Source organism: Microcebus murinus, chromosome 1 (genome assembly GCF_040939455.1).
Source record: "Microcebus murinus isolate Inina chromosome 1, M.murinus_Inina_mat1.0, whole genome shotgun sequence".
In the NCBI taxonomy this organism is placed as follows: domain Eukaryota; kingdom Metazoa; phylum Chordata; class Mammalia; order Primates; family Cheirogaleidae; genus Microcebus; species Microcebus murinus.
Window position 1 is genome coordinate 157041211 of NC_134104.1, and position 523148 is coordinate 157564358.

General features: G+C 51.6%; 22 protein-coding genes and 3 pseudogenes across 42 annotated transcripts; 13 read left to right on the forward strand and 12 right to left on the reverse strand.

Annotated features, from left to right (window-relative positions):
* The first annotated feature begins 8671 nt into the window (after positions 1-8671).
* Positions 8672-10215, forward strand: IQCF2 (IQ motif containing F2). Of its 2 annotated transcripts, none has more exons than XM_012771465.3 (3): positions 8672-8776; positions 8934-9023; positions 9777-10215. In XM_012771465.3, the coding sequence occupies exons 1-3, from the start codon at positions 8759-8761 to the stop codon at positions 10158-10160; spliced, it is 492 nt and encodes a 163-aa protein (XP_012626919.1). In that variant the 5' UTR covers positions 8672-8758; the 3' UTR covers positions 10161-10215. The 2 variants fall into 2 exon arrangements, with proteins under 2 accessions (XP_012626919.1, XP_012626920.1); XM_012771466.3 differs by having other exon boundaries at positions 9819-10215.
* A 10524-nt stretch (positions 10216-20739) lies between these two features.
* On the forward strand, positions 20740-21172 carry LOC109729274 (cytochrome c oxidase subunit 6B1-like). The gene has a single exon (XM_075996397.1). The coding sequence runs from the start codon at positions 20826-20828 to the stop codon at positions 21081-21083; it is 258 nt and encodes an 85-aa protein (XP_075852512.1). The 5' UTR covers positions 20740-20825; the 3' UTR covers positions 21084-21172.
* A 13744-nt stretch (positions 21173-34916) lies between these two features.
* IQCF5 (IQ motif containing F5) lies at positions 34917-36878 on the reverse strand. Its single transcript, XM_012771660.3, has 2 exons — positions 36771-36878; positions 34917-35368 (listed from the first exon to the last, which is right to left on the reverse strand). The coding sequence occupies exons 1-2, from the start codon at positions 36868-36870 to the stop codon at positions 34929-34931; spliced, it is 540 nt and encodes a 179-aa protein (XP_012627114.1). The 5' UTR covers positions 36871-36878; the 3' UTR covers positions 34917-34928.
* Positions 36879-42086: 5208 nt separating this feature from the next.
* LOC142863460 (elongation factor 1-alpha 1 pseudogene) lies at positions 42087-43176 on the forward strand (annotated as a pseudogene).
* Positions 43177-51739: 8563 nt separating this feature from the next.
* On the reverse strand, positions 51740-240379 carry IQCF1 (IQ motif containing F1). 2 transcript variants are annotated; one of them, XM_012771661.3, is made up of 5 exons: positions 240369-240379; positions 53457-53510; positions 53149-53253; positions 52968-53030; positions 51740-52193 (listed from the first exon to the last, which is right to left on the reverse strand). In XM_012771661.3, the coding sequence occupies exons 2-5, from the start codon at positions 53457-53459 to the stop codon at positions 51747-51749; spliced, it is 618 nt and encodes a 205-aa protein (XP_012627115.1). In that variant the 5' UTR covers positions 53460-53510; positions 240369-240379; the 3' UTR covers positions 51740-51746. The 2 variants fall into 2 exon arrangements, with proteins under 2 accessions (XP_012627115.1, XP_075864391.1); XM_076008276.1 differs by lacking the exon at positions 240369-240379 and adding an exon at positions 193655-193664.
* LOC142863469 (ras-related GTP-binding protein D-like) lies at positions 63162-64170 on the reverse strand (annotated as a pseudogene).
* Positions 74200-83440, reverse strand: RRP9 (ribosomal RNA processing 9, U3 small nucleolar RNA binding protein). Its single transcript, XM_012771474.3, has 15 exons — positions 83307-83440; positions 82940-83022; positions 79197-79306; positions 78415-78482; positions 78295-78336; positions 77898-78024; positions 76868-76992; positions 76693-76785; positions 76209-76309; positions 75994-76128; positions 75843-75905; positions 75440-75585; positions 75284-75363; positions 74510-74583; positions 74200-74377 (listed from the first exon to the last, which is right to left on the reverse strand). The coding sequence occupies exons 1-15, from the start codon at positions 83385-83387 to the stop codon at positions 74275-74277; spliced, it is 1431 nt and encodes a 476-aa protein (XP_012626928.2). The 5' UTR covers positions 83388-83440; the 3' UTR covers positions 74200-74274.
* PARP3 (poly(ADP-ribose) polymerase family member 3) lies at positions 83722-90159 on the forward strand. Of its 5 annotated transcripts, none has more exons than XM_012771469.3 (11): positions 83722-84167; positions 84831-85016; positions 85516-85641; positions 85845-86033; positions 86223-86355; positions 86442-86668; positions 86933-87082; positions 87295-87381; positions 87620-87797; positions 88947-89102; positions 89856-90159. In XM_012771469.3, exons 2-11 carry the CDS (start codon positions 84837-84839, stop codon positions 90023-90025), a joined length of 1596 nt encoding a protein of 531 aa, XP_012626923.2. In that variant the 5' UTR covers positions 83722-84167; positions 84831-84836; the 3' UTR covers positions 90026-90159. The 5 variants fall into 5 exon arrangements, with proteins under 5 accessions (XP_012626923.2, XP_012626926.2, XP_012626921.2 ...); XM_012771472.3 differs by having other exon boundaries at positions 83722-84125; XM_012771467.3 differs by lacking the exon at positions 83722-84167 and adding an exon at positions 84177-84646.
* On the forward strand, positions 96908-98865 carry GPR62 (G protein-coupled receptor 62). The gene has a single exon (XM_012771483.2). The coding sequence runs from the start codon at positions 97155-97157 to the stop codon at positions 98244-98246; it is 1092 nt and encodes a 363-aa protein (XP_012626937.1). The 5' UTR covers positions 96908-97154; the 3' UTR covers positions 98247-98865.
* On the reverse strand, positions 98956-109088 carry PCBP4 (poly(rC) binding protein 4). The gene is made up of 13 exons (XM_012771479.3): positions 108901-109088; positions 102634-102778; positions 102468-102491; positions 102329-102361; positions 101989-102105; positions 101626-101757; positions 101338-101466; positions 101045-101119; positions 100845-100889; positions 100704-100767; positions 100524-100576; positions 100267-100436; positions 98956-99843 (listed from the first exon to the last, which is right to left on the reverse strand). The coding sequence occupies exons 2-13, from the start codon at positions 102712-102714 to the stop codon at positions 99555-99557; spliced, it is 1212 nt and encodes a 403-aa protein (XP_012626933.1). The 5' UTR covers positions 102715-102778; positions 108901-109088; the 3' UTR covers positions 98956-99554.
* Positions 110057-114223, reverse strand: ABHD14B (abhydrolase domain containing 14B). The gene is made up of 4 exons (XM_012771490.2): positions 114101-114223; positions 112972-113210; positions 111476-111717; positions 110057-111119 (listed from the first exon to the last, which is right to left on the reverse strand). The coding sequence occupies exons 2-4, from the start codon at positions 113180-113182 to the stop codon at positions 110940-110942; spliced, it is 633 nt and encodes a 210-aa protein (XP_012626944.1). The 5' UTR covers positions 113183-113210; positions 114101-114223; the 3' UTR covers positions 110057-110939.
* ABHD14A (abhydrolase domain containing 14A) lies at positions 113808-120923 on the forward strand. Of its 4 annotated transcripts, none has more exons than XM_012771487.3 (5): positions 113808-113960; positions 118029-118240; positions 118416-118531; positions 120115-120350; positions 120567-120923. In XM_012771487.3, the coding sequence occupies exons 2-5, from the start codon at positions 118047-118049 to the stop codon at positions 120747-120749; spliced, it is 729 nt and encodes a 242-aa protein (XP_012626941.1). In that variant the 5' UTR covers positions 113808-113960; positions 118029-118046; the 3' UTR covers positions 120750-120923. The 4 variants fall into 4 exon arrangements, with proteins under 4 accessions (XP_012626941.1, XP_012626940.1, XP_012626943.1 ...); XM_012771486.3 differs by lacking the exon at positions 113808-113960 and adding an exon at positions 114472-114614; XM_012771489.3 differs by lacking the exon at positions 113808-113960 and adding an exon at positions 114685-114944.
* Positions 122776-127916, forward strand: ACY1 (aminoacylase 1). The gene is made up of 15 exons (XM_012771476.3): positions 122776-122927; positions 123252-123363; positions 124040-124104; positions 124195-124299; positions 124594-124688; positions 125014-125090; positions 125183-125272; positions 125372-125428; positions 125768-125841; positions 125926-125975; positions 126095-126239; positions 126341-126409; positions 127273-127352; positions 127505-127565; positions 127651-127916. The coding sequence occupies exons 2-15, from the start codon at positions 123270-123272 to the stop codon at positions 127813-127815; spliced, it is 1227 nt and encodes a 408-aa protein (XP_012626930.1). The 5' UTR covers positions 122776-122927; positions 123252-123269; the 3' UTR covers positions 127816-127916.
* Positions 129883-132280, reverse strand: RPL29 (ribosomal protein L29). 2 transcript variants are annotated; one of them, XM_012771491.3, is made up of 4 exons: positions 132178-132280; positions 131724-131768; positions 131356-131420; positions 129883-130379 (listed from the first exon to the last, which is right to left on the reverse strand). In XM_012771491.3, exons 2-4 carry the CDS (start codon positions 131758-131760, stop codon positions 130002-130004), a joined length of 480 nt encoding a protein of 159 aa, XP_012626945.2. In that variant the 5' UTR covers positions 131761-131768; positions 132178-132280; the 3' UTR covers positions 129883-130001. The 2 variants fall into 2 exon arrangements, with proteins under 2 accessions (XP_012626945.2, XP_075864367.1); XM_076008252.1 differs by lacking the exon at positions 132178-132280 and adding an exon at positions 132055-132077.
* On the reverse strand, positions 177197-184738 carry DUSP7 (dual specificity phosphatase 7). The gene is made up of 3 exons (XM_012771492.2): positions 183989-184738; positions 182089-182523; positions 177197-179278 (listed from the first exon to the last, which is right to left on the reverse strand). The coding sequence occupies exons 1-3, from the start codon at positions 184506-184508 to the stop codon at positions 178971-178973; spliced, it is 1263 nt and encodes a 420-aa protein (XP_012626946.1). The 5' UTR covers positions 184509-184738; the 3' UTR covers positions 177197-178970.
* Positions 202889-276818, reverse strand: POC1A (POC1 centriolar protein A). Of its 2 annotated transcripts, none has more exons than XM_012771495.2 (11): positions 276433-276818; positions 272971-273055; positions 271747-271918; positions 271043-271222; positions 268497-268604; positions 267305-267420; positions 260679-260812; positions 249847-249915; positions 247140-247235; positions 224091-224234; positions 202889-203086 (listed from the first exon to the last, which is right to left on the reverse strand). In XM_012771495.2, the coding sequence occupies exons 1-11, from the start codon at positions 276448-276450 to the stop codon at positions 202988-202990; spliced, it is 1221 nt and encodes a 406-aa protein (XP_012626949.1). In that variant the 5' UTR covers positions 276451-276818; the 3' UTR covers positions 202889-202987. The 2 variants fall into 2 exon arrangements, with proteins under 2 accessions (XP_012626949.1, XP_012626950.1); XM_012771496.2 differs by having other exon boundaries at positions 272971-273126; positions 276433-276815.
* A 23774-nt stretch (positions 276819-300592) lies between these two features.
* On the forward strand, positions 300593-314466 carry ALAS1 (5'-aminolevulinate synthase 1). 4 transcript variants are annotated; one of them, XM_020280364.2, is made up of 11 exons: positions 300593-300774; positions 301739-301958; positions 304270-304497; positions 305303-305452; positions 305820-306042; positions 307011-307195; positions 308215-308394; positions 308733-308897; positions 311770-312038; positions 312755-312917; positions 314164-314466. In XM_020280364.2, exons 2-11 carry the CDS (start codon positions 301760-301762, stop codon positions 314322-314324), a joined length of 1923 nt encoding a protein of 640 aa, XP_020135953.1. In that variant the 5' UTR covers positions 300593-300774; positions 301739-301759; the 3' UTR covers positions 314325-314466. The 4 variants fall into 4 exon arrangements, with proteins under 4 accessions (XP_020135953.1, XP_020135954.1, XP_075864422.1 ...); XM_020280365.2 differs by having other exon boundaries at positions 300611-300774; positions 311887-312038; XM_076008307.1 differs by lacking the exon at positions 300593-300774 and adding an exon at positions 301194-301353.
* Positions 314467-316538: 2072 nt separating this feature from the next.
* On the forward strand, positions 316539-318018 carry LOC105875102 (putative protein FAM10A4; annotated as a pseudogene).
* Positions 318019-319867: 1849 nt separating this feature from the next.
* On the reverse strand, positions 319868-338541 carry LOC105875040 (twinfilin-2). 4 transcript variants are annotated; one of them, XM_012771506.3, is made up of 9 exons: positions 338365-338541; positions 334323-334400; positions 331571-331749; positions 331131-331226; positions 330826-330930; positions 330594-330719; positions 329848-329998; positions 329579-329700; positions 321301-324874 (listed from the first exon to the last, which is right to left on the reverse strand). In XM_012771506.3, exons 1-9 carry the CDS (start codon positions 338387-338389, stop codon positions 321788-321790), a joined length of 3969 nt encoding a protein of 1322 aa, XP_012626960.2. In that variant the 5' UTR covers positions 338390-338541; the 3' UTR covers positions 321301-321787. The 4 variants fall into 4 exon arrangements, 3 of the variants coding, with proteins under 3 accessions (XP_012626960.2, XP_075864397.1, XP_012626959.1); XM_012771505.2 differs by lacking the exon at positions 321301-324874 and adding an exon at positions 328600-329174 and having other exon boundaries at positions 338365-338534; XR_012921723.1 differs by lacking the exons at positions 329579-329700; positions 329848-329998; positions 330594-330719; ... (3 more) ...; positions 334323-334400; positions 338365-338541 and adding exons at positions 319868-320653; positions 325656-329008 and having other exon boundaries at positions 321672-324874.
* Positions 338542-343866: 5325 nt separating this feature from the next.
* PPM1M (protein phosphatase, Mg2+/Mn2+ dependent 1M) lies at positions 343867-351740 on the forward strand. The gene is made up of 10 exons (XM_076008320.1): positions 343867-344168; positions 344836-344959; positions 345115-345369; positions 345805-345917; positions 346292-346376; positions 346488-346606; positions 346795-346858; positions 347129-347236; positions 347348-347496; positions 347858-351740. The coding sequence occupies exons 1-10, from the start codon at positions 343945-343947 to the stop codon at positions 347997-347999; spliced, it is 1383 nt and encodes a 460-aa protein (XP_075864435.1). The 5' UTR covers positions 343867-343944; the 3' UTR covers positions 348000-351740.
* Positions 351741-352731: 991 nt separating this feature from the next.
* On the reverse strand, positions 352732-370912 carry WDR82 (WD repeat domain 82). The gene is made up of 9 exons (XM_012771513.3): positions 370464-370912; positions 365825-365922; positions 362838-362904; positions 357861-357960; positions 357401-357517; positions 356905-357060; positions 356059-356128; positions 355360-355502; positions 352732-353600 (listed from the first exon to the last, which is right to left on the reverse strand). Exons 1-9 carry the CDS (start codon positions 370622-370624, stop codon positions 353571-353573), a joined length of 942 nt encoding a protein of 313 aa, XP_012626967.1. The 5' UTR covers positions 370625-370912; the 3' UTR covers positions 352732-353570.
* Positions 370913-380424: 9512 nt separating this feature from the next.
* Positions 380425-386074, forward strand: GLYCTK (glycerate kinase). 4 transcript variants are annotated; one of them, XM_012771510.3, is made up of 6 exons: positions 380425-380532; positions 381710-381842; positions 382902-383317; positions 383571-383722; positions 384346-384521; positions 384832-386074. In XM_012771510.3, the coding sequence occupies exons 3-6, from the start codon at positions 382941-382943 to the stop codon at positions 385696-385698; spliced, it is 1572 nt and encodes a 523-aa protein (XP_012626964.2). In that variant the 5' UTR covers positions 380425-380532; positions 381710-381842; positions 382902-382940; the 3' UTR covers positions 385699-386074. The 4 variants fall into 4 exon arrangements, with proteins under 4 accessions (XP_012626964.2, XP_012626966.2, XP_012626965.2 ...); XM_012771511.3 differs by lacking the exon at positions 380425-380532 and adding an exon at positions 380615-380808; XM_012771512.3 differs by lacking the exon at positions 381710-381842 and having other exon boundaries at positions 380428-380532.
* Positions 386075-414230: 28156 nt separating this feature from the next.
* DNAH1 (dynein axonemal heavy chain 1) lies at positions 414231-489711 on the forward strand. The gene is made up of 77 exons (XM_020280369.2): positions 414231-414584; positions 415589-415661; positions 417659-417833; positions 418230-418386; positions 419304-419436; positions 422305-422466; positions 423046-423298; positions 439869-440026; positions 440754-440965; positions 441666-441964; positions 443049-443199; positions 443842-444035; positions 444115-444340; positions 444882-445001; positions 445386-445468; positions 446545-446686; positions 447465-447620; positions 447972-448170; positions 448250-448503; positions 449104-449316; positions 450877-451041; positions 451526-451647; positions 451783-451888; positions 452376-452555; positions 453058-453198; positions 453745-453908; positions 454088-454201; positions 454956-455144; positions 455413-455518; positions 456179-456292; positions 456818-456967; positions 458607-458693; positions 458803-458989; positions 460533-460624; positions 460819-460973; positions 462503-462680; positions 463481-463675; positions 463765-463884; positions 464111-464269; positions 464359-464466; positions 465444-465584; positions 465705-465865; positions 466304-466461; positions 466767-466940; positions 467698-467736; positions 469998-470176; positions 471115-471345; positions 472409-472605; positions 473084-473219; positions 474151-474359; positions 474579-474750; positions 475163-475354; positions 475698-475808; positions 476566-476751; positions 477107-477298; positions 478546-478713; positions 478798-478989; positions 479128-479259; positions 479744-479869; positions 480511-480630; positions 480725-480874; positions 480981-481141; positions 481988-482213; positions 482331-482526; positions 483030-483181; positions 484157-484353; positions 484600-484744; positions 485010-485168; positions 485250-485381; positions 485804-485974; positions 486046-486225; positions 486295-486471; positions 487095-487265; positions 487417-487547; positions 487892-488243; positions 488551-488785; positions 489294-489711. Exons 1-77 carry the CDS (start codon positions 414237-414239, stop codon positions 489413-489415), a joined length of 12813 nt encoding a protein of 4270 aa, XP_020135958.2. The 5' UTR covers positions 414231-414236; the 3' UTR covers positions 489416-489711.
* Positions 489712-489940: 229 nt separating this feature from the next.
* BAP1 (BRCA1 associated deubiquitinase 1) lies at positions 489941-498892 on the reverse strand. Its single transcript, XM_012771517.2, has 17 exons — positions 498726-498892; positions 498598-498627; positions 498446-498500; positions 497358-497490; positions 496846-496965; positions 496287-496348; positions 496060-496202; positions 495719-495797; positions 495151-495274; positions 494673-494820; positions 493991-494175; positions 493394-493527; positions 492338-492816; positions 492052-492215; positions 491704-491796; positions 491525-491597; positions 489941-491338 (listed from the first exon to the last, which is right to left on the reverse strand). Exons 1-17 carry the CDS (start codon positions 498760-498762, stop codon positions 491205-491207), a joined length of 2193 nt encoding a protein of 730 aa, XP_012626971.2. The 5' UTR covers positions 498763-498892; the 3' UTR covers positions 489941-491204.
* Positions 498893-499141: 249 nt separating this feature from the next.
* PHF7 (PHD finger protein 7) lies at positions 499142-513063 on the forward strand. Its single transcript, XM_012771518.2, has 11 exons — positions 499142-499807; positions 500964-501076; positions 502331-502383; positions 502825-502916; positions 508620-508721; positions 509097-509221; positions 509676-509835; positions 510693-510799; positions 511238-511354; positions 511803-511927; positions 512488-513063. The coding sequence occupies exons 2-11, from the start codon at positions 501033-501035 to the stop codon at positions 512712-512714; spliced, it is 1152 nt and encodes a 383-aa protein (XP_012626972.1). The 5' UTR covers positions 499142-499807; positions 500964-501032; the 3' UTR covers positions 512715-513063.
* Positions 513064-523148: the final 10085 nt, after the last annotated feature.

Consider the following 523148-nt stretch of genomic DNA (forward strand, 5'->3'; position numbering starts at 1 on the left):
TGGTGGCCCTGGGACTTCCAGGTGTGTCCTTATTCTCCACCTCAGTGAGGGCTGGTCTGGGAGTGAGTCCAGGCAGAGCTGAGTTGGGTAAGCCTGCCCGCAAGCACCACAAATGCTATTAGCAGGGTTCAAAGGTCTGTTCTCTGCTTCCAGGAAAAGCTGTCAGGGAAGGGCTGGAATGGTCCCACTCAGCCAGAACGGCTGCCTGTGGGAGTGGGGCCGTCTGAGACCTGCACTCTGGAGTGGGCCTTGCTCCTTTCCACCCTCCGCAATTCCGCTCCTGGGCCTCTGCCAGCAGGCCAGACCTCACACTACTGGGTCTCCCTTGGCTGCGATGTGGGCTGGGAGGTTCCCTGCGAAGGGTCGCCACCTGGGCAGGGCACACCCCTCCTTGGGAGGAGGGTTGCCCTCAAGCATGCTGATCGGCCCCTGAAGGCACACACACCTTAGTAGGCTCGTTCATGAATATCCCTTCTGTGTCCCGGGCAATGCAAGACCTGGGTGCATAGGCTCTGGTCTGCAGGTCTGACCTCTGGGCCCCAAGATTCAATCCCTGACCCCACCAGGGAGAGGAGTGCCAGTCCTAATTCAACCATGGGGAGTCCAAGCTGGGCCAAGGTCTCTCAGCCTCAGGGTCTGCCCCGTTCTCCTGGGATCACAGGGCCAGCAGCACCTGGGAGGGCTGGCGGGTAGGGAGCTCACCGTCTGAGTTCCCTCAGTCAACTGTAGGGCCCCAAAAGGGAAGGTCCTGTTCCCCGGAGGTGCCTCTGGCTGGTGGCTGTATTGTCTCTTTTGGCAGCCACAGATAGAGATGGGGGAGGGGAGAATGAAGCAATATGGCGCCTGCCCCGCGGCTGGGGTCTGTGCACACGGAGGTGCCCCAAGGGAGTTGGGAGCTGGTGCCATGTCCACTACAGGCTCACCGCTCGCTGGTGGTGGCCGTCTCTGGGCTGGTGTTCGCAGGTCTCTCCAACTGCTGGGGAGCCCACCAGCAGTCCGAGATGCAAGGGAGGAGAGAGTTAACCGCTTCACCTGCCCTTGCCGCTGGTCTCCAGGCTACTCGGCAGGTCCTGCTTCCAGTTCTCCTCCGCGACCTCCTCCCATGGAGTCTCCTGTAGTCTCAGGTACCCCTCCTTCCAACCCTCGTCCGATGTATGCTTGTCTGCTTGCTTATTTCTTCTACTGTCTTCTAAAATCTGTCTTTTTTGCAGAGACACTCTGGCTGACGGTGTTTCTTGTCTGCCATCTTGCTCCGCCCCCTACAGGCTTTTTTATAATAGTGGGAAATCTCCCCTTATACAGAAATATATGTTAAAGAATAATGAATCCATAAATATCTGTCAGCCAGCTTCAACAACTGTAAACTCATCACGAATTACCTTTCAAATATGCTACCCCATCATCTGGCCCCATCCAGATTTAAATGGCGATATTCTAATTTTTTAAATTTTTTTCTTGATTTATTAGTTGATTTTATTCTAAAGAGAAGAACTTTTCTTCATCGAGAAGAACTTTTCTTCATCAAGCATTTTGTTGCCCTCAAATATACTTTGTATAGAAAAGGCAAGGTAAAATCTTCGTTCTTGCCCTTTATTTACTTGTTTTCAGATCTTTGAACTGTTTCTCTGACATTCCAAGTAGCTAATGAAGTTTCTTTTATTGTTTGTTTTTTGGTATTATTATGAAATTCTGGATTCTAACATGATTGATGAGTTTTATTTCATTGATAATATTATCCTTTTGAATCGTAAATTATCCCAATTTGGGCCCATGAGAGCCCCTTCAAGTTGGCTTCTGTGTGCTTTTGACATAATCTAAGTAGTCGTTGATAGTGTTTTCTTTCTGGTATGACGAGATGTTCCAGCCTCATTTCATATATTTTCTTCACTAGACCTGAAATCAGCCACTTCTGCAAGGACCTCTGACTGCTTTTAGTGTAAATGTTTAGAAACTACAACCTGGGTATCAGCAGTTCTTATCATTCCAGGGTTGATCGTTGTTTCTAGGCCTTTTCAGGACACAGTTAGGAAATGTGTTTTTAAAAATACAATATACATAATGAGTCTATACTAAAATTACCAAATCAAATTCAAGATTACAGACTTTTTACTTAACTTATTTTATATTTTTCTTTCTCCTACATTGAAAAATCTTAATTTCTAATGCCGTTAACATAATTAAGTATTTTTTGAATACTTATCTTACTTTGGGTTCCATCAGAAGCAGATTATGAAATGAGGATTCAAGTGTGAGTAGTTTATTAGAGAGACGAGCACAGCAAACACTGGAGTACCGAGGAAGAAAAGCAGGGAGGTGAGGTAGTGGGGAAGAAAACTAGAAAAGGCAAAGAAGCCAACAAAAAGTACATCATATAGCAAGGTGCTGATGTGGGAAATGGAGCTCGACTTTCTGGCAATTCTGAAACAGTATATCCCACACTGAGTTATTCCATGTGAAGGCAGAGTAAACTAGGATATTTATATATATTTTTTTTTCTTTTACTTAAAAAATTTAATTGCTTTCTTTTTTTCTTATTTTTATTCCTAAATGTAAGAATGTGTTCTGTAATATAAACTAGGATATTTATCCCCCAACTCCTGCTCTGCAATTCCATTTTTCTTTATGAATGAGTTCCCTTATGGCCAGGAAAGGCCCGCAGGCCTCCTCAGCAGGCAGTTCTCAGAGCCTGGAGATGAGTGTTGAGTAGAAGTGAGCAATACACAACAGCTTCCGCCGCAGTGCAGCCTTCGCCCCGCCCAGACCCATAGTTCCCCATAGTAAGTCCACTCTGTCTTGTCTTCCAGATAGTGGCCAGTCACAATAAATAAAGTTTACTACAGGACAATTATTAGAACAAGCTATTTCCCCACTTCTCTTGATCTACAGGCTCTAATTGATATTAACCATCAACCTCCTCTAACAATCCTGCTAAATTCTTCTCACCCTTGGCCAGTGGTCTGTCTTGTCTAGGTTGCTTGCTTGGTAGACTAATCCAGACCTTCATCTCTCTTCACCATACCAGGCCGTGTCTGCTGTTTGGGCATTGTCTCATCACTGGGCAAAAAGTATCAGGAAGCTCATCAGCAAATCTGAATTACAGGTATATCCATTCCTACTTCCATTAAGTAGTAATATTCCTATCTTATGATACTCGGGATCAATTACCCTGGCCATTACGGTAACTTCTATTAGCCTGAGAACTTCTGTAACCATGGCTTTAAGTTTGGTAGAACCCTTGCTCTATCCTTATGCCTGAATTAGGACTTCTAATCCCACAGAGTGCAGAATTGTGGTTACGAGAAGTACAAATTCCCATATGTCACTGAGAATAAAGGTAAGGCCACTCCTACTTCTACCCCTTATTTCCCATATCCTTTTATCCTAGGACATAGAATACAAGCCCATAATACAAGGACATAGGCCAATATAATGTCTATCAGTTTGTAGTATATGCCTCACGTTGAAGTACATCTCAGGTTCCCAGGGTGTCATCCCTCAGCTAGTGCCTTAGCTATGCCTTCAAGAAGTCATTCCTACATTTTTTTAGGTCAGAAGCTTCTTAAATATAATACATGATTAGGATCACTTGGATCCAATGTGCTCAAGTGCCCATTGTCACATTTCTTTTCTTAGAATGTGGGTCCCTTGATCCAAGGTTGTGTTACATGTTGTATCTTATGTCAGTAAATCAGACCCTCTGTGCTTTTGGTAACAGTGCTGGCCAAGATACTAAAATCAACAAAGATTAATCCATTCCAACAATATCTATCTATTCCAGAAAGAGCATATTGTTGCTTCCTCTAGGGTGGAGGGGTCCAATGTAATTTGGATAGTGCCAAAACACAACTAAGATAACTCTTAGAATCTTGGACAAAGCTATGACACACACCTAGTGGCTTCTTTCCCACAGAGGGATTGATCCTGAGAGCCTTTCCTAATAAACTTCTGGTATTTTGTGTCCATCCCAGTGTTGTCTGCCAGGGAAACCCAACCTGCAACAGCCAATTATTGGTTATTATCTCTCGGCTCCAAACCCATTCATCCACACCCTGCTATGTGATGCTGGGGTTGGGACTCTGCAGACCACATTTCTGCTTTGCCAGCTGTATAGACCTTGCCAGTAAGGAGGCTGGAGCTCTGACATCCAATACACTAGACACTAGCCACATGTGGCTTATGGAGTAGTTGAAGTGTAGCCAGGTGGAATTGAGGTATTCTGTAAGTTTAAAATATAGGATGGATTTTGAAGACTTACCACACAAAAAAAATCTAAACTATTTCATTTCTTTTCTGTACAGAATAGATGTTAAGATAATAATTTGGATGTATTGGTCTAAATAAAATATACTGTTAAAATTAATTTCACTTGTTTCTTTTTCCTTTTTAATGTGGCTACTAGAAGAGTTAAAATTACATATGTGTGCATGTGTGGCTTGCATTACGTTTCTATTGAACAGAACTGGGCGAGAGGGAGCCTGCAAGGCTAGAAGAAGAGGAAGGGACTTGAGCTTGCCTTTCTGCATCCTAGTCCCATGAGCATCCAAAGTACTACTTCTTCACCCAGCAGTGGCAGTTCCTTCCAGGAGCAGCAGTTGATTCCAGGTTTCAGTTTTTCCCGCACTTTTAGACCCAGCCTCTTTATACCCCCACAGAGAAACCACCACCCAGATGACTGGAGCCCCTCCTTGGAAGACTGGACCCTAATCCCAAAGGGCCCCTCTTCTGACTGTTACTCATACCCACTGAAAGCTACTCCCTCCTCACAGGCCTGGGTTGCAGCTCTTTGGGTCCCCTCCTCCATGCTTCTAAGTTTTAATAACTCTTACCCCTTCTCTTTGCCATCCATTTGTGTGTCTGTAAAGGACTACCTGAGGCTGGCTGATTTATAAAGAAAAGAGGTTTATTTGGCTCATGGTTCTGCAGGCTGTGCATGAAGCATGGCACTGGGACCTGCTCCTGGCCAGGGCTGCTCCCACTTGGTGGAAGGCGAAGGGCAGCCTGCACGCAGAGACCACTCAGCGAGCACGGAAGCAAGGGGGACGGAGGAGGTGCCAGGCTCTTTTTGACAGTCAGCTCTGGGGGGAACTAACGGAGCAAGGATTTACAGCCACTAGGACAATCAGCACCAAGCTGTTCATGAGGGATCGGCCTCAGTGACCCAAACACCTCCCATGCTGCCCCACCTCCAACACTGGGGACCGCCTTTCAACATGAAATTTGGAGGGATCAAATATCCAAACCAGAGCAGGGTGATAGCTGCTTCCCGTAATTGCCACTTCCATGACATCTTTAGTGTTCTCTTTTTGCCATTTCAGTTACCTAGTTGACAGCTTCATCCCTAGTTAACAGTCCTTACATTAAATTCTCCCTTTACGGTAGCTTGTGTGATTTCTATCTTATAATGGATCCTGACTGACACATCATTCCACGGCAAATTGGGGACCCAGTGTGCTGTCTGACGCTCTACCATTAGGGAATTCCTCAGTGCTGTCTTTCAGGACCACTCCTGAGTAGAGCTGGAGTGTGGCTGTGTCCATTCTCAGCTTGCATCAATGGCTGAGCTGACCAATTCATGAACCAAGCTTGAGATTGTGCCCTTTGTCCGTCTTCTGTTTATAAGGACATACATCCCCATGAGGACAGAGGGAGTTGAGGGAAAGGAGCCAATGCCACAGAATATCTTGATCTAATACCAATTATACCATTTTCATCTTAATAGTGGTTGCCGCTATACTTGCTCAGCCTATGACTAGGTGGATCTGACTAAGCCCAGCTCACAATGTACATCAACAACCACATAATCACTTGATGGTGCATGATAAGGTTTTCAGCCTCTTCTAGGGCTCAGTAGGGCCAGGAGCTCCTTTCCGAATGGGAAATAGATCTCTGCTAAACACGGCTTGGCATTACTTTAGAACTGCATCTCTGCAAGGAGAGTTTGCCAAAGACCCCACACAGCATCCTTACATATTCCCTCTAGCACGTGGGTTCTACTGGATGATATGGTCCAAGCTGCAGGCTGTTTATACCATAGCCTGAAATTACTGCAATTCCCTCTTTCTTGCTCTGGGCTGCACTAAAAACTGGCTGCTTCCAAGTCAGGCAAAAAATAGGCCAGAGAGTATTCCCAAGTGTGGTATATTCTGTCTCCAGAGATCAAAAGAGACCTGCCGGTGCTGTGCCTTTAGCTGTAGAAAATATAAGGCGCGACAATTTGTTCTTTACCTTGAAGGAATGTTCCAACATACACTAGGCTACAGGATCCCTGAAACTTTCACTAATATGGCAAGACTCTAAATCTTTGTAGAAATTTTCCACCATCTGGTATACATGACAGAGGACTAGCCACTTACTACTTACCAGTTCCAATTAACATATTGAGAACTAGTATGATGTTCTGCAGCATATCCAGGTGATCAAAGTCCCTTTGGATTATACTGTGGTAGATAGACCTAGAGCAAGAGGCCTGGTGCTGGACCATGAATGTGTACTACTGTCCTTGCCAGGTGAACTTGAACTGATTTTGATTCTCCTTATTGATATGAATTTCAAAGAATTCAGTTCCATTAAAGATATAACATCTGGCATAGTGGGTTTGATTGAAACTTAAACTTGGTTAAGTTTACTAATCTATAAATACCTGCCGTGACCCTTCTAGTGTTTTTCAGGACCATACTGCTGAATTAGATGAGGACATGATGTGGACCAGCACCCTCACATCCTAAGACTTTTCTCCCTTTCTTCCCAGGATGTGGTATTGCTTCTGATTTCTTATTTTGATAAAGAAATGGTGTCTTCAGGGACTTCCTACTATACTGACTCTATCTCAAAGGGCTAAGGAACCCATCTCAGAATTCTGCAAGCAGCTAAATATATCTGTCCTGACAATGAACTCAGGGACTGAGGAAATGACCACAGGCTTAGGTCCACATATCCAATAGACCCACCGTCAGAGAGACATGTACAATGACTCCATTTATCAACTTCCGTGCACTGTAGAGTTCTTTTCTTGCTAGATTAAATGAAATAATTTACATAAAATGCTCAGCACAAAAGCTTCCTATCCGTGTTTTTCAGCATACAGTGAAAGCCCTGACAAACAATGTTATAATTTTTGCTTTTAACAATCATATATATTTTAAGAAATTTGAGATGAAAATAGTTTATTCTGTTTACCCAGATATTTCTTATTTCTGATGCTCTTCTTCAAATTCTAAAGTTCCAGATTTCCCTTCTGCCTGAAGAATTTACATTAGCATGTGTTTTAAAGTAGGTCTACTGGAGATGAATTCTTTTCATTTTCCTTCACTGAGAGTGTCTTTATTTTCCCTTCATTCTTGATGAGTATTTTCAATAGATATAGAATTCTAGGTTGACAGTTTTTTTCACTTAGCACTTTAAAAATCTTGTTTCACTGCCTTATGGTACTCCAACTGGCAAATCTATGGAGACAGAAAGTAGATTAGTGGTCCCTAGGAACTGGGGAAGGCAAAAATGGGGACTGACTGCTGATGGGGATGGGGATTATTTGGGGGGTGATGAAATATTTGTTCTAGAATCAGATAGTGGTGACGGTTGCACAACTTTGTGAATATATCAAAAACCACTAAATTGTACAGTTTTAAATGGTGAGTTTGATGGGATGGGAATTATATCTTTTTAAAAAGACCTTTGCAGACAAAATTTTAAAATTTTATACAAAAACATAGAATTATTCCTAAACAAGTGGAGAAATAGTCCTAATGTTCTTAGAAGGGAAAGTTCAGTGTCACAAAGATGAGCTTTCCCCCCAAAATCAATGCTCTTACATTCAAAATCCCAGCAGGACATATTAAGAAACTAACAGTGGTCCCATGAAATGCTTGATAAAAATTTTTGTCTTTTAGAATATCTTTGAATAGTTTAAATCATATTGGAAATATCTGAATTAATAAGTTTTTAAAAATTGATGTGAATCTACCTTGTCATGGTGCCTTATTTGTGGAAGATCTTTAACAGCCTTCTCAATTTATCAAGCTTTTACACATTTTCTTCAGTTCATTTTGACAATTTATATTTTGTTAGAAAATCATTTCCTCTTACCATTCAAATTTCTTACCATAATAGTTCCTTGTATTTTTTTAAGCTACCTGTGGTTATTTCACTTTTTTCATTCCACTTTTGTTCTCGTTCTTCATCATCCAGTTTCATGGAGTATTTATCTTTAAAATGGTCTTGTCAAAATGCTTTCTTTTAAAGTTATTTATCACTACCCATTTTTGTTTTCTAGTTCATTAACTTCAGTTTTTATCTTTATTTTACTACTTTCTAGATTTGTCTGATGGATCTTTTTCCTAGTTTCCTAAGGCAATGTGAGGCACTGGAGCCTGAGTGGAGGGAAAACAGGGCGTGCTAAGTCCGAGAAGGCACCGAGAGGTGCGTGGGGAGCCACTGCCGTCCCTCCCCCTCTGCTACATGGCTGGCAGTGAGAAGGGCTGTGGACGGCCTTCAGAGGACCAGCACTCCGGTATGGAACGCCACTCCAGCACCCTACCCTTCCACCCCGAGCTCTGGCACATCTCTGACAGGAGAGAAAGAGGTAGGTGGTACAAGTTCCCATGGAGCTTATTTCTAACAAAGACCCAACTCTGCAGCAGATGTCCAAATCCCTGTGTCATAATGCAATTGTGAATTCATAGCTCTCCCCTCACTCATATTATTCATGCCATGCCTTGGGAAGCAGAGAAATCAGAGCCAATAAACCATCTAGAGCCAAGCCATGGGGATTCAATTTTGCGTAAGAGATATGCTTGGGGTGGCCGGGTATCTCCCTGGACTTCTCAGGTTTGGGGGAAAGAGGGGACATTAAAGCAGTGAGTGCCTTTGTACAAAGCCACAGAGAGAGGCAACAGTCTTAACTCATGTATGCATTTCCCATTTAATTCTAATGACAGACCAACGGCCATTTAATTTTAATTGTAATCGAGGACATCGAAGAAACTATTGAATGGAAGTTGATGCAGAAGAAGAAGGAGAAAGATAAGGTGGGTAGAATTCTACGTAGTTAAGAGAGATTCAGAACGTTGGTGTGCATGTCATGAGGGTGTGGGATTTTGCCTCTTACGAATCCAGAGGCTAATGAGGAATCAACTCAATACCCGCTCATTTTTCCTCCATCCCCTTCTCCACCTGGGCTGTCTATATCCGGGTCTGACTGAGACCTAGAGGATGACAGGAAAGAATGAAAGCCAGCAAGAAGTGCACAGGGTGGAGAGATGAGAATGTGAGAACTCAATTAGGGAGTAGAATGTTCAGAATATGGGAAGGCTGGAAGCAGAATCTGTGGTCAGGATATGGAAACCCACCATTAGTATCAAAATACATGGTCGTAGCAGAGAGGAAGCAGCCAGTGGTAGTTTGGGACTGGAGTTAGCAGAGAGTAACCAGGCAAAAGGTTATGAGGCCAAACCTTCCAAACCCAATGAGCACTGAAGAGGTGGAGTGTGACTAACAAGCTCCCTTGGTCCCTAATGCACCCTTCTAGATACCAATGGTTTTTCTTCAATCTGTGCACTGGGGAAGTACCCAATAGAAGGATGACACTGTGGCTCAGAGCGAGTTGATGTGTTCAAAGTGGCAGAGGAGGGTCACCAACAGGTCTCCTGACAATGAGTTAGTGTCCTGCTAACTCCCCTGAGCTCTCTAAGGAAGGGCTGACTTTTAAGAGACAGAGTCTGGGCTCCTTCCAGGAAAATCCTAGAAGTTAGTAGCAGGAAGTTCCTCTTGTCTCTGCCTAGAGAACGAAACTAAAAAGAAATAAAGCAGCCATAATTATCCAGGCCTGGTGGCGAGGCACCCTGGTGCGCAGGACGCTGCTGCACATGGCCCTCAGGGCCTGGATCATCCAGTGCTGGTGGAGGACCACTCTGTTGAGGATGCTGGAGAAGAACCGGCGGGCAGCGCTGATCAACTTCATAACCACAGAGAGGGCAGTGATCAAGCTCCAGTCTTTGGTCCGTATGTGGCGCATCCACTGGCGATACTGCCAGGTGCTCAATGCCCTCTACGTCATCCAGAGCCACTGGCAGTGCCACAACTGCCAGACCTGCGCTCTCCTCCGGGGCCACTGTGTGGCCACAGCCACTCACCTGCAGTTCCACATTGAGATAATGAACTGCTAAGGGCAGGCAAGAAGGGGCACCGTGTTTTTTGATCCCCAATAAAGGTCTAACCTGCTCCGGTGTGTCTCATGGTGTCCCTCAACTAATGGGAATCTTGAGACTTCGGTCTTGTTGCCTCCTCTTCTCCCCAGGAAGAATTGCAGTGAGGTTTCCCTCTGTGTCCATGGACCCTGTTTGGGACTGTCAGTGGCCATATGCTACTCACTCAGTCATCAAAACAGAAAGTGCAGCCCCGTCGGCCCTGCTATATGACAAAGCCAGAAGTCCCAGTTTCATCCCCAGCCCCATTCCTTTCTTTTCACCCAGGGATCTGGGAGGCAAGTGGACTGCATCCTCCGGAGGACTCAGGGCACCTCTGCATGTAAGGGCGGACCATGAGGCTCTGCTCTGTCAGCCTGGGGTCAGGGTCAGCTGGGGGCTGGGCTGCCTCATTTCCTCTTGGGGAGGCGCCTACAGAGAACGCCCGCGTCGGGCTGATCCTCCTGGGAGCAGTGCAGCCCCTGGTGAAGGACAGGAGTCTGGCCTCGGTGGTGGGTAGGGCTGGGGCTGGCATGCCAACGGGTAGGTGGTGACCCTGGGGACTAGCAGAAAACAGAAGTTCACAACACCCCAACTCTTTCTCTGCAATTCTCTCACCAGAACGCCTCTCCCCACGGGCTGGCGGCAGACGGGGCTCCCTCGGATATTACCCCACCTTGACTCTTATCTCAATTCTTGGTGATTTTATCATTGGCCAAGGTGATCCTACCAATCTCCTTAATTCTTACCTCAAATAAACCTTTTCTGCTCCCCTCCCAAGACCATACTAAAGCAGCGCTGTTCCACAGAACCTTGTGTGACGATGGAAATGTTCTCCCTCTGTGCTGTCCGATATGGTCGCCTCCAGCCGTGTATTGCTGTGGAGCACCTGAAATGTCCCTAGTGCATCTGAGGAATTGGATTTTTAATTTCATTTAAATTTAAATCACCACTGGACAGTGAGGCTCTAGACCTCACCATCACCAATAATTGTACTATTGCTCAAATTGCTTTTGCTAGTGTTGCATCCTTTGGTTATGTTCCTTCCTTCCATTTCACCTCTTCAATAACCCCAGTAGAATATTTTTACAGATGTGATAAGATCTTCCAAAGTAATGGCCCTAATAATTATTTTTTACAGCCATCACCCCAAACATGCCCTTGACTCTTTATCCAGTTCAGATTCTGTGACTAATTATTATAATGTCTCCCCTGTACAACTTCACTCCCTTGCCCTCCTCTCTCTCTGCAAATATGTATGAGACAAAACCAACCATCTCCCTGTTCTGAGCCTGCAGAACACCAGAGCTGGAAGAAAACGAGCCACCATGAGGCATGGTCTCACTTTATATTCATAATTACATATCTCAACATGATATATTTCCCAATAAATTTTTCTAATATGTATACATTATCCATTTCTGAGTTAAATAATTCATACTGCCTCCTCTCCAAATGTTTGTTATTTAGGCTGACATTTATGTGTTAAAAACAGGACCTGAAAAGATCACTACCAGAAGGAATGGGTGATTCTTAGAACCGGTGAGGGCCTTTTGAGCTCTCCCGCCAGGCTGCCTTTCCTGCCCTGGCAAATCTTCTCTCAGGCTGAGCCTCCCTCCCCCCATTTGGTAGAGGTGTGTTTACATGATTAGGATCTGGTTTGGATAAGGCCGCCCTAATAAAGAACCATACGTTCCTCCTCGGATGATAAAATACTTCTTGTTTTTTCTGGTATAAGTTCCTTCCAGTAAAAGACATGTGTCTCTCCTGATTGAGAACTCTTGGTTTCTACAGAATTTACATTCTGTCTGGGAGGCATGTCTTTTCTGGTTTGCATGCGTAGTTTAATACTTCGATCTACAAGCCTAGGTTACAATTTTTGTGAACATTCTTATCCTGATTTCTTTTGATTTGGTTTGACTCATTTCCCTTGCTTGTTTCTAAAAATCTTCCAAAAGCAGAAATAAATTTTCTAGATGGTGGGTGCAGGATGGCTATTAAAAGTCACTAGGGTGGTTGCTACCATCTAAAACACAAATCTAAACTCCTGGCATTCCCAAACAGGACTTAAAGGCTTTTCTTTGCTCTCAAGAGATTAATAAGAAATGGAATGGGTATTCACAAACATTAAGGCATGCCAGATTTTCTGGGACTCCAGCTGGCTACGTATTATGGCTTGTTCTTGTGCACATTTTTAAATAGAAGGGCAAAATTAGGTCAAGGAAAAGTCAGAGCTCAAATTGTCATTATCTGAAAAACCTGTAACTGTAGAGTAAACATGTAGAGTCTTCTAAGTTCTCTATTTTTTCTTTCTGCCTACTTTGAATCTGCTGACTTTCCTACTGTTGATGAGATAAAACTCACTTTTTATGGCATCCCAGCCAAGATAAAAAGTCTTAAAAGGACTCTTCAAATTAATGGCTTTAAAAATTACAACAGTTCCATGGTAATCAAGAACCTAGACACCTTTTAGAAGTATAAATTTAGGTGTGCCTAACAATGGTGTACGGTGATGGAATACTTAATTTAAAAATTAATAATCTAAAGGAAAAATAACTAGATGTTTATAAAAGTTAGATTCTCTAATCAAACAGGCCAAAATCTTGAGTTCAGAGCAATAATATATGGTATCTCCATCCCATATAAAATTTTACTTTTTTTGTCATACAGAGGCCAAAAAGAAAAAGCCAGAAGAAAAAAAAAATGCTAAAAGTTTTTCCTACCTGCATTTGCTAATCAAGCTGGTAAACCAGACCAGCAAACAAAAGACAGATTTGTTACTAGTTCAAGGCTACTTAGAGATTTTGCTTTTCTTATAGGATTCAGCCAATCCTAGCTAAAAGATAAACATTGAATATTTAACCCTAACTCATTTGAAATTTTAAAAAAAGGACAAAGACTGGGGAGGGGGGAGATGGTGAAAGAGGATTTTAAAAACCAAACTCTCATGGAAACAGCTTTACCCCAAATCTTGGTCCGTGGCTTTCATTAGATTACCTATTAGGGTAAATAAAGTCTACCCATGTAAACAGGTTCCAATTTTGTCAGAAATATAATTTGGATCAAACTGTCTTTTATAAACCAGTAAGCTTGTATTACTATCTCATGACTAAAATTCTAAATGAAAGCTATGAGATATTTGTTTGTGTGTGTATATATCTTTAGATGTGTTTACATGTGTATACATACCTTATGTTATATTAATACATTGTGTCTACATGGTAAAATCTGGCATATGCATAAATACCTTTTAAAATTTTATTTAGATTGGCTTAGATAAATAGGGGCCCATATAAAATATATAGTAATTAACCCAAATGCCTTTTAATTCATGTGATTAAGTAAATCTTAAATAAATAGTCAAATTTTTAAATTATTGGTAAAATAAAATAAAAATGTATTTTAAATTGTCAGCATACATTTTTGTCTGGGTTTACTAGTCAGACAGTTTTATATTTATTTCTACTAGGTGTTTTAAGGTATCAAGGGCTATAAAACTATGAACCCAGCCTAAAACAGAATGATCTTTCTTTGTACAATTTTTTTGATAACTAACATGAATTTAATATTGTTGGTTTAATGAAAACAGCTGCATCATCTGAGTTACTGGCATAATACCCATATATTTAACTTTAAGGTTCCTATTTAGTTGATTGAACACTTGCTATTCACAGGCTATAAAAATGGTTTACAAGAAAATAACTCAAAATGATGACTAGCTTTGTCTAATATTTCATTTCTCATAAGTAATCCAGGTAAACTATTAAAAATAAATAAATTAGGTAATTGTAAATTAGGTAAACACTTATAAATAAACTTTTATGTAATTTGAAATCTTAAAGTTATGTTACATTAGATAGTAGACACTCATTAAATGTCTTGGTCATTGCCAAATAGGATTTAAAAACACTGAAACAAATTGCTGAACATAAATGTAAGTTTGTTCTTGGCTTCTTAAATTTTATAGAAAGACTAAATATATTTGGATCTATTAATGTACATAAAAAATTATATTACGGGAGCTGGGCACGGTGGCTCACGCCTGTAATTCTAGCACTCTGGGAGGCCAAGGTGGGAGGACTGATTGAGCTCAGGAGTTTGAGACCAGCCTGACCAAGAGCAAGACCCCGTCTCTACTGAAAAATAGAAAAATTATCAAAAGATGACTGTTAAAGAAACAGAATTCAGAATGAAAAATGAAAACTTCTTGCAGTCTTATTAAGAGCAAATCCATACTTCAAGAAACTTTCTTGTTCTAATGTAGGGAACCATATTTTTTAGTTTGGTATTAGTCTATTTTTAATATCAAATCTCAATCTTTAGAAAGATATAAATAATCCCCTTCCAATTATAGCCAACTTAATTACACACAAAATTCCTTTTATAAATTCTCTTTTCACAAACCTTTTCACAACCTCCTCAGACCATTGATGACGTGCTCAGACTTTCTGCTTTGTCCTGTGTTTCCTCTTTCTTAAATAACCAGTCGTTTCATCTTAGGACAAAAATTTATCATAGAAGATTCTTTCTCATATAAAATTATTCTCTTTTCTTTTTATCCTTCCTTAACAAAAATACATCTTCGCATTCATAACTTTTTTTTACATCTCTCTCTCCTACTTACTGGTTCCTTTTTATCTTATTTCATATTTTGAAATAACCTTTAAATAACTTCTGAATTAGACAAAATTATTCTTTTTTAAATAAAGAACACATTTTTTATACTTTTCTCATCAAAATATATCTTACACACATCTTATATAGAGAATTATATATAGATAAGTTAGAATTGTTAATTCTTAGTAACCTTAAATTATAGTGAAAACCTAGGAAGCAAGAAATCTTGAATTATCTGTCACATATCAGCTTTTATAGATAAGAACCATTTTTATAATTTTTAGAAACATGTTTCCCCATAATATAATTTTTCTTTTTAGAGACAGAGTCTCACTCTGTTGCCCTGGGTAGAATGCAGTGGCGTCATGGTAGCTTACACCAACCTCAGACTCCTGGGCTCAAGCAATCCTCCTGCCTCAGCCTCTTGAGTAGCTGGGACTACAGGTGCGCACCACCATGCCCAGCTAATATTTCTATTTGTTGCAGAGAAAGGGTCTTGTTCTTGCTCAGGCTGGTCTTCAACTCCTGAGCTCAAGTGATCCTCCCATCTCAGCCTCCCAAAGTGCTAGGATTATAAGAGTTAGCCATCGCACCCAGCTTCACTTGATTTTTGACAAAGGTTCCAAAGCAATTCAATGGAAGAAAGATGGCATTTTTCGTAAATGATGCTGAAGTAATTGGATATCCACAGGCAACAACAAGAAAATGAACCTTGACCTAAGTCTCATACTTTATATAAAAATTAATTCAAAATGAGGCCGGGCGCTGTGGCTCACGCCTGTAATCCTAGCTCTTGGGAGGCCGAGGCGGGCGGATTGCTCAAGGTCAGGAGTTCAAAATGAATCACCACCTTAAATATAAAATGTAAAGTTACAAACCTTTGGAAAAATTGGAAGAAAATTTAGACAAAGAGTTCTCAGACTTAACACCACAAACACAATTCAGAAAAGGAAAATTGATTATTGGACTTCATCAAAATTTAAAAAAAATTTTTTTAAAGGTCTCTGTAAAAGATCTGTTAAGAGAATAAAAAGAAAAGTTTCCAAATGGGAGAAAATATTTGAAAACCACATATCAGATGAAGGGCTTATATCTACAAATTTCATTAAAGATTTTTTAAATAGTTTTAGGTTCACAACAAATTGAAAGGAAAGTACAAAGATTTCCCATGTAGCCCTTCCTCCACACATGCATCATCTCCCCCAGCATCCCCCACTAGCGTGGTGGCACTTTTGTTACAATTGATGAAACCACATGTATACATCACAATCTCCCCAAAGCATGTTTACATTAGGGCTCACTCTTGGAGTTATACATTCTATGGGTCTGGACAAATGTCTAGTCAGTCCTTCATATCCAGGGGCTCCCCATCCACAGATTCAACCACAAATCAAAAGTATTTTATAAAAAGAAATACAATAATAAAAAATAATATGAATTTTTTAAAATTACAGTATAACAACCATTTCCATAGCCTTTACATTGTATTAGGTATTATAAGTAATTTAGAAATGATTTAAAGTGCACAGAAGGATGGTATAGTTATATGCAAATGCTACACATCATTTTATATAATGGATTTGAGCATCCACTTATTCTGGTTCCTTGAAGGGGCCCTGGAACCAATCCCCCAAGGATACCAGGGGTGACTGTATGTTGACATGTATTCTCATGTATTATAGTATACATAGTATTTAATAGTTCAACTGCCCTAAAAATCTTGTATTCTACCTACTCATCCCTCCTGGGCCCTTCCAAAAAAAACCCTGGCAACCACTGATGTTTTTACTGTCCCCATAGTTTTCTCTTTTCCAGAATGTCATGTAGTTCAAATCAGACAGTATATAGCCTTCTCAAATGGGCTTCTTCTGCTTAGTAATATGCATTTAAGGTTTTCCATGTCTTTTCATGTCTTCACAGCTGATTTCTTTTTAGCCTTAAATAGTAATATTCCATTTTCTGGATGTTCCACCACTTATCCATTCACCTACTGAAGGGCATCTTGGTTTCCTCCAAGTTTTAGCAATTATAAATAAAGCTGCTATAAACATCCATTTGCAAGTTTTTATGTAGACATAAGTTTTCAGTTCCTTTGGGTAGATACCAAGGATCATGACTGCTGGGTCATATGGTAGAAGTATGTTTAGTTTTGTCCTCCAAAGTGGCTGTACCATTTTGCATTCCCACCAGCAATGAAAGAGAGTTCCTGTTTCCCACATACTGGCCAGCATTTGGTATTTTCAGTGTTGTGGATGTTGGCCTTCTAGTAGGTATGCAGTGGTACCTAGAATATATTTTTTTAAAACTCTCAAAGCTCAACAGTAAAAAAAGAAACAATCCAATTATTAAATGAGCAAAAAACATGAACAAACATTTTACTAAAGAGTATGTATAGATGGCAAATAAACATTTGAAAATCTATTTAACTTCATTAGCCATAAGGAAATACAAATTATCAGAATGATTAAAATAAGAAATAATGACAAAACCAAATGCTGATGAGGACATGGAGAAACAATTTCTCACACATTGCTGGTGGAAACATAAAATGATACAACCTCTCTGGAAAACAATTTTGCAGTTTCCTAAAAAATTAAACACGTAGTTACCAAACAACCCAGAAATCGTACTCTTGGGCATTTATCATAGAAAAAAATGAAATTTATGTTCACATGAAAACCTGTACCTAAGCTGGAAGAAAGATGGTAGAGCAAAGCACCAGGAACCCATCTCTCCATCTAGAGAATGACGGCACTGTCAGAATATATCTGATATAGCTACTTTGGAACTCTGGGGTCTGTTGGAAGGCTTGTAATGTCCAGAAGCTTGGATAGCAAATTGTGGTTAAGTTTGGTCAATGTCAGGTCTTAGCATGGTAGCAGCTACTCATCCCTGACCTCCCCAGCCCCACTGTGTAGGCAACAGTACATACATTCCAGAACAGTTTGTACTCAGCTTTCAGGAACCCAGGTGACCAATAAGGATCCTGCCCTCAAAATATCAGAGGTCTGGTGCTCTGATTGCTGCTCTGATCACACAAATTCAGACAGAGGCAGGTAGGCATTGCTTCCATCCTCACTATTGTTGCAACCTCCTCCCTCTCTGGCTCAAGTGACTTCCAAGGAATTTAAAGAACCAGGGATTGGCCAGGTGCGGTGGCTCACGCCTGTAATCCTAGCACTCTGGGAGGCTGAGGCTGGCAGATTGCTCAAGGTCAGGTGTTCGAAACCAGCCTGAGCAAGAGTGAGACCCTGTCTCTACTATAAATAGAAAGAAATTAATTAGCCAACTAATATATATATATAATAAATTAGCCGGGCATGGTGGCACATGCCTGTAGTCCCAGCTACTCGGGAGGCTGAGGCAGGAGGATTGCTTGAGCCCAGGAGTTTGAGGTTGCTGTGAGCTAGGCTGACGCCACAGCACTCACACTAGCCTGGGCAACAAAGTGAGACTCTGTCTCAAAAAAAAAAAAAAAAAAAGAACCAGGGATTTTACCCCCTTCGCTATTCTTTTTCCCTTTAATGGAGCCAAACATTTAAGGAGTAGGATATTCAAAAGCAGCCACATATAAAGAGGGAATTTAGAGATTCCCAGGATGAGAAAAGACCTGAGAAGGTCTTAAGTTTACTCTAAGGCTGATCCCCGTCACAAAGACACCCTTCAACAGCGGTCCCCAACCTTTTTGACACCGGGGACCAGTTTCATGAAAGATGATTTTTCCACAGGCTGGAGGGGTAGGGGAATGATTCAAACACATTATATTTATTATGCACTTTATTTCTGTTATTATTACATCATAACATACAATGGAATAATTATACAACCCACCATAACGCAGAATCTAATGCCGTAGCTGCTCTGACAGGAGGCGGAGCTCAGGCGGTGATGGGAGGATGCGGAGCGGCTGCAAACACAGATGAAGCTTCCCTCACCTCCTGTGTGTGGCCCAGTTCCTAACAGGCCACAGTCTGGTACCAATCAGCAGCCTGGGGATCGGGGACTGCAGCCGTGCAACAAATAAACAAACAAACAAAAACCTAGCAAACTCTGGGAAATAGTGAGAATCTGCTCTCTAGAGCTATAACGCTATGTTGTAAGATTCAAATGTCCTTTCCTGCATGATGCAGGGGCTGATCTCACTTGATAGCATGGTGACCCCAAGACCAACAATGTCTCCTTATTGCACATGCCAATAAATTGCCAAGCAGTGACCTAGGAAGAAAAATAGAAGAGGACGTAACTGGACATTTGACAGCAACAACAAAAGAAACACAAGGAGGCATACAAAAAAAAAAGTATGGCCTATTCAAGGAAAAATGTAAAACAACAGAAATGAGAGACTTACTAGACAAATATTTTAAAAACTGTATTAAATATCCTCAAAGAGCTAAAAGACAACATGAACAAGGTCACGAAAATGATGTATGAACAAAACGCAATTATCAATAAGGAAAAAAACATAAAAAGAGACCAAAAAGGAATTCTGGAGCTGAAATGAAAATTTCACTAGAAGGATACAAAAGCAGGCTTGAGCAGGCAGAAGAAAGAACCAGCAAACCTGAAGACAGGACAACTGAGTTTAAGGGACGGAAATAAAAGAAAGATTGAAGTGGACAGAGCCTCAGGGGCCTGCGGGACCCCACTGAGAGGACCAACATGCATGCATGGGAGTCCCAGAAAGAAGAGAGAGAAAAGGACAGAGAAAGTATTCAAAGAAATAATGGCTGGAAAGCTTCCCAAATTTGATTTTAGACGTGAATCTAAACATACAAGAAGCTCAACAAATTCCAAGCAGGATGATTTCAAAGAGACCCACGCTGAGACCCACGCTGAGACACATAATAACCAAGCTTTCAAAAGACAAAAACAAAGAATATTGAAACCAGCAAGAGAGAAGCAACTCATCACTTACAAGGGATCCCCAGTAAGATTCTCAGCAGATTTCTCATCAGAAACCTTGGTGGCCAGAAAGCAGTCAGTTGATATATTGATATATATATATATATATATATATATATATATATATATATATATATATATATATACTGAAGGGGGAAAAAACCCAGTCATATAAGAATTCTATATTTAGCAAAACTTTGCTTCAAAAATGAGGGGAAAATTAAAACATTTTCAGGTAAACAAAAGCTGAGGAAGTTTGTTACCACTAGACCTTCCCTGGAAGAAATGCTAGTGGAGTGCTTCCGGCTGAGATGGAAGGACACTCCACGCCACGTGAGTAAAGATCTCTGGTAACAGAAAATACATTGACAATTATAAAAGCTAATATTATTGTAACTCTACTTTTTGTTTTCTACATGATTTAAGAGGCTAATGCATTAAAAAATAATTATTAGTCTATGACTTAGGACACACAATGCATATTTGTGATATCAATAACCAAAAGGGGCTGGGATAGAGTTGTATATCTATTTTTTATGCTCATGAAGTTAAATTGTAATACATTTGAATTAGAGTGTTATAATTTTAGGATGTTGAATGTAATCCTCGTGGTAACCACAAACAAAATTGCTATAGAAAACACACAAAAGGAAATAAGAGGCCGGGCGCGGTGGCTCAAGCCTGTAATCCTAGCACTCTGGGAGGCCGAGGCGGGCGGATTGCTCGAGGTCAGGAGTTCGAAACCAGCCTGAGCAAGAGTGAGACCCCGTCTCTACTATAAATAGAAAGAAATTAATTGGCCAACTAATATATATATATAAAATTAGCCGGGCGTGGTGGCGCATGCCTGTAGTCCCAGCTACTCGGGAGGCTGAGGCAGAAGGATTGCTTGAGCCCAGGAGTTTGAGGTTGCTGTGAGCTAGGCTGACGCCACGGCACTCACTCTAGCCTGTGCAACAAAGCGAGACTCTGTCTCAAAAAAAAAAAAAAAAAAAAAGGAAATAAGAGGAGAATTTAAATGTTTCAGGATTTAAGAAATCAACTGAGCTACGAGGTGCGTCTGGGGTGTCTGTAGGCTGCCCAGAACCCCCGCCAACACCCACTCCTTTGCCTTCAGGAGTCAGCATCATGGCAGAAGACATCAACACCAAAATGAAGAACTACAAGACTGCCCCTTTTGACAGCCGCTTCTCCAACCAGAACCAGACCAGGAACTGCTGGCAGAACTACCTAGACTTTCACTGCTGCGAGAAGGCAGTGACTACTAAAGGGGGTGATGTCTCTGTGTGTGAATGGTGGCATGTGTACAAGTCCCTCTGCCCCATATCCTGGGTCTGGGCCTGGGACGACCGCAGGGCAGAAGGCACATTTCCTGGGAAGATCTGAACTGGCTTCGGCCCACCTCTGTCCTTCCCGCAGGGTAGCAAAGGGAGACCTGGGTACATGGTGATCCCCACCTGGGACCCTGAATCATGACTTAACTACTAATGAAAACTAATAAAACTGGAAAAAAGAAAAAGAAAAAAAGAAATCAACTAACACAAAAGAAGACAGTAAGGCAGGAAGCGAGGAATAAAGGCATATAGAAAACAAACACCAAAATGACGGAAGTCCCTCCTCCCTCCTTATCGGTGACTACTTTAAATGTAGATGGATAAAATGCTCCAATCAAAAGGCAAAGGTTAGCCGGGCGCGGTGGCTCACGCCTGTAATCCTAGCACTCTGGGAGGCTGAGGCAGGCAAATCATTCATGATCTGGAGTTTGAAACCAGCCTGAGCAAGAACAAGACCCCATCTCTACTAAAAATAGAAACAAATTAATTGGCCAAGTAAAATATATAGAAAAAATTTGTCAGGCATGGCGGCACATGCCTGTAGTCCCAGCTACTCGGGAGGCTGAGGCAGAAGGATTGCTTGAGCCCAGGAGTTTGAGGTTGCTGTGAGCTAGGCTGACGCCACAGCACTCTAGTCAGGGCTACAGAGTGAGACTCTGTCTAAAAAAAAAAAAAAAAAAAAAAAAAGGCAAACGTTGGTAAAGTAGTTTCTTTGTTTGTTTGTTTCTTAGAGACAGAGTCTCGTCTTGCTCTTTCACCCAGGCTGAAGTATAGTGGCATGATTATAGCTCACCAGCTCACTATAACCTTGAACTGCTGGGCTCAGGCAATCTTCCCTCCTCAGCCTCCCAAAGTGCTAGGATTATAAGTGTGAGCCACTATGCCTAGCCACAAAGTAGATTTTTAAAATAACCTACTATAATAAATACTGTCTACAAGTGACTTACTTTAGATCAAATCACAGAAATAGGTTAGTAGTGCCAGAATGGAAAAAGATATTCCACGCAAATAGTAACAGGATAGCTATGCTAATATCAGACAATACAGACTTTACATCAGAAAAGTTTACAAGGCACAAAAAAGAACACTATATAGTAATAAAAGGTTTAATACAGCAAGAAGATATAACTATTATAAATATATACCCACCCAAAAATAGACCATTAAAATATATAAAACAAAAAGTTTAAAGAATAAAAAGACAGTTCTATAGTTATAGCTGGAGACTTCAATACCTCACTCTCAATGCTGGAAAGAAGAACCAGACAGAAAATTAGTAAGGAAATAGCAGACTTGAATAACACCGTAAACCAACTAGATCTAACAAACACACAGAACACTGTTCAAAAATAATAGGCAGGCGCAGTGGCTCACGCCTGTAATCCTAGCTCTCTGGGAGGCCAAGGCAGGTGGATCGCTCAAGGTCAGGAGTTCAAAACCAGCCTGAGCAAGAGTGAGACCCTGTCTCTACTAAAAATAGAAAGAAATTAATTGGCCAACTAAAAATACATAGAAAAAATTAGCCGGGCATGGTGGAAAATGCCTCTAGTCCCAGCTACTTGGGAGGCTGAGGCAGGAGGATTGCTTGAGCCCAGGAGTTTGAGGTTGCTGTGAGCTAGGCTGACGCCACGGCACTCTACCCTGGGCAACAGAGTGAGACTCTGACTCAAAAACATAAAATAAAATAACAGAATGCACATTGTTCTCAAGTGTATATGAGACATTCTCCAGGTTATATCATATGTCAAATTTAGTCTGGATATATTTAAAAAGATATATATTATAAAAAGTATCTTCTCTGACCACAACAGGATGAAGTTAGAAATAAGTAACACATGGTGGGCCCAGTGGCTCGTGCCTGTAATCCTAGCACTTTGGAAGGCTGGGATGGGAGGATCACTTGAGGCCAGGAGTTTTAGATCAGCCTGGGCAACATAGTAAGATCCCACCTCTATAAAATTTTTTAAAAATTAGCTGGGCATGGTGGCACATACCTGTAGCCCCAGCTATTCAGTAGGCTGAAGCAGAAAGATCACTTAAGCTCAGGAGGTCAAAGTTGCAGTGAACAACATTAGCCTGAGTTGCAGTGAACAACATTACTCTGAGACACACACAGTAAGACCCTGTCTCAAAAAAAAATTACTACCATGAGCAAAACTAGAAAATTCACCAATTTGTAGAAATTAACACATTACTGAACAACCAATGGATTAAAAAAGGAATCACAAGGTAAATTAAAAATACATAGAGACAAATGAAAATGAAAACAAAATATACCAAAATTTATGGGGTAAAACAGAGTCACTGCTAAGAAAGAAATTCACAGCTGTAAACACATTAATAAATAAGAAAAATATCAAACCAACAACCTAACTTTATAACTTGGGGTACTAGAAAAAGAAGAACAAACTAAACCAAAATTAGCAGAAGGAAGGTAATAAAATAAGAGCAGAGGTAAACAAAATAGAAAATAAAAATAGAGAAAATCAACAAAACCAAATGGTTGCTTTGAGAAGATTAACAAACTTGACAAATTTTTAGCTAAATTATCTAATAAAAAAAAGCAACAGAAAATACTTTAAATTACTAGTAAAATCAGCAATAAAACTGGGGACATTACTATTGATTCTACAGAAATAAAAAGGTAGAAGGACTGCTTCAGCCCAGGAGTTTGAGACTAGCCTGAGCAAGTGGGAGACCCCACCTGTACAAAAAATATAGAAATTAGCCAGGCATGGTGGCATGCACCTGTAGTCCCAGCTACTCAAGAGGCTGAGGCAGGAGGATTGCTTGAGCCCAGGAGTTTAAGGTTGCAGTGAGCTATGATGATGCCACTGCACTGTAGCCAGGGTGACACAACAAGACCCTGTCTCAAAATAATAATAATAATACTATAAGAGAATACTATGAATAGTTGTATGCCTACTGCAGGACAGTTTCTTGCTTTTAGTTCTCAAGAATAACTGCAGAATATGCTGGAAATGCAACAGCATGAGACAAGGAGGGACTGGTTGGAACAGCCTGGACTCTGTGCCAGTCCCTGCTAGAAACAGAATGCCCTTCAGTGCTTTGGCCCAGTGGTTCGTGTTGGCCCCGGGTATAAAACCCAGGATGGGCTGCTTTTCAGGGTCCCTCGGCTGCAGTGCAAGGGGGGCACAGGCAGACATGACTCCAGCACTCTGGTCAGCTTTCCTGAGCCCTGGCAGACTGGCTCAAGAATCCTAGGCTTCTGTTGTGCCTTGTTGCCCTTCCAGAAGTAATAAATCCGCTTTATGTAACTTGTTGCTTATTAGTGTGTTCTGTCTCGCTGGACTCAGACGCGGTGGTGACCGGCGTACAGTGAACCTGCTGCACAAAACTGGCCCTGCAAGCAAGGTCCCAGCCTACAGAATCATGGCTCAGTGGTGAAGCAGGAGGGATGATACCCCAATACCCAGGCAAGGCAGAGTGTCAGCCTGGGCACCCAGGGACGGGATATGCGGCTGGATGCTTTATGGAGAAGGAGGTGGTACATGTCACATAAATGCCCTCCTCCCCCACAGATGGGAGCGGGCTAGCTGCGTGGATCGAGGCAGAGAGAAAAGAAGGCAGAACGCAATAAACCATCCTCTGGTTGTTGGGCACTTATGAGAGTGGGCCCGAGAGCTCAGGAAGGGGGTACTCGGATGGTTCCTGAGGCATCTGGGAGCGAACTAACACGAGAGATTCAGGCAGTAGCAGAAAGGGAGACGGGTCTCGAGCACGGGTGTGGAGAAAGGCCAGGGAAGTCTTACTCCGCCTGGGTAGTGTGTTTGGTAAAGGACATTGCGGATCCGAATGTCTTAGGCTGAATGACGCAGTTAGGAGCAGAGCCAAGGTCTCCAGGTATCCCCCAGAGGCCAGCGGCCCTATACGCCCACCAAATTAGAAGGGGAAGTAAGAGGAATTCAGATTTTATGAGGTTCTGGGATACTGGAGCCCACATGACAGTATCTTGAGGTCCCCTTAGGGGAAAATGTAAATGGTGACCTTGGGAGGTCTGGGAGCGAACCCCGTGACCCAGGGTGCTTATCTGTTTGTGGTGTTTCCCTGCTGGGAGGGGCCCTTTGGGCCATTTCAGGGGCCGGGACGGTGGTCTCCACTGCTGAGTGCATTATAGGCATTGACATTTTGGCTGCTGGTAGCCCACAATATAACACTCCCCGAGGGTGCATGTCCATTGGCACCTAAGAATTTGAGCCATAGCGTGGAACATATCCACTCCTGCCTGTCACCTAAGCTGCCTAAGTCCTACTGGGTTGTTCAAAAAAGCCAGCACTGCATATTAAATGGGAAAAGGACATGACTTTGTTAATTCAGGACAGATAAAAATGTCACAACCAGAGGCCGAGGTGGGTGGATTGCTTGAGGTCAGGAGTTCGAAAAATGTCACAACCTACCTTGTCACAATGTAACAGCCCAGTTTGGCTGGTCAAAAAGGCCTCCAGAACACAGAGACTAGCAATGGACTATTGCAGGCTGAATGTCGAGGCCCCTTGGGTGGGAAACCAAAGAAATTTCCAGATACAGTCAAGCAAAAATTGTTGGCCCTGGTGACCCACTAATAAAAAGGAGGCCCAATAGCTGTTAGGGCCTCTTTGGGTACTGGAGATAGCATGTACCTCAACTGGCTGGCTTTTTGGCCCCCTTAGACAAGGTGACCAGTAAAGCTGCCAACTTTAAATGGGGCCCTTTGTAACAGTAGGACTTGGAAACCATTCAATAAGGCTCTGCCTCTGCAACTTTCACAGCCTGCTAGCCTGTTGGAATTGCAGGTGTCCCCAATGTCCACGTATGCCGATTGCAGTCTGTGGCTACAGAAAGCTGCCACTGGGGTGCACCAGCTTCTCAGATTTTGGCATGTAAGTTGTGTGAGGCAGCTGCCAGACAAATCTCAACTCCTTGCTTGCTACTGGGCACTGATGGGGACCAGGCTTCTTACAGCTGGAGTGCCACAAGGGACACTGCAACCTGCCCTGCCCACTCTCATTTGGGAAAGAGATTGGGATTTTGCAGGCACTAAAGAATGGCTGGAGACCTTGAGAGCGGGATTTGCAAGCACAGCCTGATCCAGCGGCTGTCCAGGTCACCCCACCCCAGCAAGTGCAGTGCTCCTCGGCACGCTCTGCAGCACGGTGCTGCCCTCGCACTGGAGTGCGGTGTTTGGTGTCCATGCTGTCCTAGTCGGAAAGGGTCCCCCCCAGCAGACTGTCTTGATGTTCTTTCTAGTGGGGTTTGCTTATAAACCCCACTAATAAAATAAGACAGGCTCGACAGAGCTCAATTATTAAATGTGAGAAAGAAAAAATTTTCTGTCTGATGAATGTGAGCCTCCTCTAAATTATCAAGCCCAGAGAGGCATGGGAATGAGGCAGCCATCACATCCCACATCCCACCTCCCACTTCCCGCCTTGAGCCAAGTAATTGTCCCTCAAAGCTACTTGCTATGTGGACTCCAGACTTCGTGGATTATTGCCACAGGTAGCTATAAATTAACCTAACAATGTCACATGCCAGACACCATAACTCATACCCTATAGCTCAACAATGTGTAGCCAAACACAAATCAATGTTATTTTGGTAAACCAATGAGGACATCTGGTAAACAACTTGGAATCAGCCCACTTTGTCCCCCTTTTCGTATTTACTAATAAAAACCTGCTTGTAACAAAGGCCGATTGAAGCTTCTATCTGAGGTTATTTGGGTCTGAGTCTTCCAGGTAGCTGTCTTCATCTTGGCTCAAATAAACTCTTCACTTTTATTAATTTTGCCTTAGTGTCTTCCTTTAGGTTGACAAATATAAATGATACATTCAAGTTCAGGCCCAGCCAGAAACACAAGGACCTGTAGGCTCCGTGAACAAATGCCTAGCTTACCAGAAGGGAGCAAGCAACCCATGGGGATGCTTTGACTCCTCCTGTGGCTACCTGAAGCCCAAGACTCAGAGACACACCTGCTGATGGTATGGCATGGCTTACTGACAGCTCTGCAACACTAAAAGGAGACGACGTACCTTGGGCTGCAGCCACCATGGATGGCAATCTTTTGACTGGGACTGAACATGAACATTCCATCCAATGGGCCAAACCACATGCAGGGTGATAGCCATGCCAGCCACCCCACCTCCATATCTTGCTACATTTTTACTGACAAACAGGCTGTTGCCAACAGCCTAGCCACCTGGTCAGGAGAATGGCAACTGAGTGACAGGCCATTAAATGAGCCCCTGTATGGGGGCAAGGACTATGACAACAGCTTGCTGCCTAGAGGGACAAATATATGTCACCCGTGTAGATAGTGGGACTACCATGGCTGCCCTTGAGAGACATTTATGTCTTGTTTTCGGCTACCCCATGGGACTTCACTCTGACCAAGAAATATCCTTCAATGACCAAGCAACATGACAATGGGCACACTCTCATGAGACACATGTACTTTCCATGCACCCTGTCATCCACAGGCCAACAGAGCCATTGAATGATGAAACAGCCCACTCGCAAAGCAACTGAAGAAAGGACATGAAGACAGCCTGCTAAGGGGGTGGTGCCCTGTCTGACTAGGACAGCATGGACACCAAACACCACACTCCAGTGTGAGGGCAGCACCGTGCTGCAGAGCGTGCCGAGGTGGCACTGCCCTTGGTGGGGTGGGGTGACCTGGACAGCCGCTGGATCAGGCTGTGCTTGCAAATCCCGCTCTCAGGGTCTCCAGCCATTCTTTTGTGCCTGCAAAATCCCAATATCAGTGCTTTCAGATATTTTTTTCCTTTTTCCCTTTAGAGACCATGTCCTGGGGTGGTTTGTGGTTCGGGCCACCATACTACCCCAGAAAGGGTGCATTAACTCTCATCCAGGTGCCTCTCCTCTGTGGGATCCCACAGAGGTGGGATAGAACCAAGGAATACCAGGGTGTTAGGGTCACTGTAGTACTGCCAGGAACATCTGGTCCTTCCAGTCAAGTGGGTGACATTATGAGACATATCAAGTTTGTTCAGGACATGACCTCCTCTCCTGGACTGGATGACCGAGGCCAAAAGTCTGGGTCAAGCAACAAGGGCAGTGGGTGCCCACAGAGATAATAGCCTTGGGACTGGAACAGACAGACTTGGCCGCTACATCAACTCAGCCCAAGCCCTACTCCATCGGTGTGGAACACCAGAGACTTCAGAAGCAGGAGGCTGGGAGCACTAATCTGCCAATCTGCTTTGCCCACAAGGACATGCAAGCAGAGGTCTGGAAGTACAACGCCTGCTTCAGGCTCTCCCAAGCTGTGGCCACCTGGGGTAACCTGATGAAATGTTGGACCTGCCACCCCAGACCTCATTCCATTACAGACCACAGCGAGCCTCTCATCCTGTCAGTGGTAAACTGCCCCAGCATTCCTAGGCCACAGTGTGCACCAACAGAACCCAAGCCCTGGCTTACCAAGTAAGGATCTGGCACTCACCACATGAGAGCCAAAGATGCCCTATTTTAACAGATTCTGTGGCAAAATGTCACAGCCACAACCCTTGGTGGGCTAATACTTTGAGGTACCAAGCTCCTTTGATTACATAGACAAGAAGTGTCCCAGCAGCAAGGGCTGAACTAGCCCTCTGTGTAGGGGCTTCATGAACAATATAGCACAGGGGAAATTGAGCCCATGCAACTATGCCAAAAATGGGACTTGCCTGATGAACGCCAATGCCTCCATACCCATGAACAAGCCACTGAACAATAAAGCAAGGGGAGTGTGCTGTGTGCACTCAAGGGTACATCTTTCTCTGTGGATGACTGTGGAGTGACCTAAATACAGGATGCACAATGGCCTGGGAAAGATGGCAGAAGGTGGGATTCTGCACATTGGGCATGCTGGGGCTGCCCCTAGGAATGGGTTACACCATTGGGCCAGTAGCCTAAAGCTTCCTAGGGACCCACCAGGACATGTGACTGATTGAGTTTATGTCCTTTATGAGATCTTTGATACCATTCCACAGGAGTCAGTGCTCATGAAAAAAATGATAAGAAATGACAGGAAAAAAAAATTGACTATGGCAGACGCTGCCTCCTCCACAGACACTGCCTTGGCAGCTCAGCAGCCATTCCTCAATCCTTCATGAAGATTGCTTTAAAGAACAAGATTGCTCTAGACTTTCCTTTAACCCAACTAAGAAGAGTGTGTGCATTCCTGCTTGTCTCCTTATATATAAAAAAAAAAAAAAAAAAAAAAAAAAAAAGAAGAGTGTGTGCAATTGTCAACACCTCCTGCTGTACCTGGGTAAACAACTCAGGTATTGTTGAAACACAGATAGAGAAGATCTGGAAGCAAACCCACTGGCTTCAGATAGTGGAGTCACATGAAGGATTCTTCTTCGACCTCTTGAGCAACCTCTTACTTGGATCCCTGGGATCCTGGGCTGGGTTACTGCTCCAGACAGGCCTGATCACCCTGCTTGTACTAGTGATCCTCCTGGAGCTGGCAAAGTGCATTCTGGCTATGGCTCCTCAATGTTGCACAGAGATTGTGTCAGCCAAGGTGTTATATCAGTCTGATGAGACAAACTTCCACCTCCAAATTCAGGGAGATTGGTGGGCGTATGAAATAGACTAACTACAGTAAGGAGGCTATCTGGATCAGCGAGTGGACTGCAGGTCTGTCCTCCAGTTGGCTTTGGACCAGCCCAGTTCTCCACCTTTCTCACTTGTAGTTCTCAAGAGTAACTCTCGATTATGCTGGGAATGTGACATCCTGAGATAGGGAGAGACTGGCTGGAACAGCTCAGGCTCTGTTCCAGTCCACTCTGTCCCTCAAACAAGATGTCTTCAACGCTTTGGCCCAGCAATTCCTGTTTCCCCAGACTAAAAAACCTAGGGCATGCTGCTATTTTGGATCCCTCAGCTGCCATACAAGTGGGACTCATGCAGACATGACTCCATCCACCTTGGGCAGCTTTCCTGAGCCTTGAGGGACTGTCTCATGATGAGTCCTAGTCTTCTGTCGTCCCTTGATGCTTATCTGTAAGGAATAAAACTGCTGCATGTAACACATTGCGTATGAGTATGCTCTGCCTCACTGAACTCAGACAAGTTGATAATCAGTACACAAGCTAACAAATCAGATAACCTAGATGAAGTGAAAAAATTTCTAGAAACACAAAACCTACCAAGACTAAATCATGAAGAAATAGAAAATCTGAATAGACCCATAACTAGTAAGTAGATCAAATCAGTAATCAAAAATCTCTCAACGAAGAAAGGCCCTGGTTCTGATGGCTGCCCTGGTGAGTTCTACCAAACATTTAAAGAAATAACTAATTTGTCTCAAATTCTTCCAAAAAATTGAAGAACATCCCCGATGAAGAACATTGGGGAACATTTCCAATTTATTTTCTAAGGCCTGAATTGCCCTGATACTAAAGACAGACAAAGATGGTTCAGGAACAGAAAACTGCAGAACAATATTCTTGATGTAAAAATCCTCAATAAAATACAAACAATTCAACAGCACATTAAATGAAATATATACTGTGAACAGGTGGGATTTATTCCTGGAATGCAAGGAAGATTCATAATACAAAAACCAATCTGGCCGGGCGCTGTGGCTCACGCCTGTAATCCTAGCTCTTGGGAGGCCGAGGCGGGCGGATTGCTCAAGGTCAGGAGTTCAAAACCAGCCTGAGCAAGAGCGAGACCCCGTCTCTACTATAAATAGAAAGAAATTAATTGGCCAACTGATATATATATAAAAAATTAGCCGGGCATGGTGGCGCATGCCTGTAGTCCCAGCAACTCGGGAGGCTGAGGCAGGAGGATCGCTTGAGCCCAGGAGTTTGAGGTTGCTGTGAGCTAGGCTGACGCCACGGCACTCACTCTAGCCTGGACAACAAAGTGAGACTCTGTCTCAAAAAAAAAAAAAAAAAAAAAAAAAAAAAAAAAAAAACCAATCAATGTAAAACTGTAGTCCCCAACCTCTGGGCCACGGACCAGTGCTAGTTGTGGCCTGTTAGGCACCGGGCTGCACAGCAGGAGGTGAGCATCACCGCGCAAGCCCCGTCTCCTGTCAGATCGGTGGGGGCATTAGATTCTCACAGGGGCATGGGCCCCACTGCCAACTGCACACGCGAGGGAGCTAGGTTACCTGCTCCTTATGAGAATCTGATGCCTGATGATCTGAGGTGGTGGTGCTAGCGCTGCGGAGCAGCTGCAAATACAGATATTTAGCAGAGAGATTTGACTACACAATAAATGTAATGTGCTTGAATCACCCCGAAACCATCCCCCACCCTCCATCCATGGAAAAATTGTCTTCCATGAAACCAATCCCTGATGCCAAAAAGGTTGGGGACCACTGATGTACCACATTACCAGAATGAAGGGAGAGAAAACCACATGACTATCTCAATTGACACAGAAAAAAAAATTGACAGAATTCAATATCCTCTCATAATAAAAAAGAAAAAAGTACCCAAAAATAGGAATAGAAGGAAATTACCTCAACATAACAAAGGCCATATATGAAAAGCCCACAGCTAATATATCCTGCAGTGAAAAGTTGAAAACTTTTCCTCTAATATCAGGAACAAAGCAAAGAAGGATGCCTACTTTCACCACTTCTATTCAGCACAGTGTTGGAAGTTTTAGCCAGAGCAATTGGACAAGAAAAGGAAATAAAAAGCAAGCATCCAAATTGGAAAAGAAGATGTATAGTTATCTCTGTTCACACATAATATGATTTCACATGTAGAAATTCCTAAATATTTCACACGCAAAAAACTGAGAACTAATAAGTGAATTCAGCAAACTAGCAGGATACAAAATCAACACACAAAAATAAGTTGCATTTCTGTACACTAACAATAAACAATCCAGAAAAGAAAATAAAAAAACAATTCCATTTACAATACCACTGAGAAGAATAAAATACTTAGGAATAAACTTACTCAAGGAGGTTAAATACTTATGTTTTAAAAACTACAAAATGTTGCTGAAAGTAATTAAAGAAGACACAAACAAATGTTAAGACTTGCTGTGTACATGTATTTATAAGACTTTATATTGTTTCAACTCAGCAAGTCTTTTGTAAAAATATGATAATAATAAAGACTTTATTATTGTTAAGATGTCAATGCTACCAAAAGGGATCCACAGATTCAATTTTCCAAAATCCTAATGGCATTCTTTACAGAAATAGAAAAATTCATTACAAAATTCACAGGAAATCTAAAGGGACCCCAAATGGACAAAATAATCTTGACAAAGAATAACAAAGCTGGAGATTTCACATGTTCTAATTTCAAAACTTATTACAAAGCTACAGCAATCAAAATAGTGTGGCACTGGCTTAAAGACAGACCTATAGACCAGTGGAATAGAATAGAGCATAGAAATAAGCCTTCATGTACATGGTCAAATGATTTTCAGCAAGGGTGCCCAGTCTATTCAATAAGGAAATTCAAAATGGATAAGTAATTCAAAATGGATCAAAGACCTAAACATAAGATATGAAATCATAAGACTCTTAGAAGAAAACATAAGGGAAAGCTTCATAACATTGAATTTGGCAATGATTTCTTAGCTATGATACCAAATGCACAGGTAACAAAGAAATAAAAAGATAAATTGGATTATATCAAAATTAAAAACTTCTGTGCATCAGCTGGGCGCAGTGGCTCACACCTGTAATCCTAGCACTCTAGGAGGCCGAGGTGGGCAGATGATTTGAGCTCAGGAGTTCCAGACCAGCCTGAGCAAAACCAAGACCCCATCTCTACCAAAAATAGAAAAAATTATCCGGGCATGGTGGCACATGCCTGTAGTCCCAGCTACTCGGGAGGCTGAGGCAGAAGGATCCCTTGAACCCAGGAGTTTGAGTTTGCTGTGAGCTAGGCCGACACCACAGCACTCTAGCCTGAGCAACAGAGTGAGTCTCTGTCTCAAAACAAACAAACAAAAAAAAAACTTCTGTGCATCAAAAAACGAAAACAGAATGAAAGGCAATCCACAGAATAGAAGAAAAATTTTGTAAATCATGTATCTGATAAGGTATTAAAATCTGGACTATATAAACACCTACAACACAACAGGACAAAAAAAATCAAAAATGGGCAAAGAATTTGAATAGATATTTCTCCAAAGAAGATTTAAATTGGTAACAAGAATATAAAAAGATACACCTTATCCCTAATCATTAGGGAAGTGCACATCAAAAACACAATGAGATACAACCTCATGCCTATTAGGAGGACTGCTGTCAAAAAAGTAGAAATAGGCCGGGCGCGGTGGCTCACGCCTGTAATCCTAGCACTTTGGGAGGCCGAGGCGGGCGGATTGCTCAAGGTCAGGAGTTCGAAACCAGCCTGAGTGAGACCCCGTCTCTACCAAAAATAGAAATAAATTAATTGACCAACTAAAAATATATATACAAAAAAAATTAGCCGGGCATGGTGGTACATGCTTGTAGTCCCAGCTACTCGGGAGGCTGAGGCAGTAGGATCGCTGAGCCCCGGAGATTGAGGTTGCTGTGAGCCAGGCTGACGCCACGGCACTCACTCTAGCCTGGACAACAAAGTGAGACTCTGTCTCAAAAAAAAAAAAAAAAAAAGTAGAAATAACAAGTATTGGTAGGATGTGGAGAAATTGGAAACCTTGCACACTGCTGGGGGAAATGTAAAATGGTACGGCTGTTATGGATAACAGTGTGAGAGCTCCTCAAAAAATTAAAAATAGCCAGGTGTGATGGTGCGCACCTGTAATCCCAGCTACTCAGGAGGCTAAAGCAGGAGGATTGCTTAAGTCCAGGAGTTCTGGGCATTGGTGCACTATGCTGATCAAGGGTTCGCATCAGTGTGGTTACCTCCCAAGAGCAGGGGCCACCACATTGCCCAAGGAGGGGTGAACTGGCCCAGGTTGGAAATGAAGCAGATCAAAACTCCCGTGCTGCTCAGTAACGGGATTGCCCTGTGGATAGCCACAGCACTCCAGCTTGGGCGAGAAGGCAAGACCCCTTCTCTTAAAAAAAACTAAAAAATTTAAAAATTTTTAATTTTTTCTTCTGGATATATACCCCCCAAAATATATACCCCCCAAAATGGAAAGCAGAGTCTTCAAGAGATATTCATACATCTGTATTCATAACTGCATTATTCAAGTAGCCAAAAGGTGACAGCACTCCAAGTGTCCATCTGACAGATCAATGAATAAAACAGTATATGCATACAATAGACTATTATTCAACCTTAAAAAGGAAAATGTGGCACATGCTACAGTATGGATGAAGCTCGAAGACATTACGCTAAGGGAAATAAGCCAAAAAGACAAACATTGTATGATTCCACTCTTATGAGGTGCTTAGAACAAGTCCAATTCAGAGAGACAGAAAATGGAATGGTGATTGCCAGGGACTGAGAGGAAGGGGTAAAGGGGAGTTATTATTTAATGCATGCAAAGTTTCAGTTTTGCAAGGCAAAAAAAGTTCTGGAGATTGAGGTTGATGATGGTTACACAACAGTGTGTCTGTACATAATGCCACCAAACTGTACACTTAAAAATGATCAAAATGGTAAATGTTGTTATATGTGTTTTATCACACTTAAAAATTTGCAAAGCAAAAAAGGATGACACAGTCCTGTGTGTCGCACAACTGCAGGGGGCGCCATTTACATAGTTTCCCTAGAGTGGGTCAGTCTGGGGCCAAGCCCAGCCCTCGCCCCATGGCGGCCCCTGCTACCCATCCAGGAGTGGGGCTCTCGGAATCCACCGCGCGAGGGACGCTGGACAACCCTGCTGGTTCCTCAGAGCTGACTCGTGGCATGCCCAGTATGTGCCATCATTAGCTCAAACGATGACCTCCTGATAACATTTCTGACAAGAAGAGCTGGGAACAGGGATATAGCAGACCTGGTCATTCTTTTATTGGAAGAGGTATGCATTGTTGCACCTTACAAGCCTGTGAGCCCAGAGAGATTTCGAGTTGAATATCAAGATGGTTTTCTTTGAGTTCATAATGGCCCTGAATAAAGCCACGGGAATGGCAACTGTGCCAGCGCCAGTAGACCTGGATGATGCGGACGGCGTTGAGCAAGCGGCAGTAACGCTGGCGGGTGTGCCACATGCGGAGCCAGGACTGCAGCCGGACAGCGGCCCACTCCTGGCGCGCGTAGGACTCCAGCGCCGCGCGCCGCCGCTTGTTGAGCAGCTTGGCCAGCATCCGCCTCCACCAGCTCTGAATGATCCAGGCTCTGAGGGCCGCGTGCAGCAGCGTGCGGCGCACCAGCGTGCCCCGCCACCACGCCTGGATGACAACCGCAGACTTTTCTGTCGTGATGGTTTTCTCTTTGGGGGCTTGCAAGAGAAAACAGAGAACACTTGGGATACTGAGGACACTCGGGTTGTGCCAGGAAGGGACTCTGATCCTCTATCGATGACGGCCCCTTCCTGTAAAGTCGGGAAACAGCTGGACCCAGGAGACCTGGTAGGCGTCTCACCCCTGCCACCCTCAGGTTAATGGACACAAACACCTCACCTTGACCTCTCAGTCTCAATGTTCCCATCTGCAAAATGGGGCTACACCTGCTGTAGCTGCCTCACCCTATTTTCTATGGACCTATTGGCCAGTCTAGAGCAAGAACACTGTGATTTGGACCTACACTGTGAAAGACCTACAGGGTCCACCTGGGCCCGACTACCTATCTAGGACCCATGACCCTTCTCTCCAGCCCCCTCCCACCTGCTAGAGAAGTGGCATCCTTGGCTGGCCCTGCCTTCTCAACTCTGACTTCAGGTCAAACCCACCATCTACTGTGTGCCCTTGGCTCGCCAAAGTAGTAAAAGACTCCTCCAGCTCACACACGTTATTAACAGCTTGGACTTCACTTCACACACACATCAGCACAACACACACACTCACACGCACTGACACCACGTTTTAGACCTCGCCATCCCACACCTTGGCCCTTGCATCCTCCAAACACAGGCCCCACTTGCAGCTCCCAGCCCCGTGGTCTGGGTCCCCACTGCTCTGCCTCCCTCCTTGCCACGGCCCACACTCCATGTCCCAGCCAGACGCACAGCCTCTGCCTTGGAAGTAAATGGGGAAAAAGACCACCAAGGGGGGTCGGTCCCTGTTTGTTCCACCCCAGTGTGCCTGGGACATACTGAGGTTGTGCCTGTTGTCCTGGTGTGATGAGGACAAGGGCCCCTTTCACTCCCTGGAGTCTCTCTTTGACAATAAGTTGCATCGTCACAGGCCTTCAAGCCACTCCACTGGACCAAAAGGCCAGAGATGCCACAAGTCAAGGCGTTCCCCAGCTCCGCAGGGCCTGGCCTGTCTACGCGCGGGCTGCAGGGAGGGCAGGGGTGTGGTGCGGGCGCAGCGGTTGGGGGTGGAGGCGCACCCCTCTCCTTGCTTTTTCTCCTTCAAGCTCCCTTCTTTCAATGTGATTTCATCATTATCATTTGATAATAATTTAAAATGGTTTGCTGTCCTTCTGTGATCAGAGTTCGGGGGAGAATATGGGGAAAAGTAAGGTGCCCTCCCGACCACTAGGTGCCAAGTCAGCCACAGACTCGGCTTTCTGGTTTCATCTGGGACTTAGGACGTGAGCAGGATCCTCTCGTAACTTTGGGAAACTTACTTCGCCCCTCAGAAAGCTTAAGTGAATCTGACTGCCTCTTACAAAGCATTCAATCCCCTGACCTGGGACAAATGGTCCAATCCCCACAGGTCTGCACTCTACGAAATTACCCATGGTTAGGGGCAAGTTGGTTCCATCACCCTCAGGTCTGCACTCTTCCAAGCACACTGCTCCAACAGGAAGAGTGGAGGAGGGAGGGGCTGATGACATCACAAGGCCACCTATGATGCAGGTGGCAGGATGGCTCCCCGTGGTGAATCCATTCTAGGGAAAACCTAGAAGACCTGTCTTTCTTTCTCACCAGAATGGTCAGATTTGTAGCTACAAAGAACACCCCAAATATGGACCCATTGGCACAAAGGTGTAAAATGATACTCATTAAAACCCAGCTTATATTAAATGGTATTCAGTTCATTTAAACAATGGTATACCAAATAATGATTAGAATAAGCTTGCTCTCTATGTACAGACATAGAAGAGTGTACCATATTTAGTAAGTGAAACATCAAGATGAAAACTAAGATAATCCCAATATAAGCACTTATTTATACATGTGCTTATTTATACATGTGTTATAAAGGCATTACCTTAAAAGGGGGTGGGGCCTGGAAGATATACATGAAAATTAACAACCATCAACTTTGATGAGGATAGTGGAATGGGGGGACAAGAGAAGCTCCCTCCCCATGGCTAGACCCCTCGTGCCTGGCCTATGTATGGGCCCTGAGAGAGCAGCACACACGCAGGCCATGAGGCCCCATGAGGCCCAGGACCAGCTGGGCCCTAGCTCAGGCTCAGATGTGCTCAAGCACTCTCCTGCCCCCTCAGGGCCTTGAGGCCACAGTCAGGTGGATGAGGGTGGCCACTGCACACGTGGAGCCCCCTCTGCCTGATCCTGGCCATCTAACATTGTGAGGCCACAGCCCACGGGTCACTGACGAGTGCATTTGTAGTCAAGGGTAGGGTGGGTGTGAGAGAGGCCTGTGTGGGCGATGGGGGACGTGGGGAAGGGGAGGAGGACATTTGAGGCTTTGAGGGGAGAGACAGGAGTAAGGTGGAGGATGGGGGAAGCAGTGGGGTGCAACACGTGGCACAGGCAAGGGGCAGGAAGCATCTGTTTGGAGATAAAGGTGTTGGCCAGGCCCAGAGACGCCCAGCAATGCGGTGCTCCGTCAGCCCGGCCGCAGCGTCACGCCCCTCGCCGCCACACTCCTCTGTCCGTGGCAACAGCAATGCGGGGAATCGGCCCCCTCCACAGCTGAGGAAACTGAGGCGCAGAGCCCAGGCATGGCTCACAGCTGACCAGTCACGGGGCCAGCACTGGTCCCAGCTCCACTCCACCTGAGACGTGGCTCTAACCCGCTGCACGCGGCCTCCGGCATCTCCACGCTTCCCCAGTGCTCTCGGTTCTCACTGTTCCTGGAAAAATATCTTCTAAGAAACCTCCATGCAGGATCTTAAAACATTAGCCAAGCAAAAGAGGCCAGAGTCCCAAGAGGGCAGGCTGTGTGGGTCAGGCATGGGCTGCAGCCAGGCCACTGCCAGGGATGGGGACGTGCATGGCACCCAGACTTCAGGACGGGACTGGGTGGGGACTATGTGGGTGAGGCAATGTTCTATATTGTGATTATCACTGCAGTCACACATGTATATAAACTTGTCAAAAAATAGATAAAATGAACACCTAAAATGGATACATGTTATATGTATGTAAATTATGTTCAGTAAAAGTTGATTTAAATACCTCCATCCATCTTGGTTCCAATGCAGAAATCATCATGCCATTATGTAATAGATCCAAGTGTGTTTGGGGTGGGAGTGGAGGGATAGAGGTCCCTGCACTCCACGGGAAAGATCCGAGCCCAGTGGAACAAGGGGCTGGAGCCCAGGAAGGAGGGAGACCCAGACACGGAAGAGGCCCAGGGCTGGGCACTCTCAGATGTGATGAGCCTGGGGGCAGCAGGGTGCTGGCGCCTGCAGAGCCACCAGGACCAGCTCAGACTCCAGCCAGGGGCAGGGAAGAGCCACCACAGGGGCTGAGGAGCAAGAGGGGTGACACCATCCAAGGGGGGTTTGGGGGTGTGCTGGGTGAGCCACCTGGTGGGGAGCGTGCTGGGGGAGCCTCCTGGAGGCTGGGCTAAGGGACACAGCACAGGGAGCAAGACACAAGCACCTCAGGACCACTGGGCGACCTCCGGGTGCAGAAGCACCAGCATTCAGGGCCTCTTCCCTTCCTCCACACCACCTCCACCATTCTCCCCTCCTCCACCACAGTCCCCCAGAGGGCCTCAGTAGACCCCTGCAGGGAGGGGTGGAAAGGAGAGAAGAAAGCAGGTCTGGAGAGGGTCCCCACGGCCTGCAGTGGGGGGAGGAGGATGAGCGGGTCTCCTGGGAGTGAGCTGTGCTAAGATGGCTCCTCCCACTGGGCCCTCCCTCAGGCATTTCTTCTGTAGCAGCTCCACCTCCACCCCCAGATAAATGACCCTCATGTGCAGACCCTGGCACAGCTGCCCCACCTTCCTCCTGGCAGCCCCACAGGGCTAAGTGGCTCTGCACCCTGAGACATCCCAAGCCCCCTCCGCAGATCTCCATGGTGGGCCCCATCAGATACTATGGTAGTCACCTGTTTGCTGCCTGGCCCCTTCCCTCACTGGTTCCTGGAGGGCACAGCCTGAGCATTTTTAAAGTTTGTGTCCCCAAAGGCTACACAGTACCAAGACATTAGTAGGTGAAAATTTTTGTTCATCAAATGAATAATGAATAGATGGAAAAACGGACTATCTACCCATGGCCACTTCTCCGCAGAGACCGAAAGCCCTCATGGCCTGCAAGCCTTCTCTCCTTTCCTAGAGACAAGTCCTGTCATTCCCTCCCCTGTCCCCTGTCCCCTGTCCCCTGCCCCAGTAAGGGTGGGACTGGGCATGGGCTGGTACTGCAAGTCCCCAGGTCTGAGGTGCGGAGGCTGCCGCACCTTGGTACTGGGGAGAAGGGTGGCACTGGAAAGGCAGGGGACAGAGAAGGGAGACGCCTGGGAGGGAGATGAGAGAGGGCAAATGTGGGACCTTGGGGTCCCAGGGAGAAAGGTGGGGAGCAGGAATGAAGACAATGAGACAGAATATGATTTCTCCAGGCTGCAATCAGTGGAAGCCCTGAACCTCAGTCTCCCACCAATGAGTCTCGCTGTCAACTGAATGCCTACTGCCACCGCTAGGAGTTCCTGGCAGGTGCATTTTGAGAATGAGTCCGAGATCCTGTACTGCCACAGCTCGGATCCTTGCTCCGGGGCTCTGGGCAGAGCGCTTGCCCACAAAAGACTCTTTCTCTCTCCTTCCTGGTGGTCCCCAGCCCAATCCTGTCCCACCCTCGGTAACCAAGACTTAGAGTCACAACAGAAGCCCTGAATTTACCTTGTCTGGAGAGAGGCCCTGGCCCAAGAGACACATTTGCTTTAACACTGGGTCTCAATACTGTTTGCTTAGAATATTGTGGGAAGTTCATAACTGGGTAATGTTGGGTGCCTAAATGCTACAACAGGATGGCAGGCTGGGGTATTCTGTGGGTCAGACCCTGTCTTATATTAGCTTTTTGGAAACAGACTCTGAGCTGGAAGGTTGCATGGAGAAGTTTAACTGGAGAGTGTTCTGAGTGATGATACACTTCTAAGGAAGTGAAGAACACAACATTGGGCAAAAGGAGACATTGTCCACAACACATTTATGATGTGTTTTCTTATCTCTTGGCAAAATGAGGCCAGCTCACAGCCATAGCTTTAAATTTAATGGGATTCTTAATGTGACCCTGATAAAGGTCTTCCCCCCAATCTAGATAGAGCCTAAGTTTCAGGAACAGAAAATACAAATTCCCAGGTAGGTAACTGGAAGGGTAGCACCAGGTCCACTACCACTTCCGCCCATTGGTTCCTGGGCACATACATTCTGTTAGCGGCTGGGCACCATGTAATGGGCATTAGCTTAGGGCATGGATTGGCACACTACGCCCATAGGTCAAATCCAGTCCACTGCCTGCTTTTGTACATCCTGAAAAGATTGGTTTTTAAATTTTTCAGTGGTTGAAAAATTCAAAAGAACATTTAAGGACACCTGAAAATTATATCAAATTCAAACTTCTGTGTCCATAAAGTTTTACTGCAACACTGCCACACTTACATGTTGTCTGTAACTACATTTGCACTACAGTGACAGTTAAATAGTTGTGACAGAGACAATTTGCGGCACTCTCCTCACTTCCCACTGCTGCTCAGCACACAAAAATCACAATGGTGCAATTATAGCTAAAAAGTTGTTTTGAGTGCCACACATATTGCTATATTGTGACCTGTTTTTCATTATCAGTGCATAACCCTCACTTCAAAACAAGAAGAGAAAAATGGACTTTAAATGTCGTACTTTTAAGACCATGGCAAAACATTGTGTTCATTACCTAACACTATAGCTACAGTAAAAGAATACAATATTATACATTAACATTACCAGACTAAGCAATCCACAGTATTCTTCACTCACAAGAAAGCAAAGATTATAGAAGTTAGAAATTTTAAATGGTACATCTCATCACAGCAGAATTTCTGTACAAAAACTAAAATGAAAATGAGACTGCAAGCAAAGTAAGTTTCCAAATGGCTCATTTGCTAGCCAAGCAGGGGAAGCTGTTTACCAGTAATGAGTTAATTAAATCCTGTTTGATTGTAGCAGCTGAAGAAATGCATCCAGAGAAAATAAACTTAACACTATTAGCCTTTCAATGAGAATCACTGCTCAGAGTTAAAGACATGGGAACAACATCAATAGTCAATTTAAAAACAAGGCAAATTGTTTCATGTGGTTTTTCTTGGCACTTAGTGAGTTGGCACGTGTACCAATAAAGCTCAGCTGTAGCTTGTTGAAGGGATACATTCCAAGTTTGAAGTGACTGAAGAATTAACTTCTAGGAATAGCGTGTGTAAGAATGTAGGTGAGAATATTTGTTGAAGAAGTTGAGAAGATGCTAACTCAATACAGTCTGAAATGGAATCTGCCAAGATGTGATAAAACTGATGGAGTGCAAAAAAGGCTTAGGTGGACAAAGTTACAAAGCTTAAATGTAAGGTGCTTAAGATGCCTATGGTTATTCATTATATTATTCATCAGCAGGTACTTTGGGAAAACATTGGCATCTATCATGTTATTGAACCAGCAGTGTCAATAGTAAACTTCACTTGGCATTATTGACTTAACCATCATCAGTTCCATGAAGTTTTGAAAGCTGAATATGCTCACTTGCCCAACCACTTGCCCAGCAGTTTCATGGCTTAGCAGTGATAAGGTTTTACCAAGAACTTTTAAGCTCAGGGTCAAGATTGACATCTCCCTGTGGAAATCTGAGACCAGCAAATATTTCATGACTATTACGGCTGCCCCAGGACACAGAAACTTTATCAAAACATGACTACAGGCTCATCTCAGGCTGACTGTGCTGTCCTGATTGTTGCTGCCAGTGTCGGTGAATTTGAAGTGGTATCTCCACGAACAGGCAGTCTGTGAGCATGCCCTTCTGGCTTGCACACTGGGTGTAAAACAACTAATTGTTGGTGTTAACAAAATGGGTTCCACTGAGCCACCCTACAGCCAGAAGAGATGTGAGAAAATTGTTAAGGAAGTCAGCATTAACATTAAGAAATTGGCTACAACCTAGCATAGTAACATTTGTGCCAATTTCTGGTTGGAATGGTGACAATATGCTGGAGCTGAGTGCTAACAAGCCTTGGTTCAAGGGATGGAAAGTGACCTGCAAAGATGGCAATGCCAGTGGAACCAGCTGCTTGAAGCTCTGGATTGCATCCTACCACCAACTCATCTAACTGATCAGCTTTTGTGTCCCCTCTCCAGAATGGTCACAAAATTGGTGGTATTGGTACTGTCCCTGTGGGCCAAGTGGAGACTGGTGTTCTCAAACCCGGCATGGTGATCTCCTTTGCTCCAATCAACATTACAACTGAAGTAAAGCCTCTTGAAATGTACCATGAAGCTTCGAGTGAAGCTCTTCCTGGGACATGAGCTTCAGTGTCGAGAATGTAACTGTCAAAGGCGTTCATCATGGCAGTGTTGCCGGTGACAGCATACATGATCCACCAATGGGAGCAGCTGGCTTCACTACGCAGGTGATTGTCCTGAACCATCCAAGCCAAACCAGTGCTGGCTTCACCCCTGTACTGAATTGTCACACAGCTCCCATCACTTGTATTTTTGCTGAGCTGAAGGAAAAGATTGATCACTGCTCTGGCAAGAAGCTGGAAGATGGCCCTGAATTCTTGAGCTCCAGTGATACCGTCATCGTCGACATGGTTCCTGGCAAGCCCATGTGTATTAAGAGATTCTCTGATGATCCTCCTCTAGGTCATCTTGTTGTTCATGACATGAGACAGTTGCTGTGGCTGTCATCAAAGCTGTGGACAAGAAGGCTGCTAGAGCTGGCAAGGTAACCAAGTCTGCCCAGAAAGCTCAGAAGGCTAAATGAATATTATCCTAATACCTACATCCCGTCTTAATCGGTGGTGGAACAATGGTCTCAGAACTGTTTGTCTCAAGGCTGTTTAAGTTTAATAATAAAAGACTGGTTAATGATAACAATGCATCATAAAACCTTCAGAAGGAAAGCAGAACATTTTGCAGACCATTTTGGAGTTTTTTTAATGTGGCAATTTTAAGTTATTCATATTTTAAATCAGTACTTTTTAATAGAAACAACTTGACCAAAAATCTGTCACAGAATTTTGAGACCCATTAAAACAAAGTGCAATGAGAAGAAAAATTTATTGGCCTTGTTTGTATGAATCTACATCTGGACTCTCTAGTCTGTTTCATTGATCTGTGTGTCTATCCCTTCACCAAATACCACAGGCTTAATTATTACTGTAGCTTTGTAATAAGTCTTAAAATCAGACAGTATGATTTATCTAACCGTATTGTTCTTTTTCAAAAGTGTTTTGGCTATTCTAATTCTTATGGTTTTCATATAAATTTTAGAATCAGTTTGTCTATATGTATAAAAATCCCTCTGGGATTTTGATTGGAATTATATTAAATATATAGATGAATTTTGGGATAAGTGACATCTTTACTGCATTTTCCAATCCATGAACACAGTATCTTTCTCCATTTATTTAGGTCTCAATTTTTTCACCAGTGGTTTGTAGTTTTCCAAATATAGATCCTGTACCTAAGAATTAGATTTTATGGAACTATTGTAAATAGAATTGTTTTTTATATTTAAGTTTCCAATTGTTTGTTGTTAGTATATAGAAGTAGTATTGAATTTTGTGTGTTAACCTTGTTTCCTGCAACTTTGCTCAATTCTCTTATTTATTCTAGAGGATTTGGGGGCTTTGTTTTGTGCTTGGAATTTCCTACATGGACAATCATGTTGCCTGTGAATAGGGGTAGTTTTATTTCCTCGTTTCCAATCTATATGTCTTTATTTCATTTCCTGGCTAGGATTTTATTTCTTCTTCTGGCTAGAAAATAGGACTTATGAGAGAAAACATCCCTGCCTTATTCCCAATTTTGGTAGAAAGCATCCAGTCTTTTACCATTAAGCAGACATTAGCTGCAGGATTTTTATAGATGAATTTTATCAGATTGAAGAAATTCCCTTCTAGTCCTAAATTGTTGAGAGTTTGTATTATGAACAAACATTGAATTTTGCCAAATTTTTTTTTATGTTTCGGTTGATACAGCATGTGGTTTTTCCCCCACACAAAGTTACTATTGTGTTACAATTGCCTACAGTATTCAATACGGTAACATGCTATACAGGTGTGTGGCCCAGCAGCAATAGGCTATACCATGCAGCCTGGGTGTATAGTAGGTTGTACCATCTAGGCTTGTGTAGGTACACCCTATGATGTTTCCACAATGATGAAATTACCTAATGATGCATTCTCAGAATTTATCTCCATCATTAAGTGATACATGATTGTAATATTAGATACTTTTATGTAATATATAAATTTGCTGTTAAATTGGATTCATTAATATTTTATTGTTGACTTTTTATTTCTTTTGTTCATAGGTATGTTGGTCTGTAGTTTCTATTCTTACATTATCTTTGTCTGGTCTTAGTATCAGGGCAATGTTGGCCTGGTAAAACGAATTGGGAAGTGTCCCCTCTTTTTTTCTATTTTGTGGAAGAAATCATGTAGAACTGGTGTTATTTATCTATAAAATATTTGATAGAACTTGCCAGTAAAACCATCTGGAAGGTTTTAAACTACAAATTCAACTTTTTTAATAACTATAGGATGATTCAGGTAATTTATCTCATCTTGGACAAATTCGGGTAGTTTTTGGTTTTCAAGGAATTGATCCATTTGTTCAAATTAATGTGTGTTTAATTGTTTCATAACATTCCTCTATTGTCCTTAGTTAAGTACCATGGGAAGCTCTGATGATGAAATGGCCCAGGAGAATTGTCCCAGTCTGATCCAATGTCCAGGTCTTTATTCATTCACTTGGATCAGTGATTGTGCGTTGCATTTGGAAGGGCTTGACCTTGGGCAAAGCAGGCTCTTCGCAGCTGAAGCAATCCCTGGAGGAGCTGCAAGCTGCAGCCCACGCTCAGGAGCTGAGACAGCAGCCCTTTGTAGAAGGCGAGTCCACGCCCACCATAAGCAAGAGCTGTCCAATGCAGGACAAGACTCTCGTTTTTAAATAGATGAATATTACTAATTCACTTTTGTTGATTCCTAATATATACGAACTTATTGCCATCTTATTGAGTCTCGCCTTGTGCTTTAAATCTATCATTTTTTCTTATGATTCATTTTTCTTTTCCTGTCTTTTGTCAGTTTAATTGAACTTTCAGTGAGTTTTGAGATAGATGATTTTTTCTTCTACTATTTTAGAAATTGTCTTAGTTGCTTACCCATATCTACATCCTCACTTCCTCACTAAAAGAACTGCTTTTATTGGTATTGGCAGCATGCTCACTCAAATGAATAGCATTGCTAAGGTTACCTTGCAGCTGGTGTGGTCATGTGATACTCGCCAGCCAATGAGATGTCAGCAGGAGTCACTGGGTGGGCCTCCTGGGAAAGTTCTTGATAGAGGCTGCCTGGGCTCAAATGGGCCTTTTTACCATTTCACCTTAAGCCTCTTCCCTGAAATGTAGACATGATGGCCAGCACTCCGGTAACTACTTTGACAGCAGGAGGACACAAGTCACCTCCCTAACATGGTGGGAGGAGGAGGTGAGGGAACAGTAGGTGCTTAGTCCTGTGATGACACTGTGGAGCTGCCACAGCAGGCCTGGCCCGTCCCTGCTCAGACTTCTATGTGACATAAAAACAAACTCTAATTTGACCCACTGTATCTTAGGTTTCTGTTTTAGTTGAACATAATTTCTAAGTTACATGGAAATTCTATACCTTATTCCTTTTCTCCTAGTACTTACACTTAAATTTTAACACATATTTTATTTTGCGCTGTGGAGCATCTGGAGCAAATCAGTGTCACTTGTGCCCCAAATCAGGCAAGAATATTAGCTCAATTTGCATTTCTCCAGCTACTGCCTCTAGCAACCTCCTATGTTGGTATCATTTGAGATACTATACATATTTTTTATAGATATATACATTTTTTTTTTGAGACAGAGTCTTGCTTTGTTGCCCAGGCTAGAGTGAGTGCCGTGGCGTCAGCCTAGCTCACAGCAACCTCAAACTCCTGGGCTCAAGCGATCCTACTGCCTCAGCCTCCCGAGTAGCTGAGACTACAGGTATGCACCACCATGCCAGGCTGATTTTTTCTATATATATTAGTTGGCCAATTAATTTATTTCTATTTATAGTAAAGACGGGGTCTCACTCTTGCTCAGGCTGGTTTCGAACTCCTGACCTCAAGCAATCCGCCTGTCTCTCAGCCTCCCAGACTGCTAGGATTACAGACGTGAGCCACCGCGCCTGGCCTATACATATTTTTAATAGAAAAATATTGTTGAATAAGACAATACATTTTGGTGGCATCTGTATTCATCACTACTTCTTGTGTCATTCTCTTGGATTCATTTTTCTTTGTCATGGAGTTAATTTCCCAGAAATACTTTCAGAGACTTTTGGTGTAGACTTAACTTTGAATTAATAAAAATGTCTTTGAGTTAACAAAAGTGCCCTTCACTTTGCCCTTATGCGGGGTGATGTTTGGGGTAGTATATCGTTCAATGCTCAAGTTGATTTTCCTTCAGAGCATCAGCAATATTGCTTCCCACTTTCTTCTTGCACCCAGTGCTGCTGCTGAGAAACCTGGTGTCTATCTGAAACGTTCCCTCGGAGGTAATTTGTTGATTTCTTTTCCTCTCTAAATATGTAAGAACTTTATATTCATCAGTTAGTTATGACACTGTGCTGCAACCTGTGTGGAGCTCCATCTGTTTTCCTTCACCTTTTAAAGGAAGTGAATCTCTTTAAACTCTGGGAAACTCATTGTTATATTCGAGATTCGCAGGTCCACAGGACAGAGAGACAGAGTCACCGAGACTGTAATTATCAAAAGGAGTTTTATTGTCTAGCTCGAGCTAGGGTCCGAGCCCCCAGAGTGCCAGCGCAGTGGCCTCTTCTTTGGGCAGTGACCCCCCTTTGTGTGCTAGTGACCCTTTTATAGCTAAGTTGTTTACACACTGGTCATGCATCCGCCCCACAGTGATTCTTACTTCATCCTGCCCCTGGTAGGCTCCAACCTGTTCCGGGTCCTAGCTGAGAGACTCTGGTTTCCGCGTTCTTTGTCTTTTTCCTCTGCATCCCATAATGTACTCATAATGCCTTGCGGTTAGCAAACAAGCAGTAAACAGAAGCTGGAAGGTGTCCATTGTCCTTATAGCCCAGTATCTTACATCATCAAGGCTTTGGACATTTCTGCCTCCATCTCTGTAGTTCCTCTCTCAGGAATGCACATTCAGCCATTACTGACACTTCTGGACCAATGCCCCATTCTTTCACTTCTCTAACCTTTTCATTTTTCCACCTTCTGTGCTGCAATCCAGGATTCTTCATGTCAAAGTTTCCACTTGCTAATCTGCATTTATATGTCCCTTCTGCTATTTGTCCCAACTTTTGGGTTTTAATTTTGACAATTGCGATCCCTCTCTAAGGTCCATAAGTGGCTTTTTAGTAGTAGTTTGTTCCTTTGTACCTAAGATGTCTTCTTCCATCCAATGAGGATAGTAATTTTACTCTTTAAATTTTCCTTCTTAAGTCTTTCCCTTGGCTGTCAGATTTCTGCCTTCCTCCGAAGCTTGCTGGTGCTTATCTGAGTACTCATCTTTGTATTTTGTTTCCCTGTAGCCAACCGAAGAGTGCCACATCCCTACTCCATGGACTGCAGGGGAGGTATGGAATAACACCTGGATAACATTTGCAGTGAGTTTATAATTCTGTGCTTAAAAAGATATTTCTTCAGACAGTGGGGGTGTGGCTCCCCTCTCTTTGCACCCCATGTTGCTGCTGAGAAAGCTGAAGTCAACCGAACTTACTCCTTGGTCAATAAAGAGTTGGTCTTGGGGCCAGGCGTGGTGACTCATGCCTGTAATCCTAGTCCTCTGGGTGGCTGAGGCGGGCAGATCGTTTGAGCTCCAGAGTTCAAGACCAGCCTGAGGGCCAGGCATGGTGACTCTCACCTATAATCCTAGCACTCTGGGAGGCTGAGGCGGGCGGATAGCTCAAGGTCAGGAGTTTGAAACCAGCCTGAGCAAGAGCGAGACTCATCTCTACTATAAATAGGAAGAAATTAATTGGCCAACTAATATATATATAGAAAAAATTAGCCGGGCATGGTGGCGCATGCCTGTAGTCCCAGCTACTCGGGAGGCTGAGGCAGAAGGATTGCTTGAGTCCAGGAGTTTGAGGTTGCTGTGAGCTAGGCTGACACCATGGCACTCACTCTAGCCTGGGCAACACAGTGAGACTCTGTCTCAAAAAAAAAAAAAAAAAAAAAGAATTGGTCTTAAAAGGTTTCTGTATTTTATCTGTAGTAGTTGAGACTGTGCCACACGTTCTGGGTTCCACCTGTTTTCAATCATCTCGGTGCAACTGGTCGACTGCCTTAAACTGGGTTCTTTCTAATGAATCTCTTAAAAACTCTCCTCAGTGCTGAGAACCCTCTCATCAGTGCTCTGAGCCTCCCTTCCCTCCACTCGCTGCACTCTCAGGAGCAGCGTCCAGCCCACACCGAACTTCTGGGTCTTCCTCCTCTGTGGGGTGGGCTGTCAGGGCTGGCATGTCGTGCGTGGCCTTCTGGGCGGGGCCCTTGCTGTCCCCTGGCACCAGGCCCTGCCACGCCTCCCCAGGCCAGTCACAGACCCCTGGCCACAGGCCCTCCCTGGCCACGCACCGGGCTCTGCCAGGGAGGCCGGCTGCCCCTGTGCGTGTCCCGCCCGTCCCTCCTCCCCTGGGCCAGCCGCCGGCAAGGTGGAGGGACTGCATGGCCACTCTCGCACCTGCCTGAGGCCTTTTGGAGCTTCGATTTATTGTCTCTCAGCCTTTCCACATATGCCTCTGTCAGGGATTCCACATAATTTCACTCCAACAACGGCCCCGTTCCTATATTTTAGATGCTACTAGAGATTTTTTAATTAATGTATTTATTTTCTGTTATTCCTGTGGATTTGCAGTGGGAGAGGGAGGTCTAAGCATGAGCCTGTGCTTGAACATTTTGATCCTTGTTTTCATGGACAATTTCTGGGTTTTCGCTGTGGTTGTGTTTCCTTGAGATTTGGGGTGAAAACGTTGAAGCAAATTTTAGCCAGTGGCTGAGAATTTCCTTCTGCAAATGGCTCGTTTCTATTTTTCAATTCGAAACTCAATTTTCTCTTGTCCTCGCCTTCATTTCCCTTTCCTCCCTGAGTCACTCAGCCCGAAAGGCGCCGGGCTGGGCGGCGCAGCGCAGGCGCGGCCGGGGAAGAGCCGCGGCCCAGAGCCAGGCCAGGACCCAGGGCGGCAGCGCTGGCACGAGGGACCCGGCAGGGACCCGGCAGCGCGAGGCAGGCCGCACGGGCACAAGGCATACTGGTAGTGGCGTCACAGCCAGTGGGATGAGAAGGCATCCGTGGCAGCAGAGGAACTCGGAACTCGCGCACAGTGAGGAGGTTGTGCACGCAGGCAGCAGCCTGGCGTTCCGCACCAGGCCAAGCTGGGTAAGGGGCGTTTGCTGGAGCAGCAGACCCGTGCGGGACAGTCCTGCCCTGCGTGTGGCGTGTCAGAGCTCAAGCACAGCGGGGCAGCGTCTGCGCGTGGGAGAGGCCAGCAGCGCATGGGAAGGTAGTTGCACACGGGAAAGATCAAGTGAGAAACTGAGGATAATAATGGGAGATAGGGGTTGCACCTTAGATATGGGAGTTAGAAATATGGAAAGGAGCAAACTAGAAAGAACTCTGATTCAGGGTTGGGCTTGGAGGTATCCATGTGAACTCACAGATTTCAATCTAGATACAGAATTAAACTTAGATATGCGTATCGCTTGTGCATATGCACACCATGTATTCCCAGCCCTGTCCGCTGAGGCGCCTGGCGCAGGTGACCTTGGCAGCAGTGGGCACACCTCCGGCCCTGCTGGGCCTTCCCGGCTGGCCTTGGAATGTGCTGCGTTTTCCTTGGCCACCAGCATTTAAGGTTTGTGGATGTGACCCCTTTCCTTGTTTTGTAGCTGATGTTGATTTTTCTTTTTTTGTTGTTGTTTTTTTAGGTTTCTTGAGGTATAATTTACAAATTAAAGTTATATATATTTAAGGTGCACAACTTGACGTTTTGAAGATGCTGAATTTTTATGGTACTTGACATTCGCCCTCATCATTAGCCCAAGCTCCCAGCTCAGGAAACCAGGTTCTGAGAGGCCACACAGCAGCGGGAAGCAGAGCCAGAGATCTGACGTAGGACAGAGCTCCTTGCCCTGAGACACTGAACCCGAGACAAAGGGAGGCAGGGAGAAAGACAGAAATCCTTCTGAGCGGGTGGGGGAGACCCAGACCCTGAGTGAGACGGAAGGGCGAACGTGGCAGGACAGAGCAGGAAATACAGAGCCCGCCCCAAGAGCAAGACAGACAGCCAGAGCGCGAGACGTCTGGGCAGCATCGCCAAACCTCTGTGAGCCAAGGGACCAGCTGACCAGGGTGGAGTCAGTGAAGCATGGCTGGACACAGGGCTCTGAGCCTGCAGCCTCGGAAACAGTGGCCCAGACCCCAGACTCCTCCCTTTCTGTGGGAACCACAGGACAGCAGTGTCCACACAAGCAGAGGTTCAGACCTTGACCTCTAAACTGGCCTTTGATCATCACCTGGGCCCCAGTCCCAACCCCAGGTGGCAGCATTTTACAGGAAGGGATGTTCAGAGGAGCCAGCTCTGCCTGGAGGAGCCCCTGCAGAGGCTGGGCCTGGGGAGAGGGTGAGGGAGACAAGACTAATGCCTCCTCCTCCTGGGTCCGTGATAGCCTGGCCCTTGCTGGGCCTGGGCTGGCAGTGGATCCTCCCCACCCTCTTGCCTAAGGAGCCGTCCACACAGGGGCTCAAGGGAAGAGATGGATGGTGTTTGGGGTGAGAGTGAGAACTTGGGTTGTGCTCTCTAACGGCTCCCAGTTAGGAGCTCAAGATTCTGCCTTAGAAGGTGAGTGTGAGGATACAGTCCCCAGCTGGGCAGGGAAACAGGATTCACAGGGCTTGGGGTGAGCAGGCTCCTGTCAGTTCAGGGCTTGGGAAAACAAGCTCTGAGCAACTAGACCCAGAAGGGTGAATTCTTGGAGAATGTGCTGCCATTGTCTTGGCCACCCTCCCAAAGGCTTCCACTATACACAGTCTTGGGGAGAGCACGCCATTTACATAGGCCAAACACGAAGGATGCTCCTTGGAGATGGCCAATAGCAGATCTGTGCCCCTGACTTCCCTACCTATGGCAGACATAGCTAATCAACAGCGGTCTCTGCTCAGTCTGGACAAGGGGCTCAGAATCCTTCTGCCAATTCCTCAGAGCTGGTGTATGAGATGCCGAGTATCTGCCATCATTTGCCCTGACTTCCTGGAGCTTGTCAAACAGAGAGTGTCTGGAAAAGACCATTTCAGTCTTTTATTGGGAGGGGAATACACTCCGTCACAATGCAAGGCCCAGAGCCCAGCAAGATCTCCAGCTTGAGTTGCAGCTGGTTGGCTGTGACTCTGTACTGGCCCTTGATGAGACCCCGGGACGCACAGGAGTGGCACCTCCAGTAGGCCTGGATGATGCGGACGGCGTTGAGCACCTGGCAGTAGCGCCGGCGGACGCGCCACATGCGGGCCCAGGACTGCAGAGTGACCGCTGCCCACTCCTCCCGGGAAAAGGACTCCAGCACTGCCCGCCGCCTCTTCCTCAGAAGCTTGGACAGTATCAGCCGCCACCAGCACTGGATGCTCCAGGCCCTGAGGGCCGCGTGCAGCAGCACCCGGCGTACCAGTGTGCCCCGCCACCACGCCTGGATCGCTATGGCTGCTGTATCTTTGTCAGAGACCTTCTTTCGGGTTTCTGGGGACTTTCAAGAAAAAAGAAGGACATTCAGAAAATACTCCCCACCCACTTCAGCACTAGGTGTTCCAGGAAAGGCGTGGATAGGATTCCCTATCCACATTGTCCCTTCTGAAATTCAAGACAGCTGGACCCAAGGGATGAGGAAGTGTCCCACCCCTGCCACCTGCAGATTAATGGACATGGACACCTCACCTTGACCTCTGAGTCTCAATGTCCCTATCTGCAAAATGGGGGTACACCTGCCCTAGCTCCCTCACCTGGTTTTCCATGGGCCTGGTTGGCCAGTCTAGAGGAAGAACCCTGTGATCTGGGGGTCAAAGGGTTACCATGTTCCACCTGGACCCAGCCACCTACCTGGGATCCATGACTGCCTTTCAGTCCCCTCCCACCTGCTGGAGAAGTGGCATCTTTGCTGGCCCTGCCCCCTCAGGCCTGACTCCAGCTCACATGCACAGCCTTCTCTCCCCCTCTGTCATGTCGTAGTGATCAAAGTTTCCCCCACCCCATAAAAGTTGGCCTCTCTTGTTTCTTCCCCGTTTTCACTTTCCTCGACTTTCATACTTTAAATCTTAATTTACAAGCAAACATACATGCACAAGGTCAAACACTCTCTCTCTCTCTCTCTCTCTCTCTCTCTCTCTCTCTCTCTCTCTCTCTCTCTCACACACACACACACACACACACAATTCTAACTAAGTCAAGCTTCCCTTATCTTGGTCACTCCACTCCACAAACACAGCCCTGCAGCCCCAGCCCTGTGCTGTCTGGGCGGTCATACCTTTATGACTTTCTTATTAGCCTGCTCCGCTTTCGGTGCCTCATACAGAGCCAACGTTTTATCCTAAGAAGGAAATAGGGGGATAAGACAAACAAGGAGTTTATTTCTGCTCTTAGCTCAGGACCATGACAAAGACACTAGGACACAAGGATCAGTGACATCGGGTCAGGGCTCCTCCTACCTCTCTCTGTGCCTGTGGGGTTAATGGTGCTGAGGTAGGCTTGTCTTTCGGCTGAGACTCATCTTTTTTGGGGGGTTCATTTTTACTTTCTTTCTGCTTCTTCTCCTGCAGGCGGCATCAGAGGGAAGGCAAGTGAGGCTGCTGCCCCCCCCTCTCCAGTCAGTAACCTACACATCTCCAGCTTCCAGGGCCCCTCAGAGTCTTCAGTGGCCAGGGCCCCTCATCCAAGAGATCCATGGGGACATCTCTGACAAGCCCAGTGTGTCCTTGGTGTCCATGAAAAAGAAAGAGAGCTCTTTCCTACTCACCATTGGTCACGCATGGATTGGGTGTAGATGGTTCGAGTCCCCTCAGGTCTGTGTGCCTCAGCCATGGCACGGCAGGAATGGCGGAGGGACCCTGCTGATGTCATAAGGGCAGCTATTACTCAGGCACCAGATGGCTTTTAACAGTTGAGCCCCCTCCAAGGAAAAGACAAAAGTACTGCCCAGTCTTTTCTGCCAAAAATGGCCAAACCCTGACTTTGAAGTCAAGACACAAGAAATACTGGCCCATTGATATAAGCTGTATTAAAATAGTCAGTCTTTGGTAATAAAATTTAATTGAAATAACTTAGTCTAGGGGACTGATTTGATGGTTTATAGTCCACTTATGCTATAAAATACTATATAACTTAAAAATAATGAATTTGATCTATATGACTGATGAGGAAGCATATCCAAGATGTATCTATAAAGTGAAAAACTGCAGACCATTATTATGATTCCATTTATGTGAACAAAACTATGTGGGAACATGATTAGACACATACCCGTAAGTGAACAGAATGAAGGAAAGTGTGTACACCCAATCGTTACCAATGATCACCTGGCAGAGAAGAGCTGAGTTGCTGACCCGCATCTAACCCACCCACACAGTGCCCACAGAACCCCACGAGCGCCCCAGGGCCAGCCTGGGCCCCCTCTCAAGCTCAGGTCTGTTAAGCGACTCCTGCCTACTCCGTCCCCCTCAGGACCTCGAGGCCACAACCGAATGGATGAGGGTGGCTGTGCACGGCAGGGCCCTCTCCGCCTGGCCCTGGCCTCTGCAACCCACCTGGCATCGTGAGGCCCGGGGCCCCGGAGTCACAGCCCAGGATCACTGAGGAGTGCACTGGGAACATGTAGGGTGAGCGTGGGAGAGGCCAGTGGGGCGCTGTAGGGAAAAGCCCATTTGAGGCTGGGGACGTCAGTGTGAAGTTCACGCGGGAGGTGTGGGGAGGACAGGAATGCACTGCCGGATGTGGAAAGTGGGACCATGTGGCAGAGACTGTGTGGCATGTGTCGTTTGAGGAGGATAATGCTGTTACAGGCCTTGGTTGTAACACTAGTCAGCTTTTTACCTTTCCCCTACTCCCAGCACTCACACACAGTCATGAAGGTCTTGTGCTTCATTATCTGGAAGGACAATCTCCATTTTCCTCACAACCCAAATGGTGGGTATCAGCTCACTGAGAGATAAGAAGACAGAAGCCAGGTGCAGTGGCCGCACCTCCAGTCCCAGCTACTCTGGAGGCCAAGGCGGGAGGATCACTTGAGCCCAGGAATTTGAGTCCAGCCTGGAAAGAAAGAATGAAGTGGAAAGGGGGAAAAAGAGCCAGCCACCCTAAAATTCTACACCCAAGAAAATATCCTTCAAAAACAGAGATATGTAAATACAATAAATAAAATGTGCTCTTACCACTTCCATTTAACATATGCTAAAGGTCCTAGCTAGTGCAATAAATAAAATGCCTTAAAATTTTTGTTTAAAGAAACAAAACTGTATTATTCACAAACAATATGATTATGTACATAAAAATTTCCCCAAAAAGCTACCAAAAAAATAAAAAACTACTAGAACTTATAAGAGAATTTAGCAAGCTTGCAAGATATCCACAGTGATGGCTGTACATATCTGCGAGTAGACTAAAACCCACTAAATTGTACATATTAAATGGGTGAATTGTATGGTATGTGAATTATATCCCAATAAAGCTGTTTAAAAATTTTAAAAAGCATCTAAAAATTTTCTAGATACAAGGGTAACATACGAAAATCAACTGTATTTTCATACATGAATGAACAGTTGGGAAATTCTTAATACAAAAGCACAAAGGTAAAGGATTTACATTATCTCATATCAAGACTTCTTATAAAGTTATAGTAATCAAGTGAGTGTGGTATAAGGAAAGACAAACAGATCGATGAAACAGAATAGAAAAGCTAGGAAAAGACTTACACTTATATAGTCTACGATTTTTTTTAATGTACCAAGATAATTCAATGCAAAAAGGAAAAGTATCTTTCTTTCTTTCTTCTTTCTTTCTTTCTTTCTTTCTTTCTTTCTTTCTTTCTTTCTTTCTTTCTTTCTTTCTTTCTTTCTTTCTTTCTTTCTTTCTTTCTTTCGACAGGGCCTCACTCCGTCACCCAAGCTGGAGTGCAGTGGCATCATTATAGCTCATTGTAACCTCAAACTTCTAGATCCAAGTGATCTTTCTGCCTCAGCCTCGCAAGGAGCTGGGACAACAAACACACACCAGCTAATTTTTTTTAATTTTTTTTTTTTTTTTGTAGGTCTTACGATGTTGCTCAGACTGGTCTCAAACTTCTAGGCTCAAGCGATCCTCCCGCCTCAGCCTCCCAAAATGCTAGGATTACAGGTATGAGCCACCACACCTTGCCTGAATTTTTCAATTTAAAAAAAACATCTTGACCCCTAACACCATAGATTTAATTCAAGATAAATTCAAAAAACTTAATTCAAGATAAATCGTAGCCTAAAAAAGCTGAACAAAAGCTAAAACTATAAAGCTTCTAGAAGAAATCTTACAAGAATTATTTTGTGACCTTGGAGTTGACAAAAATTTCTTAGGGTACAGAAAACACTAAGTATAAAATATTGATAAATTGAACTTTGTCCAAATTAAAACCTTCTGTTCATCCAAAGACAGCACTTAAGCTACAGGCTGAGAGATAAAATATTCACAATACATATATCTGGCAAAGAACTCATATTCAGATTATAAGAATTTCTACAACTCGACAACAAAAAGACAAACAACCCAATAAAAATGGGCAAAAGACTTAAACGAATAGCTTGTAAAAGAAGATATCCAAATGGCCACTATACACATGAAAAGTTGCTCAACATCATTAGTCATTAGGGAAAGACAAATTAACCACTTTGGTACGGCGCTCACCGGCCGCGAAACCGTGCCCACAGCCGCACTCACAGTCCGCACGGTGGTGTGTTCTGTGCATTGCTGACGAGTCCGTTTTGCTCTTGTGTGATGAGGAAAGCTTTAAAGCACTGAAAGCTTGTTTTCCTTTACAGGCAGCTTTACTTGTAATGTAAATCAGAATAGGTAACATATACATATATGTTTTCGGTATGTTATTTTTAAATGTTCACAATTTTATTTTGATAAATGAAAAATTAGAAAAGTCATATCACGGCTGTTGGCTAAAGTTGCTGTGCGTGTTCATCTGTGGCTGTCGACTATAGTCGACGCTGGTACCAAAGTGGTTAAACCACAATGGGATACTTTATGATAGCTAAAATGAAAGGAAAAAACCTGAGAATGCCAAATGTTGGCAAGGATGTAGAGCAAATGGAACTCTCATATATTTTGGTGATACAACTAATTAGGAAATTTGGCTATTTCATTTTTCTTTTTTTTCTCAATTAAAGATGTATACAGGAATGTTCATAGTGTTATATGCATAATAGTCAAACGCTGGAAACAAATCAAAGATCTATAAATAGGATAATGGATAAATAAATTGTGGTATATTCATAAAATGAAATACCACTGAACAATAAAAAGTGAAGAACTAATGATACATGTAATGACATGGATAAATCTTATAGACATTATGTTCAGCAAAAAAAAAAAAAGCTGCCAGACCCAAAATAGAACATACTGTATAATTCCATTTATAGGAAGTTTTAAAACATGCAAAACTAATGTATCATGAAAGAAATCAGAACAGTGGTTGCCTCTAGGAGTTGAGATTGATTGGCAAGGGGCACAAAGGAACTGCTGGGGCAATAGGAATGTTCTATATCTTGATGAGGAGTAAATTGTGTGATACATACATTTCTCAAAACTCATTTAACTGCACATTTAAGATTTCTTAATTTCACTGTATATAAATTATACTTTGATTTTTTTAATGAAGGTGAAATAAAGACATTTTCTCAAAAACAAAAGCTGAGAGAATTTATCGCCAGTAGACTCACATTATAAGAATGCTAAAGGAAGATCCCAGATGAAAGCTCAGAGCAATAGGTAGGAAAGAAAGCCCCAGGAGAAATAATTATGTGGACAAATAGAAAAGATCATCTTTCCAAGTTTCTTTAAAATACTATTAGGTCTGGGTGTGGCTCAAGCCTGTAATCTCAGCACTTTGGGAGGCTGAGGAAGCAGGATCACTGAAGCCCAGGAATTTGAGACTAGCCTTGGCAACATAGCAAGACCCTGCCTCTACAAAAAATAAAAAATTAGCCAGGTGTGGTGGTGTGAGCCTGTAGTCCCGGCCTCTCAGGAGGTTGAGGCAGGAGGATCACTTTAGCCCAGGAATTTGAGGTTGCAGTGAACTGTGATGACTCTATTGCACTCTAGCCTAGGTAACAGCAAGACCTGATCTCAAAAAAAGAAAATACTATTGAGCCCAATGCTAGCAAGATGAAGTGCACTATAGCCAATCTTTCCTAATGATTACAACTAAAAACTCTGAACAGAATACAAAATCAACTAGACTCTGAAAAGTAAACAATAACAGGCAGATTGGGGAAGAAAGGCAAAATTCGAAGAACTTATCAATTTCAGTTTCCAGGTCAAAGTCAAGGGCCTGCGGGGCGTGGTGGCTCACGCCTGTAATCCTAGCACTCTGGGAGGCTGAGGCAGGCAGATTGTTTGAGCTCAGGAGTTCGAGACCAATCTGAGCAAGAGTGACACTCTGTCTCTACTAAAAAAAGATAGAAAGAAATTAATTGGACAACTAAAAATATATAGGAAAAAAATTAGCCAGGCATGGTGGTGCATGCCTTGTAGTCCTAGCTACTTGGGAGGCTGAGGCAGGATTGTTTGAGCCCAGGAATTTGAGGTTGCTGTGAGCTAGGCTGACGCCATGGCACTCTAGCCCTGGCAACAGAGTGAGACTCTGTCTCAAAAAAAAAAAAAAAGTCAAGGGCAGACCAAAATGCAGAACTGCACAAATGTGGACAGCAAATAATCCAAAAGAAAGCCCTTATTTTTGACCAGAGGATCAGAAAAAGATACCTCCTCAAGCTAAAGAATACAGCCAGCATGCTCTTTCTTCTTTTTCTTCTTTCCTGTTTTTCTCTTGGCCCTACCCCACGGCCAGGCCCAGTCACAGAGCTGCACCGCCACAGTGGCGGCGCTATGGAAAACCATCTCTCTGGCTAGAGGAAAGGTACAAAGGGATACTTGCAGTCTGAAAGAAATTTTTTCTCTCTCATTTCTCTTGCCACCTCACTGAGCTGAAGGCAGCTTTAGTCACATGGAACTGTAAAACAGTGTGGGGGTCTAAAACTCTGAGACAAACCCATATTTCTGGCTAGAGGAACCAAGAACATCCCTATGAACTAGGAAGAGGAGGAAATCCCAGAAAGAAGAGGGAAAAGAATCCCTAATTCTGTGTATAACCGACACAAGTCTCAGGCTCACACCTGAGTTGCTCATCCTTTGAAAAATAAACTACAATGTAAACCACTGCCAAGTCCCAGACTAAACCCCAAGTAGCACATGCACGGGGCAGACCCAAAGAGCTTATAAAAGGCTTTGAAAACTGACCTAATGCTGGAATCATTATCCCAAGAAAGCAAGGCAAAGCCTGTGGTCTTAACCTAATTGGTTTGATTGTCTGCTAAAACAAAAACTAAACAGTCTCCAGAGACATAATATTTTAAATGTCCAGGATACAATCCAAAATTACTCAACATATGAACAGCCGAGAAAATTTTGTTAATTTTCAAGGAAAAAGACAATCAAGTAACCCAGGTGTTGGAAGTATCAAAGACTGTAAAGCCACTATTACAACCACTATTCAGGAGGTAAAACTGAACCCTTTTTAAATGAATGGAGGATAGGAGTTCTTAGCAGAGAAATCAAAGCAAAATAAAAAATAAGCAAATGGAAATTTTAGAACTGTGAAATTACAATGTATGAAATAAAGAATTTACTGACAGGCTCACTGAGAGAATATAGATGATGGAGAAATCAGTCAGTGAACTGGAATCTAGAGTCATAGAAATTAGCTAATCTGAACAACAGAGAAATAGAAGATTGGAAAACATAATCAACAGAACCTCAGTGAACTGTGGAACAATATCAAAAGGTCTAATGTTCGTGTTATTGGAGACGCAGAAAGAAAGGAGAAAGAAACTGGTGCAGAAAAACTGTTTGAAGAAATAATGACTAAAAACTTCCCAAATTTGGTAAAAGCAATAAGTTTACAGATTTAAGAATCTCAGCAATCACCAAAAAAGATATACTCGAAGAAAACCATACTCAGATGCATCATAATTAAGCTGTCGAAAACCAAACATTAAAAAATCTTAAAAGCAGCCAGAAAAAAATGATGGATAACTTATAGGGGAACAATAATTCAAATGGGCAGAGGAGGGGACGGGTATATTCACCTAGTGGGTGTGGTGTGCACTGTCCAGGGGACAGACACACTTGTCGCTCTGACTCAGGCAGTGCAAAGGCAACATATGTAACCTAAATCTTGTACCCCCTTAATGTTCTGGATTAATAAAAAAAAATGATTCAGGCCAGGCGGGGTGGCTCACGCCTGTAATCCTAGCACTCTGGGAGGCCGAGGCGGGCTGATTGCTCGAGGTCGGGAGTTCAAAACCAGCTTGAGCAAGATCCCATCTCTACTAAAAATAGAAAGAAATGAACCAACTAAAAATATATATACAAAAAATTAGCCAGGCCGGGCGCTGTGGCTCACGCCTGTAATCCTAGCTCTTGGGAGGCCGAGACGGGCGGATTGCTCAAGGTCAGGAGTTCAAAACCAGCCTGAGCAAGAGCGAGACCCCGTCTCTACTATAAATAGAAAGAAATTAATTGGCCAACTGATATATATATAAAAAATTAGCCGGGCATGGTGGCGCATGCCTGTAGTCCCAGCTACTCGGGAGGCTGAGGCAGGAGGATCGCTTGAGCCCAGGAGTTTGAGGTTGCTGTGAGCTAGGCTGACGCCACGGCACTCACTCTAGCCTGGACAACAAAGTGAGACTCTGTCTCAAAAAAAAAAAAAAAAAAAATTAGCCAGGCATGGTGGCACATGCCTGTAGTCCCAGCTACTTGGGAGGCTGAGGCAGAAGGATTGCTTGAGCCAGGAGTTTGAGGTTGCTGTGAGCTAGGCTGATGTCACGGCACTCACTCGAGCCTGGGCAACAGAGTGAGACTCTGTCTCAAAAGAAAAAAAAAAATGATTCAAATGACTGTGGATTTTTCCTCAGAAACCATGGAGACTAGAAGACAGTGGGAACAACATCTTTTTTTTTTTTTTTCAAGTTGAATGCATACCATACTTTAATAATCAAGACAGTTCAGCTGTTTTTCTGGCGTAAGTTTCACACAGAGTTGACAACCCATACATAACAATATTGCTGTGATTTCAGTCACTTTTTATTTAGGGGGCCAAAATATATTATGTTCAGAAAATAACACTGTTTGTGAATATCAACCAGTTTTTGATTTATATTCCTTCAAAAACATATGCTGTAATTCCAATACCACAGACTTGAGAAACTGAACACTTAGATATTAACTCCTGTATCTTTCTTTAATTAAGGGTCATTGCCAAACTTACAAGGTTTGAGGCAGTCATCTATGCTAGCGCGTGATTAATCAAAGAGTACACTTGCTACCATGAACTTGGGTCCTATGTCATAGGATTATTTTTGCCTTTCCCCCAAAGAATCACTTGCTCTTGAAGTAATAGCTTTTTAAGGCACATTTTAACAAAAACTAGTCATATACCCAGCTTAAAAATGGAGGATCTACCTGGTTATAAGAATATATATACCTAAGTAATCTGTGATTTATCAGATAGGCAAGTGTTTCTATCTTGACGATAAAATCGTATTAGAAAATTGATTATTTGCTATACAAAGAGAAACATTTTGTAAAAAATATTAGAGAATTAGACTTATAAGAATAACTCCTAAGTGCCAGGCTTGTTGGCAAAGGTCCAACAGGGTACAGCTCTGGAAACCAGGGAACCCTGGGTGCCTAATTATCCAGGCTTCTGAGTAGGAAGCCTGAAGAAGGGACTTAGGGCACCTTAATGTTTTTAGAAATCTCCTTTTGAAATGCAAAGACTCAAACCGTCAACCCCAATCAGATACCATCTTAAATTTCAGTTATCAGCTTCAAAGGAATAGGACAGGGAGAGGGAGAGGGAAGAGAAGGGACAGAAAGAAGCCATTGGTAGAAGTGGGATAGGTTTGAGGACAAGTTGCTTTAGGGATTTATATATTTTGCTTGGACCACCTTTGATATCCCAGGAGGCTCTGCTTTGAAAAATAATTATTTTCTAATGTCTTACAAACATGCCTTTGGGGGCTAACCTTTTTGATGGACACAGAATTACCTACTTGGAATGATGTGCTGTAGGGGTAGATTTAGTTCTCTTAATTTCCTGCTAGTCTAAAGTAAACATCGAGTAAAGGAATTTCATAGAAACCATTACACAGTTAATTGTAATGCCTCCGGCCCTCTTCCCACTTCCCACCATTAGGGGCTTTCATAATGGCTCTTCAGCCTTGCAGAGCACGCTGGTAGCACACTGAGCTCTAGTTCAATCATAAGATGGGAAGAGGTGGAGTACACGGATGAAACCAAAGATGAAAAAGAGACTTGGAAGTATTAAATAACAAATGACACTAACAGCATTAAGCTCCATGGTGGAGATCTGAGGTTTGCTCCATTCACTGAGGTCATGGAACAATAAAAAACTGGTCCTAAAGGAACATTTTCATTGTAGCATGACAACAGGCCATTTCACAGGTGCCAGAATTATATATATATTTGTTAGTCTGCAGTTGCCAATCATATACATTAGGGACAACTTTTGGCCTCTAAAGTTACTTTTGCCCTGCCTGCAAGGTACAGAAAATCCTCTAGAAACCCTGCAATTTAATGACATTTTGATTTCTCTCCAGTGATCAGTGCCATTTTGGAAATCTGGTCCCAAAATTTCTAAAGAATACAGTAAAAAGAAATAATCCACTCTGTATAAAGTGATTATGAAGATATGTGTTGAGGTAAAGAGCTTCATAAAATCTGTTGAGCAGGGAAGAACAGCCACAGCTATAGAAATTTTTAGGTAAGTCTGGTGCTTAATATATTCTACAAAAACTCCCGTTTACACCCGTTATAAATAGGGGACAGTTTTTATTGCTCCTGGAGCTTACAGCCCCAATCTGTTCCAGCTCCACTGAAAAAATGATTTTTCTCAACAATTGGTAGCAAAGATTCCCACATTTACAAAAAGTCATTCCCAATGCATCACTTTCTGATTAATTCCTGATTGCCATATAGATATGGACTACAGTATGCATGTCCTTGACACCAAGTACAGAAAAAGCTTAGAAAAGTCATTTTATCAAAGTTCAGTTCATTGTGAAAAAAAACATGAAAAAGTGCAAAATATGTACAGTTCCTGGCAGTACTCACATGGGAGTTTTCTGACTAAGGATCGTAAAAGTTTACATTTGTGTAATGAAAGTACAGTGGATTTCACTTCATTGTTAACATACAAGTTTTTGCTTCAGAGTGCTTACTTTATTTAAAAAAGAAAAGATCAAGAGGGTTGCAGGAATTTTTTTTTTTTTTTTTACAACAAATCCATGTTATGTGTCCCAATCTCCTTCTTCCTCTTCCTTTAGTGCAACATGGCGCAGCAGCCTCATCAAAAAGTCTGATTTCAAAGATGTTCCTGAAACCTCATCTACAGCAGCACTCTCTGGGTCTCATTAGGGGCAGCTCCTTGTTTCTTCTGCAGCCGATTCTGAACTTTTTGAAATTTCACTACTTTCATCCTCACCTCAAAAACTTCATGGATGGCCTTCCGAAAGCAATGAAAATTATACTTAATAAGCCCTTTTCTTTCAAAGCTTTCCTCTCTGACAAAGCAAACGAGGCCAGGAACTTTGTCACCTCTTTTAAATAAAGAACTGTTGTATTATTCAGCTTTATAATGGCTGTTGAGTCCTTGTCATAGGGGGTTCCTGCTCCATCTTCTTTGAGACCGTAAATACAAAAGATGCCGATAACCACATCTATCATATCACAGCAGAGCTCATAGGTTTGCATATCCACCGGAGTACTATCAGTTGCAATATAAATTTTACTGACCACATCAAATAGAAATAAATGCCTTTTCAATTCCAGAATTTGAGATAAAGATGTTTAGCAAATTCTCCAGAGTTGGGAGTTATGGAATCAGTTTCTGAACCACTTTGCTAAAAGCTTTAAATATTGAATGATCATATATACTTGTCAGATAAAAGCTGAGGTGAATTTTTTCTAATCCAGTATCTACAAGGTTGTTGTTTGCCCTCTGGTGAATATCTCTTTGGGTTTCAATTTTGTGGTCATCTGACAGACCATCCACTTTATGAATAAACACCTCGAAGTTGATGTCAGTATTCACTTTGTAGGCCCTGGTCACCGTGAGGTGCAGCCTGGCCAGGGCTTCCATGTAATCATCCTGGGAGTCGACAAATATGAGTGCTCCTGTTCCCCTGAAGATCATAGTCAAAGGTAGGGTCAAAAAAGTCAATCTGTCCCGGGAAGTCCCAAATCTGAAAATTGACAAAGGAGCTGTTGGATGTGTCTTCCCGGCAAATCTTGTTAGTGCTCTCCTGGAACAGGGTTTTGGTGGGATACATTTTGTGAAAGACGACTTTCTGGATGGACGACTTGCCGCTTCTCCTCAGCCCCATGAGCAGGATTCTTGGCTTCACCTCTGTGCTGAAGGGATCGCTGAAATCCAGAACTCCCTCCCCCATCCCGCCATCCGGATCGGCCGGAACATCTTTAAAATGCTTGAAGAGAAGAACTGTCACCCAGAATTCTATATTCATCAAAAATATCTTTTCAAAATAATGGTGATATAAAGACATTCTCAAATGAAGGAAATAAGAGAATTCATTGCTAGCAGACCTGGTCTGTTTTTTTGGTTTTTTTTTTTTTTTTTTTTTTTTTTTTATTTATTTATTTATTTATTTATTTTATGAGACAGAGTCTCACTTTGTTGCCCAGGCTAGAGTGAGTGCCGTGGCGTCAGCCTAGCTCACAGCAACCTCAAACTCCTGGGCTCAAGCGATCCTCCTGCCTCAGCCTCCCGAATAGCTGGGACTACAGGCACACGCCACCATGCCAGGCTAATTTTTTCTATATATGTTAGTTGGCCAATTAATTTCTTTCTATTTATAGTAGAGACGAGGTCTCGCTCTTGCTCAGGCTGGTTTCGAACTCCTGACCTCAAGCGATCCGCCCGCCTCGGCCTCCCAGAGTGCTAGGATTACAGGCGTGAGCCACCGCGCCCGGCCTGTTTTTTTTTATTGAGACAGAGTCTCACTCTGTTGCCCTGGCTAGAGTGCCGTGGTGTCAGCTTAGCTCACAGCAACCTCAAACTCCTGGGCTCAAGCGATCCTCCTGCTTCAGCCTCCAGAGTAGCTGGGACTACAAGCATGTGCCACCATGCCTGGCTAATTTTTTCTATATAGTTTTAGTTGGCCAATTAATTTATTTCTATTTTTAGTAGAGACAGGGTCTCACTCTTGCTCAGGCTGGTTTTGAACTCCTGACCTTGAGCGATCTACCCGCCTTGGCCTCTTAGAGGGCTAGGATTACAGGTGTGAGCCACCGCGCTGACCTGCTCTTAAAGAAATGCTAACAGAAGTTCTTCAGGAAGAAGAGAAATAATACCAGAGGGAAACTTGAAAAAAAATCAATCAATATAATCCATTGTATAAAAAGATTTAAAAAAAACGCACATGATTATATCAATTGATTCTAAAAAGAATTTGACAAAATTCAACATCAATAAATGACAAAAACTCAGCAGACTAGGAATTGCAAATTATTAATACTTCCTTAACAGGACTTCTACAAATAACTAACAGATTAATAATTCTTAATGGCGAAAAACTAAATGTTCATCCTTACAATAGGGAGCAAGACAATAAGTTAACTCTCACCACTGGTATTGAATATTTTATTGGAAGTCTCAGTGCAACAAGACATGAAAAAGAAATAAAATACATATGAATTCAAAAAGAAGAAATAAAGTGTATTTTCAGAGGATTATCTATATAGAAAATTACAAGGAATCTACGAAAAGCCCCTAGAACTTAGTGAGTTTATCAAGATTAAAAGATACAAGGTTAACATACAAAATGTAATCATATGTCTACAAACTAGTAATGAATGGTTGGGAACCAAAATTATAAACACTGTCATTTACAATAGCTCTAAAAAATTTAATCCTTCAATATAAATCTAATAAAACATGGGCAGAGTATGTATTCTGAAATCCATAAAATGCTGATGAGCAAAATAAAAAAGACATAGATAAACAGAAATATATATCATGATTATTGATTGGAAAATTCAACATAACTAAATGTTCCCCAGATTGGTCCATGAATTAAATGTCATTTGAATCAAAATCCCAGCAGAATTTTAGAATAGACAAGCTGATTCTGAAATTTATATAGAAAAGGAAAGGAACTGGAATAGCCAAAACAATTTTGAAAAAAAAGTTGGAGAAGTCACGTAACTCAATTTTAAGACTTACTATAAAGCTATAGTAGCTATAGTAATCAAGATGATATGCATTAGTGATGCATTAGAAACACAAATGGATAGAGAGTCTAGAAATAGATCCCCACAGATATGACTAATTGCTCTTTTTTTTAAAGAAAGATGTGAAGGCAATTTAATATAGAAAAGGGTAGTCTTTGTTTAAAAAAAAAATGATGTTGGAACAATTGTAAAGAGAGAGAGAGCGAAACTTCAGCCTAAACCTCCTACCTTATAAAAAATTAATTCAAAATGAAACATAGGGCCGGGCTTGGTGGCTCACGCCTGTAATCCTAGCACTCTGGGAGGCCGAGGCGGGCGGATCACTCAAGGTCAGGAGTTCAAAACCAGCCTGAGCAAGAGCAAGACCCCGTCTCTATTATAAATAGAAAGAAATTAATTGGCCAACTAATATATATAGAAAAAATTAGCTGGGCATGGTGGCACATGCCTGTAGTCCCAGCTACTCGGGAGGCTGAGGCAGGAGGATATTTGAGCCCAGGAGTTTGAGGTTGCTGTGAGCTAGGCTGACGCCACGACACTCACTCTAGCCTGGGCAACAAAGCGAGACTCTGTCTCAAAAAAAAAAAAAAAAAATGAAACATAGTTTAAAGGTAAAACCAAAAACTTTAAGAAGAAAACAAGAGAAAACTTTCCTAATGTTGGGCTAAGCAAAGAGCTCTTAGATATGACCCAAGAGCATTACTCCAAAAGAAAAAAATAATAAATTTGACTTCAAATATAAGACCTTTTTCATCCCTGCAAGGTCTGAGAAAAAAAATCAATAAAACTTTTACTCAGTGAAAGACACTGTTAACAAAATGGAAAAGTAAGCCACAGAATTGGAGAAAATATGCAAATCACATTCTAGAAAGGACTGTATCAAGACTAAATCAAAAACTCTCAAAATTTAATAAATAATACATGAACAACCCAAATAAAAATGGACAAAACACTTGAAAAAACACTTCACCAAAGAGGATATAAGGATAGCAAATAAATTCCTGGAAAGATGTTCAACATCATTAGCCATTGCGAAAATGCAAATTAAAACAGCAATGAGATGTCACTATACCCCTATTAGAACTCCTAAAATAAAAAATCCTGACAACACCAAGAGCTGGCAAGAATAATGAGTAAATGGAACGCTCATGTATTGCTGGTTGGAATGAGAAAAATACAGCTACCCTGGAAATGGTCTGGCAGTTTCTTATAAGGTAAACATACACTTGCCATATGACCCACCTATTCCACTTGTGGGTATTTGCCCTAGTGAAATTAAAACTTATGCTCACACAAAAATATGTGCATGAAGGTTCACAGCAGTTTTAATTTTAATAGCCAAAAAACTGGAAACAATCCAAATGTCCTTCAAAGGGTGAATGGATAAACACAAACTGATATACATTCATACAATGGAATATAACTCAGCAAAAAAAAAAAAAAAACAAGCTATTGACACACACAACTTGTACAAACCTCAGAGGCAGTATGCTGAGTAATAGAAGCCAGTCTCAAAAGGTTAGATATTGTATGGTTTCATTTATTTGACATTCTTAAAAGGCCAACAACCTAATATTAAAATGAGCAAAAGATTTGAACAGATACTTTACCAAAGAAAATATACAGATGGAAAATAGCCACATGAAGAGATACCCAACATGATTATCCACCAGGAAACAATAAATTACAACTAAAATGCGATATGACTACATAGTTATTAAAATAGCTAAAATTTAAAATACTGACAATAACAAGTGCTATAAAGGATGTGGAGCAACTAGCACTGTCATAAATTGCTGGTGGGGATAAAAATGGTACAGCTACTCCAGAAAACAGTTTGCCAATTTCTTATAAAGTTACATGTATGAACCAGAAATCTAGCTCCTTGATATTTACCCTAGAGAAATGAAAATTTATGTTCATGCTGCTCTATTCATAATCACCAAAACTTAGAAATAACTCAAGTATTCATCACAATATGACTGATTACAAACTGGGGTCCATCCATGCAATAGAGTACTACTGAGTAATAAGAATGCAAGCTGGGAGTGGTGGCTCACGCCTGTAATCTTAGCGCTCTGAAAGGCTGAGGCAGGAGGATTACTTGAGGTCAGGAGTTCGACACCAGCCTGAGCAAGAGCAAGACCCCCATCTCCACTTAAAATGGAAAAATTAGCAGGGCGTGGTGGTGCATGCCTGTAGTCCCAGCTACTAAGGAGACTGAGACAGGAAAATGGCTTGAACCCAGGAATTTGAGGTTGTTGTGAGCTAGGCTGACACTATGGCACTCATGCCCAGTTGACAGAGTGAGACTTCATCTAAAAAAGAAAGAAAGAAAGAAAGAAAGAAAGAAAGAAAGAAAGAAAGAAAGAAAGAAAGAAAGAAAGAAAGAAAGAAAGAAAGAAAGAAAGAAAGAAGAAGAAGAGAGAGGAGAGGAGAGGAGAGGAGAGGAGAAGAGAAGAGAAGAGAAGAGAAGAGAAGAGAAGAGAAGAGAAGAGAAGAGAAGAGAAGAGAAGAGAAGAGAAAAGAAAAGAAAAGAAAAGGAAAGGGGAAGAAAAATGCAACAATGTGAATGAATTTCAAAGACACTATACTGAGTCAAAGAAACCAGTCTCAAAATGTTGCATACTATATGATCCCATTTATGTGACATTCTCAAAAAGACAGATCAGTGCCTGGTAGGGGTTAGCAATGGGCAAGTTTTGACTAAAAAGTGGCACCACAGGGAGTTTCTTAGGGTGACACACTGATCTATATCTTGGTTGTGATGATGATTATGTGAATCTATACATGTATTGTAATTTGTAATTTACACAACTACACATCCCCCCAAAAAAGTCAATTTTACTATACAATAATTTTTAAAATTTTAAAAGCTTTGTAATCACATCAAACAAGTTTATTTCATGTAAATTTTACACAACTCAAAACAATCAGGGTCCTCTTATTTGGGTCTATGCATTTGAGAAGCAAAGAAATTAATGAAGGTCCCTGCACTCCAAGCACACAGAAAAGATCTCACATTCTGAGTCTAGGGTAAGTAGAAGGCTGGAGCCCAGGAAGGAGGGAGACCCAGACACAGAAGAGGCCCAGGGCTGGGTACTCTCAGATGTGATGAGCCTGGGGGCAGCAGGGTGCTGGCACCTGCAGAGCCACCAGGACCAGCTCAGACTCCAGCCAGGGGCAGGGAAGAGCCACCACAGGGGCTGAGGAGCAAGAGGGGTGACACCATCCAAGGGGGGTTTGGGGGTGTGCTGGGTGAGCCACCTGGTGGGGAGCGTGCTGGGGGAGCCTCCTGGAGGCTGGGCTAAGGGACACAGCACAGGGAGCAAGACACAAGCACCTCAGGACCACTGGGCGACCTCCGGGTGCAGAAGCACCAGCATTCAGGGCCTCTTCCCTTCCTCCACACCACCTCCACCATTCTCCCCTCCTCCACCACAGTCCCCCAGAGGGCCTCAGTAGACCCCTGCAGGGAGGGGTGGAAAGGAGAGAAGAAAGCAGGTCTGGAGAGGGTCCCATTGGGATCAGCCTCTGCATGTGCTCGCACCCACGGCCTGCAGTGGGGGGTGGGGGATGAGCGGGTCTCCTGGGAGTGAGCTGTGCTAAGACGGCCCCTCCCACTGGGCCCTCCCTCAGGCATTTCTTCTGTAGCAGCTCCACCTCCACCCCCAGATAAATGACCCTCATGTGCAGACCCTGGCACAGCTGCCTGCCCTGCAGGACCCAGGGGTTCACTTGGTGGATTCCGCACCCTGAGAAACCCCATGGCCCCTTTCATGCCTCCAAAGCGGTCCTCACCTGATCCCTAGTGGTTCTTACTGGGGAAGGTGGAATTCAGTACTGAGAACTGGACAGCAACCAGACGCACAAGCACTGAAAAGGTAGGGGTGGGGAGGAGAGAGATGAGGCAGGGATGTGGTGACTTAGCAGGGGAGGGGAGGGCAGAGGAGCAGACACGTGGAGAAGAGCTGGCAGCCAACCCCTCCCTGCACCAGCTGCCACCTGTCTTATCACCTCTGCCCAGAGGTTCTGTCCGTACACTTCTCCAGTCAGGAGGCCTGGAAAGTCGATCTTTGAGGAAGATTCTAGGACCCCACATGACCCAGCTGGGCCCCAACACCCCAAGACTGTGAGTGGGGTAGCTGCTCCAAGAGTGCCTACCCTCACTCCTTCCTGGTGCTGCCCCACCGTGGGTGGTGGAGGGCTGGGGCAGGAAGGGAACCCACGTTTGCCCCCTTTGGCGGTTGCTGGAGCTCAGAGCTGCAGCTTTTGCACATGGTCAACGACAGAGTGATTCATAGCGTCTCATTCATTGGCATGCCTTGTGGCTTATTCAGGGTGTGGGGACACTTCGAATATGTCCCCCCGCCAGCACCCCTCTCCCTCCTCCCTGCATCCTCATCTCATCTTCAAACTGTGTCTAACTTGTTAGTCTGCTACTAGTCAAGAACCATTCTGGAGCAAGTGAGAAAAACTTGAATTGCCTCAAAAGGGGACTGGCCAGCAGATGTACAGCCGAGTGATATTGTCCTGGGTCGTTCTCACTCTCATGCTCTCTCTGTCCTTTTCCCAGCAGATTCCCCGCAACCTGGTGGCAGAATGGCTGCCCACAGCTCCCACCGCATCCTCACAGAGCTACTTCTCTCGTAGCTCCAAATTAAAATCCCAAAGCTGATTCCCGCTGAATTAACAAGATTCATGTGCCCACCCCCAAAATGATCACCAGAACTATAGGAATTTGATAATGCAATAGGCTGGGGAGAGGTCCCACACTCACCCCTGCACGGGGGTGGTCCGCCCCACAACCGCATGGCTTCCCAGGTGTTACCAAACAGCACTGCCTGCTCAGCTTCCCCATGTCTACCAGACACTGCAAAGGCCACACGTCCTCCACCGAGCCCTCGCCCCTCCCATCCTTCTCCCCCACCTGGGCCTCCTCATCTCAGCAAACATCACCACAGCCCACTGCTCTCCTACATCCCACCACCCACCTGTAGGCAAGACCTACCCTCGCTACCTCCGTGCACACAGCGCCAGCTCAGCGTCACGTGCCCCCTGCTGCCGCCATCCTCTCACTCCACCTTCATCTCTTACCTGCTACTGCTGGCTCTTCCCAGCCGGCCTCCCTTCTTCCCCCAAGCCCCTGCCCTTAGTCAACTCCCCACATAGCAGCCAGAGTTGTTTCTCTTTTTAATGTGAACCAGAGCCTATCACTGATCTCCAACCTCGAATGACTTCCCACTGCATTTGAATGAAATCCCAGGGCCTTCCCATCACACTGAGGCCCCAGCTGAACTGGCCCTGTGACCACTCCAGCTCACTCCCTGCCCTCCCACCACCTGCACCAGCCACTCCTCTGCTTCTCTCATCCTTGGGCCTTTGCACCGCCTATTGTGAGTCTGGGGATGCTTTTCCTCCAGATCTTCCCATCACTCGGGTCTCACTCAATGTCACTTCTCCAGAGACCCTACAGACCACTTGCCCCAGTCCCTGTCCTCTGACTTGTGGGGCGCGGTGTCAACGCCATTACAAGTTGGCGCCTGTTTCCGGCTTTGCCTAGAGCAGCTAACAAGTTCAGCGCACGCGCAATTGTCGGTTGCCCTGTGGCGCGAGAATGCAAACGAAGGGTCCTGCTATGGACTAATGCTTTGGTGGCTCGACAGCTGAGCGGCCTATCCCAGCTTAGGGGTTGTGCTTCTAGGGTATATAGCAGCCTGCGCGCTGCCGGGCTGGGTCTTCCGCATCATGTAAGTCTAAAGGGAACCCCATTAAAGCACGGTCAGAAGAACTCCGGTTGCCGCGTCTTCCTTGCTGGCGAGGCGGGCGCGACACTGACTCTGCTTTATCTCTTCATAACTGTCACCTACACCGGCATTACATGTGTGTTTACATGGGTGTTTGGTTGGTTGGGGGTTTTTTTGGAGACAGTCTCGCTCTGTTACCCAGCTAGAGTGCAGTGGCCTCGTCATAGCTCACTGTGGCTTTCAACTCCTGGGCTCAAGCAATCCTTCTGTCTCAGCCTCCAGATTAGCCAAGACTACAGGTGTGGCCACCAGGCTTGGCTAATTTTTTCAATTTTTTTTTTTTTTTTTTTTTTTCCTGTAGAGATGAGGTCTTGCTCTTGCTCAGGCTGGTCTCAAAGTCCTGGCCTCAAGTGATCCTCCTGCCTCAGCCTCCCAGAGTGCTAGGATTACAGGCATGAGCCACCTCACCCAGCCTGCTTGTTTACATGTTCTATGGCCTCCAGAAAGGGTAAGCTTCTTGAATGCAGAACTTTTTCTTGTCCCTTTCTGTATCCCCATGGCCTAGAACAGGATCTGGGGGATTATTAGAACTCTAATAAAGTTTTGTTGAACAGATGGATGAATGGATGGATATACAAGAAGGAAGGGATCATTTTCTCAGAGAAGTTGTTCCATTTGCAGAAGGAAATGGAAATGAATACCTGGCGGGCCTCAATCCTTGCTATCAGAGGGTGCATCTCAAAGCTGCAAGAAAGATGACACCCAGGGTGCAGGCCCTGGGCCCATCTTGGGAAGGTGGGTTAGCAGCCTTATTGCTGTCACCTCCCTGATGTCTAGTTTCCCTTTTGAAGTCAGGATTGATGAGCGATTCCCCCAAAAGCAGTACAGGGGTTGTGCCAGCAGCAGGAGCGGCAGTGGTGGTGGGGCCATGTCAGACCTTATACCTAGGCCCACTCCCAGTCAGGAGGGAAGAGTGGATACTGGCTGCTCATCTGCCATGTCACACTCCTATGTGGCCAGCAGGCTAGGGCCTATTCGTTCCACTCCTCCTAGACCATCAAAGTCTGAGGTTGCCATAACCACATCCTCTCCCTGCTCAGGAGGAAGACCCCCCGCTCTGGCAGGAGGCAGGGGGTGATGTTCTGGAACAGGCAGTAGCATAGGTGGTAAATTCATTGCAGAAATGGCCCCAGCTTCTGTGCCCTTAACAATATGACTTGGCAGTTACCCCATCAAGAGATGGAGTCCCTTTCCCTTGTATCTGGGCTGGCTTGCCATTCACTTTGGCCAATGAAATGTGATACAAGGGCCAGATCCAAGCCTGGACCTCTGAATCCAACTACAGCAAGGAAGCCCCAGCAGAACAAGGTTGAGAAGGATAGAAGCTACGTGAGAAATTATTTTCCCTTTCAGTTCCAAGGGTGGTTTTTATTCCCTGGGAGTATACTAACAGGAAAGGGGGTTCAGGGGCTTTTCTGTGTTGCTTGCGATGTTACTTGGGAGGTATGCTTATGCCATTGCCGAGCTCAATTTGAGGCAGGTCACGAGTTACATCTTCTGACCTGTAACAGGATTTTCAGGGGCTCAGTCTGAACCTGGCCCCTCTGGCCCCAGGAGGACAACCGCAGGCACAGGTGCATCTGAGGGGGCAGGGTAACCCCATGAGCACAGGAGCAGGAGGGGAGGCTGTGGCTTCCTCCTCTCAGGGGACTGCCCCACCCCTTCAGAGGCTCAGCTGCTGGGCCCAGTGGGCTAAGGCTTCCCCTGAACACCTGCTTCTCATTTTTCCCCTCAGAGGAAGGGACCTCTTTGCTTTATACCTCTAGTCCCCTCTCCACACCCTCCCACAGCAGGAATGAATTACCCAGTTGGTGAAATCAGTGACAGTGAACATTCCAGGGACATGTTTACCAGGCAGGGTCCTTGCTGTGATGGGTGATGCAGCCCTGCTCTGTCATTTGGACCAAAGACAGAGCTCTTCCCAACTGTGACCCTAAACCCCCCAGTGCAGGGTCCGACCCCTACTACAGACCCCCACCCCCGCACCTCGGGGGCAGTCTGTCTGCTCCAGCTTCCTGGCCTGGCCTGGGTGAGGATGTCAAGTCAGCTGACGTGCAGCCGGCTGTGTTCAGCTTAGCTGTCAGACCGCAGCCCCCAGCCCCCACACACACTGGACAGCCACGGCTTCGACCCTGCCAGCCCACAGCGGTGGGTGGGGAGTTGGCCTGATGAGCTCATGCGGGATGCTTAGGGACCAGCAGCCAGCAGCCAGCTGAGGTCTCCATCCCAAGTTCTTTGGAAAAGGATAAAAGCCCTCAAGCTGCAGAGGGCAGAGCTGAGTGACTGCTGGGTCCTGTCCCTCCTTAGGCCTCTCCCGACCCACAGCCCCTGCTGCACCCACCCCTCAGGAAGCTGCAAGAGACAAGGCCCAAAAACGGAGACTTTTAATACAAAGTGGATGGGGCACGGGCCAGGAAGGACTTAAATAAAGAGAAAAGAGGTTCAGGAGCCGGCAGCTGGGGCGGCTGGGGCTGCGGGGACCCTGCGGAGCGGGATGATGCAGACCGAGTTCCGAGCCTCTTTGATCCGCCACCATCGGCCAAGCCTGCAGGGGGATGAGAGGAGTGGCTGAGATGTCCCCAGCCCGTGTCCAGCCCCACCCAGTCCCCACCCCCATTCCCATCCAGCTGCCCAGCCAGTGCCACCTTGCCCTTCACCCTTGAGGGACCCCACAAACCTGTGCTCCTGCCCCACCCCAGCCACCAGGAAGTCCCCAGTGCTGGAGAACTTGAGGCTGTTGATAAAACCCACCTGAGCAGAGAGAGGGACAACGTGGTAAGACATCAGAGCCCCTCCCCCACGGCCCCCAGCATCACAGTCAAGGGCTCGGCCTTACCAGGCCTGGGTTAAATCCCCGCTCTACTTCCTGCCACTCAGTGACGTGGGCCAGCCCTCCCCCCTCAGGGCCTCAGCCTCCACATCTGACATGGGGGCAAGTAGAGCACCAGAGTTTGTGAGGAGACAGCATCCGCCAAGTGTGTTAGGGCGTGGCTGAGGCCTGGCTCCTGGTTGTGGGGCCTGCAGACCGCATGGCCGTCGCTACTGCCCCAGGCCCTGCACTCTCAGCACATGTCACTGAGAGATCCTGCCACTCTCCCCCAGGTCACCCCAGTGTGGACGGTCAGGCCTGCACACGCCAGCCAGGCACTCCATCTGGCACCAGCCGTGCAGAACCAATCACAGCACCAGCCTCCATCCTCTGCCCCACTGTTCCCTACCTTGTACCTCAGCACCCAGGACAGGGCCTAGGACAGGGAGAGGAGCGGAGGAGGGGCAGAGGGAGAGGAAGGACGGAGGGTTCCTGCCAGGCCCTGCGCCAGGAGTTGGCCCTGCCCTGAGGAGGATCCCTTTTGGCAGGAAGGAAAATGTTAAAGGGCTAATTCCAGGGACCATAAGCTCCAGGGGCCTCAGGAGTGTGGCAAACGCAGGCCGAGCACTCGGGCCCACTCACCAGGGGGATGTCACAGAGATGGTCAAGCTGCCGGAAGCCCTCCCCGCACTGCCAAAGCCGCACGCAGGAGCTGTGGGAGCCTGGGGGACAGGAGTGGTCAGCAACCCTGGGGCCAGCCCACCCTGAGGCCCTCCTCCCGCCTTGTGGGGTACCCACCTGTGGCCACAAGGTCTGTGTTGAGTAGGGCTGCCACCGACGACACCCAGAAGGGCTGCTCCAGGCCTGGCTCCCCCCGCAGCCCGTGAGCTTCACGCTGCAGGGCAAGTGGCCGCTTCTTGGAGAGGCCCCACAAGGCCACCGAGCTGTGGACAGGGCGTACAGTCAGCGAGGGGCCAGGGGCAGGAGGGAAAGGCCACACGGCAGGGAGGGATCGAAAGCACACACCAGCCGTGGGAGGTGGACAGGGTCACCGAGCTCTCTGCCTCAGTGTCCTCATCTATGAAAAGGAGTTACAACAGCACCCCATGGGGGATTCTACGAGGTGCGCTCAGGGCCTGGCGGGCAGCCAGAAAGCACTCAGGAGCAGCAGTGGCTGGAGACGTCAGGAAGGCAGTCTTACCCATCGTCTGCACCTGACACCATGTGCTCCTCATTGATGAGATGGATGCAGTCGATGGAGCCCCTAGAAAAAGGAGCTGTAAGGGGCATGGCCCAACCCCACCCCTAGCCCAGCCCATGCAGCCCCCACCTGGCACAGCAGGCCACCTTACTGGTGGCCATAGAAGACAAGCTGGGACTCCTCAGGGATCTTCCACACACGAACAGTCCCGTCCCGGCCCCCAGCTGTCACACAGCACTCCCGGCTCAGGGCATCCAGGGCAGCTACTGCGTCCTGATGCCCGAAGCTGGAGGGCAAGACAGAGCAGGCTGGGGGTCACGCGTGAGCTCCCGCGCACATCTGCGCCCCCTCTCCTCGCACACTCACAGCGTCTCCACGTAGGAATTCTCCGCCACGTTCCACACCTTCACGGCGCGGTCGTGGGACGCGCTGTAGAGCTGGTGAGTGCCTCTGCGGAACGCCAGCCCCTGGGGGTGCACGGGGAGGGAGCGAAAGGGAACCTGGACTACAGCAGCTGACACGTCAGGCCGAGAGTACTTCCTGAAAAGCAGGTCACCTGGCACAGGGAGCCAGCTGCCCCAAGAGCACTCTGGGGGGCACCCACGTGGCCCATGTGCCCGCTGCCCTTACACAGATGCAGACTCCTCAACCCCCCTGATGGCTGTGCAAGCCCCACTCCGTCTCCCCCAGTCCCTCCCCCTCCCATCAGCATGTTCGTGTCCTGTATGGCCCACTCACTATCCCACAGCGCAGGTTCCCTGAGGACGGGGACCCCAGGGGCCCAGCACCGAGCCTGGCCCACTCAGCAGGTGCTTGCTACATATCCGCCAAGGCAGGCCCAGCTCCTCACCGACACAGCGTCCCGGTGTCCTGTGAAGGTGTACAGGTGCCGGCAGCTCTGGGCCTCCCAAATGAGAATGAGCTTGCTGCGGTCACCAGAGGCCTGTGGGGTTGAAGACAATGACCACAGACACCCACCATGCACCCAGACCTCACACCTGCCCCCCGGGCCAACCTGGCCTTACAAGATACTTGCCGTCCGAGGAGATGGCCATACAGAGCACGTGGCTGCTATGGCCAGGGGGCTGTCCCTCGGCACCCTTCTTGGCTCGAGGAATCACATGCAGCTTCCGTCCACTCTCCACGCTCCCTGCCACAAGGGGGGAGAGAGGTTACTGGGTTGAGAGGATAGGGTTGGCTGGCAACCCCCTCAAGGGGCAGCATGGAATAAGTCTTGGACTCAGGTCTGAAGACCTGGTCCAGCCACTGTGAGCCTTTGGACAAGACGCCTCAGTTTCCTCATCTGTTAAGTGGGGACAATAGTCCCAAAGAGCAGCCATGAAGCCCAAAGAGTGAGGATGCAAAAGTGCTTTGGGGCCAGTGACAGTGGCTCATGCCTATAATCCTAGCACTCTGGGAGGCTGAGGCAGGAGGATCGCTTGAGGTCAGGAGTTCAAGACCAACCTGAGCACTAAGCAAGAGCAAGACCCTGTCTCTACTAGAAATAGAAAAATTAGCCAGGCATGGTGGCGAGAGCCTGTAGTCCCAGCTACTCAGGAGGCTGAGGCAGGAGAATTGCGTGAGCACTGGAGTTTGAGGTTGCTAGACTGACATTACTGTACTGTAGCTGGGGCAACAGTATGAGACTCTGTCTCAAAAAAAAAAGGGTTCTTTGGGATTGATGGTGTGAGTTCTTCCTCTTACTATGGTGGGTAGACAAGGACAGTGCTCAGCTGTCGGATGTCAGGAACCCAGAAGAACCAGGGAGTCAATCCCAGGACTGTGCAGAGCCTCAGACATCTTCTGGTGCAACCATCCATCTGCAGTGTCAATTCCTATCAAAGCATCATCCTGCCTTTGCTCAACTATCTCTAGGGACAGGGAGCTCATAAGCCCCACTGCTTCCACTGTCACCCAGAAATCACCTCTTTGGGAGCAAATCTGCCTTCCAAGGCTTCCTCCCATCAGGCTCTGTTTGTCATGACCACTGCCTCTCCCCTGGCCAACCCTTCCAGACGTGCCCTGGGGCTACACCCACCCCAGGCATTCACTCACACTTAATGATGCTGCAGTCTTTGGCGGCGGAGAAAATGGCCAAGTCATCGGGAGTGATGACCAAACACGTGATGGAGAGCTGGTGGCCCCGTAAAACTCGAATGTCAGACAGGGCAGGGGCCTGGATCTGGGCAGACAGGGACTGGGTCATTGTGGCTGAGGACATGAAGATACCCCCCCACCCCAACGCTGGCCTTTCCCACCCACCCTGGCCAGAAGGCAAACAGGAGCCACTGCTGCAAGGATCAGACTCTACCAGACCTGATCTGCCCCAGTGCTCACCATGCTCCAAGCAAAGACCCTCCCCAGTGTGAGCCCCCATGGAGCCATCTGCCCACCAACACAGGTGGAGCCCTCAGTGCCCTCCAGCTTACACCAAAGGACTGTGCTCACTCACCTCTTTTGCCACTGACTTCTGCAGCCTGCCTTTCTGCTCAAGCTGCATGGGAAAGACAGAGGTGAGGTCCTGGGGGCAGGACCAGCCCCACCATGCCCCACACTCTCCCTCCATACTCACCACATCCTCCCTCAGGCGCCCTGCCACCTGGTCCTCCTCAAACGCAAAGGCCTCAGCCTTCTCATCCTCTGTGCAGGACAGACCAGACCAAGCAAACCAAGGCTGAGACCCCACTTTTCCCATCCCGTCCCATCCCAACCCCATGGCCCCAGCGCTGGGTCCTGCAGGAAGCTCAGGCTGTCTCAGAAGAGGGGAGAGCAGGTTGAATGGCCTCCTCCTAATCCCTTACTTATCAAATCAGTCTAAAGCCCCCTGCAGGTGCTACAAGAGGCCCATTAGAGCTCCTGGCGACCCTCAAGAGTGCAACCAGGGCCGGGCGTGGTGGCTCACGCCTGTAATCCTAGCACTCTGGGAGGCCAAGGCGGGAGGATTGCTCGAGGTCAGGAGTTCGAAACCAGCCTGAGCAAGAGCGAGACCCCGTCTCTACTATAAATAGAAAGAAATTAATTGGCCAACTAATAGATATAGAAAAAATTAGCCGGGCATGGTGGTGCATGCCTGTAGTCCCAGCTACTTGGGAGGCTGAGGCAGGAGGATCGCTTAAGCCCAGGAGTTTGAGGTTGCTGTGAGCTAGGCTGATGCCATGGCACTCACTCTAGCCTGGGCGACAAAGCGAGACTCTGTCTCAAAATATAAAAAAAATTTAAAAAAAGAGTGCAACCAGCACCAGCAGCCCTGCCAACCGCTGAGTATCTGCATTGGTCACCCATCAGGTGGCAGGGCTGCAGCAGACAGGCGTAGGCACAGGCCCTGCCCCTCACCGTGCCTGCCCGCTGGCTCACCTTGCTGCCGGAGCTGCTCAAGGTAGAGCTTGGCCAAGCGTAGCTTCTTCTCCTGTGCAGTCTCCTCCAGCTCCTCCTCCTCCTCCTCCTCAGTCCTCCTCGGAGCTGGGCTGCAGGCAGGAGGGGGCTGGGTCTGAGAGGCTCATCCTACTCCTCTAGCCACCAGGACTGTGCCTCCTCGATGCTCTCCCTGCCACTCAACCCTCCCCAGCCCAGGTGGCCAGTGATGACACGTGCAGAAAACTGAAGGCTGTGACTCACCAGAGCCAAAGGCCCTACTCAACGCCTGACACGGGGTGAAAACACGCCCAAACCCAAAGGTATTTAATCTCTTAGCTCTGAGGGAGAGAGAAGGTTCTACAGGCTTCTAAGAGAAATCAGGTCACAAATAAAGCATCAAAAATCCAAATGGGCTGGAAACAGTGACTCACACCTGCAATCCCAGCATTCTGGGAGGCCAAGGCAGGAAAATAACTTGAGGCCAGAAGTTCAAGACCAGTCTGGGTAATACAGCAAGACCCTGTCTCTATAAAAAACATTTAAAAACTAGCCTGGCATGGTAGCATGAGCCTGTAGTCCCAGCTACTTTGGAGGCTGAGGCAGGAGAACAGCTTAAGCCCAGGAGTTTGAGGTTGCTGTGAGCTATGATGACACCACTGCACTCCAGCCTAAGATACAGAGTGAGACTCTGTCTCAAAGTAAATAAATAAATAAATAAAAATAAAATTGGCCAGATACCTAAACAGCAATACACGGAAAACAAGACAAAGGAGACTTATACACAAAACTCTGAAGGAAAATAACCGCTGGGATGCCATGCCCAGTTAAAACATCAATGGCAACATCATCAGATGTGCAAGGTGCCTCACAATTGGTTCTTTCTCCTTTTTTAAAGATAGAGAATGTATTCCCCAAACAAGAGGGTAAACTAAGAGGAAGGCAAGGAATATCAGAAGCAGGAGACCTAGCATGGAAAGCAGAAAGATGACAACCTCCCCCAAACAAGGAGGCAGTCAGTCTGGACCAGATCCAAGGACCCAACAGGCAGACACACTTGGACTGCCATCGTCCTAGACTCACTGCCACAGCCTCCACAGCCCAGTTCCTGGACCAGCTGAGGGTACTCACTTCACTCAAAGACAGGCCCTGCTTTGACCTGCTCCTGGGAGCTAGAGGCAGGTCATGGGAACTCAGAAACAGAAAATCCAGGGCAGCCCACTCCCCCTGATCACATACCTGCAGATATCTAGTCTTTGTCAGTTGCCTCAACTATATTTCCCAGGACCCACTCATGACCTTACCTGTGACTGCCCCAAAGGGACCTTGAAAACTCTCAGAAAAGGTAAGGCATGCCCCAAAGACCATTTGGTGCCCTTGCCTGGCAAGCCTTCAGCCAGTCAGGCTGGTGCTGCCCTTCCCTTACACAGCCAAGGTTGGGACTTCCCAATGTATTCAAAGTAATCAATCTATTGTTTAAGGCTTCACACATAGGAGGCAGAACCATAAAGAAAAGCAAGGGAAGTGTACACTGAATGATTCCATTCATATGGCATTCTGGAAAAGGCACAACTCAAGGACAGTGGTTAGCAGGGGTTGGGGGAAGGCAGAGGAATGATTACAAAGGAGCAGGGGAGAATTCTGAAAGGTGACAAAACCTTTCTAGAACTTCATGGTAGTGGCAGTTATACAACTATGTGCATTTGTCCAAACTTGCAGAACTATACACTTAAAAAGTAAATGTTACTATATGTAAATTATAATTGAATGAGAAAATAATTTTTTAAAAGAAGAAGAAAGGGCCAGGCACAGTGGCTCATGCCTGTAATCCCAGTGCTTTGGGAGGCTAAGGCAGGAGGATCACTTGAGGCCAGGAATTAGAGACCAGCCTGGGCAACATAGTGAGATCTCATCTCTACAAAAAATTTAAAAATTAGCCAGGCGTGGTATTGCATGCCTGTAGTCCTAGCTACTCAGGAGGCTGAAGCAGGAGGGTCACTGAGCCTAAGAGTTGGAGGTTGCAGTGAGCTGCCATGATACCACTGAACTCTACCTAGGGCAACAGAGTGAGATTCTGTCTCTACAAAAATAGGAAAAGAAGAAAAAAAACACAAAAAAAGACATTAAGTCAAGTCAGAAATGATAGTTAGGGCTTCTAAGCTTCTGCAAATGTTCTAGTTCTTAACCTTAGTGGTAGGTGCACAGAGGTTCACCATTTATCATTACTCTCTATGGTACAAATGTATCTCATTCACTCTTCTGTATCTAACACATTTCACAATATAATATTTTTAAAATATTAAAAGTGTTTAGCACAAGGCCTGGCATACAATCACCCTTAATAACTTTAGGCTTAAGAAAAGTATTTTACGTCTTTCTGTGTACAAGTTAAGGCAACACATAATCAATTTTAGAAGCAGAATTTCTAAAGCCAATTCATAAGGAAGGCACTAGGATTCCCTGGTATGAGAGACACTATTCCACAGAATCAGGCCTGACACTTTGCCCAAGCCTTTGAAACCTTATAACCAACCCTATCAGCTGCAGAAATGAGGGAGGCATTCAAAGCTCTCCACAATCTGGATGTACCCACTACTTGCCCTTCCACAGTAGAATGAAGTAGAAGTCTTAAACTCCTGAATAGTATTTGATATGACAGAAATAAAATTCCACAGATATCAGAGAATAGTGAAAATAACTCCTCTAAGAAAGGTTATACATGCATTTCAAATCAATGTTTACTATATGATTCGCTTGATCTCTGAAAATGGAGAAAGCAAAACTCTAAGATTGCTATATCAGAAGAAAAATAATGCTTTTTGAACGGTTGTAATATGTATCTTGACCAGGGAGTATATAGATTTTTAAACACTTTATTTAGACTATATGTGAACTTAATTTGTTTTAATTAATAAAACTAAATGGCTTTTAATGTTTTAACACTGATGTGTAATGAATGAAGTGTTATCTGCCACCAATGTTAAACTATCCCGACTTATTCAATATTGTGGGTAAACAATGGTAATAATATATAATACTACCGGGTAACACAGCAGAATGACATCTCTAGTAATTCCTTTTTTCCAGAGAACTTAAACTTCAAATAATTTGGAGACTATGGTTTTCATAGGTTCTATTTTGCATTCTTTTCTTTTTGTAATTACTGGGATATTATGATGGTTGTAATAAAGATTATATGGGAGTATAAAAAAAGTGTGCCTCTGATCCCTGAATGCCCTCCCTGCCGCTACGTGAGAGACTCCTCCTCATCTCTCCAGGCCTTATTTAAATGTTCCTCCTCTGTTCCCAGAACACACAGCTATAAGATACACATCCCATGTGTATCTTACAACACATTCTCTGTACTCTTGGCAGTGAAGCCAGTACCTGGCATGTTAAGTGTCAGGGACACCAATAATTGTGAAACCGCGGGAAAACAGACTGAAGAACTATTGAGCATTTCTCGCATCCCTCTCCCTTTGCCTGTCAGTCCAGCCCCGCGCTTAGCTCCTTGGCATGAGTGAGGGACGTCTCAATGGCCTCCCATTGGGGCCTGGGGTCCTCCCCCACACAGAGACCTTGCAGAGGAGATGAGACTTCTCAGAGAAATTGGAGGAATAGAGCCACGATCTGAGAGCCAAGGGCCAGAGTCTTGGGTTCTAGGTCCAGTTCTGGCCGAAATCCGAGTCTTCCACACACCATCGGTCTCAGTTTTCCCTCCCACAAGGTGGAAGAGAACAGCTCACCTCTCGTTCTCAGAGTCGCTGGAAATCTCCTCATTCATCTTGCCGCCACCCTTGGATTTGCCCTTGTCCCCCGCAGAGTCGGCCTGGGAATCATACGATCCTTTCTTTGGTCACAGGTCCCTAACATCCTAGCACTGACGAAGGGCCCCTTCGGTCCCTCAAGAGCCCCAGGACTAAGAAAGCCGGTGGCTTCCGGGTCGAGCGCAAGGCTTTCTAGGATTTGGCCAGCGGAGAGAGGAACGAAGCTGACTCCAGCTGGCATCCCGGGCGAAGGGCTGGGGAAGGGCCCGGACCTGGGTCCCTCGGATGGGATGACTGTTGTCCCAGCAGCGGGACTGACCGTGGCCCATGGAAGCGCCATGCTCACCTTTCTCCGTCGCTTGCTGGCCCCCGCACTGGCGCTGGAGGCCGACTTTCCCCGCTTATAAACTGCCACAGATGCAGACATGCTGCCTACGGCGTGTGTAGCAGCCACCGCCGGAGAACTCACGTGGCTGCTAAACCCCGCGCCGCTTGGCAAGACCCCCGGCCCTGATAGGCTTACACGGCCCGGCGGGCCCCGCCTCCCGCTACTCCATTGGGTTCTTCAGCAGACTTTGCCACGCCCCCAAGCACCCATAGGATAGACTCTTGTGGCCTCGCCTCCTAGAGCTCCTATAGGCTCCCGCGCCAGGCTCGAGTAGGAAGCAAGTGTCTTCACAGCGCTTCCGGCCGGAGGCTGTGGCGCATGCGTCCTAGTGCTGGCCGGCTTCTAGGGAGGGTCGGACAAAAAGGGCTTTCTCTGTGTTTGCGCCCCTTGGCCGCTAGGGCGTGCCAGAGATGCGGAGTTCCGCGTTCCAGGCATGACTCCCCGTCTTGGACCAGGGCGAAAATAAACTAGCCTGGCGCGGGACAACTGGGCAGGGGGCCAGGCGGCCGTGGGGAAGGCGAGGCAGTGTCCTGGGCCCTGGGTATGTCCACATCGAGTGTTCACCCATCCGTCGGACAGGCCGCCGGACTTGCCCTGCACCATCCCCTGACTCACGCCACTGGTGGCCAAATAGCTGGATTTCTACCCCGGACCCAAGCCCGTTTGCCGGCCTCTGGCGACGGCTGGGAATTCCCTCCCTGAGTCACGCCTAAGGCTCAGAAGGTTGCTACAGGAGGCCGCAGACCTAGGACTGCCCTGTGAGGCTCACACAGCCAGGTTTGGTGGCAGTCACCTTTTCCAGGTCCCCGTTTCTCTTAGGTGAGTGTTCTAGGGCCCTGCCCAAAGCCCTGGGCAGAGCAGAGCAAGACCTGGTGGGACGTGGCTCCCTGCCCTCTGGCAGTTCAAAGCCACTGATTTGGAACCCTGGCTGACTCTGTAGAACTCGTGAGTCCATTGGGAAACGGTACTGCACCACTGGGTTCCAAGCTCTGGAGGGATACATCAGTCCCCAGGAGTCCTGCTGCTCAGAGCCGCAGGCCACCCTCCCCCATAGCTCTGGTGACTCAGCCCAGCAACCATACCAGGTCAAAGCTAGCTGGCAGACAGGGAAGAGTAGCCAGAGAGCATTCTGGACAGGGAGGAGCCCAGAAGTGGGAGGGAGAGATTCTCATTTCACTTTCCCTATCGCCTCAAGACACGCTGGAGAGCTGGAGAGGGTAGGGAGCCCGACTCTTCCTTGACCAGAGTGGGCAGAGTCCTGAACCTGCTCTGTGACTAGGGAAAGGGGCACATCTGAGGTACAGAGAGACCAGTTTGGTCTGGGGTGGGAATGGGGACCGGGCAGGCAGGGGAAGCAGTGGGAGGTCACCAAAGGGCAAACCCAGGGTGGGGCAAGTTGGTGTGCAGGCCAGGAGCTGGGGGGGCAGTGCGTGGTGATATTCGAGGGGCCACAGAGGCCTGAGGGCCCCTTCTGTGCCCCAGGACAGCATGGCTCCAAAGCGCAAGCCCTCAGTGCAGACTGAGGACCCTGAAAAGAAGAAGAAGCGGGGACCAGGGGAGGAGGACACATTTCGCTCCACCGCTGAAGCCCTCAGGGCAGCACCCACAGAGAAGCGTGTAATCCGTGTGGACTCCGGGTGTCCACTCAGGGACAACCCTGGGACCCAGGTGAGCTGCAGCCCCCGGTCGAGCCCAGAGCCTGCTTCCCTCCCACTTAGGGCTCAACGCTGGTCATGTAGCTCAAGGCCCCCACGTAAGCTCCAGGGCAAGGCCATGTTCTCCTGACCCCAGAGGTCGGGGCTGTATCCCATCACATCCAGGTAGGTCATGTCTGCCCTTCAGACCCCAGGCAGGCCTCCCCTGACCTCACTTAGGGAAGGGCTCTGACTCCCTCAGGGGCTCACCCATGTCCACTCAAATCAGCATGTCAGGGCAGAGCCAAGTCCCTCTCAGATTGCCCCATGTAGGGCACGGCTGTGTCCTTCCAGAACCCCCTACTCCCCATGCCAGGTTTAGCCATGTCCTCTCAACTGCGTCCCCTAGAGCAGAGCCATGACACCCCGAGCCCTTCCCAGTGCAGTCAGACTCCTGTCCCCATCGGAGCCCTCGAGGAGTGCAGCCAGGCACCCCGTCCAATGCCAGCGGCCTGCACCCCTCTCTGGCGCAGGTATACGAGGACTATGACTGCACTCTGAACCAGACCAACGTCGGGAGCAACAACAACAAGTTCTACATCATCCAGCTGCTCAAAGAGGGTGACCACTTCGTCTGCTGGAACCGCTGGGGCCGTGTGGTGAGTGCCCCGAGCCTCAGCCACCTGGGCCCACCTCTTCTGCTCAACACATGCTCCCCAGTGTCCCCACAAGGCCATAGCTGCTGACTGTCCCCTCTCAGCAGTGTCCATGGGCACTTAGCACAGGGCCTGGCCCAGCACAGAAGCCAACAAACATGTGGTGGGCACTGCAGTGGGCACACCCTGAAGGCTGTCGGTTGCAGGGAGAGATGGGCCAGTCGAAGATCAAACAGTTCAAAAAGCTAGAAGATGCAAAGAAAGACTTTGAGAAGAAATTTCAGGAGAAGACCAAGAACAGCTGGGCAGAGCGGGACCACTTTGTGGCCCACCCTGGAAAGTACACGCTTATCGAAGTGCAGGGAGAGGACGAGGCCCAGGAGGCTGTGGCGAAGGTGAAGCAGCCAGGGTGGGCGGCTTGGCCCTGGCTGAGGGAGGGGACTGGGTAGAGAGACCCAGCGGGTTGGGCTCTGCTACCACCCAGCTGTGCACAGACCTCCCTCTCCAGCCTGTCTAGTGCCCCGCTCTGCTGCAAGAGCGAGTGCCTGCCCAGCTGCTCCTGCCCATGTGTGCCCTATCCCCAGGTGGACGGAGGCCCCGCAAGGACTGTGGCTAAGCGGGTGCGGCCCTGCTCCCTGGACCCAGCCACACAGAAGCTCATCACCAACATCTTCAGCAAGGATATGTTCAACAATGCCATGGCCCTCATGAACCTGGGTGAGAGGGGAGGGGCCAGGCAGGGTGGCAGGGGCCCCAAGGTGGCAGGGCAACAGGGCTGTCTCCCCACTCCACTGTCCCCCCAGATGTGAAGAAGATGCCCCTGGGAAAGTTGAGCAAGCAGCAGATTGCACGGGGCTTTAAGGCCTTGGAGTCACTAGAGGAGGCCCTGAAAGACCCCATGGACGGTGGCCAAAGCCTGGAGGAGCTGTCCTCCCACTTCTATACTGTCATCCCACACAACTTCGGCCGCAGCCGACCCCCACTCATCAACTCCCCTGACATTCTACAGGCCAAGAAAGACATGCTGCTGGTGAGGGCTGGCGGGGTAGGCAGGCAGGGGGACACCAAACAGCCAGGCTGGGCAAGGGAATGAGGGACGGATGGCCCAGGCCCAGAGGGGTGGACTGTGATGGGCAGGCTGGAGGACAGGGCAGGGGAAGGCCAGGTGGATAGACCGGGTGGGGATGGACAGGCGGACAAACAGGTGGGGTGGCTGCACTACCATCACATCGGAGAGGAGAGGGGAGGCTGGAGATCAAGTGGGCAGACAAGTGGCCAGTGCCTGTCATCCTAGGTGCTGGCAGACATCGAGCTGGCCCAGACCCTGCAGGCAGCCTCTGAGGCGGAGAAGATAGTGGAGGAGGTGCCACACCCTCTGGACCGAGACTACCAGCTTCTCAAGTGCCAGCTGCAGCTGCTGGACTCTGGAGCACCTGAGTACGAGGTGGGCTGGGCCCCACAGAGGAGCCAGGCTAGCAGTGGGCACCGTCCCTCTGCCCACCTGCCTTTGGGGTGCCCAGAGGAATCCTCGTCCTCAGCCTTCCCTCCCTGTGACTCCAGGGCCTGAGGGGAGCTCTGGGACTAGGGGAACTGGAGGGGGCTTAGTGCCCAAGCCTCCCACCCTTGGTGCCCAGCTTCTGCTCCCCTCTCCCACAGGTGATTCAAACCTACTTAGAACAGACTGGCAGCAGCCACAGGCGCCCTACTCTTCAACACGTTTGGAAAGTGAACCGGGAAGGGGAGGTAAGGAGACTCACCTGACTCCTCCCCCACCACCACTCTGTCCCTCAGGGAGACACCCTTTGCTTATCTGCCCCTTGGCAAATGGCTTAGCAACTCCGACCAGTTTCTATCAGGCCGGGAGTGTGTGTGAGTGCCCAGAGGGGCCCTATGCCTTGGTCGTCCCATATGAGCAGCAGGGAGAGGTGCCTGAGCTGTGGGATGGCTATAGTCTCCCATCTCCCACCCCTCCCCTACTCAGGGAGACAGGTTCCAGGACCACTCCAAGCTGGGTAATCGGAGGCTGCTGTGGCATGGCACGAACGTGGCCGTGGTGGCTGCCATCCTCACCAGTGGGCTACGCATCATGCCACATTCTGGTGGCCGTGTTGGCAAGGGCATCTACTTTGCCTCGGAGAACAGCAAATCAGCTGGCTATGGTGAGGCACACCCCCTGGGGCAAGCCCTGGCGGGCATGGAAGCACTGAGGTGGACTGGACCCGGTCCCTGCCCATGGGAACTCACAGTGGATCCGGGAAAGGAACCCTCAAGTGGTTACAGACCAGAGTGCTCAATGGGGCATCCTGGGGCTTGAGGGGACTCAGAGGAGGCACCTGGTGGTCAGGGACAGCTTCCTGGAGGAGGCAATACAGATAAGATGAGCACACCAGCCAGACCTGGGAGGGGTCTAGCTGGTGCGCTCGTCCTATCTGTAACTGGAGGGCACAGGGAGGCTCAGGGGTGGCACTCAGCCCTCAGTCTCCCCCAGGAGATTTCAAGGCCAGGGACGGACACAGAGGCTGGGGCTGTGGCAGGCCAGGACTTCTGAGCGCTGCCTTATACTGAAGCTCAGAGCAGTGCCTAATGGGGGTGGGGGCTTTGGGGCCCTGGATGATCAAGTGGGCCTTATCCAGAGAGCAATGGAGGACCCGAGGGGACTTATCTGTAGCAGATTTCAGTGGCTGCAGCTGTGAAGAGGAAGGCAGGGGCTGGAGGCTGCAGGGAGGCCGTGCTGTGAGCCAGGCCAGATGTGATGGTAGCTGGCCCAGGGCTGTAGAGGGACTTGTAGGTGGGATGGGCAGTACATGGGAAAGGGTCAAAGGTGTCTCCAGCAACTTCTGAGTGTCTGGTCGAGGGTGACTTCCCCAGATGGGCTCCTCAGCCCAGGCTGACCCCATCATTGGAGGCCACCACCTAGCCAACCTGGAGAGCTAGGTCCAAGGCTCCATCCAAGGACAGATGGGGCTGAAGTTCTAGGATATCTGAGGATGCCGAGACCAAAGGGTCTACAGGACCAGCAGAGCAGGCCAGGGAGAAAAGCCCCCTCCACAGGTTTGGGCACTAGGAGGCCACTCCTGACCTTGGAGAGTACAGCAGAGGGTGCAGAGGCCTGGCCACAGGGAGCAGGGTGAGGTGGAAGGGAGCAGGCCAGGACGGGGGAGTGGGGAGGAGGATTACTGCTGGAGGAGAGTTAGCCTTTTCTGGGTGGGACAGCAAAGCCAGAGAGATAGCATTGCTGCAGAGAGGGCCCTGGGAGCCAGGCAGGAGGAGGGCTGAGTGCCACCCCTGAGCCTCCCTGTGCCCTCCAGTTACTGGCATGCCCTGTGGGGCCCACCACATCGGCTACATGTTCCTGGGCGAGGTTGCACTGGGCAAAGAGCACCACATCACCATGGATGAGCCCAACTTGATACATCCGCCCCCTGGCTTTGACAGTGTCATTGCCCGAGGCCACACAGAGCCTGGTGAGTTCCTAGAAGCAGGACATGCCTAAGGATAGAGATGGGGTTAAGATAGGAGACTGGGACGTTTTCAGGGAGGAGGTAAGCTGGGACAGGGCTGTGGAGAGGGACAAAGAGAAGTAGCCTTCTTCACTTTGTCATTCAACAAATATCCACTGATTCAGAAAATTGTTTTTGGGCACCCAGGAAGACTTGAAAGAGAGGCACTGTTGATTGAGCATTGAAACATGAGTAAGAGTTTCTCAGAGAGAAATGGGGGAGGATCTTCCAGACAGAAGGCCTCGGCCGTGCAGTGCTATGGCGGTGCACCAACGAGCAGGCATTGCCCATGGCAGAAGTGGAGCGGCCGGGCGCGGTGGCTCACGCCTGCAATCCCAGCTCTCTGGGAGGCCGAGGCAGGCGGATTGCTCCAGGTCAGGAGTTTGAAACCAGCCTGAGCAAGAGCGAAACCCCGTCTCTACTATAAATAGAAAGAAATTAATTGGCTAACTGATATATATAGAAAAAATTAGCTGAGCACGGTGGCGCATGCCTATAGTCCCAGCTACTTGGGAGGCTGAGGCAGTAGGATCGCTTGAGCCCAGGAGTTTGAGGTTGCTGTGAGCTAGAACGACGCTATAGCACTCTAGCCCGGGCAACAGGGCAACAGACTCTGTCTCAAAAAAAAGAAGTGGAGAGCAGAGGGAGCAGGACTTACTCGTAAGGTCAGAGACCAGTGACCTCTGGGTCACCTGTGGCCCTTGCTGTGCCCTGCAGATCCGACCCAGGACACCGAGCTGGAGCTGGATGGCCAGCGAGTAATGGTGCCCCAGGGCCGGCCCGTACCCTGCCCAGAGTTCCGCAACTCCTCGTTCTCCCAGAGCGAGTACCTCATCTACCAGGAGAGCCAGTGTTGCCTGCGATACCTGCTGGAGCTTCGCCTCTGAGCTGCCCATGCTGCCCCCCGAGTCCTGCTAGTAGAGGCTGGACCATGATCTTCCAGTCTTTCTGCCCATCTCTGGTACCGCATAGCACCCTTTCTTTTGTGTTTCCAGAATACAACACATTGTTATGAACTATAGTCACCATGTTATGCAGTAGATCTGAATTTATCCTCCTGTCCAACTGAAATTTTGTATCCTTTGACTCATATCATCCCAGCTCCTTCCCCACCAGCCCCTAGAAAGCACCACCCTACTTTCTACTTCTGAGTTCAGCATTTTTAGTTTCCACATGTAAGTGAGATCATGCAGTATTTGCGTTTCTGTGCCTGTTTCACTTAGTAATGTCCTCCAGGTTCATCCATGTTTTCAGAAGTGACAGGATTTTTTTTTTTTTTTTTTTTTTTTTTTGAGACAGAGTCTCGCTTTGTTGCCCAGGCTAGAGTGAGTGCTGTGGCATCAGCCTAGCTTACAGCAACCTCAAACTCCTGGGCTCAGGCGATCCTACTGCCTCAGCCTCCCGAGTAGCTGGGACTACAGGCATGCGCCACCATGCCCAGCTGATTTTTTCTATATATATTAGTTGGCCAATTAATTTCTTTTTTTATTTATAGTAGAGACGGGGTCTCGCTCTTGCTCAGGCTGGTTTTGAACTCCTGACCTTGAGCAATCCACCTGCCTCAGCCTCTCAGAGAGCTAGGATTACAGGCATGAGCCACTGCGCCTGGCCAGGATTTCATTTTTAAGACCTTTATTTTTTAAGGCCAAATAGTATTCCATTGTGTAAATATACTACATTTTCTTTATCAATTCATCCATTGATGGATACTTAGTTTGCTTCCACATCTTGGCTTTTGTGAATAGTGCCACAGTGAGCGTAGGCAAGCAGGTATCTCTTTAGCATACTGATTTCATATCCTTTGGCTATATGCTCACTAGTGGGATTGCTGGATCCATATCACCCCTTCTTGCCAGGCCCTCCTGTGTCCCAGACAGTGATCGCCCTTCCCTCTAATTCCAGTTAGCCCAGCCATGGCTGTGGCCCCAAAGTCTTGCCTACTAGGGTGATGGGCATGGGGGGACTTATTACTGGGAACAGGCCCAGCAGCCTACTCAAAGCTATGTGGTCACAGGGACACAGGCCAAGAGTGGGTCCAATCCCACACCCACCTAGGCTGTCCATCCTGGCCAAGAGAGGTGTGGTCAGACATGCACAGGCAGGCTTATTAAACATGGTGTTCTCTCCCCCAGCCTCTGTGCCACAACTGTGCCAGCCTGGCCTCCTTTCCCTGCATGGTGAGGCAGCGTGTGGCAGCTCCAACCCCACTCCAGGGAGCAAGCCCTCACATGGGTTGATGTGGGTCACACACACACACACCTGCCACCCTGCTCCATCACCACAGCAATCTGCCTCCTCTAATAATTGAGTCTTCAAAGACTCAAATTCTTCAACTCAGAAGTTTGTCATTTGGGGACCCACCTGGTGATTCTGTCTTTTAGCCCAGACATTGGCAGGTAATTCAAACATTCCTCGTGTCTTGGCACTACACATCCCTGTATATCTTAATCTGAACGCTGCAAACAAGGTGAGCATGTAGCAGAGGGTGCAGCTCTGTGTTCATGAAAGGAGGCTGTTTGGGCAGGAATGCCACGTATCACCCCAGGTAACCCTGTCATGAACGAGGGGCGCCATTGTTGGGGAGAAGGTCAGCATCCGGTCTAGGGTCATACGTTGCATTTAGTTGTTGTGCCTCTTTAGTCTCGTTTAATCTGAAAACATTCCTCAGCCTTTTTGTTTTCCTTTCATAACTTTGACATTCTGGACACTCTGGACAAGTGCAGGCCAGTGTCTTTATAGGATGTCTCTTAGTGTGGGTGCCTGATGCCTTGTCATGATTAGATTCAGGGATTGCCTGGGCAGGAACAGTATAAATAATGTGCCCTCAGTGAAGTCTGTCGGGAGTGGGGTGTCCCATTCTTGGTGATGATCATTAACTTTGATCACCTAATTAAGATGGTGTCTACCATGTTTCTCCACTGTAAAGCCACGAGTTCTGCCCTTTGTAATTAGTAATCTGTGGAGAGACATTATGAGGTGTGAATGTGCCATTCCTCATCTTTTACCCACTAGCTTTAATATCCGTTGATGATAATTTACCTGAAATTAATGACCTGAATCAATTTTTGGTAAGATGGTCACAAATGGTGGTTATTTTACTCTATCATTTCTTTTAAATTTATTAATATTCTCTTTTCTTTATTATCAGTATAGACTCATAGATTTTTATTTTATTCAATGGGTTATAATCTATTACTGTCATTATTTATTTTGATCCTCAAATTTTCCCAGATTTGCCCAGCAGAAGGTCCCTTCTGTGTCCCCATCATTTTTTGAGCACTTCCTTACTTTCTGGTATCACAAGATGTTCCAGGTTCATCTTGTACAAACCTGGCATCAGCCATTTCTCCAAGGAGTCCTGGTTTCCTAGAGCAGGAATTGGTATTTAGAATCCAAGATCTGGGCAGTAGATGTGTTCCTCGGTATTGGGGTGTCATTGTGTTTAGCAAAGAGAGCTGGGAAATATGTATGTAAAAATATATGTGTATATTTTTTGAGACAGAGTCTCACTCTGTTGCCTGGGCTAGAGTGCCATGGCATCAGCCTAGCTCACAGCAACCTCCAACTCCTGGGCTGAAGTGATTCTCCTGCCTCAGCCTCCCAAATGGTGGGACTACAGGCGCTCACCACCATGCCCAGCTAATATTTTGTTTCTATTTTTAGTTGGCCAGCTAATTTTTTCTATTTTTAGTAGAGAAAGGATCTTGCTCTTGGTCAGGCTGGTCTTGAACTCCTGCCCTTCAGGGATCCTGCCCACTCAGCCTCCCAGAGTAGTAAGATTACAGGCCTGAGCCACCACACCCAGCCTGTATGTAAATCAAACACCACAGAGTTCTTCCAGTCTTCCCCAATTCCATATTTCCTCAATTCTCAAACAGCAAGAACCTGGGGGTTTTTGTTTTATTTTATTTTATTTTTGAGACAGAGTCTCACTCTGTTGCCTGGGCTAGAGTGCCATGGCATCAGCTTAGCTCATAGCAACCTCAAACTCCTGGGCTCAGGCGATCTTTCTGCCTCAGCCTCGCAAGTAGCTGGGACTACAGGCATGCACCACCATGCCCGGCTAATTTTTTCTGTATATTTTAGTTGGCCAATTAATTTGTTTCTATTTTTAGTAGAGACGGGGTCTTGCTCTTGCTCAGGCTGGTTTCGAACTCCTGATGTTGAGCAATCCACCGGACTCGGCCTCCCAGAGTGCTAGGATTATAGGCATGAGCCACCGTGCCTGGCCAAGAACCCGGGTTTCCATCAACATCAATATGGTTACTTATTGCTCCATTCTACACAAAAAGGAGTTTCAGAATTGCTATACCCAAACCATTGTGACATTGTGAAAAGCAAACTTTCTAAGTAGAGGTCAGCGCTCCAGATTTATTTAATCCTTTTCTTTTTTTTCTTATCTTTTCTTTTTGTTTTGTTTTGTTTTGTTTTGTTTTTTGAGACAGGGTCTCACTCAGTTGCCGAGGCTAGAGTACAGTGACATAATTATAGCTCACTGCAGACTTGAACTCATGGGCTCCAGTGAGCTTCCTGTCTCAGCATGCTGAGTAGCTGGGACCACAGGTATACACACCATGCCCAGATAATTTTTTTATTTTTGTAGAGACAAGGTCTCATTATGTTGTCCAGGCTGGTCTCGAACTCCTGGCCTTAAGCAATCCAGCCTTGGCCTCACATAATGCTGGAATTATAGGCATGAACTACCCCATCCAGACCAGATTCATTTAATCTTATTCAAGATTCTCCTTTTGTCTTTAGACTGAAGGTCAATAGTCAAAATAATAGTTTGAATATAGGTGCAAATGTTACTTGGATCAGTTCTTTATTTCTCTTCAGTGTGGTTGTGTTATTCATTTGCAATACAGATAGGCTAGAGACCAGCAGTTACTTGTTAAAATAAAACAAAAAATGAAAAATATTTTAAATAATTTTTTAAAATAATTTTAAAAAAAGAAAAAAAACAGATAAGTTTATTTGTTTCTGTTTATATTCACTTTAGGGGATTTGCCCTTCTTTGTTAATTTATTGTTTTCAATATGTAGAACATTAACAAAGTTCAAAAAGGTCCAAACTATACAGGATGTGCTCAGAAGAGCCTCCTGTGCCCTCCACTTCATTTCTACCTGCTGGAAAAAGCCAGTTTCATTAGTTTCTGGTTTATCCTGTGTTTCTTTTGAAACTTTGCAATACACATGCATACATACACATATTACAAAGTATTTTTAATTTTTAATTTATTTTAATGGCTTTGGAGGGAGCATGCACTCTGAGACCCACCGCAGTCCTCATCCCTCTCTGTTGCCTTTCCTAGTCCACTTTTCTCACTTGCTGCTCCTACCTGGCCCTGCTGAGCTCTCCCCATATACCCTGGTAGCTCAGGGGCACCCCCAGGCTTGCAGGCCAGACTAGGCAGGGACCAAAACCTCAAAAACCCAGCTTCACCTCCTACAGGCAGATGTCCATATTCAAGTTGTAGCCATAACAGGAAGAGGTGCCTTTTGGACAGAACTCTAGGAAGCAGGTGACCTGGATTCCAAGTCACACTCAGCTGTGTGATCTGGGATACATTTCTCCCCTCTCTGGACCCCAGTTCTCTCATCTAAATAATGGAGAGTTGGACAGAGGTACTTTGAATTCCAGCACAAAATGAGTGCAACCAGGAGGTCTATGTCCTGGTCTCCACTATCTAGATCTGTACAGATGCTCACTGTGTGCATGTGATGGGTTCTGGGGGCACAGGCACAAGTGAGACCAGACAAGGCCACTGCTCTCATGCAGCTTACATTCTAGTAAAACAGGCTCTAAACAAATGCATGCATAAACATGACATAGAGCATCAGGGAAAGTGCCAGGAAGGAAACTAAAACAGGGTAAAGGGTCAGCATGGTGGAAAGGTGGAACAATTTTAGAAAAGATGGTCAATGAAAGCCTCTCTTGAGCAGAGACCTGAATGAAGTAAGAGCAAGCCAGGAACTGATCCGAGGGAAAGGTGTTCTGGCAGAAAGAACAGCAAGTGCAAAGATCCTGAAGTAGAAACTGGTTTGACAGGTAGGAGGAACAGCAAGTCAGCGCCGTGGTGGGAAGTGTGGTAGGCACGAAGGAGGAAGGTGAGCTTAGAGAGGTGAGGAGAAGGCAGATAAGGAGGCCAGCTCATGTCACAGAGGAGCTGAGATTCTATTCTGACGATAGGGAGCCCTTGGAAGAATGAAAGCAGGATCATGCCCCCATCTGATCGGTTTTTAAAGGGATCCCCTTTAGCCCACTCTGTGTGGAGAGTGGCGGTGTGCCAGCTAAGATACAGTCAGCAAAACAGAAATTACCCTAGGTATTCCAGACAAGGGGAATTTGAGGCAGGGAAAGAAGTGAACTTCCAAATGGGAGATGATGGGGCAATCCAATGATGAGCAGCAGCAGGAAGCCACTACCACCATAAGGCTGGAGGGATAATGGAAGGAAATGGTGCTCTGATGCCCAGAGGCTAGGGTCACCCGCAGGAGCTAGAGACACAGAGGGGGCTGCCTCAAGGGAGCCCCAGGCTGAGCATGAGAGGAGAAATATCCTAACTTCTTCCCTCCTCCTACCCTCCAGTCTGATGCTGATAACTTCCATTGCTGAACATGCCCAAGTCAGTTGGCAAAGGAACCTGGGAAGTACAGTTCCCAGGAGGGCAGAGTAACTCTGGGAAGGAGTGGGGAATGGGTCTGAGGGCTAACAGGCAAATGACCAGCACGAGGTGCAGGAGCAAAGAAAGCTGAAATGGCCCAGGTGAGAGGTGGTGATGGCTGGGACGAGAGTAGTGGTGTGGTGGTGAGGAATGGCTGTATTCCAGAGATCTTGGTGGACTGGATATGGGGCGATGAGAAAGGGAGACATCCTGAAATGGAGTTTTACTAGGATGGAGAAAACCCTGGGAGGAGCAGATTGTCGAGGGCTCATGAGTCATGGTTACGTTTCAGACAGAGGAGGTTTGGGGTGCCAGTTAGTCAACGTACTGAGGGAGATGTTGAAGAGGCAGCTGGATACCCAAGTCTGAGATTCAAGGAGAAGGAAGGAGCTTCAGATAGAAATGCAAGCTATCAGGGGTTTTGCCATGGGATCGGGTGACTTCACCTGGGGGCACCACTGGTTACATGGCTTTCCCTGAGTCGACCACCCTGGGGTGGGGACAGATGTCACAGACTCATTGGCCAGGGCTGGGGTTCGTGCCTAATCAGGAAAATGGAGGGTGGGAATCTTGTTCACTAAAACTGCATATCCTGAAAATTGGAGAGGTGTGGTTTGCCATTCTGTGCCACGTTAATATTAGCTGAGCACCTATTATGTGCCATGTCCTATGATTTTCCTTCACTTTTCCCAGACTCCTTTCTTTCTGAGAGAACTGGCCCTCCTGGGGGCCAGAGTATACCTAAGGCTCTCCCTGCTCCAGCTCTTGCTTCACTGGTGCCTCAGTTTCCCTCCAGTACAAGGGCTAAATAATGATTACCCTGACTGATGAGGTGTATTAGATGGGGGCCACTTCCCACCACTGGGAAAGGTAGAGCAGAGTCTGGCTGACTCCAAACCCCACACTCTAACCATCTCAGCCTGGGCTCCTGGCCATGCCTACTCTGTCCCCAGCCCCCACCGCCCAGGAGCACCCGCAGGCTCTTCCACAGCAGAGCCTCCAGCCTCCAGCTGGCAGCTGCTAGGACCCAGGGGGCTGGCGCCAGGCCCTGCCCCTCCCTTGCCAGCCCTGTGTGTCTCCAAAGGGTAACATCAGAGTGACAGCCAGTACCATCTCCGACAGGGGCTGAGTGCTGGAGCTGGGCTGGGAGAGAGCTGGCAGGCTCAGCCTTGCACACTTCATGGGGCTGGCCGAGCCCCCAAGATGATGGCAGCCTGGGTGTCGGAGTCACCCCCTGGGCAGCCAATGAGGTGAGGGGCCAGAGGAGCAAGGGACAGGTGATGGGAATCCTGGAGCTATAGACTGCACTTTGCTCTTTGCATCCCAGCACAGGGTGAAGCCTGAGCTTTCCAATGGCCAACACCACAGAGCTGAACGTCTCAGAAGTTGCGAGCTCCATCCGGTTGATCCTGGCGGCTGTCGTGGAAGTGGGGGCACTGCTGGGCAACGGCGCAGTGCTGGTCGTGGTGCTGCGCACGCCAGGACTGCGTGACGCGCTCTACCTGGTGCACCTGTGCGTCGTGGACCTGCTGGCGGCCGCCTCCATCATGCCGCTGGGCCTGGTGGCCGCGCCACCGCCCGGGCTGGGCCGCGTTCGCCTGGGACCCGCGTCGTGCCGCGCCGCGCGCTTCCTCTCCGCTGCGCTGCTGCCCGCCTGCACGCTCGGCGTGGCCGCACTTGGCCTAGCGCGCTACCGCCTCATAGTGCACCCGCTGCGGCCGGGCTCGCGGCCGCCGCCGGTGCTCGTGCTCACCACCGTGTGGGCCGCCGCCGGGCTGCTGGGCGCGCTCTCCTTGCTCGGGCCGCCGCCCGCACCGCCCCCTGCTCCGGCTCGCTGCTCCGTCCTGGCCGGGGGCCTCGGGCCCTTCCGACCGCTCTGGGCACTGCTGGCCTTCGCGCTGCCCGCCCTGCTACTGCTCGGCGCCTACGGCAGCATCTTCGTTGTGGCGCGCCGCGCTGCCCTTCGCCCCCCGCGGCCCGCGCGCGGGGCCCGGCTACGCTCCGACTCTCTGGATAGCCGCCTGTCCATCCTGCCGCCCCTCCGGCCTCACTTGCCGGGGGGCAAAGCGGCCCTGGCCCCGGGGCTGGCCGTGGGCCAATTTGCAGCCTGCTGGCTGCCTTATGGCTGCGCGTGCCTGGCGCCCGCAGCGCGGGCCGCAGAGGCGGAGGCAGCTGTCACCTGGGTAGCCTACACAGCCTTCGCGGCTCACCCCTTCCTGTATGGCCTCCTGCAGCGCCCGGTGCGCTTGGCTTTGGGCCGCCTGACCCGCCGCGCGCTGCCTCGGCCCCCGCGGGCTTGTGCTCCGCAGGCCTGGCACCCGCGGGCACTCCTGAAGTGCCTCCAGGGACACCCAGAGGGCCCTGCCTTAGGCCCTTCTGAGGCACCAGAACGGCCCCCGGAGTTGGCAGGAGGGCGGAGCCTGAGTATGCCAGGGGCCACCTGAGAGCTCTCTCCTGAGCTGGAGAAAGGAGGGTGGTATCAGAGGGGGGCCCAACCAGCCCCTGCACAGGGGCAACAGCTGCCTGCCAGGACTCCTGGCTCTGGAACGGGAGAAAGGGTGCCTGCAGCCTGGTGAGGCCCACGGCTTCTGAAAGCCAGGAATCCTGGGTTCTGGGCCCAACACTGCATGGTCTTGTGCACAGACCGACACTTCCTTAGGCCTCAGTTTTCCCGTCTGTGCACTGCACCATCTCTAAGGGCCCATCCAGCACAGATGGTTTGTGAAACTCATGGATGGGCCCCCAGGCCAAGGGAAGAGAGAAAGTGGGCAGGGCCACAGAGAAGATAGCTCTAAGGGCTCACAAAGTGATAGGCCAAGTAGAGCAGGGGCTGGGTTATAACCACAGCCGGAGGAATCAGTGGAGAGACTCAGAAGGACTTCTCTGACATCTGCGCCATGGAGAGGCTGGACAAAGCTACTGAAACTCCTCCATTTGCTTCTAAAATGCCCAGAAACAACTGGATCAGTCTGGTGCTAGAAGCAAGAGGCTGGATGACTTGACCTGCACAGGGCCCTGAGGCTCCAGAACTGGTGTGGAAGGGGCTGAGGTCCAACTGGGGTTGGTGGAGTCACAGATGGAGGTCCTCTAGGCCCAGATGCACCCATTTTCTGGAGATTTTCCTATCCCCAACACCAGAATTTCACAACTTCCTGGTCGCTGAGAATATTTATTCAAAAACAGGGATTGAAAAAACTGTACAGAGTGTCTGCTGTTGAGAACTGGGCCCCGGCCCCGTGCCACTCCCCCAGCTACCCGGCAGTGCCCCCTCTTGGGGCACCCCCTGACAAGCCCAGCCAGTCCATTCCAGTCAAAAGGGTATCAGTGGAAGCAGCAGGAATCTGCAGGTGGTGGGGAGAGAAGCATGGCCCCAGCCACCCCCAGCCCTCCTCCCCAACTCCCACAGGGGCACAGCAGGCCGGGAAGCCCTAAGGGATGGGGAGTGCATGAGTGACACCCCCCATGGTGGGGTCACAAGGGAGGCCCCTGGCTGCTCCCTGTATCCAAGCACAGAGCTGAGGGGTGGGGCCCCCTGCCCCGGGGCTGCCGAGGCTCTGAGAACCCTGGGCCAAAAACTGCCGCTACTCTGAGAGGAGGAACTCCCATAGACTGAGGCAGGGTAGGGGGTGCATCCATGCTTCTGGGCATTAGCGGCGCTTGGGACCCCAGGCTGGAGTCTCCTGGGCGGGTAGGGTGCAGAGGCAGTCCCCTGCCGGTGGTCCTGCCTGCCCCTGCCTGTGCCTCAGCCAGCCTCAGTAGGGTGAGAATTTTTGCCGCTCAGCCTTCTTGCTCCCATTGGCCGCTGCCATCTTGGCCGTGTAGGCCGCCAAGCCCGGAGGCGGCCCTGGGGAGGCAGGTGGTAGAGCCAAGAAGGGCACGGGTTTGAGGCCAATGAAGTTGGAGAGGGAGATGGCATAGGGTGTGCCCAGCAGGCCTGGGGGAGCTGTGGGCAGGGCTGTCAGGGGCGGCGAGAAGGGGGCGGGCAGGTCTGCGGGGGCCGAACCAGGCGTCCCCCCAGAGGTAGACTTGGCCGTCTCTAGACTGGAGAGAGGGGAGATGAAGGGGAAAGCAGACGTGAGAGTGGGGCAATGGGGACAGATACAGGGCGTGAGATGACACGAAATGCAGTAGAGAGGAACTGAAGGGAGAACAATGACATGGGGTGGATATGTCTGGGGGGAAGGTGAGGATGGGAAGAAAGAACAAGCAGACACAGTGAGGGATGAGGGGAGACACAGGCAGGCCGAAGAAACAGCAATGGGGAAAGAGGACGTGAGGGATAGAGGGAGAAGGCGCGAAAACAGGTGAGTTAGGTAGAAGACTGTGGGGAAATGGCATAGGGCTGGGGAGGCAGAGGACAAGCCCAGACAGAGAAAGGAGGCCAGCTCTCCCCCCCACCCCTGCCTTTCTTGGGCACATGAGCCCCATGACCTGTCCCAGCCCCACCGCCCACCCCAGACTCACCAGGCAGTGATGAGGTACTGGGCCAGGGCAATGGAGACTGGAGAACCAGTGATGGTCACGTGCCGCTCGCCAGCGCCCTCCGCTTGGTTCCCAATCTTGATATGTGCCCCCGACATCTGCCGGATCTCGCTGATCTTGCTGCCCTGGCGCCCGATCACGCAGCCAATCAGCTAGGGGGAGGGCGGAATTCAAACCCTAGGCAAGGCCCAAACCCCCGTCCCCCTACCCACCCTCCAGCTACGCCATTCCCTGCTCACGTCATTGGGAACCAAGAACTCCTGTGAGCTGGTCTGTGTGCCGGGATCCAGTCCTGAGTGGGAGCAGAGGGATTGAGCGTGACTCTGGGCCTTTCCCACACCCCCATTTCCATTCCCCCTGGAAGGAGGGGGCTGCCCTTCCGGGATCTGCCCCTGCCTCCTTCTCCAGGGGCTACTCACCTGGCACCACGCTGGGAGAGGCAAAGGGGACCGCATGGCCCGAGAGCTGCTGGAGCTTGGTGACCTGTGCCAAAGAAGAGGGATGAGAGGTCAGAGGAGGTTTGGTTTCAGAAGGGGTGCCTTGGGCTGTAGGTCACTCACCTCAGCTGGGGTCACAGCCCCGTACTGACCCTGGACAGAGAAGCCCTACAGGGACAAAGTGGGCAAAAGCAGGGTTACTGTGATAGCTCAGGGCAGTTCAGCTAAAGTCATTCCTTCCCCCATCCCTGGAGCCCCGATTCCTTCTTCCATGCCCTCCTCCATCTCCAGGAATGTTCCCACCACTCCGCTGTCCCCCTCACCTGGTTGGCAGAGAGAAGGACTGTACCTAGGGAGAGGCTGGGATGATATGGGATAGTGGCTCCTTTGGGTGGGGACTGGAAGGCATAAATGAGGAGGCTCTGTCAGGACCCTCCCTGGCCCACTGACCTCCCCAGGTGCCCAGGTAGCCTCAAGGGCCTCATGACCCTCAGGAAAATGCATCTCTGCAGCCCCACCCTGCCCCACCTGGTGTCACATGCGTAGGGTTTGGGGTGCCCCACGAGGCAAGCCAGGGCCCATCTCCTGCCCCCAACTCCCTGCCCCAGGGCAGCACCTCCAGGATAACAGCGCAGATCTGGCGCACGCACAGGATGATGGCATCGGGCACCCCAGACACAGTGACAGCGCGTTCTGTAGAGTTAGGGAGCAGGTCCCCGGCCACTTGTACCTGGGCACCTGTAGTCTGCAAACAGAGAATGGGGGCTACTTCTGGCCACTCCTATGGCCCAGAGAAGAGCTACCCAGGTTCAGAGCTTCCCAGGGGGTAGGAAGCCGTAAGTCCAGTTCCCCTCTCACTGCTGGAAGGTGTGGCTCCCTCTGGGTCATATCCCCCTCCCCTCACCTCTCTGATCTCCTTGATCTTGGTACCAGCCTTCCCAATCAGTGAGCCACACTGGCTGGCAGGGATGACAAGGCGCAGTGTCACTGGAGGCCTGGAGACATTCCCACCATTTGCAGGAGCGGCACAAAGGTCCTGGGGCAGGGAGACAGTAGGTTGGCTGTGCACAGCCCTGCGGCAGCCCACCGCTGCTCAAGCACCTTCCCGCTGAGGGATGAGCAGGGTACCCCTTCCCCAGTCCCAGCCCAAGGGAACGCTGCCCTGGGCAGCATTGTCCTCCCCTCCTCCCACAGCCACTATCTGGAGTGGGAGTCATGTTCCTCCCAGGGAACCACCCCAGATATGCCATCCTGGCCAGCCACAGACCTCATCCAGCTTGAAAGCAATCATGGAGACCGCATGGAAGACGGCTGCTGTAGACCCGGTGATGGTGGTGATACGCTCAGGGCAGGAGCCCTCGGATATGGTGATCCGGGCACTGCTCTGCAGGTACAGAACGAGGGCCGGGCAGTGGGCACCTTCCCCACTGCCTCACCAGGAACCTGTCTGCCTGCCCCTGTCGCCAGGCCCCAGCCAAGGCTTGAAACCACCACTCTCTGGGGCACTCACTGGTCAGCCCAGATGGAGTGGTTCAGGGAGAAGGTGGGGCAGGGATCTCCCCTCCACATCAGGTGCCCTGGGCTCCTCCCCCACACTCCATCCTCACCTGCTCGCGGATTCGCTTTACGGTCTCACCCTTCTGTAGAAGACAAAACAAAATCACTCTTAACCAGAGCAGCCATCACCTCCTTCCCTGGCACAGGCCTCAGGTGGAGGGGGATGCACAGAGCAGAACTGGCACCTACCTTCCCGATTATGCTCCCCACCTCCTGCAAACAAGACAAGAGTGGTCAGATGGGCACCAGTCCCCCAGGCCTCGCCCCCGACCCAGGCAGGGGCTGCACAGAAGATAGGACACCTGAGGTCATACTCATACTGTCCCAGCCTTGCCTGGCCCTCCTACCCACTCACCTTCCCATGCATCAGCATCCGCAGCGTGAGGGTGATGCTGAGCTCTGGTTCCTCCTCCAGCCCCGCATCTGAGCCACTCATCCTGTCAGGCGGGGCTGAGGCCACAGTGACCTGGGAGTGTGTCCACGCTGTGGCCTGGCCGGCTCTGGCAGAGGCAGTGAAAGAGGGGTTAGAGAGGAGCCCAGTTCATTCCGCTTCTGTCCTTCCGTGGGGAACCCAGAGCCAGGCTAGCCAAACTCCCAGAGAAGGGAAACTGCATGGACCTTGAACTCTAAATGTCCCTCTGGCCAATGTGCCCATGTTTGTCTCACTAGCTGTGTAACACTGGACAGGTCATGTAACCCTTCTGAGCCTCGGTTTCCTCATCTGTAAAAGGGAATACCGATTCCTATTCCCGAAGAGTTATAAGAATTAAAGTGAGACAAGCACTATGTGGTAGGTACCTAGGCCCCATGAGCATCCTTCCCTTCTGTTACATTAAAAGAAAAAATTCACTAGAAAGACCAGGAGAGCCCAGAGAGGAGAGCCTCCTCCCTAACCTCTTGGGAGAGGAGACCTCTGTGGATCAGGCCTTGAAGGTAGAGTTAAAGGTGAAAGATTACTCCAAGCAAGAGGAGGTCAAGTCCAAGGCCCAGAGCGCCCACTGATTACAGTATAGAGGAGCAGCTGGAGAGGAAATTGGAGCAGCCATGAGAGGTCTTGTAGGAAGGGTAGCCTCAAAAATGATAAGGCTTTAGGAGGGGCCCTCATGCCCCCTGCCTTTCCCCAGCCTGTCAAAGACTTAAGGGGGTTATTGGGAGCTCCTCCACCAGAGGCCCCAGCTACTATAGGTCCCTATAGCAGAGGACCCCTGCAGACAGCTCTAGGCGGGATTCATTCAGTACTGGGCTGCGGGGCGGGGATGGGGTGTCAGGGGACCAGCAGTCTGCACAGGGGTTTCCAGTCTCTCTCCTATGTGCCAAGAATGGCCCTGGGAACAGGAGGTAAGAAGTGTCCAGGTTGGCCACATTCCCAGCCTGGAACACTTTCTACTATACCAGAAACAAATCACTTGGACTCTGAATCTAATTTCCTCACTCATAAAGTGGAGGGAACACCTCTCCCTAAACCTGGGTGATGGGTAAGAAAGGGATTGGGCTGTGAGAATGTCAAGGCCATTAACTGATAGAGGAAGGCGGAGCCTGAGATTAGCTGCTGGGATTAGCTCGGCCACCAGCCCTCCCCACCCGACCCCTTTTCATGCCCTGACTTAATCCTGAACCTTAATCCTGCTTGGAAATCCCTCTCCTTCCGCGGCTGTCTCCTGCCATGCCTCAGCCTTGATGGGAGCTCACTGGGGGACCAGAACCCAAGGAGGAAAAGAGGGAGTGGGACCAACTGGTGCCAAGTGTGGGCCAAGACAAACCCTAACTCTGCAAATTCTTTCTGTCTGGAAGGGTGTGGGGGCAAAGGATGAGTGTGCTGGGCTTGGAGCACTCTGGCCTCTGGGCACCTTCCTCCTTGGCCCTTGACCCATCCTGACAAGACGGTCAAGGGCATGGAGCTCTGTCTAATGCTCCCTTCTGCTTTTTCTTTTTTTCTTTTTGTTCCTTTCTTTTTTTGTCTTTCTTCTTTCTTTTTTCTTTCCCTTACATGTTCCTATGGATTCTGATAATGCTCTCTTCTGAACTCCCCTTGTTAGCCAGGACTTGAACATGGAATGGGAAGGGGGCTCCCAGTCTGGCTCTTTCTCAGGAGGCTGAGCAAGCCACTGAATGGCATGAGGTCTCTGTTCCCTCATCTATCCAATGGGGGTGACAACTCTGGTCCCCTAAGCACGTCCCCTGGCACCTGCTCTTTCTTCCATTTGAGTTCTGCTGTAGGCTCTCCAGAGGTTGGAGATCAGCAGTGGATGTGGGGCCTGTGCTCTCTGAGCAACCTGGCCGGCTTCATGCTGGCTGCCCTTGCTAGACATTCCCCCAGCTGCCTGCACTTCCCCCCATCAAAGCACTTGTGATGACGTGCTTGGTTTCTGTCTCTCTGGACAGCCAAGCCCAAGAACCCCTTAGAGAGGGAGCCAAGACTACCTTCTCCTTATGTCCTCAGTGCTCAGTTCAGAGCCAGGCCAGATAAGGTGCTCAGAACATACTGGTTAGCTGAGCAGGTGAATTCACTGCACAGAAGAGGAATCTGATGCCTGGAGAGGGTCGGTCATCTGCCCAAGGTCACAGAGAGGTGGGGCATGGTGGGAGTAGCAGGGTCCTGCCAGCTAGTGCAGGGCTGTCCCAGGCCTCGTCTGCCTCCCCTTTCAGGCTGCTCCTATCTGGGTCTGTTAGCCCTCTTCCTGGGGAATGGGCTCTTCTGTAGTGAGGACAGGACTTTAGTAGTCTCTGAGACCCTGCCTGGTCAGTAGACATGGTCCTGTTTGAAAAGGACTAACAAAATGTCCAGAGCCTCAATTTTAAGCTGCAAAATTTTCTGGGGCTCAAGAACCCCTTTGGGGTGGTAACCAATGGGACACCTGATATTGTCCCCATGCTATCATCACCTCTTGTGGCTCCAGAAAAAAATGGGCCAGGAGGGCTGGAACATGGCCAGAACTAGAGCCATGAAAACAATGTCTGGGTCTGCAGCTGAGACCCACTGCCCCGAGTCCAATGGGTGACCTTGGCCACGCCCTCACCTGACCTGGACCTTGGATTACTTACCTGTACTTTGTATGTCTGGGGGTAAGGGTCAGGGGAGAGTTGCTGGTCTCTCTGTGCCCTTCCTGTTCTGAGAGACCCTCAAGGTCTTTCCTATCTTTAGGAGAGAACAAGGGGTCCTGATCCACATCTTCCAAATTATTCTCCTAGGGCCTGAAGAACAAGCAGCCCCATAGGCATTACTGTCTCCCCCTGCCCTCACTGGGGCTCTAGGGAGTTATTTGCTGCTCCAGTCTGGTGGGCCCTGGGTCTCTGCCGGGCCACCCACGTAGCAGCCACACATCATGCCACACTGACCTCCAGCTCACCTCCGCGGGTGCCCAGCCTGCTCTGGTCAGCAGGGCTCCCTGGCAGACATACCAAGCTCAGACCAGGCCTCTGACCTCGGGTGTTCCCTCCTGCTCCCAGGCCCCCTCCCCAGACCTGGTGCCCACTCCTTCTGTCCCTGGCTTTCTGCCACTCAGGCTGGAGGGGGGGGAGGTGACAGCTGTGTAAGCGATGGCGGCTGCCCCCTTCCTGCCCCTCCCCCCCAGCTGTCTCTCTCCCATGACAGCTGCCCAATCAAAGGGCTGGGGGCTTAGCCAGCTCCCCCCACATGCAGGGATCAAGTGTCCACCCTGGCTTTGTTCTGGAGCAAGAACAATCCAGGCGAGGGGAGGGCTCCTGGGGCCAGGCCACTCAAGTAGACTGGCCCGCCCCTTGGGGGATTCCCTTGGCTCTGCTGGCCAGTGTCTGGAACAGCTAAGGCCTGTGGACCCACCTGGGCTGGGGAGGGCTAGGGGTCTACAGCTTCACTCCGTATCTCATATCTCCCAACAGCCCCAGCTCCCAACCTAGCAGCCTCCTCCTCCTATTCCCACTCCCACAGCAGCCATGCTAGCCACACCCAGTGATGCTAGGGAAGGGCTCAGAGCATCGAGCGAGGGTGGGGCACTGGGCCTGGGCAGGGGGATCAGCACTGAGGGTTGCTGACTCCCTTGCCCATTCTCTGGAGATGCTCACCCTTCCTGATTATGCAGGCCTGAACGAGAACACCCAGCATCCTCAGATCCATGTGCCCAGCCTCTTAGCCTTCCAGCCTCCCAGGAAGGCCAATCACACCCAGTTTGGGAGGGGAAGGAGAAGCCTGCAGGGGCACATCCTGGGGTCCACAAACTCCAGCCTCTAGTTTCTTGGTTCAGGTCTGTTTCATAGACAAAGTGCCAGGCAGGAGGGTGAGCTCTGACAAGCTGGCAGAAATGCTACAGCCTCCTTACAGCATCATTAGGCAGGTCCCCAAGAGTCTTCATAGCCAAGGGAAACCAAGGCAGGCCCAGGCCCAGACTGGGATCCAGGTGAAAGACCACAGCCTCCCCTCACAATCTCACCTAATTGAGAAAGGTCTCTAGCTTCTATTTTGCATGCTAAACACTGTATGCTTACTCTGCTGCTCAACAGCCACCCATGGCTCCCCAGTGCCCAAGGAATAAATGATATCCATGGACAGGCAATCAAGGCCCTTAAGGATCTGGCCCCTGCCAACTTCTCCTGTCTCATCTCTACCCCATCTTCCACACATACCAGGCTGCAGAACACGCCTAGCACCTCCAGGCCTCTGGGCCTTTGCCCAGGCTGATACCAGCTCAAAATGCCCATCTGCCCCACTCTCTGTCAAAATCCTTCTCAAAGGCCACCTCCTCTGTGGAGCCCTCCCCAACCTTCCAAGTCAGATAGAACCACTCAGGCCTCTATGCCCCCCAGATATATGACAGCAACTTAAAAGGAGTCCCAGTTGGTATTCCTGGGCCTGTCTTCCACTAAACACAGAGCTCCAGAAAGATAGGAAATTTGAGCCAGGACCAGGCTCATTGTGCAAGAAGAGTTAGGGCTCACAGAGCCTGGGGGCATTTGGGACTGAAGATGGGGCTCAGGGTCCCAGAGGAGTAATGAGGGTAGGGTGAACTCAGAACGTGAGGAATCAGCCACATGGGCAGAGCCAGGACCTGCCTGGACCAGATTCCTAATTCCTTCCGCAGCATCCCCAGCCCCTGCTCCTGCTGTTTTTCCAGGTCTAGTGGCTCTCCAGGCATGTCACTGGGGTGGTGGATTTGGGCTGTGCTTTGGGATTTCTGGGGGGCTGGAGTGGGTCTCCCCATGGGGAAGGGGGGCTAGAAGAGCTGGGGGTGAGGTAGGTTTCAGAGTCGAGCCAGGCTCAGCCTGTCACAGCTGGAAGGGCCTCACCAATAAAGAGAGGACTCTGAGGCCCAGAGAGGACGGAAACTGTTTGTAAGGCTACAGGGGAGGCAAGTGGCAGAGCTGGAAGAATCCAGGGGTCTACCTGTGCAGCTTAGATCTCTTTCCCCAAGGGGTCAGCACCACTGGGTGATGGTGACACAGCCTGGAAGGAGGGCTGTGATGGGAGTAGGGAGGCTGGACAGAGCCTGTCTGGGGACACAGGGTGGGGCAAGCCAGCCTCCCAGTGGCCTGGGCCTGCCAGGGTGTGTGGGCTGCCTGCTCCCAGCCCCCCACCCTGAGCATGCAAGGAGAACAATCCCCTTGTGTTTGGGCAGCCTGAGCTTGCATGCTGATGAAGGCTGGGGGTGGGGGCTGGGATGGGGGCACCTTGGAGGTTGAAGGGGCTCCAAGACCTGGAAGGGCTAGGGGATTTTCAGATGAGGAAAGAATAGGGTCCTAGGTGCTGGACCTGAGGAAATGATGGTGATCCCAGGGTACAGTGAGGGCTGGAGCTCAGCTCCTAGGGAGTCTATGGTGTCTAAGAGCTCTTTGTGGGGGAAGGAGGGGCCCTGGGACACATGCCCTATTGGTCTAGCATGAAGGTGATCATCCTGGGCTTGGTGGGTACCCAGAGCCCCATGTTCTGGGAGGAGGAAAGCAACTGGCGTTGGGTACATCACCTTGAAGACCACTCCCCTGGGTGCCGGGGCCGGGCGGGGCACTGGGTGCCACAGGTCTCAAGATGGCGGGCCAGGGATAGTGGAATAGGAGGCCAGCACCTCCCTCTCCTGGCCAGGCAGGCATGAGGGCTGGGTTGAAGTGAGTAGCAGAGCCCCCCATTCCCACTCCACCCCCAAGGACTCCTGGCAAGAAGCTAGGTCAGAGCTGAAGGGTTGAAGAGTCACAGGGCAAAAGGGACTCTGAGCCCCCTACTGTCATTTCCACACACCATGGCCTGGAGGTCTGTGTCTGGCTCCCCCAAGGACTGCAGAGAATGGGAAGGGGTGTGTGCCCAGCCAGGAGCTGCAGGGGAATGGCAGATGGGGGCAGAGAAGGAGCAGAACCAGAACCAGGGCAGGAGGTCAAGAGAAGAGCAGGCCCAAAACACAAAACAGTGAGTGGGATGGGGGCCTCAAATCTGGGATCTAAGGTCCTGAAAGCCTGTCCCTGGTGCTGGGGGCTCCTCTGGCAGACCAGCGCCCCCCACCTGTGCAGGCCTCGGCCGTACAGGACAGGGAACATGTTCCTCACAGTCCCCCAGTCCCCTAAACCCGGGCCCCCAGCCCGTGGATCTGGGCGCGGGCTCTCCACCCCCAGGCGAACCCCCAAACTTCGCAGCCCGCCGTGCCCCGCCCGGCCCGCGCCCTACCTCGCTGGGGCTGTCCTGCGGCGGCGGCGGCGGCGGCACAGCGGCTGGGCCGCTCAGTCCCACATTGTCCCTGGGAGAGGCGGCCGCTCACAACTGCGAGTGACATCAGCTGCGAACAATGAGGGGTTTGACAGGCGCGGAGCCCGGCCGGCCCGGAGCCCGGCTCCGCGCCCCCCCCACCCCCCGGCCCGCCCGGCCCGGCCCCTCCCCGCCCCCTCCCCGGATCCGATTACAGCGTGGCGGGCCCGCCCCAGCCGCCCCAGTGCCGCAGCCGCCCGCCCCGCCCCGCGCGCAGCGGAGCGCCCCGAGCGGCAGCCGCTTCCGGGAGGGCTCGGAAGACCCTTCCCTTGCAGCTCCCAGAGCCCCCGGGAGTGGGGGGCAGGGGCGTCGGGCCAGAAGCGCGGGCCCCAGCCACGCTCCGCCCCGCGCAGCTCCCCTCCGGCCAGGCCAGCCCTTCCGCCCGGGCCGCCCGCCCCGCGCCTCTGCCGAGCCCCCTGCACCCCCGTCTCGGCCTCGCCCCTGCGCCGCCCGGCCCCGCCTCGCTCCCGGCCGGGTCCCTCGGAACTCTGGCTTCGACCCTCCGCCCCGCCCAGCTCCCCTCGCTCCTGCGCCATCCACCGCTCGGCCTCTCGCCCACCCAGACCCGTGCCCTTCAGCTGCCCACAGCTCCGCACTGCTGGCCCTTGTCCACGTAGCACAGGTTACCCGACCAGCTGGAGGAGGGGCCTGAGAGCCGTGTGGCCTTGGTGCACCCCGCCCCGCGATTCCCCCAAATCTACCTCCAGAATTCTTTTTTGGGTTAGGGTTGCAAGGGATGGGCGCCCCAGAGTCCCTTACTAGGGACGGGATGAGTGGGGGGAAGAGCTGAGCTGTTCCCAAGTCCCGGGGGTGGGGGGGCCCTGGGGAGCAAATACTCCCCCGTCTGTAATCGGCTCAGCCTGGTCTCACTGACCTCCACCTCCCCCAACAACTGAGTGTCTTGGCACCTGTGTGTGTGGGTGGGGAGGGGAATCCAATCTCCCTTCCTTTCCATCTGGCCTGTGGACAAAGGGCAGGGGGACCATCTGGTCCCACCAGGGTGGGGGAGGGGCCCACAGTGTTGGTCCCAAGAGGTGGGGGAGGGGCGGCGCTCTGGAAACAGCAAGAGCCTGTGGGGTCTAATTGCATCACTTTATTTCACCGACCTCCACTCTCTGTCTCCCCACCCCCCATCCCCAAACCTCACAGCAGAAAACAAGCTTGGCTGAGAAGATCCAGGCTTGATAACCCAAGGAGGTGTGGAACATCCAGAAGGAAGGGGAAAAGCAAGAACTGAGAGGCAGAGAGGTGGCCCTTCCCTTCTGTGTGGCATTTCTGGGTGGGGGCCAGCTGCAAGCTAGGTAGAATCCAAGGCTAGCCACACCGTAAGCTTGGCAAAAGGGTCTCCTGCAAGGGCTGGCCCATGGTGTCCCCACTTTCCCAGCCAGTGAGGTGCTGCATGGTTAGAAGTGCACGTGTACCTGTGCAAGTGTTTGTGTGGAGGCATGTGTGTATGTGCATGCAATGCACAACTGCACATGAGAATGTGCATGTCAGTCCAGAGTTACATGTACCTATGCAGAGTTACATGTACCAAAGTGAAGGGTCATATTTGGGAACATAGATAGCTTCTAAAAGTGTAAGCATGCATGTGAGCATGTATGTATCTATGGCCTAAAAGAGGGGGAAGTGTGTGTGTTGGGAGGTGGAGGGAGGAGGAGGGGGTGGGAGGGGAAGGCTGGGCGGAGCAGAGGAAGGAGTGAAGAAAGCCCAGCAAGCCTAGCACAGAAGAATTACCCTCCACCAGATTACGTGTCCCGATTCCTGAGTTTTTCCTCTTGATTTTAGCTCATCAGTCCGTCACTGCAAGAGAAAGAAGCAGAGAAGACAGACCCCAAAAGAACCCAGAAAGACATACAGACAGACACACCTGTTGCATGTGCATGGTGAGCCAGAGCCCATGGAGGGGAGAGAGACCTCAAGGCAGACAGGCAGCCCATCCCCATCAGCAACGCAGGGCCTCATGCTAGCCCCTGCAGGAAGTCCAGCAGCCCTGTATGCCACTCCTCTGGTTTGTCCAGGTAACAGGGGTGCCCCGCCCCCTTCATGATCAGCACCCGATGGTTGGGCAGCTGTTTCAGGTGCTCAAAGCTGGTTTGACCCATGGGATCCTGGTCTCCATATACAATCAGAGCTGGAGTCTGAGAGAAAGGAAAGGAGGGCAGAGTCAACAGGAACCTGCCACACCAGCCCCATCCTCCTGGAGGCCAGCTTCAGCTCTCCCCACCAATTCAGTCTCTCCCTTAGGCCACCCCAAATGAGGAGAAGAGACAAGCTGGCCCAGTGGGTGGGGGCATGGATTGGTGTCTGACCCAGCACACAGTTTAGCACAGGGCTTTGCAGAGTAATCTGCTAAGTAAACAAAAAGGGTGGAGCTTGGTGGTGATCTCCTCCCAGAAGACACCCTTGGTTACCCAGCCCCCATATGAGAAAGGCCCAGGGATAGATCCTTCCTTGCTCCCAGCAGGGGCATCTCAGCTTCCCACCTCAGGAGTACCTTCACACTGGCATAGTCAGCAGCATTGATTTTGTCAGTGCAGATGGGGGCCACTGGCACATAGCCCCGGAGCTGGGAGCCAGGAGCGGTGAGGAAGGGCAGGGAGTACATGCCACTCAACGACGGACTGATCACAACCGGGGGGCCCAGCTCCAAGGCATCTACCACAGCTGCCAGGAAGCTGCCAGGGACCAGCTCCTTCATAGGGACAGGGGCTGTTGCTTCCTTGGAGCGCCCCAGACCTGCAGGGATTCAGGTGTGGGAGAAACAAGACCAGGGCAATGAATGGGAAAACAAGGAAGAGAAGATCCCTTCCTCCAGGAAGCCTTCCTGGGTCAATCTCTCTGTGCCCAGGTTCCTGTTAACATCCAGTGTGCCCAAGTTTATTCCTATAGCAGTCTCAATCTATCACATTGTGGCAAGCATGAGGCATTTCTCTTCATGTGTGTGCCCATCTCTTCTAAGAGTAACAATGTCCTGGAAAGAATCAGGCTCTGACGTCCAACAGGGTTGGATCCAAGTCCCAGTTATCCATTTACTGTCTATGTGACTTTGGGCAAGTCCCCCTCAGCTCTCTCTCAGTTACTCAGTTTCCCCATCTGTCAAAAGGGAATAACAAAAGTATCTGCCAGTTAAGACTGTTGTGAAAATTAACTGCTTAAAAGTCACCTGGCCCTGAATTGGCACAGGGTGGGTTCCTTAAGGACAGTGGCTGAGGGGCTGGTTCTGCCCTCATACCTCCCTCCCCACCCTTCAGTCAGTCCATCCCCACCTTCACCAACAAGATTAGCTCAAGACCTTTGCCCTAAAGCTCAGCCAACCCACTGTCATAACCAGTCCTGTCCAGGCTGGAGGCCTGCCTTTGGGCCCTGAAACCAAGCTGGTGAGAGGGTCAGATCAACCATGCTGCCCCTTCCACCGAGGGCTGAGACCTGGCAGTCCAGGTAATTACAGGCAGTCTGGGGGCTGCCCCACATGCCCCAGAGCCCAGCTGGGGCTTTGCATATGGATCACAACAGGGGCCCTGGCCACCCACCAGGCCCTGCCCCTCAAGGCCCCAGCAGACTCAGGTCTCACTACCCAGGGCTCCAACTGCCTGTGGTTATAGTTCAGTGAAAGTATTTTACTTCCAACTGGCTAAACACCAGTTACTATGTATCAGGTACTAGCTACTTACTCACACTCATGTAGATAATCTCATCCTATTCTCACTAGCGCCTGCCCCAAATGTCAGTGCAGTTACCTCCCACTGCAGTTGAGGGCACAGGCTAGGAGACACTGGGACACTTCCTGGTAACAGTGAGGAGCAGCTGGGCAATGTCCAGACCATATCTGGGTCAAGACTGGACGAGCTCAAAGGTTCTTGCAGTGTGTACTGAACTCTGTCAACCTCTGGACCCAGCCTGGCTATGTCCTCCCAGTCCTCCCAGGGCCACAGCCCTGGGTCCCCAATGAGGCCTCCCCAACCCCTGCCCAGAAGCCTCCCCCTAAAGTACCTGGTAGGTCAATGGCCACAGCCCTGTAGCCAGCCTGGGCCAGCCTGTGCAGCGTACCCAGGTTCTGCCAGGTCTCGGAGGAGAAGCGGATACCATGCAACAGCAGCACAGAGAAGCGGACCTGCCCACTGCCCGGTCGTGCCTCTCGGAAGAAGAGGCTCTGGCCTTGCACCTGGAAGGTGCCCTGGCTCTGCTCCACGCCTGCCGCCATGCCTGCTGCAGCTGTGCTGCTCAAGTGCCTGTGGTTCAAAGCCAGGCTGATGAGGGGCCACAGAACACACTGCCCAGGTGGAGCGGGAGGCTGCCACAGAGAGGGGAGCGGGCAGCAGCAAGGAGGCCTCCAGGAGGCTCCCAGAACTCTAGGGACATGCTTTGGGGTCAGGAAGACATAGGTGTTATTTCTGCCTCTGCCACTCAGTTGTGTAACCTTGGGCCTCAGCTCCTTCGTCTGCAATATGGGAACAATAAAGTCTACCTCAAGAATTAGGAATTTACTTAAGAGTTTTTTTTTAAAAAAAATAACAGTGCGGATGCTTGTTGAGGGTACGAACTCAAAACATGGGGCTCCCATTACGATCACTGTTCTCATCCTTACTATCCTTCACTACAAATGGGGATAATTCAACAGTGCTAGCTCCAGGCGGTTGATAGGATTAATGAGGCCACGCATGTGCGTGCCTAGCACATAGTAAGTGCTCAATCAACGGTAAGTACCTGACTGTTTCGCTTATCGACCTCATCCTCCCCAAAACACTGTCGTGTGTTAGCACCTCAGGCCGGAAGGAGCCCAACTTGGAGTTAAAGAGCGGAATTTTCCAGAGGCGGAAACCAAAGTGCCCAAAGAGGGAAGGGCTTTGGAATTCTGGTCCGCCAGGGACGCGGGGTGTTCCGCGCGCTGCCCGCCGGGCCTCAGCGCGTTGACGCCGCAGTCAGGGGCGCCCCCACAGCTCGCTCTGTCCCCTCCACCGACAGCGGTCCAGGCGAGCCAGGTCTGGAAGCGGGCACGGGGAGGGGCTGGGGACAGCCCCTAAGAAAGGGACCTGGGGATCCGAGATGGGAAGATTTGGGTAGGTGCGGGTGGGTTTTGACTGGAGGGAGGAAGAGAGGGTCGAGAGCGCAGGGCAGGTACCTGGGGGGCTGCGTGGACTCGCGCGACCGGAGGCAGGCGAGTGCTGGCGGCGGATGGGCCCGGGCAGGGAAGCAGGGAAGCAGGGAGGAGCCAGCCCGGGGCGGGGGCTAGGCCGTGCTCCTGGGCGCCCTCTTGCGCATGAGCTGCCGCTGACTCCCTTGGCGCCGTTGAACCCTCTCCTTGTTCTCACTGTGGCCTCAGTTTCCCCAATCCCGAGGCCCCACAATCCCCGCGCGGTCCCAAACCGCCAACGGCCTGCCCCACAAGGACATGGCGCAGCTTGAGGAGGAGGGCTCCTTCGGGATCGCATCCCTGCTGCTCCCTTCCTGCTCCCTCCCATCCCCCTCATGCCCAGCCAGAACTGCCCAGGGCCAGAGTTGTCTGACTGGCAGAGAGCTGTGCGCCTGGCACGGAGCTGAGGTCTGACAGGTTTGAATGCGAGGCTCCGCCAGTGTCCAGCCAGGTGGCATTGATCGTTTTCCTAATGCCTCCGAGTCTGTTTCCTGCCTGTAGGGTGAGTTGGGTGTTGCCAACCTCTGCAGGGTACCAAAAAAAAGTAAACCAGCCCTCCGCTGGGGTGGTCGCCGCGCGGAGCCCTGAGCCTGGGACAGACCTGATGGCCCCATACCGGAGCCCTGAGCCTGGGACAGACCCGATGGCCCCATACCGCCAGCCAGGATGGGTACCATGAGTTCACGTGAAGGAGCCCGGCGGGCCCCCGCCCCCGCCGAGTGTGTGCGCAGGGAAGTGGCTGGGCCGAGACCTGGAGCCGCTGCCTAACAGTGTCTGGCATTCACACGGGCGGCCTCCGCCCCACCCTGTTCTCGGCTTGACCGGTCCTTAGGTATGTACCTAGGACAACCCTATGCTGTGGATCTTATCCTCAACTCCTGTACAGACCAGAGAGCTGAGAGAGGGTGAGGATGGTTCTAGGGGGAAGAAGCCAGGTGGCTCTCCACCATCCCTTAGGCCAAAGCAACCTGGAAAATCTGGACGGCCCTCGGAGCCCGGGTAACAGGGCCTGCTCCGTGACAGGGCGCCAGGCCTGCGGAGCGGACTGCGCATGCGCGCCTCCGAGGCCGCGCTCCGCGCCGCCGAGTGGGGGAGTAGCCGCCCGAGCGGCGAAGGCCGCGCCATGGTCGGGGCGCTGTTCGGCTGCTGGTTCCGCGTGGGCGGGGCCCGCGGCCCGGTGAGTGTCCCGGGGTAGGGAGGTCGACAGGCTGCCCGAGGGCCGGCCATCTTTGCCCCGCCCCTTGCCCGGTGCCCTGGGGCAGAGTCCTGCGGAAGCGGCGGGCGCGGGGGCGGCGAGAGCGCGTGTGCGTGTGGGCGTGTACGCGCACGTGTCTGCGAGGACCTGTGCGTCTCGGAGGTCGGGGGCGTGTGTCCGCCTGTGTGTCTGTGTGGTGTCTGTCAGCGTGTGTTGCTGCGCACTTACACTGGGAGTGTGCTCCTCAGTGTCAGCCTGCTCGTGTCCGCGTTTGTCTACTGTATTTCTGCGCGCGTGTGACTTTGAGGGTGTGTATCTACCTGTGTGTATGCTTGTGTGTGCGTTTCTGCCTGTGTGTGCATGTGTCTGGCTTGTGCGTGTAGTTTTAGGGTCGTATGACTGTGTGCTTGAGTATCTCTGAGGATCTATATATGGTCGTGGGTTTTGTTTTTTATTTTAAGAGACAGGGTCTAGGCCGGGCGCGGTGGCTCACGCCGGTAATCCTAGCTCTCGGGGAGGCCGAGGCGGGCGGATTGCTTGAGGTCAGGAGCTTGAGACCAGCCTGAGCAAAGCAAGACCCGGTCTCTACTATAAATAGAAAGAAATTAATTGGCCAACTAATATATATAGAAAAAATTAGCCGGGCATGGTGGCGCACGCCTGTAGTCCCAGCTACTTGGGAGGCTGAGGCAGGAGGATTGCTTGAGCCAGGAGTTTGAGGTTGCTGTGAGCTAGGCTGACGCCACGGCACTCACTCTAGCCTGGTCAACAAAGTGAGACTCTGTCTCAAAAAAAAAAAAAGAGATCCGTCTTGCTATGTTGCCCAGGCTGATCTAGAACTCCTGGCCTCAAGCAGTCCTCTCACCTTGGCTTCCCAAAGTGCTGAGATTACAGGCAAACTGGGGTTACATGCCTGACCTGTGTGTGGTTTTGAAAGCGTGTGTCTCCATTAGTCTGCCTTCCTGTTGCTTGACTGTGTGCGTGATTTAGAGAGTATTATTCCAAGGGATTGGTTGCGCATGGGCCAGTGTGTGTGTGCAAGGAGGCTGCATGTATATGCAGGGAATAGCTTGTGCAAAAGCAAAGTGTATGGGAGCAAGACTTGTCTCCTGGGGGCAGGTGTATACACTGTGTCATTGTCAGTGTGTATTCCAGTGACCTAATGTGGGCACAGTTTATCTCAGCCCCACCATCTGTAGAGCAGATTAAGCCCGGGGCTGCAGTCCTGTTACTATCGTGTAGTCTTGCCAGCACCCTAGGTTGTCAAGGCAATGGCTGAAGCCCTGTGCCTCCATCCCAGGAGAGGCATGGGGGCACCCCAGCAGACGAAGGAAAAAGTCCCATGGGGATGCTCCACCTGGTGGGAGCCTGGAGTAACACCCAGTTGGAGGCGTGTGTCAGAGGCTATGGTCTGGAAGAAAAGAGGAGTGTGCTCTTCCCCGCCAGGCTCCTGCTTCTCCAGAAGCACCAGAGAGGATGCCACTGGGGCCCACCTGAACCACCTGACCCCAGAGCCTAGGGTGGGAAGCTGGGGAAACATCCTCAAAACATCCTGGAGAGGTGGGTGGGGCCCAAGACAGGTCCCCAGCTCCTAGCTCAGCCTGGCACCCAGTTGGTGCTTGATAAAGATGTGTTTACTGGAATCCTGGGATGGGGCAGGCATGCTCATCCTAGGCCCAAGAAATACAGAGACAGTCCTGTGTCAAGTCCATTGTATTATTTAAATCCCACAGGAGGCTTAGGAGGGCAGCCACAAGGTTATCCCATTTTACTGACAAACCGAAACACACAGGAGGAAATGGCAATCTCAAAAGCCAGGGCTACCTGCCTTGTTTGGGTCCTGGGTCCTGAGGTCTGTTGCCTGGGCTGGCAAAGGCCCCTGACTTGAAGAGCCTGTGAAGCAGATCATTTGGCATGAGGCTGTTTGTGTGTGAGGAATGGGAACAGGGAGGTGACGTTCATCTCTCCAGCCCTAGGCTGCCTTTCCAGTTTTAGGTACACCATGCTCCTCCTTGTGCCCCCCGTTTGTGCCTCAGCATTTCCTGCATCAAGGACCTTCTCTGTGAGCCTCTTAATACAGCTGGAGTAGACCATTAAATATAATGTGATTATAAAACACATTCTGATTTTAGCAGTGTTATATGTAGCAAGATAAAAACAACTACTTCCAAACACACCCTGAGTGGGAGGTCCCCTTGATGGTCCTCACCACTCTGTCCACCAGCAAGGCTCCACTTTATCTGTCGCCTCCCAGCCCTTTCCTCTTTGGCAAGCCGAGTGTAGCCTGGTGGTTAAGAGCCCAGCTCCCCCACTTGCTACCTCTCTGAGCCTCCATTTCCTCATCTGTAAGAGACCTATAGTTACATCTGCTCCCCAGTATTCTTTGTGGATCTTTGAGCCTTAGTATGTGAAGGGCCAAGCCCAGGGCCTGCTGTCACTTGATGATCAGAAGTGGTTTTGCTGCCACAGTGATGATGGTGGTCACTGAGCATGCTGTGTACCAGAATACCTCAGAGACACCTCCTAACTCTGCAGGGTATCTGATGCCCTGGTATGTGGACTAGTTGGGTGTGAGCCCTCAGACCTTTGTCCAGAACAAGGGAGGGGGCAAGGGCTGCAGCTCTTCCTGCTGGGGTATTCTGAATGGGGTTTTGGGTAGGGTCCAGGGATCCTTGTTGGGACTGAGCCCCAGCCTCTTTTCCCTCTCCTCTTCTCCTCCAGACTGTGGTACAGACCTCCATGAGCCGGTCCCAAGTAGCCCTGCTGGGCCTGGGTCTGCTGCTCATGCTACTACTGTATGTGGGGCTGCCCAGCCTCCCTGAGCAGACTTCCTGGCGCTGGGGAGACCCCAATGTCACAGTCCTGGCTGGTCTCACCCCTGGCAACTCCCCCATCTTTTACCGCGAGGTGCTCCCACTCCGTCAGCCACACAGGTGGGTGCCGACCTAAGGGCCTAGTAGAGGGACTAGGCCCAAGGGGAATTCCTGTGTGGGACCCCAGCCTGACTCAGGGTGCTCAGGGACTAGGAGCGCAGTGGGAGAAGCCCAGGAAGAAAGAACGGTGGCTTCCCCCAGGCCCCAGGATACAGATTCCCCTGTGTGCCCGCAGGGTGGAGGTGGTGCTACTCCATGGAAAGGCCTTCAACTCCCACACTTGGGAGCAGCTGGGCACACTGCAGCTGCTGTCGCAGAGGGGCTACCGGGCCGTGGCCCTTGACCTTCCAGGTGAGCACCCCCACCCCAGGGTCGAGAGAAGCAGGATGCAGCAGCTACAAGGTGGCAGCTTCTCCCAGAAGGGGGCACTAGAGGGGTAGGGAAGCCCTAAGGTGTGGCTGGGAGCTTCTGGACTCCAATGTCTGGACAAGCAGTGGTAGGTCACAGCACAAGATGGCACCACAAAAAAGTTTGTATTTTTATTTTCTACCTTGAAAACCACAGTGTAGATTGTTGTATGTCACAGAACAAATAGAAATGTGACTCACTGCACAAGCAGTTGTGGGGGAAGGGTTCACTGTACTTTTTATTACAAACAATGTAGCTTTTTGTGTTTTTAAATACACAAATGATTTGTGCTGTCATTCTTCTCTTTTTTTTTATTCTTTTAAAAATTAAAATTTTTCTATATTATTTTAACTTATTTGTTTCTCTTTCTTTATTTGGCTCCATCACCCTTCTGTCTACAAATGTCATTCTTCTCATTAAGAAAAAACAAAATCAAAAAATAGTGATGCCTTCAGAGACTGGTGCCACATTTCTCTCCCTCTCTAAGCAGTTTGGGGGGTGGCAGACCCTCTTCTGGGCATTTTCATACACAGAGATACACACAGTATGCAGGTTGTCTGGTGGGGATTGTAAACATGACTGTTGTCCTTCCTGTTCAGCTAATCCATCTGCAGCTCAGTTTTCTCCGTGGACACCATGTCGCATGGACCACACCAGTTCCTGCAAACCACCCTCTGTTGTGAACTCCTCTGTGTGCGCTGTAGGAAGGAGGCCCAGGGTTTATCCAGCCATTCCTCTACTGGTGGATATGTAGATTGACTTAGAGTTTTCAGTGTCAGTTGAAATGCTCACATAATGTAGCTGACGCATCTTTGGACATGCTTCTTTGAGCATGTGGTCACTAATTTTTCTAGATAGCTATTGAGGACAATTGAGGCCAGGCATGGTGGCTCACACCTGTAATCCTAGCCCTCTGGGAGGCCGAGGTGGGTGGAACGTTTGAGCTCAGAAGTTCAAGACCAGCCTGAGCAAGAGCGAGACCCTGTCTCTACTGAAAATAGAAAGAAATTAGCTGGACAACTAAAAATATATATATATAAAAATTAGCCGGGAATGGTGGCTCATGCCTGTAGTCCCAGCTACTCAGGAGGCTGAAGCAGGAGGATCACTTGAACCCAGGAGTTTGAGGTTGCTGTGAGGTAGGCAGACACCACGACACTCTAACCTGGGCAACAGAGTGAGACTTTGTCTCAAAAAAAAAAAAAAAAAAAAAAAAAAAAGGACAATTGATGGGTCAAAGGATACACATTTAAAAATTTTGACAAATACTACCTCACCTTCCAAAAAGGCTATACGGATTCATTCTCCCATCAGTCATGTATGAAAGTGCCCATTTCCCCATATCTTCCCCAACACTGGATGTTTAGTCTTTTTAGTTTTGCTAATATGATGAATGAAAGATATGTTTTTCTAGCAGGTCTATTACATTACAAAAAGTAGCTTCTAGGAAGTATGTGGTAGTATGTACCTTGCAGTCCTGGGCCCCTTCGCAGCCCCCCTCAGCTGGTGCCTGCTGCTGTTCTCAGGTTTTGGGAACTCAGCACCTTCAAAGGAGGCAAGCACAGAAGCAGGCCGGGCGGGGCTGCTGGAGCAGGTGCTGCGGGACCTGGAGGTGCGGAATGCCGTGTTGGTGAGCCCCTCGCTGAGCGGCCACTACGCCCTGCCCTTCCTGATGGGAGGCCACCACCAGCTACATGGATTTGTGCCCATCGCACCCACTTCCACGCGGAACTACACCCAGGAGCAATTCTGGGCTGTGAAGGTACTGAGAGAAGGATCTTCAAGGGTCCTGGCACCCTGTCCCTGGCTTGGGTCATGGGGGTTCAGGACTCAAGTCTTACCTAAAGGGATATGGCTTTATTCTTGATCTTAGATGGAAGAAGTGGGGTGTTTGGGGAAGGCTTCCTAAGGAGGTGGTTTGGGGGTGGTCAGATCCTCATCAGGCCCCAAGGTCACAGCCCCTTGCCTTGCCTTGCAGACCCCAACCCTCATCCTGTATGGAGAGCTGGACCACATCCTGGCTCAAGAGTCTCTGCAGCAGCTCCGCCACCTGCCCAACCACTCTGTGGTGAAGCTGCGCAATGCAGGCCATGCCTGCTACCTCCACAAGCCACAAGACTTCCACCTTGTCCTCCTTGCCTTCCTTGACCATCTGTCTTGAACTAACCTGCTACCCAGGCCCCAGGCCTGGCCTGAGCTTGAAGGGTCTGGACCACAACCCTCCTGCCACCAGGGAGGCAGCCCCTGGGATTGAAGGGCAGAGGTCAGAGGGTCAGATCCAGCCAGGACCTCTCATTTCATCTCACAGACACAATAAAAAAGCATTTGTCTTGCCTGGGGTGTGACAGGTACCATTTCCTAGCATGCTTTGGGAGAGGAAGACGTAGGAGGCAAGTCTGGGACTACTTTGGGGCTGGGAGCTGCAGAGTGTGCTCCAGCAGCCTGAGAGGGCTAAGACTGTACCACTTCCAAGCTGTCTGTCCTCACCATTATGTCTCAGTTTCATCATCTGTAAAAGGGTCATGATGGCAATATCTGGCTTGGAGGGTGGTTGTAGGATTGCATGAGTTTGGATAAGTGAAGCACCTGGCCACACAAGGCTGGGAAAGGGATGTATTACTGCTACTGTGTGACCACTGGGATTGGGGATTGGTGGGACATGCAGGGTCTGGGCAGCTGAGTTGGGGGAGTCAGGAACCTGGGGCCAAAGGAAGTAGGATATGTGGAGGTGGCTGTGGGGAATGAGGTTTAAGAATTAACACAGCTGGGGGATGGACACACTTGAAGCTATGACTCGGGGGGGATAAGGGCAATATATGTAACCTAAATGTTTATACCCCCATAATATGCTAAAATTTAAAAAAATAAAAAAAAAAAAGAATTAACACAGCATTGCAGGCCAGGCACTGTGGCTCATACCTTTTATCCTAGCACTCTGGGAGGGTAAGGCAGGAGGATTGCTTGAGAACAGGAGTTTGAGACCAGCCTGAGCAAGAGCAAGACCCTGTCTCTACTAAAAATAGAAAAACTAGCTGGGTGTCATGGTATGCGCCTATAGTCCCAGCTACTCGGGAGGCTGAGGCAAGAGGATCACTTGAGCCCAAGAGTTTGAGATTGCTGTGAGCTATGATGCACTCTACCCAAGGTGACAGAGTGAGACTCTGTCACAAAAAAAACAACAACAAAACAACAAACCCCCCACAGCATTGCCAGTGAACCACCAAGCCTGTCTGCCCCCTTGTCATCTATGGGTGAGCAGCCAAGACTGAAACCAACTCCTCCCTTCCCCTCCAGCCTCTTTGGCCCAGAGGTTGAAGTCTTCACCCCTCACCCTGCCTCAAGCTAGTTCAGCCCCTGGAGCAGAGGGCAGGGGGTACAAATGGCAACCAGGTGCACACGTGGGCATCTGTCTACACCTGTGTGCAGCCTGAGGGTACCAGTGGGGCACCTGTGCCTCTGTTTAGCCTCCCTCCCTGGGGGTTGCAGAAGAGCCAGAGAGCTTGGCATGGTTTCCCCACCGCTCACACTGTCATTCAGCATCACAATTACACCCTCTCACCATGACATCCTGTCACCCTGCCCACCATCTCACACTCACAGTGGCACACAGTCACCCTCACTGATACACAGCGTTAGATTTGCCCACACAGTGGCACATTCACACCGGCACGAGTGCTGTCATCCATGCATTTAGCTTTCATCTCTGGCCCATTGTCCCAGCACCCACGCTGCCCGCCGCCAGAGCAGAGCTCCTGGTGTGGGGCGGACAGACGTCAACCAACAGCCTCACTACACAGGCAGCCAGGCGGCCAGGGAGGCCCTCGTTGAGGGGCTGAGTCAGGGAAGGCGCAGCGGCAGCAGACTCGCGGGAGGGGGCAGGGGAGCCGGCGGACTTTGCAGCCCTGCACCCCGAGCCTCCTCTCCTCGGGCTCTGTCCCGAGGCTGAACGAAAGGCAGTCCCCTGGGGCGGGGCCCTCCTGGGGCCGGGCGTGGGGCGTGTCCTGCGGGCGCGCGGGCGGCCGGGGCCAGCCCGGAGGTCGCCACTCGCGGGGCACGGCCGCGGCGGAGCTGCCCCGGGGCGGGGTCCGGGGTCCGGGGTCCGGGCCTCCCCGCCGAGCCCAGGCCCGGGGCGGGACGCCTGCGCCGCAGCGGCCGCAGGGGTGGGACGGCCCCTTCCCTACTCAGTCTTCGGTCCCGCCCCGCGCTCAGGCTCCGGCCACGTGGTGGGAGGATCGGGGCGGTCCCGAGCCTGAGGCCTCGCCGAGACTCCCCGGAGTCCCAGCCGCAGTCTGGCGGACGCTGGGAGGCGAGCGCGGGCTCCAGACCGGGAGAAAGCGAGGTGGGAGCCCTGGGGAGTAGAGGGATGGAGGCTCCCGGGCTTGGAAGCCGGGCAGCTGGGAGGCATGTCTGAAGCAGGGCGGGGGAGTCCATGCCAGGGGTCAGCCTGGCTCAGCTATCCCTGGCAGAGGCACAGACTTCATGGGGCTCTTTGGGGATTAAATAAGGAATTGTGCCGAAAGCGGGCAGCACAGTGCCTGAAACGGAATAGGGGCTCCGTTAACGGGGGCCCCGAAACAGGGCGTCCTCTCCTCTGGGACGTCCGGGGAACTGCTTGGGGAGGGGCTGCGTGCAGAGCGGTAGTTAGCCATGCACTTTGCCCCAGCTCACCACGCGCGGCGCCATGGCCAGCAAGGGTCCCGAGGACGAGCACCCGTCCGTGACGCTCTTTCGCCAGTACCTGCGCATCCGCACCGTCCAGCCCAAGCCGGACTACGGTGAGAAGGCGGTGCTTCCCGAGCCTGTGAAGGGGCCCAAGGGGCGGGGACTGTGCTCTAAACTAGCTCCCGGCGCTGTCACCCTGCTGACCGCACTCTGCTGCCCCAAACGGCTCCTCAACCCCTCTGGCCATTCGCCAGATCAGCAGACTGAGGCAGCCCCTCCAGGCTGCGGAGGAAACCTTTCCCCAGGGGCTGTTCTGCTTCAGAGGTTACTCCTGGCAGCTAGTTAAAGAATAACTTCACTCTGCAGGGCAGGAGTGGTTGGGGGAGACTGGGGCGGCCACAAGGGCCCTCCAGAGCCTACCAGGGCTGGACAAAGTCCACCGCCCTTAGGGAATCAAGCTTGGTGGCTGAAAATTGTGTACATGGGTCCAAATCCCTGCTCTGTGACTTGCCAGCTGAGAGATGTTGGGTGAATCTCTACATGTCTTTGTGCCATAGTTTCCCCATATTTAAGGAAGATGACAGCAGCCTCCAATCCTGGACTTCCTCCTGGCCTTCTACAAAGGGTCACACTGGCCAAAATATCTTCTTTCTTGGGGACAGAAATGCAAGTGTCTCTGAAGGGTGTGCAATTGTGTTGGGAAGGCAGCACTGGGCTGCTGCCCTCTCTGGGCTGCCTGGCTACTGGGAGCCGTAGGCAGAAGCAGCCCAAGACTCTCTGTGCCCCCAGGGGCTGCCGTGGCCTTCCTTGAGGAGAGAGCCCACCAGCTGGGCCTGAGCTGCCAGAAAGTGGAGGTGAGCCTGCGCCCCTGAGTAGGGAAGGGAGATGGGTCTGGGGCACCTCCTCACCCTGTGCTGACCGTGTCCCCTCCTGACGCTCTCCAGGTGGCACCTGGCTATGTGGTGACCGTGCTGACCTGGCCAGGCACCAACCCTGCACTCTCTTCCATCTTGCTCAACTCTCACACGGATGTGGTGCCTGTCTTCAAGGTATGTAGTGGGGGCAGTGCAGGCCTTGGGGACAGACATGATACAGCCCCAGAATCCAATCTCAGCAGTCCATGGTGCTGATCCTGGCACAAACTCTCAACATCCACACGGCAAGCAGCCTTCGCCCAGCAGTGACTACATGTGGCGGGCTGAGGAGGATGGCAGTCAGCTGCCTTCTTCAGCCTTCTGTCCTCGCCACTCCACCTGTCAACCCACCCCTGTGGTGGGCTCCTAGGGCAGCCCACTGTGAACCAGACTGCAGTGGCCTGACCCCCTTCTCATCCCTGCCTCCAGGAATATTGGAGTCATGACCCATTTGAGGCTTTCAAGGATTCTGAGGGCTACATCTATGGCAGGGGCACCCAGGACATGAAGTGTGTCAGCATCCAGTGAGTGTCCTCTCTTCACAGTCCCCCACAACGTCCCCTCCAGCCCAGTGGATTAATCCAGGACCTGGGAATGTGATTGGAGAACCTCAAGACCAAAGGACATCTTGACCCCTTACTTTGGGCACAAATTCCTGCCATGACCATTACATGGATGGGAACACTGAGGCCCACAGAGGGCCAGGGGCTTTCTGTAGTCCCTGCCAGACTGTGGTAGGGTAGGGTCCAGGGCACAGGACTTCAGCCTGTCAGCCCTGCCTGTTGCTGCTTACTGGGGCAGCCCTGAGCCTCTGGAGGCTCCCCCAACATCTGGTTTATTCCCCCTCAGGTACCTGGAGGCAGTGAGGAGGCTGAAGCTTGAAGGCCACTCTTTCCCTAGAACCATCCACATGACCTTTGTTCCTGGTAGGAATGGCTCAGGGAGGGACACCTTTGGGAAGAGGAAGGGTGTGTTGGGGAGACAGCTCCCTCATCTCATGTTCCTGTCGCTTTTACAGAAGAGGAGGTCGGGGGTCACCGTGGCATGGAGCTGTTCGTGCAGCGACCTGAGTTCCGGGCCCTGAAGGCTGGCTTCGCCCTGGATGAGGGTGAGCAGGTTGGCCAGCGCTGAGCAGCCAGGCAGGGGTAGGGAGGCTGCTAGTGGGGCCAGGCGACTCCATTCTCTGAACCCCCTTTTCCCCCTTCAGGCCTGGCCAACCCCACTGACGCCTTCACTGTCTTTTATAGTGAGCGCAGCGTCTGGTGTGAGTATGGGCTTGAGAAGGGGTCACTGTATAGGTGGGAGACTAGGCCAGAAAGGGCAGGGTCCTATGAAGGGTCACACAGCAAGTTGGGGCCTGAGTAGTCCTTCAACCCAGGGCTTCTGCCTCCCAGCCGCTTCCTACCTGGGCATCTCTATCCTGGGCTTCTCTGAGGGCAAATCCTGACTATGGGCAGAAACCAGCTCTTCGCTGTAGGCTCTGAGGGGGACAGGGCCCTGCCAAAGGAGCTTGGTACAGGGGGATCCCAGCCCATCCCAGGGTTGACTGCATCTCCAGCCCCTCTCATGCCGAAGACCCTCCCTTCCCCCTCCATCTCCCCAGGGGTGCGGGTTACCAGCACTGGGAGGCCAGGCCACGGCTCACGCTTCGTTGAGGACACGGCAGCGGAGAAGCTGGTGCGTGGCACACGGGGAGGGAGTCTGGGAGCTCAGGAGGCTCTTCATGGGGCTGCTGTCACATCTAACCTCATATTCTACTAGCACAAGGTTGTGAGCTCGATCCTGGCATTCCGGGAGAAGGAAAGGCAGAGGTGAGGCAGCCTGGGAAGGGGATGGGGGTGCCTCTGGGGTGCTGCACAAAAGAGGAGGGAAGCTGAGCCACCTTCTCCTATCTGTTGCTGCCCATCCCCTGCCCCCTCCCCCACTGCAGGCTGCAGTCAAACCCTCACCTGAAAGAGGGGGCCGTGAGCTCCGTGAATCTGACTAAGCTAGAGGGTGGTGTAGCCTATAACGTGGTACCTGCTTCTATGAGTGCTGGCTTTGACTTCCGCATAGCACCGGATGTGGACCTAAAGGTGCCGCCTCCACGTGGGTTTGGAGGAGAGAGGTGGGGTCCTCAATTATGTCCTAAAGGCTCGGGAAAGCCTGAGGAGTCAGCTCATCTCCCTTCTTTTAGGCTTTCGAGAAGCAGCTGCATGCCTGGTGCCAGGCAGCTGGCGAGGGGGTCACCTTGGAGTTTGTTCAGGTATCGAGTTGGGACCTGTGATAGGGGAGTGTAGGGGCTGGTGGAGACTGGGCTCACCCAGTGTGCAACACTGTGGGAGTGTGTGCTTGGTACGTCCGCATACATCTGGGCATTTTTTTTTATCTGTGACAGACACTTGATTCACCCAACAAGCAGCTGTGGAGACCACTGTGGGTGCTGGGGAATACTGTGGGAGTCAAATTAGGCACAGTTCTTGCCCTCATGGTGTGAGGAGAGGAAATAGACATAAATCAAATATTTATATAGTATTACTTTTATGTAAATATGAACACATATGGTCCAGGAAAGGTGGGAGCTCACACTCTGAGAACCTATAATTGAGATATTCAACTAGTCTGAGAAGGCCAGGCATGGTGGCTCACACCTATAATTCTAGCGCCTTGGGAGGCTGAGGCTGGAATATTGCTTGAGGCCAAGAGTTTGAGACCAGCCTGAGTGAGATCCCATCTCTGACAAAAAATACAAACATTAGCTGGGCATGGTGGTGCATGAGGCAGTAGGATTGCTTGAGCCCAGGAGTTTGAGGTTGCTGTAGGCTAGGCTGACACCACTGCCCTCAGGCCAGGCCTGGGCAATAAAGTAAGACCCTGTCTCCAAAAAATCTAGTCTGAGAGGTCTGGGGGAGAACTTGGGCTAAGACCTAAAGGATAGACAGGAGTTAAGCAGATGGAGAGCATGGGAAGCTCTCAGACCTAGAGCGTTTGCGGGGCTGAAAGAGGGCCTGTCGCTGTGTAGGGGTGGGGAGGTATTCTGTGCCAGGCACAGCCCACCCTATGGAAAACAGGGCAAGATGCCCAGGCCCTTGTCCTGATGCTGCCATCTTCTCCCTTGCCCCACCACAGAAGTGGATGGATCCCCGAGTGACACCTATTGATGACTCGGACCCCTGGTGGTCAGCTTTTAGCCGGGTCTTCAAGGACATGTGAGCACATTGGCCAGCTGTCCTTGCACAGCCCAGCCCCCTCCTCCTTTCCTTGTTATTGCCCCTCCCCCTCTCTTTCTTCTACCTTCAGTTCTTCCTTGTGCCCTCTCCAACCTTCCTCCCCGTTCATCAGGCTCTGCCTCCCCCCCCAGGAACCTCACTCTAGAGGCCAAGATCTTCCCTGCTACCACAGACAGCCGCTATCTCCGTGCGGTGAGCCCCTTGCATGGCAGTGTGTGGGCAGTGGACAGGGCCTGAATGGTGGCTTTTCCCTAACGGCCCCTCCTCGGCCCTGCAGGTGGGGGTCCCAGCACTGGGCTTCTCACCCATGAACCGTACACCTGTGCTGCTGCACGACCATGATGAGCGGCTGCATGAGGCTGTGTTCCTCCGTGGGATCGACATATATACACAGCTGCTGCCTGCCCTGGCCAGCATACCTGCCCTGCCCAGTGACAGCTGAACCCCCAGATCCCCAACCTCTGCCCCTGGAGTTTCCATCCCAACCAGAGCCAAAGACATTCTCTTCCCCCTGCCCAATAATAAAATCTGTGTGTGGGCAGAGTCTGTCTCTGAAGTACTAACAAGGACACTCATGGAACAGAAATTCTCATTTCTCTGGGGACACTCTGTTACCATTCCCATTTCACAGATGGAGGAAACAGCCAGGCTCTGGAGTCTTCCCCAAACCATTCCACATTGCTCTTTGCCCCTAGACATAGCACTCCCGTCCGGCACCACCCAGCCATGTCTGTGCCCAGCAATAAGGGGCCATAGTTCCTGTTTTTAGTGGCCACCATACTTAGACCTGACCTGCATGGTCAGGGATTTAATTCCCACTGAAGGGAGATACCAAGACATGGACCTCGGGGGACCACTTCTGTCTTTCTGGGGATATATTTGGGATTGTGAGACAGGACCAGAAGGGGGCTACCTGGGCCCCTGCCAGATATGGGGCAGGGCGAGGGACAACTTCCAAGGCATGACTGCTGGCATTTGTCAAAACCCATGGGTTCTGGTGTTAGGAGCAAGGGTTACAGAGGGGCAGGGTATCCCCCGGTAGACCAGGTCATTCTTATTAGAGACTCCAGCACCTTGGCCCAGGACATGGACCATTGTGTACAGAGGCCCAGGAGTTGGGCTTCAGTCTCAACCTTGCTGAGTCCTCAGGTAGTACCAAGGGTCAGCTACCCCAGGGGCCTTCTCCTCTAGCTGATCTGACCTGTCCTGTCCTCCGTGAGGAGTACAGGGGAGACGGGGAGGGCTGGCTTTTTGAAATTTCTAGTTGTAGCCAGAAGGGAAGTCCCAGAGCTTGGCTGTGGTCTGCAGGCTTAGTACTAATGACTACAGAGCTTGGGGGGGCAACTTAGACTGAGGGCAGCAGCTGGCTGTGACCTTAAGAAAGCTTAGTTGAAGCCCCGGATGTGGGCTCTGGTCTCCCTCTCAGACCTCTCTCCTGGCAGGATGACTGGGGAAAGCAGAGCCTTTGCACCCTGTCCAGGACATCAGCACACAGGCCTCACTTTGGAAGTCATCCAACCTGGTGACCTCCAATGGGGCCAAGCCATCTTCAGGACACAAAACATGCTCCTGCTCCCTTGCCAGACTCCACCTCCATCTGATACCCTCTGGCAGGGGCAGTTGGCCACCCACAGAGAGTGGCAGAATTAGTCAAGAGTTAGCAGTCCAACCCTAGTTGGAAGACTTCCCAGAGTCACATGTGGACTGCCTGGGCTCAAATACTAACCTCCATCCCTTCCTAGCTGTACAATTAAGTTTCCTCACCTGTGAAACAAAGATAACAGTAATATCTATTTCAGAGGCAAGGGAATCATATGCCATAGGCCACATCTTCTACTTTGGCATAAAAGCACCCCTTTGTGAGTTTCCAAAGTGCCCAAGGCTGACTTTGAGGATTAAATGTAACCAGAACAGTGCTCCACCTGGTACCTTCTCAGGAAGCCCCCACAAATAACTTAGTACTCAACTACTTGCTCCACTGGCTGCTCTATTAAGATCCTGCATGTGAAGCAGCTAACCCAACAGCACAGCAAGGTCAGGCCAGTCATGGTAGTAAGGCAGTGCCAATGCTGCCCCACCTTCCTGGGTCTCTTAACACTTGGGGGACCAGCACAACCCAGAGCAGATGTTGGCCAGGTGCACTTAGGAAAAGCCCAAACTGGAACACAATAGGCAGAATTGCTCAGCAATGCCCATCCCCTTCCCTCAGGGCATGCCTCAAGACCTAACAAGGTTCCTTTCACTTTAATGTAATGCTTAGGGTAAAGAGAATAGGGAAAAAAAAAGACCAAAAAAAAAAGAGCGAACAAGGTTTAGGAATTTTCCCCTTTCCTCAGCAGCTCCCCTAGAGCCTGACCATCTTATTTACTAGGTCCCCTTCTTGCACCCCAGGACCCCGTTTCCTAACTCCCACCCACACTCCACCATGCACACAAGGCTACTGCTTTCTCCCACACCAACAGAGGTAGCAACCCCGCCTCCCACCCAGCCCAGGATCATAGACACAGACTAACAAATCCTGCCTCAGGTTTATTTGTACAAATAGTACAGGAGGACCCCAGCCCCATGCAGACAGCAGCCCAGGGGTCACACCAGTCCTTCTGTCCTCATGTTGGCAGACAGAGACTTCTACTCTGGAGCCTTTGCGGGGGCCTGGGCACCTTTGGGAGCCTGAGCTGGGGCTGGAACTGAAGCTGGTGCTGTGGCTGAAGCCGCAGACTGGGCCTTGGTTTGATTCTTGGCCTTTGGCCGGCAGAGCCTGAGACCCTTGGCAATGCGCGCGCGAGCACGCTTCCCAAGCTTGGGGTGGGCAATGTAGGCAAGTCGACTGAGCTTGCGGCTCATGCCCTTTGGGATCTTAGCCTTAACCTCCTTGGGCTTTACAAGGGTCTTGATAGCTTCAGCACGTGCACTCATGGCCTTGGCGTTGTTGGCCTGCATCTTCTTCAGGCCCTTCTTGTTGTGCTTCTTGGCAAAGCGCATGTTCCTCAGGAACTTGGGGTCCACCTGGGAAGCAGGAAAGGTATAGGGAGTAGCATGTAAGGCCCCCAAGTCACTCTCTGGTGCCCCTCTCCCCAGGGGTGCCCAGATTCTAAAGACAGCATCAAGTCAACCTTAAATGTGGAAACAGCCAACCCTTAGAAACATGTACCACTACCCTAGGGAGCCAATACTCCACCTGGCTAATGCTGTGCAGACCACACTTTCAAGGTTACACGCCCAGAGGCTAGTAGAGCAAACAGTCAAATCCAAGAGCAGAAGAAAAAAAGGCTGCAGCCCTCTCTGGGAAGGTTGCATGGCAACCTACAGAAAGGGTTCAACCAAGTTTTTCCCCTGAAATACCCTCAAGGTTATCCCCTCCCCCTTTAGAGGAAGGTGTCAATTAAACGCCAAGTCTGGCCCAATAGACTCATGGATGAGGCAAAGAGACCAAAGTGGGGAAACTGAGGCTCATACTTTGTGACTTACTCCGCAGATCAGACAGCAAGGGTACAGGGGAGGAAAAGACTAGATACAGGCTCAGCCCTCCCCTAGACTCTATAGCCTGCTCAGCTAATCCTTAGAACTCCCTGACAAGGAAGGGAAGCTGACCCCAAGCCCAGCACTGGATCAGATGCAAGGTTTTAAGGCTAGTCAATGTGGAATGGAAAGATCGCAAGGTGCCCAGTACACACAGACAAGGCCACTCCTTACCTTAAGTGCTGTGGCCGAGTGAGGGAGCCAAACAAAATACCCTCAGGAGGTAGGTTATATTCTGACCAAAGGGTTACACTTTAGAGCAGGGAAGGTCAAGGAAAGTTTTGTTATGGGTCTGGCAGGGTAGAGAAAGGAATTATAGGCTTTGGTGGGCCAGAAGAGACAAAGAACAAGAACAAGCTCTGCACAGGCAGAGGATGAAGCTGTAGAAAAGCTGTACGGCAGGCTATGACTGCACCCAGAGCCCAGATCAGACATTTACAAGTAATTCCGCATACCCACTCACCCCCTTAAGAGATTCGTATCTTTGTGATCGGGGTTTCTTGATGCCATTTCTGTGCCACTTTCGGGCTGTGGGGAAAAAAAGGAATTGGATCAATAAAAGTTCTTCTTTAATAAGACCACCCAACATCAGAGCTGACAAGGTTGGTAGAACCAACACTTCCTAGAGTAGATATTACTGACATCTGGAAAACTGCTGCTGAACGCAAAGCTTTGTGGGTATCTCTGGCTCCTAAGCCTATAGTCCCAAAGATATTATTGGTTGAAAATAAAATCAGCCTCAGGCTCACAGTGGCTACGTGCGCCCCTCCCCCCCAATCCCTAAACCAATCCTTGCTAGTCTGGGATGCGGACTGGGCCCAAGAAACTTACACTGGTTGTGTGTGGTGTGGTTTTTGGACTTGGCCATGTCTACACCTGGAAGACAAAAGTGGAGATCAGGGCTACGCGCTCGCCAGGATGGGCCACCTCTGCCGCCCTGACCTGGTGGAACGTTGAGTTCAGAAGCCACAATGAGGCTGCAGACAGACGCTTGGATCTGTGGCCTCCACCAGTCTCAATTCACTCGGCACGACTCGACACCTGTCCCCGCCTCCCAAACCCAGGTAATGAGACTCTGAAACCAATTCCCCAGCCCCACAAGGGTGCTTTCCCCCGTAAACTCCTACTTCCATGCACCCCTTGGGGACCTAGAAGAACCAACCCCACGCCGCAGCCTCTGCTCCCCACATCCACACAGCCAGTCTCCTTGTCGTCCCTGCTGCCCGCGTCCCGCCGCTCCCCGTAGGTCGCGGATGGCATCAGATGTCTCTCAACCAACACTCACCGTAACACACGTCCGCCGAAGAGCCTGGGACCGGAAGAGAAGGAAAGGCCGCGGTGCACCACAGGAAATAGTGCCGACGCCGCCGGAAGGTACTACTGGAAATGCTCCCCCAACGCCCGAGGAAAGGTTCCGCAGCCCGGAAGGGCCCAAGCCAGACGGGGAGGCGGTGCTACGAACCTGGCTCCGCCCCCTTGAGGCTGCCTGTTCCTGTCGGTTTTCCTCTTTCTTCTGTTCTTTCAGGACCTGGCTTTTGGGGCTCGGTGTTGTTAAAGATCCTGAAAGCAAAAGGAGTCCTCGAGGAATGGTGGTTAGGCAGGAAGTGACAGATCTGTGTTCTTAAGAAGTACCCCTGGCTCCTTCGTGGAGACTGGACTGTAGGGGGCAGAGGGGAGGAGCGGGAGGTGTGAGGAGGCTGGTACAGAGCACCGTGGGAGGGCGATGGCTGCCTGGACCTGAGTAGGGGCAGTGGGGATGACGGGACTTGAGAAGCAGAAGATGAGGGAGAGAATGAAGTAAAGGATAGCCCCTAAGTATTTGCCTTGAACATCCTTGAATGCTGGAGCTGTTTACAAAGATGAGGAAGATTGGGGAGAAGCAGGGACTTTGGTTGTTTTGGGGTTTTTTGGCGGCGGGGGGCGGTGATCTAGATGTTTCTCTTAAGATGCATTAAATATGAAATCCCAATTCAACATCCGAATTGATTAAGTGTTCCCTCCTACAAACTCTGTTGCCCTCTCTGCCTCTTCCCCCAAGTTCATTTTTTACACAGCAGTGGGGCCTGAGGGCTCTATTAAGATACAAATTAGATCCTGTCCCTTACAGTCTGCAAGGGCATCCCCTTGCATTGAAGATAATTCTTTACTCCCCTGACCCTGACAACCACTCCTTGTAATTTACTTCTCTCCAAACCCATGGCCTCCTTTCTTTCTCACCAAGCACAAATACATGTTCCTGCCACGGTGCCTTTGCACTTGCTATCCCCTCTCCCTGGAATGCTCTTCTTGCTCTTTGGATGTTGTGCTGTTTCTTGTAGAGACCTCCCTGGACTGCACTATCTAAAATAGAGACCCTCTGTCCCATCCCCAGTTACTCTACGTTTTCTCATTCTGTTTGCTTCCTTCATATAAATTTCCCAGACTCTATTTATTTGTGTATTTGCCCATTGTCACAAGCACCATGAGTTTGAGACTGGTTTGATCACCTTGATTTTCCCAGTGCCTAACACAGAACTTGATGTAGAGCAGGAGTTTAATAAACACCTGCTGAATGAATGTTCCCTGGCAAGACAGCTTCACAAGGTAACAGAAGCATATTGCAGAGATTTGGGGAATGAAGGGGAAAGGAGGGTGTGGAGGCAGGACATGTGACAACTCCTTACCAAAGCATTCCTGAGATGAGAGAAATCTGGCAGGTGTGAATTGGGAGAATGAAGAGCAGGCTCATATGCTCATGGATGACCTGGCCAGAGAAGAAGTTGTCTCTGCAGGAGCAAAGTCTTGTGGAGTGCTGAGCAGAGGTGGAGAACCTGGTAGGCAGAGATAGGGACTGTAGGAGGTGAGGGTGGCATGATGCCTGATGGCAAGTCAGGGCCTCATTCCAGGGAGTAGGAGAGGTGGGACTGGGAGGTTGGGACAGGGAGGAGCAGGTGTGATTGCTACACTCTTGAGAAAGAGGCAAGCAGAGCAGGGGCTAGCAGAAGGGGTTGTGACCACTTAGAAGGAACCAGGCTGCCCAGCTATGTGGCCCTCCACCTGGGCAGTGGCTCCCATAGCTCCCAAAAAGTGAGCAGTGACACCTGCTGAGGACTTGGTTTTGCCAAGCTATTATGTCAGTGTCAAAAAAAAGCAGTGAGCAGAAAGCCAGTCTGGTGGGGGAGGCTGATTCAGAGATGGACGATAGTCATGCAATACCACTGGGCTGTGACAGGGATGGGCCCAGGTGGAATCCTGGCTACCAGGCAAGAGGGGAGGCAGTGAGAAGCATAAGGAGCTTTGGCTGTGACTTGAGGGGGCATTGCAGGGCCAAAGGGGGTCATGACCTGGAACCACTGACCTTCATGCTTTTCAAAGTGGGATAGATGGTAGGGGCAGCCCTGTGTATATTGATAGTGTTCTTTCTAGGGATAGTTTTCTTTCTTTCTCCTTTCTATCCATCTATCTGTCTATATATCTATCTATTTATCTATTCATTTATTTGAGGTAGAGACAGGGTCCTGCTCTTGCTCAGGCTGGTCTCAAACTCTTGAACTCAAGCGATCCTCCCATCTCAGTCTCCCAGAGTGCTAGGATTATAGGCGTAAGCCACCATGCCTGGCCTCTTTCTCCCTTTCTTCCTCCCTCCCTTCCTCCCTTCTTTGTTTCCTTTCTTCCTTCCTCTTTTCTTCCCTCCTTCTCTTTCTTTCTCTCTCTTCATAAATGAAACCTTACTATATGAACTCTTCTATAACCTGATTTTATGCATTCAGTCATAATTTGTGGACATCTTTCCCCTGCTCATGAAAATCTTTTGTAAAATCTCTTTTACATATTTAAAAACAATTATTTTAAGAAGAGGTCAATAAATCTCGCCAGATGTCAAAGAAGTCTCTGGCAGAAAAAAAGTCACAGAACTTGCTGTTTCCTCTAGGGTTGACATACTTCCACCCTCCATGAGTGAGTGACTCTTGCCCCATCTCAAATCCGCTCACCTTTCTCCATACTCCAGCCTCGAGCAGAGCTGCTAACTGGATTCAGCAGAAGATAAGTCAACCAGGCCACTCTCAGATGCCTTGGGTATAAGAAGAAAAATATGTGAGCCTGGGGAATAAGATAGAACTCAGGCTGGGTGAGACTGGATGTGACCTGCCCAAGCCATGCCACCTACAGGGGTATTATCTTGTCCAGGCCTTGCCCGGACCCACAAACCAATTCACAACCCAAGTGGGATCCAGTGAGGTCTACTCAGCAAAGCACCAGGTTTGGCGACATCTGGGGTTATTTTTGCAGTGTCTATCACAGTCCCTGGAGTATGTGGGGACCAGATAAATGTTTGAGGAGTTAAATATGCACATTTCATAAATCTAGGCAGATGACAGAATCAGGAGCAGGAGACTGGCTGGCCTGGAGGGATTTCACAGAGATAAGAGTCAACTCTTCTACTGGACCCAGAACCCTGCTAGCTTCTCAGTGGAACAAGCGGATAAAAATAGCAATCACCTCTCAGGGCTAAACTGCATAATTTGAGTAAAGCACCAGACATGGTGCTGAGTACACAGCAGGTGCCTGATCATTGTTAGTTCCATCCTTGCTTCTGCTCCACAAGGCCTCACAGGAAGGGGACAGGGTTTAGGGAAAGAAGGTTAGTGCCAAGTGGATGCTAACAATGAGGACAGGATCCCAGAAACAACAAGGGAGAGCCAGGATGGGGGAAAGTGACAGTCCTCAGGGGTCCCCTCAGTACCTAAGTTCCAGTGAGACAGGGACTACCAGTGTGTTCAGATAAGAAGGACTATGAATGGTTATCAGAACCAGGGGCGAAGACTGGGAGGGGGGAGTGGGTGGGGGCAGTGGAAAGGCCCCCGTGTACTGGGTTGAGCTTTTGGGCTTTGGATCTGCTTAGAAATTCCTGAGTGAGGGACCACCCGATTCTGTGTGTCTCCAGAGGGCAGAGCTATGACTGAGGGAGGCAAATGCCAGCTCCATGGACAAGGGTCATTTCTGCAATCAGAATTCCCTCCAAACCATGTGCTGCTCCCAAAGGTAGTGAGCTCTCTGATACAAGAGGTGTGCAAGAAGCCACTGAATGACTGGGGTTGGGTTGAAATATGGGATGGAGGGTTGGAATACACAACACTTAAGTTCAATTCCCTTCAGGAGTCTGGATTCAAATCTCTCTGGTGAAGGAAAGGGGCCGTGGGCAGCATACAGTGCCAGGCTGGGGTGCAGTTATCTGTTGGAAGAGAGTTCAGCTCCAGCAGAGGCTTAGAGGTGCAGCCTATTCTTCAGGTCATCGCACGTGCCATCTCAGCCCAGCCACCAATTTTCCCTCTGGCCTGGACCACCTAGCCCAAGGGGGATTAGTATTCTGAGTCAGGAATATGAGCCTGTCTCCCGCAAGGGGGCAGAGTGGGACCACGGATGGAGTCTCCTTGCTGCAGATGGGCTGGAGACCAGGTGCCCTTCCCCCTTCCTCAGGAAGCCCCTCCAGCCTCCCACGACCTCCCCCACCTACGGATCAAGTCCCTGTCTACCCATTCTGGGCAAGTTCTCTGGGGTAGGTCGGGTGTTCCCTGGCTCCAAGCTCCTGGTGGAGGTGGTGAGGTGTCTTCACCCAGCTAGGGTTCAAGGCAGAGAAAGTGGAGCCTGTGGGCACCCTCAGGCACAGCCCCTCCTGGCCTACTTCAGAGTCACCCAAGGCCATGCCTCTCGGGTGTTAAAGGAACAAACAGCCTTCAACGTCAGACAGACTTGGGTTTAAATTCCGCCCTCCACTCACCAGCAGTGGCTTTGCTTCTCTGAGCCTTTTTCTCCCCTCTGTCACAGTGGGGGGAAGAGCAGCACCCAATGCTGAGCGGGCAGGACACCTCCCAGAGCCTGGCTGTGCCCCTTGGCAGGCTGTGGGTTTGTGCCCGAGGCCACACAGCAGCCTTTGGAAGTGGTGGGTTCTCATCACCCCACTTCACAGATGGGGAGACAGAGTCCTTGGGCATGACTTGCTAGAGGTCTCACAGCCAAATGGAGAGAGTGCAGTCCACATGCCCACCAGGATCTGGGAGAGCACGAGATGGTACATGCAAGGGGCCCTGTGACAGTGATTGCCAGGTGACCTGGGAGAAGCCCCTGGCCTCTATGGCCAACAGATGCCCAGGGTGGGCGCATCCTCAGTGCCAGTCCCTGCCTCCACTGAGACCCCCTGCCCCATCTGGAGCAGGCCTGGAAAGGAGGCGGTAGGGTTCCTGGGAGGAGGGCAGGCTCCTGCCTGATCAGGTCTGGACTGGGGTCAGCTGGCCTCAGGCAGCCAGGAACTGGCCAAGTGTGGACAGCACACCTCAGCAGCACAGAAAACTGACCTGCCAGGAAGGGTGGGAGGGAAGGATGGAGTTGGTGGGTGCCTGAGGGTACTGGACGGGGCTGGAGGGAAGCCCCAAGAGGCTCCCCCAACTCCCATTCCCAGGCACAAACGAAGGCTAAGGAGACTCCTTTTTAACAAAGAGCATCTGAAAAGGAAGAATGAAGCCGAGGGTGGGAGGGACACCCCTCTTCTTTCCCTTCCCAGCAGCCTGCAATGGCCCCAGCAATGTCATTGCCTTGGCAACCGCAGCACCCTTCCAGCTCCCCTTTCTCCTTTAACCCTGTCCTGCCTAGTTGCCCCTCTCGCCTGTACACACCCACCCTCCAGCTCAGGCTGAGAGCGGCTTGGGGGGTGGGGAGAGTGGGCTTCTCTGCTCCCCAGGCAGCCCTGGGGTTAACGCTCTGGCTGCATCCTAGGACCGCCCCTTCCTAGGGATCAGATGGAGGGCTCTTCACCAGGGCTCGAGGACAGGATGAAGTGACCTTTGAAAGAATCAAAGAAATCTTTTGAATGAGCGATGGGTTATCATCTCCCAAAGATTTCAAGTCCCAACTCTCCCCATCCCTCCCCATCCCGCGCCCCACTCCTCCTGGAAAACAGGCTGTGACCCAGGAGCCCCAGCGGAGTTTAGGAAATCAGCACCAGGGCAGGGGGCTTGAAAATCATCTAGGCCCCCTCTCCAGGCCTATGGGTGGGGAAACTGAGGTCTGGGGAGGAGAAGGAACTTGCCAAGGGCACACAGGCAGTGTGTGGCAGAGTGAGGGAGGGAACCAGAGAGGCCTGGGCCAAGGTGGAGGGGAGGTGTCAGGAGAGCTACACCCCAGGGGAGGGGCCTGCTGGCCTTTCCCCCAGGGATTCACTAGGGGTGCAGGGAAAGCCCTTGGTCACCCTCACCCGTTCTGTTCCCTGAGAGGTGCCCCCCCCCGGGCACCGGTGTTCCCGGTGTTCCTGGGTTTCCACTGGCACTTCAGGAAACTCCCACAGGCCCCAGCACACCCTGGCTGAGTCAGGGAGAGGGAGGCCTGGCCCTGCTGATGGAGGCACAGGGACACCAGAAAGAGGAGAGAAGAGCTGGAGGTCTGGAAGGGCCGGGGATCCTACAGGTCCCATCAGATGAGCAAGAAGGGCTTGTGGCCACAGGCATTGGGTCCTGGTCCCAGCACGGCTCTTTCCTGGCCGTGTGTCACTGGCAAGTCACTCAGCTTTCCAGGGGCTGCTAAATCGCCCCGCTGCTCCCAACCCCCCATGGAAAACAGGGTCAGCCACACGGGCTAGGGGACAGTCTCGTGAATCAGCAGACACACAGGGCTCCACCCGGCAGACCTGTGGATGAGCCCTGCGAGGCCCCTAGCCCCAAACCTCTTGTATTTGCTGGGCCAGGGCTGCTGCCTCCGTGATCGCCGGGAGGGCAGGAAGCCGCAGGCACAGCACCCTGAGATGCGGAACAGAGGGGGCTCCATGCAAGGCAGGCCAGAGGCCCCTGCGGAACTCTAGGGGTTGGAGAAGGGCCCTGGGAGCCTTCCTGGGGAAGGAGGCAGGCCCTGTAAGCCAGGCAGGGGCGGGAAGAACACAGCGGGCTGGAGAGGGCGAAGGCCTGGCCTCCCTGAACTGTCACTGCGCCGCTGAAGCCCCAGACACCTGGTCCACAGGGTGCCCTCACCTTCCCAGCTCACTGGCCTGAGTCCGGGGGTCAGGCAGGGAAGGAGGCCTCCTGCTGGGGGCTGGAGTCAGGAGCTTTGCCTCGGTTAGCACTGGTCCTCGCACACCCTCAGAGTAGCCCGTGTTGCAGATGAGGAAACCGAGGCTCAGCAAAGTGACGTTAATTGCCCATGATCACCCAGCTTTTTCTTCTCTGTCAAAGCCACTCGTGGAAGCTCTTCTAGGTGTGAACGCTGCCTGCGACTCTCACGCTGATGACGGCTAGGGACAAGCTCGTTCCCGGCCTGCCCCCAGGAACGAGCCTCTGGCAGAGGGTGCTGGACATCCATGGGGCTGCATGCTGGGAGGCTCAGGCCCATCTCAGCCCCCAGGTGTCCCCTGCAGTACTCCATCTGCCAGCCCTCCCCTTCTGCGCCTGCCCCACGCCATTCACGGGCTGGTTCTTCTCCTTCACAGGCGCCCTCTCACCACGCAGCCACGGGAGTCTGCGCGCGCAGCCCAGGCTCTGCCTGGGTACCAGGCAGCGGGGTGACCTTGAGCAAAGACTCGGCCCGTGCTCAGCTTCCTCATCTGTAAGAGGTGCACCTGGGCACTACCTACTTTGCAGGCTGTGGCAACACTCTGGGGACCTGTTCGTTCCAAGCACCTCCTGGGGCCTGGCCCATGGTCGCTGCTCATCCGGGCACTCACCAGCCACCTGCCTGCTCCCACGCTTGCCTGCTGCTCTGGTCCTTGTTTCCCTCATGTCCTCAGGGCCAGGTGCTGGCAGTCTGGGGGTCAGGGTTGTCTAATCCCACCTGGCACCTCTCCTAGGACAAGGCTTGAATTGGGCAGAAGGCCAGGCAGGAAAATGGGGGTCCTTCGTTGCCCCCTAAATCACTCCTGGTGGGCAGAGGCTGCCTGCCCTCAAGGCACCCTGCTCTGAGTGCAGAGGGGAATGGGGACGGGAGGGGCGAAGGGGTGGCCCTCCCTGCTGTGGGCAGGGCTGGTGCGGACAGGGCCAGATGAGGCTGGTGGGCAGAGCTGAGGAGCAGTGGCTAGGCAGTGGCAGTGGGGGGCAGGTGGGGCCCCCGCCACTCCTGACAACGCGGCACCAGCACCCGGAGCCAGCGGGTGAAAGGCCCACGGTCCTGGCTCTGCCTGTCTCGGCGCCTGCTGCCTGCCTGGCACGGGCCCTCCAGCACTGGTTTTAATCGATCGCTTTCCGCAAGCAGCTCCTGGAGGCGCGGGGGCGGCTTCCCCTTGACTTGAGTCTCCTGGAGGATGCAGCTTGGCTAAAAATAACTTGAATCACTGCGCTCCCACCCTGGCGCAGAGGAGGGGCCTGGGGACTGCGGGGGCGGGCAGCAGCCAGGAGGGGTTCCCTGAGAGGAAAAGGGAAAGAGCGAGTCTTGTCAGGTGGGAAGGGGTGCAGGCCGTGGAAGGGAGCAAGGCCATGCTCGTGGTCCTGGGGACCGTGCTTCTGGAGCAACGCCATGGGGAGGGCCAGCCCTGAACTGCACACCGGCATTATTGAGAGTGACTGGTTTGGCAGAAGTGGTGGGGAGCAGGGTCTGTGTTTGGGGGAGCCCGTCCACACACACCCTGGGCAGAGGCCGCTGAATGCGAGCTGCAGTGGGCAGCAGGGATCTGGCAGCATGTCCTGTTCTTCCTGTATGACCCTGAACCCAAGTTCCTCAGTGGAAAACCGGTGAGACTGCAAACTCAGGCTCTTGACTGCACACCCCACTCTGTGGGAAGCGTCTCTTCTCTCCAGGGAGGCAGCATCCAGCGCCCGTCACTGCCCACCACTTGGTGCCTGCTGAGGGGCCCGTCCTGTGAGCACCCTTCAAAGCGGGGTGGGGGCTGTGCCTAGGCTGGACAGGCAGGACCCAGGACCCTCGGGATGAAGGGGGGCTGGGCAGGGAGAGTGGGGACTCCAGGTGCTCAGCAGGGTGGAAGGTAACTGCTGGGCCCAGGCAGGAGCCTGGGGTCAGCTGCATGATAGGCTACTGGTACTGGCTTAGTGACCCTGGCTTAGTGCTGCCCTCTTGCCACCCCCAGCTTCACACCCAGGGCTGAAACAGGACAGGCTAAGGAGCACAAGAAGCTCAAGGGCAAGTCCAGGGCCATGTGGCAGAGAGGGGACAGCATGGCAGTCTCTTGTGCACACATAGACGCAGGGGGGACACATTGGTGTATGACCAATCAGTCCTGCAGCAGAGAATAGGCTGGGACTCCCCCATGCCTCAGTTTCCTGATCTGTAGAAGGGGCTGGGTTAGAAGCTCTCTAAGGCTCCTGACAGCATTTGAGATAGACAGAGCATAGAAGCTGCTGGAGCAGGAAGAGGGAAACAGCCACAGCCAGAGCATCAGTTTCCCTGCTCTTTGCTGAGCCTCTTGGGGCTCTGTAATGCCCTGGGAAGATGGTACTGAGGCTATCCCCACTCGCTCATGGGCAAACTGAGGCTCAGGACGGGGAACTGACTTGCCTGAGGTCCTACCGCTTGCACATGCAGCCCAACTGCAGAGTCCATTTTGACGTTTCATCCTATTCTAAATGTAGGGCCTGGGGGACCAGATATGCCTATGGGGGTGACTCAAAGTGGGTTGCACAGGCAGGATCCAGATATGAGAAGTTTCCTATGGCTGTACCCCTACCCAGGGTTGGCTCAGGCCACAGGGAGCCTCAGCCTGGGGCCAGTGGGCCTGGGCAGTGGTTGTGCTTGCAGGAGGTTGTAGAGAAGAAGAGGGAGTGTGGACCTGCCTGGGTGGGAGCAGGACCAGTGATAACAATATGATAACAACCCTCACCCCCACCCAGGACATTTTTAGCAGATCGTTCCTAGGGAGAAACTAGGAACGCCACAAATATCCAGTGACAGGCGAATTGAGAAAGCAACTGCAGCTCCCACAGCCACATGGCTGAATCCTAAACCGTCATGTGGGGTGAAGAAGCAAACTGCAGGAGGCCATGTTCAGTTCAAAGCCATTATTATAACGCCCCCCCCCAAAGTATTACTAAACAATATAGTTTTAGGGGTTTGTAGGTATGTGACAGAAGTGTTTATAAAAGGCCAGAAAGTTTGAGCTACTCTGGGGGAGGCAAGAGCTGGGGAGGGCGGCATGTGCGGGGAGATCCCACCCATGGACATCTGTCTCAGGCCCACAGGGTGCCAGGTGCTCTTCACGGTGCTGGGGAGACACGGGCGCTGGCAAGGCGGACGTGAAGCCCAGGCCTCACAGAGCTGACAGTCTAGCAAGGCGAGTTCGTTCCTGTTCTTACGTTGTGTGGCAAGTCACAGGTGTCCATCATACTATTATGCATTGTCTCTTACTGATATTCTTGTATATTAATCAAATATTATACTTAAAAAGATGAACAAAGAATAGACACAAAGCTGATTGACCGCTCCCCACCCCACAAAAAGCCCATCCCACCTGAATGGGTGAGTTCTTTGCCAAGTCTGAGCTCCTTTCCCTGCCACCTCTGGTAGATATTCCATCACATGCACTTAGAAGGAATGCCAACCCCAGATCCCTGCCTGCTCCCAATCTCCCAGCCCAGTTTAATGTCCCAGAAAGTCATTCTCTCATTCATCAGCAGGTAAGGGTCAAATATGGCTTGTAGTGCCAGGCTGGAAGGTGGGACAGAGTTCCCCATCTCTGCCAGCACCAGAGCCAGTTAGGAAGATAAAACACAAAGGAGGCCAGGCGCTGTGGCTCACGCCTGTAATCCTAGCTCTTGGGAGGCCGAGGCGGGCGGATTGCTCAAGGTCAGGAGTTCAAAACCAGCCTGAGCAAGAGCGAGACCCCGTCTCTACTATAAATAGAAAGAAATTAATTGGCCAACTGATATATATATAAAAAATTAGCCAGGCATGGTGGCGCATGCCTGTAGTCCCAGCTACTCGGGAGGCTGAGGCAGAAGGATCACTCAAGCCCAGGAGTTTGAGGTTGCTGTGAGCTAGGCTGACGCCACGGCACTCACTCTAGCCTGGACAACAAAGTGAGACTCTGTCTCAAAAAAAAAAAAAAAACACAAAGGAAAGAAGTTCAGTGCCTGGCAAAGATCCCTTCCCTGGCCCAGGGCTCTTATACTACGTTAGTAGAGGTAGAGGGTACAGGAGACAGGAGGTAATGGGTCTGCTCTGTCTTAAGCTGTTCATCCCCACCAGGGTTGGGGAGGAGGGGCTCATCCATCCATCCAATCGTCCATCCATATGTCTATTCATACATATATATATCCATATGCCTATCCATCCATCCACCCATCCTTCAATAATCCATCCATATAGCCCATCTATCCATCCACCTGTCCAACCTTCATCCATATATCTATCCATACATCCATCTAGCCATTCAACCATCCAACTGTCCATCCATATGTCTATCCATATATACATATATCCAACCAACCATCTATCCATCTGTGATAGGCAGAATAATGTTCCCCAAAAGATGTCTACATCCTAATCCCCAGGACCTGTGATAATGTTACTTAACATGGTGAAGGGGGATTAAGGTTGCAGATGGAATTAAGGTTGCTAATCATCTGGTGTTAAAATAGGGAGATAATATTAGATTATCTGGATGGGCCCAACGCAATCACAAGGGCTCTTCAGAGGAGAAGAGGGAATCAAAAGAGAGAACCAGAGAGGCAGCAGTGTGAGAAGGACTTGTACAACATTACTGGCTTTGAAGATGGGGGAAGGAGCCACAAGACAAGGAGAATGGCAGCCTCAGGAGCTGGAAAGCTGAGGAGGAAGAGGATGCTTTCTTAGAACCTCCAGAATGCAGCCCTGCTGTCACCTTGATTTTAGCCCAGGGAGACCCCCCTTTAGATTTCTGACCTCCAAAACTGTAAGATAATACATTTGTGTTGTTTTAAGTCACTAAGTTTGTGGTGATTTGTTACAGCAGCTATAGGAAATGAATATACCACTTAATGATCCATTCATCCATCTGTCCATCCATTCATCCATTTAACAAATATTCATTGTCTCCTTCCTGTCAGCCGCTGAGCTGTGAAAGACAATAGTGACCACCTTCCTGGAGCTGCCCATCCACTGAAGGAGACAGCACAGGATTTCAACCCACGATCCTCTGTGCTGGAACCTCAATGGTAGAACATGAGGCATTGGGAAAGGATTATGGGAGGACCTGTGGCTTGATGGCTCTTGGTGACTAGAACAAGACAGGGAGCACTGCAGACAATTGTGAGTCTCTGCTTCCAGCCCCTCACCTGAAGGCTGTTTCTAGAGGCCACTGTCCCTTGCTGCCTCTGTCCTCAGCCCCAGGGGAACCTAGAGCTCCTTGCTCTGTCCAAGAAGTAGAACAAGGAGCCAGGTCCAGCCAGGGTGGTGCTTCTGTCCTGACTTCTACCTCCTGCTCCCCAGCTCAAGAGCCATGCCTGCTGCCACACCTTCTGCATGGCCCTGGGCCTCTGAGGTCCACTCCTGCTCCCACCTAGGCCCCAGCCCATCAGTTAGTAGTAGCCACAACTCCCACATCATTGGTAGCAGTGAGAAGCACCTGCTCAAGGGTCAGGCTGAACCAAGTTCGAGGGATGTGTGATCTCAGGCAAGGGACTGCCCCTTTCTGAGTCTTCACACCCTCATCTGTAGAATCCCTTCCTCCCAAGGTCACAGGCAAGATCAAGAGAACTATTGCTGGCGGGCGCGGTGGCTCACGCCTGTAATCCTAGCACTCTGGGAGGCCGAGGCGGGCGGATTGTTTGAGCTCACTCAGGAGTTCAAGATCAGCCTTGAGGGACCATCCTGTCTCTACTAAAAAAAAAAAAAAAATAGAAAGAAATTGGCTGGACAACTAAAAAAAAAAAAAAGAAAAGAAAGATATATATAAATTAGCCGGGCATGGTGGCACATGCCTGTAGTCCCAGCTACTCGGGAGGCTGAAGCAATAGGATTGCTTGAGCCCTGGAGTTTGAGGTTGCTGTGAGCTAGGCTGACACCATGGCACTCTAGCCTGAGCAACAGAGTGAGACTCTGTCTCAAAAAAAAAAAAAAAAAGAGAGAGAGAACTATTGCTGAAGACCACCCCGGCACACAGGAACCCCACTCCCATCACCAGCTGGGAGATGCCAGATTGTTATACTTTGCAGACTGTGAAGTGAGGTGAACATAGTTATCATGATTCTCTGAGCTAGGGATGGGGTTGTTGGCAGTTGGTCCCTACCCTAAGGAAAGGACCAATTTCTAGTCCTGTCCCTGAGTTGCAGGCCTTGACATGCCAAGCTATAGCCTCATGGAGCCTGACCACAGCGGAGCCTGTGGACTTCTGGCCAAAGAGCTGCCTGAAGCCTTGTGGGCCATGGGCACAGTGCTCCCAGGCCCAGCTCATGTCACAGTCTTCCAGGAACAGCCTGTACCTTGGCATGGCTCTGAGAAAGAGCCAAGAAGGTGTTGCCCATCCTGCCTCAATGTTGTCACAGGCAGGCCATGTGTCTGGCTGTGTCCAGCAGATGTGTCAGGCCAAGAGTGTGGCCCAGGATAGCTTTTTGGGCAGCTAGCCCAGGTTAGGGGTGGGGGAGGAGAGGGCAGATTTCAACATTGAGAAGGGACAGCAAAAAGGGATCAGGGTAGAATTTCAGACTCAATTGCCTGGGGCAGACTGGGCATGGTCTTCCCAAGTTCCTTGCAGGGTCACCCCCCAGGAGTGTCACCCAGGTACCCCATTGGAGGCCTGCTTATCCAACCTTGACTAGATGTGAATGACTCTTCTCTCCACAATCAATCGAGACCACAAATTTCATGTACATGCACCCTGCTGGATCTGGCCTGCCCCAAACCAGGGAACAGTGTGGTCAGGACATTGTACCATATGACAGGAGGTTTGGGTGTCAGACTTGGCTCTCTGCCATTTCTCTCAGGATGTCACTTTACCTGCCTTTCCAGACCGCAGTTTTCCCTTCTGGAAAATGGGGCAATATATGGTAACCTCCATTTGTGGAAAACCTGTAAACACCTGGGGATTGTGCCTAGAGATCTTTTTGCATTTAATCTCATTGTTCACCTGATTCGGGACAACTAAGTTGAGGCTTCAAGAGGAAGTAGGCTGTCAGCTCGTGATCTGTGGAGGCAGGTTGTACGTAGGTCTGGCTGACCCAGCGCTGGCGCTGGGAGGAGGTGGAAGCTGAGTGGTGTGCAGGCTGCCTGCAGGCTCTGAGACCACCGTGCTGCTACGCTCTGTCTGCCACACCCATCCCTCCCCTGGGCCAGGTTGCCTCACCCAGCGGCTGCCTTTAAGGACCTCCCGCCCAAATGGCCCAAGCTCCAGATGCTCATGTTTCCCTCGCTGGGTCTTGTGGGATAGTGAGATGTAAGGGACCCCCTTTCATCCTGCTCTCCAGTCCTCTGCTCCCAGCTGTGTTCTGCCCAGCTCCGCACCCTGGAGGTGGGAGCAAATGGGAGAATTCTCCTGGCCCAGGCAATGTCCTCTTCCTTCAGATGTGCAGCGCCTTCTCAGGCCTGGCAGAGCAGCAGGGGCTGGTGATCCAGGCTGCCCAGTGGCAGCCAGAGGTGGGGCACAGATCAGAGGTGTTTGTTCTACAGATGCCTTTACATCCTAACGAGGCTCCTGGTGGGGTGATCAGGCTGGGTGTGGAATAAGACAGACAGCTCAGGGGAGCCCAGGATCCAGGTTCAAGTCTTACATCTACAACTGGGTAAGAGACCTTGCGTAAGTCCCTCATCCACCCATCCAGCCACCCTCCCACCCACTCACCATCCGCACAACACACATTTATAAGTCACGCTGTGTGCGTCAGGCACTGGACCAGCCACCATGAGAGGATGAGTAGAAGTGAAGCCCAAGCCTGCTCTCAGAGCTCAGAAAGGCGCAGCGTGGGGCCAATTCAGTAAGGACAAGAGATGGTGAGCAGAGTGTCTGGGAACGGAGCTGTGTGGGGCACAACCCGCCCTACTGAGCAACGACAATGCAGAGGTCAGGCGCTCAGGGCTCCAGGTTGGGTGCACATGTGTGTGAACTGCGTCGTGGTGCTCTGACTCAGTGGAGAGCCGTTGGCAGAAGCCTGGAGGCCCCACATCCTTGCAGTGATCACCACATGGCAAAGTAGGCAGGCAAAGTGTTTGGCAGGAAATACCTGGGCAGCTGCGGCAGTTAGGGCTGTGGAGCACAAGGCAGTCACGTCAGTGATTGTAGCAGGCCCAGCCCAATGGAAAGGGGCTCCTGGCTTCCGGCCTCTGGCTGCCCTGACTCTCGGGATCCAGCACTTGCAGTGGCTTCCTGGCCTTATTCTCAGGGATGGCTTAGGGGAAGGAGTGGGCTGGGGCAGGGCCTCCAGGGCCACATAAGATTTAGACTTAGGGATGGGGGAGTGGCATGACTTTCAGCAGCTCCCAAATGCTGGTGTCCAGCCTCCCAGTGCAGTCCTGTCTCCTTCCTGCCTCTCCTCCCATTGTGGTGGCACCATCTCTGGCTGGGCCAGGATCTCACTGGAGGACCAGAGTGGACGCCTCTGTGAGTCCCTCTCCAGCCAGCTGGGTGGGTGACCTCAGCTTATCCTCTTGACCTCTCCGGGCTAGGAGTACCCCTCTGAGCAGTGGGTACCCTCGGGCTCCAAGTTCCCCAAGGAAACCAAAGAAGGGACTTTCAATCCCAGCACAGAACCAGGAAAGGAAATAGATCAGGAAGGCGGTGGCCCAGGTCCTTCCTGGAGGCTGGGCCCACACCCCAGATGGGACTTTCTCCCTCAGCCCTGCCTGTGGAGGCGATGGCTCCCAGCATGCTCAGCGGCAGGAGCCTCGTGCACGCCTCCACCGGGCCTCACTCGAGACCCCAGCGTGTCTACCCCAGCTCCCACCCAGGCAGGGCCCAGCTCACTGCCTCCAGCCAATTGCCGGGCACATGTAGGTGTTTGCTGAGAGGGTGTCCCACCTCTGTGCTTTCTGTAGAGAAAGATTCACCTCCAGACCCTCACATGTGCTGTTCCCTCTGCCTGGCACAGTGCACCCCTCACTTAGCCTAAAGGCTACCTGCCAGGACCACCCAGCCAGGCAAGGACCCCTCTCCACACCATCCTGGCGCTGCAGGCTACACACTGGTCCTACTCTGTCCAGGTCTATCTCCACTTCCGAGTGGGAGGGCTCCCGAGGACAGGCCCGGATGCCACAGCTTCCGCTGGGCTGCACCAGGGCTTCCAGGAGAACTCTTAACTTCCTCTCCTCTGCCCTTCTTAGCCCTGAACAGGGGCCAGTATCTTTTCCCTGGAGGAGCCAGGCAGAAGGGGGGAGTCAGCACCCTTCATCACCCACCCTGCGGACCTCTTGGCCCCCTTTCTGGGTCTTTGCCCCTCCACTGGCAGCCCACCCATCCTCCCTGAGGGCTGCCAAGGCTTTGGGCACCATCTCTTCTCTTCCAGAGCTGCCTTCAACAGAGACAGTGAGGGGAAGGAACCAGGGCTGAGAAAGGGGGCTTGAGGTTGGGGGCTATGGGGGGAGGATCCCTGAAAGACACCCCCACCCCAGTGCTCCGTGTCTGCAGCCTGTGATGGAGGCAGGGGCTAGGGGATGTGGGAGATGGCCGGGGCTGGTCCTCAGTCCAAATCCAGGTCACTCCCAGCCTGCTCAGCAGCTGCTCAGTAATTAGGGGCCAGCAGGACGTGGTCAGGCGGGTGGCAGGAAGCCTAATTGTCTGATTTTTCAGGTAATTAACGGGTGGCTGTCTGGTTGGTCCCCACGGGGCCCAGCATCCGCCACCCCATCCCCTGGGCAGCCCCGGCTGCCTAATGAGGCCAATTACTGAGTGGTGCCCAGGTCCTCATTAGCCACCTGGAAAGGTCATGTGGGACTGGCACCGGGGGTGGGGCCCAGCCAGCCATGGTGAAAGGTGGGCCACCTCTCAGAGATTGGGGTGCAGGATGCATGGGCTATGGGTGTCTACTGCTGCCTGTTGAGGGGTAGCTCATCTGATAGCTGGGACCTCACACCTCACCTTTCTTAGCAGGACCGCAGCTTTAGCTCCAACCCTCCCCCAGGCACCTCCCAGCTGTGTGGCCGGGGGTATGTCAACGCCGCCCCCTTGGTCTGGCCCTGTTTTCTGGATCAGATGTGGTGGACACAAAGCCCCGGGGCCCAGGAGGGGCCTGCACACAGGTGGGCGCTTACCTTCTTCCCACAGTGCCAACGCCTTCAACGGCTTATGCTGCTCATGAGGAGAGGGAGGCCAGAGGGATAGAGCCTGAGGTCACTAGTGTGTTAGGAGCCCACTTTTTAGGGCCTCAGAGGCTGAGGGCAGCAGGGACAGACCCCTGCTGAGGTCTGTCCTGCCGAGGTACCCCAAGGGGCCTCAGCAGTTGGGTGGGGAGTCCTGGGAGGGGTCAGCAGAGTATGACCAGGCCAGGCGGGTGCTTTGGGAACATTGGACCTTCGGAGCACCTGAGCAGGTGGAGGAGGGGAAGCAGGCAGTCCTCAGGAAGTGAGGGGGTTGATCGATTTCTGAGGGCCCTCCCACTGCCTGGCTGCTCCAGGGAAAGAGCCCAGAGTGCCCTGGCTGCTGTCGGACGTAGGAGCCATTCTCGGCCCAGGAGATCAGGGGAGGACTGTACCCTGGGAGGTTGGGATTTTGGGGCTTCTGTGTCTTCTCTGTTTCAAGAATTCTGTGACCTAATTCCATGCTGACAAATTCCATGCTGTCCCAGCTCCTGTAATCGTCAGCTAACGCTACTTTTGGTCCCGCTGTCGGCCTAGAATCTAAGTTAAGGGTTTCCAGAATGCTTCCCCCAGGAGCTCTTGTAGAGAAGCAGAGGTGGGGGGCTGGGAGGACTCCTGACCCCACAACTGGAGCAGCTCGACTTTGATCTCTGATAAAATATTAACAGCTGCCCATTTGTGAGTTCTTGCCGTATTCCAGGCATGCACAGGCACAGGGACTCTGCCTCCACAATTGCACTTTTGTCCTCATAGAACCCCAAGCAGAAGGGAGCGTCACAGTCCCGTTTTGCAGATGAGGATGCCGAGGCTATTTGGGGCTGAGGCCGAGTGAGCAGCTTGCCTCAGGTCTCAAGGCTTGCAGGAAGTAGGGCCAAAACTCAGATCCAGGTTCCACTCTAGGCCACCAGGAATATGGGTTCCTCAGAAAGAAAACTAGGTGCAGGAGTAGGGTACATGTGTCCCGTTTATCATAATTTGTTTCCACCAGGTTGGGGTGTGGGCACCCGCCTTTCTTCCCCGGGGGAGCGTGGTCCCAGCCCCAGGCCCCCAAGGGCCCCTGTATCCGACCATGTGGTGTCCGTGTTTTTGTGGGTCTGTCTGCCTCTCTGTCTGCCGTGGGCTTTGCTTCACTCAAGTCCAAACCAATAAGATCCAGCCCAGAAATAGCATATGTTTCCAGCCTCTGCTCATCCAAGTCATAAATTGCCTGGCGTGCTGTGCTCCCTGTGTCAGCTTGCTCAAAGCTCAGGGCGGGGGTGGCTGAGGCAGTGTGAGGAGCACACAGGGCCTCCTCCAGGTTGAGAAAATTAGAGCTAGGGAGCTGCTGAGCCCAGGACCCAGGGAAGCAGGGACCAGTGCTGCTAAGCCTGGGTGGGAGTCAGAGGTTGGTGGCCCAGATGCAAAGGGAGCCTAAGGATTGTGACTTAAACTGGAGCTGAGACCAGAGGTCAGAGGTTTGGGCTTTAGTATTGTCTAACAGAGGTCCAGGTTTGGCTTGGAGGCAGGGGTAACTATTCAGAGCTTGATGGGGATCTAAGCTCAGTCTGAGGTCAGGGTCATAACTGAGGTAGGATGAGAGGTCAGAGGTCAGGATCAGACTGGTCCCGAAGGCCATGGCTAACTGAGCAGAAGGCACCCAAAGACCCAGAAGCCTTCCTATTTCCTGGAAAGGACTCTGAGCAGGATTTGTGGCAGAGGGCTGCCTGCGACAAGCACAGCGGGGGCTTGCAGGGCTCAAACAGGACTTTGCAAAGGGCTGGGGCCGTACCTCCTTCCTGAAGGCTTCTGGCCCTGGCCGCCTGGTTGCAGGATGGGTGCCCCAAACCTCGGCTGCTCGTCTCTGGAGCGTGGGTGGTCACAGCACCCACCCCCACATCAATAGTGACCCTTGGTGCTGCTGATTCCTGCCCTCGAGGCTGTAGGCTCCAGAACAGGGTGGGTGGGCTAATGCAGCGTGGATGAGTGTTCCCAGCAGGTGTGTGAGACCCCTGGTGGGGATCCACGCCCCTTCCCTGCCTCTGTGGCGGAAATGGGCAGAGGCTCTAGGTCTGCAGTCACAGCACAGGGCCCGTCACTTCCCTAGCTGCCTCTGAGAGGTGGCCCTGTAGCCCTCAGGCCCTGCTGTTCCACCTGAGCAGCGTGTGAGCAGCACCTCCCAGGCTGCCTGGGGCCCTCTTCCCCAGCCTGCAGTCTGCCAGCTGCGTTTTCCTGCCTCTCTCCATTCCGGGACCAGTGTGGACAGACATTGGGGACTAGCCCACACAGCAGCCAGTGGAGGAGCCAGGGCTGCAGTAGGCAAGCAGGAACAAGAGGCCAGAGGGCAGAAGAGCAGGGTGTGAGGGGGAGCCTTCTCACGGGCTTCTCTGTTCTCACTTCCCACGGCTCCTGGTCAGGCACTAGCCTCAGGCCACCAACCCACCACTGGGGCCCTGACCCAAGAGGTCTCTCCTCGCCAGGGGACCCCAGGAAGAATCAACAGGCATGTGTGAGGGGTGTGGGCCAGAGGGTCAGACACCCCTGGGGACAGCAATGGTGGCATGCAGAGCCAGCAGGGGAGGTGTGGAAGACCAGAGGGCTGCCCTGCCTGCCCAGGATGTGAGGCCTCAGGGTTTGGCTGTCAAAGTCCCGGTCACCTCCTCCAGCTGAGCTATTAATACCCTGCTACGACCCACGCACCCTTGCTGGGAGGACGCCGAGTTCCTCAGGGGGCTAAAAATGGTCTCTGCTGCGGGTGGGCCAGCCCTCCTCCCTCTCTTCGTGTTGGAGGAGCTGGGGCCAAAGGCCAGGCTGGCCTGGAAGGGGGCTGGGGCCAGAGTGGAGGTGCAGAGGGCAGAGGGCGCCTGAGCCCTGGGAGTAGCCTGAGAATTCCGGGTCGGAGTAGAAAGGCCCTCAGGCATTCTGAACCCCGTTACTCACAGACCCGAGGGGGAGGGGCCCACCACCTAGATCTCCCAGCTCCTTGTGCCGTTCATGTGTCAGCTCCACGTGTGAAATCTTGTTTATTCACAGCACTGTCTGAGGAAGGAATTATTGGCAGCCCCATTTTATAGATAAAGAAACCGAGGCCCAGGCATCTCTCAGAGCCTGAGCTGGATGTATGCAGTTCGTCAGACTCCGGACCCTCTCCTGTGTCGTCTCTTGTCGTTACAAGGGGAGGTTTCCTGGTTTGTTTTGGGGACCCATGACAGGGATGTTTCCATCAAATGCAGTGGTCAGGCCAAGTGTCCCACGCCCGGTGGGGTGCCTGGGCCAGGAAAGAAGAGCCTGTGCTGGTGCCTTCCTCCTGCACTGACCACCCCCTTTCCTGGGATCATCAGCCACTGCGCGCCCCATTCCTAGGGCTCAAGGGCACATGCTTGAGGACTGTGCTGGTCTTCTGAACTTAAGGCCACCCAAGGCCACCTGCTGTGTCCCCTCCTTCCTCATGACAAATGCTCCAGGGTCCAGACACAGACCCCAGAAGAGTGCAGACTTGGCCACCAGATTCCAGATGAGAGAGTGGCTGAGAGAGGTGTCAGCCCCAGACGCCCCCCCCCCCCCCCCGTGCTGGAAACCCCGACAGGTGCCTGGCTAACAGGTCCTGGGCACTGGGCCCTGACCCAGGGCAGACGGCGGCCGTGTCAGGTGTCTAGAGACGGTGGGGGAGGTGATGGCTGGAGCCAGGGGCCATCTGCCTGTAGTTAGCGAGGCTGTCAACAGCTTCTGGGCTGCCAAGGCAGAGCCCGCTGGGGGCTGGGGGAGGGGTCCTGCTCTGGCCTGGGGGAACTAAGGAGAGAGGTGGCCTCTGGGCTGGCCTGAAGGGTCTGAGGGGAGGGGCAGGCCCTGTCCTGAGGGGTCTGGGGGAGGAAGCACAGTCCTGTGCTAGGCTAACGGAGACCTGGCCCTGCGGAGGAATCTGAGGAGGCCCCTGGCCTTGGGAGCTAGTAGAGGGAGTTTATTTCCTAATGGTTGGTGGGGTGTGCGTGTCAGGGCAGGGTGGGGGTGTTGGGGAGAGGTTGTTGCAGACTGACTTCACTTTCCCATCCAGGAAATGAGATGGACTGGCCCCGCTGGGTTTTCCTCAGCCCCTGAGGAAGGTTCTTTTCCTCAGCTGGGTCGGGGGAGATCAGGCTCCAGGGGAGCCTCTCACAGCATGGGCCCTGGGGTGGCTGTCCCCTCCTACCTGCTCACCTCCCCCATCCACCCTCTGTTCTCGTAGTGCCCTAATGCCCACACGCCCACCTGCTCTGGGACCGCTCCCCAGGGAGTGTTCCCAGGTTGTTCTCAGTGCCAGGCCCGGGTCTGGCTCCTGCTCCCTGGAGCCCCCAGCAGCTCAGTCTGGCCTGTGAAGGCCTCAGGCCTCCATCATCCTCCCATCTTCCTCCCCACTCCCTCCCTCGAGGGCCTTCTCCCGGATCCCCAGCCCTCGGGCTCTCTGGTAGAACCAGCCCCTCTGCCACACTAGGTCTGGGCACGCGCTCCAGTCCCAGCTGTCCCTGCCGCTCAGTCTGGGACTCCAGCTGCCCCTCTTTGCTCAGTCCCCTCTCCTGTGTCTTTCTGTCTTGTCTCTCTGGGTTTTATCTTTGTCCCTTGGTCTCAGGCTCAGAGCTGGCTGTCTCTCTGGTTCAGTCTCCATCTCTGCCTTGCTTTCTGCTGTTGTAGTGGTGACTCTTGTCCCCCCTCTAACTCTATCTGGCTGTCTCTGGTCCAGTCTCAGGTCATCTCAGCCTCTCAGTCATTGTTACTCTGCGATCCTCCCTGCCTGGCCAGGCTGCCTGCTCAGATATCTGCTCCGACATCTGCTCCCTGGGCCCCAGGAAGAGCTCAGGTGACGCTGTGGTCTCAGTTCTGGCCTGGTTCCAGGGGAGCTGCTGTGATTCCCAGAAGGTAAGTGAAGGAGAGACAGGACAGATGACCACGTGCTTGCTTGTCCCTTGGGAGCCTAATGATGCTGGGCCTCCCCTGATCAGGCCACTAGCCAAAGTCCCCACCCAGGCTCCCAACTCCTAGCACCACATGGTCCACATTTCACCCCACCACTTATGGCTGTGTGACTCTGGATGAGTTTCTGAACCTCAGTTTCCTCTTCTACAGAGTGGGTCTGATACCGGGGCCAGCTTCAGCAGGTGTCAGAGGATTAAATACCAATGCACGGGGCCGGCACCTGGCACTGTGCCCAGAGTGCAGTAGAGGCCCCATTACCGTTACCGTGACTGCTATTCCCAGGGTCCCCGGAGCCATGGTGCAATGGAAGGGGCTGGGCTGAGCCTCTGCCGTTTGTCCCCATGTGCTCCCTGCGTCCCACGCCCGTTCTTCCCTGCTGGGCAGTAGACACCCCCACACCTGGGACCTTCCTGCCCTCAGAGTCAGTCTGAATTGTACACAGTGACGCTCGCTAAATTAATTACCACTGGCCTGAGGATATATTTTTTTAAGAAGACATTTTTCCAGGGGGAAAAACACACAGGAGCTATAATTAGCTGGGAAGAGGAAAGAAGAGCAGAGTGTGTGAATCACCAGCCCCAGTGACAGACTGTTGGAGCTGAGCAGAAGTTTCGGGAGAAGCTGCTGGGCGTGGGTGAGTTGGGATGGCGTGGCATGGGGATGGGCTCTGCCCAGGCAGGCTGGGGTCCTCGAGCCAGGCCCAGGGGTGGGCACCGTCATCCCTCACCCTCTCAAGACTCTGTCACCTGATATCCCTCCCAGCTCTCAGTCCCTGCAGCTTCTGTCTGCTCTGACCATTCCCAGGACATCTGCTCCCCCTCTGCCATGCCAAGGCCAATGCCAGTCCTTGAGGACACATACCTGGGCAGAGACTTGCCGCTTGAATGAGGAGAGGGAAATTGTAGAGGGTTTGAGTTTTAGGGGTTTGGAGACTGTCTAGTCCAACTCCTCGTTCATTCACATATTCACTTCTTCATCAAATACTGGGCTACTGCTGTGTGTCTGGCCCACAGGCTCTGATCCAGCCTAGTGGTCACAGAGGACTTCGCAGGGGAGGGGGTAAAGTGCATGAGTGTGGCCATCATGCTGGGACGGACTGACTTGACTCAGTGTGTCTGGGCTCAGGGAGTGGCAAGAGTCAGGGTGGGGGGTTGCTGGACACTGAGGCTTCTTGGGCCAGGTCATTACAATGCCCATTTCCCCAGTTTCTCTGGAACAGCTGAAAGGGCATGACCCACTGGCTGCAGGCACCCGGGGGCAATGCTCACCATGTGGCCCTGCTCCTTGGAGACCCTGCACTAGTTTTTCTTAATGTCTGGGGCCCATGCTCCATTAAGTCAGTGGACTGGACAGAGAGGCTGGGCCCTGGCTCTCTCCTCCCTACCCCTGCAGGCTGGCTGCCTGACTCTCTAGGGGTCCCAGCTCGGGGCTGTGACTGAGAGTAGAGGTCCCAGCTCCCGAGGGAGGAGGCCTCCTTCTCTGCGAGAGTATGGCATCATTTGGCACACAGAGCCTCCTAACCTCAGATCAAATTAGCCTTCCAAATTATAAGCTGCATTTCCTCCAAATCGCGGATTGGGTGGGAGAACAGAGACTCAGCTCTGGCGTTCTGTTCACAAGGGCCCTCGGTCAGTCTGTCCTCAGGTGACAGGACCACATCAGGAAAGAATTCTGAACACACACCCTCCCACTCCTTAGTGCAGGATCCCCAGTGGCCAGGCCTGAGACCAGCATCCAGGACTCAGGACAAGCCTGTGCCCTTCTGGGGTTTGACAATGAGCTTAGAGCCAGGAGGCCCAGTCAAGGCCAGCCCAGAGTTCTGATGGTGTTTGGGGAGGTCCTTCCATCCTTCATTCATTCAACAAACATTTTCTGGCTACATTCTCTGTGGCAGGTATTGTGCTGGGCCCTGAGACACTGCATGGCAATGGAGGTGACAGACACGTGACCAGGCAGATACAGGACAGAGTAATCAGACTCATGGCAGGTGGTGCACACGTGGCTGTGGGAATGCCTGGTGAGATTAGGGAGGGCTCCCTAGAGGAAGAGGCGTATCAGCTGAGACCCAAGGATGATGTGCCCTTAGCTAGGGGAAGAGCAGGGAAGTCGGTTGTAGGAGGAGAGAGCAGGGAACAGGAAGCCAGGAGCAGAAAGTGAGGGCTGGGCAGGGAGGAGAGGGAGGAAGCTCTGGTGTGTCCAGAGTGGGGTGGGGGCTTGTCTGCCAGCCACATGGGGAGGTCTGAGCTTCATCAGGAGGAAGGGGAGGCCGCGAGCAGGGCAGGGTGGCACAGAGGAGGCTGGGCCCACTGCCCAGCCCTGAGGGGACCCTGGCACCTCTCTCGATGGCCACCCTCAGACCCCCTTCAGATGGCCTCAGGCCTTTGGAGAAGAATTAAATTTACTTCAAGGAAAACATGAAACAATGATTTTATTTCTTGTGTCCTGAAATTAACGTACCTTCCTATGTTTTTGCTAATTGGTTTGGGACTTTTTGTGTTTTTGTTTTAGAAGAAAATGATGATAGATGTTGAGAATTAATGCAATTACTGTTTGGTGCTGAGTGCAGAGAATGAAAGGAAAACGCCCCCTGAGCCCGCCCACTCCTGTGTTGCAGAGGAGACAAGTGAGGTGGGGAGGGAGGGACAGCTGTGGCAGCCTCGGTGATCGTCTCCAGGGGCAGGAGGGGGATGGCTTTAAGGTCTCAAGGGGGACAGAGGATGCTTGGTGAGGAATTCTCCCAGAGGAGTGGAAAAGAGCAACTGGGAGTTCCTCCAGTTTTTGCTCTTGCTCGCATACCTCCCCAAGCGAAGAGCTCACTGCTTACTCAACCGCCTGCGGTGAATCTGGCCAGTTGCTGGGCAGTCCTTCCTGAGTGAGGTGCTGTCCCCTCAAGCTCCCAGCCAAGGTTCTCTGCATCCTAAGCTGCAGCCACCCCTCGTCTCCAACTTTTTGTCTTCATCTCCTCTGGCTTAGTGGAGGCTTGAGCCATGGCGGACTCCATGGGCAGGGCCCTGGGCTTCTGCAAGCTGCATGACACTGGCTGCCAGTCTGATTTGTCCTGGGTGGATGGTCCCGGGGTTTCCTGGCCATAGCCTCCCCAGGTGGCAGCCAGCATGCAAGCGTGAGTGGAGGCACACAGTCTGCCTCCTGCTTGCCCGGCCTACTATCCTGCACATCCTGCCAGGCCCGGCCCGGCCCAGCCTGCCCTGGCTGAAGACACAAGCCAGTGGGTAGAGGCAGGGCCAAACAGACAGCTTCGGGGACATAGACAGACAGACAGGTGAGGTGCCCAGTGAGCGCACTCCCTCATCCGGAGTGCATCTGTTCGTCCCCTGCTGCGTGTCTGGCCCTGTGATGGACACTGGGCCCTCAGAAATGAATTAGCCACAGGGGCCTGAGGTCTGGACGAGCATGAGGAAGACAACAGGGCACAATCAAAAACCTATGTCCCTGGCCACATCAGCAAAATCAGCTGCAGGTTTGGGGGAGCAAAATCCTACAGCATCTACCTTCCACCTAGCAGCCAGAGAGGGACTTGGCCTCCTGCTCCTTCCGCTCTGCCTGCCATGGCTCCCCAGTGCCAGAGCACGAGGCCCTGTGTGTCCTCAGATCCCACCCACCCTTGGCCTCCTCCCTGGCACGCCACTCCCTCCCTCCATCCACCTGCACTGAGTGGTTGTTCTCTGTCCTTTTCACCCACTAACTCCCACTTACCCTTCAGAGCCAACCTCCCAGCCCTCACCCAGGGCAGCCAGACTATGACGGGTCCCTGGTACCTGCTCCTGTAGCCCGTTGTTCTGTTCTCAGAACACTCATGGAACCTGCAGTCAGAGCCTTCATCATGTGTTTATCCGTGTGTGCCCCCATTACAAAAGCGGGCTGTTTTCTCTTGGTCACTGCTATATGCCATCGCACCCAAGGATGAGCCGAGAGCCTGTGCTTACTCAATATATGTTGAGTGTTGAGTAAATAAATATCAAAACCACAGCGTTTCTATTAATAGAAATTTAAGATCAGGACATCAGGCCATAACATTGAAACCCACATTGATAACATTCCAACTCACATGCTGAGGATCTCACAAAGAAAGTTACACTTGATCATAAAACGTAACCATCCTAAGCCAGCCCCAGTGTCACTGGCAGGGCTGGTTTGGGGGTAGCCGTGAAGTTCACAGCAATAGCAATGACGCTGAGCCTGTGTTGGGAGCCTCAGCATCACATGAATGAAGAATTTTTTTCAATGAAATGTATTTGAACGCAAGAACTTGGGCATCAAAGCAGGTGAAGCCAAGGTTCACTCAGCAACAGATATTCCTTCCACGCCACCTCTGTGCCAGGGGCTGGCTGAGCACAGAGGTTGTGGACAGACAGATCCTGCCTCTGCCCAGCAGGCCGAAGCCAGAGGCGAAGCTGTCTCCACAGGCCTGCCCCGGGGCCTCTGACCAAAGGGATGGGAGACACTTCCTCCGTGGGAGGCGCGATCTCTGAGCATAGCTGCTGTCTGCAAAGAAGCGCAGACCGACCCTGTGCCACAGGCCCCTGAGAGGCCAGGACCTACCTCTGCTGGGGCCTGGGCCAGCTGCCCACACTCTCTGGGGCTGGCGTTCGAGCAGCTGGGATGGCCAGGAGGACCCACAGAGACAGGCTGCCAGCCCGCCCTGCTCATGCCTTCCCCTCCACGGGACGCCCCCTCCATGGCCCAGTCCACACGGTCCAGCCTCCAAGCCACTGCTGCCAAGACCCGCGTGTGGGTCACAGCTCAGAGCAGCCCCTCTCTGCTGCCGGGCCCGGCTCAGTGTGTCTTGCTGGTGGAAGGCTGTGCGGTGTGTGCATGCCGGGGGCAGTGTTCAGGCGGGGGTGCTCGGTGAGAACAAGGCCTCGACTTCCCCTCAGACTCCCCCAAAGCAGGACTGAGTTTGCCCCTTCAGACTGGGGTCCCTGAGGGCCTTAACCAGGAAGATGACCAGGAATACAGCCTCCATCCCCTCCTGGGATCTCCAGCCACGTGCTGCCTGCTGCCTCCAAGCCTCCTGCCTCGGCCCAGCACAGGCAGGGAGGGCCCTGAGGACACAGGCGCTCTTCCTGTATCAGGACAGTGGGCCATTTATCAGAGAGATAAGCAGCAGCCAGAGAGCAGAAGAGATAACGGGGGTCACCCAGAGGGCGTGGAAGGGCTTGTGTCCCCAGCCCCTGCTCTGCCATCCCACCCCCAGGCCTGCTGGCCTCAGCGTCTGGCTGCCACAGCTCACGGAGGCCCTCTGGGAACAGGTTGCTGGAGCTGCGGTCAGCACGGAATGCGTTTCTCTTTGTGTTCCATGCCATAGCAGGGCCCCTGTGGTTCTGCCTCACCTATTACAGATGGGGAAACTGAGGCCTGGGGGTGGCTTTCATCTGCTCTTGTCAGAGGGGGCAAGCACAGGGCCCTGAGCCCGCTCTTGGCCCTCCTGAGCAGGGCAGGGGAGGAACCCACGTGGTGCTGCATTCCTGGGCACCTACTATGGTGTGTCCCCGGTGCCTGCCATGTGTGGCCTCTGTCCTGCTACTGCTGCCTGTGGACTAGGTACTTCTTTGTCCTCCTTTGGCACAATCCCCAGAGAGGTGAGGTACCAGTCCACGGCCACACCACCAGGAAGTGGCCAAACTGAGTTTGAATGCCGCCTCTCAGATGCACGCACAGCCTGAGCTGACCATTGAACTGCACTGTCTGCCCAGACAGGCCTTGGGTTCCCAGCAGAGGCTGGGACAAACCCACTGGGCAGAGAACAGCTCTGGGACCCTTCTTCCCAGCTAACACCTGTCACCCCTGAATTGTCAGGCAGCCCTTGCGCTGATCTGCCCATCCCACGTCCCTGCCTTGGCACTCAGCAGCCTCAATAAATATTTCTGAGCAAACTAATTCTCAATATTGAACAAACACATGGACATAAATAATGACAGCCTTTCCCCTCTGTGAGCCCCTGGAGCTGGCCACACCCATCCTTGGGGCCTCATATGCTGGGTTTGATAGCTCCCTGGGACACATTTGTCCTTTGCCCGCTGGATCCTCATGAGGGCCCATCGAAAAAGACAGTGCCACCTTTGGAGCTAGGAAGATCCTAGGCCTTGGATCCCAGAGACGTGGAGGAGGGTGACGAAGGAGTGAGGGATGCTTGGCCTGAGCCGGGAGCCAGACTCACCGATGCCTGTGGCGGAGGAGTCTGTGGCCCTCACCGTCGGGGTCTCCAAGGGCTGGTGTGCTTAGGTGTTGGGGAGGCCAGGCCGAGAGACCCAGGGCCAGTCTTAGGGATGAACCTCGGCTTTCCTCTCTGCCCCAATGTCCAGGGCAGTGGACTTGACCTAGATGCAGGTGGAAGATTTTCTGCAAAGTATTTTCCATATGAATGGTTAGAGGGGCACCCTGGGGGGCCTTGGAATTCACCTGGCAGGCGGTGGGGGGCCTGGAGGGCCTTTGAAGGGCCTGGGGCCTTTCTGCCCGTGACCACCTTCACGGAGGTTCTGGGTCCTCTTTAGCCTGGGCCATGCTGGGCAGGGACAGGTGTCTGGATTGTGAAGGGAAGGGTCCCAGGGCCTGGGGAGGGACATGCAGGAAGGAGCCCATGGGGGCTGTCAGATGGATGCCAGGCCCTCGACCCCAGCCCCCTGGGGGCTCCCACACTCAGAGGGGCCTACTTTGAATCTGTCCCCAAACCAGATGCCAGGCCCAGGCACCCTTCTCAGGAAAGCACACGACCTTAAGACACCTGTTGGTAAGTGAGTGGGGGCACTGCTGGCTACGGGATCTAGACAGAGCTGGCTCAGCATTGCAGGGGACAGACCAGGCATATGACAATAATATTGACAATCAAAGAAACTGCAGAATAACACTATTCTGCTCTTGCTCCGCTCCAGACATTGGGCGGAGCTTGGATTCCCGACACTTGCTCGTTTAACTTGATTCTAATGGCCCTAGGAGGTTGGCACAGCTATTAACCCTTGTTTCACAGATGAGGATCTGAGACCCAGAGGAGTTAAGTCTCCTGTCTGGAGTCACAGAGCACCGATGACCCTAATGCACGATGCACACACTCAGAGGGGCCGAAACGCTCTTCTTGGCTACCTCTCATCACTCCTGAGCACACTCCTTACAGCCCCTCTCTGCTCAGTGACAGCAGAATCCTTAATGATGGGTCCCTGGGAGACCTGAAATGTCTCCCAGTCAGGTCCTTGCACAGGACCCCATCGAGGCAGACACAGATGCAGGCAGAAAGCAGTCCAAACCCAGCTCTGGGGGAGAGGTAGTTGTAGCCGGTGTAGATCGAACTCATTTATGTAACACATGTGTCACAGATATAGAAACTGCTGCGGTCCCAGTGGAGGGCACCCACAGACAGAGCCCAGGACACGCCTCACTGCACCTCCACGTGGCTGCACGCACACCCCCAGCGGGGACCCTCACAGCCTGAGCCTCCCTGCCCACCTGGCTGGGCCTGAAGGGACTGCAGGGGGTGGGGCCCAGGCCCGCAGTGTGGAGTCCTGGCCGGGGCTCCAGGGCCAGCCCAGCCCACGGCAGTCTGGGGGCCTCCGCTGTGCCCTCCTGAGCCGCTTCCTCTTCCTTCCTTCCTTCCTCTTGTCTTTTCTCCTGCTTGCTCCCACCTGCCAGTCACCAGCGAGAGGTCCCAAGAAGGAGTCCTCAGTGGTACCAGCCACACATGGCGCCCCCCCAATCCCCAAGTCCCACACGCCTCTGGGCATCCGCCTGGGGTCAGGCTGACCTGTAGTGGCTGCAGCCTCACCTGTGCTGTGCTGTCCCACCCCCTGCAGCCCCAGGCCAGGTAACTGTGGGAGGACGAAGGCCTCTGGGGCAGTGGCAGTGCCCAGCGTGGGCGTGCCAGGCCCTGGGGCAGGTCATGGCTCTCGGTGCTTCTCCACCTCTGCCCCAGCCCAGCGCCTGCCTGCCTGTCCCCTGCAACCTAGGAGACCGAGGTGAGGGAAGCCAGGCAGCTTCTGGCACAGACTTTCCGTGCTCTTGAGCTAGCTGGAGCAGTGCTCCAGGCTCAGTTTCCCCACCCGTTGAATGCGGCAAGGTGAGTGAAGCAAGGGGCAGAGGGAGGGCAAGGGGCAGGCCCCAGGGATGCCCACCTGGGGCCAGGGAGACAACTGCCAATCATTGCAGACTGGTCCACAACTAGGCCCCTCTCACTTTGTCTTGCTTATGTACTACCACTCTCCCCCTCTGACAGGCGTGGACACTGGCTTGCCCAGGGCCACACAACTAGAGAATGCTGGTGCTGGGATTTGAGCCAGCTGCCTCTCAGGCAACCCGTGGTCTGAGTATATCAAGGGGCTGCCAGACACAGGTCCAGGATCAGGGCTCCCTGAACCCTGTGCTGGCCAGAGGAGGCTCCGTGTGCCCGACCTGCGTCTGCCCAGCCCACCGGGCCGAGAGCTGTTCTGTGCATCTCAGCTCAATGAAGTTCAGGGAAATCACCAGCCTCTCATGAGCTCACTGAGAACTGGCTACAGGTTGGCCCACCGAGCACTCCTCCATCACTCTGTCCAGTGGCAGCAGAGGCCCTGACTCCCCCAGGCATGTGCCCCTCCCACCTGTGCCAAGGCCGTGGTGCCCTCCTGCCTCCCTTCCCTGATTGTAGCTGGTCACCTCCTTCTAGACCCTCCTCCAAAAGTTCTCCCTGACTCCCACTCTTCAGCAGGTCTACACTCCATTCCCAAGCCCAGAAGCCCACCACCTGGTGTGCAGGGGCCTCTCAGTACCTGGCACCAGGTCTGGGGGGTTCTAGGCTGCAGCTGACCAAGAGACCAAAGAGGACACCACACAGTGAGAAGAGCAGGGGGGCTGGAGGCAGGAGACTGCTGAGGGCTTTCTCTGGTCTTAACTCAGGACTGTCATCCAGCAGGGTTTGGAGAGGGGAGAGCAAGGCTGCCCTTGGCTCGGAGCCTCCAGGCTGGAGTTGGCACCTGCTCTGTAGGTGAAGCTGCCAGGGTAAATCACAGAGGCCACTCAGGAGGTGGTCCCCAGGGTTGGCTGTTTCTCCACTTGCCGTGGTGTGGGGCAAGGAGTCCATTCGTGTTCATGATGTCCTTGGGAGCCTGGCCAGCCCCAGTGTGCAGGCTGGAGAGAAGTTGCTGGTCCCCCAACTGGGCTGAGACCAGGGGATGAGGCAGGGGCTGGCCGTGGCGCCCCAGGGGCAGCCTGGGTCTGGAGATGACCCCATCCCCAACCTCCTGCAGGCCACCTGCCACCTCCTGAACTGTAATCGCACTCGTCTTGTGCCTGGCCAGCTGCACTGACGAGCAGTGAGGATCAGGGCTGGGAGCCATGACAGCAGGGGCTGGGGCTTAGGAGGGATGTCTGCTAAGAATAGACCTGGGCCCGTGCCACCTCCTTGCCCAGCAGTTCAGAAGGTTATCTGAGACCAGGCCCACCCCAGGCTCTCAATAAGCTGGTTCAGTGCCTACCGCTGCCTGGACTGCCACTTTCCTGTCCTCAAATGCAGGACAGGCCCCATGCCCTCACTCCCACCTCATTCCTGCTGCCAGTCTGTAGCCACAACAGGCTGCCCTCTGAAGACAGCACTCCCTCACCCCATCATTCTGTCCTGACAGCATGGTGTGTCTCAGCCTTGCCGAGCCTCAGTTTCTTCATCTGTAAGATGTGGAGAATGCCACATATCTGTGGAGAATTGACGTACCTCTCGGGATTTTTGTGAAGATGCACTGAGATTGTGCATACCAAAGGCTTCGTGCAGGGCCCGTGCAAAGCAAGGTTGCACTAAATGGGAAAGGGACTCATGATCACGCCAGGCCCGCGCTGCCCCACCTACACCTCTAAAGTCCTGGTGTGACACTCCTCATTTTCCTAACAAGGAGTCTGGGGCTTAGCAGGGTCAGCAATGTGCCCAAGGTCACACAGCTGGAGGTGGCAGAGCTGGGGCTCCTACCCAGGCTGTCCTGAACTTGCAGGCTCAACTCCACTGCAGTGACCTGCTCAGCCCACATGGAGGGCATCTGTGGCCCTCACTGGAGGGCAGCCAGTTTTGCACGGGGTTCTCTATGCTGCATGGCAGGACATCTGAGCCCACAGGACACCGGGGAAGGAGGCTCAGGCACGTCTGCTTGGCTCTGCATTCAGCCCTCTGGACAGGGCTCTGAGCACAGGGGGGCGGCTGGGCAGCCGCCAGCTAGCAGAGACGGATGAGGGCTCTGCAGGACCCCCGCTGCCCCCCTGCACCACTCACCCAGGTCCTGGGGTGGGATGAGGTGGGGGCAGGAGCAGGCGGCCATAGCTTAATTCACCCCCTTTTCTGCGTAAGGAGTCCCCGAGACGAGCAGGTGCTGCGGCAGCACTCGCGGGGCTGAGCCACGATCCCGGGCCGCTGGAGCCGGCTAGGCTCTGCGCAGATGGACGCTGCGGCTCGGCTTTGGGATTCCAGGCACATCCTGAGGCTGCAGCAGAGGCTGTGGGGGAGAAGCCAGGGCCCAGCCTGCGTGGCTGGGCAAGGCCAGAGCAGACTCCCCCAGCAGCCGAGCAGCATGAGCAGGGACCCTGAGAGGTCTCAGGTGGACAGATGCTCTGAGTCCCCAAGGGACTCCCCCTGCGCCCCCCACTGCTGCTCGCGTGCCTTCCAGAGCTCCCTCCACACTGCCTGCAGGAGTCCAGCTGAGTGCCCTGGCTTGTCCCAACCTCCCTGAAAGATGGGAGGAAAATCCCTTCCCACGAGGATGAAATATGCGCCTAGAACAGAGCCTGCACACAGGAGGGGCTCAATCCGGAGTTTCCTCTCCCCTGATTCAGTCGGCCTGTGAACTCCCGGGAAGCAGGTCCCACGTCTTGAGCTCCCTAACGTGGCGCATGGTGCTACATGGATTACGTGCCTGTCCCTGCTGCGCTCCTTGCCCAGAACCCGCATGGAGCACACAGACAGGAAGTTCTGCTCATCCCTGCCGGAAACGAAGTGTTTGTAGGCAGCAGGGGCTGGGGCAGGGGAGGGATAAATGACTCCTGAGGCCTGCGCAGGCCTCTCACCTTCCCAGGGCCTAGACAGGGAGAGGAAGGGGCCTCGCCTGTGTCCAGGCATCCCAGGCTATGCTGTGTCAAGGCTAGGAAACAGCCATAAAGGGGAAGCACGAGGGTGACCCTGTTAAATGGGTCCTGTTGCGTGTGCTGCCAAGTTGCCCGCTATCCCCTCCTGGGGAAGGACAGCAATCTCACACCTCCCAGAGACTCTTGGAGTTAAGTAGGGGGTGGTGAAACAGCACCTACCGGGAGGGCCAGCAGGGAGGCAGACGCCTCCAAAGACTTCCACCTGGAGGGCCAAACAGAGTGTAGGACCCCCAGGGGTGAAATCTGAGCAGACTCCCTGGTGGAAGAGGCTTCTGGGAGCCCTGTGTTTGGGGAGAAGGAAGGCCTGAGTCCCAGAGAGGTGGAGAGTGGACCAAAGGGCCATGGATGTGGGACACAGGCCCAAGTGGTAGCCCGGGCACAGGGGGCAGCACTCTTTGTGGGAGGATGGTGAGCAGGATCCTATTGAGGGGACAATCCCACTCCAGAGGGGTGGGCGACATCTGCTGGGGCCAGGGGGAGTCAGGGGTCACAGAGCAAGTTAGAGGCTGACCACTTCTCCATTCCTTCAAATGGCGGTTTCCTTAGGGCAGAGTCTCAGGAATGGGATTGCTGGGTTAAAGGTTATGCATATTTTTAGGCCTTTTGATTCAAGTTGCCAAGTGACCCCCAGACAGCATCTCCAGACCCATTCCCTTGGTGGGTTATGAGGCAGCTGGGGAGAGCTGAGGAAGAGAAGCCACCCAGCCCCTGCTCTGGAAGCTCGGTTATACCTGTGGCCTGGAACGAGGCCGCCAGAGCTCCACCGGGAGAGAAGGACCGACCTGCAGTGACATCAAGACCTACGCCATAGCATCATGGCCCCTTGCCCAGGCTCCTGCCACTTGCTCTGTGTGGGAGCCTAGGAGTGGGTGAGCCAGCCCTGCCTCACAGAGTTTCACAGGGTCCCGAAGGCAAACAGGCCCTCGCAGCGCCGGCAGGCAGGGTGGCGGCTACATTGAAGGCCTTGAGCGCAGCTGGGAGCTGGGCAGCTTCCTGGAGAGGCAGTGCCAGCCACGCAGGAGGCAGCCAGCTGGGGACAGGCGGGCCTTGGTGTAGTCTTGTCCCTACGCCCCTCTAGGGCTGGGCTTGACCCCAGGACAAAACACTCCCATTCCATCCCTCCTGCCCAGTCAAGGGCTGGGACTTTGGGGTCCCCTCTCTCATACCCCAAGTTACTGAGCTTCTCTGGGCCTCAGTTTCCATGCTCAGAGTAAAGCAGGAACCTCGAGGAGGAGTTTGGAGAGCTGTGTGAAGTCTTCAGGCACCTGGGAGGGAGAATTCTCCTGGGACAGGAAGCTTAAGTGAGCCCACCAGCCTTGGGGGGGGTGTGGCCCCAGGGCTTCCCAGTCCAAAGTCAGGCTCAGACTGCCCATTCAAGGAGCCCTGCACCCTGCTCCGCCCACACCTGCAGTGCCACCAGACCGAGTTCCCCATGCTGAAGGCAGCATTTCCATGCCCTCTGTCCTCCAGCTGGGGCACACTCCACAGCATGGCAGCTTGAACAGCCCCTGAAGGTGCGTGCCCAGGGCTCTTCCCTCCGCAGTGTGCAGTCCTGAGACTCTAGTCCCCACCCAGGGCCAGTAGGCACTGAGGGGTGCACGGTAGCTGCTGCACCCAACCCAGCAGTCAGCCCAATACCAGCTGCTGTCATCCCCCAGGGCCTGGTGGCTCAGATGTGTCACCCTGAGCCAGGTCCCTTTATTATCCCCATTGAAATGAGGCTCAGAGAAGGGAAGGGACCTACCCAAGTGTCACATAGCTGATACCTTCTGAAGGTGGGACTGCAAACCAGTCTGACTGCAGAGCCAGACTCTCAGTGCCACAGAGTCACCCCATGGGGACGCTGCCGTCTATGAAACCCACCTGACTCGGCTGTTGCCAGAACTTTTGCTCTTAGATCTCTGATCCTCATTACAGCCCTTGAGAATAGCAGGAACTTACTGTGCATAGGTGGCAGCTGAGGCCCAGAGACGGAAGGGCTGGCCCTAGATCACACGGCTTGGAGTCATCCCCGACCCCAGGGCGGCAATGGGGTGCCCACCGGCACAGAGAGAAGCGCTTGAGGGGCTCAGGATAGAGGCTGTTGGGCTGGGGGAAGGCGGGAGGAGGGGCTGGGCTGCAACGGGCTTCCCACCTGTCTGGGCCCACCCCCAGGACTGCACTTTCAGGGCCTCCAGTGTTCTGCTGTCTGAGTGGCGAAAGTGCTCTCATACAGCTCAGCATAAACAGCGTCTTGTGAGCGCTGAACAAGGGCCACAGGGCTGGCCTTTCGAGGCCAGGTCTCCCCACCTCTGCCTCTACCGTCAGAGCGTCGATCATTCATGGGAGGATAGTGTCTGAGGACAGAGTGGAATCCCTCTTGGAAACTCGTGGGACAGGTGAGGCGATTGCTTGGGGCCTGTTGGCTGTGGACACTGGCGTGTTTGGCCTCGCAGGTATCATACAAGAATTCAGAGTGTCTCGACTGGGAGTCCAGCCAGTGTGCAGACGGGGAGACTGAGGCCCAGAAAGGGCAGGGACCTGGTTGCAGGCCCATGGCCCTTCAGGGGCAGAGCTGGAGCCAGAACTCAGAGCCTCAGCCCACAGTGGCCTCCTGCTTACAGGCCCAGCTCGGACAGGTGCTGACGGCTGCGGGGCCCGCCTGGGGTGCAGGCTGGAGGTGGACTTTTATTGGGGCTGTGGCCCCACCCTGGACCCAGAAGCTGACCGAAGCCCTAGCCGTACCCTGACTTGTCCCTGACGGCAGCTGCAGCAGATCATCCAAGGACCCTAGACCGGGCAGCCCCAGTGTCATTAGGCCACTTCTCTCCCAGGCATCTTGGGGCAGCCTCAACCTCTCTGTTCCTCAGACAGACATAGTCCAGGGCATACCTCAAAATTGAAGGAGGTAGAACCTGTGCTCAGAGCCTAGGCCATTCCCTCTGCTGGAAGCTTGGCTCTCAACCCCCTCCCAGGGCCTGGGGCTTGACTAGGCTTGGGAGGCCTTAGGCACCAAGGATTCTGAGGCTAGGGTTTCAGCAAGACTGGCATCCGGGACAGAAGGAGCCCTTGGCCAGGTTTGGGTGGGAGAGAGCCCACTTCCAACCCCAGCCTGATGTTGGCCCGGGCAGAGTGCAGCACCCTCCAACCAGGGCAGCCCCCCCACCGTGTGCTCCTAGGAGCCCTGGCCAAGGAGCCCAGATGAGAGGATGCCAGGGCAGGCAGTCTCTGGGGAGGCTGGGCTGAGCATTTCCTGCCAATGGGTGCCAGGGCTCCAGGGCCCTGAAGGGGTGATTCTTTAGTCTTAGTCAGAGGAAGTGGGGCAGGGTAAATGGCAATGTGTGTGCAATGCCACCAGGCCTGGCAGCCGCAGGAACTGCAGAGCAAGCCCGGCCCTGCAGGTCCCACACCCGTACACGCCGCGTCTGCCCTCAGCAGCCGCCTACTGCCCAGCCCCAGGCGGGTCACCCTGAGACTGAGCTCCAGCAGTCACAGCTCCTCACCCAGATGCCGAGTCTCTGCTCTGCCTGTCACCTGCTGTGTGATGTGGACAGTCACTTTACCTCTCTGAGCCTTGTGGCTCTATCTGTAAAATGAGGAAGACTGTGGAATTCACATGCCCCTGGCTTCCCACGCTCCCAGTTTGGTTTATTCTTGGGGTGCTGGGCTTGAAAGAGCCCACCAGGGTAAAGTCTCACCCTTGCTGAGCAGAAGGGGAGACTCAGGCCCCGAGTGGCAGGCCTTTCTCAGGAACAGGCTGCTTGGACAGCTTGTGCCACATACATGGGCCTAGGGTGATCCCCAGACCCTTCGGCCTTGACAAAGCCATCTGCACCCCTCCCTCTGCTGGGGCCCAGCACACTGAGCCTCCTGCCCACGATGGGTGGTGAGTTATTGACACCATTGCTGTCTGCAGGCCTAAGGCTGCAGGCACCCGCCATGAGGCCACCAACCTGTCCCACGACCCCTGTTTCTGAGGGTGTGGCTTAGGCCCCTGGTGGCTGGATTCTCAGGCATTTTTCCTGACCCAGCTCTGTCCATGGGTCCATGAGAGGTGCATCTTTTGTCTTGGTCCCCAGACTGGGACCTCTTCACCAAGAGTAAGGCAAGGCCTCAACCCTCCCCCTCCCCCTGACCCCTTAGGAAGCCCCAGCGAGCCCCAGCCAGACAGAGAAGGGAGGAAGCATGGAGCTCGGGGTCCCAAACCCCCAGCCCCTCACAGAAGGAGGCAGGAGGCAGGGCTGGGCCTGGGGGGGAGAGTCCACCCTGGGGAGAGTCCTGGCTCCCTGGCCCTCCGTACAGCCTGGCACACATGGAGGGCTGAGGCTAGCCCAAGCGTTAGCAAAGATGGCTTTGGGCTCGCTCGCATCATGGAAAGGTCACTGGGAACAGAAGGCTGGGCAGGAGCCTGGCAAGGACTGAGACTACAAGGCCTCTTCTGCTTCACCCCGCCTCAATCCACCCTCTTGGGGGCCAGGATCGAGCCCCAGTGGAAAGTCTTGCACCTCAGGGACGAGGACGTGGATGGAACCTGGGGGCCCGTCTCCCCACCCCCCTTCCCACAGGTAGGGCGGCCAGGGCTGGGAGGAGCAGCAGCAGAGCTGGGCCAGCAGGGAGCCTAGAAGGCACAAGGCAGGGAAAGCAGGAGGGTCTCTGTATGGCTGCGGCTGGGCCAGGAGGGGAGATGGTCCCAGCTCTGGCCCGGCTGGGTGGGGGCAGGAGGGCTCAGGCGGGCGGGCTGTTGATCCAGCCCAACAATGATGAAACAGCCCCTTTGTCCTGCGGCGCCAAAGTTGCTGTGACTGGAGGAGGCATGACGTGAAAGGGTCATTGTTCCCACTTGGGCAGCCACTCAGGGAGCTGGAGGACCATCCCAGAGTGGGCCTCGTGCCAAGGCTGCAGCGTCGCCTGCCGCCCGTGGCCGGTCAGAGTGTCCTGGGCTCTCAGCCTCCTAACCGTGGCCAGTTTCCCCAGGGCCAGCCTGGGCACAGATATCCCTCACCTACCGTGGCGTCCCCTCCCTGCCCTGAGCTCCTCCAGTCTGGGATCACGACACCGCAGATCATGAATGGGGCTTGGCCCAGTGCTGGGGCTGGGCTCTGCTCTTACCCCTGTGAACTATGCTGGGCAGGACATCTGCGAGAGCCACGGAGAGCTGGGCACAGGGGGATGGAGGGGTAAAGAATATGATTTGTTCTGGGGCAAGGAAACACGCCAATGACCTTTGTATCCCAAGGCTGTGGCCTCAGGAACATCTCCTCCCCACCCTTACCCCTAATCCTGGCACCTTCAGATGAGGGGCCAGAAGGCCAGAGAGGGGAACTGGGTGGCCCCAGGCCCGACAGCACAAACTGGTCTGCTGATGCCCAGGCTAGACCTCCCTCCCCACCAGTCCCCAGACCTAGTGGACCTCCATTCTCACTGGACACCTGAAGGCCCCTCTTCCTGCCTTCCTATCCATTCTCCCCTGAGCAGCTCCCCCCTCTACCCCTCAGCCCCACCAATGTCTTTCTAAAAACTCAAGCCTGATCATGTCCTAGTCCAGCTCCCACCCTGCCATGGACCCCACATGCAGAGAAAGCCCAAGTTCCTATGCTGGCATTCAAGGCCCTCCCTGCACTGCAGCAGTGAGGGGTGGGGACTCCTGTCTAGGTCCTCTCTCAGCCCCTGTGTAGGAAAACTGGCCATGGTAAAGACTTTTATCTTCCCAGATCCAGCTTCACACTCCTGCTCCCACAGGTCTTGCCCCCTCAAGTGCACATTTTCCCTCCCCATCCAGGCCCAGTTGCAGGCGGTACGGCTGGTCCAGGCCGAGCAGGAAGCCCCTTTCCCCCACCCTAGGTGGCCTGCTGGCTCCAGTGCCCAGGACTACTCTCCTCCTGGGCTCTCCCCTGCCCACAGCAGCTGGCATGGGGCTCTGCTTGACCCAGGCTAATTAAACCCTCCCCCAGCCCAGAGGAGGCTCTGGCTCTAGCTCTAGACTTTTTTCCCTGGAGGGACGGAGCTAATTAACCGAGAGGGTTTAATTAATCAATTAGCGTGGCCTCCAGACCCCTCCACTTAGCTGTGGCAGTGGCAGATATTTATAAACAGGAGCTGCCAGACCCTTCTCTGGCTGGAGAGGGGAAGGCAGGCGATCTTGGTGGGCGCAGAGGCGGTGAGGAGGGGCTGCCGAGGCAGGAGACCCAGTCAGAGGTGCAGAGGTGCCCAGCCCCACCTCCTGGGCACTGCCAAAGGCCTGGGCCCACACAGAGCCAGTGATGCTGGACACGTGCAGGACACAGCAAGGCAAGTACGCTGGGGACCCATGTGCACAAGTCACTCAGGCCTGACACCCAAAGCTACGCAAGTCCCTAGAGGTGCCCCAGACATATGGCCAGAGAGGCAGATGATGCCCAGCTGGACCCAGCACCCTGCCCAGCCCAACATCAGGGACAGGCTGCATAGAGGCCGTGGAAGCCAGAGCAGGCACCAGCACCTGGCTGGGGACAAGGCGAGGGAAGTCTTCCTGGAGGGGGAGATACTTGAGCTACGCTCAGGAGAAGAGCATTTAGATGTAGCGAACTGAAGGGGGTGGTGGGAGGCGAAGAGCATTGCAGGGGAGAACACAGCGGCACCAAGGCTGGAGGCAGGAGCAGCAGAGGGCTCTTCACTGGAAGCTGTCTCCTTCCCTAAGAAGCCTTGCCCGCTAGAAGCAGGTGTCCTTGACTCTGGCCCTCCAGCCTGCTCACTCCAGGAGGATGGCCCTGACTCAGCTCTCCCTCCCGAGCCTCCGGAGCTGTGTCCCGCTCTCCTATGCCCCCTACCCTGCCCGGGCCAAGCCACACACAGGTGCCTCCTAATCCCTTTAGAAAGGGGCCACAGGCTCCTTCCCATGACATGCTGCTTTCCTGGGGTTGGCGTGGTGGGGGCCAGCTGGTGTCAGGGTTGGAAAGGTCAAAAGCCCAAAGGCCCCCTTGACCCCTTAGGCTGGAGCAGTTGAGATCAGCGACTCCCAAGTCAGCCAGTCCCGTGCCCAGACCCAGTGTAGCCCCTTCCTGGCACATGGCTTCGCTGCTCTGTCTCGGCCTCCTCCTCTGCCCATCAGGGTAACCCAGCACCTCCCCCCAGGGCAGTCGGCAGGATCCAGTGAGTTTATCGTGCAAGGTCTGCAGGACACCCGGCCCAGAGCAAGGGCCAAGAGGGTGCTGCTGCTGTGACCCTTACTGCACGAGCGTTGCCAGAGGACCAGGCCCATCAGCACAAGTCCCCCGGCAGCAGCTCAGGGTGAGGAGCAATTCAGCCCCCAGCACTTGGCTGGGCCCCTACCGTGTGCCTGGCATTGCCGACAAGTGTCTTCTAGAAATCAGCAGCAATAGTAGCCAAAGGTAAAGGACAAACAAAAGAAAACGTGTTACTTTCCTTTCGGAAGCCATTCGGAAAAATGGAGCACAGGTGTTTGCCCCAGAAATGCCACTTCTGGGCATGAGGCCCAGGGAGAGAATCTGAGATGCAGAAAAACCGCACCCAGACTCTGCCCAGAGGTCCCGATGGCACAGTGAAGAAGTGAGACCACCTGAGTGTCCAGCCAACCTCTCTCCCAGAGGGAGGGGAAGGGGCTGCACCAGCTCCAGAGATCCAGGGGAAAGTTCGAGCTGGGCCTTTGCTCCTGCAGTTCCTCTGCTAGGGGCACTGTCCTGAGCCCCACGCTGGGCTCTGTGGGGTGAAGAGAGGAGCAGCTGCAGACGGAGCCTGGGTTTCGGGCATGTGCATATGTGCATGGGGGCCAGAGGCAGGCTCATGGCGCCGTGCTGAGTTGAAGGGCAGGTCCCTTGGGGTCATTATTCTTATTTCTCTGCCCATGGAAATAGGGGAGGAGGCAGTGGCTGTCCCTGGGAGATGCCCCTCAACAAAGGGGGGGAGGTCACTTTAAATTAGCATCACCTGGCTCACAAGGTCTCACTCTGTCACCTGGGTAGAGTACAGTGGCGTCATCATAGCTCACAGCAACCTCAAACTCCTGGCCTCAAGCCATCCTCCTGCTTCAGCCTCCTGGGTAGCTGGGACTACAGGTATACACCACCACAACCGGCTAATATTTCTATTTTTTGTAGAGACAGGGTCTCACTCTTTTTTTTTTTTTTTTTTTTTTTTTATGAATCCCTCAAGCATTTATCAGGCATAGGGTCTCACTCTTGCTCAGGCTGGTCTCGAACTTCTGGCCTCAAGTGATCTTCCCACCTGGGCCTCCCAGAGTGCTAGGATTACAGTCATGAGCCACCGTGCCAGGCCATTACATGCACAATTCTTATCCCCACTGTGCAGATGAGGAAACCAAGGTGCTGAGAGGGGCCATCAGGGCTGTGCTATCTTGGCAAAGAGTCCCCAATAGGAGGGATTGGCGTTGGTGACCCCTGTCTCTCTCTGGGCGCTCAGCTTGTGGCTGCACAGTGAGGAGGGGTGAGTTCCCCTTGGGGCAGCTGAGTGGGACTCAGAGGTTCCCCGCGGACCCACACATGCCCTGGCTAAGAGCATCCTTCTGTGTGGTGTGGCAGCTGGCATTCAGGCCATGGTCATGGAGGCAGACAAGCTGTGACCCTCTGCTCACACCATGGGATCTGCCTGCCATGGGATCCGAGTCCTGCTGGTCCTGCAGATGTGTCCTTCCTTACCTGTCTCCTCCCTCTTCCCGTGCCACAAGGGCCCAGCCTTCCTGACCCACCCTGAATGACCGCCCCAGCCTCCTCCCTGTCTCCTAACCTGCACACTTGCCCTTCAGCTGACTAGTTCTGCTCTGCAACTAGGGGATCTTCACAGTGACAATCAGACCCTGTCGGCCTGTGCTTAAAGCCCTTTAGGGGCTCCCCTGGCCCCTAAAGAGGCTCCCCCCAGCCCGCCCAGCCCCCGGGGAAGGGCAGGGCAGGGCAGTTCTCTTTGCCTGCAGCCCCGAGGCCGGAGGAGGAGGCAAGGGCATGGAAGGCGTATGGAGACCCCACACACGGCAGAAGCTACAGGTAGAGGATGCCCTCTGGAGGTGCGCCACGGGGCAGCCTTGGGAAGGGGCGGCCACCGGGGCAAATGCGGGCTCCAGCTAGGGCTAGAGTCCCGTGTCACCTGCTGGAGTGCACTGGGCCCTGCCAGAGACAATGGGGCTGAGACCCCTAAGAGTTGCTAAGGATGATCTTTAATGGCCTTGCCTGGGAAGGGATGACTTCACTCAGGACGCACCCTGATGAGAGGAGGCCAGAGTCAGAGGCAGGTGGCTCCTCAGTTGCAAAGGGACCTGCTCGGGCTTGTCCAGTCTGAGAAGTGAGGAGGCTTTGTGTGTGTGTGTGGGGGGTCCCCCACAGGGCCAGAGGGCGAGGGCTCCCAGCCTGCGGGCGGAGGCGGGGCCTGGTGGAAGGAGCGGGGCAGACAGCCCTCACTGGGCACCCAGAGGCTAACGTGCTGCTGCCGCCTGCAGAGAAACCTGGCAGCCGCAGCAGGCCCTCTGGCTTCTGCTGAGGGTTTGGGTGGAGGTGTCGGAGCCCCAGACACATCCACACTGACACAGGCCGGCCCAAGGCAGACACGGGGTCAGGCACAGGCCTGAGTGCGCCATGCAGTGGCAGCCGCATGGAGGGGCAGGTTCCAGCGGAGGCTCGCTGCTGCCCCCACCCTGCCCCATTCTCCAGGCTAAGTGCACTATGGGAGGGGCCTCTGGGGGTGGCAGGGGAGCAAGTCCCTCTCCCGAAGGCTGCCTCCCCTCCGCCAGGCTCGGAGCAGAGCAACCCAGGGAAATGTTCATCTCTTTTTGGTCTCCTTGTCAGGCCCCCTTCAAGGTAACCGCTTCACGGTGCTACCAAGTTCTTCCTGGTGGCCAGACTTACTCAATCCTGACGTTGCACCTGATTCATTTATCATTGGACAAGTGGAGGGCCCCATTATCCTGCCACCAGGCATGACATCACTGAGCTTTCCCTCGGGCTGTTCCCACTCCTGGGCCGCCCAGCCGCACGGGAAATGGCTGCTGGATGAATGTGCGAGTGAGTAAGTATCTTGAATCTGCCTCCCATGAGAGCACTAAGTGGCTAAGAAGGGATGAGGGGTCCCTGGGGCCTGGGCGGAGGTGGAGACAGAAATAGGGACCCAGGAGGCAAAGAGAGAGCCAGGAGAGCAACAGCATCCAAGCCACAGAGACCAAGCAGATGCGGCCCAGAGAGCTAGGTGTCTAGGAGCTCTGGGGAAGCTGGCACCAAAGGCCTTGGCCAAGGATGGCCAAGGGAGGAGGGCATGGCAGAAACAGGGCAGAATAAGAGGAGCTCAGGGTGAGGGGCCATGAGGCAGGAGCCTGAAACCCAGGGTTGGGGGATAGCAGTCCAGAGTGAGCGTGGCCTAGCCTACGGTCACAGAGCAAGGACCCAGGTCACCAGCCATTCAGCCATGACCTGGTCCACTGTCCCCTTGCAGGGAACCTTAGCCAGACACAGATGAGGAGACTGAAGGTCAGAGAGACCACCTGGCGTAAGATTGCATGGGAGTGGTGGCGGCGTTGGCCCTCTTCATGCACTCCCACGCTTCCCAGTCCTCGTCTGGGTCGGCTCGGGAGCTGGCTGCTGCTTCCACCCCCACCTTGCCCTGTGCTTGGGCACGCTGGCACTGCCAGGCACTTACTCGGCCTGTCAAGAGCCCAGCCCCAGCCCAGCACCCTCGGGCTTCCCCAGCCCTGGGTGAGGGCAGCGAGAGGGAACAAAGGCCCAGTCTCTCCCTGCTCAGGCCTCCACCCCCTTGCCTGCCCCTGGCACAGAAGGACCAAGGCGCTGAGGGAGCCTGAGAGCAAACGCGGCACCCACCTCTTTGCCGACACTGCGAGAAGCCCCACCCCCAACCCCACGCAGGCCTGCTGGCTGAACAGCAGTGTTCCTCCATTCTAAAGATGGAGTGTTGAGTGGGAGAGCCATGGCGCTGGCAGTCACACAGCTGGGATTCAAATCCCAGTCCTGCAGTTGACCGGGACCTGCCTCTACCCCTCATCACAGGCTGAGCAGAGGTGGTAACTGTTCTGTTCCAATGTAACTGAAGTGCAGAGATGGAGGAGGGACAGAGAAGGTAGCGCCTGGGCAACCCAACAAAGACAGTCCCAGGGAAAGGGCTGAGTTGCCCTCACCCTTCTGGCCCTGCCCACCCACCTGCCACTGGGGTCCAGCTCGGTGCTGATCATGTAGTCGGCTGAAGAGATAGAGCCAGGTGAGCAGGAGAAATGGGGAAACTGAATCAGCACCCGGGCCCCCTAGGTCTCTGACTGAGGCTCACCTGATCCAGCCAGAGGCCAGGGAGACATAAGCACTCTGGAGCCTCCATTTCTCTACCTATAACATGGGGCTGTGCCACCCACTGGGGCTTCACTTGCCCCACCCAGGGCCACCATCCTTCCCCAGGCCCCTTCCCTGCTGCTGCGGGCTAGGGGGCCGGGATGGAAGGCTGCTGTTCCCTGCTCTGTGCAAGCCTGAGCGTGGCTGATTCTTCCCTACAAGCCCAGGCTCAGGCCAGGAAATTAACGCAATGTGTTCTCGTGCCACAAACATGAAAAGCACTCAGTAACTGGGTGCGACTGGCCTCATTTTACAGAAATGTATACTGAGGCTCAGGGGGGCTAAGAGGCTTGTCCAAGGCCAACCAGCCCCTAAAGAGCAAAGCAGGGCTGAGCACTCACTGTCCAGGATTGTCCCACTGGCACCCCAGGATTGGAAGGGGCAGGGTTCAATGCAGACTCCCCTCTCCCACCCTTGACAGCAGCAAGAGAAAGGGTCAGGGCCATGGGACTGCATGGGACTGAGGTGATCTTAGCAATGCCCAAACAGACAGCCTCAGGGAATTCTGGCTGAGTAGGGGCTCAGTTGTGTAAATTTGTCCCCATAACCTCTCCAAGCCCCCCCGGCCTGCCGCTAGGACCTGCTAGTGCCCAGGGGCTGGGGAAACATCACCCTGCCAGCTTCATCCAGAAGCCCTGGCTGCTCCCTCCCATCTGTGGGGCACCTCTGACTGGTCTAAGCAAGTGCTGGGCAGAGGCCAGGTGGGACCAGGCCGATACCTCATGCAGAGCAGGCACTGGGATGCCAGGTGACAGTGCCCCTTCCTCACCTTCCCAGACCCCAAACCCAAGACATCACAACTCATTTTAAAGAAAAAATAATATTTATTTGCAATATAAACAAAGTCCCGTTGCTGGTTCGGGATATATATATATATATGTGTGTGTATATATATATATAGGTAGGGTCACAAATTTTCCTTCATAAGATCATAAAGCAAAACTGGCCACCCTCTGGCATACCCTCATTTACACAAATCTGATGCTTCTTTCTGGGTTTTTCTTTTTAAAAATAAAAGAGAGAGAGAGAAAGAGAACCATGTACAGCATGGAAGCTTTTTGTCAATTTCTCGACTGTGGCAAGATTTTAATCTGCTGCCCTAAGGAATCCCTGAAAGCCACCCCTGTGAGGTAAGATGCAGCGGGCAGTTTCTGTGGCCTCACTCACATGCTGAGCGCTGCTCCATCAGGGACCCCGGCCTGACCGCGCACCCCTCCCCGGGCGCCCAAGCAGTCCTGACAGCTGGTAGAACCAAGGTTGGAGAAGGAACAAAACTGGAGGAGGATAACGGAATCCGTGGCTTTGTTCTGTGGGTACTGGGAGTGGGGTGGACAGAGCCTCACACCCCTTCCACTTGTCCATCCTTGCCCCACCTGCCCTGCCGTAGGGTTGAAATGGTGCAAGTCTCCTGGCAGTAGAAGGCATGGGCAAGACGAGAGCAGGGCAGGCTTCCACAGGGACAAGGGGGCTGGGAGTGGCCGCTGGACCCAAGCAATAGCCAGGGTCAGGGAAGAACCTGGAGGCAGGGTTGGACCCCCCCACCACCTAAGCTCTCCCCAGTCACTGGGCCCCCACTCCCAGTTACAGACAGAGAGAGAAAGAGACAGAAGTAGTGGGTAAATATATATATAAAAGGGCCCAGGGCCCAGGCCCTCCTAGGGGCTGACCCCAGAGGGCTAATGCTACTGCTTGGTAGCCCCCTGCTGCCCGTCTCCGGCAGGACGATGGCAGGGCCCCATACCCCTCACCTTCTGCCTCAGGGAAGTCTGCAGGGACCACCAGAGGGAAGAATGGGAGGGCAGAGATTGCAAAGACCACCCATCCAGCCCACCAGTCACAACTTGCAGCAGGCATCACAGGCAAGTGCGAAGCTGGACTGGGCTGAGGGTGGGAGATGGCACGACTGGGGGTCCCAACACCTAGAGAGCAGCAAGCCACCCCTTCAAGAAGGGCCCGCTGAAGAAACGGAGGCTTCACACATGTGCAAAACGCATTTGGTCAAGATCAACATGGGGTTTGTCTTTTCCATTAAAAACAAAAACAAACATAATAATTGCTTTTTGAAGTAGAACGAAAAACAAAACTGAGAACACTTCTCTCTCTCGCAGATCAAGAAAGGGATGAAATACTGGTTTATACAATCCACTGTTGCATGTAGCCTGAAAATAACACTTTTCGTTAAAAAAAGAAAAATCAACAAGAGCTTGAACACTCTCTGTGCTCCAGGGAGCTTGGATTTACCTGCCAAAAGTAAAAAGTAAACTCAGGTCCATGAATGTGTCTTTAAAAAATAGCCAAATTGGCTTGGCCATCAGCGAAAGGAGTGTCCTGGAGAAGGGTGAGGCCCCATCGGCCTCCCAAAGCCACGTGTCTGCGGGCTGAGCCTCTCCAGCAGCCCTGCAGAGGGAGGCTCCCGCAGGCCGGCAAGGGGCGTCCGGCCACCAGTGAGCCTGGGCCTCTGGGCATAGGCGACATCCGTGGGGTCCTTAGGCCAGAGGCAGCAGGCTTGGGCCCTCCCACCTGGCCCTGTGGAGGGCTGGGTAGGCGCCCGGCGCCATGCCCACCAGCGCAGCAGGCCTCACGTGGACTCGAGCGTGTTGAGTGGGAACAGGTTGTGGTTGGTGGGTGTGGAGAAGTAGAGCTGCTCACTGGGTGCGTGGTTGTCGCATGGGCTGCTTAGCCCCAGCGTCCGCTCAAAGTCCAGCAGCTGCCCCATGAAGTTGAAGTTGGGCGAGATGTTGGATTTTTTCCTCTTGACAAAGTCGTAGGCATCATTGAGTGACAGGTTCATCTTCTGCATCAGGTAGGCCACAGTGACCGTCACTGAGCGGCTGATGCCTGCCAGGCAGTGCACCAGAACACCACACTTCTTGGAACGGGCCTCATCTGAAACACAGGGGCATGGGTCAGGGAGGTGCCTCCCCCCGAGGAGCCTTCCCACAGGGCGGGCAGAGGGGCCTCTGCATGGGAGGCTGGGGCTGGGGCACAGAGGATAGCACAGTCGTTGGCTGGTATCACCTGACTCTTGAGGGACCTGGTCAAGCCCCACATGGGTAGGGCAGCAACCTGGGGTAGAGGTTAAGAGCATAACTGTGGAGAGGGCTCTGCCATTCTTCAACTCCCATTCACTGGACACCCCTGTGCCTCAGTTTCCCCATCTATAAAATGGGCCTATTTATTCACAGTGCCCTCCCTAAGGACCTGAGCCAAGTGAGAGTTCAATAAACATGTGCTATGGTACCAACTGTGATCACTGCTAGTCTTGTTGCTGCCACAATTTTGCATTATGACTGGTGCTGAGGGTAGTGTCACCTGCATCCTCTTGGGTCATCTGCACCATGGCCAGTAAGCCCATTTTATCAATGGGGAAACAGACAGAGACAAAGTGACAAACCCAAGGCCACACAGAGGCTTGCCGCCAGGCCGTGACCTGGGCGTGGGGCTGGGCCTGTGCTCTCGGTGCAGCTCCCAGAGTACTTCCCGAGAGTCCCCTGGGAAACAGGCCTGGGGGCAGCCGCTCCTGAAGGAAGTGGGTGGCCCAGCCCTGTGCTTGGCTCTGCCCTGTGTCCGGCCAGTCTACACAGCCTCAACTCCAGCTCCTGAAGACCCAGGGACTAGGAAGACAGCCACACCTGACATTTCGTGAGTGGGCTTTGCTCAGCGGGGCCCACCCCTCCCACTGCTAGAGCTTCCCCAGCAGGCCTGTAAACCAGTGACGTCTCCCACCACGCCAGCTGGATGCGGCCAACCCCCAGCTCTCCCTGTGCTGCCCTTGCACCCTCCACCTGATGCACGGCAGGACCCAGTAAATACTGGCTGGGCTACTGAACAACTCAGTCCTGAAATCTCTCCTCTCTGGAGAGAGACCAGGGACAAGGATTAATAAGAGGCATAGGTTCTATTCCTGAAAATGAAAGAAAAACAAAAACAAGAACAAGAGGCAGCCCTGGGTCCTGAAGGTCCCCACCTCCCTACTGCTGAACCACTAGGAGCCAGGCACAGTCAGCGCCTTCCTGTGAGATGACACGCGGGTCCACAAATTGCTCTTCGCTGCCTTTGGTCTGACCCCCACCCACCGAGGGTACCCAGGACTTAGCATGCCACGTGCTGAATCTAGATCGGGGGCTGACAGGGTGGCCCCACGGCTGAGGCACTGGGGCAGGACAAGCAGGAGAGGCATGGGGGACGCTGTGGCTTCGTGTGGAGCCATGTGGTCTGACCTCGGGATTTGGGGCAGGAAAGGGGGTGGCAGGCACAGCCTCCAGTGGCGACACTAGGATGTGAGGAATGCCTGCCCCCCTAGGTGATCCCAAGTGAAACTGCTTCCACCGGCTTTATTCTGAGCCCTTCCAGCATGTGGCTGGTGCTTGATCCTGTGCCACTGACCCCATGGGATGCTTGGGCCTCAGTTCTTTCACTTGTCAAATGAGGGAAAAGGCCCCTTCTCACCCCTGCATCCTGTTCCTTACCCTCTCCCCGACGTGGAGATGTGGAGGGGCCTTCAAGAAGGATAAAGGCACTCACAAGCCAGGCTCAGCCTAGGAAATCCAGGTTCCCCCTCTGCTCCCCTCCCTTGCTGGGGGAGCCCAAATGCTAAGGCAGCACCCATAGCCCTCTTGGCCATGTCCCCCTGGGGCAGGGCTGGATTCTCCAGGCAGCCCCAATTGCAGCCCCTCCCCCAGGCCTCAGCTTCCTTCCTTCCTCCCAGCCAGGCACCTACTTTTGGTTCCCAGTAAGCGGATGAGGCAGAGAAGCCTCCCACTTCCTGTTATTAAAGCCAGCCCAGCCCAGCCCAGCCGACACCAAAACGCCCTCCACTGGACACAGCCGCCATCGGGAGAAGACTGCCCAGGCCACCCCCACCCTGCCACAGCAGGCTGGTTAGAAACACCGGTCAAGAATCCAGGGTTTACATTTACCCTGGGCCTGTGTCCCTTCCCCACACTCTGGGCCCGGGGAGATGACCTGTAGTCTGACAGCTGGCCAAGTAGGAAAACAGGGTAGGGAGCCCGAGTCAGCTGAGGCTGGGGACACAGGGGACTCAGAGGGCTCTAAGCCAGACAGCAGGGTACACTGCTCTAGGGGAGGCCTTCCGCAGACCCCCTCACCTCCACTGTACACCCCTCACTCTCCAAGCAAGCCCCACAGGCTGCTGAGAGCATCTGGGGCCGAAACTGAGCACTCTGGGTCCCACAATCCAATAGTTGCCTGTTTTGGGTAGGCCTTTGGCTCCAGGGCTACCATTTAGCCCTCTCAGGTACACAGTGAAGCCCAAAGAGGCACTGTGACAACCCCATCCTGGAGAACCACATGTGCTGAAGCGTGATGCAGAGTGAGCGAGACCCGTGGGAGGTCTGTGAGCTGTGATGTTTCAGTTTTCTAAGCTCAAAACAACAGCAAAGCCAGAAAAATACAAGCTGGACAGCAGAGAGCCCATAAGGGGCTGACAGCTGGGGGGAGCCCAAGACTCAGGGGACTGCTCAGGCCCTGACAGGTAGAGGGGCCTGGGGAACTCTGTGACTCACAGCAGACATGAGTACACCCACAGGCACAAGCTGGCACATGCAGGGCACACACAGGTCTCTACAGGCCCAGAGGTACCCAGTCAGGCACAGGCGACGCCCAGAATCCTGCGCACACCTTGACGCACCCACCCACCCACCCACCCATCCTGCCCGGCACATGGCCACACCTACCAATGAAGCTGATGGCCTCAGGGAAGAACTGGGAGAGGTTCTGGCTCCAGTGGTCAGAGATGGGGATCTGCTTGTAGGTGAACTCGCCACCGTGCTCAAAGGCGTTGGGCAGGTTGGGTGTGACATTGAGGATATACTTGATGCCATACTTGCCGAGCACGTCCAAGTTGGTGGAGTCCTTGGCGCAGCCGAGGTAGAGGTAGGGCAGGATCTGGACAGGGAAGGCTGGTTGGCTGGATGGCACAGGGCTGCCGTCCGACTCAGTGGCACTGCTGGGCAGCTCTCGGTCTGACTCGCCATCTGAGCAGTCAGAGCTGATGCGGAGGCCCCCCAGGCCCAGCACGGAGGTGGGTGGCGAGCTGCTTGGTGAGGACGAGCTGTCCACGTTGGTCTCGCAGTGCTCTGAGTACTCTGTCTGGAATTTGTTGAAACCACCTGTGGCCGAGGTGACATGGGGCTGGGTAAGAGGCTGGTGAGAGCCCAAACAGGCTGCACAAGACCCCGATGGCCAGGACTCCCCACGTCAAGCCCCACAGCACTGACGGTCAGCATGAGCCATGCCAAGCGTGTTATACGTGTACCCTCTCTTGTGTTCTCTCCATCTAAACTACGACCACTTCACAGATGAGGAAACTGAGGACCCAGAAGATGAAGTAACATGCCTGAGCTCTAAACTCTTACTCATAACACATCAGGACTGCCAGCCATATTACCAGCTTTAGGGCACTTGAGGACAGGCCCCAGCTCATTCCTCGTCTGCAGCTCCCATGCACACCTAGCATGCATTAGTGCTCAGTAATAGCTAAGAGGTAAAGAAAAGTAGACAGTCACATCTCAGGCTAGCACCTGGGGTTTTGCAAACCCCCCTTACAGATGACACCACAGGAGCCAGAGACACATCTGGATCAGTTAGAGGCAGAGAGGACCTGGACGCCCTGACTGGGAGTCTAGTGGTTGCCCAGCCCCCCAAACACAGCTGGGGAGGGCAGGGTGAAGATACTGGCTGGCCCTTCCCCCAAGCAGGGGCAGGCTTATGAAAGAGGTCCCAGCTCCCCTTCTCCAGAGCCCTCCCTTAGAATATGAGGCCCCCAGCTTTGGACCTGCAGAGAGGGAGAGCCACTGGGGCTATATGGGGACAGGAGAGATGGGGAGCGCCTTGCAGCTAGGCATGGGCCCTGCGCCCGAGGGTGCCGCAGGCCTCCCCTCCCCTCCCCTCCCGCTGCCAGCGAGAGGCCATTTTGGAATGTTAATTGGAAACACCGGCCACAGTCACTTGCCCCCCCCCCCAACCCCCAGTGCTGCCTCCCCCTTCTGCAAGCTCCGGGGCGACAGGCTGGGGACCTGCAGGCCTGGAGACCTAGGTCAGGGCAATGAACGCTGCTTACACTCTGTCTGAAGTGTCTCCAAGAGCCGACAACCCTCAGGTGGTAGGAGCCATAATGGGATCCCAGAGACCCCAACCCAAATGGTCCCCATGCACTGGAGGCAGGGATGGTACTAAAAGGTGCCCTTCCTGACCCTGGCCTTCCAGGAACACGAATTTCAGGTTGGAGTTGGGTGCCCTGCCGCTTTTAAGGTTGGTTCCAGGAGGCAGCCCCTCCCTCCTGAGGGGGCCTGGAGCCTGGGCGCTACTGTCGCCCCACCAGCAGGAAAAAAAGGAAACCCTAGGCGGGGAAAAGTTTGTTCCACCCAATCGAATCTAGCCCAGAAAGGGGGCGCAGAGGGAGCCCCGCGCCTGCCAAACCCACGCTATGGGGACCGATCTCCTGGGAGGGCAGATTGAGGGCCTGGACGACGTGGCGCCCGGCTGGGCAGGCCGAGCGCGTGGAAAGGCAAAAGCCTCCAGCGGGGGCGTCAGGGAGTCGCGGGGGAGCCTGGCTCCCTTATGGGGTCTCCTCACCTTGGAGGTAGTAGGCCTGGCAGCCGTCGTCGCGCAGCTTCTGTAGGAGCAGGCCGAGCACGGAGGCTGGAGCGCCGGGTTCGGGCTGCCACTCGGCCGTGGCCTCGTCGTAGAGCAGCACGGTGGCCGCCTTGCAGCGCGTGGCGAAACGCTCCTTGTCGGCGTGGTTGGGGATGATGGAGCGGATGGGCAGGTTGCCCTTGCGCAGGCGGCGCAGCATGAGGCCCGGGATAGCCAGGTTGATGGCCGTCTCAATGTGCGACGACTCGAAGAGCTCATGCGGCCGGCAGTCGAGCAGCAGCAGGGACGCGCCGCCGCGCGCCTCCAGCTCCTCCTGTAGCCACTCCGCGCTCTTGCAGGGCATGGCCCCTGCTCCAGTCGCCGCGCTCGCCCCGGTGCCCGCGCTGGACCCACACCCCGCACCGGGCTCGGACCCCGCCCGGGTGCCCCCAGCCGCCGCTGCCGCCCCCGAAGCCGACATGTGCGCCCGCGCTGGGGGGCCGCAGAGCTGGTTTTTCATGGGGAGAGCGGGCGGCCCGGGGCCGGGGCCGGGCAGCCCTGCCCTGGGACGGCGCCCCGGCCGCGCGGGCCCCAGCCGCGTCTCCGGGCGCCCGCCTCCCGCCGAGCTGCGCGCCCGCCGCCCCGGCCTCCCGGCCTCCCGGCCTCCGTCCCGCCCGGCCGGCCCTCCGCGCGCACCGCGGCCTGACAGCCCCAATTAAACGGCAGCTCCCGCGGCCGCGCGCCGAGGCGTCCTCCGGGGGGCGGGGCGCGGGGCCGGCGCCCGGGCTTAAAGGCGCAGCGCCTCTGCCGCCCCGCCTCACCGGGTGCGCGGGCGCGTTCGCGGTCCGGGGCGCCCGGGATCCGCGCCCGGCCTCTGCACGGTCGCCGTCTCGCCTAGCCCGGAACTGGCTACGACCTGCGAGGGGGTCTGGCCAAGACGCCCTCCCCTCTCCCGCACTCTTCTGGAGTGGTCTCTTCTGGAGAGACCTGTGCCCTACGGGAAGAACTAACGCGGGGAGTCCTACGCCTGGCACCCGCACCCCACGTTAACGGAGCCTCCCCGGATGGGGCGGGGGGGCGGTCACACCGAGCCAACCTCCCCTCCCCACCTGTCATCCCCATTCATTCATTCTTTCGTAGAGTTCATTCAACAAATGGTAATTGAACGCCTACTACGTGCCAGGCACTGTGCTAGGTCACCGTTTCAGTCGACAGCATCGTCCCCCAGTCACAGGGTCTGAAACCTGAGGGGGAGGGTCTCACCGACCAGGCCTAATGGGAAATCTGCACCTAGGCGACAGGAGGGCTAGGACGCCTTGGTGGGCAGGGGTGGAGAAATCCTGGAAAGGATTAGCCCGAGGAAGGGAGCGTGAGCCCTTTAAGAAAGCTTTACCAGCGAGGTGGTGACAAGCGCCCAGTGAAGCGCCACGTGACTTTTCCACTGGTGCAGGTGGGAGGGAGCGCTCCTTTATAATCAGCTTTCCTTCGCTTACCTCCCTCTCGATATACCAATCCACTTTCCCGGTAGGCGGGCACGAGCCGCGCAGAGGACCAATCGTGGCCGAAGGAGCCGCAGTAGGAGGCGGACGGGGCCGGCCGCCGGCTCCACCCGACGCGGGGAAGGGGGCGGGGCCTCCGCCAGCGTGTGCCGACTCGCCGGCGGGCGGGGCGGAGGAGGTGAATGGATCCGCAGGTAGCGATAGAACAAAGCGGCTCGACTCTGCGGCGCGCGGGCGTGGGGCCTGCCGTGCTCTCCCTGCGGAGCCAGGGTGGTCTTCCCCGGGAGGGAGCTCCGGCAGTCCACCTGGCCCATTCCCTGTTGGGCGGGTGCCCCTGCCTCCCTGGGGCTTAACCTCCCCTTCCGCCTGAGGTTGGTCAACTCTGAGCCACCTTGCCCCAACCTCCGGCTGTGGGGGTGTGGGGTCAGGGTCAGGAGTAAGGGCTGAAGATGCCTGAAATTTGCAGAAAGAGGGACCTGAGCTTCCCGCTGGCCTCTGACCAGAAGGCACGAAAAAGGGCGGCCCAGAAGCAGCCCCGCCCCCAGTCTTCCAAGTCAGGGGTAGTCTGTCTGAAGGGTTTCTTTCATCCCAGGCAGTAGGGCTGTTTCCCAGTATCCCAAAAGAGCAGGGGTCTCTCCCACAGTCACACTCTCAGAAAGGCCACAGCAGTGTGGCCAAAGATCTTGTCAGCAGTGATTAGATGCCCGGAGAGGTGAAAGGAGAATCAAGCCTCCCTCCGCTCCCGGTTGTCCTGGGGTTTCCGAGCAGAACCTGCTTCCCCGGGGTCCTGGGCCCTGTGGAAAGATCTTCCCAGGCCTGAGAAGTCAAGACTTAAATTCTGTCTTGTCTTTTGCAAACCTATTGTGTGACCTGAGTGTGGCTGGTTTTCCCACTGTAGGAGAATGCTAGTCTGAACAGTGCCCAGCCAGTCTACGAATCCATCAGCTGGGAGGACATGCTCTGAGGCCAGGCCTCTGTGTTGGCAGTCTGGGTGCTGGTTGTCTAGGATGGAGGCAGCACTCAAAAAGGAGGCCTGAGCAAACCTCTGGGGGAGGGTGAGCTGCTGACTGGGGCCTGTTGAGGGCCTGCTGAGCTCACCAGACAGTGCCTGGAGCTGGAGTGACAGCAGTGAACGCTCCATACTCCACTCAGCATCACAAGTGGCCTGGCATCCTCTCCCCTCTGCTCCACCAGGTTACATGCTGATCAGTGTACTCCCCTAGGCCCATGAGAGGATGAAAAGAGCCCTTCTTTCTGGCTTGGTGTCCCCTCTCCAGATGGGACCATATTCTGCAAACAGAATAGATCAAGAAGATGTCACATGCCCAGTAAGTCAGCATGACATCTCCTGAGGGGCAGGCCGGAGTCCTGCTAAGGCATGCCGGCTTCTGGGTGCCTGGTGAGGAGCTAGCCATTGCTCCCACTGGTGAGGACACAGCTGCAATAGGAACCTCTTCCGTGCCCCCACAGTGCCACTGCCATGCCTGAGGAAGACCACCCTAGAGAGAGGGAAGAGGGCCCTGCCATCCCTTGCATTATTTCGTGATGACTCACTTATCTCTCTCCCTGTGGATTTGTCTAGGGAGGATGTGTGGAACTGGAGCTGCTCCTGGGGTGCAGAGAGTGTCACTCAGCAGGGACAGAAAGAGGCAGGGTTTGCATGAGTACAGGAGAAGGGGAGCATGCGTGGAGGGGGTGACAGTGGAAGCGAACGGGTGGCAGGAGAATTAGCCTGGCCACATGAGGGCCCAGCCCAGGCAGGTGGAGGAAAGGCTCAAAGCCTCACTCAGTTCCTGAGTTGGAAGCCCTGCCCCTACCATGTGCAAAATGGATCACAGCCCAGCTGCCCTGGGGTCAGGGCTGAGGAACCCTTGCTCCCAGACTTGCAGGACAGAAGCTTGACTATGGCCAAGCAGCAAGAGGTCTGAGCTCTACCTCTACAGCTCTGAGCTTCCCCCAAGGAAGCTGGGAAAGGGTCTTTCTTGGCCAGATTCTAGTGCCTGGGCAAGGCTTTGGAATCAAAGACATTCTTCCTCTTCCGGAATGTGACCTTTCCTGCCCTTCTGGGTTCAGGCCCTCCCTCAAAGTCCCAGCAGAGATGCTCAACTCACTAGGGTCTCCCTGAGGGGCAGGGTGGGGGAGTGGGAAAGAGGCACCCAGAACAGGTCTGGGTCCCTGGGGGTGGGCTGGTCTCAGGAGAAGCACAGATGGGACATGTCTGAGCTCTTGGAGGGCTCCCTGCCTCTCCCACACCTCCAGGACTGTCAGTTTTCGCTTGCAGCTTCTGCCTGCCTCCTGAGCCCAGCTCAGATGTCACCCTCAGGGAGGCCTCCTCTGATTGTCCTGGCTATATTAGCTCCCCTCCTACATGCTCCCAGGAGCCCTGTCCCCTCACCCCCATCTTTGCTCTGCACTATATCAGAGGCACTGTCCGACATCCCACACCAGACGTTCTCATTTGGGATGCCCAGTGGCATGTCTGCCTCCCTCAAGCCCTCCTCCTCTTGCCATCCCTGTCTCATCCCTATTCGGCCAGGTGCCAGACCCAAACCCACAAGGCACTGGGACTGCCTTTGCTGTCGGAACACATCCAACACCAGAACCACACAGAGAAGGAGCCTTCCTGGCAGAGCAAGGCCTGGCCATGATGGTGGGATGTTTCATGGCCCTTTGCTGTTCCTCTGAGAGGAGCTGCAGGTCCCCAGGAGCAGGGTCAACTGGTGTGCACCCTCTAACACATGCACGTGTGGCTTGTTGACCCAGGACTCTGTCACCAAGAATGGTTTAAACATCTTAGAAACAAAAACTTTCCTTTTCCCACCTGTGCCCATGGAATTCTTAGAGATGGGTCACCATGTTTCTAATGGCATATGATGAGGTGGGGAGTCAGTTCCTTGCCATCCCGGTCCTAAGGAGACCAGCACAAATCTAGGGTGAGCTCCTACTCACTACCAGGAGAGCAAATTTCTAATATGGGTCTATCTCATGTCCCACTATAAGACACAAGCAAGGCTGTACAGAGACTACACAGGGGTCAGGCACTCTGGTCCATGGTGCCTGCTGGTGACTGAGCCAGCCTCTGCCCAGGGAAGCTCCATCAGGCTGGGACATGTGCCATTAGAGGCCTGCTCAGACCTAGACTCACTCTGCTTGCCCTTGAACCTTGGGAAAGCTTCTTCCCCAGCCCTTGGTGGGGTGCCCACTTGGGTTGGCATTGAGACAGTAACATCTAAGCCAGGCCAGGAATGGACTGTGAAAGGGCTGGCAAAGCTCCTGCCCTGTCTAGAACTCCTGGCTGTACATACACACACACACACACACATACACACACACACACACACATACACATACATGTAAGTATACATACAACACAGGCACAAACACATAGACCATAGCCCTACCCATATATCCATATGTGCTCATGGGCACATAGTGCATGTACAGAGATACACAGATATCTATGCACATGTACAAAAATACACAATACATGTGGGCACACATACTCTCTTATAGGCACACACACACATACAGACCCATGGGGCACTTGCCACTCCTGCTAGACTGGTGGCCACAGAGAATTCCCCCAGAGGGGCTATTACCAGGCTGGTGGGATCCACATTCCTCTGCCCTCAGCTGTCCAGGCACAGGGGCTCACCCTCCCCTATTGGCTGTTGCTGGGATCTCAGGACAGGTTCTGGATGGAACAGGAGTCCACCCCTACCTTCCTCCTAGCAGGGGGCTGCCAGGCCCTGGGTGATGGCAGTATGGCATAGGAAAGTGGGGTCAGCTCCACAGTGGGGGAGCCAAGTGCCTATTCATCTGACCCTCCCTTGCCCAGGTGTGGGGGCAAAGGAGGTGAGAGTGTAGGGTGGGGGGTGGGGTAAACAGCCCCAGCAGGAAACAATCATGCCATGGCCACTTGAGAGTGTACCTCTCCCAACCACATTCCCAGCCCTCTGGGGCCAGCTCAAGGATGGAAAATAGAAGACGCACAGGCACCACTCTTCCATGCTTTGTCCTTGGCAGACATTACTAGTCGATCATAGCAGTTTTTCTTGCTGAGCCATTCCTGGTCTCAAAACCCTCCCAGGCAGGCACAACCAGCAGATTGTAGAAGGCAAGGGACGTAAAACCTATTTGCTAAGGCTCCAAGTCACAGCCAGACCAGCTATGGCTTCTCTGTCCCCACTCCCTGCTCATCTTACCCTGACCTCCTGCTCCCCACAGTGTGCCCCAGACACAGTGCCCCTGCCTCCACCCTCTGAAATCATCTCTAGCTTCTGAGGGCCACAGCAAAGTCTGTCCTTCTCCTAATCCTCCCCTGTGGGCCCCAGCATATTCTACCCTCTACCCACTTAAGGGGTAGCCTGCACGGGTCTGGGGGCTCACCTCTGTGACTCCACCTATATGAGCGTCTCTTTCCTCATTGGAGTCCCATCCCCCACAAGGTCACCCAGAGTTCTGGGGCCCAGCCAGGCCTCCCTCGTGACCCCACCCTGCCCTCCATCCCACGCTTTCCACGTGGGGCTCCCCTAAGGGGCATGGGGTCTGCCGAGCTGGGGTCCTGGGCAAGCGGGCATGTAAACTCTGCTCGGAGCTGACTTGGGACTGATGTCAAGAGGGCCTGGTTTGTGTCCCAGAAGAAAGGCCATTCCCTGGGTTTCCCTCACCCCATTGCAGCCTCTTGCTTTCACATCCTCAGCCCTGTATTCACCCCACATTTCCCAGGCAGTGAGCAGAGCGGGGCTTATTTACCTGTTCTACAGATGAGAAAGCTGAGGCCCAGGAAAGGAAGTGTCTTGCCCAAGGGCCTGGCTCCAGCCCCAGCCAGTTACTCACTTACCCACTGGGCCTGGGGTGAGTCATGGTGGCCCAGGTGATGGGAAGGAAACACATAAACATGGGCAAGTGGGAAGGGCAGTCTGTGGGAGGGCAGATGTCTGCCTGGGCTCCCAGCTCTGAGTTCCCACACATAGGCCACCATGGGCTTACTGGGCTTGTGCACTCCTAATGGTCTCAAATCATCTTCCCTTCTGCTCTTGCACCTGGGCTTTGCATCAGCCCTGGGTGGGCTGCCAACACATTTGACACATGGAGAAACTGAGGCCCATGGTCACAAATCAAGCTGTGGCAGGGGGCTGGGCCCAGACTAAAAACCCAGAGCTCCTTTTCCCTAGCCCAGGGGTTCCCAGCTGGCTCTTGCTGTGGCTCAAGCATAGTCCACAGAGCCTGACTCTGCCAGCTCTTTCCCATCTCTAGGAAGGCCCAGCATTGGGGGGATGGGCAGCCACTCAGTCCCATCAAGAGAGGGGCTATATCCTCCCCAGGACACTTGTGGTACCAAATGCCCCTTCCACTTCCATGGCAGACATGGCTAATCCATCCCAGGACCCAGTTTCATAACCATCTGGGCACCGCTATACACTGCAGGCCCTCCTACGTCTCCCCTAGACCGCCTCCCCTGCCTCCTTCCCAGGCCCCTGCCTCCATCGATCCCACACAGCGGCCAGAGGCATCTTTGAGAATGTGAGTCAGACCTGGCCTTCTGGGTCGGCAGCCTCCTACTGGCCACATATCGAGTCCAGACTGTGCTCTGTGGCCAGCATGGCCCTTGGTGATCTGGCCCTGCTCCTCCCTCCCCTAATTGCCCTTAGGGGTCCTGGGTCCTGCCACCCTCCACTCTCCCGCCCTGCCTTCCCAGCCCAGGCTCCAACACTGTCCCTCCTGCTCCCCCTGTGGTGCCTTTGCACTCACGGGTCCCTCTGCTGAGACCGCCCTCCAGCTCATCCCTCTGGCCACCTTCTTACTCTTCTCCCTCAGCCCACTCATCCTCTGGGGCCAGAGTGGGCACGTGAGAAGTGGCTGAGCCAGGAATGGAACCTCGGCCTACTTCTGGACTCTTCTGTGTTGTCAGCCATGAGCACATGGTCCTGTGATTTAAAATGTGTTTGGCTCTCCCCTGCTCTGCTGCCTGACTCCAGGAGCCTCTCATTTCCACTACCCACTTGGGCCTCCTCCTGTCCTACATGACCTGCCCAAAGTCACTCAGTGAGAGTCCCTGGAGCCAGAAGGCTCCCTGCCATGAAGGGATGGATCCCTGCTGTCACCATGCCTGGCAGGGACTCATCCCTGACCTCAGACGGTAAGGCCTCAATTTCCCTGTTTCAGAGAGGGCCATCACTCCCCTACCCAGGCACAGCTCAACTTTCCTCTAGAGAATGAGCCAAACTCCCACCTCTTTGTGGACTCAAGGGTCCCTGGGGTCCTGAGCCTGGGTTCTAGTCTCACACACCATCCACCACCCCTCAAGTCTGGAGGAGGGCTGGGCTGGGACAGGCGGGGGCTCTAACTCAGTTGGGCACCCTATCTGCTGACACCAAGGTTGTCCCTACAGAGCCAGGAAAAGCCACCCAATAGCCCGGGGAAGCCAGGCAAGCTGCATCTGATTTCCTGGGACCTCAGAAGCAGATGGGGAGAAGGGCAAGGACTCAGAGAAGGCCAGTTGGGCCAGGGTGCCTGTCCCAAAGCCATGGGTACAGGCTCCAGCCCTTGCCTCTCACATCCCTGTCCCCAGAATCCCTGGCATCTTTGCCGGAGCTCTAAGAACCCTCATATGAATCCCTTCCCCCCATATGAGCACTCCAGGGCTGAGTGATAGAAGCTGGGGCTTTGGGGGAGCAAGAGTCCTTAACTGCATGCCCACCCGGCTACCATGTCACTTGCCTCCTGCTCAAAGCTTCTGATCCTTCTAAGACCACCTCTGCCAGGAAGGGCCTGGAGCCCAGGTGGTTTGAGTTGGGCAAGGGACAAAAGGGCATCTCAGGCAGGCATTTACTCAGCCAGAGCAAAGGCAAGGAGTAGTGATGGAGTTAGGGGGTCCCTTGCTTCTGTCTTTGCCAAATCAGCCTATGGCTTTGGGATTGGGAGAGCTGGCAGTGGAAGGCTCTTGACAGTGAAGACAGCCCAACCTCGAGACCGGGAGGGTAGAAGAGGACAGGAATTCCCAGGGCACCGGATGGGTAGATGTGCCAAGGGCCTGGGCTGGGCCTGCCTGGAGTGGGTAGGTCTCACTGTAGCTGCTAGGCCTAATTGCCTCATTAGCATCGCCTGCCACCCAGGCCTGTGTGGTCCCCTCCCTGCCAGCCCATGCTGCCCTGTTTTTCAGGAATCCCTCTTATTAGCTTTGATGGTGACAGTGAGGGTGAATGTGGCGAGGCTGGGGGAATGGCCTGGCCCAGCGCAGGGCTGCTGGCTTGAGGCCTCACAACCCAGCACAGTCCCATATGGTTCGGCTGTCCAGCTGCCTGCCTAGAGCTGAATGTGGGCTGTTCCCAGGTAGGTGGCACCAGGAAGCAATCTAGGGGACTCTGTCCTGGCCTGGCCCCACTCAGCCCTACTCCTGTCACAGGGGCACGTGCCCCAAGACTTGAAAGACTCAGTCTTTCTCCACTGGTGGAGACTGACCCATTCCTCTGTGGAACGTACCAAAATTAAAAAGAAAAGAAAGACTCCCTCCCTGAAAAGACTAGGTACTCTGGGAGGGAGAGGGGTCAATGGATTCTGACTCTCAGGGTTCCCAATGAGGCCCTCCAAGGTGGGGATGAGGAGACAAGGGCCAGCTCTGCCTGGGGCCCCCTGACTCCTTTGCTCCCCCTCCCCATGGCTTCTGTAATCTCCCAGCAGAGGACAGCACTGCCTTGATGGCCATCTCCAACAGGACAACCCTCTGGCCTGACCCCTAGGGCCATCTCAGAGCCCCGGGCTGGTGGGATGAGGGTGTTGAGAGGTGTTTGGCTAAAGCTGGAGCCCTCCCCAGAGACCCTGAAGCATCAGCCACCCCAGAACCACCAGGCCCAGTCCAAGAACTCAGGCTGGATTCCCTAGGCCATGGATGCCACTCAGACATGGAGCTCCCAGGGGCAACATAAAGGTCTAGGAAGCTGGAGGCCTGTGGAGCTGGGGAGACACAGTTCTGCTGCCTGCTATAGACTTGGGTGGCACCTGCGGTGCCCCACACATGGACCTCAATCTCTCTATAAAGTGGGGCAATACCTTCTGTCTACCCTAATTCCCAGGGGGTACAGGGCAGCCAGGCAGGTTCTACATTGGGACCATCAGAGGGAAGGGCCTCCTTGTCCTAAGGGGCTGGGCATGCACCCCTGGCTACCCCCATGTACTACAGGCAGGAGTGACTTTGGCTTGGCCCACCTGTGCCCAACAAGGTCAAGGGCTGACCACCTGGCAGGCCCTGTGCTGGGCATAGCAGGAAAAGTGCAATGTGGCCCTCAGATAACCAAGGTGTCAGTGAGCCATGTGTGTTGGGGCTGGGCAGGGGTAATGGGGTTCAGGTGGAGAATGGGAAACCTAACCAAGACTCCTGGTTCTATCTTAACTCCACCACTGGCCTCCCTTCTCTGAGCCTCAGTTTCTTCCTCTCTAAAATGTGGGTGCAGCATACCACACAAGACTGCTGTGAGGCAGGAGGAGTCATGAAAAGGGCCCAGTCCAGCCCCCTTCTCAGCCCTCCTTGTGCCCAGACAGTGGGGAGAGGGCCCAGAGGGTAGGCAGGGACCCGGGAGCAGGGGGAAGGAAGGGCCTGAGAGCAGCTGTGCCAGGGAGTGCTGGGAGTGGGCTCTGAGCAGAGGCTGGCCCCAACAGGGAGGGAAACAGACAAAGCCGCTCTTCTGAACCCAGAGCCAATGGCTGCCCACCCCAAGGCTGATGTCGTGGAAGGGTAGTAGCATGGACACTCCAACACCCCAGGCCTGCCTGTGCAGGTCCCATCCCCTGGGGAAGGCCCTGCCTGCCAGCCTCATGCCTCTGTGCCCACGTCAGCCCACCCACTTGCCTGCTCTCCCGTGAGGAAGAAACATCAGGTCAGGGAGGGACTCAGAGTCACTGGGACCCAGCCAGGCCCCAGTGCGGTCCTCCCTCCGAGCCTTGGCTCCCCAGCCCCCTGCTGGCTCCTGTTCTCCCTTCCTTAGCTGTCACCCTCATTCAATCCCCACCCTTTGCTTGGACCCAGCAGACAATTTCTGCTGGGACCTGTGAGAAGCCCTCCCCAGTGAAGAGTTTCTGCCCATCCCTCCTACCTCCTCACTGCTCTTCTTATAATGTTTTCCAAAGTGGGTTCCAGAGAACACGAGGCCTGCCAGGTGCACCTCAATAAAAAGGGTCATTTGGTCAAATGTCCAGAAACACCATGAACTCTATGGCCCCAGGTACACTGTATGTATAGGAGTGTGTTAAAGGCTCTGACAACTCCTGCAGGGAAGTAGCTATCTTTTTTACTTTGTTCATCCCGGCATTTCCCAAACTCTGGTGACAATAGCAGCAGTGTTGTGTTTTGTTTTGTTTTGTTTTGTTTTGTATAACTTCCACTAACAGCCCACGGAACCAGGCCTTTAGTGGCTGTTCTACATACCATGTTCTTTTCCCTGGACTTCCCTGCCTATTTTTCAGATGGAAGCTGAGGATCATCAAGTTCCTTGCTCAGAACCCCACACCCCTGGGCTCTCTGGAGGGGCCCTGAGGTTTGCTTTGCACACGCAGCTTCAAAGCCGCCCCAGTGGGATCAGAAGCTACCCTGGACGGCTGCGGGGAGGCCAGGGTGCATCCACAGGCGTGGGGAGCAGGCCACAGAGGCGGGGATGAGCCGGGATGCCTGGCCACGCTTCCCTCCACCAGCGGCAGCCGCCTTTGGCCTTGCCCACCTCCTGTGCTCCCCAGCACAGGCTGCGCAGGGCCAGATGGGGGCCAGACATGGGGAGGCCGCCGCGTCCCAGCATGGGGGCTGCGGACAGAGCCCCCTCCCCAAGCCCGGGCCAGAGTTGGGTTACGAGCCCTGAGGGTCTCCTAATGAGTTCCACATGCTAGTGGATACCTCAGAGAGGAAATGGGAAGGGGCTGGCGAGGGGAGAGGGGGCCTGAGAGGGGATTGGAAACATGTGTTTGTGCAGGAGCACTGGCGGGGGCGGGGGCAGACTTTATCTCCAGAAGTTCTGGTGCTCACCCTCCTGAGGGTGGCTGCCAGGCGTGCAGGCCCCTGCAGGAGGCCCCCAGGCCACTGGGCTGCCGCAGGAGCTGCGGCAGAGGCCCCTTAGAGGCCCGCTTCTCTTCCTCAGACAGAAAAACACACATCCCAGCCCTGCTTGGCTGGGGTTCCGAATAGAACTAGGTGGGTGGGAGGGTCTGCAGGGGCACGAGGAACAGCGAGATGTTCCTGCAATCCAGTCCAGCTGCCCGCACCCCCTCAGAGAGGCCCTGAGGCAACAAGGCGACCAGCCCCTCCAGCCCTGACTGACACCTCCCTCTGCCCCTTTCAGCTGGCAGACAGGCCTGGTGTGTGTTGGCTGCCCCACCCTCCCTCCATCCTGTGGGGGCTGTGCGGGGCACCTGGATTGACCTGGGAGCTGGAAGTCACATTAGGAAAAGGCTGTGAGGGAGTCGTGCAGGCAAGTGGGGTGGGGTGTTGGTGAGAGAGACCTGTGGGAGCACAGGAGCAGGGTCTGAGGTCCTCAGGGCACAATGGATCCCACTCCCAGGGACACTAGTTGAGTCCCAGCTCAGCCTACAGGCCAGCCAAGCCTACAGCAGGCTTTGTAGCCAGCTGGCTGGCCGACAGGACTCCGATGCTAGGAGTCCCTTCCTCAGCACCCACTCCCCACCTCCCTGGGCCATGGATGGCAGTCCAGAAGGGACAAGCCAGCTCCTAGAGCTTTGCACGAACTGTCTCAGCAAGTCTTCCCAGCAGTCCCACAAGGGCACTGTTGCTCTTACCCCATGTTATGGACAAGGAGGCCCAGGCCCAGAGAGGTGAAGTCAGAGCATTCCTGGCAGCAGGAATAGCAGGTACAAAGGCCCTGGGGCTGGGATGTGTCTGGGGTGTCCAAGGAACAGTGAAGAGGCAGGTGTGGCTGGAGGGGAACGAGGTGGGGTGGGAAAGGGGGTGGGATGGGCAGGACCCAGCCTCAGCTGTGGTAAGCACTTTGGCCCGTACTTGAAGGCTGGGCTTGAGCAGGATGGCATGAGCTATCTTACAAATTTTCTTCTTATAATTTATTATTTTTTACTCTTCTGGCTGTTGTGCTGAGAACTGACGGGGTGGGCCAAGGGCAGAGGTGGGAGACCAGGTAGGAAATGAGCAGGCAACATCTCAGCAGTCCTGGCTCCGTGAGGGGCTTGCTCCAGGATGGCGAGCCTGGCATGCCCAGGCTTCTGCAGGAGGCTGGAGAGGCTCTCACCTGACCTGCCGCACCCTGTGGCTCCCATCCACCACCAGAGGCATTTGTCCCCAACAGTAGACTTTGGGACACTTCTCAAAGGGCTGTGGGCATCATTTGGGGCCTCACAGTGGCTTATTCCTGGGCACACCCCAACTACTTAGGGAGCTGGGCCCAGCCCAAGAACCAGGCAACCCCAGGAGCAGAGGTCAGCTCCGCTGCTCCAACCAAGATCTCGTGGGTGTGGCCCAGATATGGGTCACCCCTGGCCTCTGTGACAAAAAGTACCTTCCATTTCCAGTTAGCAGGCGCATGTGTGTTGCCACCTGGAGGGTCAGGGAGGACTAATTACTTTGCTTCTCCTGCTCCAACTTTCAGAGACTTCCGATGAACAAATCCAGAGTAGTTGCCTGGGAGAGAGATTCTGGGACCTAGGCTGGGGGTGGGGGTGGGGGTGGGGGTGCTGGCTCCCGAGAACATGACCAAGGCTCTCATTCCAACCTTGGGCATAGAAACATGTCTTTGGGGTGGCTCTGGCTGGGGTCAGAGTTTGAAGGGCTCTATGTGGAGGTGGGATGGGTACCATAGGAGCTTCTGAGGGAGCTGGATGATTCTAGAGAGACCTGCCAGGTCCAGGCAAGGCCTCAGGCTGAATCTAGCCAGGGAGGGCAGAGGTCTGGAAGAAGAGGGCAGTTGAGTAGGGCATCTGCAGGGAATATGTGGCCTCAGCCAGGCTGGAGACCAAAAGAACAATGAGGGCTGGATAAACGTGGGTCCCTGGGGCTGGGGCGCCCACAGCCTCAAAGTCAGTCTGGACTCCAAAGTCGTGCCCAGGTGCCCAGCCGAGCAGGGTGGAGATGGTCAAGGGCTGGTGTCAGTACATGTGGCTGAGTGGCACTGCTCAGCATAGGCCCTAGCTCCTGCAGGCCAGGCCTCTGCCCACCGGGCACCCACAAAGGATGCCAGGGTCCTGCTTTCAGTAGCACACGCTTTGCCTAAGAGAAGCTTAGGGCCGAGAAAGGGAAGAAGCTTCCCCGAGAAAGGGAAGCTGCAGGAAAGCGTCACTTCCTCTCGTGCTGGGGTTCCTCGGCCCAGTGTTCCATTTCTCACAGTAGCAGGAGAGAGAGAGTGGGTAAGGGCAGGGGTTCCTGCCACAAGCAGTGCTCCAGGCAGATGGGGCTCTAGGTGGCCTCACCTAAAGTAAAAACACTCCCTGGCCTTGCTCTGTAAACAGGTTCTTGGGAGAGTCTTTCCCAGGGGCAGCTCCTAGCAGCAGGAGGGGCTGGCACAGAACGCTTCCTGATGGCTTTGCTGCAGGCTCTCTGGGCTGGCTCCAGCCTTAGTGGTCGTGGGGGCCCTGCAACCTGAAGCTTCTAGAGAGATACTTCCCCAAAGTGACCAAGCGAGTGTGCAGTAGTGCCAGGGCAGCCTGGCTGGGGTGGCTGCAGCCTACCAGGCAAGGGGATGAGCCCCTGTGCCAGGGCAGCGATGCTCACAGGAAGTGGCCTGATGCCCCAGGGTCATCCCCAACCTGCCACTGCTGCCCTAGTGAATGTAGTTGCCTCCTCAGCAGCCTGGGCGAGGTGGGGCAGGGTGGAGTGGGGGTGCCTGGTGGGAAGAGAATCCCTGGGGGGGATTCTGGTCCCCCTTAAATGGCCACACACCAATTAAAGCTGGAGCCATAAGGGGCACATCTTGACCAAATTATTTAGGGAGATGAGGTTAATGACAGGGAGCGGGGGCAATAGGACCAGTGTGACTCACCATGTTCTTGCTTGCTCTGCAGGCTGGGTTTTGGGATTGTGGGCAATCACAAACACCCACCCCCAAGCCTGTGCTGGCCCTAGTGGTGGTCTTAGTGACAGCAGAAGAGGTAGCCTTGGAGTGCTTGCCTTCTAGGGTGGGGAGGGGCCCAACTCCCTACTCACCACTGGGGACAGCTGTGGCAAGGGCCATGGGATCACAAGGTGGTAACTCTGGCCACCTAGAATTTCAGAGCCCAAGGACCCTGCAACCATGAGCCCCTCCATCCCCATTGACACATGGGGTCAAGTTCCAGGGAAGGGGCGTGACCTGCCAGAAGTTTCCCCCTGGCCGGTGGTGGGGGACATTGACAGTCACACATTGACCACACTCACTCTGTGCCAGTCACTGTCCTGTGTGCCTGACGAGGCAAGTTACCATCTTACAGAGGCCTCAAAAGGTCATGGAACTAGTAGGGGACAGAGCCAGGGTTTGGACCTGGGCAACGGGTGGGGGCTCTGACCCCACTGCTCTGCCCTTGTCCCACAGAGCCCGCCACCACGAAGTCATGAAGCCGTGGCAAGCATATCTCAGGACAGAAGGCCGACCACTGTGCTTGGGTTGCTGGGGCAGCCCGGCGTGTGCCACCTGAGTCTCTGGAGAGTGGGTGGTTGGGTGGCCACAGGCCTGTGGGGACTCAGGAGTGAGAAGCAGGAGGGCTTCCCACGAGCTAGGTGGGACTCGCAGGCTTCTTCCTGGGAGCTGCCTGGCTTGGTCGTCCAGGACACCCCTCAGCCTCTCTAGTGCAGGTCCATCCCTGGAACCCTGAGAACTTGGAAGTGGGTAGGCAGGGGATTGCAATTTAAATCACAGACATCTATTTTATTTCACCTTGGAAAAATTAGGGCGCAAAGGGGTGGGGGGTGGGGGTTTGGGAATTGCTGCTGAGACGCACTTCCTAAGAACAAAAAAAATGCTAACCTAACCTTATCTTCCTAACAAAAAAGAGAGAGATGCCTGCAATTTGGTTTTCTGGGAGCTCAGTTACCAAAATCCAAAATTAGGAGAGATGACGGCAGAACCGAGGCATTTGCATTTCCAGAAGGGCTGCTTTTGTGCTTGGCAGCAAGAGTAGGGGATCAGCAACAGCCCCAGCCACTGGGGAGCCATTGGGTAGGGCTGGCAGGGAGTGTCATATGGGGAGACACTACAAGAAAGGCCCTGCCACGTGGCCCCCAACCTCACCAAGCCACCTCAAGCCCACCCAGGCCCCATACTTCCCTCTGCTTGTGAAGGCCCCCCACACCCAGTCCTGCCCCCACCACCCCAGACAGCATGGTGTCCAGCTCAGGGTCAAGCATCTTCAGGAACTGAGGTGAGAGTGACAGTGGCCCCAGTAGTCATAGCTCTCTAGGACCCCCTATATCCTCCACCCCAGTAGCAACCTGGGACCCTGGATTCTGACTCAGAGCAGTGAGGTCCCAGGTCAGGCCTCACACGAGCAAGAAAAGGAACTCTTTTGGGAAGAACCTAGGCCCCAAATGAAAGCCTTCACCCACCATAGCTCTGCCCTGGGCATGGTGACTCGCTTCCACTTCAGGCTTAGGGAAGGCAGGTCTTTGTGCTTTTTAAAGACAAGTGCAGCATTCCAAGAACTGTATTTCCCCCAAATTCCATGTCTGGCAGGTGGCTCCATAAAGGGAGGTTTGTGGGTGTGAGCATGCGGGAACCACCTCAGGAGGGCCTGCCTGGGCCACTCTAGCAAAGCTCTCCCAGACAGCCTGTGGGACTGTGTGGGCATGGGCCTGTCCAAGCATGGCCGTGGCTCTGGCCTGCCTCCATTTTGAGCACCATGTTGGGTTGGGCCCAGCAGTGAGGTCCCAGGGCTATCCCAGGACATGCCAATATCATGCTACAAGAAAAAAGTGCACGGTGCAGGGGTTGAGTACCCCCTGTTTATATCTGATGACCAGGGAAACTTCCACTGACAATAAACTGCCAGGGACAGACAGCACACCACTGCCCCCAGACCATTTCCCTCAAATCTACATGTCCTCCTGCAGAGAAAGGCAGACTTCAGAGATTCCAAACTTGATAGTGGGGTAAACTGCAAATAGGGACGATGCCAACCCCAGTCTGGCCTGTAAGCAAAGGCTGCCATATAACTTAGAGACCCTGCTCATGTCCTGCTGCCCCCAGCAAGGGGCCACCATCTGTTTTTGGAGATGACCATGCCCTGGGCTGGTTCCTCAAATCATCAGAGTCCCAACACCTGGTAGGTCCAAGACCAGGCCTGGAAGCCACAATAGCCAGCCTAGGCCTGGTCAGTGGCAAGAACGCTGGCATGGGAAGGGACTAACAAGGTTGGCCCTACGAGCTGCAATCCCTCTGACCAAGCTGACCTGTGGCTACCCAGAAACTCCTTAAAAGCCTCCGGGGCCCAGGCACAGTGGCTCACCTCGATAATCCTAGCACTCTGGGAGGCTGGGATGGGAGGATCGCTTAAGGCCAGGAGTTCAAGACCAGCCTTGACAACACAGCAAGACCCCATCTCTACAAAAAATTAAAAAATTAGCTGGGCACAGTGGTACACACCTATAGTCCCAGCTACTCAGGAAGCTGCGGCAGGATTGCTTGAGCCCAGGAGTTTGAGGATGCAGTGAGCTACGATGGCACCACTGTACTCCTGCCTGTATGACAAATTGAGACCCTATCTCTAAAAAAAGACAGGGATAGGGAGCTTATTACCACTCAAGGCAGCTGACAGTACTATCTGTCAGTCTGGACCAGCAAGGTGTGGTACAGCACTACCTTGTAACCATCTGGAGCAATGGGTATCACCACCATTTCACAAGATAAAAACCTGAGGTGCAGAGAGGTTAGGTCACAATGTTCGGGTCACACAACTGGCAACTTGCAGAGCCTCAGGCCTGACCCTAGACTTTAGCTCTCTCCCCACCAGGTGCAGGCTGGGGGAAGCAGCTTCCCCATTCTTGTTGTTCATCAGAACTTGACATAGCTGCCCTATGTCAGTCCCAGCACATAGGCATTCAGGCCCTGCTCCTCCTGGAAGCCACAGAGGCTGGGAAATCATTAACCTTGTGATACTGACAGCTCCTGGGAAGATCTAACACCACCCCCCACCCCTCAGGGCAGGGCAAGCGTAAAGACCCCTCCCGCAGCTTGCTGAGCACCAAGAAACCAAGGAGTAAAGGTGTGGGTGACACGCAGATGCATGGAAAACACAGCACAGATGCAAAGGAGCCTGTGGAACCCTCATGGGCAAATGGAAACACGGGTGCTGAGGCCTCCGAGTCCCACAGAAGCAGCCGCTGGGCCAGCCAGAGAGAAGTGGGTGGCGTGTGGGGCTCTGGCTGCCCTTGCTTCCCCAACACCCTGAACAGCTGCAAATAGGGGTGTCCTGGCAGGGGCCCCCCCAAGCCACCATTTTCATTCTCCCTTAATGGGCCCTGGGGACACAAGAACTGATTAGGTCCCACCCAGGACAAGCCATTCCTGCAACAAGTGCCATAAAGTCAGTTTTAATTTTCAGTTCCTTTGCACTCACGAATGCAGGGAGGAGGGAGCCATCAGGCCCCAGTGAACATGTGTGGATCAAAAACCAAGGCAAGCCGGGCGCGGTGGCTCCCGCCTGTAATCCTAGCACTCTGGGAGGCTGAGGCGGGCGGATTGCTCGAGGTCAGGAGTTCGAAACCAGCCTGAGCAAGAGCAAGACCCCGTCTCTACTATAAATAGAAAGAAATTAATTGGCCAACTAATATATATATATATAAAAAAATTAGCCGGGCATGGTGGCGCATGCCTGTAGTCCCAGCTACTCGGGAGGCTGAGGCAGAAGGATCGCTTGAGCCCAGGAGTTTGAGGTTGCTGTGAGCTAGGCTGACACCACGGCACTCACTCTAGCCTGGGCAACAAGCAAGACTCTGTCTCAAAAAAAAAAAAAACAAAACAAAAAAAAACAAGGCAATCGCAAAGTCACCAGCCACTTTAGAGGGCCTTGTTCCTGACAGGCCTGACTCAGATGGGCCCACTTTGGGCCTCTGGTCAGATTTAGAGAAAATTCCTGGCTCATCTAACCAACAAGTAGTCAATTCCTAAGTCGAGGCGGGGCTGGGAGAAGCCAGTCATGTGTCCGAATGGTAAGGTGAGTGAAAAGCAAGGCATCTCGGGACCACTTCAGCTTCAGAGGGGGGCCTATAATCTTAGGACTTCGAGGTAGCAAACATTTTCAAGTGGCTCCTGCACATTAAGAGAAACACAGTCCTGGCAGTCAGGCTTTCAGCATCCTTTCTGTGTGGCCCTGTCCGCCGGGGATGTCTGGCTGCCAGGGGAGCCACCAGTACAAACAGCAGGGTGCAGGGCGCAGGGCGGAACTGCATAATCCCTGGGCTCCAGTATGGATATGACTCCCACAAAGTTGAATCCCTTTTATTTATATGCCCAAGTCCCACAGTACAAATCCCTGGCCTGCCACCCCCCCAAATCGACCAAGCTCCTGATTCTTACTCCCCCGATCACGGTGTTGTTCTCTGCATGATTAACTGCTGGTTCTCCAGACACTGCTTCAGCTTGTCTTCTGTCAGCGTCAACCGCTGCTCCAGGATGGAGACTGTCTGCAAAGTAAATGGTCAGGCTCTGAGGATGGAGGGGCCCCTGCCCTACCGACATCCTTGGCCAGTCCCCACTCGGCTGCCTCAGCCCACCACCCAAATGTCAGGTGCCAGTGCTTCCTGCCCAGGGGTTCTGCCTGCTCCTTCTTCCTGGTGGCTGTTGGACAGCCCTTGCCTTCATGTCCACTCCTCCTGGCTCTGTATGGTTGATCTCTGGTGTCTGTCGGCAGGAGGAGGAAGTGAGGGAAAGCAGACGGCAGGTCTCCAGCCCTTGGTCATTTCCCAAGACGACCAAGGGGTCAGGAATCACCAGCCCTGGTGGTCTGGCATTTAGACTGGAACCTGGAGCAAACCCAGCTTCCTTGTTTGGGCCAGGCTCTGTCCATAAACAGCTGGAGACCATCAACCATCTCCATTCCAGAGGTAAGAAAATTACACCAGTAAGGCCGGGCGCGGTGGCTCATGCCTGTAATCCTAGCACTCTGGGAGGCCCAGGCGGGCGGATTGCTCAAGGTCGGGAGTTCGAAACCAGCCTGAGCGTGACCCCGTCTCTACTAAAAAAAAAAAAATAGAAAGAAATTAATTGGCCAACTAAAAGTATATATACAAAAAATTAGCCGGGCATGGTGGTGCATGCCTGTAGTCCCAGCTACTCGGGAGGCTGAGGCAGGAGGATTGCTTGAGCCCAGGAGTTTGAGGTTGCTGTGAGCTAGGCTGACGCCACGGCACTCACTCTAGCCTGGGCAACAAAAGTGAGACTCTGTCTCAAAAAAAAAAAAAAAAAAAAAAAAAAAAAATTACACCAGTAAATGAAGGCATTCCACACTTGGAAGGGCGTCCTAGGCTGGCAGGGGACAAAGGTTGGGAGGTGAATGACCTGAGCCCAGGAGGGTCTCTGCCTGTCCAAGTCCAATGAGGACTATCTTACGATGTACCATCTAGGAGTTAAACCTGGGGCAATCACAGGCCAATGACAATACAACTTTGAGCCCATTTCCTTGTCTGAGTGGGAAGGACAATGCCAAGCTCATAGCATAGGTGCTCGCTCAGCTTGGCCTACATTGGCCACTGTGACCATGCTTGTCATGTTGCCTTCTTCAGGCTGAGCCCTTACTCCCCTGGTCTTACACCCCCAGCACAATGGGAGCATGCCTGTGGACATTGCCACCTGGCCTGCCAAATGCCCCCAGCTGCTGGTGCTGCTAATGTTTCAGGGGCCAGTCTTGCAGACAGGGCTCCCAGACAAGCTGCAAAAACCTGCCCACCTCCCCTGGCTTTGGACCGAGGGGCAGTGGTATCTAGGAGCCCACTGTGTCCCACAAGAGGGGCTGGCTCACACTGCCCATGACGGCTCTGCCCATCACATCACTGCCCTCACTGAGGAAATGCCAGGCCCACACCAGCCACTGGACGAGTCCACTGGGAACACGGCAGGCTTGAGTCTTGCACGGTGTGGCCTACAGGCTGCAGAAGGATCAGATTCATTTCACCTGTGGACTCTCCCAAGCGGTTTTGCCCGCTTCCCCAGGGCTGCATGAAGGCTCTGGGCCTTGGTCCAGTGGAAAGGAAACTTTCCTTTCATACATTTAATAAAACATTGAAACATTTTGGGAGGGAGTTTCCCCTCTAAGGCTGCTATAAATTCTCACAGCATCCTGCAGGGATGTCAGCTGCCATGGAGGGTGCTCCGCCTGGTGGCTGGCCCCTTCAAATGAGCTGGTGGGGGCTGTGAGGGCTCTGAACCAGGGATCACAGAACAGAGCCTGGCAAAACGGCTGCCCATGGAACATGAACTGCACTCTGAGAAGCTGAGCTGAGAAAGACTATTATAGCCCCCCTGTGCTGGCCAGCCAGCCGGGGAGGGGGCTCTGCATCTCGTAAAAGTGGCGGCGGAAACAGCCCCCGGCTGGCCTGGGGCAGCATTCCTGGAAGTTTCCACTGGCTGCTGTGAAACTCACACAGAGCCAAAATCATTCTCCGTCCAGACTTTTTCCGATGGCCCTGAACTCAAGGCCACAGTGGGAGAGCTGAGCCTGCTGCTTTTCCTCTTCTATTTCTTACAAAACTTTTTCACAGGAACCTACTTTCTGAACGTGGACACAGTATGCCCAGAAAACTGGGTGCTGTGTCAGGCCAGTTCCATGGAGGGCCCATACTTGTAGGGATGTGCCCGTTACATCTGTCGATATTAAATTCTCTGAATAGAGAAGCATCATCTATTTCTCAACCAGCCCCTGGATGAAGGGTGCCAGTCCAGGTGGGGCCCTTCCTTTCTGAGCTTTGAGGGGGCATGTTATAGACAAACAGGCTTTTAAAAAGTCCACCACCCCTCAATCCTATACCTCCCCTCCCTGCCACTCTCCAGCTTCTCCCCTGCCTAACCAAGCCTGGGGAGACACATGTAATCTCTGTGTTTGGTCTGTTTCCCCTGTCCCTTCTGCCCACCAGCCCATTCTGCCAAGGCGCCAGGTGGTGACCACCATCATCAGGTATAAGTCCACTGGGCACTCCTCAGCCACTTTTGATCCCACCAACCCCCTATGAGCTGGAAGAGGGCTGGGAAGAAGAGGATGCTTTTTGGATTTCTGTCCATTAGAATGCTGTCCGGCATTCTCTGCTCCATGTATTTTTGTTAATAATCCTACTCCAGTAAAGCATGGGGCCTCATTTTCACAGAAAATGGTTATCCTTCATGAAGACACGAAACCTGGAAATCCCATCCTCAAATTTTGCTGATGTGCCTTCCTTCTACAAGGGAAAGGGCTCCCCCAGTTAGGGCCCCCATCAGGGACATCCAAATGGGAAAGGGCAGACACACTCAGGGCTGGTGGCGCAGACAGGCAGGAAGGCTGGCAGCTACCTGCAGGGAGCCTGCCCAGGCCACCACAGTGCAACTGTGCTTCCCCTGGCTGCACAGGGCCCTATGGGTGGAGAAGAGAGCATCTGGGACAGCATGTGGGGCACGTACGTCATTGCATCCCTGGCAAACACTGATTTGGGGCCACATCATGTGGCTTTGTTTGTAGTATGTGTGACCTTTTCCTGTCGGATCAGAGCAACAAAGGGTGAGACATCCCCACAGCAGTGTCAAGAGCACAGTAGGGCTCTCAGCAAATACACGCTGCCTCGGTGTCCAGAGGCCGCTACCGTTCCCCCTGCTGCCCACTGCCATGTGCAGCGGAGCTGGGGCCATGCTGGCAACCCACCCCCAGCAGGCCCAGTCATGCAGGCTGCTTGCTACTTGACTTGCCTTGTGCTTGCCTGCCTAGGAATTCTCCTCCTGCCACACAATGCCTGACAGACTGGAGACAAGGCCACACCTGCCCTGGAGGGCGAGGAGAAGCACTTCACAGGCAAACCCCTCTGCCATCTTTGAGTCCCTACTCCACATCCCTTCACTTTCTTTTATTCAATGAGGAATGACCTTCCAAGCAGCCCTGTGACCCACACTGCCTCCTGCCTTGCTCTGTACAGAGTAGCAGGGGCCATAGGTCTGGTCCCAGCCCAAAGAGGTACAGGCTGGGTCAGGTGCCAGGTGTCAAGGAGGGAAACTGCCCTGGCTGACACAGGTGTCCATGGGCCTCTGAGTTTTGGACAGGGTAAAGGAAAACTGAAGAAAGGGTTGGAGAACTCAGGGCTCTGGCTTCTGGGTAGGCCTGTCCAGGCAAGGTGGCCAGGGAGGATGGCCCATCTCCTAGAACTCCTTCAGAGTGCACGCTAAAGCATTTGGGTAGCGTGCATCTTGGCTTTGTCCCCGTCATCAAGCATACCTGAGGAGAAGCCTGCTGGTCATGTGGCCCCAGGAAACCTGCTTGTCTCCAACCTCCCACTTCTAGCCCTAATGCCCAAACCCAAGCAGCCTAAGGAGAAATTTGCCCTCCCCAGTGGGGGCTACCTCCTACCGTCCTTTAGGTCGCCTGGCCTAGCCACTCCAGATTGAATAAGCAGAAGCTCCCCACCTCCAGACCGAGGTGGGACTGCATAGCCAAGGGCCACCCAGCATCCCCCTTACACCATCAGGCCACTCTCAGAGGCAGTTCCCAGGCCTCGGATGTCACCTCCCCCTGAAAAGCAGAGTCTCTTACCTGGCTAAACATTTAGGTTTGGAATTATCACAAAAGTCCTAAGAATAATTCACTTGAGCCATGAAAAGGCAATATTACAGGAACAAAAAGGACACACTGACAAGAACCTCTTGATATATACACAGTGAGAAACTACCCTAATACCTTCATTTTGGAAGGCCTCTTTCACTGGGCTGCTTGTGTCGCTGTAGCATAAGTGATCAGCTCCAAAACATGCTGTGGAATTTGCCCAGGTCAATGCTAGGTGCTTCATCCTCCCTCAAAGACTGGGCTCGACTTTAAACAAGCACCTCCCTCCCTCAATTGGAGCAATAGGAAGCCAAAATGAGGACCCCATACCTGGGTACTATCACCCTTACCTAATACTGTTCCCCTCCCAGGCTCAGGGCCCTCATGTTGGGGAGCCTGTTGGGGTGTGGTCAGGGCTCCAGAAATTTTACCTTCAAAGTCACAACTGTTAGAGGGTCACCCGGGATCTCATTTCTTAACCACCTTTTCCTACTCTGTTAACAGCAATTTCCAGGAAACCATGGCCCTTCTCATGGAAAACCTTGGTCTTCAAGACAGTGTTTGCCATCGAATGCATTCTGTTGTTTCTTTAGACCACAGGCTGGCAAACTACAGCCTGATGCCCATTTGTGTAAATAAAGTTTGACTGTCATGCCCATTGGTTTATGTATTGTCTATTGCTGCTTTCTGGCTACAAGGGCAGGGCTGAGTAGTTGTGACAAAGTCTCTATGGCTCACAAAGCCTATAATATTTACTGTTTAAGGAAAAGTTTGCTGACCCCTACCCTAGACTCTCTTAACTCACTCAAATCCTTACTGAACACCTCCTCATGCTGACCAAGGGTGACAATGGTACAGACAGGCTCAGCTGGGCCCACAAGGTACATGCTGCTTCAAGGACACAAATACAGGCCAGTGGGCCATGCTGGGAAGAATGCAGGGGTCTGGCCTGATCAGAGCCAGAGCAAGTGGCACTTTGCCAGAGCAAAAGGTGAGGAGCGAGCAGAGGCTGGGGAAGAGTTCTTCAGGCCAGAGGGGCAGGAAAAGTGTCAGGACCAAAGGAAGAGTGTACGAAGGCCCTGAAGTAGGAGGCAAGGTATGGGGCAGGAGGGCTGGACCAAAGGAGGTGCATGTGCTGATGAGGACAGCAGGCCTCCCAGAAGGCAAGAGATGGGGCTGGGCCCAGCAGGCCACACCAGGCAGCTCCATCTTTACCCTCAGAGCAGCAGGGGGGTCCTGGCGGGGGTCCTAGGTTAAGAGGTTTGAGACCCCTCTGGCTGCTACGTGGGGATGACCTAGGATTGACTGGGTGGCTGTGGGAAGGTGGAGGCAAGAGATGAGAGGGCATGATGGTGGCTCTGGCTGGTCAGGGCAGAGGTGGGGGCTAGGGAGGAAAGTGGTCAAAATCAGAGGTATCCACAAAGAATGAACCAACACCACCTGGTGGTGAGTCAGACAGGGGATCCAAGAGAGAAGGAGACATTCCCTGAGGCTGAGAACACAGGCCGAGGGCTTGGCCCTGTGGGAGAGGCAGAAGATGGGTTCCAGATGGGACAGGCTGAGCGTGACACCCCCCAGAGAGAGGACCAGGCAGGCATGGGTGGTCAGCCAGCAGCAGAGTTGTTTTGCATTTTTGAGACTCCTACTGCTGAGATCCTCACTATGGGGCAGCCAGGCAGACTGGGGGCGGGTGGGTGGGCAAGAGGACAGTGAATCCATGAGGCCCCTGGATGCCCGGGATAAGCATCCGGTGCTGGCGAGCACAGGGCCTGTGGGCTCAGGATGATGTCAGCGATGCCACTAACAACCCCTGGAAAGCAGCCTGGCTCCTCAATGGCGAGGGAGGGATGCCCCAACCCGGGTGACCCAAACTGGGTTGGGCCATGACACGGTGCTGGGGACCAAAAGCAAGAGCATGGTGGAGGCCAGCTTGGGCTGGCTCTCCGTAGCTGGACAGCGGGTCTAGGAGTTCAGGCCAAGAGGCAGGGTTTCTAGCATTACTCACCCGCCTGTGCTCTCCAAGGAAAATCCTCCCAGGAGAGGCCAAATAATGACATTCTATCTGAATCCTAATTTTCCTGCTCAGGGGAGAGAAGACATTGTGATCCATCTCCTATTGGGGCAACATTAACAGGGTGAGTGCCTCTTCTCTCACTCACAGTTCAAGACGTGTAAGACGTTTTATGCAACACCCTAAAGAGCCTTCCGAGCATAGTATAAAAAGAACTGATTTTAAAGTGACAGGCTTTTATTTTTAGTCCCCTAAAGATTGTAGTGATGCCCAAAGAAGTTGCACCAAAATGCCAATCCTCAGAGACATGTCTGGCACCTGGGTCCCCAATTCCAAGTGGAAAAGGAACACAACACTGGGGACATTCTGACAGCCAGCTCTACTCTGTACCTCACCACCTCAAATGCCTCTTTCTCTACCAGCATCAAGCTATTAGGTGTCTGCTGAAGGCCTGCCATGGGCCCTATGGGGCTCCGGGAGCCAAACAGTTGAGGCAGCTCCCACATTGTCCTCCATGCTGAAAGTGGCCAGTTCGGGTGTCCTGCATGCGACAAAGCTCGGGATTATGTTTCTCCATTCAGCTTCCGACATGGCCGAGGGGAGAGCCTCAGCTCCCCTGCGGTGTGCGACTCAGGCACCGGGGAGAGGCCAAAGGGGGTTTGCAGGGCCTCTGCAGTGAGTCCGCCACTGGTGAGGAGCATGGGCAGCGTGACACCCCTATGGGCTCTGCAGAGGTCCAGCAAGAGACCCTCAGCGAGGCAGCGAGGAAGGCAGGCGTGACTCACCCAGCTGCCCCTAACGCCTTGTGGAGCCATGTACGGTCCTCATGCCCACGTTCTCTCCCTCATTCCAGACGCCTAGCACTCTCCCTGGGCTGTGTGGCCTTTCTTTTGTCCCTCCTTTCTCCTGCTTACCACCCACTCCCCAGCCTCCCCGTATTCTCCCTGTCTGACCTCCCCTTCTTTCAGCCCTGTAGGCCTCTTTTCTCCCTGGCCTGGTTTCCTCTTGAGGTGGGTTGTCCTGGATTTTTCTCTCAGCTCTCTTAGTTCTCATTTCTGTTTCCTCTCAAGGCCTCTTTTTCACCCCCTTCTCACTTGGTGTTTGGGGCGAAGGCAGAGACAACTAGAGCAGCGTGTATGTCTGGCCCACGGGGACGCAGCTCGGAGGGTAGCCCAGGCTCCTGCCACAGCTCACTCACCTGCTCTGGGTCTGATGCGGGGCCACAAGACCTGGGAAGGAGAGCTCTAACTCTGAGGAAGGCCTCTGTCAGGAAAGAACACAGATGGGCCAGTGCAAGTGCTGTCTGAGTATAAGGCACAGCATGCACAAAGGCCCTGAGGCACATTCTTGGAACTGCCAGGAGGCTAGTGTGGTTGGCCTTGAGTGGTTGAGCAGGGAAGAGAGATACGGTGGCCACAAACGGCCCTCAGCACAAAAGGGAAGGGAAGGGCAAACCTCCACTCCCTGTACTGCCTTACTAGGCTTACAGGGCTGAGCAGAGACAGCCAGGAAGGAGGGTACACCCTCATGTCTGTGGCCAGTTTATAGAGTGCTGGTTCCAGAATGAACTCTGGGAGAAGAGGCTTGGCCCAGAAATTGACCAAAACCACCTGGTCCTATAAGTGGTAAAAGAGAAGGGAGTGGACTGGCACTTCAGAACACAGACCAAGGGTGCTCCCTGAGGGCCAGGTCCCTTCCCGTAGCTGCTCCTCCTCCCAGAGCCACTATTGTCACCACCTTTGCTGAAGGCCTCCCTCAAGCACCCATGTGCACACATGGCAGGGAAGCTGAAGCCATGACTTCTCCAAAACCCCAGGGGCTATGGGACTCCCACAGGCCCTCACCTCCTCCTCCTCGGGGGCACCCAACATCATTCACTCCACACATTCGTCAGGACCCACCATAGGCAGCAAAACGAGACCCTGGCTCTTCAGGGCTTCCAGGCACTGATGTGGCCTCAGCACCAGTCCTGTCTTGGCTGGTGGCAAAGCTGCTCCACCACCCCTGACAGCACATGACATTTTAGAGGGAGGAAAGAACAAGGGTGATCAGTCAGCCACTTTATCTGCATTTCTCAGATATTTGGCTAGATCCTTAAAAATACTTCCACATGTGCAGGCCTCACTCAACGTTTCCCTACTTGATGCCCAACTCCCCTTGGCCCTGGGGAAGACTTTCTTCTCAGCAGTCCCCTGTTCATCTCCCCACGGGCCAGGGCACTTCCCCATGTCCATGTCATGCTCTGCGTGGAGCCCTAAGTGGTGCCCAGGCCTTCTTCGGTGAATGGCACTGGTTTCTATGGTCAAGGTTCCCTCCTGGGGCTCCCCTATGAGCTGGAACATAGGTGGCGTGGAGATGGACAGGGTGGCTGGGCCACATGGAAGGACGGAGGTGGCATAATGCCGATGTCTAGCCATGTGTCTCACCCAGCACTCTGCCTGGGCTGGGGGTACAGAGGTGAGGGTAGCTACAACGGCCCTGGCTGGCAGTCTAGTAGGGAGGCCAGGAGACCTGGGCGTCAATGTCTAATGGAACAAGATAGGGCGCCATACACACTGAAAGAAAGAGGCAGGACCTGGGTTAAAGCCTGGGAGAGGGCGCTAGGATGAAGGGCACAGCAGGGCCAGGCTAGCCCAGGCCCCTCTGGCTGGTATGTTGGGCTGGCTTGGGGCAGTCATGTCATGGCTCTGCTGAGAGCAACGTTCTTGCCAGACTCAGGCAGGCCACCCCTACCCCAGCTGGGCTCCTTCTGGCATGAGGTCTCCTAACGTCCAGTCAGGGCTAGAGGCCCAAGCTGCTCCCCTCAGCACTCAGGTTCACTTCCTGCCTTCTCCTCTCAATTCCCATCCCCACACCTTAGTTTCCTGGCTGCTCCCCTTGCTCTGCTCCTGGGTCACCTTTCACCCCTGCCCTCCTTATATCTCCATATCCTTTTCCCACCCAAGAACTCAAAAATAAAAGCCAGGCCCCATGGCGTGGCATTCATGTAACCATCCAGGTCCTTTGCCACCTGTCACTACTGCCCCCCCCACACACCACCTACCCAAGGCCCACTCCAGCTCTTCACCCCCAAGGAACCTCCTTGCCCAAGCCCGAGTGGTCCCAGGCCTGCCCTCCTCCCCTCCTGGCATGGTATGGCTGCAGTATGGGTATGGGGCCTTGGAAAATGCCATCAGTTGATGCCCAGTGGGGAACCTTTGTCCTATATGGTTAAGAACACAGGCTCCTCAGCTGTACAGCCTGGGTTCCAATGTGAACTTGACCACTAATTTACTGAGTGACCTTGGACAAGTTATGTGACTCAGGGCTTTAGTTTCTTTGCCTGTCAAATGCAACTCTCATAGAGCCACTGCAATATTCCTATTAACAGCTAATATGTATGTAACACTTGTTCTGTGTCAGGCTGAGCACAAGGGTATGCCCTGAGCAACATGACTCCCCCAGCCATTGCCCTGGCTCAGCTGTGGGATGCTGGGGGAGCCCTGGGCATAGATGCAACTCGATGAGGGCCCCAAAGATATGGTCAGGTTTGGGAGGTTCTCAGCCATTGATGCCTGTGGTAGTCAGCTGTTTCTTAAAGTTCTCCTATGATGAAAAGTTCCTTTTAATCATATCCCAGATTGTGGTTGATTTGGGCTCCCCCAGGAGGTCTCCTTGGGGAGACTGGGGCTCTTCAGTCCCCTCCCTGCCAACATAGGAGCCTGATTACTGCAGGGTATGGGGGGTTCCAGCTGCCCTGGGTTTCAGGGAGACAGCGACACAGTCACCCAGTCACACAACTGGGGACACTTGTGCCAGGCGGGGGAAAGTCGGGGAAAGTCTTGGGGCTGCCCATTGGCTCAATACCCCTGATCTCAACTGTGCTGTACAGAATGTCTAACTTTCCTTTGGTTTCATTTCAAAAAGATGGAAAATGTGGAATTAATCTCCCCTATAGCATGGTTTTGACTTCACTCAGATTCTAAAGATCTAAAACAGATGCAATAAAAGGGGAATCTCTTTGCTGTGGGGTTCTGTGAGCTATCAAAACAAAGTGGGGCTGCTGGCCCCTGCCGCCTACCCCAACTCTGACTTGTCTCCTGGTGTATGTCTGTGTGTGTGCATGTGCTTGTGTGCTCACATATGTGCATGCATACAGGGCCCTGCCTTGTTGATAGTGTCCCAGCTAGCCTGCTGCCACACGTCAGGGGTGACTGGGGAGCCAGAGGAGCCAGCACAGCACCCTGGGGACAGAGGTTGCTGGTCTGAGCCCAGCCCTTCCCACCACCCAAGCCTCTACTTCCTGACCCCAGCCACTGCCCAGCACCTAACGGTTTGTGGTACAGGAAACTTCCTGTCAGAGGGTATAAACGCTGGCCCTTGAGCGGCCTACTGCCTGCCATCAGTCAGTCTGAATGCCAGCACCGAGGACAGGGGTTTTTGTTTATTCTTGCTCACTACTATCTTCCTGCTCCGACACAGTAGGTGTTATCTGAGTACTGGATGGACAAGTGCCTTGCTCTGAATGCTGTGAGAATGCACAGAACACAGGTCCTGCACATGTCAGCCCAGGTCCCCAAGGCCAAAGGGCAGCCGTATCTGGGGACAAGGCTGCCTAGCTGGTAAGGAACACTCACCCTAGCTTGGGCCTTGGACCTGGGGGACTTAAAAGAATGGTGGGGCAGAGAGAGTGGGGTGGGCAGACAGGAGGTGCCAGCTCCCACCAGCTGGTCTTGGGAGGGAGGAAGTCTCCTGGCTTCAGCAGGCAGCAGGGATGGGAATTAAGGAAAACAGCCTGGTTTCTCCCCTTCCCACCCCAGTCCTGGTCTAACAGTGACTGAAAGCTTGAGGCTTGAGCTTCAGAGGGGAAGGAAAGTAGATTCCCTCTCATGCTGATGTCTGACATGCTAATGTCCCCAGGATCACACATAGCTGATCCACATAAAAAAATGAAATTTCTAAAGAAATTCCTCCCAATCTCTCTAGGCTCAGAAACTGTCTTTTTAACCACTCCCCTTAATCCCACAGTCTGCTGCAAACAACACAGAATGAGTTTTTGGTCCCCTGAGCCCACAGGTCCATGTTTCTGTTTCACATTATCTCAGGAATATAGGATTTCTCTGACGTTTCTGCATCCCCCAGCCTCTACTCAGGATCAGCTCCCTTCAGCAAGTACACAAGACACTATTTTCTATCAGTGGATTAGCCACCAGATTAAGGAATCTTGGCTAATTTACCTTCCTCATGGCTTTACAGCAACTCTTTTTAAATGAACACAGCCTTTCCACATCACTGCTTCCTATAAAGCACTGCTTTCTATAAAACTATAAAAAGTATGTCCACTTACCAGCATTCATAAAACTGCTCCTGTGACCCATGGGGCACTGCTCACACAAGAAAGGAGAACAACTGAGCCACAACCCAATGGCACTGGCCTACGTTCAAGCACATTTCTTTGCCAGCCATGAGCAGGCCACCAGGGAAGCCATGTGTCTGACAGGGACAGGCCCCAGGGTGAAGGATGCCAGTCATGTTTGGCCACAGACTCTGCTGTACTCTGACTCCAGAGTGAGTCCCAACAGGGCTAAGCATGGGGCCTGGACCTTGCCTTGCCACTTTCTGCATCCCATTTCTTCAGAGGCTGGCTTTTCCACAATCCAAATAAAGTAGCTAACTTACGAACACCTCATAAACACAATTGTCCTAAGTTGGAGGGACTGCCTGGTAGCTTGCTGGAGGCTGGAAACCTCAGCACAGGCTGGCAAGTCAGGCTGTGGCTCAGCAGGTCCACCTTGGGGAGGCACAGGCCACCAGGGACCGAGTCTCACAGGCCTCCCCATCCTGTCAAGAACCCACTGAGCCACAGTGGGGGAAACCTGGCCTCTCAGCCAGTTTTCTGGAGCTTCCAGCTGGGTCCAGATCAGAATGGGGCACAGAATTGCTTCCCAAATGCCATGTCCAGCTAAAGTCAAGTCTTCTCTCTGTGTTCTCTCTTCCCCTGCTACTGTGGGCACGGGGAGGGTCTGTACCCAAAGAACACGCTTGGATGAGGCCCCTCTACAGAGCGAGTGGAGGGAAGTAGCAGGCTGACTGCAGCCTTTCCTGGCCCTCCTGTGGTGGCACTTCATTTGGGAGAGCACCAAGTAGCCTCAGGGCCAACCGTGATCAACCAGGCTATAGCTTGGTTAATCACAAGCCACACAGGCCACTTTGGGGCTACCTGTCATAATACTCTCAGGCCCCCTTCTTCAGGCCTGTGCTTGATCCTTCCTTGAAGAGCCCTCAGATCCCCAGGAACAAGAGCAAATCATCTGGAGTCCCCTTCTTCCCTCCACTCAGAGTGAGCCTGTGTCAACCTGAATGCGATGTCCCTGAATGGGCCTCGCTTCCTGCTCCCAGCTTCTGCTTTCTACCATCAGCCCCCACCCCTTCTCCCAGCCTCTCCCCACCTCCAGGCCTGCTCAGAGCCTCACAGAAGAAATCTCATACAACTGACCGTGAACATTCCCAGGCCCCAGAGGTAACCACAGCCACTGCTGAGCCCATCTGGCAGGCAGGGGCCTTCAATCTGCAGCTTCTTTGGGGAGCGGGTGCTTTTTGCCACAACCACAGACAGGATAGAAAATAGAAAACCAATGTTTTCTGCCAGACCCCCAAGGGAGCTCCCATCCAGCCGCGCTGCAATAACAAACACGAGCATGCCCCGTTTTTGAGTACTGCTAGCAGGCTGCATGCTTCGAGGGGAGGCCAGGCACTGGCCCTGACTTGGGACTTGGGGAAGACACAGCCTCCCCCGTCCCTCCACATTTGCAAAGCCAGAGGAGCCTATGGGGAAAGTGCCAAGAAAGAGCAACAGTGCTGGGGAGGGGCCAAGGGCCCAGATGGGTAAACATTTTTTACCAGTCTCTACAACTGGCTAGAGACAGCCACCAAATGTGTTCCTGGCACAGACTAGACAGTGTCTTGGGTCCCCTTCTTCCTTCCACTTGAGTCCCTTGTTCCCCAGGAAGTGGTCTCTTAACAGAGGGAAAACAAGTCTCTTGTCTCCAAACCCCCAGGGGCAGAAGCTCAGTTTGTCCTGAACTTGACTTTGGCTGAAAGGGCAGAACCTGAATGTCCACAAAAAGGAGAATGGCTAAGACCACTCTGGACCAAGCAGGTGAGGTGGCTAGATGTGCTGGTGCAGAGAGAGGGTCCATCTGTGTAGAAACAACCACCCTTACAGCCTGGCCTGTGAGTGGCAGCGGTGTCAGGAGGGCTACACATGCCCTGCAAACAGGGATCATTGTTGGATACACTGTGGGACTTTTACTCTAGCCTTTCCCAACAAATTCAGTCTGGGCACACCTGGCCCACGACTGACGCCCAGGGAAAATTGCATAACTACTTTAAAATCTGGAGTCTGTTTCCACAAACACCACCTGGCCTTCCCAGGAAAGGATAGACACCAAGAACCTCTGAGTGTGGTTTGGCAGATCAGGCCACGTAACAGCCCAGAATTCTCACCTTCTCCATCAGTGTGGAACTACATGCCTCACCTGAGCAGCCCATCAAATAGGGAACTGCCAGGACCATGGTGAGGGTTGGGTATGTGTGTGTTAAGGTATCTAGAAAGAAATGGGCCACTCTCTCTTAACTCCCCAAAGCAAACAGGCAAAAATCCTTGGCCTTGTTGAGTTAGGTCAGCAGAGTTGAATGACCCGGACGTTTAACAAACTGAAACTCCAGAGACCCAAACCAGCAGGGCTGGTGGGCCTACTCCCCACTGCATACATTTTCAAGTTCCGGAGCCCAGCAGCCTCCATGAGTCACAGGCTGTGGCCAGCGTGAAGCACTGGGTGCCATAAAAAAAAAAAAAAAAAAAAAAAAAAACAGTTGGAGCAGGAATTTCATGGCTTGGTATTTTTAAAAAGCAGCAAGACGTGAAACTAGAGTCAAAAATAACTTTGCTGTGGGCTTCTGAGGCAAAACCACCAAGCTGCTTGTTGGGCCTGTGCCGGGCCCCTCACAGCAGCCTCCCCAGCTCCTAGGTCACTGTCCCCATCTCTGACTCCAACCCCTCACCCTAAGGAAGACCCAGGGTTTCTGCGACTTCCAGACACCACCTGAACTCCTGTTACTCCTGAGCACACCGAACACCACATAGCAGCCCTTCTGGCCTTTGAGATTCCATGGAGGAAGCCAAGGAGCTGATGGAGGGGTGAGCTCCACAGGAATGCTCTGTGTGGACACAGCCTCTCCTTGCTCACTGGTGAGTTTCCAGCATCTGCGAAAAAGACCCCTAGATCACTTGGCAGCACCCACAAGAGCATGAGGAGAAAAGGCACCAAGACCACGGCCCATTGCCAAGCAGGCAGGACTAGCAGCCATGGGGCCAGCCTGGAGTTCTCCAGGGGTGGCCAGAATGGAGAGTTTGGCCTGGGGGCAGGAGAGTTGAAATAAGGCTCCAGGGGAAGTACGGCCCCTCCTGAGATGCTGACCACTGCTGCTCACTCCATGAGATAGAAATAGATGGGCAGTCCCAAAATCTCTTCTTTACAGAAAGCCAGAAAGAGGCAAAGCCAGGTCAGAGCAGCTACAGCTTCTGAATCCTGGTCTGGGCTTTTCTCTGGATCCCTCATGCCTCTGGGGTTGAGCCAACTTTCTTAGAAGAGAAGACTCAGGGTAGGCCCAGAAGGTGAGTGGCCCTGAGATGAAGGGCTATAGGACAGGCATGTGCTCTCTCCAGAGGGGGCATGGGAGGGGATGGGGCACAGGACAGGCTGACAGCGGAGCCCCTGCACCTCAAGGGATGGACGTGTGATCTGAGTGGGGCACACACAGTATACATACTCCTAACTTCAGCCCTTGGGCTCCTGAAAATTCCCTTAGGAGTTCTCAGGAGCAAAAAGTCTACCAAAGAAAAACATAAGTTCCACTATTAGGAAATACATTTTCCCCTAAAATCATTATGATAACTTGATCCAAAGAACAGCTGTCACCAGAAGTACTATATATCGTGTTTCCCCAAAAATAAGACCTACCCATAAAATAACCCCTAGCAGGATTTCTAAACATTTGGGCAATATAAGCCCTACCCTGAAGATAAGACCTAGTGATGGGCGTGGCTACACAGCATATCCGCACAACCTGTGCATTTCGTCGTGGAGTGGTAAAGAAGATGAGCAGCCCTTCTCATCTGCCCCATCGTGACAGCTACTATCCCAGAGGTGACCGGAAAGGTGTGGGCAGCCCCACCAACATGGTTGGCTCCCCCTGTCAGGTCCCAGCCATCCCGTGTGTGCCGCAAGCTGAGGCTTTGAGGGGAAAATAACACATCACCTGAAAATAAGCCCTAGGGTGTCTTCTTGAGGAAAAATAAATATAAGACCCTGTCTTACTTTCAGGGAAACATGGTACATGTTTGAAGAGCTGTAATCTTGGCCCCTGATGCCTAGTTCCAAGTTCAAAGTTCTGATCTAATGGGCCCGTGACCTATTCCTGATTTTCAACTGTCACTATGCCCATCCCTGTGCCTCTGTCACCTCTTGTGCCCTCCTCCTTCCTGGGGCCTGGGGAAAGACCTCTTCTTTCTCTCTCCTCCCACGCTCCTGCCTAATCAGACACTAGAGTCTCATTGCAACTTAAAAGCATTCCTGGGACTCAAGTCCAGCAGTTACAGAGGACCGTGGAATATCTACCATGTCATTTCCAGGCTACCAGGTTGCCCTAGAGCTTTCCTCCATGGCCCCTCAGAGAACAATGACTCACCTTGCTTCACAAAACAGCTGGCACCAGTCTAGCACACCCAATTAACCAAGAGCTTCACAAGAGTGCTCAAAGTGCAGGCGTGACTATCCTTATTTTACAAGGGAGGAACCTGAGGCTCTGAGACAGATGTCACCTGCCCAAGTTCACCCAGGTGGTGAATGGTGAAGATGCTTCTCAAATCCAGGAGGGCAGATGTGCCCAGGATGATGGGCAGGTGGCTCACTGGGTGAGCAGAGCAGCCCTGAAACCCAAGGGGGAACCATTGCTGGTTCCCACAGCTGGTGGGGACGTGTACTGCTGAACAAATCCCAGGTGCTCTAAGCATGGCATCAGCTGGGATCAGGGCCCCAAGAAGCTCAGCAAAGGAACCAGGGAAGCCCCAAACAGCAACCTCTTGTAGGGTTAAGGAAGGATCTCTCCCACACAAGGGCAGGCCCAGGCAAGGGTGTGTGTGCTCACTAGTTGGTGACCTAAGGCGCTTGGCCGGCTGTGCTCTGTGATCACAGAGCCCGGAGCAAGAACTTCTGGCCTTACCTTTCAGGAAGGTCAAGTTTGGTTTGCAGGCTTCTTGATGAAGCCATCCCTAACTCTACCTAAACTATTTTGCAAGGGAAGCTGGAAAAGCTCTAACCCACAGTGGTTGAGATCAGGATCACCTGGCTTCCTGGAGAAGCTTCAGGCTAGGCAGACCCAGAGACTGGTCCAGGCACAACAAGCCATTATTAATGCCCTATCTGCACCTGGCATGACGCTGCTGCCAGGTAACAGGTGGTAGGATAAATCCAGGGCTGTGAAGGCAAGCCCTTGGAAAGTTGCAGGCCTCAGATAAACACCAGGAGGATGATAATTACGATGAGGATGTGATCCCCACACTCTGAGGACTTTCCATCTAAAACAATATCAGAAAACCTGACAGGCCAGGACAGCTTGAAGTCTGCTTCTGCCTGGGAGGGCACCAGCAAGTGGGAGACAGGGCAAAGGGCCATGTGCCTTGCAAGGTTATCCCACAGTCTATTTTCCTCATATAAATATATTTTTGAAAAAAAAGTATGCATTTTAGGCTGGGCATGGTGGCTCATGCCTGTAATCCTAGCACTCTGGGAGGCTGAGGTGGGAAGATTGCTCAAGGTCAGGAGATCAAAACCAGCTTGAGCAAGAACGAGACCCCGTCTCTACTAAAAATAGAAAGAAATTAATTGGACAACTAAAAATATATGGAAAAAACTAGCCAGGCATGGTGGCGCATGCCTGTATTCCCAGCTACTTGGGAGGCTGAGGCAGGAGGATCGCCTGAGCCCAGGAGTTTGAGGTTGCTGTGAGCTAGGCTGACGCCACGGCACTCTAGCCCGGGCAACAGAATGAGACTCTGTCTCAAAAATAAAAAATAAAAAAAGTATGAATTTTATAAGAAAGCTATTCATAAAAAAGTAAAACAGTACAGTCCCAATTGAGGAGTTAAGGGATTGGGTTTTTGTATAAGCCCCAAGGGCAGTTTGGAGAGGCCTCTTGGCCTGGGAGGACTGAGGGGGGGAATCACCATGCCACTTGCTAGCTTGCTCAGAAGGCCAGGAACCTTGCTGGGGCCAGCCATGGTCCTGCTTATCTCATCATCCCTTTTCCTGCAGTGAAACCTGGCTCCAACCTGACCCCAAGCCTGGGCAGCTGCAGGAGTCACTTCCCAGGGGGTAGTGCATGACAGCTCTGCCCCTTGCCCAAGTCCCAGCTTCTGTGTCCCTATCACCACTCCACCCCAGACTCTCAGCATGGATCAGACCTTGACTTTGCTCTGTTTAGTGTCCCACCAGGTAAAGCCCAAATTCCTGGGTTTCTTCATCTGTCACCTCACATCAGAACACCCACGGCCTCTTTGACCTGGTGTGCTGGGCTCCTATCTGACACTCCATTCCACTCCTGTGACCCTGGCTGCCTGCTCCTCCCTGAGCTGACTGACGTCAGCAGAATCAGTCCTGAGGGTGGGACTGGGTCTCACACAGGGCACAGCACATAGAACAGCCTCAGTGAATGTGTGTGCACGGAGGGAATCTGCCACCTCAGCTCTGAGGGCTGAGGAATGGCTCTTCTGGGCAGTGACAGGTCTAGCTTCACAAAGCAGTGGGGATTTGGTGTAGCTATTTCTGGTGCTGTCATGAAGGCCCCCCAGCCCCTACCCTGCCTTGGATAATGACAACCATAGTAGCAGGAGCAGCATCTAACATGTCTACAGCATATGGCACTGCTAGGCACTGTTCAGTGAGCCTCACACAAACTGACACATTTAATCCTCCCAAGAGGACTGTGAAGTTCTAGGTTCCACACTCGGAAAGTGAGGCACAGAGGTTAAGTGACTTGCTCAAAGTCACCAAGCTAGGCAGTAGTGAAGCCAGATAAAGCTCTGAGTCACTCCTCCCTACAGGTTTGCTCAGCTTCCTGGCTTCTAGGCCTTTCCTTTGTAAAGAGGTGCCACTGGAGAGCTCACCCTGCAGAGGACTGCGATTGGGTCCCTGGCCCATAGATTGGTGCCATGCGGAACACAAACATCTACAGAGGTGGCCTCACTACACTGGGCCATATCAGCCTGCTGACTAGGAAGGCAGGCTTTAAGGACTGTGAGCCTCCGTAATGGGGTGCCCTGCTAATGTCACACAGTGGCTGGAGGTCCTGTGACTCACTTAGAAAACATCCCTGGCCACTGCCTGTGGCAGCCCCATGGTTCTCCCCTGGAAGGATGCTCTGTAGGACAGAGGCCCAAAGGACCCGCAAGGCAGTTTCACTCTCAGAGGCTGCTCTAAAGTAGACCTCCTTGTGTGGGAGGGAAGGGTAATGAGGGGGATGGGATGGAGCAGAAGAGCATGACTCAGATGGATGACGACTTTGAAGGAGGAGTCAGGGTTGGGGTGGCTGAGACCCAGAGCACAGAGGCACTTCAGAACTGGATGGATGGTGAGGAGTGCCCACCAAGGGGGTGGCAGCCAAGGCCAATGCCCACAGACCAAATAGGGAGCCTGGCTGAGCAAGCCATTGGGAAGAGGGGTGGTGGTGGCCACCTGGCTGTAGGCCTCAGGAGAGGAATGGTCAGTCTGGATCATCCAGAAAGGGGCCTGCGGTGGGCCTGCCCTCTGCTGGGCTGAACCCAAAGAGGAAATAGGGAAACTTCCAATAGCTCTGGCTGTGGCTGGAACACCCCATGTAGAGCCCCAACTCCAGGAGAGAAGAGTGGGCCTGGAAAACAACTGAGGAGAACATGGGTGGATTAACACACATGTACCTTGTACAGTTCTGAAAATGGGATGAACTTCAAGGCCTCAACTGGGTCTTCATCTGTGGAATCTGAGTTTCCTCAGAACATATTGGGTCCATCAAGAACATTCCTCACTGTGGCATCCAGAAACACACAGACATTTGCCAGTTTTGCAAAGCAGGTGACTGGCTGATATTCTTGGCAATCGGTTGGAGATGGACTGCCATTTTGATTTCCAAAGGGGTTGAATGGTGTGAGGTAGGACCAGGATTCCACAGGGACCCCCAGACACCCAGCCATAGGCCACAGGACAACCTTCAGTTATTCTCTGTGATGTAAGCTTTTTGTAAAGTTACTATCGTACTCCTGCTACCACATAACAAAACCTTCCATGTGCACCCCTAAAAAACAGTGACAGGAAATGTTTTTAGTGTTATATTCGTCTGGATCCAATGAAGCTATTTTTAACCATCTTCTCAGACTCAATTTCCAATTTTATCCTATAAAGTTCTAATTGATTCCACCTCCCCTGATCTCCCACTTGACGAGGCTGTGAAAAACATTAGGCGCTTTCTGACGGGTTTGAAATAGGTATTTTTTTTAAGTCTTTGCATGCTGCACACATCTCCCTTAGCACATGCCTTCTCAGGTTTAGCAGGCTCTCAGCAAGGACTGCACATAGTGCCCTGCAGCCTCACAGCCCCCCATAACACCCAGTCTCTCCCTTCAAGTGTGCTCCCTTCATGGGCCCAAGGTACACTGTCCCAGCTGGGTGCCTGTGACATGCCATGGACGACGTGAGACAAAACAGAACTTTCTTCACTTAGCCCATGATCCTGAGGTGGGGAAAGGATGCCACACCACCTCAGCTCCATCTCCCTTAGAGACAACAAGGGTCCTTTGCGTCCTTCATGTGGGCTGAATTGGAGACCACCTGTCCTGCTGCCCACTACCCACACCTCTCTCTTTTCCTCATGGACCATGTATGTCCCTCCTGCAGCCTCGCTTTACCCACGTGCTGGCGTGGGAGAGGGGGATCTGCAGAGTCCCAGCCTGGCATCAAGAGCCAAGGAATTAGAGGACCTTTAAACCCTGCCCTGCCCTCAACCCCACCACCTACCTGCCACATGCCAGCCACCCTGCACTTCTCTAGTTCCCTCGATGTGCCCATGGCTCCCTCTGCCAGGACCATTCTCCCTCTCTAGGGTGAGATACCCGCTGTGGGCATGCCCCCAGTGCTTGCCGCCACCTCTTGTCAGGGCATTTTGCATTTACTGAAACTGTTGCACTATGAGTCTGTGATACAAGCTACCAACCTAAAATCTAAAGGGCAGGGCCACACCTGTCTCACTGATGAGCTTGGTCTGGGCCACAACTAACATTTATTGGGCAGCTACCTGAGACAGGCATGGGCCTAACACTTCCTACAGATTCATCTCCCTCAGCCCTCACCATGACCACCCTCATGTTACAGATAAATACACCAGAGCTTGGAGAACTGAAAGGATTTCCCCAACGTTGTTTAGAGGATTAGAAAGGGACCATACTCAAACTCAGAGCTTAGGCTCTCGGAAGCCTGGACTCACTGCTCACAGTTCCCTGACAGGTCCCTGGAGTGCCCACCTAGCAAGAAGGGGGATGAATGGACACACACAACATTTCTTTCAAAGTCTGCTTGGCCCAGGCCAGCTCTGAGTAGGAACACTCTGGAAGGACCCAGTATTGGTGATTTTGGAGTTTAGTAGCCCGGCCAGAGCTTAGATGGCTCTGAGAACCAGGATCCTGGGGCAAGCACTGTTATTTCATTAATGTGGCCTGGAAAATAGGTCCATTATGATTATGTTTTTAAAAAATGCAGCACTTGCTGGCCAACTTCAAATCATCCAAATGCCAGATCAAATGCATGTGACTGGGTGAACTAACAGCACGGCCTACCTGGGTGAGGACGTCCAGCTGGCCCACAATGTGCTCCAGGGTGCTGGTCAGCGTCTGGGGCATGCTGGTGGGCTCCGGGGGCTGGCTTTGCACAGACTCCAGACTCTTGCCTCTGCCTGGTGGGATGGGGAAATCCACTGCTGGCTAGGTAAAGATGGAAAGAAAAGAGTCCCTCAGTCTACTCAGTGTTTTAGGAAAGACTGAGAGAGAACTAGCCCCTTCAAATGATTAAAGGGAAAACCACCAGCGAACTTCAGAAATGAGTTCCAAGTGCCGTGAAAAATGGCAGTGTGGCGGTGTTGCCACATCCAGGTGCACACACCCACCTTTCCGAGCAGAGGCCACGAGCAAGGAGCAGAATCAGAGTACCTGGAGGTCCAAGGCAGGAAGGGGCCTGCAGAGGACAAGCAGGTGGGCTGTGAGCGCCCTCAGCCTACTCTCAGAGGCCCTCAGGGAGGCTGGCCTGTCTCCCATCTCTTCATGCAGCTTGCACCCACCAGCAGGCACCCTGGTGAGGCCAGAGACATTGAAGCCTGGCCTGGCTCAGAAGTCACTCCTTCTCCTGGTCAGCTCAACTCCAATTCCCCACCCTCCCACATGAGATGTCCCAGTCTTCACTAATGCCTTCCCAAGGCCCCAGGAGCTATGGCCCAGAACTGGTGTGGGGGTGGCAGTGGTGAGAGATCCCCTGAGAAAATAAAGATGTCTATGTGAATGTCACAGTCAGAAGACTGGCAGGAGTCAGCATTCACAAGACAGGCACCTCGGCTGCTTCAGAGAGGACTCTAGGAATGAGGAGTGTGGGTGTTTCTGCCTAAGGCTCTTCAGTCCCCAAATTCAGAAAAGTCAGCCTCCTGCTCTATACAAAGACAAAGGCTTCTCCTGACTTAGGAAGCATCCTGCAAGTGTTCAGGAGGCCGGGATGCTGGAGCCAGGGGTACCCAAAGGCAGGGCTAGCAGATGCCCCAATTCTGGTCTTAGAGCCTGCAATTCTCCTGTGGACTTCTTCCCAGTGGGAATGTGGTGCTCAGTGATGGCCCATACTCTCAGCCAGCCCCAAACCTCAGCAACCCATAAGTGTAGCCACACTGGGGGATCAGGGTTTTAAACCACTACCTCACTAATGGACATTCCAAATGTTACCACGTCACTCTCCAGCTTCCCTAGTCCTCCAGGGCTTTCTGCCACCTTTGGGAGAAAATCCAAACCCCTTGGCAAGGCACTCCAATCCAGCCTGCCTTATTCCTGAACTCCTCTCCTTCCTTGAGCCCAGCTCACATGGTCCTCTCTACTGGGGATGCCCTTATCACCCCTCCCCTCCCCACTCTAACACCCCATCCCCCCACCTTGCAAGGCCCCCTCCTAATCAGGAGCTCTTCTGTGCTCCTGCATGCCTACATCTGCCTCATCCCTGCCCTGTTCCTCCAGCCACTGCATCTCTAGGGCCAGGCTGAGACACCTGACTGGGATGACCAATGCCAGCCTGCCCACAGAGCCCACCAGCTGCCACTGTGTCTGAGCCTTGTTCCTTCTCTTGCTCGCACTCCTCACTCCTCTACCCCAAAACCCAGGACACCAGTGCACTCAAAGCTCACCATATACCATGGAGTCATGGGTACTCCACTGGGTAGTCTCCCAACCCCAGTGCCACAGCCAGTGGAGTATACTGGCTATGGCTGGGGCTCATCTAGGATGTCTATGCACCCCACCACCACCCAGCCCTGACAACACTAGACTGCCTGCAGACCCACCATCAACAGCTGGTGGCATCTCCTGAGACTCACCTCTTGGACTAACCAATAGTGACGCAGTCTTGGGAAGATGCTCTGCCCTAGACATGCTCACCTTGGTGGGCATCAGAGTCCTTGAAAAGAATCAGCTCAGGAGAGGATTCCCAACCAGTAAAGGAATTTAGGACATGGACCCTACCTGGATATTTTTCTTTATTAGGAAATCCCATAGAATCTAATCTCATAAATCACAAACTCTTAAGGGCATGTTGATTTGAACCTGCAAAAATGCAGGCCCAGTGGCTAGAGAACTTGAATATGAGACACGAGCCAGAGCGATGTGCTTGAGAACAGGGGCAATGCCCGGTCCACAAGCCCATCGTTGGCATGTCTGCTGTGCTTGCAGCCATTGTATAAGACCTTGGCCAGCAGGGCTGGGTGATGCTCTTCCAGTCCTCCAGGAATCAGTGCACTTCAGATCTCAATGCCCACCCAGAAGTCCACTGAAATGTTTCTGACAGGAAACATTTCAGAAGCCCACCAGCCTTGCCAAGACAGCTTTCAGCCCACCACAGTGGCCTCCAGACCCATGCAGTTCTGATGCGAGACGCAGCATAGTACAGCAGGGAAGAATGGTGACTGAGGCCTCAGCTGAAACCCAAGCCCCACCACTGACCACCTCGGTGGCAGCAGACAAGAGGCTTAACATCTCTGGGTCTCCACTTCCTCATCTATAAAATGGGGGTGACGACTGGGCCAGTCCTTCAAAGGGCTGGGCTGTGAGAGGCGCTTATCTGAAGTCACCAGCAGACCTTTCTTGAGAAATATTCACAGTCCTGTGCCCGCTCCTTCCAGAGAACCATCCTTCCAGACACACACACTCTTCCACTGGAGGGAGGGTGCAAGCAGGCAGCCCTTCTGTCCTGACAGCCAGCACTGTCATGCAATGGGCCAGACTGGTGCTGCCCAGGAAGGAGGGAATGGAAAGTCTGAGTGTTTCTGCAGAACGGCCCAGAAACTGACAGTGTTAAGCTCCACCTCTGGAAACACAGTGGATGGGGAAGGCAGGGTGAGTACCACTGACTTTAGCAACAGAAACCCTCCTTTTGAGCCAAAGCTGAGCTAGTTCTAGGGAGTACTAAGGACAGCAGCCACAGTGCTCTGAGCTGGAGCAGTGGCCTTTAGAAAGAGAGGGTTGTAGGAAACACCATGTTTTCCCCTCTACACCATGCTTTTAGTGGGCTGACTCCATTTTACAACAAAGGAAACTGAGGCTCAGACAGAAAATGGCTACCCAAAGATTCCCAGCCTCAAACTCCCTAGGCTGTCTGGAGCCATTTCTCTGCCCCTTGCTCACTCTCATCAGAAGACATCACAGCCTTTAACACTCCACCAGTCCAGCAATCACTATTGTTTACTTGCCCCCTACTGTGTGCCCTCATTTAATGTCACCTCACTTAATACATGTCACCTCATTTAATCTTTATGATGGCCCTTCACCACGGGTATTAACCTTATTTTTCAGATTTAGAAACCTCAGCTCATAGAGGTTAAGTAACTTTCTCTGAGTCACCCAGCAAATGATAGATTTGGAATCTGAACCCAAAGTGCAGACTATTCCCAGATACCAGGCAGCCTCTGACAGGTAGCATTGGCATAGCTGGGTTTCCATAAGCACAGCTCCTCTCCTGCATCCTTATGCAGACCTCAGATTCTGTGTCTAATGCTTTTTGCATCACTCCCCAACCTGGAATGCCTGCCCAGCACAGAGCTGAACACAGAGCAGTTCCTCTACAAACACTCTATGCCTCAAAAAGCTGCACCTACCACAGTGAAATTCCATGTAATGAATCCTTCCCAAGTCTGCACTGCAGCAAAGGGCCAGAAGCCTTGTCCCCATGGCACTGAGGCCACTCACCTGCACTCAGCACTCCAGCTGTGGCATTTCCCCGAGAGCTTGGCAAATAAGGAGAAAGCAGAAATAAGAACACCAGGCCCAGAAGTAGGAAGAGCCTCTGTCCTGGGGCTGTGAGTAATGACAGTGGTAGAATAACCTGAGCAGCATTTAAAAGCAAAAATCACATCACTGTTTTGCCTGTTCAACATCAAAGGGTCCTGGGGCCTTTGCCTGGTAGTTCTCAGTTAAGCACATTATGAGTAAAATCACAACAAAGACTAACCCATACAAACACACGTATAGATCTATACCAAGTCAACAACTTTTCACTTTTGCCAAATATTAATATAACATCTTACTATTAAACCAAAAGAAAGGTGACTCTCAAGAGATGAATCTATTTAACTTTGTGGAAATCTCACTTAGGGTCTACAGTTGTCCTTTCACTCCTCACGCCACCCTGGTGTGGGACCCTGGGCTCTCAAGGAAAGTGAATGGTGTTGTCTGTCTCAGTTGCTGTTTCCTTTGCTGCCAGAGCTCTGCACTTCACACAGCGGGAATTGCATGAATATCTGTGGTTGATGCACAGCCACCCAGACAGTGAGGAACCAAACCATAAAACTTCATTAAAAAACAAAACAAGCTGGGCGTGGTGGCTCATGCCTGTAATCCCAGCATTTTGGGAGGCTGGGAGTATTGCTTGAGGCCAAAACTAAGGCTTTGACCAGCTTTAGCAATATAGTGAGACCCCTACCACCAACCCCATCTCTACAAAAAATAAAGTTGAACAACAAAATAAAACAGAACAGCTTGTAGGTCTTCCTGTGACAAGAAATCAACTCATCTGGGTTGACTTCTCATCTCTAGGTTGACTATGATCTTAATTTTTCATCAAGATGCAGGTAAGTCCCACACCAGGGTGGCGTGAAGAGTGAAAGGACAACTGTAGACCCTAAGTGAGATTTCCACAAAGTTAAATAGATTCATCTCTTGAGAGTCACCTTTCTTTTGGTTTAATAGTAAGATGTTATATTAATATTTGGCAAAAGTGAAAAGTTGTTGACTTGGAACTTCTGCCTAGAGCAGAGAAAGTTGGGGAAAGTGTTAATCCTATCCTAATAAGAAAAAGAACGACACTCTAAAAGAATCGTAACTTTTCTTAAATCAGAAAGCTGGGGTCACAGGGCAACCAACTAGCCTGAAATCTAAGGAAAGACAGACACTTGCAAGGAAAACAGGAAGTGAGCATCACCTGTGGCAAAGCATGAGAAGAAATATCAAGTGCCATACAAGTTTTAACAAATGGTTGCAGGCCAAGTGTGGACTAGGCTAAGAGTGCAGAGCCCCAGGGAGCCACAGATACAAGGGGAGCTTGCACCCACTCGCAGGTTCTTCTACACAGACTTCCACTGGGCATTCATGAGAAAGACTGGGGGTAGGGCAGTCAATGGGAGAAAACCATCCTTGGAGGTACAGGCCCAGAAGAGGAGAGAAGACAAATAAAAGTATGAAGTCCTGCTAGGACTTCTCCCCTACAGAACAAAATCCTTAAGCTACTGGAGAAGAGCAAAGATAAAACCCCTTTGCCCTTGGGAAAGAGGCAGGAAACCATCCTGAGCTGAGATGATCAATGTCTTCTTTGATTGAGGGAGGAGCAAGAATGACAATTCCCTACTTCTGAGACCCAGGGACACAGGGCCTGTCTGGCCTGTCTGAAACTGGGTCAGGACAGTACAGAACACCCATAACAAAGCTAGCAAGTTCCAAGTAATAAGAAACAGTAGCCTGTCCATGAGGGAGACTGAGAGCAGGGAAAGGAGCCTGCCCCTATGAGGGGAGGCTGAAAGCAGAGGGTGGAACAGGAACACTGAGGTCCAACGGCCAGATCTCACCCTAAGTGCAAGGTAACACTAAAACTAAGCTGAACTCCTGATAACACTGACTGTATCTCTACTGTTCTAAACATGATGTCTAGCATTCAATCAAAAATTGTGAGCTCTGGCTGGGCACAGTGGCTCACGCCTGTAATCCTAGCACTCTGGGAGGCCGAGGCGGGCAGATTGCTCGAGGTCAGGAGTTCGAAACCAGCCTGAGCAAGAGCGAGACCTGTCTCTACTATAAATAGAAAGAAATTAATTGGCCAACTAAAAATATAGAAAAAATCAGCCGGGCATGGTGGCGCATGCCTGTAGTCCCAGCTACTTGGGAGGCTGAGGCAGGAGGATCGCTTGAGCCCAGGAGTTTGAGGTTGCTGTGAGCTAGGCTGATGCCACGGCACTCACTCTAGCCTGGGCAACAAAGCGAGATTCTGTATTAAAAAAAAAAAAAAAAAAAATTGTGAGCTCATCCCTCAGGGCCAAAACAGGAAAAAAAATGAATTGTGAGGGAAAAAAAACCCCACTGTTAAGAGATAATGCAATCAGCAGCACCAGACTCAGATGACCCAGAGGTTGGCACTATCCTCTGGGTCTATTTAACTTTGTGGAAATCTCACTTAGGGTCTACAGTTGTCCTTTCACTCCTCACGCCACCCTGGTGTGGGACCTACCTGCATCTTGATGAAAAATTAAATAGAGTTTAAAATAACTGATTAATAGGTTAAAGGTTCTACTGAACAACACACGTGAACAAATGGAGAATTTTAGCAGAAAGGCAGAAATTAGAGGAGTCAGATGGAAACGATAGAAACGTAGTAAGAAACCCATATAAGAGATGAAGAATGGCTTTGGTGAGCTATTAGTAAGCTCAACCCAGCTGAGGAAAACAGTGACCTTCAAGACAGCTCAATTCGTCAAAATGAAATATAAGAGGGATAGAGCAGGCTGGGTGCAGTGGCTCATGCCTGTAATCCTAGCACTCTGGGAGGCCAAGGCAGGAGGACTGCTTGAGCTTAGGAGTTCGAGACCAGCCTGAGCAAGAGCGAGACCTCATCTCTACTATAAAGAGAAAGAAATTAGCCAAACAACTAAAAAATAGAAAACATTAGCCAGGCACAGTGGCACATGCCTGTAGTTCCAGCTACCCGGGAGGCTGAGGCAGGAGGATCGCTTAAGCCCAAGAGTTTGAGGTTGCTGTGAGCTAGGCTAACGTCACAGCACTCTAGCCCAGGCAAGACAGTGAGACTCTGTCTCAAAAAAAAGAAAAAAAAACAGGGGATAGAGCAGAACAAAGATAAGCTACAAGGACAATGTTGTCTAAGACATGGACAAGTGGAATTCCAGAAGGAAAAGAGAGAGAAAAGAGACACTTCTTATAGTACAAATTTCCTGGTAATGAATTCTCTCAGCTTTTGTTTGGAAAAAAAAAGTCTTCCTTTTCCCTTTTCTAAAGATATTTTTTCTGCAACCACTCTCCTATATAAAAAAAAAAAAAGATATTTTTACTGAGTACAGAATTTTGGGTTGGCAGTTTATTTTCTTTCAATACTTTAAAGACATTGCTCCATTCTTTGGCTTATATAGTTTCATATGAGAAGTTTTTGTAATTCCTACTTTTGATCCACTATATATGTGTCTTTCTCTGGCTACCTTCAGATTTTCTCTTAATTCTTGGTTTTCAGAAGTTTGAATATAACTCTTCTAGGGTTTTGTTTTTGGCTTTTATCTAGCTTGTTTGATATTTCTGAGTTTCTTGGACCTATGGTTTGTTACCTTTCATTATTTTTTGAAAATTCTTGGTCATTATATTTTTAATAGCACCAAAAACACATGAAATGTGTATTAGCTCCTCAGGATTGCTATAACAAATTGCCACGTCTGGTGGCTTAAAACAACAGAAATTGGCCATGCGCGATGGCTCACACCGGTAAACCTAGCACTCTGGGAGGCCAAGGGGGGCAGATTGCTCAAGGTCAGGAGTTTGAAACCACCCTGAGCAAGAGCGAGACCCTGCCTCTACTATAAATAGGAAGAAATTAATTGGCCAACTAAAAATACATAGAAAAAATTAGCCAGGCATAGTGGCACATGCCTGTAGTCCCAGCTACTTGGGAGGCTGAGGCAGGAGGATTGCTCGAGCCCAGGAGTGTGAGGTTGCTGTGAGCTAGGCTGACACCACAGCACTCACTCTAGCTGGGGCAACAAAGTGAGACTCTGTCTCAAAAAGAAAAAAAAAAAAAAACAGAAATTAATTCTTTCATAGTTCTGGAGGCCAGAACTCTGAAATCAAGGTTTAGCAGAGCCACAGTTCCTCCGAGGGCACTAGGGGAGAATCCTTCCTCGCCTCTTCCAGCTCCGATGGCTCCAGGATTCCTTGCCTTGTGGCTCTATCACCCCATCTATGCTTCTGTCTTCATGGGGCCTGTCCTCTTCCCTCTGTGTGTCTCTTATAAGGATACTTATCACTGGATTGAGGACTCATAATCCAGGATTATCTGATCTTGAGTTTCTTAATTATATCTGCAAAGACCCTTTTCCCAAGTAAGACCATATTCACAGGTTCTGGGGGTTAGGGTCTACCATGCAACACCTTACAGAATGTTTAGGTATAAATCTAGCAACATATGTGCAAAATTTGTATGTTGAAAACTATAAAACACTGATGAGAAAAGTCAAAGATCTGTATCAATGAAGAGATACATGCTTATGTATTGAAGATTCAATGTTGTTAAGATGTCAATTCTCCCCAAAATCATCTGTAGGCATCAAGAAGTTGGTGCTAAAATTTATATGAAAAGTCACAGTCCATAAAAGAAAAAACTGATAAAATAAACTTCATCAAAATTCAAAATTGCTCTTTGAAAGACTCTGTTAAGAAAATGAAAAGAAAAACCACAGACTGGGAGAAAATATTTGCAAATTACATATCCGGTAAAGGACTTATATGCAGGATATACAAAGAACTTTTAAAACTCAATAAAGAGAAAACAAACAACCCAATTAAGAAAAATAGGCAAAAGATTTAAACAGACACTTCTTCAAAGACAAATGGCAATATATATATAGATATATTTATATCTATATATAAAGATGGCAAACAAACTTAAAAAGAGGCCAGGTGCAGTGGCTCCTGTAATCCCAGCACTCTGGGAGGCCAAGGCAGGAGGAGCACTTGAGCTCAGGAGTTTGAGACCAGCCTGAGCAAGAGTGAGATCCCATATCTACTAAAAATAGAAAAATTAACCAGGCGTTATGGCGTGCACCGGTAGTCCCAACTACTCGGGAGGCTGAGGTAGGAGGATCGCTTGAGTCCAGGAGTTTGAAGTTGCAATGAGCTACGATGACGTCACAGCACTCAAGCCTGGGCAACAGAGCAAGACTCTGTCTCACAGAACATAAAATAAAAAAAACAAAAAAATTCTCTACATCATTAATCATTATGGAAATGCAAGCTAAAACCACAGTGAGATACCAGTATGTTAAAGTTAAAAACAACTGACCATACCAAGTGTTGGTGAGGAAATAGAGAAACTTCAACTCTTATACACTGCTGGCACCAATGTAAGATGGTACAACCATTTTGGAAAACAGGCTGAAAGTTACTTAAAAGGTTAAATGTACACTTATTATATGTCCTAGCTATTCCACTCCTAGGTATTTACTCAAGAAAAATGGAAGCGTATGTCTATAGAAAAATACATACATGAAAGTTCACAGCAGCTTTATTTGTAATAGCCAAAAACTGAAAATATGCACATGTTCACCAACAGATAAACAAACATATTGGGGTATATCCATCTGATAGAGTAGTACTCACCCACAAAAAGGAATGAACTACTCATACATGTAACAATATGGGTCAATCTCAAATTAGGCTGAGTGAAAGAAACCAGGCCAAAAAGAATATATAACTGTATAATTCCATTTATATCAAATTCTAAAACATATTAACTAGTCTATAGTGACTAATCTATAGTAATCTGGGCCTAGAGGTGGAGGGGGTGGATTGACTATGGAGAAGCATAAGGAAACTTTTTGGGATGATAGAAATATTCTATTTCTTGATTGTGGTGGTGGTTACAAGACCATTCCTGCTTGTCAAAACTCAGAGAACGGTTCGCTTTTTAAAATGGTGAATGTTACTATTTGTAAATTATAAAGCCTGACCAAAACAGAAAAAGATGTGGTTACAACCGCAATGTCCCTAGGAGCCCAAGCTACGCATCATGTGACAGACTTGATATTACCCATCACTGCCACTCTGCACTCAAGGTGAAAATCACCACCACTTCACAGGACATTACCAAAAGGCAAAACCCAAGGCTGAAGACCCCAGGCAAGGCCCACAAGGCCCACCATCAGTCTGGGAATTACAGTTTCCAAATGCAGAGAGCCAGAGAGTCACACTTCAGTGGAGTTCAATTCCCAAAGCCTCAATCTCCCAATAGAAGTTAAAAAGCAGCAGACATCCCCAGGCAGAGTGTCCCAAGCAGTGGCTACCTAGTTATGGAGTGTCAGGCCTTAGCTGCTTAGGGGTCCACACATAGCTTGACAGGGGCTAGAAGCCAGGAGTGGCTGAGCTTGACCATAAGATGGTATAAGCTGCCTTGGCAGAATATCCACCTCTGGGGGGTGGAGTGGACAAATATTAACAACTGCTCAAGGTAGAAATTTCTCCTTTTAATTTCTAACACTGGACCTCGCCCTCTGTCCAGCCTGCTTCTGAAACTGAAATTCTGTAATGGACAAAAGTATCCAGGAACTGGTCCATGGTTTGAGACTGGGCCAGAGAAGGGAGAAGGAGGTAACATGAAGCTAAGAGCTGGGCTATCTCACTCATGTCCTTCTTGGACAGACCCAGGTGGGCATCCTGTCTGGCTGCTGCCCACTTAAAACAACAAAGCATGTCACTACATTCCCAAAGCAGGGCTGAGTGCAAAACAGGAAGAAATGTACGTGTGCGCACATGCGCGCACACACACGCATGCACGAATATGCTGATTAAATCTTTTCACTGACTCTTTCACTGGACTGTGCATTGCTTGTCTAAGTTAGGATAAGGAGACTCACAGGCACAGATGTGTCTTAGTCCTGGCCTCAGGCCTTTAGCTTGGACAATTTGCCTTCATGAGCAGTTAACAGGCATCCATGTCTGCCTGCCTCCGTGTTTGCTAAACCTGGCCCTGGAGAGGGAGGCAGAGAACAGGACAGAGCTCACTTGGGCTCAGCCTCACATCCAGCTTCTCAAGTGGAAAAGGCACGGCTGTTTTCCCAAATCAAAACTCAAAAGAAACCCTGGTACTGTATTCACCACACACATTTGCAGACTAGATATACTACAGCCTTATTTGCCCTGTAATTTAGTGTTCCGGCCTGGAATCCAACAAGAGAGGAAATTTCTGGTTCTAAACATAGCTCTGAACTCAAGAGGAATTTTGGTTTCTTAAAACCATCTAACTTTTGGCAGTCCTGCCAATGTTCTTCTGAGTAGCCTGAGCATGAGGGTGGAGACTGGTACTGCTGTTGGCTTTCACTTAGGGTATGAACATACAGGGTGCCTTTTCACGTTCCTCACGCCAGGGCTGCAAGGACAGCAGGGTGCTGGGTCACCTGTGAAAGCTCAGGAACACAGAGACACAAGACCTGGCCACCTCTAAACCAAACAAGATGCTCCACAACCACAGATCACAGTCAGGCCTCAGAGCCACCCTTTGACTCTAGGCTCCCACCAATGGGAAACAGACAATGTGTTCTTTGGACTAAAAATTGTGAAGAGGCTGGAGAGTGGGTCTAACATGGAGGATAAGGAATCTGCATGCCTGACCAACTCCTGGATTCCAGCCTTTGGCACACTAAACAGTGCTGCCCAGGTCCCAGGACCACAAGCACCTCTCATTCTATTACACCTGTGTCGCTCAGAGGCGTTGAACATGTGGGAAATGCTATTAACAAATGCACAAACCAAGGAACCTCCTCTCCTCATACAAGCCCAAGTCAAGCCCGAGGCCTCCACGCCAGAGCTGTGACAGCCACCCCTGGGCTAACCCCCACCTATCTGATGGCTCCCCGGACTCACTCTGCAAGGGTTTCCAAGTATTTCCCCACACAGGAAAGGAGGGATTTTTCAAAAGAGTGAAAAGATTGCCTTGGAAGGCAGGAAATGGAACGTTCGTTATTCCGTGCCCAAATGTACCCCCAGGAACAACAAGTGGAGCAGGGAACTCTGTCCTATTGAAATAACACACTCAGGGGAGGGGATCCGTGGGGGCGAAGGAGACGACAAAGGGAGGGAAGACTAAGCAATTTCAAACTAGTAGAGGCTGTGATAAAGCAAGCAGCCATGCCCATCACGTAGTAAGAACATTCCTTGGCATGGAGGAAGTCCCTGGCCCTCTTCCCTGGAGGGGTTCTAAGGTGGGCAAGAAAACAACCTCCAGTTTTTAGGGGCTGGAGCCCTCCAGATCATTATACTTGTTACAGCCAGAAACACACACTGGTGGGCAGAAAGGCAGGGTTGGGTTCAGGAACACAGAGGCGGAGAGGGCAGGGCAGGGTGGTGGGGTCTGGGACCTGAGCAGCCTACAGAAGCCTTAGGAGCAAGCAGGTCCATCCCAGGCCAGGACCACATCCCTGCTGACAGTCTGTCCTGGAGTTGCTGGAGCAGATGCACCTTGGGAGCACCCTCAACCCCACTCTGCAAGCCCCATGTTGGTGCCCAGTACCTGTGTAAGATTATTCCCCCTGAACACATGAGCTCCTTTTAGGGCTGCTCTTATTCAGTTCAGTTCCACAAACATTTCCAAGGGCCCACTATAGACTGGTGCTGAGTATCTTAGGGTTACCTACTGCCTACCTGGAGACAGAAATGCCTACCCTTCCCATAGCAAACACTTGAACAAAGGCACCCTGAGACGGAGAAGATTAAGGATTCTAATAAAGCCCAAGTGTTGACTGTAGATTTTTTTTAATTAAACTGCTTTGAACTAATTTTAGACTTGGAGAAAAGTTGCAAAAAATAGTAGAGAATTTCCATATATCCCTCTCCCTGTGTTAACATCTTATATAATCATAGGACAATGACCAGAACAGGAAATTAGCACTGAGACAAAACCATTAACCAAACTGGGTACCCCACTTGAGCTTTACCAGTTTTTCTACTAATATCCTTGAATCCAGACGTTCCAGAATTCTACCTAGGGTTTCACATTGCATTTATCATATATCTAGCTCCTCCTGCAATCTGTGTCAGTTCCTTAGTCCTTACCTATCTTTCATGACCTTGATACTTTGGAAGAATATTGATTAGTTATTTTGTCAAATGTCCCTCAGTTTGGGTCTGTCTGATGTTTTTCATGATTAGATTCAAGTTACAAATTTTGACACCACCACAAAAGTGATCTGCATGCTAGCACAGGGTTCACGCAGACAGGACTGTATACATTACTGGTGGTGCTGACTTGATCAATAATGACACTGACCTCTCTGCCACGTTGCTCTAATGCAAAGCTCCTGTGTAGTTAATTATGGGGGGGGGGCCTGTAGATTTTTGAAAGGGAATGTGTTGCTGTCATTACAAATTCCATGTGTCAGCCCAGCTTGCTGATGGCTGCAGCTGCCCCACAGATGAGAGGCATCTAATGAAGATGAGCGGCAGAGCCGACATCTCTGGAAGACGCCAAGGCTCTCAGTGACAAAGAGGAACAGTAGCGGTTTATTTATAGATCTACTTGAAGACAGCTCATTGTAACTACTGGAGTTGAATTTTTAAAACCTGAGGAACAAAGGCTAGCTATTTTAAACTCTCCTTGCACTTAGTTCAATGGAGTGTGTTAGAGCCACTGACCACACCCCTGGCATTACTCCCAAGCTCTGTAATTCATATTTTGTGCAGCAGTACAGGACTCGAGACAAGCCTGCCAAGACAGATAACCAGGACTGGCTCTGCCCAATGCACAGAAGCAGTGGGTCTCAGCCCAACCAAAACCCTCCACCAGGCGCCCCATGCTTTCTAGGGAGGAGTCTCAGGAGGCCATGTCCCAAGGGATCTCATGGCCTCTCTTTTCCTGGAAAATGAAGTTGCAGACAACTGTTGAAACCAAAGTTACATCACCTCTCTTACTCCCTCCCTCCCTCTGCAGGCTTTGAAAAGGGCCAGCACCCCCCAGCGATGCCTGCCCCAGGACAGCTGACAGTAGCTGGCCCACCTGTGCCTTACATATCTCTAGGAAGGAACAAGGCGCTCACAGTATCAACCCTCCCTGAGGATAGTGGGAGGGTGGCGTGAGCCCAGAAGCCTTTCTCTCTGCCCAGCCCAGAAATAGCTCCAGGCCAAAAACTCCTCAGCCGCCCCACGCACCAGAACCAGGGACAGGGATGAGAGGGCCAAGGGTTTTCTCAAAGCTTCTCGTGTCCTTATTTGAACAAAAAATCATAAAAAGAACATTTCTGACACAATGCAGAAAATGAATATGGACTAGGTATTTGATATGAAGGAATTATTAATTTTGTTAGATGTGATAAGAGCATTGCCATTATGTAACTAAGAAAACTCCTTATTTAGGGGAAAATGATCTGGAATTAAAAAAATATTCTAACCCTTCTAAAAAGTGTGAGTGGAGACAGACAAAATAAGATTGGTAAAATGCTTAAGCTAGGTGAGGGGTACATGGAGGTTTGTTATATTATTCTCCCTATCTTTTGTACTAATTTGAAAATTTCCACAATACAAAGGTGTTTTGTTTAATAAAAAAAAAAGCTTCCTAGTGACTGACATGAGCCGTGGAGCTGAGGCCAGGTGAGTGGGACCCCAACAGGAAGCTGAGCCTCAGGATCACCCCTACTCCAATGTCCTGGGATTTGCAAGCATAGGAGGCAAATGACTTTGTCTAAGTCCATGGAATGTTCTAACCAGCCTTTGGCACTGTCACAGAGAAAGCCCCTGATGGCACCAAGAGTATTCAGCAAATCCTACAGCAATGTCCAGACCTTCAAAGAAACTAATTGTAAGATAATCTCCATGGAAACCATCTATTCTGATTTTTTTCCATGGTAACCAATAAGAACATAAACATAAGCACTATCCAACACCCTTACACCACATGGGCAATGCTGCTATCCAATCTGGAAAGCATAAACCACAAAGGGTTTTTTCCATTTAAAATGAAAAGAAGTTCTGAAACTTCTAGTCCAGACACACAGACTCTAACACCCTCTATTGCTCAGTCACTGCCCATAACACCCCATGTCATCTGCCCCCAAACTGATAAATGAGGCTAGAAAGTGGCTTCCTTCATGTAATCTGGGAACATCAAAAATGTCAAAAGGAAAGAGTCAGGGCGTGCCTCTAGCCTCACACACTCAACCCATGCTGCCCACTGTTTGCAGGCATCAGTCCTCCTAACTTTGATTTCCTGAGCATTTTATGTACCAGGCACATGCTGAACACTGCAGCAAGAGCAAGGCCCCAGCCCTCCAAGGAGATAGGCTAGGTTTACCAATAACTGACAATGGGAAAGGGGGCTGCTCTGGGGAGGAGAGTGCTCTGGAGACATGGAGCAGAAAGAATTCACCAGCTGCTGGCCTTCTGAGAAGGCTACATGGGAAGAAACTAAAAGGATGAGTGCAACCTGCTGGGAACAGGGGACAGTGGCCCAAAGAATCATAGTCAGACTTAAGCAACTTGGTTTATTTCTACATATGGCTCATTTCTTCCATTTTCAGGTTTCTGAGTTTGAAAAAAGAGAATGAAACCAAAAGGAAAGATTCTCAAGTGCCAAAGGCCTCAGTTCTTGTCCATCCCCTCTGCTTTACACCACACAATTAGTGCAAGATTCTTCTTGTGGCCTCTCTTGTGGAGAGGTGACTTGTCAGTGTATGGCCTGATGGGGATGCAGATTACTTGTCATCACCATAAGCAAAATGGCAGTGGCATGGCAGTGGCACAGCAGTGGCCCTAGTGGCTGAAATGAAAGGTGTTCCAAGGCCCGCAGCCTGGCCCTGACTGGGGCCCTTGTAGTGAAGCATCACAATGTTGAGACCCCCATTGTCCTTTGTCCTGTGACACAGGCTCATTTCTCCACAAGCAAATGTGGAATCTCCAATATCATGAACCCAAGCTTTGGCTGCCAGGGGGAAGGAAAACCCAAAACAGTTCTGATACTCTTGAAAGAGATAACAGAACTCTCCAACAGGGTTTTTGTGGCCAGGTTTATGCACCAGATATGTCCCAATGCACACAGAGCTGGACCCAAGGGCCTCCAGGCTTTGTCTAGATTCCTGAGTCAGGTCCCTCTGGCTTCATGACATTGTCTGTGTTAACATGCCTTGCCCTAGATGTCTGCAAACACACTTCCCATTGGTTTAAGTCATCAATTAGGCCTTCCTTCCTCAGCATCATGCATGACACATTAATAGGAACATCTCAATACCCAGTGGGGCCCTGAGCCCAAGGATAGAGGGAGCTTTATGTGTTGAGGATTTGGGCCCCAGGAAGTCAACCCTTTTCCAAATTGAGTAATTGCTTGGGCATCTTCTGACTCACCTGCAGCAGGCAGAAAGCCAGGAGTCCCCTTTAATAGTTTTGAAAAATTAGGAGCCAGAATTGGAGTCAAATGGACGAGGGAGAGGCTTCTCTCTCAAACACATAAATCCAAGCTTCATATTCCTGTTCCAAATACCCACAACACCCCTCTTACTAAGCATCCTCTCAAATCCACACTTCTCTCTACTATTGAAAGCAAATGCCAGGCCAGAAATTTGTGTTCTCAGTAAAAGACCCATGTACTCCATGTGCCTAAATAAAAAAGCTAATCTGCTATATAGTCTGAATGTCTGTATCCCCTCAAAATCCCTATGTTGAAATCCTAATCCCAAGGTAATAGTATTAGGAGGCAGGGGACTTTGGAGGTAATTAGGTTATGAGGGTGGAGTCTTCAGGATTGGGATTAGTGCCCTTATAAATTAAGCACAGTTTACTGGGCATCTACCCAAAAGATCCAATGACACTCTACAAAAAAGACACCTGCACTCGAATGTTTATAGCAGCACAATTCATAATTGCAAGGCTGTGGAAACAGCCCAAGTGCCCATCAATCCAAGAATGGATTAATAAAATGTGGTATATGTATACCATGGAGTACTATTCAGCTAAGAAACAACGGTGATATAGCACATCTTATATTTTCCTGGTTAGAGCTGGAACCCATACTACTAAGTGAAGTATCCCAAGAATGGAAAAACAAGCACCAAATATACTCACCAGCAAACTGGTATTAACTGAGTAACACCTAAGTGGACACATAGGAACTACATAATATGGTATAGGGCAGGTGGGGGGTGGGTGGGTATATACATACATAATGAGTGAGATGCACACCATCTGGGGGATGGTCATGCTGGAAACTCAGACTTGTGGGGGGAGGGGGGTAAAGGGCATTTATTGAAACCTTAAAATCTGTACCCCCATAATATGCCGAAATAAATAAATAAATAAATAAATAAATAAATAAATAAAAATAAATTAAGCACAGAGACCTAGCTAACCCTCATGAACATGTGAGGACAAGTGAGAAGGGGCCATCTATGAACCAGAAAACAGACCTTCACCAGTTACCGAATCTGTGGCACCTTGTTTAGACTTCCTAGTATCCGGAACTATGAGAAATAAAAGTTTATACTCTACCTAGTCTACAGTATTTTGTTATACCAGTCTGAAGGGACTAAAACAAAATCTATTCAGCAGGTGGGAATGGGTCTCTTCTCTCCCCCTCTCCCAACCCTATGACTCCTCAGGCAACATACCTGGAGTGAGAAACCAGATCTTGAAAACCCACACGCATCCAGGACCCCCAGAGATCCTCAGCATAAGGCAAGATCGAGTGCCAAGAATCTCTGTGCCAGGAATCAGGGCCCCAAGAACCCCTAAGTCAAGCCAGCCTGTGGTGGTACCCCAAAACAGAAACATGGCAGCTGAAGTATAGGGACAGGAAGTGGCTAGGGCTGCACCCTCAGACCCAGAGGAACTGGGAAGAAATGGACCATCCTTAAGGAAGCATGAGACTTCAGGTTCAGGTTAGGTATTCTTGACTGACCCTGTCCTCTCTTCCAGAAGACAGTTGTAGCCTTGAGGCTCTGGGGTCTTAGGCACCTTCCCCTATGACTAAGGAGTCATAGGGGTAGCCACTGCGGGAGGAGAGGGGAATGGGTCTGTTTCTACCCACCTCATAGATTTGCCTTCTCATCTGGGAGCACAGAGGACTTGCTTTTGTCATCATGAAACACAACTAATGCCTGCAAGGGTCTAAAAACCAAACTGGAGCCCACAAGGATGGCTTGCAGAGAGGAGTCAACACAGAAAATGATCCTGGTCAGAACTGCCCCTATGTCTACATGCTGTCCCTCGCCCTAGCAGGTTTCGAACACATAATCACCCTGCCTGGCTTTCAGCCAGATAGAGGAGGGGAAAGGAACTTTGTTCAATAGCTAAAGCTTGGTGAGCACTTGCCATGTGCTAGGTAGGGTGCCAAGTGCTGCTTGGCATGCACTACCCATGAAATCTCACGGAAGAGGGCCTGGCATCTCCCATTTGACAGAAGAGAGAACTGGGCCTCACAGAGGTCCAGCCGCTTCCCCAGGATCACAGCCCAGGCGAGGCGGAGACAGGATTCAATCACAGGCTGGTTGAAAGCCAAAATCTAAGCTCCTAACCACAGGTGAGCTTTTCTCCTTAAAATGAGATCTAGAAAGGTGAGCGGAGAAAAGCCTCTCAGCTCCAGAACTCAAGGTTAATGTCTGAACTGGAGAGCAGCCAACCCAGAGAACTCAGGAAGTGGTTTGGGTTTTTTTTTCCAGTTTCACTGAATTACCTAGAACTCTGTGTTCTTCCCCTCCCACCCCACCCAGCACAACTTTTCTTCCCAATTGCACAATGGGCCCTTAGACGTTTGGAGGGAGGGCAAAAACGAGAGTAAATCAAACAAATGCATCTTTGCTATTTAAAAGTCGTTAAAAAATGCTTCTGTTGGCCAGGCGTGGTAGCTCATGCCTGTAATCCCAGCACTCTGGGAGGCCGAGGCAGGAGGATCACTCAAGGTTAGGAGTTTGAAACCAGCCTAAGCAAGGGTGAGACCCTGTCTCTACTAAAAATAGAAATAAATTAATTGGCCAACTGAAAATATATAGAAAAAATTAGCTGGGCATGGTGGCACATGCCCATAGTCCCAGCTACTTGGGAGGCTGAGGCAGAAGGATTGCTTGAGCCCAGGAGTTTGAGGTTGCTGTGAGCTAGGCTGACACCATGGCACTCACTCTAGCCTGGGCAACAGAGTGAGACTCTGTCAAAAAAAAAAAAAAAATGCTTCTGTGGTTGAGGCAGAAGTCTATCTGCAAGCAGGTGCTAAACCCAAGGTTAGCCAAGATACAGGGGTCCTTATACCTTAGGGACAGGCCCCAAAGCATACACAGCAGGAGGGTAGACAAGGATGGGGAGGATGAGAAGGCCTGGGTTGCAGCAGAGAACAGAGCTAACTAAGCATTAGACCCTTGAAAACACCAGCACAAGTACCTGCTATAGACAACTCCCTGGGGCCCCTATCCCTTGCCCCTACACAAGCCCCTCTGGGAGGTGCTCATTTGTCCACAATGGCTCTTCAAAGCTTCCTCCACCCTTGCAGCATGTCATGAGGCAGAACACGGAGCTTTCTGCCCACCCTCAGCCCAGAGCATGGCCTGGAATCCTTCAACTGCAACTTTCTCGCACCACAAGCCCTGAAATCCCTCCTCATGCACAACTCAGCCAAGAATAGAGGGAAAATGGAACCCATTATTCTCATTCTGAATGGCTGGGAAATGGCTTTTGCTTTTCAACATGAAATGTGCCTAAAAATAAGCTGTGAATTTCAACCAGAGGTTGAAAATAGCTCTGCAATGAACAGAGCTCTATTCAGAGTGGGCTCAAGGACAACCTTAATTCCAAGATCTGAGAACTGAAATGCCACAGTCAGAGAAGGGGTCCTGGGTAGGGGGTTTTCCAGGGTGGAGGGACTGTCACAGGCTCAGAGGGCTGCTGCTGCCACGGTCTGCTGGTGGGTGAGAAGAGCAGGGAGTCTATGCTGGGTCTGCCCCTCTGGCTTTTGACTGTTGCACTGGTATGGGCACATGGTCAGGAATTCAATACCCACACCTGGCGTCATGGGCCTCCTAGATCTCCAAATGCCCAGAAGCGTTTCATGTAGCTTCAGGGCCTGAGGCCCAGTGTGTGCACAGAGCTGAAGTGGGCAGAGGGTATCAGATTCACAAGCTCTTGGGGCATGGCTGTGGTGGTCATGGCTCTTTGAGAAGTCAAGCCACCAAAACCATTGACCAGATATTATCTCAGAGCCAGGCAAGCCTTTAGGCAGGAAGGGCAAGAACACACTCCAATTTTAAGTGAAGAAAATCAAGTTGCTAAAGGCAAAAAATCTTTTTTTGTTGTTTACTATCACCTCTACAAGATTCAGGCCAAACAACATTCCTACAAAATGGGCTTCTGTTAGAAACCCAGGCCGAGAAACCTTCAGCCCTGGCTGCTGGTGGGAACACAGATCTGGCCCAATCAGGTAGAGTCCTCATACTGACGGCTGCTAGAATGGCCAGTCCTCACCCCCCTCCCTGCACTCTTCCCATCCTTCCCTGAACCCCTCCCACTTCATTCCTGTGCTCTTCCCCCTGCTAAACCCCAAACCCAGATACATTCCCACACTCCTCTCACTGCTGGATCAGCTTTTCTGGGCTCACTTCTAAGGCAAGAATTACTACACTGATTCTCAACTGGGGGCAATTTTGCCCCCCAGGAGACATTTGGCAATAGCAGAAGACATTTTGGGTTGTCATGACCGGGGTTAGGGAGCATGATGATATTGGCATCTAGTGGGTAAAGGCCAGGAATGCTGGTAAACATCCTACAATGCACAAGATAGCCCCCCACAACAAAGAATCATCTGGGCCAAAATATTGCTAGTGCCAAGGTTGCAAAACCTGGGTTATTGGAAGGCTGGTATGTGGACAGAGCTGGAGAGATAGGGGCTCATCAGACTCACAAGTTCCTGGGACATGGCTGCAGTGCTCTTGGGCTCCCTTTGGGGCTAAGACACCAAGGCCAGCCACAGAATCAGTCCCCACATATTAGCTCAGGGAAACCTTTGGGCAGGAAAGGCAAGAAAACACTCTTCAGCTTTTCTTCCTATTTCAGGAGAAAACCAAACCACTGGACAGTGTTACAAAAAGTAGCTGTCCTCAGTTTGGGAAGAAGAAAAAGTTCTGGAGATGGATGGTGATGGTTACATAACATTGTGAATATATTTCATGTTATTGAACTGTGCACTTAAAAATGGTAACTACAAATTTTATGTTATGTATATTTTACCACAATAAAACAAAACCAACCGACCAAAAAACCTAGCTCTCCTCTTGACTTAGAAGTCCTGAGATCAGAAAAGCCCTAAATGTGTACAAAATGTGGTACGCATGTGTTGGTCAAAATGTGTGTTTGGAAGAGGACCCATATGTCCAGTCAGAATCTCAAAGTGGCTTATGACAAACAAGGAAAGAGCCCTGACCTCCAGCAAGAATGATTTTAGGATTAACAAGTCACTTCAAGGGGTAGCAGAGCTCACGTCAGGGCCTGCCTATGGGGGTATTCAGGTACCACTGTGGCATTGGAGGATTGGGAAGAGTGAATGCTCTGCCTGGGTCCACACAACCAGGGTGCAGACACATTTCTCTGACCTAGCACCCACATCCTTTCCCCTATTTGAGCCCCACATGGTGATGTCCAGTGGGCAGAGCTGTGATGACAACTCTAACATGGGCCTGAAGATATTATAGTTTGGCAACAAGTGGATGCCCTGAGCCCTGCTGAGCTGCTCACCCACCCATGCTTCATCCTGTTGTGCTGCCTTGCCTACCCCATACGTCTTCACTCCAGCTAATTAGGTCCCACAGCTCTGGGAAGCAAAGGTGCCCCATACTCCATCTCTGAGCCAGGACTAAAGGAACAAGAAGCAGTAAGTCCAAGTTACTTTTGTAGTAACTATAAGGAAAAGAACATGGGATTCTCCCCAGCTAGATACTAACCATTCCCAAGAGGCAGATGGCCTCCCCTAGGATGGAAAAAGCGGCCATGCAGCCCTCTGCCACCTGTAGTTTCTTGCCTTGCTCAGAGGGACCAGTACAGTGTACCCCTGGATCTAGGCATCTAAGGCAGGTGAGTAGGCCCCAGAAGTCTCATGTGTGAATCGAGCAGCAGCTTTACCCACCCATTCTGATGAGACAGGAATAACCAGGGCAGCACATGTAAAAAGCCTTGGCTATGCCTGGTCCAGCAAGTGCCCAATAGATGGGAGTCATAGGAAAGAGAGCAGGGATGCAGAGGTTGGTCTGGGCCCCCGGACACCGAACCCTGCAGTCTGAAATGCTTTTCTAGATAGAAGATAAACTGTCAGAAAGCAGAGAATCATGTAACCCAGTTGTTCCCGAACAAACCCAAAAGCTGAGAACTAGCCACGCATTCACAAGTGCAAAGGAGGAATAAAAGCTCCTAGCCAAGGGTCCAGCCAGGAGGGCAACCCTTGGAAGAAAGACCATAAATCCCAATTTGGCCTATTCCTAGAGGCAGCCCCGGCACACAGAACGGGGGCCATAGGGAGGGGGTAGGGATGCAGCGTCTATCTGCTGGAACCACAGAAAGCCCCAGGATAGACTCAGGAAGCTTCCTGGTTCTATTCTGGGACCAATCCTTGACTTGCTGGGGGCCTTGGGCGAGCCACTTCCTGTTGTTTAGGCCAATTTCCGTGTGTGTGAAGGGGAGAACATGCTGCCTCTAAGGTCCAAGGTGGAGATTTTAAACAGCCTGGCCACAGAAGGTTAAAACCCTCAGGGTTCCACAGCCTTGGCTTTAACATTTATTTCAGCCAAAGCTGAATACAACCTTATTTAATGTGACTATATCAGTTACTACATTCTTTCCCCAAATACCTGTCAAAAAATATTAACTATTTTAATTCAGGAACACTGAATGCCCTTTTACCAACAAAGGCACTAAAAATGGTTTGTGGTTGAGGAACTTCCTCTCCATGGTTTAAAAAAAAGAAAGAGAAGTGAGGGCAACAGGACTGGGGCCTTTCTCATTCATTTCAACTGTGGCCTCAGGCCCTGAACCCTCTAGAAGCCCCCACACTTGGGTCCCGTGGCCCAGGACTCAGTATGGGACACGTCCCTCGTGGCTCAAGGCCTCAATAAACCAGCAACATTTGCCATGGAAACACTCCGCATCAAGTGGTCCGGGAGAGAGGGCACCCAGCTTGCTTTAAACATCCTCTCTGTCTCATCTGTTCCCTCTGGATTAGAAACAAAGCACCACAAATACCAAAGTATTATTTGGTAGACGATGAGACCTTACTGGAGTCCCTGTAAGCCTCCAGCCCTCCACCGTCTCCGAGTCCAGTGCTATTCACCATAACCCAGCCTGCCAGAGTCACAGGGTGCAGGACATGCCTGCCAAGCTACTTACCAGATTCCCAGCGGTGCCGGCCAGTGTGGCTGGGGGCCTCTGCACTTTTAGGACTTCTCCATAATCAACATCAAAGTTACTCTTCCAAACCATCACCTGCCAAAACCAACAAGCATACAGAATTAGGGGGAGAAAACCGCTTGTCAGTCCTCCTTCACTGAGAAAGTGGGCCCAGAGGCCAGGCCCATGTTCTGGGCCATGGAGGTATAGTGGTCCCCATCTGACACCCCAACTTGACTCTGGGACCTGCCCCATCTCCTTGAGGGGTAGGTTCTTTTGACAGGTCTCAAGAGGACCTGGATGTGCCACCAGGATGGAACGTCACTGTGTGGCACCACAGAGCTTTGGCACTTGCTGGTCCTTCTGCCTGGGGTATCCCAGGCTCAAGCTTTGCATGGCTGGCTCTTTCTCAGGCTCAAGTGTCTGCTTCAACACCACCTTCTCAAAGAGGCCTTCTGTGGCCTCCTACTAATTTTTATCATAGACCTCTGTTTCCTTTCATAGCACCAGAGTCAGTAGTTATTTAATCTATGTGTCCCTTTTCCTTGTTTATCATCTTTTTCCCCACTAAAAAAAAAACACCTGAAGGTAGTGGCCTGGACTGTTACACTGTGAGAAGTGGTTAACATATGGACTCCAGGCCAGACCACTGGGGTTAAGATCCTGGCTCCACTCCCTACTGTGTGGCCCAAGGCAGGGGACTCAACCTCCATTTGTCAGTTCCCTCACCTGTGAAAAGTGGATGATCCTAGTTTCCATCTTACTATGGGAGGCTCACAGGAGACAAATTGTCACAGACACTGGCACCCAGGAAGCATTTGGTAACACAACCATTATCCCAAAGCTATAAAAATCATGTCCTACTATGAATATCTTCCCATAAACAGGATCAAATCCTGAGGCTCCTGGACGAAAGCTGAGGGAAGTGCCAGGTGGGGAGTGAGAGCGCCGCCTGCTGGAGGCTGCTGGCCACATGTGGTGTGTGCTTCTAGGGCACTTTCAGGATAGCTGGCTTGGGTTTCACAGAAGGAACTCTGCAGTGTGGCTAGCGGTTAGCTGAGGCCACAGAATCACCATCATGTTGACACAGGATGAACACTTGATGTGTCCTGGATACCGTCCCCATGAGGATGCAGCTGTGAGGCCGGTCCTTTGGGGAGCTCCTTGCTACTCCCTGAGCAGCTTCCCTGTTTACTGCTCCCATGATGATGGCACCTAGGTAGGGTCTCACATCCATCACCTTACAAACAACATTGGCACACACACCCTTGTTTACGAGTCTTCATGTAACTGTGCAAATCTAACTAGTGAATAAATTCCTAGAAGTGGCTATCATGGATGTGAAGAGTAATGCCAAATGTCACTCCAAAAACATCTCAGAACAGACTTTCAGAAAGCAGCCTGGGAGCTGACAGTAGTGGCTGCTTGAGGAGGGGCCGATGTGGGTGGAGGCCGTACTTTCCACTAGGCAATTGATTTTGCCATGACTGTATTTATGGTGTGAATTTACTGTACCAGTTGTCCTGTCTTCTAAGCAACAAGCCAGGCTTCCATGCTCAGGGAAGGTTCAGGGGTTCCCTAAGCCTTCCTCCTCCTTGTCTGCCAGTTCAGGGGCTGGTGCTGGTGTGAGAAGACACCTGCCATCTCTAATCCTATGGTCAAAGAGTTGGCAACTACCTTCTGCCTTACTGGCAGAGACTCAACCAAAATCAGCACATTTGGCTGGGGCAGGGGCTCATGTAGGCCAATAGGACTGTCTGGGCTGAACAGCCTGAGCTGTGAGGCCCGGCATCAACAGGATGAACATTCTCAGCAATCCACCACATCAACAGCAGCTCAAAACAGCCACCTTTTCCTCCCTGCTTCAGGAGAGTGCAGTACTCTGGACAAGTGGCACTGACTGTGTAGACACTATAGAGAAAAACTGACAGGTAGACTCCTCAGTGCTCCTGGCCTTCCTCCTCAGTGCCAGGCTCTGGGATAGACCCCAGGGCAAGGTGTCCACCAGGAGACAGTTCGTTGGTGTTCAGCAGTCTGGGACAGGAGGCACCAAGGCTGATAGGCTTAGGTCTCAGCACAAAGGGTGACAAGGTGGGACAGGACCTCCTCATAATGTCCTCTCTCTGCAGCCAAAAATATTGACAGTGCCCCTGACTCCACATGCAATGCACTTGTTGGCTGGGAAACAAAGGGAGGCAGATGACAGAGCAGAGGATCCCAGGGCAGGGGCACGGCTCTGAAGTCAGATGGTCCTGGTGCCTGTCCCAGTTCTGTCATCCGCTGGGACTCAGTGTCCTCATCTGAATGGGGACATAAGAGGGCCTGCCCCATAAGGCTGGCATGAGAATTAAATCAGGTATGAAACTCTTGTCACATTGGCCACATTATCAGGCCCACAGTAAGTATACAATAACTATTATCTATTCAATTATAATCAGGAAAAGAACTGAGAAACTTCAACTTTTTCAAGGCAACCATAGCCCAAACTCCTTGCAACCCACACTAGTCTGAGCAGTGAGGGCTGTGAAATCTACCACAAGGGCCCTGGATCTGAGTGTCTCCACCCCATGTTCCATTAGGGCCTCTTCAGTTCCTGAAAGCCACCAAGGAAACTGGTGAAATCTGGCCCATGACCAAGACAGCCTCCAGCCTCTCATTTAGTTCTTAGTAGAATCAGCTCAGATTCCTCAGACCATTCTTTACCTACCTGTTCATCAGAGCCTCCAGAAGCAAAATACTCGCCTGTTCTTGAAAAGGCAACAGTGGTGGCTGGTCCCTAGCAAAACAAAAAAAGAACAAACACCAAAGGTCACTCTAGATTCTAAATGCATGGGAAGAAAACTAGAAGTTCCTGAATGAAAGCAGCAGCAGCAGCAGCAGGATAAAGGGCTGAGAGTCCATCCAGCCCATAGTCCCCCTAAGCTGTGGCCAAGGAGACTGCCTGTGGCCAAGTGCAAATGCCACTACTGTCCTGAGCACCACAACAGGTCAGAGGCCAGGCCATGGGATCATGGGTGGGCACAAATGAGTGAACAGGACAGTCCACACTGGCAGCCCGCCTGGGCTACTTCATCATCCCCGCATCGCCCATAAGAAGCCAGAGGTCAGAGACATGCACTGACTCACCCCAGGCCATAGCACTAGGACCATAACTTGGTCCTTCTGGCCCAGGCCACGCTTCTCCTAACACTGCCCCACTGAAGATAAGTGGGGAGGCTCACGGAGGAGCCAATGGCTCAAGCAGACAGGGCAGTCAGGGGTCCAGGTAACAGGAAGGAGGCTGGGAAGCAGATTACCAAAGGTGCTTGGGCAGTGGAGCAAAGCAAAACATCCCCCTAACCTGCAGGTCACTTTTATTATGTTTGGGCTGTGGGGGAAGATGTGCCTGCTCTGGCTTCCCAGGTACGGAAAATTTGCATGACCATCTTGGTTTTTTATTATTTAAAAAAAATTGTTTTTAGAAACAGGGTCTTGCTCTGTTGCCCCGGCTAGAATGCAGTGGCCAGATTATAGCTCACTGCGGCCTTGAACTCCTGGACTCAAGTAATTCTTCTGCCTCAGCCTCCCAGTTAGCTAGGACTATAGACATGCGCCACCACACCCAGCTAATTTTTCTATTTTTTGTAGAAAAAATACAAAGCCACATGCTCTTGCTATGTGGCTCAGGCAGGTCTTGAACTTCTGGGCTCAAGTGATCCTCCTCCCTCAACCTCCCAAAGTGCTGGGATTACAGGTATGAGCCACCACACCCAGCCTGCATGACCATGTGAAGGGGAATGCCAGGCACGTGCTAGGCAGCACTGTGAGGGCCAGTGAGCACATCCAGGTGTGGTGGGGGGTGTGCACATCTCCTGGTAAAGGAAGGTTCTCCCACAGCCTGAAATCCATTCCAGAAAGATGCACAGAGCAAGATACTATGACCACGGCCACAATCATTTCTTCCTCCCAGTCGAACTTTTATTGTGGCCAGTGCAATGGCATTCCCCAAGCAAAACCAGATAAAAAAGGCTCTCTCCTAGAAGAAGACAGCATAGCCACTGTCATGAAGGCCACCTCAGTTCCTCCAGAGCAGCACAGGGAGTGGAAAGGGCCCAAATGCCCATGAGAGGGGCTTCCAGCAGCACAGCTTTGGCTGAACCATAGACATGGGGAAACTCTGGGAGGCACCTTCCACTCAATGCCAGAAAAGACCAGCAAATTTGGGGATGGAAAAGGAACCCCAAGGCCATAGAGCAAGGCAACTTTGGCCTCCCCAGGAGAGACAAGACAGGCAGGTTGAGAGGTGCCACCCAGGCTTCGGCACACTGGACAGGAGGGAACGTGCCTGCTCATGCCTCCACAATCTACCTGCGGCTCTTATTCTCAGAGGTGCTCACCATGGGGGTGAGGAAGAAGAAAGTGAGTTCACCACCAGTGAACACTTGCTGCTCAGGCTGGTGCAGAGCACTTCACTTGCTTAACCCATGAAATCCTCAGAGGATGGTTTGTGTGTTTACCCTTTGTCTTAGTCCATTTGTGCTGCTATAACAGAATACCTGAGACTAAGTAATCTATAATGAATAGAAATGTATTGGCTCACAGTTCTGGATGCTGGGAAGTTCAAGATTAAGGGGCCAACAGCTGGCAAAGGCTTTCTTGCTGTGTCATCCCATAGCATTGTGGTCCCTAACCCCTGGGGCCAGTCTGTGGCCTGTCAGGGACCAGGTCACAGAGCTCCACCACACCCCACAACCTCCATCCATGGAAAAATTGTCTTCCATGAAACTTAGGAATGGTGGGGTGGGGGTGCACAGCAGAAGGTAGCAGCAGGCAAGCAAGGGAAGCTTCACCTGTATTTAAAGTGACTCCCCATCACTTGCATTACTGCCTGAGCTCTGCCTCCTCCCATGGAAAAACTGTCTTCCAAAAAACTTGTCCCTGGTGCCAAAAAGGTTGGGGACTGCTGCCACAGCAGAAGGGCAAAAAAATGGTGAGAGACAAAAGGGGGCCGAATTCATCCTTTTATCAGGAACTTATTCCCATGATGATAGGCTCACTCCTATAATAACAGCATAAATCCATTCAGGTGGAGGCTGCTCCCATGACCCAAACACCTCCCATTAGGCACCCCCCTCCCAACACCACCACAGTGGAGATCAGATTTCCAACACATGAACTTTGTAGGACACATTGAAACTACAGCACCCCTCCTAAGGGTGCCATGACTAAGCACAAAGGACAAGACCTGAGAAGACACAAAGCAAAGCCTCTGTCTGACCTGTGCCTGTCATCTGCCTGCTTCACATAGTGGAGACACAAGGGCCCAGGTATGCCCCATTCCCAGCAGCCCCAGAAATCCTAAGCCACCATTAACTAGGATAAAGTAGATCCCCTTTTACTAACGAAGAACAATACCCAGTAACATCAGAGAGTGGGAAATACCAGGTATAAAACACCATGGGCTATATGATTCAATCCACAAAACACTGGCTGCATGTGCAGGGCTTGACTGCAGGGTAGGGGCAGGGCATGCATCACTCAGACACCCTTCCAGGTGAACAGTCACCAACAGATAGTCACCAAGGCCTCTGGGGTGGGGTGTAATTTCAGGTAAAATTTTTACTTGATTCTTGGAAATCTTTGCCACTTTCCATACTTTGAATTTTTTAACAGTGAGTATATGGCATAGCTACATTAATATAAAAACAAAACAAAACTATTTTCATTTTGAGGAAAACCAAAAAGGGAACAGAGAAAAATGAAGGAAGCCAGTACATGGAGTGTCACAAAAGATGGGCCCTTTGCCTGCCCAGAGCTCACTGAGTAATGGCAGGCTTCCAAGAAGGCACATCAACTAAGGGACCAAGTACTCCCCTTTCCTGTCATTGCTCAACCACCATATGCCACTCTAGGAATAAGATGTCAGAGGCAGGCCGGGCGCGGTGGCTCACGCCTGTAATCCTAGCTCTTGGGAGGCCGAGGCGGGCGGATTGCTCAAGGTCAGGAGTTCAAAACCAGCCTGAGCAAGAGCGAGACCCCGTCTCTACTATAAATAGAAAGAAATTAATTGGCCAACTGATATGTATATATAAAAAATTAGCCGGGCATGGTGGCGCATGCCTGTAGTCCCAGCTACTTGGGAGGCTGAGGCAGAAGGATCACTCGAGCCCAGGAGTTTGAGGTTGCTGTGAGCTAGGCTGACGCCACGGCACTCACTCTAGCCTGGACAACAAAGCGAGACTCTGTCTCAAAAAAAAAAAAAAAAAAAAAAAAAGATGTCAGAGGCAGAGCAGCAGAAAGAGTAGCAGAACCATGGAAGAATGTGGCTGGCAGCCCAGAAGCCCGCAGCCTGCAGCCCACAGCTCTGCATAAGGATCAAGACCAGAGGGCAGGTGTTAGAACCCCTCTAGGTAAGAATCCCTAGTGCTTTCCCCAGACACTAAGCCTCAGGAAACTCAGGGATGGAGCCAGCAACAAGCTGTGTGGGGCCCACAGTCTTCTTCAACAGCGCCTATTTACCAAGAGGACTGCAGGCCTCCTGCTCCACATACCTCCGTATTCCTGGAAAGAGTGGCCTTCCATGAAGACTCCTGATCGTCTGCCTAGGTAGGGTCTATGCAGGCAGCCCTGGGTAGTCAGAGGATGGCACAGAACACTAGCACTGGGCTCTGCTGTGGGCCAGAGCCAACATGGACTAGACTATAGAAAGGATTCTCTAACCCAAGATAAAAAAAAAAAAAAAAGCAAGAAGAATTGAAAAACAAATAAAAGATAAAAAAAGTTTAAAAACAACAACAAAAGGGCCGGGCGCAGTGGCTCACGCCTGTAATCCTAGCTCTCTGGGAGGCCGAGGCGGGAGGATTGCTCAAGGTCAGGAGTTCAAAACCAGCCTGAGCAAGAGCGAGACCCCATCTCTACTATAAATAGAAAGAAATTAATTGGCCAACTGATATGTATATAAAAAAAAAATTAGCCGGGCATGGTAGCGCATGCCTGTAGTCCCAGCTACTTGGGAGGCTGAGGCAGAAGGATCGCTCGAGCCCAGGAGTTTGAGGTTGCTGTGAGCGAGGCTGACGCCACGGCACTCACTCTAGCCTGGACAACAAAGCGAGACTCTGTCTCAAAAAAAAAAAAAAAAAAATAACAACAACAACAAAAAAAAAAGAAAGGATTCTTCACTGATGACATGCTTCAGGCCTTGGTGACCCCAAATAGTCTGGGCCCCTGCCAACCTTCTAGGTCCTCTCTTTCTCCCCTTCTCAATGCTCTGGGCCACTGTTGAGGACAGTTCACTGCTCCCCCAAAACCGTGAGCTAGACAGAAAGGGTCTTCCCTTTACATTCTTTTTGTCACCTCCTGCACTGAGCTCTTAATTCAGGTATTTTCAATCTTTCTTTCGAACAAATTAATTTAAGGCTACAAATTTGCCCCTGATGACTACATTCAAGAGATCTCAGAAGTCTCCAGTATGTAACATTTTCACTGCCATTCACTTCCAAATGTTTAGTTGCCACTGCAATTTCCCCTTTAGCCCATCAGTTGTTTGTGAGCTCTAGTTTCCCAACCCTGGGCACCTGGGGGAGTCTCTTTTATCACTGCCAATGACTAGTTATGATACATCTCTTTGAGACTGTTCTATCTTCATAATGGCTTATTCCTTGTATTTAATTAATCACTCTTTATTCATCAGGACACCAGTTTGGGACAGGGATGTTGCCAAGCTGTTTCTTCCCACAGGCAAGGCCTGCCCTTGGGCACATCCAGTGACCGTCAAGTGTGACTCTGAGCAGCAGTTCTTAGGTAGGCCTTGCCTAGTGTGGATTCCAGCCTGTGCCCAACCACCAGAGGTGCCTACCTGCCTGAAACCCTGGTCCCCACCTGACCCCAAGCCAGGTATGGCAGGGGTGCTTCACGGGCTCAACCAGGGCCTCCCTCCCATCCAGTCTTCCGTGAGATGATCCTCCTTGATCAATCAGGAGTATCAGAGGAAACCTAGCCTCCAACCCAGCTCTCCCTCCTGACCTAGCCACACTTGGCCCTTGAACTTGGCTGGACCCACTAGTCATTTCACCAGACATCACCTCTCGCTTGCCAATTTCCAGACCCAAGGGCCTCACATTGTCTTCTTCAAATGACAAAGCATCAACGGAGAAAGTGAAAAAAGAAAAAAAAAAGGCAAACAAAGGAGCCCATGGCAATTAGATTAGTTTTCACAGTCACATTTACTCTCACTCCGCTGCTCCCATAGTTTGCCCAGACCTCTCTGCTCCCCTCACTCTCTCCCACCTGACTTGCTGAGGTCCCCGCTGCCTGGACTACGACCATTCTGCCCACAAGAACTATGCTGGCAAAAGTCCAGCCATGTACCCTCAACCCACCACCACCTTGAAAGAGGTGCAAGATACTTTTTGTTGGCTCTCATGTGCACACTCTGCCAGTGAACAAACAGGACTGTCATACCACATGTCCCCTCGATCAGAGGTCAAAGCAGAGTGGCTATCAAACAGAGAATAGAGACCAAGGAGGCTCAAAAGGCCTCTACCATGGGCACTCTGGTCTCTGAGTCCTGTGTTCAGGCAGAGAAACCTCAACCCAGCTCACTGGCTGGCTCCTTCCAGACCCCCACGAGGAGGCTTCCACACTCATTCGCTAGCATCTGCTGTGGGCTAGGTGCTTGAGTCTGAGTGGTGGCCCACAGGGCCATAACAACCCAGTGGACAGGGAGTGGCCACTGTGTAGTAGTTGCTGCTTAGGGACACTGAGGTTCTCTCTCAACCCTGCCTGAGGACACCTGTTCCTAGCCCTCAACTCTGGGTAGATAGCAGGGAACAGAGGGCCAGGCTGACCTCTGGGTCACATAGAGTGGAGTAAATGAACTGTTTTTTTCTCCTCATGTCTCCTCACCTCTTACAGGAGGTACCCAACATCCAGGCCAGGTATGACCCTCTCAAGTACCAAAATAATCCTCCAAAATTAAACGACAACACAAGGGCTGCAGAGCTCTTGAAGAAACAAGGGAGGAGAGGCACATTCTGAGATCTGCCTTCCACCTGGAGCCTTCCCTCAGTGCCCAGGCCACTCTGCTGCCTCCCCTCCTCAGGGGTGACATCTTTGTTGCCGTTTGCCCAGCCCTGGCCTAGGGCCTAGTGTGGCACGAGCACCCAGTAAACATTGCTTAGTCCCACACTCCGAGCCTGTGAGTTCCTGTCACCTGAGACCCCACACAGCCCCGAGTGCAGACAGCAGGTCCTGGGGGCCCAAGGCAGGGGCAGCTCACCTGTATTGGGGGCCAGTGGGGGGGGGGCGTAGAACTGTGTGCAGCTCAGTCACACTATAGCGACATGCACGCCAACTGCACAGCCACAAACACCAGATTTAACTCCCCACCCACAACCCGCCCACCATCCTCTCCCAAATAGCTCTAGGGAACTTACACCAAATGAGCATGGCTCAAGATTATATTTCAGAAAATATGGAAAGATAAATCTGTATTTCTAGCACATTGTCCCCACGCTTGCCACACAGGGCTGCGAGGGCCTCGCTTGGGGCACGAGGCTTTGAATGACAGCAGTAGTCTGTGGGGAAGCCTTTCCCTCTTCTGGCCAGCATTCCCTTCTATAAAACGCGGGGGTGAGACAGGATGATGAGGCTCCTCCGCAGCTCTGACAACTCAAAATCTGTACTGCATCCAACGAGAAGGGCTCTCTTTCCTCCTGCTTAATTGTCACGGTCATGGCATATCCCCTAAGCAAGACCTCAGACCCTCGGACAGGGCACTGGCACCACCAGCCAGCCTGGTGCTACCACGTGGGTTTCCTGATACCTGTCCTCCAGAAGTCAGACGCTGGAAAGGATGACTCGATGGACAGGCCCAGTAAAGGGCACTGCATGTGGACCTGTACACTCAGGCACCAGGGAAACTAAGGCAGCACTAAGGCAGCTGGTGGGGATAAGCAAGTCTGGGTCAGGAAATCACCCCTGCCCACCCACCAGGGGACAGATTTCAGGAGCTGCATGACAAAAGATGCCAAAACAAGATGATGTTCTAGGGGAGATGACAACAATCCTAAGCAAAATAAAAGCCAGATAACCCCTGAGAGACTTGGTGGGTGCATGGGAGGAGGGGAAGCTGGCAAGCTGCCATCCCGGGGTGGAAGAGAGGCTAATGGCCACAGCCCTGTGCCCAAAATGGGAGTGGTTAACTAATCAGACACCCCCATTGTGAACCTATTTTGAACCTATTTTCCTAGCAAACACTGATTGCCCATCCACTCAGTGCCAAGAGTGTGCCCACAACAGAAACTTGTAATGGACTTTTAAGGAGCTCTCACCAAAAACAGTATCATGTCATTTTTCAAGAGCTTAAGTGGAAAGGGACTAACATCCACAAGGACCTACTGCATCTGGTGCTGGGAAATTGAGACACATCCTCTCTGACTCTGAGGCAGACAATAGGATGTCAATCTCACAGATGAGAAAAGAGGCTCAGCAAAGTCAAGGTTTCGCCCAATGTCACACAGTAAGAGGCAAAGGTGGAATCATCTGACCTGATGCCCAAACCCATTCCTCTCCTAGCTGTGGCCTCCCAAAGCTCAGGCTGTTTCAGGTGAACAAGATGGGAGAGCCACACAATTCAGGAAGTGGCTGGTAGCAGCTGTGCTCAATCAAGCACTTGGCAGCAAGCCAGGCACAGGGGTTCCCACCCACTGGCACCTGCAGTACCCCACAGTGGGCTGGGGTGGGGGGTTATGGGTATCCCAGAAAGAAGAGACCCTAAGACCAGTGGTACACAAGTCCTAAGTTTCTATATTTGATAGTGAGTTTAGGAGCTAGAGAGCAGAAAATAATTCGAGCCTCATATCCTGACTCCCACCTTTATCTGGGAAACAGAGGCAGGCCTACTCACCTTCACCCAACCCTCCAAGTACTTCAGAAGACCGAGCCTGCCTTTCCTGGTTTCCTAACTTACCTTAAGCTGCCCGGGGCTCTGTCAACCTCCCCACGAGTCCCCTGATCCCCAGGCCGAGAACCCTGGCAAGTAGAACCAGGACGACATCCACTACCTCTCCCTGGTGCCCAGGCCAGTGAGCTGGGGAGTGGATAATGAACAAGCAGATAGCAAAATGAAGAAGCCAGCTTATTTCTGTTTCCTCTCCCTCCGTTTGGGCACTGTAACTTGGTACCCTAAAGAAGTGACCCAACAATTCCATGGAGCCATTTCCCATCCTCTATACCCCAAACTGTCAGCTGTCCCTCTGCCTACCTCCCATATTTCTAGGTCTAACAGCAGAAGAGCAACCACGTAAGATGTCCCACAGTCCTCGTTTCACTTCTCAGAGAGAACAATGTGAACAGGCTTTCCTTTGTGTGCTGGATGCTGCGCCAGAACACTGGGTACAACATTTTAGATACCACATTGAAGAGTGTTCTTGGGCTAAGAGGTCAGTCAGCTGTTTAAAGAACACTCACACAAAGAGGTGATCAGGTGGTATGCATCTGTTTGCAAATTGTTTCTGAGTATTGCCTTTTTTTCTTGGGGGGGGGAGTAGATCACATGATTTTCAAATACCCTCCTGGTTACAAGATTCACAACTGGCTAGACGTGAATCTGAACAACTGACTTGCCCAAGGGCTTGCAAAGGTGACTCCCTCACAGGCTTACAGCAGGGCTAGCAATCACACTAGCCCAGCCAGGCTGCACATCACACCTGGATGTGCCAGCCCCAGGAGAACAGGCCTGCTGGTCCTGCACAGCAGACACGTCTCTGACAGGGAAGACAAAGGATCACAAGGCTGGGGCAGCAAGCAGTCTCCGGGCCCCAAGGAAGCAGAAGAAAAGGCTTATGTCCTCACACCCTAGCCATGGCCAAATGGCCCCCATCTGCCCTAACTCAGATGGCAGTGAGATGCCAAATAGCTCAGAAAGCCCTAGGCAGAGACCAGCACAGTAGCTCATGCCTGTAATCCCAGCACTTCAGGAGGCCAAGGTGGGAGGATTGCTTGAGGCCAGGAATTCAAGACCATCCTGGGCAACATAATGAGATCCCATCCCTACGAAAATAAAAGAAAAAAATTAACTGGGTATGATGGCACATTCCTGTAGTCCTAGCTCCTTGGGAGGCTATGGCAGGATCAATTGAGTCCAGGAGTTCAAGGCTGCAGTGAGCTATGATTGTGCCATTGCATTTCAGCCTGGGCAATAGAGTGAGACTTTATCTCAAATAAAAAAAAAAAAAAAAAGCCGGGTGTGGTGGCTCACGCCTGTAATCCTAGCACTTTGGGAGGCCAAGGCGGGCGGATTGCTCAAGGTCAGGAGTTCGAAACCAGCCTGAGCGAGACCCCCGTCTCTACCAAAAATAGAAATAAATTAATTGACCAACTAAAATATATATATACAAAAAATTAGCCGGGCATGGTGGCCCATGCCTGTAGTCCCAGCTACTCGGGAGGCTGAGGCAGTAGGATCGATGAGCCCCGGAGACTGAGGTTGCTGTGAGCCAGGCTGACGCCACGGCACTCACTCTAGCCTGGGCAACAAAGTGAGACTCTGTCTCAAAAAAAAAAAAAAAAAAAAAAAAAAAGAGCAAGTCCTGGGCTAGACACCCCACACCTGGCTGCTGGCCCAGGACACATGAGCACTCCCAGGGCCTCCTTAAGCCCTCAAAGGCCCATTCCCACTCTCCATCCTGCCTGCCTCGGGCTGGCAGGCAGAGGAAGGGAGGAACTTTAAATCTCTGGACTCCATGCCCCCATCCCAATTGGGCATGGTGACTATGTTCCAACAAGAGACATTCTGATGTTCTGATGACTGCTCTGCTCAGCAGACCACTCAGCCACAACTTTCCAGTGGGAGTCTGTGTAAAAGGCCCAACCCGGGCAAGCTGCTGGGGAGAGTCACAGGCAGCCCCACAGCTGGTCCACAAGGGCCCAATGCTGGCCAGTGCTCACCCCAGGAGACCAAGGCATCAGATGCTTTAAAGCCTGCTAAGAGAAGGCCTCTGCTCCCTTGATTTGATTTCAGGAATTCTCAAACAAATGTACAGATTTCCCTCCTCTTGCCTGCCTCTGCTAGAAACCTGTGGTTTCTAGCATCTCCATCTCTAGAAGCATCCATGGCTGCCAGTCCCAGGTCCCCCACGAGACCCTGATGTCAACTCAGGGTATGGTTTCTAGGACTCTAGAACTTCTGGACCAAGGGACACCTGAGGCAATTAGGGGAGATATTCCATTTAGCCCCTGGGGGAAAGTTTGCCAACCATGCCCAGATGTGGCCCCCAAGCACATAACCTCCCCAGTTTAATACCCATACTCCCTTCTCAGCTATACCAGTCCCCAGCCCAGTGATCTGCCCAGCTCACAGGGAAAGGCCTTCATCCATCTCTCTGCACGTCATGTGGGTAGCAAGCCTGTTCCTGCATCTCACTCTATTTCCCAGGCCATGAGAGGACCACAGTGGACTCCAAGGGCAGGACATCTCAGGAGAACCCAGCCCAGCCCAGGCCCTGAGGTGGCACCTCTGCCCCATTCCATGCCACTCAGCACCAGGACAATGCCTCTCACCTGATGCCCATGGAGTGTGTAGAGCAGCCGGCCCTCCATCAGGTCCAAGATCTTCAGGGTCGAGTCGCTGGAGGCTGTGATCAGGTAGTTTCCCGACGGGTGGAAGGAGAGGGCATTCACTGCTGCACTGTGCACTGGGGGAAGGACATCAGTTAGGTGCTGGCTAGGAAGCATGTGGAGCGAGCTGAAGCCTGAGCCAGGCAATGGGGGCCAATCGAGGCTCGGCATGGGCCTGATGGTGCTGGGCCAGGGTGCCCATTGCTCAGAAGAGCTGTGGGGAGCCCAAAAAACACTTCCCACAAGAGCAGCATAGTCAAAGGACAAGAGAAGACCCATCCAGAGGCAAGGGTGAGCAGTGCGAGACACAAAGCAGGTGAAACATGTGGCAAGCCAGACACCAAGTGATTCCTTCACCCTCTCCCACCACACTGAGCAGTTGAGCTGGAGCACAATAGAGCGCTCAAACGCAGCACTTAATCTGTCTCACATACTGTTTCTTTAGGCAAGCCAAATGAGAAAACAAAACCCTTGAAATGCTAATACAATGTCACTGCCCTATAGGAGGCAGGTAAGCAGAAGGCTAAGACACTCTCAGGTGGTCAGGCCTGGGTTCAGATCCCAGCCTCCCACTGGCCCACCTGAGCAAGCATCTTGACCACCCTGAGCCTCAGTTTATCCATCTGTTCTACAGCACCCATGTGTTAGGGGTGCTATGGGGACGCTACCAGGTTAAGCCCCTAAAGCCTTTGCAGAATGAGCCCTCAGGCCCAGTGCCAGCATGGATGTCCCTCTCCTCGGTCCCCATGAGTCCCATGCAATTCCAGGTCCTGTCATTTTACCCACTCAACAGCTCTGCCCTGTCCATGGCTCTCTTTCCCCCACTGTTCCAGCCAAGCCCCACCATCTGTTCTTGTGTCCCTCACTCTAAGATTCAGCCACTCTAGCTCTGCAACTACCCCAGCCATGGAGCCTTTCTACCCCTTGTTCCCAATAGGCCTAGGAGATTCTTGCCTTTCCCTTCCTTTGATCTTACAGCTAACCACTCAGAGTTATCTCCTCTAGGAAGCTTCCCCTGACCTCCCTATTGGGGCCACCCCCTCCATTTGTCCTTCCAAAACATGACAAGCCTCCCTTCGATTCACTCTTCGCATATACGTGCAGCTGATTCACGTCTGGGTATGCCATGACACCATGAGCTCCACCAAGCAGGGGCTGTGCTGAGTTCCTGGCTTCTGGCTCAGTGCCTAGCATCAAGTGAGACCTAGAAAGTGGCTGATGAGTAGGTGCTTAGGCTGGATGTGTAGAAGTCCTAGCAGGTTACATAGCCCTCTCTCAAGACCAAGCGCATGTTTTAAGTGCAGCTGGGGTTAAGCACAGGCAGTCCACATGGGACAGAGCAATTCCACAGCCAATGTACAGACCAGCTGCATCACAGACTCTCACTTAGCATTGCTGCTGAGGAAGACTCTGGTGCCTTCCTTCCCATTACCACAGGCCTGATGAGGAGAACCAGTAGGACTAAAGTAATCATGACTCTGCCAAGTCAGAATTGCTACAAACATAAAGGCAAATTCAAAACCAACCTCTCAGCCCAGCACTGAGAGGCTGCAGGAACCCCTGCTGGGCTGGTAAACATACCTACTGGCAAAACGGCCTTTGGCAGGGCCCCTGGGGGTACACAGAGTCCCTCGGATGCCAGCCTAGCTGACGTGCTGGGGAGTATGGAGACATGTTCCCATGCACGCTTAGGGGAGACAGCCAAGGCTTTATGTAAGATAATATTTATATCTGAACAACACTCTCCGAGTGCCAGGAGCTCCATGAGGCAGCCTGGGGCGGGGCTACCGAGGTCTCTGCAGCCAGCTCCTTGAGGCACAATACACAGACTCCCTAGCCTGCACTGGGATGAAGGCCACCCCCACCCCCACATGGGACAAAGCCAGTGGCAGGGGAGAGGCCAGGGCTTTCCTAGCATAGCACCACCAAAGCAGCAGGGTCAGCATGTGCATACCACAGTAGGGCCTCCCATCTGGCCAAGCCCACCCAAGGGACAGAAGCTCTCCCAGAGGAAGGGCAACAGAAGCCCCGCTCCACATAAATGCCAAAAACACCAAGAAATACCTAGAGCCATTTACTCTAGGAGAGGGCTTGGCTGGCACTCCAAGATTTGGGGATGCTCCAGACACGAGGACCCACCCCGCCTTTCCCCACTTGCTCTCTTGCCTCATCCACTGGCCATACCAGCCTCTGCTCTCATGCCTCCCTGCCTCTGTAGAGGTGGTGGGGAGGCAGGAGTCCAGGAAGGCCTCACCTTCAGAACCACCCCTACATGATAGTTCCCCATGAGGGCTGCATCATAAAGGGGTGAGCCTCCCATCACAGTGCCCTGAGCTGCAACTGTCCAGAAATGATCCACTTTTCATCAAGTCCAAAGCTGCAGGCCTTCTTCTTGGCTCCATAACAGATATCAGTGATGACACACACTGCCATCTGGGTGGAAGCTATGAGCTCCTGGCTCTTATCCCCCAACTTTCACCCCAAAGAGGGAACTTCCAACTCAGGGTCGAACATACACCAGTGTCAAACCTCTATAGGTCACCAGGAGCCCAGGAAGGGTGGGATGAGGTCACCACAACCCCTGTTCCCAAACACCAGGAACTGGTTATGGCTTGTGAGCTGCAGGTAGCCTAAAGAGAGACCTGAGTAACCACAATCCACTCTGCCCACACTGCTTTGCATGTAGAGGTCCTCAGCAAACCTGGGCCCAATATCTGATGGGCTCCAAACTGATCAAGGGGTCCAGAGAAAGCCTGGGTACCCTACTGGGGCAAAGCTGGCTTAACCCAGACTTGTCACTGGATAACAGACCTGCACATGCCATAAACTGCAATGTATATTATGGGTTCTGGGACGGGGGCTGCTGTTCAGATGTCTGAACAGTCTTAACGTGGGCTCAGAGCATATGGAGCTAACCACTTCATGGAGATTGGCACTCTTGGGGCTCCACCAGCCCGTTGACTCCTTGCTGAATTGGGAAGTCAGAACTGCTCCACACAGCGACAGGCCAGAGCCAAGCAACTCCTTGCCTGGGAAGAGAGTAAGCCAGCCTGAGAGAAATGGTGCCAGCTGCCCGCTGTGGCCCAAAGCCCCAAGCAGGCTCCAACTCCAACAACCTGAGCCAGAACAGGAAGTGCCCTCCACAGAGCACAATCATGCGATGGCTGGACACATGCAAGCTGGGGCTTGCTGGCCACACACTGCAACATCATTAGCCAAATTCTGTTGGAAGAGCCCAATAGCTTCACACACCTAAAGGCCACTCAGGAAGTGCCTGGTGCCCATCCAGCATCACCAGGGGAGACAATTGGTGTCACTGTGTTCTTAAAAAGTTTCCCCTGGGTTTTATAGGGATTGGGAACATAAAACAGATCAGGTACCCGCTGCCACAGTACTGGAAGCCCTTCTTGAGGAATCAGCCTCCAAAGAGATCCCACTGCCCCTATGGAAGAGGTTGAGCTTCTCAGGTAGAGGGTTTCAGCTAGGCCCTAGACCTGAACAGACCAGGCCAGATCCCTCCTGCAAAGAGGTCATTGAGCCCTTGAGGGTGAGCCTAGAGGCTATGGGATGAGTTTACTAACCTGTGAAAACCTGCCATGTGCCATGGCATTGCGCAAGAGCTCAGGGGGAACCCAGTCATGTCTGCAGGGTACTCCAAGTTCCTCTAAGCCTCCAATCTACACTAAACGTGGCTTAGGAACAAGATGCTGCAAGCCACTAAGTAGCTCCATCACAAGAGGCAAGGCCAGCAGCACAAGCAGACTGCAATCCCTCAGTGGAGCCTGTCAGCCACACACACTCAGGTCCACAAAGCACTCGGCCCCTGGGACTCATCTGTATCCACCTACACCTCCCCCACCCTGCCACCGCCAAGCCTGCTCCCTCAAGAATCCCAGGGCCCTCCACGGTGGCTCACACCTGTGACCCTAGCACTCTGAGAGGCAAAGGCGGGAGAATTGCTTGAGCTCAGGAGTTTAAGACCAGCCTGAGCAAGAACAAGATCCCATCTCTACTAAAAATAGAAAAAATTAGCCAGGTGTGGTGGTGCATGCCTGTAGTCCCATACTCGGGAGGCTGAGGCAGGAGGATTGCTTAAGCCCAGAAGTTTGAGGTTGTTGTGAGCTAGGCTGACGCCACAGCACCCGGGCAACAGAATGGGGGCAGGGAGAATGAGGGCCCTCCTCAGCCCTCTCATGCTGGGAGATGGGGCTCACATCCCTCACTCTAGCTGCTTTGTGGAGCTTTTTCTTCCATAGTCCCTCAATTGTAGGGACCCAGGTTGTGGCCTCAGCCCTTCTCCCACCCTAGAACTCTGGGCCCAGCTTCCCCCTCCACCCCCACAGGGTCAGCCTGTCTCTAGTCAATCTCCACAACCCATCCTCTGGGCCTGACCTCTCCCTCGATCTGATGTCAGCCCTCATTTTGACACTGGGCATGGAGAGCCCATCTATCAGTCACTGGGACACACTAGCCCCCACCCAAACAGGCTTTCAACACAGCTGACCTCTCAGATGTCCTTCTTCCCTTCATTCCTCAAGTGACAGAGCCAGTCCCAGCACTGCCAGCCAGGCCACATCTTTGGGATGTTGGGCCAGAGATGGCATTCGAGGCTCTCCCCAGCGGGTACCTGTTGCTATACCTCATGAACACCAGGCCCAGGCTCCTGATCCATCAGAGAGGGGCCTGGACCCTCCCAAGGTCACCTAGAGATCCTCTCCTCCCAGCATCAAGGCTTATGTAGCACAAAACACATACCTGTTCTGTATTATAACCCTCACGTGGATTCTCCCACCAGACCCACATTAGGCCCATGAGGAAGGCCCTATTATCACCTCGTAAAGAAAGAACCACAGCATGTAATACTGACCATTGCCTTGTCTCTCACCTTCCCTTCCCATCCAAGTCCTCCCTCCTCTGCACCTGCCCATATTCTCCAGCCCACTGTGTAGACATGCCCAATCTCCAACCACCCCACCCCTAACTCAGGCCTGGCCCAGAGCAGAAGACAGGTCTCTAAAGCTGAAGAAGGGAAGGGAGAGCTGTGGTCTCCAAGTAGAGGGCAGGCCCCCTGCTGCTCTGTTCTGGAAGCTTCTGTCTGAAAGGGCATCAGTGACAAACCCCAGGACTCCCTGTATAGTAAAGAACCAGTTCTTATAGTTAGCCCCTGCCACCTGGTGGTGGTCTAGGGTACTACAGGCCTTAACCAACCAGGTTGTCCTCTCTATACCAGACACCAGAACCAAGACTCTCAGCATCATCAGTGTCAATGTCCTCATCACGAACACCATACCTTTGTGTCAGCCACTCAGTTCTTGTTAGGCACAAACTAACTCATAAACCATCTCAACATCACTTGTGAGGGCCTATCATTGTCCCAGAGGCCCCATGGAGTCAAGTGACTTGCCCAAGGTCACATAGCTGGGAGTGCTAAAGCTGGCTGCAGAATCTACCCTCCACCACGTGATTTTCAACACCAGGATCTTCCCCTTCTTGTTTATCCTCAAAACAGTTCTGTTCTCAAACTTCCAAGAGTCAGCTAGGAAGGACTTGTGGGGAGTAAGGGGAGAGCTGTGAACCCCAAGCCCCACACCTGTGTACAGCCACATCCTTCCCACTTCAGGTGTGAATTGGGGAAGTGAGCCCATAAACTTTAAATTTAGTCCCAGGTCAATGACCACAGTTCTTCAAACAACTCCAGGTCTGCTCCCTTCCTGGTCTCAGCCCTGTGCAATCTCACCTAGCACTGTTTAGCCTGCTGCACGACTCCTAATTTCTCCTACAGCCTGTGGCAGCTCCCTTCCCTGAGCTCCATCCCCCAAACTGGGGTGCCTCATGGCCCTGTCCAGTCACACCTGTTCCCAAGTGAGTTCCATACCTCAACACCTTCAGCTAGCTCATCCCACATACAATCAAGTCTGCCCTCACCTCCCATCTCCCGCCTGGAGCCTGACATGAGCTCATGTCCACTGCCCACTGCCCTGCCTTCCAAGGACTACAATTAAATCAGTGGGCACAGTCTTGGGCTTGCCTCCTGAACCTGACCCCTAGCTAAGTCAACCTTCGATATGACTCATGGCTCTATATCTGTGGAGGATACTAAGAGGCCAGAGGTGGACAAGGTCTAATGCTAACCCTCTGATAGCCCCAGGACCTTTACCACAGGTCAAGGGTTGTCATCTTGGCCTTGGAGGGCAGGGCCTCCATCATAGGGAGAGGCTAGTGGCATGCACAGCTCCTGAGAAGTGGCACTCTAGGACAGCCCTGGCCAAAGACCCATTGAGGATGCCCCATCTGGCCCTCTAGTGTGTGTGAGACTCTGCTACCTTGGAGGGAGACACCAAAGGGCTTGGTGAAAGTCAGGTAGCCCCATATTTCATCTCCTGGCCAAGGTTCCAAGTCAGGGCAGCCATGCCACAGACTACCCACCCCTGGAATCCCAACAGACCTGGGACTTCTCCCCCCCAAGGCCATCCTCAGGCCCATTTAAGCACTGCAGCAATGAACCAATGCTTGGCACCAGCAGTTCCATCACAGCTGCTCGTGTGCCCAGGAGGCTGTTCAACACTCACGCTGATAATGCTGCAACAGCCGGTGAGTTCGCACATCCCACACCTTCACTGTGTTGTCCATGCCTGCAGCAGCAATGCACGTACCACTGGGGTGGAAGTCCACATAGGTGACAAAGCTGGAAAGACAGAGACCACCATGCACTCTATGAGGTCTGTCCTGGCTCAGGATGAAATTTAAAAATGTCCACTGCTTCCCCACCCCTGTGCATCTGCTCATCCTGTTCCCCTGACGCAGACACCTCCCTTCTGCCATGTTTCTTTACCAGGTGGGCAAGAGAAAGCAAGATGTAGGAGGTGAGAACAGTGGCCAACAGTGAACTAAGGTGGACTTACCAAGAACCCTGTCCCACCATCAATTTTTAAATATAAGTAGGGAAAGCTGTCTTCAGACCCAAAGGTCAGCTGGGCTGTTCTGGGATTTTGAGAGTTGGAGCTGGTACCCTTGCTAGGGCTGGCTGCAAAACAGATTCTGTCAGCTGAGGTTCAGGTGCGAAGGTCCAGCAGGGTTGCAGGGCCACTGGCCTACCTACCTTAAGAAGACAGGCCAAGGGCCCTCACTATACCCATACATGACACTCAGGCTGGTACCATGTCCAGCTCTCAGGTGGGGCCCTTACCTATAGTTCCCAGGCTAACTAAGGAAGGCAGAAGCTGAGGTCCATTCAGCAACCTGGAACAATTGAGTCCCTACTCAAATGCAGGTTCCTCCCTCTCTCAATGATGTGGCTCAATATGAACAGCCACCACTTGCTACAAAAACCTGATGAGGCTTTCATTTGGAAAGCCATCACAATAGGTGGAACATACTAAAAAGCTTTAAAACACAGTTGGTCAAAGCATGATACAGGCTGGAAAAGCTGTCAGTTGTCAATACTGACTACTCACAGATAGGCATGTTGCAACGCTGAGTACTAGAAAGTGAAGGGAAAAAAGAGAGGCCCCAAGAATTACATGGCATAAGGTTAAGTGCTCCTGTTATTTGTGGGAAGGGGATGGGGCTGAACCTTCCATCCACAAAGGAAAAGATGCAGAGCTTGGTTGCCAGCCCTTGCAAAAGACACCAAACAGCAGCAGAGACATGGCGGCCAGCCACCTAGGTTCCAACTACTGAAGGCCACTGGGCCTCCTTATGTCCAGGTCTGAGCTCTGTGCCTGAGCATCCGCAGGTGGAGGACAGCACCCAGGGACTCACCCGCCATGCTCACAATATGAGTGGACACACTCCCGGCTGTTCTTGTCCCACAGCTTGACAGTCTTGTCATCACTTGCAGACACGATGAGCCGCCCATCAGGGGAGAACCTGAACCAGATGGGGCACAGTCACACCACTGACTAACAGATGTCATGGGCGCCACACATATCTTCCACAGTAATCCTTCCCTGAGTCCCTACGACCTGACCCCAGGAACCACCCGGGGTTACACGCCCTGCTCTGGCCCCAAGTGATCCAAGGCAAAGTGGCTTCCCCTCTCTGAGATGAATTAGAATGATGCCAAAACGACAACCATATACATTTGTTAACTGGCTAGATTTAACCATCCCACAATGTATGTATACTTCAAAACATCATGTTGTATATGATAAATACACAGAATTTTATCTGTCAATTAAAAAAATTTGTCCTAGCACTTTGGGGGTGGGGCGAGGAGGGAGGATTGCTTGAGGATTGCCAGGAGTTTGAGACCAGCTTGGGCAACATAGCAATACCTCGTCTCAACAAAAATTTTTTACAAGTAGCCAAATATGGTGGTACACACCTATAGTCCCAGCTACTCGGAAGACTGAGGCAGGAGGATTGCTCAAGCCCAGGAGTTCAAGGTTATATTAAGCTATGATCATGCCACTGCACTCCAGCCTGGGTGACAAAACAAAACCCTATCTCTATAAGAAAAAGAAAATCTCAACAGTATTCCTGGCAGCAAACAAAAAAAATAAAATTTAAAAAAAAGTAAAAAGAAAAGAAAAAACAAAAACTGAATGCCCTAATATATCTTTTCAGGGACATATGGATTGCATCATATGAGGTAAATATCAGTTTTACTTCTGTTTATTTGGTTATATCTTAATCATGTTTTGTTATTGAAAATGATAACTTTTAACACTTGATAATTTTTCTTTTTTCCCCTCTAAAGAGTTTTTCGGGAACCTGTGACTAAAATTTGAATGTTATAAAATTGTTTCCTTTATTTTTTTTCTTTTCTTCTTTTTATTTTTTCCTGAGACAAGGCCTCACTATGTTGTTGCCCAGACTAGACTTGAACTCCTGGGCTCAAGTGATCCTCAGGCCTCAGCCTCCAGGTTGGCTAGAATTACAGGGGAGAGCCAGTACACCCCACCTATTATTTCCCTTCTTGAATTTGTGAAACTGATCTTTCATGTTACTCTTTCTTATTTTGTGCTTAATTTCATGCACAAACAACTCCCTCACTCCATCTAAACCGTAAACTTTGACTAAAAGGAAAAAGTAAAAGTTCTTTCTGGATGCTCTAGAGCAAAAATAAATTTAAATAAATAGAAAAGAACAGTGTCTAACTCATGGTAAGCACACAGCAGCATAACGCACATCTAGCACTACACAGCATGTGGCACCACACAGCCTGTGTTGACTGCTGGTATTATTAGCATGAAGGTGGCCAAAAGCCCAACATCAGTGTCATTACCCCGTGCCCAGGTCCTCGAGTCTACATTTGACCGAGTATGGGTCAGCAAAACATGATCTGCCAATAAAAAGGCATGAATGTCCTGGGGACCCACCACCAAAGACCCAGTGTGGGCTTGACACCCCCAGTTTGCTGGCCTCGCTCCTTCTATCCTCAGGCCCCTAGTTATGAGATCTTGCAGAGCAATCAGGAGCCTCCCAGAACAAAGAAAGAGGGTGCCCTGGAAAATGAGTAACTTGCATAGGGTCCCCAGAAGAACACAGCTCAATAGTCCCCAACCTTTGACTCCCATGGTTTCCTAGTATCTTCTGGTCACACTCAACCCCTTCCTCCTAAGCAAAGATATTTGACATAAGAGAAAGCCCTGTTGAAAGGAACCAAATAAACTAGAAGTAGGCAAATCTGTGTCTGTAATTCTTAGACCTTAAAAGATCCTTTGGATCACCTGGCCCCCCATTCATGCAGCACAGGTTCCCAGGCCAAAGGGAAGATCAGCCTCCAGGCCAAACATCCTCAGAAGCCTAGGCCCCATCTGGCAGCTCAGGAGCACAATCAGCCTCTGAAGAGAGCACTGCAGAGGAAAGTAAGCAAACATAGTGCCAGAGAGACTTGGTACAAACTCTAGCTCTGCCACTTACCCACCATGTGCTCTGAGGCAAGATACTGCACCATTCTGAGCATGCTGCCTAATCTGCAAAGTGGAAATGATACCACCTAGCTTGCAGAACTCTCATGAGGAACAGGAAGGAAACATTTTGGTAGTACTGACATATCTTATAGAAGTTTATTGTTGTTAACTTGGCTTATTGACTTGGCTTGTGCTATGTTAGCACACATGTCAGAGGGTCCTCATGGCTGACAACAGACTAACTTACGTCATTCATCAGCTCATTGAAGCTTCTCAACAACTTACAATGCAGGAACTATTATTGTTCCCATTTTACAGATAAGGAAACAGGCACAGGAAGATTAAAGAGAGGCTAAGTAACTTGTCCAAGGTCACAAGCTGGCACTCAGCAGCCCCTCTGAGCCACCCACACCCCCCAGGTCCCTCTAAGGGTCTCCAGACAATGCTCACTTGGCACAGCGGACCCAGTTGATATGCTGGCTCAGGGAGAACAAGAATTTCTGGCGATGAGTTGACCACACCTTGACTGTCTTGTCATCAGAGGCTGTCACAAGGGACTGGCCGTCACTGCAGAAGTGAACACTCCTCACTGTGGCTGTATGTGCACGAAACACAGTTGACTCACCTTTGCTATAAGGACAGGCATCACAAGTCAGGAAACTCACAATAGTGACATGAGGGCACACAAGTATATCAAAGCTCTCCCCACCCCTCCCAAAGTCAGTCAGACCTGAGCGCCCCAGTCCCCAAAAGGGAAGGCCAGAGCCTCTTTCTGAGGAATCTGCCATTTTCCCGCCTAAAGAAAAAAAAGAAAGAAAAATAGAAAAGAAAAAGAAGAAAAAATAAAATTAAAAAAAACAAAAACAAAAACAGAGCCTCTCCTACAGGAGCAGAGCACTGCTCCCGCCCTGCCCCACCCACTCCACATGCAAGCAGCATGAGGTAGCATTTCTTCAATGATGGCTGGGGTCAGCCCAAAATTCCCCTCCTAACCCTGAGGGAAGGGCTCCAACTAAAGGCCCAGCCACTGATAGCATCTCCTCAGAAGCACAGTAGATGCCCCATTGGGACGAGTCCCAAGTCAGGGTAGGGATAGGACAGCTCTGGTACCAGGGCCCCAGACTCTGACAAGCCCCTCAAAGTCTAAAACTTACACATTGGGCACCCAGATGCGGACGGTCTTGTCTCGGGAGCCTGAGGCAAGAAGGTGTCCCGAAGGGGAGAAGTTCACACAGGTGACGGCGTCCTTGTGGCCCATGAAGCGGTAGGCACGTGACTGGGGCTTCATGTGCCAGACCATGAGGCACGAGTCCATGGAGCCACTGGCTGAGGAGAGTGGGTGATGCTATGACCTTCAACTCTAGCAGGCCTCAAGTAAAGCCAGGATTCTGGGGAGGCAGGGGTACAAGAGGCCCAGCTCCGCTTCCCCAGAATCCATAAGCAGGGCAGTGAGAAGGCTCCCCACGGGGCAGGCCACACCTCCAGTGACTGCCCACTGGACCTATGGCCCAGCAGTTCTCCATGCAGTATGTCCACATGGGAATAAGACTGACAAAGGCCCTTCATGTGCCAACAACCATGGGCTGCAACTCAGAGCTCTGGGAAAACTAAGCACCACAGGGCCGTAGGTCTCCCCACAGACGCACCCCAGGGAAACTAGAGAGCAACTCCTCCCAATGCTGGAGAGCCAGCCCAAGCCCCTGAGAGGGCCCAACTCAATAAGAAGCCTAGAAGAGGCCCCCAAAACAGACCAAAAATGACTTCAGTTCCCTCTTAACCTACAGCATATCATGAAGCCAGCCGCCTCTGGCAGGGACCTCAATGATAAGATGAAGGGGCAAGCCTTGTCCGTGAAAATAAGAAAACGCACTCATAAAAGCTGTGTATGAACCCCCATGCAACCAAGGAAGGCGAGTGCACTCAAATGTAGCATAAGGGCAGTGGAAGAGCGGGTCCCCAGCTCTACTCAACATCCTTCTCACTGGGGTAGGTCTCTTCAACAAGGTGTGCCATATTACCATGGGCAACAGAATCAATAAAGATTCAAGGAAAAGGAACTACTGTTTAGGGCTCATTCCACAGGACAGACCCAAGTGATGGCTAGGGTGTACAGGGAAAAGCTCAAACCCGAATCCCACCCTCAAAGGCTATGTGACCTTGGCAAGGCCCTTAACCTCTCTGAGACTTGAGTTCTTCATATGTAAAATGGAGCTCATGAAGCCCAGCACCCAGAGAGCCGGGAGGTGAAAGCAAGATGTGGGTCTAGACAAAGCTGTGTTGTCCTAGCTGTTCTTTGCTTCCCTGCACACTACACCTCACAGATAGAAACTTGGCCTTCTCAGCTCATAACCGTGCTTGGACAGGACGCCTCCTCTTACCCAGCTGCTTCATGTTGAGACTGAAGTCCACACAGGTAACCGCATCTCGATGGCCCTTAAAATGCCTCTCCAGCGAGGGGTCCTCCTGGGGGAGAGCCATGGTCAAATGTGTGAAGCCTGGATGAGGAAGGGGCTTCCCTGGGACCAAGATTCTTCCTACAATAGCCAGAAGGGGTTAAAAATGCTCAAGGCAGGATCTTATATAAAGAAAATCCTAGGCAGGGCGTGGTGGCTCACGCTTGTAATCCTAGCACTCTCGGAGGCCAAGGCAGGCAGATTGTTTGAACTCAGGCGTTCCAGACCAGCCTGAGCAAGAGTGAGACCCCATCTCTACTAAAAATAGAAAAAAGGGCCAGGCATGGTGGCTCATGCCTGTAATCCTAGCGTTCTGGGAGGCCAGAGGTGGGCAGATCACTCAAGGTCAGGAGTTCAAAACTAGCCTGAGCAACAGCGAGACCCTGTCTCTACTAAAAATAGAAAGAAATTAATTGGTAAACTAAAAATGTATAGAAAAAATTAGCTGGGCATGGTGGCGTATGCCTGTAGTCCCAGCTACTCCGGAGGCTGAGGCAGGAAGATCACTTGAGCCCAGGAGTTTGAGGTTGCTGTGAGCTAGGCTGATGCCATGGCATTCTTTCACTCTGTCTCAAAAAAAGGGGAGAGGGAGAGGGAGAGGGAGAGGGAGAGAAGAGAAAAATAAAATAAATAAAATAAAATAAAATAAAAATAGAAAAAATTAGCTGGGCATGGTGGTGCATGCCTGTAGCCCCCGCTACTCAGGAGGCAAAGGCATAAGGGATCGCTTAAACCCAGGAGTTTGAGGTTGCTGTTGAGCTAGGCTGATACCATGGCACTCTAGCTGGGACAACAGAGTGAGACTCTGTCTCAAAAAAAAAAAAAAAAAGAAAAGAAAATCCTAAAGAATACACTAAAAACTATTAGAACTGATAAATAAATGAGTTCAACAAGGTCGCAGGATACGAAATCAATACACAAAAATCAACTATATTTCTGTACACTAACAATAAACCCAAAAATAAAAAAAAAACAATTCCACTCGTGATACATAAAAAATAAAATACGAATAATTAAACAAAAGATGTACAAACGTATGGTGAAAATGACAAAACATCACTGAGAGAAATGAAAAAGGACCTAAAAAATGAAAGGACATCCTATGTTTATGGATTGGAAGATGTAATATTATTAAGATGCAATACTGCCCAAATCAATCTAAATTCAACATAATTCCTATCAAAATCACAGGTACCTTTTTTGCAGAAATTGACAAGCTGATCCTAAAATTCATATGATAATGCAAGACATCCAGAAAAAAACAAAACACTCTTTAAAAAGAACAACAAATAAATAAAAACAGTAGAAAACAGTTCGGCAGTTCCTCAAAAAGTTAAACAGAAAGTAAGCAAATGATCCAGCAATTCTAGGTAAATATCCAAAAGAATTAAAAACATGGTTCATTAACCCAAATGTCCATCAAGAGATGAATAAACCAACTGTAGTATGTCCATACGATGGAATATTATTCGGCCATAAAAAGGAATGAAGTACTGACACATGCTGCAACATGACAAACCTTGAAAACATTATGCTAAGTGAACGAAGCCAGGCATGAAAGGCCACATTTTGTCTGATTCCATTTATATGAAAAGTCCAGAATAGTCAACTCTATAGAGACAGAAAGCAGATTAGTGATTGCCAGGGGCTGGAGAGAATGGGGAAGGGGAAGAAATGGAGTAACTGTTATTGAGTATGGGATTTTCTTTGGGGAGATGAAAATGTTCTGGAATTAGATAGTGATGACAGTTGCATAACACTGTGAACATACTAAAAAAACAGTGAACTGTGTACTTTAAAAGGTGTACACCAGGTGCAGTGGCTCACACCTGTAATCCTAGCACTCTGAGAGGTCTAGGTGGGAGGATGACTTGAGTCCAGGATTTCGAGGTTGCAGTGAGCTATGATGACACCACTGAGCTCAAGCCAGGGAGACAGAGCAGCAGACTCTGTCTCAAAAAAAAAAAAAAAAAAAAGATAAATTTATGGTATGTGAGTATCCCAATAAAGTTATTTTTTGAAAAACCCACAAAGAGTAAATAGGGGCCTTTCAGCAACCCCTATCTCAGGAATCAGATCCCATCATCTCAATATCACCATAGACAGACCAGTGAACCCAAGGTCAGCTCTGGACAGGCCCCTGCTGGCATCACCACCATCTCCACTCTACCCAATGTCAGAGAAACAGCCAGGCCATACAGGACACTGCTTTGGAAGACACCAGAGAGAATATTCCAGAGATACTACCCAACAGCATCTTGCGTCTCAGCGTTTGAAGGGTTATACCTCATCTCCCCCCACCCCAAACATCAGAAACTTCAAAGAAGCATTTTGGGTGCTACAGGGATCCCAAAGGCTCCTCTTGGGAAAAGATGTCACTGGGGCAGAGCAAAGCCACTGCCATCCAACAAAAGCTGCAACTAGAACAAAAGCCCCATGGCCCTGTGCCCAGCTCCACCCCCCCATACACCTGCCTGAGTCCCTCTTTCAACAAACAGGAAGAGTGACAGCTGGCAGAGGACCCCCAACAGAGCAGCACATTCCCCATTCAGCCTCCTGCCCTCACCTGAGCCTCCAGGAAGAACAAGGGTAGGAGAGTGCCTACCTCTAGGCTCATGGGCAAGTTCAGGTCCACCCCTGTCCAGTGGGCTCCTTGGTAACTCCCAACACTCTCTCCCCTCTTGCAGCTCCTTACAAGTGGGCCTCAACTCCCTCAGCAGTGGTTTATATATCAGGAGAGGAGGCGGGGTTGTAGGGAGAGTACCAAACTAGGGGTCAGAAGTCTGGACCCTCTGCCCAAGTCCTCAGATGCCTAAAGGGACCACAGGCTACCACCCAGCCAGAGGGCCAGGCCCGTTCAAAACCACCTTTCAAAATGAGCAGCTTTGGAGTGCTCCTCTCTGGCTTGTGGAGGAGCCTGGAACTCGAACAAGGAGGCCCCGCCGAGGTCACACTGCAGGCCTAGGCCATCCCAGGCATCCCAGTGGCCTGCTGTTCCCACGCTGGAGGGAGGTGTACGCTCAACAAGACCCCCTGACCCCATGCAGCCACCCACTGCTCAGGATGAGGAGACAGACCACAGAGGCCCGCAGGTCGCAGGTCACACCTGAGTTGGGACATGCTGTGTCTTCCCCACTAAGGTGCAAACCCTCCAGGCAGGGACTGTCTATTCACCTCAAAAGCCCCGCACAGGGCCTGGCAAGTAGGGGGCGCTCCGTAAGTGCCCCGACCCAGCGTCCCCCGCACAGACTGTCAACCCGGCTGGAGAGGACCGCCCTGGAACCCGGCACCCCACCCGCCCGTCTCGCAGGCGTCGCTCCGGCCGGCCAGGCGCCCACAGTCCCAGGTGGAGCTTAAGGCCTGGGGCCGGCGGCGGCAGAGACTTACCAGGCAGGGCGCAGCCATAGCAGGGCTGGCGGCGCCACAGGCGCCTGAAGAGCCCGAGGCAGCTGCGACGGCCGTTGCGGCCCGTTCAGTTTCCGCGCCCCCAACGGCCGCCAATAGCAACGCGGACCCCGTCGCCGCGTCCCGCCCACCGCAATTAAAGGAGACGCGCCTCAGCTTTTTGCCCCCGACCGGAGGCAGGGCTGTGTGACCGCCGCCATGGCCCCCGCGTCCAGCTCCGCCCAGCCAGCCAGCCAGCCCACAGACGGCGCCGCCAAAGCCCCCTGCCTGCCGTCACTCATTCCTCCCGAGAACTTAAAAAGCGTAGGATGAGGGGCTCGCCCCACCAGCCCTGGCCCGGCTAACGTGACGGCCCGGCTAACGTGACGGCGAGGGCAGCCTTCTGGGAAATGCAGTTTCACGCGGTCCACGCCCCTGAACCGGGGCGAAGGCGGGACTACATTTCCTAGGAGGCGGACCGGGCTTTCCACCGACGCGGCCTCTGGGATCCCGGAAGCGGGGCGCTCGTGGGTCGTTGTGCCTGTGTTCCCTTAAAGAACCCGCTCGGGCTCGCGCCGCCAGGTTTTCGCGCAAAACTCCATTAAGAACTAATTCGCCCCTCGGGAACTCTTTAAATGGTTCGCTCCTCCGAACGCTCTTAGGACAAGTGTCGATTTAAAAGAACACGAGTCACTCGGATCGCAACTACGGAGTGGAGAGATCTAGGTTCGATTCTTAGTTTTCGCCTTGACTTGCTGTGCGATCTCGGGAAGACGCCTCTGCTCTGTGGGCCAGTTTTCCCACTTGTAATAATAGGGAGCGTGATGCAGCCCGGCCCTCAGGTTCCTTCAGCCCTTTTAAACGTTTAAAAGAGGTGGCAATCCAAGGCCTGGCCACCAGAGGCCGTCCCTACTCAATTTTGCGGTCCGAATACCCAGACTGTCCTAATCTTTTCTCCACCCCACCGGCATCTTCCCAACCTGCAAATGACCCGCACTGGATGTTTTGCAAGATTCAGGAAGCTTCCACCACCTCTCTCCTGGGCAGGCTGACTTGGCCAGACCACAACACTGATACGATCTGTCGAGGCCCTGAGGCTTCTTACCACATCAAGACCTGACACTGTGTCCTTGGACCTGCAGACCATAGTCGGGTTCAGTAAACTCAGAAACTGGCACATGGGAGGGACCTGGCAAGTGGAGGAGCTTTCTTTCATTTGGACTTGGAAGGTCTGAGGCCAGACACAAGAAACGTGATTTGGTATAGAATTGGTTCCTTGATGTTAAAACTGTTCAGACTAATTTAACTTAGACACTATGAAATTGTCCTTAAAATCACTACACACCCTGAAATTGTTCCACATTGTTCAAAGGACAATTTTTAAGTCTTCCCACCAACATTTGTGTCTTATTCAGTTGTTCGCCTGTCTGCCAGCCAAACGTTTGCAGGGGGAAAGTTAAGGAAAAAAATAAAATTAAATACAGAAAAATCTAGCCACTAAATTTAAGGGTTCTTCTATTGTTAGTGGTAGTTTTGGTTTTGGTTGTGTTTTCTTTTTGTCAATTTTAGCTATGGAACACCCTGCTCTATAGGAGCTTGTAATTTAGAAGATTGAATTTAGAGAAACTCATCTGTAAAATGGTTTTCAAATATCAAGTTTGTCAAAGGGAAAATCACTGGAAGATTTTACATACCCTCCCTAATCTTTCCAGATCATTCTGTCTTCTATCCCTACTCACAAGGGAGGAGGAGCTGGGGATGCCCCACCCCTTTTTGCTCATTGCTTAACCAAAAAAATCCAAAGACTTTGCCAACAACACAAACAACCCAGGATCTGCTGCTAGCACAACGTGCAGTGCGTGTGTAAATCAAGATCACTTCCTGACTCAGCAGGTCCCCTACCCCAGTGCCACTTCCATTAGATTGGACTATAGTTCTGACCGGAGCCTCCATATTGTGGCAGAACTCAGTGTTGGAGGAGCCACAATGTTGGGGGGACCTTCATGTTGAGGGGGGCTGGAAGGGAGCTTTTTCAAGCGCCTTAAGCAGAAAGGTCTCTGTCCTGGTACAAGCCCACAAGTGACCTCTCCTACAAGAGCCTCTTACCCTGTCCTCATTCCCTAACCTGCTGCCCACAGGCCAAGGCTACCCCAGGGTAGAGCAGAGAAAGAAGTGGGAAAGGCAGGGATCACACCCACCCAGCCAGCCTGCACATGGAAAGCCCCATCAATGCTATCCGTCTGCTCTCCACATATTAGTGGTATGGGTTTGAAACTCTGAACAGGGCATCTTGGGGCTTGTCCCGGTGTCAGGCAGATCTGGGGAACAGTCCAGGTCCTGCCACCTCCTAGCTGGGTGATCTAGCAAGAGTCACGCCACCTCTCCCAGTTGCTGTGTTCTCACTTGTAAAATAATCATAATAACATACCTGCCACAATGGAGGAGAGGGGTTCTATGAGCTATTAATTCATGTCAGAGCTTGATGTCGAGCTGCCACATAATGTGAAATATGTGACTTCATACTTCCTCTGCTCCAACAATCTCTGCTCCACTGCTCTCCCCTAGCTTTCTCTGCTCCAGCCACATTGACCTTCTTACTGTTCCTTAAACAAGAAAGTGCCAGCCTCACTCCCATCTCAGGACTCTTGCACTGGCTGTTGTCCCAGTGTCCACTGGGCTCAATCCATCATTCCATCAGGACTTGTGTTCAAACGTCACCTTCTCAGTGTGGCTTTTCCTGCCCACCCTATCAACCCACACCTATCCTATCCTTGCTTTATTTTCCTCCAGTGAGTGGAGCCTAAGCTTGGAGATAAGATTGGAGATAAGAGGAAGAGGGGTTCAGCTGTAGGGACAGGCCAGGTAAAGGTCTGCTAACAAGACTGAACATGGACTATCTAGAGAACAGGGACAAAAGAGGTGGGGTCAGGAGTATGGCCTGATTGTAAGGCCACAAATGTAGGCAAGATACCTGGGGATGGGTCAGGGGGCCACCTGTCCCCTCCTAGGGCAAAGGTAAGCAAAAGGAGACCCCAAATGGGGCTATGACACCAGGCCCACCTGTTATGGGAGTGATTCCTGCAATGTGCCCCTCCCCAGGGACTCCCATGGCAATTCTGGGCTTCAGTGGTACCCACAGTGGAACTGGCATGCCCCTGTACATCAGCTTCCTCTAAAAGCAAGCCACGACCCAGCGTGAGGAGAGATCCAATGTGACCATAAGCCTCCCACCTCGCCCAGCCCTGTTCCTCCATTCACCATTAGTGGCTACTCTGATAAAAAGGCCTCAATGTGGGACATTAGGGAGACCCTCTGGATAAGCATCCCATTCGGGCCTGTCCTTCCACATTGAAGGCAGTGGGTAGCATGACTGGAGCTGCCATGGTGATTCCTAGAGACAGTGATGTCAACAGACCCAGGGGTTTCTGGGACCACTTTCCAAGAGGTGTGAGGACTTAGAGCTGGCCAGTAGCTACACTTCACACCATCCACTCATATCAGATAGTGAAGCCCCTGTGTGCCAGGCCCTTCTACCCACATCCAATGAGCATGGCGTGGCCTCCCTCCCCTACTCCTGAGTAGCCCCATGAGAGATGCCAGGCCTCTGTTTCACATTACCCAGGGAAGGGGCCAGAGCAGCCCAGCTGTGATTAGAGGACAGATCCCATGAAGCCAAAGCCCCCTACCTTGGCCTGCACATATGGGCTGACAGAAGGATGTAAATGCTCACATAAGTTCTGAATTCAAAGCAGAAAATCTCTCCAGTAGATAATATGGACAGACCTCCAGAGCAGCAATCTCAGTCCTGGCTGGTGTTCAGAACCTCTGCAGTTGGAACCTGGGCATCTGCTCCCCAGGTAAGTCCAGTGGGCAGCCAAGGCTGAGAACTGTTGCTCCAGACCAGCGTTGGCTAAAAGAACTTTCTGGGATGATGCAAATATTCTATCTGCACCATCCAAAACAGTAGCCACTGGTCATGTGTAATTATTGAACACTTGAAATGTAGCTAGTGTGACTGAGGAACCAAATGTTTGGTTTTATTTAATTTTAATTCATTTAAATATAAATAGCTATGTGTGGCTAATGGCTACCATATTGGCCAGCACAGCTCTAAACTGTGCACTGGCTCTCTAGCTATGGGCAAGCCACTGAGCCTCTTGGACTTCAGTCCCCTGGTGGGGTCTCCCAAAGAAAGGGCAGTCCTGCTGTGCCCTCAAGGAACAAGGGGACTCTCACCCAGCTATAAAGCCCTGGTGAGGGACACAGACTAGACAAGTCCAGCTCTGACTCCGCCTTGCTTTATGATCCCATCTCAGGCCTCAGTTTCCCTGTACAAGAAGGACATCTATAGGTGACCTCTATGGCCCTCTGGTTTCCATGACTGGATGTGGTCAGGGGACTTCCCTGGAGGAATTGGCTGGAGGCAAGCCTAGCCAGCCCTCCCTCATCTTCCCTTCCTTACTGCACCACATTGTCCTCCTTCTGCCCTCCCTTGAGCCGGGCTCAGGCTCTCCTTGGGGCCTTTGCACCGGCTGTCCCCTGCCCGTCACTTCACTGGCTCGTGGTCTTTCAGGCCTCAGCTCAAACATCACCTCCTCAGATGCCTCCTCTGACCCCGCCCCAGCACCCTCTCCCGCTCCGTCCTCCTCACTGCTCGCACATTGTGGGTTTGCTGTCCACCTCCCCCAATTACGATGTACTCCCTGAGGGCAGGGACCACACCCTGCTGGTCACTGATGGGTGCTGGGCACCCAGCCCTAGTCTGACACAGAGAAGTTCACTCAGACTTATCCAACAAATAAAATCCTGGAATCAGGGGTTCTAAGTACCAGGAAATCCCTCCCCCATCTCCAGCAAGGCTTGGACTTAGGGAGGGGCTTTTTGTGGGGTTGGGAATAGACAGTTCAATTCCACAAGTGTTCGTGGAATGGCAGCTGTATCCTTGTTTGGGAATCACCAGGCTCTTATGGAGTGGCAAGTGTCTACCGGCCCTGTGCCTGGCTCAGCAGGAGAAGCCGGTGACTAACACCGGGGGCCTCACGCCAGGGAAGCCAAGAGGCAAAGAGCCCCAAGCAGGTTGAATTCAGTGAATGTCCTCACAGGGGTTCAAGTTCAGCACTGAGGGTGCCCGTCTGTTGGCAGGACGGCAGGCTTCTGGGGGAAAGGGGGGAAAGTATGGCGGGGCGTTGAAGGGCAAGCAGGTATTACACAGTGACCTGGGCACCCTGTGCCCTAGAAGGAAAAGGTACCAGATAGCAGAGACACAATTTTTGTAGGCCGAGGTGAGCGGTCACAGGCCCCTCTGGTGTGGACTCACCTCCGCTGCCTCCTGCTTATCAGCTCCCCTGCCTCTCAGGGGCTGTCCCAGCTCAGCTGCAAAGAGCCCAGGGGCTCGCCCAAGCGAAGAAGTCTTCCCTGTGGTGAGTCATCCTTGGGTCCCAGGTAGCCTCAACCCCTACAAGTCACTCACTTGCTCAGTGTCAGAGCAGCCACCCTGTACAGGAGGGAGACTGAGTTCCAGAGAGCAGAGGGTTTATCTTCTGGTTGTGGAAGAGGACGAAAGGGACTGTATAGACGTGGGCTGATAACACTTAGCCTCGCCAGGGCTTGCTGTGTGCTCCTTCACTCAAAGCCCATCTGTGGCTCCCCATGCCCCCAGGATAAGGTCGGACTCCCCATCGCCCACCTGCTCTGCCTGCCACCTCTTCAGCCTCCCCTTGCCTCCCACCCCACTGGGATTACCTCCTGGCCAGAACTTCCTGCCCTGGTGCCTGGTCTACACTGTTCCCTCTACCTGGGAGGCTCCTGTGTCCAGGCTCCTCAGGGGAAACCTTGATTCCAACGTCCCTACCTCCTACATGCAGAAGGAATGACTGCCTCTTGTCTGAACCCCAGTGGCTCAGTCTGCTTGGACTCCCGCAGGCCAGCTTCTCCTCCATTATGGCTACAGAAGCCAGATCTTATTCCAGCCGAGCATCCATGTGCTCCTGGAGGGAGGGTCCTGTCAGTTCATTCTGATCCCCTCTTGATCATATGGAATGCATGAAGGTGTATGCACAGCTGTGTGCACGTGTCTGCATGCATGACTGAGAGTCACATGCATGACGTCTGTGCATGTGAATATGTCTGTGTACGGGTATAGCTGTGTCTGTATCCATGGCTGTGCCTCTGTGTGCATGTGTGTTTGTGTGTGTATTTGGCTGTGTCTGTGTGTGGGCATCCATGGATCTTTGTGTGCATGACTATGTCTCTGAGTGCTTGTATGTGCTTCATATGTGTGCCTATGTGAGATTCTATGTATGTACTATGTCCATGTCTCTTGGTTTAAGTTCCTCTAGAAGCCAACCCTGAGAAAGGATTCAAGGGTAATTCACAGCCTGGCACGATGGCTCATGCCTGTAATCCTGGCACTCTGGGAGTACGAGGCAGGAGGATCGCTTGAGGTCAGGACTTCAAGATCAGCCTGAGCAAGATAGAAAAAGTCTCCACTAAAAATAGAAAAAATTATCCGGGAGTGGTGATGTGTGCCTGTAGTCCCAGCTACTCAGGAGACTGACGCAGGAGGATCACTGGAGCCCAGGAGTTTGAGGTTGCTGTGAGTTAGGCTGACGCCATAGCACTCTAGCCTGGGCAAGAGAGCAAGACTCTGTCTCAAAAAAGCCAAAACAAACAAAAAACACAAACAAACAAAAAAGGGTAATTCATTTATTTGGGAGGTGATTCTAGGAAACACTAGGAGGGAATGGGAAAGTGAGACAGGGAAGGGAAAGTGGCAGGAACAGGTATGTTATTAAGCAAGTTACTGCTCCGGGTGACGAGGGCTCAATCCCACTGGAAGTTGTGGGACGCGGTGCAGAACAATTCCCAGGTCACCCCGCCTGAGGTATAAGGGAGTCTCCACCCATCCTCAGCAGCTGAGGGTGAGGCACAGCTCTTCCGGCCCACCCTACACACAGGCCTTGAGCTTCTGGGACAAAGGAAGCCAGTCCTCCAGCACGGGGTCTCCAGTACTGGCAGCTGGAAGTCAGGCTTGTGTGCACAAAAATGGTAAGGGGCTGGGGACCAGTTAGAACATCAACACAAGCTGTTCTACCATGTGTCCACATATATGTGTATGTGATGGTGTCCCGTCATGCCACATGGACACAGGGACTCCAGTGACGTCTCCTTGTGCAAACCTCTGCTGGTCCAGGGAAAGGTCAGAACAACATCAGCCAAGGCCTGGCCTTGTCTTCCTTCCCTCCCCCAGCCTGGCTGTCTCAGGACTTCCAAATCACACCAGGCCCGTGCCAAATTTGGCCAAATAGATCTGTACCTACTTTGGGCAGTGGCAGCTCCTGCCGTTGGGCCAGAGTAAAGGCTGAGGGTTAGCATGGTGGCAGCAGGGGTATGGGGAAGTCCCCACAAGAATGCCATGCGTGGGGGGTGCTTAGCCCACCCCGTAGGCAGTAGGAAATGCTGGGAGTTGGCTGTGCTGGCACGGGGCACAGCCAGCGCTCCCCTTTAGAGGGACCGTTCTGTGAGCAGGACTGGAGGCCACACTATTGGGGTGTGGGGTGAGTGGAGGTCAGAGCACCCAGAGAAGGCTGTTAAGATGAGCAGAGCTGGGCAGATTGTGCAAAGCTCTAAGTGTGACAGGTGACTAGCCCAGGGTAAAAGGGGATGTTCCTGGTTTGATACTGCCAGGGGCTATTATTCCTCTTTCGGGAGGGGTGGTGACCAGTTTAGGAATTCAGGAGCTGTGGGACAAGGCGGAGGACAGGGAGCCAAAGGAATAGGGTGGAGGAACTGCAAGGTCTCATAGGCAGGGTCTGCTGGCCATCAGGCAGGGGAGCAGGAGGGGGAGGGGGAGGAAGTGTGAGAATAAACTGGGGAGGGGCTCAAGGAGCAGAATGGGCAATGCCAGGAGCTGGGTGAGACAGAAGGAGGCTGAGTGCCTCAGGGAGGTGTCCTCAGCAAACAGTGAAGGTGGAGGCCCGGAGCCCTGGAGACACAGGAGCAGCAGGAGGAAAGGGGCCCAGCCACAGGGAGAATGAGACAGTGCAGACAGAGAGGCAGCAGGGGCACAGTGGCAGTGCCAGGCTGTGGGGGACCAGAATTCCCAAACGGACACTTGAGAGTGACATCAAGGACTGAGGCCACTGCAGGGCCTGGGGGCACAGTGAGGGACACCCCTGAAACCTGTTGGAGGGGTGGGAAGGAGAAAGGTGGCTGGGGCTCAGGGAAGCCAGGACCCTGGGTCTTTTTTATTATTATTATTTCAGCATATTATGGGGTGGGGGGTACAAATGTTAAAGTTATGTATATTGCCCATGCCTCCCCACCCTCCTAGAGTCAGAGCTTCAAGTGTGACCATCCCCCAAACATTGCACATCTCACTCATTATGTTTGTATATACCCATCCCCTCCCACCCACCCACCCGACACTCGATAAATGTTATTCCGATATGTCCACTTAGGTGTTGATCTGTTAATACCAAGGACCCTGGGTCTTTAGGAACTAACAGGGAAGGGATAGGGCCTCCCCTAAGGGTTGGGGTGAGGGGGTGCTGTAGCTTTTCAGAGGATGGGACCAACAGAGGTGACAGATCAAAGGGATCCGTGAAGGAGAGCTGCGCTCATGAGCTTGGATTTGTGCAGAGCCGGACTCCAATTCCAGGAGCAGCCCAGCCTGCTGTGTAACTGTGGGCAAGAGCTCAAACTCCAGGAGCCTCAGTTGCCTCAAGTAAAATGGCGCTCGTAAGAGAAGCTGGGTGTACTGGCTGCCATGATAAAGAACCACAACTGGGTGGCTCAAAACAACAGAAATTTATTCTCACAGTTCCAGAGGCTAGAAGTCAGAAGGCAAGGTATTGGCAGGTCCCTTCTCCTTGAAAGCCTCCAGGGAAGGACCCTTCCCTGCCTCTTCTGGCTTCTGGCAGCCCCAGAGCTCCATGGCTTGTGGCAGCATCACTCAGATCTCTGCCTCCTTCCTCACACGGCTGTCTTCTCTATGAGTCTCTGTGTCCAAACTTCCCTCTTTTCATAAGGACACTAGTCATGGGATTAGGGACCACCCTAATCTAGCATGAACTCTTTCTAACTTAATTATATCTTCAAAGTCCCTATTTCCAAATAAGAGCACATTCACCGGTATTGGGGGTTAGGATTTTTTTTTTTTTTTTTTGAGACAGAGCCTCGCTTTGTTGCCCAGGCTACAGTGAGTGCAGTGGCATCAGCCTAGCTCGCAGCAACCTCAAACTCCTGGGCTCAAGCGATCCTTCTGCCTCAGCCTCCCAAGTAGCTGAGACTACAGGCATGCGCCACCATGCCCAGCTAATTTTTTCTATATATATTAGTTGGCCAATTAATTTGTTTTTATTTATAGTAGAGATGGGGTCTTGCTCTTGCTCAGGTTGGTCTCGAACTCCTGACCTTGAGCAATCCGCCCACCTCGGCCTCCCAGAGTGCTAGGATTACAGGCGTGAGCCACTGCGCCCAGCCCAGGGGGTTAGGATTTGAATATATCTTTTGGGGGACACAACCCTAGGGCAGAGGGTTACTGTAAGGATTAAACTACAGGCCTGGAACATAGCAAACTCTCAATAAATGCTAGCTTAAAAAACAAGGGCAGGCAGGGGGAGGCTGAGGGCACTCAGGCTGGCAGACTTCAGCATGTACCCACATATGCACGCATGCACACATGCATGTGCCTAGGCAGGTACAGGTGCACAGGAAGTAAAGCACCATTTATGGAATCATACCCAGGAGGGCTGAGACAGATGACTCAAGTAGCTCAGCCTGTGGCCCAGCAGAACCAGGCTCAGGGCATAATATCAGCTTCCTGGATGGAAGCTCTGCCAAAGTCAAAGCTTTGCTCATCAGAAAATTCCTTGGGCGCTGTGGCTCACGCCTGTAATCCTAGCTCTTGGGAGGCCGAGGCGGGCGGATTGCTCAAGGTCAGGAGTTCAAAACCAGCCTGAGCAAGAGTGAGACCCCGTCTCTACTATAAATAGAAAGAAATTAATTGGCCAACTGATATATATATAAAAAATTAGCCGGGCATGGTGGCACATGCCTGTAGTCCCAGCTACCCGGGAGGCTGAGGCAGAAGGATCACTCGAGCCCAGGAGTTTGAGGTTGCTGTGAGCTAGGCTGACGCCACGGCACTCACTCTAGCCTGGGCAACAAAGCGAGACTCTGTCTCAAAAAAAAAAAAAAAAAAAAAAAAAAAGAAAATTCCTTGGGAATCTTGAGCAAGGCCATTACTGACATCATGTGCAAATTTATAGACGGCCCCAAGGCTACTCACACCCACAGTCTTGGCATGATGGGGGAGGGCTGTGAGGTGCTGCCAGCACAGCCATTTAACGTGAATGGGTCAGGACACAGAATCTGACAGGCCTCAGGGACCCCAGTGAAGATTATGGGCAGCTGCTCCCCACCAGGCAGAGGAGGTCCAGAGGGGACTGCCACTCCCCCATCACCTCCCCACAGACTGGCCCAAGTGAAGCCTCCTTCCCTCCAGCTGCCCACTGGGGTCACCCCAAGCAAGGCCAGGGCCAGTGGAGGGTGGGATGGGGAAGACAGGTCTGAGCCCTGTTCCTGCCCAGCTCAGAGCCTTCTAGTTTCTGCCAGAGGACACCTTCATCAGGGTCACAGGTGAACTAAGTTTATCCTCACTGCTGTGACCTCTGTGCAGATGAGTCAGGAACACAGAGTGTTCCAGGGTTAGGACACAGGGCAGCACTGATAAGGTTCATGAAGTGCAGTGGTCAAGCCCACAGGGCCAGTCTCCACCACCCAGCCCGGCCGCCTCTCCCTTCTCCCTACTCCCTCCCAGGGCACCGGACCTGGCACAGGACCAGAAAGGCCCCCTCTGTGTCCTCCTGTGTGAGAGCCCCAGCTGCACTAGGCAGGCCTGGAGGCCTGAACTTCAGCCCTGTTGGAGCCCTTGGGCTACTCTGGGCTCCACTCATTTCACAGCACCCCCAACACGCACCCTCGCGTGCCAAGCCCTGCACCCAGTGCTGGGATGGAGCCATGAACAAGATGGGATGGCCCTGGCCTCCTGGAGTTGGCAGAGGCTAAGGAGGTGGCAGGGTTCAGGTGTGAAGAGGCAGGCTGAAAGTGGGCTGAGGAGGGCGGGTGGTGGGAGCTAAGGCGGTCAGGGAGGGCTTCTTAGAAGAGCAGGGGTACAGGGACGGAGGTGCGAGTGGGGGCATGGGGGAGGGGTGCCCCACCAAACTGGGGGCAGGAACATTACAGGCAGAAGGGACAGCAAGAGTAAAGGCCTAAGGTGGGGATTTGCAAGGTAGGTTTAAGGGAGGAAAAATGAGTTGTGAGGAGGATGTCAACGAGGTGGGTGGGCCTTGCAGACTCCTGAGAGGACCTGGCTTCTACTCTGAGTGAGAGCGAGCCTTGGGAGAGCTCTCACCAGACGAGGAGCTCCACGCAGTTTGGCTTTAAAAAGATCACTCTAGGCCGGGCACGGTGGCTCACGCCTGTAATCCTAGCACTCTGGGAGGCCGAGGTGGGCGGATTGCTCGAGGTCAGGAGTTCGAAACCAGCCTGAGCAAGAGCGTCTCTACTATAAATAGAAAGAAATTAATTGGCCAACTAATATATATATAGAAAAAATTAGCCGGACATGCCTGTAGTCCTAACTACTTGGGAGGCTGAGGCAGGAGGATCGCTTGAGCTCAGGAGTTTGAGGTTGCTGTGAGCTAGGTTGACACCATGGCACTCACTCTAGCCTGGGCAACAAAGCGAGACTCTGTCTCAAAAAAAAAAAAGATCACTCTAAATAGAAAACTTAGCCAGGCTTGGTGGTGTGTGCCTGTAGTCCCAGCTACTTGGGAGGCCAAAGCAAGAAGATCACTTGAGCCAGGAGTTTGAGGCTGCAGTGAGCTGTGATGACGCCACTGCACCCTAGCCTGGGTGACAGAGCAAGACCCTGTCTTTAAAAAAATATGTAAATAAGGCTGGGCATGGCAGCTCATGCCTGTAATCCTAGCACTCTGGGAGGCTGAGGCAAGCGGGTTGCTTGAGGTCAGGAATTTGAAACCAACCTGAGTAAGAGCGAGACTCCGTCTCTACTAAAAATAGAAAGAAATTAATTGGCCAACTAAAAATATATGGAAAACATTAGCCGGGCATGGTGACGCATGCCTGTAGCCCTAGCTACTCGGGAGGCTGAGGCAGGAGGATCGCTTGAGCCCATGAGTTCGAGACCAGCCTGAGCAACAGCTAGATCCCATCTCTACTAAAAATAGAAAGAAATTAGCCAGACAACTAAAAATATATAGAAAAAAAATTAGCCGGACATGGTGGTGCATGCCTGTAGTCCCAACTACTGGGGAGGCTGAGGCAGTAGGATCTCTTGAGCCCAGGATTTTGAGGTTGCTGTGAGCTAGGCTGTTGCCACAGCACTCTAGCCCAGGCAACAGAGTGAGACTCTGTCTCAAAAATAAATAAATAAATACAAACTTAAAAGATCACTCTGTCTGCCCTGAGGTAAGATCAGTGGTTTTTCAAAAGTGGGCCCCGATAGCAGCACCTGAGAACTGGCAGAAATGCAGATTCTCAGGCGCCCTGCTGAATCAGCACCCTAGGGCAGGGCACAGTGGTCTGTGTCAGAAGGAGCCCTCCGGGATTGCTGGTGCCACTCAAGCAGCATCCCTCAAGTGCTTCTAGAGAACTCCACCCCACTGCACCCCACCGAATGCTCTAGAAGAAAGTTCTGTGGTCAGCTGCATGTGGGCTCCCCCACACACACCCCTAAATGCTCTCAACACAGAGCCTGTTAAAGGCTCTGCCAAACCCAATAAAAAAGAAACCCATTCACCTTTGTTCTTCCCAGGTGAATTATGTAACAGGCTTTCTTAACTTATTTGACCATGGGACACTTTTTTCAGAGCTTACTTTATAAACATCTGATCACACAGAAAAATGCTGCTTCAGGTGCATTCTGGTTTATTTTCCCTGGGCTCCCACACTGTACCTGACACAGAATGACCGTCAACAACTACCCTTTGAAAAGTGCGTGACACTCCCCAGAGTGACCCTGATTAGACTCAGGTGATTTACAAATCAACTGACCTTTCCCCAAGCTGGGGGGGGCAGGCAGTGGGGGTCTTGGCTACAGTCCCTCACACACTGACTCCCCGGGCTTCCCTGAGAGCCCAAGGGTCTGGGAGGGTCCAAGAAAAAGGAAGGGATGAGGAAGGGGCTGCTGCCTTGGCCTTCACAGAACAATGACCAGCTCTGGTGCTCAGAATGCCCACCCTGCCTGAGCTCATGGCAAGTCATAGGCAGCTTCTCTAGAAGGCATTTTTTTGCCCTGGGAAACACCCACTGGGCCCAGATGAATTGTTGCTTGTAGAAAGCTCATGGGGAGGCGGGCTCGATGGCTCACGCCTGTAATCCTAGCACTCTAGAAGGCAGAGGCAGGTGGATCATTTGAGCTCAGGAGTTCAAGACAAGCCTGAGCAATAGCGAGACCCCGTCTCTACTAAAAATATATATAGAAAAAATTAGCCAGGCATGGTGGCACATGCCTGTAGTCCCAGCTACTCGGGAGGCTGAGGCAGGAGGATTGCCTGAGTCCAGGAGTTTGAGGTTGCTGTGAGCTAGGCTGACGCCATAGCACTCTAGCCCAGGCAACAGACCAAGACGAAAGAAAAGAAAAGAAAAGAAAAGAAAAGAAAAGAAAAGAAAAGAAAAGAAAAGAAAAGAAAAGAAAGAAAAGAAAAGAAAAGAAAAGAAAAGAAAAGAAAAGAAAAGAAAGCTCAGGGGGTCCCGGGAGGTCATCCAGTCAGCCCCTGCCTCTAAGCTGGGCAGCCATTCCTCTGGCACCTGTAGACAACCAGGCGTCAGGCCTGCCTCAGGGGCCCCTTTGAGGCCTCAGGACAGCTGGGCTCTCCTTTCCTCCCAAGGAAACCTACTGGGGGCCCATTCACTAGTGAGAGGCATGTGGCCATGAAGTTCCAGTAGACATTGAGGAGCCAGATTGCCCAGGAAAGGCCAGGCCACAGAATCACAGCTGTCTCCATCATGGGTACCAGAAGAGACTTGGAACCACCAGGTCTATGCCCCTGTAAACAGGTAGAGAATATGTACGGCTATAACATATTATGAATAAACATTTTTTTTTTTAAACAGAGTCTCTCTTTTGTTGCCCTGTCTAGAGTGAGTGCCGTGGCGTCAGCCTAGCTCACAGCAACCTCAATCTCCTGGGCTCAAGCCATCCTCTGGCCTCAGCCTCCCGAGTAGCTGGGACTACAGGCATGCGCCACCATGCCTGGCTAATTTTTTCTCTATATATTAGTTGGCCAATTAATTTCTTTCGATTTATAGTAGAGATGGGGTCTCGCTCTTGCTCAGGCTGGGCTGGAACTCTTGACCTAAAGCAATCCACCTGCCTAAGCCTTCCAGAGTGCTAGAATTACAGGCGTGAGCCACCGTGCCCGGCCATGAATAAACATTTTTAAAAGAACAGGTGGAGAAGCTGAGGCCCAGAAAGAAGGGACTATTATGGTCACACAGTCTAGCTATAATGCCCCAGGGACCTCCCTGGGTCCACATTCTGGCCAGTTGGATTGTTTTCAGGATGTACAGGCCATGGCAACAGCCTGGATAAGAACAGCCATGGAGGAGGCAGGCAGAGGGAGCCCTGACTTTGCCAGGAATGCAGATGGGGGAAGGGACCACAATGCCACATCCCATCAAGCTAGGCAGCACTTGGGGGTCATGACCTGGAGGTAAGGGGTGAAGCAGCACAACCCTGTGACCCTGCACAGCTCAGCCTATCTGTGTGACACCACCTATGACACTGCCTAGCCAGGGCACACTGTGGCTATGCATGTGTGCCTCTGTGACAATGTCACAGCCCTGGGGTACACTGTGGCTGTTGTTTATCTACCTGTAACAGTGGGACTCTGCAGCTGCCTGTGGCTGTTGGTACATGGGTTGCTGTCCCTAAGACCAGAGGGGCTGGGCAGGTGGCAGTGTGAGAGGGTGTGTATGTATTTGAGAGATATTCAGTGTGCATGCCACGAAGGTGACCAGTAGACTGCCCTGTCAGAAACATGGCCCTAGGCCAGGCACAGTGGCTCCCGCCTGTAATCCTAGCACTCTGAGAGGCCGAGGTGGGCGGATTGCTCGAGGTCAGGAGTTCGAAACCAGCCCGAGGAAGAGCGAGACCTCGTCTCTACTATAAATAGAAAGAAATTAATTGGCCAACTAATATAGAGAAAAAATTAGCTGGGCATGGTGGTGCATGCCTATAGTCCCAGCCACTCAGGAGGCTGAGGCAGAAGGATCGCTTGAGCCCAGGAGTTTGAGGTTGCTGTGAGCTAGGCTGACGCCATGACACTCTATCTTTGGCAACAGAGTAAGACTCTGTCTCAAAAAAAAAAAAAAAAAAAAGAGAGAGAAAGAAAGACACTTGGCCCTAGGAACTTCCAAACCTGAACTGTCACTTCAGAGTGGCCAGCACTTTTCTTTCTGCTAAGACACTGGCAGGCTGTTGAAAACTGATTTTCTAAATGTAGTTACCCAAATATAAAGTGAGAGCCCTTCTGCTGCATAACAAGGGCATCTTCTGATGTGCCAGCCAGAGAAGGGAGCGGGGGAAGACCCAGGGGGGCACCAGGGGCTGAGATGGGGAAGATTTGCCACCTGCTTTGTGTTGTGTCCCTCAGCCTCCACCCCAGCTCAGCTCCCAGGGGACACAACTGACTCCTGACCACATATACATGGTCCTCAGACCACCCCGGGATCAGAGGTGGCCTGTCCCGGGGTAAACACAGAAAGGCTAGCAGAGACACCTCGGAGGGCTGTGTGAGCTTGCATGTGTATGGGTAGCAGTGGGTTGGCAGAGTATTGGGATGTGGGCACTTACAAATCTCCTCAGGGCAGGCTTCTGAAGGCACCCAAGCAACTGGGTGCCCAGTGAGTGACCTGGCTCAGTTTCCCCTGCCCCCTCTGGGCCATCTGCTCACCAACCATCTGCTTCTAGCTTTCCACACTTACCTCTTTGCTGACACAACCACCCCACAGCTGCCCCATCTCTGGGACCTGAGGACTCATTCATTTGCACACAGTCCACAAATAATCCTTGTTTACTTACCCATGCCATTCATTCATGCATTTATTCATTCATTCATTCATTCAATAAACACTCCCTGAGCAAGTCCTGTGAACAACTAGCCCTGCTAGCCCTGCTAGCCCTGTTCACAGGAGATCCCCGCCCCCAGGTCAGAGAAACGCAGGCACTGTCCCAGTGGACCTCAGTGTGGGTGACTCAGCAAAGAGGAACCTGGGGCCTGAGTGGGCTGGTGGCCGTTAGCTGGGGGGAAGCACAGAGAGGTGTCACAACCAGGCCACTGCATCGGCCGGATGGGCTCTGGAGGTTGGGTAAACGGTGTGGCCACCCTCTCCCCACCCCAGGCCCCCAGGCTGGGTCTGGTACAGTCACCCTGCCTGAGGCCGAGGGTCTGTCTCAGCTGGAGTTGAGTCCCAAGGCTTCAGAGCTGTCTTATCCCGAAGCCCAGTGAACAAGGGCCATTTTTTGGCTGGCTCTCAGGCCCTGCGGTTGGGTCCAGATTGTCTTTGCTGCCCACTTCCCACCAGCTACACCAAACTTGGTGACTCCACCAAGGGCTTAGAGGACTCTGGCCTTCCAGCTTCTCCCTATTCCCCTCCCATGGGTCCTCCATAGGCTTAGGGGCCCAGAGCTCATCTTCCAAGTGCTGCCCACTCCCCCCACTTCTCTCCCATGCCTCCCTACTCACATTTTAGTCATCATAATAGTAATCACAATTATACTTATCCAATACCTCCTCAGTGCTGGGCACTGAGACGTGATATTTCCAACCTTCTCATATTATAAAGTGTAGTGGCCAGAGCTGGAGGTGGCCAAGAGCATAGAACTAGAGCCCCCAACCTGGGGCCCTGGCCCACTCCTGGCCTGATAAATGTTAAATGAATGAGCAGGATCTTTCTGGAAGGACCTATGAGAACTTAAAAGCAGTGATTATGTATAAGAAGAGATTTGGATGAGAGGAATCTCTTTGTTTACCTTGGCATTTTTACCATATACAAATACCTATTCAAGTAAATAAGTTTTTATTATTAATAAGCAATAAGAATTCAAAATGCTCATATAAAAATCTGGATGTGAGTCTTTTCTTAAAAAATGGGAAGAAGGCTTGGCCACACTGGGCTGTGTTCCTGAGGAGACAATGGCCAGAACTGTTTGCCCCTCAGCCCAGGGCACCTGCTGTCCTCACTTGTCTGGACCCCACGGACTCTGCACTGCCGATGCCCGGTCTGTGCTGCAAAGGGCTTAGCTTGCTGGGACTGCAGGGTGAGGGGCCGGGCTGAGAAGCCTTCCCCAAGGCAAGGGGTTGTCATTTAGCTCTCACTCCTTTGCTGATTTCACGCACAACTCCAAAAGCAGCATCGGGCCATGATAATTCTAAGAAAGAAAATGTTGGCGTGTCACATGCCTGCTAGTCTTGCACAAGAACCTGGAAACTCAGTACTCTCGGGCCCCAAGGCACCTCTGGTCTCACTTCCCCCACGAGGGCCTGAGGGCTTTAATTAAACTCAAAGGGAACCCTCGGAGAGAGGGAGCCACCAGTAGCCCCTTGAGCAGCTTGGCAAGCAGGCGATTGACAAGGTAAGGGCACAGAGATTGAGGCCTGTGGGAAGGCAGACCCAGCTCAAATCTTGACTCTGAAACTTAGAACAAGTCACTTTTCTAAGCCTTGGTTCCCTCATGCATAGCCAAGAGCTAACACTAGCAGCATGCTGTTCCCAGGTGCTGGGGTCCCCTCCAAGCAGGGAGGCAACCTCTTGTCAACCTTGTGAGTAGACAGCACTAGTCAGGTTTCTCCAGAGAAACAGAACCAATAGGAGAGGGAGAGAAAGAGAGAAAGAGATTTTTAAGGAATTTTTAATCAGCCTCACATGACTATGGAAGCTAAGTCTGAAATCTGTGGGCAGCCTGGCCAGCTTGAAACCCAGGCAGGACCTCTATGACAAGCTGGTGGCAGAAGAAGTCCTTCTTTCCCAGGAAACCTCAGTTTTTGCTCACAAGTCCTTCAGCTGCTGGAATGAGGCCTACCCATATCATTGAGAATAATCTCCTTTACTTAAAGTCAACCAATTGTAGCTATTATCACATGTACAAAATACCTTCCCAGTAACATCTAGACTAGTATTTAACCAAACAAGGGCACCATAGCCTAGCCAAGTTGGCACACAGCATTTAACCATTACAGAAAGCATCACTCCCTTTCTGTGCATGAAGAACTTGAAGTTCAGATAGGCTGTGCCAACTGCTCATGGTCACAGAGCACACAGAAGACGGAGCTGGGAGCCGGACCCAGGCAGCACACCGCCTCCTCTCAGAGAATGGGACTACTTCACGGGTGCTTTTGAGAGTTAGATATTAAAACACATACAGTGTCTGGCACTGTACCTATGTTAGAGACAGAATCCAGTAAAGTAGTGGCTGTTATCACTACTACTGTTATCTCTGAAAATTAAATAATGGGGTGGCTGTTGGAACTGGAAGAGGAGTTAGACAGGAGTGGGCTGCTGTTCCCTGCTATTACAGATGAGTTCTAGGTTTTAGGGCAGAAAACTCTTTCCTCTTTTCAGGAGGGCCCCCTTTCCTCCTTCCAGGAACCCCCGAGGGCAAAGAGGGGCAGAAAGGAGGCCTCTGCCAGGCTGTGGGCCCTGGTGCTGCGTAACTGGGCCCAGAGCCGCTGACCCCAGTACAGGGGATAGAGAGTGAGCAGTGTCCACCAGCGTGTGGGGTCAGGAAGGAGTCCTGCCTCCTGAGACTGTGGCTGGCTGCCCAGTGGTTCCCGGAAGTGGGTGACTTCTCCTAAGAGTTGGGCTGGCCAGGGGCCGGACTGTAGTCTTGGTCAGCCTCGTTAGCTGGGTGCTCCCATCTGCCTGCCCAAACTGCACCTGTCACCTAGAAATACAGAAATGCCTTCCCTAAGACCTGAGACCCCGAAAACCTCATTCCTCCCAGCTTTCTCAATGATCCCCATGGGGGTAGAACACTGGACCAGAAAGCAGAGGGCCAGCAGGTCAGCTATGCTTCCCACTTGCTTGCTGTATGACCTTGGGCAAGTTACTTAACCATTCTGAGCTTCTGTCCCATCTATATATATGCTCATAATTACACTGACCTATAGGGTTGCTTTGAAAGGGACCTGAGGTTGTGCACATAATCACAGCACCATGGCAAACATTTGCATAGAGCAGCTACTGCTGCCATCCTTGTTCACTGTGTTCTCCTGCTTCCTGGCCTTCTCCTTATTGGCCCTACCCAGCCATCACCACTTCTCCTCTGAGCCCGCTCACTCTCTCCCTCCTCCCCTGCCCCTTTGTTCCAGCTCCCTCTGTCTGAGCAGAGTGTTGGGTAGGCCTTTAAATGCCTACAGGGCCAGAGAGGAAGGAGGCCCCTGCATGGGTTGATAACTGCATCATTGGTGATGGTGAGGTTGCAGCAGCAGCTGGCTGGGACTGTGGTGCTCCCCCAACCGTCTCTGCCACGCACCCCTTCTTCTCCCCTTGCTTTCTCCAGGTTCCTCCTCCATATCAGGCTTCCTCTAGCCTTCACTGGGGACCCCTTGGCCTGGCTGCTTTGTCCCAGGTGGCATCTTCTGACACTAGGCTCCAGTTCTGAGGTGGGTCCCCCTCCCCACCATTCTCTATCCCAGCATCCTTACTCACACTGGTCAGAGCCTGTGACAGCACCTTTCCTGATGGCTGTCTCCCTGGCAGCTCAGGAGGGCTGGGAGGGAGACAACTTCACGCTATGCATCCAGCATCTGGCGCCCAGATGCAGTGGCTCAGCCTGATCCTGCCATCTGCACCCCCCCCCGCCCCATCACCTCAAGGGGCGCTGCTTTGGCCTGACCCACCTGCAGGGGCTGGGGGGATGATGACAAATGCTGGGGATCCATCTCTGGGCCAGTCCTTTCCAGAGAGCCCCTCACAGCTAGCCTGATCCTTCCCTAGCCCCTCACACCAGACCCCCCTCCAGAGGCTGTGAGCTCAGCATGTGGGACTAGAAAGCAGAACACCCACTGCAGCACAAATGTCACTTTCTGTGTGACATCAAGCCAGTTTTCTGGCTCTTCTTAGTTTCCCTGGCTCAAAAGTGGCTCAGGGCTGGGGACACACACTGATGCCTAAAAGGTCAGGCAGGTCATGGCTTGGACCTTACATGTCCTCAATGTTGGGGATCCTTTGAAGCAGGTGCTGGGAGAAAACTGGAGTGAGCACATCCTGCCTGGGCCAGCCCAGGGGCTCCAGGTCTGCTGATCCCTCAAGAGAAGCTAAAAATCTGAGGTGTGATGAAAAATATCCTGATGGTTAAATGTTGACAACTGATTCACATTTTAAAACAAGCACTATGTGGGCCAAGCAGAACATCTCTGGGCCATAGTTTGTGGGTGCCAGATTAGAGGACTAGGTCTAGGGGTCCTCTGGGGCTCTCTGGGCATTTCCTGCTGTCTAGGATGAGAGCTGCTGTTCCCTGCAAAGCCCACTCCAGACCTGCCTCCTGAGGCATCTCAGCTTTGCTCCTCTCCAGCCCCTCTAACTCCCCTCCCCAACCAGAGCCAACCCTCCCCTGCAGCTGGCTCCACAAACCCAGGCCCAGGCCTGCACTGCCCCTCCCAGGCTGTCCTCCATGGACCAGAGCCTCAGGGGGTTCCAAAGGCAGGACCAGGACAAGGTGGGTGCTGGGGACCTCAGAGCCCTACCGCCCTGCCCAATCCCCAAATCCCATTTCACATGATGGTTCCTACCACTGTAAACCCTGGTGCTCACACCTCCAACCCTCCAGGGTAGAGCTGACCTGTTTCCAGAACCTCTAGCTACTCTATGACGCTAGCCCCATATCTACCACTGACACCCCAAGAAGGGCACTGACACCCCAAGGAGCACTGTTGGCCCACGGCCACAGTGAACATCAGCAGCACAGGTCTGAGGTTTTGTCCATCTCCTAAGCTGTCCCATGTTCCCCTGGGTCTCCTTGAGAACGCTGGCAGGATTTCTTGCTTGGCTGGCAGAGGTGGAAACTGAGGCCCAGAGGACAGCCGGAAGTTTGCTGTCTGAGCAGGCTGAGCTACTTGACCATCATGGAGGGGCACTACTAAAAATAGCTCCTGGGGCCCAGAATACAGAGGTTGAATTCTAACGCTGGGGTTGACATTTTCCTTCAGCCTTGGCTGCTGGGCGGGTGCTATGTGCAGCAGCCCCTGGCGGTGATGGTGACGCAGATGGGGTAGGAGGGAAAGAGGCCCCAGCGTCATCCCCAGGATGGGGCCTGACCTTGCCTGAACTCCAGTGCTTTGGGCTCCCCTGCTCAGGGCCAGGGCAAGAGATAAGATGAATTTGTTCTGTGGCTCTGAGGAAAGAGGGAGGGGCAAAAGAGGGAGGGAAAGGAAGTAAGGAAGGGAAAGGGAGGGAAAAGAAGAAGGAGAAGAGGCCAGGCACAGTGGCTCATGCCTGTAATCCTAGCACTCTGAGAGGCTGAGGTGGGCGGATTGCTCAAGGTCAGGAGTTTGAAACCAGCCTGAGCAAGAGCGAGACCCCCATCTCTACTATAAATAAAAAGAAATTCATTGGCCAACTAATATATAAAGAAAGAAATTAGCTGGGCATGGTGGTGCATGCCTGTAGTCCCAGCTACTCAAGAGGCTGAGGCAGAAGACAAGGATTGCTTGAGCCCTAGCCTGGGCAACAAAGCAAGACTCTGTCTCAAAATAAATAAATAAAAAATAGAAGAAGGGGAAGGAAAAGGAAGGGAAGAGGGAGAGGGGAAAAAGGAGGAGGGAGAGGACAGAGAGAGGGGAAGCAGCAGCCCAGGGGAGGGATCACAACCAGACTAGAATCGGGCCTCCCCAACTCACAAACTCACCACCGAGGCAGGTGGGATAAAGTCCACTTCACAGATGCAAATACTAAGGCTTAGAGCAATGGGGTGATTTGCTCAAGATTTCAGAGTCAGAAAGTGTCAGAGCCAAGGTCTCAAAAATTGAACCACCCAGGCAGCATATCCTAAAATTGTGGCCCCAGGATACCCCACACAAACACATCACCAGAAGGGTGGTCTGGTTAGATGCAGATTCATCAGAATCAAAGAAGCATGGCCCAGGAATGTGCATTTTGACCAGCACCCTAATGGTGGTTTGGGGGCCTTGACACTGGGAAGCCCTGTGGTTTATTTAAAGCCTTTCTGGTCTGACCTCCTGGCCTCAGGTCCTGGCTATATTCCTACAACCCAGCTATTCCGGCTGTCTCACACTGATCCCTCATCCCCACTCCAACAGGGCTGGGTCTTTCCCACACAAGGTTTCACCCAACAATCTCCCAGTCCCCTGTGGATCCATCCTTCCAGAAAGCACCAGTTTCTCCTCTGGAAACCTTTCTTCGTGGTTAGGATCCTCCTTCAGTGCTTGTTTCAGTAATAGCTGCCTCCTCCATCCGGAATTATTTACAACATTTTATTGCACTTTCCATATGAGTCTGTCTTGTTTCCCAACCTTTCTCGCTATTAAACAGGAAACTCCCAGAAGGCTGGAGACATTAGTTTAAACAATAATCCTCTGAAATCTATGACTTCACCTGACCCTTCTGCCAACCACAAGTAGCAGGGCTTGGAGAGTTTTACAAATGACAAAACTGCCTCAGCAAGCTCATGGTCTACCCAAGGCCACAGCCAAGCAAGATGCAGAGCTGGGTTTGGAAGCCATGTCCAGCTCTGCTTTGTCTCTGATCACCCAAAAATGCCCGTGAGGCAGGTAGAATGGGGATTATTATCCGAGTGCCCAAATAAGGAAAGTGAGGCCCAGAGATAAGCAAAGCACTCAACACCATCCTTATCCTGTTCCCATTCCTAGCTGCATTTAGGTCTGAGTCCAAGTGCTGACCTTTTTTTCTTTCTCCTCCTCTCTGGCTGATGGTCACTGCCCAGGACCCCTCAGCAGGATGAGGCAGAACTGAGTCTTGGACTCCCAGACCACAGCCCTAATCTGCCACTCATCCCAGTGTCACTCTGGACCCAGGTGCCTCATCTGCCTGCCTTGTAGCTGGCTGGACGCTCAGAAGGAGGGAATTGGGAAATACCCGGACACACCTTGGTCACCGTTGTTCTGGACTTTGTCCCTCTTATTAATGCCCAGCTGGGGAAGAAACAACCTGAATAGTCCTTTCCCCAAGAGTGGAGGACGGTAGCTCTGAACCTGGCACAGGCCCAACCCAGGCTGGGCCAAGCTGGGAAGGGTGTGGAGCAAGGAGGCCAGACTGGCGTCGTTCCGGAGAGGGGTTTGCCAAGCCTACACTGCAGGTGTGGTTTCAGGGAGACTCAAGGAAGGCTTGGCCCAACTCTGAACTCTGGGATGGAGTCCTAAGCTACCCAGCGGGTGCCCAGGGTGGCCAGCAAGGAGCAGCATTGGACAACTCGGGATGGAAAATAAAAATTGTAGCTAATATGTTTCAAACACTATTGTCAGGCTCTGTGCCTCCCCTCTCTCTCTGATGGATGGGTCCCCTCTCTGTACCATCTCAGACCAGAAAGTTCCTCAGCAGAGTCTCTTTCCGCTTCTGCTCCATCCTCCTCTTTCCCAGGTCCCCCTCTCCCAGGTCCTCCTCCAGTCTCTCGCGCATCCCACCAGGACCACTCCATCTTTGGGTGATCTAGTCCCACCTCCTCCCGGAATCCCTCCTTCACAGCATCTAAAACAAGCCCCAGGTGGGGCGGATCCTGATTAGGACCCTGGCTCGGAACCCCGTGAATCTCTCCTTCCTTCATCTTCAAGACACCCATTTTAACAGCGCTGTTACCTCCTAGTTGGCCCTAATGACACTTCGCCTCCGACCTTGCCCTTTTATGCCCCGCAACTGAGGAGTTGGTTCCGAAGCATAGGGCAGTTGGTGGAGAGGTGACAATGAGGTGCAGGATGAGCTCCAGAAACGAGACTTCGTCCGCCCACCGCCTCGACCCTCCTACTCCCAGCAGGCGAGCTTGGGAAATCGGGGCCCCACCCGCACCCGCGGAGCGCAGGAGACGAGAACCTCGCCGCCCCGCCCCCCACTCCCAGGGCGCGGAGCCGGGAGCCCGGAGCTCGCCGCAGCGCGCCTGCGTGGAAGCGGGCCGCGCCTACGGCGGCGCATGCGCAGCGATCGCTCCCGCTGTATATTAGGGCGCCGGCGGCTGCGGCCTGAGGTTTCTCGCGGACAAGGGCAACCGTTCGTCTGGACTTCTCAGCTTGAGTGCGCCCCGTCGCCGTCTCCCTTGAGTCCGCCTCCGCAGAGTTCCCGGCGCAGGTGAGGGACCGCGCTCCGAGTGCGGCGCCGGCCCGGGGAAGCTCCCGCGAGTCCCGCCAGCCCGGCGGCCGCTCCCCCTGCTGTTGAGACCCCCTCCCCCACTGTCCCGGTCACCCGCCGCCTTGGGGGTCAACGTTTAGCTTCTAGACCTTTTGCCTATTCAGTCGCCTGAGTTTCCCCCATTCGGCCCCCTCTAGGTAGTCCACGTTTAATCTGCCGCTTTAGAATTCCATTCCCATCCGCTCTCGAGCCCTCGACCCCGGGTCACCTCTGACCCCACTCCCTGAAGTCTGCCTCCTTTCACCAGACCCAGTGCGGTCGATATTATAGCCCCACGGCTCCCCAGTTGGCCCCAAGGCGCTTCTCACATTCTTACCTTTATGTTGCTCCTTTTCCTGTTATACCCAGCTCTCCCAGCTGCGGGGGCATGACCTCGGGGAAATCCTGGACTGGGGCCCTACTGGATGCCTTCCTCCAGTTTCGGGGTGTGGGAACCAGGAGAAGGTTCGGATCTTTGAGAGACCTCTCTGCCTGAATGGATGACAGTGGCTTCTTCCCTGGCCTCACTTCTCCACCTGGGTGTGTGCCAAGGTGTCTTATCTGCACTGTACATCTCCCTAAGGAGCTTCTGGCTTCCAAAACCTGTTCTTGACCTGTCCCTCATCTTTCCACCCCCTTGGTTATTTGTTGTCAGTATTTACTTCATTTGGTGAAGTTGCTTTGCAGATGCTTTTATATAGAACTGGGAAATGAAGAAGTTGGTGACTTGGGTAGAGTGTGGTCACCACTCTTTAGTTGAGTCCTACCTTAGTGCTGTCTTTAGGCATTTTTGAGTGAGACATGTTAGTATCCCAGGGGACCCTTGGTATAAACTGTAGGTGACACCTGAACCCAGTGACCTTGCAGTGGTATTTGCTTGATTATTAACAAGTGTTGGTGTCACTCATCGTCAGTCTTTCCACAGGAGCCAGTGTACTTCCCAGACATGGAGACTGTTGTTCGCCGCTGCCCATTCTTATCCCGGGTATCCCAGGCCTTTCTGCAAAAGGCAGGCAAATCTCTGTTGTTCTATGCCCAAAACTGCCCCAAGATGATGGAAGTTGGGGCCAAGACGGCCCCTCGGGCACTGTCCACTTCAACAGTACACTGCCAGCAGATCAAAGAAACCTCTCCAGCCAATGAAAGTAAGTGTCATTGGCAATGAAGGAGCGGGTGGGGTGTCTGCATTCATTACTGGATTATAAGCAGTTCCAGTCCACAATCGTGGACACTAACAGACAGGTTGCTCTGTGCCAGGCTCAGCTTTGTGCATGAATTATCTCCTGTAACTGTCACCCTAACCCCACGAGGTGTAGGCACTTTTAGTTTTCACATCTTTAAAGGTGAAGTAAGTGGCCAGTGTTCCACATTACAAGTTTCTGGGTTCCATGTCAGTGTCTGTTGTGGTTTTAGTGTTTCTTCAGTGCCTTAATTGGAATGTTCTGTTCCAACCTTTCTCTCATTATATATTGGCCTTTGGCTTTTAAAGTAGTGATTTTCTTTTCTTTACAAAAATTTGTTCTTATTGTGGTAAAACGCATATAACATAAAATTTACCATTTTAGCCATTTTTAAATATATAGTTCAGTGCTAGTAAGTACATTCATACTGTTGTACAGCCATCACTGCCATCATCTCCAGAACTTTTTTCATCTTCCCAAACTAAAACTCTACCCATGAAATGCTACCTCCCTGTTTCATCCCCCCAGTGCCTGACCACCACCATTCTGCTTTCTGTCTCTATGAATTTAACGACTGTGAGTACCTTATGTAAGTGAAATACAGTTTTTGTTAGTGATTTTTTAAATACATATATCTTTATTTTGTATGTAAAAGTTTTGTTTTTGTTTTTAATAAAGACACAAAAGTTGAATTTAGTTTTGGTCCGGTTCTGCTAAGAGATAATGAGGCTATTCAGATTCCACTTAATCCTATAGAACATTTTACTTCACAGACTTCTTTTAGGTGTGTGCTCTGGGTGTGGGCTTATAAAAAAGGAATATTTTTTTCTTTAAGTAGAAAGGATTTAATCCTTTGTAGGGTTTATTTTCAGGAATTATGTCTTTTTTACCAAAATGTTTATAAAGCGTATGTTTGAACGATAGGGCTCATTTTTTTTCCAGACCTTCTATAATGAATATATATTACTTTTGTAATGAATGAAATTAACTTAAAAATAATTTTTTTGGCTTTCCTTTATAGAAGATTTTAATGAAAACTGTATTGAGACACCTTACTCAAGTTATAGGAAAGGCTAGCCAGTGACTCACGGGAGTATTCCAGAATGAAGAAAGACTTTTCTAGAAGGAAAGTGAATGAATTTGCTCAAGGGGAGAGGGAAGCCATTGTAACTAGAAGAAGCATAATTACCAGCCAACTGTGTTAAGTCAGCAGATTTCTTTGATGAATTAGATGAGAAAGTAGATGAGGTATGCGATTGTGATACACCTTGGTTTTTTTCTTAGCATACTAATAATTTGAACTATATTAGACAGTAACCTAAAGACCTAAGTTTTAGTCTCATTTCTTTTGTTTAAAAGAAAACCAGTAGTTTTTTTGGTTTTGTTTTTTGTTTTTTTTGAGACACAGTCTCACTTTGTTGCCCAGGCTAGAGTGAGTGCCGTGGCATCAGCCTAGTTCACAGCAACCTCAAACTCCTGGGTTCAAGCAGTCCTGCTGCCTCAGCCTCCCGAGTAGCTGGGACTACAGGCATGTGCCACGTGCCCGGCTAATTTTTTGTATATAATATTTTTAGTTGGTCAATTTCTTTCTATTTTTAGTAGAGACGGGGTCTCGCTCAGGCTGGTTTCGATCTCCTGACTTTGAGCAATCCTCCTGCCTCAGCCTCCCAGAGTGCTAGGATTACAGGCGTGAGCCACCACGCCTGGCCAAAACCAGTAGTTTTTATGTTAAGCAATAGCAAGCTTCTTTGTCAATGATCTGTTTAGAAAATATTAGCAGATTTTTATAATGACACTGTTATCGGGTGAAAAGAAAATATTAGCAGATTCTTTTCCTACAGGTTGAATAAAAAAAATTTTTTTGTAAATATTAGAGTAAAAATTTGTATGACTACTTCCAATTACCTTAGAGAATATGACCTCTCATGAAATAAACAGAGTGTACTTGGGGTAGAATGTACTGGAAGTGGTCCAACTGAGGACTGTGGGTTGTCTATAACTAGAAAACAGTACTTTTTTTGGTTTGTAAGGAGAAATGCTATGGGTTTGAGAGGTAACTGAATGTGCCAATTAACTTTTCATAGGAGCTTTGTTTCCAGTGAGACAGATGAGAAAATAGATTAGCAGAACCTAATAAAAATAAGCTTGTGTCTTGATGGTGGGGTAGAATAAGTATAAAGTTTATCTTTGAGGCTATAAGAGAAAGAAATAAGTGGTTTTCTTGTATACTGTGCAGCCAGATCTGATGCTTCACTTTTTCCATTTCCTCCTTCAGAGGACAAAACTGCCAAAGCCAAGGTCCAGCAGGCTCCTGACGGATCCCAGCAGACTCCAGATGGCACACAGCTTCCGTCTGGACACCCCTTGCCTGCCACGAGCCAGGGCACTGCAAGCAAATGCCCTTTCCTGGCAGCACAGATGAGCCAGAGGGGCAGCAGTGTCTTCTGCAAAGCCAGTCTCGAGCTTCAGGAAGATGTGCAGGAAATGCATGCTGTGAGGAAAGGTAAGATGAAACACGGACCCTTAGGAAGAGTGAAGAGGTCTTTTTGGCTCTTTTGGACCTTCAGATTTGTGTATGAACTATTATTAGGGCAATATTTATGGAAACACATTCCTCTTTTAGGGCCAAAGAGGAAGGTCCTCAAGATAGTCAAAGGACTGTATTGCAAAATGTGGGACTTTCTTTGTGGTGAGTGTGTAGGATGTGACCAGCTTTTATAGTAACATGCTTAATTTCTGAAAATAACCTGCAGTCTTGAGCTGCTACCAACCTCCCTTTGTCCCTTGGGTCTTTCGCACCATTTGTTGGGATAAAAGGTAGAAAACTGGTGTTACTGCAGTAAGTGCTGGTCCTAGGACTCCCAAGCTATATGTCTTACTGATGGTCATTGAGTGGCAACCTTAATTCCAGCTGTGGCTATATCCACAGAGTACCCAAAGCCCCCAAAAAGCCCCACCAGCAGAAATTATGCATATGGCCAAAATTGGTTTCTGTGAAGAAAATTGAAATTCAGATTCAGAAGGGTTAGGGATAGAGTAGGAAAGGCACGTCAACCAGCTAGAAAGCTTTGAACTTTCATGTTCGTTAAAGCTGGCTGGTAGCTCTGAAAATAACACCAAGAATTGGTCATTACAATAACTAAAATAGAAGAAGAGATGCTTCATACACTCAGTTACAACTAATTTTGATTATGATTGGCTTTTTTTATGAACTAGGCAGTAAAACATTTTTGACAATATGTCTGGAGGGTATTGTAAGCTTAGAATAGAATGTCGGTCCCATTTGCCTCTTGTTGCTTTTGCTACAGAGGTTGCCCAAACCTCAGTGAACCCCAGTGTGATTAGCATGGAGACTGACGGAGGGGATACAAGTAAATTGCCGAAGAATTTCCAGGATATCATGCGAAAACAAAGACCAGAAAGAGTGTCTCATCTTCTTCAAGATAACTTGCCAAAATGTAAGTCTCATTGTTATTTTCCTGATATAGGAGTATATAACTTAAACATACATCAGATTAAACATAAAATTGCATGGTGAGTTGAGGATCGAAAGTTGCGTCCCTTGCTTGAGTGATTAGGTGTAGTAACTACAGATGCTGTTGGTAGCCTGCCTTCTGTCTTTAATACCTACCATCCTCGCACTGCTCGCTGCCCAACACTTGTTGTGCACAGTCTCAATTACTCCTTTCTAGGTGAGGACGTTAAGTAGCTTGCCTAGAATCTCCCTACTACTCAAGCAGGAACTTGAACTCAAGTCTGTCTTTCACCGAAACGCAAATGTGCTTCTTAACCTTCAGACTGTACTATCTTTTGTTTGGTTTTTAGCTGTTTCCACTTTTCAGTATGATCGTTTCTTTGAGAAGAAGATTGACGAGAAAAAAAATGACCACACCTATCGAGTCTTTAAAACTGTAAACCGGAGGGCGCACATCTTCCCCATGGCAGATGACTATTCAGACTCCCTCATCACCAAAAAGCAGGTGTCAGTCTGGTGCAGTAATGACTACCTAGGAATGAGTCGGCACCCACGGGTGTGTGGCGCAGTTATGTAAGTAGCCCTCAGCTTTCAAATGTCACTGGTGTTATTTGGCAATACATTGATAATTTATAAGGGTTGGATCTTTTATGGAGGGAAAACTCAGCAGCTGAAAATGTGCCATAGCAAAGTACTATCCTTAGCTGTTGAAAACATCTACAGATTACTTTTAAAGAAACTCCAACATGCAAGAAGCTGGTGGAACCCCTTAGTGTGTGAGGGTTCAAGCTTATGGGCTTATTTACTACACATGTCGGTTCACTTCCTACCACTCCACAAGTAAGTGTACCTTTAACACCAGGCAATCTTGCACAGAGACACCTTTGTTCATGGCTGCAGGTGGAGAAATACAGATTTAGCAGCACTAGAGGAAAAGCTACTTCAAAAAGCCATGTCAAAAAGGATGTCAGATCCCATCATTCATGTCCTTTAGGAGGATTGCCATGGCCAGGGTTGCTTGAGAGAGTTGCTTGCGAAACTCTCCAAGAGGCTTGCTAAAGAGAGTCCATCTAAGGTATAACTATCAGTGTACCCTAATGTTATGTGACTGGTTTGCAGAGGGTTTAGGTGACCACCATCCAAGATTTTTCTCTAAGGTTTTTGCCCCTTAATATGTCATGTTATTTAAGGAAAGAATGTTCTTAGAGAAAAGAAACTTTAGGAAATTAACTCAGCTAATACTAAGTACTTATTGACTGTCAAATGAACACTTGTTCTTAATGGTCCCTAGAGGTATCATTACTCTAGTATGGATACCTTCTCCCACCTAGTCTAAGATGAAGTCAGTTGAAATTTCTGGTCCCAGGTTTCACAGTGAGAGAATTGCTAGATCAATGTAAGTTTCTGTCTCCTGGATCCTGGAACAATTCACAGAGCGTTTAGAATCATGACCTTTCCTTTTCTTTCTTTCTTTCTTTTTTTTTCCTTTCGTTTCTATTTTCTGGCGTATTTGGCTAATTTTTTTTTTTTTTTTTAAACAGGGATACTTTGAAACAACATGGTGCTGGGGCAGGCGGTACTAGAAATATTTCAGGAACTAGTAAATTCCACGTGGACCTGGAGCAGGAGCTGGCTGACCTTCATGGGAAAGATGCAGCACTCTTGTTTTCCTCATGCTTTGTGGCCAATGACTCGACCCTCTTCACCCTGGCCAAGATGATGCCAGGTAAGGAGGCCTGGAATGAGTGCCCTAGAGTTTTGGTGTTTTTAGTAATAATAAGAATATTGGTTTATATAGCAGTACTCTCTGCCATGTGAAAAAAAAAAAAAAGAATATTGGCAACAAAGAAAGCTTACCAAAAAACTCTCAATTGAAAGTAACAGTCCTTACACTGCACCTGCAGATATGAGTCAAAGAAAAAAAAAGTGAAAAATTATAAATTAAGAAAAAAAATATAGAAAAAAAAGAGTAACAGTCCTATCTGGAAACATTTGCTCTTGGATTGAGTATGACATGCTAACTGTACATTATGAGTTCCAGTAGAACATGATACCAATGAAGATTCAGACTTGAAAGGTCTTATCCTTAAGCATACCTCAGATGTCCTTCATATTCTAAGAAGATCCTTTGGAAAAAACTAATCAGGCCAGTGTGGTGGCTCATGCCTGTAATCATAGCACTCTGGGAGGCTGAGGTGGGCGGATTGCTCGAGGTCAGGAGTTCGAAACCAGCCTGAGCAAGAGCGAGACCCCGTCTCTACTATAAATAGAAAGAAATTAATTGGCCAACTAATATATAGAGAAAAAATTAGCTGGGCATGGTGGTACATGCCTGTAGTCCCAGCTACTCGGGAGGCTGAGGCAGAAGGATTGCTTGAGCCCAGGAGATTGAGGTTGCTGTGAGCTAGGCTGACACCATGGCACTCACTCTAGCCTGGGCAACAAAGTGAGACTCTGTCTCAAAAAAGGAAAAAACTAATCATTTTCAGTTACTCTTGATTGGGTTTGGAGTGAGGTGGCCGGATTTAAAAGCAGATTAATTGCCTGCCGCGCAGTTATTCTACACCTCTGGGCCTTCTCAAAGGTCTCGCTAGTTATTTTGCCAGGAAGAAACTGGCACACAAGAGTCTTTTTCCTACTGGGCATTTTCGAGGTATCATTTTCAGGAAAAAGTCTATAGTTTCTCTCTAGGAAATAATTTGTCTTTGATGCAGATGGCAATAAATAGCATTTTTGTCATTTTAGGCTGTGAGATTTACTCTGATTCTGGGAACCATGCCTCCATGATCCAAGGGATTCGGAATAGCAGAGTGCCAAAGTACATCTTCCGTCACAATGACGTCAGCCATCTCAGAGAACTGCTGCAAAGATCTGACCCTTCAGTCCCCAAGATTGTTGCATTTGAAACTGTCCACTCAATGGATGGTAAGTCTAAATAGAAACTAATCTGAAACCTGAAATTAAAAACTAGGCCTAAACTCTGTGTGGTGTTTTGTTTTGCATTTGCATTTTATTTTCCTTTTACTTTCTGCTTGGATTTTGTAATTGGTGGACATTGTATAGATTTGAATGAATGTAGCTTTTTCTCTCTGGCTTTTACTAGATTCTAAGACCCCAGGGTAACCTAGAAATTGGGGCAAGTTCATTTTCTTTCAAATATTAAAAACAGTACCTTAGAATGTAAGTTTGTTTTGTTCCAACTCTAACCAAAACAAATTTCTGAAATGACAAGCTCTTGAGAGCAGTCTCTGGTCTTTCCTCAGGGGCAGTGTGCCCACTGGAAGAGCTGTGTGATGTGGCCCATGAGTTTGGTGCAATCACCTTCGTGGATGAAGTCCATGCGGTGGGGCTGTATGGGGCTCGAGGTGGAGGGATTGGCGATCGGGATGGAGTCATGCCAAAAATGGACATCATTTCTGGAACACTCGGTATGTGTACGTTTTAAATTCTGTCATCTACATTAAAATTACATTATCCTAACAAGGCCAAGGACTAATTAGTCTAACTGGGAGATCAGGTAAGGAAACAGTGTGATAGCACATAAAGCCTGGTCCCCTTTTTAGTTGTGGTGAGTTTATTTGTCCTGATGAGTGATGGCACAGCTTAGCAGAATCCCCTGGGTCATGGGGGTATGGTTCCTAGAAGCAGAGTAAGTCTCTTAGCCTAACATGACAGAAATACCATTTATTGCCATCTGAACTCATTTCAGACATAATTGTGGCTCTAGCTCCATGCTGTGGCAAGACCCTTCATTCTCTGTGCCTCAGATTATTACCCTTAATTAAAAAGAAAGAAAAGAATTCTAGTACTTTTCTCCTAGAGCAGTTATTAGGTTTAGGTGTTAGGAAGTGCTAAGCTCTGTGCCTACCACATGGGAACATTCCAGTTCATCCTGGTTTTCCTCTATTTCTCCTCATACGGAGGCAGTCTTGTGGCAGTTGGGAGCTGGACTCCAGAGCCATGCTTCCTGGATCTAAATCCTGGCTCCGTAACTCGCTACTTGTGTGACCTTACATTGGTATTTACCTCTCTGCATCTCAGTTTGCTCTTCAATATAATGAAGGTTGTAGGACCTCAGTCTAATTTTTTATGGAGAAGATAAATGAGTTGTATGCAAACAATTACTATAGACATTCCCTTTGCCTATGAGAACCCTAAAGAGAAGAAAATGTAGATTGTATAAATTTGGAGTTTTTTTCACCTTCAAAAGTTGGTAAGCAGTTGGAAACCCATTTAGCAGCTACAATACCAATTTATAGCCTACACTTGGTAAAGGAAGTGCAGACAAAAGAGAGCATCATCCTTTAGCACTGTCAAGGGGTGTGAGAGCCTCATGCAAACCCAGAGAGCCTGGTAGTTCTCAGGGTAGAATCCTGCCAGGAGAAAAGCACTTGTTCATGTGTCCTAATTCCAGCAGCTCTTTTATTTTAAAGAGCTTTCATGACGTGGGCTCTTTGAAGGTACATTCATTGTGAGATGGAAAAGGCTGGAGAGAGAAATTTTCCACCTTAGAAGTTTGAACCAGCCCAGCCCTGTGTGTGGTTTCAGCAAAAATGTTAATTACAGAACATAATGTTAAGATCTATGAGGACTCTTCTGGAGTTCTTAATCCTGAAACTTGAGATACAGATTATATAAAGGGACTCAACAAGAATTGAAAAAAAATATTCTGGCCCTAAATCAATCCTAACAGGTTCTGAGTTTTCATATTTATCTGGCAAATGCTAATTGTCAAGAGTTTTGTTTTTACTTAAGTAGGAAATAACACCAATTATACCAAAACAGTTAATGCCTTAGCTGGGTAAAATTTCAGCCTCAAGGGTAATGTTCAGAGTGAGAGAGTGGCACTAACACTACAACTCAAATCTTGTTCTAAAGAACACACACAGTGCAGAGCGTGGGAATGGAGCTTTGCTGGCCGGCAGAGCAGTAAGCCTAGGTGGGAAAGGCAGGTGAGAATGAAACGGTGGGAAGAGAGGCAACAGCTGGTTGTTCGGGCACACCCAGGCCACTCACTGGGGTGCTAGGCCTCATTTGAAGACTTGTGTTTGATCCTGGTCAGATACCAGCTTGGCCAGGTGGCTTTGGGCAAGACCCTTTCATAATCTTCCTCAGCTTTTTTCCCTTTTTAAAATGGTTTGGCATCCTGTTACAGTCACATGTTGCTTAATAACAGGGATGTGTTCTGAGAAATGCGTTGTTAGATGATTTCATTGTCATGTGAACATCCTATACTCCAGAGTGTACTTACAAAAACCAAGATGGCATATCCTGTACACCTGGGCTGCATGGTATAGCCATTGCTCCTAGGCTAGCAACCTGTGCAGCTTGTGACTATACTCAATACTGTAGACAGTTGTAACACAGTGGTAAGTATTTGTGTATCTAAATATGTCTACACATAGAAAAGGTATCGTAAAAATACAGTATTTTAATCTTATGAGAACAGGTGCAATAGCTCACACCTGTAATTCCAGCACTTTGGGAGGCCAAAGCAGGAGGATCACTTGAGGCCAAGAGTTTGAGACCAGCCTTAGCAATATAGCAAGACCCCATCTCTACAAAAAAAATAGAAAAAAAATCTAGCTGAGTGTGATGGTGTGCCTGTAGTCCCAGCTACTCGGGAGGCTGAGGCAGGAGGATCGATTGAGCCCAGGAGTTGGAGGTTGCAGTGAGCTATGCTGATGCCACTGCACTCTAGCCCAGGTAACAGAGCAAGACCCTGTCTCCAAAAAAAAAAAAAAAAGGCTTATGGGACCATCATCATATATGCATGCAGTCTGTCATTTACCAAGATCCAAGATGTCATATGGTGTATGACTGTACTACTTTCAGTCCTGGGACAAATTAAGAAGATAAGCAATGGTCAGGTGCAGTGGCTCACGCCTGTAATCCTAGCACTCTAGAAGGCAGAGGCAGGTGGATCATTTGAGCTCAGGAGTTCAAGACAAGCCTGAGCAATAGCGAGACCCCGTCTCTACTAAAAATGGAAAGAAATTACTTGGACAGCTAAAAATATATAGAAAAAATTAGCCGGGCATGGTGGCACATGCCTGTAGTCCCAGCTACTCCGGAGGCTGAGGCAGGAGGATCGCTTGAGCCCAGGAGTTTGAGGTTGCTGTGAGCTAGGCTGACGCCACGGCACTCTAGCTGGGGCAACAGAGTGAGACTCTGTCTCAAAAAAAAAAAAAAAAAAAAAAAAGAAGATGATAAGCAAAGTAAATGGTTTGATGCTCTACAGCACCTTGCCGTGTACATTTAGAGGTTGTTGCTATAATAAATGAAGCTGTCTCCTCTCAGGCAAAGCCTTTGGCTGTGTTGGAGGATACATTGCCAGTACAAGTTCTCTGATCGACACTGTACGGTCCTATGCGGCTGGCTTCATCTTTACCACCTCTCTGCCACCCATGCTGCTAGCTGGAGCCTTGGAGTCTGTACGCATCCTGAAGAGCGCCGAGGGGCGGGCACTTCGCCGCCAGCACCAGCGCAACGTCAAGCTCATGAGGCAGATGCTAATGGATGCTGGCCTTCCGGTCGTCCACTGCCCTAGTCACATCATCCCTGTGCGGGTAATGGCCTGTCTTTGCTTGGACTTGCTGGGGACTATGCCTCCACACCTGATGTACTGATATTCTGGTTCATACCTTCCTGAAGTGGAGCTTGGGCGGGGTGACTGTTAGGGCAGGGGCTATAGCCAGCAGCCCTCTGCCGTGTTTCTGCCTTTGGCTGATTTCACAATGAGAATAGACTTTGAACCCAGCAGGCTGGAGCAGAGGTGTTCTCTCCAGAGCACTGACCTTAACAGAATAAACACAGAGATTGTATCTAGAAAGTTCCAGAAGCCAGAGCTTGAGCGGCTTTGACATACAGCATTCTACTTTATAAATTTTTAAATAAGTCATGCCCTTCCCACTACAAATTGTAGCCTTATTGGTGTCACAGCTGAATTAGTATAATGAATAGAGCTATTAGAACTGAAGTTGGGTCATACATCCTGGGTGTGAGGGCCAGCTGGTGTGAATAGAACCACTCTTTTCCCCAGGTGAGGCATGGGAGGAGAGCAATGTGAAGTTTCCTTCTTTCTAATATGGTTTTTGTTCTCTGGTGCTCACTGAACACCTCTACATTACAGGTGTTTGGCACCATTTTCCTTCTCCCCCGAGCTTGCGTATGTTGCTACAGTCTGATCTTGAGCCTGAGCCTTGTGGACACTGTTCATTAGCATCTCTGCTGAGAAGTAGTCCATCCTGTTGCAACTTTACCTTCTTGCTTTCATCAAACTTAGGTTGCAGATGCTGCTAAAAACACAGAAGTCTGTGATGAACTAATGAGCAGACATAACATCTATGTCCAAGCAATCAATTACCCTACGGTGCCCCGTGGGGAAGAGCTCCTGCGGATCGCCCCCACCCCTCACCATACGCCACAGATGATGAACTACTTCCTTGGTGAGTGCCTGGAGCGCTGCTGGTGCCTCATTGGAGAGTTTCAGGAGCTGTCTTGGCAGTATTTATAATTGAAGTCCTTCAGAGGCATTCAGATGTTTCTTTTTCCATGTAATTAAGAATGTTCTCTACCATTCTTCATGTTCTAAAAAAAAAAAAAAAAAAAAGTAAGAATGTTCTCTAATGGTTCAAAAGCCTAAAAGACATTCAGTTGTTTGATTCACTTCAAGAGGGTGCAGAGTCATTCTGGAAGCTTTCAGGGAGCCTGGTATTCATTCCGCCCAGGGTTTCCATCCCCCTTGTTGGTGTGCCTTACGGATCGTGGTAACAAACGTTGCAAGGGAAGAGAGGTCTCTGCTGGCCCTGCAGGTGCAGCTCACGTTTGTCCTCTGCACTGCTGTCTATGCCGGGACATGTGACCCAGGAACTAACCCCTCTGACAAGAGCAATTGCTCAACATTTTATACTGGCCCCACCCCAGCGTCCAGCCAAAGGAGAAACTGAGCAGGGCTGTTAGTCACAGCCTGCCTCTGCCAAAGGCACATTGCCCTCCTGAGCTCTCCCGGCTGCTCCGCTTCCCCAGGCTTTGCGTTCTGGTAGACATGCTCACTTTAAACCAAACGTATTAAGGCAATGTTGGAGCAACTTCTTCCCCGAAGGCCTGTGAAATAAAGCCCAACTCCAAGTATTGTTTTTCTCTTGGTTTTTATAACAGCCTTATTTAGATATAATTCTCATACCATGAAATTTGTCCTTTTAAAGTATACAGTTGAGTGGTTTTTAAGTACAATCACAATGTTTATAACCATCACCTCTGTGATTCCAGAACATTCTCATCATGCCAGAGATAAACCCCATACTCATTAGCAGTCACTCCAGTTTTCCTCCTTCTCCAGCCCCCATCAACCACTGATTTTCTTGTCTCTGGATTTGCCTCTTCTGCATGTTATGTAGAAGTAGAATCATACCACATGCGGTCCTTTGTTCCTGGCTTCTTGACAGCATAACGTTTTCAAGGTCCATCCATGCTGTGCGTTAATCAGCACTGCACTTCTTTCCATCACATCCTCTAGTATACACATTGACCACATTTTGTTTATCCCTCAATTGGTGGAGATTTGGGTTGTTTCACTTTTTAACTATTATGAATAATGCTGCTGTGAACATTTGTGTACAAGGTTTTGTGTGGACATGTTTTCATCTTTCTTGGGTATTTACTCCCTTTAATATTTAAAAACTTTCTCTTCAGAGAATCTGCTGGTCACATGGAAGCGAGTGGGGCTGGAACTGAAGCCACATTCCTCAGCTGAGTGCAACTTCTGCAGAAGGCCGCTGCATTTTGAAGTGATGAGTGAAAGAGAGAAATCCTATTTCTCAGGCTTAAGCAAGTTGGTATCTGCTCAGGCCTGAGTGTAACCTCAGTTTACCTAATCGCAGGCAGTTATCATATCTAGATAGTCTCCAGAGTTGTCTTTATATGTGAAATAAATTATATTAAATTTTAATCTATAGTAAAAACATAGTCCTGAAATAAATTCTTAAGTGATGGGTCTTTCTGCTCTTGGCTCTGAATCAAAAAATAATTGTTCATCAGCATTTTATGACAGATGTATTAACTATCAAAAAATACTGGTCCTCTGGTAGTAGATTCAGACCCTGCTGGAGTGGCAGAACCTCCCACTCTGCTTGAGTCCAACTCCCTCTTTAATGCCTACCACATCCAGTGGCTGACCTAGCCGCACCCCAGCAACTGAATGGTTTTAAAAGAAGTGACACCACCATGGCAGCTGGTTTCACTTTCAACTTCTCACCTTACATCTTCAATGTGTAGTCAGTGCTGCTCAGCTGCCCTGCTGTAGCTGCTTCCCTTCCAGCTACCTCCTTGACCTCATACTTCCCTGTGAAAGTCGAGTCATCACGACGGGACTGACTTGTCTGTTACCAGCCACTTCCCTAGCCCGTGGCTTTCTGCACCTGTAGTCGTGTCCCCCACAGTGAAAGCAGAGGGGTTTGTGCTCCTCACCCCGACTCTCCACTTGTGTTCTGTGTCCTATTGCACATTGTCCTCTCCTTGTCTTGCAGCTGTCTCTTTCCTTTGCTGCATGAATCTATCTTTCCCCACTCTGCGGGCTCATTCCCATTGGTGTGCGGCAGGCTTTGTCACCTGTCTTAAAAACAAACTCTCCCTCAGAGACCACGTAGACCCCTTTCTCGCTGCCCCCGCTTCTCTCTTCTGCATAACCTCCCCAATTCACTCTTTCATCCCTGTTCCCAGGGAGACCACTTTTTTCTTACCACAACTGCCTCTATCTTGCCAAATTCAGTGGTCAGTTCTTCCTTCCATTGGATCTCTCAGTGGCATTTGAGGTGGCTGTCCTTGGCCTTTTCGCTTTCTCCTCTGAGCTTCTGTACCACTAACCTCTGCTGCTTGTTTCTCCTACTGCATGTGCTGGTCCTTCTCCATCCCTTTGGCTGGGTTCTCCTGTGATGTTGATGGCCCTACCAGCTCATCTTTTAACTGCACTCAACACACCCACCCCATGTGATCTCTCTTTGTCTTGGGCTTTTGGCTGCCTCTATGCACTGCTGGCTGCTGTGTCTGCCTGGGTGTCACACAAGCACCTCTGATGGTAATATGCACCTCTGACGGTAATGTGCAGAGGGCACACTGGGTCTGCCCATCTCTCCTGCTCTTCCCCTGGTCTCGCCATCATCTGCCCAGGTGCTCAGCCTCTCGTTTGGAAGTCAGCTCTGTCTTTCCCTCACCAGCACACTACTAGCAAGTCCTGTCAGTTCCACCTCTGCAATGACCTCAGGCAAGGCCATGTCTCATCCCCTCCACTACTGCCACCCTGTTCATGCCACCATCTGGCATGTGCCCCAGCCTCCACCCCAGCAATATCCTGAAAGATCTTTCAAAAATATAGATCAGATCATGTCCCTTCCATGTAGAAAACATTCTTGGGCTTCCAGTCACACATGGATTAACTTCTAAATTCCCCACAGGCTGGCAGAGTTGGGATTGGGCTCCCATCCAGTTCTCTAGCATTGTCTCCCGTCCCCCATCATTTGTTCACTCTTTCATGTACTGGGCCCACTTCTGGGTCTCAAATACCTAGGTTCTCTCCAGCCTCCAGGTGGTGTTAGCCACTCTTTCTCTGCTTGAATTTTTCTACCCTGGATCATGGTATAGTTGCCTCTCTTCACTCAGGACAAGGTCCGACCGCCACTGAGCACGCCAGCTAAAGCAGACCCTTTTGCATTCTCACCATTGCTTGGCCACTGCCATAAAGCCCTTCAAAGCTCTGGTCACCACCCACAGTGACTTCTTACCATGTTGATCATTTGCCCTGTTGTAATGTCATCTCCATGAAAATAGGTACCCCATCTTCTCACTTCTGTATCCTCGAAGTACAGTACAGTACCTGATACACAGTAAGTGCTGAGCAAATGTGTGTGGAATGAAAAAAAGCCCCAATGACGACAAGTCTAGTTTACTGGAAAAAATAGCTAAGCTGAAGACAAACCAAGCAACTAGAGATCAGGAGATTCTCTTGGCCTTGCCCTCTGTCTTGTAGCTCTAGAAAGGGCAGCTGTGCTTTCTCCTCTCAGAGTTGTGCTGGCATGCTGGCCGTGGGCCACAACCTTTCCTGGGGTACACAACCTTATCATGGGCCCATCAGATAAAATCAGATATTTAGGCAGGACATGATGGAAGTCACGTCACCTCAGAACCATGATTCGGTTCCTTCCTGCTCCAGAAACAAGCTCGGCATTCCCAGCTCTGTGGCTTCACAGAATCTTTCAGGGCTTTCTATTGTCCCTCACATTCCCATGCCTGTGACTCCCTCCACCCCCTTCCCTTCAAAGGCATTGTTCTCCTCTAGCTAGGGCAATGTTTCCATTTGAATGCTTAGGAAGACCCACTCTTTCTTCATAAGACTCAAGGCCAGCAGGGCCAACAAAGCCCTTAGGTGCACTTCCCCTCCCTGATTCTTGGGTTAGAAGAACAAAGCATGGAATGATCTGCAGGAAGTAGCTGAGATGTGTGAACTGCTTCAAAATGAGAGGTTTGGCTTATTTAAGCAACTCCAGTGTGAAACTGTGCGAAGTCATGAAACCTCTCTAAGAATATTTAGAAGCCGCCCCTTCTACACGAACACGCTGAGCTAGCGCCCAGGCCTGGAATCGGGCTGCAGCCTCCTCAGCCCCATCCTCCACCTCCTGACTGTGGACCCCCGCACAGTGAGCGAGCTTCGGGCCTTGGTGAAAATGTGTAAGCAGGATCCGAGCATTCTGCACCCCAAGGAAATGAGCTTCCCGAGGAAGTGGGTGGAGAGCATGGTGGGTAAAGTAGCAACTGCTACTCAGAGAGCTAAATCAGAAGAAAATATTAAGGAAGAAAAAACAGTAATGAGGTGGAGGAAAACACAGACAGAGGAACCATCAAGTGAGGAAAGTGATCTAGAAATTGATAATGAAGGTGTGACCGAACCAGACCCTTGATGCCCCTCAAGAAATGGGAGATAAAAATGTAGAGAGAACTGAGGAGATGACAGGTCAAGCAAATGATAAAAAAGTGGCTGCCACTGCGGCCCTAACTGGTGGTGAACTACAGAAGGCCATTGACTATTCACAGATGCCACCATGCTGAATGGTTGGCTATTTTGTACACCAAGACAGCTGGTGTCTTCATCCAATTACAGAAGCCAAATGCTGCCCTCTGAGATTGTGATAGAGCCATTGAAACAAATCCAGATTCAGCTCAGCCTTAGAGTGGAGAGGGAAACACACAGACTTCTGGTCATGGGGAAGAAGCAGCCCATGATCTTGCCCTTACCTGTAAACTGGATTATGATGAAGATGCTAGTGTAATGCTGAAAGAAGTTCAATTTAGGGCCCAGAAAATTGCAAAACATCGGAGAAAGTATGAGCGAAAATGCGAAGAGCAAGAGATCAAAGAAAGAATAGAAAGGATTAAGAAGGCTGGAAAAGAGCTTGAGAGAAGCCCAGGGGTAGGAAGAAGCCAGAGGACAATCAGGAGCTAAGTATGGCTCTTTTCCGGGTGGCTCTCTTGGGGGAATGCCTGGAATGGGAGGAGGCATGCCCGGAATGGCAGGAATGCCAGGACTCAATGAAATTCTTAGTGATCCAGAGGTTCTTGCAGCCATGCAGGATCCAGACGTTATGGTGGCCTTCCAGAATGTGGCCTAGAACCTGGCAAATATGTCAAAATGCCAGAGCAACCCAAAGGTTATGAATCTCGTTAGTAATTGTCAGCCAAATTTGGAGGTCAAGCGTGATGCCCTTCCAACAAATAAAGCCCATGCTGAAGGAAACACAACCTATGTCACCTAATGGATGTCGCAATGACACAAACCAGTGCACCTCTGCCCTCATAAAGAGCTGGATGCTTTGAAGAAAATCCCTCCCCCTCTGCCCCACATGCAGCTGAAGCATTTTGCAGTGGTTTGCCCGTAGGGTATTCATTCAGATAATGTTTTCCAACTAGAAATTACAATCTTTAGCCTTTTTTTATTTTTTTGAGTCAGAGTCTCACTTTGTTGCCCAGGCTAGAGTGAGTGCCGTGGCATCAGCCTAGCTCACAGCAACCTCAATCTCCTGGGTTCAAGCAATCCTACTGCCTCAGCCTCCCAAGTAGCTGGGACTACAGGCATGTGCCACCATGCCAGGCTAATTTTTTCTCTCTTTATTTTAGTTGGCCAATTAATTTCTTTCTATTTATAGTAGAGACGGGGTTTCACTCTTGCTCAGGCTGGTTTTGAACTCCTGACCTCGAGCAATCCGCCCACCTCAGCCTCCCAGAGTGCTAGGATTACAGGTGTGAGCCACCGTGCCCAGCCTAGACATTTTTTAAACCTCAAAAATATTTAAAACTAATTAAAAGGGTGTGTTAATTCCTACCCCAAAAAAGAATACTTGGAAGCCTAGGGCATTAAATAAAGTGTCCTAGAGGGAAAAGGGTGAGTTGTATTTTGAAATCCTAGTAGATGGACTTTCCTACATTGAGGCTTTCCTCCTATCAGGTTTTCCTCAGTATTCTCTCCATACCCACTGCTTCCCAAGACGAGGGGGCCACATCAGATCTGGGACCTTTCCCAGGAGTCCTGGTCCTGCTCCCAGGGAGAGCTGCTGTCCCCAGCTTCATGGGCCTTTGATTCAACACATCTGAACCCCATCAGTGCTCTGTCCCAAGAGGAGCATTCCCTAGGAGGAGAGAAAACACTGAAGCCATATCAGCTGATAGTCATGAGTATAAATCCCATTACCTAATAATTACAACTGAGGCCCTGCTAGGTTTCTCAGACCTTTGTACATATAACCACTAATCCTTACACCACCCTGCAGAGCAGCTCTGGCCATTCCCATTTACAGATGAGCAAACCTCATCTCCTAAAGGGAAGGCCAACTGCCCAGGACAACCCAAATGGGATGCAGGCCCAGGCAATCTGACCTGAGTCCTATCTCTTTCCTGGTCTTGCAGAGCCAAGGCAGTGTTAATGGGCGAGGATGGCTGGCAGTACGGAGGAGAGGGCCTGGGGCCCGCCGTGTGTACCCTGCCTGACTACAGTGCAGTGGGAGCTGCCCTCACCCAGCCTCAGAGAGGCCCAGCTCTGACCGCCTCTTCAGGACTTGAGATAGGAGAGCTCTGTCCTCTGGTCCCACACACAGCACAGAGGCAAGTGCCATGGACCCCAGATTCACTCAAGCCAAGCCCAACAGTCCTGGCATAGCTGCAGCCCCCACGCTTCATCTGCAAAACGTTCTTCTGAATCCCCAGCCCCGAAAGCACTAGGACTGTGGTGTGTGGGTGGCTAGATGGAAGTCCCACCTGGGACTGCCAGAGGCAAACTTGGCTATCCTGAGAAGGAGGTAAGTTGTGCTTCCTACATGCAAAACATGGTTCCCTGGATAAGGCCCTGCTTCCTGCTTCCTGCTTCCTGCTTCTGCTGCTGGTTGTGTCCAGAATAGTGTTAGAGCCACTCAACAGGTTACTCCCCCAGACTCCAGACTAGGAGAAAGGACTCACCTTGTTTCCTTTTCTTCCGGGCATCAGCCAAGGCAGTATGACAGGTCAGGTCAGAGCCCACATGGGGCTTCGATAGGTAGGTTAGAGACCCTCCTTCTGTCTTTCAGATGAGCAGAGAACAGGGAACGCCAGCCCACCACAGAAGCCCACAATCAGGCTACAAAATTAGCTGTCTGCCGCCAGCTCCAACCCTCCCCTCTAGGGGCCCTGAGTGGCAGAGCAGACCCCAAACTGGCCTGGGCCAGTCAGACCGGTTCAACTCTCCTGCAGCCCGCCCCAGGCCAAGCTCTGTCAGCTGTGTTTGGACTGCATTTCTCCCTTGCCCCTCAAAGGCCACGTGTGGTTGCTGTGATAGCGTAGGCAGCCCACCCAGGACAGGGCCCCTCAAGGGCCCCAAGCCTGACACTACTCATGGCTCCATTGTATTTATTGGTACAGACCCTGACCTCTCCAAACATTGATCTCTTCTCATCAGGGCTTCTAGCTGTGTCCATAAATACACACTGTATATCAAAAACAGAGGCGCACAAACACACTCAGTCCTCATCAGATGTGGCTGTATCTCCACACTGAGTGCAGGCAGCTCTGAGAGGCAAGAGCAGGGAAGGGGGCTCTCACCTTTGCAGCCAGGTGGCAGCTCACCTAGGTATCCCTTCAATATCAGAACAGAGAGACCCAGCATGTGACTCTAGGTGGAAAAGAAAGGGATGGATTATGAGCTCAGCCTAGAATCTTCTGTGGCTCCCAGCTCCCTGCTGCAGGGATGCACCCACAGGCCTTCCTCTCCCCAGTGGGAAGCGGCCTTCTTTGCCAAGCACAGACATGGCCACTAGAGGACGCAATCACTCCTCCAAACGTGCCACAAATCCATGTGTTCCTTATTTTAGAATGAATATTGCCCTGAGCTGCCGCCTCTTGGGACTTTGCTGGAGGCCAGAAACAAACCAGGCAGAAGGTTCTCTGCCCTCAAGGCATTTTCAGTCCAGTAGGTGAAAGGAGTAAATTCCTGAGAGCAATACACAACAGAGGAGTGCTGACCAGGCCTGGCAGCGGCTGCCTGGCTCTGCTTGGGAAGGGCAGGGCGGGACGTTCAAGAGACCTGCCCCTGCTCTCCAGGAAGGGCCGAGACCACATCTGGTGTCCATCATTAGACCTCCCTGAAAAGATGCCCATGAACAAAACTGCCCTCAGCAGCTTCTCTCCCCTGCAGACCTTTGTCCAGTCTATGACAATTTTCCCCTAACCATCTCTTGTCCCTTTTCACTTATGGAGGCCTGGAGAATTCTCCTTTCCTTCCTCCCAGCCATACCTCCAGTGAGCACACGGTTAGTCATCTGGCCTCCAGTGGCATTTATTTATTGTTTTATTTTTTACTGTTTTTGAGACACAGTCTCACTCTGTTGCCCAAGCTAGAGTGCCCTGGCGTCAGCCTAGCTTATAGCAACCTCAGACTCTTGGGCTCAAGTGATCCTCCTGCCGCAGCCTCCCCAGTAGCCAGGACTAAAGGCATGCACCACCATGCCCGGCTAATATTTTCTATATATTTTTGGTTGTCCAGCTAATTTCTTTCTATTTTTAGTAGAGATAGGGTCTCGTTCTTGCTCAGGCTGGTCTCGAACTCCTGACCTCGAGTGATCCTCCCTCCTCAGCCTCCCAGAGTGCTAGGATTACAGGCGAGAGCCACCTCGCCTGGCCTTGTTGAGTACCTGCTCTATTCCAGGTTGGGCTGGGGGTCACCAGTGGGGGCACGGGCACAGCTGTGGGCTGCAGAGCAGGCGGGAGGGCGAGCGTGGAAGGGGCTGGGCAGCACTGTGCCTCAGGACTATTCGGCTGTGGGTCCGCGGCAGAAGTTCCGGTTATAAAAGTGGCGGTTGTCCCTGGTCAGGGCTATGGCAAGCTGGGCCCAGAAGCTGCCCTGACCACTGGGCTGGTGGGGCCAAAGGAGGACACTCTGGCGGCAAAGGCGCCGGCGCAGGCGCACATAGCGGGAGCGGCCAGCGTCAGGGCTCAGGATCACCAGCACCACGACATCCTTGCGGTCCTCCAGCAGGCGCTGCTGGGCCAGCAGGAAGCTGGCGCGCAAGAGGCCACTGACCCGGTCCGTGTGGGCCAGCACAAACAGCGTCTTGTGGCTGCCATAGACGGAGGCCCACAGGTTCTCAAAGAGCGTATTGCCCGGCACCCAGTCGCGCTCCTCCAGGCACAGGCGGAGTGCCTGGCGCCCACGGCGCTCCTCCAGCCGACCCCGCAGCTCGTTGTACACCCAGTCGGCCACGGCGCTCTGCGCCTTGTCGAAGACCACGAAGGCATCATAGGGCAGGGTGTCCTCACCCCACCGTCCCCACCGGGGAAGCCAGGCCCGGCCCAGGTGGAAGCAGTACCAGAGGTCCCAGCCGCAGAGGTGGTGCAGCATGGGCACAGCCAGGCCCAGAGCCACAGCCAGCAGTGAGAGGCCAAAACAGTCCCAGGAGAGGGTCTCGTCCAGGCAGAGGCGCAGGTCCTGTGCGAAGATGCTGCGGCCCTGGAGCTGGCCCGGACTGCCACACTGTACCCGGCTGGGCAGCCCAGGCACGGCCGCCTGCACCTCCAGCAGGAAGTCCACGAAGGCTGCCCCGCAGGCGCAGTGCAGAGGGTTGGCACTCACATCCAGCATGTTCAGGGAACTTGCCGAGGGTCCAAACCAGGAGGCTTCCACCGTCTTGAGGGCGTTGGCGCTGAGGTTGAGCTCTCGCAGCTCCACAGCCAGGGCAAAGAAGCTGGTGGCCACAAAGCTGATGCTGTTGCTGCTGAGGTCCAGCCTCCGCAGCCTGCTGCCAGCAGGCAGGGTGCCGTTGGTCAGGGCCTTCAGCTGGTTTCCCGCCAGGTCCAGGACTTCCAGGTTGGGCAGGAGGGTGAGGCTGCTCCACTTGAAGAAAGCCAGGTGATTGTTACGGAGACGCAGCAGCCGCAGACTCTTAGGGAGGTTGTACAGGTTGCGGGACAAGAGGGTATGCAGGCGATTCTGGGATAAGTCCAGCCAGACCAGGCCTCTCAGGCCTTGGAAGAAGTGGAGGTAGAGGTCTCCCTCGGCCCACATGCGGCTCAGGGCATTGCCGCTGAAGTCCAGGGCCTGCAGGGAGGTGCTGCGGAGCTGCTGGGACACACGGCTGTGGATGTCGTTGTGTGCCAGGCTGAGGTAGCGCAGGGTGGGCAGCTGGGCCACAAAGCTGAGGTTGTGGCCCACGCCCTGCATGCTGAAGGGCTGGCTGTTATAGCTGAGGTCCAGGGCCTCCAGGCGCGGCAGCTCTGTGAACGAGCGCCCGTGGTACAGGTCCAGCTTATTATGAGACAGGTCTAGCACCCGCAGCCTGGTCAGTGGCAGGAACTGAGAGCCGTTGACCGCCTGTGAAATGCTGTTGTGGCTCAGGCACAGGCACTGGAGGCGAGAGAGCTGGGCAAACATCTCTGGCTGCACCGTCACCAGGTTGTTCCGTGAGAGGTCCAAGGTGAAGTTGAAGGCTCTGCAGTTGGGCATGAAGTCCTCAGAGCTGAGGATGTCCAGTGGGGCTGAAGCAAGGTCTTCAGGCTGCAGCCAGACCTTCTCCTCGCCATCTGCCTCCCCCATGGTGGCCGCCAGCTGTGCAGCTCCACTAATGCGGTTGTCGGACAGATCCACATAGCGCAGGCCAGGGAAGGCCCCGAAGATGCTGAGGTTGGCCTGGTTGATGAAGTTCATCTGCAGACGCAGAATCTGGAGCATGGGCAGCTGAGCCAGCGGCCGGAGCGTGGTCTCATCGAGCGAGCGGAAGAAGATGCCATGCATGTCCAGCTCCTGCAGTGAGATCAGGCTCCCGAAGGAGGATGCCAGGTGCAGGTGGGCAAAGGACACCCTCTTTTGGTAATTGAAGGACAGGTTGAGCTTGCGCAGCTGTGCCAGGCCCTGGAAGGCCTTGGTCTTGGTGATGCAGTCATAGAGGAAGTTCTCACTCAGGTCCAGCACTGTGAGGTTGTGCAGACCATGGAACCATCTGGTGTCAAGCCTGGAGAGAGAACTATCCTTCAACACCAGGCCTTCAAGATGGCTGAGGTGGCTAAAAGTGTCAGGATGTAGCTGGAGGAAGTGACGTGGACACTCCATGCAGGGATTGCGGGCATGGTCACATCGGCGGCAATTTCCGCCCACATCAAGCACGCGCAGGGCAGTTAAATTGGCCAAGTCCCCCGGCACCAATTTGACAATGTGGTTGTAGGACAACAGCAGATACTCAAGGCTGGGGGGCAGGTTCCGGGGTACCTCTGTGAGGTTGTTGTACTTGAGTGACAGGTGAGTGAGGTTGCGCAGGCCAAGGAGGGCGCCTGGGGTCACGTTCAGTGCCTGCCCGCAGGGGTTCTTGTAATAGCAGTTGCCATCCATGTATAGGGAGCGTAGGGCGTGAAGGCCCGAGAGGCTGGTAACGTCCAGCACCAGGATGTTGGTGCGGCTCAGGGACAGGGACACAAGGGATTTGGGCAGGGCGGGCACAGAGCTGATGCTGTTATAGCTCAAGTTCAGCTCCTCCAGGGTGGGCACAGCCAGGAAGGTGTGGGGCTCGATGGTCATGTGGCAGGGGAAGTGCATGGGGCTGAGGCCGACCGGCGGGCAGTTCCACTTGAGATTGAGTCGCTGCAGGCTGGGCAGGTGGGCAAAGTCAGAGTCACGCAGGTGGTGGATGCGGTTGGAGGACAAGGAAAGGCTGGTGACGTTGCCACGGGGTGCTGCCGCGGAGAAGTGGGGCACAGACTTCAGGAACAGCCAGTTGCAGTTCACCTGGCCGTGGGGCTGGAGCTCACAGGGCAGGAAGGCAGGCAGGGTGCCCAGCGCCAGAGCCACGGCCAGTGCCTCAGCCTGCACCAGCAGAAACAGGGGGTGCAGGGCACCGTGGCAGGAACCCTGTGGGGTGGGGGTGGGGCTGTGTGAGTGTCCAGCCCCCAGCTCCACCTCCACCCACTCCACTTCGTGGCGGTCTTTCAGCAGGGCTTCTGCCCCTTTCTCCAAGCCCGCCCCACGGAGCTTCCTGCTTGGCTGCTGAGCCCCTTCCCCCTCCAAGTCTCCTGGGGAAGCTGAGCTCGGCCTCAGACCCAGCCTTTGCCTGGACACAGACCTGGGACTGAGGCCTGGAATCCAGCTCACGATTTGGAGCTTTCTCTCATAACCAAACCCAGCTGGACAGGAGGGCCAGGCAAGGTGGCCAACAGGCCCTGGCCTCCTCTCCTCAGAGGCCAGTTCTCCTTCCTTCTGAGCAAGGTGGCAGCTGGCTCCCTCCCCTCCAGCCACTCCCAAATGCCCTCTCTGCCCTCTGCCAGCCTCCCCCGGCCCCTCCCACTGCACAGCTCTCTCACCCTCCGCCTGCCTCACCCAGCCAGAGACCCTTGACCCTGCTGTGCTTAGCAATAGATCGGGGGCCAGCCCCTGGTACGTGTACCTGGACACGTAGCCCCAGCCCTGCCACTGCCTAAAGCCCCTGGCCTCAGCCTCCTCATGGCCCCAGCAGCTTTGGTCTCGCTGCTTAGAGAAGAGCTTCTGCTCTGATGTCTTCAGGCTTCACTGAGTGTCCCCGGGGCCATGTGGGTGACAGTCCTATTCACTGTTGCCGGAAGCTGCCAAGCCCACCTCTCTGCCTGTCCCTTCCCAGGCCACCCCTTTCCCCAGCGGCTGAGAGCTACTGTCCTACCATGATGGGGAGTAGGGTCTTCTCCAGAGGGTCCAGCTGGCGGGCTGAGCAGCAGCAGCAGCAGCAGGGAAGGATGCTTCCCACTCAGAGCACTCTGGGTCCCTTCCCTCAGGGGCAGGAGCAGCTCAGAGATTAGAGGAAGTGAGAATTTTAAAGCAGCCTAGTAACTCCCCCCCAACTCCGTCCTCCCTATGGTGAGGGGGCCAGGGTCCCATGAGTCAGAGGCCATTTGCATAGTCAGATGGCAGACAGTCCCTTCACCCCTTCCTCTTTCCACTCCCCTCCCAGACAGCCTGCACCGTGCCCGGCCTCACACCTGTCCTCTGGGAAGTCTGGGGAGGAACTAAGGCCCAGAGCCCAGCCTAAGGGCAGTGAGAGACTGGGACATGCCTGCCAAGCCCTCCCTGTCCCAAGAAGACTCTTCACCTTCATGCCTCAGCCCCTGCCCATGGCCAGCACTTTCTGGACAGTGGCTCCCCCGCCTGTCCTTTCCTGCCCCTGCAGTGCCATCCCCAGTATGCAGGGGCAGGGGACAGATTGAGCGGAGGCTGCGGGCTGCACCTGCCTTCACCACAGCCTTGCAACCTCTTCCAGGAATAGGACCTCCTCTTCTGCATTTCTAGGGCTCCTGGAAGCGGGCACACCAGCCCAGCTGGGACCTCACTCATCCTCCTCAGTGGCTCTTCTCACGCCCCTTCTGCCCTGGGTGATTGGAACTCAGCATCCTCAGGCCCACAGCCCCAAGGTGCCCCCCATGCCTCAGCAGGTCCTGCTGCCTCCACCTGCAGAATCTGCCCCCCGCCCACCACCTACACGTCCACCAGCGGGTTGAGCTGCCATCTATGGGCCTGGACCTGTGCAGGCGCCGCCTCCTCCTGGCTGCCCTGTCCTGCTCCCCACCCTCAGCCTACTCAGATCGGCCCCTGCAGGGTCCTGTTCAAGCCTAAGTCACACTGGGTCCCTCCTTTGCTCAGAGGCCTTCATGCCTCCTTTGCTCAGAGGTCTCTGAAGTCAAAGCCACAGTCCACATAATGGCCAGCAAGGTCCTATGGGACCTGCCTCCCTGAGCTGTCCCCATCTGCCTGCACTGCTGCTGAGCACCCCGGGCACTCCCCCGCCTCAGGGGCTTGGGGCATGCTGTTCCCTCTGCCTGGGAGCTCTTTTCCCAGACTCTCACCTTCGAGTCTCTGCCCCCACGTCACCCTCCCAATGGTGCCTTCCCTTGATGGTGCAGGGAGGAGAGCCCCGGCTCTCCTCCCTGCAACCTATGGCCTCTAGTAGGGGCTGAGAAAGGCCCCAGGGATGGGACACTGCCCTGAGCCAGGGGAGAGGGCAGTGCCCATTCAGCACCTAAGCTGTGGTCATCAGCCCCACATCCCCCATCTTATAAACTTCCCTCCCAGATCTGGCACCCCTGAATCCTTTTGCCTGCTCCATTTTTCTGTCGTAACATTTTTTCAACTGCCAACAGATCATAGCATTGGTTTTTCATGGTTCATTGCAGATTGTCTTATTCTCCTGCTGGAATGCCAGCTTCTTGAGGGCAGGGATCTGTTGTCTGTATCCCCAGGTCTCAGAGCAGTGCCCAGCACACAGTAGGTGCCTAATACTTGCTGAACCTATGGGTCCCCAGCACTCAGCCCTAGGCAGGTACAGAGAGGGAGTCTCTTGAGTGAAGGCTGAATGAATGAACGAAGCAGTGGGGCTGCTGTGGGCAAGAGCAGGGCTGCACACCTGGCACTTGGCTGCTCTCAGGCCCACCTCTGGGCGGTGTCACGCTGGGCAGGCTCCATGGGGCCCGGCAGGCAGCTGGCTCAGCAGCGTCGGGCGATAGCAGTCTTCCTCCCCCTGGGAAGTGATGGGCAAGGACAGGCCTCCTCTGGGTCCTGGCCAGGGCCCCGGCTCTCCTCCCTGCAGCCTACAGCCTCTAGTAGGGGCTGAGAAAGGCCCCAGGGATGGGGCACTGCCCTGAGCTAGGGGAGAGGGCAGTGCCCACTCAGCACCTAAGCTGTGGTCATCAGCCCCACATCCCCCACGACCAGCAGCTGCCCTGCCTCCCGCAGGGGCAGGAAAGCAGCGCTGGAGGGAGGCCGATGAGCTGACAGAGAAGTCTGGACGCACATGGCCTGGAGACACCCAGATACGGATGTCCACAGAAACACCCACCATGGCCTCTGCCCCGTGGGGGCTGGGAAGCCTAGTGAGAAGAGCCCCTATCCAGGTGGGAGGCAGCACAATCCACGCGAAGACCCACGTCCTAACCCTGAGCCCGTGAACACGTGACTGACGTGGTGAAAGGGACTCTGCAGACATAATTAAGTCATGGATTTCGAGGTGGTAGGTTGCAGGGGGCCGGGAAGATGAATGTAATCACCTGTGTCTCTTCTAAAATGGAGACAGCTTTAACTAGAGAAGAGGGCCATGTGACCACGGAAGCAGACTCAGAGAAGGCGCCTCTGGCTCTGAAGATGGAAGAAGAGGCCACAAGCCAGGCATGCAGGCAGCCCTCGAAGCTGGCAAGGGCAAGGGACTGGATGCTCCCCAGGCCTCCAGAGGAAGCAGCCCTGCCAACACCTTGATTTTGGCCGTGTAGCACTCATTTCAGACTGCTGGCCTCCGAGCTGTAAGAGAAACTTATGGGTTTTTTGAAGCCACTAAGTGTGTGGTGATTGATTACAGCAGCCACAGGAAACAAGTGCACCCAGATCTCCACAACACAGGGAGGCACACCTGCTCCCAGGCAAGGCCCTGTCCACCAGGACACCTGGGCAAGGCCTGTGCCCTCACACACAGACATAGCCTCTTCCACACACCTGCAGCCAGGAGTGTGGGGGCTCTACCTACCAAGCCGACAGGCCCCTCCTGAGTTGGGACAAGGCAGTTTTATGCACAGGGCTGCCCAATTCCCAGGGCCAGAGGTGGTATCCCAAGGCCAGGCTCAGTCTTGATTTAAAAATATTTTATTCTTTAGAAAATACAGCATTCAACCATCCTGTCCTGCAGTGACCCAGCCCTTGTGGCCAAAGACTTCTGGGCAGTGCTGGAACCCTAGTCTCAGTGCCCCTGGAGGCCAAGTTCATATCAGGGCCCTCACGCAGCTCCCTTGAGCCAGTGAGGCAGGGCCCCCAGACACCCTGGGCATAGAGATGAAAGGCAGGGACAGCAACATGGAAGGGTCACAAAACACCAGCCTGGTGGCCCTCAAAAGCTGCAAGTGTGTTCAGCCACCATCCCCCCTGCCCCACAGGAAGCATTTTCCTAGAGCCCAGGCTGGGAAGAAAGGAGATGGCAGGGAGTAGCAGTGTGGGTGGCCCCACAGTCCAGACGCCAGCCCAGCTCAGGTCCAGCCACCTAGCTGTCATCCCCATTCTCACCAGGGCCACGGATAAGGCGCTTGTGGCCCCGCTTGCCCCCCGGGCCCTTGGGCTTGGCGAAGGCCTGCTTGAAGGCATGTTGCTTGGGGTGCACCTCGTCATAGAGGAACTCGGCCGTCAGCTCTGCCCCATCGCCAATCTCAATCTGCATGGGGCAAGGCAGTCGTCACCCCAGTGGTGGGGCCCCAACACACACCACCCTTGGTAACCCCCACTCCTGGGGCACCCCTTGATCTCTCAGACCCCAGCCCTGGATTCTCCCCCAAGAGACCCCACCTGGAATGCCACCCCCAGGATTAAAACCTTGGACTCTGCCTGCCTGAGTCACCCCCTTGCCACCCCCAGAGAAAGGAGGAAATGTAGTGGGCAGAGCTGTGGCTCGTCTGTGCCACCAATCAGCCGGGCAGCCTTGGGAAGGCATGTCTCCCCTTGGGCCTCAGATTCCCCAAGATCGACACAGCAGCAATGATTCCTGCTCTGCCATCGTCTCAGGATTCCAATGCCACATGTGTGGTTGGGGTGACTGGGCCACTGGGGATGGGCGCCCACCTTCTTGGAGATCTCCAGCTGGAAGTCCTGCTCCACGGAGTCAAGGAGACGGCTCTTGCAGCTGGAGTAGAGCATGCGCTCCTTGATGCTGCACTTGTAGCCGGGCATCGAGTAGATGAACACTGCGGGCAGTCGGGGGCAGGCAGGGGAGGTGAGCCGGGGCGGGCCTGGGGCACCTGCCGACCTTCACCCTCAGAGCAGGCCCACCTGGCTGAAGCCCAGCCCTGTCCTCCCAGCCACAGCTTGGCAGCCCTGCTGTGGTCACTCACCCACAGACTCAAGGGGGTCCCCCTCGTGGGTGTGCTTGTAGAGGAAGAAGTGGTAGCGGGGAGTATCTCGGGGCACCCGTGAGGCCAGCTGGGCCACGTCGGTGGACTCTGTGTGCACCAGTTCTATGGTCTCCCGCTCCAGGTCCAGCTTCTGCCGAGGGGCGAGGGGAGAAGGAGGGTACCGGGTTGGGGAGGGTCCAGGCCCACTCTCCCTACACAACCTCCAAAGTAGGACTGGCTGGCAGTCTGCTTGTGACCCCCTTCTTCCAGGACTCTCCCCAATGGCCATCCATCTGTGGCAGTCCCTCTGAAGAGGCCATGCCTGGGCTCAGCCCCAATGCTGCCCCTTTGGAGGCCCTGCTGAAGAAGGCACTGCCACTGAGGGCAGGGGGTGGGATAGCAAGCAGGGTCTCGGCCTCAGGGAGACACTCTGGGGCCTCTGGGTGAGCCCCTTGCAAGGGAGGAGCCATTCTGTTGAAAGGGAGCAGGCTGGCCCACTGCCAGGAAAGGGGTGGTCCAGGGGGCTGCAGAGGCAGTCTAGACTGGAAGGGGCCCAGGGCTGAGGGGGCAGGGTACGTCTCCGTGTACACGTGGCTGCACCAGGCGGAACAGGCGGGGATGTGGACGGGTCGGGTGGACGGTGTGCTCCCGTGAATGTACAGGCGAGGTGACGTGGGCAGGCTGCAGGCTGAGGGCAGCAGGGGTGAGGTGCAGGGTGTATGCCAGGGCAGGGGAGGGGCACCCACCAGCTGGATGTAGTTGACGACCTTCTGCCTGAGCTGCTGGAGTGCCCGCTGGGCCGCGGGCTGCAGGGGGAAGGCGAGGCCCTGCAGGGTCTGCTGCTTGCTCTCCACGCTGAGCTCTGTCTTCACCTGGGGGCGGGGCACGGTGAGGGCACACAGGCTCTGCCAGCAGGGCCTGGCGTGACGCTGAGGGCCTCTGGCTGGGACTCCCACCTACCCTGCGCAGCACACCCACCTCGTTGATCCGGATCTGCTGAAGCTCTCTCTCCGCCGAGGTCAGCGGGGCGGGTGCTGCGCAGGAGGACACGTGCTTCTGATACCCAGCGAAGGAGAGGTCGTCCTGGGGCAGACGCAGAGGCGCAAAGGGGTGCCTTGGGATGACTAGAGGAAGCCCACTGAGCACCCCAGCTTGCAACCCCAGACTTCCCCAGCCATCCCCATCTTACCCCCGAGCCTAGCACTGGCTCTGTGACCCCACACAATGCCCCACCCTCTGTGCGCCCACAACCATGGCCCAGGGAGTCCTGGCCTTGCAGCTACCTTCACAGTCCCGAAGAGCTCATCCTTGATGTGGCCTCCCCCAAACTCCTTTTTCACTGTGGCCCGTGTGGCCGCATACAGCATCTTCAGCCGCACCTGAAGGCAGGGCCAAACCATGAGACCCTCTGAGCAGGGCTGCCTCTCGGGGAACCTGCAGGAGCCTCTGGGGACCTGGTCTTCCCACTGTGCCCGCACCCCTAGAAGAGGGCGCAGCAGAGGGCGCAGGATACAGCGGCGGCGCGCAGGGGGGAGGGGGAGGGTCCCACCAGCATGGGCCAGGCCGATGCTGCCAGACCGCTAGGGATCTGGGCTCCAGGCACAGGGCCCTGTCCCTCTCTCAGACTCTCTGGGACAGGGCCTGATATCTCTGCCCTCAGCCTCCCTGGGGCAGGCCTGTGCCCCCCCCAAGGCTCCCCAGGGCAGGGGTCCCCAGGACTCACAGGGGAATTATCAGGCGACCAGGCTAGGAAGAGCCACTCGAAACCCTGCGCATTCTGTGAGTCGAGGCGGTAGAGCAGGTAGCAGGGCTGCTGGGCGTCCAGCAGTGGCAGCACAGCCCTGTCATAGTCCTGGTCCCAGCGGCCCACCGGCTCCTGCGAGGCACCCAGCACGAGCTGCTCTGGGGGCAGAGGCCAGGTGAGCTGCACAGTAGCCATCTCCCACCTCCACCTCTGACTGTGGACTCGTCACTGTGCCATTCGGAGCCCGCTCAGCCCTGCTGGCCACCCCCCACCCCCCGCTCCCCGCCTTCCCTGGAGCCGCCCGGCCCGAAATATGCGCCTATGTGATCAGTGATCAGTGAGTGGGTGAGCAGAGCACAAAGGTCGCTCCCTCCACACGTGCGTGCGCACAGATCACCAACACAAACAGCCGACACCCAGCCGTGCGCCACAGCCACCAACAGTGTGGCCCCCCGCAAGGACACCCACACACCGAGGTGCTCCTCTGCACCCCACCCTGCTGGCACAGCCACTCGGTGCACAGTCCCCATGGCGCCACCTCCTGCTCCCTCCTCCCTCGGCCCAGGGCAAGGCAGAACCCCAGAGGGCCCATCTCAGGACAAATGTGCTGAGGGAGGTGGTGTCACAGCCTAGGCCACAGGGACCTGCGGGGGCAAAATCATCTGGGAGAGAGGGAGGCAGGGGCTCCTACCAAACCCTGCACAAACAGGTATCCTACAACCACCCTACCAGCTATAGTCCCCTCCCCCAAAAGTCACAAACCAAAACAGCCAACTTCTTTTTTTCTTTTTGAGACAGTCTCTCTTTGTTGCCCAGGCTAGAGTGAGTGCCGTGGCATCAGCCTAGCTCACAGCAACCTCAAACTCCTGGGCTCAAGCAATCCTTCTGCCTCAGCCTCCCAAGTAGCTGGGACTACAGGCACGCGCCACCATGCCCGGCTAATTTTTTCTCTATATATTAGTCGGCCAATTAATTTCTTTCTATTTATAGTAGAGATGGGGTCTCACTCTTGCTCAGGCTGGTTTGGAACTCCTGACCTCGAGCAATCTGCCCGCTTTGGCCTCCCAGAGTGCTAGGATTACAGGCGTGAGCCACCGTGCCCGGCCAGCCAACTTCTTAATGTCTGGCTGCCACCAGGCCTGCCACCTTCCTTGGCTGGTGCAGAGTGGCTGAATGGGGCATCAGGCTGGGCACACACTGGACCTACCGGGCTGCAGCTGCGGGCTGGGACCCTAGCAGGGCACCAAACACTAGCCTGGGTGTGTACAGGCCCAGGCCAGAGGAAGAACCAGGGCAAAGGGGTAATAAGCCTGGCCGGGCGTCCCAGCACCTGACCACCAGGCACTCCTGATGGGGCCGGGCCTCAGCTGCCAGGCCCACCAGTCCAGCTGCCTCTCTGCGGGCCTCGGCCTCCTCACCTGCCCATCAGACCTCAGATGGGATCAGGGTTGAAAACCAGCAGCCACAGGCTGAGTTGCCCCCACAGCACTGTCAACATCCTTTAATTTGCTGCTAATATTTTCAAACTGGGAAATTTTATATAAGAAGTAGAATTCACAGCTTCTCTAGAAAAATCAGGACCTTTGGCCACACTGGGGCCACACTCAGTTGGAGAGGCTGCCGGTCGGGGGCTGGACCCCCCGGGTGCTCCCAGGTACCCCAACACTGTAACGCACAACTGGGATAAGAGCCCGCCTAGAGATTCCTCCTGCTTAAAAGCTGCAGGCACATCGTGTCTGGGGGCAACAGGCAGGGCTGAGGACCAGTGAGTGCAGCTGCCTCTTTAAGGCCGGGAGGCTATGGCCTGCTGCCCCAGGAGGCCTTCACTCATGACCTACCACAGTGACCCCCTCCCCAGCCTCTGAGGGCATCTGAATTTGGGGACCGTGGCAAAGGCCACCACAGTTGTGACCCTAAGCCTGGGATCGATTATGGGTCTGGGCAGACCCTGCTTTGAGCCAAGTCAGTATATGAAAAGCCAGCTGAGTAGCAAGCCTATCCGGGCAGCCAGCTGAAGGCTATTATAGCAGGGCTGCTGAGAAGGGCTGAGGGACCCGTGAGGGACCTGCCCACCCTAGTCCCAAAGTCTGTACCCCTTGCCTACAGGGACAGTCCCTTGGCACTGAGGGAAATGAGGAGGAGTCCTATACCCGACCCCTGACCCAGCCTCAGCCTCATCCTCTGCCTCCTCAGACTCTCTCCACTGCAGGCCTCAGCCCAAGCCCCTGCACCCCAGCACTGCACCCAAACAAGGTCCTCAGGGTCCAGGCTGAGGCCCAGCCAGGAATCATCCCATCTTGCTCTCAGAACGAGCCAGACACAAATCCCTTCTCCCCACTATGGGGACACTTCCCAAGGGAAGGGTCCGGGCACCTCCTTCGGTCTCCCCAGGCTTGCCAACCACAAGCAGATGGAGGCGGTGGCACTGGCCATGCAGGCAGGGCCTGAACTCACTCGCCCCTTCCTGACTATGCCCGACTCAGGACCCTCAGAACCTCCAAGGCTGGGCAGGACCCCAGCACCAGTTTCCTGCTCCACATAACAGGGTGACAATCATACCCACCCCCAATGCTCCCCCGGGAGGCTCCTCTTCGTGAGTGACCTCACTCCCATTCCCAGATGGAGAAACTGAGGTCCTGAGGGGGCTAGATGGTCAGCACCCACCTTCCCCCATCCCAGAGGCCGCTGGGTCCAGCCCCGGCCCGTGCCCTAGCCCATGGTGGGGACTCACCATCCTCAATGACGACTTTGATGAGCCGGACAGAGCCAGCCCGAGCCTTGGCAAAGAATTCCTTCAGCTCCTCTGTGGCTATAAGAACAAGAAACATGGTGGGGGATGAGTAGGCAGAGTGGGCAAGGACGAGTTTAGGGCCTGCTTTGTCCTGCAGGGTCTGGCGACTGAGCTGGGAACCGGGTTAAATACGGCCCCCCATGTGACTGGGAACTTGAGACGGCCACTGTACATAAGCTCCCAAATTTAGCCAGCAGAGGTGGCAGGCGAGTGGCCTGCTGGCTGGGAGAGGTCTGGTGACAGGTGGGGTAGGCAGGGATGGGACAGCCCACCCGAAGATGTGGTGGGCTCTGGGGCAAGCCAGGCTAGCCACAGAGTGAATGGCCCCACCTGTCCCTTGTCCCTCAGGAAGCCCAGTACTGGGCTGTCCTGGGACACTCTCAGCACTGTCACATCCACAGACGAATGCCCCCACTGTGTACTGACCACCATGTCCATTCACACACACACACACACACACACACACACACAAACACAAGTGTTCAATCCAGCATGTGTGATAGAGGAATGTAAGGACAAACACCTTCCTATGGGAACACTCAGCTGGTCGAACATAAATGGACACACATGTTTAGACATGCAGACACACACACTGGTACAGTCTCCAAGCTGCTAACAAACACACAGGAAGACAACTGCAGAGCTTGGCCAAGACACGGGCAGGCAACAGGATGTACAAAGTGTACATCCTGTTGATGTACACACACACACACACACACACACACGCATTACACATGCATGCACATCCAGCCCCAGCCCACCAGGCAGGCTGCCTGACCCTGAGAGGCCATGAGGAGCCACTGCCAGCCCCGGCATAGTCCTGCCATGGAGCAAGAAGCCCTCAACCCTCAGGCAGTAGGGAAGCCTTCCTGGAGGAGTGGCTCCCAGGAACTCCCCAGAGACTCCATCTTGGGCCTTGGGCCGCAGAGCTGGAAGGTGACAGCCAGTGACCAAGGACCCAAGCACAGAGGTGAGGATCATAGCCCGAGCAGGGAACCATGGGAAGTCACAAACCCACGAGGTGGATCTACCATTAGTGAATGGGGAAACCAAGGTCTAAGTGAGGAAGGGCCCTGCTTGGGTCTCTGGGTGAGCGTGGCTAGGCCAGCATGACCTTGAGGCTGCCCTGGGGTCAGGAGAATTCCAGCAAGAACATGGCTGGAAGGCTGAGGTCAGAGGATATTTATAGAGCCAGGACTGGGCAGCCCAGGGGCGGGGGGGGGGGGGTAGCCTTTAGGAAAACAAACTCTGGTCACGTCCTCAGGTACCCCCTTGCAGGGTGACCGTGAACCTGAGACCTCAGGCTATGTACCGCCCGCCAAGGCCACTGGGTGGGCAGGGGCTCAACTGAGGGCTCGGAGAAGCATGACATGGAATTATAGACAGGTGGATACAGTCCCACTGGGCCAGGACAGAACTTTCCATTGGCAGACCCCAAGCTTGGCCTCTGGGGATTGACCTCTCCCTTAGCTGTGTGACCCCTGACCTCTAAACTTCAATCTATAAAATGGAAATAAGGCCGGGCGCGGTGGCTCACACCTGTAATCCTAGCACTCTGGGAGGCCGAGGCGGGCGGATTGCTTGAGGTTGGGAGTTCGAAACCAGCCTGAGCAAGACCCCGTCTCTACTAAAAATAGAAAGAAATTAATTGACCAACTAAAAATATATATACAAAAAATCAGCCGGGCATGGTGGTGCATGCCTGTAGTCCCAGCTACTTGGGAGGCTGAGGCAGGAGGATCACTTGAGCCCAGGAGTTTGAGGTTGCTGTGAGCTAGGCTGACGCCACGGCACTCACTCTAGCCTGGGCAACAAAGTGAGACTCTGTCTCAAAAAAAAAAAAAAAAAAATGGAAATAATATCCCCAAATTCCACAGGACTGTGGTGAGGAGTAAACAAGAGAAAGTGCTCGGTAGTGGGGGCCTCTATAAAGAACAATTAATTCTTATTACAGTAATAACAGCAGGGCAGGAGGTGCTAAGTTGCCTTTCTACCTGCTCAGACCTTCCTGGAGGGAGGCCAAGATGCTCCCCCAAGGGACAGGCACACAGGCCCCTTCTGGTGTTACCAGGGCAAACTAACACCCCAGCAGGGGAAGAGACATCCTCCCACTCCATCCCTAATGCCTCCCCAGCCACCATCAATAATCCAGAGGCCAGGCCTGGGACACCTGAGCCTCTGTCATCAAAGATTCATGAATAGCACCCCCACAGTTCCTACCTCGTCAACTCCAGTGAGCCTCAGGTTACAGGTCCCTCCCCTGCCCTGGTCAGGACAAGACTGGTACCTGGTCCTCCAGGGTAATCTCTCCTGCCAACTCTACGGGCCAGAAATGGGAAGGACTGGGCTGTTCCCAGGCAGGAGTGCTGGGGGGCAGCCCAGTCCCTAGGCAGGCCTGTCTCAGTGTATGGGAAATGAGGGAGTGAGGCAGCGCCCCAGCTACCACAGGTGTGTGTGTGTGTGTGTGTGTGTGTGTGTGTGTGTGTGTTGACTTCCCAAGATACCCCCCACCCTCCCACATAGGCTGAAGGCCTGAAGGCAGCAGCTATGACCAGACAAAGAGGAAGGAAGGGGCAGGCCAGGCACAGTTCCCTCCTGTGGGGCTGTCATGAAGCCTGCCCCTCCAGCTTCTCCTGGAGAGAGGCTGCCCATCTGGTGGGAGGCTGGTCCTGACCCAGGCCCCTCCTCTTCTGGTCCTGAGGGGTGGTGGGTGGAGGCGGGGCTAGGAAAACCCTTCCAGGGCAGTCCAGCCACCAAGCAACCACAACTGCCTGTGAGGGACTGTTTGCGGTCAGGCAGGTCGATGGTGGTAGCTCCAGGCAGGGGACCCTGGTGTGGAGGAGAAGTGGCTGATGGCCAAACCTAACAGGCTTTCTGGGCAAGCAGCCTGGGCCTTCCCCACCAGCCAGGCAGCCCTCCCAGGCCAGTCACAGATGGGGACACTGAGGCCCTACTAGGGTCAGGGCACCTGGCCCTGGGCCATCGCTCCTCTTCCAGCCTGTCCAAGGAGGAAAATGGGACCCATGGTGAAGGGCGTGTGTGTGATGCTCTGGGCTGGTGAAGCTTCCTAGGGATGGGGGGTGGGATTGGGAGCTGGCCTGGATCTCTAGAGCCAGGACTCTCCCCCACAAACCCCATATCTGGATCCTCTTCCCTGCCTCCAGCCTTGAGTTGGGACCTTCCAACCCTGGCTGGGGCAGACTCAGGAGATCACAGTGGAAAATGGGGGGGGTCAGAGGTCAAGGTCAAGGTCAGACTGGCAATTCTTCCCATCCCACTTAGAGAGTCCTGTCCCAGGTTTTCCCCAGCCTAGCCTGGAGGAGAATATGAGGGTCCTGGGAGAAGCAAAGGTCAAGGCTCCCTTCTCACATAAATACCCAAGCCCATACAAGTCGTATACAGACACATCCAGCACATGCATCCATGGCAACAAATGCACACTGAGGTGCGCCCCGATTATGCGCACACACAGACACCCACAGACATGTGCACACTGCCACGAAACACTGATGTCTAAAGATGGTCCTATGCAACCTACCCAGTGTCCATTCAAACACTGCTAGTGCATATGCATGAATGACCCTATATGTGCATAAGCAAGTCATATCCAGCTGTGCACACACAAGACTATACACAGAAAACATGTGCACACGCGTGTACGCTCCCCCAGATGTGCACATCCGGTACACCCACTCCCAGAAGGAACAAAAATACACAGATGGGCACACACAGACATATCCACCCCCAGGTGGGCAAACAGATACTTCCACTCAAGCTGTGTAGGTACATGTACACCCACTCCCAGCTATGCACAGCAAGTCCATACTCCCCTAGATGTGCCCAGCCTAGCAACCCGCGGCTGCAAAAGAGAACAGGAAGCTTCCCCCGGCTGGTGCGGGGAGGAGGGAGGGGCGAGAGCCGGGGAGGGGGTGCCTGAAAGCTGAGACCCTGGGTCCTATGCCCGCCCGCCATCCGCCCTCACCGTGGATGCCCGTCTGATGTGCCATGGCTCTGCGCTCCGCTCCGCCCGCGCCGTCGGAGCCCTCCGCTTGGCCCGGACCCCGCTCCGCTCCCCTGGACCAAGAACCGGAGGATGTGGCGGCTGCTGCCGAGAGCCTCGCGCAGCTTCCCGGGCGGTGCCGCAGGACCCGCCCCCAGCGGCGCCCCGCCCCCGGCAGGCGAGGCCGGGAGGGGCGGGGACTCGGGGCCGCGCGTGCGCGCCTCGGCCCGGGTGGGTCTGTTGATCCGCGTGTGCGCGCGCCTGCGCGTGCCTCTGTCCCGCATGTAGCCGAGCGTGCGTGGGCGTACGCTCTTGTGTGTGCGTGAGCGCTGGTCCTGGTGGTCTGTGGGTGGCTTGCATCCGTGCGTGCGCGCGCGCGACAGTCTGTGCGCCCCAGGCCAGATGGGTTTGCGAGTAGGGGCGGATCCAGGTTTGTGACCAGGATGGGGGTTTGGGTGTAGATGGGCGCGCGCGTGGGTGCTGTGTGCGCCATCCCTTCCCCAGGGGACGTTTCCTGAGCGCGTCCCGTAGGGCACTGGCACCCCGGGGTGGGCATGGCCGGCGGCCTTGCCCTCACGGTAGGAGCCCAGACCTACTCTTGAAAGCAGCCAGCAGATGAAAAGCGTCTGTGGTGACCATGCCCCTGCGCAGAGAATTTTAGGGGCTTCCAGGAGGAGGAGAAATTTGGGCGGAAACCTAAAGAGGAGAACAGCAACCCAGCCGAGTGGAGGAAAAAGTTTTCTGAGAAGAGGGAACTGCACATGCAAGGGAGTTTGAAGAAGGGCCAAAGCTTGGTGAGCCTGAGGAACTTCCCACCTCCTAATGAACTTCTCTATACCCAACAGCCTTGCCCTCCTGGCGCTAGTACCAACCTGTTCTGTCAATAAGTCAATGTGTTCGTATCATCCAGGCCAGTGTGATTGAGTCAAGGATGAGCATATGACCCCAGCTGGCCCTATCAAAGCCTGTCCAAGGACTTTGGATGGGAAGACTGGCAAGGAGGCCACCTTTTGTGGCTGGGGTTGCTGAGACATGATGATGAAGCATGTGGCTTGCCTGGTATCCGGCCCTAGCTTGTGCTCTCCATTTACTGTCCTGCTCCCCACCCCTGTCTAGGTGACACTGAGGCCTCCTCTGTGCCCCCCCCCCAAGCCCTGAGTTTCTCAACCCAATAGTCCAGCACACTCCAAATTGAGCAGTGTTCTTCTTCATCTTCCTGTGCACATCCTGAGGACTGGGCCTGTGTAGTCTGCTCACTACCATCACTCCAGCACTCACAATGGAAAATAAAACTGCCGTGTAGCCCTGCAGCTTGACCTCCGGAGAACTGTTCTCAGGCAAGGCCCCCCACTCTGAGCCTTGCCAATGCAGAACTGTTGGTTACCTTAGCTTGTCAGACCTGGCCCCTCCACAGGATCAATTGGTGATTCCACACAACCTTGACCTCCTGGAAACAGGAATGAGAACCAGGTTAATGAAAAATAATGAAATCATGCTCCCAGTAAAAATGTTCCTTACTGGATGAACTATAACAAGGCAGGATCATTGATGGTACTACCTCAACTGCAGGTCTCCCCTACTGCCTGGCTGACCCTCTACCTGTATCATTCTTTCTGACATATATTTACATATTTGTCTATTGTTTTTCCTCCACCAGTAGTTAAGACCTTATTACTGTGCAACCACCACCTCTAATTCCAAAACATTTTCATTACTCCAGAATAAAACCCCATGCCCATTAAGCTGTTGTTTCCCATTCTCCCCTACCCCAGTCTCTGGCAACTACCAATCTGCTCTCTGTTTCTATGGGTTTACTTATTCTGGGTATTTGACTTTTTGTGTCTGGCTTGTTTCTCTTAGTGTGATGTTTTCAAGGTTCATCTACACTGTAGCATATATCAGTACTTCATTCCTTTTTATGGCTGAATAATATTTCATTAAATATGTATACCACCATTTATTTATGCATTCTTCTCTTGATGGACAGTGGGATTATTTCCACCTTTTGGCTATTGCAAATAGTGCTGCTATGAACATGAATACCTTTGACCCAACAATTCATTACTAGGAAATGATCCTATCAATACGTGTACACACAAAAATATATAAAGCAAAAAATTGAAAAATGTCCATCATTGGAGAGCTAGCTACATAGAGTCCCACAGTTGCACAGAAACTGCTCTGCAGCCCTAACGAAGAACAAGGCAGCTCTTCAAGGACTGATATAAAATGATAGGGGAATCTCAGATGAAAATTTCAGGTGAGAATATGTAGCACATAGAGTGTGCTATCATTTGTGTAAAAGGAAGGGAAGAAGGAGGAAAGATTTTATATGTATAAAATTTTATGTGTGTATATATGTGTGTGTGTATACACACACACACACATATTTTGCTTGAATTTGCACAGAATACCCCTGACATCTCTGGAAGGATCCCCACAAAATTAGTAATGTTGGTTGTGTTTTGGGAGAGTAACTGGGTGGCCAAGGGATGGGTTGTGGGGGAGACTTGTTGCTAAATATACTTTTTTTTTTTTTGAGACAGAGTCTCACTTTGTTGCCCAGGCTAGAGTGAGTGCCCTGGCATCAGCCTAGCTCACAGCAACCTCAATCTCCGGGGCTCAGCGATCCTACTGCCTCAGCCTCCCTAGTAGCTGGGACTACAAGCATGCGCCACCATGCCCGGCTAATTTTTTGTATATATATTTTTAGTTGGTCAATTAATTTCTTTCTATTTTTGGTAGAGACGGGGTCTCGCTCAGGCTGGTTTCGAACTCCTGACCTTGAGCAATCCGCCCGCCTCGGCCTCCCAAAGTGCTAGGATTACAGGCGTGAGCCACTGCGCCCAGCCTAAATATACTTTTATTTCTTTTGAATTTTGAGTCATATGAAAGTATTCAATTAAAAAAATTAAATCTGAAATAAATCTTGTTAAAGAACAGATTTGGGACTCAATAAAAGCTTTTCATTGTGAGTGAAAAAAAATGTAGGATAAAAAGTTTTTTCCTTTTGCTAGGTTTGCTCCTCCCCCACCTTCCATCCCCCAGGTGCTGGTGAGTTTGCCGAGGAGAGGCCTCCCACCAGGGCAGGCAGGAACATTTGCGAGAAGGATGTCAGGAAAAGGGTGCCATTGGGGAGTGAGAGGTTGCATGGCCCCAGGGAGGACCCAGCCCAGGAATGAAGACAGACCCACCCTGAGGGATCTATCTTGTCTGCATTTGTAGACAACAGAGGCAGAAGAGCCTGGCAGCTTCTAGAGAGAAAAGAAGGCAAACACAGGCCAATCCAAAGGTCTAAGAATGAGAAGGGCACTGGATTTCAGCAGCATCAACAGCAGGGAAAAGACAAAGAACAGAGCAGTCAGAATTCTGAGCCCAAATATCAGTCAAAAGTAAAGGCAAAATATAAACCATTTTAGACTTGCAAGGACCCAGGAAATTGCCTCCCAGTCATCCTTTCTTAGAAGGTTGTTGGAGGATGTGCTTCAGCAAAATAAGGGAGTAAACAAAGTAGGCAGGCTTAGGATCCAGACAAGAGCAGAGGCACTTGGGAACGTAGGGGTCCAGAGGAACCTGGTGGCACTGAAGGAACACTCAGACTACCTTGCCATAGGGCTCCACATGGCTCTGAAAATGTGAAGTGGCTAAGCTGGGCATTAGACTATCTGTGACATCTGGTTGCTCAGAGCTTCTGTGAAAAAGGACAGGTTTTTCACCCTGATCAGGTGAGTCCAAGACAGTGGGTTGGGGAATAGAGAGTGTTTCCTTTGTTTCTTCTAATTATAGACTTTAAAAGCCTCTGCAGCTGGGCATGGTGGTACATACCTGTAGTCCCAGCTACATGGGAAGCTAAGGCAGGAGAATTGCTTGAGCCCAGGAGTTTGAGGCTGCAGTGAGCTATGATTGTGTCACTGCACTTCAGCCTGGGTGACACAGACGCTATCTCAAAAAAAAAAAAAAAATGCCTCTAAGCCATAGTCTGGTGGGGTGAGGAATTGACCCCACAGACTGAATTAAGCCTGCCCTACCTTGGGTCCCTGGTCCATTTCTGTCCCAATGACAGGTCTCATTGGGAAACTTTCTCTGACTTTGTCCCTACACCCTTGCCAGCTGGATCAAGCAAATTCCACCAGGATTTCCGCCATCACTGCAGGAGGGCTCAATGGGTAGGAGCTTGGCTCTTCTCCATTAACACTGTGCCCAGTGTGGGCCTGGTACACACAGTGGTTCAGCAAACTAGACCCCAGGCTGCTCTGGAACTGAGTCACCTGAAGGAGTGGGTGGTGGGCACAGCTCAACCTTCCTCCTTGGGCCGGGAGGAACTCCCACTGGGGCAGGGCTGCTGCTGGGAGGAAGTAGGGCCTACTGCCCTTGAGCCTGGCCTAGGGAGTGGGGGCGAGTGTACGGACACTTCATATAGCCGTCCTGGGGGCACTGGGCTGTGGAGCCTTGGGGGCTTTGAGTTGGCAAGCCCTGGCTTCCAGGAGGAGGAAAGGGGAAGAGAAATTTCCTGGGGCTGGCCGTGGGTCGGCTGCACTGTCATAATGGAAACAGCGCAGCTCCAGAGGCTCGCCTCTGTGGCCTCAGCAACTTCCACTATGAAACAGAAATAACAGCGCTGCACAGAGAGTTGAACATGAGCGACAAGGGTGACAGTGTGCTCTGTTAACATGCACATGTCAAGGGGACACTGCCACTCACTGCATGGAGACAGCTAGCCAGTGGTTGAGAGACTGCGACGTCTTGCCTTCAGCCCAGACGAAAGTCTTTCACTTCCATTAGTCCCAGGGCTGCACTCTGACCAGTGGGAGGCTTGGGGGACCACGGATCCCCTTTGAACTCCCACAGATCCCTGCGGTCTGTCAGTCACCTGCACTCTAGTGAGGATCCTGCTGCCTGTCCGGGAGGACATCTGGATTGGAAGGGCAGCCGTTTGGGAGACTGGCTTTGAGTGCGGAAGCAGCCTCTCGGGATGGCGGAGGCCGGTGACCATGAAGCCCCGTCTGGGTGGAGGGTGCCAGGCTGGGTGGTGAGGAAGGGAGGCCACGGGACGGAACACTGTGCTCTGAGACACTCTTACTCAATGTCTCAATCTGACTCCTCCAAGCACATCCTGTCCCACCTTCCCCTTGCATAAGGTCCCGCCCAGCAGGAGGCTGGAGGCTCCGCCGGGCCTGGCCCAGCCCCTGCTGACGACCCTCCCTGCGCTGCCCGCTGGTAGAGGCAGGCCCTCCGCCCTCAAAGACTAGCGCCCCACACAGCGGGTGGGCGTTCGGTCCTCCTTGGCGTTGCGTGCGACACAGGGCAGGCGACTTCGCCCCTGCGCCTGTCTCCGGCCTGTGAAGTGGGGTCGATAACAGTGCTCGCTTCTTGGGGCTGTTCTGAGGCTGGACCCGCCGGACAAGCACGAGGGCGGGCCGCGGGCCACACGCTCCGGCCGGAGGGCGGCGTTTGGGGCCGCGCCGCCCCGCCCCGCCCGGCCCGGCCGCTTCCTGCTCCCAGGGCGGGCGCGGCGTCCGCGAGGCCCAGGCCGGCTCCGCGGGCAGCCCCCGCCGCCGCGCCATGTCCGCCGGCTGGTTCCGGCGCCGCTTCCTGCCCGGGGACCCGCTCCCCGCGCCGCGGCCGCCCGGGCCGCGTGCCAGCCCCGTGCCCTACCGGCGGCCGCGCTTCCTGCGCGGCTCGGGCTCCGGCCCGGGCGCCGCCGACGCCTCGCGCCGCCCGGATGCCCGGCCCGTGCGCAGCCCCGCGCGGGGCCGCTCGCTGCCCTGGAACGCAGGCTACGCCGAGTGAGTGCCCGCCCCCGGCTACCCTGGCCCCGGCCCCGCCCCGGCCCCCTGCCGGAGCCATCCGGGTTCCGTGCCCACCCAGAAAACAGGCTAAGCTGAGTGAGTGGCTCCCACCCGCTTGAGGATAACCCCTTCTTGTCTTCACCTCGGGACCCCTGACAACCTACCCCTATCCCAGCCCAGCCTTTTCTCTGGGACTCCAGCCTCCCTCAGAGAAAGGGAGGTCGAGGAGGACCTGCACCCCAGGGGCTTCCGAGACGAGGCCGGGAGACTCGGTAGAGTCCCAGCATTCTGGCCTTTGGAGACACCCCCACCCCACCCATCCCACCCTGGGTATGGCCTGTGTTGTATGGGTCAGGGTTCGGGCTGAGATGGGGCAGGGGATGGGAGAGGGAGCCCCAGGTCTCCCCAGGCAGCCCGCTCTTACCTCCTAGCCTTGGGTCAGCAGGTAGGCTTCAGAGGAGCTGGGCCCTGACCTTTACCTTAGCGGTGAGGCCACTGAGTGGTTAGGAAACTTACATGGTGGTTGTCCAGGTGTGCGCAGGGACAGCACTGGGGAGCTGTTGCCTCAAGGGGAGGGCTTCTCTCTGTGTGCCAGCTCAGGCCTCTGTGCCCACGGGGACATAGGTGTGTCTCTGAAGGGTCACTGAAAACTTCCCGGCCTCAGGATCATCAATGCAGAGAAATCTGAATTCAATGAGGATCAAGCTGCCTGTGGGAAGCTGTGCATCCGGCGATGTGAGTTTGGGGCTGAAGATGATCAAGAGTGGCTGACCCTGTGCCCCAAGGAGGTACGCGCAGCCTAGCATGAGCCCCTCTTACAGGCGGGCGCCAGGACCTGCAGGCTGAGATTCTTGCCCTGCTGCCCCATGCCCTAGTTCCAGCAGGGCCCTGGGGACAGCTGAAGAAGCCAGGCGGGACCTGACACTGAGCCCTTCTCATGCAGTTCCTGACGGGCCATTACTGGGCACTTTTTGATGGGCACGGCGGTCCTGCAGCAGCCATCCTGGCTGCCAACACCCTGCATTCCTGCCTGCGCCGGCAGCTGGAAGGTGTGGTAGAGGGCCTAGTGGCCACTCAGCCTCCCATGCACCTCAGTGGCCGCTGCGTATGCCCCAGTGACCCTCAGTTTGTGGAGGAAAAGGGCATCAGGGCAGAAGACTTGGTGATCGGAGCTCTGGAGAGTGCCTTCCAGGAATGCGTGAGTGTGTGGCCTTTGGGGAATAAGGGAAGATTTTGTCCCCCCCCCCCCCCCCCCGCCCCGACCTAAGGCAGTAGCATTCCTATACACCATGGGGATCACCTGGGATGCCTGAATTGGGAAGATGAGATTGGATAGGTTTGTTACTAACAGCCATCATTGTCATCATAACCCCTCCCACTTATCTAGCGCGTAGTATGTGCTAGATACTTTTACCTGCATCATCTCATTGCACACCCTGTTTCTCTTCCTCTATTTTGAGTAGCACTTCCCTTGTCTAAACCTTCTGACTATAGGGATCTTGGAGCCATAGCTATACTTTGGGCTGGGACTGCCAGGTCTGCTAGTGGAAGTGAACTGTAGGGTGGGGATTGGGGGATAAAGTGGTATGGTGGCAGTACAGGTAGCAGCTAAGGTGGCCTCGGTTTGCCCCAGGATGAGGTGATCGGGCGGGAGCTGGAGGCATCAGGCCAGGTGGGCGGCTGCACAGCCCTGGTGGCTGTGTCCCTGCAGGGAAAGCTGTATGTGGCCAATGCTGGGGACAGCAGGTGAGTGAGCTGCCCCTTTGAGGGTGGGCTGGGGGAGGGTAGGCAGGGCACAAAAGGCATTGGGGACAGTGAAAGGCAGATGGAAGTGGGGGGATAGAAATGGGAAAGATTGACTGGCTGAGTTGTTTGCGTATGTGCTTGGTGTGTGTCAGGTGTAAAGGTGGGCAGTGGATGCTGAGGAGGACGGAGAGCCCAGGTGATGGGCTGAAGGGCTGGGCCTTTACCCTGCAGGAAAGAGGCAGTCATGGAGGGCTTTGAGCAAGGGATCAGTGTGGGCAGAGCTGGCTTCTGGTGGTTGGAGGAGGGGCTGGCAAAAGGGTTGCCATGGATGAGGGGGGAGGCCACCTCTGCCTTCCCTCCTCAACCCCGTCCAGGGCCATCCTCGTGCGGAGAGATGAGGTACGGCTGCTGAGCTCTGAGTTCACCCCAGAGACTGAGCGGCAACGAATCCAGCAGCTGGTAGGTGTCCTTGGCAGGGGGAGACTGTGGAACCCTGCCCTAATTCCTGTGTCCAGAGCCACAAAAGGCCATAGGAGGGAGCCTGGCCTGAGCACAGCCTCCCTACCCCAGGCCTTTGTCTATCCTGAGCTTCTGGCTGGTGAGTTTACCCGGCTGGAGTTTCCTCGGCGGCTGAAGGGGGATGACTTGGGGCAGAAGGTTTTGTTCAGGGATCACCACATGAGCGGCTGGTGAGCAGGGTGAGGGAACATGGTGGGAAGGGAGAGCTTTGAGGCCTAGGTCCATCTCTGTGGCCTGGAGCAGTCCCCCTTTACCTGGGTAGGGGGGGTACCATGAGGTATGATAACTGGGCCCTGAGTTGGGGGGCAGTTCAGGTGGGGTGTGGGGCCTGGGTCGATGCTGGATTTCCTCCTGGTAGGAGCTACAAACGTGTGGAGAAAGCAGATCTCAAGTACCCGCTGATCCATGGACAGGGTCGGCAGGTCAGTGCCCGGTCCCCCACCCAAGAATCCCTCTCCACTTGCCCCCTGCGGAGATGGGGAGCCCCTTTGTCCCTTTACAGGGACGGAGCTGGAGCTGGTGTTGTGGCGGGTGTCCAGTGGTTGGCTCTGAGACCAGGATGTTGCTCCATCAGCCCAGGGCTCCTGAGGGCCATGCTGCTCCTCTCCCTGTGTGTTCTGCAGTGCTGGGGCCTAGCTCTGGTGCATTTGCTAGAGCTGTTTGCCATCACCTCACACCTCTCTTGCCCCCAGGCTCGGTTACTAGGAACACTGGCCGTCTCTCGGGGCCTAGGAGACCATCAGCTCAGAGTCCTGGACACGAACATCCAGCTCAAGCCCTTCTTGCTTTCTGTCCCACAGGTGAGGGGACAAGATCATCCACCCCAGCTTCCATCTGCCCAGAAAGGCAAACAGTGAGGCTGGTGGGAGCAGGGAAGGGAATGTTGAAGCATCCTCAGGCTTAACTTGCAGGTAACTGTGCTGGCTATGGATCAGCTGGAGCTACAGGAGGAGGATGTGGTTGTCATGGCAACTGATGGACTCTGGGATGTCCTGTCCAATGAGCAGGTTGCATGGCTGGTACGGAGTTTCCTCCCTGGGAACCGAGAGGACCCACACAGGTACTGTAGCTGCTGGAGACCTGCCTGGGCATGGGTTGGTGTCAGCAGCAACCAAGAAGTAGTTATGGCCAAGAAGACAGCACTGATGAGGAGCCTGACTCAGGGCAGGTGGCCAGGATCAGGGCTGTCTCAAGCTTCCCTGGGGGAGGAGGTGGGGGAGACTGTGGGTTCCAAAAAGCTCTGGGTCTAGACTCCTGTGGTCCAACCTGTGGCCCTCTCAGCTTGTTGCTTGCTTGGCCCACAGTATGACTGCATTGCTTGGGTCCCCAAGTATTCAGTCCTGTGCAATGAGTTCTCCTGGAGGGCTGGCCTTGCCCCTTTGCTCTTCCCCTGAAGTATAACTACAGGATGGTCTTCACAGGTTCTTGGAGCTGGCCAAAATGCTGATACACAGCACACAGAGGAAGGATGGTCCCACAGGGGAAGGGCAGGTGTCCTACGATGATGTCTCTGTGTTCGTGATTCCCTTGCACGGCCAGGGCCAAGGGAACAGTGGCCACTGAAGATTCAGACACTGCATCCCAGAACCACTCCAGTGCGGGGTACAGTCTGGGCACCCCTCCACTGTGGCCAAGAGCAGGTCTTGCCTGCCCTGTCCCCACCCATAGCCCAGTGCTCTTGCCATCCATCCATTTCAAGGGGGAACACATACCAGTCAGAGCTGGAAGTGTGTGGACTGCCCAGCCCACCAGATCCTGTTTGCAGTGATAAACATCTCTCTGGCAGAGGCACTTTACAACTTAAGAAAACCAAGTGAGGCTCCTCAGACAAGATCCTCAACAGCCCCAAGTATTAGTCTCAGATAGGGACACCTGGGCTAAGGGTATTAGCCAGAGATGCCACCAGGGGCAGCTAGCTGTGTTTGGATCCAGGTCTCCAATCCATGGATGTCAGGGCATCTATTCAGCAACCCCCAAAGTCCATGCATGGTACCTTATAGAAAGCTTTGGGCAACCTCACATCTGCTAGAACAGCCATCTTGAACACAGACCCTGAGAGGAGACCAGCTCAGGTCCTGCCCTGCTCTCCTCTGCCATTGGAGGTGAGACACAGGCCCTGGGGCTAAAGTTGTGGGAGATCAAAAAGGGCAAGAGAAGCTCCCGAATTGGTTGGGCTTGGTTGGGCGAGTGTTCTCCAGTTGCTACCTATAGCCTGGCCCTTGCCCTGCCTTAGTCTGATACCCCAATGATGCCTTTGTTCCCCATCACCTCCCTGTTATTAAATGTTTGTGTGCAGAAGAGCCCTTGTGAATCATGTATTGCTATACAGGTTGGATTAAGGAGATCTATTGCTATTACCTTCTAGTGGATCAGTCTTAGCTCTAGCTTGCAAATAATCAGGACTGTTTTCTCTGCAGCCTTCCTAGTTCTCAGCTTGGGTATCCCCAGAGAACAGAAAGTAGGTCTTTACTACTACTTGTGAGTTCTGGGCTTGAGATACCAGGGGGGTTGCCTTTTCACTTAGTGTTTTTGTTTGCTTTGAGATAGAGTCTCTATTGCCTAAGCTAGAGTACAGTGGTGTCATCCTAGCTCACCGTAGCCTCAAATTCCCGGGCTCAAGGGATCCTCCTGCCGCAGCCTCCTGAGTAGCCAGCACTACAGTGCACCATGACACCCGGCTAATTTTTTGTAGAGATGGGGGGTGGACAGGGGGGTGCAATGCTGCCTAGTCGTGTCTCAAACTCCTGGCCTTAAGTGATCCTCCCATCTCAGCAACCCAAAGTGCTGGGGTTAGAGACATGAACCCTGCTTCCTTTTCACTTACTTTTGAATGCAAATTTCTGTAAAGCTAGATTTGGCTGGAGACTAGTTGGGGCCATTAAGTCTTGCTGTTTGATGAACAGCTTAGTTTATCCTCTCTACAATACTGTTGTCATCTGAAACTTACCAAGGCTCAAGTGCTCAGGAAGTATTTGTTGAATTACAAGGTAAAATGCCTTTATAACCTCAGCTTTACCTGATTCTTCCCTGAATCACTCCTAATTTAGTTTACAATTGAGGTGAATTCTTACCAGGCAATCAGCCCCAAATTACAGCCCGGAAAGAGAAAATCCACTGAGTCCTAGGGTCGATGGTAAAACTTGTGCATTTAACTAATCTGAGAGGCTCTCAGACATCCTTACCTGCCCACTTACTCATTATGGATTTCATTTCCTGTATGTTCTCCAAGGAAGATAGGAAAAACTACAACCTGAGACATTTCCCATTTTTTCACATAGCTATATTCCATGGCATAGGACTTTCAGGTGTGAACCTGTCTACAGCTGGGCCCTGACAGTTCTGGGTGTCCTCTCCAGGACTCTTCCAGTCAGGAAGCAGGCAAGTGCAGGAGTGCTGCCCTCCCAGCCTGTAGGAGTTTCACTTCCTCTTTCCTCAGCACTGACCTCCCCCTCCTGCCTGAGCAAAGTAAGAGTGTGGGCAGCATCCTGTGCTTGCTTCTCTTACCCACATCAACTGCTGAGCTGGCTCGCCCCAACTGCTGAGCCTGCTCTCATTCCTCACAAGGCCGGGGGCCTGGAGAGTGGGTGCAGTGGGTCTCAGTTCCAAGCAATCCAGAGGTGTGGCAAGGTCAGCCATGTTGACCTACTTGTTCATGTCTCCTAGTAGAGCCAAATGCTGCAGCAGCCCTCCCACCAGGCAGGCCACGAGGGGGTTTCCTCCTTGAGTAGTCTTTCAGGAGATCCTATGCTTGGTCTACTACACAACCCAGGATGTTTCCTCTGCCAGTCACAGAGTCCCTAGCCAACCTCCAATGACCGCGGGCAATGTGGCAGGCCCATGGTTTTCTTCTCTGGTTCAGAGAGAGGCAGGCAAGGGGCAAGAAGCAGGTCTTGCAGCTCTGAGGATGTTGAGCTAGAGCAGCAGGCTCCAGGAGTTACCAAGCAGTGGGTTACCTAGCAACTGGACAGGCTTTCTGCCAGACCTGGTACAGGAGCCTCAAAGAAGCCCCACTGTTCTTGTCCTCCAGAAACCAGGGCCTGGCAAGACGAAACTTATTCCAACTAGAAGTTGCCAATCTGAACAAGGGTTAGAGGTAAAACAATGAGGAATGCAAGGCAGCCTGAGGTGTGTGCCAAATAGTCTTTGAAGATCAAGTTTGGCTTGGGCTTGCCTTTCCCTGTCAACTCATTTCTGGCCTTATGGCTGTTTGTTACAGGCTAGGGTTGAGGGTTGGGTAGTGGTTCCTTCCACCAGCCCATGGGACTTAGTTACCAGGGGGCAGTCCCAAGGAGCCCAACAATCCAACCAGCATTACAGTGAGCCCCAGTGTGAGCCAGAGCAGGAGACAACCCAACTCTCCCACCAACTCTGGAAACCAGGCAAACAATGCTACAGAAACTCAATGGAAGAGGCTGTAACCATAAAATTCTGTTTAAGACTATTAACATGAAAAAAATGTTTATATGTTAAGTACAAAAGGGACATAAAATTGTATATACAGAATAACAACTGTGTAAACACACCAAAAATCTATGCACAGAAATGTCTAGAGGAACATTTAACACCAAAAGATTAACAGTGGTAGCAGTTGGGTGATTCTTTGTAAAATTCCCAAATTTTCCTTAATAAGCAGTAATTATAATGCAACAGGGAATAAAAAAAATACCCCTCTGGCTGGTGGTTGAGCAGTGCAGTGTTGCTGTCAAATATGAATCAGTGGCTTTGGCCCTGACTCTTAAGAAGGTGGTGAGCAGCCCCTCCCCCCAGGAGAGCTTGAGTATCTCTGGCCCCTTCTGAGGGCACCTGTGCCACTCAGCTCTCAGCGTCTCTTCTACCTTATCCCCTCCACCACATCCTCTCTAGTCACTTCTAACTGCATCTTTTACCTTTCCTCCCAACTCAGGAGCCAGCTTTGCAGCCACAGGGCCCAAAAATAGAGGCCATGAGGAGGCATGTTTAGTTGGACACATAGAAACCAAAATACTCTTCCTCTTCCTGGTGCTAGGCAAGTCAGGGTTGGTGGCTGCTCTGGTTGCAGATATGTCAAGTTATGCAGCCTTTCTTGTTAACCCACAGTTCCAAGCATTCTCTGAACAATTACTCTTCTCATGAATTTTCTGCCCTGAAAAGCCAGAGGTAGGCAGTAACAGCTCAGATCATTTGGTTTCTTAAGGCCCCCCACTCTGGGAAGGCAGAGCTACACAGTAGGTGGCATCATGGCAACTGCAGATTCTAGTCTACATTTGGGAAAGTTGTGTACCTCTTGCACTTTCAGTTTGAGGAACAAGTCAAAAAGAAAGTGCTGGCAATTCACAGCCTATTCCTGCTGCTAAACAGAAGCAGTGATGGCCTGATTTACTTCTTAGCAGCTATATATTCTTGGGTAAGTCATAACCTTGTTGAGCCTCAGTTTATGAATCTGCAGGGAGTGTTACCTGCATAAATGTTGTTTGGGAACTTAGTAAAATAACATGCCACTCGGTTTGCTCTAAGAAGGCCATGCAGGGGAAAAGGCTATAGGTCCACTGCAACTCATTTTAACCTGGGCCTGGTTAGAGCCCCTTCCTCTTCTAAGAGAAAGCAAGGAAAAGCAGCAAGAAAGCAGACATATCAGGTAAATGGGAGTGATCTGTAATTGGCAAAGAAGCCTCAGACAAACTGAAAATGCTCTGGTTCTAGCATCCTATCCCAAATGCCGCAAGCCAGACACAGAAGCCATGCAAGAATGACGGTCACACACATTAACAGGTGCAGACAAAGCATCACTGGGCAAAACGGGGCTAATACTGCAGAGAGGGCCCCAAAGTGCGGCTTGAGGAACAGGGAATCATCCCAAAATCCTCACTTAGCTGCCATGGAAACAGCAAACACTAGAAGCTTTGCTTCATTCAGTCTCCCGAAGGGCAAATGGCAATAGGGAAGACTCACTAACACTTGTGGCAAACACTATTAGCAAGGATGCAGTCTTTCTCCCAGGCTGTAGGACTCTAACTCCTTCAGCTGAACTCTCAGAAACTACAAATGAGATATATAGATATATATATATGTGCATACATACACATATGCATATATGTATGCACAGATATATTAAAATGCAGGTGCACACACTGCTGAAATACAAATAACAGAAATCAAAGGTCATATATAAAAAGGCTAAATATAACATATAACACAGGCCTAGAACCAGCTCCTAGTTAGGAGCTGGGGAGAAGGGTGGTATCATCTGGAGACTATGTACACAATTTGCGGTCGGCAGGGAAGGCATCAGTGTAAACAACTCAGACTCACTTCACAATACTGGCCCATAGGAAAGCGTGATGTATCTCACATACAAAAATAGACTCCCACCTTGCTTTCGTACACACCAAGCTCAGTAGGCATCTAGGAGGACCACGGGTTTGTCTTGATGATGGAGTACTGCACCAGAACTCACCTGCTACCCCTTCTTTCCTCCCTTTCAGGTTCTTGGGCCTTTTCCCACCCAATACCCAGAGCCTGAGGCCTGCCCAGAACACCTACCCTCACACGACTAACTGCACAGCTTCCTGACAAGCAAGGTCCTTCTGTATCTGTCCCTTTCTTGACCCCAAAATATATGAAGACTTATTTCTGAAATGTTTGGCACCTAAGAAACATGATGGCTGTGGAATAATGCCACAATTACACAGGGAGACCCAGTAACAAGACATGCAGGGTGAGGGCAAGGGGCACTGAGCTGCCCTGGCATCCCAAAGACCATGGCTGCCCATGCATCATGGGGGTGGGAGAAGAGATGTGCAGAACTGACGACTTCACTGGCTTTTCAGCAGCAAATACATTCAAAACTGAAGATGTCTTGAGAGCTCCACTATACCCTAATCACAAGTCTGGTCACTCCTCTGGAGGGGCTTGGTGCAGTACCAGCTAGAAAAGCTAAGTCCCAACGGAGTCTGCTACACCAAGAGTCCTTTTGAAGAAGCTCAGCAAAGTCATTTTTTCTTTTGCACAGACGTACAGCACATCGATGGGAAGGCCATGTGAAAGGATGTTCTCCAGCCCAGTCCAATGATCCAATCCCACTATTATCTCAGTCCCCTCTGAGTTTTCTCCTACTGCCCACCCTCACTGTACAGAAATAGCCGAGCAGCATCAGGGTCAGTCATCAATGGTGGGCAACCAGAAGGCCTGAAAGGAGAATACAAATCAACTTTAAAAAGCCAAGCGTTCCCTCACCACCAAGTGTTCTTCATACCCCACCCCACAGCATCAAGCTGCCCAGCCCCAATGGTGGAGGAGTTAATGGCTCTGGTGGCTTTCCCTCCTGACCAACTGGCCCTAGCAGAAGACTCTAGGACCAGCTATATAGCAACAGAAACACTCTCTGCTTTACGTGAAAGTAAGCTGGTTCTGTTTCCCTCCAACACTCACTGTCCACCTTTCACCATACCAGATCAGTTTTTTAAGGAAAAAAAGGAAAGCTGCCTGGGAAGTGGATGGTCTGGGTAACCTGGCCTCACTGTAAATGTACCAGGTAACTTCTGATAGGCCTCTCCTTCCTGAGTCATAAAAAATGAGAAGGATTGAATGGTTTTGTTGCATTTTTTCAGACATTATTTTCTTGGTTTAAAAAAGAGAAGGGGGCCGGGCGTGGTGGCTCACGCCTGTAATCCTAGCACTCTGAGAGGCCGAGGCGGGCAGATTGCTCCAGGTCAGGAGTTCGAAACCAGCCTGAGCAAGAGCGAGACCACCCATCTCTACTAAAAAAATAGAAAGAAATTAATTGGCCAACTAATATATATAGAAAAAATTAGCCGGGCATGGTGGCACATGCCTGCAGTCCCAGCTACTAGGGAGGCTGAGGCAGAAGGACTGTTGAGCCCAGGAGTTTGAGGTTGCTGTGAGCTAGGCTGACACAGGGCACTCACTCAAGCCTGGGCAACAAAGCGAGACTCTGTCTCAAAAAAAAAAATAAAAATAAATAAATAAACAAACAAACAAACAAACAAACAAACAAGAGAAGGGGGCGGGCTGGGTGTGGTGGCTAGGATTACACCTGTAATCCTAGCACTCTGGGAAGCCTAGGCGGGAAGACTGCTTGAGCTCAGGAGTTCGAGATCAGCCTGAGCAAGAGCCAGACCCTGTCTCTACTATAAATAGAAAGAAATTAGCCAAACAACTAAAAATAGAACAAAATTAGCTAGGCATGGTGGCGTGTGCCTATGGTCCCAGCTACTCAGGAGGCTGAGGCAGGAAAATTGCTTGAGCCCTGGAGTTTGACGTTGCTGTGAGCTAGGCTGACACCACGGCACTCAGGCCCAGGCAAGAGTGAGAATCTGTCTCTAAAAAAAAAAAAAAAATAGGGGGCAATGTGCTCTGGGTAGGCTTGTAATGAAATGCCTCATCCCCAAATACCCAGATGAGTTTAGGAAATCCTAAGAGGAAACAGGAGGCCAAAAATCACTGATCCTTGATTCTGCCAATGGTATCTAGGAAGAGATATGGGCCTGGAGTTAATTCTAAGTGGTAAGTTATGATTAACTGTAAGAATTTCTGGAAATTCAGCATAAACCAAGAGGAATGGAAAACTAAAAGGCTGTAGCCACAAAAGACTGGTGCAGAGTATTTTAAGGAGCAAAAAAAGCTGTTAAGTATAGCTGAGGTAGTTTGAGCCTAAAACCAGGCTCAAACAGTAAAACTGGCTTCCTTGGAGCTCTGAGGTGACCCTAGATCAACTCTGGGAAGAGGGAAGAAGAATCAAAGTGAAAGACCAGCATAACCAGAGATCACATAATATGAGGTAAAAGAGGCAACCCATCAGTTCAGAAACATTAACTGGGGTGCTTGTAATGTACCTATGTAGAACACAGCTGGATGGGGTTATTGAGGCACCCACCACCCCAACTGGAAAGGGTCCCTAAGTAGAGGGCACCTCTTGTTCACATACCATGTTGGAACATGCGCTGGCAAAGGTCATGAACTTGGGGTTGAACTGCAAACAGGTAATGGGGCCGGTGTGTTTACCATCTAACACAGCTACTTTTATACCGCTCTCTCCATTCCAAACATGGATCTTGCCATCCTCTGAACCTAAAGAGAATATTCAAGGAAAATGTAACAGTTCAAGGCATAATACAAAGAAAATGTAAAGGAGACATGAATTGAAGCCTCAAGATAGGCCACACTTCAAGACCCAGCCCTCAGCAGAAATTTAGAGAGAGAAGAGGCAGTGAAAGGAGGACACTTTGAAAACTAATCTTGACCCTGGTTATCTGCTCACAGGCATGTATCACTTCCCCTCTAACTTCAGTTTTCTGTCTAAAAAAGTGGTTGAATACCATTACCTTACCAACGTGTAGCCACAAAGATGAATGAATGGAAGATTATACCAGGACGTTAGTATTACTAACAAGGTAGTGCTTGCACAGTTTAACTCCGATGTTGGTCCAGGGAAGACCAACATTTATGCCAGTTCCCAGTAAAGAACTCCAAAGCCAGAACAGTTTAAAGACACCATACCCTTGGCATAATGTGCTATACAGAAATCTAAGAACATCAAACAGATAATAATATCTTAGTTTCTAATTTAAACAAACAAATGCACAGTACCAGAGAAATAACTCCAAGGGAGATAAAGGAAGCTCACCAATCATAATAAATTGAGAGTCTGGAGTAAATGAAGCCTCCAGTGTGACAGCTTTGCTGTTGGCATAACCCTAAAACAAAACAGAGTGGTTCTCTTGTTGTTACAGGGCCATTAATAAAAACAAAAATAATTTCCTGGAAACACAACCCAGCACATGCATGATCTTTCCTTTCCTTTCCATGAAACTCTTTCCTTTTTCTTTTTTGAAACAGAGTCTCAACTTTGTTGCTCGGGCTAGAGTGCTGTGGCATCAGCCTAGCTCACAGCAACCTCAACTCCTGGGCTCAAGCGATCCTCCTGCCTTAGGATCCCAAGTAGCTGGGACTACAGGCATGTGCCACCATGGCCAGCTAATTTTTAGCTGGCCAATTAATTTCTTTCTATTTTTTTTTTAGTAGAGACAGGGTCTTGCTCTTGCTCAGGCTGGTTTCGAACTCCTGACCTTGAGCAATCCTCCCACCTCGGCCTCCCAAAGTGCTAGGATTACAGGTGTGAGCCACCGTGCCCGGCTGAAACTCTTCCCTTGTTATGTACTATGCCACCAAGGTTTCAAATGTGGCTGCCACCCTTTATAATCCACCTCTACCCCCAACTCCATATTCAAGGGGACAAGGAAACTGTTTATAGTTAGGAATTATTTTATAACTAAACATCAAACTTATGTCACTTGGTGAAAAGTGAATGTCTACAGAATCCAAATAAGTTCATGAACAGGAAGAAAATTCAAGCTCATGCCTTGATCAGTGAGTCAAAGATAACTGCTGGCCTGTACTAACCAGCTAACACAATTCTCAGCCCAGAAAGTACGCACGTGGAAACAGCCATGCTTAAAGGCTCTTGGCTTACCCCAAATGTATGCATCACCACTCCCTTGAATGCATCGATAAGACGAATGAAGCTGCCATTGGTAGAGATGAGGATGAGCTTGCCATCATTGCTGAACTTAAGTCCTGTCCATTCACAAGTCCGATCATACTGCATTTTAAAAGTTGCAAATGGCCCCTGCAAATGATAAAAAATAGCAGCCCCAGGTCCAAGGCACATTAATATTTCCATCTCTTAGAGCCAACTCACATTCTATCCCTTTAGATTCCTTTCTGACTAGGGAAAGCAGAGGATGAACAACTGCTCTGCCATTCTCTAATATCTACCACACATTTACTTATCATAGAAAACTCTCTTAAAATGTCTACCTCACCCTTAAAACTTCCATATTAACTGGGGGGGAGGGCATTTATCGAAACCTTAAAAACTATATCCCCATAAATGCCGAAATAAAAAATAAATTAAAAAAAAAGAAAAAACTTCCATATTAAGATAGCTCAAAGATTCAAAGATTTACCTTATCAAAAGAACGAAGGTCATAAAGTTTGACCATTTCAGAGTTGACACCTGCAGCAAAAATTAACCCTTCTGGATCAAAAGAACAAACCGGCTTGCCTTGTAGATGCATGAGGCCCTAAAAGAAAAGAAATAAGACAAAGAGTTAATGAATCCAGGACCCTACCACTATATAATTTACTTTTCCCAAAGAAAACTAAGGCATATAAGCAAATACCAGCCTACCTGCAGAACAGAAAACAAACAAACATAAAAATAAACAAAATGACGCTTTAAAAGGTCCCTAGACAAGAGATTTCTGATTAACCTTAACTGTACAATATTATAGACAGAGTTCAAGTAAAAACAAATTCCTTGATGATAAAACTCACCCTTAAAACTTCCATATTAACTGGGGGGAGGGGGAGATGGTATGCCTACCATAGAAAAAGCTCAAAAATACAACTTTAAAGTACCATTACCTGGCAGTTAGGAGACCGGAGATCCCAGAGTCGAATGGTCTTATCAAGAGACCCAGAAATGAAAGTGTCATCCACAGGTGACATGGACAAGGCCACCACCCTGCAATGCATCAAGATAAACAGGAGTTGAAGCAAAACATTAGCAAAAACTGGATGTGAACTCTAAGCAACTCTATCTACATATACCTGTTCTCCCAAAACTGCCATTTTAAGAAACACACTAAAACACACATACACGAGCATACCTGGAATAACCAAAGACAACTAGTATAATGAATAAAGCAACTTAAAATTACAGCATAAAAAATGTATGACTCCAATGCAAATAAAAAAAACAAAACAATGAAATACTACTTCAACACCCACTAGCCACAGCTATTAATAAAAAAGAGAGATGATAACAAGTGTTGGTGAGGATGTGGAAAAATTGGAACCCTTCTACATTGCTGGTGGAAATGAAAAAAATGGTACAGTTGCTCTGGAAAAGTTTTTCCAAAAAGATAGTTACCATATAATCCAGAAATTCCACTCCTACATATATACCCAAGAGAACTAAAATATATATCCACATAAAAATGTATACATGTGTTCATAGCAGCATTATTCATAATAGCCAAAAAGTACAATTGAAATATCCATTAACTAATGAATTAACAAAATGTGGTATATCCATACAATGAAATATTATTTGGCAATAAAAGGGATTAAGTATGATTCATATGACAACATGGATGTACCTTGGAAACACCATGCTAAGTAAAAGAAGCCAGACATAAAAGCCATTTATACAAAATGTCTACAATAGGGAACTCTATATACAGAGAAAGTGGATTAGTGATTGCCAAGGGCTAAGGGAATGACTGTTAATGGGCACAAGGTTTCTCTTTGTAGTGATGAAAATGTTCTGAAATTAGACAGTGGTGATGGTTGCCCAACTCTGTGAATATAGTAAAAACCACTGAGTTGTATATTTTAAAAGGGATGATTTATGGTATGTGAACTACATATCAATTTGAAAAAAGAAAGTACAATTGCTTAACAAGACCTTTGTGGACTATACCAATGTTCTGAAACCTGAGTGGTATCAGCATCACTTGGAGGGTGGGTTAAAACAGATTGCTGGCATCTGCTCCCAGAGCTTTTAATCTAGCAGGTCTGGGCTGAGGTCTGTGAATCTGAGTTTCTAACAAGTTACCAGGTGATGGTGAGGCTGTTGGTGGGCACCAAACTTATAAGTCAACTCACATTTGTACTAGCTCCTCAACTTAAAAATTTTTAAAAAGTGAGCAGAAAGCTTGTGTACATGTAATTTCATGCCATGGCATTCAGCTCAAGAGCTCAGAGAAGGTCTATCCCGGTATAAGGCTCTATGCTGAGAAGTACAGGGAACACAAGGAGAAGCAAGATCCTGACCCTAAGGAAACTTAACTGTCTGGTTCACACAACTCCAAAAGAGGGCCAAGAAAGGCTTTCTGAAAGAAGCAACATTTGTGGTGGACAAGGTTTCAAAGTGAGACACCTTTCATGAGGTCCATGTTTAGGAAATAGCCCTGAGTTCACTTAACTGGAGTGGTGAGAAAAAATGCTGGGAAAATTGGGTCAGAGCCAGAAGGGGTACAGAACCTGATTCCAATGGGAAAGAGCAGGCAGATGTGGAGAACCACTAAGGGAGGTAGTGAAGCAGTTAGAACTGTAACATTGGATGCTGAAGCAGGATGCTGAGAGATGGGGTGATTAATTAGGATTTGATAATAATTCACTTGATAGGGCATAAACTAGGAAAGAAGCAAAGGAGAGAGTACAGAAGAAAGTGACACACAAGGTTAAACCTAGGTAGAATCAATAGGGTTTAACAACTCACCAGATATGATGGCAGGGGAAAGGAAGTGAATTTACAACAGGCACTTTTGAGTTGGGAGACTTAGAAGTTGAAAGGGATAGAGACAAAGAAAAATGAGGATGACAGAAAGGAGCTAGCCCAAGGAATGTAACGATCACAGAAAGAGTATCAGATCTGTACAGTAGTGGCACAGAAGAGACATCTATATAGATGTGTATAAAACTTGTATGTGGGCCAGTGCTAGGATTACGCCTGTAATCCTAGCACTCTGGGAGGCCGAGGTGGGCAGATTGCTCCAGGTCAGGAGTTCGAAACCAGCCTGAGCAAGAGTGAGACCCCATCTCTACTATAAATAGAAAGAAATTAATTGGCCAACTAATATATATAGAAAAAATTAGCTGGGCATGGTGGCACATGCCTGTAGTCTCAGCTACTCGGGAGGCTGAGGCAGGAGGATTGCTTGAGCCCAGGAGTTTGAGGTTGCTGTGAGCTAGGCTGACGCCATGGCACTCACTCTAGCCTGGGCAACAAAGTGAGACTCTGTCTCAAAAAAACAAAACAAAACAAAAAAAAAACTTGTATGTGAAAGCCGAGTCTAGAATTCATGACAGACATGGGCTGAAAATACTGACTTGGGAAGCCATATGAGTAAAGATGAATGAAATTAGTGATGGATATAGTTGAGAAAATAATAAAGGGGGGGTGGAGTTACAGTAGAATTTTTGTTTATTCTAGTGTCAAAACAGAGAGGCTGTGAATAGCAGAAACAGAACCAAAAGGAGAAAAGTCAACTGCCCTGGAAAAAATTCTACTAAGAGTTTGAGCACCAAGTAAAGTCCAAAGCAATGAATTGGAACCAGAGGCAGCAGGGAAAGGGAAGGAAAAGGCTTGGATAAAGCCCTATAGATGATTCTGATAGCAAAATTCTGGTAGCAAAAGTGATTTAAACAGTAAATACACGTGAGATAGAGATGCAAATGTCCAGATTATTCTTTTGATGGTGAAAAGGAGATGATACAGTCAATAAATATTCAAGACAAGAATAACCAAGTACATGACCAGCCTGAGCAAGTGTGAGACCCTGTCTCTACTAAAACAATAGAAAGAAATTGGCTGGACAACTAAAAATATATTTAAAAAATTAGCCGGGCATGGTGGCACATGCCTGTAGTCCCAGCTACTCTGGAGGCTGAGGCAGGAGGATTGCTTGAGCCCAGGAGTTTGAGGTTGCTGTGAGCTAGGCTGATAACATGGCACTCTAGCCAGGCAACAGAGTGAGACCTTTTCTCAAAAAAAAAAAAAAAAAAAGAATGGCCAAGTAAATTTGTAGGCAGCAAGAAAAAGGCCAAATAAGGAAATGGAAACATGCGCAAGGAGAAAGGCTAGTTTGTCAAAGAAAAGATACTGCTTCCTCAAGGAAAGGGTTCCAAGGAAGAGAACAGTTTAGATGGTAGGGATAGAGGTTCAAAAGAACTCAAAGATTTTGGATAGTCTTGATTTTCTCAAAAAAGGAAGGATAATGTTGTCTACAAAGAATCAGGACCTCAAGAGGTTGAATAACTGCATCAGCTCTTAATTACAAATAATACCTTTGTGAATATTAATTTGAATACAAACAAGCAAAAACATCTATAAGACATCCTTTATCTGAAAGCACACAGTAACCAATAGCTGCCACCTCATATCTTTAGCAACACAGAAGTGTCCTGCCCAATCCGGAGTGCAACTTATCTCAGGCCATCTCCATACCACTCTTAACTATTCTGGATTACTGTAGTGAACATTTGAGAATGAAAGCAGGAGGAAATACCTCAAGTGATTAAAATATTACCCAAGGGAAAGGAAAATGTGTTTAACATTCAACCTGAAAAACCGGAGACAAAAAATTGGAGACAATGGAATGAGGATCAGAGAGAAGTAACCTGTATTACAATATAGAAATAAAGAGGTAAACTTCTTGACTGTAAAAACAGCAAAGAACTTTTTTTTTCTTTTGCATCCAAATTAAGAACTTCAAATAGAACATTTTTATGTAGAGGCATGCTGAAATGGAGGCCATGTATATTGGAAGGCCTAATAAACACAATGGTCCTTTTATTAATGGACATCTGAGATTTGGTGTACCTAAATACCAAATGTAATTTTTACCATTAAAAACATTAAATAGGCCAGGTGCAGTGGCTCACACCTATAATCCTAGCACTCTGGGAGACCGAGGCAGGCGGACCGTTCAAGGTCAGGAGTTTGAAACCAGCCTGAGCAAGAGCAAGACCGTCTCTACTAAAAACAGAAAGAAATTAATTGGCCAACTAAAAATGTATAGAAAAAATTAGCCGGGCATGGTGGTGCATGCCTGTAGTCCCAGCTACATGGGAGGCTGAGGCAGTAGGATCGCTTGAGCCCAGGAGATTGAGGTTGCTGTGAGCTGGGCTGAAGCCATGGCACTCTAGCCTGGGCAAAGAGTGAGACTCTGTCTCAGAAATTAAAAAAAAAAAAAAAAAAAAAACCATTAAATACATAGGCTTTCAATGACTATCTTTAATCAACATTTTTTTCTAACTATATTTTATTTATTTATTTATTTATTTATTCATTTTTGAGACAGAGTCTTGCTTTGTTGCCCAGGCTAGAGTGAGTGCCATGGCATCAGCCTAGCTCACAGCAACCTCAAACTCCTGAGCTCAAGCAATCCTTCTGCCTCAGCCTCCCCAGTAGCTGAGACTACAGGCATGCGCCACCATGACCGGCTAATTTTTTCTATATATATTAGTTGGCCAATTAATTTCTTTCTATTTATAGCAGAGACGGGATCTCGTTCTTCTTAGACTGGTTTTGAACTCCTGACCTCGAGTAATCCACCCACCTCGGCCTCCCAGAGTGCTAGGATTACAGGCGTGAGCCATCTAACTATATTTTAACTGAGATTTCAGTTTATCTCTGAAATACTATCTTTGCTTCTATAACTTCAGTAAATTAAGTGACTATTTAAGAAGAGTTAACAAGAAAAGATCAAGAGGAATGCCGAACAGCAGTGAGGAAGTAGCTTCAGTTCACTAATAAAACGTCTCCACTCTTCTATTCTCTGGGTAACCTCAGGGATAAAAAAATTATCTACTTCTATAACACTTGGGTCTTACCTTTTGCTATGTCCAGGAAAGTATCTGATGTATTTGTTGTCATGCAAGGACAGGTAACGAATAGTATCTGTAAGAAGACAAATAAGCTATGATGATATTGTACTATTTAAAAGGAATTTACTTTGCCTCTTCATCTTGAAAAGACAAGGTCAAAGAACTCATTGTTTTTCATAACAAAAGTAAGGTGTGAATAAATAATGGTGAATAATTCCTCTCTGCAGATGAAGAGTTGGTATGTAGATTTCACATACCTCAAAAGTAGAGTTCTTAGGTTGACAGCATAGAAAACAATGTTTGAAATCACTGTTTCACTATCAATCTTTGGCTTCTTCATAATTAAAATGCAACTTGCCTTGCAAATGTACTCTAGCCAAAAACAAAACAAAACAAAACAAACAAACAAAAAACAAACCAAGCCAACGGTTTTAGACATTGGTCTAGTGCCCACAGAATGGCAAGCCTTAAAGAAAAATATCTGGCTGCTGAGGAAACAGGCTCAAAGAGGTAAGCAGCCACATTAAGCTAAAGATCAAGCTGGACCCTCATAGCAAATCTGTCCAGGGTTCTCTCTAACAGTATGTTAACCCAATCCTGACCTATTTGAATGTTCAAGTGCATACACAATTTACCTTGAAAGTAAACAAAATAGAAAGAGAAGATTTGGGTTAAAAAGATCTTAAGACATTTAAAAAGTCAAACTCGTATACCAACAAGTCATATCAGTGAGATTTTGACAATATTAAAGAAAGGAATAATTACAGAGATTTGTTCTTGAGGAAAATAAGACACTCTTAAAAACCAAATGATTGTATTTGAAAAAGTAAACAAACAGGATGGGGGTACTAGTGAAATAAAGTGCCATAAAGAATTGAACTTCAAAATAGGAAACTACTATGCCCCTAAAAAGAATAGGAATAAGGAAAAATTATGTTGAGAAACAAGTAATAGGAAATGGTATAGAAATGCAGAAAGAAAAGCACAGAAAGAACATCCTAAAGGCAGACAGAACACAGGAATAAAGAGGCTGACAGCACCAAGTTTTTCCAGTGCTTCACAGAGGTGCTTTCTAATAAGAAGGTATTTAATCTGGGAGGGGGAAAGGGGCATTCTTTGTATGTTCCATAACTGAATTCTACATGGTTTTCCTTGAAAACATCTTCAAATTTCTTGAATGACAACTACAAAGTATTCCTGGTTGTTCTGGCGCTAAGAATTACTCACCTGCCCTAAGAAGACAGACTTCCTCCCCATTACCTGGTTTCCCAGAGATGAGCAGGGCGACGCCATCCTCTCCACCCCACTCAGTAGCTGGCGCGCTGTTCCTGGCAAGGCAGTGGCCTGTACAGTTATCTCCTATACCGGGTGGTATCATAGACCCTCAAACTGTACAAACTACTACCTCAGCCTGGAATCAGGCAAAGGAAACGGAGCGCTGGAGGAACTCTTCAGGATGCACTCGAAACAGGAAAGGCAATATCCTCACAGCAGAACCCTGGCAGCAAAGCTGCAAGTGCCACACATTTGCCTCATCTTGCACCACATTTGGAGAATCCTCATTTAATCACTCAGAAAAACAGCCCAACAGAAGAAATATACCAGTCATTCAGATGATCACATAGACATGTTTCCTCAGGATCCTAATGTTTTTATATTCTTGTCTAAAAGCATCAACTGCACTGCTTACTTAGAAAACCACTTCTGAAATAGAGGCACGAAAAGTAGAAATGATATTCTTAACTAAAAATTCAGTACAGGCAGAAAAGCTCATAAAAAAAGGGGGTGGGGGGACTTCTGCCTACCTGCTCTGAGATAAGCAAGGCCAAAATAGCAGTCTAAGCCAATATTTGTTGAATGACATTAGAAAAATCTTACTGCAAAAAGTGAAATGATTGGGCCGAGTGCGGTGGACCATTTGAGCTCAGGAGTTTAAGACCAGCCTGAGCAAGAGCGAGACCCCGTCTCTACTAAAAATAGAAAGAAATTACTTGGACAGCTAAAAATATATAGAAAAAATTAGCTGGGCACGGTGGCACATGCCTGTAGTCCCAGCTACTTGGGAGGCTGAGGCAGAAGGATCGCTTGAACCCAGGAGTTTGAGGTTGCTGTGAGCTAGCCTGACGCCACAGCCCTCTAGGCGGGGCAACAAAATGAGACTCTGTCTCAAAAAAAGAAAACAACAAAAAAAGTGAAATGATCAATAAGCCGTTAAGTTAAAAAAAAAAAATTCCAGATCGAAAATAAGTGTTACTTAATAGTACAGGAATTAAAAAAAGAAAAAAGAAAAGAAAAAAACCTTATAGATCAATTATCAATCTATCAACTTAGAAGGGCTTTAGAGGGGCTTACCCCAGGAGAATTGCAGGTAAAAACAAAAGCTGCTTATAGGAAGAAATTAATAAGTTTAACTTCTAAAAAAATAACTCTACTCTTCAAAGGTATTAGTTGTATTTAAAAGGGATAAAATTCAGATCAAAAAGTGTCCCTGGAATCAAAGATGACTTAAGCTTAGTATACTTTATGACACAGACCATAAAAGGTTGGGCAAACATCAAAAACTCTTCTAACTTTCCTTAAACTATCATAGCTCAAGCATTTGTGAAAATTTTTCTCAAATCTATATATTTTGAACGCAAGGTCCTATTGCTTACCCCTTTGTGTCAAGTATTCTTTCCCTTTATTTACTCTAAAAGTATTCTTTTAAGTTTAAAGAAGTACAAACCATAATTAAAATTAGTTGCTTCCTTTTCCCATTCCCCATTCTAAACTGGAGACATTTTACACTCAGTTTCAAGTCCTTCCAAAGTGCTAAAGGCTTGCTTCCAGCATTCTTTCAGTTACAACAATATAATTAGCATTGCTAACATCATAGGAAAATATTTAAACTAAAGTAACTATAACCAAATAGCAGTAGTCACAAAGATTCCGTGAACTATTTAACAAAGGAAATCATAACCATAACATCCTAAAAAGAAGGCTTGCTTACTTACCATCTATCTTGTTAGAGCTGTAAACAACTGTGTTTGCTGCATGAGTGTATCTGATGAGGTCCACGCCGTATTTCTTACTGTACAGGGTTCTCTTTGGTCTGATGAGGAAATGGACAGAGAAAAGAAAACCATCAAAATTCTCTATCACCAAAATCTGTGATTTCCATATAAGCAGAAGCACTTGAGAAGGAAATGCAAAGAAAAAAAAAATGAAAAGAAGCACCTGAATGATGTGGCAAAGGTAAGGATTCTTGGTAAGCTCTAACACTGGAAAGAAACAGAATTTCTTCCAAAAGGGAGAAAACGATAGCCAATCCAGTGCAACAGCCATCTAAAGACTTTCACCTCGGAACACCTAATGCCAAGGTTAGGTAGGAAGTAGAAGTAAGTCTGGGGACTCAATTTACTACAATGTTCAAAAGTAAGGAAAAAACAGTCATGTGCCGCATAATGACATTCCAATCAATGAGCGACTGCATATATGATGGTGGTCTCATAAGACTAAAATAGAGCTGCCCTAAACAGGTGTATAGGGCATTATGTATCTTTTATACAGTATTTTTACTGTATAAAACTTTTTCTATGTTTAGATATACAAATACCACGGTGTTACAATTGCCTACAGTATTCAGTACAGTCACATGCTGTACAGGTTTGCAGCCATTGTATCATATAGCCTAGGTGTGTAGTAGGCTATGCCATCTAAGTTTGTATAAATACAGTCTATAATATTGGCAAAATGACAAAAACACTTAACAATCCCTATGGTTAAGTAACACATGACCATATATCTATTTGGGGAAAAAGGCATACAAAACAACACAAGTCGTAACTTACAACAAAGATGGGTGAAAATACGTCAAACTCAAGATGCCAAAACTTTTCTTATGGCATTCACTTAGAAAGAAGCTCTTTCTTCAAGAAGGCAGTGATTTATCAAAACTGAAACCAGGTGCAAAACTGCTTGCCTTTCCTAATATAACTGGCCCTTGCAGAAGATATCTATCCTCCCAATTCTACAGATCCTAAGCATTTGCCTTTTAGAAGGCAAGCCTAACTCTCCCTAGCAAAACTAGTCAATGGCTCTTTTGTTTTTATTTTAATGTAAAATCACACATTTTCAAACTAGATGTTACCAATCCATATGTTGAAGGTCCTTAAATGTCTTCCTCTTATAGAATCTTGAAGATCAAGATAAAACTGATCTCAGCAAAATCTTTAACCAAAAACTTTGTCACACACCACTTAAGTCAGACAAAAAAAAATTCACCTAAAATGTCTCTGTAAAACTAGATTCAAATGCTAGAACAACTCTCCAATATATACCAATTCAGAAACCAGAAAGCCTTTAACATAATGTTCTACATTTAGGTCTTAGAAGGATTTCATAAATCCTCTACCAATGTTTGCTAAGAGCTCCAATTTATGAAAAGGAAAGTTTACTCTCTCAATATAAAATCATCTTGGAATCTGTATGCTAAACAATCAGATAACTCAGGCAGCCTTAAGAAGTAAATTATTTGCACTTTCAATTTTTGTTAATATCAGTAAGGCTATAAGTGCTTCCCTACATAAAATCTATTTCCAAAAAAGACTTCTTACCACAAATGCACTGGATTTTTCCACATTCTTACCTTGACTGAAATAATACTTCACCCCTAAAAAGATTAGCAAAGGCTATCTCATGGAGTCTACTGTCTGCGGTTCTGCTGTGAAGTTACTTCGTGGTAACCACTGAGAAAGTGAGCCTGAGTATGTGACTGTCTGCTTGCTTTCTAGATAGCTGACTTTGCTTCTACCAGTGGAAGAAGTTTATACCAGTATTTCACCCCACCTACAATAGTAAAGACAGAATATGAAGAGCCAACTTTTCTTTAACCTAAAGAGTTAAAGGATGTAGTTTCACAAAGCCATGGCCTATTTAACCTCAAATTTATTAAAAACACTAACCTGAGATTTGTTCCTAATAAAAGAAATCAATTACCTCATTTCATTTCCTAGTTGGAAAGCAACATTCTCATGTGTTGCATCCATTTCAGGGGCCTTTACAAAGTTCATGCACAACATTTTTCAAATATTCTGGTAAGCTTTTCTCCTCAAACTATGATTCTGGTGATCAGGTATGAACAAGGAATATTAAAGCCTTTGAGTAATTTGCATCACCTACCACAAACAATATTCTTTATAGCCTTCCAAGTCAAAGTATCACTCAATCAACTCCACTATAAAGAAAGTTTAAATGAACAGTAAACTGGAAAAGACTAAGCATAAGAAAATCTTGTTTTAGCCATTTTCAAACTCCAAATCCTAACATTAGTACCATCTAATAAAGATATTATGCCTTCTAAGGAAATACATTTCTTCGGATATTGGTTTGACATTACCACTTAGAATCACGCAGGCTAAAGAGATCATCTAATATCCAGAGAAGGATTTGATCAATGCCACACACCTGATCACAAGGCCAAACGAGAACCCAGGTCTCCTAACTACCAGGCCACTCCCTCATCACAGATCACAAAGAAATGAAGTCAATTAATTGATTAGAGAAAATTCAAAAGAGCATGCCCTGTAGTATTGTATTGACATTAAATTTCCTAATTAATTTAGATAATTGTGATGTGGTTATGTAAAAGAATGTCTCTGTGCTTAGGAAATCCATGTTTAAGTGTTTAGGGATAAAGAGGCGTGGTATCTCCAACTTACTAATAGTTCAGTTAAAAAAAATGCATACAGTGCATATAAATATTTACCTACAGAATGATAAAACAAATGAGGAAAATGTAACCAGTGGTTGAATCATATGGGGAATTCTTTGAAACACTGCTGTAACTTTCTGTAAGTTTGTAATTATATAAAAATGCTACTCAAGTGAATAAACTACATTATGTCATAATACTGGCATTTTACTTTTAACAGGACGGGACTTCATGTCACTATCATTCTTCAAAATTATACTACATTTGGATACAAACTGTGAAGAAATGCTATCACAACAAACCTTCATTTCCTTTGAATGATGTACATCTCTATCCTCACATTCCAGGGAAAGGTTTTTCTAATCTGTGTACAAACACTAAATATTTTAAGCAAGCCAGCTTCAAATTACGTCTCCTCCAGGATGCCACAATACAGGACTCCTCAATCCCGACTCCAACCCCAGCTTTAAGGGTTACTCCCTCTTCTAAACCCATCGAAGTGACCAGACCTGGACAGAAATCCATCTACAAAATGAATAACACTGACTCAAATAACTAAGTAACCTTCCAACTAACAATTCCTTCTCCCCCAAGACCACCACTGTAGGCCACTCTTAACACATACTGAAGGCAGTTCAGAGCCAGTTACATAATACTTTTTCATAGCTCCCATAGGAAAAAATTGGGATACCATTCCAGCTCAATTAAAAACTGCATTACTTTAGATAATCAAATTCACAAATGAAGAGACACACTCCAAAAGACAGACATAGGTTTAAAAAAAAAAAAAGGCAAGGAACAGCTGGAGAAGGTAGAGAAAAACCTAAGAGTTCAAAAAATAAGATCTGTTACTAGGTAACAAAATTAAGTCTGACAAAACCAGTAGCCACTCAATTAAACTAAACCTCAGCAACCCTGCTTGCTGAGAGGAAATAAAATTTAACCTGAACCAGTTTTGTCTCTAAAGGAACTCACAACTAAGCAAGGGCTTGGAGCAAGTTCACAGGGGTGGGATGAGCCGAGGCCAACAAGGCCTCCAGGGAAAAAAGGCAAAATGCTGTGCCTAGATTTTGCAAAGAGATGCAGGTGTGGTGGGTCTCCAAATAGCTTGAGGCAATATAAAAGTTTCATCAGTCTTGGAATTTCAAGTGGACCATAAAGTGTAATTAAAAAAAAAAAAGTGTAAGAGGAAACCTGAAATTGTTCTCTTTGTTTCAAAGGGAGCTCACATTCAGGTCGGGATGGGACAGCCAAGTTCGTTTGTCTCTGGGCAAAAAGGAAGTTTTTTATGTTGTTTAAAAGTTCACTATAAACGTGGGCACCGGGTCTGAGGGAGTAAGAGAAAAGCTTGGAAGAGGAAGAAAAAGCCAGGGGGGCTCGAAGAGGAACAAATAAATCCTGACAGCTAAGAACTGCGACCTACGCAGCCTGATGGCAGAAAGGCCGCGGGAAGCAGAGGGGCAGGAGATGGGCGGAGTGCCAGGGCTGAATCGAGGTCACAGCGGAGAGGGCAGAGGAGAGTTGACGCTGTTGCATGAGGCAGGAGAGCAGCCCCTGCAGACCTGCGTCGCGACTCAGAGAGCCAACTAGTACCTTTGACAGCCTGAGGAGCGGAAAAAGCTACAAACTGGGGCTGGAGTGGGTGGACAGGGCGTTTTAAGGTCAAGGTCAAGGTGGGGTTTGGCAAGGTGCAGAAGCGTTCTGGGGAGACCAAAGCCATACAAAACAATAATGCTATTATTATTATGATTGTCATTATTTTTTTTAAAAAGGGAAAAAAAGGTCTCCTGGACGGCTGCGAGGTGGAGGCAGCCCTGATAGGAGAGTGTAAAACAGGCCGGGGTTGAAGTCGGGACGGAGGGCCGACCGCGGGGCCAGAGGTGGACTACCGGAGGGAGGGAGGGACTCAGACCCGGGCCCAGGGCCTCCGCCGCACTCACTTGCCCTCCTGGCAGTCATACAGCACGATGGAGTCGTCGTCGCTGCTCGAGATAACCGTCTCGCCGTTAGGGCTGAAATCGAAGCAGTTAATCTTGTCCGAGTTCTCGCGGAACACCTTGGCGACGCGGAAGCTCCGCAGCACGCTGTCGGTCAGCTTCATGGCGGCGGCTGCTGGAGGCAGTGGCGGCGCAGGGCCGGGGCGGGGCCCGGCGGCTAGCGAGCGGGCTGGCTGCCGAGGGGCCAACCCGGGCGGGGCGGGCGCCGGGCCGGCGGGAGGGCGGCCGGCAGTTGGGCCACCTCCTCCTCTTCCTCCTGCTTGGGCAACGCTCTTCTGCCTGGACTGTGGGGCCTAGCTGACTGTTCGTCCTCACAGCCGCCTCAGGGGCAACCGGCGCGGTGCCGGCTCATTGTGTCCGCCATCTTGGGGCGACAGGCAGAAGCCGAGGGCGAGGAGCCTCTGCCGCGGTGCACGCCGGGAGAGAGGGCGGGGCGGGAACGGCCGCAAGAGGCGGGGAGGCGGTGACGTTAGCGCGGCGGTGGCGGTGTGTAGTGGTGGGGTCGCCAGAGGCGGCAGTTCCCTGGCGGGCTGCTGGGATGAGGAGCTCGGACGCTCACGACCGTCCCGAGTGGGTCGGAAGGCTGCTGGTGCCCGAGAGCCAGGGGCCTTTGCGGGGGATGGCAACCACCCCGCCGAGACTCTGGCGCCCTCGCCGCAAGCCGCGCGGGAGCGTGTACTGCAGGGGTCGGGTACCGCCCTGGAGGCCTGTTCTAGGATGAATCCAGCGAACAGATCGCGGGCGGCTTGACCACTAGTCCACCACAGCGCCACTTTAGAGAGCTTTGATTTCTTCATTATTTTATTCAGGTATAATTACGGTACACTGCACAAATTTTAAGTAGCTGAATATTTTTTATTTGGAAATACACCCTGTGACCACTACCCAGGCCTTTTAAGCTTTCTTAAGAAATGTTTAAGCACTCTGGGAGGCCGAGGCGGGTGGATTGCTCGAGGTCAGGAGTTCGAAACCAGCCTGAGCAAGAGCGAGACCCCGTCTCTACTATAAATAGAAAGAAATTAATTGGCCAACTAATATATATAGAAAAAATTAGCCGGGCATGGCGGCGCATGCCTGTAGTCCCAGCTACTCGGGAGGCTGAGGCAGGAGGATTGCTTGAGCCCAGGAGTTTGAGGTTGCTGTGAGCTAGGCTGACGCCATGGCACTCACTCTAGCCTGGGCAACAAAGCGAGACTCTGTCTCAAAAAAAAAAAACCTTAAAAAAAAAAAAAAGAAATGTTTAAATTGACATACAGCATAACGTGCCTAAAGCGAACGCATTTTAAGTGTACAGTTCCATACATTTTAATAAATATAACAAACCCTCATCTTTCAGTGCCTGTAATCCTAACATTTTGGGAGGCTGTGGCAGGACCATCGCTTAAGGCCAGGAGTTCAAGACCAGCCAAAGCAAGAGCCAGGCCCCATCTCTACAAAAAATACAAAACTTAGCTAGTTTCCTTATTCATATGTACATATACTTTATAGATGCAACCCTCTTCTGTCCCCCGTTAGGGTTAAATTTTACATATTTTTCCATGTTAGTAAACCAGATTATTGTTGGTGTTCTTAATCGAGGTATAATTTATATACAGTAAAAGTCAGCCATTTTAGTAGATTTATGTTTTGACACCCATATAGTCATGCAACTGCCACCACATTCAAGATATAGAACAGCTGCTTTACCCTCTTTGTAGTCAAGAGGATTACCTTAATGATTCTATTGTATAAGGGCCTCTTTGCCTTAAAAGGAAGGAAAGCTGATCTCTAACAAAAGAAAGCAATATCTGACCACCAAATAGGAACCAAGCTTCCTAGCTTTAACTTCCTGTGCAAGGGGTTAAATTCAGTGCAACCTATGTGGGTTTCTAGACCTCTAACTTGTGTGCAGCTCCTCAAAAGGTTAATTGCCTGGGGTTTCAGACAATGGAGACAGGGACTATTTATTTTGCTTTATTTATTGAAAGAGGAAAAAAAATGAGGAAAGACTGTGAGACATTTCTTTTTTGAGACAGGCTGTCACTCTGTCACCCAGGGTTAGAGTACTGTGGCATCAGCCTAGCTCACAGCAACCTCAAACTCCTGGGCTCAGGCCATTCTCCTGCCTCAGTCTCCTGAGTAGCTGGGATTACGGGTGCAGGCCACAACACCCAGCTAATTTTTCTATTTTTAGTGGAGACGGGGTCTCATTGTTGCTCAGGCTGGTTTCCAACTCCTGAGCTCAAGCAATCCTCCCACCTTAGCCTCCCAGAGTACTAGGATTACAGGTGCAAGCCACAGAACCTGGCTGTTAGACATTTCAGTTACTGGTATTAGGAAGGTGTGATATCCAGAGACCCAGATATAACATGGGTAATGATAAAAACAAGATGGAAACCCTGGGACAGTTGGGGTCTTTCTGGTACGACTAGGGGCTGTATCCTACCCCCTGGGGAAAAAAAGAGCCAGGATCCCTATTCAGAGAAGTTGTTTTCTAAGGGAAGAGGGCAAGATCCTGGCTAAATGGGTTGCAATAGCCTCCTGACAAAGAGCAGAGCTACTGGCTACAATTTGTTCTGGAGTCTGGAAAAAGCCGGTTTGAGAGAAACCTGAATGGATGGCAACTTTCCAAACTGCAAAGCAATGGAAGAAAAGCCCTCCGCACCCCAGAACACTCACTCTGCTTCCCTGTAATTCCTGTGTTTTTATTTCAGAGACTAGAAAGGCTGATGGAGAGTCTGCTTTGAATCATTAGATGGCAACAAGGACAGATCTGGTGCCATGTCCTGGAACTGTTAGGAAATGAATGCACCCAGTGAGACGCCATTTTTTGGTCTGTGTTAACTTACAAAAATAACCACAGAAACAGCTGTAATCTACTGAATGTTGTCGGCCAAAAGAAATCTTTGCTGGGTATCTTTCAAGTATTTTACTTCCTGTACCTTTTCCAGATTTCACTGTTCAGAGCAAAGCTTCCTCCCAAGACTTGACTACTTGACTTACTGTATTATTTTTGGAATGCAAAAAGTCATGTTTTCATATTTTAAGAGGGTCCTGAAATGCTCAGTCTGATTCACATTCCAAGCCTGGCTCCCTGCCCTATTATAGTGGGGCTCTCCTGGCTTCCAGTCCAACATCATTGTTGCCTAAAAGATGGACTTTAGAAAGTGACCCACAAAGGTTGGCTCCAGCTGGGGAGTGGACAGAGGGAAAGCTGCAGTGAGAAGTGAATCAGATGGCTTTAAAAAAAGAATCAGACTTAATTTTTTGTTTTTTCCTTTTCCTTTTAGTCATTATTTCATTTATTTAGTTTTCCCATATTCATTGCAGAAAAGCTAAAAAACGCAAATAATAATAAAAAAACAGGATCCATCCATGCAAAATTACTTTACAACCACATCATAGACTAGTATGTAGCCATTCAAAATGATTGTGTATACCTATACTTACTGACCTGGAAGATGTTCATAGTATGGAAAAGGGTAGGTTATAAATAATTTATGAACCCATTAAAAATATATTTCAGAGAAAAAAATCTGAAATGTTCTACATCAAAATGGTAAATTTTATATATATTTCACTATAATAAAAAAGTAACTGTGGCTACATCTGTATGCTGTTTTTTATTTTATTAGGCCCATTTTATCTAGAGCCCAGCCAGAGCTCAACATATATTAAGTGAAAAAATGAAGTTATCCAAAGGACTCCAGATATTTGATTGATCCATTTATTACATTTTTACATGTCACGCCACACAGTTTAAAATGGAACCCGTCCTAAGCAATTCATCCTCTTTCCAAAATGGAGAGCTCCTTATGAATTATAATTCTTTGAGAGAAATTTCTGGGCTAGAGTGCCCAGCAGTGGAGCTTCCCTAGAGATTGATTAACTGCTTACACAGCCTTTGGAATGACTAGAATCAGGTGACTCTCTTCTTTGGGAAGGGTGTGTGTATGGATGTGGGTGGGTGGGGGGACCTCACACACAGACTTAATTGCCAAAGAGGAAAAGCAGAACGCTGGAACACAATGGTAACACATGATAATCTTGTATAGCATGTTTCAATTTTTTATACATTATTCAGGTATAACCACTTCACACTTGATAAATTGCTTGATTTGCTAAATGAATGCTTCATTTCACTCATCACCAAAAAGAAATAAATGTTCTAAGATGGCCATGAGCAGAGGTAATATTTTACATCAAATTGAAATTACAACCTCTTCTATGGAGTTAAAGGCAACTTCAGCAATGGTTTTATTCATTTAAACATATTTTCTATTGGTTTCTTGCTTCCCCCTACCCATGAAAAAGAGGGGGGAAAGCATATATGCTTAAAAGCATTTTAAAAGATTAGAACTTTTGATTTTTTTATTTTTTTATTTTTTGGCTGATTTCATATCAATTTCTGCAGCTTGTACCACTTCTGAATTACATGTTGTGCTGTTTTCCCCCAGGGTTAACTGTGAAAGACTCCAAGTGGCCTTCCAGGGATGCTACTGAATGAACTGAGCCCAGGGTTTCTAGGCCACCTACATAAAGAACTGTCCTGGGCCAGCTGGCCAGGAAATGTCTGTTATAGCAAGGGGGCTCGGGCTTGCTCATTATAGCCTCACTACTGCCTAGAACCACAGTGCCACCTTTACCTCCCACAGTGTGTAGCACTGGCAGTGCTAACAAATGTCCACTTACTGGAATCCCTTGGAGAGATCTTGAGACTCCAGGATCAGGGAGCCTGGATGAGTGTAACAGAGGTAATGGCCTGAAAGAGGGTAAAATGTTTTATGAGATGTCTCTTTAAAACCCCTCACCCTTTTAGGGAACTAAAACCTGCATCCCTGACCAAGGCCGGCACTCAGAAGGGCAGGAGAGTGTCCTTGTACCACAGGAGATGACTCAAGAGAATTATCCAGGCAGAGGTCACAAGAGATTGTCTTCCCCAGAGATGGGGTTGATCCAGAACCATCAACTATACTTAAACATCAATAGCCTAAAGCTGAAAATCCCCCTTTAAAAGCTCTGTATTTTTGCTTACAGGTAGGACAATGGTACTTTAAGAGGAGAGTCTGCCGTTCTTCTCATTTGCTAGCAAATTAATAACTTCTCTTTCCTGCTCCTCAAACCTCTTGTCCTTGTTTGTCCTTCCCTGGGAACAGGGAAAAGTACTGAACTCTCAGTAACAAAAGGAGGGCATCTTTCTCTGGTTGCAGGGACCAAATATATAATTTGTGTGGCCCAGTGCAACATACATAAATAGGCCCCTTGTTAAAAAATTGTTATGAATCTAAAGATGGCAACAACAGAATATTAAACCAAGTGCAGGGCCCCTCTGACCGGATAGATCACACATGTACAAATCTGGCCTAACCCTCGAATAGTACAGCCAAAACTTTGAGCCTATCTACATGCACTTGAAACAGTGTTTATTTAATGCTCTTAACCTCATTTTAATGTTGAAGACTCTGAGGTTCTGAGAGGTTAAGTGACTGTCTCAAGATCACATGGCCAGTAAGCACTGGAGTCTGGATTCAGACTCTGCTTCTACACTGGAAAGCTCCAGCTCTGTTTCCAGGGCATAATCACTCACATTTAACAAAGTCCATTGTTAGGAAACAATGCCTTCTTGTTATGGAAGGAGGGAATGGGATCTTCCCAGATAAGCCAGAGCCCAGAGGAACTGCTTAGAGCCCCAGGGCCTCTATCTCTAAAACTACAGAACTGTTTCCAAAGGCTTAAAAACTGACAAATGCAAAATACACAGACGTAGTGGCCCCTCCTCATCAGTTACTTGCCTGGTCACAGCTAAGCTGCTTCCTGGTGAGATGTCGATACTCTCCCCCACCTTTCCTTCCAAGAAAAATAGCTTTTTTTTTTTTTTTGAGACAGAGTTTCGCTTTGTTGCCCAGGCTAGAGTGAGTGCCCTGGCGTTAGCCTAGCTCATAGCAACCTCAAACTCCTGGGCTCAAGCAATCCTCCTGCCTCAGCCTCCCGAGTAGCTGGGACTACAGGCATCCGCCACCATGCCCGGCTAATTTTATATGTATGTGTGTATATATATATATATATATATATGTATATATATATGTGTATATATATGTATATATGTGTGTGTATATATATATATATATTAGTTGGCCAATTAATTTCTTTCTAATTTTATACTAGAGACGGGGTCTCGCTCTTGCTCAGGCTGGTTTCGAACTGCTGACCTCGAGCAATCCTCCTGCCTCGGCCTCTCAGAGTGCTAGGATTACAGGCGTGAGCCAGTGTGCCCGGCCGAAACACACCGCGCCCGGCTTCATTGCTTTATTTTCACTGTTAATTTTAAAGTGGCACACAGAAATGACCTCTTCCTTTCTTATAAAAGGGTAATATTTAAAGTTTTACTTGAATGAATAAATTCAGTAAACTCTCCCCCACCCCCATTGCCTTCTTCCCTTCAGCTTGAATAATGGGAAAAGTTCATATTCTGTGTTTAATTAAATGGCTATTTCAAAAGTTTTTTACTAATAAAATGATATCTCAAAAAGTAACATGTATGTAGCCTTATAATATTATTATAATAGCCTTATAATATTAACATGTATATAGCCTTAATATTATTTTAAATGTCTATTTAGAAGTACTATATAATTTCCTTGTATATATTCTCTTATCTACAGATATTTAGATTGCTTTATACTCATAAAATCTCTGGGCTGAATATTTCTTCATGTCCATTGAAGGGGATCAAATTATACCCCTCCAGAACATGCCACCTTGGCATAAGAGTTACTTTGAGCTGAAGGCATTTGAGAAATAGCAGATGCAGGAAGGACCCCCTGTTCACACCTTCCACCTAAAAGGACATAAATTTCCCATGAGAAAGGTACCCTCCCTGTACCAGGAAGAAGTGTCTATTGTTACCACTGGAGACAGGGAATCAATGCCAAGAAGAATCTGTATAAACAAAACTTACTAAAGCAACCCTTATCTTCCATCAGTTTCCCCCATATTTTATTTTATTTTATTTTTTTGAGACAGAGTCTCACTCTGTTGCCCAGGCTAGAGTGAGTACTGTGGCATCAGCCTAGCTCACAGCAACCTCAAACTCCTAGGCTCAAGCAATCCTTCTGCCTCAGCCTCCCGAGTAGCTGGGACTATAGGCATGCGCCACCATGCCCCGCTAATTTTTTCTATATATATTAGTTGGCCAATTAATTTCTTTCTATTTATGGTAGAGACGGGGTCTTGCTCTTGCTCAGGCTGGTTTTGAACTCCTGATCTCAAGCAATCCTCTCGCCTTGGCCTCCCAGAGTGCTAGGATTACAGGCATGAGCCACCGCGCCCGGCCCTCCCCTATATATTTACCTTCCTATAATTGACTTCCTGTAGAATCTCAAGCCACTTTTTGTCTTGTCCAGTCTCTACAATTTTTTACTCCTAGTTAAAAACAGTATATAAGCTTTCAAGCCTAACCACTCTTTGGAGTTTTTACTTCATTTTTATTTTTATTTTTATTTTTATTTTTTTTTAAAAAGGTGGTACATAGTGCCTGTAATTTACTTCATTTTTAAAGGCCCTCTATATGTTGGAATAAACTTTTTTCTCCTATTAATCTGGTTTTTGTCAGTTTAATTTACAGGGTCCCAGCCACTGAACCTAAGAGGGTCAGAGTGTTTTTCTTCCCCTACACCATCTTTGTCCACATGTCCAATTATTTCCTTGGAGTGAAACTGCCTGTCAAATGTTTGATATTGATACTTATTGCCAAAGTGCACTCTAAAAAGACTGTAGACATACGTTTATTTCCACTATCAAGGTATGCTTGTAAGCATTCTGAGAAGCCTAATTGTTTTCTTAGACCTAAATTCCACTGCTTCATGAATCCTTCTACTTCCACTCACCACCACCATCTCTTTGCCTTTTCTGAAATCCTTTCCACTTAGGGTCTGTAGCACTTAGCAGCTGAGCACTTCACTGTTCTCCTGTTAATTCATTAAAAAAGAAAAGAAAAGAGAAATTCCAGCTTCTATTTGCACCTAGTCATATGCAGGGCAGTAGAAATACAAATACGAATTAGACCAAGTCACCACTCTCCAGGAGATCACAGTCCAGTGGGCATCTAAACCTCGCTGTTGTTAAATGCATGTTGTCAGTAGCTTCAGGGTGGAAATGGGGTATTAAAAAATGGGTACAATTAATCTCCCATGTATGGTCTGACAGAATAGCACTGGCACAGTAAATGTTATCTGTTTATGAGAGTTTCTATCATTAAATAATGAGAAATTTACACTCCCAACCACATTGTAGGAATGTAAACAGAAAAGCAGAGTAAGTTTCCCAACTGAAAATGCCACTTCTTACTCATCCCAGCAGCTATGGCATTTGGACCACATAGAGGCACTCAGAAAATGTCTGTTGAATGATGGAGGGATGAATAAATGCATGGATGGATAAAGATGGCTGAATATAAGCAAGGAAAAACTATTAAAATGTAAGTATTTACAATCTCCTCCACATTACAGAGCCTTCCCAAGGTGCCTGTTTTGATGATGGTGTGGGGAATCACATGGGAGAGGGAATAAAAGGTCCTCTATTATAAAGAGAAAGAAAAATTTAGGGAGAGAGCTAGACATTGCAGGGGGAAGGATAGTTCATAAGAGCAGAGCATGGTTTGGAGACCTGTGGAGAGATATGGCAACTGCCAAAGGGAGCAGACGGGGAGTGTGAAAAGAAAAGAAAATTTCAGGACCTTCCAAATTTATTATGCCAGGGTAAAAGTTAAGCCCTGGAAACTGGGTCTGGTAACATGGCTGTTTTGTCTTCTCTGGTGCATGACCAATGCTTCCTGACCTTTGTGTTGAAATGTTATACATTAACCAGACTCCCTATTCTTTATTCAAACTTAGACAAAAGTTAGGGACTCTTGTGATTATTACCTCTTCACAATAAAAGGTTAAGCAAATCCCTTAAAGTGTAATCAATAGTAGTCAATCAGATCTTATATCTACATGCTGGCCTTTGTATGAAAAATGTTGTAATTCTGTTTGGCACCCCTGTTTTTGCCTATATAATTGATCCTCACCTTTCCCTACACCAGGAAGCACTGATCACCATTCTTGGCCTGACCTTCCCACAAGTGACACACACTCTTTTTTTTTTTCTCTGCTGCCCACACACACTCTCACACTGCACTTAAACTCTTTTAACTAGATCCTGAACCTTCTGATTATTGTAGTTTGATGTGAGAAATATATTTTAGTAAGATTTTTAGGAAATCAGTCGTGTGATTTGTGAAGCAACTCTCTCCCCAAGAAATCGTCAGTAAATACAGTATACTCTTCTGCGTTTTTGGAGTCTAGTCAGGACTGTTATGAATGTGGGAAGGCATCAAGCCTTCTTCAGAGCGGGCACGGGATGACAGCAGGGACAGCGAGGAAGCCCAGAGCCATTCTTGTTTACATGCAGCTTGTGTGTTTGAGCATCATGGCACAGAAGACTCTGGCTATATTTGATGGTCCATGGGGGAGAGGAAGGAACACCAATGAATTGTTGTGAGATTACAGCTATGGGGAGGAGCGAGGGTGACAATCTGGCTCCAGAAGGGGTGGGCTGTGGGGAAGCAGTGAGTCTCCGTTTGCTCAACCAAGTGTCTGGTACCTAACAGGAGCTCCGGGTGTATTTGCTGATTGGATCGTACAGGATATAGGAATACTGCAATTCGGTGAGGCGGGGATTATTACCTCCATTGTAGAGATGAAGAAACTAAAACCTGAAGGTGACTCCTTCCCAGGTCTCCTGGCAGTCAGTAGGGAGCCAATAACACCCACCCCGGCTTCTTCTACGTCCTCTCCCGCCAGAGCTCCTGAGAGCAGACACCTGATAGCCGCCTCAACACCGCCCCGCTCACCCCACACTTCCGGATTCCGCCCCGCCCGCGCGCAAGGACTTCTGGTACCCAACGCTGGGAACCGTGGGGCCGTAAATCCGCTCTCCGAGGGCTCTCATGGCCTTGGAAACCAATCCCTGGTTCTGGCGACAGCAGGTCCAGGTGCAGCAGGGCGTTCTTTCTCGCGTTACTGGGCATTACACTGCAGCCGTATTCTCCGGCCTGTGGATTACGTCACTTCCAAGCCCCTGCGGGCAGATGAAAGCCGGAAGTGGCGCAGGCGCCACTAGGTGGCTGGGAAGGGTAGAGTCTGGTGGTCTTGGTATTTCTGCGTTTCGCTCTGGCGTGTCCCGGGGTTTAGGCAAGACCGTATGCTGAGTGGAGTTGGCGGATTTGTCAAATAAAAATACAGGGTGTCCATTTAAATCTGAATTTCAGGTAAACTACGAATAATTTTAAATATAAGTAAGTACTGAATATTGGATGAAACATACTTACATTAAAAAATCACTTATCTGGGCCGGGCGCGGTGGCTCACGCCTGTAATCCTAGCTCTCTGGGAGGCCGAGGCGGGCGGATTGCTCGAGGTCAGGAGTTCGAAACCAGCCTGAGCAAGAGCGAGACCCCCGTCTCCACTATAAATAGAAAGAAATTAATTGGCCAACTAATATATACAAAAAATTAGCCGGGCATGGTGGCGAATGCTACTTGGGAGGCTGAGGCAGGAGGATTGCTTGAGCCAGGAGTTTGAGGTTGCTGTGAGCTAGGCTGACGCCACGGCACTCACTCTAGCCTGGGCAACAAAGCGAGACTCTGTCTCAAAAAAAAAAAAAAAAAATCACTTATCTGAAATTCAGATTTAACTGGACACCCTGTATTTTCTCTGGCAACCTTAAGCCTTGAGCGTCTGCCTTCCCTGGGCTCTAGTATCCAGTAGCAATGCTGGGATCCTCTAGCGCCCTTTGTCCATGGGTGAAATAGGTACAAAGTTCACCAAGACTGTAAAAATCAGCTGTCTTAGATGCCAAGACACTTTTAGCTCCAAACCTAATGGGCAAGCGCCAGGGGTCTGTCCCCCTGGCAAAAAAACAGCCCATTTTCAGAATCCAGGTGGGAGTATCCTCTGTTCCCTTTCACAGGGAATATTATTTAGTCTTCTCTTATGGGAAAGCTGAGAACCAGGCAGACTAAATGGCCAAGGTTTAGAAGTTTCCACCTTATTTGGGTGTGAAATAAATGTGTTTGAGGTTTTCTGTGTTACAGTGGACAGCAGCAGAGAGCCTGAGAATGTCAAGGGGAGAGTGTTAGTCTTAATCTCACCCCACCTCTCATTTAGCAGATGAGGCCCACTGAGAGAAATCGAGGCATCCCAGCCATTCAGAAAACCTGCAATAAAGCTGGAACTCCAATTCCCAGCCTCCTTCCCCTGTTCCATCCACAGTTGTTGATGCAGTCAGCTTGCAGCATTTATGGTAGGCATTTATTTTAAAAGATGATTTTTATAGATGAACTCTTTGGGGCTTTATTGTCCTTAACCCCCTCTATAACTTCCTGACCTTCACCCCAAGGCTTCTCTAGGGTTTCTCTGCCCAGTGGCAAAACGACTATTTGGGCTCAGCTATGGGAGCCTGGCCTTTGCCTGCCTGCTCCAGCCACTGGGCTTTTAACATGTGGGTGGTGTGACCCAGGACTTGTTTTGTTATCTTAGAGCCAGAAGGGGCCAGCTATGTGGGTAGAAGGGCATCTTTTCCTGTCCTGCAGATTGGACCTCCTGGCACATGGCCTCAGATGGTGCTTAGGGACTTCCCTATGGTTCCACTATGACCCAGATTTTTCTGCCACTCGTATTCAACCTGAATCTCTTGCTGGACTGTCATTCTGAATGCTGTGATTCCTCAGATTGCGTGGCTTGAGAATATGTTCTGGGCTTGGGCTGTCAGTGCCTTGGTGAGCCTGCCGTCTCCTCACAAAGACCCAGTGTTCCCAGGCTCCCCATCCCAGTCCCATTAGATAATGAGATAGAGTAGACAGGATGTCAGTGGGCTTAGGGGTAAGTTGGTGGGACAATCAAGAGTCTCCTGGCAGCAGAGGTGGTAAAGAAGCAAGGAAGGAGTACCAGAAAGGGGCATTGCCCTGGGTGAGGGCTTTGATGTGTACGGGGTGGAAAAGAGACAGGGCAGGAGCCCACTGATAGGAACTGCTCTCTCTGTTTATGATTAACTCTCAGCCAAAGGGGGTGACCTAGGAGGAGGGCTCAGCTAACAGGAACTTTGGACTTGGGTCAAGAGTGTTCAGAGGGCTGGCATGTAGTCTGCAGGGGAGGACATGGCTGGGTGGCAGGGCTGGTCTCTGAGGACTCTAGTGAGATCAGGCAGCTTTGGGCTTCAAGAAGTGTCCTTGGACTATCAGATAGCTCATTCTTACAGCAGCAGCTGTGGGATTCATTGGTCCTGAGCCCTCAGAGGGGTGGCCGTGAGGGCCCTCCTGTCTCTTGTCTTACAAGGGCCTCATTTGTGCTTTCTCCCTGATAGGCAGCTATGGGTGCCAAGCAGTGCTGAGAGCTGTGGGGCATGGCTGCAGCCCTGCAGTTGCTGCCCCGTGTGGCCCGAGCCCCCTTGCGTCCACTCCTCTGGGGGGGCCCAGTGGTCCGGCTGGCCAGTGACATGGCCTTGGCAGAGCAGGCGCAACAGCTGTTCGAGAGTGCTGTGGGTGCCGTGTTACCGGGCCCCATGCTGCACCGGGCACTGTCCTTGGACCCTGGTGGCAGACAGCTGAAGGTGCGGGACCGGAGCTTTCAGCTACAGCAAAACCTCTATCTAGTGGGCTTTGGCAAGGCTGTTCTGGGCATGGCAGCTGCAGCCGAGGATCTACTGGGCCAGCATCTCGTGCAGGGTGTGATCAGCGTTCCTAAGGGGATCCGTGCTGCCATGGAGCATGCCGGCAAACGGTAAGGAGCCATAGGGGTGTCAGGAGAGGCTACTTCCCACTGTCATTCTGGAAGGAAACCTGGGCCCAGACCTAGACTAAATCAGAGTTCTCCCTCCTCTCCAGCTTCCCTTTTTCACCTGGGTCTGGCTTGGCTCTAGGATAGGTGTCAGTGGGCATCCTTATTCATGCCCCCTTCACCTGTACAGTTGAGAAATCAGGTGAGAGGAGAGGAGCCCACCCCATTTCTTACTCTCTGTTCTCTCCCTCCTCAGGGAGATGCTGCTGAAGCCACACAGCCGTGTCCAGGTGTTTGAGGGTGCGGAAAACAACCTGCCAGACCGCGATGCGCTTCGTGCCGCACTGGCCATCCAGCAGCTGGCTGAAGGACTCATGGCTGATGACCTGCTGCTTGTGCTCATCTCAGGTATGGGTGCCAGATTGGCTCAAGACAGTTGGCAGTGGGTGCTCCAAATATCAGGTCTTCAGGAGATCAGGTCTGAGCTCCCACGGCCACAGGGTGAGATTGGGAGCAAGAGAAGCTGAGGAACCTGGATGGTGACTCCTGGGTAGCCTTGGGCCAGTCATCTGGCTTCCCCTGAGCTGTGGAGTCCCCCATACCCCGCTGAACTGACTTTGTTGGGTGATGATGAGAGGGTGCATGAAGAATGCCATCAGCAGAGCCCTCAGAAAATGTCACTCTTTTTGTTGCTGTCTGCACCCATGTCAGCTGGGTCCAGAACCCAGGTCTTCAGACCTCTTGGAGCCCTCCCATTGATCCTCTGCTATTGATGCCTGCCCCGCTCCCATTTCCATCTCTTAAGGAAGAGTTAGTTCTTCCACTGCCTGCGGGGACCTGGAGTACCTCAATGCAGGGGACAACCTCAGGTGGCCAATGTGTGGTGACCGTGCACATATGATATGTCCACATGGGGCCACCCTAACCCCACATTTCCAGAACAAGCCCTAATATGGGCTTGTTCACCACTGCTTCCCTGGTTCCCTGGGTTGGGATGTCCCTTCTGTCTGATGCCTTCACTGTCTCTGCAGGTGGGGGCTCAGCCCTGCTGCCCGCCCCCATCCCACCTGTCACACTGGAGGAGAAGCAGACACTCACCAAGCTGCTGGCAGCCCGTGGAGCCACCATCCAGGAGCTGAACACCATTCGGAAGGCACTGTCCCAGCTCAAGGGTGGGGGACTGGCTCAGGCTGCCTACCCTGCTCAGGTAGTTTGGTGGAGTCAGACCCACATGTGCCAGGGTTATGAAAGCGTAGAACAGCATACAAATTGGAAGGGGCCTGGTGTGAGAGTCCACAGGGCTAGCTGGGTAAAGTCATGGGACGGGCTTCAGGGAGGGTGATGGGTTGTCCACAAGGCCAGGTGTTCTGCAAGCCCACCTGAGAGGGGTTAGAAATGGGTGAGGACATGCACTGGGTGATGTGAGGTTATGTAGATGCCCAGAGAGCAATTTGTCCTTATGGGCTGTGGGGCAAGGAGGAGGTGGGACAGAGCCTTGCCCTGTGGCTTTTCCTCAGGTGGTGAGCCTGATCCTGTCAGATGTGGTGGGGGACCCTGTGGAGGTGATTGCCAGCGGTCCCACTGTGGCCAGTGCCCACAATGTGCAAGATTGCCTGCATATCCTCAATCGCTATGGCCTTCGTGCTGCCCTGCCACGTTCCGTGAAGACTGTGCTGGCTCGGGCCGACTCTGACCCCCATGGGCCATACTCTTGTGGTCACGTCCTCAATGTGATTATTGGCTCCAATGCACTGGCGCTGGCTGAGGCCCAGCAGCAGGCCGAGGTGCTGGGCTATCGGGCTGTGGTGCTGAGTGCGGCCATGCAGGGTGACGTGAAGAATGTGGCCCAGTTCTATGGGCTGCTGGCCCAGGTGGCTGGAACCCGCCTCATCCCATCCATAGCTGGGGCTTCTGCGGAAGAGGATGCAAAACTCCATGAGCTGGCAGCCGAGCTCCAGATCCCAGACCTGCAGCTGGAACAAGCTCTGGAAGCCGTGGCTGGGGCTAGAGGCCCAGTCTGTCTGCTGGCTGGTGGTGAGCCCACAGTGCTGCTGCGGGGGTCCGGCAAGGGTGGCCGGAACCAGGAACTGGCCCTGCGTGTTGGAGCAGAGCTGGGAAGATGGCCCCTGGGGCATATTGATGTGCTGTTTTTGAGTGGTGGCAGTGATGGGCAGGATGGGCCCACAGAGGCTGCTGGGGCCTGGGTCATGCCTGAGCTTGCCAGCCAGGCTGCTGCTGAGGGCCTGGACATGGCCACTTTCTTAGCCCACAATGACTCATACACCTTCTTCTGCCGCCTTCAGGGTGGGACGCACCTGCTGCACACAGGGCTGACAGGTACCAATGTCATGGACATCCACCTCTTGTTCCTGCGGCCTCGGTGATGGCATAGGTCACAGTTTGGGAGTCCAGAGGAGGCCTACAAGGGCAGGGTCCTAGGGCAGACAACTGTTGGTTCCCAGGGCCTCACTAGGCCTTAGGGCCCCTCCTCTCCTCAGCCCTGGCTGCTTGGTTGGCCCTCACACCTCCCACTCAGGGCCTCTCTGCTGCATGTCCATTCCCCCCAACTAGACTGGCAGGTGGGGGTCCCCTCTTCTCATATGCCATGGTAGCAGGTACCCCTGAGGACCAGGACAAGCCCCTTAGCAAGTTCACTGTTCTCTTCTGGGAAGTCCCTCTGTTGAGCCTCTTAGCCTGGGTTTTTTTTCTCTTTCTGTGGAATGAAGCAAGAGTGACCGAAAATAAAAAGGACCACATTAAGGTTTCTCAGTCTGTCTTCCGTCAGAGCAAAGACTCACTGGGGAGCCGCTGGGGAGGGGAGTGTGCTGTGGCTGCAGCCACGCTGCCTGCCTGCCTGCCTGCCTGCCTGCCTGCCTGCCTGCTGCTGGCCATCCTTGGGACTTGTTTCATGTAAATGGGAGGCTGTGCCTGTCTCTCGGCAGCCTGTGTGTGGGGAGTCTAACTCCTGACAGCCTCAGTGAGTACAAGCAGAGACCCCAGGGAGGACAGGCCTGGGAGTGACTGGCCACCCAGCCAGTGTGACTCACTTGTGGCATCCTTACCATGGTCTCTCCAGCCTCAGCCTGTATGTCTCATTGAATGAACATTCACTACCTGCCACCAAGGATGCTCTTCTGTCTTTGGCTGCCCCTTAGCCACAGATCGTATCCTCTTTGGTTGTTCTGAACTCTGGCCCAGCTCCCAGCCCTCTATTTGTCCAGGGGCACCCTCAGCCACACAGAATGCTGGACCTTGTTTCCTCACGCCAGCCCCATTTTCCCAGACTGAATATCCCCAGTTCTTTCAGGCGATCCTCTGGGGACATAGTCCAGGCCCTGGTGCCAGCCCTTCAGTGGGCATCTCCAGTGTTGGGATGGTAGGTCCAAGCAGTGATGGGGTCCAGCAGCCCCCTGCCCCTTCCCATTACAGCTGGTGGGAGAACAGGCATGTGGGAAGGAGAGCCACAGAGGAATGGCTCCCTTTGCCTGACCAGCAACCTGGTTGGGAAAGGGAGGTGCTGCTGTCCTGGCACCCCTCGGGCCCCCTTGCTGGGTATCAGAGCCCTCCGCTGGCCGTCCCCGCCGTGCGCCACGGCTCCAATCCCTATATGAGTGAGCAGTAGAATCACATAGGAATAAAAAGCCATAGAGAACAGCGAGGCCTGGGGCTGCTCTTGCAGGCCCTTATTCCATCCCACCCTTCCCCTCCTCCCTGAGAGTGTGCCCTCCCTCTGGGAAGAGCGTCCCTTTCCCACTTGGGCTCTGGACAGCCTAGCTTGCAGATAATTCATGACTCGGGGACCTGGCTCACACAGGGCAGGCTGAGGTTGGGAGGGAGGTAAGCAGGGCTCTTGGGACCAGGGAGGTTTAGGGAAAGGGTAGTACGCACCCCACTGGGTTGCACAGCACTACTTCCTTTCCTTCTGTGCTGGCATCGGAGATCCTACTGATGAGGGTTGCAGTCTCAGGGGAATCCTCGCATAGCAGTGTCATGCCCTGGTACTCCTCTGGCAGCCTCTAGCTGTGCTCTGCCCCTCTTTCAGTTCTTGCTCTTGGGGGCATGATCGTAGCACTGGGTGCCAGGTTGCAGGCAAAAGCAGGATAGGAGAGCTGGGGCTGAGGGCCTGGTAGCCATGTCCCGTGTGTGTATGTGTGTGGTGGTTATGTGAGCACATGAATATTGGTGTCAGCATGCCAAGGGGGAAATGTGTGTGTGAGTGTACGTGTAGATACTCAGCACAGGACACATGATGCTGCTTGTGCACAGGGCTGCTTATACACCTGCTTAGGGTTTTGGGTGTGGTTAGGGTCTTGCTGGAGGCTCCCTCTGTTCTCCTTTGGCCCCTTTTCTATACCTGTGTTTGTGGGGACTGGGAGGCTAGGGCCTGGATTGGGCCTAACCCATTAGATGTGCTCACTCGGTACCCCAGAAATAAGGATATATTTGGCTGCAGTCTAGATGATAAAATGAGATAAACCCCACATGGTGAATGTTCCATAGGATTCATTGGCTCCATAAATGTCGATTATGGATCATTAAAGTGCTCCCTTGGCTCTTGGCTTCTGTCTCTTCTGACTCAGGTTCTTCTGCCCTTGTACCCACCACATCTCCATTCCCTGAAGCTTTCCCTGGCTCATTGGAGGCTTTTGCCACAGCGGGTGCCTGGCCCTGCTGCCTGCAGCAGCCCTTACAGGCCCCTTCATTCTCTGCTCTTGGCATGAGCTGAGAGCAGCTGGGCAGTGGGTCTGGACCGCCCTTAGGTGTCAGCCCATCCAAACCCCTTTGTTTTATAGCTGGAGATACGGAGAGAGAGGGTGGCTTGTCTGGGGCTGCACAGCAATTCAGCTGCACAACCAGGATGAGAACATGGTTGGGACCTGCTTGACTATTCTCTGCCACCCTCCGGGACTCAGAGGCCCTGGGGCCCAAGAAAGGCTCAGCTAGACCCAGGGCATCTACTTTGGCACCCCACTGTCCCTCAAGGGCTTGGGGATGGTGACATGACCACACTTGGCCTCTCTAGGGATCCATAAAGCAGATTTGTGGGATTCTTCCTGGCTCAGCAGGGTGGCTGTGTTGTGTGTATGATTTGTCAGAAAACTACATGCAGTCGAGTGGTGGGCTCCTACATAAAGGGGTTGTGTGTATGTATGCACATCTGTGTGCATGTGCATGGGAACCTGTGGGGGCATGTGTGTGTCTAGTGCAGCCCACAGCCAGTCTCTGAGCTGTGCTCTGCCCCATCCCAGGGTGGAGACATATGGGTGTAGTTAAGAGTGTTGGGATACAGTGGAGCAAGTTGGGCAAGGAGGTCATACAGGCTAGCAAAAGCTTGTTGGCAAAGGGCCTTGTGTGCCTGCCTAAGGGGGCTGACTTCATGTTGACAGTAGTGGCAAGCCTCATGAAGATTTTGGCAGGGAGTGATACCATGAGGCTGTTGTAGGACTTCGATGCTGAGGGCCACTTTCATTACTACAGGGGGTTGGGGATGGGGGCATGCAAGGAGATGGAGAGGGGTCGCAACGCAGGTGGGAGAGAGGTGCATCACCAGGCTTTGAGAACCCCCTCCCACCTCTCTGCCTGCTCCTCTGCATCCTCAGCCCCACAACCTTCAACCAGCCCAGGGAACCCTGTAGCTGCCCGCTTTGGGACCAGGGCTGGAAGTTCTGGCTCAAACACTCCTGGAAGTAACTGAGTCCCTCAGTCCCTGAGGATGCCATGAGGGCCTTGAGAATTTGCAGGACAGAGAGGCTGGGCAGCTATCGGACACTTTGGTGGGCACAGGGACCCCCACTCTCATGAGGATCTCACCAGGGTGGCAATTAAGTGGCCTAGAAGGAGTGGGAGTCAAGTTCTTGGTCCTTGTCCTGGCCTTACAAGGCCTCCATTTTTTCCCCTGTCTAATGAGGACAACATCTTTACCCTGCTCACTTCTTTGGGGAAGTGTCAGTGGTAGGTGGATCTATGTGGGAAAGCTCTGTGTAAGTGGGGGGGCTCAGGGAGGGAGGGAAAGAAGGGAGAGGAGGATTCTCTCTTCCAAGGAGAATCTCAGGAGCCCTCAGCTTAGGGAGGTCAGGAGAGGACAGGGCCAGGGATAGCGCCAGTGGGACCTTGGTGCTCATATGCTGAGTGAGCAATCTGCTGTCCTCTGGCATTGGACTGGCACTAGCAGGGGCTGGTATTTGAGTCTTTATTGGCCAGTAGGGTGCGTGGTGTCCTGGGAGGTTATGGAGCTGATGGGGGATCAGTTGGAGCTGGAATAAGCTGACCCAGCCTAGAAGAGAGCCCCCTAATGTCTCAGAAAACCTGGGCAGGGCAACCTGTCTCTCTCCTTTTGGGTCTGGATCATGGTGAGGAACATGATGAGGCCCAGACTGGGGTGGGGAGGACTGGCTTGACCCCAGGCTGGAATCCCTAGCTAGGTGAGAGGATCTGGGGTATGCTAGGGGATGAGAGGGGTAGTACAGGGATGGGGGACACTGATATACCCTGGGTGGTGGGGAAGCCAATGACCTAGGCAGGCTGCTGTGTGAGAGATGGAGCTATCATGAGCTGTGCCCAGCCTGGAAGGGATGGTGTTTCTCCCCAAGATAGGGAGGTCTGTGAGTCAAACCCCCACCACGTAACCACTGGAGCTGGTCCTGAGGCTTTCTCCCCCCTCCCCCACTTCTCCTGCCTCAGGCCAGAGGTAGTGGCTGGAGGGGATGGGTTGGGGGTGGACGCTTTTCATAGCACCAGCTCATGCCCACAGTTCTGACTCCACCTCTCTGTACATGCTGCTTCATGGGAGGGGTGGGTGGGTACTGCTGCCCTACTCAGATGAGGTTCTGGCCAAGGAAGAAGGTGAGAGAGAGATGGCCCCTGGAAACAAGTGCTCCATCTGCCCAGTCCTAGAGGGGCCACTGCCCTTAGCAGTTCTGCCTCATGGGACCATTGCCCACCATGATCTGGTTCACCACTGGCTCCCTGGGGGTCCAGGGATCTGTAGGACCTGGCTCTGCCCTGACCAGACAGCCAGAGGCTGGCCCCTCAAAATGCACCCCATTGGGAAGGTCCTCCCCGCTGCCCCCACACTCCCAGCCTTTCCTGCCCTTCCTCGGGTAGCTAGCAGAGCCACCTTGCTCGCTTCTCTGGGGGGGGGGTGAGCAGCACAACTCTCCTCATCTCCAGCCCTGCCTGTCCATCCCCAGCTCCAGCTGAGAAGGGGGCGGGGCCCCAGCACTGGCTTCTGCCCTTCAGTTCACTCCCACCCACCTGCCCAGCTTTGGGGGCTCAGGATCTCCTCGTGGCTCTGGGTTGTCTCCAAAAATCACACTTGTAGCCTCACTCAAGCCAGGGCTCTGTCTCCACCTTCTTCCCCCCCCCCCCAGAGCCCCGATTTTTCCCTATCCAGCCCAGCCTCAGGAAGCTGACTGCAGGACCATTTAGGCTACGGCCTGAAACCCTACTGTTTGCAACTCAGGGTAAAGCTGTCTGGGGGGAGCTGGTCAAAGACCCCCAGGGAGGGAGAGGCTTTCAGTCCCCCATGTGACTCTCTGGGTCTGGGACTAGGTAGCTTGGAGGGAAACCTGGGAGCCTGTGGCAGGAGGATGATCTCTCCTCTGCCCAGACCCCCACTTGGCAGTGAGAGCAGTCCCAGAACATTTTGATTAGCAACCCCCCTCACCCTACCCAGGGACAGGCACTTGTGGGGGGTCACAGCCCTTGGACAGTGCTGCTGCTTCCACTCAGCAACCCCGTAGCTGCAGCCCAGCCAGAGGCTGGGTTCAGAGCTCCGGACGCCAGGACTGGGCATATACTCCAGCCTTCAGGGGTGGGCTATTCCAGGCATCCCAGCCTCCACCCACCCTGTTGGGTCCCCCTGAGGGTCTCTCTCAGCCCAGGCTGCCCACAGAAGCCAGGCACCGGGGCAGGGACAGAGCTTGCCAGCGCCTGGCCAGCCTGCCCCTCGCGGCCAACGGACTCCTCCGCCCTCCACTCCTGCTGACCACCGGGCACCTGAGGTTGGCACTCTGCTGCTCCCACTGCTCAGGGCAGAGAAGCATCGTGGCCCAGGCTGCCCACTGTCCCCACCTGCCTGCCCCCGGCTCCGGCTGCCCCTTGCCTGCGTCCCCAGATCCCCCAGCTCACCTCGGTGGCGCTGTCTCCTCACCAGAGGCACTGCAGTGTGGGAACTGTCCCGAGGAGCCGGTTCTCAGCTGAAACAAAGAGGTGGGGGAGAAAGAGGGGGGCAGCGGGAGAGGGAGAGGGTGAGTGAGCAGGCGAAGGAGTGGAGGCTGGAGGGGGAAGAGAGAAGGGAGAGGATGAGAGAGGAGAGAAGAGGGGAGGGGAGGACAACATGCCTGCCTGCTCAGAGATAAAGCCTGACACCCAGGGACTGAGGGGCCAAGAAAGGAGGGGATAGGAAACGGGGAGGGGGCTGAGGAGGTGATGGGCCAGAGGGGAGAGGCTGTTACAGGGCGGGAGAGTAGGGCTGGGGTGAGGAGGTGTGGGGCAGGCGAGGGGGCGTGGGCAGGAGAGGGAGCTGCACTGGCAGGCTGCAGGCTGCAGGGGGCAGGCAGCGGCCAGCGGATGGGCAGGCTGGGCAGAGGGGCCCCACCCCTGTCCCACACCAGGCTATGGCCTCAGGGGAGGCCAATAGGACTTGAATGGGCAGAAGGCCATGCACGAGGGGAAATGGCAAGAAGAGGCGCTGGGCTGGTGGGCTGGCTGGGAGGACAGGGCCAGTCACAAGGGGACAAAGGCATGAGAAGAACAAAGGTGTCTGAATGGAGGAATCAGCTCCTGCTGACCCCTGGGTGCCCCAGCCCTGAGCATCTCAGACAGGGGCTCCTGAGCAGAGGGAAGGTCCCCTCTGGGCAGTCCGGGCTCTGAAGTGGCAGCTTGAGGTAGGGGGGAGAGGAGACCAGCTGTGAGGGCAGGCAGGGGTCCCCTTAATTCTTTGAGAGCCTGGAACACCCAGGCACACACCGTGATGGACCACACATCAGGATGCTGGCGTCTTTTTGGGGGAGGGGATGGCTGATGGGGCCTATCCTACGACTGAGACCTGGGCAGTGGAGGCCCCTCTTAGGAGAGAGCTTGTGGGGCCCCAAGGAAGGAGGTTGGTGGAGCGAGGACGAGAGGTGTGGGGAGGCAGGGGACAGGGAGGGGTGCGGTGGGAGAAGGCTTCACAGGGTGGGCCAGGGCTGAGGGCCCACCGTGTGCACACCCTCTCACTCCACACCTCACGGTCCTTGGCCTGCCAAATGCAGACCTAATGAAGGGTGGAATAATGAGCCACTTCCCTGCTGCTACCCTCCTCCTGCCAAGTGCTGCTGTGGTAGGCAAGGGCACTGCCTGGGGAATCCGCTTGGGTGAGGGGGAAGGGAGGGCAGGGTGGCCTGCACCAGGGCTGGCCCATCCCTCACTCATCCCTGCACAGCGCCTGGGCTGGTTCACCGTCCTCTCGTGCTCAGAGGCACAGACGTCCAGCTGCCACCCACACCTTCCAACCAAGGGATGTCTCCCTTCTGGCCCCACCTGAGACTCCTCAGGGGCTTCCAAAGCACATTCTTTTTGGAGGGAGCCATGGGCTTGCCTAACCCAGTGACAGGGAGGGTGGGAGAAAGTCCCCAAGTGCCATCCTACATGGAAGGGTCAGAAGTGGATGCCCAGCTGAGCTCCTGTCACCTCCTCAGGGAAGTCCCCCTGCCCCACCCAGCAGGGCCACATCAACACTGCCACTGGTCCAGCTCTCTCCTCCAGTAGCCTGGAGCCCCAAGAAAGGGGCTCCTTTCTTTCCCTCCTTTCTCATCCTTTGTTTTTTATTTAGAAATAATTTCAAATTTACAGAAAAGTTGCCAGAATAGGATTAGTACAAAAGACACCTGTAAAACCCTTTAGGGCATATATTCACTATTGTTAATACTCAACTATTGGGAATATTTGGCAACATTTGCTTTCTCTCTCTCTCTCTCTCTGCTGTGTGTGTATGTATAGACATACATATTTTTTTTCATGGGCCATTTGCGTAAGTTCCAGACATTTGAAAGGATTGTTTCCTATCTGTCTCTGTCTCTGGAGCCAGCCCTTGGGAGCCCAGATCATGTTACGTGGAATGAATGAAGGCCAAGAACAGGCAGCAAATGAGAGGATGTCACCTAGTGGGGGCCTGAGACCTGGGGACTGGCCAAGGCCACGCTGGGAGCTGGATGGTCCAGGGCTGGGTTGGGTGTAGGGGCCGTGCTGGGCCTGTGGCCCTGGTAAGAGGCAGGCCAGTGAGCAGGAAGGGAGCCATCACACACGAAAGCGAGCATGTGGTGTTTGCCGGGTGTGGAGCTGCAGCATATGTCTGCGGAGCTGGTGGAGGCAGGCGGGGTAGAGCTGGGAGAGCAGGGATGGCCATGCTACGGCACCTGGGCATACTCGGAGACCGCGCGCTGTTTGGCCCTGAGTGGCGTGAAACGACCCAGCTGCTGGAGGCCTCAGTCCCAGCACAGAGGCCTCACACTCCTGCCTTTGGGACCCTCCCCACACCCCTGCCAAAGACAGGGCAGGGATCAGTCCCATCTGACAGCTGGTCCACGCTGATCTGCTCAGAGAGAGCATGGTGGGGGCTCCAGCCCTACTGGGGCTGACATGCTGGTCCCTGACATAGGGCTGGCATTCTTTCTGCATCCCCTGTGCCCCCAAATGGGTTGGAGTCTCATCTGGAGGCCTTCCTGCAGATGGCTGTACTCTTATCACTCCTGGCTCCCGACTGAAGTCATGGCTAAGAAGTTTGGCATTTAGAAATTATACCTTGAAGGTGACCTGAGCTCTGATGCTCTCATTTCCTCTCTCCCTTGTAAGTGAAGCCCCCCTCCTCCAGGAAGCTCTCCAGATCTCCTCAGATCATCCTACCTCACATATCTTCCTGGGAAAGCCATCACTGTTTGTTCTTTTCCTGGTTTGCATGGGCACTGTCCCCAGGAACTGGGGCTTTACTCAGTCAGCAGCCTTTCTTCCTCTGGCTGCCCCAGGCCAGGCATATAACTGGCTTCCATAAGTGACTGACACTGGGTTCTTCTGGTGCCCCTGTGCTGAGGTGAAGGACAGCAAAGGGAGAAGAACCTGAGCAAGAACAAGATCCCGTCTCTACAAAAATTAGAAAAATTAGCCGGGCATGGTGGCGCATGCCTGTAGTCCCAGCTACCCGGGAAGCTGAGGCAAGAGGATCTCTTGAGCCCAGGAGTTTGAGGTTGCTGTGAGCTAGGCTGACGCCCCGGCTCTCACTCTAGCCCAGGCAACAAAGTGAGACTCTGTCTCAAAAAAAAAAAAAAAAAAAAAAAAGGATAAAAGAGGAGAAGGCTTATTCAGGACCCCCAGCGTGTTGGGGCCAAGGCAGGCCTTTGACCTGGCTCTCTGACCAGCACTCTGGTCAGCACTTCTGTTTCCTCTCCTGGAGCATGGATGCACCTCTCTAGGGCTGTGGCCTGGGGTCCTCCTTGAACCCCACTGGGTGACCCAGGGAGGGAGGCCCCCACCTGCAGCTGTTACCTCCAGCCCATCCAAGTGAAAGCCCAAGGGACACCAGTGCCCATCCCCCCCAAGAGATCTCAGCCAATTAGCACGTACACTATTTACTTAATTAGGGTAATGACATAATTAGTGTAACTTGGGCTCCATCACATGGCTTCAACATGCAATTAGGAGCTGTCAGCGGGAGGCGACATTGTGAAAATGCTCATTCAGTTTTGGTTCCAGCACGGAGGCCGTAGCAGCTGTCTCTGCTCGGGAAGGAGGTGGGTGGGCGGGCGGTGGGCTGCCGTGTGTGTAAGGTGACTACAGGTAGGTGACAGCCTAGGACAGAAGAGTCAGTGGGCCAGAAAGGCAGGTCTCTGAGCTGATGGAGTCCCTGACTGAGCCTACTCGCATCACAGACGGGCATTGCCACCCACGACCTGGCCCCACGACCTGGCCCCAGGGCCTGTGCAGGGGCTGTGGCTTGGCTAGCATTACTGAGCTTGGGGGCCTAAGCACTGGAAGCCCCTCTGCCCCAAGTCCTCTGCCTGAAATGCCATGATTAGCATGCTGTCTTGTCTCTTTTTAGGGCTTTGCTGCTCATAAGAGCCACTGTCTCATACCCACTGGCTGTTGGCCCTTCCTGGGGGCCCTGAGAGGCCACTGACTGGCAAGACTGGGATGATCACTATTATCCTTATGGCACTAGTGAGGAAAGTGAGGCTCAGGACATGGAATGGGGTAGAGCCAGTCATGGCAGTGCTGACCCTGAGACCAGCCCAACACAGCTCGAGACTCCTCAAGCCCAGGCGTGTCACCCTCGGCCTCCGGGAGGACTCCTGCCCCCGCCATGGGCTCCTGTCCCTAGGAGGGGCAGGGCTGACTTTGGAGTCACTGAGGCGGTCCCCAGGCTCCTGGCCCCCTTAGCCTCTCCTACACCTTACACAGGGCTTGGAAGCAGGGCCTGAGTCCCTTGAGTGTCTGTCCACAGCCCTCCCCTCGGTGAACCTCACAGCTTTTGGGGGTGTAGGGGAAAGGAAAGACAAGGAAAAGATGGGAGTCAGGGCCACCATTGTGCAGATGGGGAAACTGAGCCTCCGGAGCTTCCAAAGAGGTGCTTTTGAAACTGAAACCACCCCCAAGTGACCCTAGTCCATGCCTGCCTGGCTGACCCGGACTGACCCTTTCCCTCAGGCTTCAGTTTCCTTTTGTTAAACGAGATAGTCTGTGTTCCGTAGTGTCAGATATCTTGGGACTGTCCAGAGCCCCCTGGGAGGTGAGACCCAAGGAACTTGACATTCATCTTTCCTCCCTCCAAATTACGACCTCATAGCTGTCCCTTCCCTTTGTGTCCTGCCCATCTTCACTGCACAGATGAGGCAGATGAAGGGGCCCTGGGTGCAGGGCAGGGAGCTCACGCCCTGGCCCACTGTGTTCTCACCCGCCGCCTTGTGGAGCCTGCAGTGCCGGCACTGCCGGCCCTCTCAGGGGCTCCTGTGGGGTTTGAGACCCCGCAACTCCTTGCTCTCACCACAGCAGCAATTCAGGTGTGGCCACCAATACCAGGGTTGACAAGGCACTTTATGCCTCCATCTCAAGGGCTCCTCCTGCATCCTGCTAAATGGCACCAACATCTCCACCTCAGTTGGGTTGTCCAAGGCAGCAAGGCCCAGGAAAGGGCAGAGCCAAGTCCCACACCCCAGCCTTGGTTCTAGTAGTAGGTCAGTGACTCCCCTCACACAGGACATCTGCAAGTGTGCCCTGCCCTGACCACATGGCTCCAGAGCTACAGAGGGGCTTGGATGACAGCAGGTCCAGCCAGCTAGGGTTCTGGCATAAGATGGGGAAGGTCTGTAGGGACCTCTAGAGCCCAGGCCTTCCAGATGGAAGGATTCTGAGATTCTGAGCAGGAATTCTCCAGTTCAGAAAGGCAGAGGACCCAGCTTGGGGCAAAAGGAACTGTCAGTCAGAACTATCTCCCCAGGGGCCTTGGCCTTTAGGCAGGACACAGGTGGGGTGGGCATGCAGGAGGCTGGCAGACAAAACTAAACCCCCCTTCCCACAGCCCTGTTTCTATGAAGACTGGGACGTAATCTGAGATACTGCCATGAAGCTCCACCGGAAGAGGCCAGGGCTACTAGGAGGATGGGCACCTATACTCACCTTTCAGCAGAGACAGGGGGCTGTGGGCAGAGGGCCCTGAGCACCTAGCCCAGAATGGCTTAGCAACCCTGGGCTTTTCAAGCCACGGAGGTAAGGACCAGTACAGGAGGGGAGGTGGAGGCCAAGGGACATATTAATATTTACAGGTGGGGAATGCTGACTGGTGGGAGGGTCCTGGGTTGTTCCTGTTAGGATTAGGACACCCAGGGCTGGATAGAGCTACAGGTAGCCTATCCTAATTTGGGCTAGTTGTCCTAGGTCCGTACTTAGGCTCTGGCCATATCCTCAGTCCTGAGATAGGACCCACAGCTGGGAGACACCATAAACCTACCTACCCTATTTCCTTTATCTGCAAATGTTTCCTTATTGCTAACTATAGGCCAACTGCCTTGGGCTTGGCTGCTGGGGCAGGGCTGGGCAGCAATGGGCAGGCAGAGGTTAGGGTCACCACCTCCGACAGACTTAGGCTCCAGGCATGAGATGTTTGGGTGGGCTCTGGGGAACATGAGGAAAGAGCTGAGGATTCTGGTCATTTGTGGGAAGGTTAAGGCATTCTCTCAACATCAGTTCAACCTAAAGTCCCTAAAAGTGTGCCAGACATATGGTGTTCTAGGCTGGGGGTTTAGCAGGGACCAAGATAGAAGATGTTCCTGCTCCTATGGAGCCTATACTCTAGCCAGGGGGAGGCAGGAAAACAAGAACATTGTCAGATGCTAGTGCTACGCAGAAGATTCTACCAGGGTAACATACTAGGGCCTGGGAGGAGACTTTAGGTTGTGGGGCCAGAGAAGGCTGCAGTGACATTTAAGCCAAGATCTGAGGGATCTAAAGGTCAGGGAGAAGAGTATTCCGGCAGAAGGAGTAGCCAGTGCAAAGGCCCTGAGGTGCTAAAGGGAAGCCCACGTGACTGACAAGGGGAAGGGAAAGGTGGATGGGACCAGAGAGGCAGGCAGGGGCTCTGGAGGTTGGGCTAAGGCCTATGGACTTTATTCTAAGTGTGATGGGAAGTCACTGGGCTTTGAACTATGGAGTGATTTTTTTTTTTTTTTTAATCACTGGGACAGCTTCCCAGAGACTGGGTCATGGAGGCTGAAGACCAAGGCAGGGGCTGTGGAGATGGGAGATGATGGTGCCAGGACTGTTTGCTGAGAGGTGGCAGGAAGTTGGCATTTGGAGATGTTATTTGGAGACAGGACAAATGGGACTCTTGACAGATTGGCCGTGGGGTGTGAGGAAAGGTTGTCAAGGGCAGCTCGGTTCCTGGCTTAAACACTTGAGCAAGTGGTGTGGCTGTTTTCAGAGGAGAGGAGTGCTGGGAAAGCAGGCCAGTGAGAGGGAAATTGAGGGTTCTGGGTTGTTTAGGATTGGGACTCCTGGGGCTGTGTATGGCTGGTGGTGCCAAGGAAGCAGTCAGGTTTAAGTCTGGAGTTCCAGAGAGGGCTGTCTCCAAAAGAGAGATTTGACCTATCTTTAGCATAGAGATGCATTGCCCCTATACAAGGGCCAAGGTCCCCCTCCAGCCCCAGGAACTCAGATTCAAATGAGCCAATGACCTAGAGGCTCCAGCAAGGTCATGGCAGGGGCCAGTAGGGAAGTACCTTGCTTTTTATGCCTCCCTCATATCTGCCCAGTGAGCCAAGACCACCTAGCCCCACCCCAAAGCTAGAGAAGTTGATTAGGCAAACTTGGCTTTACCGAGGCAAGGCCAACTAGGGGTGGAAGGTGCCACTGTAGGAACCTCAGAGGCCAGCACCCAGGTGATTTTCTGCCCACTCTAACCTGGCAAGCTGCAGGAGATGCTGGACGGGACCCCATTATGGCTTAAAATGCTCCTTCAGAGGGTCTGGGAGCCATTCACTTCCATCACTTCCATCCAGCTGTGTGTCCTAAGGCAAGCCCCTCACGTGTCTGAGCCTCTGTCCTCCTCTGCCAGAGATCTGAGTGCAAAGGCTAGCCAGGTCATGCCACTAGACCCTCAGCAGACCAAAGTATGGCTTCACCCCAGCTCAGACAGCAGTCAGAACAATGGCGTTGGGGGGGCGCCATTCCTGCAGGCATGCCCCCATGACCCCTGCCTCACCCCTCTCCTGGGACTCTCAGCTCTCTGGGGCTCGCTCCTGGTAGACAGGCATCACTCCTAAGTGGCCCTTCTGCAGGAGAAGAGCTGGCTGCCACCCCACTGCCAGAGCCATGCTCCAGGTCCTGCGCTCCTCCATGCCAAGCACATTAGGGGATAATTAAGTAAAAATAGGCATTCCGACCAGTGTAGCTCATTAAGGCCTAATTAAGTTAATTAGTTCCAGGTGTGGATGGCGAGGCTCAAGTGAGGCGGCGGCTGTTGTTTGCTGTAATTGCATTTCGCAGCAGCAGTGGCGGTGATGGTAATGGTGTGGTAGAGGCAGCGGCTTCCTCGGAGGCCTGGAAGCCAGCCAGGGAGTTCAGGAGGCTGCCACGGAGCTGGGAGGGGTATGAACAAGCCACCAACAGGCAGGGGACCACCAACAGAGACGGTGGCTGGAGGTTCAAGGTCTGCTAGGCCCAGGGAGACATCCTTCACTCTCATATCCGCCTGCTCTATGATGGGGTGGTACAAAGCCACAAAGAGGCATTCTTTCCTCTGGCTGAGTAGGGTAGGTGCATTGTGGCTGGTCCTTTGGACTTGGGCTCAATTCCCTCACACCACGTTGAGGTTTCCAGGAAAGACCATAAAGTGGCTTTGCTGAAAAGGAATCTGTGACCAGAGGGTGAGACCTCTAGGAATCCACCTCACCTACCTCCTCTATTTGGCATGAATCCCCAAATCCTGTCCCTTATGGCAGGTGCATGGATCTTAGAGCTGCCCCCTGTTTGTGGTTCAGGGCAGCAGTGGGGGCCACACAAGTCGGGAGCCTCCACAGAAGACCTACTGGCCCAATTAGCCTCCTGACCCAAACATCTCCTTTTTTTTTTTTTTTTTAAATTTTTAAAATAGAGACAGGGTCTCACTCTTGCTCAGGCTGGTCTTGAACTTTTGAGCTCAAGTGATCCTCCCACCTCAGTCTCCCAGAGTGATAGGATTACAGGTGTGAACCACCGGGCCCCAAACATCTCCTTAAACCCACTTTTTGCCATGGCTTCCAGACCCTGCTCCCTGAGGACCTGCCTATGTAGAACAGCCCTCCCAGCCTTGGTCACATGCTCATTCATTCATTCATTCAGCCATTGCTAATTGAGCATCTACTTTGTGCCAGGCAGCAGTGCAGGGGTGGAAATATAAGGCTGGGCAAGACAGGTCAGACCCTGCCCCATGGCATCTTTGGTCTCTCCAAGGAGGCAGACACATTAATGGCTCTCGCCACACAATTTTGCCATGACTGTGGGCCCCCAGGGTGCTTAGCCCAGACCTGGGAGGAAAGAAATCTGAGCTGCTGAGAATGCAGGTGGCAAGGGGACAGGGTATGTGCCAGGAACTGAAAGGGCAGGAGAAGGGAACCAAGTAGGGAGAGTGAGGGGACAGATGGGGGAGGGGAGGGATATGAAGGTGTCTTAGCACAGGAGAGTAGAAAAGGAACTGGCACTGGCCACTGGGAGGCCAGGCAGGAAGCAGCCAGGGCTGCAGCTGTGGACCTAGAGAGGAGCAGATGGAGTTGAACAATATTTAGAACTGATGTAAGGGTGTAAGGGGTGGGGAAGGAGGAGGTTGTCAGGCCCCAGAGAAGGACCTTGGGAGTGGGGCTGGGCTCTAAGATGTCCCGACAGGGCTGAGGCTAGGATGGGACAAGTGAAGTTCCTGGGATGGAAAAGCTAGGGTACTCACCGCCAGCCTTGTGTTCCCACCTGTGTCCTATTTCAGGTCCCCAGAAGTTTCTCACTAAGAAAGACACATCTTGGAAATTAGAAGCCACTCCTGGAGATGAGGCAACAAGGGCATAATTCTGGGCAGGCCTCCTTGGGTCCTTCAACCCCCATCTGGGAGGTGCTATCTTCTCTGCACCCTCCAGAGCTGGGGTGGTGCCAGGATTGACACCCTAGGGCCTCAATATGCTCCGGAAAGGTACTGTATTTCCATTCTTCTTCTTAATTTCAGTAGATTGAGGGGGTACAAGTGTTTTTTGTTACCTAGATGAATTGTATAATGTTGAAGTCAGGACTTTCAGTGTACCCGTCACCAAAATAGTGTACATTGTACATGATAAGTAGGTTTTTATCCCTCACCCCAACTCTCCCTGTTCTTAGTTTTCAGTGTCCATTACACCACTTTTGACTATATATACTTCTCATTTAGCTCCCACTTATAAGTGAGAACATGTAGTATATTTGTTTTTCTACTGAGATACTTTACTTAGGATAATGGTCTAAGTTCCATCCAAGTTGCTGCAAAAGACATTTCATTCCTTTTTATGGCTGAGTAGTACTCCATGGTATATCTATACCACATTTTCTTTAACCGCTCATCAGTTGATGGGCACTTAAGTTAATTCCATATCTTTGCAACTGTGAATTGTGCTGCAATAAACATTCAGGTGTAGGTGTCTTTTTTAATAAAATGACTTCTTTTCCTTTGTGTAGATACCTAGTACTGGGATTGCTGGATTGAATGGTAGGTCTACTTTTAGTTCTTTGAGAAATCTCCATGCTGATTTCCATAGACGTTGTACTAGTTTGTATTCCCACCAATAGTGTGTAAGAATTCCCTTTTCTCTGCATCCACACTAAACCAGCCATTGTTTTTTGACTTTTTAATAATGGCGGTTCTAATAGGGGTAAGGTGGTATCTTATTGTGGTTTTGATTTGCATGATTTGCATTGTGGTTTTGATTCCTGATGATTAATGATTGTTTTCATATGTTTGTTGGCCATTTGTCTTCTTTTGAAAAAAAAATCCATTTATGTCTTTTGCCAACTTTTTTTTTTTTGCCTACTTTTTGATGGGGTTATTGTTTTTTCTAGATGATTTGTTTGAGTTCTTTGTAGATTCTGGATATTAACCCTTTGTTGGTTATACAATTTGCAAATATTTTCTCTCATTCTGTAGGTTGTATATTTACTCTGTTGATTATTTCCTTTGCTGTGCATAATTTTTTAGTTTAATGAAGTCCCATTTATTTATTTTTGTTGTTGCTGTATTTGCTTTTGGGGTCTTAGTCATAAATTCTTTGCCTAGGCCAATGTCCAGAAGAGTTTTTCCTGTTTGCTTCTAGAATTTTTATGGTTTCACTATTTCCATTCTGATGCCTGAGAGGTACCCATCCAGCTTCACCTGGCATGCCTCCCGTGACAGGGAGCTCCCACCACCTGGGCAGCCTAGTCCCTTGGTTTGGACCATTATATTAATAAAAAATGTTTTACCTGAATCCAGAGCTGTCTTGCACTCACTTCTACCTACCAGTGGCCTCAGCCCTGCCTCCTACCCACCTCTCTCCCCAGGCAGGCCTGCTGGTCCCATTTCCCAAGACAGCTTAATTTCTCTGAGCTTCAGCATCCCCACCTGTAAATGGAGAAACAGTAATGATAGCCACTGCTTTCTAGGGCTGGTGTGAGGACTAAATGTCATGTATAAACCTCATGGCGCATGCTAATTTCTAAATAACCAGTTCCTAACTCATACTGACAATGAATAACTACAGTGGTGGACACTGTCCCTCTGGCTTGGCCCACCCCGTGTTACGCCCTTAGCCCAGGCCCAGCACCCACCTGCTGGCCTCAGGTAGCAGGCCCTGCCACCACCCGCTCACAGCCCGTGTACACCCACACAGCCAATTGCAGAGGAAGATGTTCATGGGGAAGAGGAAACGACTAGGGAGGGCAGAGCTGCGATGAGCTGTGGGTCTGCCCTGCTGATATTGAATCAGTTCTCCGCTCAGCCCCAGCCCCTCACCTCTGGTCCCCTGCTCCTCAAGTGTCTCATTCAGGGGCACCAGTGGTGGCTGAGAAGACGGACACAGATCCATCCTGACTGGGGGGTCTGCCCAGAGAGGTCTCTGCGGCATGTGAGCAGACCTTGTCATGCCTGTGAGGCAGCCCTGGTTGGGGGGTCCCTCTTGAGCCTGAGGTGCCTGTAGACCCTCGGATCCCTTGGAGGGGGCAGACCTTGCAGAGGCAGAAGCGGACGCCTCGCACAAGACTGCAGGATGGTGGCTGGAGCACAGGGCTTGCAAGAACTCCTGGCACCCCTCAAGATTGGAAGAGCCATCCCAGGAAAGAAGGACATGTGCTGCCCTGTCACCTCTATACCACCCTGCCACCCCACTTCTGTGCTGGCCTGTCCCAGGAGCCCTTGTGACATTCTCTGCTTCTGCTGTGGACCCTGGGCTGACCTTCAGAGCTTGTCTCAAGGGGGATCCTTAAGACTGCAGTGATCATTCTCTCCAACTCCTGGCAGCCTGAGACCTCAAGATTCCTGTCTGAGGGGAGAGAGTACCACAGCTGGAGGCAACCACGGGGCAAAGAAAGGCCCAGAGCAGTGAGGCAGGGCAGCCAGCTGTGGAGCGCCAGGTCATCCGGGGACTAGGCCAATGCGGGGAGAGTGGGGTTGTAGTGTTTGTGGGGTTCGCAACTAGCTGGTGCTGTGCAGAGTAGGCCTGGTTCTCACACCAGCTGAGGGGGGGAGGGCTGACTGTTGCTACACCCCTCCTTTGTTTTTTACACACTGGAGCTCTGAGAGGAGAAGGGATGTGCCCAAAGGCACACAGCTGATGGGGCCGGGGTGAGGAGGGGGCAGGCCTCCTTACAGCCCTATCAAGCCCTGGGGCCAGGCTCCTGGCTATGAGGGTGTTGGGGTGGGACTGTGGGGCTCAATTTGCTGTTTGTTTGGGGACCCTGGGCCTCCAGCAGGTCTGCCTTTGCCACCTGCTCACTGTGGGTGTGACCTGAACCAGGGCTCAGTTTTGCTCCGTGCTTCAGTTTCTCGGGGTGTACAAAGGAATTAGCAAATTCTGGTTTGGCCCATGCTTTTTGCCTCCCAGAGCCATAGTGCACTGGGGGAGAGGGGTCGTCCCCAGCTCCATTCACAGATGCGAAAACAAGGCCCAGAGAGGGGACAGGAGAGCCTGGGGCCCAGGTCACCCCCAGGCCAGCAGACTTGGCCCTGAGGATGTGGCCAGTAGCCAGGAGAGGGGGCTACAGGGGTCAATGGCCAGCAAAGCCCAGGCTTTCTGCATCTCCAGGTTTTTTTAATCTGCCCTCTGGCCCCTGCCGCCTTGGGTTCACAATCCACCCCAGCTGAGTGTGTCCTAAGGCAAGGTCCCCTTCCCCCACCCCCTAATTATGGCTGGCCACAAAGGCTGGACTGTGACCAAAGGGACAGGGATGAAAGTGCTGGTTGTCATGGCAACCTGGTGGGGTTGCTGGGACCCAGGGGAGGGGCCTGGCTGTGTGCCTGAGCCCAGCATCCGGACGACCTCTGAGCATGAGCCAGGGCAGCCCAGGGGATCCCCCTCCTGCTCTGGGCCCACCAGAGCTGGGCATACAATGACAACTTCACCCCCTTCACAGGCAGCACCTGCTCCCTGGGCCTCCCCCGGTGGCCCCATTATCCTGCACCTGCTGCCCTCCATCTGCTCCCCAGCCTAGGCGCTTCCCCGAGGCACTCCCTGCCTGTCCCCAGGCCCAGCTGCCTTCTCAGAGGGCCAGGAGGGGTGGCAGTGAGGGCCCCAGGCAGAGTGAGAGGGTCCTATTGCCAGCCAGCTCTGCCTGACCAGCAGTGTGTGTGCCCACAATAAGATCCCTGCTTTAGAGCCTCAGTCTTTTCACCTATAAAATGGGAACCATTATTCCTGCCCTCAGGGTCTCCAAGGGTCAGTTTCCCTCTGCTTGGAGGGACAGCTGAGGCCAGGACATCCCAGAACTGAGTCACACAGGAAGCCAGGTTGTGAAAAAAACAGGATGTATGTGTCTTGGGTCATACTCTCAGGGCCCCTTTTAGACTTCATGGAGACTGGAGTCCTCCCTGCACACTTCAGGGTCACTGCTTAGGGCTAGAGATGACATTTGCTAGAGTCCTCTCAAGGGTACAGAGGAACTGGGCTGGGACCACTAGTGCCAGGTTCTTGAGTGGCCTGTCAGGAGTATTAGGGAAAGAGAAAGGTAGTGGGGCAGGGCCCCCCACAGGAGAGAGACTGCAGCTGGAGTCTGGCTGGGGCCCTGGTGATTCAACAGTCCACTTCGTTCATAAACAGGCGGGGAAACTGAGACCGTAGGAACTATCAGTGTCTGGCCTGTAGCCAGTTCTCTGATACCCCACCACCAGATGGGTGCATGCAGGAGGGACAAGGGGCAGGAGGAGTAGGAAAAGGAAGTGGTATTCCCATGGCAACCGGTCTTTGTCTCATAGCCCATATTAGGCTCCCAGCAGCCTGCAGGACAACCTGGGGTTCCCATCCCACTGTGCCATGACCTTGGGTGCGGCCCCTCCCCTCTTGCCACCTCAGTTTGCTGACCCAGAATGTGGGAGCACATTGCCAAGGAAATTGTTGGCTCCAACTGCCACCCCAGCTATTTGAACCATGACCAGGACAAAGCAGGGAAGCCATTTGCAAGGCTGGGGGAAGAACAGCTGCCCCACCTCTCTGATAATGAAGGATTTGCTCTGTTGCCAGGCTAGGGTGTAGTGCTTTAATCATAGCTCACTGCAGCCTCAAACTCCTGGGCTCAAGCGATCCTCCTGCCTCAGCCTCCTGAGTAGCTGGGACTATATGCATGTGCCACCACACCCGGCTGCTTATACACTCTCTCACACAAGTCTGGCAAAGGCAATGGCTTTTGCCAGGAATGGAAGTATTTGGGGCAGGGAAACAGTCCTGGTTTCCCTGAGACCACTCTGTGGTGGTGGCCCCATTGTGAGGATGGGCAAGGATTGTATTTCCCACTGTGCAGATGGGAAAACTGAGTCCTAGCAAAGGAAGGGACTTGCCCAGTGAGTTACTGCAAGAACACAGCCTTCCTGCCTATTGATAGCCTTTTCTAGGGGTGGGAAGCGCAGGCTGGCAGTCTGGTCCCCAAAGTGGCCAGTCTTGAGGCTGGGGGAGTGGGAGGGCCTAGTTGAGCCTCAGTAAACCTGGGCTCTGGGAGGGTTGGGGCGGGGGCACTTGGTGGGTCACAGGGCCGAGATAACACAGCCACTCACTCTGCCAAGAGATCACTCAGCCGACACTCCCTGAGCTCCTGGGGGTGGAGGGGACATCAGAGGCATTCAGAGCCTAATTATAATAAACATCTCCCTGTACAGCTCCTTGGCACCCTGGAATGTCCTGTAAAAGATGTCACTGTCTCAGGGCCTGCCACCTGGCACTTCAGCCCAGGCAGTGGGGGCCAGCAGGGATCTCCACCCGCTGCCATTCCCGGGCAGCAGAGCCTCAGCGTCCTGGACCTGTTCCTGGGCAGGGTCCCCAACGTGGGTCAGAGAAACACAGGCTGGGGAGCAGGATGGGAGGGTGAGGCCATGTGGGCCATGTGCAGCTGGGCAGCAGCCACCATCTTTGGTGTGCTGACCCCACTGTGGGTTGTTGTCTGTGGGTTTCAGTCATTTTCCAGGTCCTTCCTGGACTGATGTGCCATCAGGGCTGCTGGGAAAAACCGTGCCCTCTGCCCCTGGTCCCACAGCTCAAGCCCACCTCCAGCTGGGGGGAACTCAGCAGTGACCATTGTAAGGTCACCTGCCAAGTGGTACTGACTACAGTCCTCTGGGGCACCGAGGACAGTGTATGTTCTGGGGAGACACACTTGGGGAGGCTTTCCGAGGAGATGTGGCCTCAGATGGGGAGGAAAGTTACAGAAAAATGGAAAGAGGGAGGGACTGCAGCCGGGAGGCTCACAGGAGTGAAGGTGGGGACGGACATGGGCGGGAGCTGGGAGGGATGAAGACTGTCTCTCCATGGGTCAGGGGTCTCCACCCTCCAGCCCCCTGGCAATGCCTTCCTACTCCTTCCTTGAGCTTTGGGCTTTCAGGGTCTTGTCTGTCAAGGTGACCACATGGCTCAAAGGAGAATTAATTTATCTCCATTTGTATCCATCAATGAAATGATTATGCTGGTCAGAGAAATGAAAATGCTGGTCAGAGCTGACCAGCAGCAGCGGGGAGGGTCAGGGGAGGCCTGGGGAGCAGGTAGACCCTAGACTTCGCCCACTCCCCTCTGACGTTCCCCCATGCCTGCAACTCACTTTCCCTTGGCAGCAGCTCAGAGCTCCAAGCCTAGAAAACCAGAGGGAGGTCCTGGGGGCCCAAGAGGCAGGCTGGGGAGCGGGTAGCTCCAGCCATTTGTCAGGATGCCTGTCACCCTCTGTTCCAGCTGGCAGGCCACATGAAGGGCCCATTCTGCTGCCCACTCGCACGGGCTTTCATCTCTGCAGCCAGTGAAGCATTGCTCCTGCCTCAACCAGTGAGGTGGCACAGGGAGGGGCACCCAGACCTGCCATGCCCTCATACCCCATGCTCGAAAGGCATGGGCTTGGGCCAGGGCATACTAAGTAACCTACTGCCCCAAGCCCCCAGCTTCTAGGCCACCAGAGTCCTCAGCAAGGGGGGCTCTGAGCGAGAGATGGGCACCTCCCCAACTCTTGCAGAAGCCCAGTCCACCCATGTCAACAAGAGCAAGGCTGGCCTCTATTCCAACCCATATGGGGCAAAAGATTGCCCTCCCACCAGAGGAGGGGCAGGAGCCCAGTGGGTCATGGCTCGGCCCCTCGCTCCTTTCCCAGGGAGCCAGGTAGGTATGGTGGCCTCCAGAGCAGGGCAGGAAGGCCAAAGCCTGAACCCATGCCCAGCCATTGGATGAGATGGGGGCATTAGAGGGTGGCACATGAGATCCAGGAGAGCAGGGACTGACCCACGGTACCTTTCCAGGGAGGGAGAACAGGGTCACATCCACAGCTCACACCTGAAGAGGGGCAAAGTGGACTTGGCCGAGCTGTTGATAAAAGCAGCACCCCTGGCCCCACCCCTCAAGCCCACCCTTCAGTTGGGGAAACAGCAGTGACCATCGCATGGGATGGAGTGAGTGGCTCTGGGAGCCAGGCCTCCTGAGATTGTACCGTTTCCACTCTGGCTTGTCCATCTGTCCAGCAGCCGTGGTCTCTGTGATGTCACCAACCCACTGTGTTGCTTGGCAACTTTCCAGGATTAGCACTCTGCCCCTCTCATCCCTGACGTCCCACCATGGGCTGATGTTGCCTTGGCAACCCGGATGGATGCTGCAGCTTTTTGGACAGCTGTACCCAGTGTGGGAAGTGCCAGGCAAAGGCAGGGAAGCAGGTGCTTCTCCACAGCTGAGTGGGGTACCCAGCCTATTCCCAGACCCATCAAGGAGCCAGATTGCTCTAAACAGGGCTTTGGGGTCCCTGTCCCTTTGAAGAGCTGTGGCCACCCTTGCTTTTAAGCCCCCTTACCTTCCTTCCTTCCTCCTGCAATGGTCACTGAGTAACTACTGTGTGAATGCCAACAAGAAAAGCAAATAAAACCATGGTTTTCACTCAGCAAAGGTTGCACCAGCATTAGGGTTTGAAAGGTGAACAGGAGTTGGCCAGGACTAGGAGCTGGTGGAGAGAGACGTACTGGGCAAAGGAAGCAGAAGCCTATGCAAAGGCTGGATCACTGTCCCCAGGCACAGTGTACAACTTGCCTCTAGGCTCCTCCGGGCCCAGTCTTACCAGTTCTCCCACTCAACACACATTTTATGGTAGGGACAAGATCCAGTTCTGTTCTGGCGCTTAGTGCCTAGCACAGGCCTGGCACTAAGCCAGCACTACTAAAATGTCAAATAAAATTAAACATTTGTGTAATGAGCATCAGGGCCTACTATCTTCCCCAACACTAAACTGTCTCACTGAGCCTCAGTTTCCCCATCCACAAAATGGAGCCAATTCTGAGAAGGCTCTGGGGAGGGGTTCTCAGGGAGAGCTGGGGTGATTTTTTTCTTTTCTTTTGGTTTGTAGCTCACCTCTTTCCCTTACAGAAAAATTGAAATATTGGTACAGTGAGCATCTGTGACCTTCAGATTCCCTAATTGTTAATATTGCACCACTTTTGCTTTATCTCCTCTTTTTCATCTGTGTATACTTATCTATATATAATTTTTGCTGAACCGTCTGAAAGGAAATTACAGCAGGCATTCTGACATTTTTTCCTGAAACTCTTCAGGCCACATCAACTAAGACAAGGACACTCTCCTATATAACCACAATACCATTATCACATCTAAGAAAATTAACAATAATTCAATATTCAGGACAGGATAGGAGGATCAAAACCTGAACCCCTGCCATGTTCCTGGAGCCCATGGGGCATTAGAGGGTGGCTGGCTGTGAGGCCAACCTCCAGGGAACCAGGAGCGGCCCTTTCCACAGTGCCCTGACCATGTGTCCCCAGCTGTGGCTTAAATACGAAATTCCAATTCGTGAATTTCCCCGATTATTCCCCGCAAATAATTTGCATAGCTTTTTTTAAAAAACCAGGATTCAATCAAAGTTCTCATTGCATTTGGTTGTTTTGTCTGTTACTCCAGAAGCGTCGGGGAGGGCAGATGGGAAATGTAGCCCGGATTTGAGAGCCCCGGCCGCCCGGCCGCCGCTCCTCTCGGGGCGGCTGGGAGCCCCAGGCCCGGCGCCCGGCGGAGACCCGAGCCCAGGGTGGAGGGTGGGGGGAGGCGCGGCGCGGCCGCTGGGCGCCGGAAGCTCCCGCCCGCCGCGAGGACGGCCCGCCCCTTAGCAACGCGCCCGCGTCCTCCCTAGAGACGGCGCTGCTCGCAGGAGCCGGTAGGTCGGTGAGGCAGAGGGGTTTGGGGCGAGCGTGGGCATGGGGACTGGATAAGGCGCAGAGGGCGAGAGGACAGGGAGGAGGCCGCGCGAATCCCGGCCCCGACAGAGCGAGCCTTGGCCAGTGGGACAGAAGGGCGGTGACCCGAACAGCTTGCCGTTAAGTCCTGTGCCTAACAGACCAGCTCTGGGGCCCCACCCCCCTGCTGAGCATGTGGCCCTCCTCCTCCCGTGGATGGCCATTCAGGGAAGATTCTGGTCCTCATCAGCCACCCAGTCCCTTCCCCCACCCCTAGCAGAGTTGTCATAGTGATGAACTTCCTTCCTCTACTCACGCCATTCAGTCATTCATTTGTCCACGCAATCATTTGGCCGATACTTTCTGGGCACCTGTGTGCCAAGCCTGTGCTAGTCCCATGCCAGGTGCGAAGTGTCCAGAGATCATTGTTACGTACAAATTCCTGCCTGGCTGATGGAAAGACAGATGTACACATATAATACAGGGAGTTGTTCATGGAGGGAAAGCCTCAGACAGCTGTGGGAACACAGACGGGGCATGCAGCAGGTGAATTCTTCAAAAGTGTAGATGAGGATCCAGCCCGTGGCTCATGCCTGTAATCCTCACACTTTGGGAAGTTGAGGTGGGAGGGTTGCTTGAGGTCAAGAGTTTGACTCCAGCCTGCACAAGAGCAAGACCCCCCCCCCCCAACTCCTGCCATCTCTGCAAAAAATAGAAAAATTAACTAGGCACGGTGGCACGTGCCTGTAGTCCTAGCTAGTCTAGAGGCTGAGGCAGGAGACTGACTTGAGCCCAGGAGTTCGATGTTGCAGTGAGCTATGATGACACCATGGCACTCTAACCTGGGCCAAGGAGCGAGACACTGTCTCAAAAAAAAAAAAAAAAAGTGGGTAGAGGAGCAATAACCACCCACACTATTGTTTGCCTGGTAGCCTCTACAAGAGCAGAGACTTCCAAAATCCCTTAAAGTCACAGAGCCACATGGACTTGGTGGATCACACCTGTAATTCTAGCACTTTGGGAGGCTAGTGTGGGAGGATAGGTTGAGGTCAGGAGTTCGAGACCTGCCTGAGCAAGAGCAAGACCCCACCTCTACAAAAATACAAAAATTAGCTGGAGATGGTGGTGCATGCCTGTAGTCTCAGCTTTTTAGGAGGCTTAGACAGGAGTACTGTTTGAGCTCAGGAGTTTGAGGTTGCTGTGAGCTATGATGATATCACTGCACTCCAGGTAGGTGACAGAAACCCTGTCTCAGAAAAAAAAAATTCACAGAGCCATTTGTCAAGTGAGAACTCACACAGAACCCAGGGACATCAAACAGATAAACGTGCGGGGTCCTTGTTGCATCAGAGGTGGGTGGCTCAGAAGCCCTCCTGAGTTGGGGCTTCTCCACAGGTACCTACTTTGCAGTCTCAGGGATCCATGGTACACAGTTTGAGAACCACTATTGTGGTACCAGAACATGGACCTTTGGGTCAGCCAGAGGTGAAGACCTCAGTCTCCATTCTGTTTCTTCTAATTCTTGGTTGTGTGACCTTTCTAAGTTTCTTTACTTCTCTGGGCTTTAGTTTCCTTGTTTGTAGATTGGTGTTGATAGTATTACCTGTTCTGAGGATCAAATACCCCTATTCATCTGTGTCCATTCAGCCAAGTACTTGGTGAGTCAAGTGGGGTTAAACATCAGTGAGTCCAATCTGAAGACTCCTCTAGTGCAGGCCAATAGGGCTCCCAGGTGACCTGAGTGGGGAGAAAGAAGAACTTGGGTTCAAATTCCAACTGTGCCTCTTGCTGGCTGTGTGACCTTGGGCAGGTCACTTAACCTCTCTCAGCTTCATTTTCCCATGTCTGAGAAATGAGGATAGCCTCAGATCCCCCCTCAGAGTTTAAATGAGATGACACATAAAATAAGCCTATGCCCCTAATAACATTCACCATTCTCAACACTTTCCCTACCAGGGCCACCCCTGCCGTCTTATTGGCTAATTCCCTCACACAAATGAGGGGGAATGCCCAGAGCGATCAGTGGCAGAGGCCTTGCTAGGGACCATGTCCTTCTCCCTTCTGCCAGTCACACTTATTCTCAGGCAGAGGCTGCTGTCACCGTAGGGCTGTGACAGTAGGCAGAGGTCTTACTGTCTGTCTGTCTGTCTGTCTGTCATAGCTCCTGTGCACACTGGCCGTGTACAGGTGCTCAGGGCATGGGCGGAGCAGGAAGGGAGCCATGGTGAAGGGCCAAGGGGTGGAGGGAAAACAGGGTTAAGTTTGCAGCTCACTCTCACGCCTCCCTTCTTGGGACACACCTCAGTGCACTTCCCCCACTGCCACTCGCTCGGAGGGAAACAGTTCACCATGACAGCAGGTCCACCCATCATGGACTCCTTGTGCACCAGAAACACTGTAGTTTCCTGGACATTTGCACATCTCTTATCTCCACAGTTTCTTTTAATTCCTTGTAACACACGCGTAAAGCAGGCCGAGCATGTTCAAGTGCATTTAAGAGCTGAGAAAACTGGGAAATAGAATGGAATAGCTCTTCTGTGGAGCTGGGACCCTGGCCTCTCCAAGCCCTGCTCTGTTTGGTAATTTTGTTCAAAAATGAAACGTATCTGTGGGTTTGCAGCATGATGGGGCTGAGCCCCAGGGGAGTCCTCTGGTCTTTAGAGTGCTCTGGGAAGGGCTAGTGCCTGTCAGACAGGTGGGCCAGACTTGGCACTTTCTCCAGCACCTGCTCTGAGAGGCAGCTGGCCCCCAGGGAGTGCGCTCAGGAAGCAGAGTTGTGGGGGGGTGGCCTGGCAGGCCTGACCAGCTAGAGGAATCTTAGGCTTCCTGCCAGAGCCCCATCTGCCCTTCTCCATCCCTCAAGTGGCCTGCCAACTCACCACCCCCTTCTTAGAAATGGGCTTAGCTCCTGCAGGCTGCCTTGACACTGCCGGGTAGCTTTGCTCTAGGCAGCCCTGGCCTCCCACCCCACTCCTAAGCTCAGTGCAGGCAGGACCCCCTTGCCGTGATCCATCAGGGGCCCACACCAGCCAGTCCTACAAAACACCAGGCAAAAAGAGTGACCTGTACTGCATGCTCCTGGCTGCCTTGTCCCAGTGTGCAGAGGGGTGGGGAAATGGGAAGGTGTGGGGGAAGAGGGGCTTGCCTGGGCCAGGCCTCTATTTCCTTTTGTTAAGATACTTTTTTTTTTTTGAGACGTCTCACTCTTTCTCCCAGGATAGAGTGCTGTGGCGTCTGCCTAGCTCACAGCAACCTCAAACTCCTGGGCTCAGGCGATCCTTCTGCCTCAGCCTCCCAAGTACTGGGAATATAGGCATGAACCACGATGCCCGGATAATTTTTTCTATATATTTTTAGTTGTCCAATTCATTTCTTTCTGTTTTTAGTAGACACGGGGTCTTGCTCTTGCTCAGGCTGGTTTCGAACACCTGACCTTGAGCGATCCTCCCATCTAGGCCTCCTAGAGTGCTAGGATTACAGGCATGAGCCACCACACCCGGCCAAGATAGTTTATTTTTTTTTAATTGAAAATTTTATTGAGATCATTGTAGATTTCTTTTTTATTCTTTTACATCAGCATTATGTGAAAACCTCTTCTTCCCCACACCCTTGTCTGATTTCTTGTGATGTTCTCCTGCCCGAGGCTTTCCTTTGGTAATACATTTGGAGGTAGCCAGAAGCAACAGTGGCTTGGCAAAGGCTTGCTCATCCCCCAATAAACATGCTGCAAACCCTTGTCCTTGAGATGGTCTACGTGCATGCAACCCTTTGCAAAGACAGGAGCGTGCATGTTTCCTGAGCTGGACTGACCCCAAGAGCCAGGGTGGGTTACTACCATTTTGTTGCTGATAGGGGGATCTGTGGGACAGCAGAGCGTCAGGGGTAAGGTCCTGCTGTGGAAGCTATTTAGTCCTTTGGCTCCTTTGGGGTACCATGGAAGGTAAAGTGGGCAACACGAAGGAGGCAGGGAATGGCCCAGTGCTCACAGGTGGCAGGGAGGCCTTGTGCTCCACACTGGGAAGAGGCAGGGCTGTCCAGCAGGGCTGGGCTGGGAGCCCTGGGGTTGCTTCTGGTTGAAACTCATTTTAGGGACATTCATTGAGTGAGCAAGCTCTGGTCCTGCCTCCCCGTATACGCCTGCTGAGAAGCCAGGCCTTGCTCTCTAAAATGAGAGAGAGGGGTGGGCATGTGCAGCAGGATGCACTTGAATGGGGGCATCTGCAGAGCTTCGCCTCACTTAGCCCTTAACTCTGTGGGGCTCATTTCTCACATGCAGCATGCAGGGTAGGCCCCACTGTCTCCTGGTGGTACTCTGGTGGCACTGCGTATCTGTTCAGGTAGGAGGAAACCACTCCTGCCCTCCCACCTCCCTTCTGTTGTGGGTCATGGGTTGGGGCTTGTTGCAGGGAGGCAGTCTACGTATCCAGGTACCATGGTGTCTCTGGGGGCTGAGATCGAGGCTGGCAAAGGCTGAGTGACACAGGTATCTTCTCCTAGGAGCTCTGGCTGGGACGTTTCCCGAGAAGCAGCATGGAGCAGCCTGGCAGAGAAGGCTGCAAGCGAGGAAGGGCCCAGCAGGGCCCAGAGTGCAGCCGTGCCCCTGCGGACCAACAGTGCAGTCTGGGGGGGATTCCTAAGAGCCAAGAGTGTAACCTGGGGAAGATTCCTCTGGGACCAGATTATGGGTTGGGGAATCCTCCTCCAGGGCCTGACCTCAAGCCCCAACCTTTACCCTCATCCCTGGACCCACCCACAGTCTCAGACTTGGGGCAGCCCCGGAAGTTGCCCCTGTCAGGCACCGATAAGAAGTACCCACTGATGAAGCAGCGTGGGTTCTACTCTGACATCCTCAGCCCTGGAACCTTGGATCAACTTGGGGTGAGTATGGCAGCCATTCCCTGCCAGGCCTAGGCCCTCTCTGTGGGTTCCATTCACCCATCCTTTCATTCTTCTCTCCATCAGTGCATCTGTTCATTTGCCCATGAGTCCATCCATCTGTCTGTCAATTTTTCCCTCCATCTACTCCCTAACCCCCTACCTCCTCATCCATCCATCCATCCATCCATCCATCCATCCATCCATCCATCCATCATTACTGAGTTCCTGCTGTGTGCCTGGCCCTGGACTGAGCCCTGGAGACACAGTGGGAATGAGACATCCATGTCCCTATTGTCATGGGACAATGGCTTTGATGGTGAAGCCCCCCTCCCCCAGCTCTGGTTGGGAGGGATACATGGATGGCATACTGCTGAGATTTAAGAGATGGGTCTGCATTTGCTGGGTGAGTGAAGAGCCTGGGAGTGTGTCCCAGGCAAGGGGAACAGATGGCACAAAGACCTGGGGCCCCTTAGAGAGGGCATGGTGCATGTGAAGGAGGGTAGAATGTGAGGGGAGAGATCAAGACATGAGGCTGGAGGCAGGGGCAAGATGGGAAGGAATGATTAGAAGAGAATTCAAAGAGCCCCACAGGTCCCAGGTAGCCTTAGGAAGGTTTTAGCAGGAAAGGAGCCAAGAGAGACAGGGCGAGGACCCACCAATACCCACTACACTGGTGGTGACAGAGTGGCCCTTGGGAGAGGAGGTACTCGCAGAGATACCTGCTGGCCTTGCAGCACCTGCTTTGTGGCTCAGCCTCTAGACACATGCTGGAAGTATTCTCAGAGTGGGGTGGGGCCAGGGGTATCCCATGTGGCCATAGCTTGTCACCCATTGTGGTCTTTGAACGGGGAATTGTGATATTCACTAGTTCTTGCCCCCGACCTCGGTGCTCCCAAGGTGCTCCCTGGAGGGCCTCAGGAGAAGCCCGTGTCCTTGGGTCCCTCCCAGGTCTTGACTGTCCCTGGGCTGTTTACACACACTCAGGCTCTGGAGTTTGGTTTCAGAATGTGTGCCATGGGCCTCGCATGAACCAGAACTTCCTGTGGCAGGCTGACCTCGACAAGTTTACGGCAAAAGGTCAGTGCTCAGGAGGGCCGCGTGGGCAGGCCCTGGTGGGATTTAGAAACAGAGCCCTTGGCCTCTGGGAGATGGTCTCTTCCTGGATGAGCCAGTTTCCTCAGCTGTAAATGGGGGCTGACAAACGAGGTGTTTCACAAGGGCTTGACTCTCAGTGAGTGCCCAGTGAACCCCAGCTGCTGCGGTGGCATCATTACTCCTAGTGTAGCCGTGACAATGACACTGGGCTGGGCTGGGGCTTCTGGGAGCCAGGGTCACAGTTCTCTCTGCCTAGCTGGGCTCACAGGGGCAATATGTGTGTCTTTTCTGCCTCCCCTGGAACATGGGTGCAGAGAAGGCTAGGACTGTGTCTGGGCTGCCCGCTCCCACCCTCCCCCACCTCAGGCCCAGATGCCCTGGGTCCTGGCTGTCTGCCCTCCTCTCCACCCTCAGGAAAGGCCCAGCTTCTGTTGCCACTGCCAACATTAGTTCTCTTGGAGCCCACTGGTCTTACAGCATCTACAACCCCTCTAAGTTGACACAGGAAACATCACATATACGTGCATTTGTGCCGTTAGCTATCTGAGCATCTGGCCTACTGTTTTCAACACTCTCACAAGTATCTGTGTCCCAGAAAATGGTTACAAACCACAGATCCCAGGGTTGTGGGGTACTGGGAATGGTGCTCCTACCATCTATTGGTGGCCCCACCCACATGAGGAAAAGCAGCCCCCAAAGGCCACAGGGAGATGACAGGGCCAGGCAGCCAGCAGTGGATGTCCACTCTAACTATCCAAGGGCCAATGGAGGGCTGGGGAAGCCTGCCTGGGCCCACAGGCACAGCTGGGGCTGGAGGCCTGGTGTGGCCCTCTTGTCCCTGGCTCCTTCTTGGCCCCTAGGAGGTCCAGGGGTGGAATGAGTCCCAGACGCACAGGCTCAGGAGCTGGTGCTTAGGGCTCTGAAAACTGTCGTTGTGGCTGGGCCTTTTTGTGCTGTGGGGTTCCTGGACCACCAGGCAGCCCTGGTGAGAGAGCAGACTCCTGCTGAGGGCAAGAGGCCTCCACCGAGCCCTGCACACCAGCCCAGACCCAGCCTCCAGAGGCGCTGTGGGCCCCTGATGACATTCCCAAGAGGAGCCCTCTTGCAGTGTGACCACCTCTTGACCCTAGAGAGGTAGTGAGGTCCAAGGAGGGGATTTCCAGGGCCTCCCAGGGTCCTTGGGACTCTGATCCCTCTTCTACCAGGAGAGTAGATGGGGCCATCACTGGGCTGTCCAGAACCCACCTAGCCCCTGGGAAATGTTGCCCTCTCCCCGTCTCCTTCTGAAGCACATGCCTGCACCCCGCTCCCCACCTATATGGTCTCAGTTTGCCTGGGACTTTATTCTCCACTGAGCACCCTATGTCCCAGGGAAGCTGGGATGGTTGGTCACCCTATCAGTGGGTCCCTCCCCACCAGTTCCCCTCCCCAGACCTGGAACAGAAGCATCTGTCTGCCCTGGTCATCTAAGTAGGGACAGCATTTTGTGACTTGAGGGTCCTGCAGGGCCAGGGATCCTATAGTATCCAGGATGCCTTGAAACTGGAAATGGCCCCAGAAAGTGAATATCAGACTCCAAGATGCTGGCGGACCCTCTTGGGTAAGGGTGGGAGGAATCATCCCATTTTGTCTTCCTGTCCAGTTGTAACCCTCACCTGTGGTTTAACTCAGCACCTGGCTTGAGCAATGTCCCCTGGTGCTGAGGACATGGGAATGGCCAAGCATGCTGGCTCTGGATGCAGACAGCAGGGCCAGAACAGACCTTCTGGCCCTCACCCCTCCAGGCTCACACCCCCTTGGGTACAGGTGTCCCATCTGTCTTTTCCCCACCACTGCCCGGGCACAGGCAAGCTCTGAGCTTCCCACGCCCCAAAGCATCTTGCCTGGTGCCTGCCTGGCTGGTGATTCATCGTATTGGGGAGGGGGTTGTTGGGTTCTAGCCTGAGCCCTGAAACCCCTTCCTCTGCCTCTACTTGCAGTTACAAGCTTTGAGGTTCCCAAGAACTTCGACGAGCTCACTGAGCAGCAGCGCATTGGGCCCACCACCCAGCTTCTCTCCCAGACTGACTTTCCTCTGCAGGCCTATGAGCCCAAGGTGCAGGTGCCTTTCCAGGTGCTGCCAGGCCAGTGCCCCCGCAAGATTGAGATTGAGAGGTATGGCTGGGTGGGCTGTGGGGAGACACTGTCCTCTCGGAGGCACCTGCCCGACTTATGGAGGGAGGGACTGCAGATCACTAGGTGACAATCCCCATGGCAGAGTCTGTGCACAAGTATTTAGACAAAATCTTCTAGCTCTTTGGTCTCTTAACAGGGGCAAATTGTTTTCCTTTCTGGAAAGGTGGGAAGCAGGGAAGGTGGCATTTAGATCAATGAAATGGGACTGCAGGGCAAGACAGAAAGGCAGCAGGAGCCTGGGACACCAGCCCCAGCCACCACATCACTTCCTGGGCCACACCCCTACCACCACAACCCCATGGGCCCTTGCTGAAACCCATGGGGCCACCTGGCATGAGCCAAGCCATCCTGAGTTCCCCTCCCACCCTTGGCCAGGAGGAAGCAGCAGTACCTGAGCCTGGACATCGAGCAGTTGCTGTCCAGCGAGGGCATTGACTCCAACAAGCTCATGCCCAGGCACCCAGACCTCCAACACCCCCAGACCATTGAACAGGGCCATGACCCAATCTTCCCCATATATCTCCCGCTGAAGGTGAGCTGGCTTCCACAATGGTCGATGGAGGGTGTGGGGTGCAGACCCCAGCTGAGGCTCAGGAGTCAGACCCAAAATGGGACCCCCACGCCCATCACAAGCCCTCCCTTGTCAAACAGGGCACTCAATCATGGGAACCCACCCCAGGCACCTTGAGCATCCCATGCTGGAGCAGGAGGGACTCCAAGACCCCTGGGATGCTCATTCATTGTTGCTTTCCTGGGAGCCAGGGCAGCCCGTACGTCGGGCTTGTGCCTTTGGCCTACCCATAGGCACCCAGAAGTAGTGCACAGCCCTCCTCGAGCAGGCCACCTGGGATGGGAACTGCACCTGGCTCAATGAAATGGGGAGACCAGGGATGGAGGAGGGCATTAGTGCCACCTCCTTGGGGTACAGATAGGGAAACTGAGTCCAGAGAGGAGATAGAGGGAGCATGGCCTGGTTCTGGCTTTCAACCCCCCTCCCCTGCCCTTCCTCCCTGTGGCCCTGAGTGTCTCTCATCTGGTGGTGCCTGTGGGGAGGTGAAGCTGAATCTAGCTGTGCATCACCCTGTAAAGGTCTGCCTCCCGATAACCACGACTCTCCAGCATTTGGAGTCAGAGGGGGCGCTCCGCCTCTTCCCTCGGGCCTAGGCTGGATGGCTGTGGGCAGGGGGAGAGAGAGCCCACATCCTGCTGCCAGCGCCCAGACACTGCTCTGCCCAAGCCTTGGGGGCCTCGGCTGGATGGGGATCCAGGCTTTCACCTGGCCAGACCCTGCGTGCCTCTGGCAGCAGAAGAGGAGGGGCTCAGCCCCAGCCCCCAGGGTCCGCATCTGGGGAGGAGGCTCCTTAGGCACCCCATCCTCTGGCAGGCCCGGCCCACCCAGGCCCTGCTACGGGAGCTGCTTCCTCCCAGTGTTTGCCTGCTTTCTTCCAGGTGTTTGACAATGAGGAGTTTGACTGTCGGACTCCCAGAGAGTGGATCAACATGGGCCTGGAGCCAGGGTCTCTGGACAGGAAACCTGTTCCTGGAAAGGCCCTCTTGCCCACCGACGACTTCCTGGGGCATGGTGAGCGGGGCCAGCCCAGGGTGGGGCACTGTCTCGTTTCCTGCCAAGGACTCCTGGGCTTCTCTGGGACCTGGCAGGCAAGGGGCGTGAGGGACGTTTTGACCCAGCTGGCATGTGGGTCAAGGAGCCACACAGAGGCAGGACATGCAAGGATGAGAGATGACACTGTCAGAAGTGGGGAAGGGGCCGGGCGCTGTGGCTCACGCCTGTAATCCTAGCTCTCTGGGAGGCCGAGGCGGGCGGATTGCTCAAGGTCAGGAGTTCAAAACCAGCCTGAGCAAGAGCGAGACCCCGTCTCTACTATAAACAGAAAGAAATTAATTGGCCAACTGATATATATATATAAAAAATTAGCCGGGCATAGTGGCACATGCCTGTAGTCCCAGCTACTCGGGAGGCTGAGGCAGAAGGATCACTCGAGCCCAGGAGTTTGAGGTTGCTGTGAGCTAGGCTGACGCCACGGCACTCACTCTAGCCTGGACAACAAAGTGAGACTCTGTCTCAAAAAAAAAAAAAAAAAAAAAAAAAAAAAAAAGAAGTGGGGAAGGGACAACTGGATGGTGTCTAGTATTAAAAAAAATGTTTGATTTATTGGTAATAAAAAATATATATATATGGTCATTGGAGATGTTCAAATGTGCATTAGGAGCAGAATTCTAGCCCTCTACCCCATCCCCCAGCATCACCATTGCTCCAGCTGTAACTCTGCCCTCAGCTTTGACACCTGCTGGACAACACACTCTGTCACACTGTCACACACATTCGCGATCACATGTGCTGTGACACTCACACAGCATTCCCCCCACAGTTGCGCTCAAGACACAATTTTACCATTTAAACACATGCACACGTACCTCCTGTCACTGGTCTGCCACCACTGTCACGCACCCCCCCCCCACTTGATGCCACACAGACTTGCCTTGTCTTGGCCTTGCCTGTGACTGCCCACATAGTGCCCCTGGCTCCTCCTTTGGCTCCAGGCCTGCCCTGGTGGCCGTGGAGGCTGTCCCCGCTGTTCTTGCTGTCGGAAACAGCTCTGGGGGAGCGTCTATGGCTGCCGTCGGAGCCTGCGCGTCCGGCTCGCTGTGCAGGCCTCCTAGGAAGGTCTGGCTCATCAGTGTGGAGGTTGGGGTGGCTGTTCCCCAGGCAGGGCTGAAGGCTGCCCTGCTCCCTGCCTGTGGGGGACAAGGTGCTGGGGAGTGGGAGCCGGTCCAGCGGGCCAGCCCCCAGGTGGGAGGCAGGGTTCTGAGAGCAGCGACTGGTTTTAAGGCTGCACAGTGAGTCCATTAAGCAGGCTATAAATTTATGTTTCATTTTAAAAATATGTTAATGCTGGACTCAATTTCTATGAACCGGACAAGAAACCCAGAACATTCACTTTACTTTGGACTTAATTACAACAATAATTTAACTCAATTGTTCCCAGATCACCAATCCCTGGTGATGAAACCAGAAGGTTTGGGGCCGTGTTAACCTTAAGTGCTCCAAGTGCCAGCCTCCCCTGAGGTGCTCTGCTTGCCCCCTTTCACATGGCCCTGGCCTTGGGTGGTGACACTGGTGGGCAGAGGAGTGAGCAGGGAGTAGTCTGCTGGGGACCTCTTGTATGCCATGCCTCTGGGGACTTCCACGACATCTTTTCATCTAAGCTGAGCCAAGACAAGGCCAGCATTTTGAAGAAGGAAACTTACTAGGAAGGGAGGGGAAAACAAAACAGAAGAAGAATAGCTGAGGTATTCACTAGCAACCTACTTTATGCAGCTCTCTGGTGTCAACCGAGGGGGAGCATTTCCTTGGAATTCCAGCCCTTCCTTCCACAAGCCCGTCTGTAGAGCCCATCAGTTTGTTTGAAGCAATTGCATACTGAGGCCTCCTCTGCTGGCCACTGTGTGTGCATCTTCTTTCTGCAAAAGTTGATTTAGCATCTACTATGTATCAGTTTCCGTGCCAGGCCCAGGGATAAAACTGTGACCAAAATGGGACGAAGTTGCTTCTGCCCTTAGGGAGATGTGAAGGGTGTGACTGTGACCCAGGAGACATGCATACGTAGCGTGACTTCACACACTGTGAGGGACAAAACAAGGTAACAGGCCAGAGGCTACCTATATTAGGCAAAGATGCCTCTCCAAGGAGAAGCCACTGGAGCAGGGAACAGACCAGCAATGAGGCGACCTGAGCCCAGAGTGTTCCAGGCAGGGCGCATAGCCAGTGCAAAAGCCCTGAGGTAGGTGCACGGAGGAATGTCACAGGAATAGCTAGACATCCAGTGTGGCTGGACAGAAATGAGTGAGGGCCAATGGCAGGAGGTGAGCTGGAGAAGTGGGCACAGGCTTTCAGCCCAGGAGTCGGGGGAGGCCCATCCTCACCAAACAGGCCCGAGGCCCACTTTGAGCCCATTGCATGGCAGCAGTCTCCTGCCTTGCCCCTCCTTGCCCTGCCGTGTTCTGATACAAGGGACCCGGAGACTGAATGGCCAGCAGCAGCCTATGGGGACCTCGAAGGGGTTGTGGCAGCCTATGGGGACCTCGAAGGGGTCGCTTATCCATGTTGACCTTTACAACTGGGTTATCAAGAGATCTTCCATTTGCTTGGGGCTTTTGTGCCTCCTGTCCCAGCCCGGTTGGCCTGTCTCTCTGTGCTGGCGCAGAGAAGCGTGGTCTTTTTGGCTCCTGCAGCTGGGGCTTCCTCAGAGACCAGCTCAGCTGGGAGGAAGCAGGGCCCTGGCTCTGCTGGAGCCAGAGTGCGTCATCCCAGTGGGAGAGAGGCCAGACCAGTGACCGCTGAGACCCATTCCCACTACCTGCTGCTTGACTCAGAAGCACCCCCCGCCCTGTGGCAGGGAGCACTGGTAGGGTTCCCTTCCTGTTTCAGAGGACCCCAAGAGTCAGAAGCTGGATTACAAATGGTGTGAGGTCGGTGTCCTGGACTATGATGAGGAGAAGAAGCTATACCTGGTGCAGAAGACAGACGAGAAAGGCCTGGTGCGAGATGAGATGGGGAACCCCATCCTGAATGGAGGGGTCACTGCTGAAGGTACAAGTTCCTGCCTCTGCCCCAGGCAGACCCCCTACTCAGGCCTGGCCCAGCCTGTGACTGAGGCCAACCCCTGCCTAGGGCATTGCCAGCTCAGGTCTGAATTCTACCTTGCTATATTTGTCCTGACTGGCTGGCCCCGATCAGTAAGAACCAGGGGATCTATCACTCAGAGACCCCAGGAAGGGCAAATGGCCATTCTTTGATATGTCATCTCTGAGCAGGGGCAGTGCTGTTTTAGCATGATGTTGAAAAGGAGCCTCAGGGCCATCAGTTACTGATGTCTACCCTGGGTGTGGCATTGAGGAATGGGCACTTGAATGGCCACCCCTATGTAACTCTTTGTCTAAACACAGTATTTTACAGTTTGCAAATCCCTTTCATATCCATCCATGATACCCTGTGAGGTGGGCAGGGCAGGGAGGGTTGTCATGCCCATTTCACAGATGCAACAGTGGGTCAGAGAAGGGAAACAACTGCTCAGGGCCACTGCGCATCAGCTGCGCAGTCAGCCAGAACCCAGTGCTCCAGCCAGACAGCCTGACTGTGCATCCCCTTCTCCCCCTGCCTGGCCCCCAGGAAGGCCACCCCTTCAGATCTGTCAGTACTGGGTGCCACGGATCCAGCTTCTTTTCCTCGCTGAGGACCCTCGCGTGTTCACACAGCGCGTGGTCCAGGCCAACGCCCTGCGCAAGAACACGGAGGCGCTGCTGCTGTACAACCTGTACGTGGACTGCATGCCCTCCGAGGGCCAGCGCGTCATCAACGAGCAGAGCCTGAGCAGGATCAAGCAGTGGGCCATGAGCACGCCCCGGATGCGCAAAGGGCCCCCGTGAGTGTGCTGTGGGTGTGGAGAGCCCTCGTTGTCAATATGGAGCCATGGGTTCTTATTTTATTCAAAGAGTTATAGTGCATTACTACTGTTTTTTATTTTGATGTTCAAATTGTCCCAGAATTGGCAGTGGGAGCCTTTTCGCTCCAATTCCTATGTCCTTTTGAAATGTTTCCATCATTCTTTGAGCATATCCTTACTTTGTGGCATATCAAGAAGTTCCAGACTCACCTTGTACTTCCCCAGATCCAGGCCTGACAGCAGCTATTTCTCTAAGGAGGTTCCTTTTAGTGAGTATTTAGAAGCCAAAGATCTGGGCATTAGATGTGTTCATTTCTACTGGAAAATTGTTGCTTCAAGGCTCTTAGAGCAGACAGATCTGGAAAACATGAATATATATACAGATGGTTCCTGACTTTACAATGGCTTGAAAGCCATATGCATTCAGTAGAAACTATACTTCTAGTATCCGTACAAGCATTCGGTTTTTCACGTTCAGTATACTACTCCATAAATACATGAGACATTGAACACTGTGTGTTACATGATGTTGCCTGACTGTAGGCTAATGTAAGTGTTCTGAGCATGTTTAAGGTGGGCTAGGCTACGCCATGCCATTCAGTAGGTTAGGTGTATTAAATGCATTTTCAACTTAAGGTCTTTTCTTTTCTTTTCTTTTCTTTTCTTTTCTTTTCTTTTCTTTTCTTTTCTTTTCTTTTCTTTTCTTTTCTTTTCTTTTCTTTTCTTTCCTCCCCTTCCCCTTCCCCTTCCCCTTCCCCTTCCCCTTCCCCTTCCCCTTCCCCTTCCCTTTTCTTTTTTTTTGAGACAGAGTCTCTCACTCTGTTGCCCGGGCTAGAGTGCCGTGGCATCAGCCTAGCTCACAGCAACCTCAAACTCCTGGGCTCAAGCTATCCTTTTTTTTTTTTCTTTTTTTTTTTTTTTTTTTGAGACAGAGTCTCGCTTTGTTGCCCAGGCTAGAGTGAGTGCCATGGCGTCAGCCTAGCTCACAGCAACCTCAAACTCCTGGCTCAAGCAATCCTCCTGCCTCAGCCTCCCAAGTAGCTGGGACTACTGGCATGCGCCACCATGCCCGGCTAATTTTTTTTTTGTATATATATTAGTTGGCCAATTAATTTCTTTCTATTTATAGTAGAGACGGGGTCTCGCTCTTGCTCAGGCTGGGTTTGAACTCCTGACCTCGAGCAATCCGCCCGCCTCGGCCTCCCAGAGAGCTAGGATTACAGGCGTGAGCCACCGCGCCCGGCCTCAAGCTATCCTTTTGCCTCAGCCTCCCGAGTATCTGGGACTACAGGCATGTGCCACCATGCCCAGCTAATTTTTTCTATATATTTTAGTTGGCCAATTAATTTCTTTCTATTTTTAGTAGAGACGGGTTCTCACTCTTGCTCAGGCTGGTTTTGAACTCCTGATCTTGAGCGGTCCGCCTGCCTCGGCCTCCCAGAGTGCTAGGATTACAGGCGTGAGCCACCACGCTGGCCTCAGCTTAAGATATTTTCAACTTACGATGCCTTTATCAGGACATAAGTCGAGGAACATCTGTATATATACAGTTGTGTCACTTAACGATGGCAGTACATTCTAAGAAATGCATTGTTAGGTGATTTCATTGTGGTGTGAACAGAATAGAGTATATTTGCACAAACCTGGATGGTGTAGCCTACTACGCATCTGGGATATGTAGTATAGCCTATGGCTCCTAGGCTACAAACCTGTACAGCATGTTACTGTACTCAATACTGTAGGCAATTTTGATACATGGTATTTGTGTATCTAAACATAGCAAAGATATAGTAAAAATACAATATAAAATAAAAAACTGTACATTTCACTCTGGGAGGCTGAGGCGCTGGATCGTTTGAGCTCAGGAGTTGGAGACCAGCCTGAGCAAGAGCGGAAACCCGTCTCTACTAAAAATAGAAAGAAATTAGATGGACAACTAAAATATATATAAAAAAAATTAGCTGGGCATGGTGACACATGCCTGTAGTCCCAGCTATTCAGGAGGCTGAGGCAGAAGGATCGCTTGAGCCCAGGAGTTTGAGGTTGCTGTGAGCTAGGCTGACGCCACGGCACTCTAGCCCTGGCGACAGAGTGAGACTCTGTCTCAAAAAACAAAAACAAAAACAAAAAAAACAACAAAAAACCACAGTACAGTTGTGTAGGGCACTTACCATGAATGGTACTCACAGGACTGGAAGTTGTTCTAGGTGAGTCAGTGAGTGGTGAGTGAATGTGGAGGCCTAGGACATTACTGTACACTACTCTAGACTTTATAAACTCTTAGGCCACACTAAATTTATTTAAAAATATCTTTTTCTTTCTTCAATAATAAATTAACTTTACTTTATTGTACTCTTTTTACTTTGTACACTTTTTAAATTTTAAAACTTTTGGATTATTTTATAACAGCTTAAAACACAAACACATTGTATAGCTGTACAAAATTGTTTTTTCTTTACATTCTTTATAAGATTTTTTTCTATTTAAAATATTTTATTTTTAAAATTTAATTTAATTTTATTTTTGAGACAGAGCCTCACTCTGTTGCCCTGGCTAGAGTGAGTGGCATCATCATAGCTCACAGCAACCTCAAACTCCTGGGTTCAGGTGATCTTCCTGCCTCACTCTCCTGAGTAGCTGGATCTACAGGTTCACAACACCACACCTGGCTAATTTTTTCTACTTTTAGTAGAGATGGGGTCTCACTTTTGCTTAGGCTGGTCTCAAACTCCTGACCTCAAACAATCTGCCTGCCTCAGCGTCCCAGAGTGCTAAGATTACAGGTGTGAGCCACCACACCTGGCCCTTATTATTGTTTTTACCTTTTAAACTTTTCTGTTAAAACCTAAGACACAAGCATACACATTAGCCTATATCTACACGAGTCAAGATCATCAATATTTCATCTTCCACCTCCAAATCTTGTCCCACTGGATGGTCTTCAGGGGCAGTAACATCTGCAGAGCTGTCATCTCCTATGGTAACAATGCCTTCTGGAATACCCCCTGAAGGACTTGCCAGGGGCTGTTTTACAGTTAACTTTTGTGTGTAAGTAGAAGGAGAACACCAAAATAACCATTTAAAAATGTAGTATAGTAAATACACAAAATAGTAGCATATTTGTTTATTATCAAGTATTATATGCTGTACATAATTGTATGTGCTGCACTTTTATATGACTGGAGGTGCCATAGGTTTGTTTACGCCAGCACCTCCACAAACGCGTGAGTGATGCCTTCCACTGACGACATTAGGGTGCCTCCAGTGTCACTAGGCAATAGGAATTTTTCAGTTCCATTACAATTTTATGGGACCATCATGATATATGTGGTTCATTGTTGACTAAAATGTTGTTATGTGGCACATGACTGTATATATATACTACCCAAAATATATACTAGTCAAAAAGATATACTCAGAAATCTGTCACTCTCCACCCAATTCCTTCTATCCTGTCCACATCCCATCTTTCCCCCCCTGTTCCCACCACATGCTCATAGGTCACCAATATAACCAGTTTGTGGTTTATCATGTCTGTATTTCTTGTCACACAAATGAGCAGACACGTATATTCCAGACACCAGGTATATTTTCTTATGCTCTCTCTTTCTTACATGAGGGTTAGCACACCGTAGATGTTCTTTTTCACTTTCCTTTTTCACTTATAGTATATTCTGGAAATCAATCCACATCAGGTCATTGAGATTTCCTTCATTCCTTTCTACAACTGCATAGTAATCCATTGTGTGGACGTATTATGCTTTATTCAACCATTCTCCAATATATGGGCATTTAAGTCATTTCCAGTATTTTGCAATTACAAGTAATGTTGCCATGAATAATTGTGTGCATTTGTTTGTTCATATTTATGGAGGTGTAGCTTTTGGATAAATTCTTAGAAGTGGGATTGCTAGATCAAAAGATAAGTATGTATATAATTCTGTTAGGTATTGCCAAATTTTCCTCCAGAAGGGTTTTATTATTTTGCACACCTACCATCAATGTACGAGGGTGCCTGTTTCCCCACAGCCTGGCCAAGAGCGTGTTATAATACTGTTTCATTTTTTGCCAGTCTGGAAGTTAAGTATATAAGAAATGGTATCTCAGTGTAGTTTTAATTCTGTCTTATTATAAGTGATCTTGAATATCTTTTCCATCTTTTCATATGATTAAGACCAATTTTTGTATCTTTTGGTGACTTGTCTCTATGTCTTTTGCCCATTTTTTCTCTCTCTAAGATTTTTGGACTTTTTATTCCCTCTAATTTTAAGAGTTTTTTAAATATATGGACAAAAATGGCTTTTTATCTATGATATATGTCATAAATATCTTCTGGCTTGTCAGTTGTATTTTGGCTTTATTTGTGATTATTTTGCCACATAATAAAAATATTTACATCGACAGTTTTACTAATCTTTTCAACTATTGAATCTGGACTTTGAGTCATAAAGTCTTTCCTTATATTGAGATTTTCTTCTAGTACTTGTATGGTTTCACTTTTTGCATTTATATCCTTGATTCCTTCTTATGTATGATGTGTGGCAGGGACCAATATGCAGCATTTATTAAAATCTCCATCTTTGGCCCAGTGATGTGAGATGCCACCTTTATCATACGCTAATTTCCATTTATACTTGGGTCTATTTCTGGACTTTCTATTCTATTCTATTGGTCTGTTTGTCTATTCATGCACTTGTACTATACTGTTTGTTTGTTTTTTACATTTAAATTTTTTTTCCAATTTCCCGTACTCAGTACAAAATACTACACTGTTTTAATTAAATAAGTTTTGTAGTGTGTTTTCATGTCTTCTAGGGCTAGTCCCCCTTGTAGCTTTTCCCTTTTAGTGTTTTCCTGGCTATTCTAGTGTGTTTATTTTTATTTATTTATTTATTTATTTATTTATTTATTTATTTATTTATTTATATTTTTTGTGAGACAGGGTGTTGCTCTGTTGTCCAGTCTAGAGTGCAGTGGCACGATCATAGGTCACTGCAGCCTTGAACTCCTGGGTTCAAGCGATCATCCTGCCTTAGCTTTCCAAGTAATGAGTGCTACAGGTGTACCCCACCACATCTGGCTAATTTTTAAAATTTTTTTGTAGAGATGAGGTCTAACTACATTGCCCAGGCAGGTCTTGAACTCCTGGCCTCAAGGAATGCTCTTGCCTTGACCTCCCAAAGTGCTAGGAATACAGGTGTGAGCTACTATGCCCAGCCTTGCATGTTTATTTTTTTAACCACTTCAGTTTGGCGCTCACTGGCCGCGAAATCTTGCCCACAGCCGGCACTCACAGTCCACACGATAGTTTGTGCTGTGCATTGATGACAAATCAGTTTTGCTCTTGTGTGATGAAAAAAGCTTTAAAGCACTGAAAGCTTGTTTTACTTTACAGACAGCTTTACTTGTAGTGTAAATCAGAATAGGTAACGTGTACATATATGTTTTCATTATGTTATTTTTAAATGTTCACAATTTAATTTTGATAAATGAAAAATTAGAAAAGTCATATCACGGCTGTCGGCTAAAGTCGCTGTGCATATTCATCTGTGGCTGTCAACTATAGTCGACGCTGGTACAGAAGTGGTTAATTATTTATTTTTAAAAATTGTGGTAAAATCTACGTAATGTAAATTTACCATTTTAACCATTTTTTTTTTCTCAAGAAACTGAAATCTACATTTTAACCATTTTTAAGTGTACAGTTCAGTGGCACTAAGTATAAATACATTGTTGTGCTACCATTACTACCATCCATCCACAGAACTTTGTTCATCTTGCCAAACTCTGTACCCATTAAACAATAAATTCTCAATACCTCTTTCCCCCATCCCCTAGCAAAGACCATTCTACTCTCTGTCTCTATGAATTTGACTACTCTAAGTTCTTATATATATGGAATCATACAGTATTTGTCTTTTTATGATTGATTTATTTCATTTACCATAATGTCTTCAAGTTCATACATGTTGTGGCATATGTCAGAATTTCCTTCCTTTTGGAGGCTGAATAATATTCCATTGTATGCATATACCACATTTGGTTTATCCATTCACCTATCCATGGACACTTGGCTTGCTTCCATCTTTTGGATGCTCTGAAAAATGCTGTTATGAACATGGGTATACAACTATATCATCTAGTGTCTGCTTTCAATTCTTAGGGTATATACTCAGCGGTGTATATGAGCTGGATCATACCATAATTTTATTTTTAATTTTTTGAGGAAACATCATCCTATTTTCCATAGTGGCTATACTATACCATTTTACATTCCCACTAGCAAAGCACAAGTCAAGTGTTCTAATTGCTCCACATCCTCCCCAATACTTGCTATTTTTTTTCATAAGAGCCATCCTAATGAGTGTGATGTGGTATATTGTTGTGGTTTTTGATTTGTAGTTCCCTGATGGTTAGAGATATGGAGCAACTTTTCGTGTGTTTATTGGTATTTGTATATAAGTCCTTTGCCCATTTTTTTTTTTTTTTTTTTTGAGACAGAATCTCGCTTTGTTGCCTAGGCTAGAGTGAGTGCCGTGGCGTCAGCCTAGCTCACAGCAACCTCAAACTCCTGGGCTCAAGCGATCCTTCTGTCTCAGCCTCCCATGTAGCTGGGACTACAGGCATGAGCCACCATGCCCGGCTAATTTTTTCTATATATATTAGTTGGCCAATTAGTTTCTTTCTATTTATAGTAGAGACGGGGTCTCGCTCTTGCTCAGGCTGGTTTCGAACTCCCGACCTCGAGCAATCCGCCCGCCTCGGCCTCCCAGAGAGCTAGGATTACAGGCGTGAGCCACTGCGCCCGGCCCCATTTTTTAATAGGGTTGTTTTGTTGTTGTTTTTGAGTTTTAGGAGTTCTCTAAATATCCTGAATATTAATCTCTTATCAGATTATGTGACTTGCAAATATTTTCTTCCATTTTGTGGGTTGCCTTTTTATTCTGTTGACAGTGTCTTTTAATACATAAGTTTTACATTTTGATGAAGTCCAGTTGTCCATATTTCTTTTTTTTCCTGTGTCTTTGGTATCATATCTGAGAAATCATTGCCAAATCTAATGTTCTGACGCTTTTCTCTTGTGTTTTTTTAACAAGAGTTTTGTAGTACTAAGTATTGCATTTAGGTCAGTGATCCGTTTTGAGTTGATTTCTGCGTATGGTGTTAAGTAAAAGTTCACCGTCATTCTTCTGCATGTGGATGCCCAGCTTTCCCAGTGCCATGTGTCGAAAGACTGTCCTTTCCCCATTGAATTGTCTTGCACCCTTCTTAAAAATAATGTGGCTGTATATATGAGAGTTTGTTTCTGCACTCTCTATTGCATTCCTTTGGTTTCTATGTCTTTATCCCAGTACCACACTGTTTTGATTATTGTAGCTTTGCAGTAAGTTTTGAAATCAGGGAGTGTGAGTCCTCCAAGTTTGTTCTTTGTTTTCAAGATTGTTTTGACTATTTGGTATCTCTTGAAATGCTATGTGAATTTTAGGAAGCATTTTTCTATTTTTGCAAAGAATGTTGAGATTTTGACAGTTTTCTGCATGCTTATTTTCCCACATGACATTTAGTATCAACTTGTATAGCTCTATTTAACAAAATATTGGCATTTTTACTGGGATTGCATGATATTTTTTAGTTACCTTAGGTACAGTTGACATCTTTAGGGTATTGAATGGTCCTTTCCAAGAACAAGGGATGATTGTTCATTTGTTCAAGTGTACTTCTGTATCTTTCAGTAGTACTTTAAGTTTTGGTCATATAGGTCTTGCATATTTCTTACTGAGTATTTTATCTTCTTTGTTGCTATTATAAATTTTTTCTACTATTATTTCTATTGATTTCTGTAATTTTATATCCTGTTGCCTTACCAAATTCTTTTCTTTTTTTTTTTTTTTTGAGATAGGGTCTCACTCTGTCACCCAGGCTTGAGTATAGTAGCATCATTATAGCTCACTGCAACCTCAAACTTCTGGGCCCAAGTGATCATCCTGTCTCAGCCTCCCAAGTAGCTAGGACTATAGGCACGTGCCACCATGCCCAGCTAATTTTTCTTTTTTTTGTAGAGATGGGGGGGGAGGGTCTCACTCTTGCTCAGGTTGGTCTTGAACTCATGGCCTCAAGCAATCCTCTCGCCTCGGCCTCCCAAAGTGCTAGGATTACAGGCATGAGCCACTGCACCCAGCCTCCAAATTCTTTTTAATGCTCGAGTTTGCTTTATCATTAATTCTATAAGGTTTTCTAAGTATGCATTATCTGTAAATAGAGATAATTTTATTTATTCTTTTCCAGTTCTTATTTCTCTAATTACTTTGTCTTGTTTAATTGGATTTCTAATACTTCTAGTACAATACTGAATAGTAATAGGGATCATAGGCATACTTGCCTTGTTCCTAATATTAGTGGAAATACCTCTAATATTTTCCCTTAAGCACAATGCTAGCTTTAGGACTTTATTTATTTATCTATTTTTGTATTTAAATGTCCATTGATTTCTATTTTCTCAAGTGTTTTTGTAAGGCTTTTAAAGTAGCTGTGTAGATAATCATACGGTTTGTCTCCTTAGATCTATTAACATGATCTATTACATTAATTAATTTCCTAATACTGAAATAACCTTGCATTCCTTTACCAAATCCCACTTGGCTCATTTTCTTAATGTGGTGTTGGATTCTGTTGGTTAATGTGTTATTTAGAACTTTTACATTGATATAAGTGATGTTAGTATGTAATTTTTTTGGTATTGTGTTTTTCAGGTTTGAAACAACATTTATACTTGCTTCATAAAAAGAATTTTGACATTTGCCTTCATTTTCAATAATCCAGAACAAATTATGTTGCATTGGGGCTATCTGGTCATTCCCCTGTGAAACCATTTGGACATAGTGCTTTCTTACGGCATAGCACCCATGTAACTCTATAATTGGTCTATTTAAGCTTTCTATTTCTAATGGGATCAATTTGGGTATATACTGTTTCTCTAGAAAATTATCCATATTATATCTCTCTTAGATATATTTGCATAACATTCTGCAAAGTAGTTTTTATGATTTAAAATTTTTCTTCTGTTTCAATATTTACTTCCCCTCTCATTTTGTAGAGTTACTCTCTCTTCCTGTTTTTGCTTTATTAAGTTAATAGTTTGATTTGTTAATTTAAAAAAAGAGGATTTAGATTTAGTAATGTGATCGGCTATTTTCTACATCTATCTCATTAATTTCTACTTTTATCTTTATTATTTCCTTCTTTGTGCCTTCTTTAGCTTACCTTTTATTATGTTGTATAGTTTGGGTGTGCGCATGCATGCATACACTAGGAATTTATTTCATTTTATTCTTATTGATAAATGTGTTTAAAGCTATGAACTTTCTTCTGATAATTGCTTTAATTTTATTAATAACTATAGATTTGGATATGTAGTATTTCATTTTTTTAATTCTAAAAATTTAGTTCATATTTCCCCTTTAATTCAAGACTTGTTTAATATAAGGTTTTAAATTTTTAATGTAGAAAAGCATTGTTAAAAATTTTGTTAATAATTTCTAGTTTCATTGCATTTAGATCAGAGATTGTTGTTTGTAGTATTTCTACTATATAGAACTTGTTGATATTCTTTTTGTGACTTAATATATCATCAGTTTTTGTGAATATTCCAATTGCACTTGAGAAGAAGTGCATTCCCTATTATTAACGTATAAAAGATATATATTGCATGGCATCTACCTTATTGATTATGTTGTTTGTGTCTTCTATATATCCTCACTTACTTTTGTCCACTGAGAGTAGTGTGTTAGATCGTCATTGTGAATGGCAGCTTTAGCATTAAACAGTGTTTGTAATCAATTCTAATGCCTTTTTTTTTTTTTTTTTTGAGACAGAGTCTCACTCTGTTACCTGGGCTAGAGTGCCCTGGCATCAACCTAGCTCACAGCAACCTCAAACTCCCAGCTCGAGCAATCCTTTTGCCTCAGCCTCCCGAGTAGCTGGGACTACAGGCATGTGCCACCATGACCGGCTAATTTTTTCTATATATTTTTAGTTGACCAATTAATTTCTTTCTGTTTTTTAGTAGAGACAGGGGTCTCACTTTTGCTCAGGCTGGTCTGGAACTCCTGACTTTGAGTGATCCTCCTGCCTCAGCCTCCCAAAGTGCTAGGATTACAGGTGTGAGCTACCTCGCCCAGCTTCTAATGCTTTTTGACCTGAATTTTACTTTGATATCAAAATTGCAACCTGACTTTTTGTTGTTTCCATTTGTGTGATAAATCCCTGTTTTAAGCCTTTCTGAATTCATTTGTTTCAGATAGGTTTCTTATTTTCAGCATATAGTAGGGTCTTATTTGTGAGCCAAATTAAAAATTTTTTTTTCTTGTAACAAGTGAGTTAAGCCCCTTCACATTTACTGATATGGCTAATATGTTTTATCTCAACTCTGTCATATCATTTCATGTTGTACTTATTATGTGTATTGTGATCAATGCTATGTTTGTTTATCTACATGGTGGGTTTTCTTCTACTTTTAAAATTTATTTTTGTATTTAGGAAGGTTTGTGCCTTTATTTTAGTAGCTGGAACTACAGATGTGCATCACCATGCCAGGCCAATTTCTGTCTCCCTCTTTCTCTTTCTCTCCTCCCTCCCTCCCTTTCTTCCCTCCCTCCCTTCCTTCTTTCCTCTCTTTCTCTCTTTATCTCTCTCTTCTCACTATGTTGCCCAGGCTGGTTTTGAACTCTTGGCCTCAAACAATCCTCTTGTCTTGATCTCCCAAAATTCTGGGATTACAGGTGTGAGCCACTGTGCCTGGCCCTCATTCATTTTTCTTCATATTTTTAGTTGCTTTTTCTATGTAATATTTTAACATGATATTCTTCCACTCTCATCTCTACCTTTGTTTTAGTCTTCAATTTGCAATTAATTCTATTAAATATATCAGTCTTTTTTCTGATGTTTCCTCTGTCATCTTTTCCTCTGTCAATTCCTTTTCTAGTAGATTCCTCACAAAGTGCTCCAGGGTATAGAATTACTTGAGTTCTCGTGTATTTAATACTTAAAGGATAGTTTGACTGGACAGAAAATTCTAGTTCATACCCATTTTCCTTGAGCTTTTTATTTTTTTATTTTTATTTATTTTTTTGAGACAGAGTCTCACTTTGTTGTCCAGGCTAGAGTGAATGCCGTGGTGTCAGCCTAGCTCATAACAACCTCAAACTCCCGGACTTAAGCAATCCTCCTGCCTCAGCCTCCCGAGTAGCTGGGACTACAGGCATGTGCCACCATGCCCGGCTATTTTTTTCTATATATATTAGTTGGCCAATTAATTTCTTTCTATTTATAGTAGAGACTGGGTCTCACTCTTGCTCAGGCTGGTTTTGAACTCCTGACCTTGAGCAATCTGCCCACCTCGGCCTCCCAGAGTGCTAGGATTACAGGCGTGAGCCACCACGCCCAGCTCCTTGAGTTTTTTAAAAAGGGCGGTTCTTTTGTTGCCTTGCTTTGTGTGGGGCTTTCGAGAAGTCTGATGCCAGTTTAATGCCCCTTCCCTTGTAAGTTGTTTGATTTTTTTGCTTAGAGGCCTTGAGAGATTTTTTTTCAGTCTTTAAAGTCTAATCATTCTATTTGAATATGTCTCAGAGTTGATCACTCTGGGGCAATTTCAGCAAATATCCAATGGGGCTTTTCTTGTAATAAGTGAGGTAAATTAAGCCTGTTCATATTTATTGATATGGCCAATATGTTTAATCTCAATTCTGTCATATTATTTCATGTTATAATCTATTCATGAATAGATTCAGGTATTCTTTTATTTTTGGAAATTTTTCTTGAATGATAATTTTCTTTTCTTTTGAAACAGAGTCTCACTTTGTTGCCCAGGCTAGAGTGAGTGCCGTGGCATCAGCCTAGCTCACAGCAACCTCAAACTCCTGGGCTCAAGTGATCCTCCTGCCTCAGCCTCCCGAGTAGCTGGGACTACAGGCATGCACCACCATGCCCGGCTAATTTTTGGTATACATATTTTTAGTCGGCCAATTAATTTCTTTCTATTTATAGTAGAGACGGGGTCTCGCTCTTGCTCAGGCTGGTCTTGAACTCCTGACCTCGAGCAATCCACCCACCTCGGCCTCCCAGAGTGCTAGGATTATAGGCGTGAGCCACTGCACCCGGCCCTGATAATTTTAAATATTAGTTCTATTCCATTGTTTTAGTTTTTCTTCATCAGAGATTTCATTGTATATCTATATATGTCATATGTATTGCTGCTTCTTTGCCTGTCTTCTAATTCCACCAGTTTCCAACCCTCTTTAGTTCTTTCTTTTTCTCATCTTCATTCTCTTAGTTATCTTCCTGCCTTTCTTCAATGCACTTTGTTACATTTTGATTTGACTCTATTTTCTCATGGATTTCTTGTAATTTAGCCTTCATCTCTGCAATAATTTTATCTCTTCCGTTTTTTTCCCTGAGCATAGTTAAATATCTTTTCTTCCCATTATCTGGACAAATTTCTGTGTTTTATCTGTGAATTTCTGACTGAAGGTGGTTTTTCATATACCCAAATACTTGTTTTAGGCTATGTAGTTGCTTGAAGTGTTATGTTACAATATTCTTCTTGGTCCTTGTTTATTTTTTTAAGGTGGATGGGAATTTTTATCAGTTAAGATGCTCTCTCTTTTCTTTACAGAAAAATATCAACCTTACAATCATATCAATGTAGTTTGCTTTCCCCTAATCATGGTGCAGATTTATAGGATTCCTGGTTCAAGGGCGCCCTCTTCTGTCAGTGTAGCAAATTAATTTTTTAAATGGATGGTGTGTGTGTGTGTGTGTGTGTGTGTGTCCTCCACTTTTTTATTCTCTCTTATCTGCAAGATTCAAAATTTCACTTTTGCTTCTTGTCTCTTCCCCTGCAACCTTCAAAGGGCTCCTTTTCTTTTACCCTCTCTCTTATAAGTAATGTCTTTCAAAGAACACTCCCATGAACTGCACACCTGAGTCCCTTTCTTGTAGCAGGTACTCTGATTTATAGGAGTCTTTTTCAGTATGTTTGCAGTAGGGTGTACTTTCTCTTTCTGGCAGGACTGTCAGTCCTAGGGCTACCACTGTTCTCTTCTGTAGTTTTTCTTAGAGTGCCCTTGTTCTTCACGAGAATTTTCAGCAGGGGTGTGAGAAAGAGCTCATGGGGAGCTGAAGTTTATTTTTTTAGTAAAAGATAATTTGAAGGCATTCCCTTATTCTAGCTGTGCTAAAGGTGTGGGTTGGGGTAGTTATTTATTTCTTCTTGCATGTCTTTCTTTGTTTCTTGCTTTCTTTCTTTTGAGGTTTTAATTGATGTACCCACCTTATCTTGGCTGTCCAGAATTCTACTTCTTGAGTTTTGTACCATTTATAATGATTTTGTCTGTAAGTACCAAAGATGGTGGGCTCAGATTGGCTTAGATAACGAGGACATGCATTCCTGTCATAAGGAATCTTGTTTCCTAAATCAGGGCTCTGTCCGCTGTGTGTGCTGGCTTCATTTGTAGGCAAGATGGCAGCAGCAGTTTCAAGAGCACAGCGAGGCCCAGGGTCTACTGAGCCCCGTCTTAGAGAGGGTTCCTGAGAAGCAGACCGTGTTGTGCAAGGGATTTGCTAATGGAGTCTTCTGAGTAGAAATCTGTAAGGGAGTGGAGGAAGCAGGGTATGATAGAGGAAGCAGCTGGCACAGATGTGGTTTTAGGAGATGTCTAGCCAGAGCCCGACCCTGGGGGGAACTCTGGAGCATGGTGGCACTAGATTTGTCCTTAGGGAACCAGAACAAGAGGGCTTAAACTGTCATACCTCTGCATCAATCTTTGTTCGTAACTGGGACATGTTCCTGCTCCTAAACCACTTGTAGTCAGGCAAGCTCCACCCTGACTGATATAGACTAGCTGAGATGGACCCCTGGGGCTGGGGATGTAGTCACCTCTCCCTGAGTCAGGTGAGAAAAGATGGAATTCTGGAATAAAACTGAGGGCGAAAGGAGGAGGGGACATCAGACAGGCAAGCAGTCGTGTGTGTGGGAGTGTCCATCTCATGCCAGGCACTGGGGCACCGCAGGAACTGTACCTGGCAAAGGGCCTGCTCTCGGGGCTCTAGCCTGGCCAGGAAGACCAGGAAACCAGGTGATCTGGGGTTCTGATAAGTACTCTGAAGACAGAGCAAGATAAGGGAATAGAGATGCCCTGGAGGGGCCAGTTTCTATTAGTTGGTCAGGGATGGCCTCACGGAGGTGATAACATTTGAGCTGAGGCCTAAAAAAGTGAGGAAGATGGGGATTCTGGTGGAGGGAAGAGCTGTGCAGGCACAAATCTGGGGCACTTGAGGAGCAGGACGGTGTTCACAGGGCCGGGGTAGAGTGCGAGAGGGCAACAGTGCGGGGAGGTGCTGGCGGGGAGGCTGTGCGAAGACCGCAGTGACTGGCCTCCAGTCCACAGAAGCCACTGGCAGCTTTGAGCAGGGAGTTGATTCAATCATTTCCATGTTTAAAATATCTTTTTTCTTCTTGCCAAATGGAGAACAGGCTGTAAGGAGGCCAGAGTGGAAACAGGGAGACCAGGGAAGAGACTAGTGCCATCACCAGGCTAGAGGTGAGGATGGTGGCTTGGAGCAGGAGCAGGAACAGGAGAGAAGTAGTCTCTTCTACAAGGACACTTTGGGGTGTCCTTGGAGGTGGAGCCAACAAGAGCTGCTCATGGACTTAATGTGCCAAGTGCACATCCAGTAAAGGACCCCCTCCCTGGGCTTCGATCAGCTGATCAGCCAGGTACCTGCTGCTTCCCAAGACAAGGAGGGCAGGGAAGGGCAGGCATGGGGCAGGGATGGGCGGGGGGGGGGGTCTGCTTTTGCACATGCTAGGGGTGACACACTGTGAGATGTCCAGTGGCAGTGCTGAGTGGGAGGTGGATGAATGACCATAGGGGCTGGAATGCTAGATAGGTTTGTGGGTTCTCAGTGGGTAGCACAGATGGGGTTCAGAGCCTGAGACTAGCGGAACGCACCTGCAGGAAGGCATGGGGGAGAGGGGTGGTCTCAGCACTGGCCCTGGTGCAGGCAGGGGTAGGAAGTCAGGGGACGAGGAGGAACCAGAGGAGTGTCCCGGAAGCTCCGTGAAGAAAGCGGTGCAGGCGGAGGGAGAGAGTCCCGTGCCGTGTCTCCGCGGTCTCTGAGATGAGGCCAGCAGGGCCAGCTGGCCTGGATGGTGTGCCGGCTATGAGCTCAGCTAGAGCAGCACAGGCACAGGGGAGAAAAGAGGAGGAAGTGAGAGCTGTTCTGCTGTAGAGACATGGGAGATGAGGCTGTGACTGGAGGAGTGAGGTTGAGGGTTGGCTTCTGATCATGGGGGACACTGGTGTGTGTGTGGGACACTGGGAAGGAGTTTGGGGAGGCAGAGAGGCTGAGGTGGCTGAAGAGAAGGTGGAGCAGCAGGGGCCCAGCATGATGGGAGGGCTGGCCAGGCACTTTGGGAACAGGCACGACTTCTACCAGTGGAGGACTGGGGTCCTTGGGGCGGGGAGATGGGGTCATTCCAGTCCAGTGGCTTCTGACTTCTGGATGGAGTTCAAGGCACTTGTCACCCAGAGTGGAAGGGCAAGTCTGTGGGTTTGCAGAGAAGGTAAGAAATAGTCTTTTCCAGGTTCTGAGGGATGTGAGTGGATTTCTAGGCCAAGTTGAGAGTGTGTTGAATGTGAGGACGGTCCCGTGCTAGTGAAGTTCTCTGGCAACATCCTATAGCTCTGGTGCAGGAGTGGGCTGCAGGGGACCCAGAGTCCCTTGTGATCCCATTGCCAGAGCTGAATGGCCTGTTCAGGGGAGAAAGAGGTTGGACAGAGGGAGGGCTTGATGGGAGAGAGCAAGTCAAGGGACAGAAAGGCTGGAGAAGCCCAGCCAGGTGCCCTGCACACGGGGGACGGGAATGTGTTCAGAGTGAGTGAGATTCCTCCAGGAGCCCTGCCTGTGTGAGGACAGCAGAGATGGTGTGCGAGCTCACTCCAGGCCTGGGAATTCTAGATCTCAGGGCCAAGTTTAGGGGTGAAGTGCAGGGGTCACACACCCTTGGGCTCAGTCATGGCCTCACATCCACCTTGCTTATGCTGGTTCTCAGCACCTTCCAGGTGCAGACACACTTGCTCAATGAAAGCCAAGGGGCTTGGTGACAGGCATGCTCCACTGAGCTCTGAGCCATGGGGCAGTGCGGGGTGCAGGCTGTGAGTGGGCCCCTCTCCGACATCTCCAGGTCCAGGGCTTCCTCCCCTCCTCCCCTCCTCCTCGCCCTGCCCCTGCCCCAGCCCCAGGCAAGACTTGGCTTTCACAGACTGGCACCAGAAATGAGGACGGGGGCATGAAAGAAGCAGGGGATGAGAGCGATGGAGGTTAGTGGCTCAGGGCCAGGAGAGGGTGTGCCCATAACCAGAAGGGAAACCCCAAACTTGTGTTCCCAGGTCCATGCTAGCGCGGAGCCCGGACCCTAGGTGGCCCACAGCATGGGGTCGACAGGGGGTGTGGAGTGCCCCTGACACCTGTCTCCCGTCTCTGCGGGTAGGGTTCTAGAGCACCTCAGCAGTCTCGCCAAAGAAGTGAGCCTGGACTATGAGCGTAGCATGAACAAGATCAACTTCGACCAAATTGTCTCCTCTAAGCCCGACACATTCTCCTATGTGACCTTGCCCAAGAAGGAGGAGGAAAAGGTGCCTGAGCGAGGTGAGGGTCACAGGACAAAGCTCCCAAGGCAGCCCACCTAGCCAGAGCCCTTTTGAAAATAGTCTGAGTAGTGCAGAAGTCACGGTGGACATGCACTAGGAAAGCAGTCATTCAGAAGTGATGGAATGGGCTCTGCTGATCCGACTAGAGGACTTAGAGCCCTTTCTTCTCTGCTGGCAGAAGTAGGTTTGCCATTGCTGCTGCCCCATGTGACACGTGCAGACCAACTCTTAGAGCAGGACCCTGGGTCTCTGAGAGTCCTCCTTGTTTGAGCTCACGGATCCCTGCTGAGCTTCCTGGACCTGGCTTCCTGTGTGTGATGTGCCCCAGACACAGGCTGGGATGTGGGTAGTGGCTTTCTGAGGGGCCCTGGTGCCCGTATCTTCCTCCCTTGGTGCTCCAGGGTAGCCTCCAGACTGGCCTTAGGGCTGTGTGCAGCATGGGTGGGAGTAGATGGGAGAGGGTCCACAGTTCTCAGTTACTTCTCAAAGAAGTTTGTGACCAAGGGGGCCTGAAGGGAATTCCTTTACCCATCCCAGAGTGGGCACCTTACTGTGAGGCCATGGGGCCACCTGGGCAGGCTGCAGGGAAAGAGAGGCTCTGGGAGCATGGGCATCTCTTCCAAGGAGGAGGCAGAGGTCCCCCATCAAGCACCCTGTACCTCTGCCCCAACCCCTGGTGTGTCCCAGGCAGGTCTGATGCTGGCCCTTGGCTCCTACCCCTGCAGGGCTCGTGAGTGTCCCCAAGTACCCCTTCCGGGAGCAGAAGGAGGACTTCACCTTCGTGTCCCTGCTGACACGGCCAGAGGTCATCACAGCTCTCAGCAAGGTGAAGGCTGAGTGCAACAAAGTGACTGCCATGTCCCTGTTCCACTCGAACCTCTCCAAGTACAGCCGCCTGGAGGAGTTCGAGCAGATCCAGTCGCAGACCTTCTCCCAGGTGCGTGGGCAACAAGGGCACAGAGGGGCAGGTGCAGGCAGACACTCGGAGCTGATGGGCGCAGGTCAAGGGAGGCCCCGAGGGGAAGCTTCGAGCCCCTGCTTTTCTCCAAAGCTGGCCTTGGCCTCTTCCTAGACCTCATGGAGGCTGGGCTGGGGACGAGGGAGACGCTGTCTTAGAGAGAAAGGGAGAACCAGGCAGGCTCCCTTTCAACCACTTTCCATCCCAACTCTGGGCACCTCTGAAGTGGACCCCTGGTCTTAGAAAGGGGAGCAGGGACCCCCACATTGATGTGAGGGTTGGGGTGTGAGGGAGGTAGGACGCAGCCTCCCTCTGCCCCATTCCCTGTGTGTCTTTCCCTCTCTGCCCATCTTCGTCTTGGCCTCTGTCTCTCTGCCTCTCTTGTCTTGTCTTGCGGTCTCTGTGTCTCTCCCATGGCTGGAGGGAAAGCTCTGCTTCTGTTGCCTGCCCTTCCTCCCCCTTCCCTCCTTCCCTCCTTCCCGGAGCAGCCCTGGGTCCCCGGGTCACAGGAGGTGTTGGTTAGCAGGGCTTGGCAGTAAGTTGGGGTGGGGGAGATTCCTACACAGTCAGGTGGGTCCTGAGGCTGCCCTGAGCACCCTGAGGCATAGAATTCCCCAGCAGGTGGCATGGGCAGTAGGTCCCTGGGGTGGCCGTGTGATGACACCTGCGGCCACTCCAGGTGCAGATGTTCCTCAAGGACAGCTGGATCAGCACGCTGAAGGTGGCCATGCGCAGCAGCCTGCGTGACATGAGCAAGGGCTGGTACAACCTCTACGAGACCAACTGGGAGGTGTACCTCATGTCCAAGCTGCGCAAGCTGATGGAGCTGCTCAAGTACATGCTGCAGGACACGTTGCGCTTCCTGGTGCAGGATTCGCTGGCCAGCTTCACACAGTTCATCAACGACGCCTGCTGCAGTGTGCTTGACTGCACTGAGGATATGGTCTGGGGTGAAGATTTAGTAAACAGCCCCTACAGGTGGGGCCCAGCTGGGCGGAGGCAACTGTCAACACCAGAGCCGTTCCTTGCTAGGCCCCAGTGGCTGGCATGGTGTAGGGTGGGGGATCAGGGCAGCCAGGCCAGAGTGCCCAGCACTGCCAGGTCCCAGACAGCAGGGAGAGCCTGGTTCCCTGTAGACACTGGGGCATTTTCCCATCAGCTCCAGCTTGCATTTCTTCTGGTGACTGTCATTCACTCAGGCGGTCATTGAGTTGCTCATGGGGAAATAGTGTTTGAGCATTTGCCAAGAACCAGGTGCAGTTCTAGGGGAACAAGAGCAACGTAGTCCCTGGTCTCACAGGGGAGACAGACAGCAAGCAAATGAATAAACAGATGTATCATTGCTGACTTTGGCAGGGGCTGTGATAGACACTGGGGATGGGCCCTTACCAGGGGCTCAGGGAGGAGGTGGTGTCTGTGCCAAGACCTGAGATGTGAGAAGGAACAAGTCACGAGGAGGTGTGAGGGGTAGGGGCAAGGTACCAGGTGGAGGGACCAGTACGCACAGAGGTGCCACAGGGAGGAAGAGCTTGGGGCAGCCAAGGAAGGAAAGGCCGGCCGGTGTGGCTGGAATGGGGTGGGGTGGAGGGCTGCTTAGGGTGCAGTGGGAGAGGTCACTGGGACGAGGCCACATCAGGCAAGGCCTCTTGGGGTCTCACCTGGGAGCTGGGTTTATTCTAAGGGCCTGGTTGGGTCCGGGCCTGACAGCTGTTGGTGTGCAGTGGATATCTGAAGGCAAAGATGATGGGCTCCTGGAGAGGGTGTGGGCACCACGGTGCCTGGGGTCTGGTGACCTGCCCCGATGATCTCAGTACAGGGTGGGGGCCTCCCTCCCTTGTGGTGCCCAGGGACCTCTGGGCATGTGACAGGAGCCAAAGAACCTGTCCGGCTGGCCTGGGTCTTCCTCTCTGGTAACTTGGACGTTCCTGGGAGGAAGGAGGAGGCCAGTGTTGTGATGGAGAAGTTGAGCGCCGCTGTGCTGGCAGGGAGGGCAGAGGGCTGGGCCTCTGGCATGCAGGCCTCCTGGTCCCTTGCCTGCTGTCAGCCCAGCCATTGCCTGCAGGCCCCGGAGGAATCCCCTATTCACCGTAGACCTGGTGCTGGACAGCTCTGGGGCACACTACAGCACGCCACTGGAACAGTTTGAGACAGCGCTGCTCAACCTCTTTGACAAGGGCATCCTGGCCACCCACGCTGTGCCCCAGCTGGAGAAGGTATAGGCTGCAGCTTGAGCTGCCCTGGCTGCTGGTGGCTACCTGAGCCAGGGGTGCTGCCACAAATGTCAGAGCGGTTAAACTCAGCCCTGTGGTTCTCCACACCTCATTTAGTCCTCATGATAAGTTGCATGTGAGCTATTAACATCCCCATTGTGTAGAGGAGACTTGGAGACTTTCAATAGCCTAAGGCCGTGTAGCTGCTAAGTGTCAGAACTGCAATTTGGATCAGGGGCTTGCTGGATCACTCCTGCCACAGCTGCATCTGACTTGACTTCCATGCACAGAGCCCCTTGTTAAAAGTCCCCACTAGTCACCTTGCTGTGCACAGGCCACATCCCAGGTCCAAGAGCCTGTGTAACTCAAGTCCCCTGTTGTCTCCCTTGCTGGTCAATCAGAACCATCGTGACCTGCTTGCCCCTTCTGCTCCTGAAGTTGGGCCCAGGCAGAAGAGGATACTGCCCTGGTGGGCCCCATAGTGGCTTCTGGCCTTGCTAAGAGAGTACAGCAACCCTCTCCCCCACTCCCACCCTGTGTGCTTGGCCACCCCCTGCTCCTCGGGAGGACACCCCATCTCCAGCCTTTCTGCCCACCTGCCCCATGGCTCACCCAGCTCTGTCCCCCTGTCCTTTCCCTTCGCAGCTAGTGATGGAGGACATCTTTATCAGCGGTGACCCTCTGCTGGAGTCGGTGGGGCTCCATGAGCCCCTGGTGGAGGAGCTCCGGGCCACGATTGCCAATGCCATGCAAAAGGCCATGATCCCACTGCAGGCCTACGCCAAGGAGTACAGAAAGTACCTGGAGCTGAACAACAACGACATCAGTGCCTTCCTCAAGTGCGTCTGTGCGTCTGTGCGCGTGTGCCCCCGCCCCCCTGCTCACCGTCCTCTGCCCCCTCACGTGTGCCGTCCACAGGGCCTACCAGACGCAGTGCCCGTCGGCTGAGGAGGTACGAGAGGTGGTGCTCACCCACCTGCGAGAGAAAGAGGTCCTGGACAACTCGCTGCCCAGCAGCATTGTCATTGGGCCCTTCTACATCAACATCGACAACGTCAAGCAGAGCCTGTCCAAGAAGCGCAAGGCCCTGGCCACTTCCATGCTGGACATCCTGGCCAAGAACCTGCACAAGGAGGTGGACAGTGTGAGTGTCTGCCCAGCCTGGTGACCACAGCAACATGCACACACCCTCACATGCACAGTGTGCTTCAGTAGCGAGATGTCTCCCGGCAGGGTTGGGGTTGCCTGCAGATGCCCAGGCCGGTGGAAGGAACGAGAGGTCACCCTGTCCTGATCCCTGCCTGTCTACAGGGGCCGTTCCATGTGGGAGGTCCCAGGGAAGGGGGGTTTCTACCTCCTTCCCCAGACTTGTAGATACCTGGGAAAGCCTCATGAAGGACGCCCTGGGCTGGATGGTTTCATGGAGCCCAGGTGTGCATGTGCAGGCCTCAACGTCTGGTGTGTGTTGGTGGCGCTGGAGGAGGCTGAGAGGGTGAGGTGCGCCAGGTGACACCCTTGCCCACTGAGAGGCCTCAGGGACCCAGGGAACCTACCAGGAGTGCCCATCTTAGAAGCACTGCGGGGTGTGGTGTGAGGGACAGTTACCTGTTGGAAACGCTGGGGACTGAGGAGGAGCAGGCCCCAGGGAAGGCAAGGGCACAGTGCATTGCCCTCTCCCACGCTAGATCTGTGAGGAATTCCGCAGCATCAGCCGCAAGATCTACGAGAAGCCCAACAGCATCGAGGAGCTGGCTGAGCTGCGAGAGTGGATGAAGGGCATCCCCGAGAAGCTGGTGGGGCTGGAGGTGAGGCCGGCTCGTGGGGACTAGGCGGGGAGGCACAGGGCGGATGTTCATCGTCTGCGGGCCAGCGCAGGCAGGGGCTGGGGGATCAGGTCCCAGGAGGCTAGAGTGAGGGAGACACACGGAGAAGAGGCAGGGTTTAGAGGGCTGCATGGGTGGGCGTGGCAGGGAGGTCAGCAGGGCTGAAGGCATGGGTCAGGGCACTGGAAGTTGGAGCCCTGAGCTTCCTGCTGCCCTTGCACCCTGTGCCTCCTCCCCCGCCACAGGCCTCCCCTCTCTAGAAGAGAACAACCCCTCCCTAGCACCCCGCCAGACTGGGAGCCTGCTCCCAGTCACTTGCCCCCTACCCAGCACACACACAGTTTTTATCACCACCTGTCCATGCAGGAGCGGATTGTGAAGGTCATGGATGACTACGAGGTCATGGATGAATTCCTGTACAACCTCAACTCAGATGACTTCAATGACAAGTGAGTGGGAGCTCAGGCCAGCGGGGCGGGTGGACCACAGGAGGCGGCAAAGGAGCTGCTGGGCTGCAGTGGCTCCCAAACACCCAGCTGCCACAGGCTGTGTGGTCACATGAGAAATGCCCTGCCAAGGCGCCAGAGGCTATGCTGCAGACACGGGCCGGGACTGGGCAGGCCTGGGTGCCCAGTGGGGCAGAAGGAAATCATTTGGGCCTCTTGGATTAGGGACCCAGCTGCTCCCCCAACCCTGTCTCTGTCCAGTTAACAGCCTGACACACACGTTTACCCAGGAGCTAGGGTCCCCTGTTTGTGGTTGGGGCCTTTTGGGTCCTTGGGAGGATGAAGAGAAGGCACAGCTCAGCCTGATGGGCAGTCCCTGGGGGGGCACTTGCCTAGCACCAGAGCCTCATGGGAAATGGCTCCCTGGGCCTTCTTCCAGCCCAGCCTTACTGAGGCCGCCAGAGACCCCTTTCCCAGCCCTGCCTCACAGACAGGGGCCGTCAGGACCTTTAGGGCAGGCCCTGCCAAGGAGTCACAAGACACTGGCCTGGTGGGGCATCTTGGAGCTCAGGGGAGCTGCCCCCAGAGTCAGCATCCCCAGGCCAGCTGCAGGTGGAACCCTCACATTCCACGATCCCCCATGTCAGCTGGACAAAGGGAGTTGATCTGATGTAAAGGAAGCTGACCTGGTGGCCCTGGGTGGTCACCAAGGACATGCAGGCTAGAGACTGTTGCTTTGTCTCCTCTGAGGAAAGGCCCCTTTGGTCCCTGGGGCTTAAGAGGGGAAGTTGGCCTCACTGCTCTCATTTACCCTTTGCCCCCATCATAACACTGGGCACGCTGGACCTGCACCTCCCTGCACGCTGACCGCAGCTCCTAGAGGGCAGGGAAGCCCCCGGGCGGTGGCAGTAGCTACCTCTCAGCTTACCTGGACTTCCCAGTTGCCCAGCCCAGCTGGCCTCAGCTGCTGTCTGGATTGCCCTGTTCCTCTCTGTGCCCTGGCCACCTGGGTGCCTGGCCTTTCCAGCCCATCATTTCAGCGGTGTTGTTTCTCCTAATCCCCACCACTGTCCTGGCAGATGGGCTGCCAGCAACTGGCCTTTTAAGATCCTTGGGCAGATAGAGATGGTGCGGCAGCAGCATGTCGAGGATGAGGAGAAGTTCCGCAAAATCCAGATCATGGATCAGAACAACTTCCAGGAGAAGCTGGAAGGGCTGCAGGTGGGCATGGCTGAGGGCTGTGTGTGAGCACGCGCTGCCCGGCACACCCCGTTCTCCAGGGCCTGGCCTCACTTTCTGTGCTCAGGGGGGCTGTGTCCATGTGTGTGATTGACGAGTGGGTGGATGGGTGAATTAACAGCTGAAGGAGGCCAGGCGCAGTGGCTCACGCCTGTAATCCTAACACTCTGGGAGGCCGAGGTGGGCGGATCGTTTGAGCTCAGGAGTTTGAGACCAGCCTAAGCAAAAGCGAGATCCCGTCTCTACCAAAACCAGAAAAAAATTAGCGGGGCATGGTGGCACATGCCTTTATTCCCAGCTACTCAGGAGGCTGAGGCAGGAGGATCACTTGAGTCCAGGAGTCTGAGGTTGCTGTGAGCTAGGCTAATGCCACAGCACTCTACCTGGGCAACAGAGTGAGACTCTGTCTCAAAAACAAACAAACAAACATAAACAGCTGAAGGAATGACCCAAAAGGCCAAAGAGATGCCTGGCAGGAAGCTACAGAAAAACTCAGAGTAGTAAAACCCCGACTCTTCTGTCATGCCCCTGGTGTCCAGTGGGCAGTGAGCACGGTGTCCAGGCCCCTGGGTCTTTCTCTAACCTGCCATGTTGCCATGGGGTAGCAGCCAGCCCGTGACGGGCGAGGAGCCTGCTCACTCCAGAACAAAATCCCCTCAGAGCTGGGAGCAGTCAAGGCCCTGGGACTCGGGTTCCTCGGGTGTGTGGGCATGCGTGGGCGCGGTGGGGCTGCAGGGGCATCTGACCTGTTGGCCCACAGCTGGTGGTAGCTGGCTTCTCCACCCACGTGGAGATTGCACGTGCACACGAGATTGCCAATGAGGTGCGGCGGGTCAAGAAGCAGCTGAAGGACTGCCAACAGCTGGCCATGCTCTACAACAACCGCGAGCGCATCTTCGGCCTGCCTATCACCAATGTAGGCCTCCTGGGGCACCCTGTCCTCCCACCCCTCCCAGGCTTCAGGAAGCACTTTGTGTCTGCAGCCACAGCAGGACCCCACTGCCAGGTGGCAGGGCTCTGACGTTTGGGGGACTGCGGAGTGGAGATAGCTCAACCCCGGCCCTCAGGTTGAGGAGGCTGCCAGAACTAGGCAGGAGTCTCAGGGTCATCTCTGAGCTCAGAGCCTGGGTGGAGTGGGGCAGGAAGAAGGGAGGCCAGGCCCAGGTCCTTGTGGTAGGATCTGGGACAACAGCCAGGAGCCAGGATGGGGAGAGGACCTGGCCCAAGAAGGGGCATCAGCCCCAGCCCTGCCCTTACGCCCCTGCAGTACGACAAGCTCTCCAGGATGGTGAAGGACTTCCAGCCCTACCTGGACCTCTGGACCACAGCCTCTGACTGGCTACGCTGGTCTGAGAGCTGGATGAATGATCCTCTGTCAGCCATCGATGCTGAACAGCTAGAGAAGAATGTCATTGAGTCCTTCAAGACCATGCACAAGTGCGTGAAGCAGTTCAAGGATATCCCAGGTAGGCAGCCAAGCCAGCTAGTCCCCTCCTTCCCTGTCTCTGCCAGCTGCCTCTCATGCCCTTCTGCCCTACCCGGCAGCCTGCCAGGACGTGGCCTTGGACATCCGGGCCCGCATCGAGGAGTTCAAGCCATACATCCCGCTGATCCAGGGGCTGCGCAACCCTGGCATGCGGAACCGGCACTGGGATATACTGTCAAACGAGATCAACATCAACGTCAGGCCCAAGGCCAACCTGACCTTTGCCCGCTGCCTCGAGATGAACCTGCAGGACTATATTGAAAGCATCAGCAAGGTGGCCGAGGTGGCTGGCAAGGAGTATGCCATCGAGCAGGTGGGCAGCCACCAGCAGGTCCTGCTGGACAGCCTGGCCTCCAGTCCTGGCAATGACAGCCACTTGGGAGGAAGACAGTAATGGGCCCCATCCCCAGGGTTGTCATGCCCAGGGATCGAGGTGCATTCTATTAAGTGAGTTAATCGTGTATGTAACGTGCTTGGCACAATGTCTGCCATTACTGCCATCCTTCAGTTACTCCTCTCAAGATCCCCAGGAAGGAGCTGATAGCATTATCCCCATTATCCTCAGGTGAGTAACTTAGGGCTCAGAGAGGTTCAGCAACTGGCCAAGGTGACACAGCCAGTAAGTGCCAGATCTGGGACCAGTGCCTACACTCCTAACCTCAGCTGCCTCCCAACATGTTTGTATGAGCATGTTGTGCACATGCAGCACATGTGTGAGGATGAGTGGGCCCTGAATTCAGACAAGGCCCACAGGAGCCTTGTTGAGCAGACAACACACTGGGTGTATCTGCCAGAGGGGCCCATGGGAAGGCCATGGCCAGGCAGAGTCTGCTCTTCCTTGCACAGTGCTGGTCAGATAGCACGATGGCCAGCCCCTTCCCAAGACCCAGCCTTGACTCGTGCCCCACCCCAGGCGCTAGACAAGATGGAGAAGGAGTGGTCGACCATCCTGTTCAACGTGATCCCCTACAAGGAGACAGACACCTACATCCTGAAGAGCCCAGACGAGGCCTCACAGCTGCTTGACGACCACATTGTCATGACCCAGAGCATGTCCTTCTCACCCTATAAGAAGCCCTTTGAGCAACGCATCAACTCCTGGGAGAACAAACTGAAGCTGACCCAGGTGCGCCCTCCTCCTCTGTCCTCGAATCCCTCTCCCATTTCAAGGAGCCCAGTCCCATAAGTGGAGCGTGATGGCCTCCAGGTGGGGCTTGGAGCAGCAGAGCACCTTACCCGTGTCCACGCAGCCCCTGGCTCTCTGGCAACCCTGGCATGAGGCTCTCTGGCCAGCTCCCCGTTCAGAGGAGGGTGACTAGGATGCGGCTGTCTGCCTGTGAGGTTCAGCTACTGGGAGGGCAGTTAAGAGTGTGTAGTGGCCGCGTTTAGTCCTAAGAAGTGGCTGAGGGAGGACACAAAAGCTGCCAGCAGAGCTCCAAAGGGCTGCCTGGACTTGGGACAACTGAGACTTCAGTACTGGGACTTTCTGGGCTGGACACCATGAGGCCCCCAGGCTCCTCAATGCCCTTTCCCACCCTCCTGAGCCTCCCATTCCCATCTCCTCTGGAGCCACCTCGAGGTGAGGGGCCAGGGTGTTGGGGGCTGCCCTTGTTTCAGCTGTCAAGGCCAGAGGCAAGGGCTCCCACAGAGCCTTTGAGGACAGTCTGGGCCAACCTGAAGGTGTGATTCTGATAGCCCCTCCCGGGGGCTTCCTGGGAGCTGTTCAGACGCTCCAGTGAAGGCCAGGAGCTGGGCGAGGAGGGTTCATCTATACGCCCCTGGACCACCCAGAGATGCCGGAGCTGCTCAGCTTGCCCCTGGGTCTCCTCCTTGCTCCTGCTGTCCCCTCTACCTGGAGTTCTAGCCCCACCTTCTGTCTCCCCCAAGGCTCAGCACCGAGCCAGAGCCACCGTGTCAGTCCCGCACCGCCTACAAGGTGTCCCACTGAGGCCCTCGGGCAAGGCCTGTTCGCACACAGGCCTTGGTGACTCAGGAGCAGAGCTGGCCCGTCAGTGGACTGTGGGCCCCTTCAAGGCAGTGGCCATGCCCTGTTCCGCTCTGTTTCTCCTGGTGCCCACACGGGCCTGGCGTGGGCTGACACGGAGCTGGCTGTGGCACACGTCTCATGCGGAAGAGGTGAATGAATGGGCAAGTGATTGTACCCTGATACAAGACAGGAGATAAATCCTGAATGGGGAATTCGGAGGCAGAAGGGGAAAGATGTCTCACTCTGGGAATGATGGTTCTGAGAGTATTTTAAGGAATTCACACTCAAGTCCCGATGAACCTCAGAGAATCCTGGGATCGTCCCAGGACCTAAAAGTCCTCCCAGGAAAGGAGACTGTTTTTGTCCCCCATGCACCAGGTCTTTCCTGTGTTCCTGCAGGATTTGCCAGTTTGGGTGTGTTCCTCTGGCAGGGAAGAACAGCTCCTTTCGCTCTTTTGGAGGCATGGGTGTCCTGAGACGCGTGTGGGATTTTTCTGGAGGGGAGGCGTCCCTGCATCTTCTTTGTTTCCTAGAGTACCACGGCCGACAGTACCAGCTAGAAGTTTCCCCATGGACACTGGCTCTGGCGCCCAGTGTTCTGCCTAGCACTCGAGTGGGGTGAAATATCTCCGTGATGGGGACAGAAGCCACTGGACCCTAATAGTCTGTATCCTGCCTGCCTGCCCTTGCCCTGCCCAGGAGGTGCTGGAGGAGTGGCTGAACTGCCAGCGGTCCTGGCTCTACCTGGAGCCCATCTTCAGCTCCGAGGACATCAACCGGCAGCTGCCCGTGGAGAGCAAGCGCTACCAGACGATGGAGCGGATCTGGAGGAAGATCATGAAGAATGCCTACGAGAACCGGGAGGCGAGCTCCACGGGGCTGGGGGGCAGCTGGACCACCAAGGGCCCTGGGGACATTGCTGGGGGCCTTCTGGTCTCTTCCCTCCCTAAACAAGAAAGACTAGAGGACAAGTCTGAGGCTTTGGTCCACCCCAGAGGACATGGGTCCCCCAGTCTCAGAGATGCTTCTCAGAAGCACAACCATTGATGGCTTTTCTCTTGGAGATCTGAAGTCCACATTAACATTTTAGAAGCCCTGACAAGTCCTGCAGCAAAGCAAACTCCTTAGCTTTGTTTATCCCTGATTTGTCTGACTACAGAATTTTTTTCTGTGGGGCTGGCAGGGCCAATGGATGCAGCCCCAGACTCAGGGACAATTTTCCTGCCACTTTCCTTCCCAGGCCCTTGAGGGTCCCTGGCAGGTGTGGGTACTCTGGTGGGCCTGCCTCACTGCCTCCCAGTTGGACTGGCCTCACTCGCAGTTTCTCTCCCTGGCCCGGGCCCTGCAGGTGATCAATGTGTGTTCCGACCAGAGGCTGCTGGACAGCCTGCGGGACTGCAACAAGCTGCTGGACCTGGTGCAGAAGGGTCTCAGCGAGTACCTGGAGACCAAGCGGAGCTCCTTCCCCAGGTGGGCACCACCTGGCCTGCCCCCACTCATCAGGGTCTGCCCACGAGGCTGGGGCATTGAGTGCCCGGCTCAGGCTGGGCTGCGGGGCCCAGGGAGCCCACCTGACCTGCTCTCTCACCCTTGTTCCCCTGGCAGATTCTACTTCCTGTCAGATGATGAACTACTAGAGATCTTGTCCCAGACAAAGGACCCCACAGCCGTGCAGCCCCACCTGCGCAAGTGCTTCGAGAACATTGCTCGGGTGGGTGGCTGGGCCTGGGGCTGGGGCAGAACATCTTTCCTTGTGCGTTAAGCTCTTTCATCGGGAAATGAGGCGGCGAGATTCCTGGTCGTGGAGACACGCCAGGGCCTGTGGGAGGAAGGCCAGCTGCAGGACTCCCAGCTCAGGGGGTCCTTGGCTCCTGACTGATCCAGGGGCTCCCTGTCCCCAACACACTGAGGGGTTGGCTGGGCCAAGAAACCCATAAGGCCAGAAGACTCGTGAGCCTCCTTGGCCTCCCTTCACCTAGCAAGGAGGCTGCACAGGCCTGCGCAAGACGGGCGCTCGCAGGGCAGGCTTGGCCTCCTCCCAGTGCCTGCTGCATGCAGGGGACAGGCCCTCCAGCCCACGAGCGGTCAGGGAAGGCCCAGCCAAGACAGACACGCGGCTGGGGCCGGCGCTGGGGCTGTGTGGGCAGAGCCTCTGGGCACATGAGGTAACCCCGCTCCTATTCCCGTGTGGCCCACAGCTGTTGTTCCAGGAGGACCTGGAGATCACACACATGTACTCAGCGGAGGGTGAGGAGGTAGAGTTGTCCTTCTCCCTCTACCCCACCAGCAATGTGGAGGACTGGCTGCGGGAGGTGGAGCGCAGCATGAAGGCCAGCGTGCACGACATCATCGAGAGGGCCATTAAGGCCTACCCCACGGTGAGCCCGCGCAGCCTGGCCCCTCCGCCCCACTCGGCGCCTCTGTGCTTCAGCCTGCCTCATCCTCATCCTCATCCTCCGGCTGCAGCCCTCACGGCCGCTGCTCTCAGCCACCTAGGCGGCCGCTGGGGGCTCAGGCACAAGAGTCAGAAAACTCTCCTTTCCATACACACTCCAGAAAGTGAGACTCACTCCTGATGACAATCGTGGCGGCCGTCACGTTCGAGCACGGGCTGTGTGCCAGGCCTCAGGCCTCACCTGGGCTGCGTCTCTCAGCCCCGCAGCCGGCCGCTGGGCTGCGGCTGAGCCCCATCCTGCAGAGTCAGTTCAGAGATGTCTTCTACCCATCCCCGAGAAGCCCAGAGCTTAGAGGGACTGGTGGAATGCACAACTTGAGTCCAGAGTTTGAAAAGCCAAAGCGGGGACAACATTCAAGGGGAGGAGAGAGGACAGAGTCAGGCTGGTAGCTGCCTGGGCCAGCCTGCCTGTGCTGTCTTCCCAGATGCCCAGGACCCAGTGGGTTCTGAACTGGCCTGGCCAGGTGACCATTGCTGGGTGCCAGACCTACTGGACCATGGAGGTGGCGCAGGCTCTGGAAGATGGTGACCTCAAGAGCCGGCTGTTCCCCCAACTGTCCCAGCAGGTGGGAGTCAAAAAGATCACTGTCCCTGCACACCCACACCCAGGAGAGCCCAGTCCCTCCAGGAGTTTTTCCTATTTTGAGCCTGGAGTTGCATCCAAAGAACAGGTCAGACACTCCTGAAATGAGTGTCTCACAACCAGCCACCACGCTCCTCAAACCCGGAGCCGGTTTGAGGAGGGCTCCCAGGCCAGGCAGGTGCACCTCCTGACGGTCAGTGAGGGTACCACATGCCTGGGTCCCTCCCCCAGTGTCCTCTAGGCTCTCCTTGCTCCAAGCTCCAGCTCCTCACCAGGCTCCACCACCTGGCTCTTGAAGGCTCGGATGGCACCATCCACTGCAGGGAGGCAGTTGCCATGCGTGTGCCTCTGTTTTTCTCTGTTTTTATTTACTTCCTTTCACTGCCCAATCCCTGTGCACCTCACATCCCAGGCTGTCAGAAGCCCCATGATAGAAGGGCTGTTCATGGTGGAAACCCACCCTCTGGGCAAGGGAGGGGGATCCTCCCCATGGCTCCCTGATCTCTAACGGTGCCTCCCATTCCTGCAGCTCAGTGACCTGGTGGCTCTGGTGCGGGGGAAACTGTCCCGCATGCAGCGGGCAGTGCTGTCAGCACTAATCGTCATTGAGGTCCACGCCAAGGATGTGGTGAGCAAGCTGATCGAGGAGGCTGTGGTCAGTGTGCACGACTTCGAGTGGATCTCACAGCTGAGGTAAGGCGGGGCCACCCCCAGGGCCACAGCTGCTGCCAGGTCCCTGTCCTCAAGGTTCTGGGACAAGCTGGGCGGGATGCCTTGTTGCCCTCATTCCCCAAATAACCTCCTCTCCTGACCACATAGCTGCCCAGTGGCCTGGACCCCAAGGCCCAGGCACCCATCTCCCTGCACTGCAGGTACTACTGGACAAACAGCGACCTGTACATCCGTGCCGTGAATGCCGAGTTCATCTACGGCTACGAGTACCTAGGCAACAGTGGCAGGCTGGTGATCACGCCCCTCACAGACAGGTGAGCATCCCCCATTCTCTGTCCCACACTGAGACCCTCCCTCCAGTTCTCGCTGGCCCAGGAGCACGGCACCATGGCCACTCCATATGATCTACTCCGTCAGAGCAGTGCAAGGCTAGGAGCATGGGCCCTGGGTTCAAAGCTCTGCTCTGCCCATCACAGGTAGAGTGACTTGGGCAGGTGACTCAAACCCTCTGTGCCTCAGTTTCTTCTGAGGCCTCCTCAGGGTGGTCATGCAGATTTCCTGAGCTCACGTGAGTAGAGCTCTCCGCATATGTGGCACTCGGGCTGAGCGTCACTGTTGTGTCAGTCACATCCCCCTTTAAATGTGCCAGAGGAACTGATCTTGAAAGAGACGTAACGAGTGAGTCCCTTTATAACAGTTCTCTTCTAAAGCAATCGGTCATTTCGTCTTTCATCTTGTTGCCTGCACTTAGTACCAGCCAGACTTTCAAGCTGGCTTTGGAGGAAGGGAAGCGAGGTGTGGCCACAGGCCGGCCATCCCCTGGGTCTCTGAGCAGGCCTCTGTGGGGCTGTGAAATGGAGAGAGAAAGCATGGATGGGTGGCTGCAGGCTCCAGTCCTGACCCTGCCAGGCAGGGCTGGGCACACCTGGGGCCCTGACTGGAGAGGAGTGACAGCCACCTGTCCACAGGCCCCAGAGGAGGAGGCCGTCCCATGTCTGTGGAAATCCCGAGGAAGGGGGCATGTCCAGGACACGTGTGGCTGGTGCCCACCCTCTCTCACTCCTGCAGGTGCTACCTGACACTGACCGGAGCCCTGCACCTCAAGTTTGGGGGTGCCCCAGCTGGCCCAGCTGGCACAGGGAAAACTGAGACCACCAAAGACCTGGGCAAGGCCTTGGCCATACAGACCGTTGTGTTCAACTGCTCTGACCAGCTCGACTTCATGGCCATGGGCAAGTTCTTCAAGGGCCTGGCCAGGTGAGGCGTGGTGTGAGGTGGCCAGGACAGCACAGAATGGCAGGGCTGTCTGGGGAGGGCGAGGCAAGGGCACTGCCTGGTGAGGGGGAGCTCACCGGATGGTGGGGGCAGAATGGGATGATGGGACTGAAGGGCTTGGCCCCAGTGGGCACTTGGGGTGGCGGGGGTTGTGGCTGATCTGGTGGAGATTGCCACAGAGGGCTTCCCCCACCCCTGCGGGATTGGAGGGGCCCTGAATGCGTGTCTCCCACCTATATTCTGGCCTTAGTGCTGGCGCCTGGGCCTGCTTTGACGAGTTCAATCGCATTGACATCGAGGTGCTGTCTGTGGTGGCACAGCAGATCACCACCATCCAGAAGGCGCAGCAACAGCGGGTGAGCCTCAGGGCACCTCCTGCACTGCCCTGCCACCCCCACCACGCCCCCTACCCACCTTGCCCATGCCCTGTGCCGCCATGCGGCTCCCCACACTGCAGGCTGAGAAGCCAGGACTGGGGCCTGCCCTGGGTCCAGCCTGTCCCCTCTCGCAGGGGCACAGCGTGTCCCTCACCCCCGCAGAGCTGCTCCTGGAGGGCTTTTGTAGTCAGGCAGGAAGCCCCACATCCTTGCCCCAGTCTGTGGGCAGCTCCCGGCCAAGCTGCGGCAGACGAAGGGGTCCCTTCCTGCATCCAGACCCTCATGGAAAGCCCCAGGCCTGGTCCTTTCTGCAGCTGCGTGAAGGGTAGCCAGGGATCTTGTCCTGGGTACAAGGGCTTAGAGGCTGGCAGACAGTCCCTCCCCGCTAAGTAGGGCCCTGGCCCTAGTCAGGGCTGAACTTGACTGAGTCAGGGAGATTGAGTGTCAGGAACTGGGGGTGGAGGGAGCGGGAACCAGATGTGTGGGGACCTCAGAGGGACTGGAGCCAGGACCTGAGAGAGGATCCAACCCATGATCAGGCTCCAGTCTTGGCCAGGACAGGAACATCAACAGGGGATCCAGAGGAGGGGACAAGGCTGGGCACCCTTGCCCAGGTGAGTCACCCTCCTCTCTCTGCAGGTGGAACGCTTCATGTTTGAGGGTGTCGAGATCCCACTGGTGCCATCCTGCGCAGTGTTTATCACAATGAACCCGGGATACGCTGGCCGCACCGAGCTGCCTGACAACCTGAAGGCAAGTTCAGGTCCAGGGCAGCCCAGGAGGCACCAGAGCTCTGGCGAGGCTCAGAGTTGCGAAATCACTTATGCAGGACACACAGCTGCTTGGACTTTAGGGACTGTGTTTCCCTACGGCAGCCCCTTGCCCAGGGGTCCTAAGTGCCCCCCCCACTATGGAGAGGAGGCCCCAAGCTTGTGCTCAGGGCATGGGACGGGTCGGGGCTGCCTACGTGTGTGTCAGGGGCATCTGATGGGAGCTGCTTAGGCTAGGCCTTTGGGAGAAACAGGAAGACAGGAGCCAAGAGGGCCATCTCCTGGGAGTTAATATGGGGCAGGTTCAGATCAACACGAAGGCCAGAGCCGTCCAGCCACAGGGGCGTGCAAGCCTCAGCCATGGCAGGCGTGGTGCAGAGGGCAGTCCCAGTATTTGCTGGAGCGGAGGGCCAGGTGAACTGCCTCTGGGGACCAGATGGCCCAGAGAATGGCTGGTGTTTTAGGGGTGAGGGCTGCCTACCGTTCACGCGCCTGCCCTGTGCCCCAGGCACTCTTCCGGCCCGTGGCCATGATGGTTCCGGATTATGCCATGATTGCCGAGATCTCACTCTACTCCTTTGGCTTCAATGAGGCCAATGTGCTGGCTAAGAAGATCACGACCACCTTCAAGCTGTCTTCCGAGCAGCTCAGCTCCCAGGTGAGGCCCTGCCCTGATCAGGTTCCAGGGTCTGCAGCTTACCCCAGCCTCCAAAGCAGCTCGGAACTCACCTTCTGTTGGGCACCTGCCGAGGGCCGGGCTCTGGGCTCTGTGCTTTACAGACACGATCTTGTTGACTCCTCCCAGCAGCCCTGTAGGCGGGAGTTACATGCCCATTTCTCAGTTGAGGATATTGAGGTCCCATGCAGCTGAGTCTGGCCAGGCTCCCACAGGGCACAGTGGAGCTGAAGCAGGAACAGGAGCAGGAACCGGAACAGATGCTCACCTGGCTAGCTTGGGTACAAGGGAGGGCTGATCACTAGGGAACCCAGAGCCACATGACCCAAGGCTGGGGAGCAAGTGCACCCGGGCCTCACGGGGCCAGAGCAGGATGGTTGGGCCGCACAAACCTCCCAGAACCTTGGGCCTTCCCCTCAGTGTGTTGAGCCCAGGTTCAAGGGTAGACAGGACCAACCTGGGTTCTGGCACTGGTAGAGGAGCTTTCCTGTCCAGCTCAGCTCTGAGGCAGGGTCCCCTTCTGTAGCAGCAGAGATAAGTCCCACCTCCGGGCTTACATACTACTTACTTAGTTTCTCTTTCTTAATAGTTTCAGAAAAAAATTCCTGATGTTGCCCTAATGGGCCTTCTCTGGGTCACCTGCTTGTCCATGAACACCAATCACTGTGGCCAGGGGATAACCATACTGCCTTTGGCCAGGTGCAGCCCACCAAAATTCATGGGCTAGAAGAGATGCAATCTGTTAAGAGGAAAAAGTGTGCCCCTGGGTGCCAGCACTCCCACACACCCTTCTTTCCAATTATCTACTTTGAAAAATCTCCCTCCCACCCCCCATTAGAGCAACTATCCCACATGGCTCTGGAAATGTATTTAACCCTTCCCCAGTAGCGAAGACCCACAGTCAAGCCCAGTGTCTTCATTGGAGCTCCAAGTGCGTGTGCTATCTGTGGGTTAGGTCTAGACGTAGCCCCATAGTCTGGCACCATGGGGCAAGGCGATAAATTATCTATTTCCAGCACACCCACTGTGCAATGGAGAGAAACAGAATCAGTAGGAAAAGCCACTGTGGCGTGACCCCCCCACTGTGGGGGTCTGAAGAGATGTTGCAGGAGAATGTTAGACGGAAGCTCAAAGGCTGTGGAGGCCAAGCCATTTGTTGCACAGATGAGAAACTCCTTCATTCACTTTTCCAACACAACTTGAGTGCCTCCCTGCCCTTGGGGATGTGCTAGGACTGCAGGGATTTAGCAGTGACCAAGGCAGAGTGGAGCAGGGATGCAGAACATGTGACCTGGGGCTGGACATGGTGGCTCACACTTGTAATCCCAGCACTTTGGGAGGCCGAGGAGGGAGGATTGCTTAAGGCCAGGAATTCAAGAACAGGAAACCCGATAAAGGGAGAGAACCATTGGAACTGTGAAGTAGAGGGTGCCAGAGGAGCCTAAGGAGGGCTACCAGCACAGGTCGGGGCTTGTGGGTGGTCGCAGAGGGGCTGGAGAAGTGACATTTCAGCGGTGATGAGGTGTGGCCAGGTACCAGGTACCAGGTGGGAGGCAGCATGTCCAAGCAGAAGCCCCCAGAGGAACAGCGCCCACCCATGCCTCCTCTCATACGGTGACAGGATCACTATGACTTCGGGATGAGAGCCGTGAAGACTGTGATCTCTGCTGCTGGGAACCTCAAGCGAGAAAACCCCAGCATGAACGAGGTGAGCTCCTTCCAGGGGGCTCTGGGGAGCAAGGCTCTGTAGGGGCTGCTGGGCGGCTGGAGGGGCATCTAGCCTGCCACCCTGCAAGCTCCACTGGTGACTGCTGCAGGAGCTGATCTGCCTCCGGGCCATCCGCGACGTGAACGTGCCCAAGTTCCTGCAGGAGGACCTCAAGCTCTTCTCTGGGATTGTGTCCGACCTGTTCCCCACCATCAAGGAGGAAGAGACTGACTATGGGATCCTGGACAAGGCCATCCGCAAGGCCTGTGAGAAGAGCAACCTCAAGGATGTGGACGGTGAGCTATGGGCCTTTCCTCCCCAGAGTCCCAGAGCCAGGAGGGGCTGTCTCTGGCCACCTTGGAGTACTGGGCAGGGGAACAGGGACAGGACACTCAAGCCTCAGGGTCCCCCACACCTGACCAAGTGTGCTGCAGGCTGAGGCTCTCAGCTAAGCAGTCCAGGGACAGTACAGGTGCCCCTGGTCGTCTCCACCAGAACCCACCTGGTGATGGGGAAGCAGGTTCTGTCCCCTTCCCAAGATCTCATGATTTCAGCCTTCCCATAGGAAGACCAAGGGCTCAGAGCCTTGCTTCCCCAGGCTCTGGCTCTTCCCACCACCCTCACCCACTTGGGGCAGGAATGGTTCTTCGGTGCCATGTTCCAGGCACCCCACCCCACATACACAGTCACCACTCCCCTCTTCTGAGAGCTGCCTGCGCTCCATGCCACTAGCAAGACTTGCTCGTGTTTCTTGTTCAGTGGCAGCCCTGGCATCATTGTGCTAAGGAACATCTGAGCCCTTCCTTAACCAGCTTGTTAGGAAAGCTACCATGTGGCTAGAAGGGCTCTGGAGACACGGCCCCTAAAGAGACTCCCTCTCACCCCAAGCACCCTTCCCTCACAGCAGGGTGAGGATCTCAGTTGAACACCACACGTCCACGCAGCTTGAGCTATTGTTCCCACCATCCTCCAGCCCAGCTATCCCCTCCTCTCCTCCCAGACCCCTCCAGTTGCCCCTTTAGCTAGAGAGTGTTCCTCCAGGAGGTCATGCCTGGCCACGCTGGCCACACAGGGCCCTCCTGTGGGGCCTGAGCAGTTGAGGGCTTGCACTTAGCCCTGCAAGTCCTTTCCCCAGCACCCGCCATTGCTCTTAACTTCCACGTGCAGCTCTCATGTTTCCTTCTCAGGCCACCATCTGCGCCCCAGCGTGCTTGTTGCATGAAGCCTCAAACCCTTCCCTCTCCCACAGCCTGACGTCAGCTTTGCCATCCCTGGCTCGGTCGACCAGGGACACCTAGAGGCGCAGGGCCGTAGCCATCACCACCTTCACCACCACCCCCTTGGGCTTAGGCGATGCATGTATTTCCTGCCCATGTGGGCCTGGCCTCCGCCTCTGGCCGCCTCCACCTCCACCTGTGGCTGTCACCACAGCTCCTCACTGACCCTCAGAGTGTGTCCCTACGCTTTTGCCCCATATTGGCCAGGACTTACTCGGGGTGGTGCTCTCAGCAGGATGGGGCTGAAGTCGGTTGTGGGGCCTGTGACAGCCGACACCGAGGAGGCTGTGACAGCTGCCCACCTGACCAGTGAGTGTTAAGGCATGACAGTCACGATGGAGATAATGGCTGGCATTGACAGGGTTCCTACTCTGTGCCAGCTGCTGTGCGGAGGGCCTCACCTGCCCTGCCTATGAGGTTGGTGCTGCCACCACCCTCATTTTACAGATAGAGAAACTGAGGCTCAGGGAGTGAAGTGACTTACCCAGGGTCACACAAGCTAGTGGTATAGGCAGGACCCACATCCAAGCTCTGATCCCCGCTCCTCTGCCATGTCCCGCAGGCTTCCTGACCAAGTGCATCCAGCTGTACGAGACCACGGTGGTGCGGCATGGCCTCATGCTCGTCGGGCCCACGGGCTCCGGCAAGAGCAACGTGAGTGGAGCCAAGCTGGGCAGCGCCCCACCCGACGGTGGTGCCTAGGGGTGGGGCGGCTTCAGTAGGGGTCTCAGCCTCCGCTTGTACCCCTTGGTCTCTAGAACACCCCTCCTACTTCCTATGCTCCCCAGCCCACCCCAGCCCTGCTCTCCGGGGAGCCAGGAGGCTCACCCTCAGGGCCCATCTCCTAGTGTTACAGAGTGCTGGCAGCCGCCATGACGTTGCTGAAAGGGCAGCCGTCCATCAGCGGCGGTGTGTACGAGGCTGTCAACTACTACGTGCTCAACCCCAAGTCCATCACGATGGGCCAGCTATATGGGGAGTTCGACCTGCTCACCCATGAGTGGTGAGTAGCCCTAACCTCCAGCCACCGACTTCTCCCAGACCATGTCAGCCTGCTCCCTCCCTTAGCCCGGCGGAAGGTTGGGTTCTCAGGCTCTGCAGCCCAAAGCCTCTCTTCCTCACCCTGCCCCAGGCCTTGGTTCCTTCATCTACAGTGGGGACAATAATGGCACCACTATCATGGTAAGGCAAGAACGAACAGTGTCTGGCGAGCAGTAAGCCTCAGTAGAAGACTGAGGCAGGTGGGACGCTGAGGACCCCTGTGCCAGGCTAGGGTGTGCACTTTAGGGGAAGTGCGCTGAGACCAGAGCAGGGCAACTGCATGGAGACCCCTCAAACACCAGCACCTGAGGGTCTTTTCTCTGGGGCTCTCTGTTTCTCCAAAGAGGAAACTGCAGTCTTCTGCTGGGGGTGTCTGCTTGGTTTCAGTGTCCTGGGGACCCAGGGGGATGGCGCTGGGGAGGGAGAGTCACCTGCCTTTCTCAGTGTGGGCCGGTACCACTTCCTCTTCCTCTTCTGGTGAAGGGCCTCACCCACACCCACACCCACACCGGGCTCTTATGTAGGCATTAATAGAACAGGGGTCTGGAGTCAGACCAGACTGCCCCCTGTTAAAGAAAATAAATTATTCAATGATACTTTTCAAAACATGGTAAGGAAATTTTATTCAGGACCATCATGATACCGTGATAGGAATAGAGACACTGCAACAGGGTCTTACAACAGGGGACAGAGATGGGGCTCAGCCTGGATGCAGCGCAGGCACGTGGGAATTTACAGCCAAGGAGCAGAGTGGGGGTGGGTAGATGGAAAAACCAGAAGGTCAAGAGGAAACACCGGCCAGGCTCGGTGGCTCACGCCTGTAATCCTAGCCCTCTGGGAGGCCGAGGAGGGTAGATCGTTTGAGCCCAGAAGTTCGAGACCAGCCTGAGCAAGAGCGAGACCCCCGTCTCTACTAAAAATAAAAAAAAAAAAAATTAATTGGCCAACTGAAAATAGAAGAAAAAAAATAAAGAACGAAAAAAAATTTAAAAAAAAAAAGAGGAAACACCAGGGGCAAAAGGGTGCGAGCTGGAGAAGGCCAGGGGATCACACATCTCAGGGCGGGTGCTGGGGGCCATCAGGCATCAGGGTCCTGGCGAAGCTGCCTCAGCAGGGCTCTGCTAAAACTGGATTTACGAGGAAGCGCACAGTCGGGCCTGGGGGAAGGCTCAGGCGCTGCAGGTTGGCTCAGCCGACATCTTTGGCAGCCCTGCCACCGGCTCCCTGGCATGCAGTGCCTCCCCCACCCCCTTCTCCCGTCAGGGGTTTTCCCAATATCTGCTTTTAAAGAGACTTCAGGGGGCTCGGCAGGGAAGGGGCATAAGCGCATATTTTCATTACACCACGTCACTCCAAAAAATCCCATTTTTCCTATTATAATTTTTAAAAGAATTGAGATATTGAAGGACAAAACAAAGCAGGGCGGGCCCAGCCCGGTGGCCGGGTTTCCTGGGAGCCCGCTGTGGCCGCAGCCCTCTCCTCCTGCTGCAGGACAGACGGGATTTTCCCCTCCCTCATCCGGGCGGGGACCACCGCCTCCGACACCAACAAGAAGTGGTACATGTTCGACGGGCCGGTGGACGCCGTGTGGATTGAGAACATGAACACGGTGCTGGACGACAACAAGAAGCTGTGCCTCAGCTCCGGGGAGATCATCAAGCTCACGGAGGTGCGGCCCCGCGCGCCCGCTCGCCTCGGGGGCAGGGGGGGTCTGGACCTGCGCCATGCTGGCTGAACTTGGTCCCCTCCGTGCCTTCCCCTCGGGGCCATGGCTGCATCTCAGACTGTCACTGTGATCTGCCCAGGAGCCACCAGCTGGCAGGAGCTTGGGCACAGCTCTCAGCACCCCTTCTTGACCCCCGTGTCCTGAGCCCAGGGCCGGGACGGTACCCTGCCACTCCCCGCTCACACTGCCTCGTGCCTCCCGGGCCCACTTCAGCTGTGTCAGCCCCATCTGGGTCAGGTGTCCACAGATCCTGGCACCATGGCCTGGGGGACTGGGGGACAGGTGGTATAGACCACCACAGGGACCTCCCTGGTGTGTAAGGGGTAGTTTTCAGAAAAAGAGGGCTATGGCTTGGCATGAGAGCAGTTCGCAGTAGCTATGCTGAGTTGAGCTCTTGAGCCCTTCTGAGAGCACCTGGCGGTCAACGTGGACCTGTGTCCATGTGCAGGGGAGCAGGGCACAGAGCTCGTTTCCTATTTCCCCAGGCCTCTGGAGAGCCCCAGTGCCCTGACCCAGCTGGCCAGAGAGTCCCAGCAACCCCCCCAATTTGGGCTCTGCCTAAGGACTCCAAGGAGGGCCACGTTATCACCTGTGGGCGCAGGGATTCCTGCACTGCTCCTCCCCCATGGCCTGCCCATCAATGCCTCTCACAGGACAGACAGCCCTTCCCACAGCCCTGCAGCTCTTTCTCCAGCCCTGGGGACTGGCAACCCACCCACTCACACAGCTCGTATTGGCTCCAGGCAATGACCATGATGTTCGAGGTGCAAGACCTGGCAGTGGCCTCGCCAGCCACGGTGTCCCGCTGTGGCATGGTGTACCTGGAGCCTAGCATCCTGGGGCTCTTGCCCTTCGTCGAGTGCTGGCTGAGGAAGCTCCCCGCCTTGCTGAGGCCCTACGAGGAGAATTTTAAGGCCCTCTTTGTCAGTTTCCTGGAGGTAAGCAAGGCCACAGGTATGCCCGGCCCTGGTGGGGCAGAGGGCACTGTGGCCAACACCCGTGAGAACTGGGTGCCTACTCCCTGCAGGAATCCATCGACTTCGTTCGATCCTCAGTGAAGGAGGTAATTGTCTCGACCAATGGGAACCTAACCATGAGCCTGCTCAAGCTGCTTGAGTGCTTCTTCAAGCCCTTTCTGCCTAGAGAGGTACACCCCCCCAAGGGAGGTCTGGGTGCCTACTCCCTCCTGCCCCACTCCTTGCCTGGGCCCCCAGAGGCCTGGAAGAGAGAAGCAGATTGGTGCGACAGGGGTCACGGGACCGCAGCATCTGTCCGCTGTAGAAAAACAAAGCCTTGTGGCCCCTGCCCCACCTCCTCAGGCCCCTCAGTGCTGTTCCTATCTCAGCCCGATATACTGTTCCCTCTGCCCCCAGGGCCTCAAGAAAATACCCCCTGAGAAGCTGAGTCGCATCCCAGAGCTGATCGAGCCCTGGTTCATCTTCGCCCTGATCTGGAGTGTGGGTGCTACTGGGGACAGCAAAGGCCGGACCAGCTTCAGCAACTGGCTGCGGACCAAGATGGAGGCTGAAGAGGTGAGAAGGCAGCCCTGGCCCGGGCCCAGGGACCAGTCCACACAGACCTGCTGGGCCTCACAAACTGACTCTCCTCCTGGCCCTGGCAGCTGACTCTGCAGTTCCCAGGAGAGGGGCTGGTGTTTGACTACAGGCTGGAGGACGCAGGGATCAGCAACACAGAGGACGATGAGGACGACGAGGAGGAGGGCAAGAAGGTGCCTCGGGCTGGGCTGGGCAGGCCCCTGCATGGCGGCTGTTCTGCTCGAGGAGTGATGACCTGATAGAGGCCACAGTGTTGGCCACCAGGTCTCAGGCTGGGGGTCATTTGCACCGCCTCATGCACCCTCATGGACCTGTGGGTTGGCTGTAATTGTGCCTGTTTTCCAGACAGCGTGGGTCACAGCGGTCCCACTGGCTGTCTGATGACAGAATTGGACCTGGGCCTGGGCTGGAAGGTGTCAGAGTGCCTCCCTCCCGAGCCATGCCCATTGCCCCCCCACGCCGATGCTGAGCATGGGGACTGGCTGCCTCTATGCTGCTTAAAGGCCCCATTTGTCCCGAGGCTGGGCTCCCCAGGGGTGGAGGGACCCTTGTGGCCTACCTCAGTGTCCCCAGCCCTACTATCAGCTAGTGAGGCTTCCACGAGCCCACCCTCATTCCAAGGTCAGGACCCGGGCCCAAGAGGAGGGGCCAGAGAGGTGTCTGTAGAGACTAGACAGTCACTGTGCAGAGTCCTGCTGGGGGCTTACAGGGCACATTGGGGCCTAATGGTCAGCAGTGTCCCCAGTGGGACATGCTGGTTTGGCCATAGTGAGGGGAAGTCTGCGAGGTGGGGCAGGGCTGTGGGGGAGCCCAGGTCAGGTGGCCTCTCAGTATCCAGCTATCACCAGCGCCCATCGTTCCTTGGCTAGCCTGAAAGTAAACAGCAAACACCCCTGCACCTTCACGAAGAGACCCAGGGACTGGCAGTCCTTAGGGAGCCCCCGCTGGGCAGCTGTCAGAGAATCTCCATTCCTGGCTGTGCGTGCTGGGAGCCCTGGCCCCAGGCAGGGAGCAGAACACAGGACTTGCCACCTCATCAGAAGCAGCCCCCACAGTGCTGTTCCTTGCCTGCCACACTTGGCCACAGGGCCACAGCCAGCAGAGGGGCAGGGCAGGGTTCTGGTCCCCCCCTGAGCCCTTGTGGTTCCAGGTTGCCTGGGTGAAGTGGATCGACTCCTCAGCCCCATTCACCATGATGCCAGACACCAACTACTGCAACATCATCGTGCCCACCATGGACACAGTGCAGATGTCCTACCTGCTGGGCATGCTGCTCACCAACTCCAAGCCCGTGAGTGCCCCAGCCATGCCCTGCCTGCGCCCACTGCAAGGCCCAGGGTGTGGGTTGGCTAGCCTCCTGCACTGTGTGCTGGGTGCGGTGTACACCGCCTGCACGGTCCCCGGTCTTCAGGTGCTGTGTGTTGGGCCGACGGGCACGGGGAAGACGATCACCATCTCCGACAAGCTCCTCAAGAACCTGCCCCTGGAGTACATCAGCCACTTCCTCACCTTCTCAGCCCGCACTTCAGCCAACCAGACCCAGGACCTCATCGACAGCAAGCTGGACAAGAGGCAGGGCACCCCTTGTTCCATCCTCAGCCCCAGTGTCCCCCAGCCCAGCTGAACCAGCTGCTGTCTCACCTCCCACCAACTGATGTTCCTGCGCGTGCTGGAAACCTCCCGGGGAAGCTGGCGGCTCCCCAAAGTGCCCAGGGCTCCCTCAAAGACTGCTCCAGAGCCTTCCCCCCAGCAAGAACTCCTGCGGAGCCTTTCAGGGGTGGGCTGGGCCTTGCAACTGTCTTTGAGGCACCTGCTGTCCTAGGCCAGACAGTCTGAGAGGTCCCAGGACTCTCAGAATAAGAGGAAGGGCTGGTCAAGAGGTCTAGCAATTTGGAGAAGTCCGAAATTTAATGAGGGCTTCCCAGAGGCAGAGTTGCCATCCTGTCGCCCCTGGGTTCTCAGAGGACCTGGTACCCTTGGGTGCTGAGCTCACACAGCCCCTCCCCGCAGGCGGAAGGGTGTGTTCGGGCCACCCCTGGGGCGCAACTTCATCTTCTTCATCGACGACCTGAATATGCCAGCCCTGGAGACGTACGGCGCACAGCCGCCCATAGAGCTGCTGCGCCAGTGGATGGACCACGGCGGCTGGTATGACCGCAAGGTCATCGGTGCGTGCGGCTGTCCCTCGGTGGGTGAGGGCTGGGATGCTGGGCGAGGGCACAGAGGACATAAGGCTGAAGGCCGGGCATACTGGTAGGGGCCCGTGAAAATGCGTTAACTTCTCTTAAAATCAGTAGGTGAGGGGGATGACCTTTTAGGTCAAAAAATTTTTTTCATATGTATTAATATATTTGTCTTTATGCCAGTACTGTTGTAAATTATAATTTTAAATTTTTTATGGAGGGGATGCCCACAAAGGCCATAATGTGGCCTTTGGGTCAGGGCCCTTCTTGACGCCCTGCCCTCACTCCAGGAGCCTTCAAGCACCTGGTGGACATCAACTTTGTCTGTGCCATGGGCCCCCCGGGTGGAGGCAGGAATGCCATCACCCCGAGGCTGAAGCGTCACTTCAACTACCTGTCCTTCACCGAGATGGAGGAGGTCAGCAAGAAACGCATCTTCTCCACCATCCTGGGCAGTTGGACAGGTGAGTACTGGGTCAGGGCAGGGGAGGCCATGGGCAAAGACCCAAGCCCAGGACAGCTGGGTCATGGCAAGGATAGCTGGACAGCCATGGAAAGGGTAGAGTGGCTGAAACACTGACCACAACCCCAGCTTCACCCCTTACTCACCTCTGTTACCTATGGGCAAGCTCATGAATCTATCTAATCCTCAGTTTCTTCATCTGTAAAATGGGTGATAATATTAGTACCTAACATTGCAAGTCATGAGGGTTAAGTATGGTATTGCCTGCAGGGCATCTAGAATGAAGCCTGGCATGTGGTGATTGCTGAATATATGACACATACATACATACGTGTATGCTTTCACCCGCGTACGTATACATGTACATGTTAGTATTTGCTCAGAAACTCTGGTGGATGTTACTTTTGTAAATCAGGACAAAGCACCAAAATAGAATGGACAAAGTGGCTCTGATCCTTCATGGGGCTTAGAGAAAAGTCCACCCCTGGATGCCATTTCCCCCTAGCCCACCTCCCACCCAAGACACATTCTGACCTTTGAACTCTACCTGGCACCCATGATGGAAGTCAGGCCTTCCCTCCTCTGGCCTGGCCTGCCCTGTCCCCAGGGCTATAGGCCAGGACTGGCCTGCATGTCCAACTTGGCGTGGGGTCGTCAGTGGCTGCTTTGGGAGCTTCCCAGCTGGACACAGCCAGCCAAAGTGAGCAGCAAAGTATCCACCTAACTCTGAGCCTTGTGTCTCTCCTTCGACCCTCTAGATGGGCTCCTTGGAGAAAGAAGTTACCGGGAGCCTGTGCGTAAGTGCAGTTCCAGTAGGGGCCTGGGAGGGCCTGGCCGGGAGGGGGCACCCGTCGCAGGGTGAGCCCTGGGCTCTGGCTAGGTGTGCTGGAGCTGGGCCCAGGCGCTGCAGCGCACCATCCTCGGCCCATGTGGGGCCTTTGGGCCACTGGGTGCCAAAGCGAAGGCTGACACCAGCGCTGGCCGCCTGCGTGGCCCGTCCTCCACTGCCATAACCGGTCAGCCCTTCAGTGCCTGAGTTAGTGTCCGACTGACGGTAGATGCAGAGGAAAGGCAAGACGGGTGAATGAATAAAGGAATCCGACGAACTCCCGCTTATGTGGAGAGCCAGAGCTCGAAAGTGAGCCGTGCTCTCCGAGGAGAGGGCATGGAGTGACTTGCCGGAGACAGGCATCCCTCATGGGCCTGCCGGGCCTCGCGGCCGGGCCCTGTCCGCTTCGGTGTCCGCCCTCTCCCACGCCCGCCTCTGCCCCGCGTGCGGCCAGCTGGAGGAGGCTGCAGAAGACAGCACCCCTTTGTGCTCCCTGACGCCTGCCTCCCTGGCCCCGTCTTCTCTTCTGCGCCCAGGAGGGACGCCCTGCTCCAGAGCAAGGCCCACCCCCTCTGGGGCCTGCTTGCGGATGCGGCTCCACCCTCCCCCAACACCAGGCCTCCTTTCCCCATGGTGCCATTCTGCCAGCACAGATGGCCCGACTCCTCCCCTCTCAACCAAACACAACCACCCTCTCTTGTCCCTTCCCACCCACTCTGGGCCTTTGCCCCCTTTCTCTGCTCACCTTGAGAGCAAAACGCAGACGCATTGTCTCTTCCTGCTGTGCCAGCCCTCCCCCACTGCTCCTGGGAGCGCTCTTGTCACCCTGGCCTCCTGTGGTCAGACTAGCAGGCAGCTGCTCTTGGTCCTCATCTTCCCCACGGGTCAGCAGTGTGGCCCACCCGCTGCACGCGTCTCTCAGGCCTCCCTCCCTCCCCGCCACCCCTTCTCAGGTTGACCACGTTTAGCGTCAGCCTCTTCTCCTCTTCTCTCTCCGGCTACTCTCTCCCAGACCGTCTGTCCCACCTCCGATGGCAGAACTGTCTCGTGCCTATGACGGCCCCTTCACGTCCTCGGCCCAGACGGCTCTCCTGAAGGCCCAACTCCACATCTCCCCTCGGACGTCCACTGGACGTCTCAGACTGACCCTGCCCAAGTCCAACTCCTGGATGCCCCCGCCCCAGCACTCTTCTCGACCCAGGTGGTGGCAACTCCATCCTTCTAGGTGCTCAAGATAAGAAGGAGCCTTAGCGCCAACCTTGACCCCTCTTCTGTCAGGGGATCCTGTTGGCTCCCCCTGCGGGCACCCCCTGCGCCCAACCCCTGCCACAGCCCTTCCCTGGGCTCCTTGTGTCTGCCTTCACCTATGTGTGGTCTGTCTCCAAATCCCAACAGTGGCAGGCAAAGCTGCCCTCAGTGGCCCCGTCACCTCTCTGCCCTCATCTCCTCTTGCTCACCGCTCCCTGCTGATCCTGAACGTACCAGGCCTGCCCCCACCTCCAGGCCCTTGCCCCTGCTGCCCCTCCTGGACGCTCTGCCTCCAGTCTCATGTGTGCTCGCCACTCGCCTCTTCATTCTCTGCTCGGGTGCCGCCCTCCTCGGGGAGGACCCCAGCATTTCTGGAAAATTGCCCTCTAAGCCCAACCCTGGTACTCCCCAAACCTCTCTCCTGCTACAAGTCCCCCATAGCACTTGTCACGTATATACTGTCTCCCTTATATGTTGATCTGCTCATTGTCACCCCAAGTTCCCACTGATGGAATTCTGGCTCCCCAGCGAAGAGCTGGAGTTTTCACAGAGTGAGAAGATGGATGCGGGAGTAGTGGGAACACGCTGCAGGTTGCAACCCCTTCAGAGCCCTGAAAGTCAGCGCTGCGCTCCAGGCCTCCTAACCGACGAGCATTCCTGAGGCCTGTGTGGACCTTGTGACCCCTCCCCACGTGTGGCTCAGAGCTGGCGCAAGACAGCAATGGCCCTGCCCAGCGCTGACCCTGCTCATGCCCCCAATTCCGTGGATGTGTCCCAGTGCCCCGTCACACTGGCAGCATGTCAGCTATAAAGATGTACAGGGGCACAGAGCAGCAGATTCCTCACCTCGAGGTGGGGACATCGGAGCTGGGCTAAAGGCTGGGGAAGGGATATGGGGACACAGCACAAGCAAAGGCAGGGAGGCTAGGGTCTGCAGAGGCTCCTGCCTGTGTGACTCAGGCCACTCTTTCATTTCCCCAGCCGGGGCCCCTCACCTTGCCCACTTTACGGAGCCCCTCGTGGAAGCCACCATCACAGTGTATACAACCATCACCTCCCAGCTGCTGCCCACTCCAGCCAAGTCCCACTACACCTTCAACCTGAGGGATCTCTCCAAAGTCTTCCAGGGCATGCTCATGGCCGAGCCCGCCAAGGTTGAGGTGAGGATCTGGCCGGCGCCTCCCCAGTGCCCGGGCTGCCCTCGCTGTCCTCCCTGGCCCACCAGTTTCAGGCTTTCCTGCCCAAACAGGCCCTGAGGATGCTGGGCCCTCGAGAGCACAGCCTTGGTGCAGCTGAGCCCTATCTTGTGGCAAAACCCATGCTTGGGGCCGGGACGGAGCTGGGGAGGGACAGGGAGAAGGAGGGGGTCCGGTGAAAGCCTGTGTGTGAGGACACTTGGGAGAGTGGGCAGGGGAGTGGGCGTCGGGGCACTGGGGGCTGCAGGGGCCGGGCTGGAGCTCAAGTTTTGTCCTAAGGGTGATAGCGAGCCACGGGAGTGGGCAGGTTCAGAATTGCCCTTTGGAATGGGACTGGGCGTGTACGTGGAGACCGGCACCAGGAAGAGGGGGCAAACAGGCAGGGCCAGTCCTGGACTTGCTGAGCTTGTAGCCAGTGGAGTCAAGAGAAGAGTCTGGGGGTCCAGCCCCCCGGGGAGAGGTCAGGTACGGGATAGAGAGTCAGAGATTTGAGAGTCCCATCCGTGGGCTTGGGGAGTGGTCAGATGTGGGGTGTTTGGGAGGGTGTGAGAAGAATCAAGCTCCTGGGCTTGGGGTAAGGGGAGCCATGGGGGCTAAAAGAAGGGGAAGTGATGACCTTGAGGGGCTCATCGCCAGCTGGTGGAGCTGGGTGCCCAGAGCCGCTTGGCCGGCTGGACCTGGAGCCCGGGGCCTGGAGAGGCCCAGCAGCGCCGTGCAACGGGCTCAGTCCTCTGTCGGTCAGCAGACGCTCCTTCCAGCGGCCCCCACGGGGTCATGGCCAAGCCGTGGCAGGAGGCCAGGCCCAGATGAGGGGCAGGAGCTGTGGCCCACCCTCCTGGTGCTTTGAGAAATGGCTGAGGGCCCCGGGGCGGAGGGCGCCACTGACGCCAGGGCTGCCGCAGGACAAGGTGCAGCTGCTGCGACTGTGGTATCACGAGAACTGCCGCGTGTACCGCGACCGACTGGTGAATGAAGAGGACCGCAGTTGGTTCGACCAGCTCCTCAAGAGCTGCATGGAGCAGTGGGAGGTGACCTTCCAGGAGGTCTGCCCCTTCCAGCCCATTCTTTACGGGGACTTCATGTCGCCAGGCTCCGACGTCAAGTCCTACGAGCTCATCACCAATGAGAGTAAGGTGAGGGGCCCCCCTCTGCAGTCCTCACTAACAGACTGCCGTGCTGTAACCAAAGGGTCGGGACGCTGGTGAGCGCTGGCTCTCTCTGGGCCCCCAGCCTAGTGAGCCCCAGGGGAGCAGGCAGCTCTGACCCTGGCCCTCAGGCCCCATTCAGCAGACCTGGCTTGTTAAGGCCCAGCTTCCCTCCACGCACAGGATCAGTGCCAGCAATGGGAGGGGTAGCCCCCTGGCAGGGAGGGCATAGGTACGTGGGTTTCCAACCAGCTGAACGCAGGGCTGAAGTCACCCCAAAAGTAGCAGCAGGTGAGTTCCTACAAGGGACTGTCCCAACCCACCCCTTGATGGGGCTGCTTGAGATTCCAAAGAGAGAAGCACTAAATGCCAGGGAGATCAGTCCAAAGCATTTATTAGGGGAGACGGAGATGTCCTGCCTAGGCCTGTCCAGTGAGGGGCAGGGGTGGAGTTCATACGAGGGTTAAGGAATTTAGCAGAGGGCGGGGCTCACTTCTACATGCTTAGCAACATGGTTGATCCTTTAGTATTTAACCACTTCGGTACCAGCCTCGACTATAGTCGACAGCCACAGATGAACGCGCACAGCAACTTTAGCCAACAGCCGTGATATGACTTCTAATTTTTCATTTATCAAAATAAAATTGTGAACATTTAAAAATGACGTACTGAAGACATACATGTATATGTTACCTATTCTGATTTACATTACAAGTAAAGCTGCCTGTAAAGGAAAACAAGCTTTCAGCGCTTTCAAGCTTTCCTCATCACACCAGAGCAGACCGGACCCGTCGTCCATGCGCAGCGCACACCACCGTGCGGACCACGAGTGCCCGCGGTGGGCACGGTTTCGCGGCCGGGGAGCGCCGTGCCGAAGTGGTTAAGCAACGGTCTAAACAAATTTATCAGTGCCTGGGAATGTTCAAGGCCCCGGCTAGGGTTTGAGCCCATAGGGGAAAGCGTGCAGCTGGCCAGGTCACAGAGAAAAAGGCAGGGACCTGGGAGCCCGACAGCAGAGAGAACCCACTCTCCCCCCGGCCCCGCTCTCCAGATGATGCAGGTGATCGAGGAGTACATGGAGGACTACAACCAGATCAACACGGCCAAGCTGAAGCTGGTGCTCTTCATGGACGCCATGGGCCACATCTGCCGCATCAGCCGCACTCTGCGCCAGGCGCTGGGCAACGCGCTCCTGCTGGGCGTGGGCGGCAGCGGCCGCAGCTCCCTCACGCGGCTCGCCTCGCACATGTGAGGGCCCCCAGGCGCGGCAGGCACTAGGTGGCCAGTGGCAGACTGTCGGCTTGACCCACGCGGTCTTCCACAGTGGTGGAAGCCTCGGGCAGCGCTGAGGCAGACCCACCCAGCCCGGGGGCTTCTGACGAGAGGGGAGCAGGACCGGGGCTCCAAAGAGAGGCCACAGCAGTGCCTGGGGTGCTGCGGGGAGGGAGGGCAGCTGGGGGCATGCAGAGGGATGCCTAGGGGAGGTGGCCACGGGCAGCCCTCTGAATCAAAGCTGGGTGGCTGGGAGGGAAGCACCTTCCAGGCTAAGGGAACAGCTTGAGCAAAGGCCTGGAGGCAAGAGCAGGTTCAGGGCCTGGAGAGTCTGCAGTTCTGCCCGGGATGGCAGCAAGACTCCAGATGGTCAGGGTGGGGTCTGGGTACCCACCAGCCCTCCCTGCCTAGCTCCGAGCCCCTGGCATACCTCAACCCACACTCCTGCTTCCAGGGCCGAGTATGAGTGCTTCCAGATTGAGCTATCCAAGAACTATGGCATGTCTGAGTGGCGTGAAGATGTCAAGAAGGTCCTGCTCAAGGCGGGCCTGCAAAGCCTGCCTATCACCTTCCTGTTCTCAGACACCCAGGTGCCACCACCACTGCAAGGGCAGGGCTTGGGGCAGGTTGCACACAGCCTTATCCTAGTGTAGCATCCTGGAAGGGGGTCAGTCCTTCATGCCCAGATCACTGTCAGTTGGGGAGGTCTCAGAAGGGATCACTGGGATCAGGTGGGACCACAGATGGGCAGGTCAGGAGCAGGGGGCCAAACCCGACCTCTCAGAGCTAAGGGGGTTATAGATCATTGCTTATGCCCCAAGGATAACAAAGGCCCTGGCACCCCACTCGCTGGCCAACAGCTGCCCACCACAAGGACCATAGGACTTGTGCCCAAAGTGCTGGGACCCGTGGCCCCCCCTCTTGGGGATTGCTTCCTCTGGGGCTCCCTAGGAACAAGGCCCCTCCCCAGGTCTCTGAGAGAAGGAAAGGTTGCTGCTCTCAGGCCACAAGACAATGAGAGCAGCACTTCAGCCTGGCTGGGGGTCAGGGTTGGGCTCAGGGGCCTAGGTTGAAGGCCCAGAATGTGCCTCACCCTGGACAAAAGCCCCTCTGCTCCCAGCCTTATCCCGACCCCAGGGCTCCCTACAGACAGTCACTGAGTTAGTCAGGAAAGCGAGGATGCCCACGCCATGTGTCTCTGCTTGTGGCCATGGTTTCCTCCTGTGAGTAAACTGAGGCATGGAGAGAGGCCTGGAATGTGAAGAGGAAAATGTCAGATCCCCTACCCAGACCCAGGTCCTGCCACAGCCCGGTGCTTATGTTCAGAGCCTCCACAGTGGGGCAGGCCTGGGTGCGAGTCCTAGACTTACTATGAGGTCACTTATGAGGTCACTGGTGTGACTTCTCTGAGCCTTAGTGGCACAGTCTGTCAAATGGGGCTGTTGTGAAGGTCCAGTGAGACCATGGCTGTGGAGTCCAACATGCAGGGACTTAGCTCTCCGACCACGTTCCCCTCCTCAGATCAAGAACGAGTCCTTCCTGGAAGACATCAACAACGTTCTAAACTCAGGTGACATTCCCAACATCTATGCCGCCGATGAGCAGGACCAGATCATCAACGCCATGCGGCCCTACATCCAGGAGCAGGGTCTGCAGCCCACCAAGGCCAACCTCATGGCGGCCTACACCGGGCGTGTGCGCAACAACATCCACATGGTCCTGTGCATGAGGTACGGCAGCTGTCGTTAGGCCGGACCGGGTCGGCAGGACGGGGTGGGTGGGGCTGGCTCCAGGGACACTTGGGCCTGGCCAGCGTGCCATTGGGCCGAGGCTGCTGTGCTGTTTTGCCCTGGCTGCTGTGCCACGGGGCTGTGGAAGGGCCCTGGGTTCTCGGTTCCTGGGGGCTTAGTCAGTGTCTCTGGGCCTCATTTGGATCCCCGGCTCCCCAGCCCCATTGGAGAAGTCTTCCGAGCTCGCCTGAGGCAGTTCCCCTCCCTGGTCAACTGCTGCACCATTGACTGGTTTAACGAGTGGCCAGGAGAGGCACTGGAGTCTGTGGCCACCAGGTTTCTAAATGAGATCCCAGAACTGGAATCCTCCACTGAAGTTATTAGAGGACTGGTAGGTGCCCTGGTGAGGAGCAAGTCCTCCGGGGAGCTGTTAATTTTGGGGCATGGGCTCGGGATCACTGAGGCCTGGGTGAAAGGCCCCCCCTGAAGGTAAGCCTTTGGTCAGATGGCTTTCCCTGTCTCAGCCTCAGTTTCCTCATCCATAAAATGGGGAGAGCTGCAGGTTGTCATGGTGCTGGGCACATAGCTACTCAGTTGCTGTCTCCCTTATTGCCTGAGGGCCTTGTGGCAGCTTTCTTGCAAGAGCCCCTGACACAACTCCAGAGACCACAGAAGGATCATGAGAGTCAGTGTGAGAGGCATGGAGGCTCCTGCCACACTCCCTCCTTGGCTTTGTGGGTGCCCAGGGCCCTGCCTATGCTGGGGCCTCTATGCGGCTGGCCTCAGTGGTACCCTCCCCGCAGATTCAGGTCTGTGTGCATATTCATCAGTCCGTGGCCAAGAAATGTGTGGACTACCTGGCAGAGCTGGCCCGCCACAACTATGTGACACCCAAGAGCTACCTGGAGCTGCTCAATATTTTCTCCATCCTCATCGAGCAGAAGAAAGTGGAGCTGAAAACTGCCAAGGTCCGCATGAAGAGTGGCCTTGACAAGGTGGGCCCCAGCGAGGCCTCGAGGACCACGGCTGGCTGCCTGTGGTTCTGCCTGCTTGGTCTCAGCCCAGGGAGACCCAGCTGGTCTGTCACACCACAGCCTGCGGGGCTTCAATGGGTGGCCTCCCCCTTTGTTGAAAGAATAGAAGTTGCCAGCCAAAGGCACTAAAGCAGAACACCCACATATTCTTGGGGCACTGACTCTTTTCCATTGGGATCCACTGGGCAACACTGGGGCCTCTGAAGCTGATGCCCATGGCCTCCTCTCATGAATGAGGGCAGCCCAGTAGGCCGGCTCCCTCTGCCCCATCACACCTGTTTTCTTTTCTGTGCCCCAACCCCAGCTGCTGAGCACTTCCGAGGATGTGGCCAAGATGCAGGAGGATCTGGAGATCATGCGCCCCCTGCTGGAGGAGGCTGCCAAGGACACCATACTCACTATGGATCAGATCAAGGTTGGGGTGCTCCCGGGCCCCCCTGGCCGAGGTCTGAGCCTGTCTAAGGGTGCTCAGCAGCTCCAGACAAGCACAGGATGGCTAGCTTCCTGACCACTACAAGTTGTTCAGCCCTTGTGTGCCCCAGTTTCCTCATTCAGTAGTCATTCATTCATTCATTCAAGAAATGTTTGGTCAGACCTACCCTGTGGCAGACACTGCCAGCAAGGGACCAGTGAAAACCACGGCAGAAGAATCCAAGCAACCAGGTAGCACTGACATTCACAGCACGACTGAGGGCAGGGCCGCCTCAGGCAGAGGTGCAGGCTCTGCGTGGAGGGCCCCATCCTCACAACAGACATGACAGATTTGTATGTTCATTATGACAGCAGTAGTCAAGTGTCCTGCTCTGCAAAGTCAGTGTATTGCAAAATTTTCCAGCAGATGGAAAGAAGACGGAAGAAAGGTGGGAGGAGGGCCTTTCTCTGTCTTGCATGAAGGTGCCTGAGGGAGCCCTGCCCTGTGGGACACTTATGCTCACACCTGGCAGGAGCCCCATGCCAGGCTCATGGCGAGCACTCAGGACATGGAAGGGGCTCCTGATATTCCCAGATTTCCATGGCACGTCGTAGCTGGAAGGCTGTTGCAGAGCAGGGCATCCCGGTGCTCATTTCCTTCCATCTGGGGAGCCCGAGACGCGGAGAGGAGAAAGGGGAAGAGGGCAGGCCAGGGCCTGCCACAGGCCACCAGCTGGGCTCTCCCTGGCTCCCATCCCCAGGTAGATACAGCCATCGCTGAGGAGACCCGGAATTCAGTGCAGGCAGAAGAGATCAAGGCCAACGACAAGGCCAGGAAGGCACAAGCTATTGCCGATGACGCCCAGAAGGATCTGGACGAGGCGCTGCCAGCCCTGGATGCAGCCCTGGCCAGCCTGCGCAACCTCAATAAGAACGACGTGACCGAGGTGGGCAGCTGGGTGCCTGGCACTCCCTCTCATCTCTCTCTCCGCTGTCCTCTTGAGTCTTAATCCTTCCTCTGCACATCCTTTGGGGACCAGGCACCAAGAGGAGAGGGCAGAACTTGGGCTGGAACCCAGCTGCCTGTCCTGCCCTCCTTGTACCAGCCCCCAGGGCCCAGGCAGGGGCGTGGGGACCTGGGGAGCAGGAGGAGCCACAGGCTAAGGCTGGGTCTAGGTACACCCTTTGTCCTGTGGTGGTCAGGACTTGTTTGGTGGGGCCAACCTTTCTGGCAAGGTCCCTGCCTAGGGGTACCCACTCGTGCTGGGCCTTCCCCTTCCCCACCCGTGGTCGGGCCCGCAGGTGCGTGCCATGCAGAGGCCACCCCCAGGCGTGAAGCTGGTCATAGAAGCTGTGTGCATCATGAAGGGCATTAAGCCCAAGAAGGTGCCTGGAGAGAAACCAGGCACCAAGGTGGATGATTACTGGGAACCAGGCAAGGGGCTGCTGCAGGACCCGGGCCGCTTCCTCGAGAGCCTCTTCAAATTTGACAAGGTGAGCATGCCAGGCATCCAGGCCAGCCCGTGAGTGAGGACAGGACCCAGCAGGGCAGTGGAGCCAGAGAGGAGCCTGTCCCACCACAGCGTCTGCGTGTGCCGTGGTCTCTGTCTGCAGAGTCAGCCCACAGCTGACTAGGCTCAGAGCCTGGCCCTGAGGAGCTCTCGGTCTGGTGTGGTGACAGACAGACCCACTGACAGAGGGGGTATTGAAGAAATTGGGACCTGAGCAGCCCCATAGGATGTCACCCACAGTCACTTTGAGGCTCCACAGCCTGGAGATTCTTTCATGCCCTTTCCTTCCTGCAACCCCATGCAAGACCGTCCCCATATGCTCAGTCATCACCTCTCTCCCTCAGCCTCAGCATCTGATCTTTCTTTGTCTCTGGGTTTCTTTGGGCATCTGGGCTTTCAGCGTCCCTGGGTGTGTGCTCTCTCAGGGCTGTGCCAGAGTTAGATCAGCCTGACACCCACAGTCCTTTTGGAGGGCCCCTGTGCCGCTGCCCGTCCCACCTGGGCCACTGCCTACGCCCACGTGTCAGTGTCTGGGTCCTGGGCATTTCCCGCACCCATCTCAGAAGCAGCTGGAATCCCTGTGGGTGTCCCCATCCCTCCTCTTCCTCTTCCATCAGATGGGAACCAGAGGCCCCACAGGCCTCATCAGGCTCCTCTGAGAGAAACACCCAGGCCATGAGTGCTCCGGGCCGGCACGCAGGGCCCAAGCTCTGGCCTCTGGGAGCTCGTAAACAATGCACATTCTTGGGCCTCTCATGAAATACAGGTTGGACTCTCCCTGGGTGGGACAAGAGCCCTGGAGGGTGTGGTAGGCTCTCGGGGTGGGAATTAATATTCCCTTGAACATGAGCCTGGTTGGGCATCAGAACAACGCGTTCCCCTCCACCTGCTGGTGGCGTTGCCTTCAGGAGGCAGCCCTGGCCTTCAGATGCGTTTTCAAATGGGGCCTTATGTGTTATCAGATCTTGAAACTGCCATAGGTTTCCAAGGAAGATCTCTCTAATCATATTATCTAGAATTCTGGTGACAGAGAAGTCCCTTTTCTGGCCAGCCTTTCTGGGCTGTGCTGTTCCTTAAGGAGAAGCCCATCCGTCCATACTGAGGCCTGCACAGAGCATGGGGCATAGAAGCAGGGTCAAGGTGTCCCTCAGCAGGCCCCACCTCCCAGCAGAGTCCTTCCCCTGCCACCCTTGAGAAACAGCCTCCTGAGGCCCAGTGTCCCCGCCCCAGGACAACATTGGGGAGGCAGTGATCAAAGCCATCCAGCCATACATCGACAACGAAGAGTTCCAGCCAGCTGCCATTGCCAAGGTGTCCAAGGCCTGCACCTCCATCTGCCAGTGGGTGCGCGCCATGCACAAGTACCACTTCGTGGCCAAGGCTGTGGAGCCCAAGAGAGTGAGGATTGAGCAGACCTGGTGGGGGTGGGTTCCCCTCCCTGGGGTATGGGTGAGCTAGCCCCTTGCCTTCTGCCCTCCGCAGCAAGCCCTGCGGGAAGCACAGGACGACCTAGAGGTCACCCAGCGGATCCTGGAGGAGGCAAAGCAGCGCCTTCTCGAGGTGGAGAACGGCATTGCCACCCTGCAGACCAAGTACCGAGAATGCCTCGCTAAGAAGGAGGACCTGGAGCTGAAGTGTGATCAGTGTGAGCAGCGGCTGGGCCGCGCAGACAAGGTGTGCACCCTCCTCTGCCAAGGATGAAGGGCATGGGGCGTGGGCAGGTCCTGGGGGGGCTGTCCACACCCCTCCCTGGCAGCCCCAGGCCCGCAGCTGAGCCTCCCAGAGCCCAACCCCCTGGGGCTGCCTCTGCAGCTCATCAACGGGCTGTCGGACGAGAAGGTGCGCTGGCAGGAGACGGTGGAGAACCTGGAGTACATGCTCAACAACATCTCCGGCGACGTGCTGGTGGCTGCTGGCTTTGTGGCCTACTTGGGCCCCTTCACGGTAGGGAGCCCGCAGCTCTGCCCAAAGAGGCCCTTCGTTTTGGCCTTACCTCCATGAGGGGCCTGCAGGGCAGCTGTCCCCTCACCTAGCCGTCCAGTGAGCATGCGGCAGGCCCCCTCTCAGAGGCAGGCAATGCAGGTGCGCAAAAAGCCAGAAAACCCACTAGCGGGAGATTGCACTTCCACACTTGCTCTGTGCCGGGTGCTGTTCTGTTCTAAACACTCCATCTATGTATTCTATTTAGTCCTCACAGCCACCTTTACGGTTGGGCATTGTTAGTATCACCTCGATTTCACAGATGGGGGTGCTGAGGTTTGTGGAGGCCAAGGAAGTCACCCAAAGTGGGACTAGAATGCAGGTGTCTGGCTCCACATCTGAACTCTTGACCCCTGTGTGCAACTGCTGAGTGCTGTGGTGTAGCAGGAGGTGGGGAGTGTTCCACAGGTGTCATGGAGTGGTGGCCCTGAGTCTGGCATCTCCCCAGGGCCAGTACCGCATAGTGCTCTACGACAGCTGGGTCAAGCAGCTCATGATCCACGATGTTCCACATACCTCCGAGCCCACACTGATCAGGACACTGGGGAACCCCGTGAAGATTCGCTCGTGGCAGGTGCCCACCCCAGGGGCAGGAGTGACCAGACAGGGCCTGTGCCATGGTCCGGGCTCGCCCAGGAGGCTCCTGCCTCCCTTCCACTCTCCTTTCCCAAGCCCTCCTCTGACCTCTCTTGGGCCCAGCAAGAGGGTGGTGGGTGGGAGAGGAGAGGAAAGCTGGACGAGTGTGGCACAGCTAAATGTGGGGAGTGAGTTTAATGGGTTCTTTTAAGAGTGTGGGGGGGTGGGGAGCAGTATCCAGAGTGAGGGTTAAGAAAGGTTTCCTAAGAGAAGTTGTGTCTGAAGGGCAGGGAGAGTTGGCAAAGGGGGAGAAGAGGCTGTAGGCAGAGGCTGAGCACAGGCAAAGGCCAGGAGGCTTGATAGGGTGGGGGCCCCGTGAAGATGGAACCACTGAGTGAGGATTCAGTAGGCAAGAGGACAGAAAGGTCCAGCAAAGGGGGAGCACCAGGAGCAGGAGAGAGGCAGGGGGTCCTGGGGGCTGAGCCCTTGCCCACATTGTCACCTGCCCCCCACCTCCAAGGGGGTGCAATAAGGAGAGGGAAGTCCTTAGCCAGAGCATGAGGTCGGGAGTAGCTGATGCCCCAGGAGGCCCTGTTTGCATGAAAAGCTTGACCCAGTCCTGCGTCTGGCCCTCCACAGATCGCTGGCCTCCCCAACGACACACTGTCAGTGGAGAATGGGGTCATCAACCAGTTCTCCCAGCGCTGGACCCACTTCATTGACCCTCAGGGCCAGGCCAACAAGTGGATCAAGAATATGGTGAGCCCACCCACTGGGCATCCCTCACCCCCTGCCACTGCGCCAGGGGTGACTCTCAGTGCCCACGATCCCCACCTGCCCCCTTGCCCCGCAGGAAAAGGACAATGGGCTGGATGTGTTCAAGCTGAGTGACCGCGACTTCCTGCGCAGCATGGAGAACGCCATCCGCTTCGGCAAGCCGTGTCTTCTGGAGAACGTGGGCGAGGAGCTGGACCCAGCCCTGGAGCCCGTGCTGCTCAAGCAGGTGGGCCTGTGGGGGCTGGGGGCCTGGGGCCCAGACAGGGCAGAGGGCAGCTCCCTTCCCTGCCACACCGGTGAGGCTCAGGCTCTGCCCGTCCCAACCCCTACAGACATATAAGCAGCAGGGCAACACTGTGCTGAAGCTGGGGGACACAGTGATCCCCTACCACGAGGACTTCAGGATGTACATCACCACCAAGCTCCCCAACCCACACTATACACCCGAGATCTCCACCAAACTCACCCTCATCAACTTCACCCTGTCACCCAGGTAAGCCCCTGCCCCTCAGGGCCCCAAGCATGAGTACTGCCTCCGCCTTCCTGGCTGCCCTCTCCCACCCTTGGGCCAGGACTCAGTGAGACTTTCCCCGACTCAAAGCCTCCGCCAGTTTCCTCCCAGAGGAAGGCATTCCAGGCCTTTCAAGCCCTCCTGCCAGCCCCCCTTACCTGTCGCCATTTCCACCTAAGAACCCCTGCCCCCAACCCATCTGGATCCCTGGTCATGGTCCCTAGCCTCCCTGGCCAGCCCTGACCCTCCAGGCACACTTCCTCTCCAGCTTAGCCCTTGCCAGGCCTTTGTGCCCTCACCCCCAGAGCTGTCCCAGAGCCCTGAGCTGGGGACACTGTGGCTCCCTGCACCCAACCCTGCTTCCTGCCCTTGCCGCCATGAGCCCAGGCTCCATGGCTTTCGCTGGTCACCCATACAGAGCCCACACCCCACAAGCCTGCTCCATGCCAAGGCCTCCATTCCAGTGGCCACTATGAACCACTCCACAAGCCAGGGTGTGAAAATGCCCTTAAGGCCTGTCCCTATGGGTCACCCACAGCTCCCTCCTGCTGGGAAGGTGTCTGGAGACCCCAGCGGGTCACACATCCAACTGGCTGGCCCCTTCTAGGATTCCAGGCTGCCACCCACTCACTGAGAACTGGTCGCTTTGAAGGCAAGGTGTGCATTAGTCCTTAGCCTGAGATGGAGGCTAGGCTTCCCAGGCTGGCACTGGCAAGGATGCCGGGCGCTTAGAGCCCTGGGTGCACAGGTAGAGACGTGAGCAGGCTCAAGGCTGGCCCTCTGGGGCCCACCAGATATTACAGACTTGGTGTCTCCTGCCACTGGCAGTGGCTTAGAGGACCAGCTACTGGGCCAGGTAGTGGCTGAGGAGCGACCTGACCTGGAGGAGGCCAAGAACCAGCTGATTATCAGTAACGCCAAGATGCGTCAGGAGCTGAAAGACATCGAAGATCAGATCCTGTACCGCCTCAGCTCCTCTGAGGGCAACCCTGTGGATGACACGGAGCTCATCAAGGTGCTGGAAGCTTCCAAGATGAAGGCTGCTGAGATCCAGGTCGGCAAGAGCCTGCCCACCCCACCCAGCTCAGGCCTGCCCCCACCCCCCACCCACCCCTGCCTTCTGCTCTGCCAGCCTGCCCGGGCCTGACCCTCCTCCCACACCACACCCCAGGCCAAGGTCAGGATTGCAGAGCAGACAGAGAAGGACATTGACCTCACACGCATGGAGTACATACCTGTGGCCGTCCGCACCCAGATCCTCTTCTTCTGCGTGTCTGACCTGGCCAACGTGGACCCCATGTACCAGTACTCCCTCGAGTGGTTTCTCAACATCTTCCTCTCGGGCATCGCAAACTCAGAGAGGGCAGGTAGTGCTGGCACCAGTGCACACAAGGGTCGCACTCCAATGTAGATATGACCCGTGTGGACACATTTCCATTGTGAGATATCCGCATGTAAATTCATGCCCACATTCACCTGGACACACTCTCATATCTGACTCGCACAGGGGTCCTCAAACTTTTTAAACAGGGGGCCAGTTCACTGTCCCTCAGACCATTGGAGGGCTGGACTATAGTTTTAAAAAAACTATGAACAAATTCCTATGCACACTGCACATATCTTATTTTGAAGTAAAAAAACAAACGGACAAAGACACCCGCACGTGGCCCACAGGCCGTAGTTGGAGGACGCCTGCATAAGAACATCACACACCTTTCCTCGGAGCCCCTTCACTGGGAACACCAAGTGACCCGAAGGGAGGCCCAGACTGCCCCTATGGCTGCTGGGGAGATAGCTAGGCTGGGCTGGAGGCGGGGATCTGCCTTCTTCTCACCTCTGCCCACACTCTGCCATCACCTCCGCCCTGCAGACCACCTCAAGAAGCGCATCAGCAACATCAATCGCTACCTGACCTACAGCCTCTACAGCAACGTCTGCCGCAGCCTCTTTGAGAAGCACAAGCTGATGTTTGCCTTCCTGCTGTGTGTCCGCATCATGATGAACGAGGGCAAGATCAACCAGGTGCATGGGCAGTGAGATGGCTGGGTGGGTGGCCAGCCTTGCTGTGGGCCTGAGAACAGGGTAGAAGGAAAGGGAAAGCTAGACACAAGGGCACAGAAAGAGCAAGGGGGCAGAGGACACACAATTCCTTGGTTAAAAACAGCCAGAAGGGCAGGCATGGTAGCTCATGCCTATAATTCCAGCACTTCGGGAGGCCAAGGTGGGAGGATTGCTTGAGCCCAGGAGTTTGAGACCAGCCTGAGCAAGAGTGAGACCCTGTCTCTACTAAAAATAGAAAGAAATTAGCCAAACAACTAAAAATAGAAAAACAATATTAGCCAGGCATGGTGGTACACACCTGTAGTACCAGCTACTCAGGAGGCTGAGGCAGAGCCCAGGAGTTCAAGGCCACAGTGAGCTATGATTGTGCCACTGCATTCCAGCCTGGGTGACAGCGAGACCCTATCTCTCAAAAACTTTTAAAAATTACAATTAAAAAGCTAGACAGAATATCCTGAGTTAATGGTGAGCTGTGATGCTGTGAACTCTGAGAAGGTTCACAGAGTATGTGGGTGAGCACAGAGACTGTCCCCAGGGACAGCCTGGCCTGGGGCTCCCACACCTTTTTGGCTGGGAGCGCACACTCTCAAGAAACCCCCGGTATTACGTGGTGTAGTGGAAAGCCCTGCTTTCCAGTGGGAGTGACAGCCACCACTGCTAGAGCCCAGGAAGTCGAGGCACTGGGCTCTTGCCTGGGAAGCAGTTGGAGTTCTGATGTGTCCTACTTTTCAAATAGGAGACTGAGGCCTTCAGAGGTCTAATCCTTTGCCCTAGGGGCACACCAGCAAAAGGTGGGGTGAGGACACTAACCCACACCTATTCGACTACCACCCACAAGGAGGTCTCAGTTTCTCCGGGTGAGGGTGGTACGGTGCACAGAGGTGGGGAACAACTGGCCACAGGCCCTGGTACCAGCCTCCTCCTGTCCCCTGCTAGAGTGAGTGGCGCTACCTCCTGTCTGGGGGCTCCATCCAGATCATGATTGAGAATCCTGCACCAGACTGGCTGTCAGACCGGGCCTGGCGAGACATCTTGGCACTCTCGAACCTGCCAGCCTTTTCCTCCTTCTCCTCTGACTTTGTGAAGCACCTCTCAGAATTCCAGATGATCTTTGACAGCCTTGAGCCCCACCGGTTAGCAGGGTCCCAGAGTATGGCAGGATGGGCACATCAAAAGGGTGAGACCCTAGGAAAAGGCCTGCCCAGGAGCCTTCTCTGAGTGGCTACCTGGGTTGCCCTGAAGCTGTGGCCATATCACTTCTGTTCTCCCAACCCTGTGTCCCTGGGCTAACCCCATCCCTTGCTGTCAGGCCAGTAGACTCCCTGGGGCCAGTGACCTCCCATAGGCCCGCTCTCAGGGAGATGTGGGCACTGTTGCAGGCAGCCTTTGCCTGGCATCTGGGACCAGTACCTGGACCAGTTCCAGAAGCTTCTAGTCCTCCGCTGCCTGCGAGGGGACAAGGTTACCAATGCCATGCAGGATTTTGTGTCTACCAACCTGGAACCACGCTTCATTGAGCCCCAGGCAAGTGCTGGCACCCAGGCAGGAATGGTACCCTGGTATAATGCCCATCCCAGTCCCAGGGCCCTGGCGGCATCTGGATAGACTGCTTTGCAGCCTCAGCCAGGCCAGGACTCCTGCCCGCCCCCCCAAAGTCTCTGGAAGATTCGGGGCCCCACCTAGCAGCCCCTCTGGGATCTCTTTGCAAACCCTAGGATCCCCCTCCCTTGCCGTGGTCCTGTCTCTCTTCAGCCCCAGGTGGTCCCAGCATATCTCCCTGCCCTTGCAGACCGCCAACCTGTCAGTGGTATTCAAAGACTCCAACTCCACCACACCCCTCATCTTTGTGCTGTCGCCTGGCACAGACCCTGCTGCCGACCTCTACAAGTTTGCTGAAGAAATGAAGTTCTCCAAGAAGCTCTCTGCCATCTCCCTGGGCCAGGGGCAGGTAAGGGCTAGGTAGGGAGGAAGGGCGTGGGCCGTGGGGGTGGGCCAGCTGGCTCCCCAACACCCAGTGCTCCACACACAGGGCCCTCGGGCAGAAGCCATGATGCGCAGCTCCATAGAGAGGGGCAAGTGGGTCTTCTTCCAAAACTGCCATCTGGCACCAAGCTGGATGCCAGCCCTGGAACGCCTCATTGAGCACATCAACCCCGACAAGGTATGCCACCCTGCCTGTCACAGGCCCAGTGGGGCCTCCCTTGCTGAAGGGACATACAATGCATCCATCAGGGACTGATGAGGCTTAAATGAGATGATCCTGCAAAGCACTCACCCTAGCCCCAAGCACACAGCAAGCACTCAGTAACTGACCCACATACCATGCACTGACTAGATCAATCTTCTCAATGACCCTCTGAGTTACTGGTACAAGCAGTAATGTGACTTGACCAGAGCCACCCAGCACAGATCGGTGACACTCTAGGACTTGCCAAAGCCCATATATTTAACCCAGATGTCCATGCAGCCTTGCTTGGCCCACCCCAGGGGTGGAGTCCCAGGCACCCTGGCTAGGAGGGAGCCTGGTATTGGGGTGGCCACCAAGTTTGGGCCTCAGTGCTCATATGGAGCCATGGCCACCAGGTGCACCGAGACTTCCGCCTGTGGCTCACCAGCTTGCCCAGCAACAAGTTCCCAGTGTCCATCCTGCAGAATGGCTCCAAGATGACTATTGAGCCACCACGTGGTGTCAAGGCCAACCTGATGAAGTCCTACAGCAGCCTCAGTGATGACTTCCTCAACTCCTGTCGCAAGGTGAGGCACACTTGGTGCATGCCTGCCCTACCTGCCCCCACCGCGCCCCTCACATCCCCTACCTCCTGCAGGTGATGGAGTTCAAGTCCCTGCTGCTGTCTCTGTGCCTGTTCCATGGGAATGCACTGGAGCGCCGTAAGTTTGGGCCCCTGGGCTTCAATATCCCCTACGAGTTCACAGATGGAGACCTGCGCATCTGCATCAGCCAGCTCAAGATGTTTCTGGATGAATATGATGACATTCCCTACAAGGTAGGTTGGGGACAGGCTGGGAACCAGGGGCTCCGGCACTTAGGGGACCCTCACCCACCTGCTCCATAGGTCCTCAAGTACACAGCAGGTGAGATCAATTACGGGGGCCGCGTCACTGATGACTGGGACCGGCGCTGCATCATGAACGTCCTGGAGGACTTCTACAACCCCGCTGTACTCTCCTCTGAGCACTGCTACAGCCCTTCGGGTGTCTACCACCAGATCCAACCCACCTATGACCTCAACGTAAGCCGCCCCCACGGGCAGTGTGGGAGGGGCCTGCCAAACTGGGGTTCTGAGGTCCTGTGAACACCTTGGTGCTGGGTGAGAAGAGACATGGCCCCTGCCCTCCAGTAGCTTCTTCTCATTGATTAATCCATCCCACAAGGATAGCCAGGGTAAGGGAGTGGAGTCAGTCCCTGTCCCCTGGAGTTTGGCTCTGAGGTAGGCAAACTCCCACTCAGCCCAGCCACTCCCTGAATGTAACTATTCAGTGAGGGTCGGGGCTACCTCCAAGATGGTAACCAGGCCAACTGTGCAGTCAGGGAGGGCTCCCTGAGGAACATGTGGGGGAGAAGTCATGAGCCCGGGCTGTGTTGGGAGGGTCATCAGTGCAGAGGGCCTGTGGCATGACAGTTTTGAGCTTCTGAATGGAGAAGCAGGGAGTAGACAGCAATGAGAAGGGGACTAGGAGGGAAGCAAGGGCCGTACCACATGGTGCCTTAGAGGCTATGGAGTCCCAAGAACAGGGACATGTGAAAGGGTCACAACCAGGGCTGACAAATGGGGATGCACCCAACTGGAGGGTCACTCTGAAGGCTGCAGTAGAGCAAGGCAGGGGCTTTAGTTGCGGCCTTCCTACCTCCTAGGGCTACCTCTCCTACATCAAGAGTCTCCCACTCAATGACATGCCTGAGATCTTCGGCCTGCATGACAATGCCAACATCACCTTTGCCCAGAATGAGACGTTTGCCCTGCTGGGTGCCATCATCCAGCTGCAACCCAAATCGTCCTCTGTGGGTGGCCAGGGCCAGGAGGAGGTGGGTAGTGACAGGAGGCAGGGGCCCAAGGGCTGGGTGGGGCTGGGCTCCACCATGCTGCCTGCAGCCTTGTGGAAGGAACTCTGCATGTGGAATCCTACAGGGGTTAAGAGGGACCAGCCCTGATTCCCAGTGTCCTTTGCCCCTGCAGATAGTGGAGGCTATGGCCCAGAACATTCTGCTCAAGATACCTGAGCCTATCAACTTGCAATGGGTGATGGGCAAGTACCCCGTGCTGTATGAGGAGTCAATGAACACAGTGCTGGTGCAAGAGGTCATTAGGTAATGCCCCCGCTACACATCCCACCCGTGTCTGCAGCCGCTGGACTGCAGAGAAATGGCGACAAGAGTCACTGTGGGCCAGGCACCATGCCAAGTGCTATACATCCACCTTCCCACTCAACCACATTTTTATTATTCCCATTTTATAGATGAGGCCCACAAAAGGTTAAGTGACCTGTCCAGGTTCACACATTTGACAAGACCCAGAGCTGGGTGTTACCCAGGTCACCTGATCTAGCTCTATGCTCTTAGCTGCTATTTTCTGCCATTGTTTTTCCTAGGGAGCATAGATACTACCACACAACCCCAGCCCACTGCCCACTTCCTTGCCAATGGCCCCATAGGTACAACCGGCTGCTACAGGTGATCACACAGACGCTGCAAGACCTGCTCAAGGCACTCAAGGGGCTGGTGGTGATGTCCTTGCAGCTGGAGCTGATGGCTGCCAGCCTGTATAACAATGCCGTGCCCGAGCTCTGGAATGCCAAGGCCTACCCATCGCTCAAGCCGCTGTCCTCATGGGTCATGGATCTGCTGCAACGCCTGAACTTTGTGGAGGTCTGGATCCAAGGTGGCATCCCGGCTGTCTTCTGGATCAGTGGCTTCTTCTTTCCTCAGGCGTTCTTGACAGGCACTCTGCAGAACTTTGCCCGCAAATCTGTGATCTCCATTGACACCATCTCCTTCGATTTCAAGGTCTGGGCACAGCCAGGGCCAGGTCAGGTGACAGGCTAGGGTACAACCCAGGCAGGAAGGTGCACTGAGGCCACAGCTGGCTGGCAGTTAGGACACCCCTGAGCAGGAGGGTGGGAAGACCCAGGCCAGAAGAGGCCGTGAGTCCCAGGGAAATCCAAAGGGCAGGGCACAGCTGCAGGCTGCTGGCTAAAATGATGGGTAAGTGATGGGCAGGCAGCACCTCTCAGGAGGGAGTTTGTCTCCTGACTCAAATCCTAACCCAGATTCTGGGTGTCAGTGTGTGGATGTGTCTGTATGCCCATCACAGGTGATGTCCCAGACACCATCAGAGTTAAAGACAAGGCCTCAAGAAGGGTGCTATATCCATGGACTGTTCTTAGAAGGTGCCCGCTGGGATCCAGTGGCCTTCCAGCTGGCTGAATCTCGGCCCAAGGAGCTATACACAGAGATGGCTGTTATCTGGCTCCTGCCGGTACCCAACCGCAAGGCCCAGGACCGAGACTTCTACCTGTGCCCCATCTACAAGACACTGACCCGTGCTGGTACGGGGCCTGGGGCGGGGAGCCTAAACTACAGGTGGGGGCCCAGGAATGACCCAGCCTGGCCAGAGCAGCCCAAGCCAGTTAGGCTGACATAGATTAGCTGAACAGGAAGGCCAACAGAGGTTTGGGCAAGGACAGAAGCAGACAGGATAATGGCCAAGGGCTGGGATCACCTACTTGCCTCCCAGTAGATCCACTGTGGGTCATGGGAGCCTTATGAGCCCCAGCCTACCATTGAGGGTTCAGAGGGGTAACTGAGGCCCAGAGCAGGGATGGGCTTGGGTTGGGTCTATCAGGCAATGAAAAGTGGCATCAACTCTTCCATTCCCATCCTCAATCACTGGTGCAGTAACCCTGGGCAGACTTGAGCCTTGGCCAAACCCACTCACCAGTCAGGTGAGGGACCTCTCCCTGTCCTCAGCTTAGTCTCCCAACCCCAATGGCCTTGCCCCTACCCTATCTCTGCTCTAGGCATGACCTAAACCTTCCCCCTTCTTGCCTGTCCCAGGAACACTATCAACCACAGGACACTCCACCAACTATGTCATTGCTGTAGAGATCCCCACCAACCAGCCCCAGCGACACTGGATAAAGCGTGGTGTGGCCCTCATCTGTGCCCTGGACTACTAGACTCAGACAGATTGGTCAGGGCCATTAAAGTTGAGTTTTCCAAGCAGTCCAGCCTTAACTGCTTGCATGCGGCCTCTCTGCCAGGGTGGGGGTGAGGGGCCATGGAAGCCTCAGCAGAGAATTCAGTCAGCAGGGGACAGAGGGAGCAGCTTTCCAAATGCAACAAGGGAGGAGACATGTGCCCTCTCAGGGAGAACACGCCAGGCAGGACCAGAGGCAGCACTGCCTCCCACAGCCAGAGCTCCAGCACCCTTCTAGGCAGCAAAGCCACCAGATCTGATGAAAGCTATGGCCCTCTCCGCCAACAGTGCACCTTGTCTGGAGCCCACCTGAAGCCCCTCTTCAGCTCGGGTCCTAAATCCCAGGTCTAGGGTCACAAAGATCTCTGGCCCAGAAGCAAACCGGATGCCCCAGGATTGCATACTTCTCACCACACTGGTCACAGGGCCTTGGGCCCAGGAGGCCTAGTAGGTCCCTAGTTCCTCCCACCACATCCTAGCCTCAGGCCAGCAACCACAGGAAGGCTCACTTTTTAGGAGACTTTTATTCATTCATTGATCCAGTATTTATTTACAGGAGCTGGAGGGGTCAGGCTGTGCTTAGCCCAGAGAGGCAGCTACCACACCTGCCAGCACCCCAGTCACTATGTACAGATAAGGGGCTTGCTTGGATCACCTTCAAAGCCACCTGGCAGAGGCCATGGGGCTGTTAGGGGCCTGAGCTCCAGAGGCAGCATTAGGCCCATTACTCCTTGGTATCAGGCCCTCTGGGAACACAGGGGCTCCAATCAGTTGTCTCGATCCTGCTGTCCCCCACCCTGAGTGCCTTGCAGAGGCTGAGAAAGCTGGCAGGGAGGGCTGAGTGTGCTAGCTTCCTGCAAGCAGCCCGGTCTTTGCTATCCCTAAGAGGAGGGAGACATGGTAATACTGAGGGGCTGGGCAGTGGTTCCTCTGAGCCCAAGCTCCAAGAACAGAGAGAGACGAGGAGCCCGAGGCAGGCCCATGGCTAGGGCCACAACACTGAAGGCGAAGAGCCCCAGAACCCTGCTGTGGAGAGCAGTCTTGGTAAGTCTGGCTAGAACTAGGAGGACAGTTTACAGGCCACCAAACAATTCAAACACTCCTCTCTGCTCAGGTCAGGGACACCAGCAGGCTGCTCGTCCCACCCCTGCTGGGACACCCCACTCCCAATGCAGCCCAGCAGTCAGGTCCCTGAGTTTGGCACTCTCCCAAGAGAAATGAAGAGAGCAGGCCTCGCTTCCTCACAACAGGGACAGGCTGGCAGCTGAGACCCTGAGCAGGGTCTGATGCCCACCCAGGCCCCCTGGTGGGACTCTGCAGTTGTGACCCTGGCATGATGCAGGGACCTGGGCCCACCAGGATGATAGCTGCTAGGACACAAAGCAGAGTCAGGAAGCTGGCTATGTCAACACGGTGGCAAGATGGGTTGGAGCCCAGAAAAATAGATGTCTCTGATAGGTAAAATATATATTCTGCTGCCCATGCAGAAGGGGCAGGTCCTGCCATTCCACAGCCGGCTGTGGAAGAAGCTGCAATACCTTGCTGTGCCCCAACTCCAGCTGCTGCCTCCTGAGCACTATGGGGCTAACCTGCCCCTGCCAGGCCCTAGGACATGATGCCAGGCATGTGGCCTGGCTCCCATTCCCAGGGCCTGGGCTCTCTGGCTGGAACTATTCAGTAATACTGGGAAAAGGGGGAGTGGGGCAGGGAGGAGGCCCTCATGAGGGCTATGCGGCAAGAGTGGGCTGCAGAGTCAGGGCCAGCAGTCCTCACTGGCGCTTGGCCTTGTAGGGGCGAGAGCGTTTCCGCCGGTCAGGCTTCCGCTGCTTGTGGAGCCGGCCAATGCTGACCCCTTGGCGCCGCCGCACAGAGATGTTCTGCTCCACCAGGTTGGCCAGCATGCCTGTGGGGAGGCAAAGACCCTTGAACAGGTGGCTGGTTGTCTCAGGCTGGCAGCTGAGGCTTTCACAGCCCTTTCTGTGCCCCACAGTCTGCTTAAGACTCAGGAGAAGCCTGAGGGAGGGAGGGCCTGAGGGACATGGCCCTCAGCAGGGCATGCCAGTTAGGACATAGGAGTGAGTCCTCTCACCTTCCTGAGCCAGCATGGAGATGAAGGTGCAGATGAACTCATCATAGTTGTGGGTCCTTCTCTGGTCATCAATCTGTGGAAGGGAAGGAGGCTGAGGGCACTACAGCCCATCTCGCCATAGCAGCCACCAGCTGACCTCAAGAGGGGCTGAGGACCAGGCAGGTAGAGAGATCACCCACCTTGAACTTCTTCCTCTTCTCCACCTCTTCCTTGAGGCAGGCCTCATAGTTTGCAATTTCAGCCTCCACACACTTCAGCAGTGCCAGCAGCTCCTGCCAAAACCCAGCATTGTACCTCTGACAGGGGCTGGCCATCACCAAAGCCCCACTACCAAGATGCAGCTAGAGGCAAGGATGAACAGAGTCCATGGAGCCTACTGAGCCCCTGCCGCCACCCAGCTCAGAAAGACTTCCTGGCACCTGGCTCCAGCCACCAAAATTCCAATCAAGAAGCCAGCACCTGGGCAGCAGCAGGTCAGGCCCTTCCCTCTGCCAGGATTAAAAGAGAAAGCCACAAAGGAGGCCCACCTTGGGTGAGTACTTCTCCCCACTCAAGGGCTCGCTGGGTCTGACCAGCCCAGTCTTCTCTCTGCTGTCCGGGGCTTCCACCACCTCCTTCTCCACTGGGCTGCTGGATCCCTGGTTGCCTTGATTTGGTCTGATGGAGGGTGAGGAACCCTTCCCACCATTCTCTGGGAAAAAAAGGCACAAAAACACCCATCAGAGTGCAAGACACTTTGTGGTCACTTAGCCACCTCCCTCATCCCTCCTGGGTGCATGCACCAAGTGGCCAATGAGCCAACCCAAGACCCACCTGTCAGCACCAAGGGACTCAGCACACCATCCTCAGCCAGGTGCAGCAGGCCTGTGCTGATGACAGGACCCAAGTCGCGGACAGCACGGTTGTAGCGTATGCAGTCAACACGCAGCAGGCTGTCATCCTCTCCAAAAAGTACCTTGGAGATGTGGGAGGTGACAGGGCTGGAGGGCCGTGTTGGGTTGGCCGAACGGATAGGCGAACGCAGTGGCGAGTTGAAGGCACTGCCAATCTCAGAGGCTGTGTCTGTGCTCTCATTGCTGGGGGTGGGTGAGGGCTGCGAGTGCGTGGGCACTGCCACAGCTGGACTCCCAGCCGCACTGCTAGTCTTGATGGACAGAGGAATTGAGAGGTCTTTCTGGGACTCTTTAAGTTTCTCAGCCAAGACGTTGATGGTGTTGGGCTGCAGCACTGACAGCTGCCCATCTGCAGAACCACTCAAGGACCCTGGCTTCCCTGTCCCCTTCCGCTTGTACCTGTGGGGCCCAAGAAGAGGTGGAGCAAGAGAACGGGCCAGGTGACCACACCCAGCAGTGTTCAGAATGGTTTCAATACATCCTGACTTCCAGGGACTGACCCCTAAAGCTTCTTGTACTTGGTCTAGCACCTTGACCCACCCATGCCAAGCCTGGTACTGTAAGCTCTATCAGCTGCAGCCAGGTGTCCTCAAAGGACACCTCCTCTATCCTAGCTGCCTTGCTTCTGGGCTTTTCCCAATGCTGTGTGTTCCAGCAAAGTTACCCCCATCCACCAACACATATCTCCTCCATCCCTGCACCAACTGATCTTTCGAGGCCTTGCTGAAAAGCCATCTCCAACAGGACATGCCTTGATGTGTGCTTATGTGCTCAGCCCTCTCCCAAGCCCACCAAAAACCTTTTTGGAAACCTGTGGTCAGCCCCTTCATGCCAGCTTCCCCCAGGGCCCTATACTCTGCAGGTGCTCAGCGTTATATGCTGAAGGGCATTCTCAGACATGGGCTGAGAATAGAATATATTCAGAATAAGACCCAACGCACCCAGAGCCTGGTAGCCTTACAGAGCCGGGGCTGACCTGATGGCAGAGTTGGTATTCTGCACGTCATCCTCCTCGTCATCCTCATAGTCATCCTCATCATCTGAGTATTGTTGGGGTGGGCGGACTGGAACTCGGCTGCGGCCCACACCAGCTGCCAGGTCTTCCTCCTCCTGAGGCAGAGACCAGGCAGTCATGAGCAGAAGCTGCTCAGCCTGGCTGGGCACACGTGGCCAGAGAGAAAGCCAATGTGTCTCTCCAGGCTGAGTCAGCTGAGCCACTCCAGGTGCTCCAGAACCCACCCTTGGCCCCTGGGGAGGCTGCCTCCCCCCTGCATAGAAGCCTACAGAGAGCTGCTAAGAGAAAAAGAGCACCCCAAAACACATGCATTTTGCTAGCAGAACCCAACCTGTGCAGTTGTACCAAGGAGCATGCCCTAAATGTTTAACCCCACAGCCATGTTGGAGGAGCTCTCCCTGCCTCCCTAAGCATTGTGGGGGCCGTTGTGTATCAGACAAAGGAACCTGGCAACCCAGGCCCAGGCAGAGGACAAACACCAAGGTACCACATGGGAAACTGCCCGTTGCAGCCTCTCAAGAGAATTACAGAGAATCCTGCAAGGGTGCTCCCGCTTACCTGCATAGGGGACTTGGCATAGTTGTGATTGTCTAGAAAGGCTGGCAACCACTGGACAATGGGGGTAGGAGTGGGAGGAACCCCATTCAGGCCACTCCCTGGAGGCTTCACCACCAGCTTGGGTTTGTTGGGAGGACTGTGGGTCGGGGCTTGTACGCATGAACCAGCCACTTCCTCCACACCATCTGAGAAAAGGCAAGGAGCATAGGCAGGACCTTCAGCAGGATTCTCAAGAAAAGCCCACAGTCTCTCCAGTCCTGTGACACAGCACTGCTCCTCTCCCTCCCCAGAGAGCAGCCAAGCCAGCTGGTGGAATGGGACTCAGCAAGCTCTGAGACATGACCTTACTGCAAGACTGGAAGAAGAATGAGATGGAAAAATAAAGGGAGGAAGAAAACGGCCTCAAGACAAAACAAGAAAGGAAGTGTACATTATGGAGAAGGGTACAGGGGCCAGTGGTAATGATAGCCCCTACAGAAAGGTTTTTTTAGGGAAGAACTATTCTCCCTCTATGTTCTGAGGGGGGAGAGCTGCAGGCACTGGGCTTTCAGGCCTCCCGTAGGAGCCTCTGCACCACTGCCCAAGGACCTCCTAGAAAAAGACCTGCTCTGCTTGGGCCTCCCAGGGCAAGCTATGAGGGGCTGGCTCTGAGGCCCATGAGAGGCCCCTATCTCCACAGTACCTGTGTGGGTGCCCTCAGAGGCCACTGGGGCTCTGCTTGTCTCCAACACCAGGGGGGACTTGCTGCTGGCTGGCTTGGACTCCTCAGGCAGCTGTGACTCTTGAGACTTGTGGGTCTGAATCAGCTCTGGCTGTGTTACCCTAATCAGCTAAAAACAGAATCCAAGGCTCAGAGGAAGAAGGGTAGACCCAGGCCTCTACCTCAGACAGCTGAAGGTTGCAGGACTAAAGGGCATAATGGCCTTGGCTCTACCCATTTACTTATTCACAGGGAAATAAACAGCCAAACTGAAACCCCCTTAGAAGTGACCCCTACCCACCCCAAATCCCACCTTTCCTACTCAGGAGCAAGGGAAAGGAGGGGTTAACTGAAGCCCAGAACCACAAGAGTGTGATCTGGGAATCAGAGCTGGAAGCTGCGGTGGGGGAAAGGCAGGGAGGGCTGTGTTGAGCAGGGGCCAGGCAGGAAGGGAACCCACCTGCTGCAGGGCCTCCAGTACTGTCTGACGGTTCACCTTCAGCACGTGCAGCCTGGCCTCGTACTTTATCCTGCGGTCGGGCACCACTGCCATCAGGTTGAAGCGGATGTCGTGGTAGGGCTCCCTGCAGTCACAGCCGCAGCCATGAGAGCAGCTCCCGCTCTGGCCCCGCCATCAGGTTGAGGCAGATATCCTGGCAGGGCTCCCTGTAGTCACACCTGTAGCCATAGGTATAGGCCCTACCCCAACAGGCAGGTAGCAACTGGCCATGTATGCCAGGCACCTGGGCTGGTTCCTTCCAACAAGCTGTGTGAGGGACCTGTCAGGCAGTGAGCCAGCCACCCAGGGCTCCACCATGGCCTGCCCTGCCCCCGGCCCATCTAGGGGGTGGGCCACAGGCAGCCCCAGTAGGAAATAGGAAAAGGAGTTGAAGGCCCATGATCTAAGCCAGATCTTGCCAAATTGACCATGTGGCCTTGTGATTTACAAATCACCTGGCCTCTACTCTGTCCCTCTCAAAGGGGGCACAGCTCCACAGGGTAGAGCAGGGCAAGCACAGGGCCCTTACCCTGCAGTGGCGAGGCCGATACGCTCCATGATGACCCGCCGGGCCTTGTCTGTCCACTCCTCATCTTCCCCCCAGGGCCCTAGGGAAGGCCAAGACAATGAATCAGCAGATGTGAAACCTGAGTTTGGGCAGGCCAGGAGTGAGAGGAAAGACAGATAAAAGCAGTTGAGCCCGGGAGTCAGGAGCTGGTCAAGGAATGCAGTGTAGGGTAAAATCCAGACCAGAGTCAGATGTCCTCAGTACCACACCCCCTACCACTGGATCCCAAGCACCTGAGGGCCCTGAGCTCTAGCTCCCCGGGAGGTAAACAGAGAAACAGGCTCCCAGCTCAGGGTGCCTACCATGGTCAATGGGGTAGACCTTCAGCCCATCCAGCTCAAAGAGCCGGCCTGTGATAGGCACATAGCTGACAAAGTGGAACGCCTCCATGGTCCGCACTGCACTAAGGCCATTCTGCTTTTCGGGAAGGTGGCGGGGCTCAGGCCTGGGGAAGGACGACACGGTCAGGCCCAAAATATGACACTCCCCCCACCCTCACCTCACATCAGCTCCCACAGCAACCACACACCTGGCATGGCTATTGTGTGCCTTGGCCAACTCCGGGGCATTGCCAATTGCATATCCTTTGCTCTAGATGGAAGAAAAGGACACATCAGAATAATTTCTTCTCAAGTGGGCCTCTGGGTGGAAGGCAACGCTATAGAGAGCAGGTCTGGAGGCATTTCAGGAATCTAAAGGAGCACAGATGAACTTTCCTAAAGTGTTAATGGGGGCAGGAAAGAGCTCTAGAGCCCCAAAGAGATGGCCACTACTGGCTTTGCAACTAATTATGGACACTGGGGAGCAAAATGACCTGACAGAAAAATTTCTGACAAAGGAGGTTCTGATATGATACGACTGAGGAAAACTCTCTTCCCTCCCTCAGTCTGTTTCCTTTCCTGACAATTGGGCCTAAAACCAATTGCCTTACATAATTAATTTAAGCATCAAATGTAATATAAATGATCATTTGAAAAGGAAACAGCCTAATAGTGCCAAATACCACATGGTGGCATTACCAGTGGCCCTGAGGGTAAGATCTGCTCAGCCGGCTGTGAGCCAGGATTAAGGTACTGCAGCCTACCTACCTCAGGGCTAAAGCCTTTGGTGAAGTCCTTCATGCGACTCAGGGTGGGTCCCAGGTCCACATTGCTACAGTTCAGGAGCACGCTCAGCAAGGCATGAGTGGCACAAGAGTTGGGTATCAGCTGTGAAACCAAGAACAGTCATCAATACACAGCACCACTCGCACCAAGCTCCCCCAAGCCCACATTCATCAGAAATGGGGATGCAGAGAGGGACAGTCAAATCTGGACAACAACCCTCATCAGCTCCCCTCATCTTTGTCCAGTGTTTCCTCATTTAACAAGCATCAACTAAATACTCACCTGCTATCTGGGAACACAGAGCTATCAGACACCATCATGCTCTGCAGATGCTGCCTTTAATGAGTAAGAGCTCAGTTCTTTCTGCCAGGGGGTTTCTGTAACTAGCAACCCTGGTATCTGCCATTCTCCTCCTGTCTTCCTCCACTTCCACTTCCCAAGCAAAGAAAATGGCAGCATCCCACCCTCCAGAGAGAGCACAGAACCCAACAGACCTGGTGAGCAAAGAACATGTTATTCACAATATCGTCATCAATCACAGATGTATCATCCACCAAGGTAGAGACCTTGCGACGGGACCGGCGCTCTTCGATCCATTTGAACAGGAAGATGAATCCATATACAGGGCTGGGGGAAATAAGGGGACGAACTAGATCAGCCAAGGGGCAAAAGGCAATCAGAAACCCCTTGCTTCTCCTCTATTCCTTTGCACTGTGTCACCACTCACCACTTTGCCCTTGCCATGATCCCCCTTCTCCCCTGGCTTCTTTCTAATACTGTGTCCAAAGTAGCCCTGTGCCCTCACACCCAGAGGCCTGCCACAGGCTGAGTAAGGCATCAGCTTCTGGCTGTGGTGCGCTAAAAGTCCACCCAGTCTCCTTATGAAGTCTATGGTTCTGGGTAAGAAAAGTTGGAAGTGTCCCAGGATGGGACAGCGTAGGAACACAAAATAAGGCAAAAACAAAAACTCTGATGAGGCATTTAAACACTAATTCTCAGTTGTGCACCCCAATGCAGTCAGGAAAACAAATGAACAACCACACCACTGCCTTCTTGCCCAGGAAATTAAAACAGACTTCTTGGTTCAGTCACTGTCTCAGTCTTGGTTCATTAGTCTCTCTATGCCTCAATTCCATGGGGCCACAAGGGCAAGACCCTAAGTTTGGGCATTCAGAAGGGGCCCTGTCACACCAACCAATCAATACAGGAAGACCTTTGTGTCAGGATTAAAGCAACAGCACACACGAGCACATTGTAGTTAATAAATTACACAACTGCACAAAAGGCACTATATGACCTGGGTCTTCCTGCTGCAAGGGGATTCTTGCAAGATTAGAAAAGGCAGCTGAACTGCATCCCAAAGGGTGGTTAGTGCTGGGGAAGAGGCTACTACATAAAGGAAAGCGCTGAGGGAAGATTGAGAGAAAAAGATATTAGCTTGACCCAGAAAGGAGGGAATGCTTCTTTATGTGAGATTTTACAACTTGGGGTTCCTGATATTATCTCCCTTGACGGGCACTCTTTCCTGGGGCCTTCCCAAGCCCTCTGGGTGTAAGGGAGGCCCTGGCATACGGCCACTCACCCCTGGCATTTGCTCTGAAGGTCATAGATCTCCTCCACCTGCACCCCTTTGACACCTGCAATCAGGAAAGGAAAGCGGTCGGGAAGGGCAGCCACAGGCCCTGAAGCGAGGGCGCAGGGGTGGGCTCCCACAACCCCAGAAGAAGTTCTTACCAAAATCTTCCACCAGGAGGGTGAAGAGGCCTGGGTGGGGCGACAAGAGGAGGGGGTGATGGTCAGGCAGGCATGTCCCGGGCCTATCCGACCTCCCTAGTCCCCGGCCCGCCCGGCCCCCTCCTCACCCGGGTCGCTCTCCAGCTCCAGCCAGCCCTTATTCATCTTCCCGTGGGGCGACCCCTCAGCGCCATGTCCAGGCCCTCCCGCCCCACCGCCGCCCCCAACGGGAGCCCCCACCGCTCCCGGGGCCCCTCAGCCCCACACACAGACAACGGGCCCCGTCGCGTCACCCGCCCGCGCCGGCGGCATGACGTCACTGCGACGCGACGGCCCCACCCCGCCTCTGGGTTCGTCTTCCGCTGGTGGGGTTGCGGGCACGCGCTCGGGGGCGGGCGGGCGCGCGCGGAGGCGGGGCCAGATGCAGGGACGGGGCTGGCGAGGGGAGGGTCAGGGCGGTATTGGGCGCTGAGGACAGGAGCGCAAGGGGCGGGGCGGGCGCGCGGCCGTTAGCGCGCGGCCGTTAGCAGTTCGGTTTTGCCAACTGTCGGCGTTGCGGCTGCCCACGCGGGTCACAGTCCGCGCGACCCGGCTCCCGTTTGCACGCTCGCCCCCTTCTCCGGCGCAGTCACCGCGCGGGGCGGCCGCCCGTGAGGTAGCTACCACGGCTTGTGACAACGAATAAAGCTCCGGGACAGCGGCGCCCTCAGTGACAGCTGGGCGGGCGGCCCGGGCCGGCAGCGGCGCCGGCGAGTTACCGTGAGGAGGGAGCGGCGGAGGCGACCTCCGGCCCGGCCCCGCACCAGCCGCCCAGCAGGCGCGACATGAGCCTGGTCTGGTACCCGCGGGATGCTCCTTGAGCCCCTTCTCCGGCTGTTACCTCCCGGGGACGGTTGTGGCCACACCGACACGTATTTTCCAAATAAATCATTGTTTATTCTTGCGGCGGCGGGGCCGAATACGTTTATTTATTTTTAATTTTCTCAACAAGCATTTACCTAGCACTTATCCAGTGAAACACCTTGGTAAGCGTTTCGAGGAGCATCCGCCGGCTTAGGAGATCACAGACTGAGCAGCTTGTGGAAGCCCGCACTTGCAACATCCCTCCTCACGCCAGTTGAATATTGTTGCATCTTGTAACTACCAGTGTGCACAGAATCCTACTCAAGGAACGTCTTGGCCCAGCGATGCAAAGAACTGAAATTTCAAGGTTTTGTTTCTATTGCAAGACGGTTGGGGTAGCCCCAACAGCTGGGAACCCTCAGTAGTCCCTAATGTGAATCCCTTGTGGGAGTAGCAAAGTCAAGGCACGCCCTTCTCTCTCCTCTTCCAGCCCGTCCGAGTGCTTTTGTTGAAGAAGAAACCATCAAATGCCATTACTTCTGCAACTGCAACTCATGGGTTAGAAGAGGAGATGGATCCAGGAGCAAAGAAAGGGAGGGCAAGATAGCTTTGGTTTTCTGAGCAGCTAATTGCCTTAGTTGTATTCATGCAGAATGGTTTTGAAAGTCCCTGAAGATATTTCTGCTCTTTACCCATGATCCAAGGCCGTGGGTACTGGAGTGTATGTCTCTGTAGTGACCTAATTCATCCAGCTCTCCTAAGAAATGTTCTTCTCACCTCCGCTGACTAGACACAGTCCTTCCTTCATAGGGATGGATCTTATTTCTTTTGTCCCCGGTCACTTCCAGGGATTTCCTGCTTAACCAATGGAAACTTTGTAGTGTGCTGACATTGGTGGCAGGAGGAGGCAAGGTGCTTTCTCTACTATTGGATACTGTACTCAGTTTTCTAACTAGTGAGAGTTCTTGCTTTTAGGCAGCCAAAATCTCACAGGCAACTATTCCTACGAAAGAGCTACCTTATCTAGTTTTTCCTGGGTAGAATTAAGGCACCCATGCTTAAGTGCAAAAGGAGACTTATTGCCTGAATGCTATGTTGTGCATTTAAGAGGCACAAAGAAACAGAACAATTTAGCTATCTCAGAAGGGTTTCTAAGTTCTTATTCTACTGTGTGATAGCAGTATAAAATGAGAGTTAATGTTGGCCTCTGGAGCCAGATTCAGATCCCACCTATATCACTTACTAACTCTGACCTCTCTGTGCCTCAGTCTCCTCATCTTGAAAATGGGGATAATAATGGTACCTACTACATGGAGTTTTATGAGTTAACACATGTAAAGTGCCTAGAATAGTACTTGGCATGATTTAATAATTATTGGTTGTTATTAGCATTGATAGTGGATATGTCCCTTTTATTCCATCTTGTAGGTGGGGAGGTAAAGTGTATTATTGCCTTGATCCTGTGGAACTTGATAAGCAAATGTAGAATTTAATTGCTGACCAAGCCCTGTTTATATTGATAGCTGGAAGAGCCTGTGTTGTCCTCATAATAGTACAGAAGAATTCAAGATAAGAGAAAGAGACAGCAGCGAATGAAGACTATAAAAGAAAAGAAGAAGGAACACCAAAGATCGAGGTAGAGTAGGTGACATAAGGGAGTTTAGGAGAAATTGTCCAATGGTTTATGGTATATTCTGCACTTTTTGCCCCCTTTAGCATCCCCGTGTGGGCTGGGGTTGGACAGTGCAGAAGCACACACCAGTGGTCTCCTGGAAGCTGCCCTGTCTTCCTAGGGTTGTCCCTAGTAGCAAAGTGCTGGCTCTGGAACCTTACTACTTGGATTCATGTCTTGACTCTGTCACTTGCTAACTATGTGACAGGGGACAAGCCACTTCATTTCTTTATGCTTTAGTATCCTCATCTAGAAAATGTCCATAATAATAACACCCACCTTTTAGATTGTTCTGTAGATTTTTAAGCTGCCATAGATTCATTGAGCTAAAACATGTAAAGTGCCAAGAATAGTGCCTAGCAATGGGAAGTGCTTAGTCATTTTTGGTATCATTTTAGTATGTTTTGAGAAGGTGGTACCACTTGAGATTCAGAGTAGTTGGCAGAAGAAACAGGAAAAAAGTTAAAAGAGGGTTTGCTCTTGCATTCATGCTGTCAACACAGGCAGTACAGGCACTGGGGACAGAAAGATGGTTACAATTTGGTCCCTACCCTCGAATAACTCAGTAGGTATGTTTTGTGCTTTCAAAAAATATGAAATATGGGCTAGATGCAGTGGCTCACGCCCAATTCCCAGCACTTTGGGCCAAGACAGAGGTTCATTTGAGGCCAGGAGTTTGAGACCAACCTGGGTGACATAGCAAGATGTCATCTCCATTTTGAAAAAAATGTATGAAATATGAAAAGAAATTAATGTCTTAGCCTTTAGATATTTGGGGTCTTCATCAAACCCATGAATGGCTTTTTTTTTTTTGAGACAGAGTCTTGCTTTGTTGCCCAGGCTAGAGTGAGTGCCGTGGCGTCAGCCTAGCTCACAGCAACCTCAAACTCCTGGGCTCGAGCAATCCTTCTGCCTCAGCCTCCCAAGTAGCTGGGACTACAGGCATGCGCCACCATGCCCGGCTAATTTTTTCTATATATATATTAGTTGGCCAATTAATTTCTTTTTATTTATAGTAGAGACGGGGTCTCGCTCTTGCTCAGGCTGGTTTCGAACTCCTGACCTCAAGCAGAGCACCCACCTCTGCCTCCCAGAGTGCTAGGATTACATGCGTGAGCCACCATGCCCGGCCATGAATGGCTTTTTAAGGGAAATGTTACAAGGGTTATTGACAGGGTCCTCAAAGACCACCTTACACTTCTTCTTTCTCTTGTATAGAAAATCTGCCAAGACAAGGAGGGTAACCCAGAGGAAGCCATGTTCAGGGCCTGGTAAGAAAGAATGGTGGTTGTATTCAGCCACTGCCTCCAGGGCTCAGCAAAGAAGGCCGCCTGTGTGGGGCAATAAACTTCTTTGTCAACCTTCCTTCCTTCCCATATTCTCTAAGATCCAGAAGACTTAGGATCTGTAATTTTAAAATTTCATGTCCAAAGTTCAAGAAACAAGTTAATTAAAGTCATCTGAGCCAAAAAAAAAAAAAAAATATGAAGTGAGCAGTTGCATCCAACTCCTTCAATGTGACCAAAATTATGTAACAGCTTAACTGATACCAAATTAGACCACATGTCAACCTTCATCCTTGCCAAAATGACCCTTTTCTCAATACTCCTTCCTATACCTAGAGAAACAGTCATATTCCCACACTTCTCTTCCATTCTTAATGGTCAGCTTGAGCCAAACCTATAATTAATTCTTAATGTTCTTGCTTGTAGTTTGCCGGCTATGCCTTCAAGAACCTGGGGATCCCGAAAAATTAGGGGAATTTCTTCAGAAAGACAATCTCAGTGTGCATTATTTTTGTCTTGTGAGTATAAGGCCTCCTTTGCTTTGAAAGTTCTATGGCTTTGATATGCGAACTGTTCTTTATTTTTGCATCCAGTGCCTCAGTTCCACAGCCCTGTTTTTTGTTTGTCTTAATAGCTTTTTTCTTTTAAAATCTATTTTTTAAAAAATAATATATGTTCCTGGTATAAAATTTGATGGTATAAAGTATGTACAATAAAAGATCTCTTCCCAAAACAATATTCCCAATCCTCCCTCTCCCCAGAAATGAATGCTGACAACAGTTAGAATGTCCTTCCACTTATTTTTCCTAATATTCTTTTTTTTTTTTTTTTGAGACAGAGTCTCGCTTTCTTGCCTAGGTTAGAGTGAGTGCCGTGGCGTCAGCCTAGCTCACAGCAACCTCAAACTCCTGGGCTTAAGCAATCCTACTGCCTCAGCCTCCTGAGTTGCTGGGACTACAGGCACGAGCCACCATGCCCGGCTAATTTTTTTTTTTTTTTTTTTTTCCATCCTAGTTTGTCCTAAAATTTTTTATATATATATATTTTAGTTGGCCAATTAATTTCTTTCTATTTTTTTATAGTAGAGACGGGGTCTCGCTCAGGCTGGTTTTGAACTCCTGACCTTGAGCAATCCGCCCGCCTCGGCCTCCCAGAGTGCTAGGATTACAAGCATGAGCCACTGCGCCCGGCCTCTAATATTCTTTCTCTAATGAGAATAGAGGTAGAATTTACATATTATAAAATGTACCAATTTTAAGTACACTGTTTGATGAGTTTTGATAAATGTATGTCCCCATGTAACCCCATGTAACAATCAAAATAAATAACATTTTCATCAGCTTAGAAAGTTCCCTCCTGCCCCCTTCCAGTCAATCCCACCAGAGACAATCATTATTCTAATTTATAGATTATTTTTGCCTGTTCTGTTACTTCATATGAATGGAATCATACAGTATATATGCTTTTGCATCTGGCTTTTCTCCCAACACAATGTTTTGGAGATTCATCCATGTTGTTGCATGCATCTGTACTGTAGCTTGTCCCTTTTTATTGCCTAGTAGTATTCTGCTGTATGAGTGTGTTATAATTTGCATATCTATTCACCTGTTGATGGACATTTGAATTGTTTCCATTTTAGGACTATTATGAATAAAGTTGCTATAAGCATTCATCTTTTTGTGAACATGTGTTCCCACTTCTCCTGGGCAAATACCTTGAAGTGGGGTTACTGGGTTGTATGCTAACTAGATGTTTAACTTTATGTGAGGTTGCCCAAAGTAGTCATACCAGTTTACACTCCCATAAGAAATTTATGAAAGTTGTACAATGTTGTTACCAAAACTTGGTATTGTCAGTCTTTTTAATTTTAGCCATTCTGCTTGGTGTGTATTTAGTGTCTTATTGTAGCTTTAATTTGCATTTTTCTGATGACTAAAGATGTTGAACTTCTTTTCATGTGTTTATTGGCCGTTCACATGTTTTCTTTTGTGACGTATCTGTACAAATATTTTTGTCCATTTTAAAAATTGGGTTGTTTTGTCTTACAAATTGAGTTGTAAGAATTATTTATATAATATATTCTGGATACAAATTATTTTTCAGATATATGTATTGTGAATATTTTCTTCCTAGTCTGTGGCTTGCCTTTTCATTTTTAAATAGTGTCTTTGAAGAACAAGTTTTTAATTTAATGAGGTCAATCTTTCAATTTTTTTCTTCTATAGTTGGTGCTTTTTATGTCCCAAAGAAATCTTTGCCTACCCATTGAATTACCTGGGTGCCTTCGTCAAAATCAATTGATCATATATCTGTGGATCTGGATGATCTATTTATGTCATTGATCTATGTGTCTATCCTTATGCCAGTAGCTCACTGTCTTTATTATTGTGGCTTTATAGTGTCTTGAAATTAAGTATTACAAGTTATACAATCTTTTCCAAGATTGTTTTGGCTGTTAGGTCCTTTCTTTTTCTTTATAAATTTCTATTAAGCTTGTCAAGTTTTCTTTAAAAAAAAAAAAAAAAAGAACCAGCTGAGATTGTGATTGGAATTGCAGTGAATGTATAGGTCAATTTGGGAAGAATTGATAAATAATATTAAATCTTCCAATCCATGGATGTAATATATTTCTCTATTTATTTGGATCTTTAAAATTTATCTCAGCAGGCCGGGCATGATAGTTCACGCCTGTAATCCTAGCACTCTGGGAGGCCAAGGCAGATGGATCATTTGAGCTCAGCAGTTCGAGACCAGCCTGAGCAAGAGTGAGACCCTGTCTCTACTAAAAAAATAGAAAGAAATGAGCTGGACAACAAAAAGTATACATATAAAAAATTAACCAGGCATGATGGCACATGCCTGTAGTCCCAGCTACTCGGGAAGCTGAGGCAGGAGGATCACTTGAGCCCAGGAGTTTAAGGTTGCTGTGAGCTAGACTGATGCCACGGCACTGTAGACCGGACAACAGAGTGAGACTCCGTCTCAAAAAAAAAAAAAAAAAAAAAATTTATCTCAGCAATGTTTTGTAGTTTTAGTGAAGAAGTCTTGCACATGTTTTTTAAAATGTATTCCTAAATATTTTGTGGTTATACTATTGTAAATGGTATTTTTATTTTATTTTCAAGTTTGCTGGTATGTAGAAATACATTTTATTTTATTTTATTTTATTTATTTTTTGAGTCAGAGTCTCACTCTGTTACCCGGGCTAGAGTGCCATGACATCAACCTAGCTCACAGCAACCTCAAAGTCCTGGGCTCAAGCGATCCTATTGCCTCAGCCTCCCAAGTAGCTGGGACTACAGGCACACACCACCATATCCAGCTAATTTTTTCTATATATTTTTAGTTGGCCAATTAATTTCTTTCTATTTTTTTTTTTTTTTAGTAGAGATGAGGTCTCACTCTTGCTCAGGCTAGTTTTGAACTCCTGACCTTGAGCGATCTGCCCCTCTCGGCCTCCCAGAGTGCTAGGATTACAGGCGTGAGCCACCACGGCCGGCCTACATTTTATTTTTGTATATTGATTTTGTATCCTGTAATCTAGTTAAATTCACTTATTAGCTCAGTAGTTTTTATTTTTTTACATTTTGTTATAAATGCCTTAGGATTCCCAGTGTACACAATCATGCCATGTGTGAATAAAGCCAGTTCTACTTCTTCCTATCCAATCTTTGCCTTTTATTTCTTCTTGCCTTATTGTACTGGCTAGGACCTTCAACCTAATGTTGAATGGAAGTACTGTGAGTTGTTATCCTTGTCTGTTTCCCACCATCTAGTTTTTCAGCATTCAGCATCTAGTTTTTCACTATTAAAATATTTTAGCTGTAGATTTTGTTCATAGATGTTTTCATCAAATTGAAGTTCCTTTTTATTCCTAGTTTGCCGAGGGTATCACTAATGTGTGTTGAATTTTTTCAAATACTTTTTCTGCATTTATTGAGATATTGATTTTTCCTTTGTTAATGTGTTTTGTTACATCAATGAGATTTTTTTTTTTTTTTTTTTTTTTTTTTTTTGAGACAGAGTCTTGCTTTGTTGCCCAGGCTAGAGTGAGTGCCGTGGCGTCAGCCTAGCTCACAGCAACCTCACACTCCTGGGCTCAAGCGATCCTTCTGTCTCAGCCTCCCGAGTAGCTGGGACTACAGGCATGAGCCACCACGCCCGGCTAATTTTTTCTATATATATTAGTTGGCCAATTAGTTTCTTTCTATTTATAGTAGAGACGGGGTCTCGCTCTTGCTCAGGCTGGTTTCGAACTCCCGACCTCGAGCAATCCGCCCGCCTCGGCCTCCCAGAGAGCTAGGATTACAGGCGTGAGCCACCGCGCCCGGCCATCAATGAGATTTTTTAATGTTAAATTAATCTTGCATTCCTGGTATAAACCCTGCTTGGTCATGATGTGTTATCCTTTTTATATGGTGCCAGATTCGGTTTGATAATATTTTGTTTGATTTTTACATCTATGCTCATAAGAAAGCTTGGTCTGTGATTTTCCTTTCTTGTAAGTACTGTCAGGTGTCAGGGCTTGGTTAATTTTGATGTATTTACAAACATATATTTTGAACATAAAAATAAACATTATACACAGTGTTTTGTATCTTGTTTTTCTTCATCTCATATATATTGGAGATCTTTCCATATAGAAAATATATGGAAACATATATCTAGTTTTTTCTTTTTAATAGCTAATTGGTATTTCATGATATGGGTGTGCCTAAAAGTATCAAAACAAACCCCTATTAAAGGGCGTTTAGATTGTTTATGATCTTTCACTGTTGATTTTTCTATTTATAGAGATAACATGCTCATTGTTGAAAACATGAATAATATTTAAAGGTATAAAGAAAACAGAAATAACTCATATTATCCTAAAACCCTGAGATAATAAGTGTTAAAATATGTATATGTATCATATGTGTTTTAACCATAATTGGGAACATGCAGCTGTAATCCAAGTGCCCTCAAGTCATTTAACATTGTAGGGTCACCTTTTTACAATGTTAAAATAAAATAACCTGAGGCCCCCTTATGCATTTCATGTAATTACTATAGGAAATCTAGCAGCCTTCCCAGGATATTTGGAAGATTCTTGAGGTGGGGGTGAGCGGCTAACATTCTCCCAATGTATGTAACAGAACAGTTTAGCTTCTTTTTCCTTGATTTCCCATCCAGACTCTGCTTTGGGAGATTTTCAGAGACAAAAGGCCCTTTAAAGTGTGTTTTTAAAAGAAAAATCCAATTCCTTCATTTTGTCTATAATGCAGAATGACTATAGTCAGGAAATTTTAAAACCCTGTTTTCCTTCCTGTAGTACTCTGAGAAGAGTATTTATTCTGTACAGGGGAGCAACACAGCAGGAAGGGTAAGAGTGTGGGTTCCATGGGCCCAGGTGTGAATGCCAGTTCTGCTCCTCCTTGCCATGTGACCCTAGCCATGTCACTTACCACATTGCACCTCAGTGGCCTCCTCTATAAGAGGAAGGTCACTATAGCGTCTATATCATAGGGTTGTGGTGAGCATAAAATGAGTCATTACAGAGGGAGTGTTTCCTCAAAGTGCTCAGCGCACAATAGCAGCCCTCAGTAAATGAGAGGCAGCATAAAATAAAGGTGAGTGGAGTGTGGAACCTGCGGTCTCAAGGCCACAGGTGGCCCTCCCGATCCCCAAGTATGGCCACTCAACTAAATCCAAACTTCACAGAACTAATCCCTTTGTTAAAAGGATCTGTTCTGTAAACTTTGGATTCAGTCAAAAGACCACACTCAAGGATCCAGAAGGCCTCATGTGGCCCCAAGGCTGCAGGTTCCCCACCCCTGGTTGAGCAAGTCACATCATATGTCTGAGAAAATGAGGATGATAATAGTACCTACCTCCTAGTGTTGTTAGGAGGATTCAATGAGTTAATATTTGAAAAGTGCTTAGAGTACCCCCACATATTAAATATTAATAGCTAGTGCTTTCTGCAGAAGTATGTTCTGTGTCTAAAAAAAGAGAAAAAAATAGAATATAAAAATAAATGTTTTTAAAGAAAAAAATTTTGAAATAAAAAAAGAAAAAAAATAGTTAGTGCTATATAAGCCTTCATTAAATAAAGTACCCTGCAAATGATATATATTCCACCAAGCTCTATGCCTTAGCTCTCTTACCCTGTCATCCTCCTCACCCCACTGCACTGTTTCACTGATCATTGATGTTAACAGTCTGGTTCTGCTGCCCTCCAGATCCTATCTAGCAAGCTGCCGCAGAGGGGCCAGTCCAACAGAGGTTTGCATGGATTCCTGCCTGAAGACATCAAAAAGGAGGCAGCTCGGGCTTCTAGGAAGGTTAGAATCCCCTGAAATGGGGACCTTGGGGTAGGCCTCTTCTCATACTTCTCTCATCCCTGTTTCTGTTCTTTTCCCTAGTTGCTAGCTCAGAAGTAAAAGGATGCTTGGGTTTCCCAACTGGTCCTTCTCTCGGGTCAGAATTCATCTGGGGTGTAGTGTCCTAAGTGAGGAGAGGGAGAAACAACCTGAAAAAACAAAAAAGAATTTAGTGCTGCTTGAAGCTCAGCTTCAGGGTGCCCCGGAGCTTTCAGGACCACTGAGAAAAGGGAATGGCTGTTGCTTCACATGATTTCCATTTCATAGAAAGATGTGCCACACCATGTCTGTCTTTGGGGGAGGGGGGCTGAGCACTATATGGGATCTCATTTGCAGATCTGCTTTGTGTGCAAGAAAAAGGGGGCTGCTATCAACTGCCAGAAGGATCAGTGCATCAGAAACTTCCATCTGCCTTGTGGCCAAGAAAGGGGTTGCCTTTCACAATTTTTTGGAGAGTACAAGTGAGTGAGGAAGGGGAAATGTCGAGCTGCCCTTTTGAAACTTAGTAGTTAGCCACTAACGACATCAGAGTCTGGTTCTCACAGGCCTGTTTCAATTCACCAGTGAATCTGTCCCTCCATTCAATAATGGGAAACGGTATCTTGACTTGGTGATTTTACAGGGGGTTCTTCTTGCTTTCCATCCCCTCATTAAATTACGAACAGCTGGGGTTCATAGGCAGCTGCTCAGAACTAAGGGGCTTTCAGGAACAAGAGGCTGTGAATACAGTCCTGGGAGCTCTGCTCATTGGGAGAGCAGCCGTGAGAAGGCATGTGGCTGTTCTTCACCCTGCTTCTCCTCCCCATGAGTGTGAAGGTTCACTGAGCTTGGGTGCTCAGTGCCCTTCCTAGACCAGGCAGCTTGGAAAACTGCATTAATGACAAACCAGAAACCAGGTCTGTTTACCTGCCACAGATCATTTTGTGGAAAACATCGCCCAAAACAGGACATCCAACAGGGGAACGTGAGGGAGGAAAGCTGCGTCTTATGTTGTGAAGATTTATCCCAAGCGAGTGTTGAGAACATCCAGAGCCCGTGTTGTAGTCAAGCTGTCTACCACCGCAAGTGCATACAGGTGGGGCTTCTCTGCTCTGAGGACCTTCCACAATTGCCCTAGTTCTCTGCCTGGAACTATAGCAACCTAGGAATGCTTGGGTACATATCAGCTTTGGCATTCCATGCTGGAGGTCTGTTTAAGGAAAGTTGTCCCAGTCTGATCATCCTTGGCCTATAGGACCTCATTCATTTTATTTTTATTTTTATTTATTATTATTATTATTATTTTTTAGAGACAGGGTCTCTGTTGCTGAGGCTAGAGTGTAGTGTTTCAATCATAGCTCACTGTAGCCTCAAACTCCTGAGTTCAAGGGATCCTCCTGTCTCAGCCTCCCGAGTAGCTGGGACTACAGACATAGAAATGGAGTCTCACTATATTGTCCAGGCTGGTCTCAACTCCTGGCCTCAAGTGATCCTTCTGCCCTTGCCTTCCAAAGTGCTGGGATTATAGGTGTGAGCCACCACAACCAGCAGGACCTCATTTGTGATAAGATTTAGACTGAGCCAAATCCTCAGGATTGCTAGAGTGAATGGACTCATCCCAAAATGAGTCAAGGGGCCTCAAAAGCAGCCTCACTTCTTGGGATGAAAGAAAAAGGAAACATGTGGCCAGGTTCCTGACCCCTACTTAGCACTGCCAAGCCCCATGGCCAGAGATGACAGCTGAGGCACTTCTGGGAACTCTGTTGAAAATAATTTGGCCCCAGGTCTGACACCTGGATTTGTAACCCTTACCCTAGCCCACCAAACTCTTTTTCCTACACCCCCTGTCAAGCTCTCTTAGCAACATCCTCTTTATGGGGTGGGGGTGGGATTGGAAAGAAATTGGTGAAAGTGTTTTTACAAACACAAAGGTTTTCCATGTTTCTCTTACAGAAATATGCCCACACATCAGCAAAGCATTTCTTCAAATGTCCACAGTGTAACAATCGAGAAGAGTTTCCTCAAGAAATGCTAAGAATGGGAATTCACATTCCAGACAGGTAGTGGAAACCCTAAAGCAGGAATTGAGCCAGGGAGTGGGTTGCCTAGATTTCTAGAGAGGAGGTGAGTGAGAGGATAGTTCAGAGAATGAGAGCAGAAGAGGGAAGGGGTGGAGGGAATGCTTTTTAATTATCAAATGAAAAGAGGGAGAAAAAGTTGGGGGGACATGTTTCTGAGAAGGGCATTTTGGGGATCAGAATTCCCTTGAGAGTTGGCTTTTTAAATTCCAGAGTAGAACTAAAGAACTCTCATGTTCCACTCATCCTGCTTCAACCCTTTCTCACTGCCAGGCCACTCACCCAGCCTTGTTGGAAGTGTTCAGGAGCCTGTTGAACTCTTTTGCTGTGCTTAGCTTGGGGCATTCCTAGTTCTTCCTTGATGGACAAAGGTTTCAGCAACCAATTATGTGTCCCTTACTGTTTCTTCTCCCACTGCAGAGATGCTGCCTGGGAACTGGAGCCAGGGGCTTTCTCAGAGTTGTATCAGCGCTATCAGCATTGCGATGCCCCCACCTGTCTGTACGAACGAGGCAGAGACAGCTTTGAGGATGAAGGGTAGGGAAAGGCTTCTGGCTATAAAGAGATCTTGTCGGTGCTATCTTAGAGTTAGACCTTGGCACAGGTGTTAGGAGCAAGAAATTCACTGTTGTCTACAGACTTGAGGGTGAACACAATTGCTAATTTCCTGTTTTGACTGGCACCTGACTCACTCATGTGCAAGTGAACAGGTATCCTCTGCAGGGTCTGCTTCTCCTTGTGCTCAGTGGAGAGACACTCAGGGCCAATTCCTTTCCAAATCCACCTTGCAAGGAGCTGTGCCTGACTGTAGGCTCCTAGGACCAGCACTCAGCCTCTCTGAGCCATGCATCCTTAATGAGTAGAATGTACAGTAAAAATGCCTGGGAAGCCCTCAGCACAGCTGAGGCTGACCCACAGCAAACATCCAAGAATGGTTGTTAGTGTTCTGTTTGTCTCCACAACCCTTCCTTGGCTCTCCGTGTAGGAGGTGGCGCCTCATTCTGTGTGCTACATGCGGATCCCATGGAACCCACAGGGACTGCTCCTCTCTTAGATCCAACAGTAAGAAATGGGAGTGTGAGGAATGTTCACCTTCTGCTTCAGCCACAGGTAAGGCTGGAGGAATGGGCTGGTCTAAGAACTGAGGTGGGTGGGGGGAATTGTTGTGCCTGGGAAAGATAGAAGACATGCCACATGGCCGGGCGCGGTGGCTCACACCTGTAATTCTAGCTCTCTGGGAGGCCGAGGCGGGAGGATTGCTCCAGTTCAGGAGTTCGAAACCAGCCTGAGCAAGAGTGAGACCCCGTCTCTACTATAAATGGAAAGAAATTAATTGGCCAGCTAAAAATATACACAAAAAATTAGCCGGGCATGGTGGCACATGCCTGTAGTCCCAGCTACTCGGGAGGCTGAGGCAGCAGGATTGCTTGAGCCCAGGAGTTTGAGGTTGCTGTGAGCTAGGCTGACGCCACGGCACTCACTCTAGCCTGGGCAACAAAGTGAGACTCTGTCTCAAAAAAAAAAAAAAAAAAGAAGACATGCCACCAGAGCAGGACTTTTAGTTGAGGCCTTTAGCTTTGGAAGGAAAATGGCTAGGGAGAAGGTTAAGGACCTGCATCTGGGAGAAACAGAGGGTTGAGTTTTCTTCTCCTACCTTTCTTTCACCACAGACTGCATACCTGAAAACTCAGGTGACATCCCCTGCTGCAGCAGCACCTTCCACCCTCAGGAGCATTTCTGCAGAGACACCATCCTGGAAGAGAATCCAGGCCCTTCTGGGACCGATTGGCCAGGACCTTCCTTATTAGAAAAGCCAGAGCCCTCTGGTGGCAGAAGGGGCCACTCCTGGCAGTCCAAGGGTGTCAGAATCACTAAGAGGTGCAAAAGATCCAAGTAACAGCTTCTGAGTAGTTGCTACCCAGCATATTGAGTATGAAGCTGCACTCCTCCATTGGATTTGGGACAAGAAACACCCCAGGACTGTGAGACAAGGAAAGGGGCCAGCAGTGAGACTATGAGCCAAGGAAAGAGAAGTCCCAGGGGAGAGTGAGTGAGGAGAGAGCAGAGTCCCAATGCCAACAAGGGACTGTGGCTCCAAGAGTGCCTCTGTGCTCTCTCCTGTATTCCTAGAGGGCCCTTTCTTCTCCTCTTCTTCCACCAAGATTCTTCCACCTTAATTTCATTCTCATATGCCTCTTCTTACTTCACCCACGTTCATTAGTATGCAAATAAAGGTTTTCTCTCCATTGGTGTCTCCTTGTAGATTCACTGTGGAATTTGTCTAGCATACTAAGGAATTTGGAGAGTAGAGTGAAGGAATAAAAAAACTCACCCTCCTAATCCATAAAACTCAGTGAGTTAATGTAGAGCTTTCAGTTTGGAACATAGACATGTTTCTTTGAAAGGGAATCAGTTTGCAGGAAAATTGGCATTACAGGGGCAGAGATTTTCATCATTGTACAGAGGAACACACAGATTCTCATTGGGGAGGTAAGCCAGTAGTCCACACTGGACTGAGAATAGGCCCTTGTTGCAAGGTATGGGGCCCTAGACTCAAACAGGCCAGGGACTGCCATGCTCATGGCAAAAGGGACTCCATTCATTCCAGGCTGCTGTGGGCTTCAGCACACCTCCACAGCATGAATGAGCTGTTCCAACTGTTGCTGCCTGGTGGTTTGAACATTTCCATCCAGAGTGTCACTATGAATTTGCATGCCAGGACATTCAGATTAGGCAAGGCAAGGCAAAGGTGGGAATCTGGCAGATGGCCTAGGGAGAAACTGAACAAAGCCTATCTTACATTTGTATGTTTTTAATGATTTCATGGGATTTGGATTAGTGGGGGAAACTCAGAACCATTGCCAGATGCTGAGTTCTGAGCATCTCACTGAGTCATTGTCACTAATAGTAGAGGACAATGTTCTCATTCCAAACATTGCAAACCTCTGAAGACTTACGTCCAAGTTATGTATGCAATGAGCACCTTCAGATTTGATCAGATTCATTTGGAATCAAATGGAGGGTATCTGTGTCTTTTTGTTGTTATCAAAGTATACAGGCAAAGTAATAGACTTTTAAAAGTCTAATAGTACTAAAAGGATTATAATGAAAAACAGTTTCACCTTACCCTTCCCTACTTCCAGTCATACTCCCTAAAGGCAACTATTTTCCATCTTTTTAGCTGTTTCTTGATTTATTAATCATAGACTTTTTTTTTTAAGAGACAGGATCTTACTCTGTTAGGCTGAAGTACAGTGGCACAATCATAGCTCACTGTAACCACCAACTTTGGGCTGTAGCAATCCTCCCACCTCAGCCTCCTAGGTAGCTCGGACTACAAGGCACACATCACCATCCCCAGCCAACTTCTAAATTTCTTTGTAGAGATGGGGTCTCAATATGTTTCCCAGGCCAGTCTCAAACTCCTGACCTCAAGCAATCTTCCTACCTCAACCTCTCAAAGTCCTGGTGTTACAGGCATGAGCCATTGCACCCAACCTAATCTTAGACGTTGACTTTCTATTATGTTGCATAAAGATTTAGCACCTTTAGAACCTTCCTATTTTCATTTTCCCCATCTTATATCATTGCATCACAGTTTTTGTCTAATTGACTTCAATGTTTACATTATTATGACTATGGAAGTGCTGCTTACTACTGAGCTAGACTGTATACTATGATTACCTTTGCTATCCTGTACAATGGTTTTCTTCCTGAAATTAATAACTGCCTTTTTTATTTGCTATGTATCTATTGCTAATTCTTCTCAAATGTTCCAAATTATCAATAAAATGTCTCCAAATACAATTCTCCTCATAGGCCAAGCATCAATCACTATCTGCTGCACTTCTTTTCTGGAAGACCTGCCTCCTAGAGCCTACTTCTGAGCTGGCTGCCCCAGGGCCTCCTGCACAGATGTCAGCCTAGGGCTCCCCACAATTATGCCCTTTTTCTTCCTCTCTCACAGGTTTGATGACTCAATGGTATGCTTTTTTACCTGGACATCCAAGGAGATTTTGTCAGAGCTTTAGAAGTGATAAGAGAATTTTTTAAATTGTGAATTTTCTTTTCAAAAACAGTATTTTATCCTGGTTAGAGCTGGAACCCATACTATTAAGTGAAGTTTCCCAAGAATGGAAAAACAAGCACCACATATACTCACCAGCAAATTGGTATTAACTGAGCAGCACCTAAGTGGACACATAGGTACTACAGTAATAGGGTATTGGGCAGGTGGGAGGGGGGAGGGGGCGGGTATATACATATAAAATGAATGAGATGTGCACCTGGGGGATGGTCATGCTGGAGACTCAGACTTGTGGGGGGAGGGGGAAATGGGCATTTATTGAAACCTCAAAATCTGTACGCCCATAATATGCTGAAATAAAAAAATAAAAATTAAATTAAATTTAAAAAAAAAAGAAAAACAAAAAAACAGTATTTTACCCATCCTAAAGACTCAACTCTTGCAGTGATAATTCAAAACTAAAAGATGCTTCCTAGATTAAGACTTTAGTTTCTTAACCTTTTAAAGTTTCTATAACTTGGGTCACCAGGCATATGCTTAGAGCTCTTAGTATCTTCTCCTTTAAAAGGAGTCCATTTGTACGTAACTCAAGTACGAGAAATACCATCTTAACTGAAAGTAATGGCCCCCTCTCAACTCCAGCTTCAGTGGGTGGAAGGTAGAGCTTGAAGGATGCTTTTTGGTAACCCAGACATTCAGCTGCTCCACCTCTGTGTACAGCATGGGTACTATGGGTACCTGCTTAGGTAGCAGGACAGTGTGGATACACACATATACATTTTAACTATTTTTAACTATTAACTGTTTTTTACTCTTTGTACTTTTACTCTCCATCAATATTAATAACCAACCCCATTTTTGTAGACTAGAAAGTCCAACTTTGAAATGTTCTATTCATCTGGGCCTAATCAATCATTCTCTACTAAATAATCAGATTTTTTTTCTTAAATAAACTTTTAATTTAAAATAGTTTTAGATTTATAGAAAAATTGTGAAGATAATATAAAGAGTCCTCATATAGCCCCCAATTTCCCCTATTATTCATTTTTATTTTTTTCAGAGACATGGACTGGTCTTGTCACTCAGGATAGTGTAGTGGCACAATCATAGTTCACTGCAGCCTCAAACTCCTGGGCTCAAGTGATCCTCCTGCTTTAGCCTCTTGAGTAGCTGAGACTATAGGTGTGTGCCACCATACACAGCTAATTTTTTGTAGAGATGAGGTCTTGCTATGCTGCCCAGGCTGGTCTCAAACTCCTAGCCTCAAGTGATCCTCCTGCCTCAGCCTCCCAAGTTTCTGGGATTATAGGGGTGAATCATAGCACCTGGCGAATTTCCCCTATTATTAACATCTTATACTAAATTTGTCACAATTCATGAACAAATATTGATATGTTAATATTAACTCAAACCTGTGCTTTCATATTTTCTTAGTTTTTACCCAATGTCTTTTTTCTGTTCCAGGATCCCATCCAGGACACAACATTGCATAGAGTCATCACATCTCTTTAGGTTCCTCTTGGCTATGATTATTTGTCAGACTTTCCTTATTTTTGATGACCTTGACAATTTTGAGGAGTACTGGTCAGGTATTTTGCAGAGTGTCCCTCAATTGGGATTTGTCTGATCTTTTTCTCATGTTAGACCAGGCTTAATGGTTTGGGAAAAAGTGTCGTTTTCATCACATCATATCAAATTTACACACTATCAACATGACCTCTGTCACTGCTGATGTTAACCTTGATCATCTGGCTGAGGTTACTCTTTTTCCACCTTTGCATACTGTACCGTCTGGAAGGAAGTCACAGTGTGCAGCCCACAATTAAGGAGTGGGGATTTATGTACACACACCCCCACCCTGAGGATGGAGCATCTACAGAAATTACTTAAATGTTTCTGCATGGGAGATTTACCTATTCTGTCCCACTTATTTATTTATTTGGTCATTTGTTTATATCAGTATTGATTCATGGATATGTATACAGGCAGTCCCTGGGTTACGGACAACCTGACTTACAACATTTCACACTTATAAAATGGGCTCCCAAGCCTCCCCAAGATAATTTATAATTAAATAATTAATAATTCAGAGACTAGTTTTTTACGCACATGTAAACAAACCCGTATAGCTTAAGCAGTTCACTGGCGCAGCATCTTTATGCTAATAGTCTCACTGTTATACGGTTCCTAATGTGCGGCATCACTTTCATCTTAGCTTTTTATTTGATTTGAGTCTATGTTTATCCTTATGACCATGCCTTCCAAGCAAAGGTCTACTGCAAATCCAGGAAGCCTGCAGCAAAGAGAAAGGTAATCACGATGGAAACAAAAGTAGAAATAAGCTTTCAGAGAAAGGCCAGATGCCATCATTCACTGGGAAAGCATTAGGCTTCAGTTGCTTGGCTATTGGAACATTTATAAAGGATAAAGTGAGAATAATGGAACATGTGAAAGGCAGTGCCGCAACGAAAGCATCAATCATTCCTAACCAACATAGTGGATTAATTATTGAAATGGAAAGGTTATTATTGATTTGGCTAGAAGTTCAAAATAAGTGTAACATTCTTATTAGCCTACCCAGTGTTGATGCAACATTAGATGTTAACCTTTAATATTCTTTTTTGAAATTTTTCCTATCTAAACTTTTTGTATGAGTTAGTTTTTATGTTCCATTTGTTTGGATTAAAAGAAAGAGCATAATAGTTTCTGTAACTTATTATTATAGTACCAGGACAGTATTATTATTACAGTATTACACTGTATTATTATTACCACATATGAGCCATTATAGTATTCTTATTAATTATTATTACCATATATATGCTATTCATCAGGGATCTGAGTTACATACAAATCCAACCTAAAGACTTTCTCAAGAACGTGTCTTGTCCATAACAGGGACCACCTGTATTATGCTTTGGGTTACAATCCAATACTGCTTTATTTTGTTGCTCAAATTGTTCCACTTTTGGCTATTGGGTACTCATGTGTCCTTTCCACACATTCCCATTATTGTGTGTTTTGTTTTATTTTGTTTTTGAGTGCTTTCTTACTTTCTGGCACTACATATGCCCCAAGTTCATCTTGTATATTTTAAATACCTGTTTTTATAACTGATGTGATGTATTAGAATTAATTACCATTTCATAACTTAGGACCTGGAACAAATTAGTTCACTTGGGGAGGGAAAAAATAGATGCTAAATAAAAATTCCCCAAAGCACCTGCTCCCCTTCCTCTAATTCTTACCTTTACAGAAACCATAAACTGAGACCAGAAACCTCAGAATTTCCTTCTGCTTCTCTCTCTGCTCAACCACCCTCTTCCTTGTCAATTTGGCTGTTTTTTAAAAAAGTGTTTGCCTTCCTCTCCTTCCCATTGCCAGTGCTCAGCTCAGACCTTTGTGCCTCACAAGACTGCAACAGAAGCTTTCTGGCAGCATGGTTTCCTGTGTCCACTTGCTTCACTGACACATCCACCCTTTTCCCTTCTGCCAATGACCATAAATGTCTGTTAGTTCTTTGCTCAGGATGGCCCTGATGAGACTGGCATCCAAGTCCTTCCACAAATAGGGCCCCGCACAGTTGCATCTCCCAGGACACCCCACCCACAGGCATTCTGCCCTGGCTACCCTGGAATACTGGGGCCTAGGCCTGGGGCTCTCAGCCTGGAGAGTCCTGACTTCCATGCTCAGCCTGTTGAACCCAGTATGAGGGCTACTTCTTCATGTCTAGGCCCTCTCACTGGCCTCTGCGGGTACTCCTGTTGTAGCCCCTGCCATTCTCTGTCCTATAGTTGTGGGTCTGTCTTTCCTGCTAGATTGGAAGCCCCTGGTCAGCAGGGACCTGGCTGTCTTATTAGCCTTTCTTCCCTTGTGGTTCCTGGCCCAGGACCCCAAGTTCAGAGGCAGATATATATAGAAAAAATTAGCCGGGCATGGTGGCACATGCCTGTAGTCCCAGCTACTCAGGAGGCTGAGGCAGGAGGATCGCTTGAGCCCAGGAGTTTGAGGTTGCTGTGAGCTAGGCTGACGTCACAGCACTCACTCTAGCCTGGGCAACAAAGCGAGACTCTGTCTCAAAAAAAAAAAAAAAAAAAAGAGGAAGAACCAAATGTTCTGGGAAATCACGTAGCACATCTACTGAATTGATGGATGCTCATACCCTGTATTCATATGCCTGTTGTTTTGCTGCCAAACACCAGAGGGCACAGTTAGCATGTTGACGAAGAAAAGAAGATTGTACATCCTCAGAACTCAAAGGTTGAGAATGGCTTAGGAAAATCTTGCTTCTGTTTTGGGATTGCATGGAACTTAATTGCTCCTCACTTGTTCCAAGAACATTTTGTTTGAGTTTATTCATGAGGTGTTAGGTTTAGAGATGAGTAGAAAAGTACTAATGATACTTCCACCACAGGTCAAATCCTCAGGCAAGACTGCCTTCATGGTCTATCCAAGCCCAAAGGAACCCTTCTAACCCACCAAAAATGTCTCCCAATTCCCCACTGAGAGACATCCAGCTGCCCTCCCTACCCCTACCCCCAAAAATGGCAACTGCCAATCCCAAGGGGAATATGTGATATGGTTCTGTTCCTTTTCTACCCAGCCCTCCTACCATATGCTTACATGCATACACACACAGGTACATGGACACATGAATGCACACTCACTGACATCAGGGACTCTGGGTGGTGGTTCAAAGGCTCTAACCTCTGTGGGCAGTAGGGGAGGTTGTTACAAGAAACAGCACCTCCACTGGGCCTGACCCCAGGGACACTGTGCCATCTCCCAGTGTGCTCCCAGCCTGGCTGGAGGTGAGTCACAGCATCCTGGGAGCCCTCAGGTGTGAGGAGGCTCCCTAGTGACTAAGCCTGAGAGCCTCATTCCAAAGGAGCTGGCCATTTGCAAAGGTCTCGTGCCTTGTACATTTTTTCCAAAAAGCAACATGACAATTGGAGGCTATAAACTGAAGAGCTGGTATTTTTCCCAAAACAAAAAATGAAAACCTTGCCCTCACTTCTAGCCCTGGGATCCTTGAGCAGCATGACAGCAAGAGGCCCAGATGGAAACGGCGAGGCCAGGAGTCCTGCCTCGAGTCTTTGGTGTAAACTGGCTTCTTGACCCTGCCCTGCATGCATCCCTGATAAACAGGAAGGTGTCCACGCCATCGGCGTCCATCCTTTCAGAGCATCTGAGACCTGTCTGGCCCATCAAAGCCATCCCCAGCCCCCAGGAGCATACTGGAGGGGACACCATCCTCACCAAAACAATCCCCCATTGTGTTCCTCCCCTTAGAAATCATGGATTTGTAAACAGGCCCTTGCATTTAGACAGGTCCTGCCCTGGCTTTGTGTTGGTATGTTGTTTTTTCTTCCCCGAACAATGTCTTTTCCAGTAGAGCCAGCATTCACACCATTGTCTGAGACCCTTGGACTACAGGAAACAGCACCAGATTCTTATCAGCTGGGGGCAGGGGAGGAGGGGTGAACAGATGAGATCATGTCCATAGAGCAAGCTGCTGGTCTGACATGTCATATTTCTCCACCTTTATCTGTGAGAGCAAGGCCCACCTTGCCCTCTGTCAGTCCAGGCTTCAAGTGTCCCTAGTACAGTCCCCTCCATTTGAAGGCAGACACCTGGACTTTGCTCCAGACCTCTGTTGAGTTGCTTTGGAATCCTGTCAGCCCACAACTATCCCCTTGCCCTGGTCATCCCTCTGTGCCCAGTGGGATATTCCTGGCAGTGAAACACGCCCCACTGGCTGAATTAGGGTGCACTCTGTCATCTTCCTCCCTGGGGTAGAAAGGTCAAGACTGGTCACCTGAGTCCTCCCATCAGCAGAGCCCCTGAGTGGAGGCTATTAGTTAGTTCCTGGAAGCCTGGCATGACAACAGCCAGCATCCTTTACCTCCCTGGGGACTTTGCAGCAGTTTCCATGCTCAGTAGAGAATGAGTTTTTAAAAAGCTACATGAGGAACCAGGGGTTTCCTTAATGAAACTCCAGCAGGGAAAGTGAAAGGCTTTATTAGGACTCAGCCTCTAAGCGAGTGGGCCCAGCAGTGGTGACCACAGCAAAGGTGGGCAGGGGCTGGCAGTGGGAAGTGGGCACAGGGCCTCAGCTGCCTTGCCTCATCGTCTGTACAGAGGGGTGGGCGAGTACGGAAGAGGAGCCAGGGTGGAGGCCCGACAATTCCCAGGCTCCTTATCAGGCATTGTGTCCAAGCCAAGCCCTACCCACCCACTCCGAGTCTGTAGTCATAGAAAACCCTGGGGATTTGTTCCTGGTGTGTGTTGAACCTTCTCCTTGTGGAAGCCTCTGTAGCTCAGGACTTAGGTGAGGCTTGGATGGGTCCTTAACTCAGATGGAAACTGAGCTATTTCTGAGCAACTATCTCCCAGTTCTAAGATGATGTGGCTGGCCAGAGAAGCCTCAGTTTGCCGGATCAGCAGAGGCATGTGAGCCAGTACATGGGGCCCGGCCCCTGCCAGCACACAGAGAAAATAGCCAGGGGGAAGGTCAGACTCCTGGTGGGGGCTACCTGCCTACTCCTCCAAGCAGGGGATTCTAGGATGTCTAGGACCTGATCCAAGCTTAGCTAAATGAAAGAGAAGCACAGAAGCCATTTGAGAATGTGAAAAGGGCTGTTTTCCTCCCTTTTTCTGACCTTTTCCTGTCCTCTACCTTCCTTAGAAACTAGTCCATTGGATTGCAGGACAGCCACGAGCTTGGGGTGAATCCTAGCCCTCCATAGAGGACCATGCCAGACACAGGAGGGGCTGGCAGTAGGCTGGGAGTGGCAGGATGAGAACCAGAGAGAGGGCAGGGTCCCGGCCCAAGGGTCAGCAGACTCACAGCTTGGCAGCTCTGTCCAGGGGTGGTAGATTCTACTCCAGCGAGGGCCATAAAAAACAAGATGATCTTCCATCTGGAAGGTCAGAGCCTGCAGAGTTTATAGGTTTGGAAGACAGAGATTAATAAATTAATCTCATGTGTTAAGGGAGAAAACGAATCTAATCAGCATTTTCCCAAAGTGTGTTCTTCAAAGTGTTGGAAACATAAGAAGCTGCTTCATGATCAAAAAAAAAAAAAAGAGAGAGAGGGGCCGGGCGCGGTGGCTCACGCCTGTAATCCTGGCACTCTGGGAGGCCGAGGTGGGCGGATTGCTCAAGGCCAGGAGTTCGAAACCAGCCTGAGCAAGATTGAGACCCCGTCTCTACTATAAATAGAAACAAATTAATTGGCCAACTAATATATATAGAAAAAATTAGCCGGGCATGGTGGCACATGCCTGTAGTCCCAGCTACTCAGGAGGCTGAGGCAGGAGGATCGCTTGAGCCCAGGAGTTTGAGGTTGCTGTGAGCTAGGCTGACGTTACAGAACTCACTCTAGTCTGGGCAACAAAGCGAGACTCTGTCTCAAAAAAAAAAAAAAAAGAGGAAGAACCAAATGTTCTGGGAAATCACGTAGCACATAGTAGGCATGCAATTAGTGAGAGAGCATCACATGACTTCTCAGGACCTTCAGGCGCAAGCAAGCAGGCAGCATACTGCTCCGTGGGGGAGAAGGGGCCAGAAATCCTCCGACTCATTTGACCACAGACATCAGGAGATGTGGAAGATCTGATGGGATTATTGTTTCACAGACACCATTTTGGAAACTCTCAACTAGTCTGTCTCTAAGCCCTTTTCCAGCTGTAAAGCTGTTTGGGGAATCAGGAAATAGAGGCCCAAAGATCAGAGGAAGCATGCGACTTAGAGGAAAGAGCTGTGAGGGGATGAGAGAGAGAGGGTGAAATCGCTGAGGCAGGAAACAGGGCTCAAGATAGGAGGGGAAAAGGAGGGAGGCCAGGGGGAAGTCTGGTCTGGAGGGTCTTCCAGGCATGGGTGGCAGTGATGGCTGGGCCATCCCCAGGAGGGTGGTGCTTGAGGGGAGAAGGGGCTGCAGATGCCACATTCGCACACCCCTCCCAGCCCAGTACTCTGTGCCAAAAAGATGCTCTGATGATGCTTCTCAGATGGTGGTGATGACGACAGCTTGGGATGGAGTAACAGGGTTCCGGTTCTGTCAGCCCTGGGTGTTTACGGACGGCAAGGGACAAAAGGAAGGGCCCAGCTCCAGGCCTGCGGCTGCCAGATGGGACTGCTAACTGACCCCTAGTCTACAGCATGGATTGAGGGGACCATCCAAGCAAGAGGCCAGGGCAGTCTCCCTGGGAAGATGGGGCAATGTGTCTCCCATCTCTAAAGTACACTGCGGTTTTCCATCTCCCTGCAGCACCAGTGGGTGCTCTTTAGGCAGGGGGCATC

Bases quoted from the DNA above. Each gene is read 5' to 3' on its own strand.
- LOC105875040 (XM_012771506.3), bottom strand. From the start codon at position 338,389: ATGGCACATCAGACGGGCATCCACG. The intron at 331,227-331,570 runs GTGAGTCCTGGG...CCCTGCCTTCAG, and splicing joins GGTCGCCTGATAATTCCCCT to GTGCGGCTGAAGATGCTGTA. The intron at 329,999-330,593 runs GTGGGTGCCCCT...GCCCCTCGGCAG, and splicing joins TCGTCAACTACATCCAGCTG to AAGCTGGACCTGGAGCGGGA.
- RPL29 (XM_012771491.3), bottom strand. From the start codon at position 131,760: ATGGCCAAGTCCAAAAACCACACCACACACAACCAGT. The intron at 131,421-131,723 runs GTAAGTTTCTTG...TTTTCCCCACAG, and splicing joins CCACACCACACACAACCAGT to CCCGAAAGTGGCACAGAAAT. The intron at 130,380-131,355 runs GTGAGTGGGTAT...CCTGCTTCCCAG, and splicing joins GATACGAATCTCTTAAGGGG to GTGGACCCCAAGTTCCTGAG.
- POC1A (XM_012771495.2), bottom strand. The intron at 249,916-260,678 runs GTGAGAGGCATT...TTGTTTTGCTAG, and splicing joins ACACACTCCATGGGCATCAG to GGACCAGCCACCACTGTTGC. The intron at 247,236-249,846 runs GTAGGTAAAGAA...TGGTTTTGGCAG, and splicing joins CTGGAGGCTCTGATGAACAG to GTGATGGTTTGGAAGAGTAA.
- IQCF1 (XM_012771661.3), bottom strand. The intron at 53,031-53,148 runs GTAGGAGGAGCC...TTTCCTTCTTAG, and splicing joins CCCCACAGGCACAGAGAGAG to GATAAAACGTTGGCTCTGTA. The intron at 52,194-52,967 runs GTATGACCGCCC...TTTTCTTGAAAG, and splicing joins CTAATAAGAAAGTCATAAAG to TCCCCAGAAACCCGAAAGAA.
- ACY1 (XM_012771476.3), top strand. From the start codon at position 123,270: ATGGCCAGCAAGGGTCCCGAGGACGAGCACCCGTCCGTGACGCTCTTT. The intron at 124,105-124,194 runs GTGAGCCTGCGC...GACGCTCTCCAG, and splicing joins TGAGCTGCCAGAAAGTGGAG to GTGGCACCTGGCTATGTGGT. The intron at 127,353-127,504 runs GTGAGCACATTG...CTCCCCCCCCAG, and splicing joins AGCCGGGTCTTCAAGGACAT to GAACCTCACTCTAGAGGCCA.
- DUSP7 (XM_012771492.2), bottom strand. From the start codon at position 184,508: ATGAAAAACCAGCTCTGCGGCCCCCCAGCGCGGGCGCACATGTCGGCT. The intron at 182,524-183,988 runs GTGAGGAGACCC...CCTCGGCCACAG, and splicing joins CCAGGCCTACTACCTCCAAG to GTGGTTTCAACAAATTCCAG. The intron at 179,279-182,088 runs GTAGGTGTGGCC...CCTGTGTTTCAG, and splicing joins TGAGGCCATCAGCTTCATTG to ATGAGGCCCGTTCCAAGAAG.
- GLYCTK (XM_012771510.3), top strand. From the start codon at position 382,941: ATGGCTGCAGCCCTGCAGTTGCTGCCCCGTGTGGCCCGAGCCCCCTTG. The intron at 383,318-383,570 runs GTAAGGAGCCAT...CTCCCTCCTCAG, and splicing joins ATGGAGCATGCCGGCAAACG to GGAGATGCTGCTGAAGCCAC. The intron at 383,723-384,345 runs GTATGGGTGCCA...CTGTCTCTGCAG, and splicing joins GCTGCTTGTGCTCATCTCAG to GTGGGGGCTCAGCCCTGCTG.
- DNAH1 (XM_020280369.2), top strand. From the start codon at position 414,237: ATGGAGCAGCCTGGCAGAGAAGGCTGCAAGCGAGGAAGGGCCCAGCAG. The intron at 463,885-464,110 runs GTACACCCCCCC...CTCTGCCCCCAG, and splicing joins AGCCCTTTCTGCCTAGAGAG to GGCCTCAAGAAAATACCCCC. The intron at 477,299-478,545 runs GTGAGCATGCCA...TCCCCGCCCCAG, and splicing joins GCCTCTTCAAATTTGACAAG to GACAACATTGGGGAGGCAGT.
- GPR62 (XM_012771483.2), top strand. From the start codon at position 97,155: ATGGCCAACACCACAGAGCTGAACGTCTCAGAAGTTGCGAGCTCCATC.
- WDR82 (XM_012771513.3), bottom strand. From the start codon at position 370,624: ATGAAGCTGACCGACAGCGTGCTGCGGAGCTTCCGCGTCGCCAAGGTG. The intron at 362,905-365,824 runs GTAAGTAAGCAA...GTCTTCTTACAG, and splicing joins CAGCTCTAACAAGATAGATG to ATACTATTCGTTACCTGTCC. The intron at 353,601-355,359 runs GTATGTGAACAA...TTCTCCTTTCAG, and splicing joins CCAGCGCATGTTCCAACATG to GCCTTCTGGTTGCCCACCAT.
- PPM1M (XM_076008320.1), top strand. From the start codon at position 343,945: ATGTCCGCCGGCTGGTTCCGGCGCCGCTTCCTGCCCGGGGACCCGCTC. The intron at 346,377-346,487 runs GTAGGTGTCCTT...TCCCTACCCCAG, and splicing joins GGCAACGAATCCAGCAGCTG to GCCTTTGTCTATCCTGAGCT. The intron at 346,607-346,794 runs GTGAGCAGGGTG...TCCTCCTGGTAG, and splicing joins GATCACCACATGAGCGGCTG to GAGCTACAAACGTGTGGAGA.
- IQCF5 (XM_012771660.3), bottom strand. From the start codon at position 36,870: ATGTCATCAGCCCCTCCCTCCTCCACTCTTCCTGTTGGAGCAGTGTGC. The intron at 35,369-36,770 runs GTAATTTCGTAG...TTCTCTTGCAAG, and splicing joins CAACTTGCCCCTAACCATGG to CCCCCAAAGAGAAAACCATC.
- ABHD14A (XM_012771485.2), top strand. From the start codon at position 115,164: ATGCGCGCCTCCGAGGCCGCGCTCCGCGCCGCCGAGTGGGGGAGTAGC. The intron at 115,290-118,028 runs GTGAGTGTCCCG...CTTCTCCTCCAG, and splicing joins TGGGCGGGGCCCGCGGCCCG to ACTGTGGTACAGACCTCCAT. The intron at 118,241-118,415 runs GTGGGTGCCGAC...GTGTGCCCGCAG, and splicing joins CCACTCCGTCAGCCACACAG to GGTGGAGGTGGTGCTACTCC.
- PHF7 (XM_012771518.2), top strand. From the start codon at position 501,033: ATGAAGACTATAAAAGAAAAGAAGAAGGAACACCAAAGATCGAG. The intron at 502,384-502,824 runs GTAAGAAAGAAT...TCTTGCTTGTAG, and splicing joins GAAGCCATGTTCAGGGCCTG to TTTGCCGGCTATGCCTTCAA. The intron at 510,800-511,237 runs GTAGTGGAAACC...CTCCCACTGCAG, and splicing joins GGAATTCACATTCCAGACAG to AGATGCTGCCTGGGAACTGG.
- ALAS1 (XM_020280364.2), top strand. From the start codon at position 301,760: ATGGAGACTGTTGTTCGCCGCTGCCCATTCTTATCCCGGGTATCCCAG. The intron at 304,498-305,302 runs GTAAGATGAAAC...CTTTTGCTACAG, and splicing joins AATGCATGCTGTGAGGAAAG to AGGTTGCCCAAACCTCAGTG. The intron at 308,395-308,732 runs GTAAGTCTAAAT...GTCTTTCCTCAG, and splicing joins AACTGTCCACTCAATGGATG to GGGCAGTGTGCCCACTGGAA.
- RRP9 (XM_012771474.3), bottom strand. From the start codon at position 83,387: ATGTCTGCATCTGTGGCAGTTTATAAGCGGGGAAAGTCGGCCTCCAGC. The intron at 78,483-79,196 runs GTGAGCCAGCGG...TGTCCTGCACAG, and splicing joins TGAGCAGCTCCGGCAGCAAG to AGGATGAGAAGGCTGAGGCC. The intron at 74,378-74,509 runs GTTTGTGGGGTC...ATCCCCCTGCAG, and splicing joins GGGGTGGGGCAGGAGCACAG to GCTTGGCCGATGGTGGCGGA.
- IQCF2 (XM_012771465.3), top strand. The intron at 9,024-9,776 runs GTGGGTAGAATT...GTCTCTGCCTAG, and splicing joins AGAAGAAGGAGAAAGATAAG to AGAACGAAACTAAAAAGAAA.
- LOC109729274 (XM_075996397.1), top strand. From the start codon at position 20,826: ATGGCAGAAGACATCAACACCAAAATGAAGAACTACAAGACTGCCCCT.
- PARP3 (XM_012771469.3), top strand. From the start codon at position 84,837: ATGGCTCCAAAGCGCAAGCCCTCAGTGCAGACTGAGGACCCTGAAAAG. The intron at 86,669-86,932 runs GTGAGGGCTGGC...CTGTCATCCTAG, and splicing joins CCAAGAAAGACATGCTGCTG to GTGCTGGCAGACATCGAGCT. The intron at 89,103-89,855 runs GTGAGTTCCTAG...TGTGCCCTGCAG, and splicing joins CCGAGGCCACACAGAGCCTG to ATCCGACCCAGGACACCGAG.
- ABHD14B (XM_012771490.2), bottom strand. From the start codon at position 113,182: ATGGCGGCAGGCGTGGAGCAGAGCCAGGGCACCTTCCAGGTGCAAGGC. The intron at 111,718-112,971 runs GTACTTTAGGGG...GAATCCCTGCAG, and splicing joins TGTGGCCATTGACCTACCAG to GTCTGGGGCGCTCCAAGGAA. The intron at 111,120-111,475 runs GTACTCCTGAGG...CCTTTCTCTCAG, and splicing joins CTGACTATGCCAGTGTGAAG to ACTCCAGCTCTGATTGTATA.
- PCBP4 (XM_012771479.3), bottom strand. From the start codon at position 102,714: ATGAGTGGCTCAGATGCGGGGCTGGAGGAGGAACCAGAGCTCAGCATC. The intron at 102,362-102,467 runs GTAGGTGCCAGT...TGTCTTCTACAG, and splicing joins TGGGGAGCATAATCGGGAAG to AAGGGTGAGACCGTAAAGCG. The intron at 100,437-100,523 runs GTGAGCAGGGAA...CCCTCCCCCTAG, and splicing joins AGTTCTTGGTTCCCAATGAC to CTGATTGGCTGCGTGATCGG.
- BAP1 (XM_012771517.2), bottom strand. From the start codon at position 498,762: ATGAATAAGGGCTGGCTGGAGCTGGAGAGCGACCCGG. The intron at 496,203-496,286 runs GTGTGTGGTTGC...GTCCTTCCCCAG, and splicing joins GCACACAATAGCCATGCCAG to GCCTGAGCCCCGCCACCTTC. The intron at 493,528-493,990 runs GTAAGCGGGAGC...TCTCTGCCTCAG, and splicing joins ATGCCAAGTCCCCTATGCAG to GAGGAGGAAGACCTGGCAGC.